The sequence below is a fragment of the Mesoplodon bidens genome (assembly GCF_964165515.1).
Source record: "Mesoplodon bidens genome assembly, chromosome: 10".
NCBI lineage: Eukaryota > Metazoa > Chordata > Mammalia > Artiodactyla > Ziphiidae > Mesoplodon > Mesoplodon bidens.
In genome coordinates this window covers 67,934,059-68,505,062 of record NC_138172.1, presented here as the reverse complement: position 1 = coordinate 68,505,062, position 571,004 = coordinate 67,934,059, and the positions used below count along the sequence as shown (strand labels likewise).

Here is a 571,004-nt window from a genome sequence, read left to right as displayed (position 1 = left end):
TTCATTGTCAAAGCTATTGGATGGCATTACTTGGCAATATAGTAGCCTCAGAAGATAATTAACCTCACAGTTCCACAGAGTTAAAAAGCATGTAAACATGCTACTAAAAAAAAAAAAAATTTAAGAGGCGCTTAAGGAGACAGGACAACCAAATGTAATGTGGTATCCTGAATGGAATGCTGAAGCAGAAAAAAACAAAAACTAAGGAAGTCTGAATAAACTACAGATTTTAGTTAATAATGTATCAATATTGGTTCATTAATTATAACAAATGTACCATACTAATGTAAGATGTTAATAATGGGAAACTGGGTGGGGCTATTGCATAATCTTAATTTTTCTGTAAATCTTAAACTGTTCTAAAAAAATCAAGTATACTTTAAAATATATATATAGGGCTTCCCTGGTGGCGCAGTGGTTGGGAGTCTGCCTGCCGATGCAGGGGACACGGGTTCGTGCCCCGGTCCGGGAGGATCCCGCGTGCCGCGGAAGCGGCTGGGCCCGTGAGCCATGGCCGCTGAGCCTGTGCGTCCGGAGCCTGTGCTCCGCAACGGGAGAGGCCACAGCAGTGAGAGGCCCGCGTACCGCAAAAAAAAATAAAATAAAATAAAATAAAATAAATAAAATATATAAGATGGCTTCAGGAATTACAGTGGAAGGGGGGAGTTAGTAAAGACTTAAAGAAATTAAGAAATGAGAAGCCATAAAACTCTGCAATGTGAATTAAAATATAACTCAAGAAATTCAAAGAAAACCTGCAGATACTTAAGTTATGATCTCTATTCATACTAAAATCTTCCTAGGACAGAGATCAATGGGTTTTTCATGCAAACTAAATAACTCTGCATCACAACATAAGCAGGCAATAACATCCCTGGAGTGTACAATAAGCACTTTAGATCCTATTTAACAATAATGACCAATAGGCTACGCTTTATATATGGCACTGTCCTGAAATTGTCATAAAATGCCTGGACAAGGATCAACCTCATAGGTCTTACTAAGTTTTGCTTACTTCAAGAAACAAGTTTATACTTACTTCAAGAAAAATAAGCAAAGAGGAGACTTGGTAAGGGGGACAGGGAGAAAGGATTATGTATGAAAGGAGAAAAATGATTTCCAGGTCTAACTGGAAGTAATTTTGCCACTATTATTAACCTACTTTTTTTTTTTTTTTTTTTTTGCGGTACGCGGGCATCTCACTGTTGTGGCCTCTCCCGTTGGGGAGCACAGGCTCCGGACGCGCAGGCTCAGCGGCCATGGCTCACGGGCCCAGCCGCTCCGCGGCATGTGGGATCTTCCCAGACCGGGGCACGAACCCGTGTCCCCTGCATCGGCAAGCGGACTCTCAACCACTGTGCCACCAGGGAAGCCCTATTAACCTACTTTAATGCCATACAAATTAGTATAAATAGTTCAAGGTAGTAATAAAAGCTCTGAATTTATATCAGTTATCTTCTTTCCAATCAAAAGAAATAAATGTTTTCTATAGCCTAACTTAAAACATCTAGCAGGTAACTCAATGTCTGATGACTTGGGAGGAACTAATCTCTCAATGTCTCAGTTTGAAAGGTGGTCAGGAAAAGTGTGAGGAAAACAACGGATGATGATAATCTCTAAATTGTAGAGTGTGAAGTTTGCATAACACAGCATAAAATTGGAATTACCACAAGAAGTAATTTTAGAGACAGCCATCGCAAAGTTAGAACCTTATATCTAATACAAAGTACAGCCACAGCAGAAGCCTGATCAGGTAAATGAGATAACAATTTCACTCATCAGATACTATGGAATATTAACCACAGAAGAATCATTTAGCCAAGATGGTATTATATACTTAAATCTAATTGAGATAATTAGTTGATGAAGTCTATTCCTTCTCTATTACTCCCCAACCCCAAAGGAAATCCTACAAAACAAAGATGTTTGTTATTCTAAAGCCTTCTCTCACAGGAATCTAAAATATATAATTGGAAAATATTCAAGAAGAAATGCAATAATTAGCATTTCCCCAGCAACTCCTGTTTGCCCCACTGTGAGGAGAATCACACACTTCTTCCTGCTGAAACGAGAAAAAGGAGAGGTGAAGTGTGAAAACTTCCAAGTAAATCGATCAATGACGTTGCATCTGGCAGAGACTGGAAAAGCATCAACATTGCCAAAAGAACTGTCAGTGATGGAAGTCAAGAGAAGAAAACGAGGTTTTCCAATAAACCATAGCCCAACCCAAGGGACAAAAATCGCCCCTGCTCCCGCCACTCCCTCACTCCCCAACCACTCCATCCTCAAGCCGCCTCCGAGCCAAATACACATCCTCTATAACCCACACCAATTCCCCATCCGGGTGAAAACAATCCAAGAATCTTCTAGAACCTCCACTTCCCACTTTCCATAAGATCTGCACTTCCGGGGGCCCGGCCTCTGGGGAAAACAGCGGCCAGATCCCACCCTCCTTTCGAGGTGGAAGAGGCCGGGTCCCTCGAGTGGGGCTTCCCGGCGGGTGCCTCACGGAGCTGACCTACTGGGACAAGAGCAGGGAACAGGGTGGGGCTCAAGAAGGGAGCTGGGGTTGGTGAGAGCACGCGACGGCGGGAAGAAAGGGATGCACTGGAGTCTGGGGCTGGGCGGGGTGAGGGCCGGGGAGGCAGGTGGACGGGAGAGGGCCGGGCTGCGGGAAAGGAGCCGGCGGAGTAGGGGACGGACGGGAGGTCAGAACCTGACCCTCGACAGCGGCGAAGAGGAACCGGTGGTCAAGAGGGGTCGGCCATCGCGGGCAAGGGCTCGGCCATCGCGGGCAAGGGCTCGGGGGTGGAGTTGGGCGCGGACTGCAGGGCCGCACTGGGGGCGGCACTGGGGAGCCGCGCACTCACTGCTCTGCGACCCCAAGAACGCGGACCGGAATTTCCTCAGCTGAGTTCGGAGGCCTCCGCCCGCGGACGTGAGGGAGCCGGAGGAGCTACCGCCGCCTCAGCCCACGGGCCTCTCGCGCCGACGCCGCTCCCACCCGCTGACAAGAGATTTTCGAGGAAGGGCGAGCGCCGAGCTCCAGCAGCTCCTGCAGGGCCCGGCGGCGAGTGAGGCTGACGGCAGGGATTCTCTACACAGAGCAGCAGCCCTCGGAGTCGTCTAGCGCCGAGCGAGGCCCGCGGCTGGGAAGCGAAGGAGGGCGGTGTCGGAAGCAGCCATGGGTGTGCTTGGGCATCCGGAGGCTCGAACCGCTCCCTTCTCAGCACCCGGACTCGGGTGAGGGCGGCGGGGCCCGAGCGCGGACGCGTCCGGACCCTCTACCCGCGCGCAGCCTCAGTGCTGCCGCTGCCACAGCCCAGCCAGCTGAGTGCGGGGCGCGGGACGAGCCTCTCATTATTGTTTTTATTCTTACAAAGCCCTTCATCCAAATTTAGTTATCTTTTTTTTTAAGCTTTTTTTTTAAAGTGACGTTACTGTTATATTGAATGCTTTAATGCGTCTGGAAAGTAGTGTTTAGATCTACAGCATAAAGTGTAGATCTAAACTGATCCTCTGATTTCCAGCCACGTTCTCCAGCATCATTTGCTGCATAATAAATCCCCTCTTCTTTTTGGTTTGTGAGCTTTCTTTCTCAATAAATTCGTATGGTATTTTGAATGGCTTCAGAGCTTTTTTTTTTTTCCTGATTGATTTGCCCGTTAATTCTTGTGGTTGCAGCCTTGTTTTACTTCTTTGTTTATAATACATTTACTATCCAGCAGAGAAAATGTCCCTTCCTCGTCTCAATTATTTTTGTTTTCCAAAATTTTTATATTAAACTCATCTGTTAATTCTCCAGTGAAATATATAGCCAGGGAAATTTTGTCAATTTCTATTTATTTTTAAAATAAATTTATTTTTGGCTGCGATGGGTCTTCGTAGCTGCATGGGGGCTTTCTTTAAGTTGGTGGGGGAGGAGGTGTGTGTGTGTGCAGGCTTCTCACTGTGGTGGCTTCTGTTGTTGCAGAGCACAGGCTCTAGACGAGTGGCCTTCAGTAGTTGTGGCACGTGGGCTCAGTAGATGTGGCTCGCAGGCTCAGTAGTTGTGGCTCGCGGGCTCTACAGCGCAGGCTCAGTAGTTATGGCGCATAGGCTTAGTTGCTCTACCGCATGTGGAATCTTCCTGGACCAGGGATCGAGTCCGTGTGCCCTGCATTGGTAGGCAGATTCTTAACCACTGCGCCACCAGGGAAGTCCTCAATTTCTAAATTCTAACTGTGTCAAATTCTTTTGAATTTTAATTGGAAATGTGATGAACTAGGAATTAACAGAGTTGACATTTTTTTTTCATCAGCTTTCCATTCAAGAATATGGATGTTTCTGTATTTTCTCACATCTTTCATATCGTTTATGGATCTCATGCATTTCTTTTTAGGGGTAATTAGAATATTTTAAAATTGCTTATTGTGGCTGGAATATTTTCTGCCATCATACCTTCTAAGTAGTTATATAGAAATACAGTAGATAGTAGATAGAAAATAAAGTAAATAACAGTAAATAGAAAGATTTGACTTTTTTGTGTATTTATTTTGCACAGAGACTCTTTTGTGTTATTCTTAAAGTTTTCAGTAGGTTCCAATTTTCTGGCTGTATAATTATATTTTTACAAGTGATAACAATATTACGTTTCTATATCTGTATAATCCATATCCATATCTATAAAGGATTTCAGTCTAACATGAATGAAAATATGAAATGGAGAATCTCACATGTGTGCCCTCAGAAGAACAGTACTTAAGAACAGCGAGACTGATTTCCATTAAATGTCTGATTTACAGAAGACTGAGGCTTATCTCCTTACTAAAGAACATTTGCCAAGAATCCCCATCTTTAAGCCAGTGAACTTACTGCTTGGACTCTAGCTGGACTTCCCCACTCTTTGCACTCCTTGCCCATAAATAGAGTCCTTCCCAAACCCTCAATTGACTCAATTGACTGTAGCTTGCTACAACATGCATTTCCCAAATTGCAATTCTTCTGCTACTCCCAAATAAACTCAAGTTTCTGGTAATTTGAGCGTGCCTCGGTTTACCTCCTTGTTTAGGTTGACATTCAATGGTGTCAGAAGTGGGATCCAAAGGAGATGACCCCTGGAGGGACAGTGACTCTCAGAACTGAGCCAGGTACCTGCACTGAGCCCCTTAAGCTCAATGCACCTTAGAGTCACCTTCTTCTTCTGGCTTGGTGAGTCTCCTCTTGGCTTTCAACCTCCCTCCTTTTGTTCAAGCTCTCCAACTTTATTCGGGATTTGGATAAGGACAGATTGTCCTTCTGGTGAGTGCTCTTTTGGTTTCTAAATTAGAATACACTTGGTTTAGATTTAAACTAGTGGATTTTCCTGAGAGCAAACCAAAAACTAAAATTGGTGAACACAGATTGAGCACCTAAATGCTGCCAGAGTGCTCACCACCTGTATATGAGAGACAAGCATCGTCCAAGCACAAGATTCCTGTGTAAGGATAAAATGGTCACAGGTGAGCAAGTTTTCCTCTTACCACTCACAAGAAAATTCCGTGCAACAAGGGACACCTGGTCATAGGTTGGGCAAATAGGGCAAAGGCCATCTGCCAGAAAAAAGAGGTATCCCATGAAAGGCACACTGTGAAACAAAACACAAGTTCCAAGCGTAAACATATCCCTTTGGCTCTCTAGGACTTCTTTTTCTTCACTCTCGGGAAAACTCCAAAACTGGGATCCCACTCATTTAAATGCTTTAAGGGTGGCCCCATCTTTAGGGACCCCAGCCAGTTTTATGTTTAAAAAATTATGGTTTCTCCACATGTGCATGGACCAATCTTACTGAAGACAACCTAGAATTACAATGGCCACGATGAGGTATGTTCCAATTAGACAAGATCATTCATTTAAGAGGTGAACTTGAAGACAAGGGTTCCCAAATCAAACAAACAGAATGGGATAGCTATTTTAATTGGCGTGCAGAAACCCCAAAGAAGCTTCAAAATTCCAAAAATTTGAAGACTTCGCTGAAAGATTCATTGCAAAAGGCTAATGAGAAATTAAAGATATAAAAGGTACATATAACAGAAGACTATGAGACTGATGTAGCACCTACTGCTCCCCTCTATCCTCCTTTACTTGGTACTCATTCTATTGATACTAATCCTCTGTCTGAATTGCCTTTCTACTCTGAAGAGACTACATGACTGCAAACACAAATTCACCAAGTTAGTTATCCTCATATCTACCCTCAAAAGAATGGCCCCTGTATTGGTCTGTCCTAGAGTTGACAGGACTCTGAGGGATATTCTAGTAAACTGCTACTGTTCCCAGTGAATTTGAGGTTCTTTCTTCGTCGTGAGAGAATTCAGACAAGTGATACATAGAAAATGGATGTTTTTAAGAGAGTAACACACTCCACAGACAGAGTGTGGGCCATCTCAGAAGGTGAGAGAGAGCCTCAAAATACGGCATGGTTACTTTTTATGGGCTGGTAATTTCATAGGCTAATGAGTGGGAGGATTATTCCAATTATTTGGGGGAAGGGGTGGGGATTTCCAGGAATTGGGCCACCACCCACTTTTGGCCTTTTATGGTTAGCCTCAGAACTGTCGTGGCGCTGGTGGGTGAGCCATTTAGCATGCTAATATATTACAATGAGCGTATAATGAGGCTCAAGGTCTACTGGAAGTCGAATCTTCTGCCATCTTGGACCTAGTTGGTTCTCACTAGTTTTTGTCATGTACTATGGCTATGTTATTATTTTAGAGGTTGTGCCCTGCCCCCTTCCCTCCTGTTTCACTACCAGTTATTCCCTTAAATAGCCAAGGAGAAACTAAATTTAGAAGTAATGGAAAACCTTGCCAAATTTTAATAAATACCAGAGCTACACTGTATTTTAAACCCCACTCACTTTGGAGCCTGCAGATTGGATCCTAGAAAAACTGGCAGAAGCCAAGTGAAGGGTGAGAATTCTTACCAGAGTCAGCTCTCCTGAATCTCTGTCTATAGGACCCAGTCGAGGGAGAAAAATAAAATTTCATATTGTCCTTGCCTTTCCAAACCCAGATCCATTGGTTATTGGTCCTTTCTCTCCTGGGATAGCTTTTACCTTCTTGTTTGTCTCATTTTGTGTCCTTAGAACTTGGCTTGACAATCATCAGGTTGGGGATCCCAAACTATGGCCAGACAGAAATGTCAGTTGCACCCCATTTATGACTAGATGTGGCTGGACAGAAATGTGGATTCCAATGCATTTGCAGTTAGGGTCTATGGCCAGCCCTCAGGGCAATTGTCTAAGTCTTTTTTTATTTGGTTATCTTTGGGAATGGCTCTGGATCCTGGGAAGGCAATCCCTTTTGCACTCTCTTTGGGACGCCTATATGTGTTTATCCCATGTATGTCTTTCTCTTCCTAAAGAACCCTGTTTATTGTTGAATGTGTATCTTTTTGAACGTGTTCTTACAAACCTGGCATTGTTGTTTTGCCTGTTTGTATTTTTAATTTACATAATGTTATTTGGTACGTCTCATTCTGTTTCTTACCTTTTTTCAGTAAACACTACATCTCTAGGATACTTCCGCATTGCTATGTGTTCATCCAAACAGTTGCCTCTAATATGTAAGTAATTCCCCAGGGTGTACATGTACTACATTTTATCTGTCCTTCTCCCAGGATCTTTCAACTCCCTGCTAACACAAATAGTGCTGCCATGGACACCCTTATTCAGGTGCCCTTAAATAGCTGTATGAGAATGGCTAGGAGTGGAATTGCTAGTCCCTGGGGAATATGGACACCAGTTTTCACTAATACTGCCTGATTGTTGTCCAGAATGGCTGCACCAGTCCACATGCTCCCCCACCGTCAGCAGAGCATGGAATTCCTGTATCCCTACAACCTCACTAACATTCAACACATCATAGTAATACATGAAACCCAGTTGAAGAATCCTAGCATTGCAGGAAAACTACCCTCACTTCCAATCCCTGGAGCAACTGGTCTCAATTTTTGTTTTCAGTTTTTCCAGTGGTTACTTTCATTTATCTAAATAATATTTTGGACATTTTTTAAGATAAATAATTTTTGTCACAAAAAAAGAAATACCCTTCCATGCCTAGTTTTAAAAATTCCCATTAGGATTGCATATAGAAATTGTCAAGCAGTTGTTTAAACCTATTGACATGGTTCCTTGATAGTAACAATTCCTTAATCTTAAATCATCTTGGATTTCTTAAATACAGTCTAAGTATGGGATGGCTAAGTCATTTAGTGTACTTTCAAGTTTAATTTACTTCTTGATATTAAGAAATACTGTTATATTTATTGCTCTAAGTGATCCTGCTGCATCCCTAGAATGATTTGGAAAACCCAAAGCATGTGACCCTCAGTATTAATCAGGGTCAGTAAACTATGTTTTGTCACCTGTTTTTGTAAGGCCTGAGAGTCTTTGAGAATGGTTGTTACATTTTTCAGAGGGTTGAAAAAAACTTTTTTAAGAATAGTATTTCATTGGGTCATTTGTAGAGATGTGGATGGACCTAGAGACTGTCATACAGAGTGAAGTAAGTCAGAAAGAGAAAAACAAATATCGTACATTAACGCATACATGTGAAATCTAGAAAAATGGTACAGATGAACCAGTTTGCAAGGCAGAAATAGAGACGCAGATGTAGAGAACAAACATATGGACACCAAGCGGGGAAAGCGGGGGTGGTGGTGGTGGTGTGATGAATTGGGAGATTGGGAGTGACATGTATATACTAATATGCATAAAATAGATAACTAATAAGAACCTGCTACATAAAAATAAATAACTAAATAAAATAAAATTTAAAAAATAATATTTCATGACATGAAACTAATATGAAAGTCAAATTCAATGCCCATAAATAAAATTTTATTGGAATACAGCTAAGCTTATTTGTTTTCATGTTACCTATGGCTATTTTCTTGCTCCAGCCACAGAGTTGAATAGTGGCAACAGAGATAATATGGCCCACAAAGCTGAAATTATTTACCATCTGTCCCTTTACATAAGATCTTATTGTCAGCCCCTGGTATAAATGATTCAATCAACAAAAGTTTAAGGCGAACCTACTAGTGAAGGACGTGCTATTCTGGTCCCCATGGGTGTTTACTGTCCTGCTAGAGAGACAGTCACAACCCAGGGTGACAAGTGCGAGGATGGGACAGCAAGGGGCGGTCCAGGTGGATAGAGCAGTGGCCTGTAAGCCAAACTGGGGAGTTCAGGGAAAGCTTCTCACAGGTGTTTCTGTCCAAGCAGAGACCTACAGAGTGAGAAGGAGCTGGCCATGTGAAGATGGATGAGGGGAGGTGACAGGAAGAATGTTCTGGGTAAGAGAACAGCAAGTCCAATGGCTAGAGGGATCAGACCATGTTGCTGGAGGAACAGGGAGATGTTTGCATTATCATTTGCATGATAGGCTTATTTGTAGTTAAACCAAGTTTAGTTTGCATATGAATAAATAACTGATATATAGGGCTCTTAGTGATCTAAGCAAGGAAGGAAGTGTTATCACTGATCGATTGATTCACTCATCCACTCATTCATTCATTCATTCATTCTTTCTTTCTTTCAATAAGAATTGATTGAGGGGGCTTCCCTGGTGGCGCAGTGGTTGAGAGTCTGCCTGCTAATGCAGGGGACACGGGTTCGAGCCCTGGTCTGGGAGGATCCCACATGCCGCGGAGCAACTAGGCCCGTGAGCCACGACTACTGAGCCTGCGCGTCTGGAGCCTGTGCTCCGCAACAAGAGGCCGCGATAGTGAGAGGCCCGCGCACCGCGATGAAGAGTGGCCCCCGCTTGCCACAACTAGAGAAAGCCCTCGCACAGAAACGAAGATGCAACACAGCAAAAATAAATAAATTAATTAATAAAAAAAACTAAAAAAAAAAAAAAGAATTGATTGAACACCTTTGTAGTGCTGAGCACTGGGCTAAGTCCTGAGGATGCAGAGGAAAACCTGAGGAGGGCTCCGTCCTAAAGGTGCTCACAGTTTATTGAGGAGAGCAGACAAAAAAATAATTTCCGCAGGTGCGAGGACTGCCCATACTGCCGTATCATGCAGGGCCCACCGCATTTCCAACCCCCTTCTCTCTGGCCACCTAGTCATTTTCCCAGCCTCCTGTGCAGCTAGGGGTGGGCATATAACTGGTTTTGGCCAATAAAATGTAAGAGAGATCTGCTGAGAAGTGTCTGGGAAAACTCTTCAGATTAAAGGTGAAGCCACAAAAGATACCACCACTTTGCCCCTCTTGCCTGCCTTTGAATAGAATTGTGATGATGGCACAGTGGGTTCTGTGGCAGCCACCTTGTGATCATGAGGTGATGAACACCAGCATAAAGCTGGTCCCTGTTGGCTTCATCGACCTGCTGCACCAAACCTGGAATTACACCTACCTTCAGGGACTCCTGGTTGAATTAGATAATTGCATGTTATTATTGTGTAAGCCAGAAGTTCTCAGCTGGAGGTGATGACATACAGGGGACCTTTGGCAATGTCTGGAGACATTTTTGGTTTTCACTATGGGAAGGGGGTTACTTCTGTCATCTAGTGAGTAAAGGCCAGGGATGGTGCTAAATATTCCACAATGCATAGGACAGTCCACACAACAAATAATTATACAAAATGTCAATAGAGCCACGGTGAGAAAGCCTGGTGTAAGCCATTATTGACCAAGTGCTTTCTTTTTTGATATAGGGAGTGGGAGAGCCTGGCCAGAGCGACGGGAGGGGGAGATAGGAGGAGGGGCAATGTCTACCTTAGGACACAGGAAAGAGGAGTGCAGGGAATTATTCCAGCTGGCTTCACTCACACTGTTAGGCTTGGAGCAAGTTCCATGAGAAAGTTGTGGACCCCAGTCCCTCAGGTGAGACCCCACTGTGGGCTCCTCTAGACCTAACCCTGCCTGTACTGTGCCCCAGGCTAAGTGCTCATGTGGATCGACTCCTCGAAATTTCCCAGTAATTCTGAATGGTCAGTATCATTTATTCCTAATGAAATAAAATTTCATATTCTAAGGCAAGTCAAGGAAAATTTAAACATAAATAATTTTCTTTGTCCTTTGGCCGCCTCTCTCCCCTCTGCTGTGCATTGCGTGTCTGCATTATGCATCGACCAAACCTCCCCACTGGCAGAAATACCTGCTCAACCATAAGGAGCAACTTTCTCCACTCCTTAAACTATAACATTCCTTCTTAATCTTGTAAGGGGCCACCATGACCCATGACCATGACTCGCTTTGTGTCACCTGTCAATAATACGTCACTTAATGTACAGACCTCTGTCTCAAAACCTTATATAACTGTGCTTTGACCTCTAATGGGCAGAACAGTCCCTAGAGCTTTCTGAGTGGCTTGTTCCCAGGTTATAATCCTCAATTTGGCTTGAATAAAAATTTCCATTTCTTCCTTAGACTGGTTAATTTTTTCGTTGACATTCCCATTGTACAGCTGTGAAAACTGAGGTGCAGAACAATGGGGTCCCATGGTTAATGACATGTTTTGGAGATTGACTAACACGTTTTTTTAATCGGCCATTTAGCAGTGTCCCTTAAGCATCTTAGTTTATCATTTTGTTTTGTTTTGTTTGTTTGTTTGTTTCCCAAGTCAAAAGAGCTTTTATTCATTTTTAAAATATCACAAAAGAGTCTGGCCTCTTGCGGTTTCTGTAGCTGGATCACTCAGATCTTATTTTTCAGCCTACTGAACTGTTTCTTTTTCAGAAACATAGATACCAGCCAAAAATTTTCTGATATCCTTGTTTTTAACTATTGTGGCTTGCTGAATCAAAGCAGCCAAGTTTGACACAAGTTCAATGTTGTTTCCTTCAAGAATCAATGCATCTTTCTGGGCTTGAGATACTGAACAAGCAACGCCTGGCCTCATCCAAACCCTGCGGATATATTTTTCACCCAAAAAATTTCGGATTTCAACAAGAGAAGCATTCTCCTGAATAACAACGTTGATGGAGAAGTAAGCATACACAGACCTCATCTTGCAATGGAAGCCCAGTGTAACACCCTTGATCATGCTCTGTACATGGCTACAGATAGTGCAAACAGTCACCTGTTCCTTTCTAATCCCCAACCATTTATCAACCGGAGCCTCTTTTTCTTTCCAAGGAGACTGAGTTCTACGTTGATGTGATTGAAGTCCCTCTGCAGGGTACCTCTGGGGCCCTTCACAATAACTGTGCATCCCTTCAGAGTAATGTTGACATTTTCTGGAATGTCGACAGTCTGATTGCTGAGAATGGTCTTCATTCTCACAGTAGATAGAGCAAAAAGCTATTTTATCATTTTGATCATCACTTTCCAGATCTGTAAAACAACACTATCTACTTTATAAACACTATTATGGGGTAAAAATAAATAATGCATGTAAAGGGCCTGACATATAATAAACATTTCACAAATGGCTGTTGTTGTTCCTACTATTTCTTTTTTTTTTTTTTTTCGGTACACGGGCCTCTCACTGTTGTGGCCTCTCCTGTTGCAGAGCACAGGCTCCGGACGCGCAGGCTCAGCGGCCATGGCTCACGGGCCCAGCCGCTCTGCGGCATGTGGGATCTTCCCAGACCGGGGCACGAACCCGTGACCCCTGCATCGGCAGGCGGACTCTCAACCACTGCACCACCAGGGAAGTCCCCTACTATTTCTTAGTATGCCCACTGGGGCTAAGGAGCTGGGGCTGCAGTACAAATGTCAAAGCCAGGCCATCGTCACGGTCGCCTGAGTCACCCACTTACAGTGGGGACCCAGAAACAACTGAGGGAGGGGAGATTCTGGGAGCCACTGTGGAGACAGAAAACGTCATTGAGATAGGAGAGTGTGAATGCAGACTGAGATTCACTGAGTACTTTAGGCACAAGACCTAAACACAGTTATTTTGCACAGGAACCAAAAGACTTCTTTTTGGCCACGCCACAGGGCTTATGGGATCTTAGTTCCCTGACCAGGGATTGAACCCTGGGATCCTTGGCAGTGAAAGCACTGAGTCCTAACCACTGGACTGCCGGGGAGTTCCCCCAAAAGACTATTCTGAGACTACTTTCTGGCTGGGGGACTTTGGTCCTTGGTCCTTACCTGGCTTGGGAAAGAGTGAGCTCACAGTCTTTCAGGTACGTCTCACCGAGGAGAAGGAAGAAGACATCCCTCCAGGAAACTTGGAGGGTTGGAGTCCAAACACAGATTGGGGGTGGACCTTGCATTGGTTGATTCCTGGTAGAGGGTGTGGCACTGGGAAGGAGGGTGGGTTCACACTCTTTTTTTTTTTTCTTTTTTTTAGTTTCTGCTTTATAACAAAGTGAATCAGTTATACATATACATCTGTTCCCATATCCCTTCCCTCTTGCGTCTTCCTCCCTCCCACCCTCCCTATCCCACCCCTCCAGGTGGTCACAAAGCACCGAGCTGATCTCCCTGTGCTATTCAGCTGCTTCCCACTAGCTATCTACCTTACTTTTGGTAGTGTATATATGTCCATGCCTCTCTCTCGCTTTGTCACAGCTTACCCTTCCTCCTCCCCATATCCTCAAGTCCATTCTCAAGTAGGTCTGTATCTTTATTCCTGTTTTACCCCTAGGTTCTTCATGACATTTTTTTTCTTAAATTCCATATATATGTGTTAGCATACAGTATTTGTCTTTCTCTTTCTGACTTACTTCACTCTGTATGACAGACTCTAGGTCTATCCACCTCATTACAAATAGCTCAATTTCGTTTCTTTTTATGGCTGAGTAATATTCCATTGTATATATGTGCCACATCTTCTTTATCCATTCATCCGATGGTGGACACTTAGGTTGTTTCCATCTCCTGGCTATTGTAAATAGAGCTGCAATGAACATTTTGGAACATGTCTCTTTTTGAATTATGGTTTTCTCAGGGTATATGCCCAGTAGTGGGATTGCTGGGTCACTCTTGCTCTTTGTTCCTGGGAGTCACCAAAGGCACGTGTGCTCCATTTCCATAACGCAAATTCTCTTGCCAGGTTGCAGGCAGATTTCTGGGGATTGAGGCTCCAAACATAGACAAGTGTGAGTGTCTCTTGTGAAGATTCTTCTTCTCTTAAATATGTCACTTAGAACTACTCTACCGATGGCTCCTGAGACTGGGGCCCTCTCTTCTACCCACTCCTCTGCATTTTCACTCAAGAGCAAGTTTATCTTCTGTGTTGCACACCCAGGCCACATAAGAGGGTAAATAGTCTTTCTAAACAAACAAATATACAGACTCTCAGGGGGAAATAATATCCATTTTGTGACTATACCACCATTTATTTATTTACTCACCTTATTGTTCTGGGGCATTTGAGTAGTTTCAAGTTTTTGAGTTTTTGGCTATTACAAATAGTGCTGATGTAAGCAGTCTTATAAATGTTGTTTTGGGGGAGCACACGCCTGCATTTCTGTTATGCACGTATCTAAGAGTAGAGGTGCTGGGTCAGCTTTACTAGATGTTACTACTCAGTTTTCCAAAGTAGCTGTACCATGGTCCACTCCCACCACCAGCAGTACATGAGAGATCAGGTTGCCCCACATCCTCTCTGACATTTGGTGTCACCAGTCTGAGAATTTACAGCTACAGCTGCACACAGGAGCATGGCTGCATCTCACAAACATGAAATAGAGTGAAAAAGGCCAGACATAAAAGTAAACATGCCATCTAACTCCCACTTACATAAAGCCCCCAAACAGGCAAAAATAATCTAAGGTGTTAGAAGTCAGGATAGTGGGACGTATGAGAAGCAGGAGGGGGGCTTCTAGGGTGCTGGTGATATTCTGCTTCTTAATCTGGGTGCTGGTTACACTTTACTCCCTTTGTGAAAATTCATCAAGCCATGTAGTCAGGATTCATTCACTTTTCTGTTTGTTATACTTAAATAAAAAATTCAAAAAAATATTCTCTCAATCTCCTTCTCTCCTTTCCTCTGTCATCTTTCCTCATGGTACTTGGTTGGGAACTGTCCCCATCAGAGTGCCCTTCATGGCCCTGCGACCTGTACAGTTGCACAGGTTCTACACTCAGAAGAACCTTTGATTGGTCTCATGCTCTGCCATCTTTGTCTTGAAATTCTTAATACTTTTTGAACAAGGGGCCTTTTGCTTGCTTGCTGAGCCTTACACATCACGTAGCCACCCTGGCCACGGTCAGCTGCCAGTGTCTCTGCACAGATCCCCACCTAAGGCTTGGTCTCTGCTGGGCACTGAGGACAGGGCCAGGTTGCCGATCCGCCTGATCAGGGAAGGTGCCAAACGCCCATTTTGGCCCCAGGATGGTTCTCCCTCCTGTGAGAACCTGGGATTGTATTTACCTGCGGATGGAATTACCAGGTCATAAGGTAGGTTCATGCATAATGCCCCTTATGGCTCTCTGCCCCTGTGCTTCCATCTGCCTTAAAAAAATATTTGTAAAATGTACATAACATAAAATTGACCATCTTGGGCTTCCCTGGTGGCACAGTGGTTGAGAGTCCTCTTGCCGATGCAGGGGACACGGGTTCGTGCCCTGGTCCAGGAAGATCCCACCTGCTGCGGAGCGGCTGGGCCCGTGAGCCATGGACGCTGAGCCTGTGCGTCCGGAGCCTGTGCTCCGCAACGGGAGAGGCCACAGCAGTGAGAGGCCCGCGTACCGCAAAAAAAAAAAAAAAAAAAAATTGACCGTCTTAACCATTTTCAAGTCTGTAGCCCAGTGGCATTAAGTACAGTCACATTGTTGTACAACCATCTCCATCATCTGCCTCTTGAACTTTTTCATCTTCTCAAACAGATACTTTGTACCCATGAAACAATAACTCCCATTCCCTTCCACCTGCTTTTATGATTTTTTACCTGTTTGTCTCTCTTGCCAGTTACACTGTGAACTCCGTGAGGGCCGAGTGGGGCTTACTCCCCTTCAAATAAGGAGGAGCATATATGATGTACACGGGGCCTGGAGGACGGGGAAGAAAATAGTTTTGTTAAATAAATTAAAAATATGGGATATAACTTAACCCTTGTTTGAAATCTGGGCTGATTCTTGGGCTAATAAATTCTCTAAATTCAGTGTTGAGCCAGTACCCAGCACAAAGCTGGATCGAAAACCTCTTTGCCGACAGAATGAATAAGGCATTAACTCTGCTACCAATAATAAAATATTGACTCTTTATTAAGCACTTACTAGGGGCTCAATATTCAGAAAGGACTTAGTATTTGACACTCAATATATTTTCTTCTTTTCTTTACGAGCATTATCACGTTTGACCCTACGGTCACCCTCTAAAGCGGCCACTCAGTTTTTGAGTGAGAAACAAATTCAGAGACATTGTGTCGCCTGCCAGAGGTCACGCAGCTGGCAGATGGTTCCAGTCTGGGCGACTCCAAAGCTCAGTGCTTTCAGTATTTACTTTACAATGCCTCCCTGGCTCAATTAACCAAAACAGAATTTCTGAGTTTTTTACTTTTGTTTGAATAAAACTAGTTTTTCTTTTCTGATTACAAACATGGATAAATTCTCTTTAAAAAAAATTCAGGCATTACAGAAAGTGAAAATGTGAACTTTTAAGACTTCTTAGAATGTTCTGTCAAGACTCATGGTAACCCTACCAGGGGTAGCAGAATTTGGAAAACATGCTCCTCATCAACTCCTTCTGAGTTTGTTTTTTTTTGTTGTTTTTTTTGTTTGTTTTTGCGGTACGCAGGCCTCTCACTGTTGTGGCCTCTCCCGTTGCGGAGCACAGGCTCCGGATGCACAGGCTCGGCAGCCATGGCTCACGGGCCCAGCCGCTCCGCAGCATGTGGGATCTTCCCGGCCTGGGGTACGAACCCGTGTCCCCTGCATCGGCAGGCGGACTCTCAACCACTGCGCCACCAGGGAAGCCCCCTCCTTCTGAGTTTTATCTCCAGGTCAAGGAATATATATTACATACAATGACCTTTCTTTCTAGATCATTCCCTCTTCAGAGTTCTTTGGAGAGAACCAAGGAAGGTTTGCAGGTGCTAAAACTACCTCCTCCTCCTCCTTTCCCCTGATTCGTGTTTCCCATAAGAGTTTTTCTTTTCTATTCCATGGTCTGGCCTTCCTCCAGCCAGGCCTAAGTTTGTTTTCTGAGCATTGGTTTCTCTTTGTAGGTAATAAGGAAGTTGTCAAGCAAAACTGTTTTTTCCAGGGTAGCTGAGGTAAGCCTCCTATCTGTGGAGGAGCGGAGAGCAGCCCTGGGATAGGATGACGGGGCTGTAGCTGGTGGCCCCTGGATTGGCTGCCCATGAGCTTACCTCCTGGGACGTATGATATATATGGCTCTGACCAAAGCATCTTCTGAGACAGTCTGGAAACTGGTAGCATATTCTCCCTGGGAGAGCTGGGACTACTACCCCTCATTGGATACAACTTGCAGCAGACAGGGAGTGGTGCCCACACGTTGCTGAAAGTACCCAATGCAGAGCCCCCCGGTTGGAAGGTCCGGACCAAAAGTGTCCTGGGACAGGAGCGACTTTCATGGTCTGAGGTTGGTTGAACGATAGTCTCCCCTTTGCAGGCTGGAGTAGTGGGTAGGTATCTTGGGGTCCTGAAAGGAGGGTAGACCCTGAATCTAGTCCCAGTGCTGCTTCTAGCTTGCTAGGCTTCAGTCTCTTCATCTCTAGAAAGATAGAAAATTCAATGATGTGATCTCAACCAGGTGTCATGCAAAGAGCTCTGAACTAACTTGGACACAGAAGCGCTGAACTCAAGTCCTAGCTTAGCAATCCTGAGCAGGGAACTTCACTTCTCTGGGCCTCTGTTTCCTCATCTGTAGAACAGGGACAGCATTACATACCTCTCCTGCTCATTTCCCTAATGGAGGTTGTAGAGGTCAAGTTATAGGCTTTATGTGAAGGTACATAGTAAAGGGAAACCACATAAATGAGGGCGCTGTTATTACCTATGGCTGGATTAAGATTTTATCATTTTAAGTTTCTTGGAAGCTAGCCCAAGGACAGGGAGATCTTATGAAAAGAGTTCTGGTGGCCTGCTGCTCTGACAGGGATCTGAGAGGGGATTATAACATTGCATGGTCTGTGGTCTTGCATAGAGGACAAGACGGGGTGAGAGCACAGACTCTAGTGCTGGATGGAGGGGAGCCGTGGTCATTTTTGGAGCTCTTCAGCTTTGTATGTGATGACGCCACTGTCCCTGCAAGTCTGCCCCACTGTTGTACCATGGGGCCTGAAGTTCCACCATTAGGGAGTTCAATCTTTTGGGTTTCGAAAGATCCTCAAAAGATGCAAATCCCCAACATTTTGGAAAACAGGTACTAGGTGACGTGTGTTTGATGGTGACAATCGGATTGGGCAGATGGTACAAGTCCAGCCCTTTACATTGAGCTGTGGGTCGGCTCAGGCAGAGCTGACCCGCACAGGGGCACCACGTGGCTGCTCAGATATCTCTGTGATCTGAAGCTTTGTGCAAAACCCCACTGGGCCCTGCTGTGGTCAGCCCGTGGCTGGAGCCCTCCGTCCAAGCCTGGCCTCACATTTTGAAGTGGACAAGGACCAGCTGGGGAGTTACCAGAAACGGGTGCCCAGGCAGGGGATGGGTGCAGAAGCAATGTGATTTGAGGAACCACCTAGAGACCCAGGTCATCGGGTGATGGGCTGGAACAGAGAGGACTCAGGGGGTGAGGTGACCTCTCCTCAGGCCATGAGGGCCTGCTGCCAGCCGAGTCAGCTCAGTCTAAGGAGGACTGTCCTTAATTCCTGCTGGCTGACAGTGGAATGATTTGCCTTGAAGGGTGGTGAGTTCCCATTGCAGGAAGGGTTCCAACAGAGGATGCGAGTCTGCAAAGCAGTCCTACCCTACAGGAGGTGGGCTGGATACTCCTTAGGTCCCTTCCAACTCTAGGAACCTCCTAGGGACCCCACAAAGGAGAAGGAACACCTGAATTGTTCAATTCTAACACCTGGGAGCTGGGCATGGGAGCAGGATGGGTCCGGTGTTGAGGGAAGAGTTGACCACCTTGTCCCCCACTCGAGTCCTGCAAGTGGAGGTTGGAGGTGTCCTCCCAGGAGCGTGTGGCCTGTGGATGGGAGGCACACCATCTCGGGAGCCCAGATGGAAGGCTTTGAGCTTGAACAGGCACTCACCCTTGGGGTTCTAAGTGTTCATGGGCTCATCTGTGTCGATGAAAAGTAAACGTGAGCTCAGGGTCAGACCTTGACCCTCCAGCCCATTGACTGGCTTCCAGCCAAGAGTCTGTGAGCCCCGCAAAGATTGTTTACAATCTTTACCTCTGGGACACAGATTTCAATACCTGGGCACACGTGAATGTCTGACTCCACGGGTACAGGTCACGGCAGGCACGTGTGTGGACGTGGGTTATCTCTGTCAGTGTGAAATAGCAGATTTGCTCACGTCTAAGTGGGTGTGTGTTTGTGTGTGTGTGTGTGTGTGTGTGTGTGCTTATGGGAGGTCTCTCAGTGTGGGAGAAAGAATTTAGAATCCAGAGAAGTGGATTCAAGCCCCAGCTCTCTCCCCTTCCAGGCTATAGGACTCTGGTCAAGTCTCTTAGTCAGCAGAGCCTTAATCCCCCACTGCCAGCCTCGCCCATTGCCAGGGCTGTGGCCAAGTTGAATTGAGATCATGAAGATGAAGGAGGTGCTGCGTGTCATGTGGCTGGTGAGCACATATCTGTGTATTGTATATTTTTTCCACAAACACTGAGAGCCTCCTAGGCAGTGTGGACACAGCAGAAACCAGGCAGGCTTGGGCCCTTGCTGTGGAACATGGATCTACACAGAAAGGGCATTCAGCAAATAAATACTCAGATAATTATTTCCTTTACCCTTGGAGTAAGGGGAATTCCAGGGTATTGTGAGTCCTTGTAAGTTTACGGCATACATGAGCATGTTGCTGGGTCACATGACTGTCTTAGCCCGTTTGGGCTGCAATCACAAACTATCATAGACTGGGTGGCTTATAAACAACAGAAATTTATTTCTTACAGTTCTGGAGGCTGGAAGTCCAAGACTCAGGCACCGACAGATTTGGTGTCTGGTGAGAGCTTCCTGGTTCAAAGACCAGGTCTCTCCGTGACCTCACGTGGTGGAAGTGGCAAGAGAGCACTTTGGGGCCTCTTTTATAAGGGCACTAATCCCTTTCATGAGGGCTCTGCTCAAATGACTTGATTATCCCAAAGGCCCCACCTCCTACTACCATCACACTGGGGATTAGGTTTCAACATATGAATCTGAGAGGGACACAAACATTCAGTCTACAGCAATGAGTGTCTGTGGGTGTGACTCTGGGTCCACACCCACTCCCCCTCGGAGTAACCATCTGTTTATTGAGTATCTATTGTGTGAAGTCCAGCGGGGGGAGAAGGGAAGCGGCTAAATTCCTCTAGGAAATGGTGCCAGAGCAGTTACAAAGTAACATGACAGGTGCGTGATTTAGAGAATGGTGTGCAGATGAGGTCAGGGTATAATTTAGAAAATAAACCCAAAATAGCAGCATGCTTGGGAAAAATTGGCAAACTCTCCGCTCCACAGTAACTTAAGGTCAGCTCTGTGAACTTTCTTTGGTGTTTTGCTGTGGATACTTTTAAACACGTCACCGGTATACGTCATGTCTTACCAGAAGTCCTGTGATCTGCAGATCATTTGGGTATTTCTGAGCAGACTCGGACTTTGCCCTGAAATACACTTTCTGCCAAGGCGATCAGCAAGTTTACAAGAGCAGCTGGGTTTCCACGCAGCTATGGTCAGCTGCTGTCTCAGGGTTACTGTCTGGAAGCATGGACCAGACAGGGTGGGATTTCCTGACAGGCAGGCAGAACTTGGGTGAAGCCCCAGGCAAAGCAGGGGCACAAAACAAGAAAACAGAAGAAGGAAAAAGAAAGACTTGCTTTGATGAATTCTAGATAGGCAGAGTTTTACAATCAGAAAGTCTGGAAAGATTTAATTTCAGCACACATAGAATTTGTGTGCATGTGTATGTATGGCGTGTGTTGGGGGGGTAATATTAAAACACCATTTCTCAGGCTTAGAGGCTTTAAAAGTCTGAGGACACGTCTGCCCCACAGAAGATCTTCCAGGGTGTCTCCCTGGGGGAGGGTAGGTTTGCCCTCCTAGGTCAGCCACACTCTCTCAATCCTGTGCTTAGTGTTGGAAGACAGAATCTTTGGAACATTACAGAGGAGGAACGGCCAGGGGGGTAGGAGGAGAGTGGGTCTGAGCTCTGTCACAGCTTCCCAGAGAGGAAAGAGTTGCAGGAAGAAGTAAGAGGATGAGGTATCAAACACTGCAGCACCTTGAGGGAGGATGAGGAATGGGAAGAGGTCACTGGATTAGGGTAGGAGTCCTTGGGAGATTCTGAAGTTTCTCTTCACTGGGGAAACACTCTTGGATGGCCAAGGTCACACATCACCCACACCGCCTCTCCCTGCCTCTGGGCTGGGGGTTGCTCCTCCTTCACCTTCCCCTGGGCTCAGGGCACTGTTGTTCCAGGGGGTGGCCAAAACAAGACAGTTTTCTTGAAAAAACATCACAAAAGAAAACCATTGCCAGGTGGAATTGTACTGATGCTCTGATTAGAAGTAGCAACGTGTCCTTTGAATGCAGTAGGAGGATGCTGCAACCATCAGCAATGGTGAAAACTGTTTCCATAGCAATGACAGTTTTTTAAGAAATTACTGCACCTCTTTTCTCATTAGCTGGGGAAGGATGCTGTGCCCTCATTGCGGTGGGCCCCCTCGAGCCAAGTTAGCACAGGAAGAAAAGGGGCTGGTTTGGTGGTTCTCTTACTGAACAGCTTCTCTGCCAACCTCATCCAATTTGCCCTGATCACAGGAACATACGGAGCAAGCAAAGAGAACCCTGACATCATTCAGTGAATATTTCTTTCTTTTATTTTCTTCCTTCCTTTCTTCCTTTCTTTCTTTCTTTCTCTTTCTTTCTTTCTTTCTCTCTCTCTTTCTCTTTCTTTCTTTCCTTCCTTCTTTCCTTTCTCTCTCTCTCTCTTTCTTTCTTTTCCTTTTCTTTTTCTTTTTCTAGCTGTGGGGCTTGTGAGATCTTACTTCCCCCACCAGGGATCAAACCTGTGCCCTTGGCTGTGAAACGTGGAGCCCTAACCACTGGACCACCAGGGAATTCCCTTAGTGAATATTTCTGGATCAGCTTACTTGGATCTTAAAATCAAATAGATCTTTGACCTAAACTTATCTTCTCTTGAGACCCCGTGCTACTAAAGAGAGAGAGTAAGGACTTCCCTGTCGGTCCAGTGGTTAAGACTTCACCCTTCCACTGCAGGGGGCGTGAATCCTGCATGCCTCAGAGCATGGCCAAGAATAATAAAAATAAAATTAAAAGTAATAAAGAGAGAGAGTAGCTATCAGGGAAATAGAGCATTACTGTCATCACCACCTACTAACACCTCCACTCCCACCCACGTGAAGAACTGAACATTCTCTTTGAGGGCACAACCTGCATCTTGTTCCCTAGCACCGAGCAAACTTCCTGGTACATAGTGGGTGCCTATTAAAGGTTTGTTGAAAGAAATTAATGAGAAGAAAGCAAAATATTTTCTTCTATGATTTCTTTTCTTATCCCACTTAACGCCACATTTTGGAAGCACAACAATAAGGCAGCCTCTGAGGCTTTCAAGAACATTAGTCAATTTCCAGATAAATTAGAGATGTGTGTTGCTAAAAGTTTTCATGTAACTCAAGTATTCCTTTAAGGAACATTAAACAACAAATAAAGCCTTCCAGATTGCCTGCTTCTTCGTTTTCTCATTTCCTCCAAGACTGTCCATGTGTGGACACTCCGCAGTGCCGGCGGTACCCACTGGCCTCTAGCCATCCTCCCTACCCTTCCTCCCAAGACCCATGTTAGAAGGAAGAAAGGCATCCTTGACTGTTACTGTCACCTTCAAATCTCTCTGTTATGTCCCTGTGCCTTTTCTTCCCTCTATTTATGTATCTTCCTCACATTCACATGGATCCCTACACATCTGAAATCATAATTATAGGTTCTTATTTTTGCCTCTAAGCAGGACATAGTAATAGAGTACATTTTATTTTTATTTATTTTTTTTTTCTTTTTTTTTTTTCTTTTTGCAGTATGCGGGCCTCTCACTGTTGTGGCCTCTCCCGTTGCGGAGCACAGGCTCCGGACGCGCAGGCCCAGCGGCCATGGCTCACGGGCCCAGCTGCTCCGCGGCATATGGGATCCTCCCAGACCGGGGCACGAACCCGTATCCCCTGCATCGGCAGGCGGACTCTCAACCACTGCGCCACCAGGGAGGCCCTAGAGTACATTTTAAAGTAATGAATCAGTTGGTAAACACAGAAGATACGCTATGAATACATAATACATAAATGCTTAATACACTAAATAATAGTAAATGTGTGATGAGGCTATAATTACAGATTAGAGTAGGCAATCCATAAATCTAAACTCCATAGGAATCTCTGGGAGCTCAGGACTGAGGTTCAAAACATACTTTATTTTTCTTTTAACTTCCACCAAAGGGCAAAGGGTTTCTGAACAACTCTGGAAAAATTGGAAAGCCCCAGGTGTTTCAGATTAAAGACACAAATCAAGTGAGCTGCCCACACCCCAGCCTACTTAAAAAGCTGCCCAGGAGGAGGTGGTTCTTTTGTCTTCCATGGGCAGCTGCTTCATTCTAGATGGAAAACGGAAGGGTCCCGGCTGCTTTAAGACGGAACTGGTACAAATTCATTTACTGTATGTTAACTACACATTCTTAGGTATTGTTCAGTTTACTAAATGTTTGTTATACATTTATTCCTTTGTTTAATAAGTACATCATTCTATGTACTCAGGATACAAGACCTAGCAAAACAGACAAAGGGGAGGGAGAGGGGCTCAGACAATAAACCACTAAACACAGAAAGATATGATATGGCCTAATATTGGGGGTGCGGTAAAGGGGGAGATGGTGTGCTAATGGGGGTGCAATGGGAGGGCCCCTATGGGAAGGTGACATTTGGGCAGAGCCCTGAAGGAAGTGAGGGAATAAACTGTAAGGTGGTCTAGAAAGAGGGAACAGCCAGGGTGAAGACCCAAGTTGGAGCAGGCCTGAGGGACGGCAAGCAGGGCTGCATGAGGGGAGTGGAGTGAGTAAGTGAGCGAGAGGGGATGGGAGAGGTGATGGGGCCGGGTCAGTGGGGCTTTGCTGGCCATTGTAAGGACTTAGACTTTGAGCCGTTGGAGACAGGAGAGTGACAGGCTCTGACTTAATTTGTAAAAGCTCCCATGGCTGCTGAGGGGAGAAGTTACTGTAAGGAGGACAAGGGTAGAGCAGGGAGATCAGTTAGGAGGTGACTGCAATAGTCCAGGTGAGCAGAGGTGGGACCTAGACTGGATGGTGGTGGAGGAGGAGGGGAGACGTGGTTCGGGGCCGGGCGTGCTTTTTTAAAAGATTTAGTTAATTAATTTATTTATTTTTGGCTGCGTTGGGTCTTCGTTGCTGTGCATGGCCTTTCTCTAGTTGTGGCGAGCGAGGGCTGCTCTTTGTTGCAGTGCGCAGGCTTCTCATTGCAGTGGCTTCTCTTGCTGTGGAGCGTGGGCTTCGGTAGTTGTGGCACGTGGGCTCTAGAGCACAGGCTCAGTAGTTGTTGCGCACGGGCTTAGTTGCTCCGCAGCATGTGGGATCTTCCCGGACCATGGCTCAAACCTGTGTCCCCTGCATTGGCAGGCAGATTCTTAACCTCTGTGGCACCAGGGAAGCCCCGGGATGTGCTTTGAAAGTGGAGCCAACAGCCTCCGCTGATGGATCAGATGTGGGGAGCAAGAGAGAAAAAGGAGTTAGGGATGACTTCAAATGTTGGACCTGAGCAATTGGAAGAACAGAATTGCCGTTTACTGAGCTGTCTTGTGAAATATTCTTAACAGCCTGTGAGATAGACAGGTAGGTCTCAGGCACGTTTCAGATGAAGACACTGGGCCAGAAAAGCTGCAGGAGCTGCCTGCAGTTTCAAGGGGCAGGACGTGGCCTCTGGCTCCAGCTGTCTTCATTTCCTATTGTTGCTGTCACTAAATACCACAAACCCTGTGGCTTTGGAATAACATGAATCAATTATCTTACAGTTCTGGAGGTCAGAAGTCCAAATTCAGGGAATTCCCTGGCCATCCGGTAGTTAGGACTCCACACTTCCACTGCAGGGGGCTGGGGTTCCATCCCTGGTCAGGGTACTAAGCTCCTGCAAGCTGTGCGGTGCAGCCAAAACAAAAAGTCCAAAATCAGTCTCAATGGACTAGAATGAAGGTGTTGGCAGGGCTGTGTTCCTCCTGGAAGCTCTGGGGGACTAGCTGTGAGACCTGGGGCATGACCCCCTGTAGATCAGCTTCCTCCTCTGGGAAATGGGACAAGGGTAGCCCTTCCTCCCAGGGATGCTGAGGAATTTAAATGAGACAACAGCTTCGAGGGCTGACAGTACTCACAGTAAGGGTAGGTGGGTTGGGCACATGGGTCAGCGCTGCTAGCCCACCCGGCAGACTCCGAGGCCTCTTCTAAGGGAGTTGTCTGTTTTGGTTGCAGTGAAATGGAGCCGCTGCGGGGCCCAAGGAAGCTTCTGTCAGGGAGGAGAGCCAGGTCTCTGGACAGGCTGCAGAACCCCCAGAAAGATTCAGAGTCGTGGCACTGCCGGTGCATTTCCCGGCCCACCAGCCCCTTCGGGAGGATGCTGCGCCGGACGGCCAGCGATGGGGCCAGATGTCCCAAGAGCCCAGCTCAGTCTGCGGAGGCTCAGGGCACCACGGCTGCAGCCCTCGGCCCGGAGGAGACCAGGGAGTTTCTCCCCAGTGAGCAGAGGCCTCTGCAGGACACCAAGAAGGACAAGGCCCAGTGTCGGGCCCAGCAGGGGTTGCTGAGGACCATGATGAACTTCTTATTTGGGATGGGTCCTGAGGAGCCCAAGGAAAAGACCAACAAGAGGGCCAAGGGGAAGGAGGGCCTCCCCGAGCCCGCAGAAACCCCCGAGACACCGGGCGAGCCAGCTCCCAGGAAGAAAGCCCACAGCAAGAAGGCCAGCCGCAAGAAACACGGTCACAAGAAACATGGTGCTGAGGAAACCAAGGGGATCCGAGATCAGGAGGCCAAAGGGCAGGAGGCCAAGATGGCTGGTGCCTCATGCTGCGAGGAGGCTGATCTGGGCCCAGCAGCTGGGGGTGAGCAGACCATGCCCATTTCTATGGTAACCCCACAGCCACCATCCCCCACCCCAAGGGCTAGGGTGCTCTGAGCTGGCTGCTCAAACCTCTCAACAGAGGGGGACTTGGAAGGTAGGGCCACTATCAGGAACAACACCACTTCTTTTTTTTTTAAATAAGATTTTTAAAATATTTATTTTATTTATTATCATTTATTTTGGGCTGCATTGGGTCTTTGTTGCTGCGCGAGAGCTTTCTCTAGTTGTGGCGAGCGGGGGCTACTCTTCATTGGGGTGCACGGGCTTCTCATTGCGGTGGCTTCTCTTGTTGCGGAGCACGGGCTCTAGGCGCGTGGGCTTCAGTAGTTGTGGCTCGTGGGCTCAGTAGTAGTGGCTCGTGGGCTCTAGAGCACAGGCTCAGTAGTTGTGGCGCACGGGCTTAATTGCTCCGCGGCATGTGGTATCTTCCCGGACCAGGGCATGAACCCGTGTCCCCTGCATTGGCAGGCGGATTCTTAACCACCGCGCCACCAGGGAAGTCCAGCACCACTTCTCTGAGGCAGAGCAGCACCGTGGCTGAGAACTTGAGGTCAAACCCCAGTTCCACCACTTGCTGGCTGTGTGACCTGGGGCTGGGACTTTCCTCCCTGAGCCTCCATTTTTTTTTCCCCTTGATACAATGGAGATGGTAACAGTTGCCATCTCGGGGGGTGGCCATGGCCCAGAGCTGACACATGGGAAGTGCTTCGTAAGTGGTAAATGTTATTGTTAAGTACTCTGGATTGAGGAGCACGGACCAGGGAGAAATAGGAAGACAGAGGGGAATCAAGGAGGGAAGCCCTACCCTCCAGCACTAGTCTACATGTGAGGACTGGGGGTGGGTGACAGGGAAATAGAAACAGCTGGCTTCTGGGGTACAGGTTCTAGACTTGGCTCCATCAGGAATAAACTTGCTGTGTGACCTTGAGCAAGTTGCTGTCCCTCTCTGGAACCCTTGATTCTCATTTGTAAAATGAAGGAGCTGTTCCCCAAGGTGCCTTCCTTTTCTGACGCTTAGCATCCTGGAGTTGAATGTTCCACAGGCTGCTGGAGGAAGATGAAGCTTTGCACTATAGGACTCAAAACCCACCATGTTTTTAATGGGGGAGAAGGGACGCAAGGAAGATCCAAGATATGTTGGGGGTAGGGGGAAGGATGTCTGGGTAGAGGCGGCCTCTTTTCAAATGGAAACCTTGGTGGGTTTCTGATTTTTTTTGGTTAAGCCTAGAGCTGCTCCAGCAGTCCCCATCCTGCTGTGAATTCTATGCTGTTTTATTGTGTTGATTAACAAAGTTGGAAGAATGTCACTGACACCCACACACTGCCCCACTCACTTGGTTTCATCTTTATGACAGGAAGGGAAGTTTCTGACCTCCGCCAGTTCTTGCTCCTTGAAGGTGGAGGTGCTGGAGTCGGGAAGGTTTCTTCCCAAGCCACAGGTCACCAGGGGGAAGAGGAGCTTGGAAAGCCTGACAGTGAGTCAGAATCTTCTTAGTGCCCTCTTTGCCTGCAGCTGGGGCAGCTGTTAGCAAATGAGGTGGAATGCTCCCGATGCCTGCTTAGACCTTGGATGCTTAGACCTCTCAAAATGTGTGTGCTGGGCTTCCCTGGTGGTGCAGTGGTTGAGAGTCCGCCTGCCGATGAAGGGGACACGGGTTCGTGCCCTGGTCCAGGAAGATCCCACATGCCGCGGAGTGGCTAGGCCCGTGAGCCATGGCCACTGAGCCTGCGCGTCCGGAGCCTGTGGTCTGCAACGGGAGAGGCCACAACAGTGAAAGGCCCGCGTACCGCAAAAAAGGAAAAAAAATAAAAATTGTGTGTGCTGATCTCGCCCATTCTGGTGCTTCTGGTCACATTTACATTAGAGTTTCACAGAAGGGAGTCTCAGGAATTAGACCGGCTGCTGGCAAATACTCCTGCCTTGTGTGTTGGGCATGGGACTTTTTTTTTTTAGTCATTTTAAACTTATAGAAGGAATATATACATATATATACATACACATATATATACATATATATTTAAATATAGAGAAGAGTGGAAAGAGTAGTTCTATGCACACTCATATACTCACAATTGTTAACAGTTGGCCATATTTGCTTCGTGTGTGTATAATTTTGTTGCTGAACAATTTTAAGTAAAATGATGCTTCAACCTTAAATCTTAAGCACATATCTGCAAGAAATAAGAACAGTCTCATACACAACCATAGTCTTGTTATTGTCCCTAATAAAAGAAATAATGCTGTATTAATCTAATTCCCTACAAAGAATGGGCATATTTTATTTTATATTTTATTTTATTTTAAAATGAATTAATTAATTTACTTATTTTTGGCTGTGTTGGGTCTTCGTTGCTGTGCGTGAGCTTCCTCTAGTTGCAGCGAGCGGGGGCTACTCTTTGTTGCGGTTTGTCGGCTTCTCATTGCAATGGCTTCTCTTGTTGCAGAGCACGGGCTCTAGGTGCACGGGCTTCAGTAGTTGTGGCATGCGGGCTCAGTACTTGTGGCTCGCAGGTTCTAGAACACAGACTCAGTAGTTGTGGCTCACGGGCTTAGTTGCTCCGCAGCATGTGGGATCTTCCCGGACCAGGGCTCAAACCTGTGTCCCCTGCATTGGCAGGTGGATTTTTAACCACTGCGCCACCAGCGAAGTCCCAAGAATGGGCATATTTTAAACAATATGAAATGGAGAAGCTATGCATCTGTCAAAGAATAGCGAAAAGGCATTTAATTGGTTATTTTGCAGGATAATTGTCCTTTCACATGAGAGGGAGTTGTCTGGTAGACTGAGTCAAAGTACAAAAGCCTAACAGGATTTAGAAATGAGAGAGAAGAGAAGGGTGAAAAAACCTGCAGATAGCCTGGGAAGAGGGAATCTTGTTTGCACCTTCTTTTGTGTAAACTGATCAGCTGGCAACTAAGCAGAGGCTCCTTTGGGCACATTGTCTTTGGGTAGGTCAACTGAAATATCAAATAAAACCATTTATGTTGTTTGGGCTTCTCTGTAAAGCCTTGGCAGTGTAGTTGGGGCACCAATGGGGCAGGCTACCTGTGTCATGCCTGCTGGAGTGCCTCTGTCCAGCTTAGTTAGGCCTGGTCTCCATCATTTCCCCTGCTGGAATTTTGTAGGTTGGATCAACATTAGCCTTGCAAAGTATTTCCAAGCACAGTCTCTCATTTGATGGCCTGAGAGCCTTCTGAGGGAACCAGGATGGGGATTATGATCCACACTTCACAGAGGAAGAGATGAAGGCCCAGAGAGATTAAGAGACTTACCCAAGGTCACACAGCTTGTCAAACCCCAAGTAGATATGCACAGGTCTGCAACGTTCAAAGGAAGTCATGGGGCACAAGTTGAATGCTTGAAGGACTGACTTGAAACTGACTGCATAAAATTTCATGCTTTGGCCTAGTACCCTTCGCCTGTGGATCTTCCAAGCCTCTCTCAGAAGGACCAGCCCCTGAAATGTGGTGCTTCTTCCACACCCCACCTTCCATGCTAAAGGAGTTGTCTTAAGAGGACCCTGAAGGCCCAAGTTGATCTCAGAACTCCAAGACAGTCATTAGAAAGAATTCTCTGTACATCTAGAAAGATTAACTGGGTGCATTTGTTTTCTTCCAGAGGATACCATCATCCAGAAGATAGTGGAACTTCTCCAAAAAGTGGGAGACCAGTGGGAAGAAGAGGTGAGGGGCAAACTGTCTGCACAGATGCCCAGGGGCCTGCTGCCTTCCCCTCCTCCTCCTTGCTCGAGCCCCACCTGTCCTTCTGAGCCTCAGTGCTCCCCTGCTCCAGGCTCTGTCACCTCCCTTGCCTGGGGCCACCCTGAAGCCCTTGGTTGTTCTTCAGTTGCTTCTTGGGGAGCTTTCCCCTCTCCTCCAGGTCAGGGGCCTGACTCAGTTTCTCTCATCTCCCCCACAGCAGCGTCAAGCCCCTCAGCCGGAGGTGGCTCCTCAAAACCCAGCACCAGTCTTCAGGAAGAAATCCCAAGAGAGAAAGTCTAGCCTCATGAAAGCCTTTTCTCATAAGAAACATGGTTCTGAGGACTCCAAGAGAGCACGGGCTGCAGATGTTTCCAGCCCAGAGTCCCGGCCGCCCAAGAGGCCCAGCTTTCTGCCCCTGTGTGTTGGTGGCCATCGGCCCTCCAGCTCCAGCAGCCCAGGTGAGCAGGCTCACAGTTACCACAGCAACACTGCAGCTGCCTACTGCGCTGGCACCTTCCCCAAGGCTTGCATTGGCCATTTTCAGAGCTGCCATCCCAGTTCTGACTTTTGCTCTGCCCTGAGCAGTGTGGGGAGGGCGAAAGGGATACCTCCACGCACGAAGCCTCACTGTGTAGGCAACCCAGCTAAGCCCCTAGTGGAAATTGTGTTCAGGGATTTCCCCCAACTATCCTCATCTCTCTGTAGCCTCAGCTTCCACACCTTGGCAGAAGGTAGCATGTGCAGGAAGGAACTGGAGCCGGGGAGGCAGGAGACCTGGGTTCTGGGCTCCATGTCTGTGCTTCAATCTCCTTGCCTGTAAAATGAGACACTTCCCTGCTGTGTATCTATATGCAATCAGTCCTCATTTTATGAATTACATCTTATTATCCTCATTTCACAGACGAGGGAACTGAAGCTTAGGGAGGTAAAACAATGTGTTTGTGGTCACATGGCCCATCAGTGATGGAGCCAGAGCTACAGGGAGAAAGGGTCAGCCTGGGTGTCAGGGAGGAACAGCCCAGCAGGTCATCTTGGCCAGAAGAGTGTATACTTTAAAAAGGAGAAGGCAATGTTTAACACCAAAGAGTAGATCCCCCGTGGTGGGATTTCAGGCCACAGGGGGAGATATTTTCATGTAGGGGGATCCTGGCTGTGATGAGATTAATTCGTGCCAGGGCATCAGGCATTTACTCTCCAATTCATGGATCAAGTCAAGATGGTGGAGGGATGAGGTCTCCAGGGGAGGGAGGAGAGGGGAGCAAAGCCCAGGAAAGGCAGCTGTATGGAAGTGCAAAGGGATGAGGGAGCTTGGTCTTCAGTACATCAGAGCCACGGCCCTGTCCAGCAGCTTCCCGCCACCCCAGCAAGGCCTTTGCATGCACTAGCCACGGAGTGCACTTTGGAGTCTCTGCTGACTTCTGTGCATTAGTTAACACCCTCAGACTGATGAAGCTCACTCACCATTTCCTCTTGCTTCTCAGGTGTGGAAGAACCTGAAGTCCAAGAGGCTCTGTCTACAGACAGTGGGGATCCAAGTCCCTTCGAGCTTTCCAACCCAGCAGGAAGCCGGGGACCCGAAGAGGACCTGCAGCTGGACAGAGCCTCGGAATTCAGTCAGTACCCTCTCTCCTCTTCTCAGAGGCCCCTTGGAAGATGTCTGGTCTGACCCCTCTACTTGCAGAAGAGAAACTGAACCAGAGAGAGGCAGTGACCTGTCCTTACCTGCCTCTGAGTGAAGCAGGCTGGGGAGGCAGCTCAGGGTCCAGAACACAGGCCCCGAGCCAGGCTGCTGTTACTCTGTCTGAGCCTCAGCTGTAAAACCACAACAGTGATAACACCCTCCTTGGTGAGGCCAACATAGGCGATACAAGGAAAGCATCGGCCCATGGCAAGGGGCTCGATAGATGGTACGATCTTCGGGCCTGGATTCAAATTTGGGCTCTGACCTCTCCAGCTGTGTGATCTTGGACAAGCTACTTCATCTCTGGTCTCAGTTTCCTCATCTGTAAAATGGGGGTAATAATAGGACCTACTCTCTAGAGTTGTTGGAGGTTCTAAATGAATTAATGATGATAATGCATTTAGAGCAGTACCCATGAGCAGCTAATAAATGTCAGCTACCATTTATTGTGACTATTAGTGTTGTTGTCATGTAGCCCAGCTTGAGAACATAGCCTCAGGAGAAGTAAAGAGGATAGGAAAGGGGGTAGGGGCCTTAGGAGAGAAGCTGAACCAATGGTAGCTGCCATCACTATTATTATTATTTTATCATTGGCAGAGCCGAGCCTAAGATCATATAATCACTGTCAGTTCTGTGTGTCTGAAGATCCGCTTCCCCTACCTCCCCCATTCTGCCTTGTTTGCTTTTCACAGAAAATGTGCCTTGAAGGGGAATTGAGAAGGGCCCTTGTTCTACCTAGAAGAAGAGGAAAGAGCGGGGTGAGGGGACTTGTGGGGACCAGGCCTTTCCTTACGGTCTTGAGACACCTTCCCCTGGAGGCAGGGGCCTCAGCTGCTTCCTGCACCTAACAAGGCACATCTAGGCCCTTTCTCAGTGGTGAATGAATAAGTGAATATGTTCCCGTGAAGCCAGCTCTGCCCGAAGGTTACCTCTGAGGAATCTGTGGTCCCCGTGGGTTGGGCCTGAGACAACCTTAAAGGCAAGCTCATTAGCACCCCACCCTGGAGACCTGTGAGAATCATCCAGGGAGCCATTGGGCCTTAGGAAATGAAGACTGACCACAGAAAAGCTTTTCTCAACACTCAAGTGTGAACAACCGCTTTGTTCTTTTTTAGAATTTATCCAGAAGATCATTGACCTACTCCAAGATGCAGAGGAGCAGGGGGGAGACAAGGTGAGGAAGACATTCCCCATGTAGACCCTGACCTTCACTATGGACACCCCTACCCTTACCTGGCACAATAACTTCCCTGCCCCCCTCCCAATTCTACATCTTGCCACAGCCTGGCTCCGGTCTCTCCTTCCCAGGGCCTCCTCTGACCGCTGCAGGCTGTACTTGTTTCCCCAGCTCTGAGCACCAATCACCCTTCTCCCCTGGCCACACCCTCTGGTCCATAGTGGGTCTGTTTGTTTCAGGCGATGGTCTCTTTTCTCCGCTCACTTGTAACCTCCTCAAAGTAAGGGACCCTGACTCAGTTTCTCTTATCTCCCCCGCAGCAACTTCAAGTCCAGGAGCCAGAAGTGGCTGTAGGAAACCTGGCCCCAACCTCCAGGAAGAAATCACAAGAGAAAAAGTCCAGTTTCAGAAAAGCCTTTTCTTATAAGAAACATGGCTTCAAGGAGCCCAAAAGAGGGGGTGCTGCAGGTGCTGCCAGCCCAGACTCCCGGCCGCCAAAGAGGCCCAGCTTTCTGCCCCTGTGTGTTGGTGGCCATCGGCCCTCTACATCCAGCAACCCTGGTGAGCAGGCCTGGGGTTGCCATGGTAACAGAGGCTGCCTCTGGGCCCTAGGCTTCTCCAGGGCAGGGTCGGCCAGCTGCTTGGTGTCCCGTGCAGTCTTGACTTTCACTCTCTGCTCTGAGCAGAGCGGGGAGGTGTGGGAGGGCTGTGGAGAGGAGAAAGGGGCCGGTTGCTGCCAGGACCCACCCCTATGACACACACCTTCCCTCCCCCCCACCATAAACACCTAAAAACAAATGTGGTATGAGAGCAGTGCATCTGTTCCTCAGATACATGCATCAGAATCACCTGGAAAGCTCAGAGAAAAACAGAAACCCAGGTTAGATAAAGTAGGATATGGTCTGGGCCTCTGTTTTTTCAATACACCCAACTATGAGGACCACTGGTGTACAACAATTCTCCTGACATTTACAGAGTGCCTGCTGCCTGCCACGTTCACACATATTATCTCATTTAACACCCCCACTCACAACACTGTGAGGTCAGTCCTGTTACTCCCATTTGACAGATGGAGAAATTGAGGTTCAGACAGGCTAAGTGACTCGGCAAAGGCTCGCAGAGTTAAAGGGGAAGTGGGCTCACTTGGTGGGACTTGTTGGTAGGCCTGCTTGTTTTCCTCCCAGACCATGAGGAGGCAAAGGGGGTGGTTGGAAGAAAGAATGAGATTTCTGGAGGCACAAAAAGCACTGTGAAGTCCTCTGAGGCAGGTCCAGTGGGGCTGGGGGTTCCCAAGGAGGCTGGGAAACCAGGACCCTTCTCGAGCCAGAGCCTTTGGACAGCTTCTTGTCAGAACCTGGGTTCAGCGATGTGCTGGTGGATTTGAGACAGGTGCAAACATACTCACACCAACTCCTCTTTGCCCTCAGATCCGGAGGATCTGGAGTTCCAGGAGTCCTCACCTGCAGAAGGGGGGCCAGTTGGATCCTCAGAAGCACCCTCCCAGGCCAGAAGCCACAAGCCTGAAGCAGGACCTCAGCCAGATGGAGCAAATGAATCTAGTTAGTGACACCCTGCTCTCTCCTGGGACAGCTGCCCCGGGGCTTCCCTTTTGCATGGATTTCACAGCCTGAATCCTAGTAGCGAACTGGGAAGACAGCTGACAAGTACCCCAGGAGACTCTAGAAGGGCAGAGAGGAGACAGGGTTGGCCTTTGAACAGGCGCTGGTGGGGCAGCGTTGCAGGTGGACAACCTTCTTCAGGTAGAGAATACCTGTCCATTCTGTGGGATGTAATTTCACCCCCACCACATGCCATTGCTTTGCCTGAATGTTTCATATAAAATTCCTGTCTTGCTCTGGGTCTCATAACCAGTGGCGCACTGGCAAACAAACTCTGGGTAAGGGCGGGGGGATTGGGAAAAGCCCTGATTTGTAGCATTTGCAGATTTCTGTGGTATAAAATTCCCACCATGGCCAATTTCAAGCTGTTGACAGTTTATAACAAGAGGTCCACAAATGTCCTGAGTATTTACAGTTAACTCTTGGTGCAAGCAGCTACCTGCACGTTGCTGTTTATAGCCCAGGCTGATGGTACATTCCTGTTGCATCAGTAGCCATGGCATTTGCCCTCCCTACATTCTGATGAGTTTTTCCTGGTCCCAGCTCCCATTCCTGACTACACTGTAGCCTGGATAAGGTCTCAGTTTCCCCATCTGTCAGAATGGAGCTGAATGTGGTGATAGGTGAGGCTCGGCAGGCCGAATTGCCTTCTATTTCTATACAGCTAACCAAAACAAAGCTCACATGCTCCAGCCCTAGTTTAGGGGAAGATTTTTCTTTGCCCTTCATATCTAATCTGTGTACTGTGTTTTAGAGACAAAATACTTCTGCAATTGATGGATGGGTTATTACAGAACATGTCAATAATCCCTCAATCCTTCTTTATTTTCCTTAGAGGAGCTGATCATCCAGAAGCTAGTGGCCCTTCTCCAAGAAGTGGATGGCCAGTTGGGGGAGCAGGTGAGGATTGCTCAGTCTCCACAAGGACTGGACCCAAGTTCAGTCCCCATCTTTGCATCTGGGTGACCGTGGTAGGCCCCTTAACCTCTATGAGCCTCTGTTTTCTCTTTTGCAAAATGGGGGATAAATACCTACTTGCCAAGGTTAATGCATATATAGAAAGTGCCAGACACATAGCAGATGAGATCAATGTTAACTTAAAAATAATATAAACCTATGTGGCTCCCCCTGCCAGCCGAGACCTCCCCCAGTCCAAATCCTCCTTGAAGTTCAGTTCATGAGCCACCTCCCAGGGAGCCTCCTTCCCTGAGTCCTGCTGATCTCGTCCTCTGCTATCTGCCTTTCACTCTGTTTTAGCACGCACTGCAGTAATTATAAGGTCTCCAATTCTTTCAAACTTTTATTAGAGTTTCTTCCCTTGCTAGGTAGCGTGTAACATAAGGTTCCCTGCCTTTGAAAACCTCACAGACTACTTGGAGAGACAAACACAGATCCCATATGAAGAGGAGTTAGGTGTGAGCACAAGTCAGAGATGAGTAATCAGTGAAGCTGACCTTGTTAGTGCCTCTCTTTACCACCACAGAGCACCTGGCCCAGCTCCCAACTGCCGGTACCTGCATCCCTTTGCCTGAGGACTGGCCCCCAGAGCAGTTACCACCCACAGCTTAGGCCAGAATGAGCACTCTCCACCTCCCCAGGAGCAGCCCTCAACCACTGGCTGATGCAAGCTGGTGTACACATACCCCAGCTCCCTTATCCCTTGGAGGGATAACTCTGTGGTGTGTGTTCTTCGAGGGTTTCCCAAGTGCCCCGAGGGGATCAGGCTCAGCTGCCAGCCTGAGTGGGATGCCTTCCCATTCTTGCCCCAGGTCTCCATTCCCCCATCTGTGTTTGCCAGGATCACTTACCACATAAGTGAGCTGCATCCGAGTCCTGGTCTCTGGGTCTGCCTCTGGGGCGGAACTCAACCTAAGACATTTAGGTATTAAGAGGAGGAGGCTTAGGGTGGGAACTAAAATTCATCCAACATCCACTTTGCACAAAACATTAAACTATCTCACTTAATCTCCTCCCCCCAACGACAGTGTTGGGGAGGCACATATTATTACCCCCATTTTACACATGAGAGGTCACACAGCTCGGAAATGCTATTTAAGCATCTGTTATCTGAATCCAAAGACCTACATTTCTTTTTTTTGCCCCACTTTGTTCTGCTGGTGCAGCTGTACCTTGCAGAACAGATTCTGAGAGGCTGGGAATGGTGGATGAATTTAACAAAGGATGCTTGTCCCAGGGACAATGAGGCACCCAACCTGGCTGCATGGAGTTGGGGGGAGGGAGATGCTGTGGGGAGGCGTGTCCCTGCTGGCAACACTGATGACCTGCCTTCATTTCTGCTTCCAGATCAGGCAACACCCCAGCTTTAAGAAGTTTTTTTACAAGCTCTCAGACTCTTCCCTCAGAAAGCTCGTAGCTACCCTGCGCACCCAGGAGGCCCACTCCACGGAGCCCAAGAGACCCTACCCGTTTGTCTTTGGTTTGGCTAACAAATGTGCTGGCAGCAATTACCAAGCCGTCCTCAGCCTCACGGGCCTACACTACAGGCGACCGAGTTTTAGCCAGTTCCCATACAGGGAGGACCAGCAGGTGAGAAAGGGCAATATGGCATGAGGGGCCACAGACTCACAATCACAAAGATCTGCTTTAAAGGAATGAAATGTCCTATTGGTGTTGGACACATAGGACCAGAACTTCTATATCCAAATTGTCCCCTGGGAAACCAGAACTTTATTGCAATGATGTCACCATCACTCAAACCCTTTGTCTTCTCCTCCTGGAATTACCTTTAGAAGCCATGTGATAAGGCTCTCAAGAAAGCTGGTCTTATTTCATGATACTTGTACCTCATCATTCAAATGGTTTTCCTAGTGGAAACTCGTCATGACCTTAGACCTCTCTTTTCTCAGACTCACTGTCTTCTCCTGGAGAATAGGGATAATTTGCCCTCTAAAGCGGATTAGGTAATAGCTGATGGAGTGATCTGAGTTCTTTGTGAAAGATATTATAGAAACATCAATTCTGACATCCTCAGTAGCCCTAACTCCATCTTCTGGTTTTACTAGCCATTCATTCATTTATTTATTCAACCAATAGACATTCAGAGCTTCCTATGAGCCTAACTGTGCAAGATGCTATGAGAGCCTGTGGAAGGTTCTGTTAGTGGAAAAGGATAGAATGGTTACTGATGACAAAATTAAATATCAATTAAATGCTAAATTAGCACTAACTGAGGTCAATAAAGCAAGTTGGTTCCGGGAGCCTTCCAGGAAGTAGCAGGCATTGATTTTGACCTTTGAGGATGGAGAAGCTATAGATGGGGAGAAAGGACCAGGAGGACACTGCAGGTAGGAGGTACTGTGTGAGCAAAGACCCAGAGGTGGGGGCTAGTGGGTTAATGAGAAGTCTGTTGTTATCAGGGTGGGACCCATACATAATTGGGCTATGGCTAAGGCCTGTGTTCTTTTTCTCCTCCCAGAACGACACAAATCCTCAGAGCCAGAGTCCAGATTGAAAGCTATGCTTTGCACTCAAGTTCCCTGAATTATCCAAACATCGGCGGCTTTAGCCAGGAAACCCTGAAGATGTCCCAATCCAGTGCTTCACAGACATGACTGAAGACAAGAGTGGGCAGCCATTCTGTATCCTTGCACCGTTGTGAGCTTATCTCAGTGGAGAATGCAGAAATGTTCCTCCACAAAGCTGGAGGCAGAGGCCATGGGGGGAAATAGCACTGGACTGGGAGTTAGGAGACCAGGACTCCCCCTGCTCACCTGCCCCAAACTTGCTGCAAGACCCTGTCCGTATCCCATGTTCCCTCTCCTTGCCAGACCTTGGATTCTGGGCTGGATTAGTGACCCATCAGATCTCTTCTGGCTCTATTATGCTGAAGTCTCTCTAAAGAGAGGTAGTAAGTGCTTTCACTCTGTGGCTAAATATACCCACCCCACAGAGCTGGAGGCAATCTTTAAGTACTGACCAAATGAATGAATGGGGGAAACTCCTGACATCTAGGCAATTTTGCCAGGTATTCTCTGGGAGGCCTTGGTCCTCAACTGGAATTGTGCAACCAGTGGTTCTATCTCTAAACTGGGAGCTAGGGAGGAAATGGGGGAGGAGCTACCTCAGTGGGCATTGGTCCAGAGCAGTGGACTGGGAATCAAGGCCTTTGCATTCTGGGGCCAACCCCAGTGTGTAGTGCCAATTTATGTGCCCTTATTTTTTTTTTATCATGTGTTTTCTTGATCCACCAGGGCTGAAAATATGCCTACATCATGTAGAAGGCCTGTTGATACTTTTTTCAGATGTTGGTTTTAAATGTCCTAGTTTTAAAAATAAATTTTTGTTTAATCTCTCACCAGAATGTCCACATGCACTTAACAGATGGGCATCTATGTCTAACACATAATTTATTCAGTTGGCTGCACTGTAGGTGTCATTCAGATATGCTTGTTTGGAAGACCAGGAAGTGTTCTGGCCTCAGGAACACCTCCTGATTTCAAAGCACAGTGACTGGCACATCAAAAAACAACTCATTAGTGTCGTTGTTGTTGTTATTGTTGTTGTTTTTTTAAGGCATAAAAAGGAGAAAGGAACTATTAGGGTTGCCAAATTGAGTAAAGAAAAATGTGGGTGGCCCAGTTAAATTTGAATTTCAGATATACAACAAATAATTGCAATGCTGGGGGCACACTTAGACTAGGTAATTATTCGCTGTTTATCTAAAATTCAAATTTAACAGGTATCCTGTATTTTTTATGGCAACCCTGGAACTAATGCAAGAACAATTCTCTAATTACCTCAGAGCATCTGGGCCCTAAATACAGGCTTTGAGTTAAAACAATAGTTAACATTATATTCAATCCTCCCTTGCACACCAGGGAATAAGTGTTCCTGAGTTGTACAAGGTTGAGATCCTCCCTCCCCTGGCTCACATGTCTCAGGGCCTCTGGGCACATAGTCACCTGCAAACAGCAAGACCTTCCTGGGGAAAAGGACTGCAGCCAGCAGGGCTGCTCCACGTAACTCCCGGGTGCTTCCCTTGACTGGTCTGGGCCCCAGAATTGGAGAAGGCAGAGGGTACAAGAACACCTGAGATCTGGTTCTTCTCAGGCTTCTCAAAGGTACACTTAGGTTCCTCCAGGTAGAAGCATCTGAAGGGGGCTTGTGTGGACTCTTGTTCCCTGACATGGTCCTGTTAAATGTAGTTTCCACTCAGGCCTCTGTGCCATAGCCTCCCACCCACCATGGGTTAAGTTTGCATGTGTCCTTCTCAAGAGCCACAGTTCAGGGCTGTCTTCCACCCAGTCCACCGCGGTTAGCATTCTAGGATTTGTTAAGCAAATGCATCTGAGGCCTGTGGGCAGCCCAGGCTTCCTTACTGGATCTGGATGGAGCTAGAGGTTATCCACACTCTGGGAAGAAGTGAGTTATTTTTTTTTTTTTCTTTTCTGGACAGGCTGGAAAAATTGAGGTTAAAGACACCTTTCTTTTTTTTTTTTTAAATAAATAAATAAATTTATTTATTTATTTATTTATATTTGGCTGCGTTGGTCTTCGTTGCTGCGTGCGGGCTTTCTCTAGTTGCAGCGAGCAGGGGCTACACTTCGTTGCGGCATGCGGGCTTCTCGTTGCAGTGGCTTCTTTTGTTGCGGAACACAGGCTCTAGGCACATGGGCCTCAGTAGTTGTAGCACACGGGCTCAGCAGTTGTGGCTCACGGGCTTTGTTGCTCCGTGGCATGTGGGATCTTCCCAGACTAGGGCTTGAACCCACGTCCCCTGCATTGGGAGGCAGATTCTTAATCACTGCGCCACCAGGGAAGTCCCAAAGATGCCTTTCTTGTGGACCATTTTCCCTTGGGTGTGAAGAGCCGATGGAGTCTGCCCTCATTTGGGCTGGGAAAGCAGGGGCAAGGGGACATAAAGCTTCCCGTTTCCTCTACAACCATGGGAGGACTCCGCGAAGGCCAGGGCTGCCCACTCCACCCAGCTGCACCACATAATCCCTCGGGAGCTTGTAAAGGCTGCATGCCAGATGAGCCCCACCTGGGGACTTCCATGAGTGGCTGAGGTGGAGCCCACTGGTTCCAAGTCAAGCCTTTTTTACGCTGTGTGAATGAAAAACAAGCAACAGAAGATGTGGTCTCGACACCACAGGAAACAGGAAAGAGTGTCCATGGCTCAGCTCTGCCTGACCACCAACAGTTTTGCCCTGTGGATGAGATCCTGGGGGGCTAGGATCTTGAAGAAGTGAACTCAGGCTAGGTTGGGAGGAAGACCCAGATCCCAGTCAGCCGGGAGGAGGCTGTGCTGCTCGCTCTTCAGTGCCCATCTGCGCTGACGTCCATCTGTCTGTCCAGAGCAGAGTAGTGGAAGGACTGCAGGGAAGCTGGGAGGACGTTTAAACAAGAAGGCTCTTGCCTGGGGGAAGCAGGACCCTCTACACCAACAGGCTTGGTAGTGGGTGGCACGCAGATCCCCGAAAGGCCTGGGGTGAGAGGAGGGCGTCTGAGAGCAGCGGGGAGAAGCCTTGGCCTTGCGGCCGTCAGGTTCTCTCCCGTTCCAGCTCAAGTTTTCTCTCTCGGCTCACAGTTTCCTAGAAAAAGGACACAAATTCATCATTTCTAAGACCCGAATCAATGACTTCCCTCCCCTTAATTCCACTGAGAACACTCCTCACAGATATATATGCCTTGGGCATCCTGAGCAAGTAGCCAGGCTAATACGTGGAAATTGGAAAACTCAATTTATACCAAAAGCCAGTTCGAGGGTTCACTTTATTATACAAGGGTCTTTTGCAAAAGGAGGATTCCATTTGCAGAGCAGGAGCTGATAAAAGAGTGTTTGAAATATTATTCGACTTGCCAAAGTCTGGTTGGTATTTGGTTTTGCAGGAAGAGGGAAGAAGTGGAGTGGCCTCCAGAGTGCAGAGGACAGTTGTGCAGACTGCACACTGCCCAAGGGTACACTGCCAATACGAAAGGGTAAGCACTTCACAGACATACTTACATGTCATTTATACAGCTTTCTAGCAGTTGGCAGTCAATTGTTCAAATGAAAGCAGTGTATTGTGACAACATTCAAGCAGCTGGCAGTCAAGTTCTCAAGGAAGGGGTGCTGTTTTCTCAGTGTACAAGGCATTATATGGGCTAGTGTTGGCCCTGACCGTGACCAGGAAGAAGCAGGTGGGGGCAGAAAGGAAGTTGGGGCAACAGGGCTCAGAGATCACCACAGTATCCTGGGACAGAACAGGCAGTGTCCGGTCTCCAGGGACACGCTGGGGCATTCCACACCTCAGGGCAGCTGTATTCCTTGATCCGACTGGGATGAGGTCTGTAGGTGACCCAAACTGTCTCGGAAGTGGAGAGCAGAGAGAAGTCGAGTGGGCAGGGAGCAGAGCTGGATGCGAGAAGTTGAGGTTAAGCACATGTGAGGGGAAATGAGACAAAAAGGGGCAATTGGAAGTCCTGATTTCCAAGCTCTCCTCCACCTGCTGTGTGACCCTGGGCAAGTCACTTGCCCTCTCTGGGAAACTGCAGGAAGACACCTGAAGAGCTCATCTTGGAGAAATGTTGGGATGTGGACTTGCACATTCTTGGATAATTTTCAAATCTGACTGTGTCATTCTGTTGTTTAAATCCTATGATGACTCCCCAGTAACACAGGTGAAGTTCAACCTCGTTAGCATGGCACATAAGCCAGCCTGACCTACCCCCTGCCATGTTTCCAAGTGCACCTCCAGGCCTCTCTTGTCCAAATGGAGGAACTAGACTAGACTCTGTGACTTCAGATTCTCACTCCAGTGCTCCTTCTACCCCAGGAGACTGTACCACTTGGTCAACATCAAGATTCTGGTGACAGATGATCTGGATTCAGATCCTGGCTCTGCCATCTACCAACTGTGTGACTTTGGGCATGTTACTTAACCTCTCTGTGACACAGTGCTTGGAACATAATAACTACTCGGTAAATTTTAGCCATTATTAAATTCACCTTTGAATAAGGGGGGATTCCATAGTAACTCAAAGGAGGGGCTCTTTAATGGTGGAAATCTGGGGAGTCTGACAGACTTGGCAGCAATTAGAAGGATGTGGGTAGCAATCAGCAAGGTGGACCTCCTCCTTTTCCATTTGTAGCCTGTAGGCAGTCTCTCAACTTCTCAATCTGTCTCTCTACTTTGATGTCAGTACACAACCTGAATCCGATGACCACTGAGAAGAGATAAGACTAGCAGAGGAAAGCTAGGCTGATACATATTTCTAGCCATGCTCCAGGAGAAGGGCATATCTGGCATTACTGCTGGTCCTGGAATAAAAGGGACAGGGAACAGACTTGACCCCAACCTGTAGCCTAAGCAGAGCTATCCCAGCCAACTCATAGCCCTATGAAAGAGAAAAAAAATTAATGTGTGTTTTGTAATCCACTGAGATCTTGGGGGAAGAGGGTCATTTGTTATACAGCATTATCATAGCAGCAATAACTGACTAATACAACCCACACCAGAGTATGGATTTGAACTTCTAATTTAAAACATACACACACACACACATGCACGCACGCACGCACGCACATTAATGTATGGGAGATTTACCCTGAGCTTTTATTCTAAACTCTTTCCTCTGCTGGGAGAGATATCAGCTGGGGACTAGGAATTTACACAGGACTAGCCTGTGGATGTGACAATGTCTCTTGTGATTGTAGTTTGTGAACAGACCTTTCCTCTTCCTGGACCACTCCCACCTCTCTATGCCTAATACTTTTAAACTTTTTTTCCCTGCCCACTAACCTTGTATTTGAACTCAAAGCACGGAATTGCTTAAAATCAATTGGTAAATTGCCCCCAAGTAGTTTCATAACTTGTTCTATAAAGGAGCACCGCACACAGGATGTGTGACCCACTGACAACAGTGTTTTCCACAGTTTATGAATGTTGTTTTGTTTGTTTTTTTATCACAGCCTGCTTCTTTATAAAGCACCTTGATTCCTAGAAGTTTATCAACCAAGGTAGCTCTGGCTGAACTGCACAGTTCCCAATGCTCTGATGTATGGGAAGAGGCCTGGCTCTAGAATCAAATACCGGAGTCTGGACCTGGCTTCCAGAGGGCACTCCTAGCTGCAGGGAAGCTTCCCCACACCCATGGCAGACCTGCCTATATCCTCATGATCAAACCTGACCCTGAGCTTCTAGAGCCAGACTCAAAGTTCAGGGAAGTTTTGGGGATGGAGACCAAGGAACAGAGTGAGACTAATTCCAGGCAGCAGTGATTCTACAAACCCCAGAAACCACCAACTGCCCTCTGGGTCCTACACCCTTGCTGCCCATCCTTAATCCAGAAAGTGACACATAGGTCTGCCCTACTTCCTGCAGCAGCTCTGAATTTCCTCCCCACAATACTGCTTCCTACCACCCACCAAGTACCTACTTGCCCAGATTTTGCAGTGGGCTTATGGCTGCCAGGGTGAGCCTCTGACCCTCATCTACCTGATACATCCCTGTGCCTACCCAGGGACTCCCACCCAGGAATGGATGTCTCATAGAAAGAGTTAGAAATTTTTCCAACCAATTAAGGCTTGAAGCAAATTAAATAGCAAGGTCTGTTCCATTCAGAGAATACTTCAATAGTCCTGTGAAATAACTGTAGATGATACCTGGCTTGATTTGGGTTTGAGGCTGGCATTTTGAATTTGTGAGTGTGTATGTATATATGCATGTGCCTTTAAAAACAATTTTATGGTTCAGTAAAAAAATTAAGACTTGGTTTATATGGGGCTCACAGTTTGGCAAATTAGTTGGTTTTACTCTTGTCTTTGGTCTGAAGTTCAACTTTGGGATAAATTCTTGAAAGTTTGGGATCAAGTTGAATTCATCTTTGATATCCCCAGAACCCAGAAGAGTGCTTGGCATTTAGTAGGTGCTCAGTAAAGGTTGACTGATTAAATTAACAACAGTCTAATACAGTCAAAAGCTATATAAGAAGCAGGCCTACATCAGTCAGGACTGTTAGCTGTAGGTTGGCAACAGTTAGGAACCCTACCTGTTGAGTCACATGAGTGCCCACCTGTTTGTTTGTTTGTTTAATATTTATTTATTTATTTGGCTGCGTCAGGTCTTAGTTGCAGCACGCAGGGTCTTTGTTGAGGCATGCGGGATCTTTCGTTGTTGTGTGTGGGCTTCTCTCTAGTTGTGGCACGGGCTCTAGAGCACGCAGGCTCAGTAGTTGAGGCTCACGGGCTTAGTTGCCCCATGGCATGTGGGATCTTAGCTCCCTGACCAGGGATCGAATCCGTCTCCTCTGCATTGGAAGGCGAGTTCTTAACCACTGGACCACCAGGGAAGTCCCCTGTTTGGTTTTTAAGTACAGTTCTTTTCTTTTTTTTCTAGGACAAGGAATAACAACTTTATTCCAGAAGCTAGCAGATGGAGAAGATGGTAGACTAGTGTCCCAAAGAATCATCTTCTTTAAGTGCAGTTCTATTCAGAAGCTGAGAGGTGGCTAGTTAACCTCTGGGAGTTATATAACCATAATATCTACTAATTATTGAGTGCTATCACACATCTTGCACTCTGTGAAACAGTTTACACAGTTGACCTTGTTAAACCCTCACAACAACCTTATGAGCTGGCATTAGCCCTATTTTACAGATCAGGAGATAGAGGCTCAGAAAGACCAAGAGTCCTAAGCGCACTCACCGGGTGAGACTGTGGCAGAGCAGGGATTTTATGTTGGGTGTGTCCAACCCCAAAGCCCAGCTCCACATCCCCATCCTTATTCATTCCCTCACTACCCCTGTAATCTTCCTGCAGACCATTCCCAAACCTGCTCCTCCCTGTGGAATTAGAAACATGAGTCATGCTCACTGCATTTTGTTGCCTGGTTTTTTGGATTGTGGATGTCTTGGGAAGCCTCTTCTGGTGCCACTTGTCTTTTGTTTGTTCTTCTTGAATACCTTGCTCACCCAATTGGAGTCTTCAGCAGTTCTCTCCCTGGGAAAATAGATGAAATAATGGTTGGTTAATGACAGAGCCCTGCTCCAGCTCAGAAGGTAGACAGAAACACCAATGCCATGGTTCTCAACCCTGGCTGAACATTAGAGTTCCCTGGCGAACTTCTATTTTGTAATCAATGAATGTTTATCTAAGTAACATCATGCCAACTAGTCAAATGAAACTCAGCTAAACTTTTATACAGTTATATGTCAATGCAATAAAGTTTAAGTCATGTGAACAAAATGCATAATTTATGCCCAAGCACAAAATTATTTATGCAAATTCTTTCCAAAAGTTTTATAATTAAAACTATACTTAATGTGAGAAGCAGGTATGTTTTAATATACTTGATATGATATCGAGTGGGAATATCAAAAATTAAAGTGCCTCAGGCCCTGTTCTCTGCAACTGTGGCCATAGAAAAACTCAGCCACTGCCAGAGCTACCCCAAGGCAGGAAGGGATGAGGTCGGGGGGCAGAAATACCCATGATTCACCCTCTGATCTCCTGCTGTTGCATTCCACTGGCTAACCCCACTGGCATTCAGTCAGCAAAGGAGTCTGGGTATTGCGGTTCCCAGAGAGGAAAAAACAAACAAACAAAACAAACAAACAAAAAACAGCTCCCCAGCCCTCTCCCGGTCACTGCAAAGACAATAATGGAGTACATGTTAAACAACCCAGCAACCCAGACAGTTGGTGTGCATTATGAAAAAAGATTTTCTGGGGACAATCTACAACATAGGAATATTAGCCCTCTTTTTATGTTGATAGAAAATAATTTGGATTAGGGGAAGTTTTTGGTAGAGTCTCTTAACTTATACTGTGCAGGATCCACCAAAGGCTAGAATGTAGCATGCCTGCCAGCTCTTTTGAACTGAGACATCAACAGAGAGTCAGATACGAGGAGGGGTACACACTCTCCCACTGCATTTAGAGAAGGTACATTCCCCAGTGTGCACAGCAGGGACTGGGGGGAATGACACTGTCAGCATGAATAGGCTCATGCCCCACACGTTGCCTTCACTGAGGAAGAGAGAAGAGGGAGTGGTGGTCTGCAAACGGTAAGGGGATGGACTGAAATCACATCCAGAAAAGGAACCCAGTGCTCCTTGGGCAGCTAAAGAGATGGAAAATATCACTTAGCTGGGCCCTCTCCCCTGACCAAAGGAAAGAACATGTTCCCAATTGAGGAGACACTTACATTGCAGAAGGCTTGCTCATGGTTTCCTTCACATTAGCCAGAGGCACAGTGCTTTTGGAATTTGAAGAAGCAAAGGGAGCTACAGCCAAAAAAGAAAATACAGGAGACATGAGTGAGATGTGGTTGGGGAGGAGTACATAGTCATTTTTGAAATAACAATAGGAAGTAAGTGAAATGTTCAGAAACAGTAAAGAACTTTTACTCTCAAATTCTCGTATTTGGGACCAGAATCATGTTGTTGGATTTGACTGAGATCCAGGGCAGTGGCATCTGCAGAAGGTCTGAAGCTAACCCTTGATATAATATTATCAGCAATTCCCTCATAAAAAGCAGCCAGTTGTGTCAGGGAAAGTTTTCAAGAAAATCCCCCACAGGGGTCTAAACCTTCTAGCATCTGCTTTATGTAATGCTTTTGTCTTTTTTGCTGGAATAGGAAATACAAATAGTTTCATGACCATTGTTCTTAAGTAAGATCCCTTTTCTTTGGCTTGCGGGATCTTAGTTCCCCAACCAGGGATTGAACCTGGGCCCACGGCAGTGAAAGCTTGCATGCTAACCACCAGGGAATTCCCTTAAGTAAGCTCTTTGCAGGTTTCTGATGAGTAGGGGGATATATAACACATGAATATTAATATGTAATTATGTAATACATGCAAATAAAAATAATATAGAATAAATTAATAAATTCCTCTTCTGAACTTCTTTCATTTGGGGACCTGCTGGATATCCCTCACTCTCCCAAATCTATTTGTGGCTCCTTTGTTTATGGATTTTCCTGGGACTTTTTGCAGCACCTCCCGCCCCCAACAACAACATGGCCACTGCCAAACGACTGCTAACATGAACCCCTGGGGCTCCACTCTGCCCAATTCCTACAGGTGGCCTAGGGTGTCACTGCTGAGACCAGCTGGAGGCTCCAACAGGATGCCTCAGCCTCAGCACTACCGGCGCTAAGGGCCAGGCAATTCTTTGTTATAGGGGTTGAGCATTGCAGGATGTTTAGCAGCATCCCTGGCCTCTCCCAACTAGACGTTACCCACTTGGTGACAACCAAAAATGTCTCCAGATGTTGCCAAATGTCTCCTGGGGGGTAATATGGCCCGCAGTCGTGAACCACTGGGCTATCCATACCCTCTGTCCACCCCAATATGAGTGAGGAACGCCAGCTCTGGGTCCAGGAGTTCTCAGGCCCCTGAAGATGGCTGCCTTTAAGCACAGGTGCGATAATATAAAATAAATGCATTTCATGTAACAGGGAAGAAGACAGCAGGTGAAAGACTTTGAACAATTTTCTGACTCTTAATGTTCTGATATTTTTGTCTCATTGTTAAAAGAATCAAAGTGGACCTATTCAAAAAAAAAAGAAAGAAAGAAAAGAAAAGAAAAAAAAAAAGACAAAATGAACCTATTCCAGAGAAAGGGGGGTCACCCCTGACTCAGGGCAGATCCACAAAGAAGGAAACCTTGCTAATCTCTGCTACTGTTTATCGTAATAACTATGGAAGCTTGGCTGGTGAACCATGAGGACCCTACAACCTGGCTTCGGTCCATCATTTGGGCCCCTCTCCCTTGGTCCCCACCCAGACCACCCACAATGGCCAAACAGGTATCTTCTTCATCCTGAATGTACCTTGCACTTTCCTTCTCTGCACCTGAGCCTATGGAATAAACAAAATCTGAAATGTTCTTTCTACTCTGTCCAATCCCACAAACCACAATTGTCAAAATCTTGCCCATTTCAAATCACCTGTCACCTCCAAGAAGCCTTTCTTATCTCCCCAGAGAGATGTGATCTCATTCTCTATTAATAACCTCAACACTGTTTTTGTTAGTTATATAGTACTTAAGAATTCCTTTTGCGTTTTTGAGGTTGGTATCCATGCCATTCCCTCCGTTGGAGGGGAGATTTCCTGAGAGTGAGGAATTAAGAGCTGTTCATCTTTGCAGCCCCCAGAGGGGTGCTTCACCTGTAGTAAAGAACCAGTTTTTTAAAATACTATTTACAATCCATAATGGACTAGCGCTTTTGTGAAATACAATATAAATGAATTAGTAGGAAAATGACCAAGCTCTTGGATGTCATAGCTCTACTGTATTGCTATAAACATTTCTAAATGCTTGCTCTCACTTTCTGTACTCATTTAATTGTGAACTAATAACAAATAATTCAGGGACTGGCACTGGTCCACAGACCCCTTCTTGAGTAACATTGCCCTGGCACAGCAGCTTTCACAATAAAAAATCTACTAGAACAGCCGCTCTCAAATGTGGAGGGCTTGTAAAAACTGCAGACAGCTGGGTCCCACCCCTAGAATTTGTGATTTAGTAGGTATGTGGTAGAGCCTGAGAATTTTCGTTTCTAACAAGTTCTCAGGTGGTGCTATTGCTGCTAGTTGGGGAGCACACTTTGAGAATCACTGGACTAAAGAAGAAAAAAACCAAATGTCAAGTACACTGCCCTCTCGTGGTGGTCTGTCCTCATAGCAAGTAGAGCCGCTAAAGTTACGGGCCAACTTCACCAATGCACCCCTCTAAAGCAACTGCTATCAGCAACCATGTCGTTACACACTTGCCAACAGGCTCCAGACATGACGAAGCTGTGAGAAGCCAGAAGGGTCCATACCTTGGGGCTGTTCTGGGCCCAGTTCCTCCACAGGTGGCTGTGCAGGTGATGCTGAAGAAGAACACTGGGGCAATGTTGGAGATGTCCTCACAGCGGAAGGCCCCAGGGATGTCCTGGATGACATTGATGACTGGGGGGGTGGGGATCTGGGTGGTGATCCAATCAGTTGTACCTGCTGTGATGGTGATACGGGTGACAGCCCAGGTGTTGAGCTGGGGAGGAAGTGCACAGCTGGGAGTGATAGAGGCGGCAAGTCAGTTGGAGAATGTGATGGTGATGAGGCCAGTGGCGATGCAGGTGGTGAAACAGGTGACTCCACAGGCCACTCGCATGTGGATTCAGGTGTCTGCACAGGTGGGGACAGAGGTGGACTACGGCCACCTTTTCTTTCCCCTTTGGGAGCCCATTGTGTGTGAAGTTGTCTGGATTCTTCTGGACTGGCCCGCTCTGTTTGGAGGCTTGGTTGACAGTGTTCAGGGCACTCATTGCTAAGGGCAAGTTCTATCTGGCAGTACACTTCTACCCAGGGGAAAATCACTCTCTTGGAAGGAGAATTAAAGTAAGCACCATCTAGGTAAAACAACAGCATGGGGTCACAGGTGGCATTACTAACCCCTGGCATCAGCATAGTATTTGCAAAAAATGGCTTCCCAAATTATTCTCATAAACAAGATTAGTGCTTTTCATTGTTTTTGTTCTGTTTTTGCTGCGTTGCACAACTTGCAGGATCTCAGTTCCCCGATGAGGGATTGAAGCCCAGCAGCGAAAGCCTAGAATTCTAACCACTAGGCCACCAGGGAACTCCTGGATTAGTGCTCTTCAATGGCCTTTCTTTGCTTACTTGAATTTATATTGAATATCCGATTGTGGGTTTTTTTTTGTTTTTTTGCGGTACGCGGGCCTCTCACTGTTGTGGCCTCTCCCGTTGCGGAACACAGGCTCTGGACGCGCAGGCTCAGCGGCCATGGCTCACAGGCCCAGCCGCTCCGTGGCATGTGGGATCTTCCCGGACCGGTGCACGAACCCGTGTCCCCTGCATCGGCAGGCAGACTCTCAACCACTGCACCACCAGGGAAGCCCTCTGATTGTGTTTTGATCCACTTATTCAATGGATAGTTATTGAGCATCTAATATGTGCCAGGCATTATACCAGGCACTGAGGAGTTGAAGGAGACAAAAATAGGCCTCTTGCAGCTTACAGTCTAGCCTGGGGGCAGGCACTAACCATGCCAATAACCTCAAGTTTTAACCAAGACAAGTGCTAGGAAGTGAAGAATGTGGTACTAGGAGAGACGGGAGCAGGGAGGGCTTCCCAGAGGGAGTGACGTTTGAGCTGAGACGTGACAGGGGAGGGGTCCAGGGGGTGGTCAGAGTGGGACGAGGAGGAGCATTCCAGGCAGAGCGAACAGCACACACAAGGGTCACAGGTTCGGGGGAGCAGCAGGAAGTCAAGGCCCTGTGAGGTCAGTGTAGGTGGAACAGGGGTGGGCATACTTGTGATGGGACATGGGGCTGAGGAGACCACAGGGGCCAGACCATGCAAGGGCTTACAGGCGGCATCAAAGACCCTTCATCTATCAAAAACTCTAAAAATGCAAATTAATCTATAATGACAGAAAGACATCAGGGTTTGCTTGGGGATGGTGGGATGAGGGAAGGTGGGAGGGATCCCAAAGGGGCATGAGGAAACTTCAGCCATGATGGATTGTTCCCTATCTTGATTGTGGTGCTGGTTTCACAAGTGTGTGTGTCTGTGTCTGTGTGTCTGTGTCTGTGTCAAAACTCACCCAATTGTGAGTGGGAGGAAGGGAGGGAGGAAGGTCAGTTTGGCCGGGCATGGCTGGATATGGGATGGATATTTCAGACCTGGCATCCTCTGAGCTCCGACCTCACCATGTACATGTGTCTGTGTGGGGAATGTGGATTTTCAAGGATGCCAGCAAGCAGTGTCTGCTGTCAGGGGAGGCCAAGGGTGGAGAGGGAGGCTCACCTGGTGGCAGGAATAATTAGGTAGATGTGAACCCTTAGGAGGGAGGAGAAAGAGGATGCCAGGATGTGAGCTGAGGAGTTCAGGGTGACACCTTGCAGGTGTGGCTTTCTACCTGAGCTGACCCCCTTTCAGAAACCAGGCAGGAGGCTGGAGCAGACTTCCGTTTTCTCTTCCCAGATGGTAGGTGGGGATTTCTCAGGCTATGTCAGTATTTCCTGCTTGCATCTGGTGCCGGGAGAAAACTCCAGGCCCACCAAACCCAAGAGGATTTAGGTGCTGGAGCTGAAACTTGCACTGAGAAAGCCATGCACACATTTGCAAATTGGAAGAGGAAGCAAAAACAGCTGGCAGCCAGCACAAGTTTTTTTCTCCCTTATGAGTTGTGTCTGTTCCTACTTGGAGTGATTCCAGGGCCATTGGGAAAAACCTGCCATCCTCCATATACTGCCCCAATTCAGGAGTGGATGCCTGCAATGCTACTATTAGAATTTCATCCTTGGGTTTAAGACTGCTGTTCATACCTGTGAAAATGTCCACACCAGCTAAGCGTGGAAGCGGGGAGGATGAGAGGGTAAGGAGCTACTGAGAAATGGGGGAGACTAGAGATGCTTAACAACCCACTTTGTAAGTCTTACCAGGGCTTGCCCTGAGAGGAAGAGAAAGGAAAAGTTCTAGGCGAGAGACAGGTATGGAGGCAGCCAGGTAGTCAGGATGCAGTCTGAGGTGTAGCGGGATTTCCTGGGGCAGGGAATTGGTATCTGCTCTGAGATCCAAGAACCAAATCAGGGGCTCCCCAAACCTCAAGCCCTCGATATACACCATCACTGAGGAAAGAATGGAGGGGCTCCCCACCTGGGGCAGAAAGGACCACAGGCCCTAGCCAGACCCTCCTATTTCCTAAGCTCTGTAGGTGAGACTTCATCTCCACCACCACCACCACCCTCAGGTTGTACAGTTTGGACAACCTTTTGGACACTGGGGGCTCGGCTTCATAGCTGTCACCTGTGAAAATGTGGAAGATGGGGCAGTTGTCAGAGGACAGTCAGGGTTAGGAGGAGTCTGTCTGCAGAGAGGTCAGAGGGGGCAGTGGACTGGATTGACTGTGGCTAGGAATAAAACTCAGAGGTAGGTTCCACCATCAGCCTCCTTGTACAGATGAGAAAACAGGCCCCAGGAGATGAATTACTTGCTCAAGGTCACATAGTTGGTGGTCAAAAACCAGGATCTAAACCCCTTTTACAGGGCTTCCCTGGTGGCGCAGTGGTTAAGAATCTGCCTGCCAATGCAGGGGACACGGGTTCAAGCCCTGGTCCGGGAAGATCCCACATGCCGCGGAGCAACTAAGCCTGTGCGCCGCAACTACTGAGCCTGCGCTCTAGAGCCCGCGAGCCACAACTACTGAGCCCACGTGCTGCAACTACTGAAGCCTGTGCGACTAGAGCCTGTGCTCTTCAACAAGAGAAGCCACCGCAACGAGAAGCCCGCGCACCGCAACGAAGAGTAGCCCCCGCTCGCCACAACCAGAGAAAGCCCGTGCGCAGCAACAAAGACCCAATGCAGCCAAAATAAATAAATAAATAAATTAAAATAATAATAATAATAAAAAAAAAACCCTTTTTACAGATTTGGAACTAAGACTCAGAGAGGGAGAGTGATTTCCTGGAGCTCACAGAGCTTGGGGGATGGGGATCCTGGCCCAGGGCTACTTGCCTCCAGAGCCCACATTCTCTCCATCCTGTGTTCCTGCTCCCTACCCCACTAGTCGGGAGAATGGACCCAGGAGAAAGTAAAGAGTTAGGACAGCAGAGCTTAGGAAAGCAGGAAGCAATTTTTTGGCTGCACCATGCAGCATGCAGGATCTTAGTTCCTCAACCAGGGATTGAACCTGCACCCCCTGCAGTGGAAGCACGGAGTCTTAATTGCTTGACTGCCAGGGAAGTCCCAGCAGGAAGCAATTTTGAAGGAAAAAAAAGTGCACATATCCTACAAGAAAAACCTCATTCAACCCCTTAATCTCACTCCTTAAATATATTTTTTAAACTACATATACAAAAAGTTCACCACAGCATTGTTTATAATAGTGAACATTTGGAAACTCAAAGAATGATCAAAGTATTCTGTACAACTGTGATGGAATATTATACAGGTGCCAAAAAGCCAGTTACAAAGACCATATGGCAACATGGAAAAAAAAATTTATGATATAACATTAGGTAAACACCCTTTGATCCAGAAATCCTTTTTTTCTGGAAATATGCTCTATGGAATTAATTCTAAATATAGAAAAGCATTTTTTCTTTCCTTTTAACAAAGATGTTTGCATGGCCTTCATGGAGTTAGCGTGTGTAGTGCCTGCCATTGGAATCTTCCTTCCACCCAGACAATGCACAGAGGATACACAGGGGTGGGACCATGCTTTCCAAACCAACTTAAGGCAAGGGCTCTTCTCTCTCATTTGTTGATCAATATGTCACTCCAAAGTCTCACACAAACATAAACTAGTCACATCTAGTTCTACATTAACAATACTGTTTCATTGGAAAGAGAATAAAATGCAAGAAAATGTAATGATATGAGAATGGAATGCTCCAGGGAGATATGAGCTATGTATTTCCTAAGCATAGTTTTTAAATTCAGAAACACATTTGTACAAAAGCCCTAGACAGTTAACCTAAAGTCCCATCAGTTAACCTAAAGCCCCTTTTAAACAGTGGTCCTAATTTCTGGCCACAGAATCATCTGGACAATGAAGGCTGTCAGGTCCCTGTGCCCATTTCCAGCTCTCCTGGGTGAAGAGCGCCTCCAGTTCACAAATTGGGGGGAAATGCTCCTCTATCCAGCCCTTATACTTCCCTTTGCCCCACTTTCCTCCTCTTCCTCGGGGCACCACACGGTACTTACTCAGCCGCCTCAAGTACGAAACAGCATCTTCGTACCCTCTGTAGTAATAATTGTGCAGGATCTGCAAGGTGGGGCACCAGGAAAATAACTAAAGCTGTAGCAACAGAGAGACCCATAGTCCCCTCTCCCAAAGCAGCTGCTTTCATTGCTCTTAAGCTTTATATCATGAGCTTTTCAAAATGTGCCCAGCCTTCACCACCTGCTAAGAACAGCTGATCACCAGCTTCCCCTGGGCCGGAGAGGGTGCGATGTTTATAGTAGAACCAGAGAAGGTGCATTTGGACAGTATAAAGAGCAGCATTTGGAGACTGGGTTCAAATCCCAGGGCTGCCACTTATTGGCTGGGTGGCTGTGTGAATGTAACCTCTCACAGCCTCAGTTTCTTCACTTGTAAAATGGGTATAATAACAGTATCTATCACAGAGGATGCTGGAGGATTACACCAGATATTGCCCACAATGCCTTTTCTGTAAAAGGCCAAACAGTAAATATTTGGGGCTTTGTAGGCCACATATAGTCTCTGTCACTTCTTCTTGTTTTTTTTTTTTTTTTAAACAATGCTTTAAAAATAGAAAGTCCATTCTTAGCTCACAGGCTGTATAAAAACAAGTCATATGCTGGATTTGGCCCCTGGGCCATAATTTGCTGAACCCACATTGCATGTCAAAATGGGAGAGTTCAGCCAACATTGTTATCAGTGGTTCTGAGATCACCTCATTTTACAGGGGAGAAAATTGAGGCTGGGAGCACTTAGAGCCCTTGTTCAAGGTCACATACCCAGCTGGCAGCAAGGCCGGGATACAGCTTTAGGAGGAAGTTTAAGGGATCATTTGAGATGGACTGAGTGGGCCTTATTGGCTCCCCCACCCCACTCCAGACCCCATCGCCCTTTCCGGCTCTCCTTGCCCACCCACCAGGTCCCTCCTGTCTCTTACCACCAGGTCTGGAGGGAACAGGGCATGGGTCATCCTGGCGATGTTCTCCAGGGAGAACTGGAAAGAGCAGTTGAACATGCGGAAGTCACAGAAGATGGCGGGGCAGTCCCGCGGGCAGATGTCCTGCTGACCACTGAAGGTGGAGATGGTGATGGAGTCCGTCCAGAAGGAGCAGGGCTGCATGTCCGAGAAGCCCCCGTCGATGTACCGCTGCAGGCGGAGAGGGGAGACAGAGTGAGACATGCTCATCTGGGGTCATAGGTCCTCTCCCCCGCTCAGGGAGAGCAAAGAAATGGGTCCCTTGGGAGAAGCTTTGACGCCGAAGTCCGGGGGACATCCATACTCTGGATGAAGCAGGAATGAATGCTTCCCTGTCACATTACCCCTCGTGGAGTCCCTCAACAGCTGAGGGCAGGGCCGGGGAAAGGAGCTCATCCACAGGGCCTTTTGAGAAAGTGCACATGTGGTGGGTCTGAGCAGGTTGTGAAATATCGCTCCTCCAGACTGCCCTGGGTCCAAGCTGCCTCCCTCTGTTGAGGTCAGACACCCTTAACACCCTCCAGAGCACCCCTGACCACCCTGTGTCCACCCTCAAGTCCCTTCCCCTCTTGGGGCTTCTGTTTCCTCAGCTGTGAACAAAGGATCACAGATACTGAGGCTCTAACTCTCTGGGTGCCTGTGAATGAAATGAATGACATGCAATACAGGGGTCCATCTACTAGCTGATTCCTAATCTCTGGATCTCATTTTCTTTATACATAAAATGAGGAGAGGGCATGGGTTAAATCTTCCTACTCAGAGTGTCGTCCGAGGACCAGGAGCACTGGCATCAGCTGAAGTTGATTAGAGGTACAGAGTCTCAGACCTACTGGATTGTCCTACTGGGGAAATCTGGCAAACCTGTGGAGCCTTGACCTGCTGGGTTCACTAATGTGTTGGTGGGTCCAGAGAGAAGCCCAACTTAGGGGCAGAAGTTCTTCTTAAAGCCCCAGAAATCTATCTACACTGGGAATTCTGAGTAGGAAACCACAAGGACCTTTTCAATTCTTGGTCTTCCCACTGAATTCCTCCCAAATGTGGGTCACAGGGGCCCTGAGGCACCCCTGGATCCCACCTCATCCCCCCCCTCCCACACTGAGGTACTTACCACTCCGCGGTAAGTTGGAGGAATGAGGCCACAGTACACAGGGACAAAGCAGCTGCAGTACAGGGCCTGTGGGGGAGAGGACAGGGTTGAGATGCCCAAGGGCTGGGGGCTGGGTGGGGAGGGATCACCTGCAGGCATCTGGGCCACCATCAGCCTGGCCCTTCTTAAACCCAAGGTGGAGTCACTGCCTTGGGAAGTGGAGCCCCAAGTTCAGCTCCTGGCTGGATCCTTGGTAACCTACTTGGTCAGGCTGGGCCCGATGTCTCAGTTTTAAAGGGAGAGAGTGGCCTCAATGATCTGCAAGTTTCCTTCCAGCACCAAATTTCCATGAATCCGATGGGATTCAAAATCCATTAATGTGTGTCTGGCCTGGGTCTGGAATCAAAGGAGGGTGAGATGCCCACCCTTGGGAATGCTCAGAGGGGGAGCAAGCAATTAGGTGACAGTACATGGGGTGACAGGTGCTGTGATGGAGGTGAGCATGGGCATCGTGGTCCCAAAGAAGCACCCAACCCAGGGGTTGCAAGGCAGGCAGGTGATGAAGGAAAGTTCCCTGGCAGGAGTGACTGGAGTCTCACCAAGCAGATGAAGTGGGGTGGGAAGGAGGGAAGGGCATCCGGCACAAGGCAGGAGGCGCAGCAGGTGCAGACACAGAGGCCTGCTTTGTGTGATTTGCTCTGGTTGGCATGGGTAAGAGTGGGAGGTGGTGGGAGAGGGCTGGGGAGAGAAAAGTCTTGAAGAGCTGGGTGCTAATAAACCCAGAGGACATGAGGTAGCTGGAGGAGGTATCCATGCCCCTGCCTATTCATCCCCAACCCCCAGGGTCAAGGCCATGCCAGTGTGGGGATGTGAGGATGGGTGGCGAGGGTCTTGTGTTCAGAGCAGGGGAGGGGATTGGAAATATGGGTGGAGGGTCATGCAGCTCAATTCTTGCCCTGAAAGAAAATTGGACATATCCACAGCACTCTCCAGCAATAATAAGTCATAACTAAAATGTATATTAATGAGCTTAGAACAATGCACTGTCAGAATCCCCTTTCCTAAGTGTTAACCCGTTTAGTGATAAAACAGTCCTTTTTATCAAGGACCAGTGGAAGAGAGGGGCCGGAGGGAAGCTGTTCCCACAAACTGGGAGTAATTTAGTGGGGAAACACTGAAGTCCAGGCCCTAGAGGAGCCATGGGACCTCTGTTGGTAATACCAACGGGCCTCTGAGAAGCTGCAGGATTAGAGCAGAGGGCAAGACAGAGGCAAAAGGAGGCAGACCCTGAGTGCTGAAGTGTAGGATGGTGAGCAAGTCTGATTAGTTTTTGGCTTCTCTGTGTCCATCTTGTCTAACAGCATGCCTGACACAGAAAGATAGATGCCAGGAGGGTGAAGGGAGGGAAAAACTAGGGAGGCAGAAAGTAGAAGGAAGGAAGTGAGGCAGACAAGTGGACCATCCCAGAGGCCTGTCGAGAGAAGCAGGGCCAGCCTCTCCTTTCCTGTCCCAACTCCCTGGCCCCGCCCTTATCCCTAGCCCCACCCCCGCCCTTATTCCCAGGTCCGGCCCCCTTGCCTCGATGAGCTCTTCCTTGGACGTATATTCTGAAACCACAACACTCTTTCCATCCGTGAACCGGGTGAGGTTCACGTGGAGCTTCCCCGTGGCGACCTTGTAGGAGTCCTCAGGCAGGACCCGGTACAGAAACTGCCTCATCATCTGCACCATCTTACAGGACCGGGACAAGGGCCCCAAGAAGGATTTCTTCACCTCGGCCACAACCACATTGAGGACTTGGAGGTACTCATCTGTGGAGGAAGCAGAGAGGAGTGGGAGCTCAGCGGTCTCCGTGGCAAAAAGAGGTCAAGGGTGATTCCACCATCTCATCCTGCATCCAACAAATGGGGAAACCTATAATTCTGATGCAGGGAAGGTCTCAGGCATCAACCTGTCCTTCTGCACACAAGGAAAGTAAGGCATGGAGGAATGAAGTCACTGGCTCCAGAGAGCCCACAGCTAGTCAGGCGTCCTGACTCCTTCCTATTGAGGGCAGAGGACCACTTTCCTACCCCAGATAGCTTTCCCTATCACCATGCCTGAAGTCCACCACCAGACTGCATTCTTTCGAGTCTTAGAGGCTTTTGGCCCCATAAGAGATTCCCATTAAATACGGCTGAAAGCCTTCACCAAGTGACACCCTGGGATGCTTGCTTAGTGCTGGCGAAGTCTGTGGGGCTGCTGACCTTGAGGCAGGGGAATTACAGGGAGGGGTGAACTTGGTCTTGAAGCCATTGCATCACCTTCCTTTTATGGCCCCCGGTACAGGCCTGAGAGGGAGAAGGCCCTAAATTACAGACCCAAGGCTGTGCTGCAGGGGTTCCCAGGAGGGTGAGATGAACCTTCTGTCTCCTTCTGAGAGGAGCACAGCCTGGGCACATAAGGGCCTACACGTGCCAGATGGGGCTTGGAGGGCAGATGCGTTGTCCAGGGTCTGGCAGAGGAAGGTGTAACCCACCTGCCCCCCACATTCCCCAGAATTCTACCAGGGAAGTTAGAGTTGTAAGCTTAATAAGAAGTGCTCTCACAGTAATACTGTGAGGTAGGTATTTCTATCCTCATCTTACTGATCAGGAAACTAAGGTTCTGAGAGCTAATATAAGTTGCCCAAGGTCAACCATCCAGTGAGTGTACAAAGTGGGATTTTAACCTAGAGTGTGTGACCCTGGAACCCATACTCCTTCTGTTACAGTAAGCTAAAAGCTTTCAGAGCTGGGACTGTACCTGCCTCTGGCCAATTGCTGCTAATTTCTACCTTGTGCAAACCCACTGGGAAAATCAGGAGCAGAAATAGCTCTGAAAAGAACTGCTAATTTTTTAAACAAATATTTAATTGTAAAACATCATATACAGAAGAACTTTCTTACAATTAGTGTCATGCAGCAAGAGCTACCTGGGAAGTTGTGCAGTCATGAGCTCTTTGCCACTGGAGGTAACCAAGCAGAGGCAGAACAAGTACCTCGGTCAGAGAATTTATCAAAGGGATTCCTGCATGGGTGGTAAGGGCTAAGATTCCTTCCAGCCCTGAGATTCTGGGATTCTCATGGGCACCTGACAATAAATCTGAGAAGCCATCACAGTGCACGTTCCTTTCCTGTTTACAAATAGAGCATCTGAAGCACAGAAGGTTTACATGATTTGCCCAAGGTCACACACAGCAATCTGGGGACAAACCACAGCTAAGGACGCTCTGCTCCTCTTGCATGTTACCATTCGCAGATGATTCCTCATTAATCGGGGAGCAGGTAGGATAAGGAAGTTTAGTATCATTTTATAGATGTAGAAGCTGAGGCAGAGAAAAGCTAAGTGTCCTACCCGAGGTCAGACAGCCAGGCAGTATTTGTTCTGACTCCAGACTCCACCTTCTTTCCCTGAGTGTTGGACTGATCCCAGAGGCTGAGCGAGCCTGGGTTGCCATGGTGACGGCTTTTTCTCTCCAACATTCAGAATCACAACTGCCTCTGTGTAGTAGAGGCAGTAGACCTGATCAACGCAGCGTCTTAGTCATCACTCCCTTACAGGGGAGGGTGCTCCTGGCTAGCTGGGAAGGCCCTGCAGTTTTAGCAAGGTTAGCTTTACCAAATACCAACTTGTACAAACTGTTTTGCCTCAAGGGAGGGTGGCAGCCAACCCCCCAGTAGGTTATGAAGCAACTGAGCATTTTGATACCAAGGTGTTGGGTCATTGAGTTCTTGCCCGCAAGACCAGTCAGGATGGGAAGTGGAAATAGGGTGGGGACTCGCTGTTTTGGAAATTCTTAATGAGCAGCTTGAAGTGGCCTCGCAAGGGTTGGTGGCCTTTCCCACAATGCCTCAGAGCCAGGAGCACCTGATTCAACTTGCCCGTACACTCCTGGACTCCCAGCAGGAGGCGCTTGCTGGGACCACTGGAAGGAAATTTGTTCTCACTGCACAAGAAATACATGTTCATTGTGGAAAAAAAAATTTTTTTTAAACGCAGATAAGCAAAAAGAAAAATTTTTTAATGTCTTAGAATCTCTCCACCTAGAGATTAACATTCGGTATATGTCTTCCTAGATTATATATTTTATATTTATTCTTACTTATAAGAATACTTATATGAAGTCATACTGTATACACTATTTTGTAACTTGCTTTTTACACCTAATAAATCATGTCTTTCGACATCAATAAGTAACCATTTATAACCCAATTTACGAACAGTATGGACAGCTATTGTAAGGTTATACCATTATTTATTGAGCAGGTCCCCAACAGGGATTGGCTATTTAGTTTCCTTGCTTTTCTAAACAACGCTGCAATGAATAATCTCTTGCTAAATTCTTTGCCTGTGTCCTTAATTACTTTCGATAGGATAAATTCCTGGAGGTGGGAATGTTAGGTCAAAGGCATGCATATTTAGTCTTATAATACTTACTTAAATCATTGCTTTTGTATATTATCCACTTACAGTGAACTCTCAGCTATATAGGGATGGTGGCGGGTGACAGGGACAAAGCAGTGGCCAAGATAACACAGACATCTCCTATATGCTTACATCTGAAAAACGGTGCTATCTGGAAATTAGCAAGGTAGACAGGGAGGAAGGGGGCAGGAGATTGCCTGATTTCTCCCACTCAGGTGCCCAGTTTCGTATTCTTCCCTGCTGCTCACCGGGGCTGTGTACCAAAGGATGCCTTTACCTCTGTCTCTCCTTGCTTCTCCTCAGGTGTCTCTCTGTGCATCTCTGTCTTCAGAGTCTCTAACTCTTCTCTCTCTCTCTCTCTTCCCCTCTCTCTCTGTCTCTTTCTCAGAGAAAAACAACTAACCTTCTGGTTAAACAAGTCTCTGTTGATAGAAAGTCAGGTGTTAAGCATAGCAATTGCTGGGGGTCTACGAGGAGGGATAAATTTAGCTTGTTTCTTTACGCAACTGTTCTTTCCAGCACCTTCTCCCGTTTAAAGGCCTCCTTCCAAGCTGCAGGCTGCTGGGCTCTGAGACACAGTGTCCCACAGTGGCCAGAGCAAGTTGGGATTTAAAAGCAGCACTGTGGGAACTCAAGGCGGGCTGCTCCCACCCCCAGCCCACACTTAACCACATCCACTTCTGCTCCCTCCCACCTCCTTTCACACCTTTCTATTATCTAATTGCGGGTCTGTCTCCCAAACCCAGGAGATTCTCTGAGGGCAGGTGTTTGTGGTCCTCCTCTCTCCATGGCCTATCACTGCACTTTGCCCATGGAAGACCCTTCAGAAACTTTGCTCTAAGCTGGGAACGCTTCAAGGGGAGGGATGGGCCCCACTCACCTACACCCACTAAGCCTCCCACAACACTTGGTGGGTGCTTGGTATTTGTTCAGTACGTGAACAAAGGAAAATACAAGCCCAACAAAGCAAGCCATGGAGATGCTTACAGGGAAGAGTTACTTGACTTAATTACCCAATAAAAACTTGAAGGCAAGATCATCACAGATAGATGGATAGATAACAGAGTTAACTATATTGATAAATGCGGCCAATTCACCAGGTTTTACGAGCCTATTGTGCCAAGAACTTCAGCAGGAAATTAAATAAGATCCTGGGACTGGGAGGTTTTGAAGGGCATGTGGAAGCCACTCCAGTGTCAGCCACTCAGAGACTCTTTTCTGTGACCAAACCCATTTCTTGGAAAAAGCTCAGGCTTTGGAGCCAGGGAGATTTGGTTCAAATCCCAGCTTTGTCACTTACTATCTGGGTCACCACTGGCAAGTCAACTAACTTCTTCCAGCCTCAATTTTGCCACCTATAAAACGGGAATAATAATAATACTTACCTTACTGGGTTGTTATGAGGAAGATAGTTTTTTAAGAGCCGGCACATAGTAAGTGCTCAATACTGGTTATGCCAGTAATTCTCCATGTGACCATGGATAGGGTTTCTTGATGTTTCTGGCTTTCAGCTTTCTCATCTGAACAGGGGACAATGATCTCCGCCCCATATCTTTATCAAGGTGCACTCAGGGCTTCCCTGGTGGCGCAGTGGTTGAGAATCTGCCTGCCAATGCAGGGGACATGGGTTTGAGCCCTGGTCCCAGAAGATCCCACACGCCATGGAGTAACTAAGCCCGTGAGCCACAACTACTGAGCCCACGTGCCACAACTACTGAAGCCCGTGCGCCTAGAGCCCGTGCTCCACAACAAGAGAAGCCACCGCAATGAGAAGCCTACACACCGCAACAAAGAGTAGCCCTCGCTCGCTGCAACTAGGGAGAAGCCCATGCACAGCAACGAAGACCCAACGCAGCCAAAAATAAAAATAAATAAATAAATTTATTTATTTTTTTTAAAAAGGTGCACTCAGGCTCACTTGTGGGTTCAAGAGAACAAAGTAAAAGCACTGTGGAGATGAGAGGATGTACCCCGGTTTCAGGGAGTGGTAAGGGTATGGATGAGGAGTAATGTAGTTTAGGCATGGTTGGCAGCAGCACTCCTTACCCTGTCGACTTAGGGGACCCTACAGACTTAGTAGGGGAAAAGGGGGGCTTAGTAAAATCATTGACGAGGAAGGAAAGAGATATGTGTTTATCTCACTTATATGCTTAAGTGCGTAATATTTCCCCCTTCATGAGGGCAAGGATGGTCTCCATCTCATTCATCCCTTTGTCCCTAGCACTTGATATAGTGCATGGAACATGGCAGGCACTTAATAAACATAGATGCATGCATGAATAATGAATAAATGAATGAAACCAGAAATCAAGGGAGGACACTGCAGCCCAGAGAGAGAAGAAGCTATTCAAGGTGACCCAGAGTGTAAAAACAGGGCTTCTCTTTCCCTCCCTCACGTAGCCTCTTGCTAAGTGTTAAATCCTAGAAAGATGGGCCCTTGGCAGCTGACAAGTGAAACTGCTGGGGATCTTGTTCACAGGGTGCCCGAATTAAATTGGCTGTGCAGGATGAATCTGCAGTGGAGGATGGGACTAGAGGCCCCAGTCTGCCTCGGACTGGTAGCCTAGCAACAACTTCCAGTTCAGCCAATCACCGTGAGGCCCCTCTCACTGCGGCCCTTCTCCCCCACCTGCGGGAGCTGTGGGCACCGGGGCATCAGGGGGCTCGGCAGCCTCTGTGGAGGCATTGGCGAGCAGACTCGCGTTCCCAGGAAAGCCATGAAATTCTCCGAGTCCCTGTGTGGAGGCCCTGGGAGTCAACTGCTTTTACCTGATCCCTACTTGTAGGCTGAATTATAGGCTGTATTTCCCTGTGGGCATATCTTGACTGCCTGACTGCACTATGATCATTATTATTAGTATTATCTTAACAACAGTCGTTTACCCAAGCAGGTTTTCACACTTGTAATCTCAGTTTATCCTCACAGAGACAGTGAGCCCCTGCAAGGGATGGGAGTGGGGAAATGGTTTATTCACCATTTTATTTCTAAATCCTACACTGCAAGGGCACTGATTGGAAAAAAAATTGGCTTGAAGATGCAGTGTCACCACTGCACAACTGGAAGGTCCATAGAGACCCTCCGGGGCAGCGATTTTTCAGCCAAGGAGCCTCCATTCAAAGAAAAGGAAATAAAAGGAATCCAAATTGGAAAAGAAGAAGTAAAGCTGTCACTGTTCGCAGATGACATGATACTATACATAGAGAATCCTAAAGATGCTACCAGAAAACTACTAGAGCTAATCAATGAATTTGGTAAAGTAGCAGGATACAAAATTAATGCACAGAAATCTCTGGCATTCCTATACACTAACGATGAAAAATCTGAAAGTGAAATCAAGAAAACACTCCCATTTACCACTGCAACAAAAAGAATAAAATATCTAGGAATAAACCTACCTAAGGAGGCAAAAGACCTGTATGCAGAAAATTATAAGACACTGATGAAAGAAATTAAAGATGATACAAATAGATGGAGAGATATACCATGTTCTTGAATTGGAAGAATCAACATTGTGAAAATGACTCTACTACCCAAAGCAATTTACAGATTCAATGCAATCCCTATCAAACTACCACTGGCATTTTTCACAGAACTAGAACAAAAAATTTCACAATTTGTATGGAAACACAAAAGGCCCTGAATAGCCAAAGCAATCTTGAGAACGAAAAACGGAGCTGGAGGAATCAGGCTCCCTGACTTCAGACTATACTACAAAGCTACAGTAATCAAGCCAGTATGGTAGTGGCAGAAAAACAGAAATATAGATCAATGGAACAGGATAGAAAACCCAGAGATAAACCCACGCACATATGGTCACCTTATTTTTGATAAAGGAGGCAGGAATGTACAGTGGAGAAAGGACAGCCTCTTCAATAAGTGGTGCTGGGAAAACTGGACAGGTACATGTAAAAGTATGAGATTAGATCACTCCCTAACACCATACACAAAAATAAGCTCAAAATGGATTAAAGACCTAAATGTGAGGCCAGACACTATCAAACTCTTAGAGGAAAACATAGGCAGAACACTCTTTGACATAAATCACAGCAAGATCCTTTTTGACCCAGCTACTAGAGAAATGGAAATAAAAACAAAAATAAACAAATGGGACCTAATGAAACTGCAAAGCTTTTGCACAGCAAAGGAAACCATAAACAAGACCAAAAGACAACCCTCAGAATGGGAGAAAATATTTGCAAAATGAGCAACTGACAAAGGATTAATCTCCAAAATTTACAAGCAGCTCATGCAGCTCAATAACAAAAAAACAAAAAACCCAATGCAAAAATGGGCAGAAGACCTAAACAGACATTTCTCCAAAGAAGATATACAGACTGCCAACAAACACATGAAAGAATGCTCAACATCATTAATCATTAGGGAAATGCAAATCAAAACTACAATGAGATATTATCTCACACCAGTCAGAATGGCCATCATCAAAAAATCTAGAAACAATAAATGCTGGAGAGGGTGTGGGGAAAAGGGAACACTCTTGCACTGCTGGTGGGAATGTGAATTGGTACAGCCACTATGGAGAACAGTATGGAGGTTCCTTAGAAAACTACAAATAGAACTACCATATGACCCAGCAATCCCACTACTAGGCATATACCCTGAGAAAACCATAATTCAAAAAGAGTCATGTACCAAAATGTTCATTGCAGCTCTATTTACAATAGCCAGGAGATGGAAACAACCTAAGTGTCCATCATCAGATGAAAGGATAAAGAAGATGTGGCACATATATACAATGGAATATTACTCAGCCATAAAAAGAAATGAAACTGAGCTATTTTTAATGACCTAGAGTCTGTCATACAGAGTGAAGTAAGTCAGAAAGAGAAAGACAAATACCGTATGCTAACACATATATATGGAATTTAAGAAAAAAAATGTCATGAAGAACCTAGGGGTAAGACAGGAATAAAGACACAGACCTACTAGAGAATGGACTTGAGGATATGGGGAGGGGGAAGGGTAAGCTGTGACAAAGTGAGAGAGTGGCATGGACATATATACACTACCAAACGTAAAATAGATAGTGGGAAGCAGCTGCATAGCACAGGGAGATCAGCTCGGTGCTTTGTGACCACCTAGAGGGGTGGGATAGGGAGGGTGGGAGGGAGGGAGACGCAAGAAGGAAGAGATATGGGAACATATGTATATATATAACTGATTCACTTTGTTATAAAGCAGAAACTAACACACCATTGTAAAGCAATTATACTCCAATAAAGATGTTAAAAAAAAAAAAGAAATCTCAAGTGAAAACCTAATGTGTATTACAAAACAACTAAAAACAGGGCTGTTCCGGGTTGAAGGCAAGTGGGGTCTCAGGCCCAATCACCCCAGCCAACCCTAGGAAAGAAGGCCCTGAAAGCACAGCCCTGAAACTCCTAAGGATCTAGGAGCCTAGGTCAAAAACAGTAAACCAGACTAATTCTCTCATTTTACAGGTAAGAAACCCAGCTCAGGATAAAGGTTGAGCTCAATAAATATGGCTGAATGGGTGGCTGGCTAGCTGGCTAAATGGAGAAATGAATAAAAGCTGGATAAACCCTAGGTCATGCTCTCTATGGTAGCAGAAACTGGAACTAGAATATATGGCAAAACTCACATTTTCCTTCTCTGTTCTGAATGCATTATTGGCTTTAGCCAAAAGCAAAACAACCCTGACTTAGTAAGCACTTAAAAAACCAAAAAACAAAAACAATACTTCTTATGGATAATAACAATATTCCACAGAGACCTTTCTCTAACCATAAGAGTTTACTAAAAAATTGGTGTAAAAAGTTCAAATCATCTTACATCAGGTTGCCATGGAAACAGCAGTGCCTGCCACTGGTTCCTCACCTGGATTCTTGTCAAGGTGCCCTCGGAACTTTTTCTCAGGGCCTGGGGCCTCACTCAGCCACCGTGTGCCTCTCCCCCAGAATCTAGACACAATCTCCACAACTTTCCACTGAAGGATCTACTGATTACCTTGAGATGAAACAGGCAGAGAGCATGTATCTAGAAAGTTCTCTGGAACCCCACAAAGTTCTCAGGGCCATTGCCCTTGCTCTTCTCTCTCTGTTTTCTTTGGTGGACCCAGAAGTCCATTCAGGATTCTGCTCCAAGGTACAAACCAATACTGCGCCCCTCTAGGCTGTAGCCTGTCCTACCCTACAGACTCTCCCTGAACTACTGAGGGGACACTGGGATAATGCAAATGTTGTGAACCAGTCACCCTACAGTCTTAGTGTATATGTGTGTGTGTGTTTGCATATATGTAGTCAGGGGACCTCCAGGTGAGCCTCTGCTATAAAGAGAAAAGACCATCTCAGAGCATCTCCTCATTTGAGATTTGCCCAAATTAGGGCACCACTGCAGAGGAATGCCAATGCCTCCCTCTTTCAGAACCACTGATAGTTGAAGTTCATTTCTGCTGACTGGCAGTATTCACTGCCCCAGCTGTCCAAGACTTCAGTTGGTGGGGTCTGTACCTACCTACCTACCTACATAGACCTCCGTCTACCTTACATGAGTCTTGAAATTCTCATGGAACCACAGGTTTCGATCCCAGCAGCTATTTACTGCTCTTACTGGTTACCACTCTTTGGTACCTCCTTGGTGCCAGGTGCTGTGCCAGGTTCTGAGGCCTCATAGTTTCATGTAATCTTCATGACACCCCTTTGAGGTAGGTACTGTGGCTATCTCCTCTTTACAGATGAGGAAACAGAAGCTCAGCCAGTAGCTTGGCTACGGTCACACACTGGAAAACAGCAGAGCTAGGCTTCCAACTCCTGAGGGCCCCAAAGCCAGTGTTCTTTCCGCCACAGCTCACTGCCTCCACCAGGGACACGCCCTTCAACTCCAGAGCCTCCAGTTCCCACGGTGAGGTAGGGGGAGCAGGGTGGCTCTGCAAAGGCTCTTGGGATCTGCCTTTCTAGGATTTAGTTTAGGCACATCTCCTAAGGGCTCAGATGTCGCTGGGAGACAGAAAGACTCTCTTTAGAGCAACAGAACTCAAATCACGTCTTCAAACATATGCTCCTCTGTCCGCACACCCAGAGACCCTTCTCAAGCCAGGCCAATCTCTTCTCTCATCAGTAAACACAAAGTGCACAATCCTGCTTTTCTTCCTGCTACACAACTTCTATTTACTTATTTATTTTTTACTATCTATGCAGACTTCACCGTAAAGCCCAGCTTAAGATCTGGGCTTTCTCCTTAAAGCCTTCCCTGATCACCCTCGCTGTTAGCTCTCTCTTTCCCTGTTCCATCTGCACCATTTATCTCAGGCTGCCTTCAGTGGTCTGTCCTGTCTCTCTGGTTAGCGCATTCCTTGAGGACAGGACCTGTATCAAGAACACCCTTCTCCTGGGACTTTCCTGGCAGTCCAGTGGCTAAGACTCCGTGTTTCCACTGCAGGGGGAACGGGTTCGATCCCTGGTCGGGGAACTAAGATGCCTCAAGGGGTGGCCAAACCTAGCTCTGTGTTGAACACTTAGTAGGTATTCAAGAATAAATTAAAGAACTATTTAAGGTTCCATATTTCTGGTTTGCTCCTGTTATACCCCCAGCACTTAATTCAGTACCTGGCACACTGTAGGGACTTAATAAATGTTTGCTGAATAAATTAATAATGAATGGTAAAGAATGAATGAACTGAAGGAGGAGATCAAAGAGTATCTTCTCTATTGGACTGCTGGGACTCTTCCCAACTGGTGGTCAGGAAGGTGGAATTCTTCAGTGACTCAGCCGGACTTGGGGCTTGACCGAGCAGTTTGCTCTTTCAAGCCTGGTCTTAACTCTTGCCCCCCATTAATGGACGTGAGACCCTGAGCTGGGGCAGAAGAGGAGCTTTTTCTTTACGTGTTGATCTCAGGAGGACAGAGGTGAGTTACCCTCAGGATTGATGAGTCAACTCCTAATTCAAATGAGAGTCAAACCAGCCTGGAGATTTGTTTATTATTTGTCTGCTTCTTTTCCCTGTAGAATTAGAAATGGAATTAGAATCTGATCCCAAAGAGAAGCAAAGAAAACATTGCTATTTTAATACTCTCTAAGTGAGCTGGACTAAAAATGGATCCACCAAATGTAGTGTGGGATGCTGGATTGGATCCTGGGACAGAAAAAGGACATCAGTAGAAAAATTGGTGAAACCTATAGTTAATACTAATGTACCAGTATTAATGTCTGAAGGTTGGCAAATGTACTGTGGTTATATAAGATGGTAACATTAGGGGAAACTGGGTGAAGGATGTATGTTGCTATCTGCATTATCTCAGCAACTTTCCTGTAAATCTATCATTAGTCCAGAATAACAAGTTAATAATTATTAAAGTAAAAAAAAAAAGAAAGGAAGAAAAAAAGAAAAAACAGGGAATTCCCTGGCAATCCAGTGGTTAGGACTCCGTGCTTCCACTGCACGGGGCACAGGTTTGATCCCTGGTCAGGGAACTAGGATTCCACATGCCATGTGGCCAAAAAAAAAAAAGTGAAAAAAAACCCATAGATCGACCAAGGCTGTTAGACACTGGGCAGGGGCTCAGTTAACACCTGCTGATTTAAGAGGAATGAATTAACATAGGTCACCTGCATGACTTGCTTTCCAAATAGTTAGATGTTTCTAACGTGTAACCAACACGTTCAGAGTATCACCCGACTTTCCATTCAGTTGTCTTCTACTTGAGTCCAAAGAATCATTTGGGTAAAATAAATTTTTATCCATTTGGTTTGAGAGGTTAAACATGTAAAACACAAGTTACTTTCAGTGAACGGAAAGATACTGATTCCATCACAGTAGTAGGAGGTACAGCCACCACCACAAGAGGTGTCATTTCTGTACATGTTACAAAACGGTTTTTTTTTGGCATACATCATGTCATTTGATCTCACTTTCTTAACCAATGTGCAAATGATTGCTTGGCCCACGGAGTCTGGTAGGAAAGCTGGGGTGTTGCTTGCAAAGCAATTCTGAACTCATGATTAGAGAGGATATAGAAATGTAGAAATTGAGAAAGGTTCCAGTCTTGGCTCATTGTGTTAGCTAATCTCTCTGAACGCCTGTTTCCCACTCTGTAAAACAGGTATAAATATAGTATCTAATTGATAGGACTGTGAGAAGATAAAAGTAAATGGTTTATGCAAAGATTTGGGCATAGTACCTGGCACATTCCCAGTGACTGATAAATAGTATTATTAGTGTGACACGAAGATGTGAATCAGAGCAGAGTTCAGTCTACAGGGAATGCTGTCATCTCAGGCAGATAAAGAACTCTGGGAATGATTTTTTTTTTTTTTTTTTTTTTTGCGGTACGCGGGCCTCTCACTGCTGTGGCCTCTCCCGCTGCGGAGCACAGGCTCCGGACGCGCAGGCTCAGCGGCCATGGCTCACGGGCCCAGCCGCTCCGCGGCATGTGGGATCCTCCCGGACCGGGGCACGAACCCGTCTCCCCTGCATCGGCAGGCGGACTCTCAACCACTGCGCCACCAGGGAAGCCCGGGAATGATTTTTGATGAGGACATTTTGATTCTGAAAGTGCACCTAGCAGCCTGGGCTGAACTTCAGGTTATGTCTGGGCAACACACATACACACACACACACACACACACACGCCTGCAACAGAAAAAACTGGTGGTTCTACTCATGTCTTAAAGAACTTTGGAGAGACTTCTAGCTCCAGTAATAGAGTGCTAAGCTCAAAAGGAACCTCTCCAGCTTTAGAACATCATCATCATCATCATCATCATCATCATCAACAACAACAACCAGAACAAAGAGCATGATATAAAATAAAATCATGAGACATGGTTGACTTCACAAGAAAGAAAGAGCAGAAATGAAGAAGGAACTGAAAGCCAGTGCCATGAGAGAGAAAGCTGATGCTGTGATTATTACACCAGAAACTGGCAGCCACAGGGCCTGTCATTCTGGGCTGTGTGAGGGGCAGTTGAACTGAGACGCTGCTTAAAGCCGGGACCCTCCAACAGCTGCTGGGCCGATGAAACGTGCCAATGGCTAGTCTCTGAGCAGGGCTCTGGGTGAAACTACACAAAGTCTCCCATAAAAACACAAAGCCCCAAGCCTGTATCACCTGTGGTTTAGAGCTTGAACTGACACAACCTACAGGGTGATTACCATGAAAATTGGTCCTGAGTTGCTGATAACCCTGGGTACCTGGCCAGGGCCAAAGCAAACCAGTTCAGACGGTCCTTCCACCGCCCAAGCCACACAGAATTCCCATAGAAAAACCAAGTCCTTGTGCAGATGAGCTCACAATTAAAGTATTAAAAAATATTAACCAGACCAGGTTGGAGTCCAGTAATCTGTTTTAATAAGTTTGATGACTTCTCTAGGATGTTCTTCAGTTAAGTTTGAAATCTGCTGCATTACCTATGCTTTTCTATTTCAAGATCATTTTCTTTTCACTTGTTGATCCATTTATTCAACATTCACTCATCAAAGGTATTTTGTGATGAATATTTGCTAGGCACTTTGCCAGGCACATCCATGACTTCTTTTGTCCCTCACCGTAACGTCCAAGGGATGTGTCCCCACTCCCAAGTTACAGATGGGAAAACTGAGGGGGAGGCAGGTCACCGGTGGGCGGAGGACCCACAGTGATTAGTGGCAGAGCTGAAACACCAGCCCAGTCCTCCTTGTTCCTGGGATATGAGTTCTCCATCAACCCTGGGGTGTCTTGTCCCTCAACTGAGTGACAAAGACAGGCACATGGGTGACTGAGGAAAGAAGTCACCAAAGTCAAGGTTCTCATAGAGGCAGTGTTGTCCTCCCAGCATCCGCCCCTGAGGCCCCAGTGGGTCCACTACCCAGAACACACCTGAGCCACCTGCCAATGACAATAACTTCAGCCACACTTGGCTCCGGGGCCTCAGGAGGGGTGGCACGAGCTGCCCAAGGCAGCACTGGACCAGGCTTGGGCGGCAGACCAAAACACCTGTAGTGTCCCCTGCCTCCACGGGAGGAGTTGTGCCGGGTCCTGCTGTGCCTACATTTGTGGGGTGGGCACCCCCACTAGTCGTCTGGCCTGCTTAGGTGCTTTGCAAGGTCTTTTTGGAACTCACTTCCTGCCCGGAAAGACAGCTTGTCTTCCTTCTGAAAATGCAGGCACATCTGTGTGCAGGGCTGTTGCACCTGCTTATGTCACAGCCTGGAACGCTCTCCTCTCAGAGTGCGCGGCTCTCCCACCCTTCCTTCCGCCTGAGTGGGCCTCGCCACCCAGCCCACCTGAAACTTTACCCTTTGATCATTCATCACCCCTTCGCCTGCTTTATTTTCTTCTTTGAGCGTGCATGCTGATATTTTTCTGTATGTTTAGTTATTTATGGCTTGATTTCACGAAGAGAGTGTCAGCTTCATGAGGGCAGACTGTTTTGTTCACTGCTAGATCCCTAGGACCTAGAATGAGTGACTGGACAAATGGTCTATTTTATCATTGTAAATTCAGCCAGAATCTGGTCCTCAACTTCTCTGTCTTCACACTAAGTAGATTAGACTCAAACAGGGGCTTTCAAACTTGAAAAAAAAAATCACTGGAGATCAGGAGAGGCACAGAAAAAAAAAATCATTGGAACACTTTCTTTAAGAGAAATTTTATAAAGAGTGGACAATAGCAGGGTTGTACTTGTTGAAGCTGGGGTAAGGGCCCAGGGCTTCAATGTGTGTCCTTTCCCTGCTCCCCTGTTCCAGCCTTCCTAACCCCACCTTGGCCCCCATGGAACCCTGGGGTTCCTCAGAACACAGTTTGGAAACCACTGGCCTAAGTGAGGTCCACTTCCAACCAGTCACTTCTTCTTCCAAAGTCTAAATGCAGTCATCCATAAAGTGGAGGAGTTGGACTTGCTGACCTTCCTTCTATGACATTCTAGTGTTATACGTCATATGGGGTAAACCCCAAAGTAAAAACTGCAAAGACACATTCAGTGTCACACTTGTCAATGGCCAGCAATTGTCAGGAGTCTATCAGGCATTTCTTGTTGGATCAGCAGTTTGTGGGAGCCACTGAACCCGTAAGATGTCAGATTGCTCAACCAATCTAGTTGATGGGATGAGACACAGCGTCTGAAACAATTAAGACAGGGTACTGTCAAGTGCTAAAGTAGGTGGACAGATTCTATAGGTAAACTCGAGATCATGGAAAGAGATCCAGTGGGGTAAAATGGGAGGATATGTCAGGAAGAGGTGTTATCTCTGGAGAGAAAAACAGAAGGTCATTCTAGGTAGGGGACACAGCGGGTGCCGTGAGGCACTGCCCAGGACCCCTAGCAAGACTGGAGCACTCACATGCCAGCCACCAGGAAGGCAGTCTGCTGATGGTTCAGAGCTGAGCCCCTTCCCAGCCAACACACTGGACTTGACCTGGTGGTTATGGAGTCAAGGTCTGGGTCCCAGGCAGGGACAGAGTTTTTCCATCATCATCATATATCCAATTACAGCTATTGTGACAACGACTGCTAACTGTCCCCAGTATCTATTCTCCCCTTCTTCCTTAGCAGTTGAACCTCCAATTTTTAGCTGGACACATGGCCTCCCACAATAAAGTCTACATTTCCTAGCCTCCCTTGCAGTCAGGTGTGCTCATGTAACTAAGTTCTGATCCATAGGATGTGAGGTGACATGATGTGTGTCACCTTCAAGGTCTGCCCTTAGAGGGAAGAAGTGTGCCCCCCTTTTCCTTCCCCAACTGGCTGGAATGCAGACATGGTAGGGAGTGCTCTTGGGCTGTGAGCCACATGATGGAAGGAACCTGGGTCCTAATTCTGTGGACCCACCACACCAGGCTTGGAGGGCTGCAGTGCAAAGGCCACATGAGCGAGCAACACTCTCAGGTCTTGCTGAGTCACTGCTATCCCAACCAGTGCAACTGCAGTATCAATCCGAGTTTGCAGAACTTGTTCCCAGGGACCACTGCCGACCCCACTGCTGATCCCAGAGCCAGCAGTCAGGAGGGCTCAGCAGGCATTATTCCCTCCCACTGCTCAGTAGCTGAGCTGAGGCTCAGGGTGGCCTGTCCAAGGCCACTCACTGCTGAATGGATTCCTGGGGCAAGAGGAAAGGGAAGGTGGACAGAGTTTGGACGTTGGGGTCAGACCAACTTTGGTTTGAAGACCACCTCCCTGCTTACTAAACCCTACTCTGAAAGACCATGTGAAAATAATGTGTGTGGCAAGCTAGGCTCACAATCTGACTGTAGACACTTTTGCTCTCAGAATCCAGAGAGCCTGCTTCCTAGACAAGTGCTCTTTCCCAGGGGGATTCTGGTCTCTGAGTCAAGGGCCCTCCGAGAGCGAGCTGTGGGAGCACCAAGGACTTAGTGCCTGACGGGAATGACGAGAGACTCTCAGAGGAGGTGACATCTGCGGTGGGCCTTGGAGGATGGGGAGATGCAGCACAGGGAGAGAAGAAAGGGGATGGCATCCCAGGGAGAGGGAACAGCGTGAGCAAAGGCACAGAGGTATGACACACCCTGAGACTATCCTGGACATGAAGAGCTCTCAATCCCAGCCCTCATCATCAGGCCCACCCCTTTAATACTTTATTTAGCAGTTTGGGTGTTTGGTGGGTTGGCTTTTTTTGAGCAGGCAGTGTAAGAGGTATTGGAAAACAATTAATTTTAGAGGCCAAAACAAAGTCACCTGATGAGCACAGTTAAAAGTCAGCTCAGTCCCCTGTCCTACCCGCACCCAGCAGGGGAACAGCCACTGAGGCTGGTACTTCCCAGCACCATTCTGTGCCGTGAGACCAACCAGCCTCACCCCACTCGGCTTCTCCTCGGGCTCACAGTCCTTATCTGCAGAGATACATGTTGCAAAATGTTCCCGCAAGAAAACAAAGCCTAAAGAGGTTACATGCAACTTCTATGCAGATTTAAAATTATTTCAAAATAATATAAAAAAACAAAACAAAGCAGGGTTGGGAGTATACAGATGAAACCCAGTTGGTAAGTGTTGGTAAGAATTGAAGTTAGATGATGGGTTCTTGAGGATTCATTCTATTATTCTCCCCAAGATGTTTGAAATTTTTCCATTTTCAAAAGTTATTTAAGGACTTCCCTGGTGGTCCAGTAGTTAGGACTCTGCGCTTCCACTGCAGGGGGTGTGGATTCAATCCCTGGTTGGGGAACTAATATCTCACAGGCCACGTGGTGTGGCCAAAAAAAAAAAAAAAGTTATTTAAAAGTTTTAAAAATGTACATGAATGTTCATAATAACATTATTTATAATAGCCCAAAGTAAAAACAACCCAAATGTACATTCCCTGATGAATGGATTTTAAAAATGTATTATATCCACACAAGGGAATATTATTTGACAATAAAAAAGGAGTGAAGTACTGACCCATGCTACAACGGATGAGTTTAGAAAATATTATGCTCGGTGAAAGAAACCAGACACAAAAGGACAAATATTGTATGATTCCATGTGTATTAAATGTCCAGAATAGGCAAATCTATAGAGACAGAAAGTAGATTAATGGCTTTCAGGCACTTGAATGGCAGTATTGAAAGTTAACAGCTAAGGGGTATGGGGTTTCTTCGGGAGGATAATTAAAATGTTGTATAACTGATTGTGATGTTGGATGCACAACTTTGTGAATATACTAAAAGCCATAGAAAAAGAAAAACAGACAGTAGAAGCTCTGAGCCATGGGTCTCCACAGGCTTCTCAGAAAAGCAGACTGGATGTGGGCTTGGGCTAAGGGCAAGGGATGGACCAGCCCCTGAACCAAGGTCCATCTTCCTCATTTGTGACCCAGCCAGAGGAATTCACAGAATCTAGTCCAGTCTAAAGCCACTGTAGGAAAACTGTTTCTCTCTATCCTGGAAAAATACATATCCCACTAATAATCAGATATGGAATTTTCATTAGTCCAGGACTATGGTGGGCATTTTACAGGTTTCCATAAGCAATGCCTGACCAGTTTCCACCGCCTGGTCATACAGTCCTGGCGTCTCAGGAAGGTAGTACATCTTAGTTTTGCAAAGTGCACTGGGGCTTAACTGTGGCTGCACACCAGGATCACCTGGGAGTTGAATAAACACTGGTGCCGGGTTCCATCCCCAGAGATCCTGATTTAATTAGTTTGGGGGAGAAGCTTGAGCAGTGGATGTTTTAAAAGCTCCCAGGTGATTCAAACGTGCAAGACTGAGAACCATTGACTAAGTGAAGAATTCTTTAATGACTAGAAGAAAATATCAAAATTGTAGCATGGAGTATGGTAAAGTTTCTATCATGAAACTTCTCTTTTAGATTTATGTTCACCCTGGGTCTCAATACAAAAAATACTTCTCACTGTAGGTTCCAGTCTGGGAGGCTGGAGACCTCCTGTCAGTCACCGAGCTAAATGAAGGGGACTCACCAGTAGCAATCAGGTGCTTCCCAGCCTCTCCGTGGGCCTCTCGGAGGGCAGGTGATCCCCTGCTTCCAAAATAGCCCTTTCCCACCTTGGACAACCCTTGCCGAGTCAAAAGCTGCCTTTCTGAAACTTTCGCATCAACCCCTGACACCAGGGGACCTGCACTCTTCACCACTCCCTAGAGGCATCACATTTCCCCACCACGTGACTTTGTCCTGTCGTTATGCAGCGTCCTGGCTAGAAGCTGAGGCTCCTGTCCAAACTGTCTCTACCCGTCAAATTGTTACCCACCTTTCAAGCACTAGCTCAAATGTCACTTCCATGAGGCCTTCCACGATGGGAGCTGTCCGCTCCCTTTGCCTGCACTCCTCTGCCTTTTAATTTTCTAACATTCAGTTGGAACTCTTTGTATTGTAACGACTTGGTTACTACCTTGGGGTCTGAGTAGACTGTAAGCTCCTTGATGGCATGGGTGGAGTTTCATCTTGTATTATACCTCTGTATCCTCTGCAGGACCCAGTATATGCTCAGAAAACACTCGTTGAATGAATGAATGAATGAATAATTGGCTTGCTGTGAAGTTTTTATGGGGGGGAAGGTGCCAAGTAGTAGCTTAAGTGGGGATGGGGTTTTAAGTCCACCGAATGCCCATTCTCTGGTAAGACAAAATTATCTTTCAAAGTTATGCAAATGCAGTTTTGAGGCAAGTTCCTAGCCCCAAATTGGAAATCATGAATCTCCGCACTGGTTGTCAGGGAGACCATCTCTCCTCAGCTGAAAAAATGAGTGAACAAACATTCATTCTCTAATTCATCTTTAATGAAAACCAGGCACTGGGTTAAGTGTTTTATAAACATTTTCACATGTCCCCAAATTGGCCCTATCACAGAACTAGGCACACATGGCCAGAAGATGGACCCACTGCTGCCTAAGCTTCCACAGAACAAAACACAATCTCAGGACAGAAAAGCCCAGACTGGGAACAAAAGGAGGGGGCATGGGGCTTCCCTGGTGGCGCGGTGGTTGAGAGTCCTCCTGCCGATGCAGGGGACGCGGGTTCATGCCCCGGTCCAGGAAGATCCTACATGCCATGGAGCGGCTGGGCCCGTGAGTCATGGCCGCTGAGCCTGCGCGTCCGGAGCCTGTGCTCCGCAGCGGGAGAGGCCACAACCGTGAGAGGCCCGCGTACTGCAAAAAAGGAAAAAAAAAAAAAAAAAAAGGAGGGGGCATGGCCTGGAGGAGAGAGGCCTGGGGGCCACATGTTGAAGATTTTTTTTTAATTTATTAATTTATTTATTTTTGTCTGCGTTGGGTCTTCGTTGCTGCGCTCGGGCTTTCTCTAGTTGCGGCGAGCAGGGGCTACTCTTCGTTGTGGTGCGTAGGCTTCTCATTGCAGTGGCTTCTCTTGTTGTGGAGCATGGGCTCTAGGCATGCAGGCTTCAGTAGCTGTGGCACGAGGGCTCAGTAGTTGTGGTGCACAGGCTTATTTGCTCCGCAGCATGTGGGATCTTCCCGGACGAGGGCTCGAACCCATATCCCCGGCATTGGCAGGCGGATTCTTAACCATGGCACCACCAGGGAAGCCCAAGAGTTTCTTTTTTAAAGAGACAAACCTCTAGCTATATGCAGATAGTATGATTGTTTACACATAAAGTATGAGATAATCTACCAAGAAACTTTTAGAACTATTAAGAATGTTCATGAGGTTGCTCAAAACAGTATCATTTAGCAAAAACCATCAACATCCCTTTATATCAGCAATAGTCAATTAGATTAGAAAATGCCATAGAAAAAAAGATCCAGGGACATCCCTGGTGGTGCAATGGTTAAGAAACCTCCTGCCAATGCAGGGGACAAGGGTTCGATCCCTGGTCTGGGAAGATCCCACATGCCGTGGGGCAACTAAGGCCGTGCGCCACAACTACCGAGCCCACGTGCCACAACTACTGAAGCCCGCACGCCTAGAGCCCATGCTCCACAACAAGAGGAGCCACCGCAATGAAGAGAAGCCCCCGCTCGCCGCTACTAGAGAAAGCGCACACGCAGCAACGAAGACCCAACATAGCCAAAAAAAAAAAAAAAAAGAAATCCCATTCCCCATAGCAACAAAAACTAATAAATCTAAGAAAAGACACACAAAATCTTTATTGAAGGGCAAAAAGGAAAAAAAAAAAGGCCAGATGAAATAGAGAGATAGATAGACTATATTATAAATGGGAAGATATAATTTTAATCAAAATTCTAATAGAGCTTTTCACATGGGGGAAAAGAGGGTTAAGAATAATAGTCAATATTTGAAGAAGAAACTGAAAAAGGAGGAGATGACTGCCATATATGATGTACTCCTTATTATAAGCCTATAGTGATCAAAACAGTGTGATTTGGTGCAGAAATAGACAAATTCACCAAAAGAAGAGAAGAGAGACTCCAGAGACAGACTCTTGGGATTCTAGGAACTTGAATAAGTCAGAGGCAACATTTCAAACAAGAATGGAAAGGGCTGCCTATAAATAGTGTGGGGTAACTCGTTATCACAATTAAAAACTTCTATTTCTACCTCAAACTAGCTACAAAATAAATTTCAGATGGATGAACTTAAATATGAAAGAGCAAAACTTTAAAACTTTTGAAAGAAAATATAGAAGAAGTCATTGTAACAAAGAAAGATTTTAAAAAACAAAAATTGTATGTGGAAAAGATTTATTGATACATCTGACTGCATCAAAATTGAAATTTTCTGAATAACAGCAGACATGGTCAAATAAAAAGGCAAGTCATGGAATGGGATAAGATAGCTGCAATGTCCATAACTGACAAATGACTCATGTACAGACTATATAAAGAACATCTAGAAGTTGAAGAGAAAAGGATAATGGTAGAAAAAACAGGAAAAGGTCATGAGCAGGTAAGTTACAGAAGAGGAAACACAAGTGGTTGGTAAATATATAGAGATGCTTAACATCCCTAGTTATCAGGAGGTACAGATTAAATAACAAAATAAAATGAGATATAATTTCACATTGATCAGATTGACTTAAAACTCTGCGGCCTTGGGAGTTCCCCGGTGGCCTAGTGGTTAGGATTCTGGGCTTTCACTGCCATGGCCTGGGCTCAATCCCTTGTTGGGGTACTGAGATCCTGTAAGCTGCGCAGCACGGCCAAGAAAACAAAAACAAAAAAACTCTGCAGTCTGATAGTACCAAGGGTTGATGACATTGTGGGGAAGTTAGAACTCATATATGCTGCTAGTGGTTAAATTGGTACAACCACTTTGGAGAGTAATTTAGCCAAGTCTGGTTAATTTCATGTGACGTGTACCCTAGGGAAACATTCCATGTGGGCCTGGGAGACACAAACAAGGATGCTCATTGCAGTGTTGTTTATAACAACAAAAACTTGGCCATGTCCATCAACAGAATGACTAAATGAACCGTGATACAGTCTTAATGGAATAAACACTGAAAGAGGTAAAAGAGGTAAAGAGGATTGAAGAAAGTCGGGAGACCGAGTCCTGGTTCTTGTTCTGCTTCTAACTGATGACAGGATGTTATACAAGTCACGTGTCCCTCTTCATTGAATGCTCTCCCCAGATATTCTTGTGGCTCACTCCCTCCCCTCCTTCAGGTCTGTGTGCAAATTCCATCTGCTCAGAGAAGCTTCCCTGACCCTGGTATCCATACAACTAGCATTCACGCCCCCTGACACTGCTTGTTCAAGAAGCAGAGTGGCTTAAAGGCCGGGCTATGTTCAAACACCAGCTTTACCAAGTACTGTTTGTATCACCTTAGGCAAGTTATTTAAGCATTCTGTGACTCAGTTTCCTCCTCTGTAAATGGAGATAATAATAGTTTTCACCTCAGAGGATTGTTGTGAGGACTGAATGAATTAATACACCGAAGAGTTAGAACAGTGCCTGATACAGAGAAAGTGCTGGTTAGTAGTAAATTGCATGGCAGTTAAAAGGAATGAAGTACACTGGAGTGCCGTGGATCAATCTCATAAACATGCTGCTGAGTGAAAAGAGCAAGTCCCACACACATGTCACCCTTCCCTCCCAATTGCACGCATGCGGCCCAGCACACGGACCAGCCCTTGTTTACACGGCCATCAGGTGTCCTTCTCATGGGTCTGAGTTCCTCTCCCCTGCTGTCCACATCGGTCACAGACTGGCTAAGTCAGTTTGGGGCAGTATTTATTGAATCGATTGACTTGAATTAATTCTGAAAGTCCTTGAATGCCTGAGGATTAAGACGATGGTGTGTTTTAAGAAGTTGAACTAAAGACATGAGGAGGGTGGCAGCGATGGAGGAGGGTGGCAGCAATGGAGCAGGTTAGCAACACAGGTACCCGGAAAGAGAGAGACCCCCAGAGGCCGGGTGTCTCCAAGGGTAGGATTCTGTGACTCCAGGACGAGGGAGTGGGGTCCATGGTGTGACTGAAACATTAACTGCTACATTCACAGATGTCTTGGCAAAAAAAAAAAGATCTAGAAGGATCCAAGCAGAGCCCTTCCACTGGCTACAAGAGGGAAAGTGGGATTGGGGGCAAGGGGGAGGTGAGTAGAGGCTTTTTAAAAAATACTCTAGATACTTTTGCATTGTTTGAGAATTCTGTAGAGTAAGAAAGAATTTGTTACTTGTAAATTATTAGAAAAAAAAATACCTTGCACAAAAGAGGTACTCAGGGAATGGGCGTTACAATTATTCTTTAAAACAGAGACAAAGGGCTTTCCTGGTGGCACAGTGGTTGAGAGTCTGCCTGCCGATGCAGGGGACACGGGTTTGTGCCCCGGTCCGGGAAGATCCCACATGCCGTGGAGTGGCTGGGCCCGTGAGCCATGGCCACTGAGCCTGCGCGTCCGGAGCCTGTACTCCGCAACAGGAGAGGCCCCAACAGTGAGAGGCCCGCGTACCGCAAAACAAACAAACAAACAAATAAAAAAAAACAGAGACAAAGACTTCCCACCCAGCTCAGACCCCCAGGCAGGAAGGGGCCCTGCTCGCACCCTTCCTCACACACTGCAGCTGGCCCTTCAGCAAGTCTCATTGGCTCTACCTTCAAAGTGTATCCTAAATCCAACCGCTTCTCACCACCCTCACTGCCCAGGCACCTACCCTGCCCATCCCTCATCTCAACGCACAACCTTCCCCTACTGCTCTCCTTGTTTCTCCCTTGTCCCCTCCATCTCACTCCCCACAGTGGGCCGGGGTTCCTTAAAAACCCAAACCAGGCAGTTGACATGTTCCAAGTGCTTGCCATGTGCCAGGCACTGTGATAAGCAGTTCACTCACTTGCTCCATTAACCCTTTAACAACCCCGGGAATGAGATACTAGTAGAATCTCAGCTGGAGAGATGCAGAAGCTGAGGCACAGAGCATCCAGTAATTTGCGCCAGGTCCACATCATAAAGTGCCAGCACTGGGATCCAATCCCTGTGGATCGCGTGCTCTTAGCTGCCTCCCCACTTTGCCTCCCTCCCAGCAGCCTGTGCTCCCCACTTTCCCAGAGTGAAATCAGAGCTCATACTCTGGCTACGAGACCCCACGTGACCTAGCCCCTGCCTGCCCCTCCAGCCTTATCCACCACCTCCCTCCTCGTCAACCACCGCTCCCCAACCCTACAGGCTCTCCAGCTGGTCCTCCACCTAGAACAGTCTTTCCTTACTGATCTTCTAATGGCTTGTTCTCTCGTTTCACTCAGGTCTCTGCTTGAATGTCATCTCCTCCCAAATGGCCTCCCTGACACCCTTTCTAAAATAGTCCTCACTTTATTCTCTGACCCTTTTCTGCTGTAATTTTATTCATAGATCTTATCACTTCCTGATATGACATTATGAGACTACTTTTTGGATGGTTATTATGTGTCTCCTCTCTCTAGAATTTCTGTTCCATGAGGGCAGGGACTTTGTCCCCAGTGCCTGGAACAGAGGCTGGCACAGAATGGTAGTGCAGCCAATGAATAAATGCTCACCCCCTCCTGAAGCCAAGGCAGCCCAGGGCTGCTCTGGGACCAGGTCTGGGCCTGCTGTGTGGGGCTGCTCGGAATGTGCCCACTCCCCTTACACGGGAGGGTGCTTCTGCCTCTGGATGTGTGGTCCCATCCTTCCCTCTGGGCCCCCTGGACTAGTGGGGCAGGAGGCAAAGTGAGATCTCCCATACTCCTTCCCAGTTTCCCTCCTCCGCTGGCCCCTCTGGCCATCCCTCCAGCCGCAGGGCTTGCACCTCCAGCCGCCTGGAAGCTGGTCTAATGAATCCATCCCCACCAAGATGATGAACATGCCAGTTTGTCCTTTGCAAGGATATTTGCATTTTAAACGAGGCCATGCAGGAGCAGCTCTTCACCCCAATGTATGACTGTGTCACGGTGTAACTTCCAAGCCCAGGACATTTGAGAGAGATACTGCTTTTCCCTCTCCCAGACCTTGGGGGAAAGGGCATGGCAGGTAAGGGTGTTGAGGGAGAGGGAGAAAGGGTTCCAAGCTCACCCAGTGGGTCAGAGACTGGGACCCAGCAGACCCCAACCTCAAATGCTGTCCCACTCGACCCACCTTTCCTGCCACCCAGAAGGCCTGGCTTTGTTCCCCAAAGCACCCCCAAGCCATCCTCAGGCTCTGCTTTGTGGAATCCCTCCAGAGGCTCCCCAGGGAACCTAGAACAAAGGCCTTACCCATTTCAATCTCACAGATGACCAAGGCTGCAATCACCGCACCTGCCGACGTCCCAGCAAAGCGATGGGCCGTTTCCAGCATCCGGGGAGCCAGGTCCCGAAAGGCATCCACCACCCCGGCCTGGTAGAAGGAGAGGAATCCACTGCCCGAGAAGGAGATGGAATGAGGGGTATCTGGGTCCCCCTTGAACACCTGTTCTTCCATCTCCCCAGCCTGGGGCCTCCCGGGGTGGGGAGGAACCCCTCAGTGCTGGCCTGCCCAAGCTCAGGCCGCCCTCCTGTCGGAACTCGCTGCCAAGCCTCCCTGCCAGCCCGGAGCCTGGAATGTGGCTGTCTCTCCCCAGGCGGCTGGGACACCCATGGGTGGCTCAGGCAGCAGCTGCCTGGGCCTGTTGAGCTCCGTCAGTAGGCAGCCCCAAAGCCTGGTAAAGGGCCCAGGCCCAGGACGAGGTGCAGGAAGCGCTGATGCGTGAGCAGCGCCCTGGCCCTGCATGCGTGCTGCTCAGCCTTCAGCCCTGAAGGGTTCACTCATCTGGTTGCAAAACCTCCAACGATGGTTATGGGATGGCACCTCCCGCCCCAACACACTGCAGTAAAGGAACTGACCTCCCGCCAGGAGGACGGTATCCCCTTCCCGCAGCGGCAGGGATGCCAAGTTGGCTCTGGTTTTAGAGGGAAACACGGCTCACAGCACCCATGCCTCCACAGTGATGCCCTTCCCTGGGATCCTTCTCCAGGCTTTGTGTGATGTGTTACACAATTATTTTTATTTGTTCTTCTTACATAAGTGCCCCTTTGCTTATTCACTTTTTTATTCACATGTTAGGACTGGCCACCAGCAAAGTTGTAAAGGAAAAGAGTTTTGGTTTCAGGGACACCACCCACCACCGCCTCTCCATCTCCCACCTTCTTTTCTCCTTGGCCCTTTACTGACACACTAACTCTTAGTCAGTGCCCTCTCTCCGAGCCCTGAATCTTTATGCTGTATCCTAAATGTCGCAGAAGAAATCAATCTGGAATCTCGATCATTCTGTTTGGGCTTCATACTGTGCACTGTTCTCACTTTGAAATGAGAAGTCTGAGATGCCAGTATTTAAACCCAAGGATGAACAGCTTGGGACGCCAGGTATGGGGGCATCTGGGTCAGGGCAGAGAGATGATTTGGAGCCCAAAGGGAGGTGGCGGGGGGACCAGGGTTAGCTCCAGGGAGCACTGGTCATGCCCCTCTAGAGCTGTGCAACGTGGCCCTGGCAAGGAGGGCCTTCCTTACAACCGGCAGATTTCACTGCCTGAGGAGGTCACAAAGCAGGGAAGTGGCAAGATCACGTCTCTCCCTTCAGCATCCCCCCAGGCCACCTAGAGGCAGGATCAGAATTGGAATCGACAAAGTCCCCTGCCCAATCCCCAGTCCAGCTCCATACTCTGTTAGGATGTGATAGCCATGCCCTGCGGAGGTCCCACCAACTCTGTCCGCCTTACTGATCCGTATTGGAATTTCACATTGGGGGCAGCGCCCAGTGATCGGTCAGGAGGGGGTTTTCTATCTCAGGTAGGTAGTTCCAAGTATATTACCTCTGTTTGGGAAGGGAACTCCTAACTAAATGTGTCTGCAACAGAGAAAACGCGCGCTCGCCCGTGTCTCTGTGCTTGCGTGTACGTGTGCGCATGCGCACACGGGGCAGGCTCACGTATGTTCACAAAGATCTGAGGCAACCGACTGGCTGGGGTGAAGGGTGGGGTGGGGCTCGGTGGAGTCCAATCAGCTTTTGCAACATGGAGACCCTGCCTCCTTCCTGGGAAATCCGGTTGGCCTGCCCAGCTCTGCGCTGGGGGTCCTGGGAGATGGGAGGGAGTGGAAGCCCCATCCCCGAACTCAGACGCCTACACTTGTTGGGAACAAGATAGACAAATGAGAAATAGCCAGAGACCCATACAAGGCAGTCTATAATTAAGTACCAAATTGTGCAGGGCTGAGATTCCTGCCAGAAAAGTTAAGAGATGAGGGTGAGTGGCATGGGCTGGAAACATCAGAGAAGCTATGTGGTAGAGCTCTGGGTTGGGGTGTTTGAAGAAGTTGGAAGGAGGAGGGAGGGTATTGTGGCAAGAGCAGCATGAGGTCCTTACAGAGAAGGAAGGGGTGTGATGGCAGGCAGTTACACAGGATGAAGGGCCTTGGAACAGACAGACGTGGGTTGAAGCCCATCTTTGCTATTTATAGGCAGTGTGACGTGTGGTAACCGCTCCAGGCCTCAGTTTTCCTCATCTGTAAAAGGGACAATAATGCCTATGCTGTACAGGAACTGTAAAATTTAAAATATAGCTGTAAAATGCCTGGCACGTGGTGTGTCTCATTATCAAAGGTCAGAAAGGGCCAAGGCTTCTGGAACAGATGGACCTGGGAGAAAAGGTGGAGTAGAAGGATGGGGTCAGCAGATGCATTTACATTTGCAACATGCAGGAGGAGATAGGAGAGTTCTCAGGCAGGAGAGTCTTGGAAGGGCAATGAGACAGGCTGGAGGATGAGGAAGGAGGATAGTGCTCTATCCTCCTGTGGATGTTGATGGCCAAGCCGGGGTGGAGGCTGACAAAAGCTAAGTTAATGAAGCCATTGCCTCAGAGACTCTCAAGACCTGGGGACTGGTTGGATGGGCATGAGGATGAGTCATGGCTGATGCCTCATTTTTAGCCTGGATGCTGGGAGGGGTGGGGCTGCCTTTGGCAGTTTTGGGAAAACTGGGACAGAGCTGGGGAAACTGGATAGAGTATGAGTTTGCTTTAGGACATGTCTGAGATGACAGCAGGACACTGGAGCTTTGGAGGAGAGGCAGGGAAGGCTCCAGAGCCAGGGACAGAGACCCCTGCCATTGAGTAGCAGAGAAGGGTGAGCAGTTGGAGGTGGGCACAGGGTCATGTTGAAGGAAGACAACCTTGGACAGGTATGCTCCTTCCCGGTCATCTTGCTATTCCCAGTGAAATAGGAGGCAAGGCCACTTGTTCTACATGGACTGCAGGGCCTCGAGAAGGCTGGGTACCCACCACCCTTTCAAAGACAGCACTGTGTCCTGACTCAGTCCCTGGCACCTTGCTCTTCAGGCCTGGCTGTTGGATTAGGCCACAAGCAAACTAGAAATTCACGATTGCACTTAGGAAGGCCCCATTGGAACTGTTAACATGTTCCCACGCGCTGACCCTGGTGGAGTATTCTACACCTCTGACGAGGGCTGGGGGCGGGCCGCAGGACTCGCCCATTCAGTTCCTTGGTGTTAAGTGATTGAGAAGTTTCGTCTCATTTCCTATTGTTCCTGACATTATGCTCAAAGCCCTAAGAACTCCAAGTGGATGCCTTCAAGAAAAGATCACATTCTGACATTTCTGCATTTGATTTTTTTTTTTTTTTTTTTTTTTTGCGGTACGCGGGCCTCTCATTGCTGTGGCCTCTCCCGTGGCGGAGCACAGGCTCCGGACGTGCAGGCTCAGCGGCCATGGCTCACAGGCCCAGCCGTTCCACGGCATGTGGGATCTTCCCGGACCGGGGCATGAACCCGTGTCCCCTGCCTCGGCAGATGGACTCTCAACCACTGCGCCACCAGGGAAGCCCTGCATTTGATTTTTAAGTGGGCTCATAATCCTCTCAGGATTACACTAAGTTAATGCTGCTCGTATGACTCATCAGCCTCTGAGGAAATCACATGCAAGAAACTGAGACTGCTTATCACACTCAATTCCAACAAGACAACCCAAAAGGAACTTATAGAAGAACCTAGAGTTTCCCTAAATATAAAATATGTGAGACCACCCGGGACACATCTCTCAGGGACAAAGACAGCATTGAGATTCTGGGTTAGCTTTCATTGATGGTGCACCCCCCCAACTTAAATCTTGTAAAATGTTTATTGAGTGAAGAACGTGGTTGTTTCTGGATGTGAGAGAGTATGAAGGTCACAGCATTGCCCATGAGTAATCTTGCCAATAGTGTTTAACCTGAATCTAAGGGAGGCCTAACTTCTGGTTACCGCGAATACAGAGTATGAAGGAACAAGTTAAATGATGCCAGGTGAAAACAAAGACAGGACTTTCCTGGCGGTCCAGTGGTTAAGACTGCACTCCCAAAGCAGGGGGTGCAGGTTCGATCCCTGGTCAGGGAACCAGGATCCTGCATGCTGTGCCACGTGGCCAAAAAAAAAGAAATGGAAACAAAGACAAAGTGAAATTGGGAGAAGGGCTGGTAGATAACTTGTTACTACACAGCAGCCATTCCCGGCCCACTGTTCCTTGCCCACTTCCCTACAGAGCAGCTGAAAGTTTAGATACTTGATTTCCAAGTCTCCCTTGCAGCTAGAGTCCATCATAAGACCCAGTTTTGGCCAATGAGGAGTAAGGGTGAATCTGCTGGGTGGCTCCCAACAAAGGTTTTCCTCCTTGATAAAAGGAGAAAGGTACATAAGGAGAGCCCCTTTCACCCCATCCCCCTTTCTTCTTGCCTGAGATGCTATCCTGTGAGAACATGGAGGATGGAGCTACAGCAGCCATCTTGCACCCATCAGGGGAAACAGGCAGCCACACTGAGTGTATTAGTTATCTATTGCCGTGTCACAAATTACCTCAAAATTCAGTTCCTTCAAATAACAAACGTTTATGATCTTAGACAGTTTCCAAGCATTAGGAACCCAGAAATGGATTAGTTCCAGGCTCGGGGTCTCTCATTAGATTGTAGTCAAGCTGATAGCTAGGGTTGCAATCATCTCAAGGGTCATTGGGGTGGAACAATCCACTTCCAAACACACTCTCATGGTTGCTGGTAGGCATCAGTTCTTAGCTGGCTATTGATAGAAAGCTTCAGTGCCTCACCACATGGTCCTCTCCACTGGGCTGCTCACAAGATGACAGCTTGCTTTTCCTAGAGTGAGATGTGCAAGGGAGTGAGAGAGAATAAGAGATAGAGAGTGTGAACCCCCAATGGAAGCCATAGTCTTTTTATAACACTGTGAGAAGTGATAACCATCCCTTCTGCCATATTCACACCCCTCCTACATTTTGCTAGGGCTGGTCTATGTGACCAGAAAGTGGGGATCCTTAAGGGACAATTTGGAGGCTGGCTACTTCACTGAGGATAGCAGAAGAGAGAGAAAGAAAGAGTCTGGGTCCTTGAGGAGATTGTTGAATGACTGTACCAACCCCCAAACCATTTGTACCCTTCCTGTTATATCAGATAATTGAATGCCTTTATTGTTGAAGCCACTGTGCATTTGATATTTGCTGCTGAAAACCTCAGGACTAATGCAAGGACTATTCAGTATTTCTAGTAAAATGTAGAAATATCATCTTGAGAAGAACAAATAAAAACTAGTTCTTTGTTTTTAGGAAAAATAAAAGAAATGCTTTAAGTTATAGTTTATTATAGCTGAAATCTGATTCATAAAAATTCTGAAAAATTCAATCTGAAAATTTCAGAAGAATTTTATTATACCTTTTAGAAATTGTTTACCAACTATTACTTTTGTTAGAATAGAATATTTTTCTCTTCCTTATTCCTCCTGAAAAACAAGTGAGGTTCTGCTCATTAATTGAACAGCCCTCTAACATAGCACTTGACTTTTGAGGTCTGTGACTTAATTTTTGAATACTTGATCAACATATATGTATATCCTCTGTGGGGTGCACATGTTTACACCTTTTCTAAAAAGTCAGTAATTAAAAAAAAAAAGACAAGGCGAGAGGAGAAAATTTGACACTCTTGAGATGGGGACAGAGCTTGCTAGCACCATGTCATGTTGTCCTTTTACATGACCTTGAGATCATTCATGCAGCCTAAATCACATCTTATTCTCATTATGAAACAGCTTAATCATACAGTAAAGTACTGAAAATAGAATAGCAAACCACCATGTACCTACCTGACAGATTGAACTAATCTTAACATTTCATCACATCTTGGACAAATACTTGCTTGGTTTTAAAGAAATGAAACATCATAGGTAGAGGTGAAACCTCCTTTGAACTCTTTCCTAATTTTACCCCCACTCTCCCTCCCATGGGAAAACCATGTCCCAGATTGGAGAGAGTCTTTCCCTTCCATGTTTTTATATTTTTATTACATGCATATGTTTTATAAACAATATATAGTATTGTTTTATAAATATTTTAAATTTCACATAAGCAAACACATTGACTTATTCTGCAGTTTGCTGTTTTCATTCAGCATTGGGATACATGGCTCTGGTCTTTTCCATGTTACTGCTTTGGTAACCTATTATGAGGCCATGGGGCAACATTTTCATTATTCTCTTACTGATGGACATTCAGATTGTTTCCATTGTTTTACTATAACGACCAATGCTACAGTGAGAACCCTTTTATACATCTCCCTTTTTATCATATGGGAATTTCTCAAGGTCACAATGTGGATATACCAGTTGTAGCCATGGGATTTTAATTTATGGAGGTAACTGAGTGGTGACATGGAGAAGCTAATGCCGATGAAAGAAAATTTTTATTATTTACACCCTGATTCAAGGGGGCTTGCCATGCCATGCAGGGCTATAAGGGGAAGCACCAGGTTTGGTCAGGAGGCAGACGGGATGAGGGGAAAGCATGGCCCAGAAACTTGTTTGTGTTTTCTGCAAGAAAGGCAAGGCAGGGCAGAGAAACAGCTTAGAACTGGGTGATTTAAATAGTGTCAGCAGGCTCTGGACTATAGAGGTGGCCTCAAGTGGTCTGGAACCTAGCCCTGGGTGATTAGGGCACAGGAATATTGCTTCCTGGAGTATAATAGCCAGATAAAGGAGGTGGTTCAGAGTAAGGGCTCTGGATTGGTTACTTTGCTATGAAAGGTGTGCTTTGAGCCCTTTGCTATCACTAAGAATTGGTTAACCCTTGGAGGGGTGGTCTCTCCCCAGTCAGGTAGGCCAAATGCCAGACCATCAAGAATACACACAATAGGAAAATAGGGCACTTCTTCAATTTGACCAGTTGCTGCCAAATTGCTCTCTGGAGTGGTTGTGCCATTTTACGCTCCCAGACAATAAGAGATCTAATTGCTTCCCTTCTCTTGGTATTACCAGATTTTTAAAATGTTGCCAATCGGAAGGGTATGGACACTATCTTATTGTTGTTTCACTGATATTTTCCTGATTATTTACAAGGCTAGGCATCATTTCATATGTTCATTGTCCTTCCTCTTCTCTGAATTGCTTGTTCTTAGCCTTTCCCCATTGGGGTGAGGACAGCATTTGCCTTCTGTTATTAATGTGTAGACATTGATACTAATAATAGCTCCATTGAATGCGTTGCAAATATCCTCTCCCAGTTTGTGGCTTGTCTTTTAACTTTTTTATGATGTTTCTATGGTACAGAAGTTTAAAATTTTAATGTAGTAAAATGTATCATTCTTTTCCTTTATGGTTTATATGCTGGTGTCTGTAAGTCATAAAGATGTCCTCTCATATAAAATAGAGTCTTGGTTATGTTAAATGATTTAACCATCAAGCCTAAGCTATTTGTTCAGTCTCTATTGAAAAACTGCAGTCTGGTGGGCTGTTTGGCACCATCTGTTTTAAAATAAATGCTTGTAGGAATTTATCTTGCAGAAATACCTACAGGAGTCCTCCCAGAACCCCAATATATGCACAGGGTTGTTAAATACAGCACCAGTTGTAATAGCAAAAATCTAGAAGTAACCTAAGTATCTCTCAGTGGAAAGTTAGTTAAATTAATTCTGGTATATATTCATTTACCATATAATGTAATTGCCTGCAGCCATAGAGAAGAATAAGGGAGATCTGGATGTGTTCATATGGAAAGTTCTCCAAGATATATTGGTAAATGGGAAAAATAAAAATTTTTTAAAAACCCCTAAGAATCCAAAGAATAAATATGCTACCATTTATGTCAAAAATGGAAAAAAAATTCCTTATGTGTATGCATGTAAAATTTCAGAAACAAAACTACTCACAGTGGCTACTTCTGAGGAGGAGGGCCAGGGTTTGAGGGTGCGAGGAAAACCCATTTTTCATTGCCCATCTTTTCTGTTTTCCTTGTTATTTCCATTACAGTAAACAAAGACGAATTGCTGCAGGTGGTCCCCATTGCTGTAAGTTGCTATTTGTTTTGGCATTTGAAATATCCTGAGGTGAAGAGAAGAAATTGAATTATTAGAAATGGGGCAGGAGACTGAGCATCATTGGGACAGTTTGATTACATGTGTTCTGCAGCTGGGTCTGAAGGCATAAGGGGCAGTGCTTGCAGCAATGTGCTGGTTGATGAGATCCAGGCTTGCCTTTGTCTGGGGGAGCAGCAGTTGTCTGGGAACCGAGGGGAAGTGGTTGGGAGAAGCAGGGAATGAGAGGGAAGAGGGATGGAAGGTTGGGGCAGGTCTGAGCCAATTGGATTCGCCTAGGTCCCTGCTGTCTGAGTCTTGCGGTCAGGGCCACCGTAGGCTCTGAGTCCCCTTGCACTGTCTGGCTGCAGGGTAAGAAGAGGCTCTGCACCCACTCCCCCAGTGGAGGAGGAGAGCTCCCACCTCAAAGGTACTGGTAGGCAATTCTCTGGAGAGGAAGAAAAGCCAGGCTCAACCTAGGAAAATGCTCATCCAATAAATGGGAATTAAAGGCACCCTGAGTTTATCCTTGTTGAGATTTAAGAAGGGAGAGGGATTGGGCCAGCATTCACAGAACAAAGACAAATTGTACCCCAGGGTTGAGTCCAATGATCTTCCTCAGGACAATACAGTGTAGGTGGTCAGGGATCTGGGCTGTCTGGGTTTAAATCATAGCTATGTTGATTCCAAGTTACTTAACATCTCAGTGCCTTAGTTTTCGTATGTATGGGAAAATAATACCTCCTAGAGGGTTGTCCTAGTATATGGTAAGTGCTTACAAAGTATTAACCATTGTAATTCTTTATTAACCACCTCTGTAAATTCACGTAACTGGCGTCCTGGGCAGTGACATAGTAGGCACTGGGGGTTGGATCTGTATCTGAGGTGGACGCACGTTAACCAAGCTCACAACCCTGATGAATAAGCTGTAACCAACTCATTCATTCACACCGGCCAGTGCTTGTAGGCGGATCTGTCACCACCTTGATCTCTCTTTTCCCCATGTGGGATCCCCGACTGTACTCAGAGGCCGCTTGGGGGATTGGGGACACTTCTGTGCTCTTATTCATTTCCCTGACTACTCCCGCTGCATGACTGTCAGTCCTGTGGGGGAGGGCACTTTGGTACACTGGAGGATGGCAACTCATGGTTGTCAAATAAATACTTGCTGAATGACTAAATGGTCATCATGTGTTCCGTGTCATAACCAAATACTGGAAACAACCTAAATGCCCAACAACAGGGAGCTGTTATTAAATTGTGGCCCATTCACTCCACAAAACCAAACAGTCATTGAGAAGGATAATTATAGCAATTGTATAGGAAGATAGAGAAATGCTTGTGATGTAATCTTAGCAAAACAAAAGAAATCAAAATGGTCTTGGCATGATGTGGATCAATCTTGATATTTTGTTAAGTGAAAAAGCAAGATCCTGGAAAAAAAGTATGAGATGATGCCATTCATGTAAAAAAGGGGGCAAAAAATAGAAGACTTCACTTGCAGTTCTAAGCACAAAATACCTCTGACCAGCAAACAAGTGACTGAAAACACGTGGGCCTCTAGGGAGGGGACAGAGAGGTGGACATTTGGGAACAAGTCACTGACAACTTTTCTACCCTCTGAATGTTGAACCAGGTGAGCGTGTTTCTGATTCAAAAAATCAAATTATTTAAAACACTTCCTGGTACATAGCAAAGTAAAATAGATAAATATCTTTTTTCCTACTATATTCCTCAACTCTAAGGCACAATTCTAACCCACATTTTAAAGTTTCTGTTATCATAATATATTTCAATCAATGGGCATTCTTAATAGGTTCTTGTGGTGGGTTTTTTTTCCCCCTAAAAAGCTTTTACTAAATCAATGTTGAGGCTTAAATTTGATGGTATTTTAGAACCAAGGAAATATAGTTCAGAAAGATGTGTCATCTAGAAAGGAACTATAACAATAAAAACCATTGTGTGGTGGGATTGTGGGGATCTTCTTTTCTCAAAATGGTCCTTACTGGTAATTTTACATCATCTTTTCAATAGTTTTTTTAAAACATATTTTAAACTGTTTTCAGGAGATAATAAATGTTTTTAGAGGGAAGCATCCCCCAGCACCGGGGTATAGAGAACCTGCCAAGCAGTAAACCCATGAAAATCACCACTTCCTCAGCTTAGTTTAAATAATTATCAGAGCAAAGCTCTGGGCCTTAACTTAAGCTATGGTTACAAGGAGAGACCCATTGTCCTTGGATTTTTCCTGAGATACTCACCTTCCAGGAACAGTTTGTCAAACCCGAGACAACACTTACTTGGTCACCATGGGTGTCTATTTCAGCAATCGGTTCAGACCTTTGATCATATAACATGTGGGATACACTAACAACGGTCCAAACTGATGACTTGAAGTCTGTCAGGAATCGACTATTAGTAAATTTCATGTTTGCAAATTGCTGCAAACCCTTGTTACTCAAAGTGTGGTGTGTGAACCAGCAGCAGCAGAATCTCATGTCCCAGACCTACTGAACCTAAGATCCACATTTTAACAAGACTCCCAAGTGATTCATACGCACATTAGAGCTTGAGAAGAACTACTGTAAACTGTAAATTGCAATATAGATGTTAGCTGCATTATTATTAATGAAAACAAAAAGTGAATAATAATTTCTTAATCTGTTTTCAGAGACCTTCACATTATCACCTCATTTGGTTTTTATAGCAATACTAAGAGTTAGAGTTTTTTTTGTTTTTTTTTGGCTGCATTGGGTCTTTGTCGTTGCGCGGGGCTTTCTCTAGTTGCAGCGAGTAGGGGCTGCTCTTCGTTGTGGTGCGGGTGCTTCTCATTGTGGTGGCTTGTCTTGTTGCGGAGCATGGGCTCTAGGCGCGCCGGCTTCAGTAGTTGTGGCTCGTGGGCTCTAGAGCGCAGGCTCAGTAGTTGTGGCGCACCGGCTTAGTTGCTCAGTGGCATGTGGCATCTTCCCGGACCAGAGCTCGAACCTGTGTCTCCTGCATTAGCAGAAGGATTCTTAACCACTGAGCCACCAGGGAAGCCCCAGAGTTTTAGAGTTTTTAAACCCCGGTTTATAGAAGAGGAAATGAGATTCAGAGAAGTAAAGGCAAACTTATACTGAGTTTTGATTAGTCCTGTAGTTAGGAAAAAGATTGCCAATTCATTGTTCAGTTACTCTTGTGATTTTTCAGTGATGCAGACATTTGATGTCTAGCCAAACTGGGAGGTAAACAATAAATGCTAGAGAGGCTATGGAGAAAAGGAAACCCTCCTGCACTGTTGGTGGGAATGTAAACTGGTACAGCTACTATGGAGAACAGTATGGAGATTCCTTAAAAAACTAAAAATAGAGCTACCATATGATCCAGTAATCCCACTCCTGGACATATATCCAGAGAAAACCATAATTCCAAAAGATACATACACTCCAATGTTCATTGAAGCACTATTTACAATAGCCAGGACATGGAAGCAACATAAATGTCCATCAACAGAAGAATGGATAAAGAACATGTTGTACATAGATACAATGGAATATTACTCGGCCATAAAAAAGGATGAAATAATGCCATTTGCAGCAACATGGATGGACCTAGAGATTGTCATACTGAGTGAAGTAAGTCAGACAGAGAAAGACATATATGATATCGCTTATATGTGGAATCTAAAAAAACAGGCTACAAATGGGAGGTAGGCCCCTGCCATCCCTTTGAACATCCTTTTCCAGTCTCTGCTAGGATTGTGCTTCTCTCTCAATGTCCAGGACCGTCCTCTTCCACAGGAGGAGACAGATGACAGTCCAGTTCATGTGGCTAGCCCCTCTTGTCTGCTTATCTGGGGCCCAAAGTGGTCTCAGCCTCTGTGTGTGTGGGGGGCAGGGGAGTAAGGGGGTCTGAGCCCAAGGCTGAGAGTTAAGTAGACTCAACAGCCAGTATAACAGGTTGCTGGTCTGGGAAGCCAGATAGGTCCTTACATCAGCCCTGCAAGGACTTTTTAATTCTAACTCCAATTAGAATGGCCCATTCTAATCAGAGGACCAAGACCAGGATGAGATTAGGCTGTGCTTGAAAATAATTCAGGATTAGTGAGAAAAGAATAGAAACATTTATTTCTCAAGAAACCTAATTATTATTTAAATCTAAGAGTTTACTTTTTAAAAACAAATCATCACGTCAAATTATTTACTTGGCTATTTAATGGTTACTTTGTTTAGCTCTTTGATGAAGGGTTGGAGTTCTGTTTCAAGAAAAGATGAGGAAGCATATTGCTTTCTAGCTCAGCTAACTATATCTCCAACTTAAGCCATGTATTCAGACCATATGAGCTCAGAACAGGAGCAGCCCACCCTGACTATTTGGAACCTAAGATGAAAAAGAGAGTCCTGAGGGCGAAGCTCACAAGGTGAAAATAGCCATAATACATACTAAGTTCTTCCTGAGTCAGGTGATCCAGTTTTGCATTTTTCATATTAAACAAAAATCTCATGTGCAATGATAGAAGCATTTTGGAAGGCAATTTGGCTATTTATCAAGAATTATAGCAGCTGTGTCTTGGGTGAAGCTCACTGCTTTCAATATTTCTTTGAATGAGTTATTCCATTCCTGAAAATTTATCTTCAGGAAATAATCTAAGGCATAGAAAAAACTCTAGCCAAAACAGCTCACCACAGCACTATTTTAATTTTTTTTTTTTCCTATTTTTTTGGCCATGCTGTGTGGCGGCATGCGGGATCTTAGTTCCCTGACCAGGGATCGAACCTGCGCCCCCTGCAATGGAAGCACAGCATCTTAACCACTGGACCCCAGGGAAGTCCCACCAGAGCACTATTTTAGATATTCAAGCATTGAAAACCCATAGCATCTGAGAGCAAGGAAATAGGTAAATGACCTACAGTGTATCTACCTAATGATTTATTAAGTAGCCATATTTTAAACGATGCTTACATTTAAAGTACATTTGGTATTGAACTGGATTGTCCCTCTATTGCCTTTCATCTACTATGTGAAAATGGTTGAAACAAAGTTAAAAATGAAAGTTTTAAGACAAAGACTATTTGTAAAGTACTAGCTATAAAATTTGGTCTAAGATATATTAGGAAGGTTCTGCCCAGACTATCATCATCTTCTTTATCCATCCAAACCCAAAGTCCAGCCATTCTTCAAGTCCTGTGCTGCCTCCACATCCCTCCCTCCTCACCTCCCCCTCCTCACAGCTCCCACAGTACACATTGGCCCGTGATAGACTACCTCGTGCAGTTGGTGTTTTTGTTCAGTATGTATCTCTCTCACTGGGATCCTTGACATCAGTGACTGGGTTTTAAACCTCTTTTATTCTGCACAGCACACAGCTCAACCCCTGCACCCAATCAGTCACAAGTCCCATTGATTTTACTTCCAAGCTTTCCTCAGCTCTATCTTTTCCTCTCTATCCTTTCAACTAAGCCTCATCTCTCACGTGGGCTCCTGCCACATTGTAGCAATCAATGCTGTATCAGTTATGGTGCTTTAGGCTGCAAGTAACAGAAAAGTCAATGTGGAGTAGCTTACACAATGAGGAAAGTCTGTTCTTTCTATTTGAGAGAAAAGCCCTTTCCAGAAAGCCCCCCAGAAGACTCTCCCTTGGGGTCCACTAGCCAGCACTGGGTCACACATTCATGCCTTAGCTGCAGGGGAGGCTGGGAAAGCCATCATTTGGCAGTTTCAGTCTCAATAGTGGGATGCAGGCTCTGCCAGCAGGAATGAGAAGAGCGTGAAGAGGCAGTTTCTATTAGGCTAGGGAACCAATAGTGTCAGCCCCAAACTTCCTGCCTTGGGTGTCCCCACCCCTTTAATCCATTCCCAACACTGCCACTATTAATTCACTCATTCATTTAATTAATGATTCATTCATTGTATTAGTCAGGTTTGGCTAGTTTATGTTCCAGCAACAAACAGCAAGGGGGAAGAGAGAGCACAGAGATTGGCGCCGGCTTTTACCTGCTTCCGCCTAAAATGGACCTATGTTTAACCCATCGTCCCCCAACCCCCTCCCCGCAACCATTAGTCTGTTCTCTGTATCTATGAATCTGTTTCTGTTTCATTATGTTTGTTTGTTTCGTTTTTAGAGTCCACATATAAGTGAAATCATATGGTATATGTCTTTCTCTGTTTGACTTACTTCATTTAGCATAATACCCTCCAGGTCCATCTATGTTATCACAAAAGGCAAGATTTCATTCTTTTTTATCCATTCATCTATGGATGGACACTTAGGTTGCTTCCATATCTTGGCTGTTGTAAATTATGCTGCAGTGAACACAGGGGTGCATGTATCTTTCTAAATTAGTGGGTTTGTTTTCTTTGGATAAACACTCAGAAGTAGAATTGCTGGTTCATATGGTAGTTATATTTTTAATTTTTTGAGGAATTTCCATATTCTTTTCCTTAGTGGTTGTATTAATTTACATTCCCACCAACAGTGCATGAAGGTTCCCTTTTCGATTCTGCTTACATTTCATTGGCTAAAGCACGTCCTGTGGCCACACAACTTCAAAAGGGCACAGAAGTGAGATCATCCTTCATGCAGGGTAAGCCGCACGAACGGTTACCAAATCCAACAAATATTTATTGAGTGTTGGCTATATGCAAAGAGACGTGCAAGAGATGTATTGGTAAGAAAAACAAAGTATCTGTTCTGAAAGCTTTTACAGTCTAGAAGCAATAGTCTACCCCTTCCGTTATGTGCTCAGGCTAACATTTAGAGACTTCACTTGTATCACCACTTACATTTTCATTGCATTAAAAAAAAAATGCTTGGCTGTCTTCCTGAATAGGCTGTAAAACCTCAAAGATGTCTTATCCCTTCTTGTAAACCTCATACCTAGAATTGTGCCTAGTACTAGTAGAAACTTCATGTTTGTTGAATGATGTATGAGATAGGATGGGCTCAGCTAGGGTTTGTATTTTAACATTTAGTGAGAAGTCTAACAGCCAGCAGCTGCTGGGGCTGATTTCTCTGTTCAACAATGTCATCCAGCACCCAGACTCTTTCCAGCCTTACACTTTGATACACTTGGCTTGTTGGCTTTTCCTCCCTGTGACTGTGCTTCATGATCATAATACTGCTGCCACTGCTCCACATTATATATATATATATATATATATATATGTATGTATATATATATATATATATTTTTTTTTTATTTTATTTTTTGCGGTACGTGGGCCTCTCACTGCTGTGGCCTCTCCCATTGCGGAGCACAGGCTCCGGATGCGCAGGCTCAGCGGCCATGGCTCACGGGCCCAGCCGCTCCGCGGCATGTGGGATCTTCCCAGACCGGGGCACGAACCCGTGTCCCCTGCATCGGCAGGCGGACTCTCAACCACTGCGCCACCAGGGAAGTCCCACATAATATATTTTTAAGGCAGGAAAAAAACAGAAGGGGCAGCAGCAGGGGGCTGTCCACTGGTAACTGTCCCTTATAGCAGGGAACAGAAACTTTCCTAGAAGACACCCGGTAGCTTATGTCTCATGGGCAAAACATGGATCACATGGCCACCCCAAACTTCAAGCAAGGCTGGGAAAGAGAATATCGGGATTTCCAGTCTCTGTGGTTGGAGATGGCTAAGAAGGGGCTGAGAATGGTTTGGATTGCCAACCGGAAGTTTCACCACAAATGAAGAATATGTGCTCAATAAGTACTTATTGGTGGAAGTTTAGATTTTTATGATCTGGTTCTTTATTGATTTTTTTTTTTTTTTTTTTTTGTGGTACGCGGGCCTCTCACTGTTGTGGCCTCTCCCGTTGCGGAGCACAGGCTCCGGACGCACAGGCTCAGCGGCCATGGCTCACGGGCCCAGCCGCTCCGCGGCAAGTGGGATCCTCCCAGACCGGGGCACGAACCTGCGTCCCCTGCATCGGCAGGCGGACCCCCAACCACTGCGCCACCAGAGAAGCCCTCTTTATTGATTTTTAATAACATATAAAGAACACTCATCACTGCTGTGTCTAACCAGTATTGAGTGTATCTTCTGTTCGTGCTGGGAACTATGGAATTTTCTCATTCAATCTTTGCAACCCCGTGACAGAGGTATTATCAATCTATTTTACATATGAAGAAACTGAAGCAGCTTGTTCAACATGCTCACTTACCAACTAGTAAATGATGACACAGGGGTTTGAATTCCAGTGTCTGAGTCCAGAGCCTATGATCCTATCCTAGAACTTGAGGTCTAGAGGTGAACAGAGAGCTCATCAGACACAAGCCCTTTATTTCATAGCGCTGAAGCCCAGGATGGGAGGTAACCTGCTCAAGGTCGCACAGCAAGCCCAAGTCAGAGCCAGGCCCAGGACCCAGAAGTCCTGGCCCCCAGGCCACGGTTCTATCACTCTGGGCTGCCTCTAATTAGAAACCTCACGTTAGTTCACTGATCTTTAAAAAGATAAAAATGCCAAATGGGATCCTGTGGACAATTCAGTTTTTTTAAAAAATGTATTTGACCTAAGTTTTGGCAAATTAGAACAAGTTGTTTCCTTTTTTGGAGTCAAAACTTAGCGATTAGTTGGTTCAAACTCTTCTACCCATCTCAGTGGAAAGTCTAGTCTGTACAAAATTTTTCAGTTCTCAAGTGATAAAGAGGAAGGAAAGAATGCAATGATCAGAGCCTCAGCTGGGACTTACCAAGATTACTTTAAATTCCAAGCTCATGACCCCGAAATGCCTTATTTGTGGTGTTTAAACATGTTCTATGTAACACTGCCTTGGGAAGCCTCTTGATAGAGTAAAATGTGTAAGTTTTGAATCACACTTCTACCACCAACTAGCTGCGGGAACACATGACCTAGGCCCACTGTGAGAATTGAGTGGAGCTAATGTACAGACAGCATCTGGCACAAAATGGGACAAACCAAGTGTCATTTCCCCTTCCCCTGTCCTCTGGCACTTCCCCTTCAGACTTGGGGCTGAAACACCTCTAGCACACAATTTAACAAGGAGTGCCTGCCTTCCCACACTGCTTCCTGTTTCAGAGGGTCAGAGTCCCTTTTGTTGACAGGACTCAAACCTTTCAGGGGAAAAATTTTGCTTAAATTGAAAAGTCATTTTTGTGTTGCATTTATGACCCTAGGGCATCAAGGTTATAAGCATAGGCTCTTGAATCACACAGAGGCTCCGTCACTTCCTGTGTGTGTAGGTGTGTAACCTCCTTGTGTCTCCGTTTCCTTCTCCATACAATGGGGGTAATAACAGTACCAACCTCAGGGGGCTGCTGTGGGGATTAGATGAGGGAATGTGTGTCATTCTGTAAGCATGTCATACGGGTTTGCTGGAGCCTTGTTGGATCCTTCAATCTAAGATAGGCTGGGACCTAGGACCCTCTACCAGAGCGACACAGTACAAAGAAACTATAAGGGACTAAAAACAACTATATACATGCACAGTTGGGGCAATTATGAAGAATAAGGCATAAAAAGGCCATAAACCTACTGCTATTTCTGAGGTGCTAGGAGAAAAACAGGGTGAGCCCTGTGCATGACTCCTGCACACAGCACCACCGAGGGGGTGGGCAGACCACCTAAGCTACCCCTCTGGCCCGACCCACCAATCCGCCCCTACCATCACCCCATGTAAGGGACCAGCCCACCCTCCTAGGAGAGTGAGCATGGGAACCCATGATTTGTTTTTGCTCCCAATAAAGCCTTGCCTGAATTCCTCATCTGGCCTCTTATCAATTTCTACGGATTAAAGAGTCCAAGGACCCGAACTGGTAACAAATCTCTTCCACAGCGTTTCTCATGAGTGTTCAGTGTGGGTGAGACAAAACATTTTCTCTCCTTCTTTTAAGGATAAGGACAATTGGGCAAACGACAGCAAAGCAGGGCAGCATAGCAGACAGTAGGAGAGAACTCAGGACTGCAGGCAGGATACTGGGTTCGAGTCCTGGCTCTACCACCAGTGCCCATGTGTCCTTCTGTTCCCTGGGCTTCAATTCTCTGCTAATCACGGCTATTCAAATGTCTTCTTGGAAGCCTTAAGTGACCAAGACTAGCAGGAAACAACAATTTGGTAAAGGTTTAGAATTCTGTAATTTGGGCTCGAGAATGAAGAACTCTTTCAAGATCTTCTCCCAGAACAAGAAGAGTCAGTTAGGAAGGAACAGCAGCATTTTCCTTGGGCAAACTTGAGGAGTCCCCTGCTTGTCCTCCTCACCCTTCTCCCCCTCCTCTGTTCCTCCTTGGACACAATGTGACTTCCATCCTCCACTTTGCCCCCAGATACCACCACAAACGAGTTCTCAGATCCTTCTCCACAGTCTGAAAGAAATGCATTCAGCAAACATGCACATTTACCTTGTCAGCCCCACGAGGGCAGGGACCGTGCCTCAGTCCACTGCTCCGTGTATGGACTGAGACACAGAGCAGTGGACTGAGGCACGGTCCCTGCCCTCATGGGGCGGATGTACTATAGGGGCAGACAGAGACAAGCAAATTAAACAAGTAAAATATACAGTGGAGCAGGTGGAGCCGGCCGAGAGCTGGATTTAACTGGGCTGGAGTTTTGCCAAGTGAGTACAATCTAGAAAGCTTGAGGTACGGGAGGGGAGGCTGTAGACAAGAGAAGAGTTGTAATCACTAACGATGGAGTTGAGGCAGGGAAAGGAGGGGAGAAGGGATTTCAAGGGGACAGTGAAAGGTAGTGAGACCAGTGGACTATGGGGCCCATGGGAGTAAAGGCTTGAAGAGAAGAGCTAGAAAGAGCTTTGAACATGGGATCTTCAGAGGGCCTAGGGCTTGAGTGTGGGGCTGAGTAGTGAGCCAGGGAAGATAAGATCACCGGGGGAGAGGAGGCCATGGAGCAGGGAGGCCAAAGCATCAGTGGATCGGGCAAACGGATGGTGAAAGCACTGAGCGTGGTGGCAGGACGAGTGGGACAGAGGACAGTGAGGTGGGAGTGAAACTGTGTGGGACACTTTAGGACCTCTCGGTTGTACTAGCCACCCCTCCCATGTTCCCCATCTCTTGAGGTAAAAGGCTTTGCTTCAGGCCCCCTCTCAGTTTCAAAAGTCTGGCTCAAGAGTTAAAGATTAGGAAATTCGAACACACAGAAACAAAGAAACATAACAATTTAGACTATAAATCAGGCACATAGCAGAGTCACCGAATTCCCAGTTCCCTGAAAGATATAGATAACGAGGTCTGACACACATTCCTAAACTGTTGTTACACAAACCAGACTTCTCCCACTTCCAACCAGGAAAACTGCTGTCCACAAGCACATAGACCCCCAGGCCAGTTGGGACCAGAAGGTTGATGATGTTGATTCCCAAAACCTCACCCTGTTACCTCACTACCAACCAGCCAGAAGAATGCAACCCACACCCCTAATATTGCCTTTTAAAACCCTTCCCTGAAAGCCACTGGGGAGTTTGGGTCTTTTGAGCACGAGCTGCCCACTCTCCTTGCTCAGTGCCTTCAATAAATGCTGTACTTTTCTTCACCACAACCTTGGGTCAGTAGATTGGCTTTGCAGTGTGTCAGGCAAGCGGATCCAAATCCAGTTTCTGTAACAGGAGATAAGACCTTCAGATAATTCATAAATAGTGACAGTGGTGAGAGGAGGAGTTTGTAAAGTCATATTTAATAGTGTGATTTAATGTTACATTTGGGTAAAACCTCTTTTGTTTTATTGTAAGAACTATAGAGAAGGAGAGAGCTGTTCATGGCATGAAAAGCAGGACTGAGCATTAAAAAGTTGACAAAGACCTGGGAGTATCTCATTTCACGAAGGAGCAAAGCTGTCAGCCTAAGGGATATAGCTCTACTTGTGCAATCATAAGCAGCCCTAAACTGGTGGGAAGGTATTTAGTTTTTTATGGGTGAAGGACCTTCCTTTATTGTTTGTTTGTTTTTTAATTTTATTTTAAAATGAGCACGTTATTTATTTATTTTTATTTTTAAAATTTTTTTGGGGGGGCCATGCCGCACAGCTTGTGGGATCTTAGTTCCCCTACCAGGGATCGAACCCACGCCCTCGGCAGTGAAAGCGTGGAGTCCTAACCACTGGACCACCAGGGAATTCCCCCAAGGACCTTCCTGTCATCCCTAAAATACCAAGCAGAGAGCCACCATTTCAACAGAGGCTTGAAATAATATTATAATGATAATTCATTAGTGTCATATATTAAAAGCCATTGACTGAGAGCCAGTGGTATAGAAAAGTTAAGAAAGTGGACTCTGCTTGAGTTTAAATCCCAGCTCTGCTACTTACCACTCATTTAACCTCATCTGTATGAGGGGGATAATAATGTCTCAGCTTCTGAAAAGTAAATGAGCTGAGAGGTTGCCTGGATTGTGTGAGGACTCAAAAAGTGTTGGTTAGATATTCTGATCTTTCTAATCTTTGTTGGCAAATAAACAAGAAAATAAGGCTTTAGTTCTGTGTACGGAAAAACAGCCAGAGAGTAAGGCTGAGACAAGGGTCCTACCTCAGCTAATTGCATTTCAACAGCCCCGGGGAGGCAGTGTGGCCCAGGGGTAGTGAATCTGTGCTGGGAGTCAGAAGTCCTGGGTTTCTGTTCCTCCTCAGCCTGAGGCCAAGGCCAAGTATGGCCAAGGGCAAGACAGGGTGTCTCTGAGCCTCAGCTTATCCACCTGTAAAGTGGGGACGATCATTCTGCCAGGCCCACACACAAGGTCGTTTTGAGGAGCAAATGAGGAAATGTTCCATGAAGATAAATGGTAACTCAGTTCACCTGTGTTGAGTGCCCACCTACTGTGTGCTGGGCACAGGAGAATGAAATTAGGCCTGCTCCCTCCCCAAAGAAGTACCCAGAAGACAGGACATGTACCCGGACAGCCAGAGTCTATGGGAGAAAGTGCTAAGGGAGTCTGATTACGGAAGAAGAAGTATCTTTATGGTTGAGTCTATGAGCAGATTCAGGGAGGCTGTACTGAATGGTGCCCAGTGCACTCAGCAGCTCCCCTTCTAGAGCCTCATCCAGCAGATGTACCTGCTCATGCCAGATGACCTGAGGTCAAGGCTGTTCACTGTAGCATGCTTTATAGCTGCATACGTTCAGACCCCTCCCCACCAAAGAGAGAATATGTGGGCTCTACAGCAGAATAAGGAAAAGCTCTTTGTGAACAGACATGCCAAGTTGGGCTTCCTTCCCCTTCCTCCGGATGCTCTCAGACCCTGAACTTGCATCTACCATAGTCATTTTCATGGGCTCCTTGAATTAGAAGTGTCCTTGATAACAAGGAAAGCTATGACCTGCAAGTGCGTGAACATAGGCCCCACTGGGCCCCAAGCCCCAGAGAAGGGTTACTGTCCTCTTTCTATAAAGAAATGAGGCCCAGGTTTGCCAGGGCAGCACAGACAATAGATGCTGGGCTGGGATTTGTCCTACGACTGACTTCCTGGTTGTTTTATGTATCTGTTTCCCTGCCCCCTTTGAGACTATTCATTCTGTAAGGGCTGTGGTCAGTTTTCTTATCCTCTCCTTCAGGGCCAGGCAAAGTCCACCCCCTTAGGAAATACTAATTCTTGAGATGGGGATGGTCATAAGAAGGAGATGCTGGGGTACAACCGTCCCTAAGGAATTTGTTGGGGGGAGCGGGGGGTGGAGTGTAGGGGTGAACAAATTGGTTCTGGGTTGGTTCAGAGGGAAGGGGGTAAGGTGAGCATCACCATCTAAGAGAAAACTGTGGTGGTGAAGCAAGACAGGACAGATACAGTTCCCATTTTGGGAACTTGGGGAATTAAGGGAATTTGCTGGAAGCAGACAGGTTGTGGGCCAGAGGGGAGCAAAAACCATCTTCCATTTTCATCTAAACGCCTCAGAAGGTCCCTGTGTAAGAAACCTACATATAGACTCCCTCAGGTACAGACACAATTTACCATCTCTATACAAAGCTATTCATTGCAGAATTGACTGTAAAACAATGGAGCCAACTGAATGTCTATCAATAAGGAACTGGTTAAATAGTCAGATTTCCATATGATGGAACACTCTCCAGTCCAAGAAAAGAGGAGGAAGTCCTTACCGCTCTGATACAGGACAATTGCCAAAATATATTTTAAGTAAAAAAATTCAAAGTGCATAATCAGGGAAATAAAAAATTTAAACCACAATGAGTTATGATCCCACATGTATCAGCCTGTAAAATTTTAAAAACTGATAATTCCAAGCATCGGCGAGGGAGTGAAGCAAAGGGAACTCTCAAACAGCTGGCAAGTATGTGAACTGACACAACCACTCTGGGAAAGTTTGCCCTTATCAACTGGAGTTGACAATAATGTGTGTTCTCTAGGCCCCTGCAAATGCCCCACGGAAATCCTTACCCCAACCAACCCCCCAAACATACATACACACCAGGAGAAACAATTAAGAACATTCACACCAGCACTGATCCTAGCAGCAAAAAATTGGAAGCAACCCAAATGTCCTTAAATAGTGCAATGAAAAGTTAATTGTGGTATCTTCATACGATGGAATTCCATACCACAGTGGAAATGATTGGCATCACTCAACTGAACCTCAAGACCCTTAAACTAATCGTGGGTGGGATACAAGCAAGCTGTAGAAGACTGCAGGCAGTACACTTCCTTCTCTTCAAAATCCAAAAAGGTGAGACACTACCCCATACTTATTGTATGGTGACATGAACATATGGCAGGACTATAAAGGAAAAAAGGGCATAATAGCATAACATTTAGGACAGTATTTAGGGGAAGAAAAGGTGAGGCTGGGAAGGGCCACAAAGAGGATTTTAAAGGCCCTGTTTCTTTGTCTAGGAGAGATGGTAGGTACCAGGTGGCTTATTGTATCATGGTTTTTTTTTAACAGATATATATTGTATAACTACTATTTTTATACCTGATCAATATTTAATAAAAACAATTAAAAAAAATGAGGGCTAGACCAATGTGAATGGTGTGCTACCATTTGTATAAAAAAAGGGACACACACACCCATAGACACACGTGCGAACGTGCACACATACGCTGATATTAAGCTACCTCTGGAAAGTTACATATGCAACTGGAAAAATCGGTTGCCTCTGGGAGGGGAACTAGGAGGCTGGGGACAAGGAGGGAGACTTTCCTGAATATTTAAATTTTCTGAATCGCTGAAATCAATTGGAGTTAAAAATAATAAAGAATAATAAAATTTGAAGAGAGACAGAGAGGGAGACACAGAGGGGATGGAGAAAGGGAAGGGAGGGTGTGAGGAAGGGAGGAGGGAGGGACAGGGGCAGGAGGAGGAAGAATGGCGGGACTCTGGCCGCCAAAACCTTCCAAAACCTTGGGAGTATGTCCAAAATCATAAGTGGACCCAGAAGCCCCACTGGACAGCCCAGGGAAGCCTGTGTCCTCATCCCACAGCTTGGCTTAGACCCCAACACGTTCTTGCACCTAAGGACAGGGCTGGCTTCACACGATTGCCCACATCAATTCGGGCTCTGCAATCTTTTGTTTCCAGAGCTTTGTTCCCAAACAAGACTCCCTCTCTGGGCCTCTTCCCCTGAACCTGTGGTCTTATCTCAGACCTTCGCCCACCTGTGATCTGAACAATTCCTCTGAAGTCGATTTAGTGAGCAGTCATCCTTGACAGCTCTGAAATGTGTGTCTGTGTCACCAAGGTCAGCCAAAAGCAAATAGGCCCTTTTCATCCCCTCTTTACTCCTCCCCTCAAGGACCCGGTGTCCTTTGCTCTACTGCCTCATCAAGACCTGCTCACACATTCTTTATCACGCTGGGATACCAGTAATTCAAAGGAAACCAGGGCCACAGGCATGTCCCCAAGGATCATGGCCTTGAGAGGTAAAGGCATGAAGTGCTAATGGAATTTCAGATACCAGCCAGTGGGCGAGGAAGGATTTGGATACAATGTGCAGGGGGTGCCTTCTGCCCTGCTTGTATCCAGGATGCCTGAGGAGTGAAGTATTGGCAGTGTGGGTCTGTATGAGAGAGGGAGCCCCTGAAGCTGCGCTCAGTCCCCCAGAGTCCAATGGCCAGGGATGAGGAGGAGGGGACCAGGGAGGATTGTGTTACTCTGAACTAAGAAGTTCCTTATTCCCCAAAGAGTCAAAGCAGGATCTGGGTGGCACCATAGTACAGAGGTAGGTGCTAAGAGAAGGCTGAGCCACACAGGACAGGATCAGTTCTCCCACCTCACCCATCCCCTCAATGGGGGGTTCCCTAGTTGAAAACACCTTGGCAGTTCATAACTCTCCCTTGGGAGCAAGGTAGTGTTGTACAGGAAGAAAGAAGCCTTGCTGTATGATGGCTCTTAGCGGAAGTCGTTCAACAAGCAGGTCTAGAGCAAACATCATGGCCTGACAATGCTAAGTGCTGGCAAGGATATGGAACACCTGGACTGCCATTCACGGCTACAAGAGTGTAAATCATCCAACCAATGGAAAACTGTTTGGTAGAACTACTAAAGCTAAACACACAACCAACCAGTGACCTAGCAATTCCACTCCCAGGGATTTTCTGAAGAGAAATAAGCATTGTGTCCACCAAATGACATGTACAAGAATGTTCATAGCAGTGTTACTATGGCAGCTCAACATAGAAACAACCTAATGTCCACCAGCAGAAGAATAAACACACTATGGTATATTTGTACAATAGAATACTACTCAAAATAAGCTACAGCTACGTGCATAACAGGAATGGAGCCCAGAGACATGATATTGAATGAGAGAAACCAGACAAAAAAGTACACTGTCTGATTCCATTCATATGAAGTTCAAGAACAGGCAACACGGATCTATGGTCATAGAATCCTGGATAGTAGTTACCCTTGGGGGATGGGGGGAGTAGATATTGACTAGGATGGAATATGAGGAACTTTCTGGGGCACTGGAAATGTTCTGTATTTTGATCTGGGTGGTGGTTTCATGGATGGTTACAAATGTAAAAATTCACAGAGATTCAAGGTTGTGTATCTTAATTACTGTATGTAAAGTTATATCAAAAACAACAAAAATTGTTTCTGGGTCTAAAGCTCTGTTGCTCTGGCCCTCTGACCCGCCTACTCAGCAGCTGGTTTTGCACTCAAAAGAGTTTTGTGTCCACCTCGGAATGACCTTTCATGCCAGGTGCTGGCGCTGTACCAGAGGGCAGAGAGTGGGAACTTCTCAAGCTGAAGAAGAAAGTATATGGCCTTTTGGGGGCCACCTCGCTCACAGGTGTTTGAACATGGGGTGGAATTTGGTCCAAGACTTATTTCCATGGAAATGTACCCCCAATAGCAAAAGTTCTTGGGATGGAGAACTATAGCTCTCATTCAATTTCAACTGTTAGAGTCTACCAATATCTTAGCAAAATGACGGGAACAAGCAAACAACAATAACAGGCAATGGTTGGCACAGGCCAGTTCATGATACTCAGCAAGTGAGGAAAAGTTAAACTTGGGCAGAAGAGCTGTTGGGCCTTGTGTTCCAGTCATGCTGAGAACTTCTGCAGTGACTGCAGACAGCTATCAACTGATTTCCCAGCAACCCAGTACAAGAAACTAAAATACATGCGTGCTCTACCTAGAAAAAATGAGACAGTAAGGGATTACGTTAAAATGGTGGAAATGGTTATTTCTAAGTGGTTAAAATAGTCTTACTTTCTCCTTTGCACCTAAAATTTTTTTTTCCCAAATTAGATAGCAAAGAACAAATTTTATATTTCTTTGTGACCAGCTCAGATAAAATCCTTCGGCAGTCTTCTGGACTGTGAAGCTGGGGTGGGTTGGGGGGAGGGCCTCCTCTGGACCCCTATGCATCCTGCACTCTTGCCCACCAGGAACCATCAACACTGCATCCCCCCAACTATCTTTACGGCCCCAAAAGAAGCCAATACAAAGCAGAAGGAAGAGGAAGGAACTCAGACACTGCTTCAGAAGTGAGGGGAGTTAGACTGAAACCCTCCACTTCCAACCAGCCTTACAGGTGCCAAGCAAAGGACACACAGTGTTCTTTGAAATAACAACACAACAACCCTTCTGAAGTTTGGGGACAATTCGCTTTTTCTACTCCATGTAGTCTGTGAGTCCTGGCCCTCTTAAGAATATTAAAATTGTAGAGAATACTAACATATATGTAATTATATTGCAATATATATAATATACAATATAGCATGCAATATATAAGTAAATACAAATACATCTTTATCTTTTCTTTCCACCCTTTAAGGGAAAGGACAAGCAGAAGGGAACCCCCAAGTGCCAAGGTCAAGTCAGAGTTCCCCTCCAGCTCTGGCCCAGACACACACCTCCTTGGCCCCTCTTCTCCACCACACAGTCAGGAAGAAACTTCTTCCCCATCTTTTTTTTTTTTTTTTTTTTTGCGGTACACAGGCCTCTCACTGTTGTGGCCTCTCCCTTTGCGGAGCACAGACTCCAGACGCGCAGGCCCAGCGGCCATGGCTCACGGGCCCAGCTGCTCCGTGGTATGTGGGATCTTCCCGGACCGGGGCACGAACCCGCGTCCCCTGCATCGGCAAGCGGACTCTCAACCACTGAGCCACCAGGGAAGCCCCTAATGATATTTTTTAACTTGCTAGGAAAGTGAGATTTTCTTTTCCTGGTCAGAGTGCCTCCACATGCTCCAGTATCATATTTCCGACTTGAAGCCATGAATTTTAATAACAGCAGTGATAAAATTAAGGAAAAGTCTACTCACTTCCAGGGCTCTGAATATGTGGGTATGGAAAGAGTAGAAAGTGCTGGGTTCTGGATTGTGATCCAGCACTGCCTCTTCCTGCTCTGTGATGCTGAGCACACCTGACCTGCCTCTCTGTGTGAAGTGAGTTGGTGGGGGGGTGGGTTGGTGGCTAGATGATCCTTAGGGCTTGACATTGTGTCAGGCCCTCCCTGGGGGCCAGATACCTCTGAAGGCGCTGTCTCCATCCTCTGTCCCCCAGCCCCATCCTCTAAACATAAGGGGCTTTCCTCAGCTCTGCCCTTCCCCCTCTCTCCCCTTGGCCATTCTCCTAACTACACTGAATGGCTTCACTGGCTCCACAGTTCTGTCATCTGCTCCTACCTTCCTCTGGAACTCCAGGTGCAGTTCCATCTGCTTGCTGGGGTTTTTTCTCAGATGTCCTGTAGGCAGCATAAACTCATCAGAAACTAAACTCTTCCTCCCTCCTCACCCGGCAAACCCACTGCTGGTCCCTCCAGCCACACAGTGACCCTACCATAACACTCCTTTTTGACTCTGATGTCTAATTAGTTGCCAAGCTGCAATCAAGTTTCTTCCCTATTCAAATCCTTCAATAGATGCTGCCGCCTACCATGTACTAATGCCTCACCCTGGCTTCAGGGTCCTCTATTAAATCAGTCTGAGAGAGGCTCAGAGAGGTCCAGTACCATGCTTGAGGTCACACAGCAAGTGAGTGACAGGGCTGTTAATCCCAACACACTGCCTCACTCCCTAAATTGTTTCCAGTCAAAGGGGATGGCAGTTGGTCACTGGAGTTGGAATACACACCATACCTCCCAGAGGCTGCCCTTTGTTTAAGCCGCTTCATCTATTTACAATGACTTCTTTTTATCCTCCTCTACTAAAATCCTACTCATCTGGTCACTTTTCCTTTATTTGCAAAATGTTCTATAGGGTGACCTTGTAATTTCGCTCTAAACTGCTTTAGTAATTCAAAATATAAATTCATATATAGGTATTTTTAACCCCAGTTGAATTAATTGCTTCATTCTTCTGGAAGCTTTTTCAGAGTTGTCTGCAATGTGTCTTATAAATCAGGTTGTTAGCTTCCTGGGATTAGGAGTGTGTAGCTTTGCACTCTAACACATAATATAAGGACTATCAGTACATTAGAGATACTCTGTTAATGTTACACCAGATTGACAGCCTTTACACTTCAGTGACTTCAATGATAAGAATTTCAAAGGCCCTGTGGAGGAGGTGATCAGGAGACTCCTGTGTCCTCCAGCCACACACTGAGATACGTAACTCCCAGCCAAGCACAGGAGCCAGGCAGAACCAGAGAGAATGGGTCAGGGAAAAGCTATCCTAGGCCCAACAACCAGTTTGTCCCAGGGAATACTCCTGCTTCTGCTCAAGATAACCCTTTCCAGAAATGTTGAAGCCAGAGCCACAGAGAGGGGAGGGAGGTACAGTACAGGAGGTACCGGCCAGCATAGCCTTGAAATGCTATGGAGCCCACAAAAAAAGCCTTGGCCAGATCGTCACCCCACAATTCTGCCACCATTTCTTGGCTGGCTGATCTTGGCCAAGTTTTTTAATCTTGCTGGTCTGTTTCCACATCTGCAAAATGAAGACCAGGTAAGCTCAAGGCTCGCTTCCAGCTCTAAAAGGAGTCAGGCTCATGTTCTGACTGTGTGTCCCGGCTCCCTCCCTCTCTATAGAATGGGGATGGCAATAATGTCAAAGGAGGTGGGAGCAGCCTAGACTCTCCAATTCTGCAAGCTTGGTGAACAGGTGCCCGAGATGTCCAAAGGGCCACTTCTCCCACTGAACAAGGAGCAGATGCTCCTAAAGGAATGGGGCTACAGAGCAGCCAAGGCATGGCAAGTAGGCTGGACCTTCCACAACTCCCAAAAGGCAGTGCTGTTGGGGAGGAAAACGTCAGAAATCATTCTTGCACCCCTCCCAGGGGTCCAAGAGACAGACAGGCAGGCAGACAGACAGAGAGACAGAGCCCTGTCCAGCTGGGAGTCTGCAACAGCTAGACAACCCCATTCTTTTTTTTTTTTTTTTTTTTTATTTTTTTTTTTTATTTATTTTTTTTTTTTTGCGGTAGGCGGGCCTCTCACTGTTGTGGCCTCTCCCCTTGCGGAGCACAGGCTCCGGACGCACAGGCTCAGCGGCCATGGCTCACGGGCCTAGCCGCTCTGCGGCATGTGGGATCTTCCCAGACCGGGGCACGAACCCGTGTCCCCTGCATCGGCAGGCGGACTCTCAACCACTGCGCCACCAGGGAAGCCCGACAACCCCATTCTTAATAGGCCCTGGTGTCTTAAAGAGAGGGAGGGCTGCAGAGATTAGGAGGAGAAAGGCAGGCCCCACTGACGACATCAAACACACACAGCAACTGCTGCCCATTAGAACATTTATTTCTCAGAGAGAAAATAAGTTTAAGACAGTCATATTACAGTAGGTAAAATTAACTTTTGTATTCTTTACAAGCATAGATTTTTCTCTGTTTATTACCTCTCTTATACCATCTGTTATAAACAATTCTAGAAAGCAAATAAAGTCACTTTCTACAATAAATAGAGCATCGTGTGCTTCACAGCAGACGCGACTGAGACACATAGGCCCCATGCCACAGCAGGATCTGAGCCGTTTCCCGTTCTAAAAGAGCAGTTTTAAAAATGAGACTCAGAGAGAGACTGAAAGATTCAGAGACTGAAAAAAAAAAAGGGAGAGAGAGAGACTAAGAAAGAGAAAGTGTTGGGGGGAAGAAAGAGACAGACACAGAGAGAGAGAGAGAAAGCCCCGAGATCTTACAACACAGGTTGAGACGAAGGTCACATAGTCCACAGCCGACCGACTACCTGGGGAGGGGGGACGCATTGGCTCCTTTAAATAAACCACACTGTGTGCATTTAAAATACTCAGCCACACAATGGAGGACTCCAGTAATGGAAACTATAGGCCTGAATAATTTAGAACAGTATTTTACAACTATATACACTATGTCCTTCCCTAGCCATAGGCTGTATTGTAGTATTATTATTGTACAAAATCCAAAACCCCATCCTTTACGTTATAGAGAGTTTTGTTGGTTCCCTTTTAAACTCTGGCTCATGTCCCAAACGTATAAGAAGTCGTGGCGGTTGGTTGGTTGTATTTTTAAAAAGTGTGTAAAAATGGCAGTGATCTCCCCAGTGACTTTGTTTTGTCCAAAACTCCCCTATGAAAAATTTAAAACAATTAAAAAGAACGTCAGGTTAAAAATCAACATGGCAATCAGTGGCCTGCAACCTGGCCCTGCAACTTTGGTGCTTAAGAGGTGAAAAGAAACATCCAGAGAACAGACATCGAAGCCTCTGAAAGTTGTGTTGGTTTGTCAGTCAGCATTCCCGTTTCACAGTTTTTTTTCCCTTCTGTTTTCGAGAAGGTAAAGGTGGAGAGGGGGTTGAAGGAAAAGAGGGCAAGGGACAGAGGGTTTGAAATCAAAGACTGTGTTCCCTGGAGTTCAGAGCAGCAGAGGCTGGGCAGGGCAGAGCGCAGGACAGGGAGATGCTGGACTGCAGGCCCCACGCCATCCCTAGTGGTAGAGAGAGGCTAGAGGCTGCAGGTGCAGAAAAGGAAAAGCCCACGAGGAGACGCTAGGAGGAGTGAAAGGGCAGACCCAGCCAAAGGGCACAGCTTCACCCAACAACCCTCGGAATCCACGTGGACAGATGGACACTGACACAAGCAGCCTGGTCTGCTGACAGGAGCCCGTCCAGCCTGAGCCCACCTCTCTGCAAGACAGAAGAGGGCTGGAGGGACCCTGCCTCAATCTAAGCGGGCAAGCTCTCACAGGCTGGCCTCAGCTGTTTGTCTATAGCACATGTAAGGGGGTGGGGAGGTGTGCTGGTGAAGGGGTCACCCAAGTGGTAGGCTAGCAGCTGGCCTCAAAGGGAATGAGCCATAAAAAGAAAAAGATCAGTTTGGTGATGGTTTCTGTCAGTTTGGCACAAGAGGAAGTCGGGAAAGGAACAAGGGAAAAAGAGAGACTGGGCAGAGGTGCAGAAGATGGGACAGGGAAGAGGTATGAGGACGGGTGATGGAGAGAGAGGGTGAGCTCCGTGAGATTCCCCGCGGGACCCTAGTGTATCCACAGCACCTCTGGGGTCAGTATCAAGAGCCTTGCTCACCCTGAGGTGTAGTTAGTTGGGAATGGGTTGGAGGGGGCCAGGCACACCCTTGAGAAAGCCTAAGACCTCTTGCTTTCTGGGGCCAGGTCTATCTCCTCGGCTGGGCCCAAGCCTCACAGCTGTTTCTGTTTCTAACTGGTTCTTCAGTGGACCAGCCCCTGAGGGAGCTCAGGTGGGAGTTTTTGGCACACAGCAGGCCCACCAGGGGAACCATGCAGTTAGTCAAAACTGGGGCCTTGTCCTTGGGGAGGATACAGCCCAGTCCCTGGCCTGCCATGGAAGGGGCAAGCTGCCAGCCGTACGTCTGGCTGGGGCAGGAAGAGGCTTCTCTGTGCCCCACAGGACGGAGGCAGGGCAGGCAGATGCAGGCCAGGCCCTGCCCTTACAGGTAGCTGGAGGTGACAAAGGAGTGGGGTCCCCGCACTCGGCTCAGGTGGATCATCGCACGGTCGTAGGCCACCTGCACTGACTTGCGGATGCTGGTCTTGCGGCCTTCCAGCATCTTGAGCTTGTCCACAGTGTCTTCCACACCCAGGGGCAGGACTTTGTCCCTCGGAAGCCACTGCCTAAAATACAAGCACAGTAAGAAGGCTGGACCGTGGTGGGTCCCAAAGGAGGCTCTTCTGGACCCACTTGCCCAGGACCAGCAAAGCCAGGGGGAGGGCACAGGGCAGAGGGAGGCAGACTGGGATGCCACAGGCAGGAAGCCACCAAGGGACTTATTCTGCAGCCAGGCCCTTGCCTGGGCCCAGAACACTCACTCAGCTTAGACGGTTGCCAGAGGGAAGCCCGTGTGCCCCCAGCGAGACTAGCTGAGTCATCTGGAGGGCTCTGAGCCTCACCCTGCCTTGCGGAGTCAGGGAGCTACAGCTAGAAAGTGGAGCTGATGCCAGGAATCGATGAAATGATCTCTGGTGGGGCCTGCACCTGGTGTTTTTTAAAAGGTCCCTGGGTGAATATAACATGTGGCTAAGAGCCCAGCCTTTGGAGCCAGATCTTGGTTTGTATCCCAGTTCTGGCTATGGATTCTTGGCTTTCTGAGCCTCAGCTTCCTCATCTGCAAAATGGATTGGGAGGGGATTAATGAAGATTTAAATGAGGACCAAATGAAATCATGCATGTAAAGCAATTTGCATAAGGAAATAGAGTAAATGCTCAATAAATGATAGCTATTAGCTAGTCCTACCTCCTCACTCTACAGAAGCAGAGGTGAAAGAATCCTCCTGCTGGTGTTTGTAAGCCATGAGCAGACAAGCCCCTTGTGGTGGATACTGCACTGCCCAGAACTCTCCGCCCAGGACTGAGACATGCTTCCCTACAGCCGCTGGGAGTGTTGGCAGATTACAGGCTCTCAAGTGAGTCCCGCTCCAGGAGTCAACCCCCATCAATGTCACCCCCCTCCCCAGGGGCAGCCAGCATTCAATGACTGGTTGACATGGGGGTACAAAGGCACAGCCCCAATCCCTGACATCTCTAATGAGCCACCCAGCTCCAGAGCTCCAAACAGGATGAGGCTTGCAGCAAGTGCACTGCAGTTCAACTTTTTCCTCTGCCCAGTGCTGCGCCCCCTCACCCTCACAGCTCTTCCCAATGACTCCTAATACAAATCTCCATCTCAGAGTGTTTCACAAGGAATCTGATCTGTCATACCCCTCAGTTACTATTAACACCATTAATCAGTGTTATTAGTAACACCAGGTTACTGTTAACATGGCAAATGCAGACCAGCTGCTGGCGGGTAACCCTTCACTTCACCTGGGTGGAGGCAGGGTGGCCGAGTCCACAGCCCCTCTGTGTACCTCTCCGGCAGGTCAGCATTAGAACAGCCACCTGGTTGGGCCCCTCAGCCTGCATCCTGGTGCACCCTCCCAGCAGCAGCACCCACTCACCAGGTGCGTTTGTTGTCAAAGAAGAGGACAAGGAAGAGCTTCTCTCCAGCCTCGGCCTGTTTCTGCTCTCCCAGCTTCAGCACATCCAGTGGGGGGACGGGGATGGGGACGCCATTGTGCAGAAGGCCCTCCCGGGGCATCTTGGGATCGATGATCTGGAAGCAGGAGACAGCATTCAGCGGCGGGTGGATGGGGTGACCGGTGCACTCTGCTGTAGGACTAACCACTGAACCACCGTACACCAAAGCTATGCAGGGGATTGGCTCTGCCCACAATGCAGTGATGGAGGGGCTGACCTCTTCCAATGACCCTCAGTACCCCAAACAGAAATTCTGACTCTGTTTCCCCAGGTATTGTCCTAATCCTTTGGCGCTTTCCAATCAGACCTTCCGACAAGGGAGCTTGCTCCATCAACTGTCAGGCCCCAGAGCTGAAAGAGAAGTACTGGGAAGCCAGGGTGGGGGGGTTTCAGAAGTGAGTGGAGCATCTCTGACATCCAGGCCAAATAGACAAACGCCTTCCTCCCAAGGTCCCTTAGGGGAGAGGAATGGAGGCCATTTTTTCCCCTGCTAATTTCCCTTTAGAACCTGTGCAATTCATTTCAAAATCTCAGGGGCTTCCTAGACACCATGGCTGTGAAGAAGGTCCTGAATCAGCCAGAGGGCCCATCCCTTTGGTTCTACCTAAACAGATCTCCTGGTTACCCACCACCTTCCTGTCTGACAATAATCCTTCCTGGTGCATAGACCAGATACAATTTTAGCACCTCCGCGGTAAAATCAGAGAGAAGGCAAAAGACTGAGTGTGGAGGGTTGCTGAAGAGGGGAGAATGATGTGGTCGGAAACAAGGGCCACTGGAAGAATGAGTCCTTGAGGCTGCAGGCTCCACAAGGGCAAGAGCTCAGCAAAATGCCTGGTGGCATCAACACAACAATAATTCTCCAGCTCTGTGGAGCACTGACAAAGTTACCAAAGCTCCTAATTATTCACACATCATCTTATTTCATCCTCTTGCTGATGCTGAGAAGTCTGCTGACAAGTATTAGCTGACAGAGGAGAACGCCAAGCACAGAAGGATGTAGCTGGCTGGGACTAAAACCAGGCGCCTGGACAAGGCTTGGGCCTCTGCTGCCCACTGCCTCCTACACAGCCCCTGCTTCCAGAGCAGCTGGCTGATAATCTCTGTGCACCAAGGCCAGGGAGACTTTGAAACTTACGGAGGAGGCAGCTTTCTCCAGAGATGGAGCAATCTTAATTCCTACACCCTGCCCCAGGGGGCCTCTTATAATAATAAATTGCTCTGTTTACTTCTGGGTGTCTGCCAGCTTCCCTACATCCTTCTCAAGATAAGCAGCTAAAAGCAGGTCCTCTAGTTAAGAGTTTACTCTAAGGAAGAACCACCACTACCCTGCCCCAAGCTGTGTGATTTGGTAAAAAGTCTAACTCCCAGCCTGCCTGTCCCTCCTGGGACTGAAGCTAAGGGTCCTAATGAGAACCACCAGACAAGCCCTCCTGAACTTCCTCGATTATCCACAGTGGGGATAGTGCCTGGCTTGAAAAGTGGGGCAGACTGTGAAAAGTGTCCCCCCAAGGGCAGAAGCAAGATGGGCAAGCCTGCCTCTTAAGGGGAGCTCGCCTCCCTTTTTAAAGAAGACAGAGGCAAATGTATCCCCAAATAATAAATAATGGTCCATTCACTCAAATGTCATGCAGATGTAAAACAACATGGAAATAAAGTCTGCGATAACATTTAACACATTACATAACAAATGTGTACACACAATATTGTTACAGCTATAATATATAAATGATAAATAGAAGCAACAATACAACAAAAATGCTTATAGATGATGTCATAATGCTGCGATTTGTATTGATTTTCTCTTTTTCCAAAGCTTCTGTAATGTGGATACATAATTTTTACAGAAAAACAAAAAACATTTTTTTAAAGAACAAGAGCCTCAGAAATTTAAAAACCATATAGTCACTATATGCACAAGTACATATTTAAGTATGAAGAGGAAAACGACTGGGAGAGCATAAACCAAAATAAAAACACAGGTTGTATTCAGGTGGTGGGTTTTTTCAGGTGGTGGGTTTTTTCAGGTGGTGGCTGAATTTCTTTATCACAAAAGAAAATGTATGATTTAGAAGATAATTAAAAAGGAAAAAAAGAGGGGCTTCCTTGGTGGCACAGTGGTTAAGAATCCGCCTGCCAATCCAGGGGGACACGGGTTCGATCCCTGGTTCGGGAAGATCCCACATGCTGTGGAGCAACTAAGCCCGTGCGCCACAACTACTGAGCTTGTGCTCTAGAGCCCACGAGCCACAACTACTAAGCCCACAAGCCACAACTACTGAGCCCACATGCCACAACTACTGAAGCCCACACGGCTAGAGCCCACGCTCTGCAACAAGAGAAGCCACGACAATGAGAAGCTCGCACACCTCAACGAAGAGTAGCCCCCGCTCACCGAAACTAGAGAAAGCCCGTGCACAGCAACGAAGACCCAACACAGCCAAAAAATAAATAAATAAATTTAAACAAAAAAAAGAAAAAAAAAAGAGACTAGTTTTAGACTGGCTTTCTTTGTATTGTGAGATTAAAAAAAAACAAAACTAAACCTGCACAGTCTTAATCAATTCTTCAACAACTAAGCTGGAGGTCTCACTGACAGCTGGGCATGGAGCCTGTGAAGGCAGCCCCAGGTCCAACCTCCTCAGTGCTGGATCACAATGTGGATCTCCCACCTGCCACTGCTAAGCAGGGGGTGAGGCAGGTAGCATGGGTTCCAATATGACTCCAGCAAGGCGTATAACCTCTTAGAGCTACAGTTTCCTCACCTGTCCAAAAGGATCAGAGTTCCTGCACTCTTCACCTTAAGAGGCTGCTGTCTATGAAAAGAGCCATAGACACAAATGAGCTGGGAGAGGCTCAGAGCTCTGTGTGCACGCATAGGCTGGCAGGGCGGTTCTCAACGCCCACTATAGATCATCTGGGGAGTGTTAAAAAAAATTCATAAAAAAAGAAACAAAAATATTCACGCCTTGGTCTGGCTTTAGAGTCTAATACAGTTGTTCTGAGATGGGGCCCCAGTATCTACATTGTTTAAAAAATTCCCCCAGATGATTGTGACATGCCCCAAAGGTTAGAATCAGTATTTTCAGGGCCAGATGGATATTACCTCCCTAATATAGAAAGAGCCCTAAGACATAACAATCAGGGTGGTAAAAATTAGAATTTTTAGCTACTGCTACTATGGAAAAAATGGAAATTTTAGCTACTGTTGGTGGGAGTATAAACCGGAACTAATGTTCTAAGGGGCAACTTGGCAATTTGCATCAGAATTTTACATAGATGCCCCAAGAAGGCATTCCTAAGACTTCTTCACTGTGAAGAAATAACCATGGATGCGCACAAATGTTAAGCTACAGTGATGCTTACTGCTGGCTGTTTATCATAGTGAAAAATTTTAAATGATCTAAATGACCAACTAGGGAATGGTTAAAATAAGGTACACGCATACGACTGAAGATGATGCAGTAATGAAAGTGTTGCTGATGAAGAATGTTTAATGGCGTAAGACATGCATGCTCATGGTGTGTTGTTAAGTGAAGGGGAGGTTAAACAGAGTATGGTCTCATATTTATGCACATTTATGCGTTAAACAGAAAAAAAGGGCTGAGGATATACATCAAGAGGTAATCTCTGAATAGATGGGACTGTGAGTGATTTTGAACTCAGTGGCTCAGAACACAGGCTTTGACATCACACACTTTGTGCCCTGGGCTCAAATTCCAACCCTGCCACTTAATAGCTAGATGACCATGGTAGCAAATAGATCTTCAGTTTTTTCCCCTACAAAATGAGAATAACCATACCTTCTTCAGCATTTCAAGAACTTAGCATGACAGACATTTAGTAAAACACCTAAGCATTATTAACAGCTTTTACAATTTTCTACAATGAGCACATATTACTTTAATGCATAATAATAGATAATTTTTTTATTTAGCAAATAAATATATGCTATTAAATCGCTAAGAGCCCTAGCTTCTGTCTGCATACTTTAACCTATTTTAAGTGCCCTAAGCAGGGAGTCTAGCTGGTGTGACCCACCCAGGCTGGGATAAAACCTCCCTCCCTTCTGCAGCTAAAGGCACCCTGACTCCCAATCACACTCTCCTGGCTTGATCCAATCAGATAAGCCCCCAAGGCAAGGCAGGGGCCAGACCACCCAGGGAGGGGAGGAGGATCAGGTAGACTCACCAAGGCAGGGTAGGAGGGATAACCTCGGCACTTGGCCCACACCAGCTCCAGGGGCTCCAGGTCTCCACGGTCTTCAAAGGGCATCAGGAGGCTTCTGCCTGGGGGTGGGGGAGGGGAGGAGATAGTGCCCAAGGGGGCATGGAATGGTGCCCAGGAGGCCTGCCCGGGGCCTCCATTTGACTGGGGCAGCCCAGGAATGAGTCAGCAACATCCCCTCCACCCTCCCTCTTCCCTACCCTCTCCTTAGTTCTTAAGACTAGATCAGGAGATGACAAACTTGTTCTTTAAAAGGCCAAATAGTAAGTATTTTAGGTTTTGCAGTCTCCATTGCAACTACTCAACTCTACTATTGTAGCATGAAAGCAGCCATAGACAATTGGTAAATGAACAAGCACTGCTGTATCCCCATAAAACTTTATTCCTGGACACTGAAATCTGAATTTTGTGTAATTTTCATGTGTTACAAAATATCATTCTTCTTTTGATTTTCAATCATTTGAAAATGTAAAAAACATTCTTAGCTCGTGGGCCCTACAAAAACAGGCAACAGGTTACAGTTTGCTGACCTCTGAACTAGAACCCTAGGTTGATGTTCCTTGGAAAAATATAACTGCTTCATCACCAGGACACCAGGAAGAAGGACTATAACCCATCTTGGCAAAGCCACAAACTGCTCTCTGGGCCTCCCTGACTGGTGGGCCTCATGATGGAGGCTTCATGGAAAAAGATGCCTGGGATGGACATCCCAGTAAAACTATTTGCTAAATGAGTTCTTTTCTGACAGGGCCATACCTGGCTATCCAGGACACCTGGCTGCACAGCACTCAGCAGAGCCAAGCAGGTCTGCAGATTGTTTTCTTGCCTGTTTTGTCAGAACCTTACACAGGATGTCCTGCCTGGGGCAGGCACCTCATCTCTTCGGCTTACTTTGTTCTGCACCTAATGCATTAGCACACATGGATGGGTACTTCACAAATGTCTCTGAACACACAGAGGAACCTCCCTTCCCCTCCCCAGTCTATAAGCTGGCAACAGGGAGGTGACCACACTCAACTAAGGAAAAGATCCAAACTCCACAGAGTAGAAATTATGTTCCTAAGGAAACATTACCATCTACATATATAATTTTTTATAAAGTGTATTCCTGATAATGAGGTCTTGTTTTCTGTCTATTAAATCCATAGCAATAACAACAAAAAGACAAAATCCAATACTGAAGAGGCAGGCTGTGGGGAAACTGGTGCAATCATATACTGCTGAGGAAATTGCAGACCAGTCTAATCCTTTCAGAATATAATTTGGCAGTAAGTCTCAAGAGCCATTAAAAAAAAAGTATGAACAATCTACTCCAGTAAATTCCTTCCCTGGGAATTTGTTCTAAGAAAAATAACTTTTAAAATGAATAAGAGGCTTTTGAACAAAAATATGGGTTCACTACATTATGTATAATGTTAAAAGTTGGAAATAACCAAATTCTAACAATGAAACAAGTAAATTATAATGCATTGATTGGAAGATAACATTGAAAAAAAGCAGAATATAAAAGAGCATGTGTTTTGGATTAGCATTTTGCTAAAAACGTGCCTGAAATAAATAGAAGGCAACATAGAGAAATGAAGACAATTGTGTTAAGGTGATGGAACAGTGGAAGGTCAGTTTCCTTTTTAAATTTCCTTTGGCATCATTTTAATAATTACGTGGTTTTAAAAATAAGAATAAAATGTCACCACCAGAAGCACAAAGTACGTGCCAATCCGCTTCCAGTTTTGCACTAGATGCTGTACAAATTAACCTAGACATAAGCCCTGCCTTCTGGGCACTGACAGACAGTAATGAAACATGCAGGCATGCATTCATCAACACACATATGAAAAAGAAACTGATGCTAAGGGAAAATAAAGCAGTTGGAAAAAGGAAAGAGGGGAAGAGAAGTCCTGAAGGCTGAGTGTTAGATGGAAGCTTCAAAGACAGGGCATCCAGAGTGCACACCCCCCATAGGAGGGCTGGACAGAGGTGTGCTCAGAGAACAGCCAGCCCTGCACCTGTTCCACCTGAGCACCACCCAGTCCTCTCCTTTGGCTCTGCCCTGTCCTTTATTCCTTCAGTCCGAGGAGATAAGATCCATGTGTTTTACTGTTTGGACCTGCTGGAGTAGAATGTCTCCATTCTACTCCAGTAGGGAGTAGAAGCATTGAATCACATGAAATTACAGGGTTATGTGTGAAATTCAGTGACACAGGATATCATATTACTCCTGTGAGGGCAGACTGGAAATATCTATCAAAATTACAAATGCATACTTCCTTCAATACAGCAATAGAGTATATCTATAGATACACTCCCCAGGAATACAAAATGATCTTTGTACAAGGTTGCTCACTGCAACACTGACTATGACAATTAAACGAAAACAATCTAAATGTCCATCTGCAGAGGGCCAGCTAAGTAAATGATAGCACACCTATGTAATGGGACATTAGGCAGCCAATAAAAAGCACAAAAGAATCTCCAAGATATATTATTAACTGAAAAAAGGCATGGTTTAGAGGAATGTACATGTTAGGCTTCTCTGCTCACTCTTTTAAATATACACACAAGTTTTTGGTTTGTGTACGTATGGATTACATCTGGAAAGACACAAAAGAAACCGCTAACAGTGGCTATTCTAGGGAGGGGAGAACTGGCTTTTCATTATGCACCCTTTTGTACGTTTCTGATTTTTGTCACCATGGTATGTGTTACTTATTCAAAATAAGATTAATGAAAAAAAAAGAAAAAGGAGTATGAATGACCTGGGAGGAAGGGCCATTTCCCTGACCAGTGCCCCCAGGTTTGGAGGAGTTCAGGGTCTGGCTGCAGCCCGCAGAACTGGCTCTCTGGAAGGCCTGGTCCCCCAAGATGCACCTTGTACATCACTCCTCACCTGAGCCGTTGTAGTCAGAGTCTCCGTTCATACCTTCCAGGAAGGGCACTCGAGACAGGGCTGGCTTCCCTCGGCTGCGTTTGGGGGGTGTCAGACCACTGCATATAGAGCAGGGAGGGAGAGAGGAGCGAAATGAACAATTTCAAGGAGTAACACATCCACTCCTGCTCTCCCATCTCTGCTAGGAGCAGAGCTGCAAAAACCCTTCAAGGAGAATGGTTTCTCACCTTCCCCTAAAAACTCGTATTAACCCATGATATACTTCTGACCAGAATGTTCCCAAGAGGCTTAAGGAAACATTTCATCCATGTGGAAGGACTGAACTTGGAAAGAGAGGCCTGCTCCCCTGCCCAGGGACACTGGATTTCATCCAGAGGGAAGGTCACCCAGGCACTAGTCAATCCTTCCAGAGTCTAAGCAGCCTGGCCATGAGGAGGGCCTGCCTCACATCTGCCCAGAATTCTTAACTCTCTGGTTCACACTGCTTCTCTAGAAACCAATTTATTTCTGAGGTACAAAAATCTGCCTCTTTCCCAAATTTTCTATAATGGACATGCCTTACTTCCTTAATTAGAAAAGACTTTTTAAATTGGAAAAACAATCCACTTCTCACTTCTACTTTATGTGTGTGACGTTTTTCTTAGACAGAGATGGATTTTTTTTTTAACTACCAAGCAGACCATTTTTTTAAAAATATGGCTACTGCAAAGAGATAAAAAATATATAGTAGACAAAGACTAGAAGGTAATAGGCAAAAATGAGAACAGTAATACAAGAATAATGGTATAAATAGAACCCACCCAGGCATCAGTATTTTTAAATTGCTCCCAATGCAATTCTAATGTACAATCACAGTTAGAAAGCCTCTGGGCAAGAATGATGTGGCTATGGTTTCTTCCCATTCAAACTTTAAAAAATATTACTGCTATATAATTATTTCAACAAAAAAAAATTGCTTAAAAGACAAGTCAACAACCTGTAGTAGAGCAAAAATGCTTAAGAAACCCCTAATGGGATACGAAGAGGCCAGGGTTAAGACTGGTTGGAGAGTAGGGTACTCCTGCATTACTGAATCATAACTGACTTTATCATGGTCTTATACAGAAAACCTGGCACAATGAGAAGCTGATGAACCATAATCCTTCAGTTACTAGTAGGTTGGGAGCTTTCTTCCTGCTAGTCAAAATTAGGACCTGTTGGGGAAAAAACAACACCCAGTTCACATTCAGGATTCAGTTCCCATGCACCCTACAAAAATCTGTCACTGGACTTAAAGAATCTGAGTCCTTATAAAAATGTAAGGTACTGGTAGTTCTATTAGGAGAGCCTCTCCAAGTTCACATCATGGATCTGGGGAGACATCTCCAAATACAACAGAGGAGGGCACAACCAAGCAGTTAAGAGAGAAACTCTGGAGCCAGACTACCTGGGTTCAGAACCTCACTCTTCTACTCATTCATTCTGTGACCCTGAGCAAGTTAACCTCTCTGAGGCTTGTGTTCCCCATGTGTTGCTGTGAGGATTTAATGGATTAATACACAGAAAGCACTCAGTACAGAACACACCAAGTATTCAATAAATAGCAGTTATATAGTAAATATTATTATATAAACGGCAGTAAATTTTAATGTCTCACTTGAATATTATAAACTACCAACATTATACTATCAGATGATGAGCTCTGAGAAGGTTGAGCTCAATGAGATAGGATGCAACACCAAAACTAGGTCCATATGTTCCTGTTTCATAGAAAAACGCACAAGTGACTCGATCACAGCCTGCATTTCAGCCCTCTCTCTAAGTTACCCAGGTCTAAGCAGACAGCCCAATCTATAATTATTTTGCTTACTGGCTTAACATTTATCTCTCCCTTCTAGATGATAAGCTCCTTGAGAACAGACACCTTATCAGGGCTGAGAACAGTACCTGGCTCACCATAAGTGCTCAATTAATAATTGAACGAGTGACCCAAAGAAGAGGGTGCAGCTCCAAACTGCTCAGAAAATCATAAGAAAAGATAAACCCAGGGACAGGATGGGAAGGGGATGGGATTAGTGACCAGAAAGTCTTTCAAGGTTCTTTATTCTGCGATTATATGATTCTGGTCTAATTAATAAGATCTTCCTTTATGTACTTACCCCCACAATGTAGGAAAAAAGAAAAGAAAGAAAAAGAAAAAAAAAACCCTATAGTTGAAGTCCTGAATCTCCTGTTGTAAACCACGAAATTCTACTGAGAACCACTGAGCTAAAGAGGAAGCACCTTCCAAGGGCATTGTTCCCACACTGAGCAGGGCCCCAGAGAAATTGGTGGCTTTGGCATGTTCTGCAGAAAGGCAAGTAGTCTGAATGGGCAGGCTAACCAGAGCCTGGCCTGGCTTGCTCCTTGCGGCTCACAGCTGGGAAGAGCACCCGTTGTGGAGGGAGGGGCCGAACACACCTTCTACCTTTAGTCAAGGACTAAGAGGGGACAGTTTGATAACCCCACTCCTACCCCACCCCAGTGAACTGGGTTTCCAGGCACCTTATCTTTGAAGGGAGTCAGGAACTCCAACCCGGGACCGGGCTAGAAGCATCCTGTATGATTTTGAAATCTCTGCCTCTTCTCTATGCCTGGTAACTGTGTTTTCCCATCCACTCCTCCTATATCTCTAGAGCTGCAACATGGAGGGAGACAGCTAGGACATTTCTGAGGCTTGGTGGGGAAGAAAATCTCTAAGGAGCCACTGAAAGCTGGGCCCTGCTACAGCAGGGGAGCAGTCCAGGCCCAAGGGGCCATCTGGGGGCCTCCAAGAGCCCAGAACCAGTGTAGAGTGAGAACCCAATAGAACCTACACCCAGCCTGCCTTTGAAGCACTTCAAACACAGACACATAGTATTTTGGTGTTGCCCTGGGACCTCTCCTCCCCTGCTCTGAACCCAGAATCCATCCAGTAGCCATGTGGAGGTCAGCCTTCAGGACAAGTCATTCTTCTTCTGTGGCACCGAAGGTCTCCCATTTGCAAGAGTCCCACACTCCCTGGTGTCTTGCAGAGCATACAAATACAGAGCAGAGATTCAATAAATTCTTAGTCGTGGAAGAAAGTTGAAGGTTCTGGCCTCGGAAATCCTCCTTCCAGGTGAAAGAATGGGAAAAGAAACCCATCCCTTCCCAGCTCAAAGATGGTAGAAGAGCTGGGGCCTTTGTCAGACTAAAAGGCAATTCCAAATTTCCTATCTGCCCATTTCTTATTCCTACACCACACTTCTAAAGAGGCCACTGCTATGAAGCCCCAAAAGGCAAAGGGCGAAACCATGTCTATCACTGGGTTATCTAAATGGGCCGGGGGTGGGGGTGGGTGGGGATTGGCTCAAATGCTAACTTCACTGGGCAATACAGAGGGTGTCCCCACCCTCTGGAGCCAAATTCAGCTCTACAAACCCTGTAAAGCATCAGCACCACTCCTCCCCCCAGTCAGATCAGGCCTGACAGTCAAGGGTCACAACGTTTCCTAGGAGCTACCAGAGTCACAGATGAGAGGCTTCAGGAAATAACAGGAGTGCGGGAAGAAAAAAACAGATAAGCAGGAGGAGGTTCAATCTGCAGCTGAAAGGAAAATAAATGGAGAGGTGGCAGAGCTGCAAACACGGCTTTGGGACAAGTGTTCTTACCTGCAAGCTTCAAATGCCAGTCCACCACTGAGACCCAAACTACATTCTGAGTCAGACCCGCTTTCAGTGTGTTTTCCAAAGCCGTTGGTCACACCTGCCAAGGACACACAAAGTGAGCCTGAGTGTAGAAACCCCCCCTCCCCTGACACATGCTGCAGTGTGAGGCAGCCACCTTGGGAGGGCTCAGCAAGGAGGGGTGGAGAGGATGGCTGGTCCCTCCTCTTGGGAAATGGGTCTTGGGTGGTGGAGAGAACCTGATAAAGGTTTGGGGGAAACGTTGGCTAGGGCAGTGAGCAGACACTGCATTTACCTTCCCATCCTTCTGGGTTTATTTGAAGGAAAATAGCCCATAGCTCATTCCAGTTACTGTCATTTGACTACAATGAGAAATACCAAGACTACCTCACTCCGGCTGGCTCACAAGTCCCTGGATCTGCTTCTAATTTCAAGCCTCAATTATCAGGGAGTCTCCTCTGCCTCTTGGGAAGCCCACCCACCTTGCCTCTTCAGATAGACACTCACACACCCTATCCATCACACAGCTGGCAACAGCTAGCTTCATTCTTTTGGGATGGTGTCAGGGGAGGTTGGAGCCGGATAAGGACTGTGTCAACCACACCCTGAGATATCTAGCAGAGCTAGTCAAAGTTGAGGATGGGGGAACTTTTCAGCAGATCTAAGGCAGACCAGACCTTCCTGGGATGATGGGGAGTCAGATTCCCTGGGTTCTAGACTGGGCTCTGAAATATGGGTCCCTTTTCCTCTTTAAGCCTTGGCTTCTACTTTCGTGAAGTGAAGGTAATACCTTCTTACTTATGGAGGATGCTATTAAGTATGAATGAGGGAAGGTCTGTTTACAGCAGGGAGCCCTTCAGAGGCAAATGAAGGCTGTCTGGTCATCCCAGGGACAAGACTCTCACCTGCCGTGAAAGCTTCAACTCTCCTCTCTATCTATCCAATTCCCAACCACCATCCAGAATCCCACAAGTCTGACAGCTGAGCCTAGAGCTCAAGAGCTCTAAGTCACATATACCTTAGCCAGAAAACTGTGAGGCAAGTCACACCTGTAAGAGCAGGTGTCTGAGCCAACATATCTGGACCCTAACCTGGCTCTGCCTCTAACATCATGACCTCAATTTAAATCACCAAAGTCTATTGTGCCTCATCTACAAAGGATCAACACCTGCTTTTAAGAGACCCCACTAAAGTTGTGCAAAAATATTCCTGGGTACCAGGTAGCTGGGATGGTGGAGGAGAAACAGATTCTAGCCCCCAAGCGGTGGGCCCTCTCAGGTTGGATGAGCCTGATGTCTAGACCTATTTCCCAATTGCAGGATTTTTCATTTTTAGTGCTCAGTGCTGTTTGGCTGTGCCTGATATAACTGAGAGGATGACAATAATAACTGCTACCAACTACTGCTATATACCAAGTGCTTTATATAGGCTACTTCCAATCCTTAGAGCCCCACAAGGAAGGTGTCACTAGCCCCATATTAGAAATAAGGAATAGGCTCACAGAGGTTAATTGATAGGCCCCAGGATACACAGCTAGTAAGAAGATGGGATCTGAATTCAAGTCTGCCTCACTCCAGGCCTCAAGCTCTTGACTCTATATAAACACCCTACTGCCCTAATATAGGGAAGCTTGGACCAGACAGCAAAGAAAGGTACTGCTGGAAACAAAGTATTAGGTAGGAAGACAGAAAAGCAGAGAAAAGCATGTGCTGACCACACAGCCCAAAGCCACCACATAACAGAACATGAGGAGCAAAAGCCAAGAGCAGGCCCCTCCCTGCCAAGTGAGCTGGCCTTCCATATCCCACCAAGACTAAACAACTCTGTCTGGTGATGGAGGCCCTGCAGGTCCAGGTCCACCTTGCCCACAGCATTGGCTCCTGATGCCCCTCTTCGCTTTGGAGAGGGAAGCCCCTCTCCAAACTGTCCCTCACAGGGACTCTGTCCTTGTTTCTACACACCTGGGCCTGAGCCCTTTGTTCCTTTCTAGTCTGTCCTCATCCCCAGGGCCAGCTTAGGCACTGTCTACTCATGAAGCCTTCCCAACTCCCCCAGTTCCTGTTCCCTGAACACTTCTAGCAGTGCTGTCACCTGGCACATAACCACAGACTGTCCAGCACTGGGATATCTCTGCACCTCAGGACACCACCTAGTCTCCCCACTGGATGGTAAACTCTCAGATTTGGACCTGAGTCTGATTTACTGCTCCCCAGTGACCAGCTTGTGTTGGACATGCAGTAAGGACTCTTTAGTGACAAGCCCCTATTACCACCTCTTAGACCCCATCTCCTATGCTCCCTTGGCTCACTCTGCTGTGGCCACATAGGTTCCCTCACTGTTCCTCAGACATGCAAGCATGTTTCCACCCCCATGGCCTGTGCACTTGCTAGTCCATCTTTTTGGAACGTCTTTTCCCCAGATACCCAAAAAGCTCACACCTTCAGCTCCTTCAGATCTTTACTCAAAAAGCCTCCCCTGGCCACCCTCTCTAATATCACCTCAGCATCCCCTCTCCCCCATTCCCTGCTGGACTTTTCTCCACAGCTTCTAATATGAGATACAATTTACTTATTTGCTTTTAGTCTACCTCCCCTACAAGAGAGGTGACTTGTCTGTTTTATTGATTGATTTCCCCCCCTATACTTTAGTGCCTACAATAATGCCTGACATAAATATCTGATGAATAAATGAACTAAAATGAAGGTAGGAACCATTTTATCATATATAGCTTTATATGCTGCTCAGGGTCAAAGAGAGCCCCAGACACAAGCTGGCCCTCTCAAAACACTTGCTCAAAGCCCATTTCCCCAGGCCACTACTCATGTACCAGGCCCAACTGTGAGCTACAGAGCCCTCAGTGCTACTACTGGCATCCACAGGGGCCATTAGGGAGGCAGCTGACTGGGGAAGGTGTTGGCTGGCAAGGCAAAGCAGGAAAGCAGATGAGAAGTAGCGAGAGAAGTCACAGGCGAGGTCACCTGTCTCCTCCTCCTGCTGGGGGGACCTCTCCCCTTCGCTCTCACTACAGCTCCTGCTCCTTGGCCGCTTCCGGGAGTGCTGTTCATCCTCGATGCTGGTGGGAGACGCAGGAGAGCCCACTGCGCCATGGTCCTCGCCGTTCTCCAGGGCCCTGTCAGGGCTCCTCTGTAGCTTAACCCCATTCTTGGCCTTCTTGAAGAGGACTGATGTGCGACGGCCCACGCCACTGAGTGGGGCGCCAGCGGGGGATGTATCGGGGGTCATGAGGGACACTCTATTGATGCCATTGTCACTGAGCAGGCGTTGCAAGGGCTCGCTCCCTAGCTGCAGAGGTGATTTTTCCAAAAGCTCATCTTCTTCCACTTTTCTTGGCTTTGGGAATCGGCTTGGAGGTTTGCTATCATTGATGGGTTTCAGAGTGGGGGGATCCGGAGGGGATTCTTGCTCAGACAAGGAAGGCGCAGGCCCAGTAGGCTCCAGGGTTGGTGGGGGAGGCATTTTGGAGTCATCTGTTAGAGAAAAAGAGAACCTGCTTGAACATTTTAGAAAAAGTCTGCCCCTACAAGCCAGATAATGACACTGATAACTAAGAACCAAGAGCATAGGCTATTAGAAGGTTTGAGACGCATCTCAAGTCTAAGGTGAAGAGAAGGTAGGACTAAGTTGTGCCTACACTAGTAGTTCTAAACCCTGGCTATGTATTAGAGTTACTTAGGTAGTTTCTTAAAAATTCCAATGCTGAGGTCCCACCCCAGACAAAATGAAACTAAATAGCTAACGATGGATTTTTTTTTTAAAGCTTACCAGGTGAGTTTGATGAAGTCAGGGTTATAAACCACTGCCCTACACCCAAGAAAGCCCAAAGCCCCCTGCTTAATCAATAATTAGGTAAGTCTCAGCCTCACAGATTAGGGGTCTACAACTCTCTTTCGACCCAGGTGTTTTCCCATCTGTCAATGTATTTTGTTTCATATCACAAGTGAAGCAAGAAGGACAAGCAGAAAGAAGCAGCTTACAGATATGAAAAAACGAGAGCAAGGAAGTTAAATCAGTGGTTCCCGAACATGTCTATTCAACCTCCACCTTAAAAAATGAGACTTTCAAAACAGAGCTCAGATTTCCCTAATCTGAATTTCTGGGAGATGAAGCCTAGAAATTTTTTGAAACCTCTAGAAGCTGCTGCAGCTGGTTCACTGGGCATGACTCTGCACTGCCTTAGCCCAGGAGTGGGGATGGATATGAGTGGCATGCTGACTGCCACATGGGAAGCTGGCAAGGGTCACAATGGACACGAAGCCCTCTAATGCTAAATCTGACCTCTCAGCCACATCCCCGCTCTCCCCCAACCTAAAATAAAATGGGCCATTCCCTGCAATTTGGCCCCTTTTCCTCTGGAGATAATTCCCAATCTTCTTGATTGTGTGGATGACAGGCCCTCCTGAGCTACAGGCTCAGATCCAAGGGCTGGTAAGAGGGAGACAATTCTGTCCCCAAAGAAGCGGAGAGGATGGAAAGCAACTCAGGTAAGGCACCTGGATCTCTGAGAATCACTTCCCCCAGCTGTCTTTTGCAGTTCTGGGCTTTTCTGCTTGGAATGGGCCTGCAGACTTGGCCAGCTGGGGTCAAAGCCATGAGCCCAGACCATCCTTAGGGTCTTTCTTTCTTTTCTATTCCCCCACACCACAACCTAACTTGCTCTAAGAGCCTCTCTACATGATGGTATAAGTTGAACTAATATTTAACTGGTATGTGCAATATGGCCATACCAGGTGCAAAATATTGAAATACTTCTTTACAAGTTAGTAAACAGCTACTGGGCCCCGGCGTCTGAAACTCCCTGAACCCACTCACAATCCAACAACTAAATATCTGAATCAGAGGCCCTCAGGAGCCCCCTCCAATATAACAGCCAACATCTACTCTGACGGATGAATTTTGGTCTCTATGTATTGTTAAATATTTTTAGTATCATCCCTGGGTATGCATGAAAGTGTGACCCCTCCCAGGGCTTTTGCTTGCCCACGAGGGTCACACCTAGAGTTGGGGAAGGATGTTCCCACTACGGGATTTCAGCTTAACCCTCCCTTACCCTGGCCCGCAGCCCCTGGCCTGCCCGTGACTGTCTCTCACCTCTGTCCCCATCGTCTTCTGGCTCCTCCTGCGGGGCCTGCTCCAGCACAGCCACATCCCCCCGGGACCCTGCTGGCAGCTCCCCATTGGACACAGTCTTGTTTAGCGATGGCAGCTGCGGTGGTGGCGGCTGAGCCAGCTTCTGCCGAAGTGCATTGATCTCCCGGCGTAGCAGGCGGACACGGCGGGTCCGGGCCCCACTGGACCGCATGGCACTCACCAGGTCCAGTTTTTCGAGCAGCTCCTTCAGCTGCACCTCTGGGGACAAGTGGGCCCGGTTCTCTGGGATGAGGATGTTGTCCACTGCCAGGGAGAAGGGAGGACAGAAGAAGGGGCTGAAGGACCTGACCAGCTCAGGGCAAAGGGAAGGGCAGGGGCCAATTCCTTCGGATGCAAAATATTCTCCTGGAGTGCCTGGGCCAGTGGCTTCCAGCAGCGTCACTGTGGGGCCTTGGCCCTGGCAACACCACTCCCAGGAGGGCAGCCACAGGGACAAGGTCAGAATCTGGGAAACACCTGCAGGAAGCAGTTCACAGTCACGATTATGGGCTCCGTGGAGCAGGCACAAGGCAGCTTGGCAATCCCCCGGCCTGAGTGACTGTTTGGCTGCTGCCATCGAGAAGTAGAGAGCAGGGGCAGGCAGAGTAGGGAATTACAGAGGCAATTCCATTTTTCTGATGCTCTACCTGCACTCTTCTGAATGAGCCAGACATACACCAGCACTGCACTCCTGCTGCCCATGCTCCAACGCCACACAGAGGGAGTCCAGGAAAGAAAGACCCTTGGTGAATCTTTAGCTTTTCAGACAGACAGCTAGTACCTGATTCCCCTTATCCTACTATTTAAGAAGTGCTCAGGGAATTGACTTTAACCCTCGGAACTATTCCAGCCACAAGCACATGTACCCCAGCCTGTGCCTGTCCCCAGCTTTGCTCCTGGAGTCCACCCTATAGCCCCAAGGCCCATCCTGATCCCTGGCTCTCTGGGCTCTATCCCTGTGCCTCCTCCTGGCCCCTCTCCTCCCTGCCCGTCCAGGCTTCTCACCGTCTTCCCAGGAGAAGCGGTAAAAGTCCTCCAATTTGGGTGACTCGGGCAGGTGGGTGCCCCTCTCGGGGTCATAGCCGATGTTCTCTGCCTGCCGCCGGGCGTGCCGCAGGATGGCCCCTCCCAGGTCCCGCAGGCGGACAGCTGCTCGGTGGAAAATTGTGTCTTTAGCATTATACTTCATGCAGTTGGTAACTATAAGGTTAAAGTCCTCCTCAAACTCCTCCAAGGTGTGGTACAGGTGGGACTCCAGCTTCCGCCTCATAGTAGAAAAATCCATTGGCTTGGATATGAATTCCAGGTAATCTGGAACCTAAACATATAAAACCTGTACAATTACAACAACCATTTACTAGCCAAACAGGCGCACCCTTCAGCGGCACTCTTGCCACCCCATTTTCTGGCTTGGCCATGCCAGGCTCACTCACAGCCCCAGGGCCCTGGCCCACCTTGGCCTGCTGAGCCCTCACCGTGGGCAAGTCTACTAGCCTTGCCAGACACCCCCAGGTTTTGTACACCCTGTGGCCCAACCCCTTCCTAGCCTACTCAGACCCTATTTCCATTTCAGGCGGGGCTCACTGCTCAGGAAGTAGGGGGGGAACTTGCCTCACTCAGGTTGACGGGCTCGGCAAAGATGTGTGCGGGATCCTTCTCCTGCAGCAAGTCCAGTGTTGTCCTCAGCAGAACGTTGAACGGCATAAGCTCCAGCTCCATGGCGGCCTGCTGGACCTTGACCTGTGGGGGAGGTGGGGAGAAATCAGGACACCCCTCAAAGAGGCACCAAACTTTTGCTTGATAACTTGACTTTCGCCAGTTGTGTACAACAAATTTTCACAAGATAGTAAGCTGACCACTATTTGAGGAGTTATCACTGAACTTTTAGCCTAGAAATAATGATACCAACAGCTACCACTTTGTGAACATTTCCTATGCATTCAGCGCTATATCAAAACTTACAGTAATAATAGTTAATACCTTTATAGTCCTTACTAAGTGCCAAGTAATGTTCAAAATAGGTACAAATGAGGTATTTTACCAAGAGGAAACTGAGGCACGGAAGGACTAAGTAAGTGACTGGCCCAAGGTCACACAGCTAATAAGGGACAGACTGGGATTCAGAGTGTGTGCTTTTGACTACTATGCCACACTGCCTTTCTACTTATGTTACCTCAGTTAATCATCACAATAACCTCGAAGGAGAAACTGTTATTATCTCCATTTTACAAATATGGAATCTGAGGTTTGAAAAGAGTATGATGAGGAGTTACTAACCCAAGGTCATCTGGCTAGAAAAGAACAGAGACGGGACTTATACCTAGGTATGACTTAGTCCAAGAGGCACATTGATGATATAAAATGTCCCTTGGGCCAGAATTCCCAACTAATTGGCCCTTGGACCACCTAGGTCGGCCTAGGGTGACCAGGGCCTCAAGGCTCACCCCCTTGGGTGGCAAGCAGCCTGACATATTTGCAGCAATGTGCTATACAAATGTTATTTTCCATGTGTGCCCTAATGTAAAAAGGTTGGGAAGCCGTGTATTAGACTAGAAGTTCCTGCCTCTTGGCTACATCAAAACAGGCCTGCCTGCATCCCCTGCCTGCTTCCTTTTCCCTTACATTTCTCTGGACCAGAAATGGGAAGAGAAGCTCAGCTGTGGGACCAGGCCTGGGACGGCACAGGCAGTTTGAATCCATAGACAAGGTCCTGACATGTCCTCCATGCCCACCTGTGCTAAGTATGGCAAGAGCTGCCCAGTCTCAGCAGTGGAAACTCGGGCCACAGGACCGTGAGAGAAGGGCTTGTGCTGGGGCTGAACAGTGTAGCAAAGTTCGGAGAAAGAGAGAAAGAACATCTTTAACCCAGGCCTCTGCAGCATGAGAGTAACAGCTGCTATTCCTGGACCAGAGAGAACAGTTTTGGCATTCAGTTAATAGTTTTTGCTCACTGTCATGTGCAGAGTGCTGCCGTAGACACTTCAGGGAGGCAAAGAGTATCAATGATGAGGATGATGATAGCAGCTGACACTTCTATAGTCTTATTATGTGCCAGGCACTGTTCTAAGCTCTTTATATACACTAAGTCATCTAATCCTCACAGTCTTATGAGATGGGTTCTATTATTACCCCCATTTTATAGTCAAGGAAACTCGAGGTATAAGGAGATAAAGCAACTTAATGTCATACAAGTAGTAAGTGGCAGAGCCAGGATATAAACGCAGGCTATCTGAATAAAGATGCAGACGTAGAGAATGGACTTGAGGACGGGGGAGGGCGAAGGGTAAGCTGGGATGAAGTGAGAGAGTGGCATGTACTTCTATACACTACCAAATGTAAAACAGATAGCTAGTGGGAAGCAGCCGCACAGCACAGGGAGATCAGCTCGGTGCTTTGTGACCACCTGGAGGGGTGGGATAAGGAGGGTGGGAGGGAGAAGCAAGAGGGAGGGGATATGGGGATATATGTATACGTATAGCTGATTCACTTTGTTATACAGCAGAAACTAACACACCACTGTAAAGCAATTATACTCCAATAAAGATGTTAAAAAAAAAAAAAAAAACGCAAGCTGCCTGATGCCACAGCTCATATTCCTAATTCCTAGGCTACACTACCTACCTCAACATTCCCCATGCTCAGAGGCTTAGAATCTCCTTGAAGAGAGGTTGGAAAATTTAAATGATTCAAGACTATAAGGGTTTAAAGGCCAAGTGAGAAACCCCAGAAGCTCCCAGGTCAAAGGTGATACTCATAAGAATGGCTTGAGAAGCTCTCCAAAACATAAGGCCAGGCTCCCCCCGCCACCCCGAGATATCCTGAATGAGAAACTCCAGGGATGGGCCCAGGCATAGGATATTAAGCTTATGCCTGAGGCCACCAGGAGCTAAACTCCCTAAGTTCGAAGCCATCAGCAGCACCACACCCAACGCAGAGTAGGCAGGCCTTGGAGCCCATAGTGCTGGGCAGGAAGGTAAGAAAGCTGACACCAGGCAGGGTCTCCTGGGTCTCCTGAAGCCACACTGACAGTAGGAGAAAAAGATCTTGAACAAGAGCCGTGGGGGCTCCTACTCACCTGCTCCCGCTTGAGCTTTTCTCTTTTCCGAATCAGCTCAATCAGCAGCCGTGCCCGCTCCAAGTCGTGCCGGAGTTTCTGCCAGTATTTCAGCTCTTCCTTCACTGCATTTGTCTTCTCGTCCTGCTCCCGCTGCAGGAGGGAAGGGAAAACATAGAGGAGCTGTGGGCCTCCTTCCTGCCCAGAGTCCTCTCTCTGCTCAAGCCTCCTGGGGCCTCAGCAGGTAAGAGCCCCATCCCCTTCCTGGACCCATGGTCCCGGAGAGCCCTTCCACCACCTCTACAACCCTTCCTCCAGTGCTTCCCCAGCCTTATAACAATGTTTCTTCACTATAGCACAATAACCATTGCTGGGATGAGAGCTGGGACTGCTTCTCCTTACCCCCAGGGACACCAGAGAGCAGCTGTGCATCCTCAGGGCTGGAAAGAATTTCAGAAGGAAACTAATAGACACCTCAGGGTGGAAAGAATTTCACCCTAGAGCTTCGACTTGGCTAGAAAACAAAGCGAAGTTTTTACTATGAGCTTGTGCTTACTGACTTGAACATACTTTAAAACACCACCACCACCACCAAAAACGTGATTCCTGCCCTAAAAGAGGTTACAGTGTAGTTGAGGGAAGAAAGAGGCCCAGGGTTTGATATGCAAGGGCACAGCAGCATAAAGACAACAAAAATTGATTGGATAAACTGAATATAAAATGCTAACAGGACATAAAATAGAGAAGATCTCAGTGGATTGGGGTTAGGTCAGGGATTCCTGGGGCGAGCAATCTTACTAGGGTTTCACATGTAATGATGCATGTGGATGAAGAAAGCAGTAAGAAAAGCCTCTTTTGGAACCGAAGGGACCACCAAGCAGAAGTATGAAGGCAGCATTAGTGATTCTTTGCTTGTTGAGAAAAACGGGCTAGCCAGAGCAGAGAAACTGGAGAACCACAAAAGCCAAGGAAGACCCAGGATCCAGCTGGCAAGAAGTTTCAAATGCCAGGCAAAAAAGCCTGGATGTGGCCTGCCTGGAGAGGGGGAATATATTCCGGAAAAGGAAATGACAGGATGGAAAATGGTTAAGTGTGTAAGACAGTACCAGCTGTAAAGCAAAAAAAGAATTAGAGGCTGGAGACCACCTAGAAAGCTACTGCTGAAATTAAGGGGGCACGGTTGAGCATGGTAGCTGTGGAATGGAGATAAAGGGCCATATACTGATAAATCCCCCAAAACAGATCAGGGGATGATTAACTGCAGCTCCTTATGGAGGAAAGAGCCAAAAGTAACTCCAAGGTGGGCAACATCTGAGGTCAGGAGGAAGAAGGTTCCATAACAGTAATGGCGAAATACATTTACGGAGATGAAGGAAGATAATGAATTCAGTTTCCAATATCTGAGTTCAGGAAACAACATCTACACGGACATCTATAGTTCCTCTGCCCCAGAGGGACCGAGGGCAGAAAAAAGGGAGGGGACAAGACAAGAAACCTGGAGCTACTGCTACACAGTTATTGACAACTACGAGAGTGGACAAACTCTCCAAGCCCACAAGGAGGCAACAGAACCCCTGGGAGTGTTACCACTAAGGGGTAAGAATTAGGATCAGCACAGGGTACAGTCAGTGGGGTAGAAGGGGTGGGAAATGGTGTCACAGAGAAGCTGTAAGACAAAGTGATCGTGGTGTCAAATGCAGTCCAACAGTCTATAAAGTGAGAATCTGAGGAAAGACTTGCTTGGCTGGAAGGGGTCACTGATGTTCTACAAGAGGCTACAGGGGAGCAAGCAGACCATTTCAAGGAGAGATTGGATATACACTTTCCCTTCAGGACTTCAGTTACAAAAGGCAAAAGTAAAATCAGACAGAACAGAGGGCACCAGAGTCATGGGAAGGCTTGCCTCCTCTCTGGAGTAATGGTGTGGGAATATTTAAAGGCAGAAGTAATGGAACAAGTGAAGAGGCAGAGAGAACTAAATATGTTTTCTAAAAGTCTCTCAGGAGGCCTCCACCATCTCGGAAAACACTAAACATGCAGCAACTCCAGTTGCTAATGTCTAAAAGATCACCCCAACTGGGCAGGTTGTGCGCTACAACCTAGATGGTTAGTGTATTTTTTATGGAACATTTAGGCAGATGGCAGTATAGTGTCTTAAGGAAAGTATGCCTTTTCCTAACTTATACAACATGGTCACCTGACTCTCACTCAGCCCACTTCTTCCTTTCTGCCATATCTGAAGGGTTTTCCCCAAGTAGAGGGAAAGCTGGGCTTGCTTTACACTCTCCCCTAGAATTTGCTCCAAGCCAAGCCTCTCTCATCTAGAAGGGCTGCTGTCTGGTCTGAAGAGCTCCACAGTCCTGGAGGTCACTCCTGGGATGGACCACCTAGAGAGGTGATGGCTATAGGCAAAGGCCCCGCAGAGGGCTCAGGGAGGGTTGCCCCAACCATCTCTCCTTCGTCACTCTCCACCTCCCTCCACTGCCCTCAAATAACTACTTCACCTACCTGCTCAGCATTCCTTTGGGACTGCAGGTGGGAGTGCAGGCGCCGTATGAGGGGGACACCATTCCGTGCCTGCCGCTTCAACAGCCAGTAGTTGTGAAGCCGCTGCATGAACTGGTTTTTCCTCTGAAAGGAGAGACCACTACAGATCTTGTTCAACCTTGAGTAGAGGCAGAGGGAAGTGAAAGACAGGGTCAGTGGGCAGCCCAGATTACAGCCTCCTATTCAGACCCCCTGGTTCATTTCTGAACCTTATAGAGGAAGACAGAATAAAGTAGCCAAATGCCTCACCTCAGAGAAAGCCTTGAAAAGGACAGCAAAGTTAAGCAGCTCAGATTCAGCATGGGATATTTCACTTGATTTTCCACCTCCTGCCTTGCAGTCCTGATCCTCCAAAAGAACCCTCCCTCAGGAACCCTGACCCTATAGTCCTGGACTCCCGAGACACAGGTCTGCGCCCCAACACCCCCACTCTTCTCTTGATAAAGGCAGCAAAAGAGAACAGGAACTTGCATAAGCTGTGGGCAAAGCGGTCACTATTTCCTGCCCCCTATAGTTAAGGGTCCCACCAGACCAGGGAGTAGTCCACAGCCAAGCTGGAAGGAAAATTAGTAGGAATACAGCAGGCTACTGCCTTCTGAACCCAAATACAACCCTTTGGAGTTGTCTGACCTCTGGTTTTTCATTAAAAATCTCAGTGGCCTAAAAATGTCTAATTTTGAACCAAATGAAAAAAAAATGGATCTAAAGATGTAAGAGGATAGAGAATCTGAAAATTCAGCTGGCTAGACAAAGATAAGTACTGTATGATAACGCTTATATGTGGAATCTAAAAAAGACAACAGGGGAATACCCTGGCAGTCCAGTGGTTAGGACTCGGTGTTTTCACTGCGAGGGCCCAGGTTCAACCCCTGGTCAGGGAACTAAGATCCCACAAGCCGTGTGGCGTGGCCAAAATAAATAAATAAATAAATAATACAACAAGCTAGTGAATATAACATAAAAGAAGCAGACTCATAGATATAGAGAACAAACGAGTGGTTACCAGTGTGTGGCAGGGGGGTGGAGGGCAATACAGGGCTGGGGGAGTGGGAGGTACAAACTACTGGGTGTAAGATAGGCTCAAGGATGTATTGTACAACACAGGGAATATAGCCAGTATTTTGTAATAACTACAAATAGAAAGTAAGCTTTAAAAATTGTATGAAAATTAAAAAAAAATTTTTTTAATTTAGCTGGCTAAACTGTGCCAAAAGAGAAGTCTGGAGGTCAGTGTTCAAGCCAATAACACGTGGCTGGGGAGGAGTGGGAAGGGAATTAATGAGCTCCCACAGTCTCTACCATAATGCCCAAACTTCAACGTGGGTCACATTATTCCATGTTACAAAAGATGGAAAGGCAGCTTAGGAACTGAGGCTGAATACATTGTCAAAGTCACTAATGCATCTAAAAAGATGGTGAAGCTGGGCAGGATTTGAACTCATGATCTCTCTGCTACAACATCTGTGTTCCGAAATTGGTTAAGCAAGGCCTCAGTGCTCCTGTGGCGTTTCCTCTGCTTCTTCTCTTCCTCTTACTCCACTGAAAGGAAGACAACTGTGGCTAAACAAGAAGGTGGAATCTAAGAAGGATGTTCATGTTGGGCTAGACATTGCTCACCCAGGCCTTGTGCCTTTCCATGGTCAGACATTCCTGCCCCAAAGCCAAGCTTACAAAATCAAAGCCTAGGCCTTTTCCCAAAGGACAGATCCCCCCAACACCCATGCCAAGCACACCTGCCCAGATGCAGGCAGCCCCCTCCCTCTACAACCTCTTGGCCATGGAGGGTCCCAACGGCATTTGTGCAAGTGGGGAAAAGAATAATAATCAAATAGCAGTAGCAGCAGCAGCCACCATTTATTGAGCGCTTACTATTTGCCAGGCACTGTGCTTTACTTGTATTATCTCATCTATTTCTCCCAACAACCCTATGAGGTAGGTTCACTTACAAATAAATAAACTAGGGCTTCCCTGGTGGCGCAGTGGTTGAGAGTCCGCCTGCCAATGCAGGGGACATGGGTTCGTGCCCCGGTCTGGGAAGATCCCACATGCCGCGGAGCGGCTGGGCCCGTGAGCCATGGCTGCTGAGCCTGAGCGTCCGGAGCCTGTGCTCCGCAACGGGAGAGGCCACAACAGTGAGAGGCCCGTGTACCGCAAAAAATAAATAAATAAATAAATAAATAAATAAATAAATAAACTAAGGCTGAAAGAAGTTAAGTGACTTGCCAAAGATCACACAGGTAGTTAGTGACAGAAGCAAGATTCAAACACAGGTCTGTCTGGTTCTTAGCCAGCATGCTGTGCTGGCCCCTGTAAGAGACCACCTACAAGAGCAGACCTGACAATCAAAAAGTCTAGCCCCAGGGCATAACCACCCTACAGATGAAGACTAAGCATGGACCCACTGACCTAAGGGAGGAGGGGAGCCTAGAACAGCTCTGTGACTAGAAGGCCCATTTCCAGTTGACTGAATCTAACTCCAGCCATGGTTCACAAGAGCCTCTCCCTCTGGATCTTGTCAGCTCTTGTGTCTTCCTTCCAGACCAACAAGTCTGGTTGCCTATTTCCCTCATACAACTCACTCTCCACTGCCCTCCAGTACTCCTTTCTCCCTATCCCTTATACCAAGAGAGACAGACAGCAGGAACAGAACCTAGAGGCATCACAAGCCCCAGCTTGTCCAGGGTCTGTTGCTTTACCCCTGGTTCCTTCCAGCCCTTAGAACAGGACTTGGCATATAGTAAGTGCTCAATAAACATCGCATTGAATGAATAATGGAGTGAACAACTTTACCTCCTGTGACCGCAGTTTCTTCATCTGGGGGTGTGGGAGAAGGTGCAAGGACTATGTTAGATGAATAATCTCCAAGATTCCTTCCTGCTCTAACACTGTATTCTTTTTAGTGAACATCATCAATGAGATGGGCCTCCGCTGGAAAATCTTCCCTGTCTCTTGCTTGTCTGCCAAGCTCCCATCCCTCCAATAGCGCCAGCTACCTCTCTGATGGTTTAAAACAGGCACAATGGTTTCTCTACAGATTCGGTGGGGGCCAAGGCAGCTTAGTTACACAGCAGAGCTGAGTGATTCTCAGGAGGAGACATAGCATATCTTCCCCACATGACCACCCCCTTACACAAAGTCCCCATCATTCCCAGGACAGAGCTTTCTGGAGAGCAGGTACCTATACTGACCCCTTGAAACAGTGGTTCTCAATCGGAAGTAGTTCTATCCCCATAAGGTTACTAGAAACATATGTAGGGAGGATCTGAGGTTGTCACACAGACCAGGCAATGAGGGAGGGGATGCAAATGGCACTTACAGACAAAGACCAGGGATGCTAAACATCGAGAAATGTACAGGACAGCCCTAATAATGAATTACCTCCTGTCCAAAATGCCACTTGTGCCCTGTTGAAAAATATTACCTTAGACATCCTGTCACCTGGGTTCCTAAGCAACTTAAGTGTCTGTCTCACCTTGAATCAAAGGAAATACATTGCTTTGAAGGGCACAGTCAAAACCACAAACCAGGCCAGGCAAGCCCACGGTCTAAAGGAGAAGTCTAAATTTGAGAGCACAGAAGAGAACAGGTATTCACCAACCTTGGGGAAAGAAGCCTGGCTCAGGGCCAACACCAGCCCGAGAAGAAATCATGAGTCCCTAGGGAGCCCTCCTGGGCAGGCTCACCTGTAAGAGGGTATCTGTGGGACAGTGACCATGGGGACAGTGGAGGGTGTGTCTCGGCCCACTTCCTCTGGCTCCTTCTTGATCCTTTGCTTCAAAGTCATCTTGTTCTTCTTGGACACTCCCTTGAGGGGGCCGCCTACCCTACCTTGGCCTTCATCTTCCTCCTCCTCTTCTACCTCTTCCTTCTCTTCTTCCTCCCCACAGCCCTCCTTCAGCCCTTCTTCGTCCCCAGTCTCACTGAGACTTCCTGGGGAGTCGCCCTTCTTCCTAGCAGTGGCGGCACCTGGCGGCGAGTGGGCCTCACAGTAGGCGGTCTTGCGCACTGTGAAGATGGTGCCATTGAGGCTGGTCTCACGCATAGGCTCAATCTTCATGAAGAGCCCAGCCCGCTGTGCACACGTCACATGGAAGGCCGTGTAGCAGTTCACCTTATGACACTGGATGGCTGCGCCCAGCCCCTTCTGCTTGCAGATATAGCAGGTTAGTTTCCAGCGGGCAGGTGGGATATTGTCGATGCCCTCAATAGGCTCCAGGAACACGGTGTTAGCAAAGCAGACTTCAGGGATCCAGATGGCACACACCACGTGGGCCCAGTGCCCATCGCTGGTCTGTTTGAAGGCGCCACCCTTGTTGGGGCAGAGGACGCAATCCACAGGCCGGGAGGGAGACTGTAGGCAGCAGCGGCATAGCCACTGGCCCTCGGGGATGTAAGGGACGCCATAGCACTCCTGGTGTACAGCCAGGTTGCAGATGTCACAGAACAGAATGACGTTGCTGTTGTGGCATTCGTCATCCAGGCATACGCAGCAGAAAGCATCTTCGTCAATGAGTGACTGTTGGGCCCCACTGCTTCGACTCTCCAAGTATGACTCCTTCTCAAGCCGGTCCACCAGCAGCTCAAAGGTATCTGCCGACACCAAACTGTGCCCATCTACTCGCCGCTTCTCATTTACCATGTCCAGCCAGGCAAGGTCCTCCTCATCCATGTCGTACTCTACTTCTGCATCCAGATCTTCAGGTGGCTTCTCAATGTAGCGGTAGTAGGCAGCAGGCAGTGGGGGTGCTTCTGGTTGACTGCCTGAGTCCACCATGCGGAAGCTGGGTTGCGGGAGGTGGAAGGAAGTGCCGGATGCATGCTTGGAGCAGGACTCCTTCTTCTTGCCCTTGGATGAGGGTTTTTTGGACTTGACAGGGAACTGAGGCTGCTCACTGTTTTCCTTGTTACTGTTGCATTCGGTGATATCCTGGGCGGTCAACTCATCCTCTGTGATGATCTTGAGCGGGTCATAGATGCTAATACGGTGCAGACGTCCATCAATGTCCACCTCGACGATCCGCTGGGCCTGGGCATATGTCAGGGTCTCCCGAGTGGGTGAGCACTTCAGACTATAGGGGGATGGGGAGCGCCGGCCCTCGGCATTCTGCCGTGACTTCCGGCGAGGCTTCCTCATGGCACCCGGGAACCAACAAGACAGGCCTAAGGAGAGGAGGCCAGGAGACTGTGAGCCAGATGTTCAGGCATGCATGCATTCATTCACCCTTCCATCTGATCAAGTGGCCACTGAGCAAACTGGCTATTCCCTCTGTCTGAACATCCTGCCCCTCAGGTATCCACATGGCTTGCTCTTTCACCTCCTCCAAGTCTTTCCATAAACAGTGTTTCTCAGTGAGACCTATGACCATTGTATCCAAAATTGCAAATCCTTTTCCCCCACCAGCAATCTTTCTCCTGCTTTATATTTCACTATAACACTCACCAATTTTTACTGTGCTATGTAATTTATATATTTATCATGTGTATTTGTTTCCTTCCTCTAGAATGTAAGGTCCATGAGGGGAGGGATTTTTGCCTGTCTTGTTCACTGCTGTAACTCCAGCACCTGGAATGGTGCCTGACTCCTAAGTAAGCATTCTATAAGTGTTAGCTGAATGAAATGAGAAATCAAACACTCATGATCCCTGCCCTCAAGGAGCACTGTCTGATTGAAGAGACAGAAAAGTAAACACAACAGATCACTACAGATCAATGCAACATGGGGAGAGAGCTAATGTTCTAATGAGGTACATAAGGCTGTGGGACAGCTAACTATGGAAAAGGGTGGTGGTGGTTAAGGCTTAGGAAAGGAGTAAACAAGAACAGCATCCACTTAAAGCTCTACACATGACCTGTGACCCCATGGGGGATCAAAAATCCACAGATCTAGAGCCCTCTCCCAACCCATCTTACCATGATCCATGATCAGAAACCCTATCCCCAACCATGCCCAGGGGTGAAGGGGTAAGGCACCTGAAATGTCTATCGCATGTGGTCTAAGGACTTCAAACTACAATGTGCAGGGTATTCTCTGCAAAAGGCAGCATTCAGGATGCATTGGCTAGTACATCTCTAAGCAGAAACCCTGGAAGCTCTGGGAGTGGCCCCAAGTGGCCTATGTGGGACCCTCACTGGACCTAAAGCCAAGGTAACTGGGGCAATATCTGGGGTAAACTCTCAATGCATCTGTTACTTCAAAAGCCCCTCTCTCCCAAAATACATCCAGTCCACCCTTGTGCAACAAAAAGAAAGCTCTAAATTTTTCCCATTGTTCTCTGGGATGGAGGAAATTATGACAAGCTCACAAGGAGCTGCGGTCACAGTTACTGAGGCCATCAATACTAAGAAAGACCTTTGGCGATATGGTGCCCTGAGGTGCGGGCAGAGACTTGGAAGGGTATGAACAGGGAGACGATTTCAAGGAGAAAAACAGAATTTGTCACCTTGCTTGCAGGATCTACCATCTTTATAAAGTGGAGATGGTGATGATAATGTAGCACTCTTTCACAAACTACAAAGCCCTTTTACTTTTAACAGTTTTCACAACTACCTTGGAAGGGAGAATAGATATCCTCATCTCCATTTTACAGATGAAGACACAGAAGCTCAGAAAGGTGTCACTCCCCCTAAAGCTGGTAAGTGACAGAGCTACGATTCAAACCCAGATCTTCTGATCTGCTCAAGCCATCTCACTAGGACATAAGAACACTACAGAGATGCCATGGTCTGGTACAAAAAGAGGCTCTGAGGCAATCCAGGTTCTAATCTTGGCCCTGCGTGACCCGGAGAAAGTCACTGAAACGTTCTGTGCCCGCACACTCCATCAGTAAAATGAAATTAATAAAATTTATTTCTTAAGGGTTGCTATTTGTTAATAAGGTATTCTTAACATCCTTATTTTAAAAGCCTTCCAATCCCAAAGTCTGACTGAAAGAAACAAACAAAAAACAACTTGGCTGAGGCACAGTGCCAGGCAGGCACAAACCCTATTTGGAACGAAAGGAAAGAGAATCATTCGCAGAAATTCTGTCCAGGCTCCAGAGACCCTTGGCCACTACATGCCTGACAAATGCCAACTCCCTGGGGGTGGCCCGGGCCAACAGACCTGCTTTATTATCCCCACCCTGTCAAGGGCATGCAGACCCTTGCAGAGGTGTGAAAATCTATCTCAACAGTAACTTGAAATGGTTCAGAAAGGGGATGTAGCTCCTCCTTTGTCAAAGCCACGATATATTCCTCCTCCCTACCCGCTACCTCCTAGGCAACTGGAGTATCTCTCAACCAAGCAGCAAGTATCTACAGAGGCCTCTGCTGTCCTATCCAAGCCTCTAGACACTGGGGGGCCAACTCCAGAGGGGGAAGGGCTGCTGCTGAGGAAAACGAAATGAGTTTCGCCCTCAAGGAGCTTACAGTCTGGTTTTTTGGCGGGAGTTTCTCATCCCACACAGCCCTTCCCACATACACAGCTCCAAATACTTCCAACACCCGCAGAGGTCTACCCGGCATCCCCTGAGCCCCCACTCGCCCACCCCACCCAGGTCCGCGAAGAATAAGGAGTTTCTGCAATTAGACTGTTCCCCCTGCACCCCACACGAGATACTCATGAGACAAGTAAGGACCCCAGCCAAGGCTCCCGCCCCTTTAAAGGGGCACCTCTTCCAGAAAAATCCTGACCCTTCGGAGAGGAAAGGAGGGAAATAACATCTCCTCACCAGAGGGGAGGGAGAGAGCGTGCCTGAGGCAGACAAACGCGGAGTCCGACCCTCAGACAGAGAAAGCTAGCGCCTGCGAAGAAGCGGGGCACAGAGGCAAGCACCCATTGGCTGCCTCACCTGCCCGTCTGGAGGAACTGGGGGCCAAGGAACGCTCAGGGGGTGGAACTCTCCTCTGGCCTGACCAATTGGAGAGCGTGGCGGGGGCGGGGCTCGGCGGCTCGGCTTCCAGGGCCAAGGGGGGAAACAAGATGGCGGCTGCGGGAGGGGGTCCTCGCTTTTCAGCTCCCCCCTCACCCGCCTTCTCCTTCTCCGCTGCCACTCTGGCTCCAGGAAAGAGCTTTCGCGCCGCCCCCGCCCCGCTCGGGAAGCCCCTCGCTTCCCTCCCCCATCCCGCGCAGTCCCTGGTCTCCGTAGGCCCCGCTGCCCCCGCCCCCGCTCCGTCCGACCCCGCTGCCGCCCCCATTACCTCAGCAGCCGGCCCGGCCCCACCGTTCGGGGCTCCTGGGCGCGGGCGGGCCGGCCGCCTAGCAGGTCGGCGCGGCCCAGGGAGCGGAGCGCGGCCTCCTCCCGCGCTGGCCTCCGTGGCCACCGCCGTGCCCCCTCCCGGCCCGCGCTGGGGCCCCGGCCCGGCCGCCGCCGCTCCCGGGGGAGGAGGGGGAATGGAACCGCCGCCGCCGCCGCTGCCGCCACGGAGCCCGGCCGAGGGGAGGGAGGGATCAGCCCCCAGGCAGGATCCGCCCCTCCGGCCTCCCCCCCTCCCCCCGCCACCTCCACCCCTTCCCTCGCTCCCTCTCTGGCTCCGCGGGCTCTCCCGCTGAACAGGAGCGAGAGCGCGAAAGAGAGGGGAAACAAGAAAAAAATCCCCCCGCCCGTGCCCGGCGCGGCGGCGGCCGGGGCGGCGCGGAGAGGAGCGCGGAGCCGCTGCCGCCACAGGGCACCGTCCCCTGCTCGGCCTCACGGTGGCGGTGCGGACGCGGCAGGGGCGCGGAGCAAAGGCGGGATCTGCGCCCGCCGCGGCCCCGGCTCACGCCGACCTGGCTCGCCACGGGGAGAGTCCGACTAGAGAGCTGGGGGGCGTTCGGGTCCAGCTGGGAAAGACGGGGTCCCTAACTCCTTAGAGTGGTTAGTCATCCCCTCCCCCAGCCCTGCGGGGGAGGTGGCTAAGGTTTGGAGCAACAACCCCCCTCCCTGAGCTAGAGGGTCCCTCCAAAGGCTAAGTCAAGAGCAGTCATTGAAGACAAAACCGTTCTGTAGTTTCTTGGGGGTGCAGGTGCCTGCAGTACTCCCAGAAAGTCGCCCCCTTCCCCCCGTGCTCCAGTCCGGAGGACAAAGGTCTATCGATGTCCATACACTTCCCCAGTGAGGACAGCCGGGGAAGACCTGCCTCTGTTGTGTAAAGGTGAGCCTCTTATTCCCCACGAGACGTCTTTCTTAAGAAACAGACTTGACTTTTCGTTGTGTGCCATCCTCTCCCTTCTGTGTTTAAAAAGAGTAAACATAAAAGAGTAAACAAAAGTTTGACGGTCTACTTAAGAACGTCTGGTAACTCGCTTGTCAACAAAGACATGGGAAACACTGTCTCCTTAAACCTTATTTGGCTAGGAGTCTGTTAATTTAATGCAAAAGCCGCTTTATAAAAGATGTTTGACAAATGGCAACTTCAGACTTTCAGATATAATCAGCCTGGCTTTTGCTTTGGTAAACAAATTTAAGAAGAGAAAAGGGCTCCTTTGCCACCCCTCTTTTGCCTATAAATTGGAAAGCTTACCTCATATGACTGAAGTCTTAAGCACCAGTATTTAACGATGTTTATAAAGGATGTATGGATAGACTGCCTTTAAATGTGAACATGAATGACATGTTTTGAAAGCGTTTCCTCTGCCCGCGCTGGTGGTGTAGCTTGGTAAGACTCACAATTTCTTGCTTGGTTCTGATCATCAATGACACAGATTGTAGAGTCAGAGGATGAGGATAAAGGCTTAGGATCCAGGTCTTCCAAATGCTTAAACTTAACGAACTGCTACTTTTGAAGTATAGATGTTCATTATCCTAAGGAATTTAAACATATTGTGTTTGGGATTTGAAAGTTTGATAAAAGTAAGGAAGCTAATTTGTATGACAAAGATGTTTTCCTGATTACATGGTAGCACCTTCTGGCAAAATGATAGAAAAAATACTTCATGCACCAATTTTTTTTTTAAAGAAAAAAGGACTGGCTTGTGAAGCTAAGCAAGGACAGGGCATTGTTTTGAAAGTTGTGAAGGTGAAATAGTATGAATTAACGTCAAAAGGCTAGGGAGAATAATCATTTGGAGGGAAGGTGTAGAAGGAAAAATGATTAATTGTGGAAGGGAAAGCCCCAGAGGCAAGAGAACATTACAATTACTTTTAGTTAAAGAAAAAAAAAAAAGACTAATAGAAACAAGAACGCTGAATTTCATTTCTTGTTCTTTTAAAATGTGAAATATAACCATTTCTACATATAACTAGTAACTTTTATTTCTTGATGGATGTTCTCAAAATTTATTTAGTACAATTCCTATTTGTGTGATTGGGAGCTTTTTCCACTAAAGTTAATGAATAAATACTTTGAGGAAAGGTATTGGTTTCCATTTGTAACAGTAAGTCAAATAATTATTTAAATGCTGTTGAAAATGCATGTTAACCTGATACATATGATTTCCAGGTTTTTCTATTCAAAGCTTTCATAGAAGACGTTATTCAGCCTAAATGTTTTTCTTCCATTTTCAACTTCCATTTTCAACTTCCACTTTCTTAATGGTAACTTTACAGTTGTCCTCGCTTCTATTTTTGACATTTGGAATTGGTTTCTGTTAGTATAACTGCGCACATAGCCAGTTCACTATGATGTAATCTTAAATGTAACATGGGACAATTATGTCATTAAAAACAAATTTGAGGGCTTCCCTGGTGGTGCAGTGGTTAAGAATCTGCCTACCAATGCAGGGGACACAGGTTCAAGCCCTGGTCTGGGAAGATCCCACATGCCGTGGAGCAGCTAAGCTCGTGCACCACAACTACTGAGCATGCGCTCCAGAGCCCGCGAGCCACAACTCCTGAGCCCGCGTGCCACAACTACTGAAGCCTGTGCGCCTAGAGCCCGTGCTCTGCCACAAGAGAAGCCACCGCAATGAGAAGCTCGTGCACCGCAACAGAGTAGCCCCAGCTCGCCGCAACTAGAGATGGCCTGTGCACAGCAACGAAGACCCAACGCAGCCAAAAATAAATAAATAAAATTATTATTTAAAAAAAAAAAAACACAAAAAACAAATTTGGAACATGTATCAAAAATCCCAGAGGCACTAAATTTAATTCACTTTAATCTTTAGGTATTGTAAATAGTTTAAATTCACCAGCCCTTGGCCTTTCCATTAAACCATTCAGCAATTCAGTTCAGCAGAGGCACAGACCTTTGATTCCCAATAGTAGTTTTAAAATCCTCCATTTCTAAGTAGACACTAACTTAATTTGGAGCAGGAGACTATTTTACCACTTAAACCCAGAAAAGGAAACATGAGTACAAAAAGTTTCCCCCTCAATTTTTTTTTCAGCATCTCAGGATATCTTTGTCAACAATTTACTATTATCATTAGTTTACCAAGGCAAGAAACCTCTGAAGGGTCAGATGCAATACCCACTGGATTAATAAAAATATGTGTAATGAAAAGAAAGTAGACTTTGAGTAAGGGTTGAATGTTTTTCTTTTTTTTTTTTGCGGTATGCTGGCCTCTCACTGTTGTGGCCTCTCCCGTTGCGGAGCACAGGCTCCGAACACGCAGGCTCAGCGGCCATGGCTCACGGGCCCAGCCGCTCCGCGGCCTGTAGGATCTTCCCAGACCGGGGCACGAACCCGTGTCCCCTGCATCGGTAGGCGGACTCTCAACCACTGCGCCACCAGGGAAGACCTGTTGAATTATTTTTAATAGAATATTCCTTCCTTAGACTTTGGCTAAAAGAATTCTAAACCATACGTAGGGAGAATATGGGAGTTTGAAATCATTGTGATATTTTTATGCTTTAATGAAAATGCTGTAAGAATATAGTTTGCTTAGAAAAAGGAAAAAATTTATGCTAACAACAGGCTTTAAATTGAATACCACACCCTCTAAATTTAATTGCATTCATTTATTCCTGTAATAGACATTTATCGAACATCTGTGTGTCTAACACTGTTCAAGTTGCTTTGGAAAATAATGACAAAATCTCAACGTGGGGCACAGTGATCATATATAAATGTAGAATATATTTTTCTTTGCCTTGAGTAGCGTACAATCAAGAAGCAACCTAGAAATAACTAGAAAATACATGTAGGAGAAATCAGATAAGGCAGTGAACAGTGTAGAGCCACCACTATTCAAATGAAGGAGAGGAGACTTCTTTTAGCCTGGTTTTAAATAGTGATGGATGTGAATTGGCGAAAAGAGTGTGGAATGACATTATTAGGTTGGTGACAGGGCAGCCCAGGCAAAGGGACAACATGCAGGGAATAATAAGGAAATTACCCTAGCTGGTCTGTATGGGAAGTTATTAAGAAAGAAAAAGTTGAATTGGATATGGCAAGGGTATGGGGATAATAAAAATAATACCTAACACTTATGTGCAAGGTACTGTGCTCAGTGCTTTACCTACTGTATTTATTAAAAATCTTTGTTGCACTTAGAAAACAAACTAGTTTAATTAATAAAGAAAATCTATTGATTCTCATAACCAGAAGGTCCAGGGGTGCATCTGGTTTTAGGTAAGGTCAAGTCAAGAGATTCAGATTACTTCATCAGGACATAGTTTCTTGCAGTCTCTCAGCCAACCCGAACTAATAGCTGTGGCCAGAAAGACATGATACTCTAATGAGGTGTGGTCATTGTTCACTACCAGAATCAGAGGACACGGGCAAGAGATGATTCTCCAAAGATATAGTGGGCACTTGCACAAAGTAGGTCCAATATGCATGCTATATCTCATTTATCAATTTGTAGCTCTGTGAAATTATTATTATGGTCCCCATTACACATAGGATAAACTAGAGCAGGAACAGTATTAGGTAACCCAGGAAGAATTTATAGTATTTGTTGTGAAAATAAAAGGGCATTAACCAGAATGGTGGAAGAGACTGTAGAGAAAAAGGAAAGGGTCAAATCAGAAATCAGAAGACAAATAAACAGTTTTATGAATGATTGGACATAGGAACAAAGGAGAAAATCAAAGATGAATCTAAGCTCAAACTTAGGAGGTTTTGACGATGCTAGTATGGTCATTGCAAATTAAGAGGTGGCAAAGGGTTACTCCAGAGCTCCTTTTGGGTCTGAGGGCCTGAGGATTGAGGAAATGATAAGTCAGCCCAAGTTATCTGGAGCCCCTTTTAGTCACACTAAAATACATATTCATTCAATAATTATCTGTGAGCTGCAGGTAAGGTTGTATTTTATGCCTGTAAAGACCACAAAGGTGAAAAGGCTATGCTGTCACACTTGAAGTCACTTAAAATCTAATCACAGGAATAAAGCAAGTATATTAGTAACCGGAACATGCAATGGCATATAAGCACCTCAAGAGAGATGCAAGCAGAGTGGCATGAGAGTTAGAGATGAAAGAGAAGAGGGGAAGGCTCCATGAAGAAGGTGCCAATTGAGCTCCACCTTAAAGCTTGGGTTGAGTGTTAACTAGGAGGATGGTGGAGTGTGGTCCAGGCTGAGCACCATGAGCAGAGAAAGGTGGGACACCATAATATTGATTCAGGGGACAGTGGGTTATCCCGTTTGACCAAAAATGAGAGACGTAAGAGAAAAGACTGGAAAGATAAAGTCCGAGCATGGAGTCTGTTTTATAAGGAACTGGATGTGGTAGTTCCTCATGATTTTTAGAACAAGGAAATGGCTTGAATAATTCATGCTTGAAGATCCAGTCAGGCAAGAGAGTATGGTACAGTATGGTTTAAATTATCCACCTAGTATGGCTTACATTATCCTCTTTGGACTTGAATTCTGGCTAGAACATTTTACCATATTCTTAGTGAAACGTTAAACCACAAACCTAAAAGTAAATAGCATGTGGCAAGTGTAAATTGTTCAACCTGATTTAATGTCCTTTCATTTCAACCTTTAATTAGCATTTCTGTTAAGTCCTAAACTTTTAATCATGCGTGAAGTCAGGACACCATAAAATATTTCCATATTTTAACAAAAGAACTGACCCTGCAAGTAGCCACCTATTTGGTATAATTTTACTAAAGAGAGAAAATGAACAAAAATAATAGCACCTAAAATAAAAAATAATAGCATCTGCCAAACCAGAACCTGCATTTTAACAAAATCCCCCTAGGTGATTCATATATGTGATGGTTAATTTTATGTGTGAAGTTGACCGGGCTAAGGGATAGCTGGTAAAACATTATTACTGAGTGTCTGTGAAGGTGTTTCTGGAAGAGATTAGCATTTTAATTGGTAGACTGAGTAAAGAAGATCACCCCTAATAGTGTGGATGGGCATCATCCAATCTGTTGAGGGCCTGACTAGGACAAAAAGGTAGAGGAAGGTTGAATTCGCTCTCTGGTTGAGCTGGGACATTATCTCCTCCTGCCCTTGGACATAGGTGGTCCTGGCTCCCACGCCTTTGGACTTGGCTAAGTTATACCAGCAGCCATCCTGGTTCTCCAGCTTGCAGATGACAGATCATGGGACTTCTTGGCCTCCATAATTGCTTGAACCAATTCCTATAATATCTATTCCGTTTCTCTGCAGAACCCTGACTAATACAATGTGCATATTAAAGTTGAGAAGCAGTGGATTAGAGGATATTAGACAATTCCAGGATTAAAGTGTTTTAAGGTCCTTGCATTGTCTGGGAAAAGGGTAAAGTTCAAGAATTAATATTTGCCTTTGATTAGTCAAGAATACCTGTTGTAATGTATGATTCCATTTATTTGAAATTCTTGAAAATGCAAACTAATCTATAGTAACAGAAAGCAGATTGGTGGCTGCCTGGAGGTAGAGGAGTGTACTGACTATAAAGGGGCATGTGGGAACTTTTGGGAGTGATGGAAACATTCTATAAGTTGATTGTGGTGGTAGAGAAACATTTGTCAGAAGTTATCGAAATACTGGGATAGCCGTCATGTATTTTACATAAATTGTACCACAATTAAGTTGATTAAAAAAAGAATACCTGTTGTAATTTTTAGACTAATCATTAAAAGAATGAAAAAAAGAGTATATAACTCACAAACTAGTAGAGAGGAAAAAAGAAATAATAAATATTCAACCAATCAAAAAGAAGACAAAGAAAAAGGAACACAAATAAGCAATAAGAACAAAAATAAGCAATAAGATGATGGCAGATATAAACTCAATCTACAGTCTAAATGGTAGAATGAACAATGTACAATGAGAGGGACATTTTGGGGAAAGTTTAACGACAGATGGTTAAAATGTGTGGATTGAGCACATGCATTTATCCCCCAAACTTCACTTAATATGTTAATAAAGGATTAAAAAAAAACCCTGCAAGATAATAAAATTCACAAGAACAGAGAATGGGGGGAAGAAACAACAGCAATTGAGAACTGTCAATAAAATTTTGGAGAATGGAAGTAGATGGGGGAACAAATCAGAGAAAGTTAAAGGCTGCAAGGAGAGCCGGTAAAAATCAGCTGATTCACATTAGACCACTAGAAAGGCTTAGAAGTAGGAGACTGCAGGTACTTCTGAAGAAATGTGTGTGCTGGGGGGTAGGGGGTGGTGGTGAGGGGGTGGCAGTGGCTTGGAGAGTAGGCCTGAAAGTAGGATTGGCTGAAAAACCTGTTAAAAGGGTGGTTAGATGCCATCAGATCTCCCCACTACTCCTTGGAGATTTGCCATCTCAAGAAATTGAACTAAAGAGATCTGGACTTGGAGATTCCAGGCAGGCACCAATGAAGGCAGGGACAAAGTGCCATTCTGAAAATGGCAATTAGAATGAAACTCTACATACTGAATGGTGAGACACTCCATCCCCACCTCATTTCCCTTCTCAGTGCTGATAAAGAGGAAGGGAGAAGCTGGTACAATTTGATGGGATCTGGTGGTCCAGAAGGGGGCTGAGAAAAAAATCCCATGAAAATATCTTTAGCCAGCTTATCCTTTCAAGTGGGGAACTGAAAAAAATGTTTTCTTGATATCAAAATCCTCAGTGGCCCAGCCTCTTCCCCCACCTCACATTTTAGAACACCAGGACCCAAATATATTAGCATCTTGCTATTCAGATTGTTGCCCAAGAGCCAGTAGTATTGGCATGCCCTGGGAGGGGGTTAGAAATGCTGACTCTCAGGCCCCACTTCAGACCTGCCAAACCAAAATCTGCAGTTTAACAAGATTCCCCCAGGTGATTTATTTATTTTTTTAAATAATTAACTCTTTTTTTTAATAGATTTTATTTATTTATTTATTTATTTTTGGCTGCGTTGGGTCTTCGTTGCTGCATGCCAGCTTTCTCTAGTTGTGGCGAGTTGGGGCTTCTCTTGTTGCGGAGCACAGGCTCTAGAGGTGCAGGCTCAGTAGTTGTGGCGCACGGGCTTAGTTGCTCCGCGGCATGTGGAATCTTCCCGGACCAGGGATCGAACCCATGTCCCATGCATTGGCAGGCGAATTCTCAATCAGTGCACCACCAGTGCATGTTTTGCATGTTAAAATTTGAGAAGCAGCGGATTAAAGGATATTAGAGAATTCCAGGATTCCTCTCTGAAAGTAAGTCCTATTTACAAATATTTATGGAGGAACATCCTCAGTAAAAAAAAAAAATTTCAGTTTGCCACCTTTTGCCTTATATTGAAGCCTATCAGGTACCAAAATACCCCCTCCCTTTGCCCCAACACACACAATTTTAAACAACTTTTTATTACCTCACTCAAAATTGAGTAGACAGTCAAGAACCAACAGATATGTGAGGAAAATCTCATGAACGTCATAGCCCAAAACAAAGGAACAGGGGAAACAGTTAATGTAGAGAACCACAGAAGTTTTAACAAACAAAAATCTCAGCCTCAAAGAGTAACATCCATGAAATGGGAATGTGATAATATTAGAAAAGAAGGGAGGGAGGGAAGGAGAGAGAATGAAAAGACGCAGTCAAAAGATTAAAAACTCTTGAAAATTAAAAATAAGAAAATATGAAAGATTTTAAAAAGATACAATGGAAGATTTGGAAGGTGAAGTTGAAGTCTCCCAGAGATTAGAGGGAAAATAGGAAAGTACAGAGAAGAGAAAAGAGAATTTGAGGATCAATTCAGGACACTCAACATCCCATCTATAGTAATTCTAGAAAGAGAAATGATAAATTTTCCCAGAAATGAAGGTCTTGAGTTTCCAGAATGAAAGACTCCCGCAGTGCCCTGGTACAATGAATGCAAAAAGATCTAAACTAAGAACACTAGTGATAGAAAAAGGGAGGATCCTAAAAGCTTCCAGAGAGAAAAAAGCAGGTCACACAGAAAAGATTACGAATCAGAATGATACCAAGTTAGAAGACATCGGAATAATCCCATCAAATGCTGAGAGAATGTTGTTTTCAATATTCAAGTCTATGCCTTGCCAAAGTATCAAGTGTGGGAATAGTATAAAGACATTTTCCGACTTGCAAGGTCTCATTTATCTATTCTTTCTCAGGAAGCAACTGGATGACGTTTTCCACCAAATGATGGAGAAAAAAATCAAGAAAAATAGAAGTCACGGGGTCCATGAAATGGGATCCAATACCAGAAAGAAGCAAAAGGCGTCCCCAGTTACGATGAAGGGAAATCCCAGGAAGAGTTGTGTGGCAGGCTTAGGGTGCAACCATTGGAGTTGGAGGACTCCAGAAACAACTGGAATGGATAATTTACCATATACATTTGACCGTATGAGAGGAGGTTTTCAGTACTGATAGAGAGTTTAGAGATGGATTTAATGATATGTGTATAGATAATTAAAATTTTAAAACAGGCTATTATTAATTCCAGGAAAGACAACTCATGTGAAAAAGAAATATAATTTCTATATATTTCACAATATAATTTCTATAAGCCTATGTGACTCATTTGCAAACATTTATATAATCATAATAATGAAAAACAATAGAGATTTAACTAAAAATTATGATAAAACTTTTTTGAGAATATGAGGTGAGTGATAGGAGATATAAGAAAGTTAAATCCTCATTGTCTATAGTTGAAAGGTAATAGATAATGTGTAAAGTTGAAAAATCAAGAAGTAACAGTAAATGCGAGTTATTTAGAAATGAAAGATAAATACTGGAAGAAACTACAAAAGAGTTTGAAAGTGCTGCTTATGGATTAGGAGAGCAGGAATTGGGGTGAAGCAGAGATCTCTGGTTTTATTTTTAAGCCTCAGAATTACTTGACTTTTTATTTTTTTAAAATTTGTTTATTTTATTTATTTATTTTTGGCTGCGTTGGGTCTTCGTTGCCGCACGCGGGCTTTCTCTAGTAGCGGCAAGTGGGGGCTACTCTTCGTGGCGGTGCACAGGCTTCTCATCGCGGTGGCTTCTCGTTGCGGAGCACGGGCTCTAGGCGTGCGGGTTTCAGTTGTTGTGGCTCATGGGCTCAGTAGTTGGGGCTCACGGGCTCTAGAGCGCAGGCTCAGTAGTTGTGGCACATGGGCTTAGCTGCTCTGTGGCATGTGAGATCTTCCCAGACCAGGGCTCAAACCCGTGTCCCCTGCATTGGCAGGTGGATTCTTAACAACTGCACCACCAGGGAAGCCCTGACTTTTAAAAAACTATGTAATTTCATAAAAGTTGATATGAAATATACTTAAAATTAAATGATATAATTTCAAAAGTAAGTGAATGGATTGAAAAGTGGCTGTAATAACTTAGCTTTCCAATTCAAAATGGCAGTAAGAGTGTGCATCATACAGAAGAGAGTTAACATAGCAGGCCTGACTGCTGTCCTTTGAAATGCCTGCTTACATGGGTGGCATCTGGGAACTTCCTGGATTTCAGGAAGGTTCTCACCACCCTCACTGATAAGAGTGGTTCACTGTGCTTAAACTATTTGTGCAAACAATATGGTTTACGCTAGACAGCTGCTTTACTTCTGGAGTACATGCCACCAGGCAGAGGGTGCCTTTGTAACCAGCCCCCAGTAAAAACTCTGGACAGTCTCTAATGAGCTTCCCTGGTAAACAACTTTTGACATGTGTTGTTACAACTCATTGTTGAGGGAATTAAGTGCATCCTGTGTGAGAGAGGACTCTTGGAAGCTTGGTCCTGGTTTCCTCCAGACTCCACCCCATGTGCCTTCCTTTTCTCTTCGCTGATTTTACTGATTTTGCTCTGTATTCTTTCACTATAATAAATTGTAGCCATACGTACAGCTGCATGCTGAATCCTGATTCTTCCTATTGAATCACTGGATTGGGGGGTGGTTTTGAGGACCCCAGACACACATTTTACTTCAAATACCCATTAAAATAATAGTGTAATTACAGGATGCATGTTTGCAAGCAATAAAACCCAATTCTAGCTGTCTCAGGAAAAAACAGAATTTATTGGAAGGGTTGAAGTGGGGCTGACAGAATTGAAAGGAGACTGGAGGAGCAAGCTAGAAATCAAATATAATCTAGCTAGGACATTGCCACCACTGCCTATACTGTAAGTAGTATCTTAATATTTCTTCTTTTACTTACTAGTATTGGAAATACAGTTTATTGTTGCCTGTTCATCTTATATTTAGCCACCTTGCTAAACTTCTTATTATTTCGAATAATTTGGTTGGTTCTTAAGGGTTTTCTCTATAGATAATTATATTATTTGTAAAGAATAGTTTTGATCTTCTCTTTTCAAACATTCCTTCCTCCCTCCCTCCCTCCCTTCCTTCCTTCTTTCCTTCCTTCCCCCCCCACCCCCCCTCTCTCCTCCTTACTGACCTTCAGCACAATGTTAGATAGAGGCAATAGACATCCCTGACTTGTTACTCAGTTTTAAGGAAATGCTTCTGACATTTCCCTACTAAGAATGATGTTTGCTTTTGGTGTTATGTGAGATACCCTTTAACAGATTCAGAAAGATCATTTCTATTCTCACTTTGCTAAAAGTTGTTTTATCATGATGAGTGTTGAATTTTATCAAATGCTCATTCTGCATCTATTAAGATGATAATTGGTTTTCTCCTTTACTGTTAATGTGAAGAATTGGTTCTCTAATATTAAACCATTCTTGTATCTCTGAAATTAGCCTGACTTTGTCATGATTTATTACCTCTTTTATACATCACTGCTTTGGTTTGCTAATACTTTAATATATTTGCATCTAGGTTCACAAGTGAGATTACTGTAATTTGATAGCTTCGGGAATTAAGTTTTATTAATCTCATAGAATGAATTGGAAATATTTCCTCTTTTTCAGTTTTATGGAAGAGTTTGTATATGATTGAAATGAACTGTTTCTTGGAAAGTTGGAATATTTTTCTAGGGTTTGTTCATCTGAGTTTTGCAAAATGTTTTCTTTTGAATCTCTGCTACATCTATAGTTATGTTCCCTTTTGCATTACTAATATTTTTTCTTCTCTTCTTTTCTCTCCCCTTTACCCCCACCCCAATCAATTTTATTAATTTTTTTCCCCCAGATAGCTAGCTTTTGGCTTTGTTGATCATCCTTAGTCTTTTTTTTTTTTTTTTTTTTGCGGTACGTGGGCCTCTCACTGCTGTGGCCTCTCCCGTTGCGGAGCACAGGCTCCGGATGCACAGCCTCAGCGGCCATGACTCACGGGCCCAGGCGCTCCGTGGCATGTGGGATCTTCCCGGACCGGGGCACAAACCTGCGTCCCCTGCATCGGCAGGCGGACTCTCAACCACTGCGCCACCAGGGAAGCCCTCTATTTTTTTGACTGTTGCTCTAACCATTTTAATCTGCTTCCTTCCACTTTATTCTGTCATTTTTCTAAAAGTTTGGGTGCCTAGTTTTTTTAATTTTCAGACTTTCTTAATTTCTAATATAAGCATTCAAGACTATAAGTTTACCTCGAATTACCACTGTTGTTTGTTTGTATGTTTTTCAAGTCTTGATACATAGTATTTTCATTATTGCTCAATTATAAATATCTTTACACTTCTCTTATGATCTTATCTCAGATCCAAGTGTTGTTTTGAAGTGTGTGTGTGTTAAATTTTTAATTTTGAGATAATTATAGTTTCACAAGCAATTATAAGAAATAATACAGAAGGATTCCATGTACACTTTATCCAGTTTCCTCCAATATAATATCTTGCAAAACTATAGAAAATATCACAACCAGAATATTGACATTGATGAGAATTCAGCTGTTAATCTTACTGAGGATCTCTTATATGTGATGAATCATATCTGTCTTGCTGCTTTCAAGATTATCTTTGTCCTTGGCTTTTGACAGTTTGATTCTGATATGTCTAGGTATGGATCTGTTTATCTTAGAGTGTGTTGAGCTTCTTGAATGTGTAGATTCATGATTTTCACCCAATTTGGGACATTTTGGGCCAAATTTTTTTTTTGTTCCCTTCTCTCCTCTCCTTCTGGGACCTCCATTATGCACATGTTGGTACACTTCATGGTGTTTCACAGGTATCTGAAGCTCTGGCTCTGTTCATTTTTCTTTGTTCTTTTTTTTCTCTCTGTTCCTTAGACTAGAGAATCTCAACTGACCTGTCTTCAAGTTTTCTGATTCTTCTTTCTGCCAGCTGGAATCTACAGTCATGCTCCTCTAGTAAAAAATTTCATTTCAGTTATTGTACTGAAGTTCTTTTTTTTTTTTGGCCTCGTTGCGCGGCATGCGGGATCCCAGTTCCCCGACCAGGGATCGAACCCAGGCCACAGCAGTGGCGCCAATTCCTAACTATTGGATTGTCAGGGAATTCCCCTGAAGTTCTCTTTTTATATTGGTATTTATATTGGTTCTTTTTTATAATTCTGTCTCTTTACTGATAGTCTCTATTTGGGGAGACATACTTTCCTTTAGTTCTTTAGGTATGATTTCCTTTAGTTCTTTAAACGTATTTATAATAGATGATTTAAATTCTTTGTCTGGTGAAGTCTGTCCATCTGAGCTTTCTGAGAGACAGTTTCTATTAATTGCTTCTTCCCCCCCACTTTGTGTATGTCCTGTTTTCCCTTTTCTTTGTATGTCTCATATGTTTTTTGAAAACTAGACATTTTTTTTTTTTTTTTTTTTTTTTTTGTGGTACGCGGGCCTCTCACTGCTGTGGCCTCTGCCGTTGCGGAGCACAGGCTCCGGATGCACAGGCTCAGCAGCCATGGCTCACGGGCCCAGCCGCTCCACGGCATGTGGGATCTTCCCGGACCGGGGCACGAACCCGTGTCCCCTGCATCAGCAGGCGGACTCTCAACCACTGCGCCACCAAGGAAGCCCGAAAACTAGACATTTTAAATAATATAATGTGGCAACTCTGCATATCACATTCCCCTCTCTTCCCAGGGTTTATTGGGGTTGCTGTTTGTTGTTGCTGCTGCTGCTTCTGTTTTTTTAGTGACTTTCCTGAACTAATTCTGTAAAGTCTGTATTCTTTGTCATGCGTGGCACTGATAGTCTCTGCTTGGTTAGTTTAGTGATCAGGTAACGAATGGACAGCTATCTCCTTACATGCCTTGAATTAATGTCTCCTGGCCTTTGCCAGGTGTGTGTGTGTGTTTGTGTGTGTGTGTGCACATGCGTGTGGTGTTAGGGTATATCTTCAAGACTCCAGCACACCGTGGACAACTCTGCTTTAGTCTTTACTTCCTGCTTGTGCAGAGCCTAAAGGTCTCCCAGCAGTGAGTGAGATTAGGGTCTTCTCAGACCTTTCTTGGGCATGCACACGGCCCAGCACATACATGTGGTCTTCTAGATATCCAAGAATATGTTGGAACTTTTCAAAGGTTCCTATAGATACCTTATTCCAAAGTTTTTCCTTTTAAGCTTTTTGTCAGCTTCTTTCTTGCCCCACACAATTGTTATCGCCTAAGTCACCTGTGATGTTAAACAATTGCCCCTGGTTATTTTCAGTAAATGCTCCAGGGAAAAGGGTATTCACAGTGAATGAGCTCTGAGTCAGTTCAAATAAACACAAACCCTGAGAGTGGTGGTTTACAGGGAACTGCCAGACAGGTCAAATAATGACAGTTATTTGGGGATGGAGCCTTTGAAAAGCTCCAAGCCTATTTTGGCCTCTCCAGTGACTGCTAGGCTGCTAGTCTTCATGGCTGCCATGTCTGCAGGGCTGTTGGTTTCCAAGGCCACCATGGAAGGAGAGAGAAGACATGAATAGGGCAAATTAAAATGCTACCAAGTTCTTTGTTTACTGAGATTCAGCCATTTTTTGTAATAAATACTCTTCAGACTGTTCTGAGCCTTTGATTAATTTTCAGAGTTCGGAAAATGTTGATTTTGACAACTTTGCCAGTGCTTTCATTGCTTTTATAAGGAGCAGTTTTCTAAGGTCCTTGCTCTGCCATTTTGGAAGGGTCTCCTGTCATTTTGACATTGATACAGTCAAAATAAAAACAATTCCAACACCACAAGGATCTCTTATGTTGTCCTTTTATAGCCACATCTGTTTCCTTCCTGTAGCCCTCTTAAGTCCTGGCAACCACTAATCTGTTCTCTGTTTTATAATTTTGATATCTCTAGAATGTTATATAATTGGAATCATATAGTATATAACCTTTTAGATTGTTTTTTTTCACTAAACATAATTCTTTGGAGATTCATCCAGATTGTTGCCTTTATCAATAATTTGTTCCATATTATTGCTAAGGAATAATCCATGATATGAGTATACCACAGTTTGTTTAACCATTTACCCATTAAAGGACATCTGAGCTGTTTCCAGTTTGAGGCTTTTATGGATAAAGCTGCTCTGAACATTCACATACACATTATTATGTGAACATAAGTCTCTCTCTGAGTTAGAAGCCCAGGAGTGCAATTGCTGAGTCATATGGTAATTGCATGTTCAGTGTTTTTATTTTTTAATTAATTTGTTTATTTTTGGCTGTGTTGGGTCTTTTTTGCGCGCAGACTTTCTCTAGTTGCAGTGAGTGGGGGCTACTCTTTGTTGCGGTGCACGGGCTTCTCATTGCGGTGACTTCTCTTGTTGCGGAACACGGGCTCTAGGCACTCAGGCTTCAGTAGTTGTGGCTCGCAGGCTCTAGAGCGCAGGCTCAGTAGTTGTGGCGTGTGAGCTTACTTGCACCACGGCATGTAGGATCTTCCCGGACCAGGGCTTCAACCTGTGTCCCCTGCATTAGCAGGCAGATTCTTAACCACTGTGCCACCAGGGAAGTCCTTTCAGTGTTTTTAATAAACTACCAATCTAGAAGACATAAAAAATGGAAAAATACTCCATGATCATGGATTGGAAGAATTAATATTGTTAAAATGTGTACACTGTCCAAAGCAATCTACAGATTCAATGCAATCCCTATCAAAATTCCAATGGCATTTTTCACAGAAATAGAACAAATGATCCTAAAATCTGTATGGAACCACATAAGAACCCCAAATAACCAAAGCAATCTTGAGAAAGAAGAACAAACTGGAGTAATTATGCTTCCTGTTTTCAAACTATATTAATCAAAAGCTGATTTCAAAGCTATAGTAATCAAAAAAGTACAGTATTGTCATAAAAACAGACACATAGATCAATGGAACAGAATAGAGAGCCCAGAAATAAACAATGCGTATATGACTAATAACTTATGACAGAGAGCCAAGAATATACAATGAGGAAAGGACAGTCTCTTCAGTAAATGTCCAGTTGGGAAAATTGGACATCCACCCGCAAAAGAACAAAACTGGACCACTATCTTATACCATACACAAAAATTAACTCAAAATGCATTAAAGACTTGAAACTCTCAAACTCCTGGAAGAAAACATAGGCAGTAAGCTCCTTGACATCAATCTTGGCAATGATTTTTTGGATTTGATACCAAAAGCAAAAGCAAAGGTAAATGAATACATCAAAGTAAAAAGCTTCTGCACAACAAAGGAAACATCAACAAAATGAAAAGGCAAACTACTGAATGGGAGAAAATATTTGCGAAGCATAGATCTGACAAGGGGTTAATATCCAAAATATATAAACAACTCATACAACTCAATAGCAAAAGACAAAACAATCCAGTTTTTAAATGGGCAAAGGATCTGAATGGATATTTTTCCAAAGAAGACATACAAGAAGCCAACAGGTACATGAAAAGGTGCTCAACATCACTATCATTAGGGAACTACAAATCAAAAGCACAATGAAATATCACTTCACACCTATTAGAATGGTTATTATCAAAAAGACAAGAAGTAACTAGTATTGGTCAGGATATGGAGAAAAGGGAACCCTGCTGCACTGTTCATGGGACTATAAATTGGTACAGCCATTATTGAAAACAGTATGGACTTTCCTCGAAAAATTAAAAATAGAACGACCAAATGATCCAGTAGTTCCACCTCTGGGTATTTATCCAAAGGAAATGAAATCACTAACTTGAAAAGATATTTGTATCCTTATGTTCATTGCAGAATTATTTGCAGTAGCCAAGACGTGGAAACAACCTAAGTGTCCATTGACTGGTGAATGGATAAAGAAGATGTGCTGTATAAGTGTGTGTGTGTGTGTATATATATATATATATATATATGAATATTATTCAGCCATAAAAAAAGAAGGAAATCCTGCCATTTGGGACAACATGGATGAACCTCGAGGGCATTATACTAAGTGAAATAAGACAGAAAGACAAATATTGTATGATATCAATTATATGTGGAATCTCAAACAAACTCACAGATACAGAGAATAGACCGATGGTTGCTAGAGGTGGGGGTTGGGGTAGGCAGAATGGGTTAAGGGGGTCAAAAGGTACAAACTTCCAATTATAAATAAGTCCTGGGACTATAATGTACAGCATGAGGACTACAGTTAATAATACTGTATTGTATATTTGGAAGTTGCTAAGAGAGTAGAACTTAAAAGTTCTCACCATAAGAAAAAAAATTTTGTAACTGTATCGTGATGGATGTTGACTGGACTTATTTGGTAATCATTTTGCAGTATATACAGGTATCGAAGCATTATATTGTACACCTGAAACTAATAAAATGTTATATGTCAATTATATCTCAATTTTTAAAAAAAAGCATTTTCCTTGTGTTACAGGACTAAGCCAGTGGCACACAGTTATCCATGAAATCAGGTAGAAGGTACAGGCAAGCAGTGACTGGTACATGGATAAGTCCTCCTGAACAATATAAGAAACTTAGAACTCTTTTACTCCAACTACCTGGCCTTCTGATTACATAATATAATTTTCTAGTATTTTAGAACTGTTCTTTTGAATTTAATTTTTGTGGCTAAGTAATAAATTCATAAGATTCAAAAGCCAGAAATATAAAATGGTATATAGCAAAAAGTCCCATCCCATATTTGTCCCCCATCCGTTCAGTTCTCTCTCATAGGAAATTGCTGTTCTTAGTTTATGTATCCTTTCAGAATTTTATTATGCACAAACACAAAGTAACAGATTTTTAGTACTTTACCTCTCCTTTTTAATAAAAAAGGTAACGTGCTGCATTAACTGCTCAGCGTCTTACTCTTTTGCACTTAGTATATCTTGGAGACCTTTCCATATCAGTGCATTGAGATCTAATCAGTGCATTGAGATTATTATTTTTTTAAAATAGCTATCCATATTTCATGATATGGATTACTATAATTTAGTTACCAGTCCCATACAGATGAAATTTGGGTTGTTTCAAGCCCTATTATTGCAAGCAATTCTGTAAAGAATAACTGTATACACATATTGTTTCATACATATGGAAGTATGTCTGTGGAATAAATCACCCAAAGTAGAATTCCTGTGTCAAAGACTCACATGTGGAAGCGTGATAGCGCTCTGTAGGGACTGTGCCAGTTATGCTCATATAAGCCATGTGTGAGAGTGCCTGCTTTCCCACAGCTTCATCAGTGGAATGTGTTGGCAGACTTTCAGAGTTTTTGTCAATCTGATAGGTGAAAAAAAATGATATTTTGATGTAGTTTTAACTTGAGTTTCTATTATTATGAGAGTTTGAGCATTCTTTCATATGTTTAAAGCCATTACCCTGGGAACTGACAAGAGTAAGAATGTATTAATTTGTATATACATTTGTTAAAACTGGTGGAACTGTACAGTTTAAATCTGTTCATTTCACTGTATGTAAATTATACTTCTAGTATCATTTTTCAAAAAGATTTTTCTTTCTCTATTTAATGACTTTGTCCAAAATAATTTGACCAATATGCGTGGGTCTATTTCTTGACTCTATTCTATAAAATTGATCTATTTGTTCTTTTGCCAGCGTCACACTGTCTTGATTTTCTTTGCTTTATAATAAGCTTTGAAGGCATGTAGAATAATTTCTTCAAATTCACTTTCCTTTTCTAAGGTCATTTTGAGTAGTCCATGTCCTTTGCAGTTCCACATAAATTTTAGAATCAGCTTATCAATTTCCATAATAAAGCTTGCTGGAGATTTTCATTGGGATTGCATTGAGTATATCAATTTGGGGGGAATAGCTTAACAGTATGAGTATTACAGTCCATTAATAGAATATTTTTTCCATAAATGCATGTCTTTAATTTCACTCAGAAATGTTTTATAGGTTTCAGTGCAAAGGTTTTGTGCATTTTTATTAAATTACCCTAAAGTATTTTCTGTCTTTTAATGATCATATAGATGATCTTTTGCTGGCTATTCTTGTTTTTTTCATACCTATTTTAGGATGAAATTGGTTTAAAAAAGAAAAAAAAGATTCTTTTTTAAAAGATTTTTTTGATGTGGACCATTTTTTAAGTCTTTATTGAATTAGTTACAATATTGCTTCTGTTTTATGTTTTGGGTTTTTTTGGCTGGGAGGCATGTGGGATCTTAGCTCCAGGACTGGGCCTCCAACCTGCACCCCCTGTGTTGGAAGGTCCAGTCTTAACCACTGGACCACCAGGGAAGTCCCAAGAAAGATATATTTTTTTAAAAGAAGTCATTTGATATTTTTAAAGGGAAAATTGAAACCTCTTTGATATTGTCTTACTATTCAACAATAGGTCTTGTTTTTGCTCAAGTCTTTTGTGTGCTTCAGTAATGTTTCAGGCTCCCCCACCCCCCACGCCCACCCCATGCTAGGTCTTACACATTTCTGGTTAAGGTAATTCCTGAATATTTTATATTTTTGTTGCTGTAATGAATGGGACTTTCCTTTCAGTGTATCTTCTGATATTGCTTGCATATGCGAAAATTACTTATGTTCATATATTAATTTTTTATATTTTACTTTACTGGATTTTATTATTGTTTATAGTAGTTTTCAGTTGATTATCTTGCGTTTTGCATGTGTATAGTCACATTATGCAAATAGTAATAACTTTACCCCCTCCTTTCCAGTTTCTATACTTCTGAATTTTTAAAAATCTTCACCAATTGTGTTGGTAGTATCTCTAGTATAATGTTAATAACAGTCATGGTAGTAGACAGTCTTTTCCTGATTTCATTGAAAATGCTCCTACTCTTTCCTCATTAAGCATCATATTCATTTTGGGGATAAAATTAATTTATTTTACAATGTTAAAGAAGAATCTGTTCCTCCTTTTTAGAGGGTTTTTGTTTTAATTTAATTAATTTTATTTATTTTTGTCTTCATTGGGTCTTCACTTATGTGCGTGGGCTTTCTCTAGTTGTGGCGAGTGGGGGCTACTCTTCATTGCGGTGCACAAGCTTCTCATTGAGGTGGCTTCTCCTGTTGAGGAGCATGGGCTCTAGGCACACGGGCTCAGTAGTTGTGGTGCACAGGCTTAGCTGCTCCATGGCATGTGGGATCTTCCTGGACCAGGGCTTGAAACTGTGTCCCCTGCATTGGCAGGCAGATTCTTAACCACTGCGCCACCAGGGAAGTCCTTCAGAGGGTTTTTATTTTAATTTTAAAATTTATTATTTATTTATTTATTATTTTAGTTTTGGCTGCATTGGGTCTTCGTTGCTGCACGCATGCGTTCTCTAGTTACGGTGAGCGGGGGTTACTCTTCCTCGCGGTGCATGGGCTTCTCATTGCGGTGGCTTCTCTCCTTGCGGAGCACGGGCTCTAGGGGCACAGGCTACAGTAGTTGTGGCTCGAGGATTCTAGAGCGCAGGCTCAGTAGTTGTGGTGCACGAGTTTCGTTGCTCCGCGGCATGTGGGATCTTCCCAGACCAGGGATCGAACCTGTGTCCCCTGCATTGGCAGGCGGATTCTTAACCACTGTGCCACCAGGGAAGCCCCTTTAGAGGGTTTTTAAATCAAGGATGTTTGTTGAACTTTATCAAAGCTTTCTTAATATCTGTGAAAGTTATATTCTTATATTGAACTATCTTTGTATTTTTAAAATAATCTTACTCGATCATAATGTGTTGTCTTTAATGTATTCCTGGTTTTTGTTTGCTATATTTTACTTAATGTACTTAGGCAGTATTTTGTACCCTTTTATGATCCCCTTCCCTTGAAGAAGGTAGGCAGGTCCTATGAAATATAATAGGGTATATCACTCCCGTGATTATGTTATATTATGTGGCAAAGGTGAAGGGATTTTGCTGATGTAATTAGGTCCCTAATCTGTTGACTTTGAGTTAATGAAAGGGAGATTACTACTTTGGATGAGCCTTACCTTGATCAAGTAAACCCTTTAAAACAGAGTTTAGGGCCTTCTCTGAGCTCAGAGAAGCTATCCTGCTGGCTTTGAAGATGTCAACTGTCCTGAGTTTACTGCCACAAAGAAATGAATTCTGCCAACAACCACGTGAGCTTGAAAAAGGATGTGAGCCCCGGATGAGAGTGCAGCCTGGCTGACACCTTGATTGTTACCCTGTGAGACTCTGAAAAGAGGGCCTAACTAAGCTGTGTTCAGACTCCTTAATCCATGGAAACTGTGAGATAATAAATGTATATTGTTTTAAGCTGCTGTATTTGTGGTAATTTATCACACAGCAATAGACAGCTAATAGTATTTTTGTATCAATACCCAGAAGTGAGATTGGTCTGTAATTTCCTTCCTTCTTTCCTTGTCATATTTTGGTACTAATGTGATACCTGCCTTATAGAAATAACTTGGAAGTTTTCTTCATTTTCAATCCCTTGAAATAGTTTAAAAAACATTTGGGAAATAAGCATTGGATGGTTGTCTGTTTCTTTTTTTTTTTTTTTTTTTTTTTAGTTTCTGCTTTATAACAAAGTGAATCAGTCATACATATACATCTGTTCCCACATCCCTTCCCTCATGCATCTCCCTCCCTCCCACCCTCCCCATCCCACCCCTCCAGGCGGTCACAAAGCACCGAGCTGATCTCCCTGTGCTCTGCGGCTGCTTCCCACTATCTATCTACCTTACGTTTGGTAGTGTATATATGTCCATGCCTCTCTTTCGCTTTGTCACAGCTTACCCTTCCCCCTCCCCATATCCTCAAGTCCATTCTCAAGTAGGTCTGTGTCTTTATTCCCGTTTTACCCCTAGGTTCTTCATGACATTTTTTTTTAAATTCCATATATATGTGTTAGCATACGGTATTTGTCTTTCTCTTTCTGACTTACTTCACTCTGTATGACAGACTCTAGGTCTATCCACCTCATTACAAATAGCTCAGTTTCATTTCTTTTTATGGCTGAGTAATATTCCATTGTATATATGTGCCACATCTTCTTTATCCATTCATCCGATGATGGACACTTAGGTTGTTTACAGCTCCTGGCTATTGTGAATAGAGCTGCAATGAACATTTTGGTACATGTCTCTTTTTGAATTATGGTTTTCTCAGGGTATATGCCTAGTAGTGGGATTGCTGGGTCATATGGTAGTTCTATTTGTAGTTTTTTAAGGAACCTCCATACTGTTCTCCATAGTGGCTGTACCAATTCACATTCCCACCAGCAGTGCAAGAGTGTTCCCTTTTCTCCACACCCTCTCCAGCATTTATTGTTTCTAAATTTCTTGATGATGGCCATTCTGACTGGTGTGAGGTGATATCTCATTGTAGTTTTGATTTGCATTTCTCTAATGATTAATGATGTTGTCCGTTTCTTAAAGGCCTGGTAGAACTTCCTTGTGAGACCTGGGACTGATTTTTTTGGTAGGGGTATTCTTTAAAAACTATCACATTTTGATTTTCTTCTTATTTGGGAGTTTGTTTTTTTTGTTTGTTTGTTTTTCCGGTACGCGGGCCTCTCACTGTTGAGGCCTCTCCCGTTGTGGAGCACAGGCTCCGGACGCTCAGGCCCAGCAGCCATGGCTCAGAGGCGCAGCCGCTCCACGGCATGTGGAATCTTCCCAGACCAGGACACGAACCCGTGTCCCCTGCATTGGCAGGTGGACTCTCAACCACTGCGCCACCAGGGAAGCCCTGGGAGTTTGTTTTGATAAATTATATAATTCCTCAAAAGTGATGCACTTCATACCGGTTTTCAAAATTGCTTGCATAGGGTTAAACAAAGTATTTTTATTTTATTTATTTATTTTTGTTCACACAGCTTGTGGTATCTTAGTTCCCCGACCAGGGATTGATTTAACCTGGGCCCTCGGCAGTGAAATCACGGAGTCCCAACCACTGGATGGCCAGGGAATTCCCAGCAAAGTAATTTTTCAATGATTCTCTAAACTTTTTTTGTTTCTATGGTTATTTCTTATTTTTGTGTATTTGTGCTTTCTTCCATCTTTTCTTCATTAGTTTAAGTTAGGATTTTTTTCTTCCCCACACCTTTTCCATTTATTTATTGGTTCTTTCCTTCTTGTTTTCTAACTTATTAATTTCTGCTTTTACTTTTTTTTTCCATATTCCATCTCCTGTTTTCTTGCCATCTCTTCCTTGATTTCTTGCATTTCTGCTATGAAGCCTTTCTTCATTGAGGTAGTTGCTTGTTTTGTTCTGTTTATAGTTAACTTGTGGTTAGATTTTTAATCTGTTTCTTATCTGATTCTTCATCTCTTAACTTTGCTGTTCCTTCCCCCCTTTTGTCTTATAGTATCTTTGTAATAATGATATGCCACTTCCTTTTTTATTACTCTTTATTCAATGAGTTGGATTTTTCTAGCCCAGCCATTTGTAAGAGATTCCTTCAGTGAGTGTATTATGTGGGCATTTTCCAATATCTGCCACCTCTGGGTCATTTCTCTATTCTCCCTTTATCTTTCTTGTACTTCCATCCACATAGCTTCTGACCAGTTGCCTTCTGCCTGGTGATTTCCAGCTCTCTCATCTCTTGTGGTGTGTAAAGGATGTAGGTTGCTCACTTCAGGGTGAGCCCTGTACCCACAGGAAATGTAGTTTTACTAATATTTTCTGAGATCTGTCACCTCTGGCCTCTTTCTGTTCACTTAATCCCTGTGGTATCTACTTGATCCCCATGCAGCTTCTGTGATGCTTTTGGCAGCACTTAATGCATTTTTGAGTATACAGATGATACCTGTCACTCAGTTTTCCTGAAAATAGAGTTAACTGGTTTTTAATCCCCCATATTTCTTGCAGTTTTTGCAAGACAACTTTAAGAAGAGAGAAATTGCTCTCACCAACCCCCTTTTACCACAAGCCTTGACCTTTTATTAAGCCTACATATTAGATATTTTCATTATCATTTGACAAAATGTTTGTTCAGATTTGCCTACATTTCTACTGGGTTTTTTTTTTTTTTAGCCTTCCTTTCTTTCTTGCATCTCAAACCTTCTGACTGGGATCTTTTTCCCTCTATCTGAATTGTATCCTTCAGAAATTCTCAAAGAAGGCTAGTTGGTTTTTGTTTATCTGAAAATATCTTTAGTTCATAATTTTTCTTGAAAGATAATTTTCTTGTTATAAGTTTAGGTTGATAGCTACTTTCTCTCAGCACTTGGGGCAATATTCCAGTAGTCCAGAATTTACTGTTGCTGTTGAGAAGTCTGCTGTTAGTCAGTTTGTTGTTCCTTTGTAGGTGATCTGCCTTTTTTCTTCAGCTGCTTTTGAAGCCTACTCTTTGTCTTTGATATCCTGAGTTTTACTATATTGTGCTTAGATGTGGTTCTTTTTTTATCTTGCTTGGTGTACATTCCGCATTCTTATCAGAGAATTCAAGTCTGAAAAATTCTCAGTAATTGCTATTCCAAACATTGCTTCTCTCCAGTCTCTTTGTTTTCTTCTGCCGTGACTGATTAGATTACATTAGACCTTCTCGTTCTATCCCCCATATCCCTTAAACCCTCTTTCAGAGCTTTTCACCTTCTTATCTCTTTGTATTCCAATTTGGGTCTTGTTTTTTCACTCATAGTATGATGGCATTTTTATTTCTTTAAACATTTCATACATTAAAAAAGATTCAAGGTCTTCCCTGGCGTCGCAGTGGTTAAGAATCTGCCTGCCAATGCACGGGACGTGGGTTCAAGCCCTGATCCGGGAAGATCCTACGTGCCATGGAGCAGCTAAGCCCGTGTACCACAACTATTGAGCCTGCGCTCTAGCGCCCATGAGCCACAACTACTGAGCCCGCACGCTGCAACTACTGAAGCCCGTGAGCCTAGAGCCCATGCTCTCCAACAAGAGAAGCCCCCGCAATGAGAAGCCTGTGCACCACAACAGAGTAGCCCCCGCTCGCTGCAACTAGAGAAAGCCCATGCACAGCAACGAAGACCCAACACAGCCAAAAATAAATAATAAATTTAAAAAATTTTAATAAATAAATAAAAGATTCTATGCCAAGCGAAAGATGCCAGACACAAAGGGGTACATAGTGTACAAGTCCATATAAATGACATTCTGTAAAAGGCAAAAGCATAGGGTCAAAATACAGATCAGTGGTTGCCAACGACTGGGAACTGGGGGGAGCAAATTGACTTCAAAGGGGCTTGAGGGAGTCTTGGAGGTAAAGGAAATATTTTATATCTTGATTGTGGTGGTGGTTATATGACTGTACACCTGTCAAAATTCATTGAGCTGTACACCTAAAAAGGATGAATTTTACTATACTAAATTATACCTCAATAAACCTGATTTTTAAAAATTGTATAATTAACTACAACTTACATGCCAAATACAAATAGTGGAAGTGGGGTAGAGGAAGAAAAAAATTCATTAAAATGTATAAATATATACACAACAATGAAAGAAATATGGCTAGAGGTGACAGTCTTTATTCTGTAATTGCTAATGAAGATGCAGTTGGTATGTATGACTTTCCCCTTCTGTAATTTATGCCACATTCCCTTTGCCTTCACACAGGCACTCAGTGTGAGCTGGGGTTTCTTAGTAAATTTACCTTCACAAGAGATCTAGCCCTCGATAATTCTGTCCTTTGGGGGTGTGGTGGTCTTCCATTAACTTTTTCCATTGGATGTGGTAGTATAAGACCTGCTCTAGAACAACAGATCTGAGTTAAGATTCTCTCATGCCCACTTTGAAGCTGCAACATTTCTATCTTGATTGTCAGTATTATTCAGGATCAGTCACCCCAGTTAACACCATGACCCCTCTTTTGCCTAATTATTTGTGGTATAAAAGTCCAAAATGACCAACAATGGAAACATTGTTTTTTCTCCTTGAGTAAGCTCTTGTATCCCCAATCCCAAATCAGCAGAGTCCCAAGTCATAGAGATAAGCAATTATTTGGCAAGTCATTTCACTTAATATTGAAAGGCGCTATCCCACTTCCACCTCATCGTTTCCATACCCGCAATTAGGAGAAGCAATGTGTGCAGATACATTGGTTCATGATTTCAAGCATATAGTACATCCTGCAGGCCAGCATCCAACACTTCATAGGTGTTGTCTCAGTTGGAGGTTCACCTGGATCCTCAAAAGGCCACTCTGCTGTGCTATAAGGCAAGCTGCTGGTTGAGGCATGGAGAAAGTATGAGATACCACTTCACACCCATTAGGATGGGCACTATCAAAAAAAAAAAAAAAACAAAGCAACAAGTGTTGGTGAGGATGTGGAGAAAATGGAACCCTTGTGCACTGTTGGTGGCAATGTAAAATGGTATAGCCTCTGGGGAAAATATTATGGTAATTCCTCAAAACATAAAAAATAAAATTACCATATGATTCAGCGATTCCAAGTCTGGGTATATACTGAAAATAATTGAAAACAGGGTCTCAAAGTGATATTTGTGCACCCATATATGCATAGCAGCATTATTCACAATAGCTAAAATGTGGAAGCAGCCCAAGTGTCCATCAGTAGATGAATAGATAAGCAAAATGTGGTACATACATGTTATTCAGATTTTAAAAGGAAGGGAATTCTGCAATATGCGACAACATGGAAGAACCTTGAGGACATTATGGTGAGCAAAATAAGCCAGTCACAAAAAGACGAATACTCTATGATTCCACTTGTATGAGATACTTAGAGTAGTCAAAACCATAGAGATAGAAAGTTGCCAGGGTCTGGAGGGAATGGACAGTCATCGTTTAGTGTGTATTTTACCATAATTAAAAAAAAAACTGGAAAAAAAGCAACAGAAAAATATCAATATTAATCCTATACAAAATTATTATAATAAAAAGGAATAATATACAGAATAACATTCCTTCAGGTAATGAACACATGCCAGGACAAGCTCAAACAGTAGATCAAAGCTGTAACCTATTATTTTAAAACAAGCTAAAAGACATTAAAATAAAATAATACATGGCATGAAAAATAACCCTAAATCAGAATTAGAAATTCTGAGGTGATGGAATTCAGAAAGTAATTAGAAATGAAAGATCATTCCATAAATGAAGACCTAATTAAAAGAAGCACAAGAGTGGGAAAACACAACAGATGATACCTTAAGAGAAATACAAAGTGAAAAGAAAGAAAATTTTAAGATAAAGTGCAGAAAAAGATTTTTTAAAGGATTTTAAATATAAAGCAATTCCAACAAGCAGGGAGAGCATTCCTAGGACATCCTCAGATCAGTAGCCAGTACGTGGCCACCCCAACAAGAGCCTCATTTCTCTCTAACGGGTACATCACTTCACTTGCCTAGTATAAGTTCCACTCAGGGTCAAACTTTCCTCAAGTGTCCCTGAGCTGGAGCAAAAGATTCGCAGCCCAGTGGCTCGCTCACTCCCTCCAGAGAGACTCAAGGGACTCTGAGGTCTTTCCCCCCTTGGACTCCCAGGGCTCTTATGTGACACGATAGAACAGCCAGTGCTTTTTGAGATTTGAGCAAATGTTTGAGGGAAATGCCAATTGATAATATAGATGAGAAATGTTTATCAGACACTTGATTAGCCAATAACGAAGCAAAACAAACAAACAGAAAAAGAAGCAAAAATTAAAGGTATAGCGAGTGCGTAGCCTTCTATAACTTGGCTGGTGACCAATTATGAGAGCTAGTCCAATACATCCTGCTCACGTTCAGCTGTGATTATCTTTTTTTTTTTTTTTTTTTTTGCGGTACGTGGGCCTCTCACTGTCGTGGCCTCTCCCGTTGCGGAGCACAGGCTCTGGACACGCAGGCTCAGCGGCCATGGCTCACGGGCCCAGCCGCTCCGCGGCATGTGGGATCTTCCCGGACCGGGACACGAACCTGTGTCCCCTGCATTGGCAGGCGAACTCCCAACCACTGCGCCACCAGGGAAGCCCAGCTGTGATTATCTTGCTTTTAACTTTTACTCAGTCACTTTGACAATTTCCTTTAGTTAATATTGGGGAATTGGGATCTTTGTTTTCCTCATTCTTTTCGGGGGACTGAAGACAAGCATATTTAGACCCTGCTTCTCTTTGAAGGTTTAGAATAGACACACTCTCCATCTGAAGCAGCCCTTCTTCACAGCTATAACCACATACCACACCACCACCACCCCATTTATTCTTCCTAAAGCACATTTTGTCCTGTGTTTTTCTTTCTTTAGCATATCAACTTTGAATTTGATGCCCTAGGCCTCTAGCATGCACTCTCATGTTCCCCAAAATGATATGTTGAAGTCCTAACCCCTGATACCTGTGACTGTGACCTTATTTGGAGGAGGGTCTTTGCAGATGTAGTTAGTGAGATGATGTCATGCTGGAATAGGGTGGACCCTAAATCCAGTGACTGGTGTCCTTATAAGGAAGACGGAGATTTGAAGACACAAACACTCAAAGGGAAGATGGTCATGTGAAGACGGAAGCGGAAGCTGGAGTGATATAGCTATAATCCAAGGAATGACAAGGATTGCCGGTAACCACTAGAAGCTAGAAAGAGGCCAGGAAGGAGTCTTCTTCTCCCTATAGCCTTCAGAGGGAGCATGGCCCTGCCAACATCTTGATTTCAGACCTCTGGCCTCCAGAACTGTGAGAGAATAAATTTCCATCGTTTAAAGTCACCCAGTTTGTAGAAGTTTGTTACAACAGCCCTAGGAAACTAATACACACTCTCTGCCTCAGCTTGTTTAAGTTAAACATGTCAGACAAATTATGTGAATGATTTAGTGGTTTATCTTTGTAAAAGCGTACTTAATCAGAGCAGTCATTTATAAAAATTACCTAACAAGTCCATCAAACACATTTCTTACTGCTATTGTTTTCTAATGAAATAAAATATGATTATTAGAACCTTTAGGAACTTAAATTACTCAATTACAAAAAGAAAAGACAAATGGGAAGAAACCAATATGTTTTTCCTTTTTGATATAAGAGATATTGTCAGTTTAAATTCTGTAACTGAAATTTTTTCTTATAGAGGTTTCCTTGCTAAGTGTGCAAGGGAAATCAACAAAGAAGGCTGTTAATTAACAAGTGAGCACTGGATATGAATTTAGATCAAACAGGCTGGAATTACAAAGTTTGGGAAGTGTTTGCTCTTTCATCTCCTGAGATTGGTTCTGGGAACTAGCAAATGCTACCTCCATATCATTTGCTTTCTTTCCTTTTAGACCTCTATGGCAGTGTTTTGAGGATTAAAGAGTGCAGTGACGGTTGTCCAAAAGAGAACACAGCTATGAGATCAGAGACACTAGAAAACTGAAAAAGTAATGGGCTTTTACTGACTTGGGGAGATGATTGCCCAAGAGGGAAGAAAACTAGTGTCTGAGAAATAAAGGATTCAGAAATGTGACTGCTGAAATAGGGAAAACTAGAAAATAGCACAGAAACTTCTGAGATGAGGTCAGAAGAGGGTTGTACTGTGAAGAAGAATGAAAAAGCCAAGCATTTCAAGTCAGGTGAGTATATAATATAGGAGAAAATCTAGGTGACCTTGGGTTTAGTGATGAGTTTTTAGATACAACACCAAAAGCATGATCCATCAAAGAACAGATACATAAGTTGAATTACATTAAAATTGAAAACTTCTGCTCTGCAGAAGATACTGTTGGGAGAATGAAAAGATAAGTCACAGACTGGGAGAAAATATTTGCAAAGCATATATCTGATAGAGGACATGTATCTAAAATATACAAAGAACTCAAAATTCAACAATAAGAAAACAACCAACCTAATTTTTTTTTTTTTGGCTCTCACCACGTGGCTTGCAGGGTCTTAGTTCCCAGACCAGGGATTGAACCCAGGCTCTCAGCAGTGAACGTGTGGAGTCTTAACCACTGGACCACCAGGGAATTCCCCAAACAACCTAATTTTTTTTAATGGGGAAAAAAAATCTGAACAGTCACCTCACCAAAGATGTCCAGATGGGAAATAAGCACATGAAAAGATGATCAACAGAATATGTCATTAGGGAATTACAAATTAAAACAACAATGAGATACCCCTACACAACTATTGGATTGGCTAAAATCCGAAATACAACACTAAAGGCTGATGAGGATGTGGAGCAACAGGAACTCTCATTCTTGGCTGCTGGGAATGCAAAATGATGCAGCCACTTTGGAAAACAGTTTGGAAGTTTCTTATGAGGTTAAACAAAGGCTTACCATGCAATCCAGCAATTGTGCTCTTAGGTATTTACTGAACTTAGATAAAAAACGTATGCTCACACAAAAACCTGCACATGGATTTATAGCAGCTTTATTCATGATTGCCCCAAACTGGAAGCAACCAAGATATCCTTCAAGAGGTGAATGGATGAATAAATTGTGGTGCATCCAGACAATGGAATGCTATTCAGTGAGAAAAAGAAGTGTTATCAAGTCACGAAAAGACATGGAGGAACTTTAAATGCATATTGCCTAATGAAAAAAACGATGTGAAAAGGCTACCTACTCTATGAGTCCAACTATATGACATTCTGGAAAAGGCAAGACTATAGAAACAGTAAAAAGATTACTGGTTGCCAGGGCTGCAGCGGGCAGGGGGTGGGGGTGGGATTAATAGAGCACTCAGGGCAGTGAAATTATTCTGTATGATACTATAATTGTGGATACATGACATGGTGCATTTATCAAAGCTATAACAACTATACAACACACAGAGTGAACCCTAATGTAAACTATGAACTTTAGTTCATGAGTGTATCAGTATTGATTCATAGATTGTAACCAATGTACCACAAGATGTTAATAATAGATGTGTGCCTATGTATTATAAGCAAGAAGGATTTACCATTGGAATCTAAGGATAGTTTAACATTAGAAAATCTATTAGTAGATTCATTATATAAAGAGATTTAAAGGGGAAAACATGATAATTGTCATAGAAAAGGCATTCAGTACAATTTAACAGTTATGCAACTTTTTTTTAAAACACTAGCAAATTAGAAAAAGTCAACTTCCTTAACCTGATTAAATGTATCCACCAAAACCCAGTAAACATTCATACTTAATCACAACAGTAAGTATTTTGAAGCACTTCCTTTGAAGCAAGGCAAGGTTGCCCACTATCTTATTGTTGTACAGACTAGGTATGACCTCTGCCCTTCCCCAGTGCTCATTATTAGACAGAGGAGCCAAAATAAAAAGACATCCCAAGGAGCACTACCTTCAGAAGTAGAGGTATTCAACAGATGAACCAAAAGTTTACAACAAGCATAATAGACATTAAAATAGCTAAGGGAAGGGCTTCCCTGGTGGCGCAGTGGTTGAGAGTCCGCCTGCCGATGCAGGGGACACGGGTTCGTGCCCTGGTCCCGGAAGATCCCACATGCCGCAGAGTGGCTAGGCCCGTGAGCCATGGCCGCTGAGCCTGCGCATCTGGAGCCTGTGCTCCACAACGGGAGAGGCCACAACAGTGAGAGGCCCGCGTACCAGGAAAAAAAAAAAAAAAAAAAGCTAAGGGAAGATGTTAGTGATATGAAACACAAAAATAATGAAATAGATATATTGGGTATGTTCTGTCAGTATGCATGCGTTTTGAAGCTCTGTTATTAGGCACACACACGTTTATGATTGTTATGTCTTTCTGTTGAAAACTGACCTTTTCATTTTATAAATGTCCCTCTTTGTCTCCAAGAACTTTGTCCTGATATCTTTTTTGTCTCCTATACTGTAGCCACTCAAGCTGTCTTATGCTTAGTGTTTTCATAGTCTATGATTTTTCATCCTTTTACTTTCAATCTACCTGTGCCTTTATATTTAAAGTACTTCTCATGTAGACAGCATGTTGTTGGGTCTTACTTTTTTATCCTTTCTGACAATCTCTGCTTTTCTTTTTTTTTTTGGCCTCTCTTTCGCTTTGTCACAGCTTACCCTTCCCCCTCCCCATATCCTCAAGTCCATTCTCTAATAGGTCAGTGTCTTTATTCCTGTCTTACCCCTATGTTTTTCGTGACATTTTTTCCCTTAAATTCCATATATATGTGTCAGCATACAGTATTTGTCTTTCTCTTTCTGACTTACTTCACTCTGTATGACAGACTCTAGGTCCATCCACCTCATTACAAATAGCTCAATTTTGTTTCTTTTATGGCTGAGTAATATTCCATTGTATATATGTGCCACATCTTCTTTATCCATTCATCCGATGATGGACACTTAGGTTGTTTCCATCTCCGGGCTATTGTAAATAGGGCTGCTATGAACATTTTGGTACATGACTCTTTGAATTATGGTTTTCTCATGGTATATTCCCAGTAGTGGGATTGCTGGGTCATATAGTAGTTCTATTTGTAGTTTTTTAAGGAACCTCCATACTGTTCTCCATAGTGGCTGTACCAATTCACATTCCCACCAGCAGTGCAAGAGTGTTCCCTTTTTTCCACACCCTCTCCAGCATTTATTGTTTCTAGATATTTTGATGATGGCCATTCTGATTGGTGTGAGATGATATCTCATTGTAGTTTTGATTTGCATTTCTCTAATGAGTAAAGATGTTGAGCATCCTTTCATGTGTTTGTTGGCAGTCTGTATATCTTCTGTGGAGAAATGTCTATTTAGGTCTTCTGCCCATTTTTGGATTGGGTTGTTTGTTTTTTTGTTATTGAGCTGCATGAGCTGTTTATAAATTTTGGAGATTAATCCTTTGTCAGTTGCTTCATTTGCAAATATTTTCTCCCATTCTAAGGTTTGTCTTTTGGTCTTATTTATGGTTTCCTTTGCTGTGCAAAAGCTTTGCTGTTTCATTAGGTCCCATTTGTTTATTTTTGTCTTTATTTCCATTTCTCTAGGAGGTGGGTCAAAAAGGATCTTGCTGTGATTTATGTCATAGAGTGTTCTGCCTATGTTTTCCTCTAAGAGTTTGATAGTTTCTGGCCTTACATTTAGGTCTTTCATCCATTTTGAGCTTATTTTTGTGTATGGTGTTAGGGAGTGATCTAATCTCATACTTTTACATGTACCTGTCCAGTTTTCACAGCACCACTTATTGAAGAGACTGTCCTTTCTCCACTGTACATTCCTGCCTCCTTTATCAAAAATAAGGTGACCATATGTGCGTGGGTTTATCTCTGGGCTTTCTATCCTGTTCCATTGACCTATCTTTCTGTTTTTGTGCCAGTACCATACTGTCTTGATTACTGTAGCTTTGTAGTATAGTCTGAAGTCAGGGAGCCTGATTCCTCCAGCTCCATTTTTCGTTCTCAAGATTGCTTTGGCTATTCGGGGTCTTTTGTGTTTCCATTCACATTGTGAAATTTTTTGTTCTAGTTCTGTGAAAAATGCCAGTGGTAGTTTGATAGGGATTACATTGAATCTGTAGATTGCTTTGGGTAGTAGAGTCATTTTCACAATGTTGATTCTTCCAATCCAAGAACATGGTACATCTCTCCATCTATTTGTATCCTCTTTAATTTCTTTCATCAGTGTCTTATAATTTTCTGCATACAGGTGTTTTGTCTCCTTAGGTAGGTTTATTCCTAGATATTTTATTCTTTTTGTTGCAATGGTAAATGGGAGTGTTTCCTTGATTTCACTTTCAGATTTTTCATCATTAGTATATAGGAATGCCAGAGATTTCTGTGCATTAATTTTGTATCCTGCTACTTTACCAAATTCATTGATTAGCTCTAGTAGTTTTCTGGTAGCATCTTTAGGATTCTCTATGTATAGTATCATGTCATCTGCAAACAGTGACAGCTTTACTTCTTCTTTTCCGATTTGGATTCCTTTTATTTCCTTTTCTTCTCTGATTGCTGTAGCTAAAACTTCCAAAACTGTGTTGAATAAGAGTGGTGAGAGTGGGCAACCTTGTCTTGTTCCTGATCTTAGTGGAAATGCTTTCAGTTTTTCACCATTGAGGACAATGCTGGCTGTGGGTTTGTCATATATGGCCTTTATTATGTTGAGGAAAGTTCCCTCTATGCCTACTTTCTGAAAGGTTTTTATCATAAATGGGTGTTGAATTTTGTTGAAAGCTTTCTCTGCATCTATTGAGATTATCATATGGTTTTTCTCCTTCAATTTGTTAATATGGTGTATCACGTTGATTGATTTGCGTATATTGAAGAATCCTTGCATTCCTGGAATAAACCCCACTTGATCATGGTGTATGATCCTTTTAATGTGCTGTTGGATTCTGTTTGCTAGTATTTTGTTGAGGATTTTTGCATCTATGTTCATCAGTGATATTGGTCTGTAGTTTTCTTTCTTTGTGACATCCTTGTCTGGTTTTGGTATCAAGGTGATGGTGGCCTCGTAGAATGAGTTTGGGAGTGTTCCTCCCTCTGCAATTTTTTGGAAGAGTTTGAGAAGGATAGGTGTTAGCTCTTCTCTAAATGTTTGATAGAATTCACCTGTGAAGCCATCTGGTCCTGGGCTTTTGTTTGTTGGAAGATTTTTTATCACAGTTTCAATTTCAGTGCTTGTGATTGGTCTGTTCATATTTTCTATTTCTTCCTGATTCAGTCTTGGCAGGTTGTGCATTTCTAAGAATTTGTCCATTTCTTCCAGGTTGTCCATTTTATTGGCATAGGGTTGCTTGTAGTAATCTCTCATGATCTTTTGTATTTCTACAGTGTCAGTTGTTACTTCTCCTTTTTCATTTCTAATTCTGTTGATTTGAGTCTTCTTCCTTTTTTTCTTGATGAGTCTGGCTAATGGTTTATCAATTTTGTTTATCTTCTCAAAGAACCAGCTTTTAGTTTTATTGATCTTTGCTATCATTTCCTTCATTTCTTTTTCATTTATTTCTGATCTGATTTTTATGATTTCTTTCCTTCTGCTAACTTTGGGATGTTTTTGTTCTTCTTTCTCTAATTGCTTTAGGTGCAAGGTTAGGTTGTTTATTCGAGATGTTTCCTGTTTCTTAAGGTGGGATTGTATTGCTATAAACTTCCCTCTTAGAACTGCTTTTGCTGCATCCCATAGGTTTTGGGTCATCGTGTCTCCATTGTCATTTGTTTCTAGGTATTTTTTAATTTCCTCTTTGATTTCTTCAGTGATCACTTCGTTATTGAGTAGTGTATTGTTTAGCCTCCATGTGTTTGTATTTTTTACAGATCTTTTCCTGTAATTGATATCTAGTCTCATAGTGTTGTGGTCGGAAAAGATACTTGATACAATTTCAATTTTCTTAAATTTACCAAGGCTTGATTTGTGACCCAAGATATGATCTATACTGGAGAATGTTCCATGGGCACTTGAGAAAAATGTGTATTCTGTTGTTTTTGGATGCAGTGTCCTATAAATATCAATTAAGTCCATCTTGTTTAATGTATCATTTAAAGCTTGTGTTTCCTTATTTATTTTCATTTTGGATGATCTGTCCATTGGTGAAAGTGGGGTGTTAAAGTCCCCTACTATGAATGTGTTACTGTCGATTTCCCCTTTTATGGCTGTTAGTATTTGCCTTATGTATTGAGGTGCTCCTATGTTGGGTGCATAAATATTTACAATTGTTATATCTTCTTCTTGGATCGATCCCTTGATCATTATGTAGTGTCCTTCTTTGTCTCTTCTAGTAGTCTTTATTTTAAAGTCTATTTTGTCTGATATGAGAATTGCTACTCCAGCTTTCTTTTGGTTTCCATTTGCATGGAATATCTTTTTCCATCCCCTTACTTTCAGTCTGTATGTGTCTCTAGGTCTGAAGTGGGTCTCTTGTAGACAGCATATATATGGGTCTTGTTTTTGTATCCATTCAGCCAATCTGTGTCTTTTGGTGGGAGCATTTAGTCCATTTACATTTAAGGTAATTATTGATATGTATGTTCCTATTCCCATTTTCTTAATTGTTTTGGGTTCGTTATTGTAGGTCTTTTCCTTCTGTTGTGTTTCTTGCCTAGAGAAGTTCCTTTAGCATTTGTTGTAAAGCTGGTTTGGTGGTGCTGAACCCTCTCAGCTTTTGCTTGTCTGTAAAGGTTTTAATTTCTCCATCAAATCTGAATGAGATCCTTGCTGGGTAGAGTAATCTTGGTTGCAGGTTTTTCTCCTTCATCACTTTAAATATGTCCTGCCAGTCCCTTCTGGCTTGCAGAGTTTCTGCTGAAAGATCAGCTGTTATCCTGATGGGGATTCCCTTGTGTGTTATTTGTTGTTTTTCCCTTGCTGCTTTTAATATGTTTTCTTTGTATTTAATTTTTGACAGTTTGATTAATATGTGTCTTGGCGTATTTCTCCTTGGATTTATCCTGTATGGGACTCTCTGTGCCTCCTGGACTTGACTGACTATTTCCTTTCCCATATTAGGGAAGTTTTCAACTATAATCTCTTCAAATATTTTCTCAGTCCCTTTCTTTTTCTCTTCTTCTTCTGGAACCCCTATAATTCGAATGTTGGTGCATTTAATGTTGTCCCAGAGGTCTCTGAGACTGTCCTCAGTTCTTTTCCTTCTTTTTTCTTTCTTCTGCTCTGCAGTAGTTATTTCCACTATTTTATCTTCCACGTCACTTATCCATTCTTCTGCCTCAGTTATTCTGCTATTGATCCCATCTAGAGTATTTTTCATTTCACTTATTGTGTTTTTAATCATTGCTTGATTCATCTTTAGTTCTTCTAGGTCCTTGTTAACTGTTTCTTGCATCTTGTCTATTCTATTTCCAAGATTTTGGATCATCTTTACCATCATTATTCTGAATTCTTTTTCAGGTAGACTGCCTATTTCCTCTTCATTTGTTAGGTCTGGTGGGTTTTTATCTTGCTCCTTCTCCTGCTGTGTGTTTTTTTGTCTTCTCATTTTGCTTATCTTACTGTGTTTGGGGTCTCCTTTTTGCAGGCTGCAGGTTTGTAGTTCCCGTTGTTTTTGGTGTCTGTCCCCAGTGGCTAAGGTTGGTTCAGTGGGTTGTGTAGGCTTCCTGGTGGAGGGGACTAGTGCCTGTGTTCTGGTGGATGAGGCTGGATCTTGTCTTTCTGGTAGGCAGGTCCACGTCTGGTGGTGTGTTTTGGGGTGTCTGTGGACTTTTTATGATTTTAGGCTGCCTCACTGCTAATGGGTGGCGTTGTGTTCCTGTCTTGCTAGTTGTTTGGCATAGGGTGTCCAACACTGTAGCTTGCTGGTCGTTGAGTGAAGCTGGGTGCTGGTGTTGAGATGGAGATCTCTGGAAGATTTTCGCCGTTTGATATTATGTGGAGCTGGGAGGTCTCTTGTGGACCAGTGTCCTGAAGTTGGCTCTCCCACCTCAGAGGCGCAGCACTGACTCCTGGCTCCTCAATTTGGGATGATTTGTTGTCTATTCATGTATTCCACAGATGCAGGGTACATCAAGTTGATTGTGGAGCTTTAATCCGCTGCTTCTGAGGCTGCTGGGAGACACTTCCCTTTCTCTTCTTTGTTCTCACAGCTCCCGGGTTTCAGCTTTGGATTTGGCCCTGCCTCTCCTTGTAGGTCGCCGGAGGGCGTCTGTTCTTCGCTCAGACAGGACAGGGTTAAAGGAGCAGCCGCTTCGGGGACTCTGGCTCACTCAGGCCGGGGGGGAGGGAGGGGCACGGAGTGTGGGGCGAGCCTGCGGCGGCAGAGGACGGCGTGACGTTGCACCAGCCTGAGGCGCGCCGTGCGTTCTCCCAGGGAAGCTGTCCCTGGATCCCAGGACCCCGGCAGTGACGGGCTGCACAGGCTCCCCGGAAGGGGGGCATGGACAGTGACCTGCGCTCGCACACAGGCCTCGTGGCGGCGGCAGCAGCCGCAGCGTCCCAAGCCCGTCTCTGGGGTCCACGCTTTCAGCCGTGGCTGTTGCCCGTCTCTGGAGCTCCTTTAAGCAGCGCTCTTAATCCCCTCTCCTCGTGCACCAGGAAACAAAGAGGGAAGAAAAAGTCTCTTGCCTCTTCGGCAGGTCCAGACTTTTTCCCGGACTCCCTCCCGGCTAGCTGTGGCGCATTAGCCCCTTCAGGCTGTGCTCACGCCGCCAGCCTCAGTCCTCTCCCTGCGCTCCGACTGAAGCCCGAGCCTCAGCTCCCAGCGCCGCCCGCCCCGGCGGGCGAGCAGACAAGCCTCTCGGGCTGGTGCGTGCCGGTTGGCACCGATCCTCTGTGCGGGAATCTCTCCGCTTTGCCCTACCCAGGTACGTGGGGAGTTTCTTGCCTTTTGGGAGGTCTGAGATCTTCTGCCAGCATTCAGTAGGTGTTCTGTAGGAGTTGTTCCACGTGTAGTTGTATTTCTGGTGTATCTCTCTGCTTTTCATTTGAAGTGTTTAGGTCATTTACATTAATGGAACCATAAATATGGTAGGATTTAGGTCTACTATTTGTTACTTCTGTTTGTTCCATCTGCTTTTTCCTTGCCTTTGTTTGGGTTAATTGAATGTTTTACTCATTTTGTTTTAATTCTTGTTTTGCATTATTTTTCAGTGGTTGCTCTAGGGATTACAACATGCATCCTAAACTTATTGTAGTCTACTTGGATTTTTTTTTTTTTTTTTTTTTTTGCGGTATGCGGGCCTCTCACTGCTGTGGCCCCTCCCGTTGTGGAGCACAGGCTCCGGACGCGCAGGCTCAGCGGCCATGGCTCACAGGCCCAGCCGCTCCCAGCCGCTCCGCGGCATGTGGGATCTTCCCAGACCGGGGCACGAACCCGTGTCCCCTGCATCGGTAGGCACACTCTCAATCACTGCGCCACCAGGGAAGCCCCTTCTACTTGGATTTTAATTTTTTCTTTTAAATTTTGTTTGGCCATGCAATGCGGCATGTGGGATCTTAGTTCCCCAACCAGTGATTGAAACTGTGCCCCCTGCAGTGTAAGCATGGAGTCTTAACCACTGGACTGCCAGGGAAGTCCTCTACTTGGATTTTATATTGTCTTACATCACATGAAATGTAAGAATCTTACAACAGTAAAGTTCCATTTCCCCCAACTTATCTTTTGTGCTATTGTCTTCATATTTATTAAATATACATATATTATAAACTCTACAATGTAGTGGTATATTCTTCACTTTAAATATTCATCTCTTTTAAAGAAACTATGAGAAGAATATACAGTTGACCTTTGAACAACGCAGGGGTTGGGGCACAGACCCTCTGTGCCGTCAAAAATCTGCATATAACTTATAGTCAGCCCTCCATATGCGCAGTTGCTTAGTATCCACAGCTCTGCCTCCATGGCCTCAGCCCGCCACGGATCATGTATTACTGTATTAAGCCTATCTAGTCAATTTTTCATGTATGGTTTTTAATTCTAGAATTGCCACTTTTTTTTATAGTTTCTAGTTCTCTGATAAATTTGCCTGCTTACTTATTCATTTTGAGTTCATTTTTTTAAGGTTCTTGAACATATTTATTATAGCCACTTTGAAATCTTCACCCACTAATTAAATATCTGAGTTATTTCAGAATTGATTTTTATTGACTGCCTTTCTTTTGGCTGTGGTTCACATTTCCATGCTTATTTGCAAGTTCAGCATTTAAAAAAATATTTTAATACAGGGCATTGTAGCAGATACATTGTAGAAAATCTAGATTCTGTTATATTCCTCTAGAGACTATTTATTTTTATTAGGCAGTTAACTTGGCAGGCATAAAATTCCAAATTCTGTGTCCCTTGAGATAGGCAGCAGCTAAAATTTCTGCTCAGTTCATTTATTTTCCATTTGTCTTTTTCTCATTGTTTTCTGCTGGGCTCCTTGGAGTATCCCCTGCACATGCACAGGTCAGGAGTCAGCCAAGGTTTTGGTCAAATTTTATATGCATTTTTAAGAAGGCTTTGTGCCTTCTTCCTTTCTTGGATTTCCTTTCTAAACTTGATTCTCTGACTTGTCAAACTAGCAACTGTACGCTTGAATTCTGGCCATTCTATGCTGTGTTTTCTGGGTAGTGCCTTCAGGCAAAAATCCTTATAATCACAAGTCGTATCCACTGCACCTCCCTTCTATCAATGGTTGACTCCCTTCCAGTTTATTCCTGCTTTTATTCTCTCCAGTCCCTTCAAATCATTGTATTCTTTTATTTTATCCAGAGTCCATTATTATTATAATACAATACAGGCTACTCCATCACTACTAGAAGCAGAACCTCCAACTTTTGTTTCAGAACACTCAAATGAAGATGTTGACTTGTCTGAAATTTAAAGGAAAGATCCAAGGTAGATATATACATTTGCTATTCATTTACATACAGATGGTACTTAAAGCCATGAGAATAGATGAGACCATTAAGAGATGAGCATAAATAGAAAAAGGAAACAAGAATAGAGTTTTTTTAAATTAATTTAATCCTCATGAAATTAAAAGTAATAACAGATGCTATTTATTGAATACTATGCAGAAGACTTCTTTTTAAATCTTTTGATTTATTTATTTTTGGCTGCGTTGGGTCTTCGTTGCTGCGCACAGGCTTTCTGTGGTTGAGGCGAGCTGGGGCTACTCTTTGTTGTGGTGTGTGGGCTTCTCACTGCGGTGGCTTCTCTTGTTGCGGAGCACAGGCTCTAGGCGCACGGGCTTCAGTAGTTGTGGCACACGGGCTTAGTTGCTCCACAGCATGTGGGATCTTCCCGGACCAAGGATCGAACCCATGTCCCCTGCATTGGCAGGTGGATTCTTAACCACTGAGCCACCAGGAAAGTCCCCTGTGCAGAAGACTTTCTATGCATTTTATGCATTTCTCATTGGATTCATCCAACAGTATCACCAGACAAGAAATGAAGGCTCAGACGGGAGTGGTTTGCCGGTAGTCACATAGGAGGTGGATGAGAAGAAGAAGGAGTGAAGGAGACTATTGAGAAGGAGCAAACTGTACAGTAGCAGAAAAACCTTGGGTGAATATTTTAAACTCTCAAGAGTCCCAGTTTCCACATCTGTAAAATGGGAATAGCAATTACTTTGTCATTAGTGTGAGGATTAGAAACGATATATGTAAAGTACCCAAAACAGTGCACCTAGGAAACATGCAACTAGAGGATAGCTATAATGCCTATAAATGTTTTATTTGTTGTATTTAGCTTTATTATTTCATGCAAATAGAATGAAGTTTCCCCCAAATTCCTTACCAGGAATAGGTGGACATAGGGATGGAAAAGACAGAGAGGATCAATAAGGAAAAAGACAGACAAGAGAGGGAAGGGCCTTCAGGATGGTTATCCAAAGTGGACTCTGGATTGACCAGCATCCAAATGGGAGAAGTGGAAACTGTTTCCCACTACCCCTAGGACCCTGTGTGTCTGCAAGATTGATGAGTGGACTCTCCATCTGGCTGTGGGCAGTACCTCCAGGTCCTTTCAGGGATATGGGCTCAATCTACACAAAAGGAAGAAAACCTACAGATCAAGTCAAAAGGTAAAGCTTTTATTTTATTCTGTTATTTATTAGATTATAACCCAAAGTATAAAATAAATATCCATGAGTCCATTCTGGTATAAATTGCTGAATAAATCTCCCATACAGGGGAACTCCAAATAATTTTTGTAGATATTCCCTTCTCAAGGAATGGCAGTGAAAAAGGGGAATGAAAAGGGGGAAGAAGTAACTTTATAGTGGAGAAATCTGGCTAACATAACCTTACCTAGGTAATCAAGGTTAACACTGACAGTGATAAATCATTTTGATACTATATACTCTTTATTTTTTTTGGCTGCATTGGGTCTTTGGGTCTTCGTTGCTGCGTGCAGGCTTTCTCTAGTTGTGGCAAGCGGGAGCTACTCTTCATTGTGGTGCGCGGGCTTCTCATTGTGGTGGCTTCCCTTGTTGCAGAGCATGGGCTCTAGGCACGCGGATTTCAGTAGTTGCAGCACACGGGCCCTAGAACATGTGGGCTTCAGTAGTTGTGGCTCACGGGCTCTAGAGGGCAAGCTCAGTAGTTGTGGTGCACGGGCTTAGTTGCTCCATGGCATGTGGGATATTCCCAGACCAGGGCTCAAACTCCTGTCCCCTGCATTGGCAGGTGGATTCTTAACCACTGCACCACCAGGGAAGTCCCTGATGCTATATACTCTTGATACAATGTGATCAGAATGACATTTTACCCATGTGGTCTTAGTCCACAAAACACATTATCCCAGTCTTATCATGAGAAAACATCAGACAAACCCTAACTGGAGACATTTTACAAAATACCTGACCAGTAACTCTTCAAAATTGTTAAAGTTACTGAAAATAAGGAAAGTCTTAGAAACTGTCACAGCCAAGAGGAGCTTAAGAAGACATGTGGCATCCTGGATGGGATCCTGGAGCAGCAAAGAATAGGTAAAAATTAAGGAAATATGAAAGTATGGATTTTAGTTAATAATATATCAATATTGATTTATTAGTTGGATAAAGGTAGCATACTAATGTTAGGTATTAATAATAGGGAAACTGGGTGTGGAGTACATGGAAGTTCTCTGTTTTATCTTTGCAGCTTTTCTATAAATCTAAAACTAAAAGTTTATTTTATATATTTAAACAAATAAATGTTAAGGTATAGCTTGACACTAGACACAGAGAAGGTTTTTTGGAATCATTTTATTCCTAATTCTTAAGGAGATGGCTGAAGTCATGGTTTCATTGTAAAAAAAGGATAGGAAACAGGGACTTCCTTGGTGGTCCAGTGGTTAAGAATCCGCCTTCCAATGCAGGGGACGTGGGTTCCATCCCTGGTTGGGGAACTAAGATCCCACGTGCCGAGGGGCAACTAAGCCCACGTGCTGCAGCTACTGAGCCCACGTGCCGCAGCTACTGAGCCCATGTGCCGCAGCTACTGAGCCCGCGTGCCACAACTAGAGAGCCCATGCACCGCAACTACTGATCCTGTGCGCCTCAGCTACTGAGTCCACACACCGCAACTACTGAGCTCATGCGCCACAACTAGAGAGACCACACACCGCAACTAGAGAGCCCATGTGCTCTGGAGCCCAAGTCCCACAACTAGAGAGAAGCCCATGCACTGCATTGAAGAGGCTGTGTGCTGCAATGAAAGATCCCGCATGCCACAATGAAGATCCCACATGCTGCAGGTAAGACCCTGACACAGCCAAATAAATTGAAAAAAAAAAAAGGGAAACAGGAGAGACAGGTGTGGATAAAGGCAAGCAGACTCCTGGACAGGTAGAGAAGGGTGCCATTGGAACAATGGAAAGGTCCCAGAGACAGGCAAAGAGACCCATATATCATCTCACCTATTTTTGAAAACTCATACCTAGGCTGAGCTGAACATATTAGAAGAAGTAGTTGAGCATTGGCTTAAAAAAGGGAGTGAAAAGAAGGTAGGTAGGTAAGAAGGAAGGAAGGGAGGGAGGGGGGAAGGAAGAGAGGGAGGGAGAGAGGGAAGAAAAGGAAGGGAGGGAGAAGGGATAGGAGGGAGAGTAGGAGGGAGGGAGGAAGAGAAAGAGGAAGAGAAACAATTTCCATTTTAAAAAATTCATCTTAAAACAACTTTCTGGAATGTTAGCAGTATTTCACAATGCAGTCATCTCATTTTGGCAGCTTGATTGATTTCCTGATTTCCAGGAAAACTGAGCTGTCATCTGGTTCCTACTTGGCTGTTTACCGACATGAATATGCAGTTCTCACAAAATGTGAAATGGCTGCTGAAGAAGTGAAATATAATTCTCTCTGACGTATTGCTCCAAGCCCTCCACTGTCTCAAATATAAAGAAACCCAGTGGAGAAACTTTCCTCCTCTCCCCATAAAAAAGAGAGTGAAGGTTCATTTCTTTGGGAGTTTTTCACGTGAACTAAAGGTTCTGAGCCAGTCTGTTGTGTGGGAGCAGATGGGAGTAGCACAGGGCATCCCTGCATGACTCAGCCGAAAGCTTGAGAGCCGCGGCCATGGGCCATGGCGTGTATTTCCCAGTACTTCCAAGAGGATTGCCATCATCAGTGTGTTTTTGAGCACCTCCTGGTACAAGAACTAACATTTACTGTGCACTCTCTATGCACTTACCCCTCACCAGTCCTGTGAGGCAGACCCTTCTATTACTCCATTTTAGAGAAAGAAAATGAAGCTCAGAGGAGTAAATACCCTGCCCTCAAACACATGGTGTGATGGTTAGTTTTATGTGTCCATTTGGATAGGCTGTGTGGCCAGTTGTATCCTTAAACACTAGTCTAGATGATGCTGGAAAGAAATTTTGTAGATGTGATTAACATTTACAGTCAGTTGACTTTAAGTAAAGCAGATCACCCTCTATAATGTACGTGGACCTCATCCAATTAGTTGAAGGCCTTAAGAGCAAAAACTGAGGTTTCTTAGAAAAGAAGAAATCTGCCTCAAGATTGTCATATGTATGGAAATTCTGCCTGAATTTTCAGCTTACTAGCCTGCCCTACAGATTTCAGACTTGCCAACCACTCCCCACCCAGTCACTGAGCCAGTTCCTTAAATCCATCCCCCTTCTCTCTCAACCCCAGGTCTTTTCAGACGGAAAGCTCACATTCTCACCTCCACACTCTGCTGCCTCCCAGACTCTGCATGAGAAGCTGCAGATACCAGGGTCATAATATAAGCTGTAGTATAAGTGACTGGGGCCAGGTCTCTTGAGGACCTATGAGGGAAGATTTAACATGAAGGAGACCAGGTGAGTGGAGAAAACTGCTGTTGAGAAAGAGGAAATGACAATGTCTGGAAGATGGGGTAATCAGGGAGGGAAGAGGATGTGTTAGAGAAAATAATTAAAAATAATAGTTAATGCTTGGTGAGCACTTCCCATGTGCCAGGTACTGTTCTGAGTGCTTCCCTTATGTTAATTGCTGTAGTATTATTATCCTTATAGATGAGGAAACTGAGGCCCAAGGTCACACGGCTGATAAGTGGTAGAGCAGCAGGCAGTATGCCTCCAGAGCTCAACACTTAACCACCTTAGTAAACCACATAGGGAAAAAAGAGGGTAAGACAGAGGTGCCACTCTTCTGACAGAAGATAAAAAGGAGAGGCTGGATTAAGCTAAAGCCAAGGCTGTATCCTGCTTGGCTGGAGGAAATCCACCCACAGTCTTTATTGGGGTTCCTCCTTGGAATTATACGAAAGTTCTGGGATCTTATGGACCCCACAATACGAGGAAAGTCCCTCTGATCATCAGTCTGTACTTAAAAACACTGAGCTGCTGCGTCAATTAAGAATGGTGGGCTATCCATAGGAGAAACCCTGAATAATTTCAGCCAAGACCAGGAGAATTTGCTTAGGGTCCAGCCTCCCTGAGCATACCCAGCAGCTTCCTCCTGAGTTTTGCCAGGGTGTTAACAGGGAACTGGACATAGTCCCAAAAGAATGTGGGCATTAATGGGCTTCTACCTCCTTCCGGTCAGGAGAAACTGCCTAGCTAAGCCACACCACTTCTCAAATGCACTTCCCTTCCTCACTCCCTCACCTTTTCCCCTCCCAGAGTCCTACCAAAATATTCTCAAGGGTGAGACCTTTAAGAAAACAGAGAGAAACAAGTGTGCTTCTGGGAGTTTCTTCCCTTGGCCAGTTAACACAAACCTGTCTCAAAGCCCTGCTACTTTTGTGTCCGTGATGGTTGGGGGAACAGGGACAGTAATGCAGGGAGGGAAGAACACACATTGACCTCAATATGTGCTTGTGCCACCGTTGCAGTGGAAAGAACAGTGCAGTGGTAAATAGGAGACCTGGGCCCCAGTCTCTACTCTGGGCCCAAATGTCTTCATCAGTAAAATTGTTTAGAAGGAACGCTGTGGGGTGGGGATGGGAGGATTCCACCTAGTTGAAAACTAGAAATAGAGGCCTCAGCAAATTCCCTAGCGAAATGCCCCAGTCAGACCCATTCCTACCTGGACAGTAAGGTTGGGAAACACAGGGGAATGGTTGTAGGCATCCAGGTGCAGATCTGGGCATTTCCAGCCTGGCTCCATGATCATGCAAGGCTGGGGGTGGGGGCACAGACGGCGGTACAATAGGGGGGTTGGCTAAGACGTAGCAGAGGATTCCAAAAGTCACATTTTAGTATCTGGGACAAGCGTTTTTAACTGGGGTCCACAAACCATAGACTGTACACTGGAATTCAGAGGTCCATGAATTTGGATTGGAAAATATTACAACTTTTAAAGGCAACAAACTACAGTTGCATTAGCAGGGCCAGTAGAAAGCAGTACTTTTCATTTCCCTTTACAGTTGCTGCAGATATCTTGAAACATCGTTTAAACTCATTTCTACTTCAAGTTTGCAGTAGTTTGTTGGGCTCACCCCCTCAATCCTGTTATTTAATGTGTTAATAAAGAAACTCATGTACACCAAACATCACACCCTTAAATATTTTCACAACTGTATTTCAACATAACTAGCTTCCTTTGTGATCCTGTGTATTTTATTTTATGCATAGGAAAATATTTTGAGAAGGGATCCATGGCACAAAAAAGGTCAGGAGCCCCCAGACGGGGCGGGGTGGGGCCTTGTTGACACTCTGGCCCAGAGTGAGCATGGCTGCCCCGCTGAGCACAGGCTCGCACAGGAGGAACCAGGTCAGAATCCCAGCAGGCACTGCTCCGGCTCCAGGAAATCTTGGGGGAGGGGTGTGAGGCATGACAGCAACACCTTCTTTAGCTTGGTAGAGTAGCCTTGTGCCTCTGCTGCTCATTGTGAATAAGGGGAAAATCACCAGCCTCTTACCTTAAATCACAGGGGGTTTAGGGAGAATGAGGACAGAAAATGTGGGGAAAAGAGGAAGAGATTCCTCTCTCCCCAGCTGTGGTTATATCTCAGCTCAGGGACATGACTGTCCCACACCCTCCTAGAGAACAAAAGCTATTTCAATGTGCCAGGTGCAAGTTGAGCCAAGCCCTCTTTCAAGCAAGCCTCCACCCTTGCAGGCACTGGGACATCTGTGCACACCGCACTCTCCTTGCAAGGGCAGTTCCTCCATCTCTGCCTTTCCATGTGCTGCCCCTCACTGGGAGCAGTGCCACCCCCATTTCATGCCAGGCTAGCCCTTCCCCAAATGACACAAATTGCCAGGCCCCAGCGATAGGTCCAGGCTGCCTTGGGAGAGGAGCTGTGCCTTTGTGCAAAGACACCCTTCATTTCACAAAGGAGGGAATCAAGGGCATGATTGCTGTTACTGACCTCTCTCTAGTTCCTGAGTCTGGCTTCCTTATCTCTGTCAAGACCTTTTGAGCTGCCCCACTGGCAGGGCAAAGCTCAACCCTGTCCACCAAGGGCCAGGGGCAAAAGACCTGCAGGCCAACTGTGAGAGTAACTGAGCCCAGAACGCCAAGCTTAGCCCCTTTCCCCCACCCAGCCTGAGAATGGACTCATTTCCTGTCACTCTGGCCAGGTGCCCACAGGGTAAGGCAGAACCCACAAACCCCTTCACACTGCTCAGCACCTTCACCTCCCTCTGGAGAAACTTCCCAAGTTTGAGATAATTGTAGAGAAGGGGCTGAGGTGACACACACATGTTTAATTCTGGGTGGGGGATGGACTGGAGGACACTGAGGGATGATGGGGAGAGGCCTGGGAGTCTGAAAGCCTGAGATTTTCAGGGGAAAAACTCTAAGGTACAGGCCAAGGCACCCACTTCTGCTTCCTGCTGGGTTCTCTGCTGCCCTGGATACCATGCTGGTCTGATCTGGGCAGAGGAACGACCAACAGGCCCCTGGGACATCATTCATTCATAGATGTTTGTTTCAGTCAGGGGCTCACAGTGGGCAATGGGGAGGGGAAGCAGAACCATACACACTGTAAATGCTGTTCATAGAGGGCCAGGGGCAGAGGGAGGAAGCTGCCCATTCTTTGATGGAGGGTGATGGAGAATGACTTCCTGGAGGGAGGCCTGAGGCAAAGTCTTGAGGGAATAAGGAGGAGAAAGAGGGAGGGACTTCTCTGCAGAGGCTTTGAAAGAAGCCCAAGCTCCAGGCCTGCTTGGGGAAAAGCAGTATTGGGACCTGCATACTGGGCTGCACTAGGCAAAGAGGCTTCTGTGTGTGCTGGCCGTCAGGAGAAAGGGGGTCCTGCAGTTAAGCACACTTGGCAAGTTCTGGATTAAACAATGTTGAACAGTTCTCCTCATTGTAGGACTTGTCAGAACCTTTAACCTGTTAATGAGCCTCATGGTGTTGTATCCCAGGGCTGGTGTTGCTTGGCAGGCCGTGCTGGCATAAGGAAAACGGGAGGCAGTAGGAGTAGATGAGTTTAGAGAATGCAGGGGACTTTGAATACCAGGCCAAGAAGGCTAGACTTTCCTTGGGGCTACTGAGGAGTCTCAGAAGACAGTTCACTGAAGGATTTAGATTAAGGGGACCGGTGGCAGTTTAGTCACCAGCAAGGTCAGAGCCCCTCCCTCGATCCACTCCTCCCTCCTGGATAGGAGGGCCACTCCTTGGGAGAGAAAACAGGGTCCTTGGACACAGGCAGCAGTGAAGAAGCTCAGAGACAGGCTAGAAGGGTGGGGAGGCTGGCAACCCTTGATTCCAAGCTTGGGTTGACAGCCTTTGGCACAGTGTTCGAGGCCACTGTGGTTCAAATCCTGACTTTACCACTTTTTCCCTATGGGTATCTCTCTGGAGCCTCAAGCTTTTTCTTCTTCTTTTTTAAAATAGACTTTTTTTTTGGAGATATGCGGGCCTCTAACTGTTGTGGCCTTTCCTGTCGCGGAGCACAGGCTCCAGACGCTTAGGCTCAGCAGCCATAGCTCACGGGCCCAGCCGCTCCGCGGCGTGTGGGATCTTCCCGGACCGGGGCACGAACCCATATCCCCTGCATCGGCAGGCGGACTCTCAACCACTGCACCACCAGGGAAGCCCAATAGACATTATTTTTTAGCGCAGGTTTAGGTTTACAGAAAAATTGTTCCAAAAGTACAGAAGGTTCCATATACTCTCTCCCTCCCACCCCCATGGTTTCCCCTAATATTAAATATTAACATCTTACATTAATGTGGTACATTTATTACAATTGATGAACCAATACTGGCACATTATTATTAAAGAAAGTCCATAGTTTACTTGAGGGTTCACTCAATGTGTTGTACAGTTCCACTAGTTTTGACAAATGCATAATGTCATGTATCTACAATGACATCATTCAAAATAGTTTCACTGCCCTAAAAATGCCCTGACTGAGCCTCAGTTTTAACATCTCTAAAATGAGAGTGTGAAAGTCATCTAAAGCCCCTCAGTCTCCCATTGTAGGTTTCTAATTTAGGCCTTTTGACAAATTAAGTGGTACTGAAATCAACTAAATGTTTCTCTAAATGTGGTCAGATATTCATCAGAATCACTGGGCTTGGGGTGAGGTGAAGGAGTCCTCATTCAAACGTCTAGGGTCTCAACCCCAGACCTGCTAAATCAAAATCCCAGGGGCTGGGCCCAGGAATCTGCATATTAACCAGGCCCTGGTGCATAGGGAAGTTTGAGACCTGAACAGAGTTTTCAAAACTGAACAGAAGGATCCAATCCATTGTCAGGTCAAAGCTCAGGAGAGATGTACAATTCCCAAAAGGGGGAAGGAGTAGAACCGTTTTCCTGGAAAAAGCCCATTTCTGCCTTCTGCAGCTCCCAGTCAACAAGCCTGCTGTTTCATATCTTGATTGCTGATCACTCACCCAAAATAACCTGCATGCAATGTCTCACCAGCTGCAGCTCTCTCTGCAACTCCCTTAATTTAGCAGCCAAACACGTTTGGCTCCACAACAAAGGGGCTCTGGGATGGGGCCCCTCCCTCATGGCCATATGTAGTGGGTTGAAAAATGTGCCCCCAAAATTCATTTCCACCCAGAACCTCAGAATGTGACTTTATTTGAAAATGAGATATTTGCAGATGTAATTACTAAGGATTAAGATGAGATCACACTGGATTAGGGTGGGTCCTAAATCAGTGACTGATGTTCTTACAAGATCAGCCAAAGACAGAGATACACAGAGCAGAGAAGGCCATGTGAAGACAGAGGCAGAGACAGGGGTGATGCAGCTATAAGCCAAAGAACACCAAAGATTCCAGGAGCCATCAGAAGCTAAAAAGAGGCCAGGAAGGATTCTTCCCTAGAACCTTCAAAGGGAACATGGCCCTGCCAACACCTTGATTTCAGACTACCAGCCTCCAGAACTGTGAGAATAAATTTCTATCATTTTAAGCCACCCAGTTTGTGCTAATTTGTTACAGCAGCCCTAGCAAACTAATACACCATCACTGCCGTAGACTCCTGCCCCAGTTAGCCCCACTACAGCCATGAAGGTAAGGACCCCACACACAGGCGATTCTCCAGATGGGTGCTTTAAATATGGCCAGTTATGATCATAGCTATTTTCTCCCAACCAACACCTCTGAATTCTGCATCTACTAGGCCTGTTTCCTACACAAGGACAAGGGTCCTCTGTCCTCTGCTTGGAAGGCTATAATCCAAGACGGGTTAAAACTTCAATAAATAAATATTGGTCCCAGGGGCAGTGCCTGGCAGGTGGTACCATGTGGCCATTCCTGGGCTCAGCCGAGGGTCGGGCTAGATGGGTCACTGCAGCTTCATGCCACTCCGGCGCCGAGAGTCCTTCCGGGCGATGGGGCTGAAGTTCACAATCTCCTTGTAAATGTGATCTGAGAAAGACAGGGTGGTTCAAGGGGTAGGGGGTGCTGAGGGCAAGAGAGAGCCCCCCTCTCCCAACAGACATAGTGTGGAGCAGGAAGTCAGCTCAGCGCAGGGAGAAAGAAGTGCACACAGGGGAGAACACTCGCTCAGAAAGAAAGAGGTGATAGTGTCCAGGAGGGAGTTGGGACCGGCTGAGGGCAGCAGGAGAACAAGCAGACAGAGGAGAGGGATGCTGCAGGCAGAGAGAGGAAGCAGCCTGAGGCCCCGAGCCCTTACGCTTCCATTCATCCACTGTGAGCTCCTCCTGTTCTAAGAAATCATCAAATGGCTGCTGGGCCTCTGTTTCCTCCTCAGGGTCCCGGCAGGATTCAAAGAAGGGGTGGGTGAGGGCCTGAGAGGCAGTCAGGCGCTTGTGTACGTCCAGCTCCAGCATCTTCTCCAGCAGGTCTGCAGCTGCGGTCACAGAGTGTGAGCCTCACACGCCATGGAGAGCCCGCCCGCTGAGACAGACTGCAAGCCCCAAGACTCACCCGGGGGGCTGGCACGCGGGAAGAGCAGAGAGAAATCCTTCTTGGGGTTTTGTGGCAGGGACTGGATGTAGGATTTGGCCTGGAAGACAGAAAAGCACTGAATAATCCCCAGTTGTCAGCCCCTCAGGGCTTAGGCCATGGGGTATAGAGAAGGGACCCCAGAAAAGCCCCTGAGCAGGGCTGAAGGCTCAGGTCGGAATCCAAAGTGAGATGAAGGCAAGAGCCCTTGCCAGGGCAGAGGGGAGGCACAGCCTGCAGCCCACCTGGCCCTGGTCAGCCAAGCGCACAGCCCTGGCCAGCCTGGGCCCATCTGCCACTCACCGCTTTGTCATTCAACTTCTGCACAAACTCAGCGTCCGGCACCCCCGTCACTTTCAGGATCTGCGTCAGCTGGTCCAGGTCTTGGCAGCAGGTTAAGGCTCGGCCTCACTCCCTGTGGGTGGGTCTGAAGCTGCCCTTCCAGCTGCCCCTCCATCAGGCCCACCCAGCACTGTGGACCATCCAGGTTCCAGACACTCACCTCCTCCTGCTTTTAGGAGGGGAGGTTCATCCTTCAGGACTCAGGTCTCTGGAAGGCTTCCTACCTGCCAGGCTGGGTAAAGGGTCCCTCCCCACAAATGCTCCTGCATGTGCCACCTTCCTGGCCTCATCCCGCTCAGTCACCTCCATCCATGTATTTGTGTACTCCCCCCGCCCCCACACCCTCGCACTCTGAGTTTGGCAGGGAGACCCACGTCTTCTCCTTAATCCCTGTGCAGCACACACAGGCGCCCAGTTCAGGTGTGTGGTGCCAAAACGTCAAGTATTTTCTGCATGGTGTTGGAATGACAGGTGACTAGTTTTCATCACTTTGCTTCTCTGTACTTTAAAGTTGTTCCACAGGGAGCATGTATCACTTTCACATTAAGAAAAAGAGAGAGATTTAAATAATAAAGTGTCCGTTGAAGGAATGAATCCCTGGATTCATTTGGCTTTTCCAGCAAAGGATACAATCTTTCCCCTTGAACAGAGTTTTCCCCGTCAGCATCTCTGCCATGATACAGCCCACAGACCAGATGTCCACTGCAGAGGGAAGGGGAGGAAGTGTCACCTGGACCAGCTGACCAAGACCCGGCAGTCATCAAGAGTCGACCCAGAGTCACCAAGACAGCCTTGAGGAAGCTGTCAGAGAAGAACCCCAGCCCTATCCCCCTCCCCCGGGCAGCGGACCACTGACCAGTCTGGTTGTAGCGCATCCAGCTGAGGATCACCTCAGGGGCCCGGTACCAGCGGGTCACCACATAGCCAGTCATCTCTGCATCTGCATGCCGTGCCAACCCAAAATCCAAAATCTATGGCTCGGGGCACATAGGAAAAAGGAGCTCGCTTAAGAGAGGCTCCCCGAGCAGCTTCTGGGGGCTCCTATGGGAGAGGAGCCCACCCCAACCCCAGGCTGACCCTGCCTGGGCCCACTCACCTTCAGCTCACAATCCTCATTCACAGCAAGGTTGCCTGGTTTCAGGTCCTAGATGAGAGAAGAGATGGAGCACTGGGCAGAGGCAGAGATGGGGGAGCTGTCCCCACTCGGCTGCCAGCCAGCGTGCGACCTTGGCCAGGCCCCTGCCCCTCTCTCTGGGTTCTGGTCTCCTGTGCAGAATGAGGGTTGGACTAGGTGTCCTCTAGGGCCCATCCAGCTCTAAAATGCCTCTTGGAGCCTGAAACACCCAGCTCAGGGCTTGCTTTGTTGGCAAAATTTTCCCAGAAAGTTCCCCAGAACACAGCAATTCTTCTGAGCAGGTCTTCCTGGGCCAAACCTAGATCTGAAAAATCCACTCTCCCTGCTTCCTCCACCTCCTGGAACCCCCTAACCCTAACCCTAGGCCCCAGGGGTGGGCGGGGCCTCTGAGGATGTAGCAGAGAAAGCACTCACCCTGTGGATGACCCCAGCTGAGTGGATGTACTGTGTTGGGGAGAGAAGAAGAAGGGTGAATCCGGTGCCCGGCTTTTGCACCAGGTGTTTCAGGCTGGCTCAGAGATCTCCTCTGCCTTGTCATGGTGTGCTCTCCCAGCCTTCAAGGTCTAGCCTCCCCCAGACCCCAGGTCTCAACACCAAGCCCCCCTCCCCTGCCATCTTGCAGGCTCCCACCCACCTTAAGACCTTTGAGCATCTGATACACCAGGTACTGGATCTTGTCCTCACCGAACTCCATTCCCATGATCTTCTGCAGGTCCGTCTGCATGAAGGGCATCACCAGGTAGCTGCAAGTCAAGAGGACTTCTTGAACAGTCCCCAGCCCCACCCAGCTCCAGGTCCGAGCTCAGAGGAGGGCAAGGGGCTGGGCAGAACAGAGGACCAGCCCTACCACAGCCAGCCAGCCAGACCCCCATGCAGTGGGCCTCCTGACTCCTGGCTCCCAGCCTGGACCTGGTGGCTGCCCTGTTGGCAGAGCTCAGGGTACGTATTTCAGCTGGAGCTGTGCTCAGGGAAACCAAATGGAGCAGTGCTCCCTCTCTTCAAAGGTGCCCTCTGCTTGCCTTCCACACCCCACAGAAAGCCACTGCAGTGAGTCAGAAACATTTGCCAGTGTTTCCTTCTGCTTCTGTACAAATATTTCCTCCCCCAGAGGGTCATGCCCCCGCCAACATGGCTCCTCAAACATACAAAAATGTCCTCCTTCCAAGAAGGAAACAATAAAACAGTTTCCAGGAGGGCGAAGAAGGAAGAAGGAGGTAGCTGAGCCAACACACCCTCTTAATGGGATTGCAAAACATGTTGAAGTCAGCAAAATGTAACTGTGACTCAAGGCAGTAATAGCAAAGTCCAGAACAAAAAAAGGATAAAGATTTAGGAAGGAATTAAAAAAAAAAAAAAAAAAAAAAGGATGTGGAGGCCATCTCCCTGAGCCTGTGACTTTTGAAGTCTCCCCCCACCTGACTGCACCCCCGCTTCCCTCCTCCACACCCCCCCTGGCACGGGGACCCTGCTCCATGCACAGACCCTTCCCCACCTTTGTGTTTCACCTCTGTGTGGACCCTGATTCTTTCTTTGCAGCTGACAAACTTGCTGAAGTCTCACTGTGATACAACCACCTTCCCTTGCTTAACCTTGTTTCTTCAAGTAACCACCCCTTCTCTCTCTTTCCCTCCCGATCAAACTTCTAGAACGAGCGGTCCTCACCTCTTGATCCCACTGCCTTAACGTCCAGTCCCCTGATAACTTGGCATCTGTTCCCACCCCACCAGCCCAACACAACACCCATGGCTCCCTTTCTTTATATTCAAAGTTTTGCAAAGCCTGACACTCCCTCAAAATTCTCTGCTGCTTCTACCTCTAGTCAGGCTCTGTCTGTTCATCCTCTTATACCTTTTCTTTAGTGTTGATACCTTTTTTTTTTTTTTTTTTTTGGCTGCTCTGGGTCTTAGTCTCGGCACACAGGATGTTCGTTACGGCGCGCGGGATCTTAGTTCCGGCATGCGGGCTTAGTTGCAGCATGCAGGCTCTTAGTTGTGGCATGCATGCAGGATCTAGTTTCCCGACCAGAGATCGAACCCAGGCCCCCTGCATTGGAAGTGCAGAGTCTTAGCCACTGGACCACCAGGGAAGTCCCTTTAGTGTTGACACCTTAATGAACAGTATCGAATCATGTTCTACACTAGCCTGTCCCTGGGCTTTGGCTATCATCCACTGGTGATTATTCTGGCTCAAATCCACATCCCTAGCCCAGACCTTCCTAAACTCCAGGTTTATTTGCAACTGCTGATTAAACACTGGAATGTTCATAGCCTCTTCAAAAATGAAGTGTCCAAAATGGAGCTCATTATCTTTCTCCCAAGATCTGTTTTTCCTCCACCTTGTATTCCGAGCAGGAACCTGGCATCCCCTGACCTATGCCACCTCTCCCAGCCACTGCATCCCAAGGGGTACAACATTCTGACAGTCCTGCCTCTCGATGGGTGTCAAGTCTGCTCTCAGGACCCCATCACCTCTACTTTATTTGGATCAAGGTCGGGGTCTTGAACACTACCCTCCAGGTTTCCTACCTCCCAGAGCTGCTCCCTGCTCCTTTCTTGCTGCCGCAAATCTGATCTGACCACATCACAGCATCTCCCTGCTCAAAACCTCCATAGGCGTGAGGATGCCTGTAGGATCAATTCTGGACTCAGCCTGACCAAACCAGCCTCTGGCCTCCACTAGCCACACTGCACTTGTCAATACTGCCCAAACGGCCCAGCCTCTTTCAGGCATCATGGCCTTTGCCCATGCAGTTCCTTCTACCTGGGCTGCCTTCAGCCCCTTCTACCTCAGGCAAATGTCAACTTATCCTTCAGGACTGAGTTCAAAGTTTTCTCCTCTGTGAAGCCCGCTGAGGCAGCTTGCAATTTCTGGCTCTCTATCCAGACCTAGAGTACTGACCACCACTGTCAGTATTCACTACTGTCAGCCCCCGAGGTCCACTTTAAATTCCCAATGCTTGGGCTTTCCTGGTGGCTCAGTGGTTAAGAATCCGCCTGCCAATGCAGGGGACATGGGTTCGAGCCCTGGTCCGAGAAGATCCCACATGCCGCAGAGCAACTAAGCCCTTGCGCAACTACTGAGCCTGCTCTCTAGAGCCCACGAGCCACAACTACTGAGCCCATGTGCCACAACTGTTGAAGCCCGTGCACCTAGAGCCCGTGCTCCACAACAAGAGAAGCTACCACAATGAGAAGCCCGCACAGCGCAATGAAGAGTAGCTGCTGCTTGTGGCAACAAAGACCCAATGCAGCCAAAAATAAATAAATGAATTTATTTTAAAAAAAATCCCCAATGCTAAGCCCAGCAGCTGGCATTATAGGGGGAAAAAACCCATTCAAAATCACTGCACTAAACTGAAAACGAAAGCATCCTAACAGAGACCTGCAGCTGCATTTGAAATAGGACTGGAAAAAAAAATCCACCTTCCCAGAGCTTCCTATATTTTAGACCAGGTACTGCGCTAGCAAAGCCATGCATTTAGCAAGTAAATTTTCTCATTTTGTGTGACTCTGACAAACATCCCATCAGCCAGAGGTAGCCAAGGCTTCCTGATCCTCGCTTCATGCTAGGAAGAGCCCCAAGGTCCAGATCCACACCTGCGCCCCCAGGAACTGGTGAGGTAGGTTGATGCAAACCCTGTGGGGACTGGCAACAATGTCTCTGTGGTGGTAAAGCTGGGTAAAGCAATGCACATGAGCAGACAGCTCTGTGTCAGGCAAGGTCCATATAAAGCCCCTCCCACCTCTTCCTGCCGGCCTTTCTCTCCACCCTTGGCTGAAAGAATCCACAGCCCAGAGGCACAGGGACTCCTGGGGCAGGAAGCCCCCCTACCCAGAAGAGAGAATCTGGACCCTCCCCTTACTTGCTCCCCAGTGTCAACTAAGGCCTGCAAATGTCCTGGAACCCAGCGCAGCCCGACTCACAAATCATGAAAGTTGCGCAGGGAAGAGGCTGAGGTGAAGGCATCCAGGAGTCCGATGACCTGGGGAGAAGGTTGCCAGTGAGGACTGGGCAGCCGCTGCAGCCCTCTGCTCCCCTCCTCTGGGGCCCCAGGCCTGCACAGGACCACCTGCCCTTTCCTAAAACACCATCTCCAGCAGGAGGCAGGTTCCCAGCCTTCTGGGAAGCAGTAAAAGGGGCAGAGGTGGAAGAGGAATTCCTCTAATTGGGAGGGAGTTTGCAGTGCACAGTGGAGAGTCAGGCTGGGGAGAGGGGGAGGTGGACACTCCTGTGCTCACTGACCCCAAGTCTGGTGTTCAGGACAAGCAGCACAAACCCACTCTCAACTCAAGCAGGGAACCACAAGTGGTGAAAGGAATCAAGGAGGGAACAGAGAAGGGGTCTTACAGCCAGCAGGCTCCCTGCCCTTGACCTAGGATCTCTCGCCACATCCAACCTTACCTGCCAGAGGGCTGGTTCAGAGCTGGGGGCAAGATTACCCCGGCTAGAGGCCATGGGGAGGGGTTTGCTGAAGAGGAATGGGGCTTAAAATGTGAACAATATTTTGAAATCATTATGTTAAATGCTTACCTTCCAATCTAGGTATCCTACAGAAAAGCCTGGGCTCCAGGCCCAGCACTGGGTCATTAGTCTTCCTGGCTGTTTCAATCAGACAGGGTAGTCTAGAGGTCAGGCACTGGGGCCTGGAGCCAGGTTGGCTAGGGTCAAATTCTAGCTCTGCCACCGACAAACCATTTAACCTGTGAGTCTTTCTGTGCCTCAGTTTCCCCATCTGTATATGGGGGTAATAGTACTTATGTGATATTGTGAGGATTAAACAAGTTAGTTTATGCAAAGTTCTTAGAACTGTGCCTGGCACATAATAAGTGCTCGTAAGTATCTATTATTCTTGTTGTTATTATGTGGAAACAACACTAACCAGGATTCTGGGCACCACCTCTTAGATCTAGAACAATTACGAAGTTCCTTTGTGCCTATTTCCTCATAACAGTGAGACAGTAAGTTCGCGCCTCACCGAGTTTGTTCTGCTCCACGGCCAAAAATTCCCTTTGCACCCTTCCTGGGAAGTAGGCAGGGTGGGTCCTGGCACCTGATTTTAATAATTAGGTGAGGAACAAGGATCAAAGGAGCAGGGGGGAGATTCCCCTTCTGCTGGCCCTGTTATGAGTTCCCTGCACCCCCGTGGGCCATCACCCGTGTGCGACACACACACACACACGGAGGGGCCTGGTCAGGACCATCTGTGGGGCTGCCCACCACTCCCTGCCTCCCAGAAGCAGCCCCCAGGCCCAGCCTACGTTCTCATGCTGCATGTGCTTCAGCAGCAGCAGCTCGCGATAGGCCCGCTTGGCAAAGATCTCAGACTGGAAGGGCCGGCTCAGTTTCTTGATGGCCACCTTCTCCCCTGACTGCTTGTCGATGGCTGAGCTGTAGGGTCAAAGGCAGGTCAGCAGGCAGTGGCTCCCCATCACAACCCTGGGACTCCAGATCCTGGGTGGTAACTCCCAGGCCATCTAGGAAGCCATGGCCATCCTCACCCCAATCCCTCTTGGCCAGCAGTCTAAGCTGGGAGGAACTGATGATGCCCACCACCTGGAATGTGAGTGAGCAGCTGACAGCACAGTGGAGCTGGGAGAAGGGGGAGACAGCAGGCAGAATCTGAGAGAGGTGCGCTGCCCCTGGGTCAGACACAAGTTAATGCCAACAGGATCCTGAGCAACTTGGCAAGTCACTTCTTGTTTGGGCCTCAGTGTACCCATTTGTAACAATGGGGATTTGCCCGGATGAACTCTGGGGTCCTCTGTAACGTTCAAGTCCTGGAGAAACAGATCCAGTCCTAATTCAACCCACAGAAACTCCCACCAAGCCGGTAAGAAAAGAGAGATGGCGCCTGGAGTGGCCCTAGGCCAGCCTCCAGAGCCTGAGGCCCCTGCTGCTGCTCCACTTCACTGCCCAGCTTGCCGCCTTCTCCCAGCTCCAGGCCTCTGCCTCGGAAAGGCACCCGCGAAGTTCTTCCAAGCCCGCAGGGCTCTGGGCCTTGGGGTCCTCCATCAAGGTGGTGGGCGCACAGCCTCGAGCGCCAGCAGGAGAGGCGACACCGGAGGCGGGTCCGGGAAGGGGGCATTGGCTGGGCCCCGGCTCTTCCGGAGGCTCCACCCGCGTCCCGGTGCCTGGGCGCCCACCATAGGTCCACCCCGATGCCCCAGGCACCGCCCCCCCGTGCCCCCACGCCGGCGCACAGGCCCGGGGGTCTCACCACACGGCGCCGTAGGCCCCGCTGCCTACGTGCATCAGGGACACGTAGGTCTTGGGCAGCTCCCAGGCGGTCTTGTTGACGTCCTGCTTGTAGAAGCCCTTTTTCCAGGTGAGGTTCATCCCGGGCACTCAATCTCAGCGGCCCCAGCGCGATGGCTACGTTCGCGGCCCGCGAGGCTCCCAGCACCCGCCCCCGCCCGCAGTCCCCGCGGCGCCCGCCCCGCGCCGCCCGCTCCTCCCCACCCCGTGCGAGGGCGGGGGCCCCGGCCGGCCCCGCGTCCCACCTGCCGGCTCGCCCAGGTGCGCCCCGCAGCCACGCCCAGGCCTGCCAGACGGCAAGCTGGGGAGCCCGATTTCCGCCAGCCCCGGAGTTTGGCGCCCGGACCACAGACCAGCTAGAAGAGGCAGGTGAGCCGCCCTGCAGGGAAGGGGTGTTTCCCGTCGTGTGCTGGGGTGGGGCTGGGGGCCCGACAGACCCGAGGCGCTCCCACGGATGGCGGAGGGCGGGAAGATACAGCCTCCCAGATTCCTCCAGCGCGGGACTCTGTAGGAAGATCTCCCCGGAGATTCTGAAGACAATTTTGGGAAAAAACAAAGCAAAACAAAACCCCACGTCTTTTGATTATGGAAAGTTTCAAACATATACAAAAGTAGACAGACTAGCTCAGTGCTTCTCACATTTGAATGTGCACACGAATCCCCTGGGAATTATATTTTATTAAATACAGATTCTGATTCAGTAGATCTGGGGTGGAGTCAAGATTCTGCATTTCTAACTAGCTCCTAGGCTCCGAAGATCTCTGGACCACACTTTGATAGGGAGGTTCTAATGACCCTGCATGGCCCCAATCCCACAGCTTCAACAACTACATCAACTCCTAGTCAGTTCTGTTTCCTCTACATACTTCCTCCCCATCATTTTGAAGCAAAACCAAGCATCATATCATTTCATCCATAAATATTTTTTGTATCTCTAAAAGATAAGGATTATTTTAAAAACACAACTACAGTATCATTTTTACACCTAAAATTAATAACAGTAATCCTGTAATAACAACTGTCCAGTCTAGGTTCAAATTTCCAGTTTTGAATGTAGTTTTTGCTGGTTTCCTAATGCCTCATGAGGGCAATGACAAGCCAAGGCCTTCTGCCACCTGTGTCTGGTGGCTTGTGCGTCCTGGAGAAGATTCTGTGCTCAAATTAAATTACCGAGAACGCCCACGAACAGGGTCAGGGGTGGAGAATGGCTATAACGGGTCCAGATGCCTGGCCTGGGAAGGGGATTGTGGAAGGGATGGGGACCGCTTGCTTCACTTTGTCAACAGTAGAGAAGAAGGAAAGGAACTTGCTCGTGGCCTGCAGAAAGCTGGGGGTCCTCCCTAGAGAGTCTCCTGAACCCAAACCCTATGCCACAGCCCCTCCCACGCAGTCCTGCAGCATCGGGCACAGCCCAGACCATTGGGAGTTTGGGGGAGGGAGACGCAAGGATCCCACAGAAATGCCCAACAGGCATTGCAGACGGGGAATCTGTCTTACGCATATCTGGCACACAGTAGGATGTGTTAAACTATATGGAGAGTGAATGGAAGAGTCAGCCCATTAAAAGTGAAAAAATATTTATTTAATGAACCCTCGTGTTTGCCACATACCAGTCATTATTCTAAGTGCTTTACACACACACCTCCCTTAATCCCGGTAAGAGGCCTATGAGTCAGTTGTAGTATTATCCTCATTTTAGAGATGAGGAACCTGAGGTACAGAAAGGTTAAGTAACTCGCCCAAGGTCACACAGCTGGTAAGGGACAGAGCTGGGTTGAAGAAGCTAAGACCATCTGGTTTGAGACTCCAAGGCTATGCATTGTCTCTGGGTTGAGAGGCATTGCTTCTTAAAGGAGATGGCCTGTGTTTCAAATCATCTGCCTCACCCATCATAAGGACATGTCTGCTGATCAAACCATGTCTCCCTCATACATCCTGCCCTAGAAATCTGACATACTTCTCACCCTCTCCCCTGCCCCACCCCCTACTTCAGCCCTGAGACACTATAGGGGGAGAAGGTGAGGGGCTATGAGCCTGGGAGGGCTGCAGGAGTTTTGGGTCTTGGGGGTCGGTGGCGCCAGTGGAAGGCACTCTGCTTCTGAAGTTGGGGCAGGATCCTGGAAGGCAGAGTCTAGGGCTGGACACAGACAAGAGAGAGTTGTCCGGGAGACTCAGGTTTCCTTCTGGATTGAGGATCCAGTTCTCCAGGGTAGGGATGGGCCTTGAGCCTCTGTGCTGTGTGTCTCAAAAACCTGAGTGTGGCAGAGGTGAGCCCAGAAAGGTAAGGAATACCAGGGAAGTGCTCATTGCCCAAGTGGGTGCAATCCTGCAAGGGCACGAGCTGGCCACTCAGGTTGTGGCTCTGAATGCCTCTTAAGCAATGGTCAGGAAGTGACTCAGGCCCCAGACTCTGCTGACACTGACCCCACCTTGGGCCTCCGCTGGACCTGTGTTTACTCAGCAGCCAGGCAGCCTTGGAGAGATGGCCTTGGGCGATCCTGTCTGGGAAGTCACGAATGGGAGAGGAAGGGGAGGGGTCACTGAGGACCTCCTGGGTGCCCCCTCCCAGAGTCCCGGGGCTCTCTTCTCTTTGAGTTCTGAGGCCCCTCTGCTCTCCTCCTCCCAGACACTGGTCCCGTGTGGTCGGTTTTTGCCCGGTCAACGTCGAGGTGGGGGGTGAGGAAACCAACTTTGGAATGGAGACCTGTGTTTCCATCCTGCCTCTGCACTACCAGCTGTGTGACCCTGGGCAAAGTTCCTTCCCCTCTCTGAGTTTCAGTGTCCTCCTTGTAAAATGGAAATGATATTAAAACATGATAAGTATATTTAAAGGGTCCTGGGAATGCTTCGTTCCAAGTGCAGTAAAACAATAACCCAATGAGGTAGGGACTGTCAATGCCTCTAGCCAAAGATCCCCAGAAACACACCTGTGGGTGAACAAGCTGGGTTTGTCACTCACTACATTGAGGGGAGAACATGCATGTGGGAACCGGGGGCGGGGGAGCGGGGTGTGTGTCTCAGTGAGAGGGTGTTGGAAAGGACTTATTGTAAGGTTTGGGCTTGCATTAGGTAATTTGGTAGAGGGTATAAGGAAGCCGGACTTTGTTCCAGAGGTGCCATCAGGAAGTGGAGGTGATTCTGTGATTAGGTGTCTTAAGAAATCTTATCTGGAAGGACGGCCAACTAGGATGAGGAGAGAGCCGTAACTGGTAAAGCAGCAGCCTTCACTCAGGGTAGCTAGATGGGGTGTTTGGTCACGTTTGTGGTTTGGACAATACTCGTGTTTTCTCTGTGATTACAGAGTGTCTTGCTTTTGTCTTGATCCGTTGTGGTCACAGATGGCCTTGGCTGCATTCAACAGGAGCACATCAAGATGAGCTGTGCTAGGCCAGCTCCGAGCAATGCCAGGGCCTGGCTGATGGGACTGGGCAGCTCCCAGGTGTCAGGATACCATTATTTCCCTAGTACAGATGGAGAAACTGAGGCCCAGAGGCATTAAGTAATTTGCCCAAAGCCACGCATGACCAAGAAGGTGGTGGACGTGGTTTTCAAACCTGGTGTCCTGCTCCAGGGTCTATACGCTTAACCACCAGCCGGGCCACCTGGTGCCCAGCAAGTGCCTGTTCTTGTAGTGCTGTCTTCCTAGCGAGCCTGTGAGCCTCTGGAGGGCAGGGACATGGTTTTGGGGTTGCAGACTGACTTCTTAGAAACTGAGACAAAAGCCCCACATGATTATGAGGCTGGGTGCCCATCCTGGCCTCCCAGACTGCATCTTGACTCAGAAATATGGCAGCTCCTCCAACACTACAGTCCTCGCGGTCCCAAACAGCAGGGCCAGCTACTCAAATTCTCACCATGATTGGCCATGAAGCCTCTACAAAAAGAGAAATTATGACCTACCTGGGGTCTCGCAAGCATGAAACAGGAAGGCAGCCTGAGAGCTCTGGCCCCAAATCTGAGAGGGTCCCGTGCTCCTTAGGGGCTTTTGAAACTCCACAAAACAATCAAAATTGCAAGGAGTTGAGGAGATGCAGAGGGAAGGCCCCCTGCACGTGGGGGCTACTCTGTGGCTTGTTAAGTTAATTAGTGAGCCTTAGACAAATTAGTTAGCCTCGCTAAACCTTAGTTTCCTCATCTGTATAATGGGAGAGTAAGTGACAATACTCACCTCATGGGGCTGTCATGAGGACTAAAAGAGACGACAGAAGTGTCTAATTCAGTGCCTGGCACATAGTAGGTGCTCGCCAGATGCTCCTTCCCCGGTGCTGTCCAGCTTTGCCTCCCTGGCCCAGGTACCCGGCTGCTCTGCCCTTTTGCTGTTCAGTCCCAGCTGCAGAAGCAGCTCCCTAGTTAGCTCCAACTCACGTCCAGCTCCTTTATCAAGTTTTTTTTTGCCAAATACCCAGCCCAAGGATTCATACACCCATTCATTCAACATTTACTGTGTGCCAGGGACTGATCTAGGTGCTGAGGATGTAGCAGAAATGCAACAGATAGGACTTCCCTGGTGGTCCAGTGGTTAGGGCTCTGCTCTTCCACTGAAGGGGGCCCAGGTTCGATCCCTGGGCGGGGAACTAAGATTCCACGTGCCACACAGCATGGCCAAAAAAAAAAAAAAAAGAAATGCAACAGATAATAACCCCTACCGGGTGGACCTGACATTCTGGTGGGGGAGGCAGATGAAAGACCAGTGAACAAATATACAGTATTGGGTTGAACCATGTGGCATTGCTGATATTTGACAATTTTATATGGCTCAGTCAAATGTAATGCCAGGTAACAGTAAGTGCTGTGAAGAAAATACTGCCAAGTAAGGATATAAAGAAGGGCTGTGAGTACTGTTTTTAGATGTGGGAGGAGTGGGAGAGGCAGAGAAGGTCTGTATGAGGAGGTGACATTGGAGCAGCACCTGAATGAGCAAGGGAGCGAGCCAGGCAGATCTCTGGGGGAGGAGCGGGCGCCTGCCTTCCAAACGCTTCCGCTCTGTTCCCACATCCGACCTGCCCTCCAGCCTCATTTCTCCTGTGCCCCCCCTCCCCACTCCAAAAGTCTCTGGTAAGTCCTCCAGCTCAGCACACCTGGGGGCAGCTTACTGGCCTCTGGCTTACTGGGCCATCTTCCCGCAGTACCTCTTCCCCTTCTAGGGAACTCAGGGCCAGAACAGAACATCCATCCCAAGAACAGAACATCAGCTATGCCCTGCTCACAGGCACCCCTCCATTGCAGAGCTGTTCTCTCAGCCTCCCCACCCCTTGCCTTGACCTGGTCCTCTCTCCCTGCCTCAGCGCTAGCACCCCCTGGTGGAAGATGGGGGTAGGGACAGCGCTGCTAGAGGGGCAGCTCCCTGCACAGCTTTCTTGGGACCCAGAAAGCACACCTCCCCTCTTCACACCCTACACCGCGCTGTCTTTCACGCCCCCTCTCCTCCACCCAAGAGCCACCTCCCTTCACCCAGCCTACTGGACGGGCCCTCCTGTCCTTGACCCAGTCCTGTGAAGACGTGGCCTGGGGTCCGTCTAGTGGAATATTCCAGCAATGTCGAGGCCTCCGCTCCCTCTGATTTCTGCATTGTCCTTTGTAGCATTCACCACACTTCTGATTAATCTGCATTGTCCTCTGTGAGGTGTCCGTCTCCGCAAATGGAAAAATGGCTCCATGAGGGCAAGGACAGTGTCTTGGTCACTGCTGAGCCCCCAGCACCATGCTGGCCCGCAGTAGGTGCTCAGTAAAGACTTAGTGAAGGAATGAACCAAAGATTTTTGTGTCTCTTGTGGGTACAAGAGGCAGTGAGGGGATGTGGTTTGAGGACCCAAACGGTGGACCTGAGGGAGCAACAGTAGGGGAAGGTTCTTGGTATCCGTCTACTGTGAGGCGTCTGGGGAGTGGTCTCTGTCAGTTGGGCACCTTCTGTCCTGGAAATTTGGCTTTCACTGTTCTCTCCTTGTTTCCTGAGGTGAGGCCCATGCATGTTATGCTGTGTGTGCAAGGCTGGACCTCTGTGTGGTGGTAAAAACCTCTTGATTAAAAACCAGGGTGCACAGCCCAAACTTGGGGACCTCTTTTCTCCCCAAGAATTTGCACCAAACTTGATTCCAAAGCAGGCCTCTCCCTGTCTATGGCCCTCACTGCTCCCACTGAGGTTCTAGATACGACAGACCCTCCACCCTTTGGAATTGCCCTTCCTTCCTGGTCTTCAAAGTTCGGCTCTCAACTCACCTCTTCAAACAGGTGTTCCCGAGTGAACGGCAGACCTGCTTACCCCAGGACCCCTGTACATACCCTGCTGACCCGATGACCCCAGCTGCTCCCCACCACGCACCCCCAGGCTTTGTGACATCCACGCTCTTGGGTGGGCTTGTACTCTTCTGAGCCAGTGGAGAGTAGCCGAGGACTGGGAAGCAGAGCTGGGTTTGAATCTCATGCCAACACATAGAGCTGTGTGACCTTGAGCAGGTGAGTGCATGTCTCTGAGCTTCCTCATCAGTACAATGGGAGAGCAACACCCACCTGGCAAGGAGGATTTAATGAGACTGTGGATGGCAAGGTTGCAGGCCTTGTGCGTGGTGCTCCCTTCTGTCCTTCAGGACCGCCATATGTCACCCCCTCTGAGAGTGAGTCCTCCCTGACCCATCACAAGCCATGCCCCACCTGCCTTTCCCGGCCTCAGTTTCCTTCAAGACTTTATTTATTTTATATATACGCTTCTATGCGTCAGGCCTACGAGGGTAGGCGTTTTGTCTCTTTTGTTTGTTGCTGAATCCCAAGTTCCTAGAGCTATGCCTGGCATACATTAACTGACTGAATGGCAGGTACGTCGTAGGGGCTTTATAAACAGGAGCTGCTGTTATTACCATACATCTCTGTCTTATTTGTTTGCAACTGATAGGTTGGCCGAACTCACCTTCATGCCTGGGGTGCAGTCCTGGCTTGAATGACCTTATGAACGAACTTCGGTAATAGGGTCGCTGTGCTGCCTGGGCTCCTGTGTGACCTGCCCCAGGAAGAGGAGGCTGTGTACCCAGAGGACACCTCAACAGCCTGCTCTTCCAGGGCAGAGGCCACTGGGTCTGCCTGCTCCACCCTTTCTATGTAAACATCCAACGCTGGGACACATGGATCATCCCCACAACACTTGTCAGGGTCAAAGAAATCCAGACAAGACTAGTAGGGATGGGCCTCCCTGGTGGCGCAGTGGTTGAGAGTCCGCCTGCCGATGCAGGGGATACGGGTTCGTGCCCCAGTCTGGGAGGATCCCATATGCCGCGGAGCGGCTGGGCCCGTGAGCCGTGGCCGCTGGGCCTGCGCGTCCGGAGCCTGTGCTCCGCAACGGGAGAGGCCACAACAGTGAGAGGCCCGCATACCACAAAAAGAAAAAAAAAAAAAAAAAAAAAAAAAAAAAAAAAGACTAGTAGGGATGATTCCAACTCTGCCTCTAACTTGCTGTGTGACCTTAAGTAAGTCACACTGCCTCTCTGAATACTTAGTTTTCTATTTTATGTATCTAACAAATATTGACAGAGCACTAATTACTTGTCAAAAATTGTTCAAAGAGCTTATGTACATGTAACTCATTTCTCTCAAGAACCCTATGAAATGGGTTAATAATACCCTTCATTTTACATACGACAAACATGAGGCACAGAGAGGTGAAGTGACTTGCTCAAGGTCACACAGCTAGTAAATAAATAGCAGAGCCAGGATTCAAGCCCAGGAGTCTCGCTGCAGAGTCAGTGCCAGTAACCACTATGCTCAGCTGCACTGGACGGTGCCTATGAAGGGCCAGCCTTTACCTGTTTGGAATCCGAATTTCTTCTCCTGACGGTGCCTGCATTATTTGGCAGACACTCATTTTCCTAAAGGCTCCATTTAGCTTCCCTAAACAAGAATCTCCTGGGAGTTCCCTGGCAGTCCAGTGGTTATGAGTCCGCGCTTCCACTGCAGGGGACACAGGTTCGATCCCTGGTCGGGGAACTAAGATCCCGCCTGCTGTGCAGTGTGGCCAAAAAAACCAACCAAACAAACAAACTCCTTTCCTGCCATTCTTCAAATCTAATAACTGAACCCCCGTGACTTCCAGAAGGAAACAGCCAGTGGTATGTGGGACAACCAGCGCTGGGGGCTGCCTAGTGTTTGTCGATCTCTGTGGTATAAATACCCCCACCATGGCCAAGTTCACGCTACCAACCTGACATCAGTGAACACAGAACTGAGAAGAGGTACATAAAATCAGCCCCCAAGAACTACCACGAGCAGCTCCAGTGCACCTGTGTCAGCCCAAGCAAAGGTCTGGCAACAGGGATGAGTAAGGGACTCCTCAGGTACAAACCACCAGCTGGACCCCCTGGCCCTGCCTCACAGGCCCTGTCAGGCCTCCCCTCCCTCACACTTCCCTGAGGCTGCCCTTCCTAACAGGCAGGGGGCTGGGGCTCCAGCTCTGGTCACCTGGAGAGGGTGCACCAGTTGGGCGGCTTGAGCGCCAGGCTGAGCAGGTGTGACAGGCGAACCAGCTGTGACTAATCTTCCTGGTTAGAGCAGCATTGCCTCCTCGTCACTCCCCACCCTGTTAGCTCCCAATTGCCTTCGGGATAAAGTTTAAACTTCTTAGACTGTTGGACAAGGATTGCCCCCATCTGGGCCTTGCCTTGCTAGTCAGATCCTCCACGGCATCTGTGCACAAACGACCTCTATTCTAAGTATCTCACAAACATGCCTTACTCACCTCTGTCACCACACCTTGGCTTGAGCTGTTGCCTGCCTGGAATGCCATTTCTCTGCTTTGCCCAAGATGGGGCGGACCCTCGTGCCTCAAGACCTGGCTCAGTAGCACCTCCTGGGGCTGGCTTTGCCAGGCTGCTCCTGCCCGCGGGCGCTCTCCCTTCTCTGACTCCTGTAGGATCATGGCTCAGCAGGCCTAGACTTGAACTGTCAGTTAACTTTCAAACAAAACGAAACTGTAAGTTTCTTGAGGGCATGAGTGTCTTAGTTTTCTCTGTTCTCTGTACATACTCAGCAATGTGTTGTAAAGCCTTAATCCATTCCACCAATGAGCACCTATCAAGACACGGAGGAGACACGGATGGATGTCATGGATCCTGTCCTCAGGAAGCTCATACCCTCGTGAGGGAGGCAGAGCAAACAAGGAAGTGACAACACACTGTCACCTGCAGGTAGGAGCGTAAAGTGGTACCAGCTGTTAGAACTGGTTGGCCATGTGCTATCAAAAGGGTGAAAACGTGCACCTCATTTTTCCTGATGATTCCATTATGGGTGGATTTAGTCTACATAAAGCAGGCAAGGGGGCACACACTATCACTGTATTGTTTATCTTCTATATCAATAAAGAGACGTTTCCAGCATCGTGAGAAAAGAATAAAGAAAAAAAAATGCCTGGATGGACTGTTCCAGATTTGGAAAGCTGGTGCAAATTATTCCCATATGTGCTTTTTACTTGTGCTATATATGCATGTATCTATAAAAATATCAAGCTAGATAATTCTGCAATTTCCTTTTTCACTCAAGATTGTTGGCGAGATCCACCCATGTTGATTTAATCTAGCTTAGACTTCTCAGCCTTGGCACCAGTGACATTTACATTTGGGGCCCAATAATTCTTTGTGTGGCGGGGGTGAGGGGCTGCCCTGTGCATCAGAGCAGCGTCCCTGGCCTCTTCCCACTAGATGCCAGTAGCTCACCCTCCACTCCCCAGCTGTGACAAACAGAAATGTCTCCAGACATTGCCAGTTGTCCCTGGGACACAGACGAAATCTGGGGTGGGGTCGGGTAGCAGGGGAGAGCAGAGGCAAAGTCATGCTAGTTCAGTTGTTCTCACTGCTGTGTACTCTTTCATCACACGAATGCACTACAATTTATTTTTCTATTCTGTTTTTTGGCCGGGCCATGGGGCTTGCAGGATCTTGGTTCCCCAACCAGGAATCGAACCCATGCCCCCTGCAGTGGAAGTACAAGAGTCCAAACCACTGGACCACTAGGGAATTCCCTTTCCCATTCTCCTATTGATGGACTTTGAAGTTTGTTCCAGGCTTTTTTTTTTTTTTTTTTTTTTCCTGCTATTACAGATGATGCTTAGTGAAAAGTCCCCATACTCATTTCCTTGAGCCCATATGGGAAAGTTTTTCTAGAATAATTACCTAGAAGTAGAACACAGGGTCATAGGGATGTGTAGCTTCCACTTTTACTAAATCCTGCCAGACTGCTTCCAGTGTATGAAAGTTTTACAATTTTTGTGTAGTCAAAATCACTAGCCTTTCGCTTGTGGCTTCTGGGCTTTGTGACATGCTTCAAACGCCTTTCTCCATTTAAATCTTTGATCTGCCTGCAAGTGATTGTAGCTAAAGGGAGGAAAGGAGGTGTCCAGTTGTCTCAACACCATTTATTGATGCAGATGACTGAATTATATGCATCTGTGTTTATAAAAGTTATATATTACAGATTTAGGAAATTTTTTAGGAGTTACACCAACCTGCCAACAGCTCTTATTTCCGGGTAGTGGGGTAATAGATGTTACCTAGCTACATTCAAAAATTTTCAGCAATAAACATGTTTTACATGTGTCGTGAAAGAATAATATGTAGTTAGAAAAAGTACAATGGTAGGTGCTTTGACACTAGTCAGCTTGGTGCAAGTTACAGAAACACGTGGAGTGGCTACCTGACTCCCATGGAGGCTGGGGAGAGGCTGGGTGGGGTGTGGAGCGGGGTGGGACTTGTCGGGGGAGAGAACAGCTTCCAGATGGGGATACTCCCTACCACAAGCACTTTGTCAGCAGCTATCATCAGATAGGCAATGCCTCTGTCACCAGGCAGAGCTGTGGGTTCAAGTTGGGTCACGCCTGAGCAATGGTGGGGCTGAAACGGGCCTTCGTGCACTGGCACAGACAATGACATCACCTCACGACCGGCAACAGACGGCTGCGTTGGCTGCCCTGCAAGTGGAGCCAGCTGATCAGGTCACGGTAACACCCAGGACTCCCACAAGAAAATCCCACTCCCTGTCTGCTGAGTGCCATGGAGGTGAAATCAAAGGTGCATCTGGCCCAGAAATGGCCACCAGCAAAAGACGCCCAGAGGTTTTGTTCTATGGTGCCAGGGAAATGGTACAGTTATTGTTTACGAGTCTTTCCCCATTGGAACGTCAGCTCCAGGAGGGCAGGAATCTAACCTTTTTTTCCCCATGATCTCAGTGCCTGACACATCAAAGCTACCCAATAGCTCTTTGTGGAATGGCTGAATGAGGGTGCAAGGTACCCTAATGACTTCCAATTCCCCTTCTTTTTCCCTGATATTTTCACTTTAAAGTGGCAGATGGATGGGGAAACAAATTATCTAGATCATGGCCCTTAGCCATCTTCAATAATCTTTTGATTCTTGTTCCAATTCATTAAATTGCTGTGCATCCAACTTGAATTACAAGGCAAGATGGAGCCAAGAGAATCAGAAACCAATCCTAACACTTATCTCTTCTTAAACTGGGAACTTGCACACAGCAAGGTTTCTTAGGGCAGATAATCTTTACATATTTGGTTTCTTTCTTTGGATGGTCTTTGCTACTGCAGACTGTGAAACAGGAAAAACAGGAAACAGGACAAGATGATTTGCAAGTGATTAAAAGACGATAGTTATTCACTGACTCAGTCAGTAAAGATGAGATGCCTACTGTGTGTCAGGTACCATGCTAGGTGATGGGGACACTGTACTGCACAAGAGAGTTTGTGCCCTCAAGGACATACAGCCCTGAGCTAACTTTTATTGAGCACTTACTGTATGCCAAGGGCTTTACGTATCTTGACTCACTTCATCCTCACAATGAGGATTGTGAATCTGTGAGGTAAGTTCAGAGAGAAAAATAATTTGCCCAAGATTATACCAATAGGAGATGGAGAGGCTGGGATTTGAACTCAGGCAGACTGGTTCCAGAGTCTGTGTCCTTAAGCTTCATGTTTTTTCTCTTGAGCAAGTGATACAGACACCAGGCAATGACAAAGCAATGTGACAAGTGCCACCACTGATCAATGCAGATGAGTACCAAAAAAAAAAAAGCACACAGAAGCCACACCTAATCCAAGCTTGGGGATGCTCAGGGAAGACTTAGAGGGAGTGATAGGAAAAGTTGGCCCAGAGGAGTGAGGCAGGAGAAGGCAGGGGGTCCTAGGCAGAGGGAATATCGCGCACAAAGACCAGGAGACAGAGAAAGCAGTGTGCATTTAGAGCAGTGCCACAGAGAAGGAGAGGAAGTGACGTGAAGCTATGGAGAGAGGTGCTGAAGAGAGGCTGAGGGAGGGAAGAAGGTAGCTGCTGTAGCCCTTCGTTGGCCGCTTCTCTCCGGAGGGTGGAGGTGTGTTTCTATACCAGATGATAAGGAAGCAGTGGAGGGGGGCTGGGACCTGGGCGAGGCCCAGCGTGTGCTGCACGAGATAAGGCACCAAGTGCCTATCCTACCCATTCTAGTCTTCTTAGTCTCTAATTGATTATATTGTAAGCAATATGACAAATGACACAAATATAATGCAGATAAATTGCAATAATTGCAAATCTAGCAAAAGAGTGGATTTGATGAACTTGACAAATAATGCTAGAAAACTCAAATCTCAAGCAAAGCCACTGAAAAATGTGGATCTGGCAGACTCAGGATGACAATAAAGGGAGAGGTGATAAGGTGATCACCAAGGTGATCACTTATAAAAAAAGGACAATGTGAATATCAAGAGATTGAGGTTCATGGGAAAACAGGAAGATCTCCATTTTTTTTTTTTTTTTTTTTGCCACGGAGTGGCATGTGGAATCTTAGTTCCCTGACCAGTGATTGAACCTGTGCCCCCTACAGTGGGAGCTCAGACTTTTAACCACTGGACCGCCAGGGAAGTCCCAGATCCCAAATATTTTTGAAAAAATTCCCTCTATGATTATGCTGTAAAAATCAGATGGGAAGAATATTGTAGGATACTAAACATGGTTTCACTCGAAAAACAAACACTTGATTCTTTGTTATAAGAATATTTTTAAAATTACAAGCTTTTATAATTTCATTCGGTTTTCATGATGGAAGTCCCCATTAGACTTCCTCTCTCCCCGAATCCCCACCATATACAATGAAATTCTGGTCCCCGTTTTAAGTGGATTCACTTTTAGGTGAGCTTTTTCTGGTGTCAACCCTTTCCCTGAGCTAAACAGGCCCTTTGCTCTCAGCAGCCTGGGAGGAAGGTTGTGTCACAGTGCTGATTCTGGTATGGGAAGGCAAAATATTTCCTACCATTGTCTGATCCTTACAGGGGCTGATGTATCACATGTCACAACTGGGTCTCTTTTCTCTTACCCCCTTAAGAAGTCACTGAGGACAGAATGAAGACAAGAGCCTGTGCTTGGTTTGCCTTCTATCCCTGCCATCGTTCCCAGCTGCCAGCCAGGGACCAGACAGCACAGGACAAAACCCCCAGCTGCACACTCTCAACATCCTCACAACCCACCCTGGGACCCCTGTCAGTCGGCATTCCGGGGCCACTGAGGAAGGAAGCACACCAACACAGGCCCTGAGAACAGCTGTGAGACCTCGTGACTCTTTAATCTTGTGATGTAATCCAGTAGTTTTGAAGAATATTGTTGTCAAGGGCCATATGATGAGTCATCAAATACATTTGCTCAAAAGTCTATAAACAATGTACACATATAACCTTCTCCCTACAATTATAAAATAAAAGCATAACTTTCTACAGATAGTCTTGGAATGTCAAAGCTGAAAAGAAGTCAAGCATATTTAAACAAACTTTATGTTTCAGATGAGGAATCTGAAGTCCTAGGCCAGGGGTTGGCAAACTTTTTCTGTAAAGGGTCAGAGAGTAAATAGTTTAGACTTCGTAGGCCATATGGTCTCTGTCGTAACTATTCAACTCTGTTGTAGCACAAAAGCAGTCACAGACAATACATAAACAACGTGTGGTTGTGTTCTGATTCAACATTTATTTATGGGCACTGAAATTTGAGTTTTACATTATTTTTCACATGCTACAAAAATACTGTTCTTCTTTTGACTTCAAGCATTTAAAAAGGTAAAACCCACTTTTAGTGGGCTACACAAACAGGTGGTAGACTGGATTTGGTCCCTGGGCCATAGTATGCTGACCCCTGTCCTAGGCCACTCTGACACCCAAGTGTAGCCTGTAGTGTTATACCTTGTTTATTTGCTCTTTGCTTTGGCCATCCACATCAAAGAGTCTGACCTGCTTAACCATAAAATGTACAAGCAAGGAGCTCTATAAATGTTTTCTACATTTTAGGAGTAATATTAAGATCTGTCAGAAACATATGCCAGGCCACAGTTTCAAGACAATTGATATAATGCTATATTGTGTATTAAATAAAAACAAGAGAAAAATATAATAAATTTGAGAAACTCACTACATTTGAAAAATAGGCTTTATTTTAACCAGTGGTATTGTATGACATCCTATATGGCATAAATGAATACAGCCAAGTTCATGAGTACAAATAAAATAGAATTTTCCCTCATTCTCTCTTTCGTTTTCTGTTCAGAGAAATCAGGAGATGGGAGCATTATGCTCAGAAACCAAGGAGCTCTTCCACAGGCTCCAGCTGAGTCCAGGCTCCTGGCGCATTCAGCCTCTTAACACGTATATGGTCTCATGTGCAAAGATCTCTATGAAGAAAATATTCAGAGCAGAATTTCTGTAGGAAATCACACTAGCATTTACAACAAAACATGGCTGATAAAATTCATCCTGCTGTGGATCACGAGGATTTGAACTGCATATAAAGGAGATGAGGCCTCTGCGTTCATTTTCCTTTAAAGGGGGGGCGAATCCCGGGTAACTCCCGGGTGAGGTGTGATCACCATCAGCTGCCTCCTTCCTTCTCGCTCCAGTCCACTTGGGGGTCCTACCCTGTCCCTCTGGAGTGCAGGTATCACTGCACTGTGACAGAGAAATGGAAACACCTTGGCCCCAGTACAAGATTCTGTCACACAGCCAACACTGGAAGTGGCTCTACACTTTCTTCTTTCACAAAAGGTTTAAATATATGGGCCCTTATGTAGCACAAGATGCCTGAAATTCAGAAAATTATGAAAACAACTCTTCTCCACCCCTGAGGATAGTTCATCTTTATAAAGTTGAAAATACAAAATATTAAAATAATTTGCCCTTTCTCCCCATCAAAAGGAATCATATTCTCAATGGATTCCTGCAATATAGAAAATTCTGAAACAAAATTTATTTCTCCACAAACCAAGACCAAGAAGTCAATGTTAAGCTGCCAAGAAGACCCTTTTCCAAAGAAGGGTGGAAAAGACACCTCATTGCTTTAAAAAAAAAAAAAAAACATATTTAGACAAAGATAGCAAAAGGAGTTTCTGGCCTCATGAGCTTTTATTTTTCACTTTGATTTTCAGCATGTCTTAGCATTGGTTATTGGGAGTGAAGAGAATGACTTGTTCTCCAAAGTCTGAGATATTCCTGGGACAAGCCCTGATCTTTCCTGGTTGACGGCTCCCCCAAAATAGTCTGTTGAAAACCAGATGGCAAGAATGGAAATGCTATACATCCATCTGTTCCATTTCTTCATAGTTTTCACATCAAAAGCACCTGGAGTATCACTTGTGTTCAACACAAAATAGCACTGGGGGCTGAAGAGAGGATGACATCACTTGCCCATAGCATCAGCTGAGGTGACGTGGATTCTGAACTACCCACAAGGTCTTCACTGGCAAACTTGCCGGGCACCAGGGCCTCCCGAAGAGAACAGGACAAGCAACCGTGCATGCTCAAATAGCAAGACGTGCAAAACACATCACCACTCTGCTAGGAATAAAGAGCACGCAGGAAGTACACTGAGAGCAAGAACCAGCTTCTGACTACTGGGGCCAGTACTTAAGAAACCTCTGCACTGAAGGCGGTGGGTATGCAGAGAAATGGCAACAACACCTGGGTGGGGGTGTGGGCATGAGGGAGGAAAAGAGAGAAGCACATATACGCACGCTCACACATGGTGCCTCCGAAGGCTCCCTGGCCACTTCGGGTTCACAAGTGGCCGTCCAACAACCTGACTACTTGCCTGGCTCAGAACTTCATCCGCTGCACTCTCCTAACCAACTACACTTTCTTCTCTCCTTTTAAGGCACAGACATATTTATAGTTTCAGGTACAGCTGTTGAGTTCTGAGAATCACACTGAGCAAGTTAATCACAGATTAGTGCACAGAAGCCAGTTGGTCCTTTTTGGCTGATGCATCGCTGAGGGACAGCTCCAGGTGTGAAGCAACCAGAAGGTGTGAGCCTTCTCTCTATGCCACTGTGGGATGTGGTCAAGTCTAACCTCCACCGTCAAGGTGGGGCCACAGGAGAGGCCAAAATGGCAAAAGCATGACTGGGGTCTGGGATGTTTAATATTTTTCACTTTGCATTTAACAAACCCTACAAGATGGCAGCTCTTGCCCGCCTAGCTGACTCTCACGAACAAGAGCAAGCAGAGGCTGCCACAGAGCATCTGTCACTCCACGTAAAGTCACTGTGATAGTTTGCTCATAATCTCTTACCCTCCACGAAGTCAGGCACACATAACACACACACACACACCCCTTCCACCATGGAGGAAATCTTTGCAACAAGAGGCACTTGAATGATATTTGGAGAGTTCCCATGAAAAGGCCTTCCCCTCACAGTGAAGTGGGATCAACGGAACAGAAACCAGATACTCAAGACTCCATCTCTTCTTGGTCAAGGGGTGGTGGCACAAAGCTGATGACTTCATCGTAGGTCAGGCCTAGAAATTGGGAAGGAAGAGTACGATGTGAGAGTTTAGACTATTCACTTTGCTGGCAAGCACCCTAACTTCTAAGCTCAAGGTCCTTCCTCCCTGTTCAGGCCGCTGGTTCGATGGGCTACTTCAAATAATTGCCTCATTGCTTGTGTGTAATATCCTAATGGAGCATGTGATTACACAGAAGTTCAAGGATACATATAAAAGAACCATTTTTCTTGTTTCTTTCACCATCTAGTGCCTCCTCTTTAAAGCTCTGGAGAAGATGCTCAAGAGTAGCAAAGCAATCCCACACGCTACAGCAACAGATAATCCTGGCTTTTGGGATTTAACTCGAGTTCTGAATTTGTGTTTTATGGAGAGAATATGAGATTGGGCATGGGAGACCTGGGTTCCATTTCTGGCTGCATCCCTAACTATGTCTAAGGTAAGAGATATGATATAAACTCTCTTCGCCCCAATTCTATCAATGGTAAAAATTCCCTATTCCCTACTTAGCTCAGAGAGATGGTATAAATGCAGAAATTCTGAGAACCTCAAAGCTCTATGCAGACGTGAGGGGCTGTGCACAAAATCAGACCAGACAGAAGCATCTCAAAGGTCCAGAGTGTCGACATCTACAACAGACAGTTTCCATCAGAGGAACATACTCATTCTGCATTAGAGACCCTCATTACAAGTTTTAACGAGTTGGATATAACCAGAAAAAATTCCACCACCCCCCCACACAGCTTTTGGATAGTGGTTCACCTAGGAAAGATTTTTAAATCTAAGTTCTCAAGCTAGATGTTCATCCTGCTATGACTTACTTTTCCATTCATCTATAAGGAGGTCCCTGCTTTCGAAAGACTGATCGTAAGGATCAGCCACTGGTTCATCGTCAGGATCATGGTACTGGGCAAAGTAGGCATGTGCAAGGGCTTGGGCTGCTGTAATTCTCTTATCTGAGTCCAATACAAGCATCTTCTCCAGCAAGTCGACAGCTATCAGTACCACAGATTGGAAGGAAAAAAAGAAGAGTTTTTAACACGTTACCAAAAATTTATGCCTTATTAAGCAAACACACTGTTTTGACCCTTCATACCCAAACAAGGAATTCTCCAAAGTATCTGATCTAGGATATATTACTCCTTTCCTCCTTTAAACATATACATGTGTGTGCATGCTTGCATGCGTGTATGGATGGGTGGGTGGATTTTGTATTTTTTAAGAATATATTACTGGGACTTCCCTGGTGGCGCAGTGGTTAAGAATCCACCTGCCACTGCAGGGGACATGGGTTCGAGCCCTGGTCCAGGAAGATCCCACATGCCACGGAGCAACGAAGCCCGTGCACCAAAACTACTGAGCCTGCGCTCTAGAGCCCCCGAGCCACACTACTGAAGCCCGCGCGCCTAGAACCCGTTCTCCGCAACAAGAGAAGCCACTGCAATGAGAAGCCCATGCGCTGCAACTAGAGAAAGCCTGCGCGCAGCAATGAAGACCCAGTGCAGCCAAAAATAAACAAACAAACAAACAAACAAACAAACAAACAAAACCGCCAAAAAACTAGAGAAGAATATATTAGTAAAGAAGAATTTTAAAAAGTAACAGATTGTGTTTGAACAAGCTTTTGTGGAATGTCAGTGTCAAACTGCTACCACTATGGTCAAAATGTCAGAATGAAAGCCCATAACTAAAGTAATCTACAAGAGGTAAGTAGGGCCGGTTCCTTACTGTTTTGTCCCTTCTGTTTATTTACTAACATAAGGCAAGTGAATATTCATCTAATGGGTCTAATGAACAAATTGAGGATTTTTTATGGGTGTGTGGATGAGACGTGGTATTTGGATAAAATCATTATGAGCAATTTCAGTATACAAAATAATAGGACAGTGACTAGTCAGTCATATGCCCACCACCAACAATTAACCTTCTGTATTTCTTTACCTATATATACATATATTTTTTGCCAAACCATTTTAAAATAAAATTACAGACGTGAAACTTTACCTCTAAATATTTCAGCATACAGATAGCTTCCTACACAATCATAAAACTGTTATTACATATGACAAATATGTAATTCCCAAATATCATCTAAAATCCAGTACATGTTAAAATTTCAATTACCCTAAAGTTGTTTTTTATACCTAGTTTGTTCAAACCAGGATCCAATTAAGGGCCATGCAATGCATTAGATTGAGTTTCCTTAGTCTCGAAATAATCCCCCCACTTCTAACCCCTATTTTTTCCTAACTTGACCTGAAAATACCCACCCCCAGTTGTCTTGTGCTCTCATGTACTTACACCCTTGTTTTCCTCTATTCCTTGTATTTCCTGAACCCTGTTAGATGTGAAAATTTGGTAAGAATTGGGTTATAAATATTTTTGGAAAGGATATTTCATAGGTGATGCTATGTACTTAATGGTACATGAAAGCCATTTGTCCCATTAATAATGATGCTAAATTTGATCACTGGGTTAAGATGTTTCTTTTTTGCCCCAAGAAAGTACCCTGTGGGACACAGTTTCTTTCACTTACAGCTTTCAGCATCCATTGATTTTTCCTTCCCAGCAACTATTTCATTAGGGGGTCACAAAACAGTGGGTTTTTTTTTTTTTTTTCTAACTCTTACAAATGAGGATGTTTTGAGTTTCAGAACGGTGGCACTTGGGAGGACAAATAGTGACATTTCGACAGTTATCACTTTGGTGTAACAAAGGCATTTGAGGCTTTGCAAATTATCGATGTCTCCGTAAATGTGGAAGGGGGCAGGGATGGGTAGTGAAGGGGAGGACTGTTTCCTGAAGAGATCCATGCTGCACACACTGGAGGATGTAAGAGACGCCTGTCCCGCAGCCTCAATTCCAGAGTAATCCAAAGGAGAAATGTGGGTTTCAGAGGAATACAGGGACAAAGTGAACATTTATGTGTCAAGTTCACAAGTTTACACTTTAAAGCATTGGAAAAATTGCCTAGATATACGTTCTTCTTCTCTACTTAGAAAGAATAACCTTATTAGGTGTCGTTTGGGTCATATGATGAGTCTTTGCCACCCCAGGGTAAAAAGAACCATGTCCTTATAACCAATACCTTGATAAAAAATAAGATCAAGGTTAAGAAAAAGATTCCTCTAAGATCTTGACAGATACAAATACACACACTCCATCAAAGGGCAATTTAAGTTTTACTTCATGTTTTGAGGATAATGGTGAAACATGAAGTCAGTAATGGACAAAACAGAGCTGTCAATATTTACACTGTTAGTATATTCCTTCTCGGTTAATATGCTGGGCACAAGTTCCTGGTCAGTAACACCATGTTCTGCCTGCAAGAAGAGACTCTTTATATGACATCACTGGGCAGTGGACTGATAGGTCTGTTTAAATTCTGAGAACTGCTGTGCTGAGCAGTAGATGACTCAAAGCCTCCTTCAACTCACTAGCAGCCTGCAGTACTAAGTGGTATCCAGTTCTTTTGAATGCTTAAATGTCATGATTCCAGAGAAGGGGGACACCTATCAGGGTAGATGTGACCCAAATAAACTGCTGGGACACACACATATTCCCCCTTCCTTGGAAAAATGAATTAACAAATCTCTTTGAGTCAGCCATCAGGAAGTCAAACAGTAAGCATTGCCATGTCAAAACGTGAGCTGATATGATGAAAAAACTCATAACAGAATGACAGACAGGGAAGCGACCAGCATACAACATAATTTCCCAACATCCTACAGTACTTATGACTCAAAGAGAGCTTCTCACAGACCCTTGAACTAGATAACACAGTATAAACAAATCATACAAAGCCAACCAGAGCATACCAGGGCAGATGCAAACCCAAGCCAACCCCGGCAGAGTTCTGTATACCCCTGATGAGTTTGTGGATTTATTCTCAGATGTGAGAGTGATCCAGCTGAGACCTGACATACTCTCCATCTCCAAGGCCGACATGGACTCATCTATAGCTGCCTAACACTTCAGAGTGCGAGCAACTCTGCTATTGTAAGAATTATCACAGTAACACTAAACTGCTCTCAAACAATCACCGTGGATGAAGTACTTAAAAAAGTAAAGCCACTTAGCCTTCACTCCAACTTCTAAAGAGGCTGTCATGGGTGTCAGCTCTCAAAAGGATAAAACTAAACCTGAAGCCCGGCTGCTGGGACCCTTAAGCAGAGGGATGACCAAAACTGAGATTTAAAAACATACTACTAAGGGACTTCCCTGGTGGCGCAGTGGTTAAGAAGAATCCGCCTGCCAATGCAGGGGACACGGGTTCAAGCCCTGGCCTGGGAAGATCCCACATGCCGCAGGGAGCAACCAAGCCCATGCACCACAACTACTGAGCCTGTGCTCTAGAGCCCGCGAGCTGCAACTACTGAGCCCGTGCGCCGCAACTACTGAAGCCTGCGCGCCTACAGCCCGTACCCTGCAACAAGAGAAGCCACCACAGTGAGAAGCCCACGCACCACAACAAAGAGTAGCCCCTGCTCGCCGCAACTAGAGAAAGCAAGCACGCAGCAACGAAGACCCAACACAGCCAAAAATAAATAAATAAAATTTAAAAACAACAACAACAACAAAAAAACATACTACTAAGATACAATCTTCAGAAAAGTAAGAAGGTTGCTTGTACTATTATCACAGCATTGCTCCCCTCCTGTCATAGGGAGGTCCTGGTCTGATTTTTCTGTGTCTGTCATTAAATAGCACTGTCCCCTGTCTTCTCCTAGCGTCAGGGAATTAGAGCCTCAGGCAATAACACTTTTGGGGACCAAAAATAGTATACATCAGCCCCCGGTTTTAAGGAACAAAGCAACTCTTTTTTTTAGCCAAGGCAGTACACATCCTGCAGCTGCCACTGTTACGTCCCTTTGCCAAAGATCCTGGAAGTGATGGTGGCAGGAAGGAATATGGAGCCATTCCTTAAAGTCTGGGGTGGCAAATTAGCTTCGCAAAGAGAGAATGGTTAAGTCTCTAAGGGCAAAACAAGAAAAGGGGGAGGGAAAAGTACCTGAGGATGACGGGACCTGTAGGTAGAGCAGGGCACACTGCAGGGAGCGCCTGGGTGGGTCTACTAACCACCAATTGTGCTTTGGTTGTTTTCTCCCTCAGTGAGGCACACCGCAGAACAGCAGCAGTGGGCTTCCCTGGTGGTGCAGTGGTTAAGAATCCGCCTGCCAATGCAGGGGTCACGGGTTTGAGCCCTGGTCCGGGAAGATCCCACATGCCGCGGAGCAACTAAGCCCGTGCGCCACAACTACTGAGCCCACGCACCACAACTACTGAGGCTGCATGCCGCAACTACTGAAGCCCGCGAGCCTAGAGCTCATGCTCCACAACAAGAGAGGCCATCGCAGTGAGAAGCCTGCACTCTGCAACGAAGAGCAGCCCCCGCTCGCTGCGACTAGAGAAAGCCCGCGTGCAGCAACGAAGAGCCAACGCAGCCAAAATAAATTAAATAAATACATAAATAAATTTATTAAAAATAAAAAACCCAACAGCAGTGGTGAACGACTCACAGGCTTTTCTCTGTTCCTCTTTCTTCCTGTATCCCTCAGTCTGTTCTCCTAGTGTTCCCATTACTTCCTCTCCTTTCCTCACTGTCCCAGCCTATTTCCCCCATCAAATTCTGTGATCATATAAATATATAAGCATGTCATGAGACCGAAAAAAAAAAACACCTGACAATACAAACACGGATAATAAACGGCATTATTTACCTCCTTCCAAGATGTAATTAATGGTACGATATTTAGTCAAAAGGAAAAACTCTTCTTAAAATCCCTAACTTATGTCATAACCAATATTGAATATATTGATATTGAACCCATTAGATGAGGATATGGTCAACTTACCCAAGGGATTGGCACCAATAAATACATTTGCAAAGTTCATCTTTGGCATCTGGGTCAAAGACTGAATGTAGTTTCTTGCCTGTAAAACAGAGGGTTTTCAAAATGGCTTTGTTCAGTATTGTTGCTGCTCTCAGAGTCTGGGTCGTGTCAAAGAACGAGTGTTAACTGACAGGGTCTGCTAGCTTCAATGTTTATGAATGTCATTGACATTCTTTAAATACTTCTCTCTTACTGCCATCCTAACCTCCTGATTTACGATCAGCACCTTTATTTACTCCTGCTATCACTCACAGTTAAAATTTCAAGTGAACAAAAATGCGAACCAATTAAGTTCCCTTTCATTAGCATTCTGGTCACAGCATTAGAAGTTTAAAAAGATATCTAAGAAGTAGACCTTTCTGAGACAGCCTTCCTAAAAAAGCTGCAGTTGGCATAGGGATTGGTATTCCCAAAGAAAGTCTAGGATCAACCGTCTTTTGATGGTGCTGATCTCAGTAGGTACTCTTAGTATATGAAAAGGATATCAGTATTAAGCCTTGCTAACAAAATATTCATGGTGACAAGAAAGTAAACGTAAGCGTTATATATATTATTCTAAGAGGTTCAAACACATTTTAAAAATACTAAACCAATTTAATAAGAGTAATAAAGAACAGTGGATAAGTTACACAGCCTAGGCAGAAATCCTTCCCCTCACCTGTAAGATACATCTTCTTGGGCAAGTCTTAACTAGCATATCAATTACCTCATCTGTAAAATATTAGTATTACTATTAGATATTAGTATTTGGCTTGCCTATACCATATGGTTATTGTGATACTCAAGCAAGATAAAACTCATGAGAGCTTCCAACTAAAATTTTGACACACAAAAATTTATATACCAGTATAGGTTTTATAAGTTTGATCCTTGGGGTGGGGCAGGCCTGAGTTTGAATCTTGACTTTACCACTTTGGGTAAATTACTTATTCTCTTTAAGTCTTCAGTTCTTCATCTATAAAACAGGGTTAGTAACAGTGCCTACCTCACAGGGCTGGAGTGAGGACTAGCGATAACAAAGCAGTACCTCCTTAGTGTGGTACTTGGTTCAGAGGGAGAGCTCAAATAAACATTAGCTGCTATCACTGTTGCCTTTAGAAAGGAAAGCTTGACAATTTCTGGACTTCATTCTAAGGAACTTAAGGTGCTAATAAATACTTTCAAGGACTGACAGCTCTAATCAAGGCAAAACCAAACACTGGTCTTGAGAATAATCATATAAACACAAATGTAACTCATAAATGTGTGTTTCAGATATTAGGTATTAAAGTAAGTTTATGACCTTCCCTGTTTCAAAGAATAAATCCCACTATCAGTCCATCTGAGTAGCTAAGGTAAAACTTCTTTAAAGATATGCATGTATAGTTATGTATGTACGTATATACACACACATACAAGGTTAGAAAAAGTTCTAGCTGCTAGGGCAACTTCACCTTTTTAAAATTTATATATATATATATATATATATATAAATTATATCTATAATATTAATACATATAATACAATATTATATTAGTTTCAGGTATATAACAGTGATTCAAATTTTTATAGATTATATTCCATTTAGAGTTATTTATAAAATATTGGCTATATTTCCTGTGCTGTATAACCTATCCTTGTAGCTTATTTCATACATAGTAGTTTGTACCTCTTAATAACTTCACATTCTTAGTCATTGTATGCAGAGCAAGCAGGAGAGGCCCACTTTGAAAAGCAGCTGAGAATCTTTCTGATTTGAAAAGAAAGCTCTAGGAATTGAATTATCGACATGCCTGTTATCCCTTCCTACTTGAGCATGTAGGTAAAAGAATGAAGGGAAAACAGAGTTAAGAGACCTGTCTCATGCAGAGAACAATCTTCCCTATAAGATAAATAAAAAGACTATCTTTTGTGTATATAATAATAAATAAAGCTGTGTTGCCAACCTGATTCCCCAAAAGATTAAGGGCACCTTAGAAAGAAGTGCCCCAATCATCTCTGATGATAAAACCAGAGTTAGATTAAGTAGTTAAGCATTGGTAAAAAAGGCACCTAACCCTATCTAAGTGTTCAAATTTATTTTATATTATTTGCGTATCTTCTTTTAAATGTAGTACTTGCTAGCATTAGACATTTTTTAGGTTTGTTTGTCTTTTCTTTTTAAATGAAGACTCTTCTTTTGGTCATTAAAAAAATGGATGAATAGGAAAGGATGTTAATGGCCTTAAGTTAATACACCTCCAGCTGAAAATCATTAGATGGTAGCATACCCTGACTGTAGGCATAGAACACTAGGAAAACACGAACTTCCTCTTGAGCACTAAATTCATAAAACTCAAATATAAAAGTAACATCATTTTCTAAGTACAAGCCTGTAAATTATATTCTCAGTTCACAGGATTGGGTGACGTTTTATCCCAGATGTCAACATTCTGTAATAGCACACAGGCAGTCTTTGCCTTAGTAGCCCTCAAGGCACATGCAAGCATTCAGTGACATTGAAAACTGTGTTGGTTATACAGTGGCAATAAAATGAGAATGTGGCCCTCTGAATTAGATATCCCTGCACAGTCTATTTGTTCTCACCTCATGGCTTGGCATCCTGTTAATGAGATAAGCAGGGGGAGTCCCCGTCAGACGCATAATCTGCTGAAGCTGGTTAATATCTTAGATGCCTAGTCAAGGGCATTGTTAAGCATACAATGCGAAAAATAACTTTCAACTCAAGTTCTAAAAAAGGCCAAAAAGCCACCCCCAAACAAACAAATAGCCTACTTCCACCCATCCCACCCACCCCAGGCCAGAGCCCAAGGCTGCATGTGAAATCATGCTTCTGTGAATGGCATGAGAGTTAGTAGGCATGTGGCCAGTGACTGGCCATGTAGAGAACAAAAACTTTCTTTTGGTTTTAGCATCATCTTTAACATTAAATATTTAGGCTCCCTGGAAAGAGACTGCCCCTTGGATCCAGGATGCCAGCCAGAGAACTGTTTTCAAGTACTGATGGCCAAAACGTGTTTGCTTGTGGGGTAAATGGAGGGGATTCAGAAAATTCTGACTCAACTTTGGATATAATAAAATGTCCAAGGGCTTCCCTGGTGGCGCAGTGGTTGAGAGTCCGCCTGCCGATGCAGGGGACACGGGTTCGTGCCCCGGTCCGGGAAGATCCTACGTGCCGCGGAGCGGCTGGGCCCGTGAGCCATGGCCACTGAGCCTGCGCGTCCGGAGCCTGTGCTCCGCAACGGGAGAGGCCACAACGATGAGAGGCCCGCGTACCACAAAAAAAAAAAAAAAAAAAAAAAAAAAAGAGCTCTAATTTTGGGCTTCCCTGGTGGCGCAGTGGTTGAGAGTCCGCCTGCCGATGCAGGGGACACGGGTTCGTGCCCCGGTCTGGGAAGATCCCACATGCCGCAGAGCGGCTAGGCCCGTGAGCCATGGCTGCTGAGCCTGCGCATCCGGAGCCTGTGCTCTGCAAGGGGAGAGGCCACAACAGTGAGAGGCCCGCCTACCGCAAAAAAAAAAAAAAAAAAAAAAAAAAATAAAATGTCCAATATATCCATTTAAGGTAGAGGTTAAATTTTTGTGGCACAGGTTCAGGTGATTCTCCAAAATACCACCCCTCCTAAGGTAAGACCAAGGTGGTATGTGGGTTGATAAGCAGTGCCAAGTTTCAAAGACAGTAGTTAGTGATACATTTAAAATACATGCCACAAACACACAATGGTAAGTGACAGGGAGATGGGGGGAAAGTTAGAAGCTAATGACAGAGACGAAACAGAAGTCACAAGCTGCTGACAGTATTACAGCATGCCACAATGATTTCTCCCACAAGTCTCTTTAACAGGTGAACAGACTGACTTTTGCTTAACAAACATCCTGGAGGAAGTTGGCAAAACACTCTGCAAGTATCTGACAAAAGCAGCACTATGAGGCCTTCCAAATGTATGCGCACGTAGGTAGGTTGTACTCTAAACTTCTCTCATCTAGCTGTCCCATCAATTTTAACACAAACACTACAAGAATTGTGAGTTTATCATGTGTTGCTTATTAAAGTAGAGTGATGGGATTTTTAAAATCCTCAACACAATTCAATAAAAGCCTTTTCATATTCCCTTTGCTGTTATCTATTAATTCTCTCCTTCTGCTGTAGCATCATTTTCAATAAGTACCTGAATCAAGTAATTTCACTTCTTTGTGGCTTCCCTCAATGATTTTTCCACTTTAGCTCATCCTCTGAACTCAGATTCCCTAGTGTTCAGATGACTATAAACACATGTTCAAGGCTGGCTATTAGGAAAGAGCTGGGGCCATGAGCTCCACCCTGCCGTTCATGCTCCCTGGCCCAAAGACAGAAGCCAGCAAATTCAAAAGGTGGTATGAAGTTCTTTTAACATTCTCAATAAAGTTTAGATTTACCTCTACATAAATTACATAACAAACTACTTTGCATGCCAAGAGAAAGAACAAAAGGAGGTCAATAAGTAAACCAGAAATAGGAATACCAGCTGGCTTTTAAATGTTAAAATCCTGTCACCTTTCTCTTCTTTCTTGTGAACAATAACTTGGCCTGCACATTTTCTGTTTTTGTTTTTTTTTTGTCTCTGTTAGTCAAATAGGTTATTATATCCCCTTTTTGTCAGGAAGTTAGGAAGAAAATATTTCCAGAGAAAAATGTGAGAGTGAGTCAGTGAAAGGGCTTTTGCTTTCTTAATATGATTTTTGTCCTTTCACTGATTAGTATAGGTATTGGGTCACCAACAAAAAAAATTCTCTCTCCTTACATCCATCGTGACCCATTTATCCCCCTTCTCATGGCACGTGCTAACTTGTTCTCAGTCAGCCCATCTATTACTGCACTCTCTTACTCAGAATGTCCTATTATTTATTGACTGAATTCCATCAATCAATAAATAATGGCATCACTTCTTCACTACTTTTCAGGAGTAACGAAAATAGCCATTGGCTTTCTCTGTTTACTACATTCCTCCACTAATGAATTTTTTAAATTCACTTTGAAAAGCTTTAAACCATTTTATTCACCTGGCTTTGTTATTTATGCATCATGTGTTCCACGAATCATGTGCTTCTAAGATAAACTAGTACTTGAGCAGTATCACTAACATCAAATTAATCTTGTCTACCCTTTTCAGTGTTTAAATTACTTTTATGCACTAGCCGTAACTATGCAGGAGGAAAAAAAAACATTTTCTTATTTCTATACTCAATACAATATTACTTAAGCTCTGTATTCTGATACTCAATTTTATTATGCCCAACTCTATACTAGAGCTGTTGAAATGTTTGATGTGCCCTATATCACATAAAATAAAGACATTTCGTTATTAGGTCAGGCACTTAGTGTTGTTTCTTTCTTTAAAAAAAAAAGATGGATTAATGACAAACACGATCATTTTACCCACACTTTTTCTTTTAGAAATTCTTGTGACTAACAGCACAGACCTATAGGGCAGATGGCTGAGGGTGGGCGAGAAGACTGAGAAGGAGGTGCTAGTGGCCACCCCCAGGCAGGGAATGCATTTGCTATCTCAGTCTCATGAGCACTATTCATTAATAAACAGAGTTCCTCCCCAACCCCACTCCCTTGCCCCATGTCCTCTCTATTAGCCAATCTCTCTAAGCAAATGCATGTAAGACAAAAAAGCACCATCTTCTCTAAACATCATCCCATATCTTCTTTGATTCACTCCAACCCAGCTTTCTGCATTTCATAAAGCAAAAGAAAACACTCCTTCAGGCTGACACTGTGGTTGATAACTCTGACAATGACTTTCAAAACAGTGTGCAATCGTGAGATTAAAGTTTAGAACACATTATCAGAACATCTGGGATGTATGCTCAGCTCTGTCAAGTGACTCAGTGCGTGACTTGGGCAAGTCACAGTCTTTCTGTGCTTTTGCTTCCTCATCTCAAATGAAAACAAATTAAAAGCCTGCCTCTGGCTACCCAGCAGTCTTTCCACTTGGGCAAAGGGACCCCTTCAGTCAGAAACGCTGGGAGGAGAATCCAGAAAGGCACAACTGGAACTTGGCTCCACAGCTCTTTTTCCCTTTTATCCAACTGCCTGGCAGCAGACAGAAGGGAAAGGGGAGAAAGACTGGGCTTTCATGATTTCTCTCACGCCTCTGGCTCAAGAAAATGACCAACAGCAGGAAATGAGAGCCAAAGTAAGCCAGAGTCATATTCCCATGGCTTCTCTCTAAATGCCTGCTTAGAAGCAGGAAGGCATTAGCTCCAAAGCTTTTTCTCAGGTTACTCAAACTTGTAATTACAAAGGCAGGCTGTGGGAGAAGGATTTACAACCCTACTCCTGTGTATCTGAGGTGTCAGGAGTGGGGCTGTTACCTCTGATGGTCTGGAGACTGGGTAGAGAGGGACCCCTGTGGGGGATAACACCTTACACAAGATGTGTGAGTTGTCTATTCTAAAATAATAAAAAGAAAGTAACTTCTGGAAAAGGGCAAGAGAGTGCAGATAATGCACATTTCATTCTTTTAGTGATAAAGCTAGACTAATACATGGTGAGGCTCATGCTCTGAGGATAAACACTAACCAAAAAGTGAAAGGAGCCCTTGAGTATATGTGAAACTTTGAGAAAGATGAAGTCAGGGCTGGAGAGTGCAGACAACAAATTTTCCATTAATCTCTTGGAATGAATTAGAATCTCAGATCTCATTACTGGCATACTACTGCCCAATACAAGCTCCTATGCTCTAGTATTACATACCCAGACAGAGAGAAAACAAAACACACCCATGCATGTGAGCAGGCAGGTACACACAGACAGACACACACACACACACACCCTTCATCTCGGAAGTCAGCACACAAAGGGCATATGTGCTTACAAACATACCCGGGTCAAAGTACAGACTGACAGAAGGCAAGTGGCAGAGGCTCCCAACAGGGCAGATTATTACAATCAAAGCAACAACTCACAGACTCTGAGGAGATTTTCTTCAAAAGCTCAGCCCCTGGGGTTCCAACGAGTCTTAAAATGAGCTTCAACTGATCAATATCTAATGGTGGACTATAAAGGAAAATGTTGGGACAAAATAAAAATGAAAAACAAACAACAAACAAAACAAAACAAACAAAATACCCCAATAACAAAAATTAAAAACCCCAAACAAAGCCAAAATGGTGAATTCATCTAGGTCAAGCCTTCTGCAGGACGGTCACTTCAAGTAGAACATGCTCCTCCTGTACAAAGAGTCAAAATGCGACCACACACATATCCAACTTATATTCATTTTATGCTTCTGTCAACATCCCCTATCAGTAAAGTGAAGCGACTATAGCTGGGTACTTAGATGCCAAAGACGGCATGTGAAAACACAAAAGCATCACTCAGTCCATATGCTCAGCCCACACCTACCTCCTTACCTTCCACCAAAGCACCAGTAGCCAGTCAAGCAAAGAGCACCAGTCAGCAGAAGGCCACAGAGAAGAAAGAAGCAGAGAGCATAGGAGCTAGGGATGTACAAGCCTACCTGCGAATATTCCCCTAAGGCTTGATGTAAGGAGCCTGTAATACGACAGGGGCCTGGGAACCTCCCGGGGCCTAACCACTTGAGATGTCCTCCAGAAAACCTCTCTGTCCACACTGACTATGGTAAGCAGAGAACTGTGAGCGACAGTCAGCCAGCAGAGGGCCCCACCACCTCACTGCATCTGCACAGCCTTCTGGAGCGCCATAATAACATAGAGCATATGAGGCTTCATGCATTAACAAACCTCACGCATCCCCAGAGCTCTAAATAATAGGTCACAATGCCCAGACCTTTATTGTGGCAGCCAACTCTTCTGTGCATATTCACTACGTATGTACATGTATTGACCAGAAGACAGAAACTTTCCATTTATTCTTACTGCTTTTAGCCTTGCCTAAGAAGCTAAAAGGAGAGAAAAAAAATCTTATAAAATAGCTTTCAATATTCTCTATGAAAATTTGAATAGCTTATCCAAGTCTATATTGACATTCAGAGGGAAAAGGAGGAGAGGGTGACTATCTTCTGATTCCTGTCAAAAAAAAAACCTGTCAGTTTTTTTGCATGATTAGATCCTTCTCAACTTCAGGTGTCAGCTTGAACTTCCCCTCCTCAGAGAGGCTTCCCCCAACACTCTATGGAAGAAGCACTGCCCTCCCTGTTATTCTCCATCTCAGCACAGTGCTTGATAACGTCACAGTGCTCGTCACAATCTGTAATTGCTTAGTTTGCTTATTGTCTGTCACCTCTACTGATCTATGAGGAGAGGGGCTGCTCTGCCTGGTCACCACTTATCCCCAGTGCTTAGCCTAACATCCGCTACGTTGTGGGCACTCAAAATAGTTAAGAAGGTACGGCAGGATGGAGAGGAGAGAGAATGCAAGAAACTATTTCTGTTTATGATTATACATATGAAGGCAGGACAGTGTAACTTAAAAATAATGGCCTCTGCAAGCCATAGTTGCCTGAGTTACAGGAATTGGTTACGCAATAATATCCTGCCCCATTCTCTTTTTTTCTCCAGATATGAAACTGGCTTAAACACAACAAAATTCTAGACAGGAGTCAGCAAACCCCAATCTGCTGTCTGTTTTGAAAATAAAGTTGTATTGGAACACAGCCATGCTCATTGTTTATGTATTGTCTGTGGCTGCTTTCAACTTACACAGCAGAATTGAGTGGTTACAACAGAAACCATATGGTTCCCAAAGCCTAAAATATTTACTATGTGGCCCTTTAAGAAAAGGTTTGCAGAACCCCATCGTAGACTCAAACAATTTATGTTCCATACAAAATAAATTAAAAGCAAGTCCCCTCACAGAAGTTACTTCTGAATTAAGAATAGTAGAGAATAGGGCTTCCCTGGTGGCGCAGTGGTTGAGAGTCTGCCTGCCAATGCAGGGGACGTGGGTTCGTGCCCCGGTCTGGGAGGATTCCCACGTGCCGTGGAGCAGCTGGGCCTGTGAGCCATGGCCGCTGAGCCTGCGCGTCCGAAGCCTGTCCACAACGGGAAAGGCCACAACAGTGAGAGGCCCGCGTACCAGAAAAAAAAAAAAAAAAAAGAATAGTAGAGAACAACTGTAAATCAACTATATTCCAATATAAAATAAAAATTTTAAAAAGAATAGTAGAAAATTTTGTCCTCTGCAAATGGCAAAAATCAATGTGTTCTGGAGGCTAAAATTTCAATACTGATTTCTTAATTCAAGGTGTTGTCAAGAAAACAATTTTAAAGTATACATTAATGGGGACGGAGCAGGCAGTGGGGACAGATACCATCTTGCTCTAAAATAATCAAATTAACTGTATTACAACAGAATTTAGTATAGGATCCTCTTTGCTCATTTGAAATGATTCAGTTTACAAAAATTTAGTTTCCTCACATTCTTAAGGAACAAATTTAACAGGGTAGCTATCGCACAAGATAAAGTATATCACATATGAGAAAAAAAACTGGACTACCTGAATTCTCAAACAGGTAGTTTTACAAAAACTGCATCAAAATTGATCTCTAGAAATAATACTAGTGAGATTGACACTCTTATATAAAAGACTTCTGACTACTGAAAATGAGAATCAAGTTTTATACTCCCTCTGAGGAAGACTCTGGGCAGTTTCTCAAGTGTCTTAACTTCACCCCAACATACCTGAAAAGTATGCCACTTCCACTGGTCACAGTGGTTATGACAACAATGACTTGGGGGACCCCATGTCGTTCTTCTGCCTCAGCCAGTATGAAACAACCTCAGGCCTGAAGAATAAAGCCCCAATTCCTCAGCCTCAAATTCACGGCCTTCCCTGATTTGGCATCAAGACTCTTTTCTGACTCTCCCTCAAACTATTATTCCTTAATGCACTCAATGCTTCAACTCACACCAAATATTCCAGGCACTTTTAAGCTTCCAGCTTCTTATTTCTCCAAGTCATAGAGAGGAATACCCTCCAACCTCCCCTCCTACCAAACCTTTTCTTTCCCTATTTACTCTTCAAAGTCCTGCTCAAACAAGAACTCTGCCATGAAATCTTCCTGGATATCCTGAGTTTGAATTAATTTCTGCTTCTTCTCAGTAACTTATTTATACCTCTATTATAGTATTCTTATCACTGCACCTTGTTTTATAAGCAGAGAGCAGACATTTGTTCAAGTGACTCCTATAACTCACTTTCTCCTGAGTACGATCATTCTGGTTTGGAGGACAGGTACCATCTTACCTCCAGCACTTCCCACTGAGTAGCTCAATAAATATTAACTTGAAAAGACTTCCTGTAATATGCTTTCCAACTCAGCTCCACCCCTCTGTCTTGCCCTGAGAAATCTAGAATGACCATACTCTAATGGAAAGTCTATATACAAAAAGAAGTCCAGAAAAGTTGCTTCATTTCATATGCAAACGCCCCATCTGAAGTGTTTACACCATAAAGAGTATACAAATACAGTGCAATGAGTGTGTAAGGGGTATGGACAAAGAGCTGGTACAGCATGACAGCCAATACTTAGGAGATTAGTAAACACACAATGCAAAATAAAAATCTACTTAGTAGCTAAAAGCACTTGCATGAAGGAAGTCAAAGCATGCAAACCTCATAGGAAATCACCATAGGTTCTCCAAGAGCTGGCAAATCCATTGAAATACAGGTCAGTCTTCCAATAATACCAGCTACTGTAAGGCCACTACAATTTGTCCAGGCAGTTAAGGCCAGAAGGAGCTTCAAGTAGCTATATAAGCAGAGCAAAGCAAAATTTACCACATTATGACAATTATTTCCACAGCAAGCCATCCTTCTTAACAGGTTTAACCCATTTTTCCCTAGATAGCAGATATTTTTACTGTTAGTCAAAAATGTGTTTTAATTGTAATAATCACAATGTCAAAATTTAAATCACAAATCTCCTTATTTTTCCTAAAACAACTTAGGCTTAAGGTTACTCTTTAGACTAGGTCCTCTGTAACAAAAGTAAAAGGTGACCAGAATGAAAAAGGCAAGGAAAAAAACTTAAGGGTAATGGGGTATTTAGAGGGAAAGTAAAAGAGGGATATTCTATTCACTTCTAAGTGTTCTAGGCAACTCCTAGGAAACCTCTGCAGGCTGGAGAGTTGAAGATGAATAAGAGGACCATTTGCAGAACCTACATGAGACTACTGCTGCTTATGAGCTACAGTCTTCAAAAAAAAAATAAAATCTATATGAGGCAAACTGGAACAAAGACCTGTGGAGGGCTTCCCTGGTGGCGCAGTGGTTGAGAGTCCGCCTGCCGATGCAGGGGACACGGGTTTGTGCCCCGGTCTGGGAAGATCCCACATGCCACAGAGCGGCTGGGCCCGTGAGCCATGGCTGCTGAGCCTGCGCGTCCGGAGCCTGTGCTTCGCAATGGGAGAGACCACAACAATGAGAGGCCCACATACCGCAAAAAAAAAAAAAAAAAAAGACCTGTGGAAATACCCTGGTGACAGACAGGTGGACTAGAATGGGACTTAGCTTACTTCCTTCTCTTCTTGGTCATCAAAATAGGCATTTTCACTGTCATACAAGGAAAAAATTTTAAGGTACTTTAGATTTGTGGACAAGCCTGAGAGTTCTAGCCTTTTCAAATGGGGAAATATATTCTTAAGTTAGAGAAGAAAAGGCAAATAACCTAATAAAATATTTTTCTTCTTCAACATTTATTAGGACACTTGCTTTTAGTGTCTGAAGTACAACTGTTATTTTAAAATGAGAGAATGTTTGAAACCCATGTCTGAAAGAAAGGGGTAGATGTGACAGGAAGGGGTATATCAGAAGTTTTAACTCTACTGGCAATGTTTTATCTCATAATCTGGGTCATATAAACATAGGTGTTCATTTATTATTCCTTGTCTTTTTGTATGTCTGAAGTAGTTCATAAAATGTTTGAAAAAAATCCAAAGAAGAAATAAATAAAGCAGAATTAAGGAGCCAGTAAACACTAATAAAATTCATATAAAGTAGGGCAGCAAGCTGATGGCAGGGGCCTCATTATCTTCTAGTTAATGTCGAAGTTAATGATAATGTCTAGTTAATGTCTAGTTACCATTTCTATTAAAATGAAAGAAGGAAAGAAAAGTTTTACACATGAATGAAATTCATTTGATTACCTAGAAAAGGAAAACAATAATAAGCCAAGGCTGAGATGTCTGGAAGAAAACAGTATTTGACGTGCAACAGGGCTAGGAAACTCATTGTCTCTCTTCCTTAGGCTGCAGACTGTCAAGCATTAGTAGTAATATTTTCTAATTGGCTTACTCTTTTCAGAACCAATGGTTTTTGAAATAATACCTGAAGACACATTCTGTGTCCCCACTCTCTTCTATTATACAGTTCTCTCAGGTGTGTCCACTTGATATGTATATATACCCAGTCAACTAGACTTATGAGGAAGGGTCCATTCTTTAAAAAAAAAGAGTACTATTTTTGAGCTAGTTGGAAGGGTTTTGCAAAGTCACAAATGAGAATAATTTCTAACCTAAAAACATAATTAGCTTTAAGACAAAAATTAGTATATCTTACATATTTAGGGGAACTCCAGGGATTATTAACAACTAGTAACAAAAGATTCTCTCAAGAAGACTAATCGCAAAAAAAAATGAGAAAAAGGTATTATAGGAAGATGATTTGTCAAGATCTAAAACTGCATAGTCCAATACAATACCAATAATCACATGTGATTAAATTTAAATGTAATCTAAAGAAAATTTAAAATTCAGATAAATACACTCATAAAACTATGAGTTTTATGAAACTACAAAACTATTCAGAAGAGAACTCCTTGCCATGATAAAGAGTATTTATGAAAAATGCAGAGCTAAATTATACTCAAGGCTGAAAGATAAGAGCAAGAGAAAGCTGCCCACTTTCACCACTGCTATTCAACATTACACTGGAAGTTCTAGTCAGAGCAATTAGAAATGAGAAAAAAATAAAAGCATCTAAATTGGAAAGGAAGAAGTAAAACTATCTCTATTTGCAGATGCCATGATCCTACATATAGAAAATACCAAAGAATCCACAAGAAAGCTCTAGAGCTCTCAGCTTTCAGCTATGCAAAGTTGCAGGCTACAAGATCAACAAACAAAAACCAGTTGTGTTTCTACACACCAACAATGAACAAACCAAAAAGGAAATTCAGAAAGTAATTCTATTTAAAATACCATCTTAAAGATGCTAGGAAAATACCTAAGAATAACTTTAACCAAGAAAGTGAAAAACTTGTCCACTGAAAATTATAAAACATTGCTGAAAGAAATGAAAGGAGACCTAAATAAGTGGAACAACATCTCATATTCATGAATAGGAAGACTTAATATTAAGATGTCAATATTACCCAAAGTGATCTAAAAATACAACACAATCGCGAGCAAAACTTCAACAGCCTTCTTTGCAGAAATGGAAAAGCCAATCCTCAATTTCATATGGAATTATAAGGGAGCCCAAAGAGAAAAAAAAAATCTTGAAAATGAGAGCAAAGTTGAAGGACTTAACACTTCTTGATTTCAAAACTTACTATAAAGCTAGAGTAATCAAAACAGTGTGGTACTGCTATAAGGATAGACATATAGACCAATGGAATAGAAATGATCTTTGACAGAAATGCCAAACCCATTCAGTGGGAGAGGATAGTCTCTTCAATAAATGGTACTAGGACAACTGAATTTCCACATGCAAAAGTATAAAGTTGGACCCCTACGTCACATCGTATACAAAAATTAACTCAAAATGGATCAAAGACCTAAGTATAAGAGGTACACCCATAAAACTCTTAGTAGAAAGTACAGTAAATCTTCATAATCTTGAATTTGGTAATACATTCTTAGAAATGACACTAAAAGCATGAACAACAAAAGAAAAAAATAGATAAATTGGAACTTCATCAAAATTAAAACTTTTGTAAATCAAAGGACGTTATCAAAAAAGTGAATAGACAGCCCACAGATGGTAGAAAATATCTGCAAATCATATATATGGTGAAGGCTCAATATCTAAAATATATAAAGAACTCCTAAAACTCAACAACAAAAAGACAACCCAATTAAAAGATGGGTAAAGGTCTCAAACAGATATTTCTACAAAGAAGACATACAAACGGCCAGTAAACACAGGGAGATACTCAACATTATTAGTCATTAACGAAATGCAAATCAAAACCACAAAAAGATACCACTTCATACACACTAGGATGGCTATAACTTAAAAAAGAAGAAGGATGGGAGGAAGGAAGGATGGAAGGGAGGGAGGGAAGGAGAAAGGAAGGAAGAAATGTTGGTGAAGATGTGGAGAAATTGCTCATACATCACTGGTGGGCATGTAAAATGGTGAAACTGCTTGGGAAACAATGACTGCTCCTCAAAAAGTTAAATACAGAATTACTATATGACTCAACAATTCCACTCCTAGATACATATCCAACAGAAGTGAAAGCAAGGACTCAAAGAGATATTTGTATGTCAGTGTTCACTGAAGCACTATTCACGATAGCCAAAAGGTGGAAACAACCCAAGTGTCTACGAACAGATGAATGGATAAATAAAATATGGTATAGTTCTACAATGGAATAGTATTCAGCCATAAAAAGGAATGAAGTTATGATCCACGCTACAATATGGATGAACCTTGAAAACAAGCTAAGTGAAATAATTCAGACAAAAAAGGACAAATATTGTGTGGTTCCACTTAATATTAAATATTTAGAATAAGCAAATTCATAGAGACAGAAAGTAGAAGAGAGGTAACCACAGGCTGTGGGAGGGAAGAATGGGGAGTTTTTGTTTAATGGGTACAATTTCTGTTGGAGTGATGAAAATGTTTTGAACATAGTGGTGGTGGGTGCACAATTTTATGAATATAATTAGTGCCACTGGACTGTATACTTTAAAAGGGTTAAAATGGTAAATTTCATGTTATGTTTATTTTACCACAATAAAAAAAAGTTAAAATGGCAAATTTTATGTTTATATGCTTAACCACAAAAATATTTTTAATTCAGTTTCTAAGTTTCACTGGCCACATTTTAAGTACTCAATATCCACATGTGGCTGGTAGCTACCAACAGCCATATTGGACAGTACATACATAAACCATTTGTAAGCCTACAGAAAGTTCTATTAGATAGTTCTTAACTAGAAGCTAAAACCGTCAGTTCCAAATGCAAGATAAATAATTGAGGAAAATAGGGAGAAAACTGTGCACTCAAATAAAGAGCATAGTCTAGAGGTTGCCTCAGCATTCAGCTGCATCTTAAAATCATAAATAAGCAGTAGCTGCATGCTTTTCTGGGCAACAGAAGAGTGTGTGGGGCCAGCACATTCTGCAAAGGTTTTAAGAAAATGAGTTTCAGAAATTAGGAGAACAGGCAAACAAGTAGAATATTGGAAAGAAACTAATACCTGAGTCAGATCAGAGGTTTGTATTTATCTTTTCTGGGTTCTTAGTTTCCTTATCTATAAAAACAGAGGATTCAACTAGATGTTTTCTAACATCTTTCTAGGTCCCCAAGTGTATAATTCTAGATTCTTAATTTTTCTGATCTCATTGGTACCTTAAAAAAAAATGAGGAAAAACTGCTAACTAAGTAACTTTTTCAGGGTTAGCCTGAAAAATTAAAACTAAAATCCAACCGGGGTAAACTCTAGTTGTACTCAACACTGGCTGCACACTAGAATCAACTGGGAATTTGAAAAAGTAATAGAAAACACTTTCCTCTCCCTTTGTCAGGCAACCAAAGCTATATCCACATAGATGGCAACTGACAAGAAGGGAGTTATGTATATTACAAATACAATCCTCTGAATCAGAATGTTCCGATCCAGGAGAACATCTGTCTGAAGGAGCCAAGTAGGAAAGAAACAGTGTATTACTAAAATAAGAATTTTGAAATGAATTCTCATATATTAAAAAGAGAATCTCCTAGTAAAAAGTTTAAGTGCTAGGTTTTCTACCTAAAGTTCATAGGAGGAAGAGAAGTATGCATAAAAGGGAAGACTTCTAGGGCTTCCCTGGTGGTGCAGTGGTTAAGAATCCGCCTACCAGTGCAGCGGACACGGGTTTGAGCCCTTGTCCGGGAAGATCCCACATGCTGCGGAGCAACTAAGCCTGTACGCCACAACTACAGGGCCTGCACTCGAGCCCACGAGCCACAACTACTGAAGCCCACATGCCGAGAGCCCATGCTCTGCAACAAGAGAAGCCACTGCAATGAGAAGCCCTCTCACTGCAACGAAGAGTAGCCCCCCCACTCACCGCAACTACAGAAAGCCTGCCCGCAGCAACGAAGACCCAATGCAGCCAAAAATAAATAAATAAATAAAATTTATTTTTTTTAAAAAAGAGAAGACTTCTTAGAGGCTGAAAGTTAGCATTTTAAAAGGGTCAAGCCATCAGTAAGCAGCTGTCCTTCAGATAGGACCATAGGACACACACAACTGCTTTGAAACCTTTCTACCAGTAGCCTGCCAAGGGGATCCATCCTTTACTACCTGTTACAGAATTTAAATAAAACAAAAAACTAGCCTTTAAATGATTCACAAGTAGACAATAAAGTGGGAAGATGAAGGGAGAAACTGCTTATCAAAGATCACTGATGAAGATGATGGCTAACATCTGTTGGCAGGCTCTGTTCTAAGTACATTCCAGATTTCATCTCACTGAATTCTCACAACCACCTTATGAGGTATGTACTATTATCAGTATTTTATAGTTAAGGAAACCGAGAGACAGAGGTTAGACAACTTGCTCAAAGTCACAGAGCTGGGAGTAAATAAGAGCTAAGTAAGATCTCAACCCTGTAAGTCTGATTCCAGAGCATGTGCTCTTAACCAGTATGCTCTACTGTCTGTCTCTCTCTACCACTTTCTATGTCTATGTAGGTATGAGTGTCCACAACTGACTGTAGATGGAGATACAGATACAAAGAAGAGGAAGAAGAGGGGGAACAGAGGAGAGCATCAGAGCAGTGTGCTTGGGAGGACAGACTAAAGAATGGGACTCTAAGGTATGTACCTGAGGAAAAGGAAAATTACAAATTTTCCCTAATTCTCTTAGCTTGGACTATAATGCATATATCAAATTTCTAAGAAACAAGTATAAGGTAAATGAAGCAAAAGACAAAGGAGAAACACTAGGTATTAAAATTAGAATCTGGGGATGAGGAGGAATAAGGTGAGCTATATAAGGAGACTATACTCTGTATCAATCCAGTAATATTCAGAGGGAAATAAATGGCTGAGGGAAGAGGTTTTTCAGTTCATTAGGAAAGTACACTCTAGCAGAAGATAGAATATGTGGATCGATAACATGAACATCACAGTCACCATAGAAGTATTATCCCAAATGTAAGCCAGTGAACTGACAATGGTTTACAAACTCAATGAGTTTGCTTAGGTGAGGTGCTAAAACAGCTTTTAGGTCTCTAACCATGATAGAACACAGGCAATTGCAGCATCTCTAAAAGCTCAACCAAACCCACGGAGGGCTAGTCAAATGAATTTTACAAAAATCTACAAACCTAATTCTGGACATATATTTCAAAATTCTTTCTTGACTAAACATCTTCCACCAGTGGAACTGATGGGAGTTACAACAAATCACATTTTGATGATATTATTACTAAACTGTGAAATGGGCATGCAGCAGACAGGAAAGGGGCTAAAATAAAGAGGCCATGATAAACCATAAACTAGACAATAACTCTGGAAGTAAATTAAGGTTTGGCTACAATCTGGGATAAAAATAAAGTCATGCTGAGGGGAAAAAGAGGCACACGACAGGGTGACCTTATCTCCTTGCTTTTATTATTTGTTGTTAGACAACAAACAAAACGAGTCAGCAGGTGTATCATTACAAGGACCAAATACAGCCTTTTTAATATGTAAATCAAACATACAAGCAAGATATCTCCGATTTATAAATGGTTATCTTGTGTTCATTGAGCACTGGTGCAACGAAGACTAAACCAGTCATTGAGATCTAGAACTTCTCACCAATACACTCAGGTTGCAGAAGGGCTGTGGAAAGATTAATAAGGAACTTGCTGCAAAAAAAGATGACATATGAAAGATTTAAAGGGCTTTCCAGATTATGAGGAATTTTTGCAACTCTCAAAATAAAGTGAAGCCTCTTTCTTGGCAAGGCAAGATACTCAGCAAGAGGGCAGACCTCACAATGCATATCTGGACTATAAAAGCAAGTAACTGAAGGCCCTTCCTAGAGATAGGTAAAAGTAATATACTACCATGGACACCAAAATACAGACAAGAAACAAGAACACAAAACTTTTTAAAGGATACGGTCTGTACCAGGAAACAATGTTCTTCCAGTCAACAGCTCAGCCATTATGCATCCCACTGACCAAATATCAACTGGCAAAATTAAAGAGAAATAAAAGTAATACAATGTCACTATTATCATACTTGGCTACAAATGGAACTATAGTTAAGGGGCGAAATACTCAAATTAATATTTAAGACATCCGAGGTTCAACAATCATACTCATTTTTATAGAAATAAATAAGCTAAGACCTTTACCACATTAAAGGGCTTCATGGGTGGGCTAAGTCAAAACATAGTTATGGCAAGAGAAATAAGCTGTTCACAAAGGGGCAAAGGTTTCTTACTGGTAGAAATGATGGATTCTCCCAAGTAATATTGAGAGGTTAATATTATAAACCCAATGTCTTCAGGCAGAAGTACTCAGAGAATATGCTGAAAATTAAATAAGTAAGAAGCCAGGGCTTCCCTGGTGGCACAGTGGTTGAGAGTCCGCCTGCTGATGCAGGGGACACGGGTTCGTGCCCCGGTCCGGGAAGATCCCACATGCCGTGGAGCGGCTGGGCCTGTGAGCCACGGCCACTGAGCCTGCGTGTCCGAAGCCTGTGCTCCACAATGGGAGAGGCCACAACAGTGAGAGGCCCGCGTACCGCAAAAAATAAATAAATAAATAAAAAGCCAACTGCTAAATCACAAAGTTTGAAAAACCCCACTTTCTCTATCTGAGCAACTGAAATATTTTTCTATTCGTGGACTTAAAATGATCACTGAGGGAAGAAAAAAAATGCTTCTTCCTACTCCTGCCATCTCCACTTCTGAGAACCCCAAATACACACAACATAGTATTAATAAGGTCCTAAATACAAGTGCAAGTAGTACCTGTCTGGTTGTAATGCATCCAGTTCAGCATGATCTCAGGAGCCCTGTACCACCTAGTGGCTACATAGCCTGTCATTTCATCATCTGTATGTCGAGCCAGTCCAAAATCCAAGATCTAAGGGAGAGAAGAGAAATCAGGCACTGGAACAAACTCCTAAGGCTTGTAAAGCAGGAGGGAAAAAACTCCAGTGCCTTATAAAAAGCGAGAATATAGCACTTTCATAAACATATTTCCTGGTCCATGCTTAGAATGCATGGGGAACACAGCAAGAACTTAAAAAAAATGGAATTACAAAAAGCAAAACAAAAATGCCACTGCTAGGCATTTATCCAAGAGCAATGAAAATATATGTGCCACAGAAAGGCTTGCACATGAATATTCATAGCAGCTTTACACAGCCCTGAAATGGAATTGAAGCACATGTCTATCAATAGGTGGATGGATAAATAAATTGTGGTATAATCATAAAATGGATCTATCTATTCAGCAACAAAAAGGAATGAACTACTGATACACACAATACAGATGGATCTCAATAATATTATACTAAGCAAAAGTCAGACACACATAGAAAAATACTGTATGATTCCACTTGTATGAAACTCCAGAAAAGATAAATCTACTCTATAGTGTCAGAAAGCAGATCAGTTGTTGTCTGAAGCCAGGGTTAGGGGTAGAGGTGTGGGGACTGGCTAGGAAGGGGGCACAAGGGAACTTTCTGGAGTGATGGACATGTTCTTTATCATAACTGTGTTGGTGGTTACATAGCTATATAAGTTTGTCAAATATATACTTAAAGTGTTGGATTTTATTGTAAATTATGTTTCAAAAAAATTGAGTAAAAAAAGAAATGAAACAAAATATTCCAGAGTTGCTTGCTCTTTATAGATTATTTATGTCTTATTTGAATTATTTTGAATAAGTGTGTTTCTGCCATTTTTTTCTGTTAGAAACCCATAAAATCTAATAGTTACTCTTCAAGAGGACTGCTTACTTGATATTCACACTATAATTCTCCTTTATTATAACTAATATATTAAATTTCAATTTAACTTTATTTTAGAATGAAAAAAAGACACCTGACGCTACCTTCAATATCACTTCAACTAAAGCTTACTAAATCTCTGGTTTAAATTTCAAAGTCTAATGATATTCCCAAAGACAATAAGAATTTTCAGATTAAAAGTCATGGCTTTATAAACACATCCCCTATAGTTAAACATATAGTTACAAGGTGAAACAATTACCACTGTCACTTCTTCCTACCTTCAGCTCACAGTCTTCATTCACAGCTAGATTACTAGGTTTTAAGTCCTAGGAAGCAAGTAAGAGAGAACAGGATCAACTTTATGACACATGGTAAATTCTCTTCCTAAAGGTAATGATGAAGAGCTAAACATAAAAGACTTCATCTAGGGCTTCCCTGGTGGCACAGTGGTTAAGAATCCGCCTGCCAATGCAGGGGACATGGGTTCGAGCCCTAGTCCAGGAAGATCCCACGTGCCGCGGAGCAACTAAGCCCGTGCACCACAACTACTGAGCCTGCGCTCTAGAGCCGGGGAGCCACAACTACTGAGCCCACATGCCACAACTACTGAAGCCCACACACCTAGAACCTGTGCTCCACAATGAGAAGCCCGTGCACCACAACAAAGAGTAGCCCCCGCTCACCACAACTAGAGAAAGCCCGTGCAGCAACGAAGACCCAACGCAGCCAAAAATAAACAAATAAACAATCTCCATTCTATAGTCACTATCTAGTCCTCATTAGCCTTAAATAGGTAAAAACTATACATCTTCGATCTTTAGTTAAACCCAGAGCAAAGTTGCAATCACTCAATATTTCAATGGCTAAAATAAGCTTAGATTAGGATCTTGCCAGTCTCCCCACCCACCAGCACCCCAATAATTTAATCAAAAGACAAAACCTACCCTGTGAATTATGTCGGCTGAATGTATATACTGTGAAAAAGCAAAAAATCAGTTAGTTATGTCCAGCCTCCTACTGTCATATGACATATTTGAAGTACATTTTTATGAGTCAATAAGAAATGCTAGAATTAACAGCAGGATTAGAAATCAGAACAAGTAATTATCAGTAGTCTGTACATTTATCATAACTATGATTTCCACACCATCAACCCTGTTCACAGAGCTGGAGTATGAGTGAAATAGAGCTTTCAATCTGTTTCCTGGTAGGTGCTCTGGAGCACAATAAGGACTCAAAGATGCTAAATATTAAAGGTGGTTTAATTTAAAAACTGCCCCTGCCACAAATAAATTAGTCTTCTTGAGGATGTTTTCAAAGTTTCAACATGACACTGACCAGATATTAGATTACATCAAGAAATTATTATTATTGTTTAGATGTAATAATGAGGAGTCTTTAACTCTCAGACATGCCTACAGAAGTACTGATGGGTGGAGTGATATGATGTCTAGACTTGCCTTAAAATAATCCAGGATTTGGGGGAATACAAAAGAAACAAGATTAACCATATGTTGGTAATTGTGGTTGCTGAGTAAACACAGGGGTTCATTATACTATGATTGTACTTGTGATTTCTGTATTTGAAATTTCCCATAAGAAAAGTTTTGTTTGTTTTCCCTTAAGCCCTAAATAGAAGGGAGAGAGGGAGAGAGAGAATTCATTCCTCAAAATTATTACTAATACTGTCTGTACCTTGAGACCTCGGAGAATCTGGTAGATAAGGAACTGAACATGGTCATCCGTAAGCTTCTGACATTTCACAATGTTGTTCAGATCTGCCCCCATGAGATGGGTCACCAGGTACCTAGAAATTAATGGACAGTTACACAATAATCCAGAACCCTAAGAAAGCTCTGATCTTCATAAGACTGTTAGAAGTCCACTCAGTAAGTACCGCAGTGACAGCTAAAAGCTTAGTAGCTACTCATGTGCAGCTTGTTTCCAACATCACTATTCTAACTTTACTACCTGTCGTCTATTTTTCTGAAAATTTTTATACTAGTTCCTACTTGACATCTTTTCCTAGGTTCTCTAAAGAAAAGAAAAAAGAAACAAAAATGGAGATTAGAATGATATATGTGTTAGTATCATTTTTCTTAAAAATGATATTATTGCATGAGAAATACACAGTATAACTAAATGCATGGCCATATTTTTAAATCCGCCATTACACTTTTCACCTCATTATATATCCTCCAAGTTGTAGGGTCTAAAATAGGAGTATCTTCAAATGAACTTATTTACAAAACAGAAGCAGACTCACAGACATAGAAAACAAATTTATGATTACCATGGTGGGGAGGGATAAATTAGGAGTTTTGGATTAGTGATTCAGAAATATATGTATATAAATAAACAGAATACTGCTGTACAGTATTCTGCTGTACACCAGAAACTAACACAACATTGTAAATCAACTATACCTCAATTAAAAAATAAATAAATAAAACAGGAGTATCTTTAAATTTTCAAATTATACCTCTCCTTTTTCAGGAATGACTGGTAAAAGGATATTGTTCACTGACAATATTCCTGCATTTACTTTAAAGGAAGGAGGAACACAATTTATCTGCAAGCAAGACAAGACATTCTAGAACTTCTCCCCACAGGTGTGGTGCTGGATATGTATCCTGTCCTTACATCATAAGATTAGGGAATGATTACATTCAAGTCCAACAGGTTCACCACAGATATTCTAGATGCAATGCCTTACTCACTCATTACTGTATCACAATGCTATGGGAACATAACAACCACAATCAGTACTAAAGAAGCAGAGTTTTTAAAAATTCAGTTAGGTTTTATCTACTATGAGAATCATTACCCATTCCTGAGGCTGAATAATAATGTATATCAGTTGAGCTATAAAAAATGCTGATTTCATTTCATTTCAATTTTTATTTTTATAAATTTGGAAGAAAAGAAACCAGGTCAGTAAATTTAAATATACTATTAACGTCTTATATGACTATATATGTGTATAACCTCTCTTTACACACACACACACACCACCACATTTATTACTTTCTTTCCTCAAAGAAGAATTAAAAATTTTTTTTTCTGTTTCCTAATTTCCCTGTTGGGCTGCTACGGTCAGTTCCCAATTTGATGAAGAGCAATAGGACTTAGCATAGATGTAACCCTAAGTTAGATTTTTTAGCCCTTCATATTTTTAAAACTTGCATGTTTATATTGCCTTGAGGAAAGAGTATACTCTAAGTGACACTTAAAGACTATATTAGATTTTTGGAAATGTTTTCATAAAGGTTGCTCTGATTTAAGAGATGCTCCAAGCTCAACATGACATAATCAAAGGCATTCGTGCTTATTCTGTGTCAAGCACTATTTATTATGCCCGTGTCTCATACACTCTTCCCAACAACGCAGTAAGGTAAGTTCCATTAGTATTCCCATTTCGCTGAGGAGGAAACACAAGACAGAACGAGTATATATAACCTGCTCAAGGTTAAAAGAGTGGTAATGTCAGGGGCTGAATCCGAAACTTTGATCTCAGAGACTATGATCTTAAATCACAGCCCATACTGCCTCCAAATTCTTCCAGTTGACAGAGAATTTAAGTCAAGAGAATGATTTCTTTTAAGTTTTATAAATGTTGCAATATTCCATCCTAATCACAGTCACTGTATTTTTTTAACCCCAAATTGATACAAAATCCGACAAATACGAGAATGTTGTGAATAACTGGTTAATATTGTGAAATCAGAACTTCCCCCAGAAAATCTGGGATAATGGTTGCCATATCCATAATACCAATTATGACAATTTGCAAGGCTCAGGTTGAGGAAGAGGGAATCCAATTTTTGTTTTATAAGACTGTTTTGCAAATAATTACATTTTATGACACTGAATAGTAAGAGGATTATTCTTTCAACTTTCAAAAATATTTTTAAGGAGAAAAGGTAAAATAAGGAAACACTGTTCTGCATGATTCTACCTAGAAATCTACCCTAATTTGTCTTGAAATAAAACCTAAAAATCTTAGCTCTCTAATGTCTGTGCTAGTTCACAAAGGTGTTAAGCAGTATTACCAAAGCAAACACAGTAATTTCAAGTCTAAGTATTGTGTTTAAATGGTTACCAATAACTTAAAAAACCCTATACAGCCAGAAGACCGCTAACTGCACAGCCTGAGATGAGAGAGCGAGCATGTTTTTAGTTAGAATATTCTACCAATGGGCTTCCCTGGTGGCACAGTGGTTAAGAATCCGCCTGCCAATGCAGGGGACATGGGTTTGAGCCCTGGTCCAGGAAGATCCCGCATGCCACAGAGCAACTAAGCCCGTGTGCCACAACTACTGAGCCTGCGCTCTAGAGCCCGTGAGCCACAACTACTGAACCCACGTGCCACAACTACTGAAGCCCGCGCGCCTAGAGCCCGTGCTCCACAACAAGAGAAGCCACTGCAATGAGAAGCCCACGCACTGCAATGAAGAGGAGCCCCCCACTCGCCACAACTAGAGAAAGTCCACACACAGCAACGAAGACCCAATGCAACCAAAAATAAATAAATAAAATAAATTAATTTTTTTAAAAAAGAAAAAAGAATATTCTCCCACTGTGTAATTCCCTTTAAGTCCCCTCCCCAACAGAGACCACATCCATTTTATCCCTAAAATTTCCAGACACAGGGAGAGACTGTCAAGACATTATATAAGTACATAAGGTTAATCAGTCTATATAGTGATAACTATCAAACATTGCTGCTAGGCTCCAATCAAATCAGCTGAACCACATTATTCATGGCAGATGTGTCTGGCAGGAACTAACCTAATCACTATATGTTGTTTCCATGAAGCCCAAATGACCAATCCATGAAAACCAATTGTCAAATTCCAACTCATCACACATAGAAAGGTTTTCGAAATAAATTTTGTAACAGTGGACAAAAGCAAGTGTTGTGCAAAGTTCCTGAATGCTTATGGAGACATACCAATTTCTAAAAGTAGTGAACAAGGAAGTGGGAGGAAAATGTCGATGGGCACATTTTAAATAAGCCAGTCCCAAAAGGAGCATTAACAGATACCACATAGGGGCTTCCCTGTGGCGCAGTTGTTAAGAATCTGCCTGCCAATGCAGGGTACACGGGTTCGAGCCCTCATCCGGGAAGATCCCACATGCCGTGGAGCAACTAAGCCCGCATGCCACAACTACTGAGACTGAGCTCTAGAGCCCGTGAGCCACAACTACCGAAGCCCATGCGCCTAAAGCCTGTGCTCTGTAACAAGAGAAGCCACTGAAATGAGAAGCCTGCACACTGCAACGAAGAGTGGCCCCCGCTCACTGCAACTAGAGAAATCTGCACAGCAACGAGGACCCAATGCAGCCAAAAATAAATAAATTAAATAAATAAAAAAAAAACAGATGCCACATAATTCCTACAGTATTAGTCTCTACAAAGCAATTATATTTAATTGCTTAATTAATTACATTTTAGTAAAGACATGCCTATTACTGTCAGTGTTCAGAACACCTCAAATAATTAAATCTGACCAACAGTTGGAAAGCTACCTAGTTCCCCCATCTTTAAAAAGGAATTAAGTAAGTAGGACTTTATTAGGTAGAGGGCTGAAAATATGATTTCACAGCCTGATGATACAAATCTTGTTTTCCACTTTTCTTGTGAGGATGGTTTCCTTTAAACTTAAACTATAAAGAGCATAAACCATCATTTCTCAAAGTAAAATGTACTGTACCAGCAAAAAGGCAGAAGTCTACAATAAGTGGTTTTCAGTACTCAAGACAGCACCCCATTTAGAGCTTCATTTATTAAGCGCTTCTTGGATAACACCCAATTGTCAAGACTCCTACTCTACTGCCTTTTCTTTTTTTTGAAGCATAACACAATCAGAAAGAACCTATGTAGAAAAAAACTCTTCTATATCTATAGTTTGGCGTCTCAACTACTGTCAGCCCTATTTGATAAAATAACTGTCAAAGAGGGCAAAAAACATTTCCATATTAAAACAAAGTATTTAAAATAATCATAGGGATTGACAATTCGTAACCACACGCTTCTGAAATACACCCAGTGATCCTTGGGACTCACTACAGCCTATTCTGAAAACAGCAGAGTGGGGCTTCCCTGGTGGCGCAGTGGTTGAGAGTCTGCCTGCTGATGCAGGGGACACGGGTTCGTGCCCCGGTCCGGGAAGACCCCACATGCCGCGGAGCAGCTGGGCCCGTGAGCCACGGCCGCTGAGCCTGCGTGTCTGGAGCCTGTGCTCCGCAACGGGAGAGGCCACAACAGTGAGAGGCCCGCGTACCGCAAAAAACAAAAAACAAAACACACAGCAGTGATTCTGTAAGAATGAAAAATAGACCATGTCACTCCTCTCAAAAGGCTTCCCATTTCACTTAAAGACAAAAATCCCTTCAGCAGCAGATAAAGCTGTACATAATCCAGTATCCTGTCCCCAATTATCTCTCTCATTTCTTCATCTACTTCTCTCCCCTGCTCTCACTTAGCTCCACACTGGCCTCCTTACTGCAGCCACACAGGTCCCCTTGATGCAATTCCAATACAGCATGCAGTCTTCTGCCTCAGGACTTTTGCACTGGCTGTTCCTTCTGCCTGGAATGCTCTTCCTCCAGATATCCACAAGTCTAATTCTTCTACTTCTTCGAATTTTTGCTCAAAATTCACCTTTTCAATGAGGCCTATCCTTACCACCCCATTTAAAATTGCATCTCTCCCCCAACCCTCACACTTCCCTGCTCTATCTTTTCTTCTTGTCCATAGCATTACTGCTTGTTAACATGCTAATTTCCTCTTTTATATGCTCATTGTTTATTGCTATCTATCTGTACAATGTTCAAGGAAGACAGGCTTCTTTTTTGTCCTCTGTAGTATCTAAAATACCTAAAAACATTGTGTAGCAGATATCAGGCACTCAATTACCACTGAATTTAACTGAATGACCCAGGACAACTCATATAGTATTACTAGTAAGACCAGGCAAGGGCATATCTTATTGGAATACTCATGCCAAAGATCTTATCTGGTAAGCAGACCAGACTGTTCCAATGTAAGGGGTAAAAGCACCATTCAGCAGCCAGGTAGGCAGCTTAGCCAGCTTATTTCACAACAAACTATTCTCCTCGTTTGAAGTAAAGATTACTGAAAGGTGCCCTCTACATTACCTGCATCAAATAAACCAGATTCAATATTCTACCATATGGTCTATATTCCAAGATAAAAACAAAAAAGTTAGTCAAAAGAGAATGCACTGGGCATGCTATCAGACAACTAGATTGCCAACCAGTCATAAACAAGAAAGCACAAGGTTATTCTTTCATTCAGTCACTCCATCAACAAATATTTACTGTTGAGCACTGGGAGTACAACAGTGGGAAAGAAAGATACAGAATTTAGATGAGAGGAAGGCATATACTCATAATAGAGCATAATTAGAGTTATAAAAGTGTACATCAAGGTGCTGGAGAACACACAGGGGAGGACACCAATCCAGACTTAGGAAGCAGTTAATTACAGGAAAATTTCTTGAGAGAATCAAGCTCAAAACTATACCTTGAAGCTTCTTTACCTTTTTACAACAGCTAATCTGAGAAAAAGGGGGCATCTTACTGATCACGTCAGACAAAAACTGAACGGTATTTTCTTAAAGGATGTGTAATTTGTTTAGACTTCAAATGTGAGTCAGTGACGACACCTACATGCTTTACCAACTCTCTATCCTCATTTTAGCAGACCTCTCTGATACGGAAATAAATTGCAAATATAACTGTTAATACAGTTAACTCATGCATCTTTCTCCCAGACTGCTTCTCTTTCTGTATTACCTATCTTGAGCACTCAACCTATTTTCAAGGAAGAAGAATATTTCTGTAAGTCCAAACAGCTGGCTTGGGAATTTCTTTCATTGATAGAGGAAAGCACTATTTACAAGCAGATAGTGCCTCTTAGCTAAATTAGGAAAACAACTCTCCTCTGCCACCAAAAAAAAAAAAAAAAAAAAATCAGAATTTACCAAAACACAATTTTTATCCAAGTACAAAAGAAAAATCAACGGTTATCTACTCCTTTAACGGTCTCCATTCCACACAAATCTCCTTTTGTGTATACTTTATACATTTCCTTCATTTCTTTGACTATCTGGAATATATTTCGAGCTCTACACCCAATCCTTATTTATCTGTTTCTTCAGATAGAGTTATTACCTTCTTTAGAGGCTTTCCTCCACTAAGCTTCTCTCATATTCTGAGATCACTTAATACCCTGTATGTTGCTTTGACACTGCAAATTTGACTTGGTCCTTTAAGTTGTTTTAGGTAAGCATTTACGCTTCATCTCATTAATGAGACCACATGCAACTGAAGGCCTTTAGTTTTGACATCTTACATACAACCTATCACAGCATTTACCCAATGAGAAGGGTTAGCAAACTTTCAAATAATAGAACTCTGGATTGAGAAAAATGTGACTAGAAATAGACTTACAGCCAAAAAGACCTAAGATGTGTACAATTTTTTTTTTTTTTTTTTTTTTTTGCGGTACGCAGGCCTCTTACTATTGTGGCCTCTCCCATTGCGGAGCACAGGCTCCGGACGCGCAGGCTCAGTGGCCATGGCTCACGGGCCTAGCCGCTCCGCGGCATGTAGGATCTTTCCAGACCGGGGCACGAACCCGTGTCCCCTGCATCGGCAGGCGGACTCTCAACCACTGCGCCACCAGGGAAGCCCGATGTGTACAATTTTATATGTGCTATTATACAATTCAGTTCATCACTCTCAACTTCTGAGAATTTCTAACTACTAAAGACTCAACAAGGGGACTTCCCTGGTGGCGCAGTGGTTAAGATTCTGCCTGCCAATGCAGGGGACATGGGTTCGATCCCTGGTCCGGGAAGATCCCACATGCCGTGGAGCTACTAAGCCCATGTGCCGCAACTACTGAGTCCTGTGCCACAACTATTGAAGCCCGCGAGCCTAGAGCCCATGCTCTGCAACAAGAGAAGCCACCACAATGAGAAGCCCACACACTGCAATGAAGAGCAGCTCCTGCTCTCTGCAACTAGAGAAAGCCCACACGCAGCAACGAAGACCCAACACAGCCAAATAAAGAAGACTCAACAAGGAAGAAAATAAACTCCCTGCTCTAATAGAGCTTACAAGCTACAGGGAGAAGACAGACAACAATAAATACATGATGATAAAATTTGCTAAGAAGAAAGTAGAGTAAGGAGTAGACCCTGACAGTGGGGGTAGTATTTCAGCTATGGTGGAGAGGGAAAAAAAAGCTTCTGATGAAATGACCTTTCGGTAGGGTCTTGAAGGAAATGAAGGAACCAGTCATGTGGATATGTGGGGAGAGTGTTCCAGGCCAACATTAGAAACCAGTACAAAGGTTCTACTGGGAATGTGGATGTCTGTATTCAAGGAAGAATAAAGAGGCCAGAGTGGCTGGAATGGAGAGAGTGAGTGGGAAAAGTATTAGGTGAGGTCAGAGAGTGAACAGTAATAAAAATCATGTAGGATCTTCCAGGACCTATCACATTGTATTTTGTTTGGTCATTTAAATTGTTCTTCTCTCCAATTAAAGAGTCTCAAGCTATCATCAGGGACCATGTTTATCTAATTTATTATATTCTCCAGAGACTAGTACTATGCTTAACATAGGATGGGTATTTAAATATTTATGAATTAAATCAGGTTAAAATATAAATCTAGAAACTTCCTTTACCTATTTGGTACATTCAGCAGCTTTTACACTGATTAAAAAAGGCTACAGTTAGTGGTTGAACAGTTATTTTTAGTTAGTGGAAGGCTAAATAAGCTAGGTGATTATCTGCCCATTGGCTTTCACTAAAACAATGGCTGCTGACTGACCCTGTTGTAGGTCTTCTTCTAAATCATGGTAGAATCTAAAACCCCACTTCCATATCCCTCTTCAAGAACCAAGCAGAGATAAGGAACTTAAGTATAAGAAACCTGGAATGGGAAGTTATAAAATAAGGGGGAAAATGGCAATTCAGTTTTCCTGAAATTTGAGGAAGTTGTTTGCACTGAGTCTAAAAACTCTTCATTGCCTACTAAGCTTGATCAGAGAAACACTATAGTTAAGAAAAGGCAATGTTGTAGTAGCATGAAGTTGCAGCTTACTCTAGGGTTAGGTTCTAATACTGGCTATTTCAAGATTTTGGATTCCTATTGGTAACTAAATATTTGCAGCATGCATATGGCACATATATGCCACCTCCTGCCAAATATTACCATAAAGAAGCAAGCAGACAGCCTACCCGGCTCTTTGGTGGGACTGGTGGCGGACTCTGGGAGGGCTCACGCCAAGGAGTGCTTCCCATGACTTCTGCTGCTGGTGACCTTGTCCCCCCGGTGAGCCGCGGCCACCCCACGCCTCTGCAGGACACCCTCCAACACTAGCAGGAGTATGGATTACATCAAAGCAGTCAGCAATGGAGCTGCCTAGTGGGTACCTGCTTCACTAAGCTCTACATCTTGGTGTGTGTGTGAGGACCTGACTGTATCGTTAAGGATCCACTTTCCCGGGACTTCCCTGGTGGCACAGTGGTTAAGAATCTGCCTGCTGGTGTAGGGGACACGGGTTTGATCCCTGGTCCAGCAGGATCCCACATGCCACATGCAGAGCAACTGGGGCCATGCACCACAACTACTGAGCCTGCGTTCTAGAGCCCACGAGCCACAACTACTGAGCCTTCATGCCACAACTACTGAAGCCCACACGCCTAGAGCTCAAGCTCTGAAACAAGAGAAGCCACCACAATGAGAAGTGCGCGCACCGCAATGAAGAGTAGCCCCCACTCGCCACAACTAGAGAAAGCCCTCGCGCAGCAATGAAGACCCAACAGACAAAAATTTAAAAAAATAAAAAAAGAAGCAAACAGAAATGTCCAAATGATATCCAATCATTAAAAAGATCTAGATATATCTTATAAAATTTTTCCAGCTGTACAACCACATCATATCTCAGTCAAGAAAACTTGGTACTGTATTCTCATCTTTTAACTCCACATTTTCCAAACACCAGCTCTGTTAGATTCAGTAACTGCACATTGTTTCTAATGATCAAAACTCACTACCTATCTATTATTCCTTTCTCAAAAGTATAGTCTTACTAATGAATTATGTAGGATGCCTATTAACTAAGAAATTTAAAATTCAGTAAAAACTTGAATTGTATGATAAATGGAAAGTGCTAACTGAAACATAAAGGCACAAATACACATAACACATGATTAAAAGCCAACTATAACTATGAAAAGTAATTAGAGATTTTGTTAATTAGTACAGAAAATTTATGTTCAAATTACTGTTTGGGGCTTCCCTGGTGGTGCAGTGGTTAAGAACACGGGTTCGAGCCCTGGTCTGGGAAGATCCCACATGCCGCGGAGCAACTAAGCCTGTGCGCCACAACTGCTGAGCCTGCACTCTAGAGCCTGCGTGCCACCACTACTGAGCCCATGTGCCACAACTACTGAAGCTCACGCACCTAGAGCCCATGCTCCACAACAAGAGAAGCCACCACAATGAGAAGCCTGCGCACTGCAATGAAGAGTAGCCCCCGCTCGCCACAACTAGAGAAAGCCCACGCACAGCAACAAAGACCCAACGCAAACAAAAATTTAAAAAAAATAAATGAAAAGAAACAAGCAAACAACCCCCGCCAAAAAGAATAAATAAATATTTTAAACAGAAACAAAAAACAAAATTACCGTTTGCTCTAAACCTGGCAGCCTGTAGAACCACTCTAGTCTTCAGCTTGTTTGATTTGGCCAGAACAGTGGGTCTTTGTCTGTTTATTTTGTTTTAATGTAAATTTGAATGCTTTTAGGAAGTACAGGTATTCTGTTGTATAGCACTGAGCCTAGTTTATGTTATTTGTCTGGCCCTAAAGGCATTTAAATTTGCACACCCTGTAATTGTAGGTGAAGATGTTTGATCTCTTATGCAAATTCTGAAATGACTTTGGAAAACACTGAAATAACCATAGTCCTGGACAAGCACTAATTTTTTCTCAGTGATACATACATCATAAAAAAGTAAACAATGAGGGCTTCCCTGGTGCAGTGGTTGAGAGTCCGCCTGCCGATGCAGGGGACACGGGTTCGTGCCCCGGTCCAGGAAGATCCCACATGCCGCAGAGTGGCTAGGCCCGTGAGCCATGGTCGCTGAGCCTGTGTGTCCAGAGCCTGTGCTCCGCAACGGGAGAGGCCACAACAGTGAGAGGCCCGCGTACCGCAAAAAAAAGAAAAACAACAACAACAACAAAAGTAAACAATGAAACATTTTTCCAAAAGGTATCCTTAGGTTCATCATTCTATTTTCAGAGATTCTCTGGGACTGAAAACACTTCAGAAGTGAACCACCCCAATTTTCATCATTTTACACGGAAGTTAACTGGGACCCAGAGAGGAAAAGTGACTTCTTGGTCCAAGGTCTTACAGTCAACTGATAACTTGGTTACAAAAATGTTGTTTTTGTTTTTTTTAATTTACTTATTTTATTTATTTATTATTTTTTGGCTGCGTTGGGTCTTCACTGCTGCACGCGGGCTTTCTCTAGCTGCGGCGAGCTGGGGCTACTCTTCATTGCGGTACATGGGCTTCTCACTGCAGTGGCATCTCTTGTTGCAGAGCACAGGCTCTAGGCACACAGGCTTCAGTAGTTGTGGCTCGTGGGCTCTAGAGCACAGGCTCAGTAGTTGTGGCACATGGGCTTCGTTGCTCTGTGACATGTGGGATATTCCTGGACCAGGGCTCAAACCTGTGTCCCCTGCATTGGCAGGCAGATTCTTAACCACTGTGCCACCAGGGGAGCCCCTACAAAAGTGTTTTGAATTTATTTCCCCTAACAAGATTTTTATTTCATCAAAGGAAAGACTAGTGTTTCTGATTATCCTGAGCCTTGTTCTAACACTCTGCTCAGCAAGTATTCAACAAGTAGTACTGAGATTTGCTCCCAAACGGTGAACTAAGTTCTTATTTATAAACCATAACCCAAATTACACAATGTTGTACGTCAGTTATATCTCAGTAAAGCTGGAAATAAATAAGCAAACAGAACCCAGCTACAGTTACAAAGAAAGAATAGATTCCTGCTCAGTAGCCATGGTATTTGTTGAATGAATGAATGAAGAAATAAATGCAATTTCAGTTCAGTGGGTATGCTTGTAGTCATTGAGCCTTCAAATGGATAAAGGAGCCAATAGGCACCACAATGGATAAAACTTAACCTCCCAAAGACACTAGCCTTAAATAAGGTCTTTGACATAGGAAAAACAGGCTCATAATCCAGTTCCATATGCCTGATTAAGGCAAAATACAGCATTAGCCTAGGTCAGCAAATTATCAATTCCTTTCTTAAAAAAAAAAAATCAATCCTCGTCACACCTAAAATTTTGGGCTATAGCTCAATCCTGATTCAAATGTTTTCTAAAGTAATTCACAAACATATTACTTCAGCATTTTTTCCCACATTTAGACAGAATATCAAAACCCATCATTCTTAGGGCAGTGAAAATACACTGTATGATATTATAATGATATGTCATTATATATTTGTCTAAATCCATAAACTTTTCAATATTAAGAGTGAATCCTATGGTAAACTCTGGACTTTCGGTAATTATGATGTGTCAATATAGGTCCATTCTTGGTGAAAAATATACCATTCTGGTGAGTACTGTTGATAATGAGGGAAGCTATGCATGTACAGGGGCAGGAGGGTAAGCAGGAAACCTCTGTACCTACCCCTCAATTTTGTTGTAAACCTAAAGCTGCTCTTAAAAAAAAAAATCCTCAAAAAAGTAAAAATTAATGAATTAATGTTAAGGAAAAAACATCATGGCAATATTCTCTTTTCCAAGCATAGCCTACAGCAGGGCTCAACAACTTGCAACACACATACTTCTGCCTGGGGCATCCAGTAAGGAGGCTTTAGAAGCCTCCACATTCTAGAGACACGCAGGGCTCAGGAAGCACAGCTGTTCTTAGTTACTGCCTTTTTATTCCCCTTTGCTTGAAGGAAGTTCAAAGTTTTTTCTTAAACTTTCATTAGCAGGATCAAGGTTAACTAAGTGGGTGGGAGTTCTTGCACTTAGACTAGATTCTCCTTCTTTCATCTTCGACTCACAGTCATATCATGTTCCAACTAAGTTCAAGTGGTGGGAGATTTTTTTGCTACCTTCCTCCTTCTCTTTCCATTTAATATTCTACATTTCTTTTTCATTTTCCCCCCCTTTCATTATACAGAACACACAAGCTCAAACATCTCCTCCACTCCCTCCCACTTGTTCTTTGGGAAATGAGCAAATGGTGCTTGCACTTGGCCTAGGATAAGGGTAGGAGAAACTGAGCCCAGGATAAGGGTGGGGTTAAGTTCAGCACTGGGGACAGTGGAGAGTAGAGGTTAAGGAAGAGCAGCCAAGATCTGCAATTTTATTTGGACTTTCACAATAGTCATCCTTTCCACTTAGGAATGCCAAAATTTTACCAGGACAAAATGTATAACCCTAAATTTAAGGGGTTCCTTCCCTCTTATGGTATAGTACACCTGTGAACTGGGGACGGGTGGTATGTTAATTCAGATATTGGGAAAGCTACAGTAGAGCACTCACACGTGCACAACACCTGCACAACATCCACAACACTTGCTGGAATCTATCTTGTACTCATACAGGTGCAACCTGGGCATGTGAGGGCATTACTGCCCCATGGGGCAACACTTGCCAATGGAGTCAGAAGCCAGTGGGTAAATGCTCCCCATCTGAGGTACATTCTTTACAACTTCTAGAAAACTGAAGACCCTGGCAGTTTTCAGCCCAGTTGCACACAATGGTGACAGACTTAATAACATATCCTCGTAGCAACTTTCTCTTCCTCTCTGTTTCGTTTTCCCTAGCCCTCAACTACTGGTTCCTGAGAATCTCAGGCCCTCTTTCTAGAGGGGGGTTCCCCAGGCTAAAACAATAGAGATGGTCACAAAACTGGAAGAATCAGCTTTCTAAACACATGAGGCTCACCATTTGTCCCAGTACAGAAATCCAATACTTTAAAGGTCAGCATGCATTTCCCACACACAAGCAGGATAAAAGAAATGGAAGAATCTATATGGAACCAGGACTCCACTACATTTCTTTTTTTTTTTTTTAAATAAATTTATTTATTTATTTATTTTTGGCTGCGTTGGGTCTTCGTTGCTGCATGGGCTTTCTCTAGTTGTGGTGAGCGGGGGCTACTCTTTATTGCGGTGCATGGGCTTCTCATTGCAGCAGCTTCTCTTGTGGCGCAGCATGGGCTCTAGGCAGGCGGGCTTCAGTAGTTGTGGCACGCGGGCTCAGTAGTTGTGGCATGCAGGCTCAGTAGTTGTGGCTCACGGGCTCTAGAGCGCAGGCTCAGTAGTTGTGGCACACGGGCTTAGTTGTGCTGTGGCATGTGGGATCTTCCCAGACCAGGGCTCGAACCTGTATCCCCTGCATTGGCAGGCAGATTCTTAACCACTGCGCCACCAGGGAAGCCCACCACTACATTTCTTGATATAAACATGTCCCTTTGAAAGCTGGGACAGACAATTTGAGAATAAAAATCATGGTCAAAACTCCCTATACTCTTCTCTATGGAACTGTTGCCAGGACCCACCACTGTGTCTCCAAATAGGGCACAATGTGCCTGAGATGATGAAAATACAAATTTACACCCCCCAAAATATACATCTTCTGTATCCATTCCCCATTCCACAGAAGAGTTGGATGACAGGAATAAAGAATCTAAGTCTGATAGTGCTAAGTGGTTCAGGAGCAGAAATGGGCTGCTAATCTTTAACCTCTAGCAGAGGAAGGCAAACACAAAAGATTTACTCACACATCATTGAATTCCTCCAGAGACCTTGCAGGTGTGAAAACATCCAACAGACCAATCACCTATAAGAAAACATAAAAACCAAACAGTAAATAAACACTTGAACTTATCCAACAGGTCTTAGTTATTTTAATAGGAACTAATTCCAAATCCTGCTCTCAGTTCAATAACATTTCATCATCATACACTTAATAACTCCAACTTATTTTTTACTCAAATTATGCTTTTGTTTTTTACTTATTAAATGTCACTTTTCATAATAACCCATTTTACTACTAAAATCTTCATGTCTTTAGAATTTGGTCACATATAGCCATTAGCTTATCAGGAAGCAAAAAGATTTAGGACTCTTGACTTACACATGCACTGATAGTCTAATGAACAACAAACAGAAAAAAGTCATACTTCTACAGCTGTTGTTATAGTATCATTTTTCTTTTTAAAATATATTATTATTCAATAAAAATTACTATATAGTCTTCAAAACTGACATTTTTAAAGCCCCAATATATCTTCTCAGAATATTCTTGGTATTATTCTTATAATATTCTTAATATTAAGATTATTAATCACTATCAGGTATTTAGATCAGACTATAAAAATGAAAAAAAAAGCTATCTTTATACAAGGATAAAGCAAAGAGCTACTTAATACTCAGTAATCCATGGTCTTTGAGCAGTTTTTCTGGTCATGAATTTACACTGATTAATTTAACATCCCCCCCCTTCCCCAGTTCCTCCTAAAACCCAGACCACTCATTTCCACAAAGCTAGGCACTAAGAAGGCAAACAAGACATATAATTCATGTGTAATATGCTCAGCAAGATTTAAGGGTATCTGGAAATGAAACAAACAAAAGCTAAATGGGCTTCATGAAAACTGACCCATGACTGTGGACTCAGTAAAATATACCAACACTCAAAATATTATCATGGGGGCTTCCCTGGTGGCGCAGAGGTTGAGAGTCCGCCTGCCGATGCAGGGGACATGGGTTTGTGCCGCGGTCCGGGAAGATCCCACATGCCGCGGAGCGGCTGGGCCCGTGAGCCATGGCCGCTGAGCCTGCACGTCTGGAGCCTGTGCTCCACAACGGGAGAGGCCACAACAATGAGAGGCCCACGTACCGCAAAAAAAAAAAAAAAAAAAAAAAAAAAATATATATATATATATATATATATTTATTATCATGAAAAAGAGCACTTTTAATTAGAATGTTACACCACTCATCCAAATATCAACTTTTGGGATTCCTTGGTGGCACAGTGGTTAAGAATCCACCTGCCAACAAAGGGGACATGAGTTCGAGCCCTGGTCCGCGAAGATCCCACATGCCGCAGAGCAACTAAGCCTGTGCACCACAACTACTGAGCCTGTGCTCTAGAGCCCGCGAGCCACAACTACTGAGCCCGTGTGCCACAACTACTGAAGCCCACACGCCTAGACCCCGTGCTCCACAACAAAGAGTAGCCCCCACTCGCCGCAACTAGAGAAAGCCCGCATGCACCAACAAACACCCAACTCAGCCATAAATAAATAAATAAATTTATAAGACAAAAAAACCCCACAAAAAACCCAAAACCCCTACACAAATATCAACTTTTAAAAGTAATTTCAGGGGCTTCCCGGGGCTTCCCTGGTGGCGCAGTGGTTGGGAGTCCTCCTGCCAATGCAGGGGACACGGGTTCGTGCCCAGGTCCGGGAAGATCCCACGTGCCGTGGAGCTGCTGGGCCCGTGAGCCATGGCCGCTGAGCCTGTGTGTCCGGAGCCTGTGCTCCGCAACGGGACAGGCCACGACAGTGAGAGGCCCGCGTACCGCAAAAAAAAAAAAAAAAAAAGCAATTTCAATTATACAGCCTTAACCCAAAAGGGAAACAAACTAAAAAAAGGCCTTGGAATTCAAGAAGAATAGCTTTTCAAGTCTTTGCATCTTATTCCAAAGGAAAGGTACACTTATCCATCATCTCCTTATCCAGACAACCGTACACAAGAAAACGAAAATTACCTCTAATTGTACTACTGGTTATAACTATCATTAACATTTTGAGATACTTTCTTTGATTTTTCTGATGTACATAAATTAAATCAGGGTTATACTATGCATACAGTTTTATATCCTGCCTTGTCACTTAACAAATAATGACTATTCTCATGTCCTCAAATGTTTTTCAATAATATGTTCTATCACTTGTATATACCATAATAAAACCAATTTCCTATCTTTGGACATTTAAGGAACACTGCAAGTATATGTGCCTATGCGTGCATGCATGCATATATACATCTTGTATTTTCTTCCAGAGAATAAAATTTCAAGAAATAGAATAACAAGATCAAAGGACATCAATATGCTTAAGGATCTTAATACTGTCAAATTGTCCTCCATAAAGATGAGGCCAACTTACATCCCACCAATAGTGTATCTATGACCTTATAATAGCTCTGAATAGTGCTTTAAATTAAGTCAAATCATTTTCTTTTTCCTTTCCCATCTAAATCATAATTGTTCTCCTTGAGTTTGATACAGTCCTGGCTTAAGACCTCTGGTCTTTTTAAAAATTAATTAATTAATTAATTTTTGGCTGCATTGGGTCCTCATTGCTGCGCGGACTTTCTTTAGTTGCAGTGAGCGGGGGCTACTCTTTGTTGCGGTGCGTGGGCTTCTCATTGCAGTGGCTTCTCTTGTTGTGGAGCATGGGCTCTAGGCACATGGGCTTCAGTAGTTGTGGCACATGGGCTCAGTAGTTGTGGCTCATGGGCTCTTGGGTGCAGGCTCAGTAGTTGTGGCACACGGGCTTAGCTGCTCCATGGCATGTAGGGATCTTCCTGGACCAGGGCTCGAACCGGTGTCCCCTGCATTGGCAGGCAGATTCTTAACCACTGCGACACCAGGGAAATCCCAACCTCTGGCCTTTTGATTACTACCCCCTACACCCTCTTGTACTTCTGATAGCTGAGATCTAGAAGCCAATTTTATTCACCTGCTCCAATATTTTCTAATCACTGATTCTTGTTATTTGAGATGCCCCATCTTCTCAACAAGAAAACTTTAAAACAATTTACATTGTTTTACATTATTATTTGAATTGTGGCTGTGAAAATATCCTCAGATCAAAATAAAATTAAACTACTAGAGATCCAATTTACACAGGATTATTCATGCAAGGGTTATCTCAAACACACTAAAGTGAAACGAGTCCAAGCATTTTAAATAAAAACTCCCATTTCAATCTGAAAACACAATAGGTATCTTAGAATCAAACAGCTGTAAATTTGAACCCCCAATCAATCTGTGACTTCTTAGACCCATGAGCTTCTTTCTTTTACATTCCAATAACCCCAAAACATGGGATGTTGCTGGGCACACAGCAGTTCAATTAATATTTGTTACAGAAATAAAAGTATCTTCTCTGAGCCTCATTTTCCTCAGATGAGAGACACGTGTATATCATTGCTAATTTTCATAGTATTTGGGGGAAGATTATGTAGACTGACCTGCTGTGGATTACCAAAATAAATCGTGACCAGAAACTTCAGAGTTTTTAATGAATTGTAAAATACAAATCACAGAAACAAACTATTTGAAGCAGCTACTTCCAGTAACAAAACATGACATATAAAGCTAAATTCAACTATTCAGATGATTAAAAAGTATGGCTTCAAGAAGCACAATGACTAATTTGGAGAAAAATAATAGAACAAAGCATATTAGCAAATACTCTATCAAATTTTAATTTCCTTAAAAGGGACACATTTTATGACATTAAAGCCACTCATGTTACATCAAAGTATTTTTAATTTTTTGTGGGTTTTTACAAATATCCCTTCTCTATTAATTCTATTTATGGAGTATTAATCATAAGGAAAATACTGTAAAACAGAAGTTTCCCAGCATTAAAATAGATTTGGGGAACATTCCATAATCGATTCACTTCTCATTTCTTAAATGGAAATTTATTTTTAATTTGTCATATTTTAGCCTATTTCATTACTCCATCTGCCATTATATGATTTCAGACGCTTTAGAAAGTAACCCAGGAATTAAATATGTAGAAAAGATGGCTATAGTATAAATAATCAGCAAATATCTCTGATGACTGTCCTACAATGACAAACAGAAGTCATATATCTTTATTAAATTGGTACACACTCACAAAACACTTTAAGTCAGTAACCAGTCAAAGACAAAATTTAATGTATTTAACACAAGCACACCAAAACAACCACTTGTTCTATCATGGTAAGATTAAATCTAAGGCCTCCAAATAAAATTTATGAAAGGAGTCCCTTAATCACTAAAAGTTTTTTTAAATGTATAGCTCTCCAGGCCCTTAACTGTACAGTACCTACTCAGACAGCAAAAGGATGCAGCTAGCCAGCTGCTTCCTTTTAATCTTTCCTTAGACCAGGTGTCAATGAGATCAAGGTCAAAAATTCAGTCAGGAATGGGCCAGGTAAATTTGTTCAGAGAGCAACATCCCCTAGCTCCTATAACCCATATGAAAATTACATATCTGTCATTCATTATCACTAATAAAAGAAATAAAATGAACTACGGATTGTAAGTCAGAGGTATTTTTGTGTAAAAGATCACATGTGCATTCCGGCACCTAAAAATTCTATTTGCTACCAATCCTTACTTAAGTTTTTCACGAGTTTTAAGTTGCTGCTGCTGCTGTCTTTGGAGTCTTGGCAGCTAGCTAAAAGTTAGACTGTGGCCCAAAATAGTCATTAAAGAAGAGAAAGAAAGAAAAAGAGGAAGAGAAGATAAAGGAGAGGAATTCCTCTTAAAATCCTCGATTAAACTTACTTGGAAGTCTTGGTTCTTCACCTGGTAAAAATACTTTTACACTGTACATACCTAACAAGCTTTTGTAGAACAGACTGAAATTCCGGAATTTTTCTACATTTAGTCAAAGTCTTCTGGCCCCTTCCCAGTCCCTCTTCAAACATTTGCCAACAGAATGGAGAACTATGAACATTCAGCCATCTGCCTCCTTTTGTTCAAACAACAAATCACCATCTAAATACAGGTGACCCTCTACATCGATACAGTGAAAACCTAAACATTTTAATATAAAAAAGACTGCTATTAAGCAAACTGCTTATAAAACAATTTAGATAAATTAAAATCCTGTTTTCCTAATACGGTCAGTCCTCTTTAAAGTCGCATAGCCTTTCCTAAATTAAAACAATTGTATCCCATCACTGTGGCCTCTTCATGTCTACAAATACAGAATGGCTCAAATGCAACCAGCCCAATATCGCGTAAGACATACTTCAAAGTATCTCATTACAGAAAATTAAAATATAGCATACTAAATAAGGTTTGTTGCAATGATCACTAGAAAAGCCAAGGCATGGATTCAGATAACCCAAAATAATTTTTGCCCTAAACACTGGCTTAAATTGACTGTGAAATAAAGCAGAACAATAAATTACAGTGCTGGTAATCTTCTACAGTAGATGTTCTTAAATTAGCATAGACAACATCAGTGGGATCCTGGGGCCTCCTGGAGGTGCTTTGGGGTTCCATAAATGTTTGGCTTGCATTGCATTTTCAAAGTATTCTTAAAAAGCTATGACAGTGTCTTTGTCGCATTTATTAACGTGTAATGAAAAACAGCGTACACACACTCAACTGTGTTAAAAGCCAAATGTAAACCCATCAGTTAAGTTGCCAGACCACCTTGATTTTATGCAAACTTCGGAATAAAGATTCTCTTGCCAGCTTTCTCCACATATCTCAACTTCTTATAAACATGTCACTGATTAGGAAGGGTGCAGCTCTGCACTGAACTTTTTAAAAACTCAAGTTTGCACATGGATGCTCATATAAAAATTATACCTAGGAATGGAGATAATCTGTGGAAAACAGGATGTTCTCAATAGTATGCAATTTAAATATGAAAATAAACAAGCTGCGGCTGTGATTACAACAGCTTACATTCCAAATTTAAGTCACAATGTTCTCAGTTTAGAAAAAATTTGTACTTCGTGAAACAAATGTATTTTAATACATTCTTTTCTTACCATGAAGAAAAAAAAGTTCAATTACTGAAACAGAAAAATATCTGAATAGCCAAGTAATAAATTGAAATATTGAATTTTTTTTCTACACAGTAACTACCAATAGGGTCAAATAGTTCTAAAATCTCTATGGCCATTGTTTCTATAATGCTACAAATTTTACAGTTCCTTTCATACAGGAATCACATAAACCCTTTCTAACTTGATTTTGAAATTCAGGAAAATAAGTGTTCTCAGTCAATTGTTTTTTCACTTTCAGTTAATATTCCAACTGCATCCATTTATTTATGTTATTAGGATTTTTAAGCACTCCTTTGCAGGACAGCATTGTTCTCAAATGTCCAAACTTATAGACAAGAAAACATTATATTTAACTTAAACAATGTCTTTGTCACATTTATTAAAATCCCTGAATCTAGAAAAGCTGTCTTCTAAAAATTAAAAGGAAAAAATTATAATATTAAATTATCCAGAAAATAATACCCATCTTTGACAGGACATTCAGTGAACCTAAGGCACTCTTCCTCAAACTTCTCCACTGAGGAAACCCATAACAACACAAAATACCATGGATTCCAATATTCTGATAATATAGTCTTAAGTGAACCAAGTAGAGAATATGAAATTTCTTTGTAATATTTTCTGTTAAAAATCCTTGTGAGTTGTGTTTTATCTCACAATATTCATTTTTATTAAAAATATTTTATATGCTTTCCCTCTAAAAATCTTAAGGTAAAACTGGAACTCCAGGAAGATGCACCAATTTCATCCCAAGGCTTTGAGTATCTACCTGACATAATGAATGCAGTGGTCACTAATACCCCAGTACAAGAAGGACGGTCCAAAGTTTGATGTACTCTAATGCATTTCCATTCGCAGTAATTAAAACACAATTTTTTCCAGTCTATTAAAGAGCAGAATTTATCCTGCCTTGAATTATTAACTTACATTTTCATGTTTCATATGTTTAAGTAACCGCAGTTCTCTGTAGGTCCTTTTGGCATGAATAATGGACTGAAATGGTCTGGATAGCTTCTTCACTGCAACACGTAACCCAGTTTTTGTGTCAAAAGCAGCACTAAGGGAAAAAAAGAACATAAAAAGCTCATCATTAAATGTTCTCTAAATATATTAAAATCAGTATTTATAAGGCTATTTCATTTCCAAATTAAATGGGTCTCTAACAAATTTTAAAAGTATAAAGATAAAAATTTAAATGACATATAATCCCACTATCCAAAGTAATCTATTAATTATTTTTGGTGTTTCCTTCTTGTCTTTTTTTCTATGCATCTAAATCAAGGATCAGCAAACTTTCCATGAAGGGCTGGATAGTAAGTACTTTAGACTTTGTGAGGCTTAGGGTCTCTGTCTCAACTACTCAACTCTGTGCTTGGAACTGGAAAGCAGCAGATAGTAAATTTTTAAATGAATGTAGCTATGTCCCCATAACACAAAAGCAGCAGCCACCTGATCTAGATGAGCCAACAGACTGGTACACAAAGAGCTGGATTCTGTCTTTTTGGCCTAGGCCTCAGTGTCACCTTGCCACCAAATGCTGCCTGATCAGAGGCCTTGGAAACCACCATGTTTTCAGGACAATGAGTTGGCAAAAAAATTTCTTGAGCACCTACAAAGTATTTGTCACTTTCTAGAAGCTGAGATACAGTCGGAATAAGTCAACATATCCCTGACCTCAGGGGATGGGGGGAGAAGGGAAGAGCAGAATAATAAAATAAATTTCAAACAGTGATGAATGCTATGAATAAATAAAATAGAATAACGGGATAAAGAGCGACAGAAGGCTGGTGGAGTTATGCTACATTAGCTAGGATGTCTGAGGAAGTACATTTGAGCTGAGGGAAGTGAATGATAAGAAGGTAGCGAGGCTTCCCTGGTGGCGCAGTGGTTGAGAGTCCGCCTGCCAGTGCAGGGGACACGGGTTCGTGCCCGGTCCGGGAAGATCCCACATGCCGCGGAGTGGCTGGGCCCGTGAGCCATGGTCGCTGAGCCTGCGCGTTCGGAGCCTGTGCTCCGCAACGGGAAAGGCCACAACAGTGAGAGGCCCGCGTACAGCAAAAAAAAAAAAGTACAGCAAAAACAAACAAACAAAAACAGAAAGTAGCAACCATAAAGATATAGCGGAAAAGAGCCTCAAGCAGAAGAAAAAATATTATTAACATTTAGTGAGTCCTTATTATCATTCCCCAGTTGACAGATAAGGAAACTGAAGCACAGAGAGTATAAATAAATTGCCCATGGTCACAAAGCTAGAGAGTGACAGTGCAGGAAGTCTGGATCCAGAGCTCACACTATTAACTATTTTCCTATGCTGCCTCTCAGAAAAGCAAGTGCTGGGGACACAGGTTCGTGCCCCGGTCCGGGAAGATCCCACGTGCCGCGGAGCGAGCGGCTGGGCCTGTGAGCCATGGCCGCTGAGCCTGTGCGTCCGGAGGCTGTGCTCCGCAACGGGAGAGGCCACAACAGTGAGAGGCCCGGGTACCGCAAAAAAAAAAAAAAAAAAAAAAGAAAAAAGAAAAAGAAAAAGAAAAGCAAGTGCAAACAAAGGAAAAATAAAACAGAGGTATAAAAAATATGGTATGCTGGAGTGACAAAAGAAACATGGCCTGTGCAGGTGGAGCACGAGGAGCAAGGGGAGCGAGGAAAAGAATGAGGTCAGAGATACAGGCAGAGGCCAGATCATACAGGACATCTACAGCAAGAAATGATGTGTATTCTAATTATTTTTGGAGACTGTTTGGGCTAATTCTATCATGTCTCATCCTGTTTATCTCCAGTCTCTAATGGGTACATCCAAGGCTTTTGGATCATCTATTCTCACCAAACTCTCTTTCCCGTATGATTCTGGTTCCAGAAGTTCCCCTCCCTTCGCTCCCAAATCCTTAACCTATGTCCTTGCTCTTCAACTCCCAATGTGTAATAAACTCCTGTAAATCTTCACTTCTGAACTTTCCTCCATCTCCTTGCTTTAACTGAAACCAGGCTGTACTTTGAAGACACTACTTCTCTTATAGCCGTGCCATTAGAGTGGATTCTCACTCTCATATCCCACGTACCTCACGGCTAGCAGGTGGCGTAGATGTCCTCCTTGCCAACTGTTTCCACTTCCAGAACATAACTTTCCCTTTGATTTACACAAGCTCCTGCTCACGAACATCTCTCCCTCTCTGTTGCTGTTATCCACTGACCTGGAATTTTCCATCTTAAAGTCCTATCTTAAAGTCTCTCGCCCCTCCCAACTTCTATCATCATTCCTGGCAACTTCAGCATCCAGGTGGAGGGCACGTCCAATTTCCTGGCCTCCTGTGTGAACCCATCCTCTTCAGCTCTTCACCTCAGAGTCTGCCTGCCTACCCGCAGGCTGAGTATTTTCCCCTCTCCTCTGCTGGGAAGCCTGTTGGGTGGGGCCTCTTGGAGCAAGGAATGCCATCGGGTTTCTAGCTGACATGCCTGCAACTGAGTGTGCAAGTTCAATTCAGTGGAGAAGAAAGAAGACGCCCACTTGAGCCACCTGTCCAAGTCATTCTCCGCGCTAGCTTTCCAGTAATAAAGTACGTATTTTTATCTCTATTTGACTCCTGTATCTATTAAGCAAAAGGCAAGCTAGGATTAATCAGTACCCTACAGACCCCAATAATCACAATTTATTACTGTATGTTTATTAACCACCCAGCAGGGTGGTTAAATAAGCACTGGGGCTTTGGTATTAGACTCTGGATTTTAATTCCAGTTCTGCCAGTTAGTAGCTATATAACCTTGAGGGGGTTAATTAAATTCTCTCGGCCTCATATATTAAAATGAGGATAACTTTTTTTTTCTTCTTTTTTGCGGTACGCGGGCCTCTCACTGCTGTGGCCTCTCCTGTTGCGGAGCACAAGCTCCAGACGCGCAGGTTCAGCGGCCATGGCTCACGGGCCCAGCCGCTCCATGGCATGTGGGATCTTCCCAGACCGGGGCACGAACCCGTGTCCCCCGCACTGGCAGGTGGACTCTCAACTACTGCGCCACCAGGGAAGCCCGAGGATAACGTTTATATCTAATCTGTCCGATGTTTGTTAGGATTAAATGTGATAATTTTTGCAGTAGGTTTAGCAAAGGGCCTGGTCATGGTAAATCTCAAATATTAGACATAATAATGTCTGTGTTTTCCACTCATCATAAGCACCTTGAGGGCAGGAAGTGTCTTCTGTTTTATTCAGTATTGTATTCCATAGGTCTTAGCTTAATGCCTGGCACGTGGTCCATTCTCAATAACTGCTTTACAAAAGTATAAAATGAAATATGAAAGAAAAACTTCAACTTTATCATTTGGCCCTCAATTCTTATAAATTCAATAGCATCCAACGAAAAACTGATATTAATGTTAAAAACTTACATGTGTGTTGAGTGTTTATTATTGTTAGGCATTGGCTTTAATCTTTATATGAATGAACATCTTTATCACAACTTTATAAGAAGACATTATTATTATTCCCATATTACAGATGAGAGAACTGAGGCACCGAGAGGTTAACTAATGTGCCCACACAGACAGAAAATGGCAGAGCTGGGATTCAAATCCAAGTGGTGTGTTTCAAGCATGAACTCTTTAACCATAACAGAAAAGCAAGTTCAACCTAGCCAGCAGTTCAGTCCATTTTAAATAGATTCTAATCGTATGGACTCTGTTTCTTTTCTAAAATGCATCCACTATAATTAATTGCATTTCATAAGGAAAAAGTTTTTCCTGTGATCTTACATTGAACTCAGGATAATATTAATGAAAAGTATTTCATAAGAAATAACTTTCACTCAATATACATTATCAAGGGGGAGTTTTTAAGCCCTAAAGTTATACTATGACTCTAAAACACTAAAGGAGCCAATGATATAATATCTCACAAATACCAAAATATCACTTCCTAAGCATTTACTGAAAAATCTCCTGCATGAGATTCTTTGTGGATACAAAAGAAACATTAAACATAGTACCTGATATCAAAGAACTTAACCATCTAACTGGGATGATGAAACATACATGAAAGCAAATAATGCCCAATAATACAGTGCAACTATTACACTTTTTAAAAAGTTGGGTTCAAAAATATGTAAGTTGGGTTTAAAAATATAAAAATATATAAGTTGGGTTCAAAATACATAAATGTTCATTGCAGCCAGTTCACAAGAACAAAACTAGAAACTACCTTAATATCCAATACAGCAGAGTTTAAACTATGGTACATTCTCATGTACCATATACTGTAGCCATTAACAAGACTCTCCACATACTAATATGTACTTGTTATACTGCTGATGGGAAAGAGAACAAGTTTCAGAAGTAAAGAATTATCCCCATCTGTGGGGGAAAAAAATGTACACTCATTCAGATATATACACATAAGCAGAGAATAAATGTCTAATATACTCAGGACTTTTAACACTTTTGCTTTTTAATGTATATTTTTCTATCCCGACTTTTTTAAAAAATGAGCTTATATCTTTTAACAAGGTTATCAGTAAAGTTAGAAGCATAAGTCATCTGTGCTTTTCTGTTACCCTAGAACAAACAAAAAGAGGCATGCTTTCTAACTTTCATAAAACCACTACTGACAGGTATATTTCCTTTGAATGATCCTTACATAGCTATACTCAAAGTATATAAATAAATTTGTACCCACCTTACCTAAGCCATAAGAATTTTCTATTTTACTAAACAATCATTCACAACAATTTCAAAAATATCTGAACCACAAACTACTCATTCTCTTATTGATGGGCCTTATATTCCATTCATTCACATACACAAATAATACTAACACTACTACAATGGACATCTTCACTCACATTGCTTCTTCCATAATTGCATGATTTCCTTAGAAGAGACTAATAATTTCTACTTCAAAGGACACATATTCCCACCTTTTAAAATATACTTTACTTACAGAAGAGAGCAAACAGGAATTGTTCAGAGAAACTGCTCTGTTTGTTAGTTAGTAATCCTTATGGCAAAAGTTGCTAAAGCAAAGAATATATGATCCATTCCCTCCCCCACCTCTTTAAGCATTTAACTTGCTCTGACCTAACCTGTTCTATCAGTAATCAAAGCAATATTTGGAGAAAGAGGAAACCACATATTTCATCCTAAATTGAACATTGTAATTACCCAAAGCAGAAATTCCTAATAATTTTTTAAAGATCATCTGACAAAACCAACTGAATACTCAGAGAAGAAATTCAAGTTATTGAATACCTGATCATACCACATATTATTTGGGAAACATTTCATTCAATCCTCATAACTTTGTGAGATAGTTATATTTACTTTCCAAAATAAGAAACTAATGGTCAGAAACATTAACAACTCACTGAATGGCATATAACCCATATGCAGTGGGATTCAGACTCAGATCTGCCTAATTTCAGTGCTCTTTTTCCAGGATGCCAAGCAGCCTGAGATAAGGACAACCCCAGCTACTGGCTTTGCCTTTATTATTACACTTACTAGTATTACAGTTGGGAAGATTCCTCTTAATCACATTTTAAAAACTGTAACTACAAATTAAACTGTGTTTTCATGAGCAACATCATAAAATGGAATTACCTTTATGAAGATCAGTTTCTCCAAACTACTGAATAAAATCCAGGACACACTGCTCAATAAGTTTTTCCCCCAATTGTAAACTCATAAAGTTCTAAAATTAATTCATACTTTATAAAAAACATTGCTATGGTAAAAAAAAAGTAAAGGGAGAAATATAAAATTCATTAAAAACATTGTAATATTAGACTGTCATCGTCATGTATCTACTGTTGACTGTAAATCCAGCGCCTAGGACAAAATAATATTCATTAAATAAAATTAAATGTTTTGTTATACATTCATACCAGCCTCCTCTCTCCCTGAAAAAAATAGTGGCTTACTAGATTCTTAATATCCTAATTGTAATTCTAAATTTACTTACATATACCCTGCTTTATTTCACAATGGATTTAAAGTAGCCTAGAACTATATACCTATAACTTGACATAAGAATAAATGATTAGGGGAAAAATAAACAAGATAAATAGGAAATTATGTATGGGTGAGGTTAGTGCAAATGTTTATTGTGAGGTCCTTCCTAAATACCTGTTAGAGGGGGGCCCCAAATTTGGCTCTGAGCCCACTGAAGCCATCACAAAGAGAATACAACCAGTTAAGACATGAATCATAGGAACCATATAATAAAAACAAAGCAGGTACTCAGAGAACTGAAGAGAGGCATAATTACTCCTGTAATAAAACCTGAGAAGAGTTCCTCCTGTGTATGTTTATGAAGGAGACACTGTACAATATGGTAAAAATGTCCTAATCAGCATCCTTACACAATTATAATAGTGGGTTTCAGATGGTTCTTTACTTAGAGCATCCATCAGTGGAGACTGTTTCATAAGGCCAAAATACAGTTCATTAGCAAAGGCAGGAAGGAGAGGACAAAACAGCATGGCACACTGCTCTCTGACAGACTTACTTAATCCAAGAGGAAATCTTAAGTGTTTCTAGAAAAATAGATAATAAGCTCCATATTCCTCAGACAATCCTCCAAAGATGATTTCCATCAACTGAGCTTTTGATAGATATAGAGACACAGGGACTTTGTATTTATGCTCCATGACTGGAACCTGGCTTGGAGAGTATCTGTGTTGCAAGGTAAAGGCAGATCAACATGCTGAGTGAGCAAAGCAAGAGAGACAACCTCTTAAGAAAGGTGAGATGCTGCCTAACCAGGACAACTGCCCACGTCCACAGAGCATGAGAGTATAAATGCCTGCATCAGGATTTTTCCTCAAAAAACAATTTGGGTTTTCCCCAACAAAATGAAGAATGAGCAATCACCTGGCAAGTATCTGAGTAATTTGTGGGGATCATAAATGATTTTACAATTTCTTTTAATGGTCATAGACAACTTCTCTAATCCTTGAATGATGTTAAGAAAAAACGAACCATCAGTAATGGTTAAGAAGACAACACAATTTTATGTATTTTTGGAAATTAATGGAAACATTTATTTTTTTAAAACTTTATTTATTTATTTATTTAAATTTTTGGCCGCATTGGGTCTTTGCTGCTGTGTGTGGGCTTTCTCTAGATGCAGTGCGCGGGCTTCTCATTGCAGTGGCTTCTCTTGTTGGAGAGCACGGGCTCTAGGCACGTGGGCTTCATTAGTTGTGGCACGCAGGCTCAGTAGTTGTGGTGCACAGGCTTAGTTCCTCCGCGGCATGTGGGATCTTCCCAGAGTAGGGCTTGAACCCATGTCCCCTGCATTGGCAGGCGGATTCTTAACCACTGTGCCACCAGGGAAGTCCCAATGGAAATATTTAAATATATTAAAATCCGTAGTTACAATGAATTAACAAATTGTCATTAATACATTGAATTCATTAAAATATCTACATGGAGATAAATAATTTGCAAAGAGATGACATCTCTTCCCCATATAATTTGAGGCTTTTTTCCAATTGAATTCAGGTTAATTGATAACAGTTTTCAAGGGTTTCTAAATAACTAACTAATTCAGATGACTAACTTTGAACTTTCTCTTTACCTATAACAACTTGACAAAAATATCAGCAAATACCATACTGGAAATATTTTTCAGCACATCTCTCTCTACTACAGAAACCTACTTTTCCTTTCTTCTAAATTCAGACAAATGTGCAAGTATCACTGTACTTTTGATGCTTATGCTCTGCCCCTCCATTTTGGAAACAATGTCATGAAAATAAAGGCAACTTTATGCAAAAACAATAACTCAAGTTTTAATTTGAGAACTTCAAAAAATATTCTTTAGAGTAGCAAGGGACTTAAAGTTGACTTTAAAAACTCTTACCATTTGAAACATTGTTAGCTCTCTTTAAAAACCTTTACTAACTCTCAAATATCTTGTTTGAATGTCTACCTTACACTTTCATTTTTAAAATAAATCACAAAATGATCTACTTGCACTATATATAGTATTTTTAAATGGAATTCAATTTCTTACAATTAACACTTTCATATTGATAGGAAGAAAATCAGATGTTATTAATACAGTTGTTACAAGTACGTGCAATATGACCAATCCCCAGCTTTTCAGTTTCTAAAAATTCTTCTCAGAGGTTAAAAAAAACACAAATGACACACGGAAAACCTTATCAATAGAGAAGCAGCCTGGAATGGAAAAAAGAGTCATTTAATTGATCACTTACCTTGCCTTGCAGAAACTTACAGTTCAAGAACTGATAGGCAAATTCAGTATTTTCATGAAAATCTCATTCAGATAGAAAAATGTATTTGTGATAGGATTTATTAGGGACATTAGCCATGGGGCTGGCACTCAGGGAATGGCAACATATATGCTAATACTTGCCATTCCTAACTAATCTGATCCAATTCCTGCTGCAAAAGCTTCTAAACTACTGGAACAAAAATGTTTTTCACAACTGCTTCCACTTTTACTAGGCTGATGAAAACTAACATTCAAACAATGTAGAAATTCACTTAGGCATACAATCTAAAAATCCCAAACCATTTGCGATTAAAATGCACTTAATCTTCATTTGCTGAAAGCTCCGTTTGAAGTAAGAATAATTTTGTAAGATTTGTAGAAATTTATAGAAATTTGTAGAAATTATTTTGTAATAATTTCTTCACTGAAGCTTTAAAAGCTGCAGTGGTGTCAGTTAACATATATCTTTGATTGTAAATGTGAAGTATGTATCTGCATCAAGAGCAACAGTTATCCCATATTGAATGCAAAAATATTACACATGGATTATTTCATTTCTTTTAAAGGGGATTACTTTCCAAAGCCTCATTAGAATGTTGCCTCCACGGGTTTGTACCTTCTCTACTTTTATGTGTTTGAAAATTTCAATAACAAATGTTTTGGAAGTTATCATTAAATAATTTTTAACTCCTTTCAAGCAAATCTGAAATACTGAACAGACTAATCATATATTACATTGTAACTATTTAGTATTACCATCAATCAACTTTGCCTTGCTGCTACAATTAAAAGTCTTGTACAGGGCTTCCCTGGTGGCGCAGTGGTTGAGAGTCCGCCTGCCGATGCAGGGGAAACGGGTTCGTGCCCTGGTCTGGGAAGATCCCACATGCCGCGGAGCGGCTAGGCCCGTGAGCCATGGCCGCTGAGCCAACGCGTCCGGAGCCTGTGCTCAGAGAAAGACCAAAGCAGGAGTCACAATGTCTTTTATGACCTACCCGCAGAAGTCACACTCCATCATTCCTGCCACAGTCTATACTTTAGAGAAGTGAGTCACTAAATACAGTCTTCACTCAAGGGGAGGAGAATTAAAGCACCACCTCTTTAAGGGAGGAGTATCAAATAATTTTCACATTATTATTTTTAGCAACTTGATTTTTTTTTTTTTCCGGTATGCGGGCCTCTCACTGCTGTGGCCTCTCCCGTTGCGAAGCACAGGCTCCGGACGCGCAGGCTCAGCGGCCATGGCCCCCGGGCCCGGCTGCTCCGCGGCACGTGGGATCCTCCCGGACCGGGGCACGAACCCGCGTCCCCTGCATCGGCAGGCAGACTCTCAACCACCGCGCCACCAGGGAAGCCCAGCAACTTGATTTTTAAAAATCAAAACACTGGAAAATATCTTGCTTACTTTTGGTAATACTAGATAGTACTTTTTTTATTGCTCTAGAAAAAAACCCTCTGAAATTCCACTTAACAAAGCTACTTTTACATCCTAGTGAATGGTCTCTGTTTGCAGTATTTCGATGATCTGATCTCAAAAAATTCTGTTAAGCATAAACACAGGCGGTCTGACATAGAAAAAAGTAAATCAGTAGTGAGAAGATTTCAGGTCCAGCTTTGGTTCTGGAACTTCCTAGCAAGTGATCTTGGCCAAAGCTTCTACGAGCCTGTTTCCAGATCAATAAAATGGGGGTGTCACTAGCTCTGCTTATCTTACAATGCTGTTTTGAGGCTCATATAAGATAATTATGTATAAGTACTTTATGAACTATAAAAGACAAGTAGTAAATGTTCCAAGTGGAAATGAACGTGCTATTATATAATAGTTTCATGATCAGCTTCCAGCATGGGGTTTATCACATAGTAAATTCTCAACATATATTTTTAGATCTCTTACTCTCAAATTTGAGGTTGAGTATACTTCTGAAATAACAGTAAGACAGGGCAGGTTATTAAAATATAACCAAGGACCCAAATCCTTGATCATTTGTTGTCATGTTACGGAAAACTAAAATATCGTTTCCTTTCAAGTTAAAATGCACATTTATTCAGCAGTTAATGGATAGGATCTAGGAACTACTACAATCAGAAACATAATGTAGCCAATTCTTTAGACACTAAACTGAAAAAAAAGGTATTCCTGTATATATTTGTTTCCCAATTTAGACCTGGAAGGAGAGCAGAAGCTATAGTTTATTTATCTGTTTATCTTCAGGAACATAATGCAAGATTAGTAAATTTATACCAAAGCAGATAGTTCCTGACCTCAAGGAATTGAGAAACCTAGCTGGGGAGTCAGATTAAACAGATACACATATAAATTACTAGAGACTTTTACAAAGCAATATATTTGCTTCCTCCAATCCATTCTGTAACACTCCAATCAAACCAATTTTAAAATACTTTCCCTCCCTACTTTAACAACTCAAGAAACTGTAACTAGCTCTGTATTGCCTAGAAAAATGCAGTTGCCTTAACCCTACTCCAGACCTAATTCTTAATTTCTGGGGGTAGGACCCAAGCACCTGTATGTTTAAAAGCTCCACAAGTGATTCTGAAACACAACCAGAATGAAAACCACAACTGGGTTCACCCTATCTGAGATACTACCCTTGTCAGGGCAGTCCATCTCATATCTAATCCTCTTAGTTATGTTTTCTCCTGTTACCTAAAAAGTTCCCTTTCTAGAAATGCTCCAAATACTACCCATCCTTCAAAACAATCTTCAGGGCTTCCCTGGTGGCACAGTGGTTAAGAATCCGCCTGCCAATGCAGGGGACACAGGTTCGAGCACTGGTCTGGGAAGATCCCACATGCCGCAGAGCAACTAAGCCCATGTGCCACAACTACTGATCCTGCGCTCTAGAGCCTGTGAGCCACAACTACTGAAGCCTGCGTGCCTAGAGACCGTGCTCTGCAACAAGAGAAGCCACTGCAATGAGAAGCCCGTGCACCACAACGAAGAGTAGCCCCCGCTCGCCACAACTAGAGAAAGCTCGAGCGCAGCAAGGAAGACTCAACACAGCCAATAAATAAATAAATAAATTTATTTAAAAAAAAAAAAACCAAGCTTCAAATCCTTCCTTCATGAAACATGCCAACTACTACAGCCGACAGGCCCTCACATCTCTGTATACATCAATACCTTTATATATATATACATAGTTCACTAATATTTTATGTCTGTTTTAGACACTGGTGGGCATTTAACAGTCAGATGCATGACCAACAGATTTCTTTCACTACAGCAAATCTAAAACATAAATATAAAAATATACACATTTCAAACTTTCAAAATTATGTTGCTTTAATACCTAGTTATAGAAATCTTCAGGCTATTGGCTTATTCCGATTGTAATTTTCATGACCACTGTCATTCATCAGTGCTAATGATAAGCTTCCTTCAAATATCAGTTCCACATATCTAAGGCTGAACCATACAAGTTTATAACATAAATCTAATCCTAGGGTAGTTAGTGTTACATCTCTGAGATTGTCCTCAAGAAGTATGTAGAAAAATAATCAAGGGGAAGCATGAAACATTACCTTTCAATAGACTTGAAATCCAGAGTTAGACATTCTTGATATTAGGTTTGGAAGTATAAATTTGGATGCACAGTATATGAACAAGACACTGTTGAGACTGTATCAGACAATGAATTCAAAGGGAATATGCACAGAAAGTATAGTGTTTCTTTTTGCAGGTGGAAGGTTCAAGTTATCCTATCTAGTTTTTACTCAGGGCCAATCAATCCAAATATATAGGGTTATATAAGCAGTTCTCAACCAAAGGTGATTTTGCCCTCAGAGGACATGTGGCAATGTCTAGAGACATTTTTGGTTGTCACAACTGGAGGCCGCAACTGGCATCTAGTGGGTAGGGTACGGGGTTGCTGCTAAATATCCTACAATGCAAGATAGTCCTCACAACAAAAAAAATTATCAACCCAAGATGTCAACAGGAGGAGTAACCCTTGTGTTATACTATATTTGGGAATGTAAGCACGGCTTGATAGATGCTCATAATACTTACTGCATGTTCTCTTAATTTGCTATTTTTTCCCTTTTGCTCCCTTTAGCATCAATATCATTGAGACTGCTAATTTCAAAGCAGATCATTCAAAGCATAAGGCATTTAGGCCACTAACCTAAGTATCAGAAAATGAACCAAGCCAAACTTATAATGTCAGATGAGGAAATTATTAAAAGCATATCAGTGTAGATACCAACATCAAAATTTCACTTCAGTTTAATACTAAAATCATGAAGGAGTCATGTTTTATTATACCAAGTGAGAAAGATAACTAAGATTTTTACAAGCATTTGGTAGCCTGGAGAAGAAAACATAAATAGAAACTAGTATTCAAAAATCTAAGTTCAAGAAGGTTCAAGCTACCTAAAGCCCTAGATGCAGGATTTGATGAAGGGGGAAAAAAGAAATAGCTACTGGGGATTAAGAATAAAGCATTTATTTCTGGGAATAAAGTTATATCTACTACAGGGATAAGGAAATACAAGAATGAAGAGTTCAGAAAATACTTGGGTAAACCAGACACCTCAAGTTCATTGTCACAGGACGGACTAAAGGCATGATTATTAGGGGCACATAATTTGCAGGTGAGAAGACGGTCACAGCAGAGACACTACCCCATGTGGAATTATAGGGCTGCGTTAATGATCTACAGAACACTTAACTCTCATTGTCCCTTTCCTCCCCTAAACCACAGCCTCCCTGAGTCCTTGGCAGATCAAAAGAAGAAGTTCTGACCTCTTGCGGGCACATGCTGATGTCATCGTTTTCTAGTTCTGAATCAGATGGAAAGGTCTCTCTGACACAGATTTCAAACACACATCCTTGCAAAAAGTTGCCCTAGATGTAAAAAGTGACCAGTATGTCACTAGATTCAAGAGAGACACAGAAAAACCTAAAAGAAGATTTCAAGGGACGCATTAGAAATATAAGGTAGATTTGAGATGGCAACTTAAGCTGAAAGAATGCAGAAAAGAAAAGCTACTGAGGACTTCCAAAGCAATCTCTGAGAAAGCAACATAAATGTGTCCCTTCCAGACTGGTATTTTCAAAAGCAGGAACCCTTCCTGCTCTTTTGTTTTTTTCAGTCTTTATAAACAGAATACCTACTACAGTGCCTAGCACTGGCCATACTGAATTAATGAATTTAAGAAAACAAAGAAGAAATTGGTTTAGATTTTTTTTTTTTTTTTGCATAATGATGTGTGATGCCTACACTCTGGACCGTAAGCTTGGTAAAGCAACCAATGCATACTTGCGGGTAGACTGACAGTAAGACACACACACTCACATACCTTCCGTCGTGTCACAGGCGTAGTGACAATGCCACCAAGGCCTAAGAGGAGAAGGTTTTGAGGAAAACAAGGAAACCTGTAACACCATTCAAAGTAACAGAAGTCAAAATGTTCAGGGTATAAAGTTACTCAGACAGCAGGCCTAGACAAAATAAACATTTGTTCTATTACCTTTTTGTTATGTTGTCATGGGAATCTGTGTTTAGGAACACTTATTTTCTGCAACTAGATAACAGAGCAGTAAAAGGGGGATAGCTTTCATAAAAGAGAAAAACCTGTATCTATAAAAGCAGAAAAGTAAATAAATCCTATGGGTTTTTATACAGTGACATGTGTAGAATCTGTCAATCTATAAGATTTATTCAAGTTAACAGAGAAGTCACTGGGGGCTCCTAGCCAAAACATTATTAACAGGTAACAATAATCCAACCTCTCCTAAAATTATTGTGATGGGGGCAAGGCAGAGGAATGTAAAGCAGATACAGGGCCAAATAAAACAGAAAATAAATGAGATCTTAAAAGTTGAAAGAAGGTAAAAATTACTTTTTAAAAATAACCCAATAGTAAGAAAAAACCTAGAAGCCCAAAGAAGTTAGAAAACATTCAACCTGCCAGCAGGCTAATCTTCTTTTGTCAGAAGTCTAGAGCTAATCTCTTTGCTCCCTTCCTTTTGGCAAGAGAAACCTGAAAAGTGAAGTTAAGCTCCACATGTTATTTAAAGAGCTGGACTGGAATACCCTGAATTTCTAGGGCCCACCAAAAGTACTGGCTCTGGCACACTGAGCCTTCTGGAATGAGAGTTGTTGAATACAGATCAGGGCTGTACACCAATTCATCCGACTCCCCCACTCTACCCTAAACTACAGTTAGCACCTCTAAATGGGTAAGGAACAGAAATGAAAAAACAGGGACCCCAGAGCAGAGTGATCTGTTAAAACATACGTTAGATCATGTCTCCCCTCTGGTTATAACCCTCCATGGTCTCCCGTCTCAGAGTAAAAGGCACAATTCTTAAAAAGGCAAGTAAGACCCTTTATGATCCCAGCACCTCTGTAGCCCCTCCACCTGCTTCCCCTACTACTATTTGGCCCCTGGTTCATTCAGTTCGAGCCATACTGGTCTTTCAGCTATGCTAGAGAATGAGGCCTTTGCCTCAGGACATGTGCTGATCCCTCAACACGGAATTGTTCTTCCCTCCCCATTCAGGCCCAACCAGTGTTCTACATCACTTCCTTCAGGTCGTTGCTCAATTGTCACTTTATCACTGAGGTCTACCCTGCTTAAAAGTGCAACACAGCCATCCCAGTATTCCCTCTCTTTTCCTTACTTTATTCCCCGATAGTATTTATCACCTGACATGTTATAAATTTTAATTTTTTGTTTATTGTCTACTTTATTCCCCTGCCCTTCGAATATAGTTTCTTTTTTTTTTCTTTTTTTTTTTTTTTTGCGGTACGCGGGCCTCTCACTGCTGTGGCCTCTCCCGTTGCGGAGCACAGGCTCCGGACGCGCAGGCTCAGCGGGCATGGCTCACGGGCCCAGCTGCTCCGCGGCATGTGGGATCTTCCCAGACCGGGGCACGAACCCGCGTCCCATGCATCGGCAGGCGGACTCTCAACCACTGCGCCACCAGGGAAGCCCAAAGAGGTTTTGTTTTTATTTGTCCTGAAGAAACTCGTGCATCACTTCCAAGTACATGGCAATCATGAAATGATATTCCTAGGTTCCAGAGTCAGGGGAAGCCACTTTATAATGAGGTTTTTTTGAGCTCTATAGTAATTATATCTCTTGGATAGAAACAAATCAATACCAAATTTCACAGTAAAGAGCAAAAGTCCAGTGTATTTTCAAAGGCCTAGAGAGGCAGTTATTTCTATTTATATCCTATACTATACTTACATAACAGAAGCATATACAGAGAATCTCAACTTTCCAAAATGTGCACAGAAGAATTTCAAGCCAAGGGGATTCATAAATTCAGGAATTAACTAGTTGCACTGATGATCCTTTGGGAAAAAATGCAATCTGGGCAATGAGTCCATTTTTGGTCTATCAATTCTGAGGAAGAGATGTGACTTTAATAAGTTATTACCTCAGATTAGCTAGGCTGACATTGGTGGGATTGGTTAGTCATAGTTCTACTATTTCAAGTGACCCAGCAACCCCTTTCTTCACAAAAGGAGGGAGGGGAGAGGCAAACAGCACAAGAGAAGGTGCCACCACACAATCTTAGCAGTCTACAAGTACAGGAAAGGAGAATTCTGAAGTGTTGAAACCCCAGAACCAAATCCAAAGTAGCACTGACAAGTATGCCATTCCTTTAATGAGTCCAGCTCCTCATCTATACAACTGGGTTAATAACACCAGCCTTCACAGAGCCAGTGAAAACTGAATAATAATGCTTTGAAATGCAAATACATTATGAAGTGTAAAATCCCATAAAAATGTCAGTTAATACTAAAGTGAGAGGGATCTAGCGACTTCTAGACTCAGTGACTTCTTCCACCTTTGAATCCTAAGCCCCAGGGTCTCAGCACCACCTGCACTATTGCCCATGAAAGGCAAAGTCAATGCAGATCTTCTGAGGCTGATTTAGAGGGAAATCAAAAGCATAGTCCTCAGTATCAAGAAATTAAACTGGCAGAACTGAAAAGCCAGAGGTTCAGGATATCCTTATTTTAAAATGGGAGCCAGTGGAAAGGTTTCAGTGGAAAATGGAATCCGATAAATAAAGGATGACTTTATAGCCAACTTGACTGAACTCTTTCTTAAAAGTCTGTATCAATAATACAAATATTTGCCATTGTGTTTAACTATTTATTGGTTGGCATTGGTAACATCCAGCCAATCACCTTGCTTTTGGTTACAAAGGAAAGCAAATGGGAAGCAAGATCAGCATGGGCCTATTATCACCACTAGGAAAATAAACGGCACACCCCTCTCACTCATTAGGAGTCAAGAAAGTCACCTTTGCATACTCAATAATGATGTACTTTTATTAATTCGTGCCCTGGCTCATGATAAAAAAAGGAAAAGATTTAAAATGGTGAAGGGCCATTAATACTAAAAAAATTTAGCTTCACTTTTTTTTCTAATAAATTCTTTTTTACTATTTATTTTTGGCTGCATTAGGTCTTCACTGCTGTGCACAGGCTTTCTCTAGTTGCAGTGAGTGGGGGCTACTCTTTGTTGCAGTGCGCGGGCTTCTCATTGCGGTGGCTTCTCTTGTGGAACATGGGCTCTAGGCGCGCGGGCTTCAGTAGTTGTAGCACGCAGGCTCCATAGTTGTGGCTCGCGGGCTCTAGAGCGCAGCCTCAGTAGTTGTGGTGCAAGGGCTTAGTTGCTCCGTGGCATGTGGGATCTTCCCGGACCAGGGCTCGAACCCATGTCTCCTGCATTGGCAGGCGGATTCTTAACCACTGCGCCACCAGGGAAGTCCTTCACTTATTTTTATTACAGTTATTTACACACAATCTTGTTCCACAAAGCATTTAGGACGTTGGATTTGATTTCTTAGTAAATTTTGCCATCCTTTTACCAAAAGTTTTGTTATACACTTTATATACTGATGATAAACATAAAATGCATAGCACAATGCCTGGAACATAGAACACAATCCATAAATGTAGTTATTATTTGCATCAGGCTATAAACCCTATCAGGGAATGGACTGTCTTATTCTATCTTGCTTAACACTCTAGCTCAAGAAACCCAGCCTGCTATCTGGTCCAGAGTTGGTGCTCAATAAATACTGTTTAATAAATGATTGAATATGATTTAAGAATAATTCTCAACTCTCACCTATTTTATGGTACCAGTGCCCCACCTCCTGTAATCAGAGGCAAGTGTCTGGAAAACCCATACACCAGAGGAAAGGCATTTAAGTTCCTGTTTATATTTCCTTAAACTCACCACAAAGCTCCTCCCCCTCCTTCTGTCCCCAAACCACAAAATCAATGCTGTGCAACAATGTATTCTTAAAAAAATTTGCTTCATTTCCCCTCACAGACAACAAAGTTCCTTAAAATTGCAAGACTTAGTTTAGTTCCCTTTACCCCTTAAAAAGGAAAGGCATATTTGTAAAACCCTATCAATTCCCAAATTTCTAGTCTGATTCCTTGATCTTTAATTCACAGTTGGTTATCACTCAGGTTGCTACATACTTGCTTTACTATATACTTAGTACAAATTAAAATACTGAAAATTGGCTTAATATTTTAAAAAACTTTTTTTAAGTTCCACATCAAAGTGTATCACACTTCAGAGCAATCAAATTAGGAAACTGACACAGATTATTTCAGTGACATTGCATTCCCTGAAATACTTTCAGAGATTCTTTTTTGGAACAGACTTCAGATCTAATTCTACAAATCACACAGGAAATTCTGTGTCATTACTTTATGGTTACAACTCCTATCTGACCTCAAACAGTATCATCAACCTGGCTGCCTAATCTTTTTCACCAGACTTCAGTCCAATTTTCTAAATTATTTCACATTCAATTTGATTTTGTTATTTCCTAAAATTAAATCTGCTCTCAAGAAAATGAAGATAGTGAAAAATAACACAGGCTCCAAAGTGGATTCTAAGAGAAGTTAAAAAAAAAAGTTTTCTGCCACACCTGAAAGTTGCTAATTGAAAGAACAACTTCAAATAACTACTTTGAATGAGATAACACTTGTACATCTAAATTCTGATACTTTCAATCCAAAATCAGTTACATTTGTTTATGGCCAACTATCACATAATATCTGTTATTTTTCTCCACCAATATGCTATAGGTTACATCTTAAATACCCTTAGCAGAACTGCCTCCATGGACAGACACACAAGAAACTTAACAGTGGTTGTTTCTGAGGAAAGGAATAGCACAGTTGGAGAACAAGAAAGGAAAGGCAACTTTTCACTATCTTTTTATACCTTCTGAATTTTATACAATGTGAATGTATCACCTACCTTTAAAAACCTGTTTAACAAAGTTACTTCCAAGTGTCAGATATTGATGGTTTCTAAAATCCAGAAAAGTATAGTACTAAAAAAACATGGAGTTCATTTTAATGGCACTTCGCTGTAAATCTGGATCTCCAGAGCTAGGGCAGAGCTATTCACACCAATGGTAGGGAAACCTTGCAAGGAATTCTTTCCAAGTTCACTAAACTCCCCATAGTTGAGCTGTTCTGCTGTATTACTCCTTAAGGTTTAAACATTATTGGAAACAAAAACTCGGTACCACAAAAATTAATGTGTCAATTCAAGAATGAAAAATGGAGGTAAACTCATGAGCTATTAAAGGAGCAATGATCCAAACACATCTTCGAAAATTAGCAAATCAACAGCACACTATAAAAATGGAAAAAAGATGTCAAGCATAGTGCCATCAGCAACATAACTCCAACAGCCTGAACCAGAAAATGCAATATGATCTGTTGCTGGACACAATTGCACAATCTCAATTACCCAGAAGATTCTATAAACCGGAAATTCATGCTGGGGCTTTAAGAAACACAGGAATTATATTTAAAGATTAACAAGTCCAAAAGCCTGGAATTTGTGGCAAAACAAAAAAACAATTTTGTAGACCTCTCTTCAAATGATGCATGCACAGGAATTACATGAATTAGCTTCAGATCAGGAGCTCTCAAATTTCAGTACATCTAAAATATAGTGTTTAAAGCCTTGAAAGTTAGAAAAGTTTAGTGAAATATTTCAGGTCTGAACATTTTACAGTATCATTTAATTGAAAACACATTCACAGTGTGAATTAAAGCTGCAAAGTGTCTCTTCCTTCCTTTGCTATATATTCCATATCCATATCGTGTACCTCAGGCTCTAAGTGTGGATAAGTTCCCTGCAAACTCTCAAAGGGACTTTAAAAACACAGTATTTCACGAGAATTATCGCAATTAAAAAATATTTACAATACCTCCCGGCATTGTTAATAACTTTTTGATCTTGAGGGCATGCATCGGATCTGAATCTCACTTGCTCGAAAGGAGAAAACTGTTTTGTCAAACAATACTTAAACGAGCAGTGGTATGTGACTAATCAGTGAGGCCGCCAGTTTCTCAAGCTGCAGTGTGTTTGCAGGCACTACCACCCACCCCCCACTCTGCGAAAAGGAAATACGCTTTCAACTGAATCGGAAACACACCACTCAAGCTGGCACAGGACTCACTGAGATAAAGTCGGTATTTTAAGCTCTATGGATAGCTACTAATTCAAGTGCGAACTCAAAAAGAACGCTTCTCAAAATGGGATTTCGACAGAGGTTTGCAAAAAAGCCCGCACTGAACGCCCTTCGTCCTCAGTTTTGTTCAGATGACGGCAGTCTCCCGGTCGAGCTTTGCCCTTCTGTTTCTCCAGGCAGCTCCCCGGGCTTGACTGCTCCGAGGGCAGGCTCCGGCGCCCAAGGTGGGCACATCTCGGGAGAGAGTCCTTCTGCTCGATGCCAGCAGGGAGACCGCCAAAGAGGGCCCTCCTGTTCCTGTCCCCAAAGCAGCAACCCCCCAAGAAGGGAATGCGCAGGGTGCGAGCCAGGGCCAGGCTCCAACACCATCACCCACCGCCCACCGTGGACCTGCGTCCTACACACAGATGACCACCTATGTGGGTGTGCAGGGTGAGGGGTACAAGGGGTACAGGGAGGGCAGGACAGGGGTCGAAGGGGCAGGGATGCCCTCCCCCAAGGGAAATTCCTACCGCTTGGTGCATTGCTGAGCCGTGGGGGCAGGCCTGGCTCTGGGGCATAAAGGGCCACCCAGCCCACCGAGGCCCCGAGCCCGGTGACACTCACCACACGGAGCCATAGGCGCCGGAGCCCACCGGGGACAGGTTTTGGTAACGCTCGGGCACCTCCCAGATTGTCTTGTTCAGCTCCTGCCGGTAGAACGTGGGCCTCTCCTGAGACATCTTCCAGCGGTGGCCGCGGGGCGAGGAGCTGGCCCTGCGGGGCCCCGCCTGCGCCCGCACCCGCTTCCCCGACCTCGTCGCCCGGCCGGACGGGCGGGGACCCTGCGCTGGCCGCCCGCGCAGGTGTGAGTGCCGCGATACAGACGACTCCCGCGCGCGCGGCCCCTGTCAGCCGCAGAGGCTGGACGCTCCTCCGCGACGGGGGTGAGCCCTGCTAAGGGCAGGGGCACGCTCAGGGGCTCAAGGCTGCGCCCGCCACGTTCTCGCTGCACCCTCTGCAGACCAGGCCGACTCCCGGCTGCGCCGCGGGGCTACGGCTCCAGCTGCAGCGCCCGCGGAGGTTCCAGTGGTCGCCGTTCCACAGCCAGCGAACAGGAGCCTCCCGCCGTACTCTCGCGAGAACAGCTCCCGAGCCTCTCTGCGAGCCGAGATTTTACCCAATATGGAACCTGCCCAAGGGAGGGGGTTGATGAGAGGAGAGGATGGGAGGAGCAATTCTCGCGAGAAGAGAGCAACAGCTGGCCACCAGAGGCAGGAACTCCTAGGGGCTGCTCTTCTTAAGGGCGCCAAGGGGGACCCGAGAAGGAGGGGATAAGCAGACAACACATGCCGCGTGCGCCCCACCGTGGTCGGCGGGGCAAACGCCTGGCTCCCTGGTGGAAAGCGACATTGACAAACAAGGTGTCGGGAAAAGAGCCAAAAGACCTTTGAACTGCGGCTGCGGGTAGTCACCAGCAGCCGAGCACCTACTCAGCAGAACCCCCAATTTCCAAGAAATACTTGCATAATAAAGAGGAAGGTTCCGGCCAGAAAGCCGTTGCAGTCCCATCTGCTCAAGGACATACACGGCTTACTCTTCGGAATTCTGACGAAATCTGTCCCAAAGGTAAATATTAGCCCTGCATTAAGGTTGAGGTTTTCCACCCAAACTCTTCTAGTAGTTCTCAAACTTTTATGTGTAGAAGAATCACCTTGAGAGTTTAAAAATGCATATTCCCAGGATCCACAGTGAGTTTAGTTGGAGAGGTCCGTGATGGGCACCAAGAACGTGCATTTTTACAATACGCCCCAGGTAATTCAGGTTCAGGAAAGTCCCTGGTATCTCCCTTTGAGAAGCATCTTTTTTTTTTTTTTTTTTTTTTTTGCAGTACGTGGGCCTCTCACTGTTGTGGCCTCTCCCGTTGCAGAGCACAGGCTCCAGATGCGCAGGCTCAGATGCCATGGCTCACAGGCCCAGCCGCTCCACGGCATGTGGGATCCTCCTGGACCGGGTCACGAACCCGTGTCCCCTGCATCGGCAGGTAGACTCTCAACCACTGCACCACCAGGGAAGCCCGAGAAGCATTTTTAAACCATTACCCTGAAGGTTTGAAACTGATTCCTACCTTGAAGAGCTTCCAGTGAAGAGGATTTTAAGAATTTTAATCATGCCTCTCAGAGTAAGAACAGTACAGAGAGTAGTCTTCCGGCAGTGTCATATTGGGCGAGTCAACTGACATTTCTCAGACCTTAGTTCCAGTGTATGCAAAGAGAATTCCTGCCCCACATTCCCACCTGAAAGCTGAACAAGATAATAAATGTGAATGGGCAAGGTATTCTAACCCCATACCTTGCCACCACTGTTAACCTATTCCTACGCTAAAGCTTGTTACAATAGGCAGAACTAGACCCTATCTTATTCTTAGTCATTTCTTTTAGAAATATCTAGATTCAAGCCAGGACAATTCTCATCAATATCCATGATCATTCTCTTTTGTGTATGCATCCCTTGGAGTGCTCAGACTTTGCCTATCTTGTTCCAGCATCTAGCACAGTGCCTAGAACATAACAGGTACTTCATAAATATTTGTTGAACAAATTATGAACAATGACCATGATCTCAATTTAGGAGGCAGTGCAGGATTCTCAGTTCTCCTCAAAGAAAACCAAAATAAAACCCAAAACCAGGGCCATGGGTGATTTGTGGAAAGCTTTCTTTGGATTCAATGTGACTTAGCCTGGAATGTGACTCTTGCCTACGAAGACATGTTGCTTTAAAATGTTCCAAGGGACTTCCCTGGTGACACAGGCAGGTTAATCCGCCTGCCAATGCAGGGGAGACGGGTTCAAGCCCTGGTCTGGGAAGATCCCACATGCCGCGGAGCAACTAAGCCCGTGTGCCACAACTACTGGGCCCGCGCTCTAGAGCCTGAGAGCCACAACTACTGAAGCCCGTGCTCCTAGAGCCGTGCTCTGCAAGAAGAGAAGCCAACGCAATGAGAAGCCGCACACCTACAGCCCATGCTCCGCATCGAAGAGTAGCCCCCACTCGCCGCAACTAGAGAAAGCCCGCGCACAGCAGCAAAGACCCAATAAACCCAAAAATAAAAATAAAGGAATAAATTAATAAAAAATAAAAACGTTCCAATTCAACCTGCAGGGTAGGGAGCTTTCTAAGAAGTATCAGAGGTTGAAGGAGGAAGTGAGAGCAAAAATGCAACTGTAAAGATATGAGGGGTGGGAGTGGGGAATCAAGGTGACGAGTGCATGGATACAAGGGAGGAAACCTGGAAGTAGGAATTCTAAGAAATTCATATATTTATCCAACAAATTGGAATGATGAAGTGAGAGTGACCAAAAGGGTAAAGATCAGCAATACCTTCACTCATTCAACAAATATGTATTGAATGCGTCCTAGGTACCTGGCATTTCTGATGGAAAAGTGATTAAAAAGCAGACAGTTGCTGCCTATGTGGAGCTTACAATGAACAGCAGGGCAATCATTCAATTATTCAACACAAATTTATTGAGCATTTACTAGGTCTACCACATTGCTTTAGGCACCAATGATACAGCAGTTAATGAAAGAGATAAAAATCCCTGCCCTTTTGGGGATGAGACAAATTACAAAAAGGGATAGGTAAAGTGAACAATATATTAGACACTAATACAGTAATCAAGCAAGTGTAAAACTGCAACTGAGCCAAGCAGGAATACAAGGCATAGTGAGAGGCAGTGACTGGGATTGAGCCTCACAAGGAGGTTAAGGGGGATTAGGGGCGGGGAGCAGAGCAGAAGCCCTGGGCAGGAGAGTGTCCTTCAGTGGGAGAAGCCAAGCTTGTGGGGCTGAGAATTAAGGTTGGAGACCTCGGTGACCCTCTAGCCTCCAGTTTCCTCCCGCGTCTTCTGTTCCCACAGGGTTCGTCGGGAGACTCAAGTGAATTACTGTACGTGAAGTGCGGGGCGCGAGGCCTGGCATCAAGGAGGCCCTCAAACAAGAGTCGTCGAGAGCGGAGGGCTGGGTGACACAGGTAACCGCGGCGCAGCTGGGCCTCTCCTCGCTCCCCACCCCGGCTGCCCAGACTCCGCTTCCTCGGCCCGCTCTTGTCCCCCGCCCGCCAGAACGCCCGCGGGTTCGGACGCAACGGCTCGGGAACCGCCGGCGTCCGCGTCCACAGCGCCGCCCGCCTGGCTGGAGCTGCCTCCGGCTCCAGCGCCCGCTCTCCCGCCGCAGCCCGGGAACCAGGTGAGCCGAGGAAGCAGGGGAGCCGCTGCCGCAGCCGCCCGGGGCCGCGGGCTGCAGGTGGTGGCGGCAGGGCCCCGGCCCGGGCGTCGGGTGCGAAGGACCAGCCCCTCGTTACACTCGGAAGTCCCTGGGCGGGGCCCGCGGCGGTCACCGCAGGGTTAGGCACTTCGCGGCCGCTCAGTCAGTGTTTGGGGAATGAATGAATGACGGCCGTCTCTGGGAGCTTCTCTCTCTTAGGTGTCGGCTCTACTTGTGAAAGGCCGCGTGGAACAGCAGTGAGGAGAGATGGTGTGTGCGTTTGGCAAGCTGAATCCTTCCACACTTGTGGGTCTGAGTTGTCAGAAGCGCCAGAACTGGTCTACTCCATGAGCCTCACCTGACTCCCCCATCCGTCTCCTCCTGAGGCCTGACTGCCCAGACGCTCTTCCTCCTTTCAGACTTCACTGCTTTTGTTCATTTTGTTCCTTCTGACTGAGCCACCACTTCCACCTCTCTTGGCCCCTTTCTTTTCCTGTTAAGTTCTGTTTATGTATGTGTCCCTCTGCGAAGCCTTCTCCAACATCCCCACCCCAATAATGAGTTTCTCTCCAGCACAGCCGTTTGGTAATACTCTCACCAGGTCGCATTAAAGGTAATTGTCGGTGGCTTCCCTGGTGGCGCAGTGGTTGAGAGTCCGCCTGCCGATGCAGGGGGACACGGGTTCGTGTCCTGGTCTGGGAAGATCCCACATGCCGCGGAGCGGCTGGGCCCGTGAGCCATGGCCGCTGAGCCTACGCGTCCGGAGCCTGTGCTCCGCAACGGGAGAGGCCACAACAGTGAGAGGCCCGCAAAAAAAAAAAAAAAAAAAAGGTAGTTGTCGGTGTGTTCCCACCATCCCCATCCACTAGACCGAGTGACTGAGAGATACTGAAAGCAATGCTCTTTGCTTGTGCCTTTTCTTTTTCCACATACATTCCCCCTTAAAAGCATAACATAAAAGCATAACGGGCAAAGGGCTGTTGTTTCTGATGGAATTACACATATTTTTTTTGAAATTCTGGAAGTGAATTTTACCTTCCCATGATTGTAGAGAACATATGAAAGATGACAGTATGAGAGGACAGTCTTGAAACTAAACTAAGGTTCAGGATTTCACATCTGTTGGGTTAATAGTCAGAAAACTGGGCTGTATTTAAATATTTTATTCTTGGCTTTTAAAGTACTTTCAACACATTATGTAAAAGAATCAGTTGATGGCTGGATGCATAGGGGTAGTATGGGGGATGAAAGAGCTAGGTCAAAAGTACCCGTGTTAACAGTATGCCGCAAACTAGCACTGAATGACTGAATAAAGATAATTAGCTATATTTACAGTGGTCTTCATATTTCATTGTGTATCAGAATCTTCTGGAGGGCTTCTTAAAACAGGCTGCTGGCACATCCTCAGAATTCCTGATTAATTTTGTCTTGCTAGTTGGACCTGAGAATTTGCGTTTTCAACAAGTTGCCAGATGATGCTGATGTTGTTTGTGGGACCAAGTGTGGGCTACAGAGATTAATTTCTATTAGTTAGTAGTGAATCCAGATATCCCAAACTATGTTACATTTGTAGAATATGAAAATAAAACCTTAAGTTGTTCAGACCATGGCCCACCCACCTAAATATTTTGTCTGATGGCAGGGAGCATCAGGGAATTGTAGGAGTCAGTAACCGAGATTCCCTCTTGTGTTGTGTCTCAGCTGAAAGGTCATCATCCCATCAGTGTAGTCTGGATTACTTTCTTCGGAAATGCATCATCTTTTCCACGTTAAAGTACATTTGCCACTTGTCCGTAACAGCTTCTGATCATCATACCTTATAGGGAAGGGTCCTGCTAGTGCATAAAAACAAGCCAGTAGGGCTTCTGTGAAGTCAAGAAAGATGTAATGGAACTGAAGAAATTTCAGAGATGACTACTAAAAACAAAAAAAAAAACAATAAGGAAATTATGTGTTTTCCCTTGCTGCCTTTAGCCAGTCATATGATAAGTCCTTTAAAGACAGCTTTCTACCTGCCCCTCCTAGCCATCCTGACTGTGGTCCCATGAGTTGTGACTTGATTGCCTCTCCCTTAGACTACCATGGTAGTAATGGGCTCCCACTGCTCTTTTTGCCTCAGTCTCTCCTATCTCCAGCACTGTCCAATAGAACTTTCTGTGATGATGGAAATGTTTTATACCTGCCCTGTCCAGTACAGTAGCCCCTGCCACACGTGGCTGTTGAGCACTTGAAATGTAGCTAGTGTGACTAAGGAACTGAATTTTTCATTTTATTTATTAATAATCTTTAGGCCGTGCCACGCGGCATGTGGGATCTTAGTTCCCTGACCAGGGATCAAACCCATGCCTCTTGCAGTGAAGTGTGGAGTCTTAACCACTGGACCGCCAGGGAAGTCCCTCATTTTATTTTAATTTAATTTAATTTAAATAGCCACAGGTAGCCAGTGGCTACCGTACTGGGCAGCACAGCTCTAGACTATACCACTGACATGATTCATCTTCCCAAAGCACATCTCTGTGCATATTACTACTCCTTCTTGAACATTTTAAATAGCTAAAACGTCCAGGTTCAGCCCAACATTCAAGACCCTCCAGAAATAGGCCTCAACCTACTTTTTTGGGTTTGACACTGACTTTACTCAGACCTATTGAATTACTTGCCTTATATTATCTCTGTAATTTTATCCTCTTCTCTTTCTGAAATACCTTATTCTCCTCCCTGCCCCCAGCTTAGCCAGAGCAGAGTTCAAACCATATCTCCCCCAGGAGGACTTCCTCATCCTTCTAGGTTGGGGTTATTAATCCCACTCTATAGGAGATCACGTGGCATTAGATGTGACATCTATTTTAGAATCAGAAAGACCAGGTTCAGATTCTGGCTCTGCTGTTTAATAGTTATATGATTCTGAGGAACCCACTAAACTCACAAGTGAAATGAGTATAATCATTATCAGGAAAATAATACTTATCTCTTGAGATGATGTGTGTGAAGAAGCTGGCATATGGCAGGCCAGCAATAAATGTTAATTCCTGTCTTTCCCACCTCTGAAGTCTTATAGCACCATATTTTGGTATTTTTATTCTAGTAAATTGTAGAGTCTTTGGTTTTTTTTGCTGCGGTTCCCTGACCAGGGCTTGAACCTGTGCCCCCTGCATTGGAAGCACAGAGTCTTAACCACAGGACTGCCAGGGAAGTCCCAAGTCCTTGTCCTTTTGTATCCTCAGAGCACCTAGCATTCAGCAAATGTTTGTGGAACACTGAATTAATCGACCACAGGTGAAATAGCATTCATCAGTCAGAAATATATAAAGGCCAAGAATGCATATGGTAGGAATTCATAAGATTGTGAAAATAAAAGCAGACAAGCTCACCAAATCCTGGTCTAATAGATGGTGGCCACCTCTTGAATTATAAATGATGTAGACTGAAGACAATAAAATGAAATCCTTCTTTCCATAAGTGAACTGATGAGATATAATACCTCCTAAGGGTGCGACAACAGAAAACATAAATGCTTTAGCTTTGAAAGAGAGAAATTCTTGGGGTATAAACTATAATTTGTGATGGGAGGAGATAAGGATATTTTGTCTTTAACAACAAGGCTCTGGGGACACTGGTCACACACTGTTGGTTCACAGACTGAATCTAGCCTGCAGAGATGTTTTGTTAGATGTGTACTGTGTTTTTAAAAATATGTAAAGTAATCGATAACATTTAAAAGTCAGAAGATTTCACATAAAAATCTGGAATTATGACTTCTCTGGGAAAAGATAAGATCTGGCCGTGCTGGACCCCACATGACCCATGGCAACAATTGCTGCAGTTGAGTAGCTACAGCTACCTTTCCCAGGCCCACTGTTTCCACTATGCTTGATGTTCATATGTTGCCTGCTTCATGCCTGCTTCGTGCTACTTTCAGAAACAAAATGCTGGATTCTAGACCCTGCATCTAACCCAGGATGGCAATTTTTATAATCTCAATATAATAAGCAAGTTAATTAAGCTCTTTTTAGTTGCCAGGAACAGATATATTCTAGTCATGGAAATTTATTGTAAGATTACATAGGAAAAGTAAGGAAGACTGGATCAATATTCCTATGGGTGGAGGAAAGAAAGGGAAAAATATTACTTATGTTTTAGTGTACAATTCTGCTTTTATTTTCTGTAAGATACGAAGTACTGATTCTCTTAATACATTGTAAAATACCTCTTCCATCCTCTTCTGTATTCCCCAACCACACTCTCACTTTATTGAATTTGTGATCGTTAGTTCTTAAGTGTTATACAGCTCACCCCTGCTACCCAGTGCTTTGAGAGTAAACATACATTATATAACTATGGCCAAGTTACCTAACCTTTCCAAAACCTCAGTTTTATCACCTATAAAATGAGGATAATAGTAGTACTAGGATTGTTGTTGGAATTAAAAGAAATAACTCATGAAAAAAATCTAGTGCAATGCTTGGTATATAATAAGTGCTCTAGAAATGTTGGTGATGATAATGTTGCTGCTGCTGAAGATACAGGATAATTCTGATGGAAAACAAATGTTGCTGATACATTAAACTTGTTTGCAGCCTCGCCTATAAAAGAACTACTTGTGTAATCTACATAATTTGAGTGTTTACCTATATATTTTATAACTATGCAAAATATATATATATGTATACTTTTTTACACATTTGTGTGGAAGAATATTAGAGTTCATGCTTTTTTTATTATTCAAAACCACAGATGATCAAGAACAGTTACACCTTCTCCCAGAGATGGATCTATATCCATCCTCATTAACTCTTTCTTCTCATTCTCTTTAAAACAGCAGGATGATACTACAGATTTTTAAAGCTTAAAGTGACCCTTAGAGATCATATTGTCAAACCATGTCATTTCATGGACAAAGAAACTGAAATTCACTTTCTAAGAAACTTGCCCCCAGTCATACAGCTAGTTAGAAAAACAGCCAGGGCTAGATCTCCAGAATCCTGATATCCTGTGCAGTGCTTTTTCTGCTACATCATGATGCCACTAACTGGATACTTGACCATAATTCAAGAAATATTTGTTGAGGGCCTGCTAAGCATCAGGCATTATCCTGGGCTCTGGGGATACAGCCATGAACAAAGTCCTGCCTCTTGGATTTACATTTTAGTGTGGGAAACAGAGAATGAACAAATAGACAAATATTGAATCAGGTACTGGTTACTTCTATGAAGAAAAGAAAAGGGTAAAGGGATAATGATGGATGCTATTTTAGAGAGAAAAGGAGTTAAAAGACACTATGTTGACCCCTTAACCCTTAGCATTTTCAGTGAAAATTGGTGATTATACTTTTACCTCTTAATCTTTTCCCCTGCAACATAGCAACATAAATGAATATAAAGAAAACTAGGCTTTCTAGCTGGACACCTGGGTTCTAGTCCTGACTCTAATTATTCAAAAACCAAGGCTGTTTAAACTTCTGGGCTTTGGTTTCTCCATTTTGAAAATGAAAATAATATATACCTTGCTTTCTTTATAGGGTTGTTTTAAGTATAAAATTATACAATAAATGGAATTTTTATTTCCATAAAAATGTGCCAAGGATCTAGATTTTTAAAAAACTGTCTTTTGTTTAACTTCTTTCCACTTATCCAGGAATGATGCAACCAGAGAGGAGCTTCCAGAGTTTGGGCTCTAGATACAGGCAAAACTCTTTCATGTATGATGTAAAGCGAGATGTGTACAATGAGGAGACCTTTCAACAGGAACACAGAAGGAAGACCACTTTCTCTGGAAACTTGGGCATCAACATCAGCACCATCAGTCACCACGTCCAGTGCCGGTGCGTGTGTGCGATCATTCAACCACCACCAAGCTGGCAGCCCTAAAACTCTACTTGACACCTTTGGTGCCTACTTCTGTTTTCCTCCTCTGAATTCCTGTCATCAGAAACCTTAGCTTATTGCATAATTCCTCTACAGTTTTTTTGTGGTTTGTCTTGTAGCACCTTCTTTTTTTTAATTTTTAATTTTATATTTGGCTGTGTTGGGTCTTTGTTGCTGCACACTGGCTTTCTCGTTGCTGCACGGGCTCCTCATCGTGGTGGCTTCTCGTTGCGGAGCACGGTCTCTAGGCGTGCGGGCTTCGGTAGTTGTGGCACGTGGGCTCAGCAGGTGTGGCGCGTGGGCTAAGTAATTGTGGCACACAGGCTCAGTCGCTCCGTGGCATGTGGGATCTTCCCAGACCAGGGATCGAACCCGTGTCCCCTGCATTGGCAGGCAGATTCTTAACCACTGCGCCACCAGGGAAGTCCCTTGTAGCACCTTGTTGATTATAAACTTCATGGACATAAAGACCTTAGCTGTCCCCCACAGCATCTAGGGATGATATTTAGTAAATACATTGTTTGATTAACCACCATTGCCAGTCTCCTAACAACAACAACAAAAGCAACCGTGGTGAACTAATTAATGATAGCAGAATGACTATGTAAACCCTATAGTTCAGGGGTTCGTAGCCTGTTTTTGTGCTGTGAACCTTTTAGCAGTCTATCAGAGCTAATGAACATCCTTTCAGAATATTTTTTTTTTACTTTTTTTAATTGTGGTAAAATATATATAATATAAAATTTGTTGTTTTAACCATTTTAAAGTGTACAAATTAGCAGCATTTATGACATTCACGTTGTTGTGCAACCATCACCACTATCTATTTCCAAAACTTTTTCATCACCCCAAACAGAAACTCTGTACCCATTAGGCAATAACTCCCCATTTCCCCCTCCTCCGGCCCCTGGTAACCTCTCTTCTACTTTCTGTCTCTATGGATTGTGTATTCTAAATATATCATTTAAATGGAATCAGACAATATTTGTCTTTCATGTCTGGTTTATTTCACTTAGCACAATGGTGTAGCGTGGATCAGTGCTTCATTTCATTTTATGGCTGATGATATTCCATTGTATGTATGTACCACATTTTGTTTATCCATTCATCTGTTAATGGATACTTAGGTTGTTTCCAATTTTTGGCTATCGTGAATAATGCTACCATGGATATTGGCATAGGAGTATCTGTTCAAGTCCCTGCTTACAATTCTTTTAGGTATACACTTAAGAGTGGACTTGTTGGATCATATGTTTAACTTCTTGAGGAATTTTTTTTCACAGCACCTGCAGCATTGTGCATTCACATCAGCAAGTGTTCCAATTTCTCCATATCCTCTCCAACATTTGTTATTTTCCATTTTTTAAAATTATAGCCATACTAGTAGGTGTAAAATGGTATCACATTGTGTGTTGCTTTTTTTTTTTTTGCATTTCCCTAATAACTAAATATGATGAGCATCTTTTCATGTGCTTATTGGTCACTTGTATATCTTTTTTGGAGAAATGTCTATTTACTTCCTTTGCCCTTTTTTTTTTTTTTTTTTTTTTTTTTTCTTTTTTTGCAGTACGCGGGCCTCTCACTGTTGTGGCCTCTCCCGTTGTGGAGCACAGGCTCCAGACACGCAGGCTCAGTGGCCATGGCTCACGGGCCGAGCCACTCCACTGCATGTGGGATCTTCCCGGACCGGGGCACGAACCCGCGTCCCCTGCATCAGCAGGCAGACTCTCAACCACTGCGCCACCAGGGAAGCCCTCCTTTGCCCTTTTAAAAATTAGGTTGTTTATCTTTTTGTTGTTGAATTATAGGAGTTCTTTTATGTATTCCGGATATTAAACCCTTATCAGATATATGATTTGCAAATATTTTCTCCCATTCTGTAGGTTGTCTGTTGATAGTGTCCTGTGTAAACAGTTTTCATTTTAATGAAATCCTATTTATCTATTTTTTTCTTTTGTTGCTTGTGATTTTTGTGTCATATTTAAGAAACTATTGTGAAATCCAAGGTAATGAAGATTTCCCCCTGTTTTCTTCTAAGGGTTTTATAGTTTTAGCTCTTAAATTTAGATCCTTGATCCATTCTGAGTTAATTTTGTATACGGTATAGAGTAAAAGTCTGACTTCATTTTTTTCCATGTAGCTATCCCATTTTCCCAGCCCTATATGTTGAAGAGTCTATTATTTCTCCATTGAATGGTCTTGGCCAGAATATTTTTAAATGCATAAAATACATAATATTATAAAGGAAGCCAGTTATATTGAAATATAGTTATCAAAATATGAAAATATCCAAAAATTATATTTAATGATTGTGGGTCTAATAACTACCATACTTTCTAAGTAATGATGAATATAAATGCCATTTTAAGATATCTGCAGCAATTTTAATGTAATATGAAGATATTTGTGATTCTATTGGTGAAGAAGTGAAGCTCTGCTGATACTACTGTGGTTTGTTGTCAATGTTCATAACTGAAGGAAATGCTACATTTCAGTTAGGAGGTTAGTGAAAATAAAGATATGATTTTTCCTAAAGTCACATACCCCCATGAATTCTATCTAGAGACACCTTGGTCATCCATGGACCTCAGGTTAAAAATCCTTTGTGACCTACATCATGATATTAACCCTAACTACTCAAACTGTCCTCACTCACACTCCAGATTCATTAGTCCCTCTTGTCCCTTGATTTATCACTCACAATTGGCATGAGTTAGGTGACAAGTGAAGAAGGCCTCCATGCAGCCCTATTGCAGACCTTCCTCCCTCTGAGCCTTCTCCTTTGCCCATATCCTGACTTTTGCAAGTCGTGGTTTTGGATGTCCCTCCCCTGTCCTATACCACAACTCTCATTTTTTCTGCTCCAGGATGGGTCAGAGGTCATATATCAAAGAGAGCATTTGGGGGCCACATTGGTTTTGTCTCTACAAAAGGATAATCTTTTCCTGACTTATACCTCATCATAAACAGGTACTACCAAAGAAATTTCAGCCTTATTCCCCTCCAGCTGCCCTATGCTTAGACCCTTAAATCTGACCCACACTGCCTGCCATGGGTTTTTATAGCAGTGCTTATTCCCTACTTCTAAAACAAACAGTTATATCCACTTCTGAATTTTATATCCACTTCTGAATTTCTGAATCCACTTCTGAAAGGTAGCACAGCACTGTGGTTAAGAGCAAGACTCAGAAGCCAGATTGCCTGGTTTTGAATCCCAGTTCTGCTGCTTTCCAACTGTGTGCCCTTAGGTAAGCTATCCATGCCTACTGTGCTTCAGTATCCTCATCTATACAATGGGGATGATAAAAGCACCTACCTTATAAGGCAATTGTGAGGATTTAAAGAATATTTGTAAAGCACCTAGCAAATAGTAAAATAATAATAATAATGATCTTTTAATTCCATCTCTCTCTTTCTGCAGAAAACCTCATCTCTTCCTTCATTTTCTCCCTTTTAGTTACCCAGCTGCAACACTCCCTCTTTACAAAAATCTCCCCTGTGCTTTCACATCAGCTCTTACATTCCTCACTTTAAAGATGCTTTAACTAGGATCCAGATTCATGTCGAAGTGCTTATAACTCTTCCACCACCAGCTTCAGTTTCTGGTCCTCTAACTCCTTCCTTGATCCCTGTCAGTCTTAGGTCCTCATTATTCCATGTCCATTTTCTTTTTTTGCCACGCCAAAGAGCTTTGATGACTCTTCCTAGGGTGGCTGGTCTTCCAGGGTGGCACATGGAGGGGAAGGGACACTGGACCAGATGCAGAAACAAATTGTCCCAATGCCATGCTGTATTCTCCCCCATAGAGGGCCATAATTGGAGACAGCGCACTCTCCACACCCAGGGATTCTCATAAAAATAGCAATGTGGTGTTCTTTCTAAACCTATGGTCTTGCTTCTGGCTCCTGAGCAGAATTCAACAGCTGTCGATAGGAACTGTGATGGTAATAGACTGGATAGAACACTGAACTAAAAATCACGAAATCTGGTTTCTAGCCCCAGTTCTGCCCACACTTGTTACTGTGACCTTGGCAAAGACATTTACACTTCTCTGGCCTTAATTACCTTAGGGACTGTAATGCTCATATTTGTTAGAGTCAAGCATATTGAAATTACTTCTTTTCTGAGCATACATTTTACCCTTGCATACACTGAAGTTATATTTGTTGCTACAGTCAAATCCCAATTATTCAGCAATAGCTCATACATGAAAAATCTCCATACTCTTTGTTTTCAGCCCATAATGAGATATAAATAGCAAAAAGCAATTTAAAACCATATTAGCTTTACTAATGGATTAATTGATTAACAGATTGATTGACTGGTTTACAATGATTCTGCTGTTTTAGATGATCTAAAGGTTAAAGTAGGTTTTCTCAATCTCAGTACTGTTGACATTTCGGACCATGAAATCATTTCTTGTGGAGGGCTGTCCTGTGCATTGTAGGATGTTTGGTGGCATCCCTGGCCTCTACCCACTAGATGTGAGTCATGACAATCAAAAATGTCTCCAGACATTACCAGATGTCCCTTAGGGAACAAAATTGCTTCTGGTTGTTATCCACTGGGTTAAAAGATAATAAGACCTTATTTTATTGCCTTTTCTTTCCATGGCTAATGCCATAAGCACAAGACTCCATATTCTATATTTTCTGTAAATTTCTGCATATTACAGGTCAAAGCCATGTAGAGTTAATGCTTGGTAAAAATTTTAGTATACAAAAATGATGTGACTGTGTTAATTCCCTGCCACCCACCAATAGCACATCTCAAAAAACTGTCCTTACCAAGAGAAAGCCATAACAGTCCATTTTTTTACTGGAAAATTTTGGTAGGTTGAATTCTTTTCAAACATTCTGTAAAACCACAGGCCTGATTCGTATGCTGGACTTACAAGGCCTAGTTCTTGTCATACATATGGCACTGGTTCTCAGTTGAAGGTGATACTGTCCCCCAGGGAACATTTAGCAGTGTCTGGAGACATTTTTCATTGTCACAACTAGGGGAGGGGATGCTATGGCATCTAATGGGTAGAGATCAGAGATGCTGCTAAACATCCTACAATGCACAGGACAGCCTCACAACAAAGACTTAGCCAGTCCAATATGTCCAAACATCAGTAGTGTTGAAAGAAACTCTGCTGTATGGGAAGAAGAAGGTACTCACTATGCCTTTTCTTGGCCATGTGGGCTTTTCCTTTGGAGAACCTAATCAAGTCTCTGTTCTTTCTCACAGCTGCTCATGGCACAAGTTTCGAAGATGCATGCTTACAATCTTTCCCTTCCTAGAGTGGATGTGTTGTTACCGATTCAAGGATTGGCTTCTTGGAGACTTACTTGCTGGGATAAGTGTTGGCCTTGTGCAAGTTCCCCAAGGTAAGGAAGATACGAAGGTTTTTCACCCACAGACAATACATCAGACCTGGTCACTTGCCCAGAGTAAACAAATTACTTGTGCTAGATGAATAGAAAAAAAATGTGAATTCCATTCACATCATTACCATTTGTTTCCTTACCTGCCAAATTTCTAACTCTTCTAGGGTAGTTCCAAAAGTCTCAGTTTAGTTTAGACCCCTGATACTTTCTAGAGTATTTGTAATGCCTGCTCATGGTCATTTTTTGCTTAACTAGTCATTTTATACTCACTCCAATAGATCTCACTTGGCATTGGTTTTACTTAAAAAGGTGAAGGGTAGGAAACACAGCATGCTAGCTTACCTTCAGCAAGTTACACACACAGCAGTCCAGGGGATACTCTTTGGTCTTACAAGTGGCAGTTCAGATATAACACAACAAGATCACACAGATAGGTACGGGAGCTATCTGGGCTTTAGAAGCCTCATTTCCCAAATAGAAACCAACATCTCTTGTAATTCCCATAACTGATGCCTCCATGGGTCCCACAGCGACATGCCCAGTTACAAGAGTCATTGTGCTCTGAGAAGCTCAAAACTAAGGCTTCCCACAAGATATTAATCTTTAATTCATAGTCCCCTTGGTCCAGATGGAATATACTAATCAGGCTCCTTTTACCATAACTAATGTTGGCTGGTAACACAGCTGACATTCCACCATTATCAGGTTTCCAAAGAAACAGAGCTAGAAGGTTAACCCAAGATCAACTTTATCAGAGAAAGAGAAAGGATTTTGTGTTAATCTGTTACTCAGAGTAGTTCACTATTCCCTACGTAGTCTTTAAACACCTCTGTTTCTCTATTCTTCTGGGGCAAACCAAGCAGGGTTGAAACTTGTGATTGTAAAGCACAAATGAAGCCAACCAAAGGGCCAGTGGTGGCTGAAATTCAACTCTGGCATAGGGCTGTTAGCTGGAGAAAAGGGATCCCTTTAAAATAATTAATTAATTATCATACAGTAAAATTTACTTCTTTCATACAGTTCTATTAATTTAAACACAGATATAGGGTTATATAACCGCGCCACAGTCAAGTTACATAACAGTTCCGTCAGCCCCAAAACTCTCTTGTGCCATCACTTTTTAGTCACATCCTCTGCTAACTTCAAACCCCCAGCAACCACAGATCTCTTCTCCATCACCATAGTTCTGTCTTTTCAAGAATGTCATATAAATGGACTCATACAGTATGTAACTTCTGAAGGGTGGCTTCTTTAATTCAGCTTTATGCCTTTGAAATTAATGCAAACTGTTATGTGCATTGATAGTTTATTCCTTTCTATTGCAGAACAATATTCCATTATATGGCTATATCACAGTTTTTTGTCCATTCACTTATTATTATTTTTTTTTGCGGTACGCGGGCCTCTCACTGTTGTGGCCTCTCCTGTTGCGGAGCGCAGGCTCTGGATGCTCAGGCTCAGCAGCCGTGGCTCACAGGCCCAGCCTCTCCGCGGCATGTGGGATCTTCCCGGACCGGGGCACGAACCCGTATCCCTTGCATCAGCAGGCGGACTCTCAACCACTGCACCACCAGGAAAGCCCCATTCACTTATTGATGAACATTTTGTTTCCAGTTTTGGGCCATCACAGAGTTGCTGTGAACATTCATGCACAGGTTTTCGTTTGAAAATATTTTTCGTTTCTCTAAGGTAAATAACCCAGGAGTGATATTGTTGGTTATATGGGAAGTGTATGTTTAACTTTGTAAGAAACTGCCACACCGTTTTTCCAGAGTGGCTGTACCTACCATTTTACATTCCCACCAGCAATGAATGAGAATTCTAGTTCCTCCACACCCTTGTCAGCACTTGATATTGTCAGTATTTTTAAATTAAGCTTTCTATTTTGAGTTAACTATAGATTCACATGAATTTGTAAGAAACCACAGAGAAGTCCCTTGTATCCCTTACCCACTTTCCTCAGTAGTAAATCTTGCAAAACTATAGCTCAGTCTCACAATCAGGATGTTAACATTGATGCAGTCAAGATACAGAACATTTCTACCACCACAAGGATCCCTCATACTGCCCTTTTATAGTCAGCCACACTTGCTCCCTGCCCCCATCCCCTCCTTAATCCCTAGCAATCACTAATTTTTCTTCATTTCTATAATGTTATCATTTCAAGAAAGTTACATAAATGGAGTCATACAGTGTGTAACCATTTGGTATTGGCTTTTTTCCCTCATCATAATTCTCTGGAGATTCATCTAGGTTGTTGTGTATATCAATAGTCTATTCCTTTTTATTTCTGAGTAGTATTCCATGGTATAGATATACCACAGTTTGCTTAAAATTTCACCCTTGAAAGACATCTGGATTGTTTGTAGTTTTTGGCTATTACAAATATAACTATTATGAACATCTGTATGTAGGTTAGTTAACATAGTCTTCATTTCTCAGGGATAAATGTCCAGGAATGCAATTGTTGGATTGTATAGTAGTTGGCATGTTTAGTTTTCTAAGAAACTGCCAAGCTATTTTCTAGAGCGGTTGTATCATTTTACATTCCTATTGTCAATGTATGAGTGATACAGTTGCTCTGCATCCTCACTACCATTTGGTGTAGTCACTAGTTTTTACTTTAGCCATTCTGATAGGTGTGTAGTGAGATCTCATTGTGGTTTCAGTTTGCATTTCCCTAATGGTTAATGATGTTTAATATTGTTTCATATGCTAATTCTCCATCTATGCATTTTAATGAAATGGCTCTTCTTGTCTTTTGCTCATATCCTAACTGGACTGTTTGCATTTTTACTTTTGAGTTTTGAGAGTTATTTATATATTCTAGGTACTAGTCCTTTGTCTTTTGTGTTTGGCAAATATGTTCTCCCAGTCTGTAACTTTCCTTTTAATTCTCTTAACAGAGTATTTACAGAGCAAAATTACTAACTTTGATGAGGTCTACTTTTTGATATCTGTTATTTTAGCCATTCTAAGAGATATGTAGTGGTATCTCATTGTGTTTTTAATTTGCATTTCCCTAATGGTTAATGAAGTTGAACATCTTTTCATGTTTTTATTCGCTGTCCTTCGATCCCCTTTGGCAAAGTGCCTGTTCAAGTTTTTTGCCCATTTTTTAATTGGAATTTTTTTCCTATTGTTAATATTTTTGTTTTGTTTTGTTTTGTTTTTGTTTTTTTGCAGTACGCGGGCCTCTCACTGTTGTGGCCTCTCCCGTTGCGGAGCATAGGCTCCGGATGCGAAGGCTCAGCGGCCATGGCTCACGGGCCCAGCCGCCCCGCCACATGTGGGATCTTCCCGGACCGGGGCACGAACCCATGTCCCCTGCATCAGCAGGTGGACTCTCAAGCACTGCGCCACCAGGGAAGCCCTCCTATTGTTAATTTTTGATAATTCTTTTTATATTCTGAGTACAAGTCCTTTGTCAAATATGTGATTTTCAAATATTTTCTCTCAGTCTGTAGCTTATCTTTTCATTCTCTTGACAGTATCTCTGGCAGAGCAAAAGGTTTTAATTTTTTTTTTTTTTTTTTTTTTTTTTTTGTGGTACGCGGGCCTCTCACCGCTGTGGCCTCCCCTGTTGTGGAGCACAGGCTCCGGATGCGCAGGCTCAGCGGCCATGGCTCACAGGCCCAGCTGCTCCACGGCATGTGGGATCTTCCCGGACCGGGGCACGAACCCGTGTCCCCTGCATCGGCAGGCGGACTCTCAACCACTGCGCCACCAGGGAAGCCCAGGTTTTAATTTTGATAAAGTCCAATTTATCAATTTTTTTTCCTTTTATGGATTGTACTTTTCTTATCACATATAAAAACTCTTCACTTAACCATCAAGTCACAAAGATTTTCTCCTATGTTTTCTTCTAAAAGTCTTACATTTTATGCTTTACTTTTAGAACTGATCCATTTTGAGTTAATCTTTAAATAAGTTGTGAAGTTTAGGCCAAGGTGTATTTTTTGCTGCATTTTTAAAGAAGTCTATTCTCCAACGAATTGTTTTTGAACTTTTGTCAGATATCAAATAGCCATATTTTTGTGGGACTATTTCTGGACTCTATTCTCTTCCATTGATGTATATGTCTACCCCTTTCCCAATATCATGTATCGATTATTGTATCTTTTTAGTGAGTCTTAAAATTGGGTAGTGTGATTCCTCCAATTTTGTTCTTTTTTGAAATTGTTTTAACTATTCTTTCATACAAATTTTAAAATCAGCTTGTCAATATCTACAAAAAATCCTTCTGAGATTTTGATAGCTATTGATTTAATTCATAGATTACTTTGAGGAGAATTGATGTCTTATTATGTTGAGTTTCCACTCCATGATCACAGTATGTCTCTTCATTTATTTAGGTGTTACTTTAATTTCTTTCATCAGCATTTGTCATTTTCAGCATACAGATTCTGTATATATTTTGTTAGATTTATATCTAAGTATTTCATTTTGGAAGAGATATTGTATATGGTAATTAAAAACATTTTTGGTTTCCAGTTGTGCATTGTTTGCATATAGAAATACAACTGAATTTTGTGTGTTTACCTTGTATCCTGCAACTCACTTATTAGTTCTAAGAATCTTTTATAGATTCCCTGGGACTCACTACATTGATAGTCATATCATCTGTGAGTAGAGACAGTTATGTTTTCTTCCTTCTAATATGAATGGCTTTTATAACTTTTTCTTGCTTATTGTACTAGCTAAGACTTCCAGTATATGTTAAATAAGAGTGGTGAGAATAGACATTTTGCTTTGTTCCTGATCTCAGGGGAAAAGCATTCAATCGTTCAACATTAAGTATGATGTTAGCTGTAGGGTTTTTGTAGGTGCCCTTTATTAGGTGGAGAAAGTTTGTATCTTTTCTAGTTTGCTGAGAATTTTTATCATAAGTGAATGTTGTATTTTGTCAAAGTTTTCCCTTTAGACTGGATTACATGAGTTGATTTTAAAATATTGAACTAGCCTTGTATTCCCAGAATAAAGGAGTACCTTTAAAATTTTTCATATGGCAGATACAAACCAAAATGATCCATTTGTATGAGTATATTCACTTCCAGGAAAGTATCAGAAAGTCTCTAGAGCATTCTTGTGGTGCTGAAATGAGAGACCTGAACTCTTGGCACTGATGCTTTGCCTGTGAGTCCCCTACTGACACCCACTTATCACACATCCTTCGTTTATGGTCAAAGTTTGAGGATATTTCTTTGCTAAATTTCCAAGTCATCAGCATAATTTCGTACCAAAATAAGAATGACATTAGGATGTATAAGTATACCTAGCATCCAGCACAGTATTTGGCACATAGTAGGTACTCAGGATATTTGTTGAATAATGATTATATAACTGTGAATGAATGAATCCAAGCAACTCTTGCTGACTGACTAAGGAAATGTGTGTTATTTTAAGTAGTGTGAATAATGAAATAATTTGTAGTGTAAATAATTCAAAAGTTTTACTTATATTTAAACAGGTAGGACCTAACGACTTAATAATTTTCTTCAGATGAAACAAAAATACTGCATGATGAAAACCTTATTAAAAAGGTGCTGGCTCTTCCTTACAGTAGAATCCGAATTTACAAATGTGAAAGAAAATAGAAAATCACCATTAGTGAAAAACTATGGTAATACTTATTGGAGATAAAATCCACTAACAGAGGTTAAAATTAGTGGGTAAAAGTTTGCAATCTATGTAACAGGATTTGCATAGTTTCAAAGTATCTTCCTCAAGATATTTATCAACTACTCCACTAATTTACAGTAGAGAACCTGGGAGAAACTACCTTAAACAAGTGATCAGTGCTATCACCACCAACAGTAAGACATATGGAGATCACAAATCTTGTGATATGATGCACTAAAAAGGACACAATGCCATTTCTGTAGTATGTGCATCAAAAATGTATAACCTTAGTATGATCATAAGGAACCTAAGCAACCCCAAACTGAGGGGCATTTGGCAAAATAGCTCATCTATTAATACTCTTCCAAAGTGTCAAAGTCAAGAAACACAATTAAAGACTGAGGAACTATAACAGATTTTAGGACTAAGGAGAAATAACAACTAAATGGAGTAGGGAGCTGTGGATAGAATCCTGGAACAGAAAAAGGAAATTAGGGGAAAAACTGTTGAAATTCAAGTAAAGTATTTAGTTAAATTTCTAATGTTAATTTCCTGATCCCAATAATTATACTATGACTATGTACAATGTTAACATTAGGGGAATCTATGTAAGGTATATATGGAAATGTTCTATTATTTTTGTAGCTTTTCTATAAGTCTAAAATTTGTTCAAAATGTAAAAACTTTTTGAGGTTTTGGAGAGTCTGGAGACTTGGTTTCTCTCTGTTTCTCCATGGCTTAAGCTTAACTGAGACTTAGACCACTTAGTTCTCAGGCCGTTACCAAGTAATTCTCTTACCTTCCCTGCATTGGTGAGTTATTTGAAACCCTACGTTTCAAAAGACTTTCTCCTCACACTACATGTTGCTTATCAAGAATAAATAGGGCTGGGCTTCCCTGGTGGTGCAGTGGTTGAGAGTCCGCCTGCCGATGCAGGGGACACGGGTTCGTGCCCTGGTCTGGGAAGATCTCACATGCTGCGGAGATGCTGGGCCCGTGAGCCATGGCCGCGGAGCCTGTGCTTCCAGAGCCTGTGCTCCGCAACGGGAGAGGCCACAACAGTGAGAGACCCACGTACCACAAAAAAAAAAAAAAAAAAAAGTAAATAGGGCTATTCAGGGACTTCCCTGGTGGCGCAGTGGTTACGAATCTGCCTGCCAACGCAGGGGACACGGGTTTGAGCCCTGGTCCAGGAAGATCCCACATGATGTGGAGCAACTAAGCGCGTGTGCCACAACTACTGAGCATGCGCTCCAGAGCCCGCGAGCCACAACTACTGAAGCCCGTGCACTTAGAGCCTGTGCTCTGCAACAAGAGAAGCCACCACAATGAGAAGCCCATGCACCACAACGAAGAGTAGCCTAGCCCCTGCTCACCGCAACTAGAGAAAGCCTGCGTGAAGCAACAAAGACCCAATGCAGCCAAAAAAAAAAAAGAGTAAATAGGGCTATACGATATTATAGTGGAATTCACAGGCAGTGTATTAAAGCAAGGAAAAGAATATAAGTGTAAAGAATTGCAAAGCAAGAAATAAAACTTCATTCGTAGATGTATTTTTTAATGTAGAAAATTCAAAAGAATCTACAGATAAATTAATAGAATTAATAAGATTTTATCAAAATTGCTGGATATAAGATGAGTAAATAAAAATCAATTACATCCCTTTATACCTGCAGGAAACAGAAAGTGAAAAAAAATTTTAAATACCATTTACCAAAGCATAGTAAATATGAAGTAAGTTGTAATGAAACTAAGAAATGGTATGCAAGACCTCTATAGAGAAAATATGCAACTTTATTGAGAAATATTAATAAGGACCTAAATTAATTGAAAGATAGCATTTTCCAAGAATAGGCAAATTCTTTTGAAGAGCAACACGGGAGGATTTGCTCCTCCAGCTATCAAGACTGAATATAAAGTTATAATGTTTAAGATAATGTCCATCAAAAGTAGAAAGAATAGGGCTTCCCTGGGGGCGCAGTGGTTGAGAATCCGCCTGCCGATGCAGGGGACACGGGTTCGTGCCCCGGTCCAGGAGGATCCCACATGCCGCGGAGCGGCTGGGCCCTTGAGCCATGGCTGCTAAGCCTGCGCGTCCGGAGCCTGTGCTCCGCAACGGGAGAGGCCACAAAGGTGAGAGGCCCACGTACCGCAAAAAAAAAAAAAAAAAAAGTAGAAAGAATAAATAAGCATTCATATATACGTATATTGGACTACACAGAAGGAAAATGAGCACTCTCAAGCAACTCACAGCAACATGGAAGATACTTATATACATAATAATAAGAAAAATAAGCAGAAATAAAAATTGTATACAATGTAATTCCATTAATATAAAGTTCAAAAGTGGACAAACTAAATTATACTGTTTAGGGATATGTATACCAGTGGTAAAACTATAAAGAAAAGCAAAGAAATTATTATCACAAAAGTCAAAATAATGAACACCTCTGTGGGGAGGGATGGAGTTGTGATTAAAGATTTGGGTGGGGATAACGTGAGTGTTTGTTTTATAAATATTTATTAAGCTCAACATCTATTCTAATGCACTTTCTATTTATATATTTCACAATAAAAATGGGGATTACTAAATTTATTACAAAACTATTACTAGACTAATTACTAAAAAAAGTAATTAAACAGTGTGGTGGACTTCCCTGGTGGTGCAGTGGTTAAGAATCCGCCTGCCAATGTAGGGGACACGGGTTCGAGCCCTGGTCTGGGAAGATCCCACATGCCACGGAGAACCTAAGCCCGTGCGCCACAACTACTGAGCCTGCGCTCTAGAGCCCGTGAGTCACAACTACTGAAGCTAGCGTGCCTAGAGCCTGTGCTCTTCAACAAGAGAAGCCACCGCAATGAGAAGTCCGTGCAGCACAACAGAGTAGCCCCTGGTCGCCACAACTAGAGAAAGCCCGCATGCTGCAACAAAGACCCAACACAGACAAAAATAAATAAATAAATAAATTTATATAAGAACAAAACAGTGTGGTATTACAGACTTAGACAATTAGGCCAGTGGAACAGAAAAGGGTCACACATTTATATGTTGCATGGTTTGTATCAGATGTGTCACTATAGAAACAGACTTAAAAAATGATGTGAAACAATTGAATACTTATATGAAAAAAATCAATTTGTAGACCTCTACCTCACAGCATACACAAAAATCTGTTCCTTTTAGATTAAAGACCCAAATATGAAAGATAAAACTGTAAAGATGTTTTTGGAATAAAATAGGAGAATATCTTCATGGTCGTGAGGTAGAAAGTTTCTTAAACAAGACATAAAAAGCACTAGCCTAAAAGGAAATGACTGTTAAGTTGAATTAAATAAAACTTAAGAACTTCTGTTTATTCAAAGACATGATGAAGATTGAAAAGCAAACCATAGAATACCCAACAAAGGACTTAAATCTATAATATATATATTCCTACATATCTGTAAGGAACTGCTAAATAAAATTGATCAACATTATTGGTAATCAATGAAGTAGAAGTGGAAATTAACTAACTCATACACACTAAAATAAAAATTCTGACAGTATCATGTGCTATTACAGATGTAGATAAAGGGAATTGTCATACGGTGTTGGTGGGAATGTAAATTGTACAAGCATTTGGAAAACAGTTTAGCATATTCTGGTAAATGCCCCAGCAGTTATGCTTCAGGGTATATCATCTTGAGGAATTTATACATCTGTGTACCTGGAATCATGTACAAGAATATTCATAGCAGTATTGTTCATAATGGCCCCCAAACTGGAAACAAAGACAGGAGACTATGTAAGCCTGGAGACAAAGAGAATGGAGAAATAGCTGCCTGGATCCTGATGGCTTTTTAGTTCTGTTTCCAGTCTCTGATGAGGCCCAACTGACCTTTGTCCTCTTTTAATAAATTTCCTATTTTGGGAATTCCTTGGTGGTCCAGTGGTTAGGACTCAGTGCTTTCACTGCCAGGGCCTGGGGTCAAGACTGGGTTGAGGAACTAAGATCCCTCAAGCTGGGCGGTGCAGTCAAAAAAAATTCTTCGCTTTTGCTCAAGCTGATTTGAGCAGGTTTTCTGTTACTTGCAGTCAACTGAGGCTTGCTTAGGGAAAATATGTGGAAGAGGAACCTATAAATTACAAAAGACTCAAGAGACATATCTACTAATGTGAGGACCTAATTTGATATAAACACAAAGATTGTAAAAGAAAGCACAACAACAACAACATCAACAAAACAAAACACAACATATAATAGCAAATAACTTTTTTAAAAGATCACCCCCAAACCCACCACACCTCTGGTTCAAGGTCTCTCATGAGGTGGCAGTCAAGTTGTCAGTTATCTCAAGGCTCTACTGAGGCTGGAGGATCAGCTTCCAGGCTCACCCATGTTTGCTGGCAGGCCTGGGTTTCTCGCCATGTGGGCCTCTACATGGGCTGCTTGAGTGTCCTCACAACACAGCTGCTGGTAGGACCATGTGTGGGGCCCAGTGCAAGGTGAAAATGCAGAGTCCCTAGTTCAGAAATTATCCAGAATTTCAAGATGGTCAGAGTAGAGCATTAAGCCAAGTGTGGAGGCTTTCTAAGCCCAGGGCACTATGTGATTGCATAGGTCACACACCCTTGAAGTCAACTCTGTCAGCTGATGACCTGAATGAAAGAGAGAGCCAGAGAGCAACCAAGACAGAAGCCACAGTCTTCTTGCAACCTAATCTCAAAAGTGACATCTTATCATTTTTGTTGTAGCCTATTTATTAGAAGTAAGTTATTTCATGCTTTAGGGGTGGAGCTCAAAAAAGGGCATGAATACCAATTAGCCATTGTAGATCATCTTAGAGGTGGTCTACCAATACAACCATATATGAGAAATCAGGGAAATTTGAACATTGACTGGATATTTGATGATGTTAAAGAACCATTAATAATTTCTTAGGTGTGATGATGGTATTGTACTCAAAAGAGGGTGTTTTTTTAAAAGATATATACTGAAAATATCTACAGATGAAATGATTTAGTGTTTTGGATTTGCCTCAAAATAATATGGGATGGGAGAGGAATGGGGGCATTGATGAAACAAGATTGGCCATGAGTTGACCATCGTTGAAGTGGGTGATGGGTACTTGGGGGTTCATTATACTCTATTTTTCAATAAGTTTAAACTTTTCCATTAAAAAAAAGCCTTGCTCATTTAAGGCAATAAATTGGCTCACCGGACTCATAACTGATTTCTGATGAGCACACTGGTATGATGTAAATTGAAGAGAGTCCCTCAGGGCAGGAGCTGTGGACTTGAGACGTCAAAGGATGACACCATGCATGTTAATCCATTTGCCTCACAATTTCCAAATTCTTATCGTGCTTCTTAGAAAAGAAAGTAAGTACTGAAGAAGGAGCTGAAGGAAGAGACTGGAGTGGTTGGCATATGGAAGAGAGACAACACATACCAACTTGGAGTCACGTCAGTTAAGTGTGACAATCCTTGCCTGTTCTCCAGCTTTTTCTCCAGCCCTGGAGGATTCCTAGGGCCTTCTTGTACTAGACTGGGCGTAAGAATGGGGCTCTTCTGAGCTGTTGGAATTAAAGGTCTTATTGTTGTGATGTTTGCTTTCCATGATTTGCATGAAGGCCTCACAGTGAAAGGTGTTTAAGCCTATGATTTAGAATTGATGTGTAAAAGCTTGTGATAAAATAGGAAGAGAAGTTAGAAATCAAAGGAGATAATAAAAAGTACTAATTAAGGGCTGTATGCCAAGGGATTCTGTTACCATAGTCAGCTGTATACATGGGTCATTTTTATTTTAAATATTCTTTACAGTTTTTATTTCAGGTGACTTTTAAAAGCCAGACTACCTTTGCTTACTTAAAGTATCTTGCTTTTCAGTCCTGACGTTTGGTTTGCTGGCAAGGCAGCTGATTCCTCCTCTCAATGTGTCTTATGCAGCTTTCTGTGCTTCAGTAATTTATGGAATTTGGGGATCATGTCATCAAATGTCCATTGGTGAGTTCAGTGCCGGAACCACAGGAGGTGGATGAAGTCTCCATCTCAATCATTTACTTATTGCTAAGGAACCCAAGCTAAAGCTATGTTTAAGGTAGAAAGAAAGGAGGCAGAAGATGGATATTCTATCCATAGGGTTAGTGTTCAGATTTTAGAAATTGAACACTTCTTTTGTGATATTATTAATGTCACCACCAGACAAACAGGCCAGCAAGCTATTAAAGGAATTATAGGACAAGAGGTACTTTTCTTGGTGAAATTACCACATGTTGGAATCTGACTATCCTCAACCTGGAAGATCCAGAAATGATTTTGCCAAAACTCCTGGAGTGGATCCACTTTTCAGCTGTACCCATAATAACCAAAATCTGTGGACCTGATTTATAATAATCATGTCAGGGCTTCCCTGGTGGCGCAGTGGTTAGGAATCCGCCTGCTGCAGGAGACACGGGTTCGAGCTCTGGTCCGGGAAGATCCCACATGCCACAGAGCAACTAAGCCCATGTGCCACAACTACCGAGCCTGCACTCTAGAGCCCGCGAGCCACAACTACTGAGCCTGTGTGCCACAACTACTGAAGCCCACGCGCCTAGAGCCCGTGCTCCGCAACAAGAGAAGCCACTGCAATGAGAAGCCTGTGCACCGCAGCAAAGAGTAGCCCTTGCTCACCGCAACTAGAGAAAGCCTGCGTGCAGCAACGAAGACCCAATGTGGCCAAAAATCAATCAATAAATAAAATAAATTTATATAAAAAATAATAATAACAGTAATCATGTCAGATTATTAATTTACATTGAGAAAATGCTGTCATAGTAATCAAAGCACTCAAACCCACAGGATAAGCACTTTTCTTCCCTAAGTCAAAAGTCCATCTACTAATTTATAATTGGAAATGACTGTTACAGAGACCAGACTAGCTGAAGGTCATATAATTAGCACAATTTCTTCCCCTAGGTGAACCTATACAGAAATCAAATCACAAAATGCCCTGAGAATCTCAGAAGGGCATCGCCAACATTCACTCAGTAAAGTGCCTTTTTCTGAGCTTCCAGACTGTATAACTGACCAAGCAACCAACACTGACCATTCTGACTGTCACAGTTTTTCTCCAGGTGTGTTTGTATATTCAGTCCAGTTGCCATCCCATTCTGTTGAGTGCTCCTTTGCCTTTTTTAAGGACAATATTCCATATCTTTACTAAAATCTATTATGCGTTGATTTTACATTTGAACACTAAGAGAACTATTTTATTGCCATTTTTCCAAGTTCCCAGAGCACATTACAATCATTTCCAAATACTGATAACAAGGGCTACTAGAGTTTTGTTTCTGTTACGTACTTTAAAGGTAAGATTTGCCTTTGCCTCCCTTATGTTGATAGTAGAAGTAAATGAAATTATATTCGTAATAGGTTTAGCTCCATGTCATTTTGCACCTAAAAAATCCTTCATAAGTGTTAGGTATTATTTTTCTTCTTATTATTATTGATTAGCTTTGTTTTCTGATCCTTTCACCACCATCTCATTTTTTACCGTTTCTAAGAATGGGCACAGTGGCTGAGCCTGATAAACATTTCTAGTCAATTTCTCTTTAATCCTACTCCATATTCCCATGATGCAAACAGGTTAATACCTAGACCACCAAGATCTAAAACTTGTGAGTTGGTTACAGTACGTGGAGCCAGAGTTCTTTTCCCTGCTCTTTCTTATTTCTTGGTGGCCACTTTCAAATAAGAAAAGTTTGTCAGATCAAGGGCAAAACATCAGACCATGCCTTGCTTTTGTCAATATCTGTCAGTTTACCTGGACTTAAAACCTCACCTTCTGCCTAAACGTTTTCTTTCATAGGTACATTCTTCCTTGTGAGTGCTCTGACGATAAATGTCCTGAGGACGTACCCATTCAACAGTGGCCACCTAATACTGGGAACTTCCATCAAGGATGACTCTTCTAACCTCTCCTTCTTTGAGAACTATAACAAATCCTTGAGTGTGGTGGCATCCACAACTTTGCTGACTGGGATTATTCAGGTAGGACCTGAGTCTCTGAACCCCTGAAAAAGCAATAAATAAATAAAGGGTCTGCATGTGGACCCCTTCCTTTAATTGCTCCTGTTACCCATTGTGATATATCTGGAACTTAAGTGATTTTGTGTGTGTGTGTGTGTGTGTGTGTGTGTGTGCAATTTATTTAATTATTTATTTACCCTCAACAAATTTTTTTTCTTTTACATCTTTATTGGAGTATAAGTGCTTTACAATGGTGTGTTAGTTTCTGCTTTATAACAAAGTGAATCAGTTATACATATACATATGTTCCCATATCTCTTCCCTCTTGCGTCTCCCTTCCTCCCACCCTCCCTATCCCACCCCTCCAGGTGGTCACAAAGCACGGAGCTGATCTCCCTGTGCTATGCGGCTGCTTCCCAATACTTAAGTGATTTAATTTTTCAAAAACATGGGTCTTGTGGATAGGCTGTCTCCTCAGTAACAAAACTTCTCCCTCCTCTGAAATCTACCACATTGGTTTAGGATGAGATACTCAATATTTTCATCAGTCCCTGATACTCTAAGACTAAAGAAGGGTCCCAGGGACTGTGGCCTAGAGTTCTACTCATGATTTCACGTTTTAAAAATTTCTTTCCATTCTTTCAACAAGAATAGCATTCATGGGCTCACATACTATATTTTTGGTTAGTGAGCATTAGAGTCAGACCTGAAATCCTTTTTCTGCAATGACAGGACTCAGCTAATGGACAATATCAATGATTTATTAAAATATCAGACCTTGGGGCTTCCCTGGTGGCGCAGTGGTTGGGAGTCCGCCTGCCGGTGCAGGGGACACGGGTTCGTGCCCCGGTCCGGGAGGGTCCCACATGCCGCGGAGCGGCTGGGCCCGTGAGCCATGGCCGCTGAGCCTGCACGTCCGGAGCCTGTGCTCCACAACGGGAGGGGCCACAGCAGTGAGAGGCCCGCATACAGCAAAAAAAAAAAAAAAAAAAAAAAAAAAAATATATCAGACCTTATTTTGGGCAGTGTCTTTAATTTCTTCTGAGAGTCTACCATCTGAAGTGTCACCCACTAAACTAAAGTCACATATTTCAGTTTTATTCCTCTTTCTTCTCAGCTAACCTGCTCTATAGCTAATTTTCACTGATTTCCCCGGGGCCATCTTTTATTATGCAAGGACTTACTGGAAGCCTACAAAGGCAGGCTATTACGGTAGGCTGACCCCAGCCCTGACACTTACCAGCTATGTGACTTACTTAAGTTATCTTACCTTCGTGGGCCTCAGTTTCTTCATGTTTAAATTGGGAATAATAATATTTATATTGCAGAGTTCTTGTGAGGATTAAGTGAGAAAATGCATGCAAAGCATTCAGCCCAGAGCCTGTCACATAGTAAGCATTAATAAATTATAATTACCAAGTATAGAGAAATGAAATTGGTACTTTAATAGAGACCAAAATTTTTTTTTTAAAGATATAATACCAGGCTTCCCTGATGGCGCAGTGATTGAGAGGCCGCCTGCCAATGCAGGCGACGTGGGTTCGAGCCCTGGTCTGGGAAGATCCCACATGCCATGGAGCAGCTGGGCCCATGCACCACAGCTGCTGAGCCTGCGCTCTGGAGCCTGCGAACCACAACTACTGAGCCCACGTGCCACAACTATGGAAGCCACTACAGTGAGAAGCCCACACACCACACGAAGAGTAGCCCCCGCTTGCTGTAACTAGAGAAAGCCCGCAAGCAGCAACGAAGACCCAGTGCAGCCAAAAATAAATAAATAAAATAAATAAATTTATTTAAAAAAATAAAAAGATATAATATCTGTGTTTAAAATATTCAATCTTGTAGGAGAAGACAAAATCACAGGCAGTAAGTCAGCAACCTATTAATTATCTAAGTGGCCTTGGCAAGTTCTTTCCTGTTGTTTGAGTGTCATTTTTCTTTCATGTAATAAAGGAGGAGATATTCCATTTACAGGAAGATGGAATATATGTACTTTTGCCTATTCCTCCTGCTAAGAACAACTAAAAACCTTGGAAAATTATATACAGAACAAATGTAAAAAGACTCTGAAAGGTGAAGAGAAGAAGACAAACTGGCTCAGACCCAAGGAACAACACAGTGGTGAGTTCCTTGGGTTTTCTTTTTTGCCTCATATATCTCAAATTTGGTGCTGAAGAAGCCAGAAACCCAAAATGCCAACATGGGCAGACCAAAAAAAAACCCCAACAAAAGTCTGCTCTTTATAACCACAGGACCAGGAAAGACTAGCAAGACTGAAAACTTTTACCCAATAACTGCTCTACTCTAGACAAACACCAAAAAAACAAAAAACAAACCTGTGGTGTCATCCCCACTCATGCCAGCAAAGGCCAAGCAGGGAGCCCAGACTTCCACACTCACCCAGCTGTAATGAGGTAGCCACCTGGGGTATTGTCAGAGAAGGCCAAATAGGGAGTCAAGGCTTTCATCTCCACTGGGCAGTAATGAGACACCCTTCCTACTCTTTGCTGGGGTGTGTCAGAGAAAGCCTAGTGAAGGGTCAGGTCTTTCACCACAACACAGCATTAATGATGACAACCCCCTCTTCAGCAGTGTCAATGGAGGTGATGTAGGGAGCAATAAAGGCATTTCTGTCTCTCCCAGCCAGGATGGGAGGCCTAGTGGGGAGCCAGAACTTCCATCCCTTCCCAGCAAAAATGAAGAGTCCCTATTGCCTCAAGTGTCAGTGGATTTTGAGAGGAGAACCTGGACTTCTGCCTTACCAGGCAGTAACAAGGTGGCACCTTCCCCTTCCCCTGCCAGCACTTTATCAAAATAAGCTGGCTAAATCAGAAGGTTTAAATAAGATCCAGAGTCTTATAGCATAGTACACAAAATGTCAACAATTAAACTGAAAATAACTTGTCATATCAAGAACCGAGAACATTTCAACTTAAATGAAGAAAGAAATGAAGAAAAAGATGCCAGCACTGAGATGACAGAGATATCAGAATTATCTGGCATAAATTATAAAGCAGCCATCCTAAAAACGCTTCAGCAACCAATTATGAACATGCTTGAAACAAGTGAAAAAATAGAAAGTCTTAAAAAGTAAATAGAAGACGTAAAGAAGAACCAAGTGAAAATTTTGGAGCTGAAAAATACAGTAACCAAATTTAAAAATTCAAAGGATGGGCTCAACAGCAAAATGGAGGAGACAGAGGAAAAAATCAATGAACTTGAAGACAGAACAATAGAAATTACCCAGTCCGAACTACAGAGAGAAAATAGACAGAAAAAAAATTAACGGAGCCTCAGGGACAAATGGGACTATAACAAAAGCTCTAAAATTTGTGTCATAAGCATACCAGAAAGGGAGGAGAAAAAAAATGGGGCTGAATTATTTGAAGAAATAATAGCTGAAAACTCCCCAAATTTGGCAAAAAATATAATCCTACAGATTTAAGAAGCTTGGAAAAACCCAAAGAAGATAAATCCATAGAAATCCACATCAAGACAAATCATAGTCAACCTGTTCTTTTTTTTTTTTTTTTTTTTTTAAGTTTTGGCTGCATTGGGTCTTTGTTGCTGCACTCAGGCTTTCTCTAGTTGTGGCGAGTGGGGGTCACTATTCATTGCGGTGTGCGGGTTTCTCATTGCGGTGGCTTCTCTTGTTGTGGAGAACAAACTCTAGGCATGTGGGCTTCAGTAGTTGTGATGTGTGGGCTCAGCAGTTGTGCTGCATGGGCTCAATAGTTGTGGCTTGCGAGCTCTAGAGTGCAGGCTCAGTAGATGTGGTGCATGGGCTCAGTTCCTCCATGGCATGTGGGATCTTCCCTGACCAGGGCTTGAACCCATGTCCCCTGCATTGGCAGGCAGATTCTTAACCACTGCGCCACCAGGGAAGTCCCCATAGTCAACTTCTGAAAACTAAAAACAATGAAAAAAAATCTTGAAAGCAGTGAGAGAAACACTTCACCTACAGGGGGAAAATAATTTAAATGACAGCAGATTTCTTGTTAGAAACCATGGAGACCAGAAGGAAATTGCACAATATATTTTGTTTATGAAAGAACTGTCAATCCAAAATCACAGCCTCAGTGAAAATATCCTTCAAGAATGAAGGAGAGGGATTTCCCTGGTGGTGCAGTGGTTAAGAATCCGCCTGCCAATACAGGGGACACAGGTTCGAGCCCTGGTCCGGCAAGATCCCACATGCTGCAGAGCAACTAAGCCCATGCATCACAACTACTGAGCCTGCGCTCTAGAGCCTGCGAGCCACAACTACTGAGCCCACATGCCACAACTACTGAAGCCTGCATGTCTAGAGCCCATGCTCCACAACAAAGAGAAGCCACCGCAATGAGAAGCCCACACACCACAACAAAGAGTAACCCCTGCTTGCTGCAACTAGAGAGAGCCCACATGCAGCAATGAAGACCCAACACAGCCAAAAATAAATAAATTAAAAAAAAAGAATGAAGGAGATATCAAGACATTCTCAGATGAAGCAAAACTAAGAGAATTTGTCACCAGCAAGACCTACCCTAAAAGAATGGCTAATGGAAGTTCTCTATACAGAAAGGAAATGATAAAAGAAGGCATCTTGGAACATCAAGAAGGAAGAAAGAACAATGGAAAAGGAAAAGTATGGATAAATATGGTAGTTTTCCTTGCTTCTTGGGTTTTCTAAATTATGTTCAATGGTTGAAACAAAATTATAGCACTGTCTGATGTGGTTCAAAATGCATATGGAAGAAATATTTAAAACAATTCTTTTATAAAAAACATAAAGGGAGGTAAAGTTTCTATAATTTGCTCAAACTGGTAAAATGTTTACACCGGTAGACTGTGATACGTTATGCATATATAATGTAATACCTAGGACAACCACTTAAAATCTATACGAAGAGATACACTCAAAAACACTGTAGATAAGTCAAAATGAAATTCTAAAAAATGTTCAAGTAACCAATGAAATCAGGAAAAATAAAGAGTTGAAAAACAGAGAAAACAAACAGAAAAATGGCAGACTTAAGCCCTAATGTATTGACATTTACATTAAAGTTAGAGACTGACATATTTAGAAATATGCTGTCTACAAGAAACATCAAATATAATAATATAGACAGGTTGAAAGTAAAAAAATGGAAAGATAGATCATGCAAATATTAATCAAAGGAAAGCAGGATTGACTATATTAATATCAGATAAAGTAGACTTCAGAGCCAAGAAAATTACCAGAGGTAAAGAGGGACATTATATAATGATAAAAGTATCAGTCTACCAAGAAGACATAGCAATCCTACATATGTATGCACCAAACAACAGAGCTACAAAATATGTGAAGCAAAAACTGATATAACTGGAAAGGAGAAATAGACAAATCCACAATTACAGTTGGAGACTTCAACACCCCTCGCTCAACATTTGATTGGACAACTAGACAGAAAATCAGCAAGCATATAATAAAATTCAAAATATCAACAACACCAATAGGATTTGAGACATTTACAGAATACTCCCACCAGTAACAGCAGAATACACATTCTTTTCAACAACCCATGGAACATACAGCAAGATAGACTGTATCCTGAGCTATAAAACAAACCTCAATAAATTTAAAAGAATTGAAATCAAACAGTATGTTCTGTGACCACAGTGGAATCAAACTAGAACTCAATAACAAAAAGTTAAGAGGAAAGTCTCCAAATATCTGGATACTACTAAACAGCATACTTCTAAATAATCCATAAGTCAGGTAGGAAATCTCAAGGGAAGTTTTTAAAAAATACAATGAAGTAGGGACTTCCCTGGTGGCGCAGGAGGTAAGAATCTGCCTGCCAATGCAGGGGACATGGGCTCAATCCCTGGTCCAGGAAGATCCCACATGCTGCGGAGCAACTAAGCCCGTGTGCCACAACTACTGAGCCAGTGCTCTAGGGCTGACGAGCCACAACTACTGAGCCCACGTGCTGCAACTACTGAAGCCTACACGCCTAGAACCCATGCTCCGTAACAAGAAAAGCCACCACAATGAGAAGCCCATGCACCTCAATGAAGAATAGCCCCCACTCGCCACAGCTAGAGAAAGCCTGCGCGCAGCAATGAAGACCCAACACAGCCAAAAATAAATAAAATTAAATCTTAAAAGAAAAATACCTTGAAGTAAATGAAAATAAAACATACCAAAATTTTTGGAACACAGCTAAAGCAGTGCTGAAAAGGAAATTTATAGCACTAAAATGCATACAGTAGAATAAAGAAAATGTCTCAAATTAATAATACATGCTCTCTCTTCAAAACCTAGAAAAATAAGAGCAAATTAAACCCAAAATAAGCAGAAGGAAGGAAATAATAAAGAGCAAAAATGAATGAAATTGGAAAGTTTACATACTGATGATTCCATTTATGTAAAATTGGAAAGTTTAAATACTGATGATTCCATTTATGTAAAATTCTTGAAGTGACAAAATTATAGAAATGGAGAATAGATTAGTTGTCGCCAGGGATTAAAGATGGGTAGAGGTCAGAGGATGGAGATTGGAGGTAGAGATGAGAGGAGAGAGGCTATTAAAGGACAACAAGAGGGATCTTTGTGCTGATGGAATTATTTTGTAACTTGGTTGTATTGATGTCAGTATCCTAATTGTGGCATTGTATCAATACTACAGTTGTGCAAGATGTTATCATTGGGGTAACTGGGTAAACTGAATCTCTGTGTGTTGCTTTTTTACAATTTCATATCAATCTACAATTATTTAAAATAAAAAGTTTAAATTAAAAAAAAAGAAGTCTGAACTAGATACTAATATCTAACATTTATTGCTATGTGCTGTCAATATTCAAAGCACTTTACATGTTTTATCTCATTTGATCCTCACAACAGCCCCCTGTATGAGGGTAGGTATTATTCTGGTACTTATTTTAAAGAAATAAAGGTATAAAGAGGTTAAGTGAATTGCCCAAGGTCACATAACCAGTACGATTCCAAACTGGGATTCAGGCTCAGTTTGTCTACCTCTAGAATCTGTGCACTAAATAATCTTAAACTGCAAACTAGTGTTAATAAAAGTGAAGAGTTAGTTGTCAAAAGAATTTGAAGTGGGGACTTCCCTGGCAGTCCAGTGGTTAAGAGTCCACGCTTCCACTGCAGAGAGCATGGGTTCGATCTCTGGTTGGGGAATTAAGATACCACATGATGCGCAGTGTGGCCAAAAAAAAAAAGAATGTGAAGTGAAGGAATAAATTTTAGCTGGGATGGAGTTGTCTGGGAAGGAAACAACCATTTATTGAGCCTTTCCTTCATTCACCAAACATTTAGTACAGAACTTCCTCAGCTTTATGATGGGGTTACATACTGATAAACCCATGGTAAGTTGAAAATACTGTAAGTCGAAAATACATTTAATACACCTAGCCTACCAAACATCATAGCTTAGCCTGGCCTACCTTAAACGTGCTTGGAACACTTACATTAGACTACACTTGGGCAAAATCATCTAACACATTATCTATTTTATAATAAAATATTGAATATCTCATGTAATTTGTTGAATACTGTACTAAAGGTGAAAAACAGAATGGCTGTCTGAGTACAGAAGAGTTATAAGTGTATCAGTTGTTTACCCTCATGATTGTTTGGCTGACAGGGAGCTGTCGCTCACTGTCACTGCCCAGGATTACGACAGAGTATCATACTGCATATGGCTAGCCCAGAAAAAAAAAATCAAAATTCAAAGTACGGTTTCTACTGAATGCATATTCTTTTGCACCATAGTAAAGTTGAAAAAAATGTTAGAACCATTGTAATTTGGGAACTGTCTGTACTTGTTTTCAATAAGGATGGCAGATAGGTTTCACGTTACAGACCAATTCTGACTGACAATTGATGCCTAGAAAATTACATTAACACCAGATTCTGATGCCACATCACAGCTGGGTAAGGAAGAGTTCTATGGTTAATTATAGATATTTGCCATTTGAAAGGTGGAAGGAAGGGATGGCATGAAGAAAGAATGGTACATATTTGCATCTGTCACTATTTTCAGATTTGAGCTAAGTGTTTTATGTGAATTATGTAGTGTAATCCATACAAAACACTGCGTGTTGGGTATTATTCATTCTATAGGTGAGGAGACTGAGGTTCGAAGAGTTTAATAAACTTGCCCAAACTCACTCAGGCTGTGAGTGGTAGAGCCAGCATTGAAGCCAAGTTCTCCATCCCCAGGATTCATGCTGTTTGCACCACACCTCCTGAAGAAGAGAAGTTTCATTGAACTTTTGAAAGAGATGATAAACATGGATTGGCAAAGAGATGGCAGAGGGGTTTGGACATAAGCACAGAAGTAAAAATCAGCCAGTCACACAAATGACAGGAAGCAGATTGGCCTGACTAGAGTAAAGGAGCATATTGGGCAGTAATGACAGGACATTAAGGGAGACAAACTGCCCAGCTAACTGAAAGCTTTGAAACAAAAAGCTTTTAAAGCTAATAGATTTATTCTTCCAAGTTTGTTTTCTGAGAGTTCCTACTGCAGTGGAAGATGAAGCAGTGACAATAGAAGACTTCATGACTTTTGTTTTTCTTTCCCCATCTTCTTCATTGGGCTGTGTCATTTTTCTTAACCTACCCTCTTAAGAGGGTTGGGGCTCACCCCCATCCATAACTTTACAATTTTTTTTATTATAAAAGATGAACATGTATATTGCAAAAAATCTCAAATAATAAAAAAGTGTATAAATTACAAATATTGCCCCAAACTTTTAATCCCATTCTCCAAAGGTAACTTCTGTTAATAGTTTGGCATCTATCCTTTTAGATGCTTTGCTTGTTTATTAAAAAACATTTTAAAAATATATTTACATATATATGCATGTGTACATGTAAAATGCTATATCATACATGTATTTATATATAATCCTGAAGACATAAATTCAGTTTAATCATTCTTTGTAAAGATAAATGTCAAAGGCCAAAAAGTTTAAGCTGGAACCCAGTTTGTTTTAATGTTTTTCTTTGCGAAAAGCTGCATTCCTCACAGGGATATTAACCTCTCATGAAGAGGGCTATCAAAGCTTCTAGTGAAAAGGGCTTTGAAAAGGCAAGGTCTTGTTCTGATCACTTTGTCACTGTTAACCCCACATCAACAAGGTCAGTAGATTCTAGAGTAAGAACTTAAGCTTATGAACTCGTGAAGAAAGGAGTGTGGTCTTATGTCTGTAGGAAACCTCCGAATAAACACCAAGGACCTACCTTAGCTCATCAATTTCAGTTGATTAGGGAAAGAGGAACAAGAGTTATCAAAGGGGCCTAACTTAACTTTTTTGTTGGAACCCCTCTGGAGTCTGCCTAATTGGTGACATTGCTGGTTTGATGACATTCCTCCTCACTCTGGTTTTCTTTTCCATCTGAACCCCCTACAGCTATCAATGGGCATGTTAGGTTTTGGCTTCATTATCACTTATATTCCGGAGGCTGCAATCAGTGCTTACCTGGCTGCCACGGCACTACACATTATGCTGTCCCAGTTGACCTGCATCTTCGGGATTATGATTAGTTTCCATTCTGGTCCCATCTCCTTCTTCTATGTGAGTAATTTCTACCCTCACCTAGACTTACAATTGCCCCTCCCCTTGCCTCCAAAAAGAAGTAGACCCGAGTGGATAGACTCCTGCATAGGCAGCTGGGTCAAGAGAGTCCTAGAAATAATTTCACCTCTTCTAGATTTACAGTCTTGATTAACTGCAGGTGCCAGTTGGACCATGTTCCTAGTTGCATTAACCATTTCACCCCAGCCTTTTAAACCAACATGATTTATATTAAAATTTGGTCTTTGAGATACTGTATTATCATACTTCTTCCCATTACATGCCTCCTGAAAGACATATATCCTAAAATATAATATATACAGAATATAAAATGCAAAGTAGTCCCTGAATGCAAGAATGGCCTGGGAGCCAAGCTAAACATACATGGTCTGGGAAAATTGATAAAGAATAGGCTAATAAACAGAACTCCTGGGTCCTTTCCACTACACTGAAACATAGAAAGTGTATTGTCTTCTTACTGGACATTATAGTCTTTTAATATATTGTTTTCAATTAAAAAAATATGTATCCACCTACTTGCTCTCACTGTTCTAGTAATGCTCATAAAGACCTCTGTGCCCAGCAACACTGCCTAGGGACTTCCTTTTGAACTAATTTAGAAAAAGCGTCATTTTCTAGATTTAGACAATTATTACATCCCTTTCTAAGCCTCTGTAATTTTGTTTTCTTTCAGAACATAATTAACTACTGTATAGGTCTCCCCAAAGCTAATTCCACCAGCATCTTACTATTTCTAACTGCTATTGCTGCTCTGAGAATCAACAAAAGTATCAGAATTTCCTACAATCAGTACCCCATCAAGTTTCCCATGGAAATTTTTCTGGTAGGTGTTTTCATTTTGTTTTGTTTTGTTTTGCTTTTTATTGGAGTATAGCTGCTTTACAATGTTGTGTTAGTTTCTGCTGTACAGCAAAGTGAATCAGTTATACATATACATATATCCCCTCTTTTTTAGATTTCCTTCCCATTTAGGTCACCACAGAGCACTGAGTAGAGTTCCCTGTGCTATACAGTAAATTTTCATTAGTTGTCTATTTTATACATAGTAGTGTATATAAGTCAATCCCAACCTCCCAATTCATCCCACCCCCTTCCCCCGTTGGTATCCATAAGTTTGTTCTCTACATCTGTGTCTATTTCTGCTTTGAAAACTGGTTCATCTGTACCATTTTTCTAGATTCCACGTATGTGTTAATATACCATATTTGTTTTTCTCTTTCTGATTTATTTCCCTTAGTATGATAATCTCTAGGTCTATCCACGTCTCTGCAAATGGCACTATTTCATTCCTTTTTATGGCTGAGTAATATTCCATTGTATATAGGTACCACATCTTCTTTATCCATTCCTCTGTGGATGGACATTTAGGTTGCTTCCACGTCCTGCCTATTGTAAATAGTGCTGCAATGATCATTGGGGTACATGTATCTTTTTGAATTATGGTTTTCTCCGGGTATATGCCCAGGAGTGGGATTGCTGGATCATATGGTAATTCTATTTTTAGTTTTTTGAGGAACCTCCATACTGTTCTCCATAGTGGTTGTACCAGTTTACATTCCCACCAACAGTGTAGGAGGGTTCCCTTTTCTCCACATCCTCTCCAGCATTTATCATTTGCAGATTTTTTGATGATGGCCATTCTGACCAGTGTGAGGTGATACCTCACTGTAGTTTTGATTTGCATTTCTCTAACGATCAGTGATGTTGAGCATGTTTTCATGTGTTTGTTGGCCATCTGTATGTCTTCTTTTGAGAAATGTCTATATAGGTCTTCTGCCCATCTTTTCATTGAGTTGTTTGTTTTTTTTGATATTGAGCTGCATGAGCTGTTTGTATATTTTGGAGATTAATCCCTTGATGGTTGCTTTGTTTGCAAATATTTTCTCCCATCCTCTTGGTTGTCTTTTTGTTTTGTTTATCATTTCCTTTTCTGTGCAAAAGCTTTTAAGTTTCATTAGGTCCCATTTGTTTATTTTTGGTTTTATTTTCATTACTCTAGGAGGTGGGTCAAAAAATCTTGCAGCAATTTATGTCAAATTGTGTTTTGACATTTGACAAATATGTCAAAGAGTGTTCTGCTTATATTTTCCTCTAAGAGTTTTATAGTGTCCAGCCTTACATTTAGGTCTTTGATCCATTTTGAGTTTATTTTTGTGTATGGTGTTAGGGTAATGTCATTCTTTTACATATAGCTGTCCAGTTTTCCCAGCACCACTTATTGAAGAGACTGTCTTTTTTCCATTGTATATTCTTGCCTCCTTTGTCATAGATTAGGTGACTGAAGGTGCGTGGGTTTATCTCTGGGCTTTCTATCCTGTTCCATTGATCTATATTTCTGTTTTTGTGCCAGTACCATATTGTCTTGATTACTGTAGCTTTGTAGTATAGTCTGAATTCAGGGAGTCTGATTCCTCCAGCTCCGTTTTTTTCCCTCAAGATTGCTTTGGCTATTTGGGGTCTTTAGTGTTTCCATACAAATTGTAAAAATTTTTGTTCTAATTCTGGAAAATTGCCATTGGTAATTTGATAGAGATTGCATTGAACGTGTAGATTGCTTTGGGTAGTATAGTCATTTTCACAATATTGATCCTTCCAATCCAAGAACATGGTATGTTTCTCCATCCATTTGTATTGTCTTTGATTTCTTTAATCAGTATCCTATAGTTTTCTGAGTACAGGTCTTTTGTCTCCTTAGGTAGGTTTATTCCTAGGTATTATTCTTTTTGTTGTGGTGGTAAATGGGATTGTTTCCTTAATTTCTCTTTCTGATCTTTCATTGTTAGTATATAGGAATGCAAGAGATTTCCGTGTATTGATTTTGTATCCTGCAACTTTACCAGATTCACTGATAAGTTCTAGTAGTTTTCTGGTGACCTCTTGAGGATTTGCTGTGTATAGTATCAAGTCATCTGCAAACAGTGACAGTTTTATTTCTTCTTTTCCAATTTGGATTCCTTTTATTTCTTTTTTTTCTCTGATTGCCATGGCCAGGACTTCCAACACTATGTTGAATAATAGTGGCGAGAGTGGACATCCTTGTCTTGTTCCTGATCTTAGAGGAAATGCTTTCAGTTTTTCACCATTGAGAGTGATGTTAGCTGTGCACTTGTCATACATGGCCTTTATTATGTTGAGGTAGGTTCCCTCTATGCCCACTTTCTGGAGAGTTTTTATTGTAAATGGGTGTTGAATTTTGTCAAAAGCTTCTTCTGCATCTATTGAGATGATCATATGGATTTTATTCTTCAGTTTGTTAATGTGGTGTACCACATTGATTGATTTGTGTATATTGAAGAATCCTTACATCCCTGGAATAAATCTGAATTGATCATGGTGTATGATCCTTTTAATGTGTTGTTGGATTCTGTTTGCTTGTATTTTGTTGAAGATTTTTGCTTCCGTCTATGTTCATCAGTGATATTGGCCTGTAGTTTTCTTTTTTTGTGATATCTTTGTCTGGTTTTGGTATCAGGGTGATGATGGCCTCATAGAATGAGCTTGGTAGTGTTCCTCCCTCTGCAATTTTTTGGAAAAGTTTGAGAAGGATAGGTGTTAGCTTTTCTCTAAATGCTTGATAGAATTCACCTGTGAAGCCATCTGGTCCTGGACTTTTATTTGTTGGAAGATTTTTAATCACAGTTTCAATTTCATTACTTGTGATTGGTCTGTTCATATTTTCTATTTCTTCCTGGTTCAGTCTTGGAAGGTTGTACCTTTGTAAGAATTTGTCCATTTCTTCCAGGTTGTCCATTTTATTGGCATAGAGTTGCTTGTAGTAGTCTCTTATGATCCTTTGTATTTCTGCAGTGTCAGTTGTTACTTTTCCTTTTTCATTTCTAATTTTTATTGATTTGAGTCCTCTCCCTTTTTTTTCTTGTTGAGTCTGGCTAAAGGCTTATCAATTTTGTTTATCTTCTCAAAGAACCAGCTTTTAGTTTCATTGATCTTTGCTATTGTTTTCTTCATTTCTATTTCATTTCTTTCTGCTCTGATCTTTATGATTTCTTTCCTTCTACTAACTTTGGGTTTTGTTTGTTCTTCTTTTTCTAGTTGCTTTAGGTGTAAGGTTAGGTTGTTTATTTGAGATTTTTCTTGTTTCTTGAGGTAGGATTTTATTACCATAAACTTCCCTCTTAGAATTTCTTTTGCTGCATCCCATATGTTTTGGGTCATCGTGTTTTCATTGTCATTTTTTTCTAGGTATTTTTTGATTTCCTCTTTGATTTCTTCCATGATCCATTGGTTATTTAGTAGCATATTGTTTAGCCTCCATGTGTTTGTGTTCTTTACAGTTTTTTTTCCATAATTGATTTCTAATCTCATAGTGTTGTGGCTGGAAAAGATGGTTGATATGATTTCAATTTTCTTAAATTTACTGAGTCTTGATTTGTGACCCAAGATGTGATCTATCCTAGAGAATGTTCCATGTACACTTGAAAAGAAAGTGTATTCTGCTGCTTTTGGATGGAATGTCCTATAAATATCAGTTAAGTCCGTCTGGTCTAATGTGTCATTTAAGGCTTGTGTTTCCTTATTAATTTTCTGTCTGGATGATCTATCTTTTGGTGTAAGTGGGATGTTTCTGCTAAGTGTTTTGATACTCCAAACTCATGGTTCAGATCATTTAAAGTACGTATTTTTTTAAATTAAATTTAAAGTAAGTAACCTCGGAAGGGAAATGTTCATAGGAGAATTGTAAAAATAATATTTTTAAAATGTATGTTGAATTGTGACAAAGCTGAATACATACATTTAGTTAGCTTATATTTTTTAAACATGCTTATTTTTCAAAGGACTTTTATCTACTGCCTCTTTTTCATACTATTTGAAAAATTGGGTTTTTTTTTCCATTATGACAGTAATACAGGCTCATTCTAGCAATTTTTTGTTTGGCCATGCCACGTGGCTTGTGGGATCTTAGTTCCCTGACCAGGAATCAAACGCAGGCCCCCAGCAATGGAAGCATGGAGTCCTAACCACTGGACCGCCAGGGAATTCTAGCAATTTTGAAAAACAGAAAGAAAAAAAAGGAAGGAGGAAAAGAAATTCCTATAGCTGCACTATCCAAAGTCAACTACAATTGATATTCCTGTACTTTCAGTTATTCTCACCTTTCCTCTTTCAAACAAATACATGACAGGCCTATGCTCAGTGTTGATGAATTTCTGTATTCTTTTATGTAGAGGTTTCATTTCTATTTTAATATAGCAGCAACCACACTGTTATTCAGCCTCCTTTCATTCTCCCTATGCTACAGTAAAGAAATTGAGGGAGATGAGATGTTAAATGAAAACTAATCCATGTCATTAAGTGGCAGAGCTGGGTTCGGGGAGGTGGGGCTGCTGGGGAAGGTGTGTGTTCATGTATATGTCCTAGGTTTTTTTAACATCTTTATCTTTAGATCAGGGGAAATGTTAAACTAAATAAATGTGATTGTTTTCTTTCTTTTTGAGAATATTAAAAAATGTTGTCTAAAGATAACATTTCTTGTTAGTTTTAGGAAATCTGGGAGAATTCCCTGGTGGTCCACTGGTTAGGACTCCACACTTTCACTGAGGAGGGCGTGGGTTCAATCCCTGGTCCAGGGAACTAAGATCCCACAAGCCGCGTGGCACGGCCAAAAAAGAAAAAGAAAAAGAAATCTGATAAAATTTATCTTTTGCAGTTAACATTTTTACAATACTAAAGAGATTTTTATAAATAAAGCTCAGGTTTTTGGAGTCAGCATTTCTCTTACAAGGATCAATAAATCTTTGGGTGTCCTTGAGCATTATTTTCCCTTTAAGAAGTGTTCTGTGATAGAGATAATTAAAGTTCACCATGTGCTCCCCTATATTTCCCAGCTGCCCTTGTAATTAGGCGGGACCATGCAACTTTGGGGCCAAAGCATAGGCGAATAGGCATGAGTTTCCAATGTTCCTTCTTCCCCTGCTGTAGTAATCATAGGGGCTATATGTTGAGGTGATAGAGTCTCCAGGTAGAATTAGCCTGGATCCCCAAGGCACTATTTGCAAAGAAGCTGTCCTGAAGAGACACTGACCCACAGTGGACTTTGTGTGGGTAAAAAAATAACTTTCAAGTGCTAGGAAACTAAGATCTTACGGTTTGTATATTGCCACAGTATAACATATTCTATGCTAACTAATCCAGGTCCATACTCTTCATGATTGAAAGAGTATAGGAATTGCTTTGGAAACTGAGACCAAGCTCTGTCTCATAACTGTTGTCTACTTCTTGCGGAGGTGCATATCCTTTCTTCCTTGGAGTAGTTAAAAAGCTATCAATTCATAAAGGCCAAAAGCTGAATGGCTGCTTTTACAAAAGACCTTCCAAAACACTGTATACAAATAGTGGGGCCCTAGAACCCAGGGGACAATGTGCATATGGAGTTTGGGGAGTGGAGTCAGAGGCAACCTCTCCTTCTCTTGGAACCAAGTACAGCTCTGGCTTCTTAGGAAGCTGAGGCTTTGGAGTCACCAGCAGATGGCATCTGTGACGCAGGCATCGGCGCACTCTCTCTGTTTCTATCTCTGTTTCTGTGTCTCTCTTTGATTCCAGCTTTATTCAGGTATAAAATTATAAGATATTTAAAGTGTGCATCATGGTGATTTGATACAGATATACATTGTGAAAGGATTTCCCCCATCTAGGTAATTAACACATCCATACCCCATACATTTATCTTTTTTTTTTTTTTTTTTTTTTTTTGGGTGAGAACATTTAAGTTCTACTCTCTTGGCAATTTTTAAGTATATAATAAAATGTTATCAACTATAGTCACCATGTTTTACATTAGATCCTCAGACCTTATTCATCTTGTAGATGAAAGTTTGCACTGTTTTACCAACCTTTCTCAATTCCCCCATCCCTCAGTCCCTGGCAACTGCTTTTCTACTCTCTGTTTCTATGAGCGTGACTGTTTTGTTTTTTGTTTCTGTTTTTGTTTTAGATTCCATGTATAAGTGATACCATGCAGTATTTGTCTTTCTCTGTTTAGCTTATTTCACTTAGCATAATGCCCTCAAGGTCCATCCATGTTATCACAAATCAACCCTCTTTTAAGAGACATCAGCAGCAGGGATCATAGTGATGTTCCTTTAAGCAACCTCAAAGGCAATAACATTAACCTGGGTTATTAGGAAAGGAGAGGAGTAAGAGTATAGAGGATGCTGTGGGTTGACTACGGCTGACAGATTGGTTTGTGAGCCACAGTTAAGACACTCCTTTGGGGAATGCTATAAATAATTAGGATGCACCATGAAGTGAAGTGGAGAAATAGACTGAGGTCCAGCAACAAATGTAGATGGAGACTTAGAATTATTGCAGATTAGGCATTAAACTTTTTTGTGACCTGATTTATCCTCAAAGGTTATTGAAGCCTGCAATACACTACTTATACACATGTCAAGTCAAGTGATTGGGAACATTTTCTACTATATAGCAGGGATTAGTGATGTAGTTTAGAATTGGAAAAAGACCTCCATGTTTCCCTTGGAAATGACGAAAGTAGGAGAGGGAGGATGAGAGCTGCTATGGTGTAGCGGGTGAAAAGCTTTTCACAACACCCCATAAGAAACTACTGTTAAGATATGCTGGAGATGGGCTTCCCTGGTGGCACAGTGGTTAAGAATCCACCTGCCAATGCAGAAGACACGGGTTCAAGCCCTGGTCAGGGAAGGTCCCACATGCCGTGGGGCAACTAAGCCCGTGCACCACAACTACGGAGCCTGCACTCTAGAGCCCACGAGCCACAACTACTGAGCCCAGATGCCACAACTACTGAAGCCTGCGTGCCTAAAGGCCATGCTCCACAACAAAAGAAGCCACTACAATGAGAAGCCTGCGCACCGCAACAAAGAGTAGCCCCCGCTCACCGCAACTAGAGGAAGGCCGCGGGCAGCAACGAAGACCCAACGCAGCCAAAAAAAAAAAAAAAAAAAGGATGTGCTGGAGGAAACTGCTCATACCCACCAATCTCTCCTTTAGATGGTAGTCTCAAATATTAAGGGAAAATTTCAAGGCAATATTTGGGATCCAGGTAAAATAAACTGACAAATAATTCAAGAGTTTCATAGATATAAGAAATTGTACATACCGTATGTTCATAATTAATGTATGTGTATGTGTGTATTTGTATATGTGTATATTTAAGCTGTATAGCAAACACCAAAAAAAAGCATAAATAGTAGTTATCTTTGGGTGAGTTATTTCTGCTTTTAAATTTTTCATATTTTCTCTATTTTCCTTAATGAGCAAGTGTAACCTTTATACTGGAAATGAAAGAGTTTCTTGGCCACTTGCCACACTTCTTGTCCCTTAACTATAGAAAGATCACAACTTTTCTGTTGATCCAGATCTTCCTTCCATTCTGATCTATAGGCTTCCTAGGGGTCGTCATCTGAACACAGCATCACAGTTAAACCAACAGCTATCCTGCTCAGTGTCTGGCTGAACTCTTAGAGTAGATGCTGGGAAAAGATTTATGTGTTAGTAGGGATAATGGGGTAAAGCAACTATATATTATTATTTTAAAATGGGCATTGAGTTCTCTTGTCTCTGCTTTAATTTGCTTTGATGTGAGGTCTTTTTTTTTTTTTTAAGACGCCACTTTTTTTAAAAAATTAATAAATTTATTTATTTTTTTATTTTTGCTGTGTTGGGTCTTCGTTTCTGTGCGAGGGCCCTCTCTAGTTGTGGCGAGCGGGGGCCACTCTGCATCACGGTGCGCGGGCCTCTCACCATCGCGGCCTCTCCCGTTGCGGAGCACAGGCTCCAGACGCGCAGGCTCAGCAGTTGTGGCCCACGGGCCTAGCTGCTCCGCAGCATGTGGGATCCTCCCAGACCAGGGCTCGAACCCGTGTCCCCTGCATTGGCAGGCAGATCCTCAACCACTGCGCCACCAGGGAAGCCCGGTGTGAGGTCTTTATAAGGTGTAACAGCTGCTAGCTTGTCTGTTTTCCCTCTAACAGACATTAGAAATGGAAGGGAGACTTGGCATTTCAGAAGGAAATGAAAGAAAAAAGAAAGCAATTAATTGCTTTGCTAAAGCAATTTTTCGTGTGTGCTATCAAATGCTGCTCCATCTTATTAATGGTTATTAATGATTATCAATATACCTCAACAACCCCCCAGAGGGCTTACTTGTATTGGGACAATGTACCTAGATTTTAAAACTTTTAAAACTGAGGCCTTGGTTACAGCTATAATCTGAAAACATGTTTATACTTGATCCAGATATTTAAAGTTGGTGAGGAAAGAGAAGTCTAGGGCAACCCTTTTTTCCTATTACTATGTCAGAGACCAAGCCTGAAGTTGTTTTTCATTCTGGTTACAGTGCTAACAAGAGTTCAGGGAACCAAAAGAGTCGGGGAGGACTTCTGCCTTTGTTGTTCCACTGAACTGGCACTGCCTCTTTCTCCAACCTTCATGTATAGGGACTGCCGCGTATTGCATTCCCTGTGCTGCCAGAGGCTATGGGCACCTCTGCTCTTGGAAGCAATGCATAATGTTTAGATGATCACATTCCTTTTCTTTTTAAACCCCTACAGATTCTTGGGTTCGCTGCATTTGCAAACAAGATAAACGTGGACACAGAAAACAGCAAGATGCTCATTGATATGATTCCCTATAGGTTGGTAATTCCACTTTTCAAGACTACTTTTCCCTTCCCATTAACTCCTCTTAGCCTCTGACTACATAGCCTGATTGGTACCATTGACCAAAACAGAGTGCCAGTTAGTCCTCCAGCAAGGATGGGTTTGTTTGGGATCAGCAAAGAATTGCAATTTGGGGTCTGCAACCATGGCGAGTCACATGCAAGTCCTCCCACATCAAGGGAAGAAGTTTTTATAAAGGAAAAAATAAAATTGGAGTTGGGGGAGCCATGGTAAACAAAAAGTCTATGGCTTTTCATTGGCTGAGTCCTTTGTCAGGAAAGAAGAGGAGTCTTTCTTCTTCCTGTTGGGCTCTGTAATGGTCACAGTGTGTGAGAACTCCCCCTTTTGGTCTCCCAACTCTACTTAATTATTTCCTATTTATTAATTTTTTTAAACAATATTCTCTGCTAACAGTCTCTGGCCACAGCCAAATCTGGGTCATGGGCTCAAGTTCATTTTAGAACACAGAGGTTCTAAAGGACAAGGGCTAGGACAACCCCATTCTTCTCTGTTCAGCCTTTGACTCTCCTCCCATGGTCGAGCCAATCCCCTTACCCAAGTAAACTGCTGGATGCACTGGATACCAGAGAGACTCATGCATCTTTCTCACAGCACATTATGAAGCTTCTCAACCTCCATGCCTGTCTGATTAACTCTCAAGGATGGGACAAGAGATACCTCTGTTTTCCTAGCCTCTCTCTGGGGTTCAGTGCTCAGGATGTGAGCATTCCTTCTGTCTTCACCTACTTAGACTGAATGGGTGTCCTTGAGCAACATTACTTCATCACTCTGAGTAGAAAGCCTTCTTCAAGTAGTCTAGCATATGGAGTTCTTAAGGACTTGCAATTAATTTACATTATGATTCCTACCAGTGACTATGTGGCATCACTCTTGCTTCTGTTAGGGAATTATAGTTTCTTTAACCTTGACCAGATGAATCACTTTAGCTAAGAAAGGCTGCATACCACAGTTTCTTGGCTCATGAGAAGGCTTTTGAAGAGCATTGTTTATTTCCTCATGTTCTTCAATAGGGAATACAGCAAAGAGTCAATGATATTGGCTAGCCCCCAGCATACAAAACAGAGGCTACTTTGATGCAACCAGATTGAATTAATCTCATATCCTACCAGTTCTCAGTAAAATCTAATGATGATTAAATACATTGGAAATTCTGTTCAATTTTTTAAAACTGTGAGCAGGCAACCTAGGTATCAGGGAATACAATGGTAAATAAGACTTGGTGTCTGCCCTCAGGAAAAAAAAAATGACAAGGGCAACAATGGGATTGATGCTTTACATAATTATTTTATGTCATTTGTTCCTCACAGTAATACTATAAGGAAGATATTATCTTCTTTTTATGGCTCAGGAAACTAAGGGTTACCAAGTTTAAATTACTTATCCAAGCTCACACAGCTGGTCAGTGTCAGAGCTACTATTTAAACCCATTTCTATTTAATTCCAAAATCTAGTATAATAACCCCTCTATTATACTTACTTAATATGCTTCTGTTATTAATGACTTAAAAAACACACAATTAACCTTTGCTTATATTTCATCATAAGATTCAAGGGTATGGGTAGAGAAACAAACATTTCAAAAATTTAATTTTAGGTATTGCTTTGAACTCCCTTTTTATTACCTGTTTATCCACAGTTGCTAGGGACTAGAAAAACTGAACAATTTAGGTTAGTTCCTTCCACGTCCATGTCCCCTTTTAACTAAATTGCTGACAAAGAATTGAATGTTACAGAAAACATCAGGAAGGAAAAAAACAGTAGTTTATGCTATTATCATACTAAATATTTAAGGTTTACTAACATAGATTTGGGCAATAAATTCATGAAAATTAAAATCTTCTGTGCATCAAAAGACACTATCAACAGAGAAAAAAAGACAACTCACAGAATAGGAGAAAATATTTGCAAATCATATATGCTAAGGGATTAACATCCAAAATACATAGAGAACTCCTAAAATGCAACAACAAAAAACCAACAACCTGACTCAAAAAGTGGAGAAAGGACTTGAATAGACATTTTTCCAAGGATGATACACAAATGGCCAATAAACACATAACATGCTCAACATCACTAATCATTTGGGAAATGCAAATCAAAACTACAATAATTCAATAGATACCACCTCACACTCATTAGTATGACTACTATTTTTTTTTAAAAAGACGAAAATAACAAGTGTTGGTGAGGATGTGGAGAAAATGGAACTCTTGTGCACTGTTAGTGGGAATGTAAAATGTACAGCCACTGTGGAAAGTAGTATGCTGATTCCTCAAAAAATTAAAAATAGAATTGCCAAATGATCCAACAATTCTACTTCTGTATATATACCACCCAAAGTTAAAAGCAGTGTCTTGAAGAGATATTTGTGCACCTATGTTCATAGCAGCATTACTCACAATAGCTGAAATGTGGAAGAAATAAAAAGTGTCCATCGATGGGTGAATGGATAAGCAAAATGTGTTATATACATACAATAGAATATTTTTTGACAGTAAGAATATAGTTTTATTTATAGAAGTAATAAAAGGAATATACCACACAAGTATTTTACACACAAAACACCTTAGACACAAAGATATGGAAATGAATTTTTACAGTTTATTCACATTGAGTCTAGAATACTAGGTGACCCATTGTCACCTTTAAATAACAGAATCTTGTCACATCTCTTGAATACAAATTAAACAGCTCAGACTGAGTTGGTGGAGGTCACATAGAATCTGGAACTCACTCTAGTCTGTGCCTTTACCCTAACTCTTGAAGCTGCTACACTCATGACAGAATAATTCAGTGGGTGGTGAATCAGACAAAACAAACACCAAACAGACTCTCCTTCACAGCATGGCAGGTGTGAGAGAAAGATAAACTTTAAACAAAGCTGTATTTATCTCGCAACAATGCCCCAACTGAAGCACTTTTTTTTTTTCCTATAGACAGATACTCCTAACACAGGTGCCAAGAGGACTGCTCTACTACTAGAATTAACACTATCTCTAATTTTTTTCTGCAGCTCAAGAACCTTCAATGGCTCCCTAGTGCCTATGAACTCACAATGGCAGCATGTTAAGGCTGGACTTTTCTTGTTTGTGACTAGCCCCAGTGGCTTAGCTGAAATTGTTTAAGATTTTATTGGAATTCAGTATTAATTGTGAAGTGGGAGAGAGAGACTGAAGGCTTCATAACGGTTCTGGAATGTGCTTAATTTGGGCACTGAAAATCCAAATATTTTAGCATTCAACTCCCCTCATACAATAGAATATTATTCAGCCTTAAAAAGGAAGGAAATTCTGACATATACTACAACATAGATGAACCTTGAGGATGTTATGCTAAGTGAAATAAGCCAGTCAGAGAGAGACAATTACTATATGATTCCACTTATCTGAGGTACTTAGTAGTCAAAATCACCAAGACAGAAAGTAAAATGGTGGTTGTCAGAGCTGGGGGGAGGGAGAAATGGAGAGTTATTGATTAATAGTTATAGAGTTTCAGTTTTACAAGATGAAAGGGTTATGGAGTAGATGGTGGTGATGGTTGCACATTATGAATGTATTTAATACCACTGTACAGTACATTTAAAAATGGCTAAGATGGTAAATCATGTTATGTGTATTTTACCCAATTAAAATAATTGGGGAAAAAAAGGTGTGGATAAGAATCAGAAGCAATTTTTACAAAGGACAATGACTAAAATTATACCCTAAAAGATTTGAGTTTGACTAGAAGGGAATACATTGAGCTTTTTAGCTCTAAACCATCTTAGATATGACATATGCCTATTGCTTACCCACTGTTATGGTCTCAAACAGTGTAAATAAACTATTTTTCATCGATTTTTGTAGTTTTGCCTGTCCTATCTGTTGCCATTGGTACATGGCAGAAACCTTGAACTAGAAGATAGTAGAGCATGTTCTCTTAATGGCTTTTGTAACCTGGCTTGATTTGCTGGCAGTTTTGTCAAGCTGCTGCCTGAGTTGCTCTTCTTATCTCCTATTTTTATTTTTTAAAAAAGGGTCAGACCTTTTGATATGGATGATAAAGTATGATAAGGTTGGAGTGGGGAAGATGCCAATAAATGATTCCTTCTATCTAAGAATAATTCCACCATTTTATTCCAGCTTCCTGTTTCCTGTAACGCCAGATACGAGCAATCTTACTGAAGTTCTTTTAGAAGCGTTCTCCTTAGCTTTAGTGAGCTCCTCTCTGCTCATATTTCTGGGCAGGAAGATTGCCAGTTTCCATAACTATGATGTCAATTCCAACCAGGTGAGAGGACAGGCCTTTCTATTACTTTCTGTGACCCTTTAATCTTTGTTCTCTAACCTTAGCCTGCAGTTAAAATGAAGACTGGATTCTTCTGTAACCAGAGAGTCACTTGGACCATGATTTGAATTACAATTACCAAAGGATGTTTTAAATTTATTTATTTATTTATTTTTGGCTATGTTGGGTCTTCGTTGCTGTGTGGGGGCTTTCTCTAGTTGAGGCGAGTGGGGACTACTCTTCGTTGTGGTGCGCGGGCTTCTCATTGTGGTGGCTTCTTTTGTTGCGGAGCACAGGCTCTAGGCGCGCAGGCTTCAGTAGTTGTGGCACGTGGGCTTTAGAGCAGAGGCTCAATAGTTATGGCGCACGGGCTTAGTTGTTCCACGGCATGTGGGATCTTCTCGGACCAGGGCTCGAACCCGTTTCCCTTGCATTGGCAGGCGGATTCTTAACCACTGCGCCACCAGGGAAGTCCTACCAAAGGATTTTTGAGAAGTGTGGCATACTTAACTCTGAAGCCACTTGAATTAATGTGTGTGGTTACTCTAGAACAGATATGGTGTAGGGAGGCAAGAAGGTAATGTATGACATCATGTTGTTAAGCTAGCAGAGTTCCTCTCCTCTCCTTTTATCTTCCTTTCCCCCAAGTCCTTAGAAGTCAACCACATGCCAAAGCACAAGAAGAAATGCAGTGGAGGGACTTCCCTGGTGGTCCAGTAGCTGACTCTGCTCTCCCAATGCAGGAGGCTCCGGGTTCCATCCCTGGCCAGGGAACTAGAACCCACGTGCCACAACTAAGAGTTCGCATGCTGCAACTAAAGAGATCCCGCATTCCACAACGAAGACCCAGTGCAGCCAAATAAATAAATAATTTTTTTTTTTTTTTTTTTTTTTTTTTGCGGTATGTGGGCCTCTCACTGTTGTGGCCTCTCCCGTTGCGGAGCACAGGCTCCGACGCGCAGGCTCAGCGGCCATGGCTCACGGGCCCAGCCGCTCCGCGGCATGTGGGATCTTCCCAGACCGGGGCATGAACCCGTGTCCCCTGCATCGGCAGGCGGACTCTCAACCACTGCGCCACCAGGGAAGCCCATAAATAAATATTTTTTTAAAAGAAATGCAGTGGAATATCAAAACTAGGCTAATAATACAATTAAGTTGGCCTCCCAGAAATAGTCCTTGTCATTTTTTTGTTTTAGTCTCCGACCATTTTGAGTTTGGCTTTTCCCCTAGAAATTAAAAAGGGAATATGGGGACTTCCCTGGTGGTCCAGTGATTAGAACTCAGTGCTTTCACTGCCGTGGCCCCAAGGTTCAATCCCTGGTCGGGGAACTAAGATCCTGCAAGCCGCTTGGCACGGCCTGGTGGCCTAGTGGTTAGGATTCCGGACTTTCACTGCCTGGCCCGTGTTCAATCAGTGTCCCACTTTGACTTTAGGATAGTATAGAAGGAAGCAAGAAAAATAGTACTATATTTCTCCCTGTCATCCTAATTCCCAGAAATCATGCGGAAGAGAATAATAAGGAAAATGTCTCATTTACTCACTTTGAAAAAGGACTTTCCTTATGATCTCTAGCTAAAATGAAGAAATCAGATTTGCCATCCTTCACTTCTTTCCAATAATATTTCAGTGTTATTTGAAGTGATGTAAACAACCCTATCTTCATGCATAAGAAATAACAGTATACCTTTAGTTCAAACTCAAATCAGCCTTCTTTGACAAACAGTGGGCCTAAAGTATTTGCCATTTCTTTACAGGATTTAATAGCCATTGGCCTTTGCAATGTCGTCAGTTCATTTTTCAGATCTTATGTGTTTACTGGTGCTGTTGTCAGGACTATTATCCAGGATAAAGCTGGAGGAAGACAACAGGTATGTGAAATAGAATTTGATCTCTAATATAGAAAGACACTTAGGTCTATTCATATGTATATTCACAGAAGGGGATTATATTAGTTTAACTATGTTACTGTTTTAATGTGATGCTTGTTTGGGAAGAATTTGGATTTCATGCTTGGCTTAATTTTTGCTTAGATTTTGTCTTAAAAGCTATCTGTCAATGTGGAACTTGAAAGTCATTTTCTATAAAAATACTGTTCTGTTAAAGGCTTCTATATATTAGCCCACAAAAAAGCTACTTTCCATGTAACATACCTAAAAGATAATATTTCAGATAAACCAACCATCACCTATTAACATTTTTTTCTATGGGGAGATATATTCTCAGCCCTAGTCTGGGAAAATGATAATATAACTCTCTCCTTCCTGACAGCAGAACTAGAAACTTTCCTGGCTTTCTCAAAAGGCATGACAAGAGGCTTTCATGATAGAGAATAAAGTCTTTGTCTAGGTGAGCTTAGGGAATTTATGACCATTCTACCTTTGTGTAAGAGAAAATTATCTAGGTCAGACCCTCTTCAGGTATCCTGAATTAGTAAACTAAATATATAGGGGTATGGAAAGGAAGAGGGAAAGGGAAAATGTTGGCAGAGAAGGCGCTAAAGGCAAGCTCTCTAATTGTAGGTAAGAGATTTTTTTTTAATTTATTTATTTCATTTATTTATTTTTGACTGTGTTGGGTCTTCGTTGCTGCGCGTGGGCTTTCTCTAGTTGCGGCAAGCAGGGGCTGCTCTTCGTTGTGGTGTGCAGGCTTCTTATTGCGGTGGCTTCTCGTGTAGCAGAGCACAGGCTCCAGGCGTGTGGGCTCAGTAGTTGTGGCTCGCGGGCTCTATAGCACAGGCTCAGTAGTTGTGGTACATGGGCTTAGTTGCTCCGCAGCATGTGGCATCTTCCTGGACTAGGGCTCGAATCTGTGTTCCCTGCATTGGCAGGCAGATTCTTAACCACTGAGCCACCAGGGAAGCCCGGCAAGAGAGTTTTTAAGTCCAACGTTCATGAGTTTTAAACTGACCAGATAAAAGTTACAACTTGACAACATGAGAGGTGTCGCATCTCAGTTATATAGCATGAATAAATGTCAAAGAACTATCAGAATTGAACCTGGAGTAAGGCTATGGAATGAGTCCGGGGATCAGGAGGCACAGAAACAGTGACAGAAGTCAAAGACAAGCTTAGGCCACAGCAGCACAGTAGGGAGGTATAGCCATGGTCAAAAAGTAAAGTGTCAGAAGAATGGACACTGAATTTGAATGGGGAAAGATAAAGTGTCACAGTCCATGGGTAAATATAAGTGAAATATAAGGTGAAAGCTAATAAAAGTCAGAAGATTGGACAGGGGTGAGAACATGGGTCTAGAGTAAGCCCATACCATATGATTTTATGTGGACTGAGTTTTTTTGTTATAGAGTTTCTGCCAGACACATTGGCCTTTAAGGTGTATGTAGCTGTTTTGCACTACTATTTAACCAAAAGAAGGAAGATGAGTTATGTTAAAAAGAAGGATGTTCTATGCAAGTGTGAAAAAATTTTGAAGTCAAAATGAGAAGGTTTTATGGTAAGAAAAAATGGAAATTCCAGACAATAGTTCCCACTAACTTGTGACCACACACTTTGTCTATTTAGTATACAAGCATAACAAATTTGGGGAGAAAAGATGCATGTGGTTGGAAAAAACTAAATCACGGTGCAGGTAAAATTAAGTGCAGAATAAAGACAATAAATTTTAAAATGCCATAAATATTGCAAGAAGGAGAATGATGGATAAAGTGAGACTTTCATGGATCATTGCAAGAGGGTTAGGATATGTATAGATGGAGGGAGGGAAGAAGGGCTTCAGTTCAGCCTCAGAGCTGCCTTTAGCCTGTTGGACAAAGTGCCTGCTTCAAAGGTTGCCGATGGCTCTCATTCTGTTTTCTGCTATGGCATTGCTCTCCCCTACCAATGACATCTCTCTTTGTGGTACAGTGACCCTTCAAAGGGAAGTATGTCCCCAGGGATACCAGTAAGTCCTTCCCCAAGACCCTGACTTGCCCAGGGCAAATTGCTGGTTCAAGCAGAGAATGCCCCTGACCCTGGCCCTCCACACTGGAGCTACCCCACCTCCAGTAAGTTTCTGATCTGGACTCGTTCAGCCTTCTTCATCCCATAGCAGGGGTTATTCTCTCCACCCTTTTTCTCTGGGGACTTTTGATTCACTCTGCCTGAGAACACCCCCACTTTTTCAAAGCTCCTCAGGACTGCAGGAAAGAGAGGCAAGGGGGCTGGCTCTGAACCTCTCTGACATGACTTGTCACCAGGAGCCACTTATGTATATATGTATTATGTATGTGTGTATGTATGTATGTGTGTATGTATGTGTGTCTGACATAAATACAAACTGTATAAAATGTGTCTGGATTTCACTTTAATTTCTCCCTGTCTAGAACCCACTTGTCTTTACTGGTTGCAGCAAAACCTATCAGCCCTTCCAGCCATGGCCTGGGCCTGCTCATCCAGTTCTGACCACTATGCTTCCCTCTTCTCTATGACTGGGTTCCTTTCCTTGTTCTCTGCTTTCCAAGGACCAGCCTTCTTGCCTTGTCCCCAGGCTCCCAGAACTGCTTTCAAAAATGAGTTATTATTTTAAAAAAGAAAAGAAAAAAATTATCAAAGAGAGAAATGAGCTGTGTTCTTTTTAGAGGAAGCAGATAGTGCAGTGGAGAGAGCCTGGATTTTGGAGTCAACTGGTCAGGTAGATTGAAACCTGACTCAGTAGTTCTAGATGTGTGACCTTGGGCAAGTTACTTTCACTTTCTGAGGCTCTAGTCCTCATCTGTAAAATGGGGATAAGGATAACCTTTCAGTTGTGAGAATTAAACTGGATGACAATAGTGCCCACCATAGTGCGTGTCACTTAAGATGTTCAAATATCAGAGCTTCTACCACAGGTCCCTAGTGCCCTGGCTGGTCCATGGTAATGTACTGTCCGCTGCTTATGGAGCATTTGGTGTCTGAGGGTCTGCATGTCAGTAGTGGCTGTGTTTTATGGGACCTCACATTGCCTTGAATCCCCAGAAAGATGGTAGAGTCAGTCTTTGTTCAAGAAAGCCTGGAAAAGTGATGGAAAATCAGAGCAGAAAAGCAAAACATGCATGAGATGTAAAGTTGTACATGCTCGTTGTCTCTAGACCCTGTTCAGGCACTGAGTCTGTGATTCTGAGAGCCATCAAGCATCCTCCTAAGGCACAATGCCACCAAGGATGGCCCTCTGATCCCAAAGCCCACTCCTTTGCGTGTGCAGCCATGGGGGACACACAATTATTGGCAGGCCTCCCTGAGCAGCAAGTTTTATGGGATTCAGTGTCTGGTTTGTGCTCATTTTAAACTAGGTTTATACAGCTAATTTTGGTGTCTGTATGTCTTCGCTTCCTTAAAAATAATGAGAAGAATTTTGGAGAAAGGAGTAGAAGGAAGGAAAAGTCCTGATATATATTTCCTGTGCTAATCAAAGCAGTTTCTTCTTATAGTGCAAGACTGCCTGAAGCTAGACCCTAAAACTCGATGCAGCAACAGGCTAATATGTACATTGGCTGGAGGAACTTATGGCGTCAGTTACCTTTTTTTTAGTTCCACAGTGTATAAAATGTTTGCCATGAGAACTCCCTGAGGTTCAATTACAGTGATCCATTTTCCTGAATCCTTCTCCCTTTACTCTTCTCTCAAGGTTCAACTTTTCCATGTTGGGCTGGTCCCATTAGCTGTGCATCAGCTGGGATGGGGAAAGAAGGAAGTAGGATGTTGATTTCATTGTGATTATTATCAGCGATATATTTATATGGCAAATAGCAGTGAGTAGTGAGAGGGAATCCAGTAGGAAGTTATTTTTTTCACACCTAATTAAAAAAGAGAAAAAAAGTTAGAGAATCATTGCTGAGTGGTCATTTAATGGTTTAGATTTAAGGTTGCTTGTTCTTGCTTGTATATGCCATTATTTTGATTTGTGGTTACATACAGTTTTATTCCCCCTCCACCCCCATCACAGTGGGAAATTACACTGCTGTATATTATTTTTTCTTAGTAGGGGTTTAAACAATGGAAATTTATCAATAGAAGATATAATGGTTCAAGATTATGTCCAGAGAGCCTTGAGATTATAAAGGGAACTATGCTTCTTAGCTTTCTACCTGTATTTGCCAGTCTGAATCACTGCTTACCAAGTAGTACTGAGCCCAGAGTAGTCAACCCAGGTGGGATAGGATCCAGAGCTCCTATATACAGCCCTGACTCATGTTCATAACCTTTTTTGATGGCAGTGAGGCAGAGGGAAACTGAAGTAGGAAAATCAGAAGTGAATATCATGGTGTTTTTAAGATGAAGCACCACTGAAGCTGTTAGATGGGAAGTTATCCAGGCTCCAAAAGAGCGAGGTGGAATGGTTGGGATTTTAGGGCTGACAGTGATGAGTCTACCAGGGCTTTTCTAAACTGTTCAAAGAAGGGTTAAATTTAGGCTGAAATGCAGCCTGGATTTTAGGAGACTTCAGATTCATACCACAAAGCTATGGCAAGAAAGATTCAGATATCCCAGACAATATGCGACTTTTCAGAAAGCCTTCATACATCCAATCAACAAGAATTTATTGAGTACCTAGTATGTGTTTAGCACTTTGACAGGACCTGAAAATGTCAGTTCACGAAAAATGCACTTATGCTGGATGGTTATACTCAACCCCTTTTAAGAAAAAAATGACATGCTTCTCACCAAGCAGAAGGCCTCAGTTGCAGACAGGGACCAATACATTCCTGATGGTCTCTCTCCACCTGGCTCTGTCTCCTCAGTTTGCATCTCTGGTAGGCGCAGGTGTGATGCTGCTCCTGATGGTGAAGGTGGGACACTTTTTCTACAAACTGCCAAACGTAAGTAGAACTAATCAAATAACTAAGTCAAGAAAGAATGGATCTCCAGATTACATTTTGGTGGGGCATCTCTGAGGAGAACTGTGTTCAACTGATCCACAGTGGTTGCCCCAGCCTATTTCTAGTTCCTTTTCTTTAAAATAACAGCCACTGCCTCACAGGATTGGGAGTTAAATAATATAATATGTATAATATGGAGAGAACGGTTTTGAGCTAGTAATAAGCACTAAAACAATTGTTATTCTTCTCGTTTCTGTTAATCTTTTTTTTTTTTTTTTTTTTTTTGCTTAAGCTATAAAGTAAGCTTTGGAAGTAAGGATTCAGTTAAACATGACCAAAATAGACTTCTGATGCCAGAACACCCAATACCACCACAGGCTTGGAAGCTCATTGTGCATTCATGCCATCTGTTTTCCTAAATAGTTTCCAGAAGTCCTTGTCCTGCATTCATGTGAACTCAGTCCCCCTACTGCTGCCGCACTGCCTCTTGGTCAGTTCAGAACACTAAAAGCAGCATCTAAAAATTGAGTTTTAACTCTGTGTTCAGCTAGGATGCCTCTATATACTTATGTGCCATTTCTTCCCTTTGTGTGAGACGGATGACCTTACATTTAGAGATGCCAGGTGCATTAATTACTAGCTATAATCGATTTGTCTAAGTGACAATACAGATCAATGCCCAGTCATCATAATTTCCTTTTAAGTTTCCTTAATGTTCCCTTTAGCTATTTTTAGATAGTACTAAGGGAGCGGGGAGGAGATTTTATTCCTGGTGCAGCAGCTTGGTTACACACTGAGGTGGCAGTCCCTAAACTGGCGTTGTTGTAAATATGATGCCCATCCTTTTGAATGCGTTTATTCCACCTGGTAAATATCAGGTTTCAGTAGAGCAGGACCATCTCAAGGCTGTTGCTGCCTTCTGCTCTTGTGATTCAGGGACCTTGGAAACCAGCCATGGAATATATGCATGGTGGGTGGGATTAAGCTTCTGTTTATCACACAAGCTGTCCTCTGATTCCCAGCAGAAGCCATCTACAGAATTTAGTTTATATAGCACCTTGGGTGCTATAACTCTTGGGAGTCTATTTTCGGAGGGCCACTCACTAATTTACTTTGAACAATGATTTTTTCCATTCTAGAAGAGTCAGAATTTTTAAAAATCTCAAATAAAAATCTGTCAGAATTCACTGAAGGGTAGTGATAAAAGTAAGTAAGCCCTCCCTTACTATAAATATGTTGGGGATAGAACAGCCCTTGCTTTTGGCCAACCATGTTATGGCATGTTATTTTTATATCATCTAGTTAGGATGTTTTTGGGTGAGAAAATGTAAATACAATCTGATCAGTGGAATATCTGAATTTCTACAACACTGGGACTCTATGAGTATTAAACTACGAATGATTCCTTCCTTTTTTGAACAACTGTGGATAGCTTGTTGCAAAATCCTTAGGAGAGTAATTGGTGGAACATCCTGGCTAGGATCTCAACTAGTTAGCAATGGAACCAACATAAATTTTAAAAAAACGTAATACAGGGACTTCCCTGGCATTCCAGTTGTTAGGACTTCGTCTTCCAGTGCCCGGGGTACGGGTTTGATCCCTGGTCAGAGAGCTAAGATCCCACATGCCTCATGGCCAAAAAACCAAAACATAAAACAGAACAAATATTGTAACAAATTCAGTAAAGATTTTTTTAAAATAGTTCTCATCAAAAAAAATCTTTAAAAAACCATAATGCAAATAGTATATTCAATATTGTTCCAATTTTGTGTGAAAAAATACATAGGCTATACCAAAATGTTAACAATGGTTATCTCTTGTATGATGGAAATTATATATAAATTCAATTCTTCTTTATACATGAGCACGTTTTATCTCAATATTAAGAAAGGTAAAAATTTTATTGTATATTATGTCATGAAAAGATTTGTTTCCTCTTCATACTCCATACATCAAGCCCAAAATCTGGTAAAAGCCCTATGAAGTTGAATTTCTTATCTTTCCTACCACATCTCCCTGCAAATTGTGGAAATTTGGGGAGATTCTTGACTGGAAAGAAGATGAAGATGGGAAACAAGTAATTTCTGTTGACTTCATCTTTGTTCTTCCCTCGTCTACTGACCTGTTAAGACCAAGTGGTCACTGAGTAACCTCAGAAAATAAGAGTAAGCTTGGATCCAATCCATTCCTGATGATAGGATCAGTTCTAATTCGCAGGCAGAGTGTATATATATATATATATATATTTTTTTTTTTTTTTTTTTTTTTTTTTTTTTTGCGGTACGCGGGCCTCTCACTGCTGTGGCCTCTCCCATTGCGGAGCACAGTCTCCGGATGCGCAGGCTCAGCGGCCATTGCTCACGGGACCAGCCGCTCCATGGCACGTTGGATCTTCCTGGACCGGGGCATGAACCCGTGTCCCTTGCATCGGCAGGCAGACTCTCAACCACTGTGCCACCAGGGAAGCCCTAGGCAGAGTATATAGAAGAGAGGATGGTTAGGAAAAGAATGAGAAATGTTTCTTAAAGTAGGTTTGATTCTACTTTGAGGCCCTGATGATTTTACATCCCTATGAGTATCCATCTTCATTTTCTTATATTTAGGACACTTTCTTTCCATCAGAAAGGGAGACATGCTTACTTTTAAAACTTTGGAAAATTCACAATAGATAAAAATCTATTTTTTAGATAGACTGTTTACACACTGAGGTGGCAGTCTCTGAAGCCATAGTCACAAATAAACCATTATTAACATTTTGGCATATATCTAACCAATATTATTCTCTATAAATGTATAATACTTTGTGTAATTGTGATCTAACTGTACAATCTGGTATTCTTGTTTTAATTTAATATGTAGCATGATACTCCATACTATAACTTAATCCTCTTAAATTAGGTTATCTGAATTTTTGTTATTATAAATAACACAACAGTGAGCAATTTTGTACATCTACCCTTTTCTATATTTAAGATAGATTTCTAAGAGTAAAACAAAATTTCTGTGTGAAAGCAGATTAGCATTTCTTGATATATTGCCAAATTATTTTCCAAAAGGGCAATACTCAACACCCATTTTAATGGGATGTCCTCAATGTTTTAAATTTGCTAATTTAATTTGATGGACAAAAAATTGGTATCTTATTGTTGAAATAATTGTAGTACATCATGATTAGACTTGAAAAAAGCCCAACTGAAACTATTTCAGCATTCCTGTGAGTGGAAATTCTCTTAATTTGTCATCCCTTCTGAGAATGGTTTCTAAGTAACACCGGTAACATAGATTATGTCAAGCAAACTAGACAAAGCAAGGCCAAGTAGGCAAAGATAAGAAAAATGGCCAAGGTGCCAGCCTCCCTGAGGGCTTGCCTCAGACACCAAAGTGACAACATGGAAGCAGAAGGTGCTAGATGATCATAACCTGCGGGTACTCTTCCTCTCACTGTCAGGGTAAGTAATCAGTGATCTGAATCTAAAAGGGGCTTGTGGTAGCTGTACCGGCCAAATGAGTGACCTGGCCTTGCCTTGTTTGGTGCGTTTGACAAATTATGGAGGCGAGCAGAGAAAAGCGTGGAGAATACTTATTTGATTAGACAATGAGTCAAAGCATGGACCTGGTATTTTTATGAAATATCAGTGCATAATATCTCTGAGTGGCAAGGCTGACTAACTCTCTGTGGTACCTTTGTGGAAATTTGGGAGTTTTACCCCTGAAAGGAAAATGAAGCAGTGTTTATCTTTTCCCCACAGGCTGTGCTGGCTGGTATTATTCTGAGCAATGTCCTACCCTACCTTGAAACCGTTTACAACTTACCCAATCTGTGGAGGCAGAACCAATATGACTGTGTGAGTGTAGATGTCCTGGGCGGGGTGGGAAGGACGGAGGGGAAGCCTGCAGAGAGGGGAAGAGAACAAACAAAAGAGATCAACCTGAAACCACTATCTGATGCCTAGTACTCTACTTTTGCTGTAAAAAGGGAGTCAAGGTTATTGGTGCATGGAAATACCCATTCCAACTATGCAAAGTTAAATAAAATGCAATTAATTAAGTAGCTGCAGTTACATACAGATCTAGTCAAAAGGGTTTATCATACATTGCATATTTGAATGACTTTTAATCCAGTTAATAGAAATACATTCCAGGATGGGAGACAGAAATTCTAACAAGAGAAGGAGGTGTCTTTCCGGGAAGAGTAACTGATGGAGCACTCTCCTTCTCTCTAGAGCACAAAACTAGAGGACATAAAAGGGAGACAGCAAGAAATAAAAGATGGGGGATGTGATACAATGAGAGGAGAAGCACCCAAAAGAGGCAGAGAGATAGGTAAAGGGATCATTTTTGGATGCAGGTCCCTGAGAAGTTAAGAGGGAAATGTGGTCCAGTGCACAGGTAGAGCTTCTAGTCTTAGGAGGAGGGATAGCCCTTCCAAGAGACCTGGAGAGAACGGGGGAAGGTTGAGTGCACATACTAACAAGTGGCAGGTGGAGGGGGAAGTAAATACTTAAGGGAGTTTCGGCCTATCTTCTTTTTTAAATTTTTATTAGAGTATTATTGATTTACAATGTTGTGTTAGTTTCAGGTATACAGTAAAGTGAATCAGTTATACATATATCCACTCTTTTTTAGATTCTTCTCCCATATAGGCCATTACAGAGTATTGAGTAGAGTTCCCTGTGCTACAGCAGGTTCTTATTAGTTATCTATTTTGTATATAGTAGTGTGTATATGTCAATCCCAATCTTCCAATTTATCCCTCCCCCTTCAGCCTACCTTCTTTGTGAAAATGAAAGTCAACATCACCTGCTGAGAGTGATGGAGAAGGTGGTGGGATAGGGGCTTGAAAAGGATATTAAAGATTCCCAATAACTATCATAGCTCTTAAAATAGCAACCACTAATTTGGTGAGTGTTCTGGGTTGCTTTACAAATAATATTTCTAATCTCAATAAATTCTATAAATCAGATACTATTATTCCTATTTTTCACACGAGGAAACTGAAGTTTTAAGAGAGAATTAGAGAGAAGTGACCAAGGATGCATAAAAGAATTGCTAGGTAGCCCTGAGACCCAATCATTTGTGATGGCATCAGTTCATATGGCTGTGGAATTTGTTCTCTAAATCCTAGGTGTTGGGAGAGAAAGGGTAAAGGTGAGTTGAGAAAGAGGACTTGTGATTTTCTCAATTCTGCTTGTTATCACGGTATTCCTTTTCCCTTCTTCCTCTTTTCCATAAGCTCATTTGGATGGTGACGTTCATATCTGCAATTTTACTGGGACTGGACATTGGATTACTTGTTTCAGTAGCTTTTACCTTCTTCATCATCACTGTTCAGTCACACAGGTACTTTGTCTCAGGTAATAGGAGGTGGGCCATGGCAAGGTAAGGCAACTGTGACCTAAAGACAAATGCATTTACTTTCAGAACTAAGATTCTCCTCCTGGGTCAGATCCCTAACACCAATATTTATAGAAGCTTCCATGACTATCGGGAGGTAAGAATCCAAATCAGTCCCACTCCTTTGCCCAAAGGATGGGGTGGACCAGGCCTGCTGCTTAGTTTTTCTACAAAACCCCTTTGCTCCTGTCTGCTGCACTGCAGATACGCATTTACAAAGGTGGGGAAAGCGATGCAGCCAGTTAAGGATAATTTAAAAATGTAGTTCGGGGGAGGAAGGCCAAGAAAAAGAGAGGTGTGAGGAAATGGAGAGGAAAAGAAGAAAGCCGGAAAAGCACGGGATGATAATGGGAGGAAGGAATTTGCTAGATTTTGCTTCTTATAAAGAATACAGATTCTCCAGGAGGTTCTAAGGATTTTTTTTTCTTACTCCATAAAAGAGCTGAAAAATTTCCCTCAAGCTTCCATTTATTTGTCTTGCAGGTTACAAACATTCCAGGGGTGAAGATCTTCCAGTGCTGCAACTCCATTACATTTGTCAATGTTCACTACCTAAAGCGCGAGCTGTTAGAGGGGGTGAAGCCTTTCCTCCCCAGCCTCTCTCCACCTGCTCCCCTCCCCTTCCCCGAGTATTCTCCCCTCCCCCACTCACCATCCGTATGAGATCCCCTCATATGTCTTTCAGGTTAAAATGGTAAAGGTGCCTCTTACAGAAGAAGAAATTTACAGCCTGTTTAATCAAAATGAAGATGGCCCCCAGCGAGGAAAGATTTGTTGTTGTTTCTGCAACTGTGATGAACCGGAGCCACCGCCCAGGGTTAGAAACATGTCTTCTTTTCTGCATTTTTCTCCACATTTTATAAAAAAGAAGTGCACTAGTAGTTTTTTTTAAAAAAAAGAAAGAAAAGAAAAGAAACTCTAACCCCCCTCAGGGATTTTAACTCTTAGACGAACCATAAGTAATTGGAAATCAAAGATTTCTACTCAGAAATGGAGACACGGGTTCCCTTTCAGGTTCAGATCTTGCCCTGAAAGTAGGAGGCAGGGGGAGATGTCCTGACTCCTGATTCCCTTCTCAATGGCCAGCAACTTATCTGAGCACAGAGTACAGTCTGCCTGTTGACATTGTCAGTAGTTCCCTGGTTGTCCTTGTTTCCTTGACTTTTTTTTTTTTTTTTTTTTTTTTCTTTTTGCGGTATGCGGGCCTCTCACTGTTGTGGCCTCTCCCGTTGCGGAGCACAGGCTCCGGACGCGCAGGCCCAGCGGCCATGGCTCACGGGCCCAGCCGCTCCGTGGCATATGGGATCCTCCCAGACCGGGGCACGAACCCGTATCCCCTGCATCGGCAGGCGGACTCTCAACCACTGCGCCACCAGGGAGGCCCACCTTGACTTTTATCTTAGCTCCCTGGCTATAGATTTCTGAAAACAAGTGACTTAAAGATAGTTTTCTAACTGCAGCAGGGTCAAGGGCAGACAGGGTCAAGGTGGCTGGGGTTCCCAAGGATCTGTCAGAGTCTCCTGATGTCTGCCTGTGACCAGGGAAATGATGATGTGGGGTGGAGGGCAGATAAGCAGACATTGGGATTTTACAGCATCTGAATATTATTTTAGCGGATGAGTTACAGCGCTCATTAATTTCCAACTCAGATTTGATCTAAATATTCCCTTTCCCCAGGGCAGGGCTGTTCATTTCCAGCTTCAAGGCCTTTCATCCACACAAACACCCTGGAGGAGCAGCTCTGTCTACACACACACACACACACACAAGAACACCTCCCATCCCCCTCCTTGCCTACAATACTAAGCACCCACTCTCATTGCTATACACCCGAATGGAGCATAGGTTCTACTGAGTTCCTGGAAAATACCAACTTCCCTGCCAAGAGGACTGCTCTACTACTAGAATTAACACTATCTCTAATTTTTATTTTGTATCCACACTGCACTGAGTATTGTAGAGAGTATTTACAGGACATCAGAAAATACATTTTAGCGTAGAATATGATCTCGTATTAATTGATCTCATACTGTGTGCCCAGAACTATGACACTATGAAAAAGGAAAACAAATTTTTAGGGGCCTCTGTCTCCAGGTAGTTCCTTTTTCTTTTTCTCTTTAATTGTGGTATAAGGCACATAACATAAAATCTATCATCTTAACCATTTTTAAGTGTACAGTTCAATAGTGTTAAATATATTCACATTGCTGTGCAATCATTACGACCATCTACCTCTAGAACTTTTTCATCTCACAAAACTGGAACTCTGACCCATTAAACAACTCCCCATTTCCTCCTCCTCCCAGCCCCTGGCAACCACTATTACACTTTGTGTTTCTATGACTTTGACTCTTCCAGATGCCTCATATAAGTGGAATCATGCAGTATTTGTCTTTTTGCAATTGGCTTATTTCACATAGCATAATGTCCTCAAGTTTCATCCTGGTTGTTCTTTTTTTTTAAATTTTTTCATGGAAAAATTTGAACATATACAAGAGTAGAGACAAGTATAATGAGCCTCTATGTACTCACCATCCACTTTAAGATTTATCACCTCGTATTCAATCTTATTTCATCTATATCCCTACCCACCTACAGCCCCTCAAAATCACAGGATTATTTTGAAGCAATTTATGGAATTTTAATTCAAACTGGGGAGGATTTCCTGGCAGTCCAGTGGTTAAGACTTGGTGCTTTCACTGCTGTGGGCCTGGGTTCAGTCCCTGGTCAGGGAGCTAAGATCCCACAAGCTGTGCGGTACGGCCAAAAAAAAAAAAAATCAAACTGGGGAAACAGCTCTCTATTAATGTGACATTTAAGGATATTATTGTATTTATCCATCAAAAAATATACATTTTTTTCACATCTCTGAAATTTAGATGCATTATAAAATTGATGGCATTATTATAGTTTAATTTGCAGAGTTTTGTTTGTTTCTTGACAGTACAAAAAGTAATGGTGCATCTTAAAACTGATGAAATAAGACGGTAAACCACACCATGCAGTATACTGTTATGTTCTAAATCATGTGTTTATATTCTAACCACTCTAAGACTTCAGTTAAAGAGATCGGCATGAACTCAAAAAGGCAGGGAAACTTCACGGTAGTAATGGACTTAAGTTGGGCAGGAGAGAGAAATTTGGATTTATGTCAGGTAGGAAAAAGAAGGACTCCCAGTCCATGAATAGGCTTGGACAAGGACACTGAGGTAGAAATAAGCATGGGATCCTCAGAGTAACAGGCTTGGCCTGGGCAGTAAGTTCAGGCAGACCCGGTGGGAGTGGATTGTGAAAGCTCTTGAAAGAGTATAGAGTAGACAGAGAGAAAGGGGAGGCTCTCAGAGGTTTCTTCTCCCTGAAGGACCTTGTATCTCCCCAACACTGAGCCAGTGCTCAGCTGTACCCCAAAGGCCTGGCCTCAGTGACTATCAAGTCTTGGGGAGCACCTCTCTCCTTTGAACTGTAATATTATCATTTGTCCACACCACTTTTTTTTAGCAATACAATATATACTACCTTGTTAGTTTTAATCTTTACATTTTTTTTCTATTTTTAAAGTTTATTTCACAAGCAACATTATTAGAACAACAGATTTTTCTTAAAGAAACATCACCCCAAAGTATACCACTCTAGCAAATGAACTCTTCATTTTCCCACATGCCTTACAGTTCTTGTCCATTTAGGTTGTTATTCATCCTTTAAATGGACACGTGCCCTCTCCCCAGGTAGAATCTGGTCCCTGTGACTGCAGAGTCAGCATTCACATCTTTCACGCCATTGTATTCCCGGTGCTTGGTACTGTCCTTAAGCAATGGCTTGGTACTGTCCTTAAGTGACATAGGCCTATTAGGAACATGAAAGGAGTGAAAGGTAAAGATAGCCACACTCAAGTACCTTTTGTCTCCTTAAGGAAGTCTGACAGGAGACAGTTTCATTGATAAAAGAAGGAGGTGTTGAGAAAAGGGACTGATGGAAGAAATACTTCAAAGTTCTAGTAGGTGCGGGAAACTAATTAGAATCCAGGGATGAGGGAAAGGACTAAATCAAAGATGATTTAAAGTCTGGCTCACTAAGACAATGATAATGTCACTGATGCATGTGGGGAAGTTGGGAGGGGTGGCTCTGAGTGGTGAGGATCAGGAAAGATGAACATGGTTTTAGTCACAAGCTGGAAGTGACGGTGAGATATCTAAGGAAAAAAGGTATAATGCATAGTCTGCGGAGTCTTCCAAGAGAGAGGGAAGTGAGTTAGTAGATAGAAACAGCATAGTTGCGAATGCTTCCAGGCTTGTTTGAGTCTTATCATAGTCCTCCCCTAACTCTGTCATCCCAGGTTGTTTACACAGAACGATTTGAAAGTAAACGGGGCCTCGACTCGTCCTCCATTAACCTGGTCCACTGCTCACGTTTCAAGAGCATGGACACAGGCCAGACTATGTCCGATGACCAAGTACTGTACATAACATCTTCCACATCCCAGAGAAATCCAAACTACAAGGAGGTGGAGAAAGTTTGGCTTTCTGATGACCCCTCTAAGAGCATGTCGATCACACTCCCTGATGCTTCTGAAACTCAGGTCGGAGGTACAACACTCCTGCCTTACTCGACTTCATCTCTTCTACCCAGCATCCACACCATCATCCTGGACTTCTCCATGGTACATCTTGTGGATGCACAGGCTTTGGTCGTACTAAGACAGGTAAGTACTAAGGAGGCTTTCACAAGAACCCTGATCCCCTCCTACCACCACCATCCCAGCCCTGATCCTGATTGAATCCTGTTAGTCACTGGTCAGCTGCTCTGTGACTCCTAGGCCACTAGGAACGTGAGCACCAAAGACAGTTTAAGGTCAACCAGAATAAAAAGAAAATGAAGCAACTCTGATTTACTAAACTAGGGTTGGTTCCCTAACCATGGCATATTTTTTCTCAAGGACTGAAAACTAGGAAACTCTTAACACCATTGAAACAGCAATCTGTGCCACCCCCAGCAACTCCCAGCATATCCTGGGAGTTAGCTACAAAAAATGTCAAGGAATAGGTTCAAATGCTACAGAAGAAAGTTCACAAGGAATTCTCCACTATTCAGCTGCTCTAAAAGGCACCCAGGTTTGAAGAACTTGTGATGAAATGGCACCCCAAGCATGGGGCCGCCCAGTCCGGTACCTGTAAGGATCTTCCCCAGTTCCTTCTTCATTGCCTGCATCTTTGGGTGAAAAGGGCAGGAAAGATTTTTCCTTCAAAGCTATGTTCCCTGAGTCCTGGCTTCTCTCCCACTTTCTGTTTTCTCAGACAGATTTCATTTCTCTCTTTCTTGTACAATATGGACAGTTTAGGTGCACAACTAACCATATTGGCTTTATTGTTTAATGTCTCATAAGTACAGTGTCTTTTTTTTTTCAAGCCAGCTTATCTCAGTTTTTAGTCCTCTATCTCACTCTTGCTCCTGTTGGTGATGGCTCAGGTTTACACATCCTGAACCCACTCGCTTCCTGGCTCTAACTGCACCCACTTTTTAAAAAAATTTATTTAATTAATTTATTTTTGGCCACGTTGGGTCTTTGTTGCTGAGCGCAGGCTTTCTCTAGCTGCGGCGAGCAGGGGCTACTCTTCGTTGTGGTGCATGGGCTTCTCATTGCAGTGGCTTCTCTTGTTGCAGAGCACATGCTCTAGGCACATGGGCTTCAGTAGTTGTGGCATAGGCTCTAGAGCGCAGGCCCATTAGTTATGGTGCACGGCCTTAGTTGCTCGGTGGCATGTGGGATCTTCCCGGACCAGGGCTTGAACCCGTGTCCCCTGCATTGGCAGGCGATTCTTAACTACTGTCCGTCCCCCACACACACACCTTTTTTTGAGATATGCTCCTTTGGCTGACTTTCCTTCTTGTATCCTCAGATTCCATTTGAACAAAATATTTATAAATATTTTATCCTATGTCTTATTCCTAAGTGAATATGATTCTGTCTTAAGTGAGTCCAGCTCCTCTTTGGTCTAAGGCAATAGGAAGCTTGTCATAGCAGAAAGAACTCTGATTGGTGGTCTGTGGATGTGTGCTCTGTCCTGGCTTTACTACCACTCACTGTCCATCAGACCCGAGGTAACTTAATAAATTGCACTTGGTTTCCTCATCTATAAAATGAGAGGCTTAGAAGAGATTTACATCAAGGGCTTTCCCATCCATGAGACCCTCTCCCCACCAACACCCCACCCCCACTCCATTTGCAGGCTCAAATATACTTGATAATGTCTTATCTTTGGGACTTTTCCATCTTAGGTTGTACTACTGGGCTGTGTTCTCTTCTCTCAGTCTTACACTGTAGCTGTAGCTTTAGATTTCATTGACTACACTATCGAATGTCTCTTACATGCCAGACTGAGTTGAGCACATTTATATACACTATCTCATTTAGTTCTCACAACAGCCCTGAGGGACAAGCCATATTTCCCCCTAAGAGTCCTGTGCTCGCAGCTAGGAAGGGGCCTGTCCAGCACTGGAACTTAAAGCCTCTGACATTATATCACTCTTCCCCCTGTTCTGTAGTATAATTGGGCCATCCTTTCCTCTCTCCTCTCGTCTTCCATTTTTTGGAGGCACCATATGTTCTGGTCCTTGGCATGACCCTTCCATCAACCTGGCCTATGTTGATGACTTTCTGCTCCAGCCCCATCATTGAGGCAATGTCCGGCACCTTAACTTTGCAGTCTTCAGAGATTCACGGTACACCCTCACACTTTAAAAAGGCAGGTTTCCCCCCAGGTGTCTGGCTCTGTGTGTGTTCGGGTTTGGTTTGTAGCTTCTGTGGCCAGAGCATTTGAGAAGAATGATTTCTTTAACACTGGCATCACCAAGGCCCAGCTGTTCCTCACCCTCCACGATGCTGTGCTGTTTGCTTTGTTGTATCCCGCCTTGTTGGAGGAAGTCATTATGTTTTGTTTACTTTATAATTGAAAACTTGAACCCACTAAGAAAAATTCCAGTAGTTGTTCTTATTAGAGACAACCACTCCATTTAAACTTCTTCTTAATTCACGGGATTTCAATCTCCCATTGCTTGTCATTTAGAGTATGTCTATAGTGGCTCTTTACCAAATAACTTTATGATTTACTGTATGATCAAGAATGACTTTCTTGTTTCCCCTTTGTAGTGAAAGAAGTAGAGTCTGTCTGTTTTATTTCTTTTGACACTCCTACTTAGTGTCCAGGTTTGGAACCTGTTGAGTCTTAGAATATTAAGGTGAATGGTGACTTCTTTTGAATTGAACGTTAAGATTTATAGCTCCAGAGCATATATATATATATATATATATAGATAGATAGATAGATAGATAGATAGATAGATAGATATGGGCTGAAGTATACACTTGGGGTCAGTGTCTGATGTTTTACTAAATTCATATACAACTTTGCAGAGCAGCGCTGAATATGATCCTCAGGGTTCCTGAATACCATTCCCAACTATATCACTTGACCATCTCTGGGCCACATTTTGCCACCTCTGCTTAGTGGACTCCAGAGAGAAGGGGGCCATGTGCAAACACTAAGCAATAATACCAAGATATGATTGTTCATGAGGCCCGTCCAGTGTGTCCCCATCACACCTGTGCCTGCGTCTATCCTAGCACTGTCCTCATGTGAACATTTATCTCTTTATGTGCACTGTTTCCCCACTTAAGACCATGGGCAACCCTCCCTCTCACTCCCCACCTCACACAAGACCATCTGATTCTCTTTTGTATTCTGGCACTTTAGGCATTTCCTGGCATAAAGCAGTTCATTCATCAAATGTTTACAGAGCTAAATGGGGTGGGGATGCAAAGGTACATATACCCAGACAAGTGAATGACCAAAGAGGTTTTAAAACTCAGCTAATTAAAAGGCCCTTTCCTCTACTGAGTGTGAAGATCTCTAAAACTGGCTTACTCTCTCCCCACAGATGTTCAGTGCTTTCCAAAACGCCAACATCTTGTTGCTCATTGCAGGGTGTCACTGTGAGTATCTTTCATCTTATGAAGAGGGCTGTGTTTTGTATCCTGGATCCTCTCCTCCCCAGATGTCTGACCCTGTGTGTATTCCCGGTTTGGTTTGTAGCTTCTGTGGTCAGGGCACTTGAGAAGAATGATTTCTTTGACGCTGGCATCACCAAGGCCCAGCTGTTCCTCACCCTCCACGATGCTGTGCTGTTTGCTTTGTCAAGGAAGTTGCCAGAGTCCTCCGAGTTAAGTGTGGATGAATCGGAGACAGTGATACAAGAAGCCTACTCAGAAACAGACAAGGTTGGATGATGTGAAGCATCGGGGTGGGGAGTGGTGTGGCGATGAGGTGGGAGGAGACACCTAATCAGATAGAGATGAGCAACGTCCAGGAAAGGTTTTTGAGTGTGGCTGTCCCAGAATTTGAAATGTTGAAAGGTTCCCTTACCAGTTGGTAAATAGCAGTAAACCTGAGTCCCAGGTTCCCACACTGCCATGGCATCTGGGTGTCATTCAGGATCCTTTCCCAACTGAAGAGGGGTTACCCAACCCAGCAGAGGCCTCAAGGATCTTTTTACAGCAGGCTTGGTTAGTGCCAATGCCATACCAATTATTAAATATTTTAAATATCCTCCTTAGCTATCCCTTTAAAATCCCCCACCACCACCACCCTTGGGATAGATAATAAAACTGATGAACTAGCAGACGTAAAGATATGCCAGTCTAACTCTATGGCTAGAGCAAAAGGTGAGAACTATAGACAGAGATAAAGCTAAAGAAGATAGCAGGAAGCCAGGTCATGAAGGGCCTGCTGAGGATTACATTAGGGGGTTGGAAAGACAAGTAAAATCAAGAAGACAAGATGTCCAGGAATGCTGACAAGACCATTGTTATTTAAATGGTTGACCATGAAATCCAGGCGGGATAGAAAAACTAGAGAAATTGGAAGTTATGGATTGATTGAGCCTGAAGCATGGTAAGTAACTGAGGAACCAGAGGGTACAAAGAAGATGAAAAGCAAATTTAGGCCAGAAATATTTTCTACTTTGCCAGGAACCCATACTTTCTGGTACCTTAAGTCCTACTGTATTCTGAAATTCCTTGACTGTTCAAAAATTAAATCTAATTGGGAAGTTTTAACCCATCTAATTGTGTATATTTCAGAAAGAAGAATCAAAACATAAAATGAGCAGCCATCTTATAGAAGCCCCCAGAAGTAAAAGTCCAGCCTTCACCATACTCCAGGACCCAGTAACAGAGGAGGAATCAGAGCTAGACTTTGATCTGTATCCCACGCAGGAGTCAGAACAAGGGACTGGGCTAGATCCGGACCTAGACCTGGATCACGAGGTGGAGCCTGAGTCAGAGCTGGAGCCTGAATCTGAGCTGGATCCAGAGACAGAGACCAAGCCTGAGCCCACATCCAGGCCAAGGTCTCAGCAGCAGTACTAGCCTCTGTATCAGTCTATAACTCCCCAGTCCCCACCTCAGACTCAGCCTAGGACACAGTCAGTAGAGAGGAGGCATCAACTTATGAATTCATTTACATCCCAGAGCAACGCCAGTGAGGATACCTTGTAGATGAGCTAAGAATAAGGGGTCAGATTCCCTCAGCAAATCCTCCCCACCCAAATGGGGCCACTTGGTCTGGAGACGTAGGCTAGTTACAAACTAGCAGTACTTGCCTTGGGACTCCTCCACCTGTTGGCCTTCTTCCTTCCTCAGCGCTGGGATCTCACTCCCAGATCACAATACTAAACACCAAGAATTATCTCTGAATTCCTTATCCAGGTTCACTTCGTTTCACCTTCAGCAGATGTTCCACTGAAGGATTTCCTTCTTCACACCCCTCACCTCTGTGCTTTTTTTTTTTCAGACCATCTCTAACTTATTCCTCTCATCTGTGTTCCCCTTTCTCTAAAGAGATGAGGCTCAAATAAAATACATAACTCTAGTTACATTTGGACCCTTCCTGCATCTTCTACCTTTTCTGTATTCTGTATGCCGAAGGAAATGTCAGGTGGAAGAAATTCCAGAAGTAGGTAGAGACGGTGGGGAAGAGATGAGCAAAAAAAAGAAAAAGTGTGTAGCATTTGTACTTTATATGTTATCTTCACTGCACTGCTGCAGTGGGAAATAGGGGGTAAATAGGTTAAGTTAGGCCAGGCTGGGACTTCCCTGGTGGTCCAGTGGTTAAGACTTTGGGCTTCCAATGCAGGGGGTGTGGGTTTGATCCCTGGTCGGGGAACTGAGATCCCAAATGTCGTGCAGTGTGGCAAAAAACAAAATAAAAGGCCAGCCTGTGAAGGCTTGTAGTACAAAGAACTTTTAGGCTAAAAGCACTTTTGCCATCACTCCAGGGTCAGGATCTTATCCTGACAGTGTTTCAGAAGGCCAATAAGCTGTACCACCCAATGAGAATGTTAGCTCTATAGAACTCCCCCTGGTCTTCAGATTCACATTCGCCGTTGCTTCTTTCTTACAGGTTTTTAAGATCTGGGCAATCTAGAATCTGTACTCTTGGTGGACCAAACAGTTAAAATCTGTGACAGACACAAACCCCTTAGGAATTGGAAAAGTCAATCAAATCACTAGTTTGGTCCAAATTCATTTAAAAAAATTTCCCCTCCTCCACTAAGAAATATCTAGTATTAAGGTACAACCTGAAAAGAAATATAAACCCCTGGGCAAAGGCATTGGGAATACTGAATTTTATTTCCCACTCAGTAAACAAGATTCCCCTTGCTTAGAAAATCAACTTCTCTCACCTGTTAGATGAAGGAAATACTTCTTAAAATAAGTGTCTCTTATCACAGAGATAACAGGTGCATTTATTCATTTTACAAACATTTACTAAGCATCTGCTATATACACAGCACCCCAAACTGTGGGGTAAATAAAACAATATTATCCCTCCCTACTTTACACATGCATAAAGTGAGACATAAGTTTTGTAACTAGCCCAAGGTCACATACAATTGTACCCTAAAAGAGATGGGGGCCCAAGTTACAAGCTTCATTTGTTCATGTTTACTCAACACATTTATTGAACTCCTACTATGTGCCAGCCACTGTTCCAGGTGCTGAAGACACAAAAATAAGCAGAATAGATGACAAAGATAATTATAAATTGGGATAAGTACCTTGATGGTAAAATACAGGAAACAAAGAGGGCATACATCAGGAGGACCTGAACCTACCTTGGGTGTCAAGGAAACTCTTCCTATGGTAATGACAATGACCTTGCATCTGAGGGATGAGAAAGAGCTAGACTGAAAGTAGGTTCCAATGACTGCTAGGAGGGCAGAACCAAACGGGGGACCAAGAGTGGTAACCATGGGTAAGTACAGAAGCTGGGCACCCAGGGACACATCCAGATGGAGCCTAAGGGTGATTAACATGGCACCAAGGACTCAACCAGAAACTGGTTCAAACCAGGCTGTCAGGGTGGCAGGAACAAGCACAGAAATATTTCAAAACCAAGAAAACATTTCACATTTAAAACAGGAGACTAGAAAGTGCACGGAGAGCCCAGTTTCTGTGGGCTGCCGCCCTCTCACTCCAGCTCCCTTCCATTCCCACATTTCCATCAGAGGAAGGTCTTTAAACACAGAACCAATGGCTTCTGACAGTCTGGTAGAGTTTAGACTTCGGACCTTTCTGTTATAAATGCAACATAGCTAAATCTTGATTTTCATGCATGACCTCAGAAAGACCAACCTGATGCTTGGACTATAGCCTATCTTTAAAGCATATTCTTCATAAATCCATAGCATCCATCCCCTCCTGAAATAATGAGATGAAGAAAAATAGTCAATTGATTGTAAACAGTTCAGCATTAAAGAAAGGGTAAAGTGAGTAACAATTCAAAGGCTGAGTCTTCTTCCAAAATGCAGATTGCCTGAAATTCTAAGACGTTTCAAACTTTACAAAATGCCATGGTTTGGATTGGTTAGCTCACTTTTCATTGTATGGTCATCATTGCAGATTTTATATCTCTAATAAGAAATGGGAGAAAAATTTTAAAGACTAAAAAACTAGTATAGGCCAGATCTGAAAGAGTATTTTTCTCCATTACTGAAAAAATCTCAAAGTAGTTTATGTTCTACAGTAAATGGGTTATGGGGCATGATTTTCACATATAAGAAATTAAGTGAAATCAATACAACTGCAGAAAACTAGGTTTGGAAAAGAGATTGGTCAAAATAGGTGACCCTAGGTGCTGTCTCTAAATATTAATACATTAAATGTCACAAAGCCCAATGGATTGTAACTTGATCTTACCCATATCTGATTTAGATGACAGTTAGATGAGACCTTGGACTTAGACCTTTGAGTTGATGATATGTGAGAAGGACATGAAGTTTGGGGAACCAGAGATGGATTATGATCTAAATATTTGTGTCACCCAAAATTCACATGTTGAACTCCTAATATCCAAGATAATGGTATTAAGAGATGGGGCCTTTGGGAGGTGATTAGGTCACTCTTACAATTATTAGTGGGATCAGTGCCCTTATAAAAGAGGCCTCAGAGAGATCCCTCCTCCCTTCCACTATATAAGGACACAGCAAGGAGACAGCCATCTATGAACCAGGAAGTGGATTCTCACCAGACATCTAATCTGCCAGCACTTTGATCTTGGACTTCCCAGCCTCCAGAACTGTGAGAAATAAATTTCTGTTGTTTATAAGCCACCCAGTCAATGGTATTTTGTTATAGCAGCCCAAATGGACTAAGATGCCCAAGGACTTAACTATATTGCATCTAGATTCAACTCTCATTTATAGGTAGAAATAAAGGAAGTAATGGCATAATCCAAGGTCATTAAGTGTCTTGAGATTATAGAATCTCAGTGTTAAAAAGGATCATGAGGGTCATCTGGACCAATTTTACCCATCCAGTCTCTTACAATTAAATTTAATTTGGGACTTCCCTGGTGGTCCAGTGGTTAAGACCCCACACTCCCAATTCAGGAGACACAGGTTCGACCCCTGGTCGGGGAACTAAGATCCCGCATGCTGCATGGTGTAGCCAAAATAAATAAATAAATACAAAAATAAATTTAATTCGACAAACGCTTATTGGAAGACTCACCATAACCCAGATACTCTGTGTTTCCATGATCTATTACTGCATGACAATCCACCCAAAATTTAGTGGCTTAAAACAATAGTCATGTATTTGTTCATTATTCTGCAATCTGGGCTGGGTTTAGCTAGGCCCATTCATGAGGCCGCAGTCATCTAGAGGTTCACCTGGGGCTAGAAATTGAAGATGGGTTTACTCACAAGTCTTGACATCTCAGCTGGGATGGCTGGAAGAGCTGGAGGCTGGCCAGGCAGCCATCTCTCTCTCCACACAGTCTCTCTGGGAGTGTACCTGGACTTCACACAGCAGCTCAAGGCAGCTTGTCACCTGCCACATTCCACAGATCAAAGTAAGTGACAAGGCCAGCCATGATTCAGTGTGAGGGCAAATACACTCCACTTCTTGAAGAGAAAATAATTTATGGCCATTTTTAATCCACCACACTATGATAAAAGAATGAATAGAATATGATATCTGCCCTCAAGGAGCTCCCAAGCTACAAACATGCGGGGAGAGTGTCATGCCTACTAAACGAAAAGGTGATAATAATGAGAGGTAAAGTGCTATAGAAATACAGATGACAGGAAGGGTTAGAAAGAATGTGGGTCAGGGAAAACTACTGAGAAGAAATGACATTTGAGCTGGGCATTGAGATTAAGTGGGATAAACACGAGGCTCCCAATGGACCAAGGATGAACAGAGGAGCCACAGCTACTGTGGATCAAGTGTCCATCTGAGTAAGCACCAAGAAAAATCTTGAGTTTTGTTCTGGGAAATGGTTAAATTACTTGGAAACAGTTTGATCACTTCAGTATGACTTTTATGCTTTGTTAGGTGAGACTAGAGCACCATTTAGTATAGGGCTAATTATTCCCCCAAATTGAGACAAAGTCTTTCTAAAAACTCTATCCAATGCTCTGAATATTGGACTTAATATAATCAAAGGAGCCTCATGCTTTAATTAATTTTGTGTTATCTTATAAATTTGTTAAAATACAGCTTTTCATTGTAAGAATAATACTTGCTCTTTAATGAAAATCTATAAAATACAGAAAAGCGGGTTGGGGGGAAGAAATCTCCTGTACTTCCATTCCCTAGAGATAAATTCTGTTAACACTCTGGGGTGTTTCTTTTGTTTTACTAGAAAGCATGGGCTTTGTCTTAGTAATGAAGGGATTCTTACCTCCCAAAGTTATAGAACTTTTTCTTTAGTAAATTAGAGGGTTCTTTGATTACATCTAAAATACCACCATCCCAACATGCATTTCTTGTTCTCAAGGACTGAGATAAACAACCTGGGAACACTGCTGGATGCCCACACCTGGCCTCAGCCCTCTAGGAAGCACCAGGCCTACAACTTTATTTCCAGTATCCTTTCTTCAGATTTAATAAATTTAAGGGAAATGCCAGGGAGTTGACAGAAATCCAGTTTACCTAACAGTACCTTTCATGAAACAGACAAGGAGACTGAGTCTAAACTATAGCAATGCTTATGTGAAATGCACTATGCCCTCATGCCAGAAAATTGCAATTTTTTTTTTCCTTAAAGGAAAGCAGTCTTTATTTGGGGGACTTCCAAAGCTTGATTTGTAGTAACTACAAACATTGCTACTTTTGAAAGTTTATAGAAAAATTTTTAGAAAAATGGTAATTTCAAACATTAGTCACACTGTTGTAACACTCATCCAATAATTATTTATTCTTCAGTAAGAAATAGAATTCTTCACAGCAAATGCCCCAGAGTTGCCTCACTCAATTACTACAGCCATTAAAAACCCATTAACTAAATCAACTAAATGTTTTTGTAGCCTTACTGAACACCTGTAGCTCTATCCTCTGTTGTCTCAATAGGCACCACGTTTATCTAAGTAACAGTAGATCACGTCTGAGAGATACTAACACTAAGCTTACGTACTGTACTGAAGAAGCCTAACACTGATATGTGTGCTTGCTATAGGTGTACTCTCTGACGCACATAAAAGGAGATCTAGGTAATGCCCTTTGGGGATGGGAGAGTTTACTTTGCCTTGACTGGTTCTCATTCTAACCAGTGAACTCTTTTTGTTTTTAATGACACTTTTTAAAAAATTCTGGGGGCTTCCCTGGTGGCGCAGTGGTTGAGAGTCCGCCTGCCGATGCAGGGGACATGGGTTCGTGCCCCGGTCTGGGAAGATCCCACATGCCGCGGAGCGGCTGGGTCCGTGCGCCATGGCCGCTGAGCCTGCGCATCCGGAGCCTGTGCTCCGCAACGGGAGAGGCCACAGCAGTGAGAAGCCCGCGTAACGCAAAAAAAAAAAAAAAAAAAAATTCTGTAACACTGATGGGAAGGGAGCCCACCACCATCATATGTGGTACACCTACAGATGACTGCATGGCAGTTATATTGCGGCCTAAAAGACAATGTCCTATTTAGTGATATAGTAAGCAATGGTCCAAAAAACATGCAAGAGCTGGGATCTTTAAAGCGTTCCACAAAAGTCCTGTTACAGTGGAAGAATGAATTTTCTAAGGGTCATGAGCACTAAAACTAAGGTTATGATTCCATTGTTCAATTTGGGCAGGCAGGGATCTGTTGTCACGTCAGAAGATCACGGAAAAAAGGACTCTTCGCAGAGTCCTTGATCAAAAATGGGCCTTCAGGTTTCTCTTCAGGAACAGCTCTGCTTTGTAATGGTTCATCACTCACCAGTGACAGGGATTGCCTGTAATCTGAAGCAAATTGGGCATGAGGCAGTGTATGTAATCAATCTGTTTATGGACTTCCCAAGCTCTCCACCTACTAACATGGGCATGGCTGTCTCCGGGTACCTGACGTTGCCCTTGCCTGCGTGATTGCAAACACCGGGTGGTTGTGTCCTCTTCTGAGTCACAATTAGCTTGTGAAATTGCAGAATTGTTCTGATTTATTTCAGTCATTCTAGGAGCTGACTTTGGTTCCAGTTTATAGAAAAAATTAACGGATACAGTGTCTTCAGACGTATGTATTTGTGCATCGGGAAGGGGATCAACCTCTTTTTCAATACCAAGCTGCCTTCTCTCTCTAAGCTTATCCTCTTCATCTTCTGTAGAAGCCAAGGATAGAGCAAACGTATCAAAAAATGTTGAATGTGGGCTCACAAGAATATGCTGTTTAATCAAAGGCCATTTAGGGGCTAAATCTGAGACAGCAGGCAAAGACCATTTCTCAAGCATTAATTCAGAAAGGCGTGTTTTTCTTTTATTAGAAAAGAGGAGCTTTGACCGCTTGTTGTAAGTTCTCATGGGAAAACACAAGCCCACAGTATCCTGCAATCTCTGTCTCCTATAGTGCTGCTGGAAAGTGACTTCCTATAGTGCTGCTGGAAATGATGTTCATGTCATGTACAGAGCTTATGCCATTTCACCTCTCTCTCCTTTGAAGTCCACTTCGAGTTCCACCAAACTTTTTTTTTTGGCAGTGCGGCTTGTGGGACCTTAGTTCCCCGACCAGGGATCAAACCCAGGCCCCTGGCAGTGGGAGTGCCAAGCCCTAACCACTGAACCACCAGGGAATTCCCTCCACCAAGCTTTTTACCAGTATCCAATGAACTTTGTGTCTCTGCAGAACAGGAATGTTTTTTCTTCCTACCCCACGGAGCATGTCAATAGTAGAAACCTCTTCTTGCAAGTCTTGTTCCTGGGGTGACACATGAATTATTATCCATTTCAATGCTTATTTCAACAATCTGAGGAGTTTCAGTGGCACAGTCTTGGTTTCTCCTTGAAGAATTCTTTGAAGGGCTTAATCCCAGTCATAAGGCAACATTTCCTCTTCAGGGACTGCCCTGTTGCTGAGGAGCTGTCTCCTATACTGATTTTTTCTCTTTCACAGACAAAACATCTGTTGGAGTTCATGCCTGCATTTTCACTACAGCTTCCTCCTTCATGGCTGAAGAGATTCTGACACCTGTATTGGAAGTTATTCCATATTTCCCCCACTTTATCTGTTGATTATAAGCTCGTGACCAATAGCAGGCATGGCTTTGGAGGGGCAGGAGCCTTGAAGGAAATATGTTGTTCTTCTGGCCACAGATACGCATGCCCTTAACCTGCTACACTCACTGAAACTTGCCCAGTGGTGTTCGTTCCTCCATAGAGCCTGACTCCCTGCAACATCCTGATGCATCTTATAAATGGTGCGTGGGAGACACAGCAACTCAGATGATCCCCACTCTCCCCCTCTGCTATTACCTGGGGGTGCTCCTTCTCTCCCAGGTAGCACTCACTTATTAACCCTTTACTGTGTATCAGGTTCTGTTCTAAGCACTTCACAAAAGCTAACACATTATTCTGCACAACAACCCTGTCAGGTAGGGCTGTTATTACTCCCATTTCCTAGATGAGGAAACTGAGGTACAGGAGGTCCCACTGCCCTGGATTCCACCTGAGGCCCCTAACTCTACCATCTTGTCTAATGCTTAGTATCTGTGCCAGTGAACGTTCAGAATAAGTCCAATAGTGCAAATTTCTGGCCTAGTAGAGGGAAAGGTGGTGCCACCAAAAGGAAAAGAAGCAGGTTCAAATGAAGGACAATTCCTATTTACTGAGTGCATGCAATGGTGCAGGTACTTCACAGGCACGATCATATTTGTTACTTCCTCCAAAGCCTCTCATTGAGAGAGGGACAGTTATTCTTTTTACCCAGGGTAAGACTCTTAAGACCAAGAGTTTGCCAAAAGTCACCACTATTCAGTGTCAATGTCAAAACTCAAACCCAGGTGAGATGACAAAGATTAGGCCTTTTCTCTACTCAGTGCTGCTTCAATTTGGGGAAAGGTGGCTTCTTGGTGCCTTTGACATGAGAAACTCAAATCAGTGCACTGAGTGCCTCTGTGTCTCTGCCTCCTGCCCTGGTCCCTCCCCCGCCATACACCCAGACACCCATGGTTTTTACATTCTTTCATAACATCCCAGATAATTCACTGAGCACCTACTACGTATCTGACACTTTTCTTGTAGGCCCTGGAGATACAGCAGTAAACAAAAGCGACTGTCATTCCAAGGAGTAGTGGGGCAATCAAAGCAAATAAACGAAAAAGGCCTCTCCCTCCCCAAAAAATCATTCTCAGGTTCACTGCCAGAGGGTGTATAAACCTCTCAAAGGTCCAAACAAAGGAACATATTGAAATACTGGTGTTTGGATTGAGAGAGTAAGTAACTTTAATGACTTTTTGCAAGTCAGATGGTTTCCAATTATCTGCCTTTGACAAAACTGAATAAGGACCTCTTGGAGTTGTCAGTTGACGGTCATTAATATAAATTTTGATGATGATTACTACGTGATTTTTGGCGCATTTGGAAGGAGTTTAAACAATGATACTCCTGTGCCAAACCCTTTCCATTCCCATGTACTTATTTTATGTGACCAAGTTTTCGTAGCTATTACCAAACAAACATGAATAGAATGATGCAGGGCTTATTGAGAAAAATCACCTACCTTTGCACCGAGGTATATTTGCAATAAAATTTCATCTATCACAAAATGAGCCTATATGTTATTTTGATTAATCATGCAATAATAATACTCATAATGATAGGTAAGAAAGCTTTTAGAGGATCATGATCTCAGGAAACATTTTTACAAATTAAATTACAACATAAACGCACATTTGTATGGTGCAGAAGTATGATAGGATGATCAATACAAGACTTTTTTTTTTTTTTTTTTGAAAGGGAGTGCCATTTTATTTAGTGTTGTAGGACATTTTAGGTTACTTCTTAAAAACAAAAGCAAAGAAATTCAAAATTCCCGAATACAAGACTTTTGAGCATAAAATTGTATTACCTGAGGATAAACTTCTGTGAGAATAAAATGAAATAGAAATACAAGTTCAGGGAGAAAAGCGGGTAATGTAAAATTTCTTAAAGTGATTTTTATTTTTTACATATAAAAATGAATGATGGTGGGTATCAAATTGCTATTGTATTTAAATTCCACTGGGTGGCATTCAAAACTGTGATGTTAACACTTTTAAAGTGTCAATTTCCTTTGCAATCTGGATGCCTTTTATGTAATTTTCTTGCCTAGTGACCCTAGCTAGAAAATCTAATACAAGACTGAACAGAAGTGGTGAGAGAGTGGACATCCTTTTCTTGTTCCTGATCTTAGGGAGAAAGCTTTCAGTCTTTCACCATTAAATATAATGACAGCTGAGGGTTTTTCCTCAGCCTTTATCAGGTTGAGGAAATTCCCTTCTATTCCTAGTTTGTTGCATGTTTTGCATGGGGGTAGTTTCAAAAAGTTATTTTAGTGAATAAGGAAGCAAAATGTTTGAAAGCTCAAGTTCAAGTTCCTTAGAAACTCTGTCTCTGCTATACCCCCAACAACAAGCACAGTGCCTCCATATGGAAAGGGCCCAATCAGCATTTGCGGAGCAAACTATCTCCCTCCTTCCCCCTTGCATTTTTTTTTGTTTAATTTTTTTGCGGTATGTGGGCCTCACTGTTGTGGCCTCTCCCGTTGCGGAGCACAGGCTCCGGACACGCAGGCTCAACGGCCATGGCTCACGGGCCCAGCTGCTCCGTGGCATGTGGGATCTTCCCAGACCGGGGCACGAACCCGTGTCCCCTGCATCGGCAGGCGGACTCTCAACCACTGCGCCACCAGGGAAGCCCCCCCTTGCATTTTATACTCCAGTGATGCTATGCTGTTTATGGTGCGCCACCAGGGAAGCCCCCCCTTGCATTTTATACTCCAGTGATGCTGCGCTGTTTATGGTTCCCCCACATACGATGCTGTCTTCTCTGACCGCAGGTTCCGTCCCTCCCTTCTGTCCCCAGCTGACACATATTTGATGTGTTCCAATGCTGCCCCCATGTTATCTCATTCAGGAGATGCCTCTCTCCTCACCCCTTCTCAAATCCTGAGCTGAGCGGGCCTCTTTTTTTGTGCTCCTGTGGTACTTTGTGTATCTACTGTATTTATAATCCCCCACTAAACTAGACAGGTGATAGGGTGTGTGGTTAAGAGTATGAATTTGAGAGCCCGGCTGCTCAGATTCAAAATTCTGCCTCTTACTAGTTTGTGCAACTTTGGTTGTACCTCAGCTTCTTCATCTGTCAAACACAGGTGATAATAATGGTACTGATCTCAGAGTTGTTTGAGGGATGAGGGGTAACAGTGTCCAGTAAGCAGTCGTTACTATGTAAGAATTAGCGAATATGTGTGTATGTATAAATGATTCACTTTGCTGCACACCTGAATCACAACACTGTAAATCAACTATACCCCAATAAAATTTTTTTTTAAAATTAGCTATTAAGTCCTACAGGGCAAGGGCTATGTTTTCTTCTTCTCTGCTTCTCCAAGCCCTTACTCTCCTGCCCGGGCTGCAGTGGGTACTCAATACATGTTTGTCATGAGGGTGGGCCTGGTGGAAAGTATCTGAAAGAAGGAAAAGAAATATGAATTTGACATTGCATAGCAGGTAGAAATCAGAACTCAAATGTCTAAACCATGTTGCCCATTTTTACGTATTTCCTAAACAGTCTTCACTCTGGCCCCGAGATTGCCAAACTGGAGAAATTAAACCTGGGGCCAGAGGTTCCAAGAGGACAGAGTGACCTCAGAGAACATACACAAGTCACAAGAGCTGTGCTGTGCCTGCCTGCTAATGAATGTTTACAAATGTGTGTGGCAGATTTTAGTCAAAACTTGTTTTCTTTATATCCGGGAGAGAGGATGTGGGGCAAACAAATCCTCATCACTATACACTTCTCTGGTAGAAGTTCTTTACCCAGGTAGAAGAACTAAGAGTTGGACACGATCAGCGCAGGTCAGTTTGCAACACCCTGCTGCCTCCCCAGAGCACCTCCAGGGAGCAGAGCAAGGGCTCTACCTGCCTCCAGAACCATCAATCTCTGTAACCTCCTCACTGCTAGAGAATCTCCTCCCCTCCTCCAACCTTCACGCTGTGGCCAGAGCATCCAGAAGGATGCATAGTTTCCCACCCTATCAAGCCATGGCTTTTATTCTTTTATTTTTTTAAAGATTTATTTATCATTTTTAAAATTTTATTTATCTTTATCTGGGTCGGGTCTTAGTTGCAGCACGTGGCATCTTCGTTGAGGCACGCGGAATCTTTTTGTTGCAGCACGCGGGCTCGTTCGTTGCGGTGCACGGACTTCTCGCTAGTTGTGGCGTGCCAGTTTTCTCTCTCTAGTTGTGGCGCGCAGGCTCCAGGGTGCGTGGGCTCTGTAGTTTTGCGGCACACAGGCTCTCTAGTTGAGGCGCACGAGCTCAGAAGTTGTGGCACGCGGGCTTAGTGGTCCCGCGGCATGTGGGTTCTTAGTTCCCTGACCAGGGATCGAACCCACGTCCCCTGCATTGTAAGGTGGATTCTTCACCACTGGACCACCAGGGAAGTCCCAAGGCTTTTATTCTTATATCTCCTCCACCTACACCCCTCAACCATTCACTCCAGCACAATTTCCTTGTGAAGTATAAGCTTTTATAGAACAAAGCCAGAAAGCGGTTTATCTCCAAGCAACTTCTGTTCTCAAGCCTCTCCAGGGATCAGGGAGCCCAAGAGACTGACTTCTTGCTTGGAAAGTGCTGGCTGCTTTGGGTGTCTCCTACAGACTGCCCAGACAGGCTGTGCTGGATCTTTTGTTTGCCCTCCAGATTCACCCTCCACCCTCTCCACCCTGCTCTGTGCCCTGGGAGGCTGGCCTGCATGGACTGCATCACCCAGGCACCTTTGCCTTCTAACTTCCAGTTGAGTTTTGTCAATGGGAGGCACTAGCTGGAGAGGATGATTGGACAAAGAAGTTGGGTATTTATTTCCCTGCTGCGCCACGGTTATATCCCTTTATCAAAGGGCACAGCTGTATTCAGGCAGTCCTTTCTTACTGCTACAGCTCTGTTACGGGTTGAACTGTATCCCCGTCCTCAAAAGATATATTGGAGTCCTAACCCCCAGAACCTCAGAAGGTGACCTTTTGGAGATAGGGTCTTTACAGAGGTAATCAAGTTAAAATGAGCTCTTGAGGATGAGCCCTAATCCAATATGGCTGATGTCCTTATGAAAAGGGGAAATTTGAACATAGATTGAGACACACATACAGGGAAGATAATCTGAAGAGTCATGGAGAAGGCTGTCACCTACAAGCCAAGCAAAGAGGACAAATCCTTCCCTCATAGTCCTCAGAAGGAACCAACCCTGCTGATGCCTTGGTTTCAGACTTCTAGCCTCCAGGGCTGAGAAAACACATTTCTATTGTTTAAGCCACCCAGTTTATGGTACTTTGTTAAAGCAACCCTAGCAGACTAACACAAACTCTCATTGGGTCTGGTAACACCTCCACCCCTTGTGTCTTCAGGCCTAGGGTGGTAAAGACTCCCAATGTTGCTAGTCCTCACCATCCCTAGTTGGTTTCCCTTAATCCTGTCCACACCTCAATCTCTTTATTCAATTCTCTTCAGTTATTCTGTTGACTGTGCCATGTTTACTGATACTCAAGTCTAAAATATATTTTCCCAATATACTTCACAAAACTCTCACAAAGGCAAGAGAAAGTTCTATTGGGGTTCTCCAATTATGCAGACATCTGCTGAGAATCTTATTCAATATATTTTCACTTTCTTCTTCTGTTACCTATTTCATCTTGCAGGACATAGAGGAAGCCATGAGGGGAAGTGATACTTTGGACTTAATTCAGATCAAAATTGTGAGAGTTTGTGGTAATCAAGGCAGGGAATGGGTGTGATGAAACATGTATCCTACACTTTAGGTGCTCATATTTCAAAAATTCCAGAGAAGCATTAGGTAAGATCCTAGGACAGCCTTAAAAAATAAGTTAGCTCAAAAGGAATGGGATCTTGCAGAAATTAAATTCTGACACTTCCCATGAGCAGCAAAAACATGACGACTCATGTTCTCTGAATAATTCTACTTTTAAAAGAACTTGCAGAAAAACAGTTGTGGGAGAGGCGTATGCATGTAATTGAAAATGAATACCAAAGAATGGCCACCACTTTTAAGAATAACTTCTGGAAGGGGAAAATCCAAAATAGGATAAGTCCTGTGAAAACAGGGGGGGAAAGTGATTTTTAAAGTTACATTTAAAGCGAGAAACACACAAAAAATGGTATAGGCTTTAGAATACGGGAAAAAACCAAACTAGCTTATATGAACAATTATAGAAATTACAGAAAAGGTGTGAAGAACTGAAGCATGCTGGGAGACTGGGGAAAAACAGATGAAAGAAAAAGGAGAAATAGTCAATCCTGGGAACTCAGTCCAGTGAACTTGACACTGACTCTGGAAAAATTCTCAAATGAGTTGTTAAACAGATGGCTGGTGAGCTCTTAGAGAGAGAATCAACAGTCACTCAGAGATGTATTTCCTTTTTGATGGATCTGCACTAACCCATTTGGGTTTTAGCACAGCTCTCCTGTTGTCCCTCTCAGCGTTTTCTCTCCCTCATCTAGACCTTTCTCATAAACTGCATATCATTTATTCTTTGATTAGACAAATAATTGAGCACCTAGTAAGTGCTAGGCACTAATTTCCCCATTCTGGGGCTTTCCCTCAGCCAGCAGCTCTCTCCTGTCTTTTCTAAGCCCCATGTGGTTTTCCTGAGCTGGGAGAATCCACATACTCCAGGGCTTGACTGTCTGCCCCAACTCACCTTTTGTTTTCAAGGATAGAATTGGGAGGAAACTGGGTTGCAGTTTTCCTTGGCTAACAGGCGCTGTCCTCTTTTGCAATATGCCCAGAAATGCTATCATTCGGGTTCCATGCAACAGATATTAACTCAATTTCAAATTTGGCAAGCCTATATTTCCAGCCTCACATTCCACTTCATCTCTTCATCTCTTCAGTCATTACCAGCCCCAGTCCCTGCCTGTAAGTTTCCAAGCCTGTGCCTTTTTGCTCAATTGATTTTCTCATTCATGAGCCTGACATCTCCTCCACCTCTGGAAATCCTACACATTTCCCAAGACCCAACTCAAAAGCTGCCTCCTCCCTGGCTGGACTTAATGACCTACTTTGCTCAATAAAATCCCGCCCAAGCCCCACGCTTGACCTGTGCAGCACCACTGTACTTTCATCTTCGCTTCTCAATTAATTACTTGTCTGTCTTCCCCACTGGAGTCTAACTTCTTTTAAGGGCAAGGGTCTGCAGGCTTCCACCCAGTCCAGCTGCAGTACTTTACAAAGGGGTCGGCAAACTAAGGCCTGAGCAAAGAATGGTTGAAATAGTGGAAAAAAGATCAACAGAAGAATAATATTTCATGATACATGAAAATTACATGAAATTCAAATTTCAGGGACCATAAATAAGACTTTTTTTGAACACTGAGAGCCCCTATTTTCTATGACTGCTTTTGAGCTCTAGTGGCAGAGCTTAATAGTTAAGAGATCTTATGGGGTTTACTATATGGCCCTTTACAGAAAAACTTTTCTAACCCTGCTTTACAACAAGGATTTGATGACTGATCACTGTGTCAGGACACCAAGGTTCTGAGTACATATCCCCGCCGAGTTTTAGTTTGTGTATTGGAAGTAATAACTATCTTGCCTTTAAGCTGTCATGAACATCAAATGAGATAATGCACTTAGAAAAGTATAAAAATATTCTATAAAGACAACTGTGTTTATCTGTACTGAAAAGATGATAAAGTTGTAAAATAAGAAAACACTGTAAGTTTTTACTCTCCCGCTTCCTTCGTTTACAGTCTTCTGTTGAATTTGAAATTTTAAGAGAAAACTCACTTTTAAAGTTTTTACTTTTTAAGTGAGGATAAGGTCACAGGTTCCTTCCTTCCAGTGTTTCTTTTGTGTTGCTCCCACCTCCTTTTCTTTCTCACTTGTAATTCCCGCCCCCCCTCCATTTTCTTTATATAGTTTCTCAATTGGCCCTCACAATAACTCAGCGGAGGCACTGGGACACACCTGATTATTCCATTTTACAGACCAGGAAAACAAGGCAGATTACAGTTGGCTGCGCAGCTCTGACTCAGCACGCAGGGAAGCCTCAGTGCCACGCTCTTCGCCATTCCTCAGGGGCAACCGCCCGGCAAACAGAACAAAGCTGACCCTGCGAGACTTCCAAGCTCGGTCCTCAAACACCCCTTGCGTGTTCATCCTCGGTGTTATTTCCTTCACCCCTACTCCCCCAATTCTTTACTGCCCCCCCCTTCTCGGGAACAGGTGGTAGGCTCCGCGCTCAACGCGCAGACGCGCGCCGTCGTGGGCGGGGCGGGGCGGGAACTGGGGGGCGGGGTGTGCGCGGGCTTGGTTTTGGGCCGCGGCGGGAGCGGGAGTCACCGCCACTGGAGTGCGCAGGCGCCAGGCAGTTACCGGTCTCGCCATGGAGCGGAAAGGTGAGCGGTGGAGCGGCCTCCGCCACGAGGGGCAACGGCCGCCGGGTCAAAGCCCGGGTCAACGCCGGGAGCTTCGCCTAACCGCCGCCGTCCGGTCCCCGGGCGTGCGGCGCCCCTCCACTGAGGTGGCGCCGCCCCTCACCCCCCGCCTCTGGGCAGCCGGTCCGCGCCCCTCAGCTCCGGCGTCCTTCCGCGCCGGCAGTCATCGCCTCTCGTTCCCCGCCAGGCCGGCCCGCCCCTTGGGGCCACTCCAGGGCCCGGCCCTCGGCAGGCGAGGCCGACCCCGGCGCGCCAGTCCCCTGACCCGGCCTGAGCCCCTTCCGGCGTGCCCCGCCTGGGCGCTGCTCTGCGCTCCGTGGGCCGCCAGCCCCCTGAGCGGCCGCCTGGCCGACGCCGCGGCGCTTGCCCCGGAGCCGCCCCTCAGGCAGGCCCCGCACCCGGGCCTCGCGCCCCTGCTGGGTCTCCACCCTCACCTTGGTCTCTTCGTTTCCTCCCCATTCGCCCTTCATCCATCCCTCTCTCCTGCAGTGCTTGCGCTCCAGGCCCGAAAGAAAAGGACCAAGGCCAAGAAGGACAAAGCCCAGAAGAAGTGAGTCTCGCCCCCCAACATCCCTTCCTTTGGATTTGCCCCCGCACCTCGTCTCTGGTTTCACGCCTTGAACGTGCACAGGGTTTGGACCCCCGCCGGCCGCAGCCACATGGCCTCGGGGCGGCCAAGGAGGGTCGGTCGCGCCCCGTGAACCATGTGGGCGGGAGCTTCTGTTGCTGGAGGCCAGGTCTGCGTCTTAGCAGCCCCGCGCCTTCTGGAAAGGGCTGTTGGGAGAGGACCGTAGCCCGACCGGTACCTTACCTTCCCAACTCCAGAGAGGAGGCACAAGCTCCCCGAGTTTGAGCCTCCCCACAGAGCTGGTAGATCACTATCAGTTTGTGAACCCTGCTCTCTTTCCATACCTGCTTCCCAGCGTCTTAATTTGCCTCCTCCGTCTGCAGGGTAGGCGGCAGGGAATTCTTGAATGAATTTTCCATATTTTGGTCTGCCAGCCACACGCTCCCTTTTATAGAGGAGGGCATGGAGCTTTCCCCTGGGTTAGGCAACTTCCTGAGCCTGCAGGCGCCTGGCCTTCCTTGCAGTCTGCAGGCAGCCCTCTGGGGTATGCAGCTGGTTTCTGTTGCTGCTTCTCTTTTCCCTGAACCTCAAGTCCTCGCACTGAATGCAGATACCTTCTGGAGTGGGCATCACAGTGGTGACGGGGAAGTTCTTTAGCCAACGCTGTTGCTGATTTTGGCTTGGTGTGTTAAATGCCACTTGCCGGTTTTTATCAGCAGGATGCATAATCGTGGTTTAGTGCTATTGTGGGAAACACAAAAGTTGGTCAGAGTGTCATAGAAACGCCCAGTAGAGGGCTTCTGCAAGTGAGGCTTAGTCTGAAGAACTTTTATCTTGTACTCACATTTAGTTGCAGAGGGCCTTGGAAATTGTCTTTTAGACAGTTTGTACTCAGAAAAAAATGCATTATTTTCATGATACTTTTCCTTTTCCTTGGAGCTACGTGGAGTTGTACACCATCTAAGTCTTTCTGAGCTGATAAAACTCATTTCAGAGGCTTTCCTAGGTTTTCTTTCTGAATGATGATACAAGATCCGGGCATGTGTGCATGTGTGTATGTTTGTGTATTGTTTTCGGCAGCTGCCTAATATTTCAGGAGAGCAAACGATGACTTCTATCAATAGAGCTAAAGTGGTAGATAACCTCACCTCTTGCTTCATTTCTATCAACTGTCTTATGAAATTCTTTATTTTGTGAAGTGCTTGGTAACCCGTGCATTTAAATGTGAGTTTCTGTATGTTTGTGTGTGTATTTAATTTGCCTCTTGATTATCCATGTATGGATGATTCAAAAACCAGTTTTTACTCCCAGATTGGTTTAATGGAAACAGCCAGGAGCTAACCTGGTTCTCCCGTGCAGTGGGAATTTAAATGTTACTCTGTGTGTGTGCGTGTGCGAGCTTGCATGCACAGCCTTAGTTTTGTTACTCTCTGTGGAGCTGATATGAATGTGTTATAAAACTATCTGTTTTCTACTGATGTAAGGAGGTGGTGATTTTATTATTCACTGTATTATTTAGATTTCATCTGTCCTGGTTTCTCCACTTGGAAGTTAACCTTGATATTAGCCTGAATCAGCCTATAACTTGGGAGATAAATATGTATGGGTGATCATATACTTTATTTTTAACACCAGATATTCAGTACTTTGGATTATCTATTTATTTATAATAAGTTTGTTCATTTATTTTTGGCTGCATTGGGTCTTTGTTGCTGTGCGTGGGCTTTTTCTAGTTGCGGTGAGTTGGGTCTACTCTTCGTTGTGGTGTACGGGCTTCTCATTGCGGTGGCTTCTCTTGTTGCGGAGTACGGGCTCTAGGCATGTGGGCTTTAGTATTTGGCTCTTGGGCTCTAGAGTGCAGACTCAGTAGTTGTGGCGCACGGGCTTAGTTGCTCCAAGGCATGTGGGATCTTCCCGGACCAGGGCTCTAACCTGTGTCCCCTGCATTGGCAGGTGGATTCTTAACCACTGTGCCACCAGGGAAGCCCCGTGGATTATCTGTTTAGACCATAGGCTTTATTTGTAAAGCTGAATATATGTACTTTGGATTATTATTATTATTATTATTATTATTATTATTATTATTATTACTCCTCCATTCACTACTGTGGGTAACCTAGAGTCACTTGCACAAAAGCAAGTGAGTAGTACAGATAATTAGTTATTTTACTGAATATTTCATCTTGTACAACTTTGACTCCTTGAACCACCCCCATTTACTTATAGTTTCAGAGGTGCTTAATTTTTTATTTTGTCTTCAATTAATAGTTTTTCTTGATAATATTACTTTTTTTTTTTTGGTTTCTCCAGCCTCCTTTTAAGTACTTGAAATGTCTAACTAATTAACTTGGTTAGAGTACTGTATCAGAAGTTCAAGCCCACCTGTCTCAGGTAACTGGACTCTATTCCTTGACTCTTGACTGCACTCCTGACTTCTAGTCATTTTGCAAAGGCAAGCTGCTAGTTACAAGGAGATTAGTCAGGGAGAAAGTCTGAGGAAGAAGGGTGCGATAGTTTGGTCTTTGGAGTGAGTCAGATCTGGTTTGAATTCTGATTTTGCCGCTTTTTAGCAATCTGACCTTGGATTACTTAGTTAAGGAAACAGTCTTATATGTTATGACTGGTAGCTCAGTCATAATGAAAACTCATCAGGACTTGAAGTTTAAAAAAACCAAACATTTAAATGAAAAATTTTAGAAATTATAGATGTACAACAGTAAATAACATCCTAGTAATTTAGTCATGGTGTGGAACAGGTGGAAAGGATTTTCAGTCCCCTGATTTTGTAGATCTTAAAACTAGAATCTACATACTTTAAATAATATTCCCATGGAGCTGAACCAGTTTGTAGCAGTGTCAAAACTGGAATCCAGGGCTCCTGCCTTCCAGCTCAGTGCTCTTTAGGATTTGTTTCCTTTGGGTTCTTTTACTGTGCTGAAAGATCTGACTTTGGGGATTTTTAGTTGTCTTTAGTAGTTTTACTTGAAGAATTCCTTCTCCATTTCAGTTTTTCAGACACTGTACTCTTATTTACTAACATTAACTAGTTGGTGATAATCTCTTTTACCTTACAGATAAGGCAATTGAGATTTGCCAGATTACTCCCCTAGAAAATTTAAAGCTAGGTTTCTAACCCAGATCTGACATACCCCAAAGCCCTGGATACTAACCATTGCTGTCTCCAAGTGACAATTCCTTTTGGTGTATCTGAGGACAAATAAGAATAGAGGCTGAGTGAACAGAGGCTTCTGAATAAGGGACCTCAGGATGCATGGGTGTTTAGGTACACTTTCATGGCCCATTGGGTATGTCTCTTAAAGGATACGTTATATCTCCCTTTGAGTATTCAGTTTTCAATGTGTATATCAAGAGCTGTGTGCCTTTATCTGTTTGTTACAGGTTTTTATAACTTAAGACAATTTATGTCTGTTTTTTTTTAAGATTTATTATTTATTTTATTTATTTTTGGCTGCATTGGGTCTTAGTTGTGGGATGTGGGATCTTCATTGAGGCGTGTGGGCTTCTCTCTAATTGTGGCACACAGGCTCCAGGGCGGGTGGGCTCTGTAGTCTGTGGCATGCAGGCTCTCTAGTTGAGACACGTGAACTCAGTAGTTGTGGCATGCAGGCTTAGTTGCCCCCTGGCATGTAGGATCTTAGTTCCCTGACCAGGGATTGAACCCACGTCCCCTGCATTGTTAGGTGAATTCTCTACCGCTGGACCACCAGGGATGTCTCTATGTCTGCTTTCAAAATTGTTTCTATGGAATATAATTCCAGAATGGATTTCATATCTAATAATTTTACTAAGATAAAGGGACTGAGAAATGGGAAATGGGGGTGCAGTTTTAAATAGGGTGATGGAGGACACATTGATAAGGTGACACTTGAAAGAGGTAAATGAAGGGCTCCTCTAGGCAGAATACTAGGAGTGGGAATATTCTTCTAGCTCCTGCTTAGCCACCAGAACTGGACAGTATTACTTGAAAAAGCTTCCCAAAGACAGTAATCTATAAGGTATCTTGTTTTCATTTCTTTTATTACTAAAAGGTTGACCATTTGGAGGATATATTTATTGACCTGCTACTATCTTTTGTCCATTTTTATGTTGGATTGTTGATTATTTTCTTGATACTAAGAGCTGTTTATTAAGAATATACCTTTTGTTATGTGACAGATTTGTATTTCTTAGCTTGTTAGCCTTTCAAATTACATTTATAGTGTGTTCTTGACATAAGTTGATGTTTTTAAATGTGGCTAATCTGTTTCTTTGCTTTTTACCTTTGAAATTTTTGATGTCAACTTTCCTGTGTTTAAAAAAAGTTGCATTTTTAACTTTGTGTGATACCATTAAAGTATGTACTTTAAAAATTATGTACTGCTAGAATTGCATTTTAGAATTGCTCTTAGAAATATTTTCTTGTCCTCTTTTCTTTCTCAGTAAGTCTATGTACGTTAGTAAATTTTATTTGCATTAGTGTTTCTTCTACAGTGAGGCCCAGAGGCTTGCCAGTTTACCATGTTTCTTTAGATTACTACTTGAAACCAGCAACTTGTTGAAGTGCTAAAAGTGGTGGGTGTTTAGGAACTCCTATATTAAAAATGAAAAGACAGTTCACAGAAAGATAGACAAGTTGAAAAGGCTGTGTACCAGATGAAGGAACAAGATAAAACCCCAGAAAAACAACTAAATGAAGTGGAGATAGGCAACCTTCCAGAAAAAGAATTCAGAATAATGATAATGAAGATGATCCAGGACCTCAGAAAAAGAATGGAGGCAAAGATCGAGAAGATGCAAGAAATGTTTAACAAAGACCTAGAAGAATTAAAGAACAAACAAACAGATGAACAATACAATAACTGAAATGAAAAATACACTAGAAGGAATCAATAGCAGAATAACTGAGGCAGAAGAACGGATAAGTGACCTGGAAGACAGAATGGTGGAATTCACTGCTGTGGAACAGAATAAAGAAAAAAGAATGAAAAGAAATGAAGATAGCCTAAGAGACCTCTGGGACAACATTAAATGCAAAAACATTCGCATTATAGGGGTCCCAGAAGGAGAAGAGAGAGAGAAAGGACCCAAGAAAATATTTGAAGAGATTATAGTCGAAAACTTCGCTAACATGGGAGAGGAAATAGCCACCCAAGTCCAGGAAGCGCAGCAAGTCCCATACAGGATAAACCCAAGGAGAAACATGCCGAGACACATAGTAATCAAATTGGCAAAAATTAAAGACAAAGAAAAATTATTGAAAGCAGCAAGGGAAAAATGACAAATAACATACAAGGGAACTCCCATGAGGTTAACAGCTGATTTCTCAGCAGAAACTCTGCAAGTCAGAAGAGAGTGACATGATACTCTTAAAATGATGAAAGGGAAGAACCTACAACCAAGATTACTCTACCCGGCAAGGATCTCATTCAGATTCGATGGAGAAATCAAAAGCTTTACAGAGAAGCAAAAGCTAACAGAATTCAGCACCACCAAACCAGCTCTACAACAAATGCTGAAGGAACTTCTCTAAGTGGGAAACACAAGAGAAGAAAAGGACCTACAAAAACAAACCCAAAACAATTAAGAAGATGGTCATGGGAACATACATATCGATAATTACCTTAAATGTGAATGGATTAAATGCTCCAACCAAAACACACAGGCTTGCTGAATGGATACAAAAACAAGACCCATATATATGCTGTCTACAAGAGACCCACTTCAGACCTAGGAACACATACAGACTGAAAATGAGGGGATGGAAAAAAATATTCCATGCAAATGGAAATCAAAAGAAAGCTGGAGTAGCAATACTCATTTCAGATAAAATAGACTTTCAGATAAAGAATGTTACAAGAGACAAGGAAGGACACTACATAGTGATCAAGGGATCAATCCAAGAAGATACAACAATTATAAATATATATGCACCCAACACAGGAGCACCTGAATACGTAAGGCAACTGCTAACAGCTATAAAAGAGGAAATCAACAGTAACACAATAATAGTGGGGGACTTTAACACCTCACTTACACCAGTGGGCAGATCATCCAAACAGAAAATTAATGAGGAAACACAAGCTTTACATGACACAATAGACCAGATAGATTTAATTGATATTTAATTCCATCCCAAAACAGCAGATTACACTTTCTTCTCAAGTGCACATGGAACATTCTCCAGGACAGATCACATCTTGGGTCACAAATCAAGCCTCAGTAAATTTAAGAAAATTGAAATCAAGCATCTTTTCTGACCACAACGCTATGAGATTAGAATCAATTACAGGGAAAAAAACGTAAAAAACACAAACACATGGAGGCTAAACAGTACGTTACTAAATAACCAAGAGATCACTGTGAAGAAATCAAAGAGGAAATCAGAAAATACCTAGAGACAAATGACAATGAAAACATGACGATCGAAAAACTATGGGATGCAACAAAAGTAGTTCTAAGAGGGAAGTTTATAGTAATACAAGCCTACATCAAGAAACAAGAAAAATCTCAAATAAAGAATGTAACCTTACACCTAAAGGAAGTAGAGAAAGAAGAGTTAACAAAAGCCAAAGTTAGCAGAAGGAAAGAAACCATAAAGATCAGAGTAGAAACAAAGAAAACAGTAGCAAAGATCAGTAAAACTAAAAGCTGGTTCTTTGAGAAGATAAACAAAATTGATAATTAGCCAGACTTATCAAGAAAAAAGAGGGAGAGGGCTCAACTCAATAAAATTAGAAATGAAAAAGGAGAAGTTACAACAGACACCGCAGAAATACAAAGCTTCCTGAGAGACTACTACAAGCAACTCTGTGCCAATAAAATGGACAACCTGGAAGAAATAGACATTCTTAGAAAGGTATAATCTTCCAAGACTGAACCAGGAAGAGATAGAAGATATGAACAGACCAATCACAAGTAATGAAATTGAAACTCTGATTAAAAATCTTCCAGCAAACAAAAGTCCAGGACCAGATGGCTTCACAGGTGATTTCTATCAAACATATAGGGAAGAGCTAAAACCCATCCTTCTCAAACTCTTCCAGAAAATTGCAGAGGAAAGAACCCTCCCAAACTCATTCTATGAGGCCCTGATACCAAAACCAGACAGATACAACAACAAAAGAAAATTACAGACCAATATCACTGATCAGTATAGATGCAAAAATCCTCAACAAAATACTAGCAAACAGAATCCAACAGCACATTAAAAGGATCATACACCATGATCAAATGGGATTTACCCCAGGGATGCAAGGATTCTTCAATATACGCAAATCAATCAATGTGGTACATGATATTAACAAATTGAAGAAAAACCATATGATCATCTCAGTAGATGCAGAAAAAGCTTTTGACAAAATTCAACACCCATTTATGATAAAAACTCTCCAGAAAGTGGACATAGAGGGAACCTACCTCAACATAATAAAGGCCATATATGACAAACCCACAGCAAACATCATTCTCAATGGTGAAAAACTGAGAGCATTTCCTCTAAGATCAGGAACAAGACAAGGATGTCCACTCTCGCCACTATTATTCAACATAGTTTTGGAAGTTCTAGTTACGGCAATCAGAGAAGAAAAAGAAATGAATACAAATCAGAAAAGAGAAGATAAAGCTGTCACTGTTGGAAGACGACATGATACTATACATAGAGAATCCTAAAGATGCCACCAGAAAACTACTAGAGCTAATCAATGAATTTGGTAAAGTTACAGGATACAAAATCAACACACAGAAATCTCTTGCATTCTTATATACTAACAATGAAAGGTCAGAAAGAGAAATTAAGGAAACAATCCCATTTACCACCACAACAAAAAGAATAATACCTAGGAATAAACCTACCTAAGGAGGCAAAAGACCTGTACTCAGAAAACTATAGGATACTGATTAAAGAAATCAAAGACAACACAAACGGATGGAGAAACATACCATGTTCTTGGATTGGAAGGATCAATATTGTGAAAATGACTATACTACCCAAAGCAATCTACATGTTCAATGCAATCCCTATCAAATTACCAATGGCATTTTTTACAGAACTAGAACAAAAAATCTTAAAATTTGTATGGAGACACAAAAGGCCCCAAATAGCCAAAGTAGGCTTGAGGGAAAAAAATGGAGCTGGAGGAATCAGACTCCCTGAATTCAGACTATACTACAAAGCTACAGTAATCAAGACAATATGGTACTGACACAAAAACAGAAATATAGATCAATGGAACAAGATAGAAAGCCCAGAGATAAACCCACGCACCTATGGTCAACTGATCTATGACAAAGGAGGCAAGAATATACAATGGAGAAAAGACAGTCTGTTCAATAAGTGGTGCTGGAAAAACTGGACAGCTACATGTAAAAGAATGAAATTAGAACACTCCCTAACATGATACACAAAAATAAACTGAAAATGGATTAGAGACCTAAATGTAAGGCTGGACACTATAAAACTCTTAGAGGAAAATAGGAAGAACACTCTGACATAAATCACAGCAAGATCTTTTTTGATCCACCTCCTAGAGTAATGGAAATAAAAACAAAAATAAATGGGATCTAATGAAACTTAAAGCTTTTGTAAAGCAAAGGAAACTACAGACAAGACGAAAAGACAACCCTCAGAATGGGAGAAAATATTTGCAAACAGATCAACGGACAAAGGATTAATCTCCAAAATATATAAACAGCTCATGCAGCTCAATATTAAAAAAACAAACAACCCGATCCAAAAATGGGCAGAAGACCTATTTAGACATTTCTCCAAAGAAGGCATACAGATGGCCAAGAAGCACATGAAAAGCTGCTCAACATCACTAATTATTAGAGGAATACAAATCAAAACTACAGTGAGGTATCACCTCAAAGCAGTTAGAATGGGCATCATCAAAAAATCTACAAACAACAAATGCAGGAGAGGGTGTGGAGAAAAGGGAATCCTCTTGCAGTGTTGGTGGAAATGTAAATTGATACAGTCACTATGGAGAACAGTATGGAAGTTCTTTAAAAACTAAAAATAGAATTACCATATGACCCAGCAGTCCCAATACTGGGCATGTACCCAGAGAAAACCATAATTCAGAAAGACACATGCACCCCAATATTCATTGCAGCAAACTGTTTACAATAGGCAGGTCGTGGAAGCAACCTCTATGCCCATTGACAGAGGAATGGATAAAGAAGATGTGGTACATATATACAATGGAATATTAGCTGTAAAAAGGAATGAAATTGGGTCATTTGTAGAGACCTGGATGAACCTAGAGACTGTCATACAGAGTGAAGTAAGTCAGAGTAAAAGAAATATCATATGTTAACGTACGTGGATGAACCTAGAGACTGTCATACAGAGTGAAGTAAGTCAGAAAAAGAAAAATATCATATGTTCACGTATATATGTGGAACGTAGAAAAATGGTACAGATGAACTGGTTTGCAGGGCAGAAATTGAGACACAAATGTAGAGAACAAACGTATGGACACCAAGGGGGGGAAAGCGGCAGGGGGTGGGGGTGGGGGTGTGTTGAATTGGGAGATTGGGATTGACATATAGACACTAATATGTATAAAATGGATAACTAGTAAGAACCTGCTGTATTAAAAAAATTTTTTTTCTTAAAAATGAAAAGACAGGCTAGTCAACTAAAATCTATTTTTACTCAAGTTTTTAGACCTGGTAGGATAACTGCAGCAAGCTTTTTTGTTTTTTACCCACCTTAGATAGACTTTTGCCTAGTGTTCCCCAGGCCCTGTCTACCACTAATGCTGGTTTGGGGACTAAGTTCATTTTTATATTGGCTGAAGCATTTTAATGCTTCTCTCACTGTAACTGAATTAATCCCAAGCAAATAAGAAAATTCAGAAAGCTAGGAGTTTTTTTTTTAACTCTTCCTTTCCAGGTACAATGCAAGTAAGATTTAGCTAAAGAGAAATAGATATCTAAATATATTTATAATCTTATGGTTTTTTCATTGAATTTAAGATGCTGTCAGTTTTTTAATTCACCATTTTATGTACTACTAAGGAAAAAATACTACCAATTAACCTGATACACCATTTACTGTAAGATGTGTCTTGATTTCAGAGATGTAAAATGGTGGGAGACATTTTCATGTTTGAGTTTGTGAAATGCAGTAATTCCAAGGTTGTGCAGAATTGGCAGCATGATTGTCTTTTTAAAAGCTTTGTTGTGGAAATTTTCAAATATGTATAAAATGAGAGAAAATGGCAAAATAAACTTTCATATATCCACCTTAACTTCCAACAGTTATCAGCTATGGCTGATGTTGTTTCATCTATTGATACATCTTCTCCCACTCCCCTCCATCTTATTTTAAAGCAAACCCTAGACATTATCATTTTGTAAGATATGGACTCTTAATTTTTAAAAACATAACTACAGTACTATTATGACACCTAAAATTTTTTTAACACAAGTTGATATCAAATATCCAACTTTGCCATTGTTTTAAAAGTCTCTCTAGTCTTTTTATCTATAGGTTCTGGATGGTTTTTGTTTTTGTTTTTTCTTTCTTTGCAAACTTTTTAAAATTTATTTCTTTTTGGCTGCGTTGGGTCTTCATTGCTGCGTGGGGGCTTCCTCTCGTTGTGGCAAACGGGGGCTAATCTTCCTTGCGGTGCATGGGCTTCTCATTGTGGCAGCTTCTCTTGCTGTGGAGAATGGCTTCAGTAGTTGTGGCACATGGACTCAGTAGCTGTGACTCACAGGCTGTAGAGCTCAGGCTCAGAAGTTGTGGCACATGGGCTTAGTTGCTCTGTGGCATATGGGATCTTCCCAGACCAGGGATCGAACCCATGTACCCTGCATTGGCAGGCGGATTCTTAACAACTGTGCCACCAGGGAAGTCCCTGCAAATGTTTTGCTAGACTGCTTCATTGGTGGTGTTGTATACTTCTATCAGGTGGCACCTTCTGTCTGGTTGACTCTTTATTTGTGATGTTAGTGGCCTTTGATTATTGCCTAGATCCCTGATTTTATTTGGGGTTGCAAAATGGTAATATTCTATTATTCTTTAATTTATTAATTGTAATACTTGTGTAAAGAGAAACTTTATCTCTTCTGTTTGCTTATCTAGGGAGAGACTTCATGTGTATGACAGACTGGACAAATACTTTATACTTTCCAGTTTTCAAAATAATGAGCTGGGTTCCTAGCATCCTCCAAAATGACCAATAAGATTTATTTGATTATGAACACACAGATTTAAACATATTTGAGGTTCAATCCATTGTAGTTTTGTTTTTGTTTTGTACAGCTTTATGGAGGTATAGTTTATATACCATAAAATTCACCTGTTCAAAGTGTACAATTGAGTGATTTTCAGTATGTTCACAGAGTTGTGCAACCTTCACCACGATCTAGTAAGTTTGAAATATATCCATCACCTCAGAAAGAAACGCTGTACCCGTTTGCAGTCACTCCTCATTACCCCCCATGCTACCTGACCTCCAACCATAGGCAACCACCAATCTACTTTCTGTCTCTATGGATTTGCTTAGGCTGCATATTTCATATAAATGGAATCGTACAATATGTGGTCTTTTGTGACTGGCTTCTTTTACTTAGCATGTTTTTAATGCTCATGCATTTTGTAGCATGTATAGTTGTTATTTTTATTGATTGTCCTATCTTTGGCCAGTTGGAGTCCCTTCATGATGGCCCTTGAGTCATTTGACTCAGCCTGAGGCATCTTTGATAGCTTTCTGCTATCTGGTATGACAGTTTGGCCAGACTTGTACATTTTCTGCCCCAGTCAAAGAAATAGACCTTTCTCTAAGAAGCCTTTTAGTGGGAAATGACATTTGGAGATCACAGTCTGGGCCCTTAAGGTGCTTATTTCTACTGAGTTAGTCATTGTTTCTAGGCCTTTTTTGTGGTTAATTAGGAAATAAGTTGTGTTTTTTCTCTTTAAAAAAAAATCATGAGTTCAAGTTATACTTAAAAATCAAATTAAATGACCCAGGGACTTTCCTTATCTTCTTTGATTTTACATCTCTATCTCCTTTCTCCCACGTTGAAAACCCCTGTTCTTAACAGCACCAACATGATTATTCATTTTCTTTTCCCACAGTATAAATACAGAATAGTCTGAGAATGACAATGTCAACACTACAACCAGTAGTATGATTACTGAAGAAAGGTAATGATTTCTTCTTATTGTTCTTCTTAGGGCATAGTATTTCAATAGGGATGTAGAGTCAAATTACTGAATTTTAAAGTTATGTGAGCTAGTTCCTTACTGTGTGATTATGTTACCACCTGGTACACAGATTCATTTGTTTAACTTTTGCTTTCATTTTACATCTTTGGCTTTTTTAAATCTTGTAGAATTTGGGTCATCTGTGTTCTTAGTTTAAAATGAATATTGAATATATAGTAATTTGTGGTTGTTTTGATTTATTTTTAGAATATGGCTTCTGAAGCATACTATCAGTAAGCCAAAAGGGAATGGTGGTTATTAGAATGTATGGAGTGGGCTTTCTCACTTGTCCTGTGAGAAGATGAGTCGTGTTACCAGGTCTTCAGATTTTTTGAGAGACCCTGGAAATCTTTGTTTTTATGTGCTTCTCAACAACTATTTTGATTTTTTTTTTAACCATTATAACCATTATAAACAGAAGTTTAGGGGCAGGATTTTACAGCCTGCAGTTTGTAATCTCTGCTGTAGAATCTTCAGGGTGAGAGTTAGTTACTAATTGGCCTAATTATTAGGTCTAATACTATCTCTAGCCCTTCCCCTTAAAGTTATAGTAAACACAGTTGTGGAAGAGATCTGTGGTTCTGTGTACCTCTTACTGGAAGATTAACTTTGGGAATTTGAAAAAGATCCATGAGATTAGCTATGAAGACCAGAGTATCTAGTTTTTCAACTACTTTAACAAGGAATGCTTTCAGAAAGTTGTCAGAAACCACAAAATAAGTTAACTATACTCTGTTCATTTTCAGAGAAGTATAATAGCACTGGACACAAAAGTTAGTTGGCAGGAGCTAGATAAATAAAAATCATATTCATTTGTACCATGATGAGCCTTTGGTTATATAGATAAAGGTTAAGGCCAGGTATAATTCATTGCTATTGAGTAATAAATTCCTTGGTGGCTTAAATGCTTTGCATAATAGGTATTTAAAGATTGCTTATCAAAAAGTTTGAGAACATTTGATATATATTTTAACCACTATATAAGAATTGTCACCAGTATAAGAGTTGTCATCAATGGCATGAAGTTTGGTGTTGGTACCATGAGTCATGTTGATGACCTTTATATATTATTTAATTTACTCAAATTCTTACTTCTTTGTTCTGAGTGATTAGGCATTTTAAACAATGCTACCCATTCTTTTGGGGGTGGTCTTGTGAACTTTTGTTTCCTGAAATACTAAGGTGGCCTTATGTTGTAACTAATTATTAATGTAAAGGTAGTTTATGGGCAACTGTATCTTCTCATTCACTTTGTTCTTGATTGTGGTGCTGCCCTTCAGCCTGTGAAGGACCTTGAATGTCCTTTAACCTGACAGATGTCAGGTTCTGTCTATACCTGAGCTTGGTGGCAAGCTCCCTTGATACCCCTTTTCTCTTTTATGACTACCTATGCCTTTGAGAATAGGTTTTGCAGGAATTGTATGTTGCATATTTCTTGCTAGTATTAGGAATATAACGAGAGGGCTTCCCTGGTGGCACAGTGGTTAAGAATCTGCCTGCCAATGCCGGGGACATGGGTTCAATCCCTGGTCCGGGAAGATCCCACATGCTGCATAGCAACTAAGCCCATGTGCCACAACTGCTGAGCCTGCTCTCTAGAAGCCTGTGAGCCACAACTACTGAGCCCATGTGCTACAACTACTGAAGCCCGTGTGCCTAGAGCCCGTGCTCCGCAACAAGAGAAGCCACTGCAATGAGAAGCCTGTGCACCGCAATGAAGAGGAGTCCCCGCTCGCCATAACTAGAGAAAGCCCATGCATAGAACGAAGACCCAGTGCAGCCAAAAATAAATAAATAAAATAAATTTTTAAAAAAAGAATATAATGAGATAAATTAGCTAACTTATGCTCGTGTTGTAGGTGGAAGGATAGAATAGGTATATGCTCAAATACTGTTTATTAAAAAAGAGCTTATTTTCTTGAATCACACAGTCCCAGGTTCCAGCTTGCCTCCAACATGGTTGTTGGATGAATTTGGACAATATCATTTGACTTCCTTGAATCTGAGTTGCCTTATCTGCAGATGGCGAGATTCTGATGCTGAAATTGTATGTGCAGGCCTAGCTCAGTACTCAGCTAGGAGTATAGTGCTTTGGTGACTACTCCCATGCTCATGCTTCTTTCCTTAGCTAAAATGGGTTTACCCTTGACTTTTATGTAACATTTCTTATTACTATTCATGTGTTGAAGTAATGGTTTTAACTCACCTGTTGGTATTTCCTATATATATGTATCAGGTCTAGTTTGGGTTAGAGTCCCTAAAGATCAGGGATAGTTTATATTTAATTATGTGTATATATCATCTGATAAATTTAGGCACTCAAATTTTTGTTTCAGTGCTGCCAAACCCTAGCTCCTAGGATTACTGAATTGAGATTGCTACTTGAGTATGTCTCAGAAATTAAATTCAGTTTGTCAGTTTGCAAAAGAAAGAAATTATCTGTCAGGAAAGATATATATGGAAAAGGTTGTGGGAGAAATTTAGCATTTATTGAGCTCCACTGTGTGTAGTTCCTGCAACTTAAAATAGTATCTAATTAAATTTTTGCATCAGATTAGGTACTCCAGAAGGGATACAAAAATGACTTAAAACAGAGTGAAGGGGACTTCCCTGGTGGTGCAGTCGTTAAGAATTTGCCTGCCAGTGCAGGGGACACAGGTTCGATCCCTGGTCCAGGAAGATCCCACATGCTGCAGAGCAACTAAGCCCGTGCATCACACTACTAAGCTTGCACTCTAGAGCCCGAGAGCCACAACTACTGAGCCCGTGCGCCTGGAACCTGTGCTCCGCAACAAGAGATGCCACTGCAATGAGAAGCCCGCACACCGCAACGAAGAGTAGCCCCCGTTTGCGCAACTAGAGAAAACCCGCGTGCAGCAACGAAGACCCAATGCAGCCAAAAATAAATAAATAAATAAATAAATTTTAAAAATAAGCAGAGTTAAGCCTTCCCCTCAAGGGGATTTCTTAAGAGAGATAAGTACACAAATATGATTTTCTTCTAGTCTCTATTAGTTTGCTCTGGTTACTGAACAAAGTACCACAATCTGGGTGGCTTAGACAACAGAAATTTATTGTCTCACACTTCTGGAGCCTAGAAGTCTGAAATGAAGGTGTCAGCAGGGTTGAAGTTGGCCATCTTCTCCTTATATCTGTGCATCATCTTCCCTCTGTGTTTTAATCTGTGTCCAAATTTCCTCTTTTTATAAAGACACTAGTCATACTGGATCAGGACTCATCCTAGACCTCATCTTACCTTGATCACCTCTACGAAGATCCTATCTCCAAATAGTCACATTCTGAGAAACTGGAGGTTAGGACTCCAATGTGTCTTTTTGGGGGGACACAGTTGAACCCATAACACAGTCCGTAGAAGATAGATCTCTGCATTAGGAGATCCTACAATTATGCATTCCCCAAGGCAGGAAGAAATAGAAGACTGAAATTTATATGTAAGTAAACTAGAGTTTCTAAGGTGCGTTTTCCAGTCAGCTTTTTTTTAAAAACTTATTTATTTATTTGGCTGTGCTGGGTCTTAGTTGCAGCACACGGGATCTTTGTTGCGGTGTGCGAGATCTTTGTTGCAGCATGTGGGATCTTCAGTTGCGGCATGTGAACTCTTAGTTGTGGCATGTGGGATCTAGTTGCCTGACCAGGGATGGAACCCAGGCCCCCTGCGTTGGGAGCACAGAGTCTTAGCCACTGGACCATCAGGGAAGTTCCTCCAGTCAGCTTTTAGTTTGTCTTTTGAAGCCAAATCATTTCTAAGACCCAAACGCATCATCTTCAAATCAGTTCTTCTTCCTGAGTTTCAGTTTTATTTATTTGTTTGTTTATTTATTTATTTGGCTGTGTTGAGTCTTCGTTTCTGTGCGAGGGCTTTCTCTAGTTATGGCAAACAAGGGCCACTCTTCATCGCGGTGTGCGGGCCTCTCACTGTCGCGGCCTCTCTTGCTGCGGGGCACAGGCTCCAGACGCACAGGCTCAGTAGTTGCGGCTCACGGGCCCATTTGCTCCGCGGCATGTGGGATCTTCCCAGACCAGGGCTTGAACCTGTGTCCCCTGCATTGGCAGGCAGATTCTCAACCACTGCGCCACCAGGGAAGCCCCTCAGTTTTATTACTGAATCATTCCAGATAAAACTCTAGCATCTCTTACCTCTTTACTAAAACGTCACAACCCTATTTAAAATGTCAGCATACTCTGTCCCCTTACCTCATTTAATTTTTCTTTATAGCCCCTCTCATAGCCTGACATTATAGAACATCTATCTCCTTGAGAGACGTTGAGAGAGGACTTTGATGGGACTTGCTGTCCCAACTTCAGCTATTCACCAGCAGAAACTCAAAAACCAGATAGAATCATAAATTAGGGCTATTTTTTGTCACCTTGTGCTAGTATGATGAAGACCAGGGACTCTTTTTTTTTTTTTTTTTTTTTTTCTCCTCACAGCTGCATTTCCAGTGCCTGGAAAGGTATCTGACATACCTATAGGCACTCGGTAAAAATAAGTTAAATAAGTAAACAAATGTTTGTTTGTTTCTTTTCCGTTATTTCCTACATGCAATGCTAAAATTTATGTATCAGGTACTGATATAGAATAAACATAACCTCTGTGTTCCCCACGAGGTAGATGTTTTTCTGCCCTCGTTTTACATACTGGGCAACTGAAGCACAGAGAGCTTCTTGAATTAGCAGTTCATCCAAAGTCATGGCGCTCTGGTAGACTATGGAACCAGGATCAAACCTAACTCCTGACACCAGAGACCGTGGCTGTGTCTCTTGCATCTTTGCTTTCCAGTCCTCCTACATTTTTACCACCTTCTTGTCAGAAGAATTTTTCTAAAGCACTACTTCTGCTTAAATTTCTTGATGATTTCCTTCCACATAATACACTTCAACACTTGACATTTAATATTCTTCACAGTCTAGTTCCATTAGGGGATTGGTTGGAGGTAGGGTGGGGTGTAATGGTCTTCAATTTGAAGAATGATGAGTAACAGCTAAAAATGAAAAAGAAGATACTTGTCTTATACATATACTTTTTCTGGGTATTTCTATTTTACAGGCAGTTAGCAAAATAAAGTCTGTTCTCATGAAACTTACATTCTGGGAGTGTGGGTAGGAAGAAATGGCAAGTGCTGAAGAAAAATGAAGCAAGGTCAGAGGGCAGGGAGGGCATGCCTCTAACTGCTGTTTTATACAGGCGGGTCAAGGAAGTTTTCTGAAAAGGCAACACTTTAACATGGACCTAAAGAGACAAGGTCAGAGAGATGGGGGGCAGGGGCGGGCAATGAAAAGATCATGTAAGCCCTGTATAGGCCATTGTGAAAACATCTATTTTGAGTGTAGTGGTTGCCTAATACATAATAATATGTTATTATATAATAGGGCTTTATTAAAGATCACCAGTTGTTTTCTGTTTTTGTTTTTTTAAGTATAATTGAGTCTAAAATGCTCCCTGCAGAATCCTAGGCTGCTGGGGTTAGGAGATCACAGATTGCCATCTAGTGGCTGTTTATCATAAATGTGGGTAAGCCTTCCAGAAGATAAGCAAGCTCTACAGAAGTTTGTGTTGCTAGCTTAATCATATCAGTGCAAAGTGTGGATGTCTGAAAAAAAAACCTTCATATATGAACTGTTTGAGAGTAAGTTGCAGATATTGTGCCCCTTTATCCCTAAATACTTGACATATTCCCTTAGAACGAGGACATTCGCTTACATAATCAAAATATAATTATCAAAATAGGAAAAAATGTTAATACAGGGCTTCCCTGGTGGCGCAGTGGTTGAGAGTCCGCCTGCCGATGCAGGGGACACGGGTTCGTGCCCCGGTCCGGGAAGATCCCACATGCCGCGGAGCGGCTGGGCCCGTGAGCCATGGCCGCTGAGCCTGCGCGTCCGGAGCCTGTGCTCCACAATGGGAGAGGCCACAACAGTGAGAGGCCCGGGTACCGCAAAAAAAAAAAAAAAAAAAAAAATGTTAATACAGTATTTAATGTAGGTCTTATTCAACTTTTGTCAGTTGTCCCAATGTCCTTTGTAGAAAAAAGGTTTTTTTTCTGGTCTAGTATCTAACCCAGGATCGTGCATTGCATTTAGTTTTTGTGTTTCCTAAATCTAGAACAGTTCTTTGCCTGCCTTTGTGTTTCCTGACATTGATATTTTTTAAGAATATAGGCCATTTATTTTCTAGAATGTCTCTCAGTTTGCGTTTTTATGTTTCCTTGTGATTCAGCTTATGCATGCTGGCACTACCTAAGTGAAATGTATCTTCCTTGGTGCATCACATCAGGAGACACATGATATCCTTGCCAGTATTGGTGATGTTACCTTTGACTGCTGAGATAAGGTAGTGATTTCCAAGTTTCTCTGCCATAAAATTACAATTTTCCCCTTTGCAATTCATAAGTTATTTGTGGGAAGATACTTTGACCTATGTAAATAACTTTTTCCTCATCAAAATCTCACTGTTTTAGCATTCATTGTTGATTCTCACCTAAGTCAGTTATTAATGTGATGGTTACAAAATGGTAATTATCTAATTCTACTATTTCCTTCTATAGTTATTGGTCAGCATTCTGTTAGTAGAAAACTTTCCCTTTTCCCCATTCATTTATTTATCATTATAATCATCAACATTAGCATGAATTTATGGAGTATTCTTTTATTCAGTGAGTTTTAATCCATTACCTTCATTATTATGATGCTCAAATTCTTTCCTATTTGGCCATTGGGAGCCCCTTCAAGCTGGCTTCTTGTTCTTTGACATGTCTCCTTTATTCTTTGAGCACTCCTGTATTCTCTGGCACAAGATATTCCATGTTCATCTTGTCCTTTTCCTGCCCCAACCCTGGAATCAATCATTTCTCTGAGGAGCTCTGGTTCCTTTTAATGAGGATTGGTATTTAGAAACCAAGATTTGGGTGTGACTTTAAGTAAGTTCTTAAAAATTTTGTGTCAGAAAATATGTTAGCATGGTAGGTTTCTGTGATATCACAGTTCTTTATTTCTGGTGAAAAACTTAGGTGACAAATCTGATATTTTGGGGCCCATTCTTTGACATTGCCTTATGCTGAGTAGGCTACTGGAGCAATGATAATTAATGTTGTATTTGAAGCTCCATATTTCCATGTGTGGTTATTAAGTAATCTAAAATACTGAATATATGAAGAGGTATATTGGTTTGGAAGACTCAGATTTAAATAATAATTAGTTCTTCCTAAATTAATATATAAATTTCCTATTCCTGTAACAGCATTCTGTGACGCCAATTCCAAACTTTACGGAAAATACAAACGTAAGAATAACCCAAAAAATGTCCAGAGAAGTGTAATCCATTTTGAGGTTTTTTTTTTAATATGGTGTGAGAAAATGTTCTAATTTAATTCTTTTACATGTAGCTGTCCAGTTTTTTCAGCACCACTTATTGAAGAGGCTGTCTTTTCCCCGTTGTGTATTCTTGCCTCCTTTGTCATAGGTTAACGTAAGTGCATGGGTTTATTTCTGGGCCCGCAGTTCTGTTCCATTTATCTATGTGTCTGTTACCATACTGTTTTGATTACTGTAGCTTTGTAGTATAGTTTAAAATCAGGGAGCGTGATACCTCCAGCTCTGTTGTTATTCCTCAAGATTGTTTTGGTTATTCAGGATCTTTTGTGTTTCCATACAAATTTTAGAATTGCTAGTTCTGTGAAAAATGCCATTGGTCTTTTAATAGGAATTGCATTGAATCTGTAGATTGACTTGAGTAGTATGGTCATTTTAACAATATTAATTCTTTGAATCCATGAACACAGTGTATCTTTCCATCTGTGTTGTCTTCAGTTTCTTTCATCAGTGTATTACAGTTTTCTGAGTATAGTTCTTTTTCCTTAGTTAGATTTATTCCTAGTATTTTATTCTTTTAGATGCGATGGTAAATTGGATTGTTTTAAAATTTCTCTTTCTGATAGTTTGTTATTAGTGTATAGAAATGCAACAGGTTTTTGTATATTAATTGTATCCTGAAACTTTACCGAGTTCATTGATGAGCTCCAAGTAGTTTTTTTGGTGTTGTCTTTAGGATTTTCTATGTATAGTATCATGTTATTTGCAGACAAAAACAGTTTTAATTCTTCCTTTCCAATTTGGACTCCTCTTATTTTTAAAGTAATGTCTGATTGCTGTAGCTAGGACTTCAAATACTGTGTTGAATAAAAATGGTGAGAGTGGCCATCCTTGTCTTGTTCCTGATCTTAGAGGAAACGCTTTCAGCTTTTCGCAGTTGAGCATGACATTATTGGTGGGCTTATATATGGCCTTTATTATGTTTTATGCTCCACTTTGTGGAGAATTTTTATCATAAATGGATGTTGAATTTTGTTAAAAGCTTTGTCTGCATCTGTTGGTGATCATAAGATTTTTATTCTTCAGCTTGTTAACGTGGTATATCATTGGCTGACTTATGGATATTGAACTATTCTTGCATCCATGGGATAAATCCCACTTGATCATGGTGTATGATCCTTTCAATGTATTGTTGAATTCAGTTTGCTAATATTTTATTGAGGATTTTTGCACATGTGTTCATCAGTGAAATTGGCCTGTAATTTACTTTTTTTGTGATATCTTCTTGTTTTGGTATGAGCTTGATGCTGGCCTCCTAGAATGAGTTCAGAAGCATTTCTTCCTCTGTAGTTTTTTGGAATGGTTTGAGAAGGATAAGTATTAGCCCTTCTCTAAATGTTTTGTAGAATTCACCCATGAAACCATCTGGTCCTGGACTTTCGTTTCTTGGGAGGTCTTTATTTATTTATTTATTATTACTGATTTGGTTTCATTACCGATAATTGGTCTATTTATATTTTCTATTTCTTCCTGACTCAGCCTTGGAAGATTGTACATTTCTAGGAGCTTGTCCATTCCTGCTAGGTTGTCCATTTTATTGGCATGTAGTTGTTGCAGTAATCTCTTATGATTCTTTGTATTTCTGTGGTATTGGTTGTAACTCCTCCTTTTTCATTTCTGATTTTGTTGATTTGACCCTCTTTTTTTCTTGATAAGTCTGGCTACAAAATGCAGTTATTTGTATGTTGTCTTCACTGAAGTTATCAAATTTCTTGCCCGTATTTTATTGAGTTGTTTGTCTTGTTATTGTGTTGTAAAAGTTCTTTTTATATTCTGGATACAAGTCCTTTATCAGTTTGTATTGTATTTACAGAGGTTTCTAATTTTGTTTAGTATTTATTTGTATTGTACTTAGATTTGTATTGTATTACAGAGGTTTTTAATTTAGACAAAGTCCAGTTTATCAATTTTTTTTTCTTCTATCGGTGTTTTTTTGAGTTTTAGGAAATCTTTGCCTACACTAGGGGTGTGAAGATACTCACACTTAGTTCTGAGGCGAGAGGGGAGTACTGTTTTGTTTTTTTCCCCATAAAATACAGAGAATTATGTAAGATTTTTTAAAGTCTTCAGCCCCATCCACACTCCCTTGAAACCACAAATTGGCTAACAGGCATTGTGTGCTTTCTAAGTACAGTTGACCCTTGAACACTGTGGGAGTTAGGGGCACCTGTCTCCCCACCAGTTGAAAATTTGCATGTAACTTTTTTCACATCTTTATTGGAGTATAATTGCTTTACAATGTTGTGTTAGTTTCTGTTGTACAACAAAGTGAATCAGCTATGTGTATACATATATCTGCATATCTCCTCCCTCCCACCCTCCCTATCCCACCCCTCTCGGTTATCACAAAGCATCGAGTTGATCTCCCTGTGCTGTGCAGCAGCTTCCCACTAGCCGTCCATTTTACATTTGGTAGTATATATATTTCAATGCTACTCTCTCACTTCGTCCCAGCTTCCCTTTCCCCCGCTGTGTCCTCAAGTCTGTTCTCTACGTCTGCATCTTTATTCCTGCCCTGCCACTAGGTTCATCAGTACCGTTTTTTTATTCTCTATTTTTTTCATTCTGATTTTTAGTTTATTTTCTTTTGTAATTTAAGATGAAGCAACACTACCTCTAAAGCTGTACCTAAAAGTAGGCTCACTTTTACAATGACCCTTAGTGATATTTTTATTTTTTATTTTTTAAGACTCTATCTTATTTTATTTTATTATACAGCAGGTTCTTATTAGTTATGTATTTTATACATATTAGTGTATATATGTCAATCCCATTCTCCCAGTTCATCCTACCCCCACCACCCCCCACCCACTTTCCCCCCTTGGTGTCCATATGTTTGTTCTCTAAATCTGTGTCTCTATTTCCGCCTTGCAAACCAGTTCATCTGTACCGTTTTTCTAGATTCCACATATATGCGTTAATATACAATAATTGTTTTCTCTTTCTGACTTACTGCACTCTGTATGATAGTCTCTAGGTTCATCCACGTCTCTACAAATGACCCAATTTCTTTCCCTTTTGTGGCTGAGTAATATTCCATTGTATATATGTGCCACATCTTCTTTATCCATTCATCTGTTGATGGACATTTAGGTTGCTTCCATGTCCTGGCTATTGTAAATTGTGCTGCAGTGAACATTGTGTGGTACATGTATCTTTTTTTTTTTGGTACGCGGGCCTCTCACTGTTGTGGCCTCTCCCGTTGCGGAGCACAGGCTCCGGATGCGCAGGCTCAGCAGCCATGGCCCACGGGCCCAGCTGCTCCGCGGCATGTGGGATCTTCCCTGACTGGGTCACGAACCCATGTCCCCTGCATCGGCAGGCGGACTCTCAGCCACTGCGCCACCAGGGAAGCCCACATGTATCTTTTTAAATTATGGTTTTCTCAGGGTATATGCCCAGTAGTGGGATTGCTGAGTCATATGGTAGTTCTATTTTTAGTTTTTTAAGGAACCTCCATACTGTTCTCCATAGTGGCTGTATCAATTTACATTCCCACCAACAGTGCCAGAGGATTTCCTTTTCTCCACACCCTCTCCAGCATTTACTGTTTCTAGATTTTTTGATGATTTCCATTATGACCTGTGTGAGGTGATACCTCATTGTGATTTTGATTTACATTTCTCTAATGATTAGTGATGTTGAGCATCTTTTCATGTGTGTGTTGGCAATCTGTTATGTTTTCTTTGGAGAAATGTCTGTTTAGGTCTTCTGCCCATTTTGGGACTGGGTTGTTTGTTTTTTTGATATTGAGCTGCATGAGCTGCTTGTATATTTTGGAGATTAATCCTTTGTCAGTTGCTTCGTTTGCATATATTTTCTCCCATTCTGAGGGTTGTCTTTTTGTCTTGTTTATGGTTTCCTTTACTGTAGCTTTGTAGTATATTCTGAAGTCAGGGGGCCTGATTCCTCCAGCTCCGTTTGTCTTTCTCAAGATTGCTTTGGCTATTCAGGATCTTTTGTGTTTCCATACAAATTACAAAATTTCTTGTTCTAGTTCTGTGAAAAATGCCATTGTTAATTTGATTGGGATTGCACTGAATCTGTAGATTGCTTTGGGTAGTAGAGTCATTTTCACAATGTTGATTCTTCCAATCCAAGAACATGGTGTATCTCTCCATCTGTTTGTATAATCTTTGATTTCTTCCATCAGTGTCTTATAGTTTTCTGCATACAGGTCTTTTGCTCCTTAGGTAGGTTTATGCCTAGGTATTTTATTCTTTTTGTTGCAGTGGTAAATGGGAGTGTTTCCTAAATTTATTTTTCTGATTTTTTGTGGTTAGTATATAGGATGCATGTAACCTTTGACTCCCCCAAAACTTTTCTACTAATAGCCTACTGTTGATTGGAAGCCTTACTGATAACGTAAAGTCGATTAACACATATTTTGTATGTTATATGTATTACATGCTGTGTTCTTACAATAAAATAAGCAAAGATGAATGAAAAATGTTACTGAGAGAGAAAATGATACTAAGAAAATCATAAGGAAGAGAAAATACATTTATAGTACTGTATTATATTTATCGATATTGTAAATTTACATCACCTATTCATAAGATAAATTGTCATACCTACATCAGTATTGTCTTACATAGTATAAAACACTGTAGATGTTACACATATCACTAACACTAGACATCGAAATGAAAAAATAATGTGAAAATAAAATTCATTTTTATTTACAGGTACAGTGATTCATGCATTGACAATAAAACAGCAATATGATTGCTTTATGGTATTCTTGTGTGATTGATACAGTTGCTTCCCGGTAGCCTGGCCTATACATTAGTGAACGAATTGTTGTAAAAAATTTTTTTTTTTTTTTTGCGGTACGCAGGCCTCTCACTATTGTGGCCTCTCCCGTTGTGGAGCACAGGCTCCGGACGTGCAGGCTCAGCGGCCATGGCTCACGGGCCCAGCTGCTCTGTGGCATGTGGGATCTTCCTGGACCGGGGCACAAACCCGTGTCCCCTGCATCGACAGGCGGACTCTCAACCACTGCACCATCAGGGAAGCCCAAATTGTAAAATTTTAATGGCATATAGTATTACATATTATAGTGATATTCATAACGCAGTATTGGAAACATTATTACTTTTTAAAAAAACCATTTACTTGTAATGATAGGCTGATATGCAGTTTCTCCAATTAAGAGGTGGGGACATACTGAATACAGTAATGTAATTCTTATGCCTATGTAAGGATAGGCTATCCACTTGAATACAAGTCTTACACACAGTGTTTTACATGATGCATTCTTAGGCGATGATGATAATGATGCAAAAAACATTTCATACAGTTCTTGCTCTACAATTATTAGATTTTCACGAAGACATAGACATACACAACAGATAAGTTTAACTGTACTGTGGTGATTATTTACTAATTTACTAAGTGGAAGTGGATTATAAAGATCTTCATTTTTGTCTTCACGTTGAGTAGGGTGAGGAGGAGAGAGAGGAGGGGTTGGTCTTGTTTTCACAGAGGTGGCAAAGGTGGAGGATGTGGCAAGAGGAGGCAGGAGAGGTATGCACACTTGGTGTAGCTTTATGGAAGTACATGGAAATTTCTGTCTGAAATTTTTTGCTTTTTCATTTCTCTAAATGTGTTTCTGTATGGTACCAATCCTTTTTCAACCATTTGCTTTAGTTTCAGTTTCAGTGATACATAGAAGGGTCCATGTCATAAAAGAAGCCAAAAGCAATCTTGAATAGTCAGAACCCTTCTTCCGAACTGTATAATGTCAGTTTGTTTTCTGACACTGCTTCTTCTATGTCTTCTTCCTTATCTGTCACTGATTTGGAAGCACTCATCTCCATCAAATCTTCTTTTGTTAATTCCTCTGTTGTGTCTCTTAGTTCTTGAATTTCTCCAAGATCCATATCTTGAAACACTTTAAACACCACCCCCCCTTTTCTGTCATGTCCACAATCTCTTTCACGATTTCCTTGATTGGCTCTTTCATAAATCCTGTGAAGTCATGCACAACACCTTGACACAGTTTTCTCCAGCAGGAATTTATTGTTTCAGGCTTGATTTCTTTCATGGCTTTTTAAATAACAGTGATGGCATCTTCAGTTGTCTAATCCTTCCAGACTTTCATAGTGTTTTCTCTATTGGGGTTCTCTTCCATAGCATTGACAGTTCTTTCCATAGAGTACCATGACCTAGAGGCTGAATTAGAGATGACGCGTTTTGGGGCAAGTACACCACTTGGATGCCATTCATTAGTTGATGGATATTTGGGTTGTTTTCACTTTGGGCTGTTATGAATAATGCTGTTGTGAACATTTATGTGCAATTTTTTGTGTGGGCACATGTTTTCATTTCTCTTGGAAATATACCTAGAAGTAGAATTGCTGAGCCATATAGTGATTTTTTTTTTTTTTTTTTTTTTTTTTTTTTTTTTTTTTTTGGTCATGGCATGTGGGATCTCAGTTCCCCAACTAGGGATTGAACCCATGCCCCTTGGCATTGGGAGCATGGAGTCTTAACCACTGGACCACCAGGGAAGTCCCCATATAGTAATTCTGATGTTTAACATTTTGAAGAACTGAAAACGGTTTTCCAAAGTAGTTGTACCATTTTGCATTTCCACCAGCAATACATGAGGGTTCCAATTTCTCCACATCCTCACTTGTTATTGTCTGCCTAGATCCACTTTTGATTACTTCATAACTTTAATGTGCCTCAACCTTTATTTTTGGTTTCATCCACTCTAGGCAAACTTTATTTTTTTTTTATTTAATATCTTTATTAGAGTATAATTGCTTTACCATGTTGTGTTACTTTCTGCTGCACAACAAAGTGAATCAGCTATATGTATACATATATCCCCATATCCCTTTAGGCAGACTTTAATTTCCTACTTTGTAAAATGGAATTTTGGTGGATCTACGCCTCTCCTATCCTTCCCACCTCTGCCCCTAAATTCTGTCTTTACCATCTTAGGGTGATTACCTTACATTCTCCTCTGTAACAATAATTATTTTGTGTTTTGTTTTTTCACCATAAATATTTGTTTATTTGTTTTCTTGGTAGCACAATGAAAAAAGCATTTGGCTGGAATGCAACACACTTAGGTTCTAGTCTGTCACTACCTATACTTGGTACACTTCCCTAACTTCTGGGTTTGAGTATTCATCTGTAAAATGGGGTTCTGGTTAGAGTTCAGGACTTTGCTAGTTCTAAGATTCACTGATTCTGTGAAGGAATAAGCATCCTCCGTGTATGCATGTAATAGTTCATTTTATAAACTTATTTTACACAATTTTTAGGACTCCATTCATTGCATAAAGTACATATTTCACACAAAATACTTAGACTTTAAAACTAAAATAGGAACTTGATCAGCAGATTATAGTTGATATTTCCAAGATCCCCAAACTTCTGCAAGATTATCTAAAAGAATTTTTATCAAATTCAGCTTATTGTTAGGCTTGTCTCTTTCTATTAGTGTCACTCCCCTAACTGCTCAATGAGCTGTGTAGATAATTTAAAAACATGTTGCTTTTTAAAAAGAGCTGATCCTTCCTAAAATGGGTGGTTGTAGAGCATGAATCATTCTGTGCCATTCTGTAGTTTGGTGATTAAGACCGAATTTGCAAATTTACTTCTGAAAAGAAGTTTCTAAGGTTGAAGGAGATTATTGGATTTAGAGTGTCTACCATTCTTTAGCTCTATGACCTTTGGAAAGTTTTCTACCTCTCTGATTCTGTTTGCCCAATTTAAAGGGCATGAGTCTCAACATTGTTAAAAGTGAGATAATCTACAGATTTCTATACTGCAAGTAATCATACATGTATAGGTTATTTTATGATTTTATGCAGATAATTCAGATTTTTTTTCAGATTCAAAAGGATTTTGTTGAGCTTGTTCCATGTTAAGCTTTTTATTTTACCCTTTTAAAATTTATACCCCCTTTGGGGCTTCCCTGGTGGCGCAGTGGTTGAGAGTCCGCCTGCCGATGCAGGGGAAACGGGTTCGTGCCCCGGTCTGGGAAGATCCCACATGTCGCGGAGCGGCTGGGCCCATGAGACATGGCCGCTGAGCCTGTGCGTCCGGAGCCTGTGCTTCACAACGGGAGAGGCCACAACAGTGAGAGGCCTGCGTACCGCAAAAAAAAAAAAAAATTTATACCCATTTCTCCCACCCTCCACCACCCACATCTGGCAACCACCAGTATCTGTGAGTTGTTCTGTTTTGTTTTTATTTTTTGGTTTCTTTTTAAGTGTCCACGTGTAAGAGAGATCTTATAGTATTTGTCTTTCTCTGACTTATTTCACTTAACGTAATACCTGTGAGGTCTGTCCGTGAGAAGATTTTGTTCTTTCTTATGGCTGAATAATATTCCATTGTGTGTGTGTACCACAGTTTCTTTATCCATTCATCCATCCATGGAAACATAGGTTGTTTCCATGTCTTAGCTATTGTAAATAATGCAGTGAACATGGGGATCTGTATATTTTATCAACTTAGTGTTTTTGTTTTCTTCAGGTAAATACCCAAAAGTGGAATTGCTGGATCATATGGTAGTTCTCTTTTTAATTTTTTGAGGAACCTTCATACTTTATTCAGTAGTGGCTGCACCAATACATTCTCACCAGTAGTGCACAGGGTTCTCTTTTCTCTACATCCTTGTCAACAATCTGTTGTCTTTTTTGTAATAAGCCATCCTAACAGATGTGAGGTGACATCTCATTGTGGTTTTGATTTGCATTTCCCTGATGATTAGTGATGTGGAGCACTTTCTCATGTACCTGTTGGCCATCTGTATGTTTTCTTTTAAAAAAAAAGTCTATTTATGTCTTCTGCCCATTTTTTAATTGGATTGCTTGGTTTTTTGCTACTGAGTTGTATGAGTTCATTATATATTTTTTAAATTTATTTATTTTTGGCTGCGTTGGGTCTTTGTTGATGCACGCAGGCTTTCTCTAGTTGTGGTGAGCAGGGTCACTGTTCGTTGCGGTGTGTGGGCTTCTTTTGTTGTGGAGCATGGGCTTCACTAGTTGCGGCCTATGGGCTCAGAAGGTGTGGCCTATGGGGCTCAGTAGTTGTGGCTCATGGGCTTAGTTGCTTTGTGGCATGTAGGATCTTCCCAGACCAGGGATTGAACCCATGTCCCCTGCATTGGCAGGCAGATTCCTAACCACTGTACCACCAGGGAAGTCCCCATGTAACACCTTATCAGATCTTTGGTTTACACATATTTTCTCCCATTCCATAGCTAGCCTTATCATTTTTTTGATGGTTTCCTTTGTTGTGCAGAAGCATTTTATTTTATTTTTAAACACTGTTTATTTTTTAACATTTATTTATTTGGTTGCGCCGGCTCTTAGTTGTGGCAAGCAGGCTTCTCCGTTGTGGCTCACTGGCTCCTTAGTTGCAGCTTGCCGGCTGTTTAGTTGCAGCACATGGGCTCCTTAGTTGCAGCAGGCAGGCTCCTTAGTCGTGACACGAGGGCTTCTTAGTTGTGGTATGCAAACTCTTAGATGCGGCATGCATGTGGGATCTAGTTCCCTTACCAGGGATTGAACCTGGGCCCCCTGCATTGGGAGTGTGCAGTCTTATCCACTGTGCCACCAGGGAAGTCCAGAAGCATTTTAATTTGATGTAATCCCACTTGTTTACTTTTGCTTTTGTTGCCTTTGCTTTTGATGTCAGATTCAAAAAATCACTGCCAAGATCTATGTCAAGGAGCTTACTGTCCATATTTTCTTTTAGGAGTTCTATGGTTTCACGTCTTATGTTCAAGTCTTTAATCCATTTTGAGTTTATTTCTGTGTATGGTGTAAGGTGGGGTTCAGTTTCATTTTTTTGCATGTGGCTCTACAGTTTTCCTAGCACCATTTATTGAAGAGACTGTCTTTTCCTCATTGTATATCCTGGCATATTTCCTGTCTTACATTAATTGACCATATATGTGTGGATTTATATAAGGGCTCTCTATTCTGTTCCATTGTGTTATGTCTTTTTATACCAGTACCATACTGTTTTGGTTACTGTAGGTTTGTAATGTAGTTTGAAATCACAAAGCATGATGCCTCCAGCTTTGTTCTTCTTTCTCAAGATAGCTCTGGCTATTCAGGGTTTTCTATGGTTTCATACAAATTTTAGGAGTTGTCTGTTTTTTTGAAAAATGCTGTTGGAATTTGATAGGGATTGCATTGAATCTGTAGCTTGCTCTGCAGAGTATGTACATGTTAACAATATTGAGTCTTCTAATCTGTGAACATGGAATATCCGTTTATTGGTGTGTTCTTCAATTCCTTTCGTTACTGTTTTGTAGTTTTCAATATACAGGTCTTTCACCTCCTTGGTTAAGTTTACTCCTAGGTATTTTACTCTTTTTGATGAATAAATAGTATAGTTTCTTAATTTATCTGATAATTCATTATTAGGGTAAATATATATACCCTATATATATATATGCAACAGATTTTTGTGTATTGATTTTGTATCCTACAACTTTACTAGATTTATTAGTCCAAACAGTTTTTTGATGGAGTTCTTAGGATTTTCTATATATAATGTCATGTCATCTGCAAATAGTAAAAGTTCTACTTCTTCCTTTCCAATTTGGATGCCTTTTATTTATTTTTCTTGCCTAATTGTGCTGACGAGGACTTCAGTACTATGTTAAGTACAAGTGGTGAGAGTGGGCATCTTTGTCTTGTTCCTGATCTTAGAGGAAAAGCTTTTAGTTTTTCACCCCTGAGTATGATGGTCATTGTGGGCTTGTCATAGATGGCCTTAATGGTGTTGAGATATATTTCCTTTGTATCCACTTTGTTGAGAGTTTTTAATCATAAATGGATGCCGACTTTTGTCAAATGCTTTCTGCATCTATTGAGATCATATGATTTCTATCCTTCATTTTGTTAATGTGGTGTATCACATTAACTGATTTGCAGCTGTTGAACCATTCTTGCATCCTTGGAGTAAATCTCACTTGATCATGGTTTATGATCCTTTTACTGTATTATTGAATTTGGTTTGCTAATGTTTTGTTGAGGATTTTTGCATCTATGTTCATCAGTGATACTGGCCTGTAATTTTCTTGCGGCATGCTTGTCTAGTTTTGGGATCAGGGTGATGCTAGCCTCATAAAATGAATTTGGAAGAGTTCCCTTCTCTACTGTTTTTGGAAGAATTTATGAAGGACTGGTATTAATTCTTATTTGAATATGTATTAGAATTCACCAGTGAAGCTGACTGATCCTGGCCTTTGGTTGTTAAGAGATTTTTGGTTATTGATTTAGTCTCCTTACTAGTAGTAATCAGTCTATGTTCAGATTGTCTATTTCACCATGATTCAGTATTGGTAAGTTGTATGTTTCTAGAAATTTATCCATTTCTTATAGGTTGTCAATTTGTTGGCATGTAATTGTTCATAATACGATCAGTTATGATCCTTTTTATTTCTGTTGCATCAGCTGTAATATCTGTTTCGTTTCTGATTTTATTTATTTGAGTCTTCTCTCTTTTTTTCTTGGTGAGTCTAGCTAAAGGCTTGGCAGTTTTGTTTACCTTTTCAAAAACTAGCACTTAGTTCCATTGATCTTCTCTATTGTCTTTTCGATCTCTGTTTCATTTATTTCTGCTCTCATCATTATTTCCTTCTAGTAATTTTGGGCTTTGTTTTTTCTTCTTTTTCTAATTCCTTGAGGTGTAAAGGTAGGTTGTTTGAGACTTTTTTAATTTCTTTAGGTAGGCATTTATCACTATGAATTTCTCTCTTAAAACTGCCTTTGCCGCATCCCACAAATTTTGGTATGTTACTTTTCCACTTTCATTTGTCTCAAGGTATTTTTTAATTTCTCTTTTGATTTCTTCTTTAACCCTTTGGTTGTTCAGTAGCATGTTGTTTTACCTCCACATATTTGTGAATTTTCCAGTTTTCTCCATGTAATTAATTTCTAATTTCATACCATTGTGGTCAGAAAAGATGCTTGATAAGATTTCAGTCCTTTTAAATTAAGACTTGTTTTGTGGCCTAATGTATGATCTATCCTGGAAAATGGTCCATGTATACTGGAGAAGAATGTGTTTTCTTTTGGTTTTGGACGGAATGTTCTGTATGTATCTGTTAAGTCCATCTGATCTAATGTATCATTTAATGTGTATTTTTCCTAATTGATTTTCTGTCTGGATGATATATCCCCTACTATTATTGTATTGCTGTCTGTTTCTCCCTTTAGGTCTGTTAATAATATATTTGCTGTATATATTTATCAATAGGTGTTCTTTTGTTGGGTGCATAAATATTTACAAATGTTATATTCCCATGTTGGATTGACCTCTTTCTCATTATGTAATACCCATATTTGTCTGTTTATTACAGTCTTAAAGCCTGTTTTATCTGATATAGGTATATGTACTCTAGCTTTCTTTTGGTTTCCATTTGGATGGAATATCTTTTTCTATCCCTTCACTTTCAGTCTGTATGTGTCCTTTCATCTCAAGTGAGTCACTTGTAGGTAGCATATAGGTGGATCTTGTTCTTTTTATCCACTCAGCCATTCTGTGTCTTTTGATTGGAGAATTTAATCTGTTTACATTTAAAGTAATTATTGGCAGGTATATGCTTATTGCCATTTTGTTAATTGTTTACTGGCTGTTTTTGTAGTGCCTCTCTCTTCCTTTCTTCTTCTCTTGCTCTCTTCCTTTGTGGTTTGATTTCCCTTAATGGTTTATTTATATTTCTTTTTTTGAATTTTCTATAGGTTTTTGCTTTGTGGTTACAGTGAGGCTTACATATGGCAACTTAGACCTGTAACAGTCTATTTTAAGTTGATAACAACTAAGTTTGATCCTATTCTGAAGCTCAGCATTTTTACTCTTTCCTTCCCCTCCCCTCATTTTATGTTTTTGATGTCACGTTTTACTTGTGTATCCCTTAATTAATTATTGTGGACTTCCCTGGTGGCGCAGTGGTTAAGAATCCGCCTGCCACTGCAGATGCCTGTTTTTACATCTTACATAGAATCTATCACAGCATTTACCCAATAAGAAGGGTTAGCAAACTTTCAAATAATAGAACTCTGGATCAAGAAAAATGTGACTAGATATAGACTTGGAGCCAAAAAGACCTAAGATGTGTACAATTTTATATGTGATATTATACAATTCAGTTCATCTCTCTCAACTTCTGAAAAATTCTAACTACTAAAGACTCAACAAGGGGACTGCCCTGGTGGCACAGTGGTTAAGAATCCTCCTGCCAATGCAGGGGACAGGGGTTTGAGCCTTGGTCTGGGAAGATCCCATGTGCTGCAGAGCAACTAAGCCCATGTGCCACAACTACTGAGCCTGCACTCTAGAGCCTGCAAGCCACAACTACTGAAGCCCGCGTGCCACAACTACTGAATCCCACGCACCTAGAGCCCAGGCTCTGCAACAAGCGAAGCCACCACAATGAGAAGCCTGCATACAGCAACAAAGAGCAGCCCCTGCTCACCGCAACTAGAGATAGCCCACGTGTAGCAACGAAGACCCAATACAGCCAAAAATTAATTAAAATTAATTAAGTAATTAAAAAATATTGTAACCATAATTATTTTTACTACTTTTGTTTTTTAATCCTCAAACTAGCTATAATAGTGTTTAGTCCACTTTAGTATATTTTTACCTTTCCAATGAAATTTGTTCTTTGATGTATTTTCTTATCAATTCGCACTCTTTCTTTCCAGCTTAAAGAAACCCCTTTAACATTTCTTGTTAAGGCCAGTTTGGTAGTGATGAACAACTTTAGATTCTGTTTGTATGGAAAACTATCTCTCCTTGAATTCTGAATGATAACTTTGCTGGGTGGAGTACTCTTGGTTAGTTCTTTCCTTTCAGCACTTTGAGTGTATCAGCTGCTTCCTTCTAGCCTGCAAAGTTTTTGCTGAAGAATCTGCTGATAACCTTATGGGAGTTCCCTTGCATGTAACAAGTTGTTTTTCTCTTCTTGCTTTTAATATCCTCTCCTTGTCTTTAACTTTCGAGATTTCAGTTATAATGTGTCTTGGTGTGCATCTCTTTGGGTTTCTTCTTTGGAACCTTCTGGGATTCTTGGATCTGGGTGTCTGTTTCCTCCCCAAATTAGGGAAGTTTTCAGCCGTTATTTCTTCAAACAAGATTTCTGCCTCTTTCTCTCTTCTTCTGGTATCCCTTTAATGCGAATGTTAGTCTGTTTGATGTTGTCCCTTAAACCATCTTCAGTTTTTTTCATTCTTTTTTCTTTTTGCTGCTCTGATTGGGTGAGTTACAGTACCTGTCTTTGAATTGACTGATTATTATGCTTCATCTAGTCTGCTGTTGAACCCCTCTAGTGTATTTTTCAGTGAATTATTTTATTCTTTAGCTCTGTGACTTTTATTTGATACACTTTCTTATTTTTTCCATCTCTTTGTTGAAAGTTCCACTGTGTTCATCTTTTCCTTTTCCCAGGTCATTGAGTATCTTTATGACCATTACTTTGAACTTTTTATCAGGTAAATTACTTATCTTCATTTCATTAAGGATTTTTTCTGAGGTTTTATCTTGTTCTTTCATTTGGAATACATTACTCTGTTTCTTCATTCTGCTTCATTCTCCATGTTGACTGGTTGGAAACAACCACCTCTCCAAGTCTTGAAGGAGTGGCCTCGTGTAGGAGCTGAACCTTGTCTTTCAACCCTTCCCCAACTCTGTCTTCTCTCAAACCTTTGTGCTTGTTCAAGCAGGCTGTTACTATTTTTTATTTTGGCTGCACTGCGCAGCATGCAGGATCTTAGTTCTCTGACCAGGGATTGAACCCATGCCTCTAGCAGTGGAAATGTGGAGTCTTAACCATTGGACCACCAGGAAAGTCTAGCAGGCTATTATATTTTTAATAGCTCCTAATTGTTGAGGAGGTGCCAAGATCTGTCACTGTCCCTAAGGGGAGGATCTTAGCACCTAGATTCAGGCTGTTTGGAAGCTTGACTCTCAGGCAGCTTTTAAAAGTATGTAAATTGATACAGTTCTATGGAACTGCCGGTGTAAACCCTGCTGGCCAGGCAGTCTGTTGGTGTCCCCTGAGTAACAGTTGCAGAAATCAGGGCACTAGATGAGTATATAAGTTCTCTTCTGTAAGATACTGGTGAGCTGGAACAAGACAGAGAGCATCAGATGTGTGCCAAACCTGAAGCCTGCTCCTCAGGCCGAAGCTCTAGGAAAATCAAGAGGCCTCCTTCACAGAAAGACTGGGAGTTGTTCCTCAGTTTACTGTCTGCAGTGCCCTGGGAGTGACAGCCTGCCAAGAGTCATCTCTTATTGCCATAGCCCTCTGGGCCTCAAGAATGCAAGACCAACTGGCCACCAGAGACAGGCAATTAAGGGGCATCTTCTGGGTGGCAATGGCAAAAACCGGGACAACAGATGTAAAAACCTATCTGCCACAGGTAAAGCTTCCCTCCAGGAGACACTAGTGCTTTGGAGCAATGCTACTGAGAGTTAGACTGGGTAAAAAGTTCATTTCCTCAGATTTAGAAGTCACTGCCTGATGGTCTTTTGCTCTCCTGGGTTTCTGATGAGATATTTAATGCCAGTTTGATTACTTCCCTTTAACTTTATTCTTTTTCATAGAAGCCTTTAAGATCTTAATACTGGATTCTGAAATTTCCCTAGTACTATATTAATATGTAGGTAAAAGTAATCCTGTTTAACACCAGGAGGGCCCTTTTGATTTAAATGAGGATTCCATTTAATCCTCAGACATTTCTTGTATTTCTTTAATATTTCTTCCCCTCCATTTTCTTAAGCATCTTTTTCTGCAGCTCTCATTGTTCAGATGTTGGGACTTCTGGATTGATTGTATCTTGTCTCTTTTTGGTGCACTTATCATTTCTATAATTTTTTACGTTTAGGGAACTCTTTCCCCCCCCCACCAAATCCTTTTTCTCACTTCAACTACTTTTAGAGCACCTTATTTTGTTTGGAAGTCAATGTCATTTAAGATTTCTCTATTCGTGTTAACTAGTTTTAAAAATTGTGTTTTGGGTGGGAGGGAGGGAGATGCATGAGGGAAGGGATGTGGGAACAGATGTATATGTATGACTGATTCACTTTGTTATAAAGCAGAAACTAATTAAAAAAATAAATAAATAAACTTAAAAAAAAAAAAAAAAAATTGTGTTTTTCCTGAGTGCATTTTTGACCTGTAGGGTCAGTTTCCCGATTATTTCTCTTGGTCTCTACCTTTGAGGTTGAAGACTTTCGTCAAAGGTTTAGTGATCCTTGGTCATCTCTTCATACTTATGGATAAAGTGTTAGAGATCTCATTGAAAGCCCTGTGTCCCTAGCAAGGTTTTTTCTTTAAGGTGAATAGGTGGGGATCTGTCAGTGATGCTGGGCACCAGAATCTGGAAAATTTTACTGTGGGATACCATCATCTACACTAACAGCCTTTGCTCTTTCCAGTTTTGTTCACTCTCTTTAGAGAATAACCCTCCTTTTCTTTTTTCCCTGCAGGGTAAATGTAAGGTGTTAACTTTGTTATACAAACCTTCAGTTAACCTCCCTGTTTACCATCCCTCTTCTCACACCTGTGTTCCTATCCCCCTTCTCCACTTCAGCTCACCCTACACGTTTTTTCCTAGGTTGCCAGAGCATTGCTCCCTCTCCCTGTTTCTACATGTGGTAGATTTATAACTTTATTCTTTATTTTAGTTTTATTGTCTTTGAGTGGGGAGATGATATAATTATGCAATCTATTAAAGTTTTTGTTTCTAGCTCTTTGCTTTAATAAATGCTGTGATAGCCATCATTGTGCCTAAATCTTTGTGCATATGTTAATTTTTCCATAATTAAAAAAAACTTTTTATTTTAAAATAATTGCATGGACTTCCCTGGTGGCGCAGTGGTTGAGAGTCCGCCTGCCGATGCAGGGAATGTGGTGGGTTTGTGCCCCGGTCCGGGAAGATCCCACATGCTGTGAAGCAGCTGGGCCCATGAGCCATGGCCGCTGAGCCTGCACATCCGGAGCCTGTGCTCCGCAGTGGGAGAGGCCACAACAGTGAGAGGCCCACGTAACGCAATAAATAAATAAATAAATAAAATAAAATAATTGCAGATTCACAGGAAGTTGCAAAGATAAGACAGGGAGGTCCCAGGTACCCTTCATCCGGTTTCCCCCAATGGTTGCTTCTTCTGTAAGAATATCAAAACTAGGTATATCATTGGTGTAAAGTATGTGGTGAGTGTGTGATTATCTTAATTTTTAGGATAAATATTTATAAGTGAAGTAGTTCAAAATTGTTGTGATTATTGCCTAATTATGTATATGTATATGACCTATTTAGAATGCTTCTTGTTATAAATAACCAAATTCAAACTCACTTCTTAGACTATATCTAGAGGGGTTAATAGGTAGGGATCTGTGAGGCTGGACTCTGAATATATCTCCGTGGATTTGCCTGTTTTTCTCCACTCCTAGCCAGTGAATGTCTTAGCTTTATTTTCCTGTGTTTTAATATCATTCTCAGACATTTTCTTCCTATTTGGTGACAGTAATCCCCTCTGACAACTCCTTGGTCCGTATTGCTTAAGATTTCAGAAGTAGAGCTTCCAGCGTCCATTATTTCCTTCCCTAAAGGTTTCTAATCTTGCTTAGATCATGCAAGGGAGGTACCTACCTATGGGAAGGTAGGGTGGATAGGACCAGGTGATTAGTAGCCTTGCCAAGCTGTGGAGGGTTATTTCCTGAAAGGAAAATGATGCCAGACAGAAGAAGCTGAGTATGAGAGTAGCAGTCCAGTGTCCCTGCACTCTTCCCAACATAACAGTGAGTTGTATTTGTTGTAATTTTGTGTGTTTTTGAAATGATGTGAATATTTCATGAGTAATTCTCATAGGAAAAGATTCCAACAATTCAGAATTGTATTATATAAGACAAAATATGAAAACTCCCTTTTATATTCCCCCACATCCTTATTCCTTCACCATTTCCAGGAGGGGAACCCTATCAACAATTGTCTGTATCCTTTAAACACCTCTCAATATGTTTGTATACTAATATATGTACCTATATACATTTTATTTTATTTTATTTTTTATTGGAGGATAATTACTTTACACTGTTGTATTAGTTTCTGCTGTACAATGAAGTGAATCAGCTATTAAATGGATTACACTATAGCTAATCTACCTACCTATCTATCTTATCCAGTTACTTGTCTTTTTCATTGTAATGGTGTGTCTTAACTTTCCTTGATAGTACCTCTCTATTATATGGATGTGCCATCAATTACTTAACTGCTGCTATTGATTACAAGTTATATTCATTTATTTTACACTAACAATAAAGTGATGGCTTTTTTATTTTTTGCTTCAGTATTTATTTCCTGCTTAATTAAAAGATCTAGGACTCTAGATACTGTGTGACATCACAGCATCATGCTAAGGCACTGTTAACAAGTCCACTCATAGTGTTTTGGCATTGTTTTTCTTCCTATGTTGATCTTTTTTTTAAAATTGTGGTAAAATACACATAACAAAATTTACCATCCTAACCATTTTTAAAAATAAATATTTAAAAAAGAACATTGAATTTATTTATTTATTTATTTAGGCTGCGCTGGGTCTTAGTTGTGGCACATGGGGTCCTTCGTAGTGGCATGCAGACTCTTTAGTTGTGGTGTGCATGTGGGATCTGGTTCCCTAAGCAGGGATCGAACTTGGGCCCCCTGCATTGGGAGCAGGGAGTCTTATCCACTGGACCACCAGGGAAGTCCCCACCATCTTAACCATTTTTAAGTGTACAGTTCAGTCGTATTAAATACATTCACATTGTTGTGCAACCATCACCACCATCTATCCCCATGACACTTTTCATTTTGTATGACTGAAACCCTATACCCAGTAAACATTTTGAGTCCTTGCTTTCAATTCTTTAGGTATATACCTAGAGGAATTGTTGAATTATATGGTGATTCTATTTTTAATTTTGGAGGGACTCACCATACTGTTTTTCATAGCAGCTGCACCATTTTTATATCTCAGCAAAATGCACAAAGGTTCCAATTTCTCCACATCCTCATCAACAAGTTATTTTAAATATACATGTATTTTAGAATGCATTAATAATAGGTAGTATGTGTCAAGTAGTACTACCTGTGTACTAAGCATTATGCTAATTACATTAAATGTCAAATTCTCATAGCAGCTACTATCCCCATTTTATAAATAGTCATTTTTGAGGCTTGGGATGTTAAGTGACTCCCAGTTCAAGAAGTCACCCTTCAGTAGTACCTGTGTTCTTGATATTCCATAACTGTTGCCTCCCAGAAATAAACTTACTTAGTCAAAGGATATATATTTTTTAAACTTTAAACTGCCAAATTACCTTTCACAAAGACTTCACCAATTTTTTTTTTTTTTTTTTACGGTACGCAGGCCTCTCACTGTTGTGGCCTCTCCCGTTGCGGAGCACAGGCTCCGGACGCGCCGGCTCAGCGGCCATGGCTCACGGGCCTAGCCGCTCCGTGGCATGTGGGATCTTCCCTGACCTGGGCACGAACCTGTGTCCCCTGCGTCGGCAGGTGGACTCTCAACCACTGCGCCACCAGGGAAGCCCAAGACTTCACCAATTTTATTCCCATCAACAGCATAAAAGAGTGCCTACCCACTCCTTCCAAATCCTTGTCAATATATGAAATTGCTTTTTGATTTCTCCCAAGGCACTGGGCAAAAAATTGATCTTTGTTTTAATTTTTTCTCTGTTACTATTGATTTGACATCTTTTCATGCATTTATAGAACATTTGAATGTTTTCTTGAACTGGCATGTTATTAGTTTGAGTAATGCTAGGCTGCTGTATTAGTTTCCTATGGCTGCTATAAATTTAGTAGCTTAAAGCAACACAAAGTTATTATCTTACAGTTCTGTGAATTAGAAGTCTAAAATGGGTCAGCAGCGTGTTGTTTCTTCTGTAGGCTCTAGGGAAGAATCCATTTCCTTGTCTTTTCCAACTTCTAGAGGTTGAGTTGCCTGCATTCCTTGTCTCATGGCCCCTTCCTTGTATTGTCATCATATCTCACTCTGACCTTCCTGCTTCCCTCTTAGAAGGACCCCTTTCCCAAACAACTTCAGTTTTTCTCGTTGTTTTGAAATGCAATTTTATTTAATACTAAATTCTCATATTTATTTGAGTCTGTGGCTAGATTTCATTCTGATCCAGTACCAGGACTACAGAGTTTTAATTACTATAGTGTTATATTTTGCTATCTGGGGGCCAAATTCCCAATTATTTCTCTTGTTTGAAAATTTTTTGGCTGTTTTTGCTAATTTCCTTTTCCAAGATTTTACTGGTCAGGTTCTACAGAATACCATGTCGCTTTCAGTTGAGATTGTTTTGAATTTATGGATTACTTTCTGGAAAATTGACACTTAAAGGTTTGATTCTTCCCATCTAGGAGTATTCTATAGCTTGCTTTTGTTGGTTTGTTAAAGCATCATATACCCTTCAGATGTGTGTGTTTCTAGATTTTAGAGCTGTTGCTGTTGCAAATTTATTGCTTTTTATCTATTACATTTTTTATTGGTTATTGCCATTATGTAGAAATACTTTTGTTTCTGTAATTTGTATGGTAGTTTGTTTCTTCTTTGCCTAAAACCCTTTATTGGTTGTACTAATTTTTCGGTTATTTTTCTCCAATTTTCTAGGTAAATAGCCACTTTGTAATGGTGACAGTTCTGGTTCTTTTTCTTGCCTTAAATTATTATCTGTTACTGCAAGTACAACTTTGAAAAGTAGCCATTGAACTGTGTAATTGTGATGAACATCTGTCTTTTGTGGGAATGCTCGTATGTTTCTATGATTTTCTAATAGATAACTGAGTTGAGTAAGTTTCTCTCCACTTCGTTCCTAGACTATGAAGTGTTTCAGTCTTAAATGCATCTTGAATTTTGTCAGATGTCTTCATAATTTTTCTAAGAGTTTTCTTCTGTACATATATTAAATAGTGAATAACAGTAAGTTTCCTGTTGGAATTATCCTTTTATGTCTGCTTGTGAATATTACAATATTCAGTAGTTGTATATGAAGTTCACTGGTGAAACTGACCAGTAGGTTTCTGTTTGGTGTGTGTGTGTGTGTGCACACGCGCACACACGTGCATGCATGTGTGTTATTCTCTTCTGCTTTGGATGTCAGGGTTATGCTAGTGCTCTCAAATTAACTGGAAAGCTTTTCCAACTCTTAGAGATACAGTGGTACACTTTATTAACTGGTATTCTTCGTTGAAAATGTAGTAGCACTTGACCTTACTGTCTGACCAACTGACCTTGTTGCCTTTTAGGGGTGACTCTTCAATTTTTTAATCTCCATGATTGTTATATCCCTGTGGGGTTTTTTTAAAATTAGTTTTGCCAGAGGCTTATCTATCTTATTAATCTTTTTCAAATAATTAATTTTCAATTTAGAGTTAAAATTTTACTCCTTTTATTTCTAGCTCTTTATTCAGTTAACAACAGCTTTTCTTGTTTTCTAATTGGTATACTCATGGTTATAAATTTTTCTCTTGAGTAAAGCTGAGTATGTCATAAATTTTAACATGGAATGCACTTATACCTAAATACTTTGAAATTTTTAATTTCATTTCCTCTTTAAATCAAGATCTGCCAAGATATTTTCATTTTATTCTCTAGTATGCCAATTTTTTTCAATGTTTGGAAAGAATGGATATAAAGTTACATATATGAATATATCAATTTAGATCAAACTTGTTTGTTATTTAAATTCTCTCTGTATACTTTTCATTTATTTGAATTGTTTATTCTCCATAAACAAACAGAAGAATCTAAGTTAACTATAGAAAATTTTTGTGCAGGTATAGATTTTTTCATGAATTAGGCATGCAGTTGAATCTCTCCCCTTTCCCCATTGCCATCATTTGTATGTTGTGATAAAGCCATGATTAACCTGAGAGAAGCAAAATAAAGTCACTTTTGAGGGTAACTTAATGGATAAGGTCAATAAGATTCCCAAGTGTATGATAATGTTTTAGCAAAATCTCAATAAGCCAACCATATGTTAGATTCATACTTGAACTTGAAAGCAATCAGAGCCAATATTTTTTAAACAAAATATTTGACATATACAAAAAAAGAAAAAAGAATAAAAGAAGAAATAATAACATGGTAGCTCCTACCCAGCTTAAGAAAATCTCATTACTGTACAGGTGATGCCCACGTATACTCCTCCTTGATCATATCTCTATATTATAGTTCGCTTGTGGAGTTAATAGCTATCCTGAATTTGTCCTGTATTTCTTTTGTGTTGTTTCTTTTTTCATTCTTTTTTCTCAGCTTTTTAAAAACAGATATAATTGACATATTGTGTAAGTTTAAAGTGTACAACCTATTGATTTGATGGATTTATATCGCATTGATGGATTTATATCACATTATGATTGCCATTGTAGTATTAGCTAATACCTCTGTTACATCTCATAATTATTATTTCTTCCAGTGGTGGGAACAGTTAAGATCTAGTCTCTTAGAAAGTTTCATGTTTGTAATACAGTTTTATTGTCTGTAATCACTGTACTGTGTGTTAGATCTCTAGGAATTATTTACCTACTCGTTGCAGTTGTGTAATTCTTTATATTTTAACTATATATTGGCTGTTTTGTATGTTTTAAAAATTTGATTGAAGGTGGTGCATTGTATTTATTCTGCAGCTTGCTATTTGCATTCCATCTTATGTTTGTGCAGTTTATTCAAGCTGATGCATGTAGCTTATTCATTTTCACTGTTGGGTATAATATTTTATTATATCAAAATACTATAACTGGGCTTCCCTGGCGGCGTAGTGGTTGAGAGTCCGCCTGCCGATATAGTGGACACGGGTTCGTGTCCCGGTCCGGGAAAATCCCACATGCCGCGGAGCCTGCGCCTCCAGAGCCCGTGCTCCGTAACGGGAGAGGCCCCAACAGTGAGAGACACGAGTACCGCAAAAAAAAAAAAAAAATACTATAACTTACCCATTCTCCTCTTGATGGACATTTAGTTGTTTCCTGCTTTTCGTTATTACAAACAGTGCTGCTGTGAACACAATTGTATATGCTCCTTCTAGGGTGTTCATAGCAGCAAGATTCATAATAGCTAAACAGTAGAAACAACCCAAATGTCCATCAACTGATTAATGGTTAAATTAAAATGTGTTCTATCCATATAATGGAATATTGTTCAGCCATAAAAAGTAGTGAAGTACTGATACATCCTACAACATGGATAAACCTTGAAAACATGTTAAGTGAAAGAAGTCAGTCACAAAAGACTGCATAATATGTGACTCTGTGTATATGAAATATGCAGAATAAGCAAATTCGTAGAGACAGAAAGTAGACTAGTGTTTCCCAGAGTCTGGGGGAAGAGTGTAATGGTGAGTGATTGTGAGTTTGGGGCTTTTGGGGTTGCCAGGGGGGGGAATGAAAATGTTCTAAATTTAGTTTGTGGTGATATTGCACAACTCTGAATATACTAAAACCACTGAACTGTACACTTTAGATTGGTGAGCTTATGGCATGTGAATTATATCTCATTAAAGAAGTGAAAGGTAATTTCTAGGACAGTATTTTTCAAACCCAACCCACTAGTAGGTTATAAACCAATTTTAGTGAGTTAGAATAGAGTTTGCAGGGTATTTTTGTTTTGAGCTATAAGAATTTCTTCATTTATTCTTTAGAAAACAGGGGAGTGGGGAGCTCACGTGGCTAGTTTGAGTATATAAATTCATGAAATGTTTAAGTGAAAACTCATAGATAGCATATTTATGATAGTTATGAATATATAATATTTGGCTGCAAAAAACTCAGTAAATTTTTGTTTGGTACTTTGGTTTTACTATTTATTTGGGTGATTAGTGATGATTATACCAGAAATGGAATCTTGAAAGGATCCTTGGAAATAAGAGAAAACACTCTGATTTGGCTTTTATCATCTCTTTGTTCACACTCCAGAGTTTCTGTGTCAAATCTGTCAAGCTTTTCTGCTACTTTCTGCCTTCCTCCCAGATTTTTGCCTTGGCTCTATTCTGTACCACAGCCAAGTATATTCCTATTTCTAACATTCTGGTGTTTTGATCAGGTTATAAATTGACTCCTTTGGAAGCATACTGCTATTAAAATTTGATCTGTTGTCCATTTCAGTTTATATTAGAGATTTTGTAGATGTACTGGGTTAAATTTTATATGCTTTGAGAGCTTTAAAGTACTGATACAGTTTTTGTCTTCTGAATATGAATAGCAAATACTTGAGGCATGAAAATAGATATGAAGAGTTTAAAATCACAGATTGAAAGTATTTTAGAACTCTCCTTTTTTGTTCTAGGAAGAATTGTTTTCACTTTCAAATGTTAATAAGCTGAAATTTCTTTCTGTAGTATTCAGATTTTTTATACTTTTTTCTTATAACAACCATCAATCAAAGTTATAGTGATTTTGAGCTCTTTAATCATGTCATATCCTCGTTATCTAATAGTAACTATCTCTGTTTTCTCAAATTTTCTTTTTGTTTTTTGTCTTTTTCTGACAGAGGCTTTTTTTAAAATTTATTTTATTGAAGTATAGTTGATTTACAGTGTTGTGTTAATTTCTGTTGTACAGCAAAGTAATTCAGTTATACATATAAATATGTTCTTTTTCATGTTCCTTTCCATTATGGTTTATCACCGGATATTGAGTATAGTCCCCAGTGCTATACAGTAGGACCTTATTGTTTATCCATTCTATATATATAATAGTTTGCATCTGCTAATCCTAAACTCCCAGCCCATCCCTCTCCCACCCCCTCCTGCTTGACAACCACAAGTCTATTCTTTATGTCTAAAACTGGGACCTTTAGTCAGTAAAACTGGTGTGTGTGTGTGTGTGTTTTGGCACGAGGCTGGGAAAAAATTAGACTGAGGATGTCATTAAAAGGCAATATTTAACGTGAGGGGCTTGTGGTTGCCAGGCCATTTTTGCCTTCCTCTGACAGAGGCTTTTTTCAGTTGTCTGATATTCGTTGATTGACATCATGTATAAAAGCATAGCATTAGTAAAACATGGGCAGTTTGAGAAAGCCAAGACAATGCAGGGATCAGAAGGAAACTTAAAAACTATAAATCATATTGGGAAGAGAAAAGAAGGCATAGGAGTCTGTCGAAAAGGAATGTTCAAGAGAGAAAAAAAAAAGTATGGGAAACTAAAATATGGTAGAAATTTAAAGGATAATGCAAGTTAGGAAGATAAATCTCGAAAGTAGAATGAAAAACTTAAAGATGCATAATAAATAAGAGAAAATATAAGAAGATTAATGAAGTAGGCCAGTAGATCCAGAATCTGGCGGGGTGGGGGGAGTTCCAGAGAGAGTAGACAATATGAAGAAGATTGAATTTTCAGTGAATTACAGGAAATTTTCTCAACTGAATGAATCTCTGTTTTGCAAGTACATAGAAAGTACTTAGCAAGATGGATTTTTTTTAAAGCCACTCTGGAAATTTCAGAACATGAGGATTAAAGAGAAGGTCCTTCAAAACAAAAAACAAACCAAAAAACACCTTCCAGGGAGAAAAACAAGCCCTATTTCAAAGCTCAGAAGGCATTGATGGACTTGTCAACAGCACCACTGAAAGCTAGAATGCAACAGAGCAATTTATTTTATACCCAGACTGGCAGTCAAGGATGAGGATAAAATAAAATAAAGATAGGAGAGATCTTAATAAATTTACCTCCCATGCACTCATTCTCCAGAAGTTACTGATAAATGTGCACTATGAAAATGGAGTAAATCAAGATAGAGGAAGACTGGGATTGAGGACACAGGACATCCAACACACACAGAGATGACAGAACATTTAAGACATGTATATACTTAAAATTAATAAATATAAATGAAGTGTATTTTTTAATGAAATTTGAAAGTTAAAAATAGGATTTTTTTCCCCCTTAGTTGATCAGTTTCTCTTATTGATTTAGAATGAGACAGGATTTTCTTCTGTACCAGCCATGGTCAGGATAGAGACTTGTATTTTACATTGAGACCTGGAACTTATAATTCCTTTTTGAATCCTTGAACTGGGAATGATACTTAATAATGTTCGGTTTTATAACTAAAAACAACTTCACAAATACATATTCTTCCAAAAATGTTGCGAACCTTTAAAAAATAAATTTTTAACTTTACTACTCCCATGATACTTGTGGAATTGTAATATTCCAGCATTTTCATGTCTGTTTTTCGCTACTTATATTTCGCTACTTTTCAAAAATTTCTCAATTGTAGTTATTAAAATGAAATTTTAATTGTAAAAGGCAACAAGTTTGAAATCAGAGAATTTGTTTTAGAAACATGTCTTTTTTTTTTTTTTTGATTAAAGTTATTTATTTATTTATTTTTAAATTTTTTGCTTTATAACAAATTTAATCAGTTATACATATACATATGTTTCCATATCCCCTCCCTTTTGCGTCTCCCTCCCACCCTCCCTATCCCACCCCTCCAGGCGGTCACAAAGCACCGAGCTGATCTCCCTGTGCTATGCGGCTGCTTCCCACTATCTATCTACCTTACGTTTGGTAGTGTATATATGTCCATGCCGCTCTTTCACTTTGTCACAGCTTACCCTTCCCCCTCCCCATATCCTCAAGTCCATTCTCTAGTAGGTCTGTGTCTTTATTCCTGTCTTACCCCTATGTTCTTCATGACATTTTTTTTCTTAAATTCCATATATATGTGTTAGCATACAGTATTTGTCTTTCTCTTTCTGACTTACTTCACTCTGTATGACAGACTCTAGGTCTATCCACCTCATTACAAATAGCTCAATTTCATTTCTTTTTATGGCTGAGTAATATTCCATTGTATATATGTGCCACATCTTCTTTATCCATTCATCCGATGATGGACACTTAGGTTGTTTCCATCTCTGGGCTATTGTAAATATGGCTGCTATGAACATTTTGGTACATGTCTCTTTTTGAATTATGGTTTTCTCAGGGTATATGCCCAGTAGTGGGATTGCTGGGTCATATGGTAGTTCTATTTGTAGTTTTTTAAGGAACCTCCATACCGTTCTCCATAGCGGCTGTACCAATTCACATTCCCACCAGCAGTGCAAGAGTGTTCCCTTTTTTCCACACCCTCTCCAGCATTTATTGTTTCTAGATTTTTTGATGATGGCCATTCTGACTGGTGTGAGATGATATCTCATTGTAGTTTTGATTTGCATTTCTCTAATGAGTAAAGATGTTGAGCATCCTTTCATGTGTTTGTTGGCAGTCTATATCTTCTGTGGAGAAATGTCTATTTAGGTCTTCTGCCCATTTTTGGATTGGGTTGTTTGTTTTTTTGTTATTGAGCTGCATGAGCTGCTTATAAATTTTGGAGATTAATCCTTTGTCAGTTGCTTCATTTGCAAATATTTTCTCCCATTCTGAGGGTTGTCTTTTGGTCTTGTTTATGGTTTCCTTTGCTGTGCAAAAGCTTTTAAGTCTCATTAGGTCCCATGTGTTTATTTTTGTCTTTATTTCCATTTCTCTAGGAGGTGGGTCAAAAAGGATCTTGCTGTGATTTATGTCATAGAGTGTTCTGCCTATGTTTTCCTCTAAGAGTTTGATAGTGTCTGGCCTTACATTTAGGCCTTTCATCCATTTTGAGCTTATTTTTGTGTATGGTGTTAGGGAGTGATCTAATCTCATACTTTTACATGTCCCTATCCAGTTTTCCCAGCACCACTTATTGAAGAGACTGTCCTTTCTCCACTGTACATTCCTGCCTCCTTTATCAAAGATAAGGTGACCATATGTCCGTGGGTTTAACTCTGGGCTTTCTATCCTGTTCCATTGATCTATCTTTCTGTTTTTGTGCCAGTACCATACTGTCTTGATTACTGTAGCTTTGTAGTATAGTCTGAAGTCAGGGAGCCTGATTCCTCCAGCTCCGTTTTTCGTTCTCAAGATTGCTTTGGCTATTCGGGGTCTTTTGTGTTTCCATACAAATTGTGAAATTTTTTGTTCTAGTTCTGTGAAAAATGCCAGTGGTAGTTTGATAGGGATTGCATTGAATCTGTAGATTGCTTTGGGTAGTAGAGTCATTTTCACAATGTTGATTCTTCCAATCCAAGAGCATGGTACATCTCTCCATCTATTTGTATCATCTTTAATTTCTTTCATCAGTGTCTTATAATTTTCTGCATACAGGTCTTTTGTCTCCTTAGGTAGGTTTATTCCTAGATATTTTATTCTTTTTGTTGCAATGGTAAATGGGAGTGTTTCCTTGATTTCACTTTCAGATTTTTCATCATTAGTATATAGGAATGCCAGAGATTTCTGTGCATTCATTTTGTATCCTGCAACTTTACCAAATTCATTGATTAGCTCTAGTAGTTTTCTGGTAGCATCTTTAGGATTCTCTATGTATAGTATCATGTCATCTGCAAACAGTGACAGCTTTACTTCTTCTTTTCCAATTTGGATTCCTTTTATTTCCTTTTCTTCTCTGATTGCTGTGGCTAAAACTTCCAAAACTAGGTTGAATAAGAGTGGTGAGAGTGGGCAACCTTGTCTTGTTCCTGATCTTAGTGGAAATGGTTTCAGTTTTTCACCATTGAGGACGATGCTGGCTGTGGGTTTGTCATATATGGCCTTTATTATGTTGAGGAAAGTTCCCTCTATGCCTACTTTCTGCAGGGTTTTTATCATAAATGGGTGTTGAATTTTGTCGAAAGCTTTCTCTTCATCTATTGAGATGATCATATGGTTTTTCTCCTTCAGTTTGTTAATATGGTGTATCACGTTGATTGATTTGCGTATATTGAAGAATCCTTGCATTCCTGGAATAAACCCCACTTGATCATGGTGTATGATCCTTTTAATGTGCTGTTGGATTCTGTTTGCTAGTATTTTGTTGAGGATTTTTGCATCTATGTTCATCAGTGATATTGGCCTGTAGTTAGAAACATGTCTTAATCATAAATTTGGAAATGTTCATTCAGGCTCATTATTTCCACTTAGGAAAGTAAGCCAGGTAGTTCCATACTGAATAAATTTCCCAAAGACATGTTTTCACTGAGAATGAACACGTTGAATTATGCAGTTTTATAACTACTTTTGTGTCCTCTGGGGGACAAAAAAGTACCAAGAATTGAGGCAGGTTGGAATGGCCACCAGAAATCTAATAAATCTAGTAATGCTTGCCAAGGTATTTCTTATGTCTCAACAGCCCATGTAACTGATTCTGTTATTATAATTTTCTGTTAAATTGAATCTTTTGAAAAAACAATCTGATGAAACAGGTTTGAAAACACAAATAAAATACTGGAAAATGGGAATTAAAATTCCTTTTCCTACAACTACTGAAAAGAGTGCTGTGGACACTGTTTCTTTTGCTTAAAGCTTTACGAATCAGGCAGCTAATAAGTGTCAGAGCCTGAATGCAATTCCAAGTCTTTCTGCCTCCTGAACTACTACTCAGTCCTCAAAAATTTTGATACAGCTAATTGACGGCATGTAGAGAAAGGAATCAATTTGAAAGTGTTTAATACATTATTAAATGAGATAACATTTTTACCTGTTAAATAAGCTAAGTTTTCTGAACTTAGTAATACTTAAATACTGGAAGCCCATATGTAGCTGGAGATGTAATTCACTACAACCCTATCAGAAAAGTCATACTATGTAATAATCCTAAAAACTGTTCACAGCCACAGACTGGAAGGAAATAGTCCAAAGTGTTAATATGTTCAGAGTAGAGATCTAACAAAATAATTATTTTCCAAATTTCCTACATTTAACTTTTTTTTTTTTTGGCTGCAGTGGGTCTTCACTGCTGTGCGTAGGCTTCTCCTTGCGGTGGCTTCTTTTGTTGCAGAGCATGGGCTCTAGGTGCGTGGGCTTCAGTAGTTGTGGCACACAGCCTCAGTAGTTGTGGTACGTGGGCACTAGAGTGCACGGGCTTCAGTAGTTGTGATGCGTGGGCTCAGTAGTTGTGGCACGTGGGCTCTAGGGTGCAAGCTTCAGTAGTTGTGGCGAACAGGCTTAGTTGCTTCGCGGCATGTGGGATCTTCCCAGACCAGGGATCGAACCCGTGTCCCCTGCATTGGCAGGCGGATTCTTAACCACTGCACCACCAGGGAAGTCCTAACATGTTATTTTTATAAATAGGGTAAATGTTTCTATCTTTATCTGGTAGTTTAACTTTAGGGAAATAATTCTAAATACAGAATAAAGATTATCTAAAAATACTCAACAGCTTTATTTTTTAGTAGTGAAAAATTAGAAACAAATGTCCAGCTGAGCAGAATGTACCAGAGTAAATAGTGATACTTCTAAGGGAAATATGTAAGACTTAAGAGATTGCATAGGTATAAGGGGGAAAGTTTATAGTATAATAGGCAAAGCCAGATACAGATTTGTTTATAAAGCATGTGATTACCGATATATATTTTTATAAAAATACAGCAGATTACTGGAAGAAGGTCTGGTAGTTTTATCAGCAATTTTGTTTGGATGTTGAGATTCAAGTAATTTTTTCCCTTTGTACTTTTATATATTTTCCAGATTTTATTTAATCATGTACTGACTTTTTAAAAACTAATATTTTCCTAACATGAGGTAAAGTGATAGGTAATGTTTTCCTAGGCTGCCACTACATACATTCTGTTTGTAGTATCTGTTAATTGGTCCTGTTTTCTTCTGTCCATATGGAATGAACATGTTTGTATTATTTCTTAGATCTGAAACTCAGCACCGAGGCTCTGCTCCCCACTCTGAGAGTGACCTCCCAGAGCAGGAAGAGGAGATTCTGGGATCTGATGATGATGAGCAGGAAGATCCCAATGATTATTGTAAAGGTAAGATTTTCTGTGAGGAGATACTAAGTAAGATGTGATCCATGTATATGCAGTTTTTCATTTGAATATTTGGTCTGTCAGCATAAACAGTATTGATGCTTTCTGCTTATTGCATCCTTTTCTCTAAGTATAGGAATTAGTATTTCCTTTTACTTTGACTTAATTAAAGCTTAGTTTAAATTAAATTTGTTTCTGCTCCTTAAAAATGATAGTGCAGGGCTTCCCTGGTGGCGCAGTGGTTGAGAGTCCGCCTGCCGATGCAGGGGACACGGGTTCGTGCCCCGGCCCGGGAAGATCCCACATGCCGCGGAGCAGCGGGGCCCGTGAGCCATGGCCGCTGAGCCTGAGCGTTCGGAGGTTGTGCTCCGCAATGGGAGAGGCTACAACAGTGAGAGGCCCGCGTACCGCAAAAAAAAAAAAAAAAAAAAAAAAATGATAGTGCATATTTACCTTAGAAAATTTCAGAAATATGTTAAACAAAAAGAAAACAAAAGCTGTCTGTAATGCTGTCACCCAGAAGTAACCAGTGGTAAGATTTGGTATGTAGACTTTTGAAAAACACCTTTCACTATTCTTTTCTCAAAGTGATGAGTGCTAAGATACATTAAACTGGAATTATAGATACTTAAACTGTGTCATACAGTTGCCTGTTATCTTTTCTGTTTCTATTATGAAACTTTCCAGGATTCTTGGGTAGGATCTTCTTTGGTTTTCTTTTTGTTTGTTTGTTTGTTTGTTTTTAGTTTCTGCTTTATAACAAAGTGAATCAGTCGTATATATACATCTGTTCCCACATCCCTTCCCTCTTGCGTCTCCCTCCCTCCCTCCCACCCTCCCTATTTGGGTAGGATCTTATAACAGAATATCTCTTAATCATTGGGGAGAACCTGGTTCTTCTTCTCAGTAGGCAGAGATGCATGTTTAAATCCCTTGATTCCTGCCACTGTTGGCAGCCTTTTCAGGCCTTCCTGGTTTTTATGTTTTAGAAAAGCAATTTCTTTTTTTAAAGTTAAAAAAATGGAATTCATTAATCTCTCTCCTAAAAAACATCCTGAGACTACAACTAGTCTCAAAATAGATTTATATGTTTAGATAAATCTTGGATTACTGAGGGGCAAGAATGTTGTGAAACATAACCTTATTTTTGTTTGAGGATGACTTATTTTTTTAAGTAATTATTGGTTGTTCCACAAAGCATCACTTGCTCACTCTAAATCATTATTACTCTTATTCTTTAAGATATTTTTTGTAACATGAGCTCAATAGTACTGTGTTGCTAACTTAACATTTTCTTTTGTTGAGTTGGTTGTGTTAGAAGAAACCATTTTTATTTGCTAAAAGGTGTATAGATGTTGAAAAACGTGTTGTGAGATACCTTTTCCTACTACTTAAGTGACTATTTCCCTCCCGTTGTTTCTTCCAGGAGGTTATCATCTTGTGAAAATCGGAGATCTATTCAATGGGAGATATCATGTGATCCGAAAGTTGGGCTGGGGACACTTTTCAACAGTGTGGTTATCATGGGATATTCAGTAAGTTTTAGTGATCCTGCAAGAGAATTAGGTGATTCCTAAATGTTCGTGTCTGATTTTCCACTTCTAGTCTAAGCTCTAGACTGATGTCTTGATAAGAATCTTATTACTGAGAATCTTTATGTTCTTGGGCAAATGACTTTCCTCGGATGAAGAGTCAGCTTAGAGGAGACACAAGATTGATTAAATTAGTATCAGTAAGGCGCTTGAAACTCCCAAATTCAAAACATTACAAATACCCAAAGAAAGTGTAGTATGTAAGTTCATAGTTTTTCTCATTGGAGTAGAGCTAAATTTTTGGATGATGCCCTAGACCAACCTTTGTGAAATTACCTATTTTTTTGTATTTTGTTTTGATAACAGATTTGTTCAGCCATTCGTTCAGTGTAAAACTTCTCTACATAAAAATCACAGGCAATTAACATTGGATGTTTACCTAAAAGTGTACCATCTATCTTTGGTGAGACAGCAGTTGCTATCTGTGTGCTTAATTTTTTTTTTTTTTTTTTTGCGGTACGCGGGCCTCTCATTGTTGTGGCCTCTCCCACTGCGAAGCACAGGCTCCGGACACGCAGGCCCAGCGGCCATGGCTCACGGGCCCAGCCGCTCCGCGGCATGTGGGATCTTCCCGGACCGGGGCACGAACCCATGTCCCCTGCATCGGCAGGCGGACTCTCAATCACTGCGCCACCAGGGAAGCCCTGTGTGCTTAATTTTTTATCAGTTTTTCACCCAAGTATTTCTTCTGGCTTCTTAGAGGAAAGTATTATAGCTTTTAACCTTTTAGATTTTGCTATACAGATATACAGAATACTTCTGATTTGGTGGAGCTTTCCCCCTTATTTATCCGCACTTCATGGTTTTACTTGGATTCACGGAACATTCAGAAAGTAGATTTTAACTTAGAGGAAATGTTTGGTGACTGACATTACCCAGGAACAGATTTTCTTCTTCTCATAAGTTATATTTGGCCAGTTAGTGCTATTAAGAGGTACAGGTGATCCCATAGTAGTAGTTCGTGTTTGAGTACAGGGAAATATGAAATCAATGTTTGTACTTCTGTCGCTGTCTCCCAGTTATAGTTAAATCTTAGCTTCCTAACATAAAGGTAGAGCATTTAGTCTTAATTGCCTGTTTGTTTCTTAGGGGGAAGAAGTTTGTGGCAATGAAAGTAGTTAAAAGTGCTGAACATTATACGGAAACAGCGCTTGATGAAATCCGGTTGCTGAAATCAGTAAGTATTAGATTGTATTTGTGAGCTGCAAAGCATTATAAATAAATAAAGTTTTATTCAGTTAAGATATGCCAAGTGTATACTCTTTGGCATGGCTCATTTTTACTGTAAAGTTCTAGTATCCTTAAAGAGGTAGAGGAAGACAGTATTTACACATCCTGTGTATGTGGTAGGGAACTGGTGGAATATGCTGTGATGGGAATTCTCCCTACATATACAATGGAAAATAACCTTGCAAATAAACAGAAATGTTTATTGAGTATGTTTTATGTGCCAGATAGCACAAAGAATGTTTTTCTTTCCTGCTATAGTTAAAAAAAGTTGTGTGAATAAATATATAATATCTATTTTGTTTTAAAATCTTATACAAATATATAAAAATAAGCACTATATTTTTACTAATTCCCTTTATTACCTGGAAACTTAGGTAAATATTATCAAAAACTTATTTTCAGTTTTGTTACAAATTAGTAAATGTCAGTGTAGTAGAAGGAGCTTAAACTCAGAGTTAGAAAACATGAGTTTTAGGGCCAGCTCTATCCAAATATATCCTTCAACTCATCTTTTTATTTCTTCTGAGCCTTAGGTTTTTCATTTGTAAAGTGAGGAAGCTAGACCAGGAGAGCTCCAAGGAAGTACTTTTCGAAGTGCCAGTCTGTGATAAGATAAGGAGGTCATGCCCCAAAGTAAATCAGTGTACTGCTTCCTTCCCTCAGAAAGTTTTTCTATGAAAAAAAATGAAGGCTGAATAAACAGTATGGTTAGTGCTATGGTTGACTGCATCCTGCAAAAGCTCCTGAATTCCTCCTGGTCTGGTAACTAGCAGTTAATTTGGGAGTAGCAAGATGGTATAATTAAACAATAGTCTTTGTTGATTGTGTTTTCTTTTGTGAACTGCTTATATTAAGTTCTTTGTTTGAGCTATTAAAATTTTATGTTTGTCTCATAGATTTGTATGAGCTCTTTCTTGGAGTAATCCTTTGTTCTATTTGCTGCAGGTATCCCCTCCCCCACCACCATTTGGTTTATTTCTATGGTTTCCCTTTTGCTAAGCATTGTTTCTTCCCTATTGTAGGTTCGCAATTCAGATCCTAATGATCCAAATAGAGAAATGGTTGTTCAACTACTAGATGACTTTAAAATATCAGGAGTTAATGGAACACGTATCCTTTTTAAAACCTATTTGAAAACAAATCATGAAATAACTTTATCCCAAAGAAAGGAACAAGATTTGTACAGGTAGCACTGGTCTCTTCTCTCAAAACAAACTATAATCAAATTACTTTATTTTATTGTAAACTTTTGAACACAGATATGAATCGGGTCTCTCTTCGTATGTTGTGATTTTTTAGGCTATTGGTTTTACACTTTTTTCCTTTTTTCAGGCAAATTAAAACCAAACCCAAAAGAAACTTTTTAAGAAAAGAACCTTGTACTAGTAAGTAGCTTCTATGATTTTTATCAATTAGCGCAGAAATTTTAATGGAGTTAATGAGAAATACTGGGTAAAGGACTTCCCTGGTGGTCCAGTGGTTAAGAATCTGCCTGCCAATGTAGGGGACATGGGTTCGATCCCTGGTCCAGGAAGATCCGCAGAGCAACTAAGCCCATGCGCCACAACTACTGAGCCCATGCTCTAGAGCCTGCAAGCTGCAACTGCTGAAGCCCGTGCACTCTAGGGCCCGTGCTCCACAACAAGAGAAGCCACCGCAGTGAGAAGCCCCTGCACCTCAACGAAGAGTAGCCCCACCTCACCGCAACTAGAGAAAGCCCACACGCAGCAATGAAGACCCAGTGCAGCCAAAAATAAATTAATTAATTAAAATTTCAAAAAAAGAAAGAAATACTGGGTAAACAAGAATTTTATCTCAGTATTTAAGAGGCTGTACATGTATGCTTAAAATCTAAACAGGTGTAATTGTTCTCATTCTGTCATAATGGAAAAACTGACTTGTTTTATGTTTTGATCCGGAATTTTAGAATTTTAAAGTTGGAAGGAATGTTAGCTATTTTTTCCCCCACAGGTTAATATCAGAGTGACATGCATGGAAGTAATTGAAAGGTTGTTGCAACAGCTATGCTTGTAAAGGCCTATCACATTTTTCAGAATGAAAGATGAAGAAGAATCTCACTTGGATTGGAGAGTCTGAAACCTGTTTATAAACTATTTTAAAATGTATAAGAAAAGACACTGCATATATCATTCTACTTTCCCTGCATGTTTAGCTTCTCTTAGCGCACATTTTTAATTGCCAGTGATGATCTTTTTTTAAGGAGATGGGCTACATAGGTCCCATCTCTAATCATGTGGACTATGGTTAGAGATTTGAACAGAGAAGCAAGGAGAGAGGATGAAAAAGGAGAGAGAACAGGTGATAACATAAAGATTTTATCTATCATTCTGAAGTTAGTTTTCAGTTACTTCCTTGGAGAAATGTAAATCAAATCCCCCCCTTCCCCAAATCTCTAAGGAAAGTGGTACAAGAAGCATTCCATATGAATCATCATTTTACGTCTGTTGTGGTCATTTCATAGATGACTTACTCTGTGTGTGTGTGGTATGCATGTTTTCAAAGAATTGAGAGGAAGGCTAACCATGAAATAAAACCATACAGGATGTCATGATGGCCGTTAGGTTCTGTTTCCCTATTTCTTGATCTTGTAATGTTTCTCACTGTGCCACATTTTCCTATTAATTTGGGAATATTATAGTAAAACTGTAGAAGTATTCTAAATAGTCTCCTCAGTAATGCTGAGTACCTTTATTTGACCCTAAGCAAGAAGGCTTTGTTTTTAACTATTGAAATATCTTATTAGATTTGAATTTCAAGCTCTAAGATATTTTCCAGACATTACCAGATGGTTTCTCTGTAGTTTCTATCCACTGAGTTCCTATTTTATTCATTTCTCCCTTTATCCTTAGCCATTTCTCTTTGCCCTTCCTCCTACTTGTCTCCCAGCTTTCTTGGCTACTGCATTATTTGCTGCTTCTAGAGATTAGAAAGGATAAAACGCAGAGCACTGAGTTAAGGTTTAATGGATTATGTCATTCTCCTGCCCCTCGTCTCTTTTCACAACACAGGTATACCTGCATGGAGCTATATATCTGTATTTTTCATTGTATCTGAGCATACTGCTTTTTCTCTGGAGCACTGTCCTTTCTCATATTGAAGTATCACAGGACTCTGAACTAGGAAGTTAATACAGACTTCAGTATAAATGGGTTCATTCTACTTCCATGAGTGGTGAGGGGAGAAGAGTGATTAAGGGACAGCTGATCTTTATATAATACTGACATTAGGGGGCTTCCCTGGTGGCACAGTGGTTGAGAGTCCGCCTGCCGATGCAGGGGACACGGGTTCGTGCCCTGGTCCGGGAAAATCCCACATGCCACGGAGCGGCTGGGCCCGTGAGCCATGGCCGCTGGGCCTGTGCGTCCGGAGCCTGTGCTCCGCAATGGGAGAGGCCACAACAATGAGAGGCCTGCGTACAGCAAAAAAAAAAAAAAAAAAAAATACTGACATTAGTAAGTGTCTTTTTTTTTTTTTCTTTTACACCATCTCCCACAAAATTTTTTTTCACAGATTCTTTTGATATTTTACCCAGTTCTTCTTGTTTTTTAAGCTACTGAATGTTTGGTCATTTTTATATCACTGCTTACAAATTAAAATAACATTGTCAAATTGTAATCTCTCAACAAATGAAAGTTAATATTAAAGCTAGGAACATGAAAATAACTTAAAAATTCTGTTTTCTGGTTTGTTTAATCAATCTGCATTCTAAAATACCTTATTTTGATATATTTCATATATACAGAAGTAGAATAGTTTGATGAATCCTCATAGATCATTCCCATTTCAGAAGTTATCAACTCACAATCAGTCTTGTTTTGTCTGTATCTCCTGATAATTTTGTGACCAATCTTAAAGATATTTTTTCATCCGTAATTATTTTAGAATGTATCTCCAAAAGACAGAGACTTAAAATAAAACCCCAACACAGTTATTATTCCTAAAAAATTGGGGATGAGTTTCTTAAGTCCTTTTTTCTAGTCAGTGTTTAAGTCTCTCCAAATGTCTCATACTTTTTTTTTCTTTTAGTTTTTTTATTCTTAATTTCAGTCAGGAGCCACAAGGTTTTTGACAGTTCCTTTATGATTTGGCACATCAAAATGTTCCAGGCTCATTTTGTGCGTTTCCTGTCCCAAACCTGGGGTCAGCCATTTCTTTAAAAAGCCTTAATACCTGTGAGTGGGAAATGGGGAACAGAATCTAGGCACTAGGTATATACTTTGCTACTGGGTTGATTATTGCCATCACTTTTATGATTTCTTGATCCATTGCAAAGAGCAAATACCTTCATTCCCTTCCCCCCCTTCCTTTTTCTGGGTCACTTGAAGTTGCCCCTGCAGCTTACTTTTGTGGGTAGGTGGGTTTATTTGTTCGTTTGTATTACTTTTTCTTTGTGTATTTCATTTTGGATAGTTTTTATTGCTGTACCTTCGAGTTCACTAATCTCATTCTGCAGTGCTTAATCTGCCATTTATCCCATCCCCCTGGATGGGATTTTTCTGCTTTTCATTTCAGAAGTTCAATTTGAGTCTCTTTTTTTTTCTTCCAGCCTTATTGAGGTATAATTCACATACAGCAGTGTATAAGTATAAGGAATACAGCATAATGATTTGACTTGCATACATCATTAAATGATTATCACACAATAATTCATCTCATAAAATAACAAAATTAAATAGAAAAAAAATATTTTTCTTTGTGGTGAGAACTCTTAGACTACTCCCAATAGCTTACATATATAACATATAGCACTGTTAATTATATTTATTGTATTGTACATTATATCCCTAGTACTTATCTTATAACTGGAAATTTATACCTTTTGACTGCCTTCATCCAGTTTCCCCTCCCCTAACCACCACCTCTGGTAACCACAGATTTGATCTTTTTCTTTTGAGGTTTTTTTGTGTGGTTTTTTTTTTTTTTTTTTTTTTTTGCGGTATGCGGGCTTCTCACTGTTGTGGCCTCTCCCATTGTGGAGCACAGGCTCCGGACGCGCAGGCTCAGCGGCCATGGCTCACAGTCCTAGCTGCTCCGTGGCATGTGGGATCTTCCCAGACCGGAGCACGAACCCGTGTCCCCTGCATCGGCAGGCGGACTCTCAACCACTGCGCTACCAGGGAAGCCCCTGTTTATTTTTGAAGTATAATTGACCTATAACACTATGTTAGTTCTGGTGCACAATGTGGTGATTTGATATTTCTGTACATTTCAAAATGATCACTGTGACAAGTCTACTTAGTTTATGTTACCATACAAAGATATTACATAGTTATTGACTATATTCCCCAAATTGTACATTTCACACCCATGACTCACTTATTTTGCAACTGGAGTTTTATACTACTTAATCTCTTTCAGCTATTTCTTTCCTCCTTCCACCTTCCTCCCCTCTGGCAACCACCTGTTTGTTCTCTGTATCTGTAACTTTGTTATGTTTGTTCATTTGTTTTGTCTTTTATATTCCACATTATTAAGTGAAATCGTACAGTTTTGTCCTTCTCTGTCTCACTCATCTCACCATCCATGTCACAAATGGCGAGGTTTCATTCTTTTTTATGGCTGAGTCACATTCCATTAATATATATACACCACATCATCTTTGCATCTCTCTTTTTTTCTATATATATCTTCTGTATCTCTTTTCAACATATGGAATACTGCTATAACTATTTAATTTCCTTGTCTGCTAATTCTAACATCTGGGTCAGTTCTGGGTCAATTTCAAATGATTGATTTATTACTGTATCTAATTTTCAGATACATTTTACTGCACCTTTGTTGCCTGGTAGTCTTTGATTGAGACACTGTGATTTTTACCTTGTTGGCTCCTGGATATGTTGTATAGCTATAAATCTTGAGCTTTGTTCTGGGATGCAGTTGTTACTTGGAAGCACTTTGATCCTTTTCAGATTTTACTTTTATGATTTGTTAGTTGACTCCAGAGCAGTGTTCAGTCTAGGGCTAATCATTCCTTTTACTGAGGCAAGGTCTTCTGAATAATCTACCCAATGCCCCATGACTATGAATTTTTCTAGTTTTTTTTCCTTAATTGAGATATAATTGACATATAACATTGTATTAGTTTTGGGTGTACAACATAATGATTTGATGGATGTATACCTTGCAAAATGATTACCATAGTAAGTTTAGTTAACATCCATCACCACACATACTTAGTTTTTTTCTTGTGATGAGAACTTTAAGATTTACTGTCTTAGCAACTCTCAACTACACAGTATAGTATTATTAACAATAGTCACTATGCTGTACATTACACACCCAGGACTTACTCATCTTTTTTTTTTTTAATTCATTTATTTATTTATTTTTGGCAAGGCGGATTCTTAACCACTGTGCCCCCAGAGAAGTCCCAGACTTAATTCATCTTATAACTGGAAGTTTGTACCTTCTGACCACCGTCACCCATTTCCCCCACCCCCCACCTTTGGCAACCACTAGTCTGTTTTCTGTATCTATGAGTTTGTTGTTTTGTTTTGTTTTTAGGTTCCACATATAAGTGAGATCATACAGTATTTGTCTTTCTCTGTTTTATTTCACTTAGCATAACACCCTCAAGGTCCATCCATGTTACCATAAATGGCAAGATTTCTTTCTTCATATGGCTAAATAATATTCCATTGTGTATGTAGACCATATTTTCTTTATCCATTCATCCATCAGTGGACGCTAGGGTTGCTTCCATGTCTTGGCTGTTGTAAATAATGCTGCAGTGAACATGGGGGTGCACATCTCTTTAAGTTAGTGATTTTGTTTTCTTCGGATAAATACCCAAAAGTGGAATTGCTGGAATGTATGGTAGTTCTCTTTTTAGTTTTTATGAGGAACCTCCATACTGTTTTCCATAGTGGCTGTACCAGTTTACATTCCCACCAACAGTGCACAAGGGCTCCTTTTTCTCCACATCCTCACAAACACTTGTTATCATTTGTCTTTTTTTTTTTTTTTTTTTTTTTTTTGCGGTACACAGACCTCTCACTGTTGTGGCCTCTCCCATTGCGGAGCACAGGCTCCGGACGCGCAGGCTCAGCGGCCATGGCTCACGGGCCCAGCCGCTCCACGGCATGTGGGATCTTCCCAGACCGGGGCACGAACCCGTGTCCCCTGCATCGGCAGGCAGACTCTCAACCACTGCGCCACCGGGGAAGCCCCACTTGTCTTTTTTATATAATAGCCATTCTAACAGCTGTGAGGTGGTATCTCACTGTGGTTTTGATTTGCATTTCCCTGATGATTAGTGATGTTGAACACCTTTTCATGTACCTGTTGGCCATCTGTATGTCTTCTCTGGAAAAATATGTGTTCAGATTCTTTGTTCATTTTTTAATCAGATTGGGTTTTTCCCCCCTATTGATTTATATGAGTTCTTTATATATTTTTGATATTAACCCCTTATCAGATCTTTGATTTGCAAATATTTTTTCCCATTCCATAGGTTGCCTTTTCATTTTCATTTTGTTTCCTTTGCTCTGCAGAAGATTTTTAGTTTGATGTAGTCCACTTCTTCATTTTTGCTTTTGTTGACTTTGTTTTTGGTGTCAGATCCAAAATATCATCGCCAAGACCAATGTCAAGGAGCTTACCACCTGTGTTTTCTTCTAGGAGTTTATGGTGTCAGGTCTTATGTTCAAGTCTTTAATCCATTTTGAGTTGATTTTGGGGTCTAGTGTAAGATAATGGTCCAGTTTCATTCTTTTGCATGTAGCTGTTCAGTTTTCCCCCCATGATTCATTGAAATTACTGTCCCCATTGTAAGTTCTTGGCTCCTTCCTTTGTTGTAAATTAATTGACCATATATGTGTGGATTTATTTCTGGCCTATGACTGAATTTTTCTAGTCCTTTTGATGAAAGCAGATACTGTTGGAGCCCTGTGAGAATGCTGGGCACTCACTATTCCCTCTAATCCTTTCAGATGATTTTTTTCCCCTCTAGTAGTTTCCTCATATACCTATGCTGATTACTACTCTACTGAATACTTGAGGGGGATCCCCTTTTTAGATCTCCAGGGTTCTCTTTCTCTGCAGTTCTCTCCTCACTAGTATTGTTCTGTGAACCATAGCTGCTGCCTTGATCTCCCAGGACTCTCAGCTCCGTCTGTTTAACTCAAGGGGTTTGCTTGGAGAGTCTCAAGACAGTAAGAAGACAGTGATCTCTCAGGGAGGTCTTCTTTGTCCAGGGTCTTTAAATCTGTTGTTTTATGTATTTTGTCTGATTTTGTTGTCGCTTAAAGCAAGAGGGTTAAGCCAGTCCCTGTTACTCGATCTTGACTGAAGCAGAAGTTCCTAGATGTTTGTTTAACTCTAAGAAATTACCAACCAGTTTTCCAAAGTGGTTGTACCATTTTATTCTTATGTTAGCATAATATGGGAGTTCTAATTGCTCCATATGCTCATCTACATTTGGTCATGTTAGTCTTTTTATTTTAGTTATTCTGTTGAGTTTGAAATAGTATCGTCCTGTTATTTTGGTTTGTATTTTCTGAGGTAGTCATGTCCCGTTTTTAATCTCCTTTAATTAAGAACGGTTCCTTTCATGGCATTCACTCATCCCCCCCCCCGCCCCCCGCCACTGGCCAGAGAATCCAGGCCAGTTGTATTGTTCCTTAATTTGGATTTGTCTGATTATTTCCTCATGATTAAGTTCATTAATCATTTTTGTCAAGTATACTACATGGATGTTTTATTCTTCTCAGTGTATTACATCAGAGGGCACATAATGTGAATTTGTGCTTATCATTGGTGATGATATGTTTGATTACATGGTTAAGGCAGTGTCTGCTCGATATCCCTGTTTAAAAGTATCTTTTTCCTTTTATAATTAATAAGCAACCTATGGGGTGATAGTGTGACACTGTGAGAATTCTTTTTCCCCTAGCAATCTTCACTTAGTAGTTTTAGTATTCATTAATTCTTATCTGAATCAGTTCAGTTATTACTATAGTGATGATAAAATGGTAATTTTTTAATTTCTGTCATACTTTATGTATTTATTAGTTGACTTTTTCTCTGAAGAAGACATTTTCCTCCCCTGAACACAAACTTATTTTATTATCCCATTTGGATTCATTCTGTTTTTAATTTATAAGCTAATTCATAACTTCACTCTTTAAAATGTTCTCAGCTTTGGCCGGTGGCTTCTTTTTTTTTTTTTTAATAGATTTTATTTATTTATTTATTTATTTATTTATTTATTTATTTATTTATTTATTTATTGGTTGCGTTGGGTCTTCGTTGCCGCACACGGGCTTTCTCTAGTTGCGGCGAGGTGGGGCTACTCTTCGTTGTGGTACGCAGGCTTCTCCTTGCGGTGGCTTCTCTTATTGGGGAGCTGGGCTCTAGGCGAACAGGCTTCAGTAGGTGTGTCACGTGGGCTTCAGTAGTTGTGGCTCGCGGGCTCCAGAGCACAGGCTCAGTAGTTGTGGTGCACGGGCCCAGTTGCTCCGCAGCATGTGGGATCTTCCTGGACCAGGGCTTGAACCCGTGTCCCCTGCATTGTCAGGCAGATTCTTAACTGGCCAGTGGCTTCTTCAAGCTGGTTCCTGTTTCCTCCTGATGTGTTTCCTTACTGTTGGCACAGCAAGGTATTCCAGGTTTTCCCTGGATTTGGCCATTTCTTTAAGGAGTCCAGGTTTTCCTTTAGCAGAGAATCTTATTTAAATCAAAAGTCTGAGCACTAGATCATTATTACATATGTATGTCTTGACTTTCCAATTTATGTAGAAGCTTCTAGAGGTTGAAAATACCAACATCTTCTGACTAAAATCCCTGCAGTGCCCTAGCCCTGGCACTACTAGGCCCAAAGAGTATTCCTGTTATGAGGCGTGATTAGGGTGTTCATACATAAGAGAACACATGGTGGCAGTAGAATCAAGATTAGTTTTGTAAAGTAAAGAGCATAAAGCAAGTCAGTTTCCTATTTTTTTTAAATGTTGATATTTACATTTTTTAGCTCATTTTGGTACTTGTCTTCTTTCGCTAAAGCCAATTTTATTTTTCCTTGCTTTGATACTATGAGAGTAGGCGTTGTTACCCTGGACGTTAGTTTCGACATCAGGGAAGAGACTAATCAATACCTTAAGCCTAGTGCTTTCACTAACTTTATGTATATGTTTCACTTTTATTTTTATCACTGAGTGTTTTAATGTGCATAGTTTTATTAATAAACCAGCACACCCCAGAGTTTTCCATACTTTGGGTATTTTCTGTGACTAAAACATTAATTAACCTTTAGAATTTCAGAATATTGACAGCTAGATTTTCTTTTTTAGTCAAGCTCTATAACTCTTTATACTGAAAGAATACAATAATAATTTCATTGAGGTGGAACACAGCTTGTCTTGCCCCCTTTCTTCTCTTCTGTCTCCCTTTTCCTCCTTAACAAACTCCTAGATATCTGCATGGTGTTTGAAGTTTTGGGGCATCATCTGCTCAAGTGGATCATCAAGTCCAATTATCAAGGGCTTCCTTTGCCTTGTGTCAAAAAAATTATTCAACAAGTATGTATCTTAATATTTTCTATGTGGTGGATTTTTTTAAGGTTATGCTCCATTTATAGTTATTATAAAATATTGGCTATATTCCTTGTGTTGTGCAGTATATCCTTGTAGCTTATTTATTTTATACATAATAGTTTGTATGTGGTAATTTTTTTAGATTCTTAAAGTGTCAGGAGTTTCCTATTTCCAATAGAATTTTTATTTTTAAAACAAGGTTTTTTTAATTGCTGAAATTATTTATTCAGCCCCTAGGGTTTATTGTGTTTATTCTATTTTTAAATGTTTTAGCATAACCATTTTCCCCCAGGTTCATCTTCTGTAATAATCATTAGATGGGGAGCTGATTTTTGAAATTTGGAGCCCTTATCCAGAAGTTCTGGTTGTGAAAATTGATTATATATTAATAGAAAATTGTCAAATTATTATCGTCTCTTTATATAACATTATTCATGAGCATTTTCTCATATTCTAAATAGCTTTCAATATATAGTGAAGAAGTTTGTCATCAGGAAGGTGGTAATACTTCAGAGGGCAAACAGTTTGTTTAGATAATGTGTTTTGTTGGACAGAGCTCCAAACTGGGAAGCAAGAGACCTCAGTTCTTCATCAACAAGGAAATTTGAATTTAAAGATAGCTAAATCTCTTTCATGACCTACATTTCAGTAGTTAAAGGACAGTGTCAACCGTTTATTCTTCGTCTCTGTAATGTATCAATAAATATCTCCAAATAGAATTAGCTTTGTAAAACTTGGAAGAACTTGTTATTGTAAATAAACTCTTGCCTTTGTTCATAGTTTACAATTAATCTTTCTGGGGAAGTTTGTTGTGCTTTAAAAAAAATGCTTTCTTCTCTGTAGTAGAAAACTACCATATCATTTTTACTTTTTATTTTTTCAAAATGTTGTATTGTGATTTTTTCCTTCTCCAGAAAGACTTGTATTTTGTGTTTGCAAGTCTACTGCTCTATTCCCATTCAGGTGTTACAGGGTCTGGATTATTTACACACCAAGTGCCGTATCATCCATACTGACATTAAACCAGAAAACATCTTGTTGTCAGTGAATGAACAGTACATCCGGAGGCTGGCTGCAGAAGCAACAGAATGGCAGCGATCTGGAGCTCCTCCACCTTCTGGATCTGCAGGTATATTTTCTTTGGGGACTTCACTTTCATTAGAAGTTAAGAGAAGTTCTTGTTTTTATTCTGTTACCTGACAGTTAAGTAAAAGTAAAGCACCACTAATTCATTTAACAGTAAGATACAGTAAGTACTTACATAAAAAATAGTTCCAGCCTTCAAAAGACTTTTTATACTCAGTATTATTCCCGTAGAGGAAGAAGACTGTGCCTTTTAGGTCCAGATATGTTGTGTATTATAAAAGCTGATTCATGTTGTTGTTAAAATGTTTTCTCTTGTGATTTGATGGTCTTTTTTGATGTTCATACATGCTCACATATGTGAATCAGTGATCCCTGTGCAGGGGCAAGATAACATTGCTAGTAAGAGCTTGGGTTTAAGCACTGGAGTGGACACACCTATTTTGAATCCTTGCTTCATTCATTGAATGACCTTGGGCACATGACTTGACTTCTTTTTTCTCATGCAGGAGTTACTCGGATTAAATTTCATGTTAAAGCAGTTAGTAGTATGCCACACACAGTATTATGCGTTAAATAAATGGTGGCTACTATGATTATAATGATTTTTTTCCGTTTGTGGTACAGATTTTAATTTTAGTAGTTTAATTATATTTGAGGAACCCTCTTGATCCTCAAGTTGAAATATCAATTATCCAGAGACTTCCTTTGAAAAAGAAGACCTACAAAGGGGGCAAGGGGCAGTTGTTCAGTGGGCATAGAGTTTCATTTTTTTTTTTTTTTTTTTTTTCTTTTTGCGGTATGCGGGTCTCTCACTGTTGTGGCCTCTCCCGTTGCGGGGCACAGGCTCCGGATGCGCAGGCCCAGCGGCCATGGCTCACGGGCCCAGCCGCTCCGCGGCATATGGGATCCTCCCAGACCGGGGCACGAACCCGTATCCCCTGCATCGGCAGGCGGACTCTCAACCACTGCGCCACCAGGGAGGCCCTAGAGTTTCATTTTTGCACAATGAAAAAGTTCTAGAAATGTTGCACAACTATGTGAAATTAACACTACTGAACTGTATGCTTAAGGATGGTTAAGAGGGAAATTGTATATTACAAGTTTCTTACCACAATTTAAAAAAAAAATTTTTTTTTAAGGAAGACTGAAGATTCTACCTCCCACCTAAGCTAAACTAATATCCATAACATGCTATGTAATAAATTACTGTAGCTTTTGATGCTACTCTCCTTTTAAAACTGACAAGTGTCACAGGGAAGAATTAGTCCTGGGTGAGGGTGAGAGGGTTGTTGGCCTATCCTTTTCTGTTTTAAGCAGTACACGGGAATGAGTTTTTAGCAGCATTAATGATGTAAGTCAGAAAGAAGGACTTGGTTCTTTGCATATATTGATGCTATCTGGAGAAGAATTTATTTAAATTTATTTTAAGTTTGTTGACTTTTGTATGCATTGTTTGTTCTTTTTAAAAAAATAATGTTGCTTCTACCAAAATTGCTTAAAAACAGTAGTTCTCTCTACAATATAAACTGTACAAGAAAGACTTCATTCTGGTAGGGTGTCTTAGTTTATATTGCTTGCTGAATGCCAGGATTCTTACTTGGTTTTCTTTTCTTTTCAGTCAGTACTGCACCCCAGCCTAAACCAGTAAGTATAGTGTTTCTATATTTAATTCTGATCTATGGGCAATGGGCAGGGATTCTTCTGTTATGGATCACAGTTTATTTAGAGTTTGGAAACCAGAAAAAAAATATATTCCTATGCTTCTGTAATTTTCTCCAATAAATTCCTGTGCATCTTCAGCAAGTTTGTACTGGTGAGGTTTCCATAAATTTGAGCATGAGAGTGGACCAGCCCCACAGACTGTTCAGAGTTCCAAGATTTGTTGTTAATTTTGTTTTAATTTGGTTTCTTAAGAGTATCTGCATTTTTTTAATTAATGAAAAGCTTAAGTGCTATGTTACGACAAGAGTGGAATTTAATTAGGAAGTAATTAAAATTAACAGTTCTCTCCAACTGGGGATAATGGATTAGCCACCTGAAGGCTTTATCTCTTTGTAATCTCTGCCCAGGCTGACAAAATGTCAAAGAATAAGAAGAAGAAATTGAAGAAGAAGCAGAAGCGCCAGGCAGAATTACTAGAGAAGCGAATGCAGGAAATTGAGGAAATGGAGAAAGAGTCGGGCCCTGGGCAAAAAAGACCAAACAAGCAAGAAGAATCAGAGAGTCCTGTTGAAAGACCCTTGAAAGAGAACCCACCTAATAAAATGACCCAAGAAAAACTTGGTATAAATAGAGCATCACAAAAATTTCTTTATAGCAAACTTTAACATTAATTTATCATTGTTTTATAATATAGTGGTTTCATGCATATACAACATCTCTGGGGGTGTCGTTATACAGTAAGAATACAGAATTTGTCATAAATGTTAGGTAGGTAATATTCAAACGTAATTTCTAACTTTTCTCAGGAAATGCAGCGTAGACCTCATTTAGCAATTGGGTAAGAATAAGAAGATCTTTGTCCTTTCATAAATAGATTTTAGATGTGCAGTCATGTTTTTTTGTCACCCTGTATAAGTTCTAGAAAACGTTTTAATCTTGTGGAGAGATTTTTTTTGTTCTTTCACGCATATGCATACACGTACATCCTTTTTGTCTTTGTTCCTTAGAAGAGTCAAGTACCATTCACCAGGATCAGACACTTACGGAACATGGTGTAGAGGGTGGTGCAGCAGAAATAAATTGCAATGGAGTAATTGAAGTCGTTAATTATACTGAGAACAATAATAAAGAAACATTGAGGCTTAAACAGGATCTACATAATGCTAATGACTGTGATGTCCAAAATTTGAAGCAGGAACCTAGTTTTCTAAGTTCCCAAAATGGAGACAGCAGCACATCTCAAGAAACAGACTCCTGTACACCTGTAACCTCTGAGGTGTCAGATACCATGATGTGCCAGCCTTCATCAAATGTAGACCGGTCATTCAGTGAACAGGACATTAGCCAACTTCAAGAAAGCATTCGAGCGGAGATACCCTGTGAAGATGAGCAAGAGCAAGAACATAATGGACCACTAGACAACAAAGGTACTTTCCCCAGTACTCCTTCCCTGCATAACATGTTCATGAATTTCTAATAAGTCAGACAGACAAAAGACAAATAATGTATGTTATCACTTATCTGTGGAACCTAAAAAATAAAACAGATGAGTTCAGCAAAACAGAAACAGACTCACAGGTATAGAGAATGATAGGTGGTTACCAGTGTGGAGAGGGAGGAGGGGAAAGGAGAGGTGGGAGTATGGGATTGAGAGGAACAAGCTACCATATATAATAAAATAGATAGGCTACAGGGATATATTGTACAGCACAGGGAAATATAGCATTACTTTGTGGTGACTTTAAATGGAGTATAATCTATAAAAATGCTGAGTTGCTATGTTTTATACCTGAAACTAGTATGTTGTAAATCAGCTATACAATTTTTTTAAATTCACCACATAGAAAAAAATTTTTCATGAATTTCTAAACTAAAAGTACCATTGTTGTTATAAATGTAGCTTTACAGCAGGTGTCCAAGTTACCTTCAATGTGTAAATGTGTAGCTCAGTTTGATTTTTATTGGTTAAACAGTGAATATACAGCATTTTACTTATTGCTGTGAAGGCAGAGGTTTTAATTCTGGAAAGTCAAGGTGTTGCTTTACTTGGTTTATTTTAGAAAATTTATTGTAAGTTGCCAGTGGGGGACCTGGGTGAATTACTTCGTAGAGTTTCATTAACCTTTGGATATTTCTGTGTTCATTGAACAGTCTTATTGATGATACCTGTTGTCTATAGGAAAATCCACTGCTGGAAATTTTCTTGTTAATCCCCTTGAGCCAAAAAATGCAGAAAAGCTCCAAGTGAAGATTGCTGATCTTGGAAATGCCTGTTGGGTGGTAAGTTAAACTTGTCTCAGTCTTTTGAAGTGACTGGGGATAAATGAGAACTTGGACTTAGTTATGCTAAAAGAAGAAAACATCTGCAGTTCTATACCCAAATTGCCAGTTAACATTTTAGTGAACTTTTTTTTACTTTTTCTTTTAACCATTTACATGAGTAGAGAGAATGGTATGATCCTACCCCTATTCCAGGTACCTGTCACCCAGATTCAGTAATGTCAACTCCTGGCCGGTTTTGTTTTATCTATATCCTCATTGACTTTCGTACTCTCAATACCCACGTTCATACTTTCCTCCTATTTTTAAAATCAGCATCTAACTTATTAATTGTAACCTTTTAATTCATGTAATATATTTCGAACACTTTTGTCAACCAGAAATTTACGTCAAATTCAGTTGGTTATGTGGTATTTGCCAGTATACTATAACCTTTACATAGTCTTGACAGTTCTTTGTGATGAACATCTTTGCTCATGAGTCTTTTGAAGTTGACCTTAGGACATGTCCTAGACATGAAATTACTAAGTCAGAAGTTGGGTACTTTTTTTAAAGGAGGTTTTTGACGTATAGTGTCATATTAATACTGTTGTTTACCTAGTTAAGAATGCTTTTTGTGTTATTTTTAATGAATATCTTTAAAAAATCTACAATAGAATGATTTGCACATAAATGATACTATTCAAAGAGCTATATGCTTTGTAAACAGGGATATTAGAGACTGTTTGAGGCAAAATCCACTTTAATAGGTCTTAGGTTTACTTTTGTACTTCAAATTCCCCATTCCACATGACATCCTATATCTAGTGGTTCATAACCTAGAAGGATCTCACTTTCAATATCGATTCTAGAATATTGTGATAACTTTGTGGAAAAAATGAAGTCAGTGCTTAACGCTGACTGATAGAAATGTAGAAAAGCTTTTCAAGGAATTAGAATTATTTCACCACGCCACCAGACAGTCCAGGCCACCATATATTTTCACCTGGGTGACTAATTAGCCTCCTCGCTTCTCTCTTCTGTTGTCCTTCCCTCTTACTGACTGTTCTCAACATAGCTCTCAGAGTGATCCTTTTAAATGCAAGTCACGTCAGATATTCTCGAAACCTTGTGGTGGCTTCCTTCAGAATGAGTACCAAAGTCCCTACCATGGCCCACACACCACCAAGCAAAAAACACTTACTATTTCTTCTGCCTGGAATTCTCTTCCCAAGATAATGTGTATAATTCACTCCTTCATTTTCTTCACGTTCCTATTGAGATGCCATCTTAACCAGGGAGATCTTCCCCTGAACACCTAACATACAGTAATTAGCAAACCACCACTCTTTACACCCATTTTCTTTTTCTTCCTCTCCTCCCTCAGTTTTTTTTTCTCCACAGCACTTAACCCAATCTGATACTAGATACTTGTTTGTTTAATATCCCTCTCGCTATAATGTATGTCCCATCACAGCAGAGATTTTTTTCATTCACTGCTATATCTATGGTACTTAGAACAGTGCCTGATACATAGGAGGTGCTCATTAAATATTTAAGTAAAACAATTATAGAGGAAAATATTGACTCTGTAACAAATATCACATGGTATAAACTTCAGATGTTTGTCAGTTTTCTGCTCACATCATGTTTCAAGCTCCTTTGCCTTTGTGTTTGGAACACCTTCCTTCATGCCTGCGTTATGCATTTGGCATACTCTGCTTTATTTGGGTGCAGTCTTTCCTGTCATTTTTACTACAACAGAATTAATCTCTCTCTCTTCAACTATTATATATATTTTTTAATGTGTCTCTATGCTAAAATGACTTTACATTCTTCTCATCCATTTATTCATTCAGCAAATATATGGGCACATATTCTGACCTGGGCACTAAGACAGTGGTGAACTGGACATGGGTGCCTTGTCCTGCTGGATCCTGGTCTAATCTCACATCTTGTTGGTCTCTTAAGCACAGCAGCGTGTGGTATTTGGTAATGGAATTTTACATGATTTTCAAAGAGCTTGGTTTTTTAAAATATTACACTTTTGCTCATCAGTTATGCACATACATATATAGTTTAGGGACACTTACATAGATTTTGATTCAAAAATCTGTCCCCCCTCCCTTTGCCAATTTGTCACTCCCCATGTGAGGGTATTTACCTTCGCCTTGCTAATAAATAACTTGGGTATATTGCTTCCAATTCTTTTTTTCAGTTTTAGGTATTTCTGCCTCCTGGAAAGTAGGACTTATCTACCACTACAACCATCCCCTATCTTGTCAATTTAATATGACTTTTGGCTAAATGACTCCATGTTTACATTATTAGGACTCTAATGCTGTTTTCAGCTGAACTAAGCATATATTGTGGTATGATTCCTTTTCCCTTTCTGCCTAACACTGTGTTTCATTTGCTTAGTTGTCTCTGTATTACTTATCACTTAATTCCACCCCACACTTTGATCCAGTGCTATGATTACACTTTAATACACATGGATACCTTGGGTATTGTTTCAACTTTCTCTTCCTAAAGAGCTCTATCCTGGAACCTGTGCTCTGCTAATTTGTGTTCATCTCTTGGGTTGCCCTGTAGGCTTGCTGCATCACTGCCATTTGGGATTTCCTTTCATAAACGTCCTGGAGATTATTTTTATATCCCGTTTCCTGTCTCTCTGATCTTCTTTCTTGGTTTACTCCATCACGGTTTTTGTTTGTTTTTGTTTGTTTGTTTGTTTGTTTGTTTTAACATCTTTATTGGAGTATAACTGCTTTATAATGGTGTATTAGTTTCTGCTTTATATCAAAGTGAATCAGCTATACCTATACATATATCCCCATATCTCCTCCCTATTTTATTTGTTTGTTTGAAGTATATGCAACTTTTAGTAGCTTCCTCAGAAAGGGTGTGTGTGATTGAGGGAGTGGGCATCCTTGTATGTCTAATAATGTCTTTATTCTGTTTTTACACTCAATTGGCTGCATGTAAAATTCTAGGTTGAAAATCATTTTCCCTCAGAATGTTTGTCATTGCTCCATTGTTTTCTAGTTTTCCGTCTTATTGCTGCTAAAAGACCAAAGTCATTCTGATTCTTGGACCTTTGTATGAAGCCTTTTTCCCTGTGAAAGTCTGTAGGATCATTTCACAGCAATGTGCCTCATGAGGTCTGTTTTCATCGATTAGCTAAGAGACCCAGTGTGCACTTTCAGTATTGACACTCTGATTCTTTGGTTTTGATTCTTTCTTGATTTTTTTCTTTTTTTTTAATTCTCTAGCTCTGAAATCTCATTATTCAAATGTTAGATTTATGCAGGTTCTCTCATTTTCTTACCTTTCTCTCCTATTTTCTAGTATTTTTCTTTTTGCTTATTTTCTGGGAGATTTCTCAGCTTGTTCTTTTAAGCCTTATTTTTTCTTATTTCTCCTATTATATCCTTACTTTCCAAGAGTTCTTTGGTTCCCTGATTATCTCTGAGAGGATATTGATTATTTTTTCATTTTTGACACTTTCTTCTTTTTTTTTTAAATATTCATTTTATCAACCTGTAATTCACAAGTGTCTGATTTTTTTTTTTTTGGTCTGCATTGGGTCTTCGTTGCTGCATGCGGGCTTTCTCTAGTTGCGGTAAGCAGGGGCTACTCTTTGTTGCAGTGCGGTGGCTTCTCTTGTTGCAGAGCACAGGCTCTAGCCACGTGGGCTTCAGTAGTTGCGGCACGTGGGCTCAGTAGTTGTGGCTCACAGGCTCTATAGCACAGGCTCAGTAGTTGTGGCGCACAGGCTTAGTTGCTCCATGGCATGTGGGATCTTCCCGGACCAGGGATCAAACCCTTGTCGCCTGCATTGGCAAGTGGATTCTTAACCACTGCGCCACCAGGGAAGTCCTCTTCTTCTTTACATAGTGTCTCTTGCCTTCTTTTTTCAGGATCATTACACAAAAAACTGACCATATGAATGGAGTGCCAGAAAGCTGTTTGGAAGCTTTGTGCCTGGGTGGGTCTTGTTGACTGTCATTCACTATAAAATGATTTGTCTGAGCTATTTCATTTCATCCTCAGATGTCAGGGTCTTGGATTGGTCATACTTCCTGCAGAAAACTTACAGTCTTCCTCAGATCTCTTACCCGGGGAGTGAATGCCTGGCTGCTAGTGTTTTGGAAACTGAGTTAAGCAAGAAAACTGGGGTTCAACATGCAATTACATATAGTCACTTAATTTCCCTGTTTTCAGAATAGTACTCTCCCCTCAACCATGCCGAGCATCCTCCAGAAACTGTTTTACCCACTCCAGAGAAAACCTCTAAGTGTCTGTCAGGCCAGGGAAAGGCTGTTATACTGCATCATGCCCTGTGTTCTGGAGCTCTGTTTCTTTAAAAGATATTCTAAAGCAGTATTCCTTTGTTGAATCCCACCCTCCCCGCTACTTCCAGAGATACCTGATACCACCGAATCCTGAGCCTTGGGAGGACTACTGTGAAATACCTCACACTGCTTCTCCGCTTTCACCAGTGTCTTATTATTCAGCTTTCTTGGATCCATTAAGACACTTGCCAGTGATCTCTCTGCTTTCCACCTTCTAAATAGTATTGCTCTGACTTCTTTGCCTTCTCTGTCTTTGTCAGTTTATGCTTTAAAAATTAACACTGGATTCGCTACAAAAGTGGAGTTTCAGGAGTGAGTGGATGTGTATGTTTCCAATCCACCTTCACTTTTGCTGATTCTTGACCTCATTTATCATTTACAGTGTATTTGTAAGGCAGTAGTGAGGCATGATGAGTAAAGACAACTCCCTTGAACAGCATGTTCATTTTTCTAACTGTATCACCTGTAGTACAATTCCATTTCAAACTCAGTATCTGAACCCATTGTTTTCCTGTAAAACCACTTCCCTCTCTAAGTCTCTCCATCCGTGTTTTTGTCAACAGCCTCTACCACAAAGTTCTTTTTGACTCTTCCTCCTGTCTCCCACTTGAATTGAATTTTTAAATTGTGCTCATTCTTTCTGTGAATGTCCTTGGTTTTAACTCTTCCTTCTCCTATTTCCACAGCCATTGTTCAGATGTTCATTACTAAGCCTAAATCTGACCACAAACCAGAAGATTACTGGAATGGTGTTCTCAGGTCCTATCAGTCTTCTTACAGTACACTGTCCTATTTACTAACGTGCAGTGGTGTTCTCTTGTCTGCCAAATGAAATCGAAACTCTTCAACCTAGCAGTTAGCTATGTTTGGCTTTAGCAGATGTCTTTCTGTGCCTTTGTTTATGATGTTCCCTCCACCTGAAGTACTTTTTGCTCTTTTGCAAACTTAGTCCAGTACCCTGTGGAGCTCTGGTCAATGCTGGTTTTTCTACCTGAAGCTTTCTCTGCCTAATTTCTCCTGTTCACAAATGCTGTTCCTTGTTTTTTGTTGTTGTTGTTGTTGTGGTTGTTGTTTTAGTTTTAATAGGCTTAGAAAATCATCTTTCACACTACATGGTTTTTTTTTGTTTTGTTTTGTTTTTGTTTTTTTTTTTGCGGTACGCGGGCCTCTCACTGTTGTGGCCTCTCCCGTTGCGGAGCACAGGCTCCGGACGCGCAGGCTCAGAGGCCATGGCTCACGGGCCCAGCTGCTCCACTACATGTGGGATCTTCCTGGACCGGGGCACGAACCCGTGTCCCCTGCATCGGCAGGTGGACTCTCAACCACTGCGCCACCAGGGAAGCCCTACATGTTTTAATATTATCTGAATTTTGTTTCCTGTGTATGACACATTTGAACCTTCTTTTTTCTGTATTATTTTTTATTATGGAAAATTTCAAACCTATACAAAAGTAGAGAGTAGAATGAACTCCCCTGCCATTATACTAGTGTCACCCAGCAATTATCAACTCATTGCCTGTTTTTCACCTATATCCCCACCCTGACACCCACTCCAGATCATTTTGAGGTATATCCCAGGCATCTTATTTTCATTTGTAAAATATGGCTTTCTAAAAAATGATTCTTTTAGGTAACCATGACACTATTGTTAACACCTAAAAAGGTTGACAGTTCACTAATATCAAATATTCAGTCAGTTTTGCCAGTTATCTCATAAACATTCTTCTAATTTTGTTTGTTTAGAACAAGATCCAAATAAAATCCATGCATTCCAGACTGGGTACTGTGTCTCTTAAGTTGCTTTTATATGGAGGTTTTCCCTTTCTTTCCCAGACATGTGTTAAAGAAACGTTTTGCTGGTTGCATCCCCATGGTGCTTAACATGGTCTCTGTTTCCCCAAGATTCATGTTTGATATTTTTGGAGGAGTGAGGGAGGCAAAAGAGAATGAGGGCAAGAAGTCTTTATAGGTGGTGTTTATAAGGTTCTTAAAACTTGAAACTTACATCTTTTATTTTCCTATAATGAGCACACAGCAAGAAGAGTTTGAACTGAACTTAAATTTGTATTATTTATTTGTTGAAATGCAAGTTATTAATTTTAGACAAGTGAACAACTTAATTTTTGTTTGGGGTAATAGGTTTCCATTTCTTAAAAAGCGATTGTTATTCCCTAACCTGTGTATCTGTATTAAGTTCAGACTCGTGTTTAGAGAAATAATTTGGAGTAGACAGCATATAAAGAAAAGTGCTGTTTGGAGCTAATAACATCTAAATGATACTTAAGAAGTTAGCCACATGGGAACTTTGGTTTGGGGAAAGCTTCGGTGAACTTATTTTAATCTCCATTATTAAGCAATCATGACTTATTACTTTTTAGAATAAAGGAATTTTTAAATACTGTTTCTTTCTTCATTTACTCAGCACAAACATTTCACTGAAGATATTCAAACAAGGCAGTATCGCTCCTTGGAAGTTCTGATAGGATCTGGCTATAATACCCCTGCTGACATTTGGAGCACAGCGTGCATGGTAATGTTCTTCCCATTGACTTTAACTTGTTATGTGGTAATTTGCTAATTTCAGTAGGCCAGCGGATTAATGAACAGAAAAGGATTTTTTTTCTGACTCATCACTGGCACTCTGAATCCCGTGTCTGGAGAGGTCTGAATTTAAAAGCTTAGTTACAAACATCTGACTTTCCGTTCGGTTCCTGCCAAATTCCTGTTAGGTGAAGGAACCAAATGTTTCCTACTACAGATTGGGGTTGCGGGGCGGCTAAAAACAACTGCTCAGACGCGGTGCTGCTTTTGATGAGGAGAGGTTACCCTTACCCTCTCAGCTCTGATCTATTTTCAGATTAGGGGAAACCCGGGAAACTGCTTCATTCTGTACAGTTTAGCAGTCACTCAGCCATCTTTGCACCTCACAGGATATGAAGCTCAGTCATCCATGGATTCATAAGTTGCTGCTTTGTCCTTGTCAGGCAACTACTCAAGTAGTCAGACTTAGTTGATATTAAATGACTTCCCACAGATAGCCTCATATTATATTGTTTCCTGAAGTGGAGTGTACTCTTCAATTTGTAATTGTGGATTTACTTTTTTCTCTTCCACTCATTTTAAGTACTGGCAGGAACCATGTCTGTAATGTATAGCTAAGTGTCTGGTGCAGGGCCTGGGACATTTTGAGTGGGTACAATGCACTGCTAATGCTAACTTCCCAGAGTTCTCACAGGCTTCACAGATTAAAGGCATAGTTTTCCACAGGACTACCCTCACTTCAGACACCAGCTTCAAGCTCTGGGGTCCACAGGCCACCTGCACCTCCTGACCATCTTGCTACAAATTGGGAGTTTCCATTGTCCTTTCAGATTCAGTAGTTTGCTAGAATGACTCACACAACTCAGGGAAGTGCTAAAATATTACAGTTTTGATATAAAGGTTACAAATCAGGACCAGCCAAATGAAGACACGCATACAGTGAGGTCTGAGAGGGTACCAAAGGTGAAGCTTCTGTGTCCTTAGGACACATCAGTTTCCTGGCATGTCAGTGTGTATCACCAACCAGGGAAGTTCACCCAAGCTTTAGGTGCCCAAAGTTTTTACTGGGATTTCGTTACTCAGGCATGATTTATTCAGTCATTGGTCATGTGGTTGAACTCAGTCTCCAGCCCCCTTCCCTTCCCGAGAGGTTGGGAGGTCAGTTTTGACAACACTCAGCCCAGAGCCTCAACCCTCTAATTGTACAGTTGGTCTTGTCCAACTTGGTGGCATATCCAGCCCCCCTCTTGAAACTGTGTCTAGGGGCCCACGATGAGTCACCTCATCAGTATAAACTTAAGTGTGGTCCGAAGGGGCCCACCATGAATAACAAAAGGCGCGTTTATCACTTGGAAAGCCCAAGAGTTGAGAGGCTTCCTCCCGGGAAACAGGAACAAGATCAAACAAATTCTTTAGTATACAATAGTACTTAATAAATATTTATGGACCATCAAATGAGTGAACTAAATCAGAAACATATTAAACTGTCATTTCAATTAACATTTAGTATTTAGAGTCAACTTTGGGGAAAACTTAAAAGAGAAAGGACAGACTAGAAGCCCCAACCTGTTTTGTGTCATAGATTTCTTTGACGCCCACATTCCTGAAAACCTTTGTCTTCCAAAGATGATAAAGCTTAAACCATGTTGTTAAATATGGCATGACCTTCTAAATTATTTTGTTATGGCATGTCTGTGGTCTTTTAAGGGGGAGGGCTGTCTAAATTGAAGATGATTTGGTATTGTGTGCACAAGATGAAAGAACATTGGAAGAAAATCTTCTTTCTTGCCATACTTTAAAGCTTTGTGTTGAGGAATTTGATTTGGATTGAGTTGGTAGAGGAAATAATTGATAGAGATGCCGCCATACAAAATACAGCTAGTTTGTAGGTGGCATCTGATTTATTATGATGTGGTTCTTAGTAGTGGGTTAATTGAGGGCAGTAGGTCCTGCTTGCTATGTAACATAGTATGTACAGTGTCAGGCTTAAGAAGGCAAAAAGGCAAAAAAGATGAAAGGGGGGTGGATTAACCTTGGCCCCTCTTTGGACCAGCTCATGTGCAGGAATTTTCTTGACCAAAGGAGGGAAAGCACTTACCTGACTTGAGACAATATCATGAAAACTTGAGCCCCATTTGTTCCCCCAGATTTCTCTCATTTTGCTAATATATGTAGAAAAAGTGCTTTAAATTTCACCATACTCAGAGAATATAAATAAATCTTGGAATATCAGAAGTGCCTGGAGAGATGGATCATCCTTCATCTAGTACAATTAATTGATGGAAAGATTGGGACCCTTTCTGAGGTAAAAAGGCAAGTTGTGAGACTGCCTGCCACTTCAGTGATTGAGACTACAAAGTTAGAAGGACAGTTTTAAGAAGGGAATGCTCCGTGAAGAACATTAAGAATTAATAAAGAATAGATGTTTCAAAATTCTCCGAACATTCTATGGATTTTGACAAGTTTGTAATGACGTGTATCTACTATTATAGTATCATACAGCATAGTGTCACTGCCCGAAGGATCCTCTGTGCTCTGTCTCTTCATCCATCTGCACCCCCTGCCAACCCCTGGCCACCACTGATGTTTTTATTATCTCTATAGTTTTGCCTTTTCCAGAATGTCGTAGTTGGAATCATACGGTATAATTCAGGTTAGCTTTTTTTCACTTTATAATATCATTTACGGTTCCTCCATGTCTTTTCATGACTTGATAGCTCATTCCTTTTTGTCACTGAGTAATATTCCATTATCTGGATGTACCAGCACACTGGATTTATTATACTTTCCCTGATTTTGCCTCTGTCTGTTAGCATGACCCTGACTGATGTAAAATAGGCCCTTTGGTCAGTATGAGACAAGCACAGGAGTGGGCACCAGGAGCCGTGGATTCTAGGGTGGACTTGGCCTTTCTGTTCTGGTCAATTTTCTCATCTGTAAAGGAAAGATGTTCAACTAGGTGTTTTGTAATCTAGAGTTTCTACTAGTTTTCATTTCTGATGTTGTGATCTTTCGGTTTGGTTTTGTTTTTTACTGTTATCTTATTTATAAAATTGTAACTACTAGCAACTACCTTATGTTCCAAAAATAAAGTTCTTTTAGAAAACTTTAGGTAACTAGTTATAAGTATCTAGGTGGAAAATTTTAGATATTTTAAACTTCTAGAAAACTATCTACTTTTTTTTTTTTTAGCTTTAATATCTTCACTGAATCCCCCACTATGAGATGGAAAAATTAAAGTACTGGTTTCAGAAGAGACTGACAAACTTTGATGAATAAGAATCACAAATTGTTTCTGTTCTGCTCTGAGACCGTAAACCTCAGGATAATTAGAGGGTGAAACAGGTATCTGTTCTATCAGTGTAGTTCAGTTTCATAACAAACTGCTAGCATGTAAAACAAGCTATGCCTAGCAAGAAGCCACAGCATCTCTGACATTTTAGAGACAATCCTGAAACTTCTACTTCTGTGGCCTTGCTCTGGGCAGTGGTACAGCCCAGGTTATACATTTTTTGAGAAAGACTATTCTATCGTAACACTGGCAAACCACCAAGACCTAGACATGGGTCTGAATTGAGAATGTGCCCCAACTAAATCCACTCCACAGTTCTTGAGATTGTCTGGGCTACTTAGTACCATTGAGTCAACCAAAACTGACCCATGGCTAGCAGTTGACTTATAACTGTACTTTTTATATCAATAAGGTCCTTTTTAAAACTGCTGTTAAATTACTTGGTTTATTTTTAGTCAGTGAAAAATTAATATAACCCCATCACTCACATGCTGTCCTTCTGTACTGGTTGACACTTATTCCTGAGGAAATCACTTTTTCAGTCCCTCTCAAACACTGTTTACAAGACGTTTTCTTGTTATAGGGGACATGTGCCTTTTCCTGGTTGGTGAATACTAACCTGCTGGTCAATATGAGTAGCTCCTGACTCCATTTATACTTAATCTTTTTCTGATTTTCTGTAGACCTAGGAATTGGGAACTCTCTATCTGGGACAGTGCTTTCCAAAGCAAAACTTTAAAAATGTACTTCTTACCAAACACTGAAGAGTCATAGGTAGAAGAGTGTCTGAATTTTTTTGGTTTTGATTTTAGATACAGAATCTTAATTTCTAGCCATGTGAAGTTATAAGTTATTCATGTTTATCTCATGAATAATTTAATAACTTAGAATCACCTTAAATATGCCCCTCTCTGAGCAAAAAGAGAAACTTAAGAGAGCTGAATTACTGATTGAAGGGTTGGGGTGTACAGGGCTTGGAATAATCCACATATTGATATTAACTGAGTTTTTGCAGTTTTCCTGCTCCATTTTATTAAGGTACAGGTGTGAAAGGAAAGCTTTTTAGGAATAATCTTAGAGAATTTTTAAAATAATCATTTGCAGGTTTTCCAAGAAGAAAAAATTACTTAAAATTGAGCCAAATAGCAGTAAACTTCCCAAACGTCTTTTTTTTATGCTTTCATAAGCTTTCCTCTTTTTCTTAGGCCTTTGAACTGGCCACAGGCGACTATTTATTTGAACCTCATTCAGGGGAAGAGTACACTCGAGATGAAGGTAAGTCCCCTCAACCAAGGATGTCTGTGCACGGTGGCTAATGTAATTTGCTAGTACTGAAGAGCCTTAGTCTTCTTAGCGTGCTAAGTATATGTAAGTCCCAGAAAAGATAGAAATATCAGATATTTTATATTAAGTATACTAGATAATTTATAATAGATATTAAAAAATTCTATATAAAGATTAGAGAAAAGGCCACAATTGGTTAAACTAAAGCTTGTATTGGGTTGGCCAAAAAGTGCCTTCAGCTTTTAAGTAAAAATAAAAGACACATTTTTCATTTTCACCAAGAACTTTATTGAACAACACACTCACCCTTTTGTTCCACTACCTTCTGCCATTTTTCAGGCAACTTCATAATTCCATTTTCCCAAAACTTTTATCTTTTTGAGCAAAGAACTGTTCCAGGTGTCTTCCAGGGGATTGAAATTTTTTCCATTAGGAGAATTTTGTAAAGATTGAAATAAATGGAAATCTGAAGGTTCAATGTCTGGTGAATACGGCAGTTGAATCAGAACTTCCCAGCCAAGCTGTAACAGTTTTTGCCTGGTCATCAGAGAAACATGTGGTCTTGCGTTATCTTGATGGAAGATTATACATTTTCCGTTGACTAATTCTGGATGCTTTTCGTCGAGTGCTCCTTTCAGTTGGTCTAATTGGGAGCAGTACTTGTTGAAATTAATCGTTTGGTTTTCTGGAAGGAGCTCATAATAGAGGACACCCTTCCAATCCCACCATGTACACAACATCACCTTCTTTGGATGAAGACCAGCCTTTGGTGTGATTGGTGGTGGTTCATTTCACTTGCTCCACGATCTCTTCTGTTCCACATTATTGTACAGTATCCACTTTTCATTGCCCGTCACAATTTGTTTTAAAAACGGAGCATTTTCATTACATTTAAGTAGAAAATCGCATGCAGAAATACGGTCAAGAAGGTTTTTTCGCTTAACTTACGTGGAACCCAAACATCAACGCGATTAACATAACCTAGCTGGTGCAAATGATTTTCAGCACTTGATTTGGATATTTTGAGTATGTCAACTGTCTCCTGCGTGGTATAACGTTGATTGTTCTCAGTGTTTCGATTGATCGTTATCAACTTCAACTGGTCTACCTGACCGTGGAGCATCATCCAGCGAGAAATCTCCAACATGAAACTTCTCAAACCACTTGTTTTTATTTTTTTTTATTTTTTATTTTTGCGGTACGCAGGCCTCTCAGCGTTGTGGCCTCTCCTGTTGCAGAGCACAGGCTCTGGACGCGCAGGCTCAGCGGCCATGGCTCATGGGCCCAGCCGCTCTGCAGCATGTGGGATCTTCCCAGACCGGTGCACGAACCCGTGTCCCCTGCATCGGCAGGCAGACTCTCAACCACTGCGCCACCAGGGAAGCCCCGCAAACCACTTTTGACACTTTCAGTCGGTCACAGTACCTTCTGCATACACTGCACAATCTTTTTTTGCATTCCGGTTGCGTTTTTACCTTTCTTGAAATAATAAAGCATAATATGCCAAAAATGTTGCTTTTTTCACAAAAATTCACCAATTTTGATGTCTTTTTTTTTAAATGCACACTGATAAGACAAGCTGTCACATACAGTCTAACAAAATTGTTTCGAATGAAGTTAAAGACATCTAAGTGCTACTAGAGCCATCTTACGTAAAAACCCGAACGAACCTTTTGGCCAAACCAATATTTGCCAGTTTTCTTATAAAACATCTAGTCATTTTCCTTCCTGTGTAAATCAGTGATTCATTCTTTACCCAGTTTGGATCTACCTGTTCATCAACTTGTTGCCCAGTTATGCTTGCAACTTTATTTGGAAGTCGATTTTATCAGATACACACTACTTGAATGCAGAGAATATATCCTGTTTGTCTATATAAATTGTACAACATTTAGCATTCTTTTTTCTCCTTTCTGAAAATTAAAGCTATATTTTTCTTTTTAAATGATACTAACATTTGGATTCCATTTTAAAACAAAATATTATTGGTTTATATTTTGCAATACCAGTGGGAAAAGCCCAAGGTGTCAGATGCTCTGAGAGGCTGTGAAAGCAGACAACTAAATGTGTGATGATTTTTTTTAAATCACAGTGGCATTCAAGTAACTAGATGAAATAATAATGTGAATAAAAAAACTTTATTAAAGGAATGTTTTACATTCTTTATTATACAGTTTTGGCGCTTTTGTTTTCAGGATTAATGGGGAGTACTTTAAGAGAGCACTACCAGTGTACCCTCCCAATGTGGAAAATATGTCTTTTACTTTCTGTGCTTTCCTTGATTCTTTGGGAGATCAGGTTCTATGCTTTATGGAACCAACAATGCTATTTCTCAGACTGGTCCCTGGGATGTCAAAAGGCAATGTTAGTAAGGCCTGCTGATATTCCTAATAAGTACCGTTTGAAAAATGCTCTGCTAACTAATCACCATAGCCATATGCCTGTTTTAGTGGGTACAGTTTGGACATGTTTTCTGTATATAAGCCCCTTTTACTGTAATTACTATCTGTGTACACACTTGATTTTTCCCTGTTATCTGCTTGCTTTTTTCTGGGTTATAAGTTTGGGACTGTAGACTTAACATCGTTTTAGAAATGCCCTATCATATCTGTTTGCAAGGGTAATTAACTTTTTTCTCTTTATTTCTCTGGATTCCCTATAAATAGTGTGTGGTACAGACTCATATAGTGGCTAGAATTACATTGTACGGGATCTTACGCTACCAAACCTGAAAATTGAAATGTATATGAAAAGACTCAAGTAAGGGAAAAGGGAGAACCAGTTACCCTAGATATTTATATCCTAATTTATTCCCTCCTATTCCAGCCCTTAGATAAAACCTCAGATTACTACTGTTTGGCCCATAAGAGCAGGAAAAAGCAAACCCTATCCCCTGGCTAGTGTATGCACAGTGTTACAAGTCATAGTAAGACTGGGGCCTAAGTAGCATGTCCTCTGTTATTAGGGACATTCCACAACCCTAAATCTTGGAATAATAGTTGATAATTTTGCCTGTCAGATATATTAATCCTATGATTAATTGATAAGCCAGAGATAGGTTGCTGGAATTTAAAGTAATATAACAATTTTAAGGGAAAAATAATTCCTTGGTAGGAAAAATATTAAAAGAACCAATACTTTACTTGGAAGTTTACAGTAAGACAAATTATAGCCTCATTTATAATTTATACAAAGATATTTACTTGCAGATCCTGCCTAAAATTGGCAGAAATTTTTTGGCAGCCAAATACTTGTTACCAAACCATAAATTTAGTAAAAACTGCTCAAAAGTTACAGTGAATTCATAAAGTTCTTTTAAAATGACACCACTGAGTCCTTTACATGAGAAATAGATATGACCTGAAACCTTCACAAATTCCCAAATAAGTATATGTCTCTAGCATATGATTTTCCTCTAAGATACATTATTGGAAGTTTTAAGTGATTCCTTTTGACCTGGATTCTGTAACTACAGGATTAAAGTCATTTTTAAAGCTGTTTTGTGGCTAGGAGCCGTCACTTTTTAAAGCCTCTTCATATTTTTACTTTTTGTCACCTGAAGAAAAAGGTAATAGACCTGTCTGTAGGTGTGGATGCTGGCTGGTCCCAAGCTCGTCTCCTGGTGACAGACTGCCCACCTCCCTGGCAGTGCTCACAGTCCATATGCCTGCTGTGACAGTTACAAGGCACTACATGACATAAACATTTCAGTAGCCAAAGATAGTCAAGTAGCTGTACTTTAAATGTTTGTGCTCATTTTTTCTTAATAATGTGATTTATTAAATTAAAAAACAAGCAAAACAAAAAAACCTCTGGACCAGACATGATAAGATAGGGGTTTTCATTTGAGTTCTAGCTCTTATTGGCCTTGTGGCTTCAAGTAGGCCGTTCTCCCAGAGGTTCCACTTTTCACCTTTAAAATGGGGTATTAATTTTTGGCCTGTTTTACAGGGTGATTGTGAAAACTCAGTCATATGTGAGTGCTTTGTCCTGAACATTCTTAAAGTGATATTATTACTCTGTGAAGCCCAGAGCACTATTATAAATAAATGTCTGTCCTAGAATGTCTAAAACATATTGCTACACTCTTTTAGCTTAGCTGAAAAACCCACCTGGACCTAGATATAGACAAAATAGAAATAAAATATTATAGTTAAGCCTCCAAACTCCAGAATGGGACTTGCCAACTACTATCAAGGGACCAACCACCGGAAATAATTCTTGGCCTTCCCAGTCTTCCCTTGAGTATCCTCAGTTTTATGTGTACTTACTTTTAAACAGCTAGTTCTTGAAAAAGCTATTCATAGAAAAACCTCTTTTACAGCTTGTCCTTGATCCTGTTCTTCTTACCCTTCTATTTTAGACCACATTGTGCACATTATAGAGCTGATAGGCAGAATTCCAAGACGCTTTGCCCTCAGTGGGAAATATTCACAGGACTTCTTCAATCGCAGAGGTAGTATTGTTAACATGAGTTTTCATCTAGGCCCCAGGGATGCAACTTCAGGAAGCAGAGCATTCACACCAAGATTGTTTTTACTTATCACTCAAGTCCCACTGGAGTGGGTACCTGATTTTTAATGGTTTTCTGGATTCTCCATTAGATGGATAGAGTCCTCTTCTTCCCATTTAGGACAGAAAGCAAGCTGAAATGCTTTATAAAGAGGTGTGCATGCTACTCTTTCTGCCAATATCTAGAACTGCATTTGTTACCCCTGTTATGTATATCTTTTTCCCCCTCTTGAAATGTTTGAAACATACAGATCACATTGCATTGATCATAGAACTTCTGGGGAAGGTGCCTCGCAAGCTCATTGTGGCAGGAAAATATTCCAAGGAATTTTTCACCAAAAAAGGTAAAATAAATGTGTTTGTTCCCAGACATTAAGGGGACAAAAGTGTTTAACAATGAAGAGGTAAGTACAGCTTGGGTGCGTGTTCCCAACACCTACAGAAGGATGGTCCTACCTTGAATGCTGAGCTGTGACTTAGCAGACCCTGGAGCTAGACTGCCTGGGTTCAGATCCCAGCTGCTCCACTACTTATGTGGCCTTTGACACAACCTCAGTTTGCTGCTTTAGAAATGGAGATTACTTCATATTAAATTAGTTACTATGTATATAGTAGCTGGCACATGGTTGATTATTCCTACTACAGGACTTCTGAAAAATGGGCAGATTTTGCTGAGGCAGTTCTATCAAAAGGCAAGTAGTTTCAGCTTTTTAAGGGCAGGACTACATCTCACCTTGTAGTCCGTGATACCTAACACAGTCACTTCAACACATCAGTCATATGAATTAACTTTATACTTTCAATTGTGTAAGTTATGTTATCACTTATTAGTGAAGAAAACACAAGATAAAACTCTCACCTCAAATTTTTGCCTAGATAATATATGTTGGCGTATTTAAATATGAATTTCTTATGCATTCTAAATATATTTAAAAGCTTAAGTATGAAACAGTGACCTAGAAGGGACTAGAAAACTGTCTGGCCTTTTTTCCATGGTTCCCTTTTTCCTCACAACCTCTACACTAGTGCTGAGAAAAACCATCTTTCTCAACACTTGACAGCAGGCATCCTCAGAAACATTTCTTAATGTTTCTCTCTGAGGCAGGAAAATGGTGAAGTGCTTCATAGTTTCTTCCTTGTGTGCAAAGTCAAATTAACGGCAAGTACCAAGTAGGTAATTAGGCACTCACTGCCCACAGAAGAGACTTCAAATAAGTGTCATGTAAGAAAAAAAATTTAAAGCAGCATTTACCTTAACAAGTCACTAATCATTGACTGTCTTTTTAAAAAAACATTGTTTCAAGGAGGCAAAAAGTAATGTTCCAGAATAGTACAGAGTGTGATGCAGCTGTATCTGAAAGTTTATTTGTTCTTGTAGTTTTGTTACTTTTATACATCTGACATAGTTTTAGCTCTTTTTTTTTTTTTTTTTTTTTTTTTTTTTTTTTTTTGCGATATGCGATATGCGGGCCTCTCACTGTTGTGGCCTCTCCCATTGCGGAGCACAGGCTCCAGACGCTCAGGCTCAGCAGCCATGGCTCACGGGCCCACCCGCTCCGCGGCATGTGGGATCCTCCCAGACCGGGGCACGAACCCGTGTCCCCTGCATCGGCAGGCGGACTCTCAACCACTGCGCCACCAAGGAAGCCCAGCTCTTTGTTTTTTAATTACTGCCTTATTTCGAAGCAACATTTGCTAAACTATTGAGCCAAAAAAGAGTACAAGCAAATTATTCTTGGTATGTGGTGATAAATTGCCTCTGAACACTGTATGAGACCATGCTGAGTGTATAGGCATTTGATATTCATTTTAGTGAATACCTAGTTCCTGATAGGCCTGCCCAATTTGATTGGGACAAAAGATCCTGGAATGGTGGAGAAAAAAATTATTTAAAATTTTTAGGCCCTCATGAAAAATGGAGACACTTCTTTCTAAGGAATGCATTAGAGAAGAGATGTGCTTTGTGAATGGAGAAGGATTAGATTCTGATGGCAAAATTTGATTCTTCATAGACTATCTGGATTAGTTCCTGCATTTCCACAAAAGGATCTTGTCACTTGTCAATGTTGGTCAGTTTCTTTTGTACTCTTTACCGTAGGTGACCTGAAACACATCACGAAGCTGAAACCCTGGGGCCTTTTTGAGGTTCTAGTGGAGAAGTATGAGTGGTCTCAGGAAGAGGCAGCTGGTTTCACAGATTTCTTACTGCCCATGTTGGAGCTGATCCCCGAGAAGAGGGCCACTGCCGCTGATTGTCTCCGGCACCCTTGGCTCAACTCCTAAGCCCCAGCCCAGCACCGCAGCAGAGATCACACGCTGGCCCTCTGCCCCTCCCCTCAAGCATTTCCCTCTTCCCTTTTCAGGGTGAAGCTCTTCCTTCAAGGGTTTCTAGGGTGTTTTTTGTTGAATCCAACATGTTCATTTGGGTTTGCTTATTTGACCCTGTGGAGATCCCCCCACAGCCATTGGGCATCCTAGGTGAATTTGGCCTTGATTGGGCTCTGCCAAAGACTAATGGACTAAAATGTGAAACAGCCTCTCACCCCTGTACCCTTGTCTTTCCATTAGGACATCCTTTAAATTATAAGCATCCTTTTAAAAAGAGCTATGAAGATGTATGAGCTCATCCTTTTATTCGCTGACTCTAAGAGTCAAATTTTCTAGTGCATATCCTATTGCCAGCATAAGGATGAGAAGGGGAAAGGGTATTACTTCTGTGTACAGCAGAGATATTAAACTTGCTGTATCCAGGCTGCATCATCTTCCTGGATTGTTTCTGTTGTTTTCTATGTTCACGTTTTTTTCTGCGACTTTTAAACTGCTATCTTTTTAAATGAGCTGTATAAACACCAAATTTGGGTACCATTTTATCACTGTTCAAAGCACTGTCAAATTCCTTTCATCCTTTAATAACTCTAATAAGATCCTCGAATCTTCAGTCTGATTTTTGATGGAAACAAAAATGGAACCACTGACTAGCAATTTCTTCAGAACCACATATATTCTGCAAACTGTCCTTTCCTATGTCTCTTCTGTACCCTACCAGCAGAGTTACTTTGATTGGCTGTTTGTCTTATTTTTTGTTTTTGTTTTTTAATCCCTGGCTGGCACTTTACTCATTGCACTTGAGTTTATTGCCCCATAACTAAAGAATTCAGGATGACTCTAGAAAGGAAAACTGGATTTCAGAGATTTCCCATCTGAGAAGAAACTGTCCTAGAGTTGTTGGTTCTTTTACAAACAGTCCCCAACTTTTATTTACAGCTTTTTCTTTACCTTGTCCAGAATTCAGCCTTGAAGCAGTTTCCCCCTACGGCTTTGCCTTTCTCATTTTCTCAGAGGCTTCATTCAGGTCTTAAATGAAATCCCAGGATACAAGAACCAAGGGGAGGGGGGTGGGATGGCACTTTTTTTTATCGTTGTTTATTTTGAAGGTTGTAGGGTTTTTTTTCTCTTTTTGTTTGGTTTAAGGTTAGCCATTCTCTGCTGCTATTTCTTTGTATAATGTAAGTTTTAAATTTTGAGATGATTGAAATGTACTTGAGGCTTTTTTTTTTTTTTTTTTTTTTTAATGAGAAAAGGTTTTGTGAATCTTATTTTAGGATGGGCCTCTCCTAGACTTGCCCTAGACATTACGTATATTCCTCGGGTCATATTGAAAAGCAAAAGAGGGACAGGATTGGGGTCACAGTTGCTTGTTCTGCATGGACCAAGTGGGCCTTGGGGATTACAGCATTCTCCAGAAGCGGCTACAGGACTCTGATTTACAGAAAGCCAAGGAGGTGCAACTTGAGGCTCTACTAGCAAAGCACCGTTGAGACTGTTAGGTAGGCAACTTCCTATACAGGAGATTGGAATCTAGATTCTGTCATTTACCGACAAAGGCAAAGGAAAAAGTGGTGCAATTATGCAATCCATTTAACTCGTAAACATATTACCCTGAATAACTGGCCAGCCATTCATCGATCCTTGATGGATAGTTCTGAAATCAGACATGTTCCTGTAGAAAGAATTTGAAGTGAGGCTGTTCTATGCACCTATCAAGAATAAAGAAAATAGATTGTATCAAACAACGGCAGGGAAAATCCTTCAGCAATTCTAATCCACTTTGGGTTTTCAGCGATATATACATCTAAAGCAATACCAGACTAGAACTGAATTCTTTTCTATGCTGTAAAATCACAATTGTGGAATTACAGGAATTCTGGTGATGACATTAAGGTGAGCTAACCAAACACACACCAATAGAAGGCCCTGTTTTAGCAACTGACATGAAGAGAAATTTTAGTAAGAGAGAACCTGTAACTTTGGAAATGTTTTCCCACCAAACAAGGGCTTTTCCTCTATCACTTAAGGAGCCAGATGAATTAAAAGCCGTAGAAAGAGGCAGCTGTAGAATTTGATCTTCCAAGCACCCCATGTACCTTTCCTGAACTCAATCATAATGTCAAATTGCCAGGATCTCACTAAAGGATTTCTATTTGCTGTCAGTAAAAAATAAAACCCCAAACACATTTTTATTCTTTCTACTGGTTGCATTGTCTGTTTTCTTTGTAAATGCAGTACAATAAACAAATTATTTAATAACCTACATGTTTCCAGGAGATTTCTGTTTATTTGTTGCCCAAGTTGATCTGACCTAGCTTCAGAATGGAGGAAAGGATTGGTTGAGTTGCTTTTTGAATTTAAATATGCCATGAAACTGGGTAACTTAAACACATGCCATTTTGGGGGGTTTGTAACTTTGCTTTTGTCTTTAAATTGGGCGTGAGGTGGGATTTAACAAAGTACATTTGGGGAAATTCTAAGAAAATTGTTATTCCCTACATTTGATACCATTTTTGCAGTATTTGGGGGTTTTTTCCCCACAGATCACAAAGTGCAAAATGTCAAGAGTTTTGTGAACTCAAAGGCACTGGACTGATGACCACTATTATACACAGGTTTTCATATACTTGTCTCATTCACCCCTCAGTATAAATTCTTAGAAATGGAATGGCTGGGGCAGAGAGTAAGCACGTTTTTAAGGCTTTTAATAAATGTTGCCTAACTTACGTGGAGAACAGTTGGACTGTTTTGCTATGACCAACAGTGTTTGAATGGGCCTATTGTAATCTCACTCATTTTATTCCTAATAGCCAGTTTGATTTCCCCAAAAGGGGAATATCTTGTTTTAATTTGCATATTAGATGACTAGTGAAATCAGAAGCTTGTTTCATTGGTTCTATTGGCCATTTGTAGTTTTTGGTTATTAGCCTACAATTACCAAGCTTTCTTTTGGCATGCTTCCCTATTTGGTGATTTGGTAACATCTTTGTCATTTTTCCATCACATTTTCCAGTTTTTAATTTGCCTTTCATTTTTATTTGTGGTATTTTTGGGCTGCGTTGGGTCTTTGTTGCTGCACACGGGCATTTCTCTAGTTGCCGCGTGCAGTCTTCTCATTGCGGTGGCTTCTCGTTGCAGAGCACAGGCTCTAGGTGCGCGGGCTCAGTAGTGGCACGTGGGCCCTAGAGTGTGTGGGCTTAAGTAGTTGTGTGTGGGCCCTAGGGCACATGGGCTTCAGTAGTTGTGGCGCACAGGCTCAGTAGTTGTGGCTTGCGGGCTCTAGAGCACAGGCTCAGTAGTTGTGGCACACAGGCTTAGTTCCGCCGTGGCATGTGGGATCATCCCGGACCAGGGATCGAACCCGTGTCCCCTGCATTGGCAGGCAAACTCTCAACCACTGTGCCACCAAGGAAGTCCCTATTTATGGTATTTTTAAAGTTATTCATAAAAAGTCCTCCAGCCCTGAACTACATAAACTGGTTTTTTTGTTTGTTTGTTTTAATTGAGCCATGCTTAAGACATATGTAGTGTGTTCATACTGTAGTGTTGACTAGAATGTAACCTGTTTAAAAAACAACCAAAAAAAATTAAATTGGAATTCATCAAACCAGTATGTTCATCAGACTGACAAACTTAGGCAGTTCCTCTAAGCTTTGTGTTAAATGTATGGACCTTGAACTCTGAGGGTTTTGGAAAACTTAAGTTCTAAGGGAGCTTGTAGCTATCTCAAAAGAACTGTCAAACTGAGGTGGAGTTACAGCCCTGAGTGTCCACAGGAGACCATTTAGATGCTCCAGAGCAGGCCCAGGTTACAAATCGACTTCATTACTGCTCATTCTTTTATTTTATTTTATTTTATTTTTTTGTGGTACACGGGCCTCTCACTGTTGTGGCGTCTCCCGTTGCGGAGCACAGGCTCCAGACGCGCAGGCTCAGCAGCCATGGCTCACGGTCCCAGCTGCTCCACGGCATGTGGGATCTTCCCAGACCTGGGCACGAACCCGTGTCCCCTGCATCAGCAGGCGGACTCTCAACCACTGCGCCACCAGGGAAGCCCCATTCTTTTATTTTTGATGCCTGTAGAATCTTCCAGTTTGGCCTTATAAGGAAAGTGATTTGCTCTTAAGAGTATCACAAAAAATTGATGATTTATTGATAATAGAATCTGAACTTATATTTGCTCTGTAAATAAGGTCTTATGACACCAGAGAAGTTTCAATAGTCCTTTGTGTTTTGCCCACCAATTTGGTGCTGTTGGAGTTAGCAAAGCATTGATAATTTACAGCTCTTTCTCAGTCTACAAAGCAATATGAAAAGATGTGTAAACTTATATAAAGATAATACACGAACCTTGAGACCTACTGAGGAGGAAGTTTGTTTTTATGTCACTTTAGTCTTGTTTTTAAAAGGTGGAATTTTAAAACTAAAGTGATAAGCATTTGTCTTTTAAGTCCTTGTGCAAATATTTATCCACACCAAGTCCTTATGATATCAGAAATATCTCAGTTCAAAAAAAATATTTGAGATCATTTTGTGTTTAGAAGTTTTAACTAAGTAAGCAAGTTTACACTAGTACCTACTCTGTTACTGACTGTACCATTCCTTGTAAAGGGATGAGGGTTTTTAATACATAGATGATCAATCTGATTTTATATCCTCCCAAGTTCAATTTTTTATCATAATCTTCTCTTTTGTCCTTAATTCATATCTAGTTCCCCATTTTAATACAATAACAAGCCTTGCCCTCCCATTTGGCAGAACTGGATTGTGTTATCAGTGTATCAGCTGCCTGCAATTTGAGCTATGTTCATAGAAGTTGTGCCCTTAAGACATTTCATTGGTTGCTTTGGATTTACTAAATATAGAGGAAAGTATGGTCAGTGTTGGAAATTAGTGGACCCTACTATAAATCCTTGAGGTTAGATAGCAAAAGTGGGATGAGTTTGAGGGTTAGGGCCCTTCATCTTCAGCCATTTATTACAAAACAAACATGTATCCATCAGTATGTAAGGTTACTAGAATCTAATCTTTGTTCCAGTAAAGCATTTTAGTAAATGCCCGTTTCAGCAGAAAATTAATTATGAATAACTATGAGAAAACTTTTTTAAATACTCCAATGATTCTCACCTCCTGGTATTCACACACTTGTGCAATTCCCTCACCTTTAACGTGGGCTGGACTTTGTGATTGTTCTAACAATCAAATTAAGGCAAAAGTAGCAGGATGTCACTTAGATTTGGTTACAATGGGTGCTTCTGTGCACCTGCTCTTGCTCTGTCTTGGAAGACTTGCTCTGGGGAAGCAAGTTGCCAGGTGAATAGCCCTTTGGAGAGGCCCTCAGCCAGCAAGGAACTCAGGCCTTCCGCCCAACAACCTGTGAGAAGTTGAGTCCTGCAGACAACCACTGAGCTTGGAAGCAGATCCAACACCTTAATTGCAGCCCTGTGAGAAGCCTTGAGGCAGAGACACCTAGCTAAGCCTTGCTGATTCCTAACCCACAGAAACTGAAATGTTTTAAGCCACTGAGTCGAGGGGTAATTTGTTATGCAGCAACAGGTAACTAATACAGAGATGTAAGATAATGAAAGCATTTAGGAAAGACACCCTTCTGGTTCACATTTCAGATGTAAATGATAAGGCCTTCTTACTTCTCTTGACCTGCTCAGTGCTAGTCACTGGTAAAGCTTGGGCATCACAACCATTCCTGTGCTCCAGCCCAAGGCAGAGGAAGGAGTAAAGTAACTCAACTTGGTTTAGAGGAGTGCTGGTTTTATTAATTTTTCTGTATCCTTTCAAAGATGATATTTGAGGCATCTTTAAGAATTTAAAGGTAAAGCCACTTGAAAAGGGCTGATAAGCAGTTATTAAGTGTCAGCCAAAATCATTACTTTATTGGAGAGGTTGAATTCTGAGTTTCCTTGATAAAGCAAAAGGTGAAACGCTGAGTCATGTGACTCAAACAGATCTCAGATCGTCCCCAGCGCTGGTCATTAGTAAACATCCACTCCTGCTTTGGTGAAACTCACTGTTCTTGAGAGCAAGGTGTAGGCTATTGGCAGATGCACCTTAAGCCCCCCAGAAACTTCTGTGGACCACCATGGTTGCCATTTCAGAAATATTTTGAAGTTAGTGAGGCTTTTAGAAATTTTTCTTTTGCCTTTTATAAAGTAAAATGAGAAATAACAAATCTATCTAGAAAAGTCACAAAGCTACAGAATTGGCCAAATTCTGTCATTCATTCATTCATCAAGCTTGCATATGGAATTCCCTGGCGGTCCAGTGGTTAAGACCTCTTTTACTGCCGTTGGCCCAGGTTTGATCTCTGGTTAGGGAACTAAGATCCCACAAGCCACGCAACCAAAAATAAAAATAAATAATAAATAAAAGCTTGCATAAAGTAGATGCCTGACAATGAAATAATTTTATCAGCACAAGAAAATATGAAAGTGATCATTCTTAAATCCCAGTCTAATAGTCCCCATCATCAACAACTGGGACAATGCTGGGATACTCATACCTAGCCTATCTGAACTGGAGAAGAAACACTGCACTGACTGGGCAGGTTGTCAGAGTGCACTGGTTAAAAAGCATCTTTTAAACCAGTGCACTCTGAATAATCCCTGCAGCCCAGAATAAGAAGCCTGTTTTCCGTGTCACTGCTGGTTGATCAACAACAAGATCCATTGAGGTTTTGTTCGACATTTACCCATTTTCTGCCTGTGAGAAAACGGCACCCACATTTTCTCTTTACTGAGCAAACAGACAAAAGACCAGAAAAAAGCACCTGTTCTTCCTGGATCATTCACTGCAGATAATCAACAAAACCCTGTTTCTATTGCAATACATACCATCCTTAGGGCAGGGAACAGCCTAAAGAATCTAATCTTTGTCTTGGCATTTGCTACAGTGAGGTATTACCTAAATTGAGTTCCCCTCTAGAGACTGGTAAAAGATTCACCATTTAATGTACCAAATCCAAAGTTGTATTTTTTTACAGGAGAGTTCATCTATTACTCTAACAAATTACTTGGCCACAAGTAACAATTTTCCAAAACTGGTAGCCCATTCTGATTGGGTCAGTGTGGACACTGAAAAAACGTGATTTTTGGTTCCAAAGGGAAAAAAAGAATTTAGTCTCGAAAGTTTTTAGATCCTAAAGTCACCCAATCCTGATGGATTCAGGCTCCGGTGACCTCTCCAATCCTTACCCATCTCTGAGCATCAATAAGAAAACAAACCTGAAAAGAAAAAAGCGAAGGACCCCCTAAACCTCAACCTGAAATGATCCAGCATGCTTACAGCCACCTCTTCTTTATCACCCTCTTAGAGCCGGGTGTCAATTTTGGGGTGCTTTCAAACAAGTATCCTCAGTGAATTAGACTGTCAGGGACTCACCTGGGAGGCCCCTAGACATAGACTCGTCCTGCTCTCATTTTACCGAGAGGCCTCAAGAGGGTAAAGCAATTTGCTGGTGTGAAAGGATAGGAAGAGAAAGTGGGTCCCCAGTCAGGAGAGTTAAACACATGTCTCTGAACATCTTGGATGTGGTCACTGCAGTTCTTCCTCGCTGGAGTTTTCCGGATACAGTAAGAGGTCTTGTCTTAGGAGATTGTCATCCTATAATGAAAGGCTTCAGGATTTCAGGCCTAGAGCAGCAGATACAGGGAAGCATGGAAGGAACAAGTTTCTGTTTCTGAAGAATTTGATTCCCTCATTTTCCATTGTCAGGGAAATAGATGACCTGTGGTATTAAAAAAAAAAAAAGATTGCAAGATTATAGAATTTGACATTTTTTAAGCCAATAAAAACACAAAACTTCCCCATGTATGCTCACATTTTGATTCAGTTCTACTCCAGACATGCAAACTTCCTCACTAGTATATAAGATAGTATCAGTGTCCCTCAAGTAAAAACTCATAAATGTCTTTTAAGATGTAAATATAGTGCAAGAAAAAGAAAAAAGCGGACAGCTGTAGTTAGCTTTGATTCAGTAATTCCACTCCAGAATTTATCAACAGGAGCAAAAAGTTATCTATGATAGCAGTGCTAAATGCCTAACTAAGGTCTCGTTTAGCAATGAAATGGTACACCAGTACTGTGGAGTTTGTGGCTTTTAAAAATTTCAGTAAGGAACATGGCAAAAACATGAGAAAACATTTATACTCTGTTTACTACTCGAAGTGTGACCCCTACCCAGCAGTGTATCACTGGGGAGCTGGTTAGAAATGCAGTGCTTGGCACCACTCCAACTGAATCAGCCTGAATTTTAACAAGGTCCCCAGGTGAGTTATGCACATTAACGTTTAAGAATCGTAAGTGTGTGTGTGGCGGGGGGGTGGACGATGCTAATTTATCACTATTCAAAAAAGTATGTCTGTGGTCAGGGATGGGAAGGTTCTTAGCAAAAATTATCAATAAGATACTTTAAATGGAGATAATCCCTGCAACCCACACAAAGTGCCTGGCCTGCTGTAAGTCCTCAATAAATGACAGCTATCAGGGAGGTGATACTGTTGTGGGCTATTCCTTCTCTTCCTTCCTCCATCCCTCCCTCCTCCCCCACCCTTTCTTTCTTTTTAAAGGTGTTCCTTCATGTCCTTGTTAAATCACATTTTAGAAACTGAAATGACAATAAGGAAATTAACATGTGTTTCATTTTCAACCAGACATTAAAATTGGTTAAATTCGTGTTTTGCTTTTTGCTTCAGCTATCAGGGAGCAGGGAGCTAAATTTAATACTCAATACACTAATTCTGTTAGCCTAGCTTTCTGTAATATTTGTTTTCTTCTCTATGACTTTTATTTCCTATTTTATTAGGTTTTCCACTATGTCTCTTAAAATCATGTAAACTTCTTTCTGAAAATAAGGGTCCAAATGACAATAATGACTTCTAAAAGCAGTCTGTTCTTGTTTGCCAGGCTCCACAAAAAGATGAGTTTATGAAACCACCTGCCTGTTTTAAATTATTTCTTCTCTCCCTGTGCTTTTACCACTTCTAAAGACACAAGTAAAATTAAAGGGTTCCTGTTTGCCCCTCAGTGAAGGTCTCAGATGCCAGCCAGCTCCTGCCCCCTCCCACCCCACACCCACCCCCCTAACCCCCTCTCTCCCTAGGCCCTACAGCCCAGCTTCATGAGTCATTCTGCGAGCCCACAGCACTTCCAAAGGAACACAGACCACTCTCCAATCAAATTACGCACCAACACTCCTGTTGCTTCAGGCTTCCTCTGCAATAAAAAAAAAGAGAAGAGTATGTGTTTACAACCAAGCCTGTTTGCAGGATAATTCCCTGCACACTATTCCCTCTCCAAACTAGTTCTAATTCCTCTTATTCACTCTCAAGAAAGCTTGCGCTTTTTGTCCATAATGTTTATCAGCTTGTGATTCCATCTTGCATGATTGTCTCCCTTACTAGACTTAAGGTCCAAATGTAGACTTCCTCCCTCACTGTACCCCCTGGACCTAAAGGTGTCAGTGGGCACCTGGAGCATATATCCTATTATTGGCTGGGCAGATGGATGATATAAAGAGTGGAGGTACTGGAAAGACAGAAGGTGGAGAGAACTAACATTTATTCATCACCTAAAATATGCAGGTATTGTTGGTGCTTTATATACACTATCTAATCCTCAGCACAATCTTTTATTTTTTTATTGAGGTATAATTTACTAACATAAAACTTACTCATTTAAAGTATACAACTCAGTTGTTTTTAGTGTATTCACTACATTGTGCAACCATCACTACTATCTGCTTCTAGAACATTTTCATCACCCCAAGAAAACCCTGTGAACTTTAGCAATCACTCCCAATTCCCCCCCTCTTCCCAGCCCCGAGGAAATACTAAAATTTGCTTTCTGTCTCTGTGGATTTGCCAGTTCTGAACATTTCATATAAATGGGGTCATACAGTATCTGGTCTTTTGTATCTGGCTTCAATGTTTTCTTCTACACTATAGCAATTACCAGTACTTCATTCCTTTTTATGGCTGAATAATAACTCATTGTATGGATATACACATTATGTTCATTCAGTCATCAGATGCATGACTGTTATGGTACTATGAACATGTGTACAAGTTTTTGTGTGAACATATGTTTTCAATTTTCTTGTGTATATACCTAGGAGTGGAATTGCTGGGTCACGTGGTAACTCTGTTTAATCATTTGAAGAACTGCCATTCTGTTTTCTACAGCAACTGCACAATTTTACATTTTCTATAGCAAAATACGAGGATTCCAATTTCTCCACATGCTCATCAGTACTCGTCATTGTTCATCTTTTTTGTTACAGCCATCCTAGTGGGTGTGAAGTGATATCTCATTGTGGGTTTTTTTTTTTTTTTAGTTTCTCTTTATAACAAAGTGAATCAGTCATACATATACATCTGTTCCCATATCCCCTCCCTCTTGCATCTCCCTCCCTCCCACCCTCCCTATCCCACCCCTCTAGGTGGTCACCAAGCACCGAGTTGATCTCCCTGTGCTATGCGGCTGCTTCCCACTATCTATCTACCTTACGTTTGGTAGTGTATATATGTCCATGCCTCTCTCTCGCTTTGTCACAGCTCACCCTTCCCCCTCCCCATATCCTCAAGTCCATTCTCAAGTAGGTCTGCGTCTTCATTCCTGTTTTACCCCTAGGTTCTTCATGACATTTTTTTTCTTAAATTCCATATATATGTGTTAGCATACGGTATTTGTCTTTCTCTTTCTGACTTACTTTACTCTGTATGACAGACTCTAGGTCTATCCACCTCATTACAAATAGCTCAGTTTCATTTCTTTTTATGGCTGAGTAATATTCCATTGTATATATGTGCCACATCTTCTTTATCCATTCATCCGATGATGAACACTTAGGTGGTTTCCATCTCCGGGCTATTGTGAATAGAGCTGCAATGAACATTTTGGTACATGTCTCTTTTTTTTTTTTTTTTTTTTTTGTTTATTTATGGCTGTGTTGGGTCTTCGTTTCTGTGTGAGGGCTTTCTCTAGTTGCAGCAAGCGGGGGCCACTCTTCATCGCGGTACGCGGGCCTCTCATTATCACGGCCTCTCTTGTTGCGGAGCACAGGCTCCAGATGCGCAGGCTCAGTAGTTGTGGCTCACGGGCCCAGTTGCTCGGTGGCATGTGGGATCTTCCCAGACCAGGGCTCGAACCCGTGTCCCCTGCATCGACAGGCAGATTCTCAACCACTGCGCCACCAGGGAAGCCCACATGTCTCTTTTTGAATTATGGTTTTCTCAGGGTATATGCCTAGTAGTGGGATTGCTGGGTCATATGGTAGTTCTATTTTTAGTTTTTTAAGGACCCTCCATACTGTTCTCCATAGTGGCTGTACCAATTCACATTCTCACCAGCAGTGCAAGAGTGTTCCCTTTTCTCCACACCCTCTCCAGCATTTATTGTTTCTAGATTTTTTGATGATGGCCATTCTGACTGGTGTGAGATGATATTTCATTGTAGTTTTGATTTGCATTTCTCTAATGATTAATGATGTTGAGCATTATTTCATGTGTTTGTTGGCAGTCTGTATATCTTCTTTGGAGAAATGCCTGTTTAAGTCTTCTGCCCATTTTTGGATTGGGTTGTTTGTTTTTTTGCTATTGAGCTGCATGAGCTGCTTATAGATTTTGGAGATTAATCCTTTGTCAGTTGCTTCATTTGCAAATATTTTCTCCCATTCTGAGGGTCTCATTGTGGTTTTGCTTTGCATTTTCATAATGACTAATGATGTTGAGTATCTTCTCATGTGCTTTTTGGCCATTTGTATATCTTCTCTGAAGAAAAGTCTATTCAAATCCTTTGCCCATTTGGGACTTCCCCCGTGGTCCAGTGGTTAATACTCCATGCTCCCAATGCAGGGGGCCCAGGTTGGATCCCTGGTCAGGGAACTAGATCCCGCATGCCGCAACTAAGAGCCCGCATGCCACAACTAAAATCCCGCACATGGCAACGAAGACCCGGCGCAGCCAAATAAATAATTAATTAAAACTGTATACTTAAAAAAAAAATTCTTTGCCCATTTAAAAAATTGGGTTATTTTTTATTACTGTTGAGTTGTAGGAGTTCTTAATATACTCTGGATACTAGCATTATGATTATGACTTGCAAATATTTTCCCCCAATCTATGGGTTGTCTTATCACTTTCATGATGGTGTACTTTGAAGCACAGAGTTTTCAATTTTGGGCTTCCCTGGTGGCGCAGTGGTTGAGAGTCCGCCTGCCGATGCAGGGGACAACGGGTTCGTGCCCCGGTCCGGGAAGATCCCACATGCCGCGGAGCGGCTAGGCCCGTGAGCCATGGCCGCTGAGCCTGCGCGTCTGGAGCCTGTGCTCCACACAGGAGAGGCCACAACAGTGAGAGGCCTGCGTACCACAAAAAAAAAAAAAAAAAAAGTTTTCAATTTTGATGAAATCTAGTTTATTTTTTTCTTTGGTACTTATGTATTAGGTGTCAAATCTAAGAAACCATTGCCTAATCCAAGATCTCTTCTAAGAGTTTTATAATTTTATATCTTACATTTAGGTCTTTGATGCATTTTGAGTTAATTTTTGTATATGATGTGTGGTAGGTGGCCCAACTTCATTCTTTTGCATGTAGATATCTGGTTGTCCCAGCACCATTTACTGAAAAGACTATTCTTTTCCCCATTGAATGGTCTTGGGCACCCTTGCTGAAAATCAGTTGGTCGTAGATGTTTGGTTTTATTTCTGGACTCTCTATTTTATTCCACTGATCTGTATGTCTATCGTATGTCAGTACCACACCGTCTTGATTATTGTATCTTTCTAGTAAGTTTTTTTTTTTGTGTGGTACACAGGCCTCTCACTCTTGTGGCCTCTCCTGTTGTGGAGCACAGGCTCCAGATGCGCAGGCTCAGCAGCCATGGCTCACGGGCCCAGCCACTCCGCGGCATGTGGGATCCCCCCAGACCGGGGCACGAACCCGTGTCCCCTGCATCGGCAGGTGGACTCTCAGCCACTGCGCCACCAGGGAAGCCCCTCTAGTAAGTTTTGAAATCAGGACATGTGTGTCCTCCAACTTTGTTCTTCTTCAAGATTGTTTTGGCTATTCTGGGTCTCTTGCATTTCCAATTGACAAGCCAGTCCTAAAATCAAAAAGCCTGCTGGAATTCTGATAGAAATTGCATTAAATCTGTAGATCAGTTTGGGGAGTATTGACATGTCAGCAATATTAAGTCTTCTGATCCATGAACATGGATGTTTCCATTTACTTAGGCCTTTTCTTTTTTTTTTTTTTTTTGCAATACGTGGGCCTCTCACTGTTGTGGCCTCTCCCGTCACGGGGCACAGGCTCCGGACGCGCAGGCTCAGTGGCCATGGCTCCCGGGCCCAGCCGCTCCGTGGCATGTGGGATCCTCCCGGATCGGGGCACAAACCCGTGTCCCCTGCATCAGCAGGCAGACTCTCAACCACTGCACCACCAGGGAAGCCCTAGGCCTTTTCTTTAAACAATGTTTTTTAATTTTCATGTACATTTCATTTACTTTTTTGTTAAATTTATTCCTAAGTATTTTATTCTTTTTGTTGCTATTGCAAAATACATTTTTAATGTCATTTTCAGATTGTTCATTGTTAGTGTATACAAATACATTTTTGTATATTGTTCTTATATTCGGCAGCCTTGCTGAAGTTGTATGTTAGCTTTCATAGTTTTTAGTGGCTTATTTAGGATTCTCCATATACAAAATCATGTCATCTGCTAATAGAGATTGTTTTTCTTCTTCTTCTCCAAAGTAGATGTCTTTTATTCCTTTTTCTTGACTAATTTTCCTGGCTGTAACCTCCAGTACAATCTTCAATAGAAGCGACAAGAGCAGACATCCTTATCTTGTTCCTGAGTACAGTCTTGTGAAGTAGGTATTTTTTTACAAATGAGGAGAAACCTGCCTCCTACCCTCTAATGAGGGGAAATGAGGCTCAGATCAGAAAATGGATATGCGGAGAACCCCCAGGCTACTCTAACCCAAGGGGGCTATAGGCTCCCACCATCTGCAGTCCAGGAGCTGTCACATCTCTGCCCTAACCTACCTTTCCTCCTTCCCCAACAACTCATCGTCCCCTTTGCTCCCCTGTTGTTCCTCTCTCCACCTAGCAAACTCCCCTGTTATTTCAAGACCCAGCCTCAGTGCCACCTATGGGAGGCCACACCTAGCTCCCCAAGCTGGACCAGGGCTGTCTCCCCTGTAGGCCCTGAGAGTGCAGGGGGACAGGGGGACACGCTTCTATCACAGACAGCCTTTCACGTAGGTCTGTCAATGCCTTATCGCATGCCAGCCTGCAACCCTCCACTGGCCCTTGGCGTCTGCAACAAGGGCTGCGTTTGATTGGTCTTGGTGTCCCCACCCTTGGCCAGTGGCCAAACCTCAGGCACCTGGCAGAGAGGAAGCCTCACCTCCCTGGGGTAGAGAGAATTACCGTTTCCATCGGCCTTATAGTCGTCAGGGAGCAGCTTGTCCTGGCGGTAGCCCAGCACAAAGGCCAGGAAGGAGAGGATGAGGGCATCTCCAATGCTGAGGATGGCCAGCATGAAGGCCCAGCGGATGGTGCAGTGGCCCAGTGTGTATTTGCCGGTCTGCTCCCCACACATGCGCCGTACCTCACTTGAGTCCCAACCATCTGGGTAGACCAGGCAGCCAATCATCAGGCCTGTGGCTGAGGGGGCAGGAGGGGTACAGATGGTGTCAAGCTGGGTGTGCTCGCCTGCTGCCTCCCACCTTGCACTGCTGTCATTGTGTCACCTCCCTTCTTATTAACAGCCTTGAGAGGCACGAGGGGCAGCTCCTGCCATCCTTCTTGTAGAACACGGGGGAGAAAACTGAGGCTCCACGAGCTAAAGCTACTTGCCCCTGGGGGACAGTGGTCAGGGGTGGAGGCTGAGAGCAGAGCTCCTCAGCCCTGGGAGGTTCTGCCACAGCACCAGGTGGTTCTACCAGGCCCTCAGCTGTACCCCTCACTTTGGACTTGACGAGGCGCCTGGCTTCAAAGTCCTCCCTAAATCTGGTCCCAGCCCAGAGAACTCATCACTCCTCAGATGTACATTTGCTCATACTCCAACATCTCTGAAATAAGTGTAATAACAAAGCTTTAGACTATAATTTGATTAGAAGTATTTTTCCTTTTTACCGCACATAGAATAATGGTGTGTCCCAACAACTCAGGTATCTTAGATTGAATGAATACAGGAAGTTTTCCAGCCCCATCTCTGGCTGCTTCCTTCATGAACCTTCCATTCAAGCAAACAGGTCTCCACACTATTACCCACTATGGAACAGTGCAGTTGTCCACACTTCCCTGAATGTGTTTAAAATGCTGATTCCCAGGTCAGGGTTGGGTTCAGGAATCCCTGTCTTTAAAAGCACTCTTTTGGGTGATTCAACAGGAAAAGCTGGGAAACACTAGGGAAGGCTGCCTGGATCTCAAGCCCAGCTCTTTACTAACTAGCTGTGTGACTCAGAGCAAGCTACTTAAGTTTTCTTGCCTCAGTTTCCTCATCTGTAAAATGGGAATAATAATAGTATCTACCTGTTTGGATTGCAGCGAGGTTACAATAAGTTTATATTGGAAAAGTGCTCAGAAGGTTGCCCGACACATAGTTGGCATTTCCTGAGTGATAGCTAGTATGCCACACTGTGCTTTCATTGATTTAGCGTTGACAGCCAAAAATTTCATCTTCCCCGCCTTCCCTCCACTACTCCCACACCCTCCCACCAAATTTCCACCCCAACTTAGCTGCCCAGACAGGTACATATTTCTGGGATGTGACTGGGGCAACCCAAGGACAACCACCAGGCAGGCAGGGGGTGCCTTCCTTCCCTTGTCTGTGCCACTTTCCCACCCCTGGCCCTCCTTTCACAGGCCTGGAGGCTCTTTAGTCCCAAAGCTGTGCCCTACCTGGGAGCCCCATGGAGAAGCACCTCGCAGGACCCAAAGTCACCAACCTGGGGCTCCGCTTGTTCTTGCAAGGAAGGTTAGCAGATCAAACAAAAGCACAACAAAGTGTAAAGATAAAGGATCCCCACCTCCCCACCTAAATGTATCAACCATCCTTGTTTTTTTCTAGGAGGAGCTCATTTACATACTTCTTTTATAGATTACAGAATACTTCATGTACCATTTTTCTCTTGACCCTTACCACAGTTCTGAGAAGTAGGCCATGTATTAATATCCCATCTTCAGATTAAAAGACTGAGGTCTCAGAAACCAAGTGAGCTGCCCAGTCATTTAGCGATGGCAGAGCCAAGACCTGCTATCATGGCTCCTGACTTTCTTGACTTCAAAGTTAATTCCCCCAGCCTCCCAGACTGACATCTCTCCAAAGAGCCGAATGTATTTAGTGGTGACATTTCAGACTTAGTGACAAACAGGAAGATCCTTAGGATGGAGGAGGGGGACCCTCCCAGAGCTCTTTGGTAAAACCTGTGCTCTTCCCCACTTGGTGTGTGACAAGTCCTCTGGTACCTGGCATGGCCCCCTTCTCCTCTATAGCACCTCCCTACAGGGGTTCAGAAAAGATCACAGGGTCTCCGACTTGGAAAAAGGTTGTTACTATGGGTGCCACAGCCCTCTAGGAGCACCCCACCCATCTACCTGGGCACAGTGGGGGTCTACCCCATTGTGGTGCCTCAGGGCTCTAAATAGAGGCCAGCAGGGTATTCTCAGGCAAGTTTACTTACCCTGACTTCCAGTCTCTCATCTGTAAAATAAGGATAATAATACCTGACTTGGAACAGGGTTATGAGGGTTAAGTGTGATCATGTATGGAAAGTGCTTACTGCAGTGTCTGGTACATGGTAAGTGGCCAATTAATGTTAGTTGTTGCTATTATTATTGGCATTGAAGTCAGATGGAAGCAACCTCGATGGATGTGGCTGTCAATAGAGCTGTTTACAAGTATTTCAGGTACATAGTAGGATTATACTTCCTCGCCTCTCTCCCTTGAAGTTAGGCAAGTTCATAAAAATTCCTTCAGCCAATAAAATGTGAGCAGAAATGCCGTGTGCTTTTCCAGGCCAGAGCATTTAACTGCTGATGGAGACTTTCCAGAGCTCCCTTTCCCTTCGCAATGATGACAGCCCGATGACAGCTGATGCTCCATCAGCCTGGGCTCTGGAGGAGCACAGTGAGAGCAGAGCCCTCCACTGATCCTCAGTGAGCGTGTACCATTATCAAGAAATAAACCTTTGTCATAAGCCACTAAGATTTGGGAGTTGTCTGTTACTGTGGCATCACCCCATCCATCCTGACTGATAAAGTTGTTTTGTGTTTTTCATGTTTACTGAGCACCTACTATGTGTCAGGCACCATGCAAGGTGTTTTACATGCATTATAACATCCCATCCTCGCAAGAACCCTGTGATGGGGGTACTGTTGCTACCTTCTACAGATGAGTTTAATAGAACTCAGACAAGCAAATTGCCCTACCTGTGTTTTTAGGATCTGGGACCACATTCTGCCTACACCTGGCATCCAGAAGCTCAATTAACCTTGTTAAGCTACAGCCCCACACTGCCCCATTCATCAGTCCTCTTCCCCTTCTCCTGCTCCCTTCCCTGGCCCCAGGCTTCTTGGCAAGGTTAAGCCAACTGGTTTAGGTTTCTTCAAATGGAGGAATCTCCCAGCTGCTGGCTGTGGGGCACACCTCCTCCTCACCCCTCCCTTTGGCTCATCTTCCCTTCCCCAGCACGGAAGAATGGAACATGACACCACCTTTGCTCTCCCCCAACGTAAATGTTTCATGGGATGGCACCTGGCCACCTCTGCTATCGGTGTCTTCAGCTCCATGACCCAGACAGGATCTGACTCAAATGGCCTGGTGACCCCTCCCCTACCCAGGCCCTCCCAGCACTGCCTGTTCAGCAAATGGCACCTGTTGCAGGAGGTTGGGGGAGTGGGACAGTGGAGAGAATGAGAGAGGGAGGGTTGTGTTTCCAGCATCCCATAGCTCTGATATGGAGGACCAGCTGGCAAGCGTGCCAGGGTTCATTCTACTACTCTTTGTCACAGAACTGCTAAATCTTCATTCTCCCTTCTTCCTCCCCACTGTTCACTGAGACGTACCTCATCCCTGCCCCAGCCTCTCCCTCATCATATAGAGGGAGTACAGAGAGAGGGAGATGGCAGGGGGACTGGGGAGGCAGCTCTGGAACCAGGTAAGTAGCCTGAGTACAAGATTCAGAGTCGAAGGTTCTGTCCCTCACTACCTGTGTGCTAAAAGACAAGTTACCGGCTAAGAGCCTCTTCTGTAAAACAGGAGGAAAACCCACCTCACCGTGGCATGATGAGGCTCCTCCAGATGATACATGTGAAAGTACTTTACAAATCATTACACTTATGTAAATGTGTGCCTCAATAGAAAATGTCTTTGGGGGCTTCCCTGGTGGCGCAGTGGTTGAGAGTCCACCTGCCAATGCAGGGGACACGGGTTCGTGCCCCGGTCCGGGAAGATCCCACATGCCGTGGAGCGGCTAGGCCCGTGAGCCATGGAGGCTGAGCCTGAGCGTCCAGAGCCTGTGCTCTGCAACAGGAGAGGCCACAACAGTGAGAGGCCCAAGTACCGCAAAAAAAAAAAAAAAAAAAAAAAAAAGTCTTTGGAATACAGCTAGTTCTTGGGACTCACTGCCTTTATTCTATTGCCTTCGTTGCCAGATGATCTGCTGTAGCCTTGGCTAAGTCTTATCTTCTCTCTCAGTCCCAGATTCCTCATCTATAGTTGGGGGGAGGATGCTATAGCTCTCTAGGGTCCCCTCCAACGCTGACAGTCTTGAGTCTACGTGTTTGGTTGTATGAGATTCTGATCCCTATTCCATTCTCCCTGTTAACACTGCTTCTCATTCTAACCAATGATGTCAAGATGATTTCACTCTAGACTTCAGTCCCTCACAAGGCTCCTGGACGTTTCCCTAGTATGGACAGTCTGTGTGTGGTCCTTGGAGGGACCAAGGGCTGCAGGACAAGGTCTTAGGCATCGCTTCCTGGGCTTAGAGGAGAGCAGGACCAGCTGGCCCAAGGACCCAGTGGCCTGCCTAGGGCCAGGAGCAGCAAAAGGGGGACAGGGAAGGCCTTGCCTCTGAGCACCACCAGTAGCCACCTACCCCACATAGTTCTAAAAGACCCTATTCCCCTCCCCCATCACAAAATATCACTTCCACTGGGTGCCTCAAATGCTCACACTTGCTGCATCAAGCATGGAATCCTATAATTAGGGAACAAAGACCTTCACTCTACCATAAGTGACTTGCTCCTGGACAAATCATTTCCCCTCTCTTGACCTCAGTTCCTCATCTACAAGAAGAGGAGGTTGAACAATTTGATCTCTAAGGCCTTTTTGGTTTCAGCCATCCTAAGACTCTCTAATTACTCTTCCAAGGCATCTGCAGAGCATTGAGTATGGTTGTGCTATAAAGGAGGAAAGCTGAGTAGGAGGCTCAGAGACTCCACAGAAAGTGGGATGGTGGGCCCCTGCCTGCCCTCCCGCTATCCCTCCGGCTATCCCTGCTCACCCGCAGCCAGCTGCATCCATGCGCAGATCTTGTAGACAGTGGCCGTGTTGCAGACAAAGAACAGGCTGAAGCAGATGATGGAGCCAATGATGAGGAACATGGCCAAGGCCACAAAGAACATGGCAGTCTTGAAGGCTCTAGAGGGGATGGAGGAGAAGTCCAGCGGGCCACCCTTGCAGATAAGCTCAGACGACAGCACGTTGCCCACGCAGTAGGAGAAAAGCCCAAAGTAGCCTGCCTGGGGTGTGTTGACACTGTCACCGATCCAGTAGGGCTGGATGAAGAGTGCCATGACCAGCACGGAGAAGCAGATGGTGAGTGTGCCCCACATCACACCTACAGCCCTCGAGTTCCTCACATAGTTGGTATGGTAGATCTTGGCTGCCTCCTGGGCAGGCAGCAACTTCACCATGGTGAGGGCACTGGGTCCTGGGCTGGGGAATTGTGGGCTGGAAGTGGCTTTGAGGATGGATGGAGGCCCAGAAGTGGGTCACCCCTCAGCCAGGTTTGGGGAGAAGGCAGAGGTCAGGGCACAAGGTAAGGCTCCCTCCAAGGTAGAAGAAAGAGGACTAATAGGACAGGGAAGATGACCTTGGCCTCTTCAGGGGAAGCTTGTCCAGGTGCCTGTGTCCCCTCTTGCTCTAGCCGGGCTGTCTCCTGCCTCCTACCTCCTCTCAAACCCGCCGTGGTCTCGGGCCTGCTGGCGCCGCCCTGCCCCGCCCCCAATGCCAGCTGAGAGCACCAGAGAGCTCCGCCCCCTTCGCGCGGCCCGGCTCCTCCTCCTCCCTCCCTCCTCCGAGAGCACTGCTTTCAGCACCGTGGCCAGCGCCTCGGGACTCTGGGCAGAGGACGGTGCAGAGAGGCCGACCTACCCACTGCACACCCCCGCCACTGGGAATCAAGGCCCCTCTTCACCCTCCTGAGCAGGGAAGGCAAGAATTGAAGGCGTGAGGCTGCGGTTGTCACATTCCTGTCGCTTGGTTTCCAGCGCAGTCCGTATCCCATCCCACCGCTCCCTGGCTCCCTACTCATCCTCCCGGAACCTCCAATCCCCCGGAGGCCAGCACCGCCTTCCGGGTCACTGGTTTCTCATCCCTATCATTCAATCGACAATTACTAAGAGCCTACTGTGTACTACGCCCTATGTTGGAGGATATCTTCCCTCAGCAAGAATCATAGAATAAAAAGGACAGGGCAGGGCCCCTGCTCTCAAGGACCGTGAGGTATTTACATATATGTAAATATATGTGTATTTGCAATGCAGACTGATAGGGTGGTAATAGAAGCTACAAGGTAAAGAACAGTTCTTATGAGCCTTCTCAGACCTTAACATATGCTTTTTGTTCAATACAATGTCTTTCTCCTCTTGTTTAGTTTTTTGTTGCCTATTTCTTTTTTTAAATTTAGTTTTTATTGAAGTATAGTTGATTTACAATGTTGTGTTAATTTCTGCTGTACAGCAAAGTGACCCGGTTATACACATATACACATTCTTTTTTAAATTCTTTTCCATTATGGTTTATCCCAGGACATTGAATATAGTTCCCTGTGCTATACAGTAGGACCTTGTTGTTGATCCATTCTATATGTAATAGTTTGCATCTACTAACCCAGACTCCCAGTCTGTCCCTCCCTCACCGCCCCTGCATATTTCCTTTTTTCCCCTCTTTTTCAAAATATCTATATTTTTCCTGAATTTATAGGTAAATACATGATTAGTATATAGAAAAATTCAAGAAAGTTACATAAAAGAATAAAAATCACTCATAACCCCAAACTGGAAGCTTTAGGCAGGTCTGGATTTGAGTCAGCCACTTGTTAGCTAAGGATGTAACTTTCCCAAGCCTCAGTTTATTCATCTATAAGATGGGGATGATAATAGTATCTATCACATAACAGTTAGGTAAAATAACATATGTAAAATGTTTAGCCCAGGGCCTCACATATAAAAGTGCTCAGAAATGTTTATTATTATTATTACTATTACTATTGTTATTATTATTACCTCTGTTAACATATTGGTGTATTTCCCTCCTCCTGGACATACTGCTTTACACAGTTAGATAATAATGTATACGTATTTAGCATCCAATTTTTTTCTCACATTACTAGTTTTTCAAAAACATGATTTTAGTCTTTATGTAATAATTGTTTAATTATTCCCCCCTTTGGGGTATTTTGACAGTTTCCAATTTTTTCACTATTAAAAAGAACCTTGCGGGCTTCCCTGGTGGCGCAGTGGTTGAGAGTCCGCCTGCCGATGCAGGGGACACGGGTTCGTGCCCCGGTCTGGGAAGATCCCACATGCCGTGGAGCGGTTGGGCCCGTGAGCCATGGCCGCTGAGCTTGCGCGTCCGGAGCCTGTGCTCCGCAACGGGAGAGGCCGCAACAGTGAGAGGCCCGCATACAGCAAAAAAAAAAAAAAAAAAAAAAAAAAAGAACCTTGCATTAAATATATTTGTGCTGTTACCTATGTTTCCTCTTCCTCCTAAATCTCTGGTTTTGTGACCAGTCTTCGCCATCAGACTGGAAGTTCATCAAGGCATGGCCTGTGTCTCCACCATCAGACTGGGAGCTTCCCCAGAGCAGGGGTTGTATGTTCCCCCATTCAGAAAAGGCCCTAACCTGGGGCCAAGCTCTTAGGAGCTGATGGACATTCTTTGTTTGGCCTGACCAGCAGAACTTCCCCTGCCTCTGAGAGAAGCCTCTCTTGCTTTCTGAGGTTCTGGTGGGATAGCCAATCACAGGGCACACAGACCCTAGAGACAGGTCTGGGTGTGACCCAAGCTAGGCCATCAGTCTCTCCCTAGGGAATCTGAATTGGTGGTGGATTGACATGAGGAAAAAAAGGTATTGTTTAGTCAGGCCTTGGCAACATCCTCAAGAGATAATCCATAAACTCCTGCTACTGGGAGCTTCAGAGCCACCTTGATTCCTGCTCCACCCAAGACAGGTGGCTCTGTTCCATCTTCAGCTCTGTGACTCACCCACTATCTTTCCATTTCCTTCTTTTTTGCTTTCATTAGCTAGAGTAGGTTTTCGCTATTGGCATCAAAGAGTCCTAACCTGGGAAATTCCCTGGTGGTCCAGTGGTTAGGACTCAGCACTTTCACTGCAAGGGCACGGGTTCAATCTCTGGTCAGAGAACTAAGATCCTGCAAGCTGTGAGCCTGAAAAAAAAAAAAAAAAAAGAACCCTAACCTGATCCAAATATTAGCACCAGAAAGAGGGTTTCAGGCCCAGGCTTCAGACAAAGGGCTTTGATATTCCTGTTTATGTCTGGAGTTGGGAAAACTGCAGCCCATGATACAGAGAGGAGAAACAGCTAATCAAATTATCAGCTGCAAACAATAGGGATCATGTGCCCTCTGAAGGTCAAGTTCTGGGGAACTGAGTAGCTTTGGCCACAGACAGATTTAAAGGTAATGAAGAAATCAGGAACACAGAGTAGGGTGACTGCTTATAAAGGCAATGAATAATGTCAAACAAGACAAGCCCAGTTGTCTAGATTATTGATTCAAGGAATAAAATGAATTGCAATATCTTTATGTGCAATGGCTTGAAGAATTCATTAAGTCTTGTTGCTAGAGGGCATAGGACCCTTAAAATAAGATTCAGGTGTATGAAAGGACTGAACTGCAAGGCCTTTAACCCATCCCATGCTCCTGAATGGTTAGACCAGGTCACCTCAGGAACTGGTAGAATCCTCACCTTGGCCCCCTGACCCTTGAGCTAAAGGGTAATATACTAGGAAGAGCTAAGCCAATGTCCCTGATGCTCCCTCTCACTCTCCAAATAATAAAACAGTATTATGTCCCCATGGGAGCTGTAGAAATCAGTCACTATCATTGACTGGAAAGGTGCAGGAGTGGTGGCTCCTGTCTCTGGTGGACATTTGTTACATTGTTTTTGGTTTTGGCTGACCAGCTTCCTAACCTCCTTCCTATGTGCAGGTGATACCCTGCTGTGTGGGTCCTGCGGGGAGATGTTGAGCCTCTTCTCTCACTGTGGAATTGAAGCCCCTTCCTTGGCCTGCTCTAGAGAGAGCATGCTGGCACCAGGTAACGATGGATTGCTATGGCATGACATCCCACCCTCCATGAGAAGGTCCTGAGGACAGCAGGGAAGGGAAATATTCATGGAGGGTAGAACTTCAAGTGCTGTTAACTATCTATCCCCAAAAGATCTATCAATACATCCTAATCCCCAGAACCTATGAATGTTACATTATTTGGAAAAGGGTTCTTTGTAGATATAATTAAATTGAGGATTTTGAGATAAGGAGATCCTACCACATTATCTGGGGGAGGTTCCTAAATCCAATGACAAGTGTCCTTCTAAGAGACACAGACAAGAAGACAAAGAAGAAAAGGCAACATGCCTATGGAGGCAGGGACCAGAATGATGCAGCCACAGCCAAGGAAGCTGGCAACCACCAGAAGCTAGAAGGGGTGGGGAATGGATCCTTCCCTAGAGCCTCTGTAGGGAGTGCAGCCCTGCTGACACCTTGATTTCGACTTCTGACCTCCAGAATTATAAGTGAACAAATTTGTTGTTTTAAGCCACCTAGTTTGTAATAATTTGTTATGGCACCTCAGGAAATGTACCAACTCTCCGGTAAGGGGAGATGACCTAAGGTACAGATGAACACCACTTTGTGGGCAGCAGATAATAGACCAATCATATGGTCATTATCTTAGAGTAAGTTTGGAGAGTTAAATAAAAGTTTGGGGAAAGGGAGCCTTCAGAATAGGGGCAAAAACTAGAGAGTATTTGGGTTCAATGAGAATGTACTCCAGAGGCCTGCTACTACAGAGTCCTTTAACATCAGTTAAACAGGATGATTCACTCTGTGAATGCTAGCCAGCCTCCTTCCTCAGCACCCCCATTCCAATCCCACCGTGCACTGGCTCAAAGACCCCTAACAATGTGTCCACGGTGGGACAGATGGAGACTGTGGATGAATCTTCCATCAAAGCCAATACAGCCAGTCACTTCTGGCCCCCAACAATATCAACAAACTTTGAGCTCCTGGTATGACATCTATAACTCTCAAAACTCAATAATAAGAAAACAAACAACCCAATTAAAGATTGGATGGCAAAAGATTCACACAAATACTTCTTTCAAAGAAGATATATGGATGGAAATTAAGCACATGAAAAAACACTCAACATCATTAGTCAGTAGGCAAATGCAAATTAAACCACGCATACCATTATACACCAGTGAGAAAGGCTCAATTAAAAACAAAACCCCCCAAAACTGACAATGTCAAGTACTGGCAAGGATGTGGAGCAACTGGAACTTTTGTATGTTGCTGGTGGGAATGCATATTTGTTCAGCCACTTTGGAAAACAGTTTGACATCTCTTAGAAATGGGAACAAACATTTCCCATGAGACTCAGCCGTTTCACTCCTGGGTATTTGTCTCAGAGAAATGAAAACTTGTGTTCACACACACAAAAAAACATGAATATGTGTAGCAGCTTTATCCATAATTGCCCAAAACTTTTCAGAAATAAACCAAATGTCTTTCAGGTGGGAAATGACAATGGACTACTTCCAGACAATGGACTTCCACCCAGACAATGGACTACTATTCAGCAATAAAAAGTAAGTAGCTACTGAAACCTGCAACAGCATGCCTGAATCTCAAAGGTGTTAAGTAAAAGAAGCGAGACACCACCCCCCAAGAGAAATATATACAAACTGTGTGATTTCATCTATATTACATATAGAAAAGGCAAAACTACAGGGAAATAAAAGAGATTTGTGGTTGCCAGGATCTGGTGGTGGGGTTGATTATAAAGGAATCATACAAGGGAACCTTTTTTTAGGTGATAGAAGTGTTCTGTATCTTGGTTGGGGTGTTGTTTCCATGATGTATGCGTTTATCAAAACTCATGGAACTATATACTATAAAGGGTGGATTTTCTGTGTCAATTATACTTTAATTTTTTTAAAAAGGGGGTTACTCATGTTGGTAGGGTACCAAATCCTGACTGTCCAGGGGAGAGAGTGTGCTGTTACACAAAGGGAACGGAGAGGTATGCGTAGAACATATGCATGGGCTGCCTCCTATTACTGCCATGTCCAGTATAAAAAATTAATGGAAGGAAGAAACAAATTAATGAAGGCTTCAGTAACCCAACACAGGGGCAGGCCCATCAAGGGCCCAGATATCTCATGGCTAGAAGGTCTGGGTCACTGTACAGCATAAAGAACCCTGATCAGTGGAGATGCTGGCTGAGAGCAAAAGGAACAGGATGGGAGATGGAGGATGAAAGTCACAAGCACTGTCTACAGCCACGTGGTGCCTGAAGAAAGGAGGACTCTAGAGACTTCCCTGGCGGTCCAGTGATTAAGACTCCATGCTTCCACTGCAGGGGGCACGGGTTCCATCCCTGGTTGGGGAACTAAGATACCGCATGCCGTGCTGTGCAGCCAACAATTAAAAAAAAAAAAAAAAGGAGGACTCTAGTGTCTACCCAGATTTTCAATTTTGATGTGTCATGTATATATTTATATACCCTACTAAGTCTCTCTTCTTTGATGATGGCTAACTTTAATATTTAGTCCCTGAACTGTAGAATATTGAGATGTGATTGTGACCAAACTAAAAGAGGGGTGACATAACACAGACGTCCTGGACCTAGCGCTGGAGTAATGACTGATGACACATTGGGCCGTCTCCCTAGCTTTTTTCAGAGGATGGTTATGATGTGTTTGAAGGGAACACTAGCAAGGTGTGAGGATTATAAATATGGGAAGAAAAGAGTTCATGTGTTTGTTGACCAGTGAAGGGAGGGGCCGTGCTAAGAGAACAGAGCAGAAATTTCAGCAGGACCAGAAGACTGAGGTAGGACAAGGGACATCTTCACAACAGCCATTGAGGGCCCAGAGGATCAAAAGGACCCTTTCCCCTAATTCCTGAAGCCACATAAGCTTCACTCCACACTCAGTCCAGTCTTGGTCAGGAGAATGGGGTGGTGAGGGGAACCCTAAAGGCTGAGTATTGAATTAAAGACTGGTAACCTGAAAGTCACTGAATGTCTCATTTCCTACCCTCACTTAAATAAAATGGAGACTGGATGGTCAATGTAAATTTAAAAGCTAAACTGATTGCACATCCCAGTTATAATTTGAGCCTGCTTCTTGGGAAAGAAAGATTAACTATGAACTAGGCAGCCACGAGTGTCTATTGTTCTTGTTTGCCCAAAATCCTTCCCCTTTCTTTGGTAACAAAAACTCACTCTCTATTTGGAGAACTGCCCCTCCCCTTTCCATCCCCCTCAGGGCTCTGCCCAGTGCCGATCATGAGTAGGGGTCTGGAGGACCCAAACTAAGTCAACCTGAGTCTCTTGATTGGGAATTTGAATCTTGAGTGGATTCCCTGTCTGCTCCCCAAGCTGACTCCAGGGCTGTCGCACATATGACCTTGATCCAGAGCTGTGAGCCCCTTCCCAGAACTGCGATGTCTGTGTTTGTGGCTTATGTAAAGGGAATGTGTTATAGGGGAGTTTCAGGTCCCATAAGGGCAAGAATGCAGCAGCCATGGGAAGGGGGTGTGTGTCTGTGTGAGTGTGTGTGTGTGTGTGTGTGTGCAAGTATGTGTAACCAGGACCTGGAAATCCATCAGCAAGTCAGGGCACAGCTGACGCTGTTTCTTCCCAAATGATGAATCCATTCTTCCTCCCCTCTGCAGTCCAGCTTTCTCCGTGTCTTTATCAGCACGTCAGAAAACTGCCTTCCTGGGCTTCCCTAGTTCCATGCTTCAGATCAGCTTGAAGGCCAGCTGGTGGGCACAAACCTACATCCCAGGAGAGCGCCTTGGGTCAGATGTCCATTCCTTGTCTAGTCCGTCCAGTGGTGGGGTGCAAAGACAGTCTCATTTACTAAGATGGCTTCCAGAGGCCTGTCCTTGTGTGTCTGGGGTGGATCTTGGCGAACGAAGACTGGGTGACACCCAAGAGGAGTTTGCCACATCTCTGGGTCTACAGCCACTGTGGCCCAACCCCACTGACCAGGAGGCATGACAACACCCATCCCCACCATCCCAGTTGGTAGGACTTGACCAGGGAGAATTTTGCCCCCTTTTATTTGTTTGTTTGTTTGTTTGTTTTGGCCGTGCCACGTGGCTTGCGGGATCTTAGTACCCAGACCAGGGATGGAACCCATCCCCCCTGCTGTGGAAGCGTGGAGCCTTAACCACTGGACCGCCAGGGAAGTCCCTGTTTGTTTTTTAATTGAGGTGCAGTATCTACATTACATACAGTAAAATATGTTCTTTTTTGAGGGGGGAAAACCCAAAGCAAAATACTCTTTACATTGGAGAAAGGGTGGTTAGACCGTATGAGGTTTTGGTCCAAAAAGTCCTTAATTACTTCTTGCTTACATTTTGGAAGCACAAACATTGCCAAAGTTCTCTTTGCTATATTCTTCATTTGTAATGGAAAAGTCTCCATTCTTTCTCCTCTGGGAAGGTGGCCATGAGCTGCTGGCAATACTAGGACTGATGCAGTTTCATAGCTTCAATCTCAGATAGAAACAGCTCCTCGGTTCCAGTTTCTTCCCAGGCTCCCTAGTCTTGACTTGTGAGAAGGGAACAGAAGGGTGGGGAGAGAAGGAGGGGTCAGGATGAGCTCATGGGGAAAAGTGGTTTTAAACACTGAGTTCCATAAAAATAAGAGAAGATAGTGTTCCTTTAATCAATGACATTTCCATGTCTCCAGAATTGGGTGGGTTTCTCTCATTTTGAGGGTCTCCTGGCTGGTTCCTCCAGCTGCTCCTCTCTACGCCACCCTCAGTGCTGTAAGGGGGAGTGACAGGGGGTGGCTACACGGGCTGAGCACCTACTATGTGCCAGGCACTTCTATGGGGTTTCACATACACTGTCTTACTCAATCCTCATTTTACTAAGAGCTATCAACCTCTTTGCCTCGATAAAAAAACTGAGGCTTGGGCTTCCCTGGTGGCACAGTGGTTGAGAGTCCGCCTGCCGATGCAGGGGACACGGGTTCATGCCCTGGTCCGGGAAGATCCCACATGCCGTGGAGCGGCTGGGTCCGTCAGCCATGGCAGCTGAGCCTGCGCGTCCGGAGCCTGTACTCCGCAACGGGAGAGGCCACAACAGTGAGAGGCCTGAGTACCGCAAAAAAAAAAAAAAAAAAAAAAAAAAACTGAGGCTCACGGAGATTACAAATTTAAATAACTTGTCCAAGGTCATGTAGCTAGTTATGGTGAGTTTTGAAGCCAGGATAAAGGCAACCCAGTCTGGGGCCTCCCCAGCAGGGCCGTCTTCCACCTCTGGGTTGGGGAAGGGGTGCTTTGCTACAATGAACAGTCCTTCAGGGAAAACTGCTCTGGTCCCACACCTGAGCACACTCAGGCAGCTGTGCCCTTCCCAGCCTTCAGCCCAGGCCGTCAGAGGCTCACGAGACCCTCCTCATCCTCAGCCAGGACTAACGACTGCTCAGGCTCACACGTGGCCTGGGGTAGGGGACAGGGTGAGTGGAGCCTTAACTAAAGTGGTGAGTCTTTAATGCTGGAATTGCACATGTTAAATGAAGTGGAAAGGAACGGGAGAGAGTCGCTGGAGAAGGACTTCCTAAGGGCCCCTAAATCACTCCTGCAGGCACCCCCGGTGGGAGGGCGGTACACCTGGAGTGAGAACACACACCCCTCGGCCAGGGGTCGCAGGGCTGGTCAGCCCAGGGCCCCGGCCCTGCCTGAAAATCTCCGAGGGGGCCTGGGAAGGTTGAGGGTGGGGAAACTGGGCCCCCTCCTCACACGAGCCTGATACTGCCACATACCTGGGTTTGGGTGAGGTCAAAAGCAGGGCCCAGACTGGGGTGAGGCAAGAGAGGTGTCTAAGACGCAAAATTTAAGGACGTGCTCACACTCTAGGTGTCTCACTTGCCTCACCCTAGTCCCAGCCCTTCCACAGAGCTCAGGGTGCCAGAGGTGAATACAGCAGTGATGGCAGCTAATGTGTACTGCTCACATGCGAGCCCTGTCCCAGGCTATGTGTGTTATGTATACAACATATGTTAATTCACTCAACTTTCACACCTCTTATCCGTTGACAGGTAAGGGGACAGATTCAGAACAGATAACTTGCCCAGCTAATAACTCGTACAGGTAAAAGTGTCCCAGAGTTCCCACTCTTAAAATGCTGCCGTATCAGCACCCACTGCCCAACACATGCACACGCACGCACACACACACACACAAAAAAAAAAAGGCACCAGGTGCCAGGTGGTGCCCAGCTACCTTATCAGGACCCACCCCAGCAGATTGGCCACAGCTGGGTCTCTGCCCACGGCAGGCCCTGCGGGACTGGGAAGGTGGGTCACGTGTGGATGAGGCCCCTTTTATAGCCCCACCAACACCTCTGGCTCTGTCTTTTGCCACCTGACCTGAGCTGCCGGCCACTATCTACGCCAGCTGTGCCCACTCATCATGGAGAAGGTCCTCGTCCTCCTGCTCCTCGCCCTCGCAGTAGCCTATGCGGTCCCCGACCCCCGGGGAATCATTATCAACCTGGTAAGAGGGTCTTCAGGGCAGGAGTCATCTGAACCCCGAGGTGGGAATTCTTTTTAAGCTTGGATCTTGACCTCTGGGTGGGTCAAGTTGTCCCCACATGGGGCTACCCAAGGGCTGGGAGGTAAGGCGTCTCTTCCTTTACTGCCCATTCCTGTCCCACGCCCCTTCCCCAGGGGCCCCAGAGAAGGCTGATCAGCATGGAGCATGCTCAGAGCAGCGGTTCAACCTGGCTGAGGGCACTTTATAAAAATCCAGAGCGGAATTCCCTTGCAGTCCAGTGGTTAGGACTCAGCGCTTTCACTGCCACGGTTCAATCCCTGGTCGGGGAACTAAGATCCTGCAAGCCATGGCGCAGCCAAAAAAAAAAAAAAAAAAAAAAATCCAGAGCCCTGGGCTCCTGCCCCGGAAACTCTGGCTCAGGAGGTTCAGTAGTTTAAAAAGCTTCCCCAGTGATTCTAACTTCTGACCTAGCCTGACCAGACCAGCTCCAAATGCCTCAGGAATACTTCCTTATTTAGTCCTCATAAGAGCCACATGAGATAGGTACTATTCTGATCAACCCCACTTCCAAATGGAAAGCTGACACAGGGGAAGGTTCAGTCACCTGCCTGAGGTCACACAGCTGGAAAGCCTTGAGCAGGGGTTGGCGCCCGGGCTGGCAGGCTCCAGAGCCAGGCTCTCACCACTGCCCACGCTGCCTCTCCACCAAGGGCACAATTGAGAAAGCCCTTTGGGTTAAGAACTCAGTTCACAGGTTCTTAACTCAGGGCCATGCATGGACTCGGAGGGTCCGGGATGCCCCTGAGATTATTTGTAAGAGTCTGTGGGGGGAGGGAGGGAGGGAGGAGTTTTCCAGGGAGAGAGGGTCCTCAACCTTCACAGGCTCCTCGAGGGACTGGGGGACCCAGAGAGGTTTGGAGACCCTGCTTGTGGGCCACAAGTGGCCATTCCAGATGGGAACTCTGAGGCATAGGGTGGACCAGTGACTTGCCCAGGGTCACCCAGGGAGTTGGTAGCACAGCCAGTCCTAGAAGCCAGGTGTCCTGTCCCCCGCCTGGGGCTGCTTCTCCGGCACCACACTGCCCGCTTCTCACGTGGGTGGATGGGGGGTCGGGGTGGGAGGAGAGGCTGCCAGCCCCAGGGGCTGGATTCCTTCACACATGCCTCCCCCAACCGGGTAGTGTGTGGCGAGGTGGGGCTCTGGGTGGAGAAGGGATTAAACGGAGGGGGGCCTGGGCTGACGGGCTGCCCCTGGCAGGAAGAGGGCGAACTCTGCCTGAACAGTGTCCAGTGCAAGAGCAAGTGCTGCCACCGCGATTCCGGCCTGAGCCTGTCCCGCTGCGCACCCAAGGCCAGAGAGAGCAGCGAGTGCTCCGCCTTTGTGAGTGCGGAGTGCCGGGGGCGGGGTGGCGACGGGGAGGACAGCTCCGAGGTGGAGGGCCCTCGAGGCTTGGGGGGCGGGGGCGGGGGGGATCAGGGAGGGGGCTCCATATGGACACGGAACGTTGAGGAGATGAGAGGGAGGTCAGCAGGCTTCAAAGCCCTTTCCCATCCCATCACCTCTCTTGACCCTCACCACGGACCAGTGAGATGGGTGGGGCAGCCATCTGTTATCCCTGTTTCATGGTTGGGTACCTAGAGGCTTCCCAGAGAGAGCACGTTAGTAAGAGCAAGTGAGCCACACGGCAGAGACCAGAACTCAAGTCCTCCAGGCCCACAGCGCCCCCTGGGGAGGCAGTCAGGAGAAGCACCATCTGAAAAGACAGACGAGTCAGGCAGGGCAGACGATGCCCAAAGTGGCTCCCACAGCCTGTGACTCCACTGGCTCCTTGTCTCTGCAGACCCTCTATGGGACTTACTACAAGTGTCCCTGTGAGCATGGTCTGACCTGTGAGGTGGACAAGACCATCGTGGGCTCCATCACCAACACCAACTTTGGCGTCTGCCTCGATGCTGGCAGCTCCAGAAAGTGAGGACACTCACCCAGGCTGGCACGTAACAGGGCACTCGTCCTCCACCACCTCTCCCTGGCTGGCCGCCCCTAGACCAGCACCTCCATCTTCTAATTGGATCCTTGGCAATTAAAGCCCCTCTTGCAAACCTTCCCCAGGCTCCTGGATGTTCTTGCTGAATCAGCGTCTTCCTTGATGTTACGTCAAGCTTTTCGCCCCATCAGGGCAGATGTCCTCCGAGCAGGAGGAATGGGTCTGGGGCCAGGCAGGATGAGGCTGACAGACTGGAGACAAGGTTGTGCAACAGGCCCAGCCAGGCTGGGAATGTTTCCATTTTTTCTTCTTTTTTAAAAAATTTATTTAATTTATTTTAGTTTGGGCTGCGTTGGGTCTTTGTTGCTGCATGAGGGCTTTCTCTAGTTGTGGCGAGCGGGGGCTACTCTCCGTTACGGTGCGTGGGCTTCTCATTGCGGTGGCTTCTTATTGAGGAGCACGGGCTCTAGGTGCGTGGGCTTCAGTAGTTGTGGCACGCAGGCTCAGTAGTTGTGGCTCGTGGGTTCCAGAGCACAGGCTCAGTAGTTGTGGTGCACGGGCTTAGTTGCTCCACAGCCTCTTCCCGGACCAGGGCTCGAAGCCGAGTCCCCTGCATTGGCAGGCGGATTCTTAACCACTGCACCACCAGGGAAGACCTATGTTTCCATTTCTGAGGAACAATCACACCTCCCTGGGAGGCCCTCATTGCCCCTCAAGTTCTCAAGCAGATAGGCGCACACACACACACATCTCTGGTGGGGAGTTATAATGGCCCAAATTCTTTGCCCTGCATCAAAACTTACCAGTCCCCTCTCCTGGGCTCTCTCCTCTTTTCTGGGCCAAACTTTCAGATGTGACAGCTAGCTGATACAATCTGTGTGTTAAGGGGTCAGACCACAAACAATTGCTATAAGCTTACTCTGTGCTAGCAAATTCTCACAATGACCTTGGGAAGGAGAATTCATTGCCTCCACTTTATAGATAAAAGAAACTAAGGATCAGAGAGGTTAAGTAACTTGCCCAATGTCATGTAATTAGAAAAAGTTGCCACTAAACCCATCCAACTCCACCTCCAACGCTTTCTACAATTCCCTGTTCTTTCCCAATTATGCATACTAAGACAGGTGGGTGGAATTGTAAGGAATTTCGTTTTGACTTAATATAAAAATTTTATACTCCCTGGAGCCATCAAACCTGGGTTTCCTTAGGCAGTCCTGAGGTGCCGGTCACTGAGATGTGCAAGTGGAGGGTCACTGACCCCTCAGTGGGGATGCTGGAGAGGAGATTCACATAAATGAGGGAGAGTGATAATGAAATTGAGATGCTCTCCCAGCCCCAGGATTCTGTAGTTCTGGGATAATGAATCCTTAGAGTAACCATTAGGTGTATGAGTTAAGACTGGATTCAGCTGTAAGTAACAACAACAACAACAAAAACCCAAGTAATTACGACTTAAACAAAGGGGGCATATGTTGGGTTGGCCAAAAATTAATTCTGGGTTTTCCATAACATCTTACAGAAAAAAATCCGAACGCACTTTTTGGCCAACCCAATATTTCTCAGGCATGAAGAAGTCTAGAGATGGAAGTGCTGGCATTTGTTTGGGTGCTGGCAGACCTGCAGTTCTCTTCACCTCCTCTCAGCAAATGCCTTCACAGCAGCTCCTAACGTCAGATCCTCTCACCATGTGCTAGGAAGCCTTGGGTCGAGGCTGGGTTGGGGAGGGCGTGAGGGCAGAGTGCTTCTCCTGGGGCACCTTCTTATCTTGCCCTAACACCTCCAGGCTCACGTCTCCACATCTCCATGGCTACAAGTGGGTCACCTGACCACCTCTAGCTGCAAGAGAGGCTGGGAAAGCAAAGGGAGTGGGATTGCCATGACTGGCTTAGACTAATTATGATCCCTCTCCAGGGCTGGGCACATTACTGCCCCAAAAATATTGGGGTTCAGCAAGAAAGGGGGGCAATGGCTGCCAGCAAACATTGAAAGTTCTTTATTGCAATGATTGTGCATCACCCCTCCTTCCTTGTCCCTCCCCTGTTGGGGGAGGCTCTGGGGACCAGGGACAGGAACACACAGTTCTGGGTAGGCACAGGAGTAGGTGGAGGAGAAGTGGGGGGAGGCAAGGAAGAGAGATCATTAAAAGAAAGTTTTCTTAGCTGGCTTCTTATTTTTTCAATTTTCTTACAATGGCCGTAGATGATTTTAAACGATTTCTCATTCTTCGGAAATATACAAGTCAGGCCCTGCTGGCAGGGACATTCGTTATACAGGCTGAGGAACGTCTGGGAAAGGCGAGACTTTGACCTCGAGCTTGGGGGTTGCTCTGCCCTCAGCCCCGAGGGCCAGCCCCCACTTTCACCACAGCCCAGCTCTGGGGCCCATCTGCTTGTGCACAACAGAGGAGCCTGGGCATAAAGACCTCCACACCCAGCTGCTCAGAGCCTCTGGTCACCTCCTCCAGGCTGACCCCTAGGGTTGCTAAGTGTTCTTTTCACTCCATCCCTGGCATCACCTTTCCCTTGTTAACCCATCTGCCAGTCCTAAGTGGATGGACACTGAAAGGGAGGCCCATCTCAGCTCCTTAAATCCTTTCTTAGGTAAGTCAACTCCCCTCTCCTGCACACTCAGTTCAGAGGCTGCCTCAGCCCACCTCCCCCCAGGAGGCCACGGCAGAACTCCTGGGGCTTGGGAGGACGGTGGTTAAGGCAGAGGTAGAAAGGGTGAGGGCCAGACCTAACTGTGCCCATTTACAGTGCTACTTTCAGGGTTTGCTAAGATGACCCCTGAAGAAAGGGAACCCATATTAGAGAAAGAAGCATCGTCATGCCCCATGACCCCCCATCCAGGATTCCAAGCCCCTGGATTGGGGACCCACCTTGGGTCTGTCCAAAGGCTTCCCCAGCAGAGAATTCCCGGGTCATTTCCGCCACCCCCCTGCCCCCCCGGGCTTCCCTGGCCTCTGGGTGTGCCCAGGCTCCACCTTCCGTGGGTCCCTCCCCCTCAGCTCCCCCAGGCACCGACACCCACCTCCGTGTGACACGTGCCACCCTCGGACCCCTTTAAGGAGCTGTGCGACTGGCAGTTCTCTGCCGCCCGGCGGCAGCATCCACTCGTGCACTTGCCTGGGAAAGCAAATCTCCCCAGTGTCCTGCGGGGAGACGGCTCCACCGCGGGCCCCCGCCTGCCTCCTCCCACACGGCGCCCTCACTTCCCCTCCACCCGCCGGGCTGGGCGGTCTCTGGACAGGGCCCCGGGGCATCTCTGCAGCTGGGGGCGGGGGACAGAAGGCACCTGCAGGACCTGACTTGTGCCTAGAGGGAACTAAACAGTTTTGGAAGGTTTGCCCTTAGTGTCCCCAAAATAGGTTACCTCTCCTCTGGTACACGCGAGGGTGAGCCAGACCTTCCTGTCTGCCACTGCACAAGCTGCTCTCCTGCAAACTCTGACTTACCCTTTCAGCTGAGCTTGTCACCTACACCCCCCCAAACACACACACACTCACACACATCAACGGCCCCCAGTGCTGGGGCTTATGATGTCACCCATCATCCCTCCATCAGACATTTTCAATAGTCTTTCAACAAGCAAATACTGAGCACCTACTGTGTCCAGGCCCTGGAGGTACAGCTGGGAACAAAACCAACAAATGCCTGCCCTGCTCAGCACGCCAGGCCCTGTGAGCCTCTCCGGTCCTGGCTGCGGCCTTCCTGGACACCCAGCCAGAGCAGTCCCATCACCTGGGTTTACCATGTTCACAACACATCTGACTCTCTGAAATTATCTTCTTTATCTTGTTTTTAAATTTTTCTATCTCTCCCTCAACTCCAGGAGGGCAGGGATTTTTGCTCTCTTGTTCACTGCTGTATTTCTTAGATGCTAGGACTAAAGTCCTCACACACGGTGGGTGCTGAACAAAGGAGAATATTGTAATGTTCCTTTGATCTCTCTGACCTCATCTCCTAGTATTTCCATTCTCTCTCACTCCTCTTTCCTATTCCTTGAATATGCCAGGCAAGGTCCCTCCTCTAGACCTTTGCCCTGACTGTTACTCCACCTGGACTGCTCTTTCCACTGCCTGCCTGGCTCCCTTTAGGAAAGGCCTCACACCCTTTAGGTCTTTGCTTAAATTCCCATTGTCAGTAATGTCTTCCCTGAGCACCCTCTCCTCACACCACAACTCCTGAAGCCCCTTCCTTACTTTCTTTGTCCTCAGGTGTTGATCACCTGGAATTACATTAATATTTTACTTATTTGCCTCCTACAATAGAATGTCAGTTCTCCCAGGGCAAGCAGTTTTGTGTCTTGTTCACAGCCCCATCAGTAGCACCTAGAAAAATCACTTACATATAGTAGGTGCTCAATAAAACGTGTGGAGGAATGAATGTCTGTCTCTCTTACCAGATGTGAGTGAGCCTGGGATGGGAGTGCTGTGTTGTGTTCACCTCTGCAGTGACGGCACCCGGCAGCACCCCGGCACAGCTCCCATGACTCCGGTGCGCTTTCTTTGTCCCCCCAAACATCTTCCACCCAGCACTCCCTGCTGCCCCCCACTTCCAGCTTTCACCCACATGAGCCTCTTTGCCCACCCACCCTCCCCAAACAAAGTCTTAGGATGGTGGCAGATGGTGTGCCCTCTACGTTCCTTACCAAACTTTTGACTTCTCCCTGGAAAAATGAGCCCCCAGTGAGGAGCAAGAAAAAAGAGAGGAGGAAGAAGAGGACCAGGAGCGCTGCCGCCATATCAGGGACCAGAGGTGGTGGCCGTGCCTCTAAGGTCCAGCTAAATACCCTGCATCTGCAACGTGAGTGCCATGTGACTGAGGCCTGGAGGGTGGGTAATGAGGTGTGATTGCCCAGTCCTGGGGTTGACAGGGAGATGCCCGCAGTGCCAGTTCCCAGACCAAAGGGACAGAGTAGCAAGCAATGGGGATAAAGCTGATGTTTCCCAAGAACCGCTGCTGCTTCCTGGACCATTTGCTGTGCTCATCTTGCTGCCAGCAGAATATCTAGTCTGTGTGCTTGGGCTCTGGCACTGGCGAGATCTGGGTTCAATCCCAGCTCTGCTGCCTGATGGCTGTGTGATCTTGGGCAGCCTCCTTAACCTCTTTGAGCCTCAGTTTCCCCTTCTGCAAGATGGGGCATAATAAGAGTACATCACAGGGATGATGCAATGCTTAAATTAAATAGTAGATATTTTGCTCTGCATTGAGTAGGCACCCAATAAATAGAAGCTGTTATTAGCTTTACAGTTAGAAGTCTTCAGTTAAAAAAAAAAAAAGTCTTCAGTTAGAAGGATCTCAAAAGACTCTCTCATCCAATCCAATTGTGTATTATTAGTAACAAACAGCATTGTGAATATTTGTTTTGCAGATGAGGTGACTAAGGCCCAGAGAAGCTGCCAAACCTCCCCAAAGTCACAAAGCTATCAAGTAACAGAAGATTAGATTCTGGTTTTCATCTTTCCACTCCCTTCCTCCAGAGGCTTTCAATTAGAATTTCAGTAACTCCCTCTCTTGAGAAAGTGCAGTGCGCCAAAACACATTTCTGTAGGCCTTCTTGGCGAGCACAAGAATTACAAGCCCAGGACGCACAAAACACAAATGGTGAGTGGGTTGTGGCAGCGGATAATCAGAACAAAGTGCCTAAGTCTTGGGAGTGGGCGCGGGTGATAATGCTGCGGGCAGAGCAGCAAGAGACATTTTTACACATATTAGTCACAGTAGGTAAGGAAATGCTGTGGGAACAAACCGTCCAGGAATCACAGAGGCTTAACAGAACACAAGTGGATTTCTTGCTGTGAGTCAGGACTCTCTCCGGGGCCACCGTCCTCCCTGTGGTAACTTAGCAATCCAGCCACCTCCCAGCAATAGATCCTAACCTTGTCACCCAGCCATCGCAGGGAAAGAGAATTGGAGAACTCACAGGTTTTCTGGGTTCCTCACAGAGGGTGAAATCACACCCCCTACCCAAAATTGGTTTGGATGTTGGAATGGATGATGCCACACATACCCAGACAATATGGAAATGTTTATTACTAGAATAATGAAACTTTCTGGGGACAGCAGCGCAGGTGCAAGGAGGTGTGAGTGGCAAGGATGAAGGGGCGGGTGGCTTTGACTTTTACTGCAGCTAGGAGATTGGGCCAGGGTGAGGGTTGCCTGAGCAGGCTGGGGTTTGTGTGGTTTGCACCTCTCACCAGCACCAAGGAAGAAAGCAGGTGCTTTTATCGGCTGGCCTAGATGTGGGGCAAAACGGGAGTGAGAGCTTGAAAGCTGTCATTGGCCAATCATCAAAAATGGAGACTTCCTTGGGAATTCCCTGGCGGTTCAACGGTTAGGGCTCTGAGCTTCCACTGAAGGGGGCACGGGTTCAATCCCTGGTTGGGGAGCTAAGATCCTGCAAGCTGCCTGGCATGGCAAAAAATAAAATAAAAAACAAAAATGGGAGTCTTCCTACCTAAGCATGGGCAAGTCTTTGCATCAGTCTTAGCTGTATATTTCTAAATGTGATTCCTCAGGCAAAGGGAAACAAAAGCAAAAATAAACAAATGGGAGAAGATATCGCAAATGATATATCCAATAAGGTGTTAATGCCCAAGATATATAAAGAACTCATATAAACTAATAAGGACCTACTGTACAGCACAGGGAACTCTACTCAATACTCTGTAATAGCCTGCACGGGAAAAGAATCTAAAACAGAGTGGATATATGTATATGTATAGGTATAACTGATTCATTTTGCTGTACACCTGAAACTAACGCAACATTTTAAATCAACTATACTCCAGTAAAAAAAAAAACCAAAACAAAAAAACACATACAAATCAACAACAACAAAACAAACTACCCAATTCGAACTGCCTACCAGTACATCGTTAGCTCTAGGTCCTGGGAGCCAAGTTCCCCTGGCTTGTTAAAATAATAATAAAAGGTTTTATAGCAGTGAATTGCTCCCACTATACATTCTCCTTTTGTCCTTTAATAATAGAACCCCCCAAGCTTTAGCTGGGCACACAGATGCCCACATGAAAACTACACTTCCCAGTCTCCCTTGCAGCTATCTGCAGCCGTGTGGCTAAGTTTTGCCCAATCAGATGTAAGTGAAAACAATTCCTGTGGCCTCTTGGTGATGCCCTTTTAGGAAGACTGAGCTACTTACTGTCCCTCTACCCCCTTTCTTCTAACTGGAATGTGGACACAGCAGTTATGGTGATGCACCATCTTTGACATCCTAGGGCAGAACTTCCTGACTAGTGTGTCTGGAAATGTGGATGCCTTCTGCCCTCAGAAGAGCCTCTTTAAGGCCCCAAGGCCCTTCTACTCTTACCCCAAGGTGCTATACACATATGATGTTTCTGTGTGTGCCGCGCTGTAAAAAATTAAGGGAAAAAAAAAAAAGAAAAGGAAACAGAGCAGCAGATGGCTGAGCAAGAGGGTGGAAGAAGGTGGAGGCATGGACAATCTCACCCAGCATGAGCCTCCAGCCAGCCTCCCCCAACTACCAGATGAGAGAGAAAGCATCTACCTTGCTTACGCCATCATTAGGGTAGGTTTTTGCTTCTGCAACTGTAAAGTTGTATCCTAAAGAACATAGATGGTTTGGACTTGGAAATGATCTTACTGTCTACTCATAGGGAAATAGTTAAGTAAATATGGGTCCACGTGTATAATAAAATTAGGCAGTCATTACTGTTTTAAAAAGTACTTTGGTGACATGAGGGAAATGACTGAGATATAATGAGATAGGAGAAAAAGCAATTTCTGATTTCTGCGTGAGGCAAAGGATCTCTGAGTTACACTGTGGTTATGTCAAATGAGGAGTGGTGGGTGGGTCCAGGGCAAGGTGACCACCAGGACAGACTGGACTGGGGGTAGAGTCTCGGTGTTCCAGTCTGACCCAGGAGAGGGGGTCCAGACATCAGAGCTGAGACCATGCATCTTCATCAGGATCTGGCCAGGAAAGGCGATGGTGTTCTGAGTCCTGACTGTGTTGGTGACCTCTTGGCTGGGGAGACACCAGGTAAAACCTGCACCCACCCCCATCGGAATAGTCCCAGAGAGGCTGACTCCACCTTTGCACCCTTGCACATAAGCCAGGCTAAGTCAGTCGGCTAATTCCACCACAATGATTGATTCAGGGTTGAGCATGCAGACTAAACAAATCCAATCAGAACTAATCTTAGCATGTTTGCTGAGAATTTTGAGACAGATGTTTCCTTTCTCTGGGAGGCATGATTTGCATATGTAAGGTGGATTTGTGGTTAAGAGCCTGCCCTGTGGAGCAAGACAGGCTGGATTCAAATCCCAGCCTCACCCCTACTCTGAACCTTTGAGAAGCGTACTTTGAGCCTCAATACCATATTTGTAAAATAGGGATATTTATAGTACCTACTATAACTTTGTTGTGAGAATAAGAGGAGTTGATACAGATAAAAAAGCACTTTGCTCAGTGTCTGGAACATAATAAGTGCTCAATAAATCTTAGCTGTTATTATTATGTGACACCTGGAACTTTTGCAGCTACTGGAAAGGAATCCAGCCTGAGGGCCATGGAGCTACTGGATTCAGCCAGACCTGAGGACAGGCTGCTACTGCACTTCTAGTTGCAACCCCCAATGAATTCCCTCAGCATCTAGACCAGTTTGGGTTGGTTTTTTGGATAACTGCAGCAGAAAATACCCCATGGTGATAACCCATGGTGAGACCTTGGGCAAGTCATGTAGCTCTCTGAGCCTCAGTTTCTTTATTTTTTTAAAATGTATTTCATTGAAGTATAGTTGATTTACAATGTTAATTTCTACCATACAGCAAAGTGATGCAGTTATACATATATATACATTCTTTTTTCATATTCTTTTCCATTATGTTTTATCACAGGATATTGATTATAGTTCCTTGTGCTATACAGTAGGACCTTGTTGTTTATCCATTCTATATATAACAGTTTGCATCTGCTTATCCCAAAATCCCAATCCATCCCTTACCCACTGTCCCCCCTTGGCAACCACACGTCTGTTCTCTATGTCTGTGAATCTGTTTCTGTTTCATAGATAAGTTCATTTGTGTCATATTTTATATTTCACATATAAGTGATATCATATGGTATTTGTCTTTCTCTTTCTGACTTACTTCCTTTAGTATGATCATCTCTAGGTCTATCCATGTTGCTGCAAATGGCATTACTTCATTCTCTTTATGGCTGAGTAGTATTCCATTGTATATGTGTGCTACATATTCTTTATCCATTCATCTGTCCATGGACATTTAGGTTTTTTCCATGTCTTGGCTATTGTAAATAGTGCTGCAGTGAACATCATGTGTCTTTTCAAATTATAGTTTTCTCTAGATAAATGCCCAGGAGTGGGATTGCAGAATCATATGGCAACTCTACTTTTAGTTTTTTGAGGAACCTCCATACTGTTTTCCACAGTGGCTGCACCAATTTACATTCCCACCAACAGTGTAGGAGGGTTCCATTTTCTCCACACCCTCTGCAGCATTTGTTATTTGTAGACTTTTTAATGATGGCCATTCTGACCCGTACGAGGTGGTACCTCATTATAGTTTTGATTTGCATTTCTCTAATAATTAGTGACGTTGAGCATCTTTTCATGTGCCTGTTGGCCATCTGTATGTCTTCTTTGGAGAAATGCCTATTTAGGTCTTCTGCCCACTTTTCGACTGGGTTGTTTGCTTTTTGGTTATTGAGTTGTGTGAGCTAGTTTCTTTATCCATAAAATGGAACTGATGATATTAGAGAGTGTGGAGAGATCAATGCACCAGGTCCCTTTCCCACCACAGGCATGGACATTTTTGCATTTATGCTTCACACGCGTTCTCATAAACACTCTCTCAATGATCTCCACCCTCATGTTCCCCTTGAAAAGCATTCAGATCCCCCTCTCAGTCCCCCCTACCACATACCCATCCATGAACACCTCAACATACTCTCTCGAGGCACATTCCTCAACCGTGCCCCTCCCACATAGCCCTCCTTCCCAAGGCTTGACCCTTCCTGGATGCAGCCTCCTCTCACCCCCACCCCCCAGTTCCCTCCCGCAGATCCGCCCTGAAGCCACCAGGCCTCCAGACAGGGCCAAACCCCATGGGAAGCTCTATCATGCCTCCCGTCTCCCCTTTCAGCTACCCCCAGGCTGGAGCAATCCCTGTCCAGTTCCCTCTCCCAAGAAGTGCAGACAGAAGCCAGAGCCAGGAAGTGACTTTAATGTCTTTTGAGCAAGATGGGGCCGCCCCCAAGGAGGAGAGGGAGGGAGGGGTGGCAGTGACCAGCCTGCATCCTCCTCTAAATCAAATGGCACCGGCGGGTACAGACTGGATCCTTGTGTATGCAACTTAAGCCTACTTGGCAGGGGCATATGATGTTGATGGCACCCTTGGTCTGCGGAAAACGAGTAAGAGAGTTGAGAGTTACCAAGGTGCAAGGAAGAAGGGGGTTTAAACTCCTTGGGGAGCAGAAGCAAGAGCACAAGTGATGGAGTGAGACAGATGTGAGCTCCGTCAGCTCTACAGCTGATAACTTTGTGATCTTAGGCTTCTTTTTCTTAGTTTCTGCATCCGTCAAATGGGGATAATAATAGTAACCCCATTTGTTATTTTGAGGATTAGACAAAATAAAGTAGATCAAGTGCCCATGATGAAAAGATCCTCTGGCCACTTCAGCTGTAGACTTAGGCCACAGGAGCGGCCTGACTGGCTCCCTGGGCAATGGCAGCTCCCCAGACAGGGAGATGGAGGCTAAGCCCATCCTCCGTAGAAAGATTTGGGCCCAGGGCCAGAGAAAAGGTGAGCAAGAACAAGATGTACAATGCATTCTGCTCCCTGCATTTCCACCAGCTAATAACAACCATGCTCCATTGAGCACTGTCACTGCCATGACCATATACTCTTCCCAACAACCTGGTGGGGTGGGTACTTTAACCCCATTTTTCAGATGAGGAAACTAAGGCTCAGAGAGCAGAAGTGATCTGTCTGAGGTCACAAAGACAGGGGCTGGAAAAGCCAGGGTTTAAACTCAGGTCCAGTCCCAAAACTGTGGGCCTGCCATGGCAGCTCCGCTCAAGAAATTAGGTCATAGCGGCAGGGAGGTAGGGATGGGTTGGGAGGTCTTTTCCCACCCGCTTTGCTGCGGGTGATGTTAGGGTAGAGATATTCATTCATGCAACAAACATTTGTTGAGCACTGTGTGCAGGCACTAAGCTGGGTGGGTAGGGGTTCAAAAGTGAATATGCCTTAATCCTTCCCTTGCAGAGCTCTGCCCAGTGGTGGAGGCAGACAGAAGGCAGGCAAGTCAGGGAGATACATGCTCTGCTGAGGGTCTGGGTCCCAAGGGTGTCAGAGCTCCAAGGAGGGAAGTCTTCTCAGAGGAGGTGGCTGGAGTTGTACTGAAGGACAATTAGGAGTTTGCCAGGTGGAGAAGGGGGAAAGTCTGCTCCAAGGAAAGGGTAAAAAAAAGCAGGTGCAGCCACATGGGTTGTTTGTTTTTTTGGGTTTTTTTTCCGGTACGCGGGCCTCTCACTGCTGTGGCCCCTCCCGCTGCGGAGCACAGGCTCCGGACGCGCAGGCTCAGCGGCCATGGCTCACGGGCCCAGCCGCTCCGCGGCATGTGGGATCTTCCCGGACCGGGTTACGAACCCGTGTCCCCTGCATCGGCAGGCGGACTCTCAACCACTGCGCCACCAGGGACGCCCCACATGGGTTTTTTAACCCATCCCCACCCTACCTACCAGAAGGGGCTGCCCCACCCGAGTCTCACCTGGGGCAAGCACATCATGGTTATTCTGGCCCTAGGGACACAGAAGGCACCGCCGTGGTCCAGGTTGATGAGACAGCAGTCGCTGTAGCACTCCGAGTGGTGGGAACACCTAGCCCCGTTCGTCTGTGGGGACACGCCCTAAGTCACCAGCTCTTTGGCAGCGTGTGTGTGTGTGTGTGTGTGTGTGTGTGTGTGTGTAGGGGTCGGGGGGTCCCTGACATTGCCAAAGCCCCAGGGATCCAGAAAGAGAAGCCCTGAGATGGTCACCCCACCTCCCACCACACCCCCGCACCCCTCCAGCAGTACTCAGAGGAGCAGGGGGAGAGGAAGGGTGGCAGGTTAGTACTTTTCCCTCTGCTTCTCCTCTCCTGGGGGCCTCCCTCAGCTCTGTGGGTCCCAAAGGGTCACCTTTGTTGGGGGGAGAAAATACTCCCAGATCACACTTTAGTGGGTCGTGGGCAGAGAATGGGGTGGAGAGAAAGGCGGGGAAGGAAAGAGTCGTGCCTAGAACGTCAGGGAGAGGGGTAGACGCTTAGAGCAGGTAGGTAAGGGGTGGGGGCAGGACCGAGTGTCTGGGAGCGGGTGTTGGGAGGGAGGGGATGGTGCTGGTTATAAGGCCACTTTCTTTCCCCTCCAGAGCCACCAGGGAGGTGAAGCAGGGCTTTGAAGTCCTTTGGGAACCTATCAAGCTTCCAGCCTGAGAAGAAATCGCCAATATGGGGTGGTTCCCCCCCATCCCCCTCTTCTCTCTCAAAACCCAACTGGCACCTTCTGGCTAGACGATGATACCTCGACCACCGCCCTCTGCTAGAGTGGAAGGTTCCAAAAGCTCTCTTGGCTCACCTTTGTAGACCCCTTTTTAAATTGCGGGAGCGCGCCCCAGCAGGGGAGCAGCATCGCCGCGAGTATCGCGAGGGCCGCGGCCATGCGCTTGGGAAGCAGAAGTCCCGCCGGGCTCCGGGAGGCCGCGGGGATAAACCCTCCCGCTGCCACGTGACCCGGCGCCCGCCCTGGGCTGGGGGCGGAGGGTGAGGGAGTGAATGGTCACAGGCCACTCCAGAGCGGAGGCCCAAACCAGCAGAAACCCTTTCTAGCGCCCAGGAGGCTCCCAGGCCCCGGCAAAAGGATGGAATTAGGAAAGGCGCTCCTATGAGACCCTGACTCGGGCGTGGACCGGCCAGATGATCGATTTTAGGGGCCCTACGGCCATCCGTATGTATTACTTGCAAATTAAAACTGTAAACTAAAACTTTATTTTCAAAAATTATGCAAAATTTAGATGCTGAAATGAAACAGCTTGCTTCTTGATGTTCTGACTCTCTCTCTGCCCTTGGCTGCACCAAATTGCCCACCACCCCACCCACCCTGACCTTTTGGACAAGCCAGCCCCGCCCTCTGGTGTTTTTCATACCCTCACAGGCCCAGACACGTCCTCTGTAAGAATCAGGAGGCAATGGGAATTCCCTGGCGGTCCAGTGGTTAGAACTCGGGGCCCGCTGGGTTCAATCCCCCTTGGGAGAACTGAGATCCCACAAGCCCTGGGCTGCGGCCAAAAAAAAAACAGCCAGGAGGCAAGACAAGGTGACCTCTAAGACCTAGACGTCTTCCAGTTTTAAGGAGTCAATTAACTGTCAAAGAATTTGTAAATTGTGTATAATTCACCCACCTTAGTATGGGGGCGAGGAGAGGAAGACTGGGAAGGAAGAGGGTTCAGGGAGAGCTGCAGGTAGCCCTCAGTGGAACTGGGGGGAGGCAGGCCTTCCGCACCATTTCCCTCTGGATGAAACTCGCACCTCACCCCACCCTTGGCTGCTTCTGCTTTTAAAATTTTGCTAGTGAGATCACTCTGTATGACAGTCTCTAGGTCCATCCACGTCTCTGCAAATGATACAATTTCATTCCTTCTTATGGCTAATATTCCATTGTATATGTGTACCACATCTTCTTTATCCATTCCTCTGTTGATGGACATTTAGGTTGCTTCCATGTCCTGGCTATTGTAAATAGTGCTGCTATGAACATTGGGGTGCATGTGTCTTTTTGAATTATGGTTTTCTCCAGGTTTTTGCCCAGGAGTGCTGGGTCGTATAGTTGTTCTGTTTTTAGTTTTTTAAGGAACCTCCATACTGTTTTCCACAGTGGCTGTATCAATTTACCTTTCCACCAACAGTGTAAGAGGGTTCCTTTTTCTCCACACCCTCTCCAGCATTTATTGTTGAGAGACTGTCATGCCGAGTGAAGTAAGTCAGAAAGAGAAAAACAAATATCGTATACTAATGCATATATTTGGAATCTAGAAAAATAGTACAGATGAACCTATTTGCAAAGCAGAGACACAGATGTAGAGAACAAACATATGGACGCCAAGGGGGGAAAGCGGGGGGGGGGATTAATTGGGAGATTGGGATTGATGTATATACACTACTATATATAAAATAGATAACTAATGAGAACCTACTGTATAGCACAGGGAACTCTACTCAGTGCTCTGTGGTGACCTAAATGAGAAGGAAATCCAAAAAGGAGGGGATATATGTATATGTATAACTGATTCACTTTGCTGTAGAGCAGAAACTAACACAACATTGTAAAGCAGCTATACTCCAATAAAAAAAGTTTTTGCTCGTAAGAAAGTATCTGAGGGGCCCTGACTTGAAGGGGGCGCTATAGACTGAATTGTTTCCCCCCCTTCCCCAAATTCATATGTTGATGCCAGATCCCTCAGTGAGATGAGATTTGGAGATGGGTCCTTTGGGAGGTAATTAGGATTAGATGAAGTCATGAGGGTCCCCTCATGATGGGATTAGCACCGTCATAAGAAGGGACACCAGAGAGCTTGCTATCTCTTCCTCTCTGCTGTGTAAGGACACAGAGAGAAGGCAGCTGTCTGCAAGCCAGAAAAAGGGTTCTCACCGGAACCAGACCCTGCTGGCACCCTTATCTTGGATTTCCAGCCTCCAGAGGTGTGAGAGGTAAATTTGTGTCCTTTAGGCCACCCAGCCTATGGTGTTCTCTTATGGCAGCATGAGCTGACTGATATAGGGGGCTTAGGTCTTTTCTCTAAGATAACAGCTCCCACTGAGCTCAGAGGGTTTTGTGTCCATGAGCTCTGTTAGCCCTCCCTGTATTAGAGTAATTAACAAAGGCTGTCACAACAGAGAACTCTTGAAATTTCAGTGGCTTGGTACAATAATGCTTTATTTACCAGTCATGTAAGTTTTGATGTGGGGCAGGAGAACTTTCTCCCATCTCATAGGCTCACCGTCTGGAAGAGTGGCCTCCGAGGTCCTTATGGAAGATGGGAGAGAGAGACGGAGGAAGCACATGGATCCCTAAATGCCTCAGCCAGGCCTGACACATGCCTCTTCCACTCAGAGACCATTGGCCGCAACTAGTCATGTGACCTCAGCCTTCTGCAAGGGAAGCTGGGAAATTCAAGTCCGGGAATATTTAGTGCATACTATCATTTCTGCTGCCCATTTTACAGCTGAGGAACCTGAAGGCTCAAGGTAAAATAACTTGCCCAAATAACACAAGTAAGTCGCAGAGCCAGATATAAACCCAGGGCATTCTAGCTCCTGAGCCCAAGCTCGTCCACCGCCCCTCCCCGCCACTGCTGTGGGTGGCCAGAAGGCTTTGTCCCCTAAAGGGATTTCTATCATCATTAGTTTCTCATCTGCAAAGCTCATTGTGAACTGGAGAGGAACCCCAGGGGATAATAATTCTTTGTGCAGAGTAACGTCCTTCCCTGAGGTATTTGTGAGGGGTAGATAATTGGTAAATAATGTCTAAGACTGCTCAGAAAAGGGGCAGGTGTGGGGCAAGAGGCCAATGGCTGTGTGTCAGGATTGGCAGGTTGAGATTCTTGATCTGAGGACCAGGGGCCCCAGGGAGGTTTATTGAAGGCCCTGAGTGGGTGGTGGGCCCCTGAAATTCTAAATTCTATGCAAAATACCCTTTTTTTTTTTTAAGGACAGAGGGCTACATTAGCCTCAGAGACTAGCTCAAAACCTTCATTTTCTTTTTCTTTCTAAAAAAAATTTTGTTGAAGTCTAGTTGATAGAGCCTTCATTTTAAGGTCAGGAAACTGAGGCCCAGAGAAGGAAGGGACTTCCCCAGGTGACTCAACAGAGCCAGGTCTGGACCCCGGGCTCCTGACTCCAAGTCCTCTTCTTCCTGTACCAGTGGCCTGTTTCCCAAATCCAGCTGGCGCTGGTCACAAGCACAAATCCAGGACACCTGTGCTGGGTGAGGGGGTGGGAGCCAGATCACTAGGGTCCCCAGGGGCGGTGGGTGGGTGGTCACTGACCAACCTGACCTGTGAGCGCGGCCCTGGCTCTGCCCTTTGGCCTGGACCAAACCTGGCCAGCCCAGTCTTGTCTGAGGAGAAAGGGGCAGGAAGCGCCTGGCTGGGCGGACATCCTCCAGTGCCTTCTTCTTTCCCGCATCTATCTTCTGGTTTCCATGACAATATTCTCACTGATCTACAGCAAAATGAAAAAACTAAGGGCTTTTTTTGTTAAAGAGTTTATCATTTAGGGCACTTCCCTGGTGGCACAGTGGTTAAGAAGCCGCTTGCTAATGCAGGGGACACGGGTTCGAGCCCTGGTCCAGGAAGATCCCACATGCCGCAGAGCAACTAAGCCCGTGCGCTACAACTACTGAAGCCTGCGCACCTAGAGCCCATGGTCCGCAACAAGAGAAGCCACCGCAGTGAAAAGCCCGCACACTGCAACAAAGAGTAGTCCCCACTTGCGGCAACTAGAGAAAGCCCGTGCACAGCAACGAAGACCCAAAGCATCCTAAATAAATAAATTTATTTTAAAAAATAAATAAAGATAAACGTATTTAAAGAACCAGTTTTTCTTTTTGGCTGCACCGTGGGGCATGCAGAACATCCCCGAACAGGAATCAAACCCATGCCCCCTGTAGTGGAAGCACGGAGTCTTAACCACCGGACCACCAGGGAAGTCCTAAAGAACAATTCTTTACTCTGAAATTACATCCTTCCTACTTTTTTGGCCTTCAAATGTGTTTTTATGAAACAATGGAAAATAAGACAGTAGTAGTTTTGTTCAGTTTTCCATGTTGTTTCTTTGCCAATATATTAGATATATACACACAAATTCTGTCAGTTCCTCAAATATTTTGGAATTTTTAATCAGTCTGGAAAATCCAAAATAGAATTTTGGAGAAAACTGCCCTTGTGAAAATCACCCTTCACTCAACTCATTCCTGAAGGAGCTCTCAAGGTAGTCTGGGGAGAATGATGAACAGTTGCCCGAAAGAGTCTGAGATGTGGAGAGAGGGCAGCAAAAGCTTCGTCGAGAAGAGGACAGGCAGTGAGAGGTGTTTGCAGGTACAGAGGTGGGGCACCGAGGCCTACATAGGATGCCCAGGACAGGCCTGGATGCCCACAGGAGGGGGTGGTACTCTTTTGTGAAACCTTGAAGGGGGACTAGGATTTAGGCAGGCCGAGAGTAAAGGCCTTCCAAGCAGGAGTCCAGAGGGACAAAGGTTTGGAGGTGAGAATGAGTAGAGGACAGGCTCTCTGCCTGTGGAGAATGCAGATGAAGTTGGAGTGGTCCAGGGACCTTGGGAGACCATGGGAGTAACCCCAGTTGAAGTGACTCCTCAGTGGAAAGTTGGGCTGGTGGTGGCCGTGCTGGAGTCAGGGTGGGCCCCAGACTTAGCCTGGGTTCCGGGGGTTTGGTAGGGTAGGGGGCGTCCCTGCTCTGTGAGGATGGGAAGGGTCTCCTGAGAGAGGAAGAGGCCCACCATGTCTTTTTTTTTTTTAACATCTTTATTGGAGTATAAGTGTTTTACAATGGTGTGTTAGTCTCTGCTTTAGAACAAAGTGAATTAGCTATATGTATACATATATCCCCATATCTCCTCCCTCTTGCACCTCCCTCCCACCCTCCCTATCCCACCCCTCTAGGTGGACACAAAGCACCGAGCTGGTCTCCCTGTGCTATGTGGCTGCTTCCCACTAGCTATCTATTTTACATTTGGTAGTGTGTATATGTCCATGCCACTCTCTCACTTCGTCCCGGCCCAGCATGTCTTGAGGGAGGTCACCTCATGCCCAACCTCCATTTCTCTCTCTCTCTCTCTCTCTCTCTCTCTCTCTCTCTCTCTCTCTCTCTCACACACACACACACACACACACACACACACACACACACACACTCACTCACTCAGCCGGGGAGGAAGACAGGCCTGGAGGAAGAGGACAGAGCTGACCGCAGCCTCCCCCATATGTAGCCAGCCCTTAGACCCAGGGCTTCTACCTGGAGGACAGAAGTGGGTAGTCACACCTGGTGGCCAGTGTGCTACTCCATTGCCCTCCACCCACGAGAGTGGATTGAGCATCTCCAGACAGGTTAGCCTATGATGGGGCTTCCTCAGAGGGGCCATAGAGTGCTCCCCACGACCTCTGCATTCAGGTGAAATGAAGAAGGTCCCCAGAGGTCTCCATGCAGCTTCGGGTAACAGAGGGATGGCCTGACCTGGTGCCCTGCCCACACTGCCTAAGCGTAGAGTGCCTGTGTAGACGGGAGTTTTGTTCTTCCCAGCTCAGGGAGTCTCTGAGCCACATCAGTACTCAGTCACTTGGGCAATGAGGGCCCCTGTCCACTTCGAGGAGCTATGAAGTAATCACAACTCCTTTAGCTGCAACTGAAAGAAACCCAAGACTAACTAACTTGTTTTAAAAATAAAAACCAAAGGAACAGCGTTGGGCCAGTAGCTGTGTGAGACTGGCCTCAGGGGTCCAGGGACGCACTTGCTGATGTTAGGTGTCTCCTCCTCAGCTTCAGCCTTTGTGGGGACCTCAGTCTCTCTGTCTCTGGGAGGGAGGCTGCCCCTCTGGACAGTGGGAGGGGGTGGGCAAATCTGTATAAAGCCCCAAGACCCTCCCTTCAGCACCCATTATACAAAACCCTAGAAGAATTGATTGGCCTAAGTTGGGCCAATCGGTCTGGCCAGTGGGGGCCAGGGACTGTTACTGGCAGAACCTCATGAAGCCTGGGCAGGGCAGGTTCCCAAAGGCAGGGAGATGGGGGTTGGGATGGGAATGGATGCTGGTGGGCAGAAACACAGGTTTCTGCCACACAGGGGGATTGCTCCTCCCCCAAAGGCAGGAACGTGTCAAGGTTATGTTCCTCTAGCCAGGGACAATGCCTAAGGAAGGGTCCTCAGAAACATGTGCCCACTACCTCCCACCCCCCTCCCCCAAAAGCCTTAAGCTACATTCCATAGACCAATGGGTTTCAATCACTTGTTTTTTTTTTACTACAAAGATTTTTTTTTATACTGGTATTCAGACAACCAGTAGATACTGTTGGCATCCATTCCAATTGACTTATGTCTGTCATGTTGGTTGTTGAATATTTGGATTATTATCACTGCAAATGTGTGTGTATGTACACACATATACATAAAATGTGTATGTGTGTATGAAGCTAAAGTTTCACAAAACAATACTTACAGTTACTATATGTGATCTGCTCTGCGATTTTCTATTCTATTTCATCTTTTTTTAAAAATGTCGGTTAGAATCCCAAATTGATTTCACTGTCCACTTATGTCCATTGATTGCTCTGACCACTCTATTGAGTCCAACTAGTTTTCCCAACCGACTGTAGACATCTTGGCCGTCTCCATTTGCCCATTCATTCATTTATTCAACAAACATTTAGCACCACCTACTCTATGTCAGGCATTTTTTTAAAATAATTTTATTTATTTATTTAGGGCTGCACGCAGACCCCTCCAGCCATGGCAAGTGGGGACCACTCCTCAACGCAGTGCATGGGCCCCTCACCGCGATGGTCTCTCCCGCCGCAGATCATGGGCTCCAGGTGCATGGGCTTCAGCAGTTGTGGCACGCGGGCTCAGTAGTCGTGGCTCACGGGCTCTAGAGCTCAGGCTCAGCAGTTGCGGTGCAGGGGCTCAGCTGCTCCGTGGAATGTGGGATCTTCCCGGACCAGGGCTCAAGCCCATGTCCCCTGCATTGGTAGGTGGACTCTCAACCACTGTACCTCAGGGAAGTCCCTATGTCAGGCATTTTTATCATCAGGGTTCAGTTGCAGATAACAGATACCACTGTACCTATTTTAAGCAGAAAGAGATGTAACAGTAATTGGGGGCTTACAAAGTCTTTGAAAGGGCTTGAGGGGTGGAATAGAGACTGAACCTCCAGGAATAAAATTTTTCAAAAAACCCACTGTAGAACTGAGCTGCCAAGAAATCTACCAACCCTGCCACCATCAGGAGGATGAGAGTCAGGAGGCCATCACTGCAGCTGTTGGCCCCAGGAAACACACGCCTTAGCTGTGATCTCAGAATCAGGAAGCTGCCATCAAAAAGTATGGCCTTTGTTTGCTCTATCTGCTGTGGCCAAAAAAAGAAAAAGAATGTCTTCCACATTTCCAGCCCTAAGGTCCAGGAAGGCATACAAGGAGGAGGTGGAACAAAGGCCAATCTATAGGAGACACCTCAGGGACAAAATGTCTGGAAGTGGCATGGGTTACTTAAATGGGCTGGAGGTAGGTTTCTCTCTCGTACCTGAAAATTTTTCAGTGTTTACAGCTATAGATCACTTTGAATGTCAACCTATGCTTTTTATTTCTATGCTTCTCTTTCATATATATTTAATGTGTTGGTTTTTTAAAAAGCACATTTCCAATGGTCAGGCTTTTGTCCTCCCCCAGGAATTTGGTGGGAAAGTCCCATCCTCTGTGACCTTCCCCTTCCAACTGCACTGCACTTACACACCCACCCTGGTCCACCCTCTGGAAGGTGAGCTTCCATTCAGCTATTCCCTTGTCACTTCCTTCTAGCAACAATCCGGAGAGAATGCTCCCCCTGCTCTGTGCCATCATCAGTCTTTGCTGGACAAATGCCCAGGGTCCAGAAGCTGCTGATACAGAGCTCTGTCCTCTTTCAGTCATTGGTAACTTGAAATTGTTCATCCCCGTCTAACTTTTAATTAATTTATTTATTTTATTTTATTTAAAAAAAATTTTTGGCCATGCTGCGAGGCATGCAGGATCTTAGTTCCCAAGCAGAGATCGAACCCGTGCCCCCTGCAGTGGAAGCACAGAGTCCTAACCATTGGACTGCCAGGGAAGTCCCTCATCCCCTTCTAGATTTTCATGGCAGTCATAGTTCCCCTCTCTAAAAACGGTTGCTTCACAGACAGAAGATGATAACTGCCATTTGTGGAAACCAAGGCAAAAGATGGTCCTGGGAAAGACGGGCAGATAGATGAGCTCACCTCCCCTTTCTGAGTCCTTTGATGGACCCAACTCACTCCCTTCTCTGGTACCCAGCTCTGTGCTCACCTGCCAGCTCCTATTTAAGAGGATAAAAAAAGAGCCCTCAAAGCTTGATAAATATTTGTCTAACAAGCAAATTATGAAACAAGTAAATCACTAATAGTAGAATTTCATTGACCAAGACAGGGCTGTAGATTATACAAACAGGTTTGGCTGCAGTAAAAGAAATCACAGAACAAATGGATTAATATAAGATAGAAGTTTGTTTCTCTTTCATATCATTCCAAGGATATGCAGTCCAGGGCTGATATGGGATCTCCACAGTCTCCGCGGTCCAGGCTGCTTTAGTTTCATTGCTCTAGCATCTATAGGCATTGCCTTCATCAGCCTGGTCAAAGATTGTCTTATAACCTGTTCATATCTCAGGTAGTGGAATGAAGGATGGGGATGAGGGAGGGGAGGGCCTGACTGCTTGCTTTAATATTCTCCACTCCGTCGGTCAGTCAGCCACATGACTAACCCTAGCTGCCAGAAAAACTGGGAAATACAGGGTCTATTTCAGGCAGCCATGTGCCCAGATGATCTAGCAGCCTAAGGTATGTGTGTGTGTGTGTATTTGCCAGGTTGTATGCTTTCTAAATCCACAAGTTATACTCACACACATGCCCAAGAGTCCTGTCTCTAATCTCCTTAACCGTGCAATTGCCATTCCATGTTCTGTCTCCTGGACTGATATTTGACTCCAGCATCCCCCTAACCCCTGAATACAAGTATCCAGGATGATATGAGAATGCAGAGGCCTTACAGTAAGGATTCATTTCCCTTTGTCATTCTCTCTCAGTCCAGACTGAGCCACAGTAGCCCACAATTTACATACATTCCTTGGAAATTAAAAAAAAATTGCCAACCGTGTGCCCAGAGTATGACCCTGAGCTGGGCAGTTAACCTTGATGGTTTCCAGTCTAGGAGACAGGATCTGTTACCTAGCAACTCCTCCCCCTTTTCCACTGATGGTACCTCCAGCCTCGGGGTATTTTCCCTGAGGTTCCATCTAGAGGTCAAATCTTGGGAACCAGCTCACTGCCTAGGAAGTAGCTGAGGTTCTCACACTTGCTCTGGCAGCCTGGACCCTCCGGTGCTCTCTGTAGAACACCAGGAAATGGCCAGAGATGGAATCCAAGTTCATGAACTCAGCTCTCTTTCTCTGCTTTCCTTCACTCTTTTTACTCTATTGTAGGTAGCTAGGTCATAGCATCTGGAACAATAACCCATAAACTATTTTAAGAAATCACATTTCTATGTTTTTCTGTTATTATTTGTTTGCTCCTTGCTCATTCATTTTGAAATCTGTTACTCATCAGCAGATAAGCTGTAGCAGGTGCCAAACGTTTAGGCGAAAAATACCTATTCATTTCTCCCTACCACTTAGAGGAAGACAAGCCTTACTTAGTTTTGGCTATGGGAGTCCTCTGTCCAGCTCAAGGAAAAGAGGTGCTCTAAGGTGGGAGTGACTGAGAATATCTGGGGTAAGGAGATGGTTTGGAGGAAGGGAAGACAGTTGAGAGGAACGAGAGGGTGGGGTTTTGGTTCATCGTTTGGCTCTGTGGAAGCAGGTGTCAGTGAGGGGAAAGGCTCTCTCCACCCACTTCTTGTTTCTCTCAAAGAAATCCACGTTGTGTTCCCGGACATTTGAATGGCCATAGTTACTTGTGGGCAGGGGTCATGGGCATTAAAGGTCCCACACTTGAGTGTGGCACTGGTGATTTTTTTTTTTTTTTTAGTTATTTATTTTTTGGCTCCATTGGGTCTTCTTGCTGCGTGCGGGCTTTCTTTAGTTGTGGCAAGCGGGGGCTACTATTTGTTGCAGTGTGCGGGCTTCCCATTGTGGTCGCTTTTCTTGTTGTGGAGCACGGGCTCTAGGAGCACGGGCTTCAGTAGTTGTGGCACGTGGGCTCAGTAGTTGTGGCTTGTGGGCTGTAGAGCGCAGGCTCAGTAGTTGTGGCACACAGGCTTAGTTGCTCCGTGGCTTGTGGGATCTTCCCGGACCAGGGATCAAACCCGTGTCCCCTGCATTGGCGGGCGGATTCTTAACCACTGTGCCACCAGGGAAGTCCCAGTATTGGTGATTTCTGTTCTCATCCTTGAGTGGAATAACTGACCCAGTGGCTAGACCCTTGAAAGAGTCACATATTACATTCGTTACATAATGAATTACCCCAAAGCTCAGTGTCTTAACTCATCATTTATTACTTCATAGTTTCTGTGTGTCAGGAGTGCAGTCACAACTTGGTTGGGTCCTCTGGCTCTGGGTCTCTCATGGGCTGCAATCAAGGTATCAGCTGGGGCTGCAGTCACCTTCAGGCTTGACTGGGGGTGGATCTGCTTCCAAGTTTACTCAGGTGGTGGCTGGCAGACTTCAGCTCCTTACAGGCTGTTGGACCAACAGCTTCAGTTCTTCACAGGCTGTTGGCTGAGTCCTCTCCATAGGACAGCTCACAACGTGGCCATTGGCTTCATCAGCACAAGACAGTGAAGGACAAGGGAGAATGGAAGCAAGATGGAAGTCACAGTGTTTTGTAATCTAATCTTTAAGGTGACATTCCCTTGCTTGGCCATTGCATGGTCAGGCCACTCAAGATGGCTGTTCTCTTGCTCTTTGTACATCTGCTCCTCAACAAGTCCCTGTTTCACCTGCACCTATTCACGTGAACGTGTTTGTCCCCTGCCCCAGCTAGTGACTGATCTAATCCCTCCTCTACCTGCCAGTTGTTAAAAGGAAACATCTGCCCTTGTGATGGTCGTTAATCTGAGGGGCTGTGAGGTTCATGCTCCAGCTGGTTTCCCGGGTAACTGATGAGCCAACCTGACGTCAATTCCCCCTATAAATGGTAGCCTCTTTCTCCCCTAAGTAGTGAAGATTGCTCTCATGTCCTTCCTGCCGTCTGCGGAATATGGTAGGATGTCGCTCCAGGACCTTTTGTTTCAGACATGTAAGATTCCCCTATCTCTCTATTGCTGACTCCGAGCTCTTTCTTCGGTCTTGAGGCTGGGCAATTACAAGGCTTTCAGGCCTGAGAGGTGTAGCCCAGCAACCATATTCTATTGGTAAGAAGCAAGTCACTAGGCCCAGTTCACATTCAAGGGGGGCAAATTACACAGGAGAAGTGGTAATGTGCGTTTAGAGAGGAGAGACCCTGCTTTAAGTCTTAAGACAAAGCCGGGGACTCCAGCCCCGTCTGCTTGAGACCCTGTGTCGAGGTCCTGCTGGAACCATCCAGTGGCGTTCCGTCATCTCTGTCCCTCACACATCTCCTTCAGGAAATCAGTTACAGGAGTAACTGGCAGTCTCCCTGGCCAAATACCATCTACCAGCACCCCAGCCCCTCTCGTCATCCCATCAAAGGGAAACTCTTATTTCCCTTTTGGTAAAGTCCAAGTAGTTTCCCACCCTGGAAAGCTCTTCCCTCTCTCAAGATCCAATTCAAGCCCATCTCTTCTATAAAGCCTTCTTAGAATCAACTGAAAAGATGGAAGGAGATGTTTCTTTGGAAATATAATTGCCTGAAGGTAAAAGAAGTCTGCAGGTAAGGAAACAAGCTAACCAGCTGGAGGGCAGACTGAGGGATGGGATAGATAGGGTGGCAACTATTGGTTATGAACTTTCTCTTCTCCTTAGCAGAGAACCTCCCAGGTGGGAGACAGATGCATCTAGCTGCTGAGTACGCATTAGTCCTTGTTGATATTTTGTTTGTTTTTCTTTCTTCGGCCACGCTGAGCAGCTTGCGGGATCTTAGTTCTCTGACCAGGGACTGAACCCAGGCCATGGCAGTGAAAGCGCCACATCCTAACCACTGGACTGCCAGGGAATTCCGTAGTGCTTGTTGCTTGATGCCACCTGTGGTGGTTTTTAAATGGTCACAAATTGACACTCTCCTCTTCGAAAGGTAGAGCCTAATTCCCCTTGTCTTGAATGTGGACTGGACCTAGTGACTCACGTCTAACAAATAGAATGTGGGGGAAGTGATAATGTATGACTTCTGAAGTTAGGTCAGAAAAGGCACAGCAGCTTTTGCCCTGCTCTCTCTTGGATGATTCACTCTAGGAGAAGCCAGCTACTATGTCACAAGTATGCTCAAATATCCCTGTGAAGATGCCTATATGTAGAAAGACTGAGGCTTCCTGCCAACTGCCAGCACCAACTTGCCATCTACATGAGTGTGCCATCCTGGAAGTGATCCTCCAGCCCCAGTCAAGTCTCCAGATGACTGCAATCCTGACCAATATAGCTTGACTGCAAGCACAACTTGACTGAATCAGAACCACCATGCCAAGATGCTCCCAAATTCCTATGAGAGAGAACAAGTGCTTATTGATGTTTTAAATTGTTAAGAGGAAAGAAGCTGGAGAGACATGGCAGGAGGAAAAGTTTTCTGCTTCCCTGTTCTAGTGTGCTTGATTGGCAGGCTCCTGCAGTGCAAACAGCTTCACCAGTGCCCAGCTCCTGGAGTGGCCAGCAACATCCAGCAACCAGCAGATCCTCCTGGCACTACCCCTTGGGCAGCAGTGTCAGCAGAGTGCCTCCACCTCCTGCAGCTTCTCCAGCATCCAGCACCTGCTGTGCATGTGGCTTCTCCAGCAAGGATGCTCCTGCAGCACTCACGGTTTCTCCAGCCTCAGGATCCTGCAGTACATGGAAGCTCCTGTACCCTGCTCAGGTGGTTTTGTAGTGGAGTGCCTTTGGCTTGATACCTCTCCATGAAGAACTTTCCCTGGCATCTAAGAAGGCAGATTTCTGCAAGTTCCGCTGGTATGACGCTGCGGTGACTTTTCTGCCATACAGCGAGCCCCAGGCTGTGTTCTCCTCAACAAAGTCTGGATTTCAACCTTGAGGTAGGGGGTGGATATCTCTTCCCTGGGTACTCTGTTTCAGCCTCAGTCCTGGGGGTAAGGAAGGGCTGCTTCTATGTCTGCTATTCAACTGCTAGAGTTCTCTTTACTCCTTACTAACCAATTCTTTATTATTTACAACAGGGGATTGGAGTAAAAATTATTTTTATTTATATAAAGTTTTTTAAAAATTTTTTAAATTTATTTTATTTTTGGCTGTGTTGGGTCTTTGTTGCTGCGCACGGGCTTTCCTCTGGTTGCGGCGAGCGGGGGCTACTCTTTGTTGCGGTGCATGGGCTTCTCATTGCGGTGGCTTCTCTTGTTGCGGAGCACGGGCTCTAGGCGCGCGGGCTTCAGTAGTTGTGGCGCACGGGCTTCAGTAGTTGTGGCATGCGAGCTCAGTAGTTATGGCTCACGGGCTTTGTTGCTCTGCGGCATGTGGGCTCTTCCCGGCCCAGGGCTCGAACCCGTGTCCCCTGCCTTGGCAGGCGGATTCTTAACCCCTGCGCCACCAGGGAAGCCCTAAAAATTATTTTTAAATCTCCCTCTTCAAATTACTGTGTGGTTTCTGTCTCTTGATTGGGCCCAGACTGATACACTAAGTTTTGTCAGAATTTGTTACACAGCCACCAATAACCAATATACCCCTCCCTGTCTCATTGTCCACTGCCAGCTCTCCTTTTATTATCATCAGCCAATTGTTATCATGTGCCTGTCCAGAGCAGGCTCTTCCTTCAAGGCTTTTGTAAGCAGTCCGATAGGACCTACTGCAAAAAGAGCAAAGTTTATAAAACCCAAGCTTTAATTTGCTAAATGTCAAATGAGAGGCTCAGATGAGAAGTGCTGCCAGAAGTGCCAAAGCTGGCATAGTTGAAGAAAACTCTAGACCACAGCAGGGCATGGGGACACAGCCCAGGGGAAAAGAGAAAGAAGGGCCCTGTAGGCAGGGAGAAGTTTGTATCAAAACCTCAGGGGCAAGACCAAACATGGTAGGATTAGGTCAGCTGTGACTTGTTTGCTCTAGTTTGGTTGGAGAAGAGTGTTGAACTGCTAGGTTAGATGAACAGATGGTTGAAGGGCCTTAAATGCAAAGTGAATTCATTTGGTGCTATTATGTGAAAAAAGGGCTCCAGTGACCATACCTTCCAGGACAAAATCCTATTTGCTTTTGATGTAGTTACTCTTATATTTGTCAGATAATGTGACCTAGATTTGGGGCTGAGAAAAGTTCACTTTGGCAGTGGGGAAACTATGAAGATTTTTGAGGATGGTGCAATGTGGGGTTCTTTTTTTAAAAAAAATTTTTGGCCACGCCGTGAGGCACGCAGGATCTTAGTTTCCTGACCAGGGATCGAACCCGCGACCCTGCAGTGGAAGTGCTGAGTCTTTTTATTTTCTTAAATAAATTTTTATTTATTTGTTTGTTTATTTATTTATGGCTGCGTTGGGTCTTTGCTGCGCGCGGGCTTTCTCTAGCTGTGGCAAGTGGTGGCTACTCTTCTTTGCAGTGCACGGGCTTCTCATTGCGGTGGCTTCTCTTATTGTGGAGCACGGGCTCTAGGCGTGTGGGCTTCAGTAGTTGTGGTACTTGGGCTCAGTAGTTGTGTCTCGTGGGCTCCAGAGTTCAGGCTCAGTAGTTGTGGCGCACAGGCTTAGTTGCTCCATGGCATGTGGGATCTTACCAGACCAGGGCTCGAACCTGTGCCCCCTGCATTGGCAGACAGATTATTAACCACTGCGCCAACAGGGAAGTCCCAAAGTGCTGAGTCTTAACCAGTGGATGGCCAGGGAAGTCCCAGTGTGGGGTTCTAAGATTAGTTTGCAGCGTGTAGGGCTGGAGAAGATGGAGAACAGAAGTAGGAGAATGACTTCCCAAAAGTCCTGCCATGGGGGATAGTGTAGCCATGGGAATCGGAGGACTGGGTGGATGTGGTAGGGAGGAGAAGTTAAGGTGACTCCCCATACGTTGCTGGTGACATGGGAACATGGATAGCTTGTGGAGGGGTGGGTAGGATGATGTTGGCTTTTGACAAGTTCCATTGGGGTGACTGCATTGTATCCAAGTAGCAGGAAGGAGTAGCCCCAGTCCTGAGCTCAGGAGAAAGCTGAGAGCTGATGATTCAGATCTAGTAGTGACTGTCCACTCAGAGGTGACAAATCAAACTCTGGGAAATAGTGATAAGGATCCCTTAGTAAGAACTGGCTCTCTGATCAGCACATCCTAACCAACACCCCTCCACCCACCATCCACCCACTCAAGTGATGGGGTCCTGGGTCAGGGATACAGTAGGTACAGATTTCCTCGTAGTTCAGTCCTAAACTGGCCCCTAAAATCTGGAAGCACTGAGGTCTTTCTCAACTGCCACAGATTCTGGCTTAGAATCTATGGTCCAATCCCACAGGGCTTGAGCCAAGGACTATGAAAGTAAAAAGCCCAGTAAAAATTAGGAGGTTCTAATCCTACTTCTGCCCCAGACCAGTCATGTGACCTTGGGCAAGTCACTTTTCCTGCCCCTCTACCCCCAACTGACCTGCCAGGAGCATGTAGTGTGAAAAAGAAATAACCCTGGTCATCTACCAAGATTTGGAGGTTATTGTTACTATGGCGTAACCCAGCCCATCTTGAGTAATCCAGTGCTATATACTGTCTCCTGTTGATTATCTTTGGCCTTAGTCCCCAAATCTGCCTTCTCCCTGAAACTCCCTGAAAGCACTGGCTCCCCATTCAAATTTAAAAGCAGCAAGAGAGGGAGAGGGATAAATTGGATTGGGATTGGGATTGACATATATATACACACTACTATATATAAAATAGATAATTAAAAGAACCTACTGTGTAGCACTGTATAGCATAGTATTCTGTAATGACCTATATGGAAATAGAATCTAAATAAGAGTAGGTATATGTATAACTGATTCACTTTGCTGTACAGCAGAAACTAACACAAAATTATAAATCAGCTATGCTCCAATAAAAATTATCACTCAAAAAAATAAATAAATAAAAGCAGCAAGAGAAGGGAGTCTGTCCTCTAAAAAGGGAATGCGTTTGGGGAGACAGGCCCACACTTTGACAGGAAGTTATGCTGGCTGAAATCTACACCCACCCTGGAAGGCCCTGGACAGACACTGCCCCTCAAGCTTCTCTCCCATACTCATTTATTGGCTCTCCATAATTTTATTCCGCATTATTAAAGCCGGAATGACTGGGTGGGCAGGAGGGCCGGACTCCCACATCCTGGGGGCACTGCAGGCTGACTATGACTTTGCAGGCCTGGATCTGAACATCCTCCTCGGGGTGGATGAGCAGGGCAGGCAGCTGGTCTGCCAGTCGTGAGTCATCCCCAAAGAGAGCTTCGTGCACAGACTGTTCATTGTAATGCCACTTCACAGCACGGTAGTGGGGTGAACTCCGGCCCTCAGTCAGCCTCTCTGCAAACACCAGTACTTCAAGCAGCAGACTCCCGGGCTGTGTGGACTGGAACAGGTTCAGGAAGTTGGAGTGTACCTGTGAGTGGGATGGAGAGAGGAATGAAGTCCAAGGTAAATTCTAAAGTTCCTCCATCCTCCTACTGCCTCAACTCCCCAATATACCTAAGTTTCAGATCCAACTGTATAGGAATTTTTTAGTTTTCATTATCATTCTTTAACATAATTTCATTGTGGTCATAAAACATGAGTGATATGATACTATTGATTCAGGGAAATTTGTTGAGCCAAATTTTTTTTTTTTTTTTTGCGGTATGCGGGCCTCTCACTGTTGTGGCCTCTCCCGTCGCGGAGCACAGGCCCCGGACGCGCAGGCTCAGCAGCCATGGCTCCCAGGCCTAGCCGCTCCGCGGCATGTGGGATCTTCCCGGACCGGGGCACGAACCTGCGTCCCCTGCATCAGCAGGCAGACTCTCAACCACTGCGCCACCAGGGAAGCCCCCGAGACAAACTTTTAAAGCTTAGCATGTGGTTAATTTTTGTAAATATTTTGTGTACTTGAGCAGAATGTGCATTTACTAATTGTAGAGTGTTCTGGATATGTCTAATAGCTCCAGCTTATTTGTGTTATTCGCAGCAAGTATAACCTTACTAGTTTTAGGTATTTATGTATTAATTGCTGAAAGAATAGTTAAAATCTTCCAAATCTTCCACTGTGGTGATAGATATGTCCATTTTTCTTTCCAATTATTCAGCTGTAGGAATGAAATCCTGCCATTTGTGACAATACAGATGGACCCAGAGGACATTATGCTAAGTGAGATAAGCCAGAAAGAGAAATACAAATACTGCATGGTATCACTTAAATGTGGATTTTTTTTTAAGTCAAACTCACAGAAACAGTAGAAAAGTGGTTGCCAGGTGTTGGGGTGGGGTGTGGGGGAAATAGGAAGAGGTTGGTAAAAGGGTACATACTTTCAGCTAAAGGATGAATAAGATCCAAGGGTCTAATGCAAACACGGTGAGTACTGTTGATAACACTATTATATAACTGAAATTTGCTAAGAGAGTAGAAGTTAAATGTTCTCACCAAAAACAAACAAAATGTGAGTTGACGGAAGTGTTAATGAACTAGATGGTGGGAATCCTTTCACAACGTATACCAAATCACCACAACATACACTTTTTCTTTAGTATAATTTTTATATATATATATATTTAGTTTTTATTGGGGTATAGTTGATTTACTACATATGCTTTAAATATCTTACAAATTTATGTCAATTATACCTCAATAAAACTGAAAAAAGAAAAAACGATTTCCTTATACTTCTATCAAGTTTTGCCATATATATATTTTGAGATTATGTTACTAAGTTCATATAAGTTTAGAGTTGCTTTATCCTTCTGAACTATTATTATGTAGTGACCCTGTCTATTCCTAATCATTATTTTTGTTATAAGTAATTTTCCCCTACTGTTAAAATACCTACATTAACTTCTGTCACCTGTGTTCCTGACTCTGAGTGCAGAAAGTCCCTCAAAGGAAGATCTGATTGTATTGGGAGGACAGAAGAGGGGGTGCTTTGCAGTGTATCTAGTGCAGAGGCAGAAAGAGGAACAAGATGATTTTGCGAGGGCTAAGTCTGTCCGAAGAATCCACGATTCTTCCTTTCACAATATCTGAGTTCACATCCATTAGCCCGTCTTTCAGTTCTTTTCTCACCTGGCAGTTGAGAATATCATAGAGAAGGTCGTTCTTCTGCACCAGGTTGCTCAGCAATCGCGCGGCTTGCACCTGAATAAAGGAAAGGGTAAAGAATGAGAAGACAGGTGGGCCTGAGCAGGGAAGACACAAATCTCTGCTCCTCCCCCTAGGTGCTGTGCCAGGAATGGTCAGGAGGGCAGGGCCTGGGCTCTGGTCCTCAGGCACCTGTGCCAGGATGTAGTCTGACTTCAGGATCTCCATCAAGGCAGGCATCACCCGTCGCAGCTGTGGATGTGCAAAGTCAGGCAGTGGGAGGTTGTTGAGGAGTCTGAGGCCTGCAATGTGCAGCTCCGAGTCCCAGATGGTGGAGATCAGTTCCAGCACCTTGATGCAGTGTTCCTAGGGAGGGGGGAGAGGAGAAGGGTTTTCTACTTTTATATGATAATCCTCAACATTAGCCCAGCCTCTGACTTCACTCTTCACTGCCCCCGCCCACAAAAACTGAGCCAACCCCACACACAGTTCCCCACTTTAACTCTCAACGTTATTTGACCTAGTTGACCCCTCACCCCCTTGAAACTCTTTCTTCACTTGGCTTCTCCATCACGTTTCTTTCCCAGTTCTTCTGCCCAACCTCCTCCTGTATCTTCAGCACTCCCTTAGTGATACAGTGTTAAAGACTCACAGACTCAGTGTTAAAAATTATCCATATGCTGATGACTTTCAACTTTCTATCTCCAGCCCAGACCTCTCCCTGAACTCCAGACTCATATATGCAAGTGCCAGTTCCACTTCTTTCTGAGAATCTTACTAAACCTCTGAGTCAACACATTCCCACTCCCAAACCTGCTCCTTCCACTACCCTTCCTATCTCAGCTGTTGGTTACACCGGCCTTCCAATTACTCCGACCAAAAATCTATGTTCTTCCTTGACTCCCTTCTTTCTCTCACACCCTTTTCCAACCTTTCAGAAAATCCTGTTGGCTCTACCTTCAAAATCTACCAACAATCAAGACACTTCTCACCATCCCCCTCTACCACCCTGTTCCAAGCCACCATCACCTCTCCCCCGGGTTTCTGCAATAGCGTCCTTCTCTCTGCTTCCATCCTTGTCCCCTGCATCTATTCTCAGAACAGCAGACAGGCTGGACTGCTCAAGAGTCCCTAGTTCATTCAGGGTAAGAGCAAAAGCCCTTACAGTGGCTTACAAGGTCTGACATGATCTGTCCCTCTCCCCCCATTATTTCTTTGGCCTCATCTCCTATTCTCTCCTTTGCTCCCATGGTTTCCATCACAATGGCCTTAGCTATTCCCTGAACATGCCAGGTACACACCTATCTTAGGTCTTTGCACATGGTGTTCCCTCTGCTTAGAATGCTCTCCCTCCTCAGCTATTCACAGCTCACTCTTACTTCCTTCAAGACTTTACTTTAATGTCACCTTCTCAGGGAGGCCTTCCCCAACCACCCGCTCCTTTAAGACGGCAGCACCACTCCCATCCCTGCCTCCCTCATCCCCACCTTTATTTTTCCCCATAGCACTGTCAATATGCAACACACTTTTTGTTTTTAAACTTTTTATTTTCAAATAATTATAAATTCATGGGAAGTTTCAAAAACAGTACAGAGAGGTCCCATGTGCCCTCCACCCAGTTTCCCTCAATAGCTACATCTTAGATAATTACAATACAGTATCAAAACCAGGAAAATGGTATTAGCACAATGTGTATGTATAGTTCCATGTCATTTTATCACATATGTAGCTTCATGTAACCACCACTGCAATCAACAGATTATTCCATCAGAATCACCATAGATCTCCCTTGTGGGTCCCTTATTAGTCACACTTAGCCCTGCCCATCAAAACCAGCCCTAACCAGCGGCAACCACTAATCTGTTTTCCATCTCTCTAATTTTGTCATTTTTGAGAATGTTATATAAATGGAATCACATTTTGTAACCTTCTGAAATTGATTTTTTCAGTCAGTATAATGCCCTTAAGATCCATCCAAGTGGTCATGTGTATCAATAGTTTATTCCTTTTTATTACTGAGTAATGTTCCATGGTATGGACTACCACAGTTTGTTTAATCATTTATCTACTGAGAGACATTCAGGTTGTTTCCAGTTTTTGACCACTACAAACAAAGCTGCTATGAACAACTGTGAACAGGTTTTTTGGCAGATGTAAGTTTTTATTTCTCCAGGATAAATGCCCAAGAGTGCAATTGCTGGTTTGTATGGTAAAAGAGTTTGTTAAAGAAACTGCCAAACTATTTTCCAGAGTGGCTGGTGTATCATTTTACATTCCCACCAGCAACGTTCAAGAGATCCAGTTTCTCTACATCTTCACCAGCATTTGGCATTGTCACTAATTTGGAGTTTAAATCATCTAATAGGTGTATAGTAATATCTCATTGTGGTACTAATTTGCATTTCCCTAATGGCTAGTTAAATGTTAAACATTTTTTATGCACTTATTTGCAATTCGTATATCCTCTTCAGTGAAATATCTCCATGTCTTGTGCCCATTTTCTAAATGGATTATTATTGTTTTTGATGTTGACTTTTGGGAGTTCTTTATATAATCTAGGTATGAGTCCTTTGTCAGATAATGTGGTTTGCAAATATTTTCTTCCAATCTGCAGTTTGTCTTTTCATCTTCTTAACAGGGTCTTTCACAAAGCAAGTGTTCTTTTAATTTTGATGAAGTCCAATTTATCAATTTTTTCTTTTATAGATTGTGCTTTTGGTGTCATTTCTATGACCTCTTTATCAAGCCCTAGGTCCCAAAGATTTTCTCCTTAGAAATTGCAACAGCACCCCCTTGCAACACCACCCCCATGCCAGCCTTCCTTACCACCCTTCTTGATTTTTCTCCATAGCACTTGCCCCATGAAACACCATATATTTCACTTATTTGTGTATTGCCTGCCTTGCAGGCAATATAAGTTCCACTGGGCAGGGATCTTTCCCACTCTGTTCACTGCTGTGTCTCCAGTGCCTAGCATAGTGCTTGGACACAAAGTACGTGCTCAATATACATTTGTTGAAAGAAAAAAGGAATCTTGGCTTCTGAGCTGCAAGATGCTTGGGCCTTATTACCAAAGGCAGGTACTCTTACAAGCTGTACCTTTGTGAGCCACGTAAGAAGGATGCCAGAAGCCTGGAGTGGGGAGCACAGCATTCCCATTAGTACCCTGCTCCTCCCTGCCCCCACCCCTCAGTAGGGAGTGGCTGCATTCACCCAGAGAGAGGAGAACAGGGGTCAGGTCCTCAGGATACAGACCCTGGGGAAAGAAGGAACAGTGGTGCCCAGGCCACGTGCATCAGAATCTTCTGGGGGCTTGTGAAAAACACAGCTTCCCTGTTGAACCGGACCCTCTGGATGTAATGCCCTGAAATCTTCATTTGTTAACCAGCTTTCCAGGCAATTCTGATATGCTTGAGAATCACAGCCTTAGGGCAACTGAGAGGGTCAAGGGATAAAGTAGAGGCAGCCAGCAAGTGGAGACCTAGAGACCTTTTTTTCCCCAAAAAAGTTTGATGCAAAAAATTTAAAGTGCGAAAATACCAAGTGTCGGGGAAGAAATGATGCACCAGAAACACTCATGTGGGGCTGGTGGAGGGTGTAAACTGATACGGCCCTTCTTGAAAAGCTGGGCATACCTTTCACCCAACCATCCCACTCCTGCATACATGTCCTAGAGAAAGTCTCCCACGTCCACGAGGGAGATGTGTAAAGAATGCTCATGGCACAATGTGCAAACAACTCAAATGCCTACTCATGGGCAGCTGGATGAATAAGATTGCAGGGTATTCATGAACTAGAACACTACAGAGCAGTGCAAAAGAAGGAAACAGACCAGTCCACATGAATAAGGACGAATCTTTCCATGTTGGAGGGAAAAGGCAAACCGCAGAATACAAACTGCATACTTCCAGATCCATGAAGCTTAAAAACATTCTAACTATATTTTACCTATTTTTGTCTGCCGTGCCCTGCTAGAAAATGATGACACATGTGTATATGGTAACACGACAAAGAAAATCAAGAAATTGATGAACAAAATGCAGAGGAATGATTGCCTCTGGTGGCGGAGGAGGCGAGGATTGAGGGGCATCTGGGGCATCTAACCAACTGGTCATGTTCTATTTCTTAGCCTGGGTTCTGGTTACGTGTGTTTTGTTTTAGTCTTTCTACCATACGTGCATAAAATGTTTGCAAGTTTTGAGTATTTTACTTATTTTTAAGTAAAATATTTTGGGAGAGAGATCATTTGCTAGAGAGAGACTTGGAGGTCAAGGAAGATGTTTTTTTGGTTTTGCCTTTTAAGATGGGAAGGAATAGAGCTTCTTGAACGCTAATGGGAAGGAGCCGGGGGAGGCCATGTCAGACAGAGTTTAATCAAGGAGAGAGGCCCTCAGGGAAGCGGACGGGATCCAGGACTGAGACTAACATTGAACACAGACAGGAAGAAAGCCATGTTTTCATGGCACCAGCAGGAAAGCAGGAAAGGATGAGTAACAGGTAAGCCTGGAGGCCTAGTAGCAGGAAGCTGGGGGAACTGACATTTGGTGGCTTATATTTTCTCTGCGTGGTGGTAGTGAAGACATCAGTGGCCCAGCCACCAGCCTCAGACCAACACAGCGTGGTGGAGTGGTATGATAATATATCTGGTCTTTGTCCCTGATTCCACGCAGTGTTCCTAAAATCCTTGCACTTTCCTGATAGGAGTGGTTTTTGTTAGCCCTTTCCATGATCCCTGAGTTTATGCAAATGAGGCAACTCAAGGCAACTTTCAGCCCCATACCTGACCTCTGCGGAGAAGAGTGGAACCAGAGATTGAGTTCAATCACCAATGGCCAATGATTAATCAATTATGCCTACATAATGAAACCTCCATAAATACCCCTACATGACACGGTTTGGAGAACTTCCGGGTTGGTGAACACATCGAGGTGCTAGGAGGGTGACACACCTGGATAAGGCATGGAAGCCCTTCCCCCATACTCTGCCCTATGCACCTCTTCCATTTGGCTGCTCCCCAGTTATATCTTTTATAATAAACTGGTAAGTGTAAGTAAAGCATTTTCCTGAGTTCTGTGACTCGTTCTAGTGAATAATCAAACCTGAGGAGAGAGGGCATGGGAACCTCCAAGTCTACAGCTGGTCAATCAGAAGTGGGGGCAGTCTTACAGGACTCAGCCCTAAGCTGTGTGGTCTGTACTAACTCCAGGTAGATAGTGTCAGAATTGAATTGTAGGACACCCAGTTGCCGTCAAGAGAGTTGGCTGTTGTCAGAAAGAACTTGGGGAATTTCTGCTGTTTGGAGTTCAGAGATACTCCTAGGGACCTAGCACAGTTTTATCCCGAGATGCAGACTTTTATGACCCTACTGGGAATCTGATCACCATTTTCCCACCTCCTTCCAAGGAAAAACATATTTCTGGGTTACAAACTCAGACCCAAACAAACTTCTGGAACGTGACCATTCATCCTATGCCCACTAAATGGCCCATGGCTTATGGACATCTCTGTGTTCTGCCCCATACTTGTCGCGGGGCTCACCTGGATTTTCAGCCTGAATTTTCTGATGCCAGAGAAAGCTTTAAGTGTGTTCAGAGCTTGGATTTTGACACTTTTGTCCTTGTCATCCAGCATGGAGCCCACCAACGTGATGTCATCATTAGTACATGCAGAGGCCTAGAGTGTGCCAGGAGAGACAGAAGAGGCAGGAGAAGCGGGTGTCCTGGTCCCCCTCCCCCCCCATGTCACCAAAACCCCTCAACACAACCCCTCCCGCCATCAGCCAGAGAGAGGTCCCAGGACACAGTCTGGCTACTCAAGGGGGAAGGGGGACAGATGTAGCCCCCAGGGGCCAGGCTGGCTGGGAAGGACCTCCTGCTTCCCTTCCCTCACCTCGGACTCCAGCAAGTACACACAGCATGTGATACTGTGCAGGATCATGCTCTTGGCGTACTCATCCTGTTTGCACTCCAAAGAGTTGAGGAGCCTCCGGAGCTCACCTGAGTCCCGCCCGTGCTGCTCTCGCTCGATTGCCAGGCCTAGACAGCCACCCCAGCCCAGTTCAGGCTGTGGACTCAGAAGTGAGGAAAGACGGGGTTTGGGAAGCGGTGGGAGAGGGACCTGGGGACAAGGCTGCCTTGCCTTTTCTGAAGAAAAGACTTCTTGCTATATGCAGGACCACCATGTACAGTTGAACAGGGTGTGTATTGTACAAGGGCACCACATCTAAGGCTGAATTGTTCATATCGTAAACAAAAAAATTTTGTATGTTTACTATAACAACTTTCTGGCATATGGCAGTAATATGTAGTATTTCATCATAATTGGTATATGGCAATGATATTCCAGCAGATGGCAATACAAAGTCTTGCAGAAGGGGTCCCTTTCTCTACTTTGCACAAAGTTGTCATAGGGACTAGTGGAGGCTGAGAATGTAGGTCCCCCAATTTTCCCTTGGGGAGAACTGCTGATGCCAAGTTTCCAAGCAGTGGCTCCTGGATGCCAGAGTGAATGTAGAATTTAGAAACCTGCCAGATGACTCCTGAGGAGGCACTTGAGTGCCACCCACTACCTGGGGAGCCTGCGCTAGCATCTCTAGGGTGGCTCTGAGGGAGATGGAGGTGAGAAAGGGGAAGGAGAAAGGCATGTGGAGGAGTCCCCTTGGGGCCCTCCCACACGGGAGACCTGGGGAGTAGGTACCTCCTGGGGCCGAGCCCTCTCCCCAGGGCAGGGACACTCATGGGCGAGGCAGATGGGTAAGGCAGAGCAGAGGGGTGGTTGACATTTTATGCCGACCCTGATGGCCTTATAGAGCAGGCAGATGGCCCCAGCGGCTGTGGCCAGGCTCACTACACCTTTGCAGATGTCCATTTGCCCCAGGCGCTGGAGGATGCAGCACATGCCCAAGGCACCTAGCAAAGGCCTTCTGGAACCAGAACTCTAGCAGGGCCAGGAACCAGGGCACCAGAATCAGAACCTGGGCAACAAAGGAAACTGGGGAAACAGTGGAATGGAGGTTGGTGGTCGGGAAACGGGGCAGCCAGGGAGCTTCAGAGGCTGCAGGAAACAAAGCTTAAGACTCCAGAGGATTAAAAGGTCTGTGGGCAGGAAGGTCCTTCACAGCCCTATTTTTTAGGGGAGCCAGGTTGGTGGGGCTCCAGCAGGCGGCTCCAGAGACTACCTTTCCTCCATTAGATGGCAGCAGAGGCCCAATTTATGGACGGGGGCCTTTGGAAGTCTTGGGGGGGGCGTTGGGGTGTGCCCACTGGCAGCCCTGTTCCCTCACTTCCCTGGTCCCCCCATCTTTGATCTCTTCACTATAGATCCACTTCTGAGCCTTGGGGCGTTTCTGCAGGCAGGGCCCCCCCACTTCCATCACAGGATGAAGAGGAGGCAAGTACCTTACAAAGTTTTGCAGAGTCTCGAGGCAAATCCATCATTTTCCAGCATCTGCATGTTCCTCTCTGTGTATATTTACCTGTTGACCAAAAGCCCGAGGGCAGTTGTCTCTGCGTCTCCAACATCCAGCACAGAGTCCTGCACTTAGTAGATGCTCAAGTTATGACTTCTGTCATTGTTTGAGGACTTGAGGAGAGAACAACGTCAGAGAATCTGGATATGGGGGCTCCAGGCCCATTTAACCAGTGTGACTCTGGAGGAGAAGGGGACTGCCCTTGCCTCGGCCTCAGTTTCTGTATTTGTAACCTGAGGGGATCCAGGTTTAGCATTCTAAATCTCCAGGGTTAAACCTGGGGTAGGTCTGTGCCATTAATCCATGGGGGCCTAAATCTGGGAGTATCATACCCCATGCCCCACAACATACACACAGGGTGGGATGGGCTTTGAGGCCTCCTCTGGAGTCAGAAAACGCCACCACCCTGGAGGATGAGAACCCAACTTTGGAGGCCTCAGTCTCCACCACCTCCACCACTAGGATGGGGCAGGTGAGACCAGACCCTTCCCTTCTTCTCCTCCCCCCACCCCCAGTGTCCCCACAACCTCTGGCCTCACCTTCTGCTACAGAACAGGGAGGAACCCAAGCCAGGCTCAGACCCAGAGCCAGCACTGAGCAGAGATGTACCAGAACAGGGCTTCAGCTGCCTGGTCTTGAGCTCCTGTTGGAAGGCTCTGGGCCCTGGGCTGCACCTGGGTTTGCAGGAGGTGGGGAAATAGGGAAACGGCATCCCCAAGGATGCTGCAGCCAGCCAGGTCTGTCCACTCAGAGCCTTCGTCCGTGTCACCCTAGGCTGCAGGCAACACTCCCAGGGGGCCATTCTCTTCCTTTCTTCCCTCCCATCCCCGGCCCTCCTCAAGGGTCATTCCTGGCACTCTACACAGCCCCAAGGTGGATGTATGGTCAGGCCATTCAAGATGGCTGTTCTCTTGCTCTTTGTACATCCTCTGCTCGACCAGTCCGTTCCACCTGCGCCCTACTCACGTGAATGTTTGCCCCCTGCCCCAGCTAGTGACTGATCTAATCCCTGCTCTACCTGCTAATTTATTAAAGGGAAACATCTGCCCTCGTGATAGTCGTTAATCTGAGGGGCTGTGACGGATGTGCCCCAGCTGGTTTCCCTGGTAACTGATAAGCCAACCTGACGTCAATTCTCCCTATAAATAGTAGTCTCCTTCTCTCCCCAAGTAGCAAAGATTGCTGCTATGGTCTGCCTGCCATAATCGGTGGGGTGTTGCCATAATCGGTGGGTCTTAACCTTTTGCTTAAGACACCCCTGTCCAATAAACCACTGATGTCTTTGTTGCTGTCTCCAGACTCTTCAATCTTGAGGCTGGGCAACTACAAGGCTTTCAGGACTGCACGGTGCAGCCCAACGACTGGGGAGCCAGCCAGGAGGCCGAAGAAGCTACCGAGATGTCGCGAAGTAAGGACAGGGAATGGAAGGTTGCAGGGGTCATCCTGAGGTGGCCGTCCACTAGCCTGTGGGGCCCTGTGGCAGCGGACTACCATGAGAGGTGTCTTTCTCTTCCATTATATTGATTCTCTTCCACTCTGTTAACTTCAGAGCCTCTTTCCAGTTCAAAAGTAGCAGCCCTATGCTGGTGGCTCATCTGACTGCACGGGGATGGCTGGTGAAAAGCAAGGACCTGGATTATCTACAAAAGACAAGCGTACCCCCAGCCTCTCACCCCTAAACAATTAGACACAGGCTTTAGAGGATATTAATTCAGGGACAGTCTTGTGAATTGGATATGGCCAGTTACCTAGAAAAGTTTGGCTGGGGCCTGTGCTACAACAAAATAAGAGTACCCTTGGGCTTCTGACCCCTGCTATGGAAGCGGGCAGAGCAATGATACACAGCACGATGAACAACAGCTATATGCAGCTTACAACAGGTGGAAGACATTACAAAAGGCCTACCCGAGTCATCTAGCGATGCAAAAAACCACTATTTGGGGTCTAGGACAGCTGTGTGTGATATACAGGACCCTACGGACATCAGTAGTGACAAAGGAATCCACTTTACCAATCATGAAGTTCAGGAATGGGCTGAAAAAAATGACACACACTGGCATTTCCACCTGCCTTACGACCCCACTGCTGCCGGGCTAATGGAAAGGATAAACGGATTACTTAACAATTCAGACGAAAACCCGCTCTCTCAACAGGGGGACCAGAGTTTCACTCAAGCTCTATGAACTGTAGCTGAACGCCCCAGGAGCAATCATCCCAGGGCCATGTTAACCCAGAGGCAACTAGTCAATACAACCCAAGTTCAACCGTTGACCACCGAAGGACCGCTGCCAAATATCTCTCAGGACAGTAACTCACTTTTGCCTTCGCTACCTTCACTACAGGGTCTACCCCCAGAGGAACACACTATCAAATGGTCCTGGGACTGGCAGGTAAGTCTCTGGCGGTTTGGGTTTGCTGTCCCATGGGGAATAGGATTGGAAAGGGATTTACAGATTTCACCTGGTTTATACCTGGCTCCACCTAAGACTACTAAGGTAATTAACCCAGGCTCCCACTGGAGAAAGGCACCATTATATTAACCCTGTGGGCTGTTTTTATACTGCCTCGCCGGCATGAATGTCTCTGTTGCTGTCCCGGGCTCTTTCTTCAGTCTAAGGCTGGACAACTATAAGGCTTACCGGCCTGCAGGGTGCAGCCCAACAGTGGGTGACTACACAGACTCCCTGTAGTGAAGGGCCCCTAGAGGCCCCCCCACTACCATGGGACCACCTATCAAGCTCCATGAACTCCAGGCAGGAAATGGCTGCCTGAAGGGACTCTTTTAGGTTCCAGCTCCCCTGGTAGATCTGAGGATTGGTCCTTCTCTGAGGTGGAACCCAGAGCTACTGGCCTCCCCAGTCCATGGAGCTGATCTTGCAACCCTCACATTCTAAGCAAATGCAGTACTCACCTGCTCTTTAAAGATCTCCAGAGAAGGAGAGTTCTTTCTTGGCTCTAACCTAACTCCCTCCTGCTATATATACCTAAACCCATTCCTTTGGGTTCTGCCCTCATATGTTTTGGATGCATTAGAAGCAGAGGCATCCCCAGTGTGACATTTTTGCTAGTCCACAGCACGATTTTTAAAAAAGAGGAATGTGTATTCATTGGTGGTAAGTCAAGGACTGTCCTTTCTTGGGAGTAACTGCTTTTGTTTTTTGTTTTAAATTTATTTATTTATTTATTTTTGGCTGTGTGTGGTCGCGGGCTTCTCTAGTTGCGTTGAGTGGGGGCTACTCTTTGTTGTGGTGTGCGGGCTTCTCATTGCGGTGGCTTCTTATTGCTTCTTATTGCGGAGCACGGGCTCTAGGCATGCAGGCTTCAGTAGTTGTGGCTCGTGGGCTCTAGAGCGCAGGCTCAGTAGTCGTGGTCCACGGGTTTAGTTGCTCTGCGGCATATGGGATCTTCCCGGCCCAGGGCTCGAACCCGTGTCCCCTGCAATGGCAGGCGGATTCTTAACCACTGCACCACCAGGGAAGCTCCCAGGAGTATCTGCTTTTGATTCAGATGATGTCTGTTTTCTTTTGAGGAGAATTAAAATGTACTTGCTTTTGTGAAATGATGGTGACAACAGATGATAGTGAGTGTTCTTAGGGAGCATAAATGAAGGCTGCGGCTCTGTGTGAGAACTTGGATTTTGTTTTTCTTGTTTTTTCTGTCATATTCAAAAATTTGGAATATTGGCTCGAAAGAAGTCAGATTCCATATACACACAGCCAACCCCAAGTTTCTTACCCGCCCTCACCAAGGCAAAAGGACACAGGCTGCCCTAGTACACACCTCTCTGCCATCTGCACCAGCTTTTCTACCTTTAAGGCTGATGTTCCCATCATGTTAGGTGCAGTTTATTTACTGAGTGAGAGTGTGGGCTCAACCCAGACTGCCAGGGTTCAAAAACAGCTCAGCTACTAACCTAGCTTTGTAATCTTTTTGTGCCTCATTTTCCCCACCTGTAAAATGGGAATAATAATACCTACTCTTGGGTTTGAGAGGATTAAGTACTTCGAACAGTGCCCAGCACACAGAGCTCACCAAACGTGACAATAATAATTACTATTATAAGCAGGTTTCACCTGGACAAAAATGTTGGGCATGGCAAGGCAGTGAGCACACAGATGGTGGGCCTCTGTGAGGCCTGAAAGGCACATTATTCAGCCCCTTCCATTCACCCTCTACCCCTCCCACTCTGGTCGTCTTCAAGCTAATCAATCTCAACTCCTGTAACCCATTTACTTGCCTTGAACAACTATGGAGACCTCTTTGAACCCCCCTCCCCCACCAAATTCCTAAACCAGGAGTACTACAGGAATCCAGCCCGTTCCCCTGAGCTACTGTTCCTAAAAACCATCCTCCCACCTGTAAAACCCTCAGACTACCTGCTTATTCTATCAGGACTCTGGTAATGGGTGTTTCAGCCTAGTTAATTAGAGGAGCCTAACATGCTATTGGGGACCTACTGTGCAAGTAGGCCGTTAAGGAGGGGGACCCCGGAGGGGCCCGGCGCTTGCATGCACAGGAGAAGCTAAGGGGAAATTAGCCTACTCTCTAATGAAAAGCCCGTTGGAGTCCGACGAGCTTGGGTTTGGGCAAGTTGCATGATCTGAGTCTCAGTTTCCTCCTCCGGAAAACCTGCCTACTACACGGAAGTGCGCTGTCAGAACTGAATGAGAGAATGTACGTTGTGACTCTCGGTGAACAGCGGAAGCGCAGCATGTGCGAGCTGCCCCAGCAGAAAGCCAGAAAGCCGAGAGATGAAAGTCTGGGGGACAGCCCGTGCCCTGACAGGGATCCCACGCCCTCCGGGACCGTGCCCTCTCCAACTCGTGCTTACCCCGGCCCAGGACCAGACTGGGGGGCCTCTCGGTAGCTCGTGACTCCGGCGAAGAAGTGGGGACTGGAAGAAACGCGGCAAACCAGGGGAGCGGAGGGGGCGGCGCCCTCACAGAAGGATTTCCGAGTGTGGGGCGGAGGCCGCGCCTTTCCCCGCCCCGAGCCTCCCCCCATCTTGCCCTCCCTCCCCGGACTACTCCCCGCCCACCGCCCCCCGCACCTCCCCCCACCGGCGCATCCGGCGGCGGGCACAGGATGTTCTTTCGCTCCGGTCCCCCCCGCCCCCGCTCTCACTTTCCCTTCGCTCCCATCCCCCACTCCCGCCGCGCCCAGCGCCGGCACCTTGTTTAACTCCTTCTCTCCCGCGCTCCGCGGGGCTCGGCGCGCCCTGGGGTCCCACCCTTCCCGCCCACCCCCAGGACACGGAGCACGCCCGAGGGCTGCCCGGGAAGGAGCGGGCCTAGGCTGAGCGCTGGGCCTCGGTTCTCCGGATCCACTGGCCTGTCGGGGGTGAAGGGGTGAAGAGTGAGCCCAGGAACTGAAGCCGGCGTTCTCCGGACCCCGCCAGCTCACCGGTACCGGCTGGGCTGGGGATGGGGTGCCCGCAATCCGGCGAGTCCCGCGCCCGAGGGGGGGGACCAGGTAGGCAGGGTTAGCTCCAGGCCCGGGGTGGATCAGCAGGGTCGAGGACCCCAACCTCATCCTTTCCCCGGATTGGGATAAGAAGGGGCCCGGGTCTCCGCGAGAGGATGGCGAGATGTCACGCCCCTCACACATACGTCACTGTTTCCAAGGCAACCAGGGGCGGGAACGCGGGCTGGAGAAGGCTAGACCTTAGCGAAAGGAAGCTGCTAGAGACTTTGTGACAGGGGTGCGGGTTGGGAGGCGGCGTGGGCGGCCTTGTCAGTCTTTGCTTCTTCACTCGATGATGCTCCAAGAAACTAAGGGCAGGACAGGTTCCGTTCACTCGTTCATTCGACAGACGTTCATTGAGCTTAAACTATGTTTGGCGCCATGCTTAGGCACTGGGTTCTGGCGGCGCTGGATCCGAACCCTGCACTCACCGGTTATTGTGAGTTAGTGTAGGGTGGCCATGCATTCTGGGTTACGTCCGTGGAACTGGTGTAAGTGTTAATAGTGTCCTTTTACTCGCTTAGAAATGTCTTAGTGGTGGGGGCGGTAGTTAAGGAACCCTGTACCCCAATTCAAGGAAAGCTCCCACGGCGCAGGTAAGGAAGACAAGCTATTGTCTGCTCACTTTGCAACGGGCACTTTGTAGTCTCTGTAATCTTTGCCTCTCATTCCGCAAGGTAAGTATCTCTAGCACCTTTTACAGATGGAGAAACTGGCTCCGAAAAGTTGAGACTTGCCCAAGGCCAAACAGCTAAGTGCTGGAACCAGGATCCTAGACCCAAGTCTATGTGGCTTCCAAAATCCAAGTGCCCTATCTTATTCTTCCTTCTCAAAACAGATGATATTAAGTAAGTAAATAAATAACACTGTCCCTGCCATGAAGGAGCTTATCATCTTTGGGGTTGAAAATACTACAGGACATAATGAAGCAATAAAATATAGGAAAGAATGAAGGCAGCTCATGAGGCTCAGAGGGAAGTTGATGACAACACGATCCAAGTGTGGTGGAGATTATCAGAGACTTTGAGCCGGGTTATGAGGTGTGATGGGGCCAGGATCACTGGGCATGTGTGTGTGTGAGATGTGGTGCCAAAAAAGAACAACCTAAGGGCATCAGGGTAGCGACCCAGAGCTAGGCAGGCTGGAATCTCCAGTGACAAGATCCCTCTGTAAACCCCAAAGCCACTGGTTGCACCCACTCTTCTCTGCCCTCCACCCTCCTGGGTGGTGTTCTGTTTCTTGCTGGTTCCCAGCAGGCAGCCACCCTCATTCCACTTGACACTAAAGGTCTTTGCAGTTAGTATTTGGCACAAACCCCGATGTTAATTTGGACGTCAGCTTCTCTCTTCCCCACCCCTCTCTGAAGATTATGGGAAATTTAAAAACCAGGGCTGGGACTTCCCTGGCGGTCCAGTGGTTAAGACTCAGTGCTTCCACTGCAGGGGGCGTGAGTTCAATCCCGATCCCGGCTGGGGTGGGGTGGGGGGGACTAAGATCCCGCATGCTGCGCGGTGTGGCCAAAAACAAAAACTGGGGCTGTTCAAAACAAAAGGGCCTGCGTGAGCATCAGGAAGCCAATAGGCTTCATGAGAATGGGGACACCAAGCCAGGAAAGAGAACTGGGTGGAGAGCAAGGAGCACAACCAAATGGATTGGACACTTGAGGAACATTGGCTCCCCTCCTGCTACGCATCAGGCCCTGTGCCGGACTCGGGGGTCTGGGTACACCATGAATGAGTGTGGGCCCCTTCATATGGAACACGCAGGTTAGCAGCTGGTGTACCCAGTGTGCTTGGTTGAGGAGTCTGAAGTTGATAACACACACAATAAACAGTGTTTGAGAAAGATAATTCCAGCAGGGTGTGTAGGAGGAAGGAAAAACCTGGGTCAGAAAGGACAGTGTGGCAGTGGCTGTGGGAATTTGGGCCAAAGGTGGAATCTACGGGGTTCGAAAGGAAGGGTAAGTGAAGAAAGTAACAAATAATACATGTTGTAATAAAAGCAAGAAAGGGAAGAATTTGGTAATAGATCAGATATAGGATGGTGAAGGAGGGAAAATAGTTAGGAATTAATCCTCCTTCATGGTGAGTTTGGGGGGTGGGAGGGTCACTGTGGGAAAGGGGGTGGAGCTGGTGTGAGGGACCTGAGGGTGAGATCAGTCACTCCTAGGCCATGTGAGGGCAGGTGTCCTGTAGATGACTGGCCTTGGAGATAGGGAAGAGCTGAAGGGTAGTGGCCGCCTTGTAAAAGAGTGTCCCCGTCACTATGGGTATGCAAACAGCTTCAGAACACTGGCCTGGGATATTGTGGACAGATTTCATACATCAGGTAGAAGGTTGGAGTAAACAACAGTGAAAGTGCCTCCTGCCTGAGGGATTTGGTGAGCGTTGGCTGGGTGAGCACATGTGTGGGAAGTATGCCTGTATGTGTGGGAAGATGGTTGGCAACCGTCTCCTCAATTTTGGCTAAAGAAGGTGCCAGTGATGCCTGGGAAGCGGGGGCTGAGGCCCAGGTGAGGCACTTTAGCAGCCTGGGATCCCTCCCCCAGTTCCACCTTGGAAGGCCCTGGAGCCCAGGACTGTGCTGCCTGCCAGGCCTTTCCTGGAACTTGGCAGAGGAGGGAGCCCCTCCCTGCCTGCCCTGGCACACTCCAGGCACACAGTGTCCCCAGGGGCACCTTGCAGACACCCCAGGAGACTGGGGCATGGGACAGGTCCCCACCCTCGCAGGAAGAGTCCTGCTCTGGGCTGACATCTGAGCTCCCTGCCCTGGGGCTGTCATCCTCACAATGGCCCCACCAGACGGCAGGAGACAGCAGGCGCAGAGGAGGAAGGAGAAGCTTTGTGGCTGGGTGGCAGGCTTCGTGGGTCTTTGTTGTGGCTTTGGGTGGGAGGGTGGGTAAGGCAGAAAAGCAGGGTCTCAGGCTTCAAAGCACCTCCCCACCTGCTTCTCCTTCCCTCTGAGGAAATCTTCAGGGGCCTAGCGGTTTTGAGGGGAGGGGACAGGAAGAGACTCTGAACTCTGGGTCAACTGAGCACGGAGATGGGGAAGATCTTCTTGCCCTATAATCCCATTTCTCCCAGCATCCTCTTCCTCTGCTCCCCACCACCCTAGACCAAATTTCTACCTCCATTTGCAACTAAGGGTTACATCCCCCATGCCAAGACCTAGAGAAGCCTCCCAGAGTGGTGGGGGAATGCGACAACGCGTACCCAGCAGCTGTCTGGTGGGCCACACCTGCCGGGTGGGGTGAGGAGAGTGCCCCTCCCAAGTGGGCAGAGCCTGCTCTGCTCGGGCTGGGGGCCGCGAAACGCTTTAATGGAGGGGTGAGAAGGCAGAGGGATGCGCAAACCAGCCACGTGGAGGTCCCGAGCGACAGGCAGGGCGGGAGCAGGGAAGCGGGCGGTGCGCTCGCCCCTCCCGCTCGAAGGAGCCTCTGAGAGTCGGGTCGTCGCTGACCGCAGGCTGCAAGAGCGGTTGATCTGGTGAGCGAGCACACCCACTTACCCAGCTGCTGAGTCAGGCTGTTCTCGCTCCCCGCTCTCTCGCCCGCCCGCTCGGGACATTGTGTTCCAGCCCCGGCGCGCTGGCACCGGGCCCAGGCGCTCACACCAGCCTCCTCGCCCTGTTTGTGCTCGCGGCTTGCGCTCGGCGCGCAGCTTCCCCGCCGCTGCCGCCGCCGCAGCCCTGCGACCGCGCGCTGGGGCCGGGCCAGGCGCGGGCACCCGTGACGGCCGGGGGCTGGTGCGCAACCCCTGGGACGCGCGGCTCTGACCGGTCACCGGCCTTGGCGCAACCAGACCACTCCATCTCCCACCTGAGCCCCGACTTGAATCCCCAGGCGTGTGGGGGGCCCGGGGCAGCACAATCGGGAAGGGGTGGGGGCAGGTGTTGGTTGGTAGCTCCATGCAAGAGAAGGAGCCGCCCAGACTGCCGCCCCAGCCCCACCAGCGCTCAGTCCAGGAGTCTGGAGGAGGATAGCAGGGAGTGCGTCAGCCCCAGACTTGGGAGACCTGGGATGCGGTCACATGACAACGGAAGCCCGCTAGAGGGGGCCAATTCAAGCCATCTCCCCGAGGAGCCACCCTGTTCCTCCGACCCCTTCCCTGATTGATCCTTTCTTCACACAAGCCTGGAGACTCCAGGGATTCCCAGGGGCTGGCAAACGAAGCCCAGCTCTTTTGGATAGCTTGGGAACCCCCTGGCAGGACGCCAGGGGTAGGAAGAGCCTGGACACTAGCGAGTGGGAGGGGGCGGCAGGGTGGAGGAAGACGACCCCAAACCTGAGCCTGACCCCTCCCTTTGTCCAGCCCAAACCCGGATTTATTCAGGGCCACGTCTTCTTACCCATCCTTCTGCAGAAAGACGTCCCTGAGCGCTGGTCCTGAAGGTTCCACCATCTCTGAACCAAGGAGGGGACAAAGGACTTACATACTGAGCCCCTACCATAGGGAAGGCTCTGTTAGGTCCTGCTAAGGATGTCATTAAGAAGTTTATGACAGTTCCTAAACAGTTCGTAAAGTCGTTTCTTCTCCCTCCTTCCAAACTCCACAGTTTCCTGTGCCACTTCCCATGCCAGGAGGGCCCGTCCTCCATGTCTACCCATCTCTCAAGCTCCAGCTCATAAAGCCTGCTTGGAACAGCGCCAGCCAAATCTGATTCCTCTCTCCTCTGAAAGCCCAGCACACTCAGTCTGTACCTTTCTCAGGACACAGCATGTGGCCTGTCTCATATTCTAGTGATCTGTTTACTAATCCTGTTCTTTTAACCAGATTAGAAAGTCCTTGAGGTAGAAACAAAGTCTGCTTCTTTGAGGCCTCCCCCCATGGCTTCAGCTCATCCCCCACAGGCCAAGCTTGGCACTGGAGTTGATGTTCAATAAATGCTGGGTGTATTGAAATGATTTCCTGCCCTTGGGCAGTTTGCAGACCAGTTGAAGAGACAAACACATGGCATGTGAGGTTAAATAATAACCCAAGCCAGCAGGTGGTGAGTACCAATGTGTTAAGAGCTATAGCGACTCAGTAGGAAGGAGGTGGTGATATGGGAGAAAGATCCCAGGAGGTTCTAGGCCTTGAGCTCTGTGTGTGGAGGAGGAGAGAAAAGGCGTGGAGGTGACTCAGTCTGGTTGACATCACCACAAACCAGCCTCCATGTCAGGCGCTTCACATACATTATCTCTAATATTTAAGGGAGGGGGGTAGGTTTGGGAAGAGTGGAGGGGACAGTACCCAAGTCATATCTGCCCAGAGCCAATCAGAGTGTAGAGGCAGCCTTGGATCTGGCTGCACCCCACCCTCACTCCCCGGGCACTGCCTGTTCCCTGGCCTGCCACTCCTACATACTACACCCAAGAGAGCTGCCCAGCACTGCCCAGCTCTGGATGCACTCTGGTCCCACCCTGGTGAACAACTGGCTGTGTGACCTTGGGCAAGGCACTTCCTTCCCTACACCTCCCTGTCATCTGTACCTCCGTTGCAGCACTTACAGGCTGTGATTCTGTGAGTCAGTGTCCAAGTGATGCTTGCCACCTTCCCTGATGTGACCTGGGCTGCTGTGCCTCTCCCCTCCCCCTGACACCTCCCCTCCCCCCCTCCCCCTTGCTCCCTCCCTGTCTGGAGCTGCTGAGAGGAACACTGGGTACAGAGTGTGAGCAGGGATAGTAGGTTTCCTGTGGTTGCAAAAGGAACATCGGGACTTTCCCTGCTGTGGGAGAAGTGGGGGAGGAGGAGGCAGGGCCAACCTCGAAGGAACCTCTGCTCTCTTCCCTCCCCTCAGTGCTCCCAGCTCTGAAAAAGGCTGGTACAGTTTGTTACGCTGGGGCCGGAATGTACCGTGTGTTTCATATGGCCTCTGTCCAGTCCTACACTGGCTGCTTTATATTTATACTTCCTTCTTCAGCCGTGGCATCCTGCTGCCTGTCACCCCTGCTCTCATCTGCCTACCTCCCACCTGGGCTCCCGCACCCACCATGGGTCAGACCTTGGGATCTAAACTCTTCTGGGAGGTGAGGGTGGGGTGCAGAGTGAGCCCTGGAGGAGAGAAGTTGGACTCGGGAAGGTTGAAGCCTCCAGTCCCCTTCTCTCTCTCCCATCAGCCAGCCCGAAACAGCCTCCAAGGCCATGGACACTCCAAGTTGGGTCCGAAGGTTCTCTAGGCCTCTGAGGCTCCTTGCCACCCTGTTTTCCCGAGCACTTCAGCAGTTATGCCTGAGCCCAGCTAGAGAAGTGAGCTGAAGGCTCTTTTGAAGTTGCCCCCCACACCCACCCCAAAAGCTTGGCAGACCTGTTAATCCTTGATCCTCCCCCATTGGTCACAGAGAACACGGGGGAGGTGGGGGAGGGGTATCCTACCCACCCCCCACCCCAGGAGTCACACGTTCCTAACGGAAGCTGCAAGATGGAATTTGACACTTGGTGACATAATGATTTTTGAGTGGTGACCACTTTAATCTCCTCAAAGTGGCTTTGATATCCAGAGATCGATACGTTTGTGATCTGGCCTTCCTCCCCCAGGAGCACGTGATATTATTATTCACAATAATAGCTCATATCAATTGCCTCCTAGGGACCAAGCGTTGGGCTCAGGGCTTGATATACACAAGCTCATTTACTCTTCACAGTGACTCTAGGAGGTGGATGCTACTGTGAGCCCCCTTTGACAGTTAAGGTAACTGAGGCTCAGAGAAGTGACAGAGCTGGGATTCGCATTTAGGTCTGTCTGACAGCAAAGCCAGCACTTCAGAGTGTCCTGCTAGATGGCTTAGATCATGTACCTAAATCACAAACCTTCCATTTCTCAAGCCTCAGAGTCTTATTCCCTCCTCTCTTCAAATGATTCCAGGAACTCTGTCTCCTTAGAGCCCATGCATGCCTTGAGGTATAATATGACAGCCAGAAAGCCACTTTCAGCCCATTTGACAGGCTGAAATGCAGAGGCCCCAGAGGACACTCAGGGAGGGAGGTGGGTGGTCAGGCCTGCTGTCTGTGTGCGGCCTCAGTCATCTCTCAGCCGACGGGCATGCCTGCTGCCACTCAGCCCCTCACCTAGGAGTAAACTTTGCCTCACTGTACTGCTCCAGCACTGGGAACTAAAAACCAGGGGCTGAACCTGGGTTCCAGGTCTCTAAACTCAGGACTGTCTGTGGCACCCAGTGACACGGTGGCATGGCCTCTCTTAGGACCCATTCACAGCAGGGTTTTGGCAGAAATCACCACCATTATGTCAATCCCTGGCCATATCAGGGCGTATACATTTCACTTATATGTCCTAACTCAGTACAATCTTAATGTTCCTCTAAAGTAAGGAGAATAGTACCCATTTTCTTCATGGGCAAACTGAGGCAAGAGAAGCTAAGTTGCTCACCCAAGGGCAAGAAACTAAATTTGTGACTGTGATATCTGGGGTGCTTTGTTTCATAACATAGGGCCTCTCCTGAGCTAAGAGAGGAAGAGTTTCCCAAGATGTCCCCAAACATGGTGACATGTGACCTTTCATCCAGCCCTATCACTCTAGGAAGGGACCACAGCACCACACTGCCCATGCCACCCTTATCTACTCCCAGGGCTGAAGCAAGGGCACCAGACATCCTGTAGTTGGCCTGGCCAAGTCTCTGGCTTCCTTTCCTTTGTGGCTCTCACGGGCACATTTTGTCCCCTCTGAGCCCAGTTCTTTCTTCCTCTTTTAACCTTCCTTCTCTCTTTTTCTCTCCTTGCTCACTGAGAGCCCTGTTTATACACCTCCATCCATCTGTGTTTGCTTTTCACCTTTGCTTTTTGTATGTCCCTTCTCCTGGGAAGTTTCCTAAGGTCCCCTCTGCCTTCTGCCCTCTGACACCATCTTGTTTGCAAGGAAGCATCTTCCACTCCTACCCCAACCCCCACTCCTTACCTCACCTCCAACTTGAAGACGGGTCAGATTGCTCTGGTTCATGCGTTCAGTGTGCTCTTCATTAGTGCCTGCTGTGTGCCTCAGGAACTGTGTTAATGCCTGGGGAATCCAAAGTCCAAAAGCTGTGCTGGAGCATCTATTAAGTACCTACTGTGTGCATCAGGCATTGTGCTTCAACTTGGGGGCACAAAAGCTAGTCATTGTCCTCAAGAGGTCTCTGGGCTGGGAATTCCCTGGTGGTCCAGTGCTTAGGACTCCAGGCTTACACTTCCGAGGGCCTGGGTTCGACCCCCGGTCGGGGAACTAACATCCCACAAGCCACGCAGCGTGGCCAAAAAATTTTAAAAAAACTTTTTTTTAATTAAAGAAAAAAGAGAGACCTCCCGGCTACTTGGGAAGACTCACAAAAACAGATCACTATAATGCCCTGGGAAGTCAGGGACTTGGTGTGGCCAGAGGGCTCTGGGAGGGCTCCTCTGAGGAGGCCAGTCTTCAAGTCTGAGAGGAGCTAGCCAAGCAGAGCAAGGGTGCAGGGCGTGCCAGGTAAAAGGAACAGTGTGTATAAAGGCACACAGGCATGAAGCAGCCCTGGGTTCTCTGGCGGGCCCTTTGAGTTGTTTGGTCTGGCCTGGACCTGGAGTGCAGGTTGGGGAACCTGGGCAGATGTGGCCAGAGGCAGGCAGCCCCAGATGGTACAGAACCTCCTGTTCCAGCAAAAGAGTTGACCTTTGTCCTGGAGCAGCCGGAAACCCAAGCAGCCTTATGGCTCCCTACAGCCTAGGAGCCCCAGGGCTGGGCCTGGGCCAGGACTGAAACACTCTCTCGAGTCCCCATTAACCCACATTTACTGTCCTTTGGCTCAGCAACGCCTGAGGGAGAGTCAGACACTTCAATGTAATGCTGTTTCTAAAGCATAATCACTCATTTATTCATAAATGTTTAGCAAGCTCTGATGTTTGCCAGGTGCTGCTCTGAGCACTGGGAATGGGTCATTGAACCCTATGGAGGTCCCAGCTCTCAAGAAATTTTACCTCCTTGGCAGTTGGGGAGGGAGGATAGGCCATAAACAAACAAACAAAACAAAATAAATAAATCAAAAAGATAATTTCAGATCGTGCTAAGTGCGAAGGAAAATAAAACAGTGATGCAATCGCAAGTAATGGGGTGGGCTGCTCTAAGGACAGTTATGTATGAGCTGAGACCTAGATGACAAGAACAAACCAGTACGTGAACATCTGGGGACTTAGGGTTCTAGGCCAAGGAAAAATCACATGCAAAGGCCCTGAGGCAGGATGGAGCTTGGTGTTTTTCCGGTTTAAAAAAAAATGTTGGGTTCAAATTCATTACTCCCCAGCGATTCTACGTAAGGATTATTGTATCCCTTTTGTAGAGATGGAAACTGAGGCTCAGAATGGTTAAGTTCCTTGGCCAATATCCTAACTGGTAGTACAAATTTTGGCCTAAATCCACTGCTCTTTTTTCTACCAGAGTATCATGTACAGCAACCAGTGTCCTAAATTATTTAGGAAGGTCCAGTTTCCAAAATGCTGTCTCACTGTTCTCTGGAGATTCATCCTGGAGGTTCTCTGTGTCCCAAATCATGACTTCACGCCCTGTCTCTGTCATATTCTACCAGCGGCAGCCTAGGATGAGTATTTCATCACCCTAAGCCTCAGTTTCATCATCTGTAAATAGGGAGAGTAAGAATTCCAATGTCATAGGTTTGCAGAGAGGATTAAATGAGGTAATCCATGTAAGGTCAGTACAGTGCCTGGAAGGTGGCACACATTCAACCCATGGTAGTTCTTTTTTTTTTTTTTTTTTTTTTTTTTTTTTGTGATACGCGGGCCTCTCACTGTTGTGGCCTCTCCCGTTGCGGAGCACAGGCTCCGGACGCGCAGGCTCAGCGGCCATGGCTCACGGGCCCAGCCGCTCCGCGGCATGTGGGATCTTCCCGGACCGGGGCACGAAGCCGTATGCCCTGCATCGGCAGGTGGACTCTCAACCACTGCGCCACCAGGGAAGCCCCCATGGTAGTTCTTAAAACTGGGGTCCACTGCAGAACGGTCCTGCCACCACGTGACGCCTCTGATGCATGAGCCGGGCAGGGGAGCCGTGCGAGGAGAGAGCAGGAGCGGGCGGCCAGGAGGGCCTCTTCCCTTTACTCAGCCACTCCTCAGCTCCTCGCGCTGGGATCCCACACTGACACATCTTGTACTTCCCGTTTCCAGGGAAATTCCTCGCGCTGGACCGCACCCGCCCTTGAGGACCTCCCGATCTCTTTGGGCAGAGCGGAAGCCAGGCAGAGCTGGGAATGTGAAATGACAATCCTCAGCCCTGTGTGTGCCACGAGCCCCCGGGGGCAGGCGGCCACGCTGCAGGAGGGCAGGGGCGGCAGAGGGAGCCTGGCGTGGGCTGCTGGGACAGAGTCCTTCTCAGAGGAGGTGGGGACCCCGTGGAGTACGTGACTCCTGCCCCTCAAGCCTGCACGCTCCAGTTAGCAGGACAGAGACCCCTCCCCACCCATCCCCAACGTTCCCGGGCTTTCTGCTCTGCTGGGAAGCCCTGTCATCCCTCCCCCCGACCAATACTCCTCCCAGGCACCCCTGAGAGGACCAGCTGCAGCTGAGGGTGGGGGTGGGGAGAGTGCTGCCAGGGCTCTCAGATCCCTAGCCTCTCTCTCCCACCCCTCCCTCGCCCCCAACTGCTGAGCTGCTTCGAGGTTTAAAGCAACACACGATTCCGTCCTTCCTGCTGCTCGGTGTGCTGCTTAAGGCTATTTTTAGCAGGGATGCAGGGAAGGCACATTTCTCCTGGACTTTCGCTGGGGACACCCCTCACCCCCCAGCCAAGACTCGGCCGGGGGAGTCTGGTACGGAAACCCCCGTCTCAGAAAGGGGAAACGCGTGTGTTTTCTGTTCCTTCAACTCACCAGAACAGGAGTTGCAGTCAAGCCTGGGATTACACTGATGGGAAATGTGAGGTTCCAAAGCCAGTGTGCTGCCCTCGTCCCTGGTCTCCGAGTCCTTGTAAATCTGGGGAGCAGGCCTGTGATGCACAGTGTGTGGGTGTTGGGGTCCAAGGGGAGCCAGCACTGTGGACCGCATGGGGGCACCAGGTTTTCTGGGTGGTGTTTATGCAGGTACTTGCTTTATAATTCATTAAACTGATCACATCTGTTCTATGTAATTCTCTGTATGTGTGTCTTTTATGCTAGCAGTACTTTATTGAGGTATACTCTACATACAGTAAAATGCATAAATCTTAACGGCACAGCTCAATGCATTTTGACAAATATGTATACACATGTAACTATCACCTAGATAGAAACTTGGAACATTTTCAGCACGCCTAAGTTCCCTCGTGCCCCCTCCCAGTCAGTCCCCACCCCAGAGGTAACCAAGATCTGATTTCTCTCACCATAGATTAGTTTCCTCTGTGTGTGTGTTACAAGGTTAAAAGAAATACAGTTGCTATCATGAAGAATGAAATAGGCAATAAAAAATTTAACGTGAGAAGGGGGCCTCAAAAAAGGAGGGTAATTGGAGTTTGAAAAAGCTAAGGAATCATTGCAATGGGAGACGGAAGGTTCCAGAGCCAACCCCTCAGGACTGGGACAGGACACTTGGGATACTTCTCTGAGCGGAGTGGCAGTGAGTGAGGAGAGGCCTGCCCGGGCTTCTCCTGAGTCCAGCTGCCCCCATGTTCTGCTAGAGATCTAGGCCCTTCCTCCAGCCCCCTCACCAAAGCAGTTTTCAGCAAGGCCAAGGCTGCCAGGAAGGGCACTCTCAAGGGCATCTGCCCAGAGATAGGGAGAAGTCAGGGCCTCTGTGCAGTTAGGTTATTCATCTTTCCTGCCTTCCCTTTCAAGGTCTTTATGATTCTGGGCCTCCTTCACCATATGTCCCACCTCGGGGTGGGGGGGTGGCGAGAGGCTGAGGCTCTCAAAGGAGGGTGGTAGAGGAAGAGTCAAGGAGCTCATCATTCCTTCTTTCCCTCATTTAAAAACACTTAATTAAGGGACTTCCCTGGTGGTCCAGTGGTTAAGACTCTGTGCTGCCATTGCAGGGGGCATGGGTTCTATGCCTGGTCGGGGAACTAAGGTCCCATGTGGCATGGCCAAAAGATTTTTAAAACATATGTTTTAATAAATAAAAATAAAAACACTTACTTGAGCATCTACATTGTGCTGTAGCTTCTGCTCGTGCTGGGGATAGGACGACTAAGAGAAATTTTAGCTCCCTAGGGAGTCAAAGGTAGCATTCCCAGGTGAGGCAAGGCCTTATACTCCCTTCATAATGGAGATGAGGGACTCAGAGAGGTAGAGTGACTTGGTCAGTATCACACAGCTGGCTGCTGGCAGAGAGAGGCCGAAAACGGGGACCTTGACGCAGCCTGCCTAGCTGGGGATAAGAGAGCAAAGGAGGCAAAACCAAACAGTCTGACACCCCAGCAGCAGAAAGAGCACCTACCTGGAGGGCAGGAGCCATCGCTTTTGCTGCTAGGTCTCAGAAAAACATCCTCTCTCTGGGACTCAGTTTTCTCCCAGGTTTTCTCCCATGTAAGTGAAGGAGGCCGCCTCCAGAGGAGCTTTAAATTTCCCTTCGCTCTAACTCTTTCAAGCTTACTGGGCATTTTCCTGCCTCAGGGCCTTTGCTCAGGTTTTTCTCTTACTGAAAGCCCCCTTTCCCTCCCATTTCCTTCCTCTGACAGCCTCCCAATCATCTGCTATCTAATTCTAGTGCTACCCCACGAGGCCCCCACAGTCTGGGGGATCTGTTGAGGGGTGTCCCCTACGTCTCCACCACCAGAACCGACAGAGCCTCCCTCACTTTGTACCCCTCCCATCCCGGGGCAGGTCCTCCCATGGGAAAGGTATTTGTTTTGTCAGCCACACTGGAGGAGTTGAAATGAATTTTTGCTCCCATCCCACACTTCTGTGTGCCCCTTTCAACTTGCAGAGAATGAGCTCATCCTTCCTTAGGGCCTGCAAGAGATTGCGCCTTTCTGCTGGGCAGGCCAGCTGAAACTGGGGCATCAAACTGGGGCTGTTTTGGCAAAGGTGGCTGCCCTGGGAGGTGAGCCCTGGAAGGGTAGAAGGACAGGCAGAGTCTCAGGCAGAAGGATGGCTGCCCCGCCTCACCTGTCCCTCCTTATTCACAAGCACCTGGGCAGAAATCTTCCCTTACAACAAACATACGGCTCCTACTCCCATAAACACACCCACACCTAACTACCTGCCCACAAACAGACTAGCAACTTTGTAAACAAATACCCCACTGCTCCCCCCACCCCTCCCCCAGACAGGCATTACACACACATACGCAATCATCGCACATATACACACGGGCACACACAGACACACACATGGGCAACATACACACGGACACAAGTGCATATGCATGGGTGCATCATGGGCAACAGTCATGCCCACGTGCACCTTGGGGGCACAAACTCTCACACGCATGCACATGTGGGCACACAGGCATATGTTTGCACACAAGGGTACACATATACACACACTCTCCTCTCCACCCTCAGCTCTCAGATGAGGGGACCCAGCTCATACTTGGAATGAGGAGAGTGCTCCATGGTTGGGGTCTGGCTGTCTCTGGATTTGTATCATACTAGAGTCTTTTGTCTTCATTTTCCTTACTGATGGCCCTATGGGAAGCAGGGAAAGCCCCAAGAGCTGTGGGCTCACTCCAGGGCCTCACCTTGCGTGGGGGACCAGGGCAGGGGTCGGGGGAGGATTCTGTCACTCCCGGGAGCAATGTCTCCAAGGAGCCATCATTGTCGTTTTTGGAGGCTGATCTCTTTGCCTTCACTGTCACTCTCTTCACTCCATTCCATCCATTCATTGGCCTCAGGTCCTTGTTCTCTTCCTGTGGGGGGGTGAGGGGAAGGCTTTGAAGAGGGTCCAGTCCCAAGGTTGATGTGGCAGCTCTGGGGCTGACAGCAGTGTCCCAGGCAGGCTGCCCCGTCAAGTGGAAAGGGGGCTTCTCTTGGACTCCTCCAGGGCAGCACAGCAGTAATCCAGAGAATGGGAGGTGGAATGGTTGTGTTTGTAACATCGTTACCCAATCTAGAGGGTTGGGTAGGGAGCAAGCTTGGATTCCATTAAACCCAATTTAGCTGCAGTCACCGAGCACACAGTGTGTGCCTGGCGAGGTGTTGGGGTGGGTGGGGAGGATGGGGGGTGGATACAGAAATGAGTAAGACACAGTAACTGTCTTCTTAGAGAGAGAGAGAGAGAGAGAGAGTGTGTGTGTATGTGTGTTGGGTGGGGTCCCAGGAAACACCACACAGGCAGAACAACCCCTGGGAGGGGAACTTAAATACAATGTGCTCCACCCCGAAGCCATCACCTCTGCCCACCCCTCCCCAGAGCATCACAAACACACCATCTGCCTGATCCTCCTGCTATATTTCCTATTTTGATTTACTAAGGCCACATGGTGGCCCAGGGCAACACCTGGGGGCTGCTCCAGATCTTCCCTCTCTTACCGTACCCAATCTGCCCCCCATCCTGTGGGTTTTCTTGTCCCATCTCTTCCATCCACTCTCTCCTTTCAGGGCTCACTGCCCGGGCATCTCTCATCACCTCCCTCCTGGACTTCTAATGGGTGGGGGGAGTCCCACCTCCAGGCTTATACCATCCTCCACACTGTTGTCAGAACCATCTGTCTCAAACACACAGCTGCTCTGTCACTTAGAGCCCTTCACTGGCTCCCTCTTACCATTAGAATAAAGTCCTAAGTGCCTGACACGGCACAGCCATCCATCTGTATACAGCTCGCAGCACCCCTGCACCTCTCAGCCTGCCCCCAATTCCCAGTTTCCCCACTGGCTTTGCTGGTGGACACTTCTGAGCCTTCGTACGTGCTGTTCCTGTTGCCTGGAATGCCCATCCCTCCTTGACCTAGCAAGGACCTCCTCATCTTTCCAGACTGAGGGGGTCCTTCTTGGTCTCTGTTTAAACCAATTTTATAAGAGTGCTGACAAAAGTGACTTAAAAGCCATATACCAGGCACTCTTATTTTTTTTAAATTAATTTATTTATTTTTGGCTGTGTTGGGTCTTCGTTGCTGTGCGCAGGCTTTGTCTAGTTGCGGCAAGCAGGGACTACTCTTCATTGAGGTGCGCGGGTTTCTCATTGCGGTGGCTTCTCTCGTTGCGGAGCACAGGCTCTAGGCACGTGGGCTTCAGTAGTCGAGGTTGCTCCGAGGCATGTGGGATCTTCCTGGACCAGGGCTCGAACCCGTGTTCCCTGCACTGGCAGGCAGATTCTTAACCACTCCACCACCAGGGAAGTCCCTACCAGGCACTCTTCTGACTCGTCACTTTATATGTATTTATATATATATATATATATATATATATATTAGCTCACTTAATCCTCATAACAACCTTGATAGGTGCTACCATTATCATCTCCATTTTATAGATGGGAAATTGATACACAGAGAATGTAAATGACTTATTTACCTAAGGTGATATGCCTAATACGTGGTGGAGTGGGATTTACACACCGCCAGTTAGCTAGAGTCTATGTAGTTAATCCCTGCACTATACTGCCTCACTCACTACTGTGTTTGCTAATTTATATAGCTTTTGAGCAATCAGAGTCAGTTAATGTCTGATGAATAAATGAATGAGTGACTCATTAAAATTGAATGGAATGAAGAAGTAAGGCCCCTCCTCATTTATAAGATTCTGCCATGCTAAAGCTATTTTATTTTTATGCACATAGAGAATTTTAAAGAAAAGGGATTTTGAGAGTAAAATCCCATACATCATTTTTTCACGTTCTTGCTTTTTATATAAAATTTACATGGATCTCCAAGCCTAAGTTTGTTTCAAGTTGATGAAGAGAAATGTCCTCAGGACCCTCTAATGACCTGGTTACCATGGCCTGCTGCCCCCAGGGAGACAGACCCACTGAGAAGTGACCCAATGCAAAGTGAATTGTGACTGATGCTGAAAGAGCATCCCATCTCATCGCACAGGCCTGGGACACAGTCATCCCAACCACAGATGTCAGTGAGGGCTTTCTAGAAGAGGTGAGATTTGGGCTGAGTCATGAAGGAGTTTGATAATTGGAGAGAAGGGAGAAGGGCAGGGAAGTCCAGAGAATGTTTGGACTCTAGATTGGTGGTAGGAAGAGTAGGGCAGGAAGACAGGAGAGGGAGACAGGATGTGATGGAAGGTGAGACCAGGCAGGTAACAGCTCATGGTGGAGTGGCAGGTTTGAAATCATCTTCACTTCCACCCTGGGTGTCTGTACAGTTTTGAACAGGTGGCTGATTTTAAATTTTTCTGCGGGAATTCCCGGGTGGTCCAGTGGTTAGTACTTGGTGCTTTCACTGCCAGGTCCCAGGTTCAATCCCTGGTCAGGGAACTAAGATGCCACAAGGCATGTTGCAAGGCGTGTCACACAGCTAAAAAATTTTTTTGTTTGTTTTTTAATTAAATATTCTGCTATCCTATGTGCAAATTGAGCATTTAAGCCTAGGGAAAAGCTCAGCTGAGCATCCCCAGGGCAGGGGAGTTTGCTGATTCTCCAATCTAACATACTTGGTTCACCACCCAACCAACCAACAGCTTCAGTCCCCCTACACTCAACTTCTGAAAGGTGGTGTAGCTTAGAGGGTAAGCCATGACTCTGCCACTTGCTAGCTTGGAGGGTCATTCAACTCCTCTGTGCTACAGTTTCCTTAGGTTGTTGTTGAAGATTAAATTAGTTAAAGCGCTTCAATCATCTAGATCATTGGAAGCATCCAGCTTCTAACAAGTGTCCAGTAGACATTAGCTAATATGGTCACTGTAGCCAGAGGTCTTCGTAATGATGCAAAATCTCATTGGGTTATCCCTCTTCTAGGCCACAGGATTGGGCCTTTGCCGCCACCTCTTTCCAGTCCCAGGGTTCTCCCCACAGGTATGGTTCCTGTTGACCTCCTCACCCACCAAATGCCCCGAGTCAGTTTCCCCCTCTTTGTGCCCCTGCCCACTTATGCCTACTGTGCTGATACACTGGCTTCTTGGGATGAGATTAATTTTGCTTTGTGCCCATAGAGCCTGGATGGGAGAGCAAAGCTGGGAAGAAACCTGAGTAAATACTTTCTGGGAGTGCACAGGGCACGTGGCCAATTTCAGTTCGAGAGTCAGCCAGGTTCCAGACACCAGAGCTAAGTCCCCAGAGAGTAGCCACTGGTGCCTCAGTGTCTCCCGGGGTGGGGGTGGTGGGTTTTGGCTGCCTCACAGCCCTGCAGGGAGCCAGGCTTGGGAAATACCTGTTGGTCCTTTGCACAGCAGGGTAAGAGCAGCATCCAGCTATGCAATGACAGCCCAAAGATTCTGAGAACCTGGCTGGGATGGGCTATAAATCTGGTTCCTCACAGCGTCGGGGCAGGTGGCAAGGGGATGAGCTTACAAAACAGAGCCTGGACACTTTCCCGGGGCCAGGTCAGTGGGATGCTCCTGAGCAAACCCTGAGGGCCTTGACGATTCTCTTTGAACTATCAAGTTCACCTTCCCGCCATCCTGCCCTTCTTACCCACTTCTGGGGCTTTCTCCTAACACCCTCCATCCTGAAAAAGCTTTCTCTTAAATCCCCTAAGTCAGAGTTTCTCTCTATTGCTGTTCTTTTTTTTTGTTTTTTGTTTTTTTAGCAGTTTGATAATGATGTGCCTTGGTGAGATTTCCCTTGTGTTTATCCTGCTTGGGGTTCATTCATCAACTCTGGAACAATTTCAACCAATACTTATTCTAAATGGTTTCAGAATTCCTTCTATCCCAACAACTGTGTCTCAAAGATGGTCTGCAGGGGATCACCTGGGAGTGTGTTAACCACGCCCCACCCAAATAAGAATCTCCTGGGAGCCTGGGAGTCTGTGTTTTGAACAAGTTCCTGGCTGAGTCTTAGGTCTACTGAAGGGAGACCACTTCAAAGAGACGGTGAGTGCTCCAGCTTCAGGGCCTGGGTGTCACTCCTCTCTGTGTCCCCAGTCCCTGCAGGGCCTGATTGTTGAATGGAACACTCAGCTGCAAGGGTTTCTCTTCGTTCACTGAGTCAGCAAGATTGGTGGCACCTGCCTTCCCAGGTTACTGAAGCCCCAAGCTAAAAGGATGACCACTGGACTCATGAATTTCAGGTACCAGTCAGCAGAGGAAAGAGACTCTTTGGGGGCTTTAAGGGGCTCCCCCAAATCCACCAAGGAGGCCTCCGGGGAAAGCACTCCTGCTGACTTAACCACGCGGGACCTCTGTTCCCTGTAAAATGCAGGTAAACATTTCTGTGTGGAGGGCTGGGTAAGGGAGTCAGCCTCAAAAGTTAGAAATTCTGGGTGACAGGTTTAATTCACTTTGGGGTTAGGAGTAGAGAGAGAAAAACAAGTGAGCAGGTTAGAAATGATTATTTGCAAGCCATTTCCTAGAAAATATACAGAGAAGCAGACAGATAATGTACCAGACTAGTAAACAAGCACACACATTGTGTGTGTTTTCCATCAACTTTACTGAGGAATAATTTACGTAACAATACAACACACCCACTTAAGTGTACAGTTTGATGAGTTTTGACAGATGTGTTTGCCTGTGTAACCTCTATCATAACCTAGGTCATTTCCTTCACTCTAAAAGTTTCCTTGTTCCTCTTTGCAATCAGTCTCCACCTGGCCTGAGCAGCCCCTAATCTGCTTTCTGTTACTTTGCATTAGATTGGTATTTCCTAGAATTTCAAATACATGGAGTCACACTCTTTTGCATCTGGCTTCTTTTGCTCAACATAATGATTTTGAGATTTGTCCCTGCTTTTGCATGTATCAGCAGTTTTTTCCCTTTGATTGCTGTACTGTATTCCATCACAGGGCTGTACCACTATTTGTTATCCCTTCTCCTGTGGATGGAGATTATCATTGGTCGTAGTTGGAGGCTAGTATGAAAAAGTTGCTATGAACACTCTTGTACAACTCCTTCTGTGAACACACGTTTTTTTGTTTCCCTTGGGAGCAGAACTGCTGAGTTATATGGCAAGTGTATGTTTAACTTCAAAAGAAGCTGCCAAACAGTATTCCAAAGTGGCTGTATGTTCCCACCAGGAAAGGATGAGATTTCCAGTTGTTCCACAGCCTTGCCAGCTCTTGGTATTGTTGGTCTTTTTTATTTTAGCAGTACTGGTTAGTTGTGCAGCGGTCTCTCACTGAAGCACACATATGCCCACCTCTCCAAATCTTCTGGGACCAGTGCCCCTGCCCCACACTTCTCCTTAGCCACTCTGACCACCTCTCTGTTTCTCCCATGTACTGAGCTTCTTTCCTGGAATTCTCATCCTCTCAAAATTTCCATAACTGGTTCCTTCTCATGATTTAGTTCTCAGAACAAGTGTCACCTCCTCAGAGGCCTTTCTTCACCTCCCTCTCTGTTGGTGTCCTCAACACTTTTGATCATATTACTCTGTTTTCTTTGTAGCAGTGAGTCCTATCTGAAAGAATCTTATATGTTTGTCTACCTGTTGACTGTCTGCCCCATAAGAACATTAACTCCAGGACCAATGGCATTTTGTCTGTTTTGTTTACCTAGAATCTGAGAGATAGTAGGTGTTCAATATATATTGTTGAATGGATTTGCAGTCCAAAGTGGATGGTCAATATATTGGTCTTTGAGGTCCTGGGAACTAAAGGGTATACATATCAACAACAACAAAAATATTTAGGGACTTCCCTGGTAGTCCAGTGGTTAGGACTCAGCGCTTCCACAGCAGGGAGCTCTGGTTCCATCCCTGGTTGGGGAACTAAGATCCCACATGCTGGGTGGCGTGGCCAAAACAAAACAAAACACAAAGGAAAAATATTTAAAGCATAAATTATTTTTATTGCCTGGAGCAATTTGATTTTGCACGTAAATATGCTTAGAAACCTAAAAACAGAGGAAAATAGAAAGAGGAGGAAAATCAACCATAGTTCCACCAAATTACTGTGGTTTTAAAATGTAAATCATTTAAAATTTTTAACTAGGTTTAAAATTTTGATTTTTTAAATTTATTTTTATTTATTTATTTATTTTTGCGGTACGCGGGCCTCTCACTGCTGTGGCCTCTCCCGTAGCGGAGCACAGGTTCCGGACGCGCAGGCTCAGCAGCCATGGCTCACGGGCCCGGCCGCTCCACGGCATGTGGGATTTTCCCAGACCGGGGCACGAACCCGTGTCCCCTGCATCGGCAGGCGGACCCTCAACCACTGCGACACCAGGGAAGCCCAAAATTTTGATTTTTTAAAGTTAATATTAACTTAATTAAATAATATTTCAACATGGAAAAAAATTCAAACAGTATATCCTTCTGGAAAAAGCTACTCATATACAAACATAGCGATATCTATCTGAATTTTTTCCAAAAATAGTACCATACTGTATACATTGCTTTGCACCTTACATTTTTTGTTTAACAATTTATCTTAGAAATCATTCCACATCCATATGTGTATTGGTTAAGATTACGTTCAGCTGCAAGTGATGGAAAATTCAAAATATCAGTGCCTTGCAAAATTAGACATTGATTTCTCTCTCATTAATGAAATCCAGGGGTAAGTAGCCAGGCAATACTAGGACTACACAATTATCAGGGACCCAAATTCCTTCTGTCTTTTGCTATGCCATACTCAACATGGGGCTTCTACCTCATTGTCCAATATGGCTGAGCTCCAGCCATTACATCTGCATCTAGCCAGTAAAAAGAGGGAAAAAAAAGAGAGGGACATCCTTCCTCCCATTAAGGACACTTCCTATGACATTTTTGCTCAGCTCCCACTAGTCAGAACACAGGGATACACCTAGCTGCAAAGGAGGCTGGGAAATATATTCTTTGTTCGAGGTAGCCATGTACCCAGTTCAAAAAGCAGAGGAGAGGGCTTCCCTGGTGGCGCAGTGGTTGAGAGTCCGCCTGCCGATGCAGGGGACACAGATAAGTGCCCTGGTCCGGGAAGATCCCACATGTCGTGGAGCGGCTAGGCCTGTGAGCCATGGCAGCTGAACCTGCGCGTCCAGAGCCTGTGCTCTGCTACGGGAGAGGCCACAACAGTGAGAGGCCCGCGTACCGCAAAAAAAAAAAAAAAAAAAAAGAAGAGGAGAATGGATACTGGGGGATGACTAACAATCTCTGCTACAGTATACATAGATGTACCTCATTTTAAAAAATGGAATTTTTTTAATAGCCACCTGTCCAGTGGAAAGCAGGGGCCACTCACCAAACCTCCTGTCCTGCATTTCCCAATTGAAGTCTCCCTTAGGTGTGTGATTGGTAGCGCTATGATCTAGTTGCAAGGGAGGCTGGGAATTTGAGTTCTGACTTTCAGGTTGAGAGGCAAAATTCATGATAGGAGGACTTCCCCAAATGTAGAAATGCCATTTAGAATTTGGATCATTCCTCTCATCAAAGACAACTATATACATTAGACAAATATTTTCAAATCTTAAAAGCATCAAAAATCTAACAAGGTAGTGAGGAATTACTGGACCAAGATACATGAAATGATAAGAATCCAGAGGGATTAGAGTTGCCAGATAAAATATAGGACTCCCAGTTAAATTTGAATTTCAGATAAACAGCAAAATATTTTTTTAGCATAAGTACGCCCATGCAATATTTGGGACATAGTGATACTGAAAAATAATTCGTTGTTTATTTGAAATTCAAATTTAACTTGATGTCCCTGTAGTTTTTTTGTTAAATCTGGCAACCCTAACGGAGAAGTGAGTCCAGCACTTGGGGCTGCTTTTACCCAAGGGCATTTGCCAATCTGAGTCATCAGAGAGGCTGCGCTGTGCTTTTGAAAGCTTCTTAGGACTAAAGGCACAAAATTGGAGTTCAGAGCCTACCAAGGTGGTAAACTCTGATAAACTATCCCTGTGGTAGGCTATTACTTTGATGACCCCCAGTGAACCGTGACTATTGGTCTTCATGCTCTGTGTATTCTCCTGACTCTGGGTTGGCCCTGTGATCTGCTTTACCCAATAGAATGTGGTGCAAGTGATGTTGTGCTGGGCCTGGTTCAAGCCTCAGGAGGGCAGCTTCCATATTTCGGCTTTGGGAAGCCAGCTGCCATGTAAGAACTCCTACTACCCTAAGAACTGGGACCTAACCAAGGAATTGGTGACACGTGCCCAACTAGATTTCAGAATTGCCATGGACCTGTGGCTGCCATGTGCCTGCCATTTCCTCCTTTCTGAACAGGAATATTTATTGGGATTTTCCTTCCTCTGCCTCACCATTACCTGTGGGGAGCAGATAACTTGTGTCTCTAATTCAAAAATCATCAGATTCAGAGAAGAATCCCTTGAGAAACCTCATTCACACGTGGGCCTGATTTAGATGATGAAATGATGGACTTCAAGCTCAATCTTGGTAATGGGGTGAGATCTGGGGGTCTTAAGAGGTGGTGAGTGTATTTTGCATGTGGGAGGAGGTATATCGTTAGGGGACAGAGGGCAGATTGTAATAGATTGTTAACTCCAGTGGGCCCCAGTGAACCATGCACCGTGGTATTCACATCATTATTAGTTCCCTCCCCTTGAATCTGGACTTGGCCCATGACCTGCTTTAAGCGACAGAACGTGGTGGAAATGATGCTGTCAGTTCCAGGCCTAAACCTTAAGAAGGCTTGGCAGCTTCCACATTTGCCCTTTGGAGGAAGCCAGCCGCCATGTTTGGAAATCCAGTTTTGCAACTCAGTGGTTTTAATGCATTCACAGAAATGTGCAACCTTCACCACAGTCAACTTTAGAACGTTTTCATCACCTCAAAAAGAAACCCTGTACCCTTTACCTATTATCTTCCTATCTTTCCTTCCCCTACACTCCCAGTTCTAAGCAATCTCTAACCTACTTCCTGTCTTCTGTCTTCCCTTTTCTGGACATTTCAAATGAATGGAATCATAAAATATGCAGTCTTTTGTGACTGGCTTCTTTTACTTAGCATAATGTTTTCAAGGTTCATCCACATGGTAGCATCTATCAGTACTTCATTCTTTTTTATGGCCAAATAATGTTCCATTGTATGGATATACCACATTTTGCTTATCTATTCATCAGCTGATAGACATTTGGGTTGTTTTCACCTTTTGGCCATTATGAATTTATGCTGATATATACATTTGTGTACAAGTATCTGTTTGAGTCTTTGTTTTCGATTCTTTTGCGTATATACTTAGGAGTGGAATTGCTGGGTCATATGGTAATTCTCTGTTTAACATTTTAGGAAGTGCCAAACTATTTTACATTCCCACCAGCAATGCCCAGGGGTTTCCATTTCTCCACATACTTACCAACACTAGTACCCTTGTGGAAAATCAGTTGACCACAAATGTATGGGTTTACTTTTGGACTCTCAATTCTATTTAATTGATCTAGTATATTTCATTGTCAAGGATATGTCTACCCCGTTCTAATACCAGGTGTTGATTACTGTTGTTTTGTAGTAAATTTTGAAATCAGGAAATGTAAATCTTCCTACATTGTTATTCTTTTTAAATATTGTTTTGGCTATTCTGAGTCCCTTGCAATTCCATATGCATTTTAGAATCAGCTTGCCAATTTCTATAAAGAAGTCAACTGGGACTCTGATGGGATTGCACTGAATTTGTAGATCAATATGGGGAGTATTGCCATCATAACAATGTTAAGACTTTTGATGCATAGGATGTTTTTCCAGTTAGTTAAGTCCTTAACTTCTTACAACAATGTTTTATAGTTTTCAGAGTATAAGTTTGGCACCTCTTTTGTTAAATTTGTTCCTAAGTATTTTATTCTTTTTGATGCTATTATAAATGGGATTTTTTCCTTAATTTTATTTTTGGATTGTTCATTGAAAGTGTATAGAAATACAATTGCTATTTATTATTGATCTTGTATCCTGCAACCATGCTGAATTAATTTATTAGTTCTAACAGGTTTTTGGTGGATTCCTTAGGATATTCTATACACAAGATCATGTCATCTGTGAATAGAGATAGTTTTACCTTTTCCTATCCAATCTGGATGCCTTTGTGTGTGTATGGATGTGTCTTTTATTGAAGTATCGTTGATTTACTGTATTATATTAGTTTTAGACATGCAACATAGTGATTCAATATTGTTATAGATTTTACTCCACTTGAAATTATTGCAAAATAATAGCTATGTTTCCCTGTTCTGTACAATATATCCTTGTTACTTATCTTTTTTTTTTTTTTGGCCACACTGTATGGCATGCAGGATCTTAGTTCCCCAACCAGGGAATGGAACCCATGTCCCCTGCAGTGGAAGCACAGAGTCTTGACCACTGGACCACCAAGGAAGCCCTTATCTATTTTATATGTAGTGGTTTGCATCTTAATCCCATACCCCTGTCTTGCCCCTCTCCCTTTCCCTCTCCTCTAGGGTAACCACTAGTTTGTTCTCTATATCTGTAAGTCTGTTTCTGTTTTGTTATATACATTTGCTTGTTTTATTTTTTAGACTCCACATATAAATGATAACTTAGAGTATTTGTCTTTCTCCATCTGACTTATTTCACTAAGCATGGTGCTCTCTCGGTCCATCCACATTAGTTACAAATGGCAGAATTTCATTCTTTTTTTATGGCTGAGTAATATCCCATTGTGTATATCTATCTATCTATCTACCAACCACATTTTCTTTTTCCATTCATCTGTTGATGGACACAGGTTGCTTCCATATGTTGGCTCTTGTAAACAATGCTGCTATGATCATTGGGTGCATGTACCTTTTTGAATTAGTGTTTTCATTTTCTTCAGATGTATACCCAGGAGTGGAACTGCTGGATCATACGGTAGTTCTAGTATTAGTTTTTTGAGGAACCTCCATACTGTTTCCATAGTGGCTCCACCATGGACGCCTTTTAATTTCTATTTCTTAACTAATTGCCCTGGCTAGGACCTCCAGTATAATATTAAATAGAGGTGGCAAGAGGGGACATCCTTGTCTTGTTCCTTGTTTTGTTTTCTGGGAAAAGTATCTAGTTTCTCACCGTTAGGCACGATATTAGTTGTGGTTTTTTGTAGATGTCCTTTATCAGGTTGAGGGTAGCTTCCTGTCTTTACAAATAAAATCTTATCGTTAAATAGCCAGGCCATTCATTGATGTGTTGTCTATGTCTGTTTTGTACTATAATGACAGAGTTGAGTAGTTATGATAGAGACCATATGGCCTGCAAGCCTAAAATATTTACCATCTGGCCCTTTAAGAAAAAATCTACTGACATCTGTTTTAAACTGCTAAATTTGGGGACAGTTTGCTATGAAACAATATATAACTGGAAAAAAAACCCTCCCCATCTTCAACTGGGACCTCAAAGAACTGTAGCACTGAGTAAGGGGAAATCATAAATGAACAAACCCTCCCACAGACTCTAGTCTAGCTTCAAGTTATCAGAGAGGCTCAGAAAATCAGAAGCCCCTGAAACTGGGTTAAGGTGATCTTAGCTTGCTGGTGTCCCAGGATGCCTGCAGAAACAAATGGAAATCCTTTCTGGAGGAAGATATTATCATCAGTGTCTCAAATGATTTCTCAAATACAATGTCCAAAACATAACCAGGTACATGAGGAGATAAAACAACATGAGGAAGAACCAGTGGGAAAAACTGACAATGGAAGTGGACCCCCAGGGACTCCAGATTGTGCTCCTCCCCCCACCAGGGACACAGACCCTAAAACAACTATACTTACTATGTTTAAGGAGAGAAAAGCCGAGCTTGAAAATTAAGTAGGGCACTAAGGGATATAAGAAGTGACATAGCAGATCTGAAAAAGAACCAGATAGAAATTCTAGAACTAAAAAAATAGAATAACCAAATTTAAGAGCTCAGTGGATGGGTTTAAGAGGAGAAATTTTTTTAAAAAGCTGAAGAGAGAATTAGTGAACTGAAAAAGTCAGAAGAAATTTTTAGAACAAAGCATGGAAGGACAAAAGATAGAAAATACAGAAGAAAGGGATGTAGTGAGAAGGTCTAATATATATTTCAACTGGGGGCCCAGAAGGAAAGAGGAAAATGTACAGAAAGAGTATTTGAACATACAATGGCTGAGAGTTTTTCAAAACTGAGGAAAAACTATTTAAAAGGCGATAGCCATGAAATGACAGATATCCATTCCATCAGGTGTTCTGACTCTTAAAACCCTTCATGTACAAATCTACGTTTGAAAGGATTCTGAAACTGACATGGAGGTAGCTCTGAAGTGGATGGAATAGTGCTTGGGTGGGTTGAGTTCAAATACAAACTCTGCCACCTCCTAGCTGTGCCACCTGGAGAAGGTTGCCAAACTTCAGTTTTCTCAACTGATAGATGGGACTGGTAATATAGGCCCACTCCACATTGTCACTGTGAGAATCAGGTGATACAATGCATGTGAACAAACCAAGTTATTTTATTTTTTATTTTTTTGGTTGTGCCGCGCAGCTTCTGGGATCTTAGTTCCCTG

The 571,004-nt window shown here is 43.5% G+C and overlaps 12 protein-coding genes and 2 pseudogenes across 22 annotated transcripts; 4 read left to right on the top strand and 10 right to left on the bottom strand.

The window, feature by feature from the left end:
* Nucleotides 1-11,687: 11,687 nt before the first annotated feature.
* LOC308623978 (large ribosomal subunit protein uL6-like) lies at nucleotides 11,688-12,250 on the bottom strand (annotated as a pseudogene). The gene has a single exon. The product of its transcript is annotated as a large ribosomal subunit protein uL6-like (transcript).
* A 13,258-nt stretch (nucleotides 12,251-25,508) lies between these two features.
* BNIP5 (BCL2 interacting protein 5) lies at nucleotides 25,509-37,808 on the top strand (the record flags this gene model as incomplete). Its single annotated transcript, XM_081247377.1, has 10 exons — nucleotides 25,509-26,136; nucleotides 29,777-29,841; nucleotides 30,077-30,317; nucleotides 31,341-31,472; nucleotides 32,656-32,714; nucleotides 33,038-33,278; nucleotides 34,145-34,276; nucleotides 35,172-35,236; nucleotides 36,641-36,883; nucleotides 37,773-37,808. Exons 1-10 carry the CDS (start codon nucleotides 25,512-25,514, stop codon nucleotides 37,806-37,808), a joined length of 1,839 nt encoding a protein of 612 aa, XP_081103503.1. The 5' UTR covers nucleotides 25,509-25,511.
* Nucleotides 37,809-40,839: 3,031 nt separating this feature from the next.
* Nucleotides 40,840-82,901, bottom strand: PNPLA1 (patatin like domain 1, omega-hydroxyceramide transacylase; the record flags this gene model as incomplete). Of its 2 annotated transcripts, XM_081247036.1 has the most annotated exons (10): nucleotides 40,840-40,890; nucleotides 41,588-41,693; nucleotides 45,154-45,279; nucleotides 46,486-46,564; nucleotides 49,109-49,678; nucleotides 54,000-54,060; nucleotides 54,935-55,144; nucleotides 56,082-56,147; nucleotides 57,639-57,871; nucleotides 82,541-82,745. In XM_081247036.1, the coding sequence occupies 10 exons, from the start codon at nucleotides 82,743-82,745 to the stop codon at nucleotides 40,840-40,842; spliced, it is 1,707 nt and encodes a 568-aa protein (XP_081103162.1). The 2 variants fall into 2 exon arrangements, with proteins under 2 accessions (XP_081103162.1, XP_081103163.1); XM_081247037.1 differs by lacking the exons at nucleotides 41,588-41,693; nucleotides 45,154-45,279; nucleotides 46,486-46,564 and having other exon boundaries at nucleotides 40,862-40,890; nucleotides 82,541-82,901.
* Nucleotides 82,902-111,686: 28,785 nt separating this feature from the next.
* BRPF3 (bromodomain and PHD finger containing 3) lies at nucleotides 111,687-146,346 on the bottom strand. Of its 2 annotated transcripts, XR_014016788.1 has the most exons (14): nucleotides 146,137-146,346; nucleotides 141,642-143,118; nucleotides 137,920-138,076; nucleotides 135,433-135,564; nucleotides 132,969-133,097; nucleotides 132,363-132,675; nucleotides 131,319-131,621; nucleotides 129,188-129,697; nucleotides 126,195-126,288; nucleotides 122,545-122,642; nucleotides 119,622-119,719; nucleotides 115,352-115,506; nucleotides 114,224-114,519; nucleotides 113,941-114,028 (listed from the first exon to the last, which is right to left on the bottom strand). XR_014016788.1 is itself a non-coding variant. In XM_081245308.1 (13 exons), the coding sequence occupies exons 2-13, from the start codon at nucleotides 143,090-143,092 to the stop codon at nucleotides 113,845-113,847; spliced, it is 3,624 nt and encodes a 1,207-aa protein (XP_081101434.1). In that variant the 5' UTR covers nucleotides 143,093-143,118; nucleotides 146,137-146,345; the 3' UTR covers nucleotides 111,687-113,844. The 2 variants fall into 2 exon arrangements, 1 of the variants encoding a protein (XP_081101434.1); XM_081245308.1 differs by lacking the exon at nucleotides 114,224-114,519 and having other exon boundaries at nucleotides 111,687-114,028; nucleotides 146,137-146,345.
* A 48,865-nt stretch (nucleotides 146,347-195,211) lies between these two features.
* MAPK13 (mitogen-activated protein kinase 13) lies at nucleotides 195,212-205,242 on the bottom strand. Of its 2 annotated transcripts, XM_081247528.1 has the most exons (12): nucleotides 205,061-205,242; nucleotides 204,102-204,231; nucleotides 202,767-202,825; nucleotides 199,478-199,586; nucleotides 199,258-199,287; nucleotides 198,805-198,852; nucleotides 198,565-198,679; nucleotides 198,339-198,410; nucleotides 197,670-197,749; nucleotides 197,349-197,427; nucleotides 197,095-197,271; nucleotides 195,212-196,826 (listed from the first exon to the last, which is right to left on the bottom strand). In XM_081247528.1, the coding sequence occupies exons 1-12, from the start codon at nucleotides 205,177-205,179 to the stop codon at nucleotides 196,744-196,746; spliced, it is 1,101 nt and encodes a 366-aa protein (XP_081103654.1). In that variant the 5' UTR covers nucleotides 205,180-205,242; the 3' UTR covers nucleotides 195,212-196,743. The 2 variants fall into 2 exon arrangements, with proteins under 2 accessions (XP_081103654.1, XP_081103655.1); XM_081247529.1 differs by lacking the exon at nucleotides 199,258-199,287.
* A 14,264-nt stretch (nucleotides 205,243-219,506) lies between these two features.
* MAPK14 (mitogen-activated protein kinase 14) lies at nucleotides 219,507-291,806 on the bottom strand. Of its 3 annotated transcripts, XR_014016963.1 has the most exons (13): nucleotides 291,158-291,806; nucleotides 270,746-270,875; nucleotides 263,773-263,831; nucleotides 249,590-249,701; nucleotides 248,839-248,868; nucleotides 248,173-248,220; nucleotides 246,906-247,020; nucleotides 246,047-246,118; nucleotides 234,700-234,779; nucleotides 227,725-227,803; nucleotides 222,691-222,864; nucleotides 222,417-222,498; nucleotides 219,507-221,884 (listed from the first exon to the last, which is right to left on the bottom strand). XR_014016963.1 is itself a non-coding variant. In XM_081247531.1 (12 exons), the coding sequence occupies exons 1-12, from the start codon at nucleotides 291,271-291,273 to the stop codon at nucleotides 221,817-221,819; spliced, it is 1,083 nt and encodes a 360-aa protein (XP_081103657.1). In that variant the 5' UTR covers nucleotides 291,274-291,806; the 3' UTR covers nucleotides 219,507-221,816. The 3 variants fall into 3 exon arrangements, 2 of the variants coding, with proteins under 2 accessions (XP_081103657.1, XP_081103656.1); XM_081247531.1 differs by lacking the exons at nucleotides 222,417-222,498; nucleotides 234,700-234,779 and adding an exon at nucleotides 230,329-230,408; XM_081247530.1 differs by lacking the exon at nucleotides 222,417-222,498 and having other exon boundaries at nucleotides 291,158-291,710.
* Nucleotides 291,807-294,462: 2,656 nt separating this feature from the next.
* On the top strand, nucleotides 294,463-364,794 carry SLC26A8 (solute carrier family 26 member 8; the record flags this gene model as incomplete). Its single annotated transcript, XM_081246439.1, has 20 exons — nucleotides 294,463-294,563; nucleotides 300,431-300,617; nucleotides 305,896-306,035; nucleotides 317,528-317,644; nucleotides 319,491-319,672; nucleotides 329,060-329,224; nucleotides 329,919-330,068; nucleotides 338,794-338,876; nucleotides 343,044-343,191; nucleotides 344,944-345,057; nucleotides 349,902-349,979; nucleotides 353,729-353,824; nucleotides 355,213-355,319; nucleotides 355,401-355,470; nucleotides 355,857-355,949; nucleotides 356,059-356,190; nucleotides 359,707-360,072; nucleotides 363,306-363,360; nucleotides 363,461-363,645; nucleotides 364,507-364,794. The coding sequence occupies exons 2-20, from the start codon at nucleotides 300,433-300,435 to the stop codon at nucleotides 364,792-364,794; spliced, it is 2,754 nt and encodes a 917-aa protein (XP_081102565.1). The 5' UTR covers nucleotides 294,463-294,563; nucleotides 300,431-300,432.
* Nucleotides 364,795-370,243: 5,449 nt separating this feature from the next.
* LOC308624290 (suppressor of cytokine signaling 5-like) lies at nucleotides 370,244-372,857 on the bottom strand (annotated as a pseudogene). The gene is made up of 4 exons: nucleotides 372,809-372,857; nucleotides 371,979-372,395; nucleotides 370,713-371,854; nucleotides 370,244-370,297 (listed from the first exon to the last, which is right to left on the bottom strand). The product of its transcript is annotated as a suppressor of cytokine signaling 5-like (transcript).
* Nucleotides 372,858-380,697: 7,840 nt separating this feature from the next.
* SRPK1 (SRSF protein kinase 1) lies at nucleotides 380,698-470,787 on the top strand. 3 transcript variants are annotated; one of them, XM_081245322.1, is made up of 16 exons: nucleotides 380,698-380,782; nucleotides 381,311-381,371; nucleotides 431,721-431,839; nucleotides 433,263-433,371; nucleotides 434,518-434,605; nucleotides 435,681-435,768; nucleotides 445,087-445,193; nucleotides 446,172-446,337; nucleotides 447,913-447,938; nucleotides 448,364-448,577; nucleotides 448,964-449,383; nucleotides 450,136-450,236; nucleotides 456,996-457,103; nucleotides 461,612-461,681; nucleotides 466,454-466,546; nucleotides 468,301-470,787. In XM_081245322.1, exons 1-16 carry the CDS (start codon nucleotides 380,770-380,772, stop codon nucleotides 468,483-468,485), a joined length of 1,968 nt encoding a protein of 655 aa, XP_081101448.1. In that variant the 5' UTR covers nucleotides 380,698-380,769; the 3' UTR covers nucleotides 468,486-470,787. The 3 variants fall into 3 exon arrangements, with proteins under 3 accessions (XP_081101448.1, XP_081101450.1, XP_081101449.1); XM_081245324.1 differs by lacking the exon at nucleotides 380,698-380,782 and adding an exon at nucleotides 393,481-393,549; XM_081245323.1 differs by lacking the exons at nucleotides 380,698-380,782; nucleotides 381,311-381,371 and adding an exon at nucleotides 399,890-399,961.
* A 12,034-nt stretch (nucleotides 470,788-482,821) lies between these two features.
* Nucleotides 482,822-488,472, bottom strand: LHFPL5 (LHFPL tetraspan subfamily member 5; the record flags this gene model as incomplete). The annotated part of the gene is made up of 2 exons (XM_081247376.1): nucleotides 482,822-483,213; nucleotides 488,061-488,472. The coding sequence occupies 2 exons, from the start codon at nucleotides 488,470-488,472 to the stop codon at nucleotides 482,822-482,824; spliced, it is 804 nt and encodes a 267-aa protein (XP_081103502.1).
* A 10,052-nt stretch (nucleotides 488,473-498,524) lies between these two features.
* Nucleotides 498,525-500,581, top strand: CLPS (colipase; the record flags this gene model as incomplete). Its single annotated transcript, XM_081247035.1, has 3 exons — nucleotides 498,525-498,608; nucleotides 499,867-499,989; nucleotides 500,450-500,581. 3 exons carry the CDS (start codon nucleotides 498,525-498,527, stop codon nucleotides 500,579-500,581), a joined length of 339 nt encoding a protein of 112 aa, XP_081103161.1.
* A 2,151-nt stretch (nucleotides 500,582-502,732) lies between these two features.
* Nucleotides 502,733-505,336, bottom strand: CLPSL1 (colipase like 1; the record flags this gene model as incomplete). Its single annotated transcript, XM_081247375.1, is given in 6 exon segments — nucleotides 502,733-502,762; nucleotides 502,765-502,878; nucleotides 503,624-503,717; nucleotides 503,719-503,863; nucleotides 503,966-504,068; nucleotides 505,244-505,336. Coding segments are annotated over 6 exon segments (579 nt in total).
* Nucleotides 505,337-510,901: 5,565 nt separating this feature from the next.
* CLPSL2 (colipase like 2) lies at nucleotides 510,902-513,298 on the bottom strand (the record flags this gene model as incomplete). Its single annotated transcript, XM_081246803.1, has 4 exons — nucleotides 510,902-510,997; nucleotides 512,372-512,506; nucleotides 513,015-513,068; nucleotides 513,215-513,298. The coding sequence occupies 4 exons, from the start codon at nucleotides 513,296-513,298 to the stop codon at nucleotides 510,902-510,904; spliced, it is 369 nt and encodes a 122-aa protein (XP_081102929.1).
* Nucleotides 513,299-529,527: 16,229 nt separating this feature from the next.
* ARMC12 (armadillo repeat containing 12) lies at nucleotides 529,528-546,737 on the bottom strand. Of its 2 annotated transcripts, XM_081246406.1 has the most exons (6): nucleotides 538,385-539,129; nucleotides 537,602-537,775; nucleotides 537,251-537,385; nucleotides 531,905-532,078; nucleotides 531,698-531,769; nucleotides 529,528-530,050 (listed from the first exon to the last, which is right to left on the bottom strand). In XM_081246406.1, the coding sequence occupies exons 1-6, from the start codon at nucleotides 538,607-538,609 to the stop codon at nucleotides 529,721-529,723; spliced, it is 1,110 nt and encodes a 369-aa protein (XP_081102532.1). In that variant the 5' UTR covers nucleotides 538,610-539,129; the 3' UTR covers nucleotides 529,528-529,720. The 2 variants fall into 2 exon arrangements, with proteins under 2 accessions (XP_081102532.1, XP_081102531.1); XM_081246405.1 differs by lacking the exons at nucleotides 537,251-537,385; nucleotides 537,602-537,775; nucleotides 538,385-539,129 and adding an exon at nucleotides 544,353-546,737.
* Nucleotides 546,738-571,004: the final 24,267 nt, after the last annotated feature.

What these genes read in the sequence shown, in the direction of transcription:
- BRPF3 (XM_081245308.1), bottom strand. Translation starts at nt 143,092, where the DNA reads ATGAGGAAGCCTCGCCGGAAGTCACGGCAGAATGCCGAGGGCCGGCGC. An exon ending in CCACAGATACCCTCTTACAG is followed by an intron (nt 138,077 to 141,641) that starts GTGAGCCTGCCC and finishes CCTCTACTCAAG; the next exon opens with GTTGAACAAGATCTGTAGTG. An exon ending in AGCCCGTCAACCTGAGTGAG is followed by an intron (nt 132,676 to 132,968) that starts GCAAGTTCCCCC and finishes TTATATGTTTAG; the next exon opens with GTTCCAGATTACCTGGAATT.
- MAPK13 (XM_081247528.1), bottom strand. Translation starts at nt 205,179, where the DNA reads ATGAACCTCACCTGGAAAAAGGGCTTCTACAAGCAGGACGTCAACAAG. An exon ending in CTGCGCAACTTTCATGATTT is followed by an intron (nt 199,587 to 202,766) that starts GTGAGTCGGGCT and finishes CTTGACTTGCAG; the next exon opens with CTACCTGGTGATGCCCTTCA. An exon ending in AGAAGTTGAATGACAAAGCG is followed by an intron (nt 197,428 to 197,669) that starts GTGAGTGGCAGA and finishes TCTGTCTTCCAG; the next exon opens with GCCAAATCCTACATCCAGTC.
- MAPK14 (XM_081247531.1), bottom strand. Translation starts at nt 291,273, where the DNA reads ATGTCTCAGGAGAGGCCCACGTTCTACCGGCAGGAGCTGAACAAGACA. An exon ending in ACAGGATGCCAAGCCATGAG is followed by an intron (nt 227,804 to 230,328) that starts GTGAGAACAAAT and finishes TCTGTTTTACAG; the next exon opens with GCAAGAAACTACATTCAGTC. An exon ending in CCTTATAGATGAATGGAAAA is followed by an intron (nt 221,885 to 222,690) that starts GTAAGTCATAGC and finishes CCCAATTTCTAG; the next exon opens with GCCTGACCTACGATGAAGTC.
- SRPK1 (XM_081245322.1), top strand. An exon ending in TGGTTATCATGGGATATTCA is followed by an intron (nt 433,372 to 434,517) that starts GTAAGTTTTAGT and finishes TTTGTTTCTTAG; the next exon opens with GGGGAAGAAGTTTGTGGCAA. An exon ending in AATGACCCAAGAAAAACTTG is followed by an intron (nt 448,578 to 448,963) that starts GTATAAATAGAG and finishes TTTGTTCCTTAG; the next exon opens with AAGAGTCAAGTACCATTCAC.
- ARMC12 (XM_081246406.1), bottom strand. Translation starts at nt 538,609, where the DNA reads ATGTGCTGCATCCTCCAGCGCCTGGGGCAAATGGACATCTGCAAAGGT. An exon ending in CTACTCCCCAGGTCTCCCGT is followed by an intron (nt 537,776 to 538,384) that starts GTGGGAGGGCCC and finishes CTGAGTCCACAG; the next exon opens with CCTGAACTGGGCTGGGGTGG. An exon ending in ATGATATTCTCAACTGCCAG is followed by an intron (nt 530,051 to 531,697) that starts GTGAGAAAAGAA and finishes TCCCACTCACAG; the next exon opens with GTACACTCCAACTTCCTGAA.